This window comes from Dipodomys spectabilis, unplaced genomic scaffold (assembly GCF_019054845.1).
Source record: "Dipodomys spectabilis isolate Male_0828 unplaced genomic scaffold, ASM1905484v1 ptg000019l, whole genome shotgun sequence".
In the NCBI taxonomy this organism is placed as follows: domain Eukaryota; kingdom Metazoa; phylum Chordata; class Mammalia; order Rodentia; family Heteromyidae; genus Dipodomys; species Dipodomys spectabilis.
This window is the reverse complement of record NW_024870696.1, coordinates 1660879-2196557: the sequence shown is the minus strand read 5'-3', so window position 1 is coordinate 2196557 and position 535679 is coordinate 1660879. Positions and strand designations below refer to the sequence as shown.

General features: G+C 37.7%; 1 protein-coding gene across 1 annotated transcript; it reads right to left on the bottom strand.

Annotated features, from left to right (window-relative positions):
- Positions 1 to 72098: 72098 nt before the first annotated feature.
- On the bottom strand, positions 72099 to 504437 carry Hmcn1 (hemicentin 1). Its single transcript, XM_042674344.1, has 107 exons — positions 504170 to 504437; positions 381804 to 381874; positions 366650 to 366808; positions 365510 to 365632; positions 331505 to 331676; positions 329317 to 329423; positions 322839 to 322959; positions 321824 to 322087; positions 320546 to 320690; positions 316972 to 317093; positions 311715 to 311990; positions 288075 to 288216; positions 286415 to 286542; positions 283380 to 283493; positions 278790 to 278948; positions 271248 to 271442; positions 269791 to 269886; positions 268131 to 268258; positions 265744 to 265888; positions 258767 to 258879; positions 257042 to 257201; positions 256087 to 256255; positions 251158 to 251285; positions 249237 to 249509; positions 249007 to 249102; positions 244983 to 245177; positions 243653 to 243783; positions 243340 to 243487; positions 240980 to 241106; positions 238824 to 238978; positions 233022 to 233300; positions 231320 to 231601; positions 230203 to 230311; positions 228031 to 228200; positions 226772 to 226926; positions 222891 to 223014; positions 217327 to 217428; positions 215883 to 216059; positions 212391 to 212542; positions 210697 to 210820; positions 206040 to 206215; positions 203348 to 203444; positions 202784 to 202906; positions 201992 to 202153; positions 199648 to 199929; positions 198427 to 198594; positions 194255 to 194368; positions 193681 to 193767; positions 191998 to 192189; positions 186312 to 186485; positions 184800 to 184913; positions 183831 to 183976; positions 179390 to 179540; positions 177513 to 177707; positions 175441 to 175554; positions 173457 to 173644; positions 171431 to 171527; positions 170099 to 170260; positions 169056 to 169169; positions 168742 to 168944; positions 167912 to 167993; positions 167669 to 167800; positions 167146 to 167295; positions 164377 to 164536; positions 162071 to 162195; positions 161704 to 161887; positions 161122 to 161219; positions 159704 to 159982; positions 151654 to 151850; positions 146214 to 146295; positions 145737 to 145873; positions 145217 to 145358; positions 144083 to 144227; positions 143364 to 143491; positions 142529 to 142685; positions 139856 to 139977; positions 139041 to 139205; positions 137125 to 137232; positions 136440 to 136577; positions 136178 to 136312; positions 130780 to 131049; positions 129946 to 130136; positions 126035 to 126248; positions 124402 to 124536; positions 123388 to 123578; positions 121777 to 121858; positions 118928 to 119197; positions 118136 to 118306; positions 117839 to 118009; positions 112989 to 113159; positions 112646 to 112816; positions 112016 to 112186; positions 111735 to 111905; positions 106006 to 106155; positions 105598 to 105735; positions 104828 to 104949; positions 103840 to 104077; positions 99314 to 99376; positions 98225 to 98344; positions 97613 to 97747; positions 94527 to 94640; positions 93837 to 93962; positions 92115 to 92243; positions 87974 to 88324; positions 83397 to 83516; positions 74918 to 75044; positions 72099 to 73513 (listed from the first exon to the last, which is right to left on the bottom strand). The coding sequence occupies exons 1-107, from the start codon at positions 504435 to 504437 to the stop codon at positions 73147 to 73149; spliced, it is 16908 nt and encodes a 5635-aa protein (XP_042530278.1). The 3' UTR covers positions 72099 to 73146.
- Between the last annotated feature and the right edge of the window lie 31242 nt (positions 504438 to 535679).

Sequence of the window (535679 nt, the reverse complement as noted above, 5' to 3'; positions counted from 1 at the left end):
GAATGACAGGTGTTATCCAACTTCTGTGTGTTTTCTTCTCTCCTACAGTGGAGGTAAATTAGCGTGCAGACTCAAGCAGACAGTCCCACAGCATATATTTGCAGGCAGGATATTAAATTGGAGGATTTAACTTGTGTTAATGGTAAAAGATAAATAAATGACTGATAAAAAGAACTTCTGAATGACCTCTGAAAAAACTCAGGTCTTTCCTCCAGGGCATTGAAAACAAGAACTAACTACTCTCTGCTTTATTTCTTATTATTTGTTCTTATCTTAAAAGCAAAGTGCTATAAATACGAAGGTTAGCTGATGAAAGTGGAATGTCAACCTTAAGGCAAAAAGCCCCAAATTAATTTATTTCCCACCATCCTTTATCTCTTCCATGCTTCTTACATAGGAGGAATGTGGAGGATTTTAGGAGAAAATGAACTGATGGCCAAAAAAAGATAGATAACATGGTCTTTCACAAAATCATCCATCTTCTACTTGGTAGAAAGCCAGAAGAAAAACCAGAGAAGAAAAATATTGAATAATTTATAAAGAGACCAGCAAGACTGAAATTGGGTTTGACTAAGATTTGAGGGAAATCAGTTGCTCTAATTTGTAGCTCTAATTTGTAGTTAATGAGGTTAATAAGAATTTAAAGAAAATTTTGTTGTTTCCCTTTCCCTTCCCAAATTAGAGAAGTGTATACACAAGATGCAGGGCACTGACATCAAAAATATACTATGTAGTGATCTGGAAAAATAATTTTATAATGATACATATTATACTATTATGATTACTATTATTATTTGCTCTGGGTCTTGAACTCAGGTCCTAACACTCTTGCTCAGCTTTCTTTCTCATAGCTGGTTCTCTACCACTTGAGTTACGCCTCCCAAGCATTTTGCTAGTTATTTTGGAGTTAGTATTTCTGTGAAATTTTCTGCTTGGGCTAGCCTCAAACATCTGGATCGCAGCCTCTTGAGGAGTTAGGATTATGGTGTGAGTCACTGGGGTGTCTGGTAAAATTATTTTTTTTTTAAGCTATAGCCCATTTTGATCCCATCTTCCCTTCAAGCAAAAGATCACTTTTTTTGAAACAAGAGTTTAATAAGCCCTCAGAAAACCAGAAACTGGCCAAGATACAGGGACTCCACATAATAAAGAAAGGTAGAAGGAAACAGAAGTCGTGCCAAAGGAAGAGGAAATAATCTGCACTGGAATGATGGTAAAACTAAAGAGGCAATTTATATCAACAGCAACAGACCAATGGATGCTTGTAAAGTCATGTGCTATGTAGTATGTAATGTCCTTCCTCCTCTCCCTATTCCTTACAAACACTAATAAATCCCACAAAGTTCACAGTAGCTTTTAATATTCATGGCTCTATTATGATGGTTAGAAAATACTTTGTTAAATGGATTCTTTTAGATATATATGCGTTGTGGCCTGAGTGGCACTGAGCTCCCATGGCTGATCCCATAGTTGACCTTAAAGGACACTGAATAGCGAGATTATGTATAATATATAAGCTATAAGGAAAATGAATATCCTGATCTGAACTGCTTTCAGAAATGTATGCAGTAAACTAGTCTTATTTGCAGATTATGACATTCAGTTTTACCTAATGTGGCTACATAATTGAATAAAGCAGTAAATTAAAATCAAAACAAAATTAAAAATCCCTGCATGTGTATTGTCCAGAGGCTGTGGTGAAGTGCTGTCTTGTCTCAATAGTTTTGTTCAAACCATGTGATACACTTTGTGTTTCCTTGTCCTCAATTTTGTGAAACTATACCTTCCCCAAAGCAAATGATACTCCAAAAGTAAGGCCAAAATGATGCACCCGATTTAAGGGATCAAGTAAAAATGTTAGATTTGCTGAAGGCAGTGTGTCTTTAACAGAAATTATGAGGAATGAATCAAGAATCTATTGTATGGCATTGAATGCTACATTTAATGAGCAATTGCAGCATTTGTGCAATGAGTAGTCTCCTTGGAACCGTATGAATACCAAGGGTCTACTGCAGTCACCCATAGCAGGACATGCTGAAGGTATAAGTAGCCTCAATAAACTAAAGCCTACAGATAATAAGAGTGTTTGAAGAAACATTGGGTAGTTGGTGTGGAGGTCCTTGTCCAGTGCAGAGTCCTATCTGGGCTGATTCTTGGTCAGTCCCATGAGATTATTCTAGGGCCTAAACTAAAGTATCTAAGGACTAGAAGGCTAATGGTTTGGTCATTCTGTTCATTTTATTTTGAGCCATAATATACATTTAAGCATGATACAAAGAAACAATTATCAGGTGTGATGGCTGAGGCATTGAAGATGGCCAAATTCGAGGCCTACCTAGGCAACCTAGTGAGACTTCGTTTCAAAATATAAAGTTTTAAAATAAGCAAAAGTAAAAATGGCTGGGCATGAAGCTCAATAGTAAGAGTGCTTGTCTAGAATGCACAAGGGGCTGTGTTCATTCCCAAGTATGAGAGAGAAAAAGAGAATTCTAATCACAAGTGAAACTTTTGAGATGCAAGAAACTTTTAAAGGGGAAAAAAGATGAGGACGGCTGTTTGTTGTTTGTGGGTTACAGCCAGTTCCTTCTTTTTTTTTTGTTGATGATTCTTATAAGTGATGCACTGTTTCAAACTGCAATCATGTCTGCTGGACAGAGTGAGTCACTGAAGGGATGATGGGAAACTGGTCAACAAACTACAGCAACTTTTGGGTAATAGGTCACTTTATATCTTCTGGTGTGAGCAATCATTCTTCTCCCTCCGCTGCTAAGATTTCACCTGGCCATCCTCATTCTGCTTTATTGCATCAAGGAAAGCTGGGCTTCGTTTCGATTTTTTAAAGCCTCTTACAGGAAGCAAAGCTACGAATCAAAGACTCAGTGGAGTGACCTAATTGCTAGTCTAGGCTTTCTGCCATTGGCAATCCACTAAACCCTTCACTCCTTCAGAAGATTTCTTTGTAGAAGTTGTGAGTGCTAATCATTTGCAGCTGCTGCTGTGCTCTCCCGGACAACCTGATGGGCTCACCCTAGGAGTTCGGCTGACTGAACAATTCCTCTGAAAGCCAAAGACACCGGGGAGTATGGAAATTACATGAGGGGAATCCTAAGAGAAATCTCAGAAAGAAAGAAAAAAATCTCTGTAGAAATGTATACTTTGTCTAAAAGCAGCCAGTTCCAGAACTGTTTCCTTTTAGGGAGAAGGCAGCAGCGGAGAATTGTAGGACAGGATGAAAGGTAAAGAACAGTAAGGGAAGATTAGGAAAGGGAAGATGGAATCACTACTGAGACTTTGTATTTCTGAAAGCCCTGGCTCTCAGGGTGAGGTTGAAGGTTGGTTATAATCTAGCCCCTTTGTTAGTTCAAGAACAACAGTACTGAGGGGAAATGTGCACCTGATAGTAGAGACTGGGAGGGCCACATGCTGGAGCGCCATTTACCAGACACTCAGCTAGATATCAAAGAGGGGCTTTTTTTTTTTTTATTGTGAAAATTGTGTACAGAGGGGTTACAATTACATTGGCAAGATAATGAGTACATTTCTTATCAAGCATTGTAGCCTCCTCCTTTGTTTCCCCTTCCCATCCTTTCCCAGCCTCCCCCTGCCCCCCCATCCAATCTTCCCCCCCACACCGAAGTTGTAAAGTTCATTTTTCAACATAACGACTTGTACATCTCATTGTTGCAATGGGTCCACCTGTATCCCTATTTAAACGATTTGTTTTTCCCCTTCCCCTCCACAAATTATACCGACATCAAATACAGTGAAAGCAGGGGTTATACTGTGGGGGAGGGACATACAAAGCAACAAAGAAATAATCTTATAAATGTGTTAGAAACAATCGCATGAAAGAAAAAAAAACATTTGAATACATATCTTAGGGTTCATTTCCCAAAGAGGGGCTACTTTCAACCTAAAAAGATCTGTGTTGAACACACCAGAAATTTGTTATTGCCACCTCCACAAAAATTGATATCAACAAGGTGAAAATCCCCAAACACCCCACTAAAAATTACTTCAAGAAGCAGCAGCTACGGAAGCCCAGATGCCAGGATGGTAAAATCTTAGAAACAGAAAAAGAGAAATACAAGGTTACAGAGCAGCTCAAGTTTGATAAGAAAGCTGTGGACTCACAAATTCTACCCCAAATCAAAGCTATTCCTCCACTCCAAGGCTACATGAGATCTCGTTTGCCGTAACAAATGGAATATATCCTCACAAAATAGTGTTCTAAGTTTACTGAGAGCCTAATTAAATAATTTATACATTTTTAAAAATCTGAAAATACACCCTTTTATTTATTTATTTATTGGTTGTGGGGCCTGAACTCTGGGCCTAGGCACTGTCCCTCAGCTCTTCAGCTCAAGGCTAGTGCTCTACCACTTGAGCCACAGCGCCACTTCTGGATTTTTTCTTTTTGCTTATGTGGTGCTGAGGAATCGAACCCAGGGCCTCAGACATGCAAGGCAGGTGCTCTACCACTGAGCCACCTTCCCAGCCCCGCAATTTTTAGAACCTGTTATTAGCCAGGCATAGGTGGTTCACATCTGTAATCCTAGCTACTCAGGAGGCAGAGATCTAAGGAGTGCAATTCAAAGCCAGCCCAGGCAGGAAAGTCTGTGAGACTCTTATCTCCAATAAACCACCATGGCTCAAGAGGTAGAGTGTTCGCCTTGAGCTGACGAGCATAGGGACAGCACCCAGACTCAGAGTTCAAGCTCCAGGACCAAAAAAAAAAAATGCTATTATAAAGGTCATGTACATAAGGTTTATCATTTCATAAGTCAGATAATGAGTACATTTTTTTTGGATAATTCTGGATAATTTTCTTTGCTCTCTCACAGTTTTTCCCTCCCACTTCCTCCCACAAGTTGTATAGTTCATTTCTAACATAGTTCCTAGTTGAGTAAAGGACCAGTTTTTACTTTATATTTTTTGACTTGCAACTATTGAATCAGTGCCCCCAAAGTCATACATTTATGATACTATTGATTCTTCTTGTGTTTTTAAAAATGTATTATGTTCGAAAGTGTATACTTTATAGTTCATGTCAAGAACACTATTTTGGTCTCTTAAAGAACAAACAAGTTAAATCATTTGGTGGTACTGGGGCTTGAACTCAGGGCTCAAATATGGTACCATCCCCAAACCTTTTTTACTTTGGTCAGTTAGGACTTCTCATTTTGTTTTGGGCTAGTTATGTACCATATAGTCTTATCTCTCTCCTATGTAGCTGGCTTGTACCATCCTGTCTGGTCCTTAAATAATACTGAATCCTTTCTTGTATGGTCCACAGGGAATTGTTGAAAGCTGGATGCCAGTGGCTTATGCTTGTAATCCTAGCTACTCAGGAGGTTGAAATCTGAGGACCACAGTTTTAAGCCAGCCCCAGCAGGAAAGTCCATGAGATGCTTATCTCTAAGTAACGGCCAAAAAAAATGGAGCTGTGGCTCAAGTAGTAGGGGCTAGCATGAGTGAAAGAGCTCAGGGACAGTGCCCAGGCCTGGAGTTCAAGCCCCAGGTTCAGCACCTACAAACAAAAGAATTAGGGAAGAATATCCTGAAATAGTAATGCATCAGGAAATTTACCTTTTGTTTTTCAAAAATCAAGTTGCTTTAAGCAAATCTCCCTGAAGCAAGGAAAAACTATGCAAACTTTGAGATTCTGTGTGCAGACTCATGGGGTGATGGAGAAACTGTTCTCTGGTTCCATAATTATGCTGACTTTGGATCTACAACTCTCTCTGGATAATACGCCCCACCCCTTTCTTTTCCGATCAGGCATCAATCTTCTGGGGTGCATGCTCCCTGTCAGAGCTGTCTTATCAAAACCTGGGCTTGTCATTCCTATCAAAGGAATGAGTAAATTCAACAGTGTGGCTGACAATGATTTACGTTACCTTCTCCATGGAATTTGAGCATTAATAAAACTCACCAAGTCCCATTAAAACCATCTTTCTAAAGCAATTTCTCAGATAAAATCATTATAGAGAAAAGTTATCTGAGAAAGCTAATTGAATGATTTAACAAGTTGGCAGGAAGCCATCATATAAAAGAAAAGAACATATATTCACTAGTAGAGCAGTTAATAAAAGAAATATAAAATCATCAGTCTCTTTGAGAGATGAAGGGCAATGGGTTATTAATTTCTCCCCCTCAGACTAAGGGCGGGGCTACAAAAGGGGTTCTTAAATTCATTAAAATCTATCAAGTAGAATTCTAATTTCTTCTCAATTTTTTTTTCATGTGTAAACTGTACATTATTGTGTACTTTTTTGGCTTGCATTTTTCAACATTAAGGAAGAAAATGCAATATTCTATGAAAAGCAGGGAAAAGTATAATTGCAACTTGAATATTAGCCTTTTTTGTAGCTTCCTTGGAACAACAACAAAAAACTATATCTAGGTAGGCACCAACGGCTTCTGCATGTAATCTTAACTACTCATGAAGCTAAGCTCTAAGAATCATGGTTCAAAACTAGCACCTGCAGGAAAGTCCTTGAGATCTTATAACCAAGGAAGTGGAGCTGTGGCTCAAGTGGTAGAGTGCCAGCCTTGAGCAAAAAAGCTCAGGCACAGCACCCAGGCCTTGAGTTCAAGGCCTGATACTGTCACCAATATTTAGAAAATACATAGGAGAGCCAGGCGCCGGTGACTCACTCCTGTAATCCTAGCTACTCAGGAGGCTAAGATCTGAGGATCTTGGTTCAAAGCCAACCCAGGCAGGAAAGTCTGTGGGACTCTTATCTCCAATAAACCACTAGAAAATCAGAAATGGCGCTTTGGCTCAAATGGTAGAGCGCTTGCCTTGAGCTGAAGAGCGCAGGGACAGCGCCCAAACCCAGAGTTCAAGCTCCACAACCGACAAAAAAAAAAAAAAAATACATAGGAGATACATGCAAATAGATTTTATAAGTGTCTCTCATTTTCTTGTCTGTCATTAAATTAGTATGAACAGAGAATAGTTTTGGGGAAAGCAATATAGGTGTCCCCCTCTAGCTCATCTATGGATATCTAACCCCCAAAGTGATGTGTTAGAAGAGAAATAGACTTTGAACATTAATTTAGGCCATGAAGATACAGCTTTCAAGAATTAGATGAATATCTTTACAATGGGAGCAAATTCTCAGAAGGCTCTTTAGTTCTCCTATCATAAGGAGAGCGCAGTCTGCAATTTGGAAATGGTTTTGTTTGTTTGTTTGTTTTACCAAACCTCAACCACACTGACAGTCTGACTCAGGCTTCCCACTTCCAGAATGTGAGAAATAAATATGTCACTTATATGTCAACCAGACTGTAGTGTTCACTATAGCATCACTGAATTACTAAGACAGCAAGTATATTAAATGTTCATGATAGTGATGTGAAACCATGATGATTTTGAACTCATATACAAATCTAGGACAGGGAAAACATTTTCCAATAGGACTGGGGCTGTTAGTCCATGGTAAAGCTTGCTTATAGCATGGATGAGACCCTGGGCCAGCACTGCAAACAGAAGGGGGAAAAAATGACAGGAAAAAAGCTAGCTAATGGGGATCAGATAACTGAAGTTGGGGAAGATAGACTCATTCCACTTTTTCTAGATTACAGTCACCCATGTGTCTTCCAATGGAGTTGGAATGGGACGTATAATGGCTTCTGGGTAGAAGTGGTTTACACATCTTCCATTTTGGACACAGTAGAGGATTCTAATAATCTGGATGGCAGGAGAGCCCAGTCTCTGAATCCAAATAGCCTCTCTTTTTCCCTGCGTTGGAAAACGACATGAACTTTCAACTATGTTTGTGTTATAGAAACTTTGAAGATTAAAAAAACAAAAAAAGAAACAGCAGAAGTTAAGTTAGCCTGACAGATACAGAAATCTTACATGCAAAATGATTTTTCATCTGGTGAAGCAAAATGCACCCTTGAGATACAACGAAATGCAGTTCCATTGCCGATGAGTAATTTTATGAAGTGCCTTTGGCAACTGATTAAAAAGAGGTTGAATGGAAAAGGTTTCTTTCAGCCATCTCTACTCAGAACTAGTGTTATATATTTTCAGCTTTGCCATCCAGAATTGATTCTGAACTTCCACACTTTGGAAATCTCTAAGTAATACAGAGAACCGTTCCCATGATACCATCCCACAAAGCATCACACTTCCAAAAATACTCTTCCTTTCACCGGTATCTTTTGAGACTATGGAAGCTAGTTACTTGCCACAAATCTGTGGACTCAGAGGCAGAGCCCATCTCTAACACAAGAGAAAGGATCCTGAGGACAGTGTTTGAGTGTTGTGTTCTCAGACAGGAATTTGCTCTGGGACAATGCCTTTTGGATTCCTTGGAACACAGATAATGGTCAGAATTTTCCACAGTGCTCAGCAAGTTGGGATGATTTCTGTTATCCTGTGCACAGGGAGGTAAGCAGGAAGTGGCTGTAGCATGGGGACCAAAAACAAAACTGTCAACTATGATGAAGAGTCTTGTCCCACTGTGCTGTGAATAAGTCCAATAAAGTCTTCCATATAGAAGGTAAGAGCTGTCACATCCAGACATTTGTTTCCTTACAGCCGGAACTCTTTTCCCTCTCCCCATCAGCTGACACCAACTTTGCTGGTTTCTTCTATGTTCCAGTTCACCTTCGCTTTTCCTTGTTTCCCTCAGTTGCATTCCACCGCTCACTCCATGGTTGTTAGTTTAATAGCAATTCTGCGAGGCAGCTAAGGAAGGGAGTTGTACTGGGAGAAGATTCAAAGAAATGTATTTCTTAATCATGACCTTCCCAGACTCTGCTTAGATAACCTTTCTACCTGGAGGTCAGTTAGGTAGTTGTGCCTTTAAATATTCTTATGTAAGCCAACATCTTCCAGTTATGACACTTTATTCCCCAGTGTACCCACCCCACACCCAATTCATTCTCTCTCTCCCTCCCTCCCCGCCCCTCCTGAGAATATCTTGACAGAAGTGCCCAAGTCTTATCCAACCCTCCTATCTCTCAGGAGTCAGCCGGTAGGAATTTGCTGAATGATTGAATGATTTCAAGAATAATCATTGAGATAAATAGTGAAAACTTTGCCCGTAGTCTACTTTTCTTCCTCAGGCTTCATCTAGTTATGTTCTTTTCTTTTGGCTACTAACATTTATATTCACTTAGAGTTTGCATTTCTTTTAAATTAAGTACACGGGGAACATATATGTGCTGATTTTATCTGCAGCCTGCTGCCACTGTACTCACTAGAACTACAGCCAAAGGGCTTCTTCCTCTTGGTTCTTACTTTTGGTAGGTTAGTAGGTGAAAAATAAAACTGGTATAATTTTCATAAATTAAAATAGAAGGTTTGATGGAGAGAAAACTTGTATACAGGCAACTCAACAACATTTGAAAGAGGTTATCAATGAAGAGGCACCATTTTTTTTCAAATATTGTTTTCACTTTTTACCTGCAGTAACTTCAGACTTCCATGCATGCAAAGCAAATGGATACAGATTTCCCAGGTATGTTCTCGCCACCACATGCAATCCTTTATCTCCTTCAGTTTGAAAAAGTTCTTTGACGTTGTTTTTAATTAATAAAATTGAAAGGGGTTTGTTGTTGTTGTTGTTGTTGTTGATGGTTATGGGGCTTGAACTCAGAGCCCAAATGCCGTCCCTGAATTTTTTTTCCTCAGGGCCAGGGCTCTACTACTTGAGCCACAGCTCCACTACTAAGCTTGTTGGTGCTTAATTGGAGATAAGAGTCTCATGAACTGTACTTCCCTTGGCTAACTTCGAAGCATGATCCTCAGATCATAGCCTCCTGAGTAAACAGTATTATAGGCATGTGCCACAAGCACACAGTTTACATTGAAAGTTTTTTTTTTTTAATGCGTTGTATTAAATTGTAAAAATACAGTACAGAGGGGTAAGGTAATGAGTACATTTCCTATTGAGTATTGTTGTGCTGTTGGCTTCTCCTTTGTTTTTCCCTACCATCCCTTCCTTCCTCACCTCCCCAACTCCTCCCCTACTCCCACCAGCCAAAGTTGTAAAGTCGTTTTCAACATAGTGTCTTGTATATCTCATTCTTACAATGGGTCAACCTGTATCCCTATTTCAGATTTTTTTTCCCTTCCCCTCCCCAAATGAGAAAAATGCAGGGCACCCGAATCACATACAATGAAAAACGGGGGTTATACCATGAGGGGTCATACCGTGAGAAAAAAAATCACAGAGTACATTATAAATACACTAAAAACAATAGCAAGAAAGAAAAAAACCGTTTGTATCCCTATTTTGAGGTTCATTTCCCTTGACATCATCTTATATGGTCATATATACATAGCTTTTGACCTGTTTTGCTTGTCCTAGACATATGCTAGGTATTGCAAATAAGAGAAACCATAGGACTTATGTTTCCTTGGGCCTGGCTTACTTCACTTAATGTAATTTTTTCCAAGTCTTTCCATTTCCTAACAAATGGGGCAATGCCATTCTTTCTGATGGAGGCATAGAATTCCATTGTGCGTGTGTGTGTGTGTGTGTGTGTGTGTCACATTTTCTTGATCCATTCATCTACTGAGGGGCATCTACATTAAAAGTTTTGATGAGGCATAAAAAATGCTCAAAAATATTTGCCAGGCTGTAAAGGTTGGCAAAAGAAAGAAAAAAAATAAGGACTTGTTGTTATTCATATGTGAGAATGGGGAGAAATTAGCTTTTTATTATTGATTATTCTAAACAAATTAAGAAAGAAGTTTGGTGCAAAGGAAACAGTTAACACAGGCATGAATAGTAAACATCATAAAGCCAGTGGGCAAAGGCTTACTTGATGAGGTAGGCATTTGCTGAGAGTAACAAGCAGAACCATTTGCTTAATAAAGTACGGTTAAGATATAATGATGGAAACACGCTAGCTGACTTCTTCAAGGTCAGATTGAGACAAGTTTGATGCCTGGAGCTGAGAAATAAGATTGGTTGTTTATTTGTTTATTTATTTCAAAAAGGTGGTGAAATTATCAGAATCTTCCATCTCAAATTTAATTCCAATCCTAATTTTAAGCAGATGTTTAAAGTGCAAAAGGTACGTCGTTTGTAAAATAATAAAAGAACAAGAGAGAATGTTCCACTCTGGGCTTTCTTTGACCTTTTTATATTCCTGTTGATGAACCCCATCTGTGCTAGCTTCTGAGTCTTAGAAACTTGTTTCTGGCTGGACTCACACCTCTGCTTTTATTTTATGGAAAACAGCAGTCTGAAGTGAAGCTTGCTTGCAAGGAAAGGTTGCCAAATTATCTGGGCATCTCTGGGGACCAGAGTTTAGCATACCCCTATTAAAGGCAGGCAGATGTGCTCTTAATAAAAACCAATAGCTGCCTGACAAAGTCAAAGGAGAACACAAATGATTATTATATTCTCTCCTTAAAGAGAAATCAGAGTCGGTCTGCATATTGAAGTTATCTCTCCTGCAAATGAACAAACTGCCCTTGGAGTGTTGTAATGCCCTGCTTAAATCCTGAATTCCTTTACTTTCGCCAGTCTACTTTATAGTAGGTCTGCTCAGAACCTTCAATATGTGCTGATACGTAGCATGACTTTCTTGGTTAAAAAAATCATTTTTACCAGCATATATTGGTTATACAAGGTGGTTCCACTGTCACATTTCCATACATGCATACAATGCAACCCAATCAAACTCACCCCTTTCATCTCGCTCCTGCTTTTTAGAACAATCTCAACAGTTTATTTATTAATTTAAGTTTGTGCCTGCCAGTCTTGGGGCTTGAACTCAGGGCCTGGACGCTGTCCCTCAGCTTTTGTGCTCAAGGCTAGATCTCTACTACTTAAGCCCGAACTCTACTTCTAGCCTGCTGGGGCTGGCTTTGAACCACGATCCTCAAATATCAGCCTCCTGAGTAGTTAGGATTATAGGCAGGAGCCACTGGCACCCAGTGGATATTTCTTCTTTTTTTCATCTTACCTTACACAATATAATGATCCATCCATTTTCCTATAAATGATATAATTTCAATTTTTCCTTCCATGATTTATACATGCTATATTTTCTTTATATTTTAATCAATTGCTATCACCCTTGGGTGATTTCTACAGTTTGGCTATTGTGAACAGAGCTGCAATGAACATGGGTATATCTCTTGTGTATTGATTTATAGTCTTTTGAATATATAGTCAAGAATGATGGGAAATAAGGTAGGCCTATTTTTGGTTGTTTAAAGAAACTCCAAATTTTCACTTTGGATGCACTAGTTACAGTCCTACCAACAGTGTATAAAGGTGTCTCAACAGTGTTTGTTGTTTTCTTGATGAATAGCATTCTGACGAGCATGTTCAGTTTGCTTGCCCATTTATTAATTGGGTTATTTATTCTTTTTGTTTAATTGTGTGATATTTTTTATATTCTTCCTTGTTGAATAGCTGGAGAAGATTTTTGTTCATTCTGTGGGTTGTCTCTTGATTCTGTTTTTTTTTCTGTTCAGAAACTTCTTAATTTGTAGGCAGAAGGACAGTGTTCATGGTGAAGAGTAGAAAGAGGAGAAGATATTGTCTAAAATTGACTATTAAAAAGGTGTGTGCTATGCCTCAAGTACAATGATTGCATAGAAAGGAAAGAGAAAAAGAATTAAAGTGAAAACAAGCATACCCAAAGCAAATGTATACAAACAAACAAAAGCTAGAGCCCCTGGCTCACACCTGCAACCCTCTTGGCTCACTCCTGTAATCCTAGCTACTCAGGAAGCTGAGATCTAAGCCTTGCCTTCTGGCAAGAAAATCTGTGAGACTCTTATCTCCAGTTAAATACCAGAAAACTGGAAGTGGTACTGTGGCTCAAGTGGTAGAGTGCTTGCCATGAGCTGAAGAGTTGAGGGACAGCGCCCAGGCAAAAAGGTCAAGCCCCATGACCGACAAAAAAAAAAAAAAAAAAGCTGTAAAAAAGTAAAATCTAGATGTCAAAAAAAAAAATCAAGAATGGCAGGGAAATCAAACAAGCAAAAAAAAAAAAATCAAGAGTTCTCAATTGTAGCTTGGTATTACTTTTTCTTTTTCTTTATATATATAATTTTATATAAATATAAAGAGGTAGGTAGGCATGATTTTCTAAATAGGGAATATGAGATCAAAGCATTTGTTTTTCAAATGTTGGGCCATTCTATTGGCCAGTAGTTCTCAAACTGTATGGCTAACAAGTACTCAGGTGATACTGCTGCTGCTGGTGATGGTACAAGGACCATATTCAGAACAGTCTTGCTGATGCCTGTAATCTTAGCTACTCAGGAAGTTGAGATCTGAGGATCATGGCTCAAAGCCAGCCATGGAGGAAAGTTTGTGAGAGTATCTCAATTAACCACCAGAAAATCAGAAGTAAAATAGCCGGGCGCTGGTGACTCACTCCTGTAATCCTAGCTACTCAGGAGGCTGAGATCTGAGGATCCCGGTTAAAAGCCAGCCCAGGCAGGATCATGAGACTCTTATCTCCAATAAATCACCAGAAAACCGGAAGTGGTGCTGTGGCTCAAGTGGTAGAGTGTTTGCCTTGAGCTGAAGAGCACAGGGACAGTGCCCAAGGCCAGAGTTCAAGCCCCACGACCGACTCCCCCCACATTCCAAAAAAAGAGAAAATCAGAAGTAGAACTGTGGCTCAAAGTGGTAAAATGCTAGCCTTGAGAAGAGAAAAAAGAAAAGAAAAAAAAGCTCAAAGACAGCCCTGAATTCAAACCCCACAACTGACATAAAAAAAATGAGAGGCTCAGCCGGGCGCTGGTGGCTCACGCCTGTAATCCTAGCTACTCAGGAGGCTGAGATCTGGGGATTGAGGTTCAAAGCCAGCCCGGGCAGGAGAGACCGTGAGACTCCTATCTCCAATAAACCACCAGAAAACCGGAAGTGGCGCTGTAGCTCAAGTGGTAGAGCGCTCGCCTTGAGCTGAAGAGCTGAGGGACAGCGCCCAGGCCCAGAGTTCAAGCCCCACGACCGACAAAAAAAAAAAAAAAAAAAAAATGAGAGGCTCTATGTTTATCACAGCATTATTTACCATAGCTAAGATATGGAAACAACCCAGATGCCCCTCAGTAGATGAATGGATCAAGAAAATATGGTGTATATATACACAATGGAATTCTATGCCTCCATCAGAAAGACTCTGCCCCATTTTTAGGAAATGGAAAGACTTGTACATATGATCTGAATAAAAGAGCTGACAAAATCATTTACTAAAACTTCCACTGCATGTAAAGGAGATACTGACAACACAGTAAGCACAAATGCTAAATTATTCTGTTGAAATTATGGAACACATTTATTCTAATGCTGCCTATATGAGAAGACACATTAATACTTATTTATAGTTATTTTTTATTGTGAAACAGATTCATTTTCTGAAGAACAACCCCAAATCAAAATGTTTTTGTTTTTGCTGGCAGAAAGCAAAGGCAATCTAAATCTTTTTTTTTTTTTAATTTTTATTTTTTTTATTGTGAACATACTATACAGAGGGGTTACAATTACATGGGCAAGATAATGCGTACATTTCTTACCAAGCATTGCAGCCTCCTCCTTTGTTTACCCTTCACATCCCTTCCCAGCCTCCCTCCTTCCCCCCCTCCCTCACCCAATCCTCCCCCCCCCACCAAAGTTGTAAAGTTCATTTTCGACATGACAACTTGTACTTCTCATTGTTGCAACGGGTCCACCTGTATCCTTAAATGACTTGTTTTTCCCCTTCTCCTCCACAAATTATACCGACATCAAATATAGTGAAAGCAGGGGTTATACTGTGGGGGAGGGACATACAAAGCAACAAAGAAATAATCTTATAAATGCATTAGAAACCAATGCATGAAAGAAAAAAACATTTAAATACATATCTAAGGGTTCATTTTCCTAACATCACATTATCTGACCTTTTCTGCTTGACTCATACATATACTAGATATTGCAAATAAGGGAAACCATGGGACCTATGTTTCTTTGGGCTTGGCTTACTTCACTTAATATAATTTTTTCCAAGCCTTTCCATTTCCTAACAAATGGGGCAATGTCATTCTTTCTGATGGAGGCAGGCAATATAAATCTTAAAGTTGTATCTCTTTTTATAAATTTACAAGTTTCAATGACTATGTTTTGATATTTTCTTCTCATGAAGATGTAAGATCTTAAAAATTGGCTCAATTGATTTAACTATAACATTGTATTAAAAATCCATCAGATATTGAGTGTTAAATTGTTTTCATGAACTAATTATGGTTTTTTCATAGCTTGCTGATGTGAGGAAGAAAAAATGACTTCTTTCTTCCATTCTAGGTACAAGTTAAATGAGCATAATATGAATTAACAGATAAAAATGTTTAATTGCATATGTAGATATAACATAGTTGCCAAAATAAATTGTTTTTTGTGACAGGTTTGAGCCATTCTCATTTTCTTCCTTTTTCTTTCTCTCTCTTTCTCTCTCTTTTTTTCTTGCTTACTTGCTTGCTGGCTTGTTGCTTCCTAAACTCAGGGCTGCACACTTGCTCTAGTGGCTTGTGGCTGACATTACAGTAAGGTCCGCTCCTGGATGTCCAGCAGACTCCACCCTCCTCGCAGCAAAGTCTCCGCCTACTACCTGCGTTACCTAGGCAACTGGCACACCTGGAAGAGGTCACATCTGGATTAGATGTGGCCGCACCTTTCCCCGCCCCTATCCTAGATAAGGCCTACCCCAGGGCCAGACATTGTCTTTCCCGGGCCTTTCCCAGCCACATGGAGGGCCAACATGGCCTGGTGCCAGCCGGACCGATGAATAAACCTACCCCTTACCTGAATACCACGTGCGTGGTGCTCTTCTTACTAGGCCTCTTTTTCTTTCTTTCTTTCTTTCTTTTTTGGTCGGTTGTGGGGCTTGGGCGCTGTCCCTCAGCTCTTCAGCTCAAGGCGAGTGCTCTACCACTTGAGCCACAGCGTCACTTCTGGTTTTCTGGTGGTTTATTGGAGATAAGAGTTTCATGGACTTTCCTGCCCGGGCTGGCTTTGAACCATGATCCTCAGATCTCAGCTTCCTGAGTAGCTAGGATTACAGGCATGAGCCATGGGTACCCTGCTTCAGCCTCTTTTTAAAAAACCTAACACTTACCACTGGGGCAACACCTCCAGCCAGTTTTGCTCCAGCCAGTTTATTGCTGATTAATCGAAGCTAGAATCTTATGGACCTTTCTGACTGGGCCACTTTCCAGCCATGATCTTCCAGCTCTCTCTCAGTCTCTTGAGAAGCTAGGATTATAGACATGAGCCATCAAGGCCCAGCTTATGTTCTTTCTTTTGAAACTCAGAGAAAACTTGAATAAAACTTCTAATTTCACTTGCTTCCAGTCATTTGCCTTTATCACAAACTTTGAGAAGTTAGTTCACTAAACAAAAGTTAGTTCACTAAACAACAAACTTTATTGCTAGTTCTACTATAAATATCTCTGGTGTATGGTGAACTAGGTAATAATGTAGTTGTTTTAGTTAGGGATTTGGAAATAGCTAGCTTTGTATTTCTAGAACTTCATGAAGCTATCAACCCCTTAATTGTGTTCAATGGGCAAACTTTCCACAGCAGATGGCCAAATATTCATTATTACTAGAATACTAAGCCAGTGCTTTACACTAGAGGTACAACAGATCAGATTTGCTTACCTACCAACTTGAGAGTCCAATCAGAGACAGAGTAGATCATAGCGAAACAAGAATTGAATTTATTTTCAGTGTAGTTTTCCTAAGAAAATTGTCAAGGTGCAAGCAATAGGCACAGCATGATATAGATAAAGTTCTTGAAGAAAAAGTACTTGAATGGGGGGCAAGAACTGTGTACAGCCAAACAGTCAAGCTGGTGTGATTGGCTGTGATCTTAGGTTTTGCTCTATAATGTCCTGATGGTACCCAGGAAACTGTTATTATTTGAGGGGGACAATACAGTCCTCATGAGGAGAGGATGGTGGGCAGCCTTGGTTTCCATCATGAAGTGATGTTCCTGGAATTTGAAGTAAACTGGAGAGAAGAAATGATTCTGAGAGAGCTGGGTGCTCATTGCTCATCTCTATTAACTATTTAGAAGGCTATGATGTGAGCATTGTGGTTCAAAGCCAGCCCAGGTAGAAAAGTCTGTGAGACTCTGATCTCCAATAAATGATCAAAAAATCTGGATGTAGAGCTGTGAGTAGAGTGTTAGCCTTAAGCCCAAAAGCTGAGGGACAGTATCCAGGCCCTGAGTTCAAGCCCCAGGACTAGGAGACACACACACACACACACACACACACACACACACACACACACACACGATTCAGAGAGAGAAAGAGAGAGAGAGAAAGAGAGAGAGAAAGAGAACCAGAGGAACAAAATAGAGATAGCTAGGACAATGAGTAGGCCTTCTTCAGACTTAGAACAATGCCTGAGACCTACAGATGCCACTTCAGTGTTCTGTAACAGCCCATTGTAAATGCTGGTGGTTGATAATCCTTTGCTAAGAATGTCTCTGTAGGGGCTGGAAAGGTGGCTCAGTGGTAGAGTGCTTGCCTTGCATGCATGAGGCCTTGCGTTCAATTCCTCAGCACCACATAAGCAAAAAGAAAAAAGCTGGAAGTGGCACTGTGGCTCAAGTGGTAGAGCAGTAGCCTTGAGCTGAAGAGCTGAGGGACAGCGCCCAGGCCCAGAGTTCAGACCCCATGACCGGATCCCCCCCCCCAAAAAACAAGAATATCTCTGTAAATCTTGGAAATATCTTAGTGACTCTTATTTTAGTGTCTTCAGCCTTAGAGAGGGAAGAGAGAAATTAGGAAACTTGAAAGATAATGAACATTGCTATTGCCATTTTTAGACATCTACTTTTTAAATGAGCAATACATTTATGTGTTGGAATATGACAGTTTTATGGCAGGGAAGGAGACAGATGCAACATGGAGGCAGAGATTGACTTGTCCTATTTACACAAGAACTCAATGCTTTTAGCAAAAGCAGTTTAATTCTGTTGTACTCAGGCTATGCTGTCACTTGCTGAATCTTCATCTTATGAAGAGCCATGACCTTGTTTATCTATGTGCATAGCGCTGATTACTTTGGCATTTCTTCCTCTAACTACCTTCCCCCACATCTCAGACCACCCTACTTCTTTATCTCATAAAATACCTCTACTAGTCACTAAGCAAGACAGGTACTTTTGGGGGACAAATTTTCACACTTCTACAGATTGTGTTTAAAGCTGTTGGTTCTATAAAGACTGGGGCCAGGATCAGCTTTCAAAGACACTCCCCTGTGAGCCCTGGGCTCCAGCCAAGGCTCTGCACCTCAAGTTTCCATCACCTTTCCAAATAGCTCTAACATCTGGGGACCAAACTTTCAACACACGAGCCTGTGGGAGACCTTCACATTCAAACCATAACCTAACTTTCCCTCATAGATATGGATTTCTTTTAGGAAAGACAGAAGGAAGAATAAGGAGAAAGTCTTGGCTAGGGAGCCATCCATATTTTCCAGAGGCATGCTAGGTGAGAAAGAGTAAACATTTCAGGACTGAGCTAGTTTAGAAGCTTCCTGTTGGCCTTGGGCTGTCAGAGAGTGGTCTGTGGTCTTAGGATCTGGAATTGATTGTCTTACAGAAGAAAGATGCATGCAGAGAGATTTTTACTAGCTCTAGGAAGTTTCCTAGCTCTGGGGTGGTGGTCAGTCTTCTCAGGCCAGCCAGGTTTTAAGATGTGTAACATCACATCTCAAGCACAGAAAACAAACAAACAAACATGCATGATTAAAAGAAACAAACAAAAAAGAGATCTTTACAGATACCTTTTAACCTAAAGTTGCTGTGTTACTGGTTTTGGCATTTACCTCTCCACACCCACAGCTTTCAGGATTTTCATTCTTCTCTTCCTTCTACCACAAGCCATGAAGAAATTTTAATACCTCCAAAAAAATACTTATGTTTTCTTTTTAAACTATTTTTGTAGTTAAAAACAAGTATTTTTTTAAACTCTTACCTTAAAATCTAATTGAAATGAGCTTATGATGGTCAAATAGTATTACTGAAGTCAACAGAGTAAATTTTTGTGTGACTATAGGTCTCTTGTGTGTGTGTGTGTGTGTGTGTGTGTGTGTGTGTGTAAAATGTATTTTAAAACAATGGTGCTTTAAATCAGTTTCACATCCTTAGGTATAGTCTGGTGGCTTGGTTATGCAATCAATGGTGTCATCTAGTGGTAATTCATCCAAATTTCAACTAAATACCTCCCAAGGGCTATGGCAAATTATTAGCAAATATGACTAAGCAAATTGTCTCCAACTTTAATGACTGTCAAATCACACTCAAAACTTTTTGGAAATAAATATAGATTCAGAGGAAGATGTGAAGATAATACCTGGCTTGTGGACTATTCCTCTATTACCCACTCCCATGGTTACACTCCATGTGTTTCTGGAAGAACAGCCTAAACATACTAACTCATATTCAATGGGACACAGAATCAGGCAAGTCATGATATGGTGAAAATGATAACAAAGTTTTTAGGTGGCTCAAAAAATGTGGTCACTAAAAAAGACTGCATTCATCATGGCACATAATTGTACTGAAACGTGAAGAGCTTAGAGCTTCAAGTCCTTACCCTGGAACAGGGTACATGGAGTTACTAATGTGAAAGTTGAGAAAGAATTCTGCTACATCTCAAGAATCACTCTATGCATGCAAGTACACTTACCATTTTTTCTGAAAACCAAGAGGAGAAAGTTTACAACCACAATGAAATTATAAAGACATAGTAATGGTCACAGGCCAACATTAACCAGATTAGGCCACAGCTATCATGCACTTGGGACTTTGTGGAGGGAGCCATATGTGATGCATATACATTCTAGAGAAAAGTTAATCCTGAGGAGGATCTGGTCTTCTCATCAGTTTGTATTAAACTGGGGTCTCCTTGAATTAATTTAGAATGCATTCTGAACTGGGGTCTCCTTCAATTAATTTAGAATGCATTCGTCAGATAAACACACAGTAAGGCACTCACAAGGGGAAATATTAGTTATAAACCTCTAGAAGTTGAAGGAACAGACTTTCTCATGTAGTCTTTGTTTTTGCAAGCCTTGTCATCAAAGAAGGTAGACTGTCAGCAGTAATTTTGGAGACGTTACTTCATTACGAATGGATATGATGCCATGATTGGTTTCCTTTCTCTAAACCATGTGTATCATGTACGTCTGTTAGAAAGAAGAGTTGTTTATGGAGTCAATGTAATTTCGCCATTACGAAATCCGCAAAGGGACCTGACCATAGAGACTTCCAAACTTACAGTTGAAACATAATATTTTTCTTTACTCACTTTCCTGCTGAAATTAATTTAAATTTAAACCAAGCTAAAGGATGTTTATAGTTTGAAGGAAAGTACCCAGTCAGAGCCATGGGACCAATGGAGCAGAGATGGACTCTGTCCAATGCGAAACTATTTCATAGCATGATTTAATGCTGACAAAGCAGGAGTTCCCAGAAAAATATAATTTTCATTTCCCTTGTTGCAAGTGTTCATCCAGTTTGAATATTTAATATCCCTAAACCTAGGCTAATACCAGGAAGTGCCCTGAAAATAAGTGATTTTCCAGTAATCTTCTCTAGAAGTGACAGACAAAATGAAAAAGAATAGACACGAGCACAGTCTGTATTTTGCATGTTTTGGGTGAAATTGCTCTATGACATACCAGTACTTTCATTGCAGATTAGAAAGTCTGCATTTAAGGGGCTGAGTGTGTAGAGCATAAGTTTAGCATGTACAGCACTTACATTCAGTCGCTGGCAATAAAGCACAAAGAGGATACATTTAAATGTATTACAGAAATGTTATATTAATAGGAATATTCATGGATATATCAGTGTTTGGAAAAACAAAATAGATGCATATTTTGAATAGTATCAGCTAAGATGATCATGGACATTTGTTACAATCAGAAATGAATTTGTGGTAGACATAGCTGTATTTTTACCTTTTGAAATTAGAAACAAACAATAAATACTTTGAAATTCAGTTATCTTTAGTCAGTCTAAAATCCATGGAGGAAAAATAGCTCTCAAAACAGAGAACACAGGGCTGGGAAGGTGGCTCAGTGGTAGAGCGCTTGCATTGCATGCATGAGGCCCTGGGTTCGATTCCCCAGCACCACATAAGCAAAAAGAAAAAAAGCCAGAAGTGGCGCTGTGGCTCAAGTGGTAGAACGCTAGCCTTGAGCTGAAGAGCTGAGGGACAGCGCCCAGGCCCAGAGTTCAGGCCTCACGACTAGACCCAAAAGAAAGACAAAAAAAAAAACCCCAAAAACAGAGAACACATTTGTGCTCATTTATTATAGCACTATTTGCAAGAGACAAGAAATGGAATCAACCTAGACACCTATATACAACAGGATATTGTTTTTTAATTTTTAATATATTTTTATTGTAAAGATACTATACAGAGGGGTGACAGTTAAATGAGCAAGGTAATGAGTCCATTTCCTATCAAGCATTGTTACACCCTCCTTTATTTTTCCTCTACCATCCCTTTCCTCCCCACCTCCCCAACTCTTCCCACCCCTCTACTCTCTTCCCCCCACAAAGTTGTAAAGTTCATTTTCTTAATATATATATATATATATATATATAGTAAAAATGTTGTACAGAGGGCTTACACTTACATGAATAGAGTAATGAGTACATTTTGTAGTGAGCATTGTTACCTCCTCCTTTTTTCCCCTTACCATCACTTCCCTTCTCACCTCCCCAATCCCTCCCACCCACCCCCACCCCGACATTGTAAAGTTCGTTTTCAACATCGTGTCCTGTAGCTCTCGTGGTCACAATGGGTCAGCCTGCGTCCCCATTTAAGCATTCTGCAATATCGCTTCTCCTCCCCAAATTACAAAAATGTATATACAAGATGCAGAACACCAGCATCAAATCCAATGAAAACAGGGCTTATACCATGGGGATGGAGGAAGAACATAAAAAAGAAACAAAAGAATCACATAGTGCATGTAAGTACATTAAAAACACTAGCAAGCAAGCAAGAAAAAATGCTTGCGTCTCTGTCTTGGGGTACATTCATGTGGCTATATGTATATAGCCTTTGACCTTCTCTGCTTGTCCTACACATGTACTAGTCTTTGCAAACAAAAGAAACCATGGGACCTATGTGAAAAGTTCATTTTCAACATAGTGTCTTGTACATTTCATTGTTACAATGGGTCATCCTGTATCCTTATTTCAGCATTTTGTTATTTCCCTTCCCCTCCCCAAATTAGAAAAATGTATATACAAGATGCAGGACACTGGAATCAAATACAAGGGCAACAGGGATTATACCATGAGGGAAGAGCATACAAAGAAACAAAAAAAATCACATAGTACATTATAAGTACATTAAAAAGAACAACAAGAAAGATAAAATAACTTGTGTCCCAATCTTGGAGTTCATTTCACTTAGTATCTGATTATATGGTCCTTCTTATATATGGAAGCAAAAAAAATCATCACCAAATGATTAAGCAATCATTATCATATAGTCAGAAAGTTCTGTTAAAATTATGAAATACTTAATTTCAGGGAAGATGAATCAGGCTGGTTAAAAGTGTGAGGGAAATAGTCACAAGTTAACACTTTTGAATAGATAGCACAAAGGTCTATTCAATCTTTTGCAAGGGCTCTGACATTTAATATGTATTACCCCCAACCGTACTTGATTTTAAACTACTCTTGGCCTGCTTGCTCCATGTTCATGATTTTCTGTATCCACAAAAATAAATAAATAAGCAAACAAACAAACAGAGAAGACCATCTATAGATGACTGAAGCTGCAGACATTAAGAGTCTCCTCAACAGGTATGAGTGATAGTGAGTCCATGAAAACCGCTTTCTGATTTCTCAGGCTTTTTGTATGACATGACACAGGTTTGAAAAACATTACACACATATGTATAAACATGCAAAATCTAGAAGGGAGCAAAACAAAACATTTGCATCCCGCAAAAGGAAGATTTTCAGTGTTTTGACAGACACCTTTACAGAAAACTCACATTCTCATGTTCTAACTTCTAATACTGCTTTAATTTCTTCTAGGGACTCGGGAACATTCACCGACTTGGGGAGACTTTCTTATGCTTTGCTGAACTAATCACAGAGGACATTATAATTACTGGTTGTTTTTATGACTAATTCTGTGGTGACAATGACTCCATGCACTTTCCCAATAGGGTCAAATGTCTATGTAATTGAAAACCACTGAGTATTAAGTAAAAGTTCTGTCTCCTCAAGGAAGTTTTAGATAGAGACTATTTTTCTTCACCAATGTATCCTCAGTACCTTGGACTTTGGCAATCAATAATTACTTGAATTATTATTTGATAATGTGGCTAAGAGAAATGAGGCCCAAAAAGAACTAAAAAAAAATAAATGGAAGCTGTTTGAGGGATAAGGACATCAATAAGGACCATTGGATGAAGAGATCCCTGAAAACCCAGTGTGACAGTTAATTACCAATACAAGAATGGTAACAGTAAACAAGATGGGGAATGGATAGTCCATGGCATTAGGTAAATATCAGGGGCCGCACTCTTAGAATTTGGCAACAATTACTTTAAAATTAATTTAAATAATTGCAGCTGGGTACAGATGGCTCAAGTCTATAATCCTAGCTACTCAGTAAACTGAGATTGGAGGATGGAGGTTCTAAGCCAGCCCAAGCAGGAAAATGCACAGGACTCTTATCTCCAATTAATCATGAAAAAGCTGGAAGTAGAGCTGTGATTCAAGTGGTGAAGTGCGAGCCTTGAGCAAAAAGGCTCAGGGATAGCAAGTAGGCTCTGAGTTCAAACCTTAGGAATGGTATAGGAAAAAATATTGCAATTTGAATTTAAGGAGTCCAAATAGTTTTCTTAGGCACATATGTATGTAAACATAATATACCTATTTGGTATTGGTAAGCCATAATAAACATGATTATTGTGAGTGAGTCTACTAATAAATGAACAAGACTGTGTGGTTATTTGGAGATGACCTTCTTGTCTTCTACATTGAGCTATTCTGTCTCTTTCAGATCAAACAAGGTAGTTGTTTAGTCCAGCATCCAGGTGTAAATAATGATTGTAAATAGAGAAGACTTGGCTTAGAACACTTTCTAACCATAACACTCAAAGTCTATATGTGAAAATGGAGCCAGGCAACCTGAGGGCTTGGGTAGGGTTGGGATAGACACAGGGAGAAGACTGGAAAGGGGTGACATTGATCAAAATGCATTGTACACATGGATTGATGTGCTGAATTGAAACATAGCTAAGATATGGAACCAACCCAGATGCCCCTCAGTAGATAAACGGATCAAGAAAATATTACATCTATCTATCTATCTATCTATCTATCTATCTATCTATCTATCTATCTATCTATCTATCTATCTATCTATCTATCTATATCTATATAATGGAATTTTATGCCTCCATCAGAATGATACCGCCCCATTTGCTAGGAAATGGAAAGACTTGGAAACAATCATATTAAGTGAAGGAAACCAGACCCAAAGAAATGCAGGTCCCATTAATTTACAATAGCTAGTATACGAGGATAATCTTATCAGATGAGCAGAAAAGCTCAAAAGCTATGTACAGAGGACCATTTAAGATGATGCTAAGTGAAATGAATCCCAAGATATGGATACAAGAGGTTTTTCTTCCTTGTTGTTTTTAATGTCCTATATGATTTTTTTTTGTTTCTTTTGTATGTTCTTCCCCCTGTGGTATATCCCCTGCTGTCACTGTATTTGATTTTGGTACCCTGAATCTTGTATATACATTTGCCTAATTTGGGGAGGGGAAGGGGAATAACAAAATGCCGAAACAAGACAACAGGATGGCCCATTGCAACAATGATACTCACAAGACACTATGTTGGAAATGAACTTTATAATTTTGAGGGGGAGGAGAAGGGGAAGTGGGGGAGGGAAAGGCTAGTAGGAGAAAAACAAAGGAGGTAGTAACAATGCCTGACAACAAATATACTCATTACCTTACTCATGTAACTGTAACTCCTCTGTACAGCATCTTTAAAATAAAATATTTTAAAAAGATGTATGTCATTAATGAAAAGAATGGCCTAAGAGATTTTGTAAAATGCCTTGGAAAAGTCTCTACACCTAATTCAACATGGCAGGCTAGCCAAGTGATTCAGACCTGACGGCTTGAAAAGAACTGTGGAATCCAGAACTCTTTCGACACCCAAAGCCATTTTCTCAAGTGAATGGCATTTAATTAGTTTAGACAATATTTTTCTTTAAATTATTTTACTTTGAAATTTTGAGAACTATCATTAAGTCATTAAGAAGATGAATTTTCACTTAAGGAATATTTTTGAACTGTGAAAATGCAAATGTAGTCCTTTTGAACATCTATAGGGCCAAATATTTTAATAAAACTGCAGTTTAATTTCAGGAAATATGTTAAAATACATATTTATACATCAATTTCTGACATATACTTACTGTTTTACTACACACAAAATATTGCTTTTCCTTGAAACTGTATTTGTGAAGTATATATTTTAATTTAAATATAGTCAATATATACTGCACTTAACCTGCATGTCACATTTAGTAAATACATTAACATCACCAGTGTAACTAAATGTTTTCTGCCTATGAAATTCAAAACACCATTTTAAATGAACAAAAATGGCTCACTTCATTTTTGTTTTTGTACAGCTAGTACACTGAACACTCGCTCAGCTCCATACACCATCCCTCCCCTACACACACACTTGCTTGTTTTCTTTTATTTGACATTTTTCACAGACTAGTATATATTACAATAAGAGTGCTGGATAAACACATGAGGTATGAAAGTGGTTCAAAGGTTACAGGTCATGCTAAGCATGCCATAGAAGAGAGGAAACTTTGAGAAATTTCTGAATAAAATACATAAGGAATGTGCAATATATATATGGTGCATATGTGTATACATTATGTATATATACACATAATTGGTGTGTATATATAGGTTATGTATATATAAATATACAATACACACATACACACATATTATACAGCTTTCTTCTTTGGTACCAAAGTAGGTTGAACAATTACACAGCTTTTTATTCCTAAAATTGCCCTTTCTTTAAGGCTTGGAGAGAAAAGCAGAGTTAATAGCGCTAGCTACTTACTTCAGCCATGGCAATATGTTTCAGTACATTGTTGCAGGATATGTCAGCACCTTTCTTCATGATATCATATCCTAAGTGTCTCAGACCATCCTGAATCCTCTCTTCCTGCCACTCTCTAAAACCCAAACCCTCAGGGCTTTTTCTCCTTGTTTATTTTCTGTCTGCTTTTCTTGAATGTAAGCTCTGAGAGAGTAGGGATTGTGTCAGTTCTGCTCACAAACGTGTTCTTACTGTCTAGACAGAGAAGGCATTACTGAATGAATTAATACAAGTAGAAGTAACACCTTTTGTATAAAACATGCATTCTCTCATGTGAAGTTGTAATAGACTTCGGGAGGGACAGCAAAATTAAGAGAAAGCAAATTTTTCCAGATGGACTGTAACTCCACCAAAGGGTACATTCGTTATAGTTCCTGAGCCTACACTGACACAGCCTTATCCTTTAGAGTTCATAGTTACATGGGGGTTCACTTTTGGTGTTGTACATTCTGTGGAGGTAGACAAACACATAGTGACATGTACCTATGGTCATAGTGTCACCCTGACTTGTCTCCTCATAATTATCTGTGATTTCCCAGTCAGCATCTCCTCCCACAAACATCTGTCAGTCATTCATCTTTTTACTGTTTCTGGAGTTTGGCCTTTTCCAGAACGTCATAAAATTGCTATCACACATTATATAGTTTTCTCAGATTGGCTTCCTTCACTTGACAATATGTATTTCAGTTTCTTCTAGGTCTTTTCATGGCTTACTAGTTCATTTTTTTTTTGAGCACTGACTAACATTCTATGCTCTGAATGCATGGTGGTTTATGTATTCACTTGGCTTATTTATTCATCTTGGTGGTTTTCAAGTTCTGGCAATTATAAAAAAAAAGCTGCCATAAATGGCAAGATGTAGTTTCGTTGTGGGACATGTTTCCAAGTTCTTTGAGTAAAACACTAATAATTGCAACCGGTGGATTGTATGGGGAAAGTATCTTTACTTTTATAAGAAACGACCATGTTATTTTCTAAGTGATGCTACCATTTTGAATTCCTACTAGCAACGAATGCTGTTACTATACACCCTTGTTCAACATTTCATATTTTCCATATTTCTGAGTTTTTTCCATTATAACAGATGTATGTTTTTGTTTGTTGGTTTGTTTATGTAGTACTAAGGAATCAAACCCAAGACCTCATGTATGCTAGGCAAGCACTCTACCACTAAGCCAGATTCCTAGCCCCTGGTGGCTCTTTTTGAGTGCTGGTTCTGGGCTTGACCTTAGGGCCTGGGCACTGTCCCAGTGCTTTCTGCTCAAGGTTAATACTCTACTACTTAAGCCACATTTTGTTGGTTAATTGGAAATAAGAGTCACACAGATTTCTTTGCACAGGCTAGCTTTGAACAACAATCCTCAGATTTCATCCGCATGAATATTGAAAATTGCAGATGTAAGCCACCAGCTGAGCAGCTATGTAGTGTATCAGTCTACAATTCCATAGTTTACTATGCTTGGTAACACCTTTTCTGAGGCTTATTTACCATCTGTCTAATTCCTTTACTATTAAAATATCTGGACCATTTTAAACTGACAGTTAAGATTAACTAAGATTTTCAAATAAACAGAAAAGTGTAGAAAAATGAAATGGCTCCTATAATCTTTGAATTCAAAAGTAATCACATAATATTCTAATTTTTTTTCTAAAAATCTAAGAGCAACTCTTGTCATATACTTTGCGATAGATTCCTGAAAGGTGAATTAGAGCATCATGGAAGAGGAATCTTGTAGGCTTTTAAGACACCTTGAGATATTTAAGTTTTTATAGGGGAGACATAGATTCCCCTCTGCCCCATTAGTTCTTTTTTCAAAAAAACATTTATTATTTTTAAATAGCTGTACAAAAGAGTTTCAATTCAACATGTAAATGTATGTGTATTATGCATTGTGATCAGTGTCCTCCTAGTTCTTCTGTGTGACCTCGGACTGGATCTAGAAACACAATTCATGCAAGTATAAACTAATAGAAGAAAGGTGTCAATGTTTTATTCTATTTCTATATACATCTTCACAAGCTAGTAGAGGCCAAAGCATGTGCTGATCTATTTTTTGTTTAAAAAAAGAACAGTAAGTTTGTGAAAGACTGTCAGGACGAAGGGATATCAGAACCAGGATAATAATTCTATGGCATTACTATGGGTGGTGTAAGGTAGGAGGGAAGGTCACCTCTTTCTTCAGATCCTTTGTACCCAGGGTTCAATCTCTGGTCACCACGACATTTGCAGTCTTGCTATGTGACCAACATCCCTCCAAAAGTAATGTTTATGGCTTACTCAGATGATTCTTACTGAAGAGACACTTTCTTAGAATAATCAATATACCTGAACAGACAACTTAGAGATGTGGCACTCCAATTTCTTCACTTCTTAGAAATTTTTATCTTTTCTCATATAAAATTATATAATGTGTTTTTTGCAATGATTAAAGCTTCAAGAAAGATGTGCATGCTTTCATTTTTCTTTAATAATATGAAAAAACAAAACAAAAACAACAAAATACTAATTCCATGAGTCCAACTTAGTTTCTCATTTAAGCAGTTTGGGGTAGTACATATCTTGAGCAAAATGAGAAATCTTATTTAGGCAAGAATCAAGAGTGGAAATGACAATGTAATAATAAAATATTTTAAAATGAATAAAATCAGATAAATGTGTCTTTGCCGAATGAATTTATACTTTTTGCCTGGAGAGTTGCACGAACAAAACTGCTATCAAATGAGGTGAAAGTATAGTACATATAATGCATGGGCATTCGAATCATGGAGAAGGAAATGAATGCCACAATAACTTTGGTATATTTGACACAACTTTGTTGTATTGGTAAAAAGTAATAAGAATGTGGAGTAGCATCTCAGCTTGCTAAAATCTTTGAAAACTGTTCTTGGTCTCAAATTCCTCAACTGCAAAGTGAAGAGAGTTGCAGCATCTTTTACAGAAGGTTGTTTTGAGTATTAAATAAAAGTAAAACAGTCTGCCCAGCTTAGAGTAAGCAACATTAATGCTTATTAATTTACTTCATGTCATAAGATACTTTTAGGTGCATCAACATTAAGGATTTAAACTTTGCAACACGTAACACAACATTTTAAGAGAATTAATTTACAAGGTATGATAATTAAGAAGAATGTGAAAGTAAAGAAAATAATCCCGAGGGGGAAAAATAAAGCAAATAGAGACAATTATAAAATAAAAATTTTCTGGATGAAATTCACATTAGCTTGAAAATTAGAGTGAGTAATTTCATAAATTTTAATCAAATGTCCTGAATTAAAAAATCATAGCTAACTATACCCATGATGAAATCTTGGCAGCTGGAAACACACAAATAAATTATCATAGAAAAACATTTATTGTTCTTTATTTCCTGAAACAGATGTCTTGGGTTTGGAATAACATATTACTTTCAATACACTACTTGAAAATATTGAAATCCCCCCTTCTTACGTGAATGGGGTTCTGTTTTACTGAAAGAATTATGGCCTCTTTGGATGATGTTTGGGAGGACACTCTCAGATGGCTTGATCTTGAAAACATAACACACATCTTTTAGGAGGTTAAATCTTGCCCCAGTTAAGTAGTAATTACCACAGGCTCTGCCAAATATAACAAACACATGTGGCAAAATATTTTAGATGGAGAGAAAACATATTCCTCAGGGGCCTCTAAACACCCTTGGGTGGTATAAGAGGCACTTTACAGATAGTGAGTGTTCTTTGGTTATTACTGGATAATGGAAGCCTTAATTACATTAAGGAAATCAGTGGCTGGGTTGATGGTGGTGACAAAGCTCAGAGAAGATTCTTTGCCTTTAGGATAACATCTCTGATCTGAATTGTGCATACACACACATGCAATATCTTATATGTAAGATATGTTTATATAATAATGTCTTAGATGAAGAAGAAGTGTATGGAACAGTGATAAAGCACCTATGCACAGAGGCAAATGTAAAAGGAAAATACCCTCCTTTGTCTACACTTGGATGCTTAACTCACTTTGCCTTTTTTTATTCTTTTAATTTAATTTTAATTCAAAAAATGTCATGAGACATAGAGACTATAGAGTCAAGATCTCATAGAAAATTTGGAGCAGGGACTTGGATCAAAGATGGCTTCTTAATTTAACAACCTGAATAGTTTGTTTATGAAAATCTGAGCTCCCTCTTACTTCATCCCCAATCTCTACAATCATCCAGAAGTTTTCAACACATAGAAGAACATCACGTACTTTATTAGAGAAACAGAAGATGATTTCAAAATTACACACGAGCTGTACTCTGTGATGGTTTTTCTTTTGTCTCTTTTTTTTTCTTTTTCTTTTTTAACAAGCATTAAGACTTTTTACAAAAGCCTAGAGAAGAGGGTGGTTTGTGGGATGCTAAAGATAGATATTGAGTTATGAAAGATGTTCATTCAGCCAACAGAATCTTTATTAGAAGACAAATACTTCACAAAGAATGAGTAGACCTGTTAATAAGGCCTGTGTTGCGGAGCAGTCTAATAGCCAACTAGTCGTTATGGAAATAGGCACCCGTAAAGAGGCCAGAGGCCAGAGGCCAAAAGTTACAGGGTAAAGATGATATAAGGATACTGGATCTCACTGGCGCCATCTTGTCCATGTGGTGGATGAAAGGCTACTGGGTTTAACTGGCCCCGTCTTGTCTTCATGGTAGAGGCTGGGAAGTTACCCCCCCAGGTGATGGATGTGCCTGAATTCCCAAAGGCAGGGGCCGGGATTTGGACAATAGGTTACTGGACCTGTCAATCTTGTGCTTTGAACTCGTTAGACTCGAGTTTCCTGTGACCCTGCCCCCTGACACTGACCCTGCTTAGGCCAGGATCAGCTCAGGTACCATTACACCAGCCGTGCCTCTGGTCTCCTGTCTCGTGTCTCCTGGCTCTCCTCCGGTCACTTCAGCTCTCCATTGGAGTTGATCTGATTTGTTGGCATTGTTTTTCTGCTCTTTCTTTCCTCTCCTCCTCTAATGGCCCAGTTTTCGAACAGTGTTGTGTACTGCTGGTCTTTGAAACAGGAGTTCACCCGAAGACACGGGCTCTCCAATAAAGACTCCTGATTGGCCCTCTCAGAATGTGGCTTCTCTGTTTCTTGTGATCGAGTTTCAGTCCAACAAAGGCATTTAGGAATAGGAATATCAAAAGCCCCTGCGATTTCCTGTGTACATTCTTTCCTACTATATTTGGCCTGCCTTTTGCTGTTTCTGCCCCCTTTTTATCTTCTCCATGTATATGAGAACTCTTATTTTGTTGCCACCTGCCTCAGGTATTCACTTGCTCCTTTCGATGGGAATGAGTGTCCTAGTCTTGCTGCTCATCTTAGTGCTTGTGTCTTTCAGGCTGTGGTGGTTCAGATCCATGCCAAGGAAGGCCTGATGTAAGGCTGTCTTCTCAGCCTTAATCTATTCCTCCTCTCTCTCTTTGGCTCTGTGAACTCCCTGACCAGGAAGCTGGGGAAGTAGATATTTCTGCATATGTAGCTTGCTGCAGCTGATAACTATGTCACCTTTGATAACGATGGAGGGCTTACTGTATGCAAGTATTCTGCCAACAATTCAATGTACTAATTTTTAAGTTTCACCACTGATTTTGTGAGTTCAAGAACGATTGTTATCTCTGTTTTGCAGGTGAGGAAGTCAAGAAATGTGGAACTCAAGTAATTGCCCAGAAGGTGAAGAAGAGATTTGGTATTTGAGCCTAACCAGGAATTCTTTCTTTGTAATGGTCTCACTTTTTAAAATCAGTTTAACTTTTTTTTATGGTCACTCATCTCCAATAATGGAAAAAATTTAATATCAGTAAGTATAAGATGTTCTGTGCAAATGGGTTGTACTATTCTGTTCTTTAAATTTTTTTTATTGTAAAGATACTCTACAGAGGGTTTACAGTTGTATGAGCAAGGTAATGAGTCCATTTCCTATTGAGCAGTTACCCTCTCCTTTGTTTTTCCCTACTGTCCCTTTCTTCACCACCTCCCCAACTCCTCTACCCCCACCCCCAAAATTGTAAAGTTTTAGGAGGTTAAATCTTGCCTGAGTTAAGAAGTGATCACCACAGGCTCTGCCTGCTATCCTGTCTTGTTACAGTGGGTCAGCCTGTATCCTTATTTCAGCATTTTGTTATTTCCCTTTCCCTTCCCAAATTAGAATAAAATGTTTATATAAGATGCAGGGCCCCAGGATCAAATATAGTGACAACAGGGGTTATACTGTGGGAGAACATACAAAAACAAAACCAAAGAAAAATCACATAGTACATTAAAAGCAAAACAACAAAGAAAAACCTTGTGTCCCTATGTTGGGGTTCATTTTTTGACTTGCTCTCTCTGTCCTTGAGGAATCTTCAAGGTCACTTACAGAGGGCCAGAGTTTGTTAAGCATTTGCTTCCTGTTGCCATGAGCACTGCTAATGTGCTCTGCCGCTCTTGAGCATCCCTGTGACCTGAGAAGTCATTACATGGAGCATCCTGGGAGTGGCTTTCACATCTGCTCATACGGAATGGCTCTCTCCACCCGAGGCTGAGAGGTGGTCCTGGTAAAAAATGTGCCTGCCTCTTTCACAGTGCTGTCCTTTCAGCCTTATCAAAAGTGGGTACATATCTGGTCCCAATGGAACTAGTTGATCTCAGGTCTCAGAGTCAGCTTGCCGATTAAGGCCCCACCCTGTGTCCCTACCTCTTTACAAAAATCTGTTACGTTTCTCTTTCCCCAATGCTGAATGGTTTTCCTGGTGTGATATACAAATTCCTGCCTCAGTTGCAACAGTCTCATTACACACCTTCTCAAAATGTGACTCTCCCCCCCAAATCCTGAAGTCTGGGTAACACCTTCATAACACTTCTTCTCAGAACTGACTTTACCCCCAGTTTCACATAGTCCACGTAATGTGACCCGTGTGACTGCCCATGGGACCCATGTGACTGGCCTTAAAATTTTGTTTAAATTCAGCCTACATTTGTCCACTGCTGCTGCAGCCCAGCAGGCCCATCCCCCAATAAGGCCTTGAGCTCCTATTGGTCGCTCTCACCACCTCTCATTTCTTACAGTTGACAGTCTTGCATTTTCTTTAATTCCTTCTTTTGAAGTACATCAGTACTCCATACACACCAAGAACCTATCTTTCTACATATCAAAAACATTCTAGTAACGATCATGGATTAGTCAGACCTACTTTAGTCAGACCTGCGTTTGTGTCTGAATATGCTCCTCTTTCTGGATGGGCAGTCACAACAACTGGGCCTTGGAATAATAACTCAAGGCATCCCTCATAGCTCTGGGAGGAAAGCAGAATTCAACCTTTTGCATTTAGTGGCTTAAAAAAACAAAACAAAACCATTGATAGTTTAATACTAAGAGAGCAACATTAACCTTAGTGCTCAACAGTTCTGATAAGTCATGTGGGGAGATGGTCATTAGCCCAACCTCAAAGTTCTGTTTCATTTTCACCTGCATTCTACTGATAGGATTCTGGATGCTTAATTTTCTCTGTTTACTTCACTGGGCCATAGAGTGCCCAGATAGATGACTGAACTTTATTCAGAGGGTTCCTGTGGAGATATTTTTGGATGAAGTTAACATTGAAATGGGTAGACTGAGTACAGTAGATTATCTTTAATAATGAGGGTGGGTCTCATTCAATTAATTGAAGGCTTGAATAGACGAAAATTCTCAAGTAGGAGAATTCTACCTAGAAGTAGAACTTTGGCTCTTCCTGCCTAATGGCTTAGAACTGATTGTACAGCAGCTGATTGGCCTTCTGATTGTAACTAGGAAATGGGTTCTGTGAGCCAATGTTTCTTTTAAGACAATCCCTTTATCTGTAATCACTTATATGTCTGTTTCCCAGAGAGTTCTGATGATACACATGGCTACACATAACGCTAATAGAGGTTGAGGAAAATAATCAGATGGAAGAGGGGTGGGTTTAAAGAATAATTAGCAAATTTATCTGGGAAAGCTGGACCCACGAGCCACGATTCAGACTTAATGAAGATTCTGGTGGACACATTTGATGTTGGAATCATGAAATCATCTGCTTTAAGAGAGCATGTTTTCATGGATAATTATCTACCATAAACAACTCCTGTGGAATGATAAGCAGAGGTCAATCACTAATGGTCTGGATCTTTGTAAAGTTAAAATCAATAATGACTCTGTCTTTTCCTGACTTCAGATGGAAGGAAAAAGACTAGCTCTGATTTAAAGCATATTTCGTTGATGTCTTGTTAACAAACCTAAAATACTAGTGTGTTTTCACAACTAGCTTCTCTCTACCCTGTTGGTCTGGCAGGTGAAGTTCATTGGGTCTACGCTGGGATTGGTTGTAGGTTATAGGTTGGATACAGGTATCCTTGATGCATTTCTCATCCTTCTTGGACCAGCAATACATTTCTTCTTGGCAAAGGAAAAGTATGAGGTAAGTTAGGGAAGACTTCTGTGCATCTTGGGGAAATAGGTGGATGGATGGATGGATGGATGGAAATAAGGAGAAAAGCAGGTGGGTCTGAGAGGGATAGGAATCTGAGATGATGAACTTAGCTTTGAACCTGTTTGATGTATGGGACATTGAAGTAGTGACAAAGATGTAATGAAGACACACAGAGAACACTCATTTTGTATGTTATGGAATCATAGTCTGTGCTTAGTATATTTCAGTTGTAGGTGCTCACTCCCATATGCACTTCATACCAAAGTTTTTGTTTTTGTTTTTTGAGGAAATCGAGTGGTCGACCCTGGCCAATCAAGTGTTAGGGACCAGGAGTTTTCCATGTGGAAATAATTAGAACTTTATTGTGAAAATATGGGAAAAAACATAGCTCAAGGGGACAATATTCTTATGATGTTTTTGCTAACTAGAGATAAAAGTCTCATGGACTTTCTTGCTGGTTTCAAACATTGATCCTCAGATCTCAGCCTCCTGAAGTAGCTGGGATTATAAGTGTGAGCCACTGGTGCCCAGTTTTTCAATCATTTCTTATTGCTGTTACAACAAATTACAGCAAACTTATTGCTGTTATAACAAATAACGGCAAACCTAATGGGCCAACATACATTTATTTCCTTATATTTCTGGACATCAGAAATCAGAAATGGGTGTTACTGAGCTAAAATCAAGGTGTTGTCCATCCTGGGATCTTTCTGAAGGGTCCAGGGAGACTTTCTTTTTTTTCATCCAATTTAGTGTATTCTTTTCTTTTTTTTCTAATACATTTTTATTGTAAAAATACTGTACAGAGGGGTTACAGTTACATGAGCAAGGTAATGAGTACATTTCTTATCAAGCATTGTTACCTTCTCCTTTGTTTTTCCCCTACCATCCCTTCTTCCCACCTCCACAACTATACTCTCCCCGCCACACCTGCCTAAATTGTAAAGTTCATTTTTCAACATAGTGTCTTGTACATCTCATTTGTTACAATGGGTCAACCTGTATCCCTATTTAAACATTGTGTTATTTCCCTTCTCCTCACCAAATTAGAGAAGTGTATATACATACAAGATGCAGAGCACTGACATCAAATACAGTGAAAACAGGGGTTATAACTTGGAGGAGGAATGTACAAAGAAACAAAAAAAAATCACATGGTACATTATAAATACGTTAGAAACAATAGCAAGAAAGAAAAAACCACTTGTATGGTTTTTTGTTAGTTGTTTTTTTCAGATTTCAAAAGACTCTTCCATTCCCTCCTTCACGGCCCCTTTATCTATGTTCAGAGTCACCAGAACTTAATCTCTATGTATTTCTAACCATTATTTATTTCTCGTAAGGACCATATGACTAGCGCATGTGCACCCAGAAAATCTGAGATAAATGCTCCATCTCAAAACCTTTACTCACATGCACAAAATACCTTTGCCATATAAGGGAATATGTTCCAGAAACATGTATCAGAGCATGGGTGTCTTTGCATTAATCTGTTTACAAAAAGTTTCTGAATATATTAGATTATTGGATGTCTTCTGTTTTTTATAAGCCTCAGACTTTTGCTATCCTGTGCAACAGTCACCTTCAGTTATCTGAGGTTGGTTTTTCTTACTTTTGTCTGACAGCCTGAGGCTAGGACTATATACAGTAGCTGGTCTCTAGCACACAGCAGGAACTTGTGTTAAAACCCACTGAGCAGAGGGTGAGGAGAGTCACCTCCATTAGGTGTAAGTAAGTGTTCCTGAGGAGATGTTTCATGAAGGAGATGGGATGAGTGATGAGGTTGATGGACAGAACATTATTGTTATTATTATTATTTTGTCCGGTCATGGGGCCTGAACTCTGGGCCTGGTGCTGTCCCTCAGCTCTTCAGCTCAATGCTAGCGCTCTACCACTTGAGCCACAGCGCCACTTCTGGTTTTTTTTCTTTTTGCTTATGTGGTACTGAGGAATTGAACCCAGGGCCTCATGCATGCAAGGCAAGCGCTCTACCACTGAGCTACCTTCCCAGCCCCAGAACATTATTTTTAAGATGCCCTGAAAGTACCTTTATGATACTACCAAACATGAGAATGTAGCATGATGCACCTGGCAGGAATTCTGAAGAGGAATTTTCTTATTTCTACCTAGCCTTTTCACTTTTTTCCCTCCCTCCCTTTCTCCTTTCCTTTTATCTTCCTTCCTTTTCTCTTCTTTTTTTTTTTCTGGACCAGGTCTTACTATGTAGCCCAGTTTGTTCTCCAATCACGGTCCTACTACCTCAGCCTCCTCAGAGCCAAGATTATAGGCTTACTCTAAAGTGCCCAGCTTTACTTAGCTTTCTTTAAAGATAATCATCAAAGAATAAGGACAAAACAGCTAAAATGATGAGTCAGCATAGCCCCAAAGCGATCTGTGAGTCTGGTCATTTCAAACAACTAGTGTGTGTATGTGTGTGTGTGTGTGTGTGTGTGTGTGTGTGTGTGTGTGCTGGTCTTGGGGCTTGAACACGGGGCCTGGATGCTGTCCCTGAGCTTTTTTTTTTTTTTTTTTTAATCAAAGCTACTATTCTACCACTTGAGCCACAGCTCCACTTCTGATTTTCTAGTGGTTAACAAGATAAATCTCACGGACTTTCCTGCCCCGGTTGATTTTGAACAGCATTCCTCAGATCTCAGCCTCCTGAGCATGTAGGATTACAGGAATGAGCCAACAACACCTAGAGTTTTCTTTTTTTTTTAATTATCTAAATTTTATGTTCACACATTTCATCCATATTCATGGTTTTGATGAGTCCTTTGGAGTCCATGGTGTCACTTGTGGGAAGAACCCACTGTTTACCCTATTCTACTAAGAGGTGTCTGAGTGGTTCGTATGATATATTCACAGCTTCAGGGAGCATCTCAAGTGACTAAGTTCAGGATATGATTTAAGACTAAAAGCACTTAGGGAAAGTGGTACTGTGGCTCAAGTGGTAGAGTGTTAGCCTTGAGCACAAAGAGGCTCGGGGACAGTGCCCAGGCCTTGTGTTTTCAAGCCTCACAACCACAAAAAAAGGACCTAAAAATGAAAGCATTTAAGCCAGCTAAAAGTGAGTTCTTAAGCTGAAAGTACAGTTACTATATACTCAGAAAATACAAAGTAATTGACTTTTTCCTATTTCTATTCCTTAAAATAGTCATATCCATGTAGATGAACGAGTTTTCCATAGCACATCATCGGATGTGTCTCTTGTTGTCTTGTGGCATCCAGGATCCTGGCTGGCAGGCTTTACCAGTGCTCATAGGAGCCATTGAGGGTTCTTCCTTTCCCAAGTGTGGAGAAGAGACATACCTTTTCATCTCAGTTTGGACAGTTGGAGGCAAGGGCTCTTCCTTTGTCTATTTACAGAACAGTTTTTCTTATGAAAATGTTGGCTTTTAATTTTTATTTCTTCTCTATCTTTTTCATTTTTCAGTTTTTCCTCCAGAGCAGGTGGATGTTTGTTGTTCTTCTTCTTTCCCATTCTGTTGGGATGGTCCCTCCTTTGTAGTCTATTTTGGTTTTAGTTGCTGCTTCTATCATCCTTTTCTCTCTTTTTTTGGGGGGGGGTCCGGTCCTGGGGCCTGAACTCTGGGCCTGAGCGCTGTCCCTCAGCTCTTCAGCTCAAGGCTAGTGCTCTACCACTTGAGTCACAGAGCCACTTCTGGCTTTTTTTCTTTTTGCTTATGTGGTGCTAAGGAATCGAACCCAGGGCCTCAGGCATGCAAGGCAAGAGCTCTACCACTGAGCCACCTTCCCAGCCCCATCCTTTTCTCTTGTATAGTTGTTCTTTCTAGTTCTTGTACTTTGGGATAGAGTAGTGCTTGTTCCTGAGGTGGTCTTTGCTCACATGCTCTTTCACATCCTTGGACAGTGCTCATGATGAGATATGGAATAGACTCTGAAGCATCCCATGCTCACAGCTTAATTTCCTCCATTAGGGGAGTTTTAATGATTCTTTTTACTTCCGTGGGGGCTAGTCTCATCAACTGTGTATATGTTTCATTTAGGTAAATGAAAACCAAGTAGCAATTACTTAGCAAGGATAATGATGTCCCTCTTTAGAGGCCATAACCACTCTTGTTTTCCATTCTTGTCATAGTTTGTTCCCTCCTTCCTTTCTATATTAACCAATCAGTTGACACTTTCTCTCAACGGCTGGCACTCAACCAACCACGGGAGCCATGCTTCCAACCCCTAACCAATCTTGCTGTTAGTTTTATAAGAAGATTATCCTGTGGTAGTAAATTCTGAATCTGGTGTCATATTTTGGCTTTTTCCTGAGGAGACATGAATTCCTGGCCCTCTTTGAGGATCCTCTTTTGTTTTTATACAATGGAAGTTCCAAGGGAATGTTCTTCTTTTTATTTTTCTTTGTGCCACCAAGACTTCACTGTCTTGAGGCATGCAGGGATTGGAATCCCCAAACACTGCCAAGCCAGCGAGAGACGAGCGACGTTGGCCCATGGTCAAACCCAACCCAATGACATAAACAGAGACAATCGCACTCTGCCAGATTTGGTTTCTTTACTACGCTCTGCTTCAAATATGTTTTTCTGAACACACCCAAATCCCAAAGATATTCATCTTGTTTGGGCTTCCAAACAACCACTTGGTTAAATAACAAGCCATTACAGAATAAATCCAGTATAGATTTCCAACAGGACTCCCACTGGGCCATATTCTAATAGAATATGGAAAAGTAATGTCTTAGTCCTACTTTATGTTGTTGTAACAACTTACTGGAGGCTAAATACTTTGTAAGCAAGGAAGTTTATTTGCCTTTTGAGTCTACTATCTGGAGGTCCAAATAATCTGTTGCTGGCATCCTGACAACATAGCAGAGAAGCAGAAATGAAGTCTTTCTGTGCAGACAGGAAAGCAAGGGAGTGGAGAGCCGGCCAGGCTCTCGACTTTTTCTAATCATCTGCTCTGGCAAGAACTAACCCATGCCTGACCTAACCCACTCCCAGGAGTCAGCATTAGTCCATTCAACCAAATTTCCTCCCACTGGTACACCTCCTCAACGGTCTATTATCTCAACACCAACATGCCTACCATAGGCATGTAAGATTGACAGTCTAGCTAGATACCACCACAGAAAGCAGCAGTGAGTTTCAATCATCTTTGAACATTTTATTGACCAAAAACTATTGGAATAACTTTTCTCTGTTGAATAGTCCAGGGAAAGGGAAGCAGGTGCAATGTTCTTGTCAGGTAACTACAAAGATCCTTTCAAAGCAAAGGACTTAGCAGTAAAATATGGATACTGGGTCCAAGTAATGCCATCTTGTCCTGGCTACCATCTCACCATCTTGCTAGATGATGGGGACTTCTCACCCTGTTCTCTAGGTCATTCTTCGAACTGCAGATGTGTCATGGATTGTTAGATTCCTGGAAATCCATACCCCTGGTTATTAAAATCCCTAGCCCTGATTGTTCCCCCTAGGTAACCTCTAAAACCTCTAACATTAGCTAGCTAAACCTTAACTAGCTTGCTTTGCTTCTGAAAACTGTGCTAGCCATGTGACATTGCCTTGATGTAGTTTTTGCCCTTATCCTCTTTGTGCTAGCTACATTCAGGGCTGCAAAATTTTGGGGGACATGAGTCCGCTTGTGCCAGCTTTCTAATAAGGACTCTCGATTCGATCTCTCCCAGTGTGGTGCTTCTCTGTATCTCATTGATTGAATTCCTGTATAACAGCAGGAATGCATGAAATGTGGAGAAAGGCAGCTCATTTTTTTAAAACTTATTTCCTCCCTCCCTCCCTCCCTCCTTCCCTCCCTCCCTCCCTCCCTTCCTCCCTTCCTTCTTCCCTCCCTTCCTTCCTTCCTTCCTTCCTTCCTTCCTTCCTTCCTTCCTTCCTCCTTCTTTCTTTCTTTCTTTCTTTCTTTCTTTCTTTCTCTCTTTCTCTCTTTCTCTCTTTCTCTCTTTCTCTCTTTCTTTCTTTCTTTCTTTCTTTCTTTCTTTCTTTCTTTCTTTCTTTCTTTCTTTCTTTCTTTCTTTCTTTCTTTCTTTCTTTCTTTCTTTCTTTCTTTCTTTCTCTGTACCAGGGATTGTACACAGGACCTAGGTACTATCCCTGAACTATTTTGCTCAAGGCTGGTCCTCTACCACTTGAGCTACAGATCTACTTCCAGCTTTTTGATGTTATATCTCTTTCTTGCTGAAGATGACTATACCTTATGTATCTTATCAAAACTGTTCTCAATATGTCATTTCAACAGAGACATATTTTGTAATTAGGGAAAACAACTCTGTTCCTTCTTATAGAACTACTCAGGTAAGAGCTAAATAGTGACTCTATTTAAATGTAACCAACGCTGTAGAAGCTCAACATTTCTTTTTATTTTTTTTAATTTTTATTTATTTTTTATTGTGAAAATACTGTACAGAGGGGTTACATGGGCAAGATAATGCGTACATTTCTTATCAAGCATTGTAGCCTCCTCCTTTGTTTCCCCTTCCCATCCCTTCCCATCCTCCCCCCACCCCCCACAACATTTCTTTTTACGTGTGTTTTGAGTATTATGTTATCCCCATTTTGAGGAGGAAAAGACTGAGACTTAAAGAGTTTCAGTGGAAACCATCACGTGCACAGGGCAGAGCTCCCCCCACACGGGCTCTGCTCCATGTCCTCTTCTGCATCTCTTCCCACAGATGCTGTGTTTCTTGTGACTCCTCCCAGCCAATGGCCAGATAGGCACAGTAGGCATGGTAAGGCAGACCCAATCCTGGGAGTCCTCGGACACCTCAGATGCTGACTTGGGCTTCAAGATTCCTCTTGGCTCTGGCACACCTTCTTAATAACCTTGCCTGTCCACTTTCCTTTCTCCCTAGACCTGCGTAAGGGGAGTCAGGTCATCTTGTGACTCTTTCCATCTTTTCCAGCTCACTTCCATTTTCTCTCACAGGTGGTCACCCTGGTTCTTTAATCCAGCACTGGATGTACAGGAAGCCAAGAAGGGAGACCTATATTGATAGATCCAGTGGCTTGGTCAAAACCACACAGCAACCAACTAGCTAAACTAGGGTCCAAGCCCCAGTTTACCTTTAAACGTGGAGTGAATTGTGGGAAACAAGGTTGGAACAGTGGTTACCAATAACAAAATATCTAGTGTAAATCTTCTTAGGAAGAAGTTGATTGGATTGCAGTCAGTAATCCTTAAGGAATGCTTAGGTAGAGGATGGTAGTGAAACCTCATTTGACTTTTCAGTTTTTGTGACTGGTTGGAAGTTAAGTACAGTTTGAGAGTCTGAAATGTCTCTCAATGTTTATTAACACTTTAGTCAACAACAAAACTCAGCCCCAATTGATTGGAGAGCTGACAACTGGACCTGGATGTTTGGAAACCCTGACAGGAAGGATCTCAAAGCAAGGAAAGCTTATTCACCCACTGTTGTGCCTCAAGATCATCCTTCTACTCAGGTAGAAGCACTGAGAAGTTGGGGGTTGGATCCCCAGTTAAAAATGCATGTTGATGTTAGGGAAATGAACCCTAAGATATGTATTCAAATGTTTTTTCTTTCAGGTGTTTGTTTCTAACACATTTATAAGATTATTTCTTTGTTGCTTTGTATGTCCCTCCCCAATGGCATAACCCCTGCTTTCACTGTATTTGAGGTTGGTATAATTTGTGGAGGGGAAGGGAAAAAACAAATCACTTAAATAAGGATACAGGTGGACCCATTGCAACAAGGAGATGAACAAGTCATTATGTCGAAAACAAACGTTACACCTTTGTTGGGTGGATTAGGTGGGGGGGTGGGGGAAAGATGGGATGGGAAAAAGAAACAAAGGAGGAGGCTACAATGCTTGATAAGAAATGTACTCATTATCTTGCCCATCTAATTGTAACCCCTCTGTACAGTATTTCACAATTAAAAAAAAAAAGAAAAAAGAAAAACGAACTTTACAACTTTGGTGGGGGGGGGGAGGAGGATTGGGTTGGGGGGCAGGGGGAGGATGGGAAGGGATGGGAAGGGGAAACAAAGGAGGAGGCTACAATGCTTGATAAGAAATGTACTCATTATCTTGCTCATGTAATTGTAACCCCTCTTTACAGTATTTTCACAGTATATAAAAATAAAAATAAATGCATGTCGAAGACACAAGAATTACTAAGAGGCTAGCAAGCCTTAGGCGAGGGTGGGAATAAGTAGTGAAACTGCTCTTCAGTGTGATCTATCTGCCTCTGGGGCATTCCCGCTATTGTGATGGTTAGAGTACTTGTAGTCAGGGTTCAATTCTACCCTTAGAGAGATGACCTGGAAATCCATTCAACCTTCTAAACCTCAGATTTTTCACCCAGGTGAAATGGGTAATTGTGAGGGTCAAAGGAAATATGGCAGAAGAGGAGTCAGGAAAGAGGGAAGATGGAAAGAAAGGAGGAAGGAATTGTAAGGTCCACTCCTGGATGGCAAGCAGACTCCACCCTCCTCGCAGCAAAGTCTCCGCCCTGTACCTGTGTTACCTAGGCAACTGGCACACCTGGAAGAGGTCACATCTGCATCCGCTGAGGTCACATCTGAATTTGATGTGGCCACACCTTTCTCCGCCCATACCCTAGATAAGGCCTAGCCCAGGCCCAGATACTCTCTCTCCGCTCTTTTCTAGCTCTTTTCTCTCTCTCTCCTCTCTTTCCCAGCTCTCGCTCTTTCCCAGGCCTTTCCCAGCCACGTGGAGTGCCAACCTTTCCTGGTCCCAGCAGGTCTACTGAATAAACCTACCCCTTACCTGAATACCATGTGCAGTTCTTACTCAGCTACCTCTTTTAAAAAACCTAACAGGAGGGGCTGAGAAAGTGGCTCAGTGGTAGAGCACTTGCCTTGCATGCCTAAGGCCCTGAGTTCGATTCCTCAGCACCACATAAGCAAAAGAAAAAAAAAGCCGGAAGTGGTGCTGTGGCTCAAGTGGTAGAATGCTAGCCTTGAGCTGAAGAGCTGAGGGACAGTGCCCAAGCCCCACGACCGGACCCAAAAAAAAAAAAAAAAAACCTAACAGGAATGAAGAAAGTAAGGTAGAAAGGAGGGAAAGAAGGAAGGAAGGAAGGAAGGAAGGAAGGAAGGAAGGAAGGGAAGAAGGAAGGGAGGGAAGGAGGGAAAGAAAGGAAGGAGGGAGGGAGGGAAAGAAAGGAAGGAAGGAAAGGGGGGAAAGCTGATCCATGTTCTATTTGCACTTATCTCTCTTCATACTCCTACCTTGCTCTGCTCTAGTGCACCCTGTTTTTTCCTCTTCAAATTATTCAGCTCATTGTGTCTTTTCTCATGACTGTTCATTTGCTTGGACTATTTGGGGGCGTTGGAATTGAACCCAAAACCTCGAGCTTGCCTGGCTTGCTTGCTTGACTGGTACTCTATCACTTGAGCCACACCTCTAGACTTGTTTTTTACTGGTTATTTTTGAGACGAAGTCTAAGGAATTTCCCTACCCAAGCTGGCTTTGAATCCTGATCTTCCACATCTCAGCCTCTTGAGTAGCTAGGACTATAAGCATGTCTTTCCTCTTTTTCCGCTCCTTACATGTGTCAACATTTCTCCCCTGAATGGCGTTCTTGGATTTGACTATACAAAATTAGGATAATTCATCAGGAAAATAAATTATAGAATTAACATATTATAACTACTTGTTTGACTAGCTCTCCCACTAGAAGAAGGTTTCAAGTGGGTAGGGTTTTAATATGTTTGTTTTTGTGGCTAAATTCTCATGGTGAAAGAGAGTACTTGGCCTATGACAAAAGGTCATTAAATATGTTTGCATGAATGAGTGAATGAATTAAATTAAGATACTTAGTGCAAAGCAAATCTTAAGAAAAATATTATTTCTTTACTTTTCTAATGCCCCATTAAAGACTATCAACATTTCTTAGCTCAACTGCTTTCTAAGAACATGTTCATTTTTAAGAGGATGCTACCTGAAGAGGCAGTGTTGTGACCCAGTGTGGAGTTTGTCAATCAACCAGCAGGTGACCATCCTAGAGAGGTGACAGTTCTAAGCCTTGTCAAAGAAACTATCCCTAAACTTTTTACCAAGAGTTAACCACTGTCCTCACCTGCCTAAGCTAAGTACTTAGATATCCCAGCAACAAATATATAAAAGATGATCATATTGCATTTTTAAATTTTATTTTATTGTAAAGATGCTGTACAGAGGGGTTACAGTTGCATGAGCAAGACAATGAGTATATTACTTGTCGATCATTATCACCCCTTCCTTTGTTATCCCACTATCCCTTACCTCTCCTTCCCTCTCCCACCTCCCATACTCCTCCCCACCCTACTCCTGAAACCAAATTGCATCTGTGTGTGTGTGTGTGTGTGTGTGTGTGTGTGTGTGTGTGTGTGTGTGTGTGTGTGTGTGTGTGTGTGTGTGTTGGTCATGGGGTCTGAACTCTGAGCACTGTTCCTCCGCTCTTCGGCTAAAGGCTAGCACTCTACTACTTGAGCCACAACATCACTTCCAGCTTTTTTTGCTTATGTGGTGCTGAGGAATCGAATCCAAGGCTTCATGCATGCCAGGCAAGCGCTCTACCACTGAGCCACCTTCCCAGCCCCTCATACTGAATTTTGATTGATGCTGGAAGACTGAGTATTGAGGAATCCTTCCCCCTGTGTGGTCTGGGAAATGAGTAAACTTTCTTTACAGATGACTTAGCTAAGACTCATAAGTGCTTTCTTACTTTACCTATGGCAAGGACAGATCACATTGTAGCTGATCTTTTTGTCCCCTCTGGTCAACAACTCCAAAGTGCTTTTAAGAACATTGCTTTCTTTCCTTCTCCAGCCTCCATGACCTTTGCCTCACATTGCCAGTGTCCAGTCCCTCCCTAAGGAGTGCCCCCACTTGGGATTTACCATTCTCTAATGTGGCATCTGATCATGCCACCCTTTCACTCCACTTCCCCACATCTGCTTTTCTCTAGCCCTGCTTATGACTGTGCAGAAAATAAAACATCCTTCATCCAACAGTTTTGCAGATTTGAAAGTCAAAGCACTCCTTCTGTAAATGTCTTCCTATTGTGATGGGTCTTTCCCCTTCCCCTTTGTCATTATCCTTAAACAAAACAAAACAAAAGAGTTCTCTCCTTATTTTCAGGACAAGAATTCTGCTTTTTGATAGCCCTATAGGAAGAAGGCCTTTCGCATGGCTCACTTTAGATTTTTACCTTTCAAGTATGCCTGCTCTTTCTCCATCTGCATGGCCAGCATCCTTTCCAACCAGCTGCTGTTTACTTGGCACTTCTTTGCTGGGACGTGTTTCCTGACCTCCTCTTCCTTGTTTCTTCGTTCTGCTTTCCATGCTGCAGCTAGAGTGATGGTCCTGAAAAAAAAAATCAAATCTCAACAGGTCATTACACTATGCGCACTATGTTGAATCCAACTTCAACTTTTTTTCTTTGGAGTGTTTTTCCCTTTCCTCCATGTGAACAGGCTCTGGCTTACCTTGCTTCAGGAGAGGTTTATGGCACCATTCCCTGTATTTCTGTTTTGATTTTTTCCAAAAGTCCCATAGAAAAGATTCTGTGAGGTATCCTGGCAGCTCGGAGGACAGAGGGAGTGTTGAAAAGAGAAGTTGGCAAGGCAATTTTTCCACCTGGGTGAAATAAAAATACGAGCTGTTCTGTATGGGAGAGGTGTCAGGGTTCTGAGGATTTCAATGCCCCCAGGGTATTTGAATTGGGCTCTCCACAGAGAGCTAGAATCAAAGGACTTAGGCCACACAGACACCTGAGCAATGCCTAGGCCAGTGGAAGGCTGTGTGCGGGTGTCCTGCAAATGCTGCCCTACAAAGAGTAAAGAAGTTTTGGGGGCCAGTCAGCAATTCCATTCATCAGCTCTCCAATTCAACTTCATCACAAGTCAACAGAGATAACAATAGAATTCCAAGCTTACTATCATAAGAAATCGATGAGAAAAATATACAAGTTGGAGCTTAGGTGAGTCTAGGTACTCAATGAATATGAGCTGAGAGGGAAGGGATCGTGGGAGAATCTCAAAGGAGGGGCAACAATGTTCCCCAGGAATTGTGCTCATTACCTTACCCATGTAACTGTAACTCCTCTCTACAGCATGTTTACAACTAAATTAAATTAAAAAAATAGGAGCTGAACTTCCCCCACAAGCTGTGGCTTAAATCAATGTGAACACCACCGTGTCCCCTTGAGCTTGGCAAAGCAAAGTCCTGTCGCCACCCATCTTCTTCAACAGTGATGATCAAGACTCTGTTTTCCTTTTTATTCCTCGTGGGCAACTTTGTAATGTGCCTCCCGAAGGGAGACGAAGGCACCTACCAACTCGTTACCTAAATTCACAAGGTGACCTACAGTGTACGTGAATTCACTCTTCCTGACCTGCGCTCTTCTACAGCATCATTTTTTCTCTGGGCTCTTCCTTCAGATGATTATTTTTGGGATTAAGTACCTGATTGGTTCAGATTTTCATTAGTGTTTGAGTCCTCGAAGTTTTAGTGCCTTTTAGATATTTAGAAATAAATTTTCATCCATGTTTAAATTTTTTTTTTAATTAGAATTTTGATGGGAAAGCTGCTCTATTTGTCATCCAGGAATGGGTTTTCTGCATAGAAATTTCCATTGGCTAAAATACAACAATGTCTTGTATTTTTTTCTGGCCAGCATCTGGGTGATCAGTAAACCATTTACATAAACTTTATATGTAAGGATTTATTTTCCACCACTAGTGAATTCAACTTGGAATAAAAACTGTTGATTTATTTAGTCTCATACATTGTGCATGGGGCACGAATACACTTATATCCCAAACATAACCAACCCAAAACTGGGATCAGATTCCACAGCAATCATAATTAGGTAACAGGATTGAATGGGCAAAAAAGGATGAATTCAGAGTCTAAAAAGGCAACTATTCTACCAACCTAATTAAATCACAATAATTTGCACACATAGTGGCTTTAGTGGATTTTCCTTGCATATTCATGGGTATCTCAGCAAAGCATAAGATTATTAAAAAGCATGGCATTTAATTACCATAAATGGTCATGCAGGGGCAGATGTGTGACTGCTTTATCGGTTCTATGGCTTATTCAAAAAGCTGATATTATAACTGGAATATACTAGGATTAGGTGAATTTAGAATTTCCATTTCATATTCAGAGGCCAGAAGACTGTGTAGTATTTGATTCTATGCTAGAAGTGCATTAAAATAGTACTTGGATTAACATTCTAATGAGACTTAAGCTGCTTTGGATTTTGATCCTTTAACTCTGTGAGGAGGACTTGAAAGGGGCTGAATGTAAAACAATGCATTGTTTTAACCAGAGACCTGCTTCAGTCCTGCCCCGGATGGAACCCTGAAGCTTCCTGGATCATTCACCGTGGTGGTTATTCCAGTCCTGCCAAAGCCTGCAAGTGCAGTGCAGACTGTATACATGCTCACAGCATCGCAGTGAGAACCACTGGGGAGGAGAGCCTCAGATTCCATCAGAAAGTCAGGAGCTTTTGAAAACATGTGTTACAAATGGCTCCGTTATTAGAAATTGTATGCCTGCCACATGGACCTCCTGGAGTTGTAGTTGATAGGATACTTGCTTCTCAGTTATGCTTAGGAGGGATTCAGATGTCTAGTAAGACTACTGAAAGATTCTAAGTTTTCTCATAATGCACCAGGCATTTATGTCCATTTTCTTTCTCCCTCAGTCCCTACCAGACACTTTGACTAAATTTAAAATCTAACAAAACTATGGTGCTCCATACTGTTATTTTGTATGACTGAAAGGCTATTTTCTTGGCTCTGATCTGGCTGTTAGATTAGAATTCTGTTAATTCAACAACATAAGTCAACATTGGCCTCAGTTCAGGTGTCAAGAAGGAAACGACTCATCTTGCAAAATAATTCCCTGGGTGTTTTGTTTGTCTTGTGCCAACTTATGTTTAAACTGGAGCTACCTACATTTTCTAGATTTTCCTGTGCTGTTTATTTTTGGGTTAATGTGATTCACAAAGATATTTTGCATATAATATGATAGAAAAATAGCAGTAGTCTCATTGATTTTATATTTAGATCATTGGGTAGGTTACACACACAGTCTTGGAGTAGACAGAGGCTGGACATCTTTAGCTCCCATTGGGCCCTTCCTTTGTTTCTATCTATAGGCCAGTTCAGCTCAATGATGATCATCTACCTCTCTTGTGTGTTATGGGCATCCATCAAATTAGAGGATAGAGGCTGGAGGAGACCAATCCTGGGCTTTGCTTACTGCTGTTTCCCTTTACTTCACAACCATCTTCCTTTCCTGAGCCTGTCTTGCTCCTACAAGGATGTAAAGTCAATTCTCCACAGCGATCACCAGCTGAAAATATAACTTCTTTCTCAACTTGTTTTTCGCATGAAACTATCATCACTGTTTTTCTATTAAGACTATAGCCAGAATTTCCTTCTCTAGGAAAGTTTAGTTCAAAAAAAGTTACAAGGACAAGCAGAAAAGGTCAAAAGCTATGTACATATGACCATATAAGATGATGCTAAGCGAAATGAACCCCAAGATAGGGACACAGGTGGTTTTTATCTTTCTTGCTGTTGCTTTTAATGTATTTATAATGTACCATGTGATTTTTTTGGTTTCTTTTATATGTTCTTCCTCCATGGTATAACCCCTGTTTTCACTGTATTTGATTCTGGTACCCTGCATCTTGTATATACATTTTTCTAATTTGGAGAGGGGAAGGGAAATAACAAAATGTTGAAAAAAGGATAAAGGTTGACCCATTGTAACAATGAGATGTACAAGACACTATGTTGAAAATGAACTTTACAACTTTGGGGGGACGGGGAGGAGGATTTGGGAGGTAGGGAGGGAAGAGATGGTAGGGAAAAACAAAGGAGGGGATAATAATGTTTGATAAGAAATGTACTCATTACCTTACTCATGTAACTGTAACCCCTCTGTACAGTATTTTTACAATAAAAATATATACCAAAAAAGGAGTTACAAATGAAAGATGGATGTTAATGCTGCAAGTGTGCAGATAGAGAAGATGGTAGGAAACTTGAGAAACAAATCCCTTATTGACTTTTAGACTTACTTTCTTGTGTATTTAAAAATCTTAATATGTCTGATACTGGCTGATAGTAAAATAATTCTATAGGAAAAATTTCTCTGCCAAACTTAGTAGAGATAAATTCCTTTAGAATTCAAAGTAAGATGCAGTCATGTCCCTTGATCCATGAGCTAAGCTGATGGATTTCCTTGGGTAATGGTGTAAGTTTGCAATGGAGAATGAAGGTCAATGGGATTCAGGCATTTACAGTTATGGAATCAGGTGCAGGTTTTTGAAAACCTGCTGAATCTTGGTCTCTCTATATCTAAAATTCTGGTGAAGATACTCTAAAAGTCTCAATATTCTAAAATTATGGAGAATACTCAACTACCTAGCAAATCATGTTCAAACAAGGGCACAGACCTATGCAGGGTATTCTAGGGGCCACCATTTCCAATTATGTTATCTGTTCACACTTCCCTCCACTTTTAAAAAAAATTTGAAGAAGGGACTGTGCTTTGTCTTCTCATTTTCCTTAAAACTCTGTGAGACCATCAATCACTTGCATGTGGCTCAGGCTCAATATTATTTGTGATATGAATAAGTAAATGAATGTCCAGACCATGTCAATGCTTATGAAGCCTGGTATTCACACTATATCTTCTTTTCTTAAATTCAGTGCATAGCAGATCGTCACTATGTTGAAGATGAACCCGTGGTGAAGGCTGAGCTTGATACAATCAATGATCAGGTTAAGGACTTTCCTATATTTTGAAGCCTGATACATGTAGTTATGGCTGTAAGCCAGTAGATGTCGCCCTTGGAGCACACAAATATGACTGGTGTGTTCAGAAGGGTTCAGGCAGACACTGCACAGATGTTTGCTACTTTCCCGGGGGAACGGTGGGAGGGAGGTGCTGTTGGTCTCCAGATGACATTCCACTTCACTGAGTCCCTCTTACTGCCTTTCCATCTAAGGGTAGAAGGAGGAATTGTGGAATGCTTTGCAAAGCATGCTTTTATCTGCAGGAATGGTGTTCACTGATTGATGCATTTCGAGACTGCCTCTTAAGTGAATGGATATTTAAAACTGTTGCTTGCCTGTAATAGTAGTTTCCTCTAGGGAAGAAGAACAAGGGATTTAGAGGAAGGAGACTGACTCCTTACTCCTGTATCTACTGTTGGTACTTTGTCAAGACATCAAGAAAGATAGAAGTGTTACCTGGCAAAATCTCAATAGTGTACAATCTTCAAACTGTTTGTTCTGTTCACAACTAATAGCTTTTCTATTTTGAAAACACTACTCAGCTTTCTGAAGGTTCATTGCTTTCCACTCTCTAATCTGGGCTTCTCACTCGGATATTAATTCATATTCACTCATTTAAATATTTGTCATGCATTTTTTTTTTTTAGCCAAGTGTTCAGCTCCTTTTGCACATTTCTTCCTTTTCAGATACAGTCTTGCATCCTTGCCCTGATCTGGCCTTGACTTTGGTCCTCATATTTATGCCTCCTAGGTAGTTGGGATCACAGGCATGTATCCCATTGTCCATCTGATTTGTTGACATGGAGATTTTTATTAACTTTTTGGCCAGGCTGGCAGCAAACTACAATCATCCTAATTTCTGCCTCTCAAGTAGTTGGGGTTACTGATGTGTGTATCCCCCAGCCCAGTCACTGGCTATGTTTTAGAAGTTGTATAGGTGCTGGAGTACAATGGTGAACGATACATAGTTTTCTAAAAGGGATCTAATGAGAAGTAGAGTTTTATAGAGAACTAACAAGGGACATGCTGGCTTCAAAATTATCTTTGTTTGGTTTCTCGCTGATAAGTATACTGACAAATAGGTGAGTTTATGACTTCAATATGCATACATTGTAATTTTGACAGTAAGCATTTATTAGGAAGTAAAGAAAAGCAAGTACTTTCTACCTAGAAGTGTAAATTTGGACACCCTCCCCCCAATTTACACAATTTACAACCTCAGAGCCATTTGCTGAGATGGCTCAGAAATCTTAGGAGTTGTTGTCATTTCTGATCCAGTAAATTCACATCTACAAATCTTTGTTAGGTGGCAAATATTTGGGGGGGGCGGGGAGTGGCAGTACTGGGGTTTGAACCCAAGGCCCTTGTGCCTGCTCAGCTTGGTTGCCATACCACTATCCCTGCTTTATGCTGGTTATTTTGGAGATGGAATCTCTCAAACTTGTCTGCCCTGACTGATTCTGAACTGTGATCCTTTGAGTTAGTTCTTGAGATAGGATCCTGAGTAGTTAGGATTATAGATGTGAGCTTAATCACACTTGGCTTAATAAAGATGTGTTTAACAGCATAACCAGAAAGCTTTAGTAAGAACTATTTACATTGAAGAAAAAAATGTGAAGCAAGAAAGGGGAAGTATAGTAGTCATCCTCTTAACAATAGGACAATGTATGTAGGTTATAGCCAGCGATAGAGCCCAAAGTCAGGCCTTCCCCACCATACCATGGTGTTTGGTTGTGTGCTTTGTGCCCTATTCAAGGTCCCGAGTAGGAACACTATTGAGGGTTGTGTAAGATATGTTCAACTGGCAATACTGATGCAATCCAATCTATTCATGCAACACCAATGCACTGCAGCATTGAATATTAGACCCCAAAGTGACCTAAGTCCATTATGTTTCACACAAGGAGAACAGGTTCCAAATTTAGTTTTCTTCAGTTCTGCCTATGGCGTAAGTGAACTGAAAGAAAACAGAACTTTATCGTAAGTTTTAGCTACCTTGTTAAGATGGCTGAGAGTCACCCAGTAGCCCTACATCAGCTCATGTCTCCAGGACTGAGCAGATTCGATCTGTACTATGGACAGAGAACTGGCAAATGGAATCATCAAGTCAGCTTCAGAGGTCTCTGTCAAAGAAGAGGAGGGGCACTGCATGTGGATACTGTGTTGATTGTCAGCGTGAAAAATACAAGCCTTTATACAGACACGTGGAACCCCTTAATTCTCCCTCACCACAGGGTGAAGATGGCTGACCCCTGTGTTCTTTCCCCAGGGCCAATGTAACAACGTAACACAAGCTGTGCGACTTCAAACAATAGAAATGATCCTCTCACCTTTTGGAGGCTTGAGGCCCCACATCAAGGTGTCCACGGGGCTGCATTTCCTTGAAGACCTCTAGGGGAGAATCCCTCCCCATCTCTTCCTAGCTTCTTGTGATGGCCCTCAGCCCCTGATATTTTGTTGACTTACAGCTGTGCCATTCCGAGCTCTGCTTCTGGTATCACTTGGTATCCACCCCCCACCCCATCATTCTCTTCCCATGACATTTTCATATCCTTCTAGGATGTCAGTCACATTCGATTAGGAAGAGTCCTAACGACATCATTTCCATTTCTATCTATATAGATAGTATTTCCAAATAAGGTCATATGTAACAAGGGTGAGAATTTCCACTCACCTTTGTGGAGAGATGTGTTTTAATCCCCAACAGTACCTTCCTTCTTCATTATCTTATTCCTTTGCTGTTCTGTATCCTGTTCTTTAATCCATCTCATCTCCCGTTTCCTACCTATAACTCCTCCTATGTCTCTCCCATCTTCATTTTCTTTTGTTATGTCATTTCTTTTCTCCATTCTCAGGTGACCCAAGGTAAGATTTGATATTGGCAGAAAAGGTGGGCAAATGTCAAGACATTTGTCTGTGGCTTCTGAAGGAAGCTAATTGCTTGGGTTACGCTTATGCAAATCTTTCTAGACTTTAGCTTCTTGGTGTGTAAAGTGAGCTTTCTGCTTTTCAACTTGAAAACCAATCTAAAGAAGGAAAGCGAACACTTTTAAGCCAAGATAAAGGCCTTTGTATAGGGGCAGAGGTGAGGACATCCCCAGATAAGCTCTACTGTTTGGCAAACTGAGAGCAGCAGATACACCGAGGTGCATTCTCGTTTCTCTACTGGAGTGCACACGTCAGCGATCTGTCTCCTGTGTTTCTAGCTTACACTTCCAAGATTGTCCAAACCCAAAGTGTCAGGCAATCTCCAAAGAACAGAGGAGCTGTACAAGCCATAGTCTTTCAGGCAAGCGGTCAGGGCAGTTTGTAGGTCGGCTCATCGTTTCCATTGTATATCAAACGACACCTATTTTTCATCTCCATACTATGCTGGCAAAGAGGTAACAACAATGAAGTGTTGTTCTGCAAGGAAACAGCCCTGCATCCATGCATGCCCTTCTTTGATCCAACCAAACCAGATGATAGTTATTTTGATGTCAAGGGAGCAATGACAAAAGGCCAGCCAAGGCTTGTGAGTTTTAGCTTGGGTGTGTGTCAATTGAGGACAGATGCCAGGGCCTGTTCTCATTGGAGGATGAGTTTCATTTGCTCGGAAACCAGATGTTGGAGTTCATTTATGGGATTGAAGCTCCCAAGGTGCGACAAGACATAAGAGGCTCCAGTCTTTACCTTAGTCTGTGGAATAAAGCCTTAACAGCAGGGAGCTAAATGAACGCCTAGAAGCAGTATTTCTTGTTCATTCTCATTCCCATCTGTTTCAAATGAAAGCTAGTTTTTGTGTTACTCAGAAGCAAAGCTATTCATATATTTTTTTTTAAAGAAATGCTTTCCTAGTCTTCTGTAATCAGGTAATTTGATTTATTTTAAAGTGAAAAAAGAACTTGTAAGCAAGCACACACAGTTTCACAATGTCAATTTAGCAAGCTGTTACCTTGCTTTTAATCTGTAGTGTGTATATATGTGTGTGTGTGTGTGTGTGTGTGTGTGTGTGTGCGTGTGTGTGTGTCTATGTGTGTGTGCTGGTACTGGGGCTTGAACTTAGGGTCTTGTGCTTTCACTCAGCTTTTTATTTTTTTATTTTTTAAATCACAGCTGGTGCTCTACCACTTGAGCCACACTACCAGCTCCAGCTTTTAATTGGTTAACTGGAGATAATAACCTCTGATTTGTCTGCCCAAGCGGTCTTCAAACTGTGATCCTCAGAGCTAAGCCTCTTGAGCAGCTAGGAATATAGATGTGAATTAATCCACACCCGGCCTTTGTTTTGATCTTATTTAATATAAAGTGCTTAGGATTCTTGTTTGCTTGTTGTAATGGCATTCCAAATGCTGTCAAGTACCAAGTCTTCCTCTGTGGTTGACACCTTTGACTTCAGGTGAGAAATGAGAATTTTCATGAAGACAAACATCCCATGAACCATGAACCATGCTGACCTTCCCATGACCAACTACTAGTTTTGCTCGAGAAGCAAAAGTTGGGCAACCTCAAATTCCTAGAGGAATCTCATTCCTAGAATAGACAGGTTTTCTGATGGCCCCTGGAGGTTAAGTTCCCTGCTACATTATGTAGAAGTTATATGATTTTGCTATTGAGAATAAAGATATTCACTCATTTTGCACTATTGAAAAACAATGAACTATATAATACCTTAAAACAAGCCAGGTGTCATTGGTTCATACCTGTAACCTAGTCAGGAGGCTGAGATCTGAGAATCGCAATTCAAAGGCAGTCCAGGCAGCAAAGTCTGTGACACTCTTGTTTTCAATTAACCACCAAAAAACCAGAAGTAAAGCTGTGGTTCTACTGGTAGGGCATCAAGTCTTGAATGACAAAGCTCAGGGACAGCTCCCAGGCCCTGAACTCAGGCCCCAGTACCTGGCTCCCAAAATAGCTCAAAGCACATCACCCCATTTGTTAGGAAATGGAAAGAATTGGAAAAAATTATATTAAGTGAAGTAAGCCAGGCCCAAAGAAACATAGGTCCCATGGTTTCCCTTATTTGCAATAACTAGTATATGTCTGGGACAAGCAGAAAAGCTCAGATAAGATAATGTGAAGCGAAATGAATCCCAAGATAGGGACACGTGTTTTTTTTTTCTTCCTTGCTATTGTTTCTAGTGTATTTATAAGGTATCATGTGATTTTTTTGTTGCTTTGTATGTCCCTCCTCCACGGTATAACCCCTGTTTTCACTGTATTAAATGTTGGTATAATTTCAGGAGGGGAAGGGAAAAAACAAATTGTTTAAATAGGGATACAGTTGGACCCATTGCAACAATGAGATGTACAAGACACTATGTGGAAAAACAAACTTTACAATTTAGGTGGGGGTGGAGGCGGGGGTGGGGGTGTGGTGTGAGGTGGGGGTGTAGTTGTGGAGGTGAGAGGGAAGGGATGGTAGGGGAAAAACAAAAGAGGAGGCAACAATGCTGGATAAGAAATGTACTCATTACCTTGCTCATGTAACTGTCACCCCTTTGTACGGTATTTTCACGACAAAAACCTTAATTTAAATTTTTAAAAGCAATCTATTTCTAAATTTCTTCTAACATCACTCAGTGTAATAGATTAAGAACCAACTTCATAAGGTTCACTTCACTGAGTTCAGCGGCACCAGGTCTCTCAGAACAAATTCTGTTTTAGATTAATCTGGATGTAAAGTCATAATTCAGGGCTGCCTCGATATCTTATCATCTTTTTGATTCTCTGGCCTTTTATCTATATGGAACTACTTGTTCACCTATGAGCCTGACAGTCTTCTTACAGAATGACTTTTTCCATGAACTCTTTTGTTCGGCTCATTCCCCTTCTCCACTCCCTGAGCACCAGGTGGCCATCCATCTAACCAAGGAGCCCAGAGAGCAAGCGCAAAAGGCAACTTGGCTCTCTGCAAACAGGCCTTGGCATTACTATTCCTATTAAGTTTGGGCAGATTACTTCTCTATATATACCCATGTTTATTTAAAGTGATAAATTCATCAACGAAACTGAAGGTAAATAGTAGCACCTACCTCAAGGGGCTGTTAAAGCATACATTATGAATTATAAAATATAGACTATGAATTAGAAAAATGATTCAGCGACTATTTGGAAAAGCATGTATGTCTTACTTAGTAAGGGTTAGCTCATTTTCTTATGAGTCAGGTGTTAGTTTAACTGACCTTTCCCTCTGGCCCTGTAGTCCCTCTGCCCTAATCAAACCCTGTTCTTATCGCATTTTTTATCATGCATTTTTGTCACCTGGGAAAGACACCCATACTGAGAGGAGCTGGAAAAGCCACAGCGCTTCCATAACATAATGACAGTGCCATCGCCTGCCACTCTCCCCAGTGGAATATTCCAATCCCTTGAAGAAATTCTTCTAAGTCCCCAGATCAGTAGCTCTCAGATACCACGTAAAAATATGCTTCCAAAGGAGGACAGATGAGAGCCATGACTGGAACATTCTGTTCTTTCCCTGCTGGGCTACAGGAATTTCCTTTCCCACGCCAACTCGCTGTAGAGAAGCTGAGAAGATATTCCACAGTGTTTTTTTTGTTTGTTTGTTTGTTTGCTTTTGTTGTTGTTCTTGTTTTGTTTCTGAAATACGACAAATTCTTCAATTCTTTTTTCTTTCTCTTTCTTCTTCCTCCTGTCTTCTTCCCCTTCCCCCTCTTCCTCCTCTGCCACGGCCTCCTCCGCCTCCTTTTTCCACCTCCTTCTTCATTGCTCTGTCCAAAAGGATAGCTGCCTTGCATAGCTCATGGTGGTGGAATTCTGCTCTGTCCTCAGCCCAGCCTCACCTCAGGCTTGCATGCAACACATAAGCACATATGCCATATCACACTGCTTCTGGTACTATGGTGTACCTGTTGGCCATATCATATGGAATTCTCAACACATAAAGAACACATGTGGTCCCACTCTATTCGCAGCTATAGTCATTAGTTTTTTAGGCCCTGCAACTCTTAGTGGGAAGGAAGGATATGAGAGACTGGATTCTGCCTGAGCACACAAGAGAAACACAGGAGAAAGGTAAAGCTCTGTCACTCTTCCAAATGCTTACAGATATCAAGAGTGAAGCTGTATCTGGGAAAATGGACAGAGTTTTTCACTTGCTTTCCAGTTGTTTACATGTAAGCCCCAATTTCTTTCATCTTGCTTTGTCTACATAGCAAAAAAATAAAGCAGTGATGCACTTTGCAAACCCTCTTCTCTTCCCCTCATTAATATTTTCATTTGGTCTTACTTCTGGACTCCCAAGTCCCTGCCTGTATAGTTCACATATTGTAGCCCACATGCAACCACATATAAAGTGTTAAATGAATATTTTACAACGCGGTGCTAAGTAGATTATTGCTTCCATCAACAATAGCATGAAGGATTTTTGATTTGGGAGTCATAGATGTCACCATAAGGAGCTTGGGATAGTCCAACACTTGTGGCTCACACCTGTAATCCTAGCTACTCAGGAGGCTGAGATCTGAGGGTTGCAGTTCAGAGCCAACCTACTCAGACAAACCTGTGAGACTCTTATTTTCAGTTAACCAGCAAAAAGCCACAAGTGGAGCTGTGGCTCAAGTGGTAGAATGCCAGCCTAGAGTGAAAAAGATAAATGACAGTGCAAAGACTTTGAGTTCAAGCCCTAGAATTGGCACAAAAAATGTGAGAAACTCCCAAATTTCTTTAATACTCATTACAGCTTCAAGGAAACTCAAAAAAACTCTCCTAGTGTGACCACACTTGTGTTGGGCATATGCAATTTCACTCATATAACTATCAAACATTCATTCACATTTGTTATATGCCAGACACCATGGCAGGGAGAAAAGAATGACAACTACAAGTACATTGGTAAGCAGATTACTCTTCTATCTTGTTATTCGATACTGAACAGTGTCCCTGAATAATTCATGTATCAAATCTGAAACTCTTGACTATGTATGAATGATATTAGTATAAGACTTCAAAAACATAATTAAGTTAAAAGAAGGCTGGGCCTGTTTCAACCTGACTACTGTCTTCACACGTAAGGAATTTTGGACATTCAGAGAAATCCTAGGGGGATGAACACAGCATTCACACTCTGAAAGCCAAAGGAAGACAGAAGAGAACAAACGCTTTATCTTGGCCTCCATCCCCTAAAGCTGTGGAGGAAAACATGTTTCGGTTATCAAAGCCATCCAATCCATAGCATCTTCTTACGAAAGCCCTCCAAAACACTAAGTCCATAGTCCTCTGTGAGTACAAAGAAACAGAACCTGACTCATTTGGTTTGGAGACAAAATTTCACAAAAGAGTTGAGAATATAGCACTTTCAGCTAACTATTACAGGACATTTTTTTTTTTTATAAGCAGCATGCATATTTTATAAGAACATTTCCTGCCAGGCTCTCCGTATAGCAGGATACATTCTCAGTGAATGAGAATCTAAGAGAGGACGCATTTCCAGCATTTTCCACTAACATGTCATTCACATGCAAACACAGAAGGATGTGGAACAGTAGTTTCTAGAAAAGGAATGTACAATTATGTTTCTAACTTACACAGGCCTGCCCTTACAAAGAATAAATGAACTCTCATGTCCAAAGTGATCTTTTCATAGCTGTTTGGCATTCAGGAGGATCACATAGACTCACCTGCCCTGGCCTGCAGGAAAGACTGAGAAGAAGGAGACAAAAGCAGAATTAGAACTATTGACCTCCAACCCTGAGTCAAGGATTTCAACAGTCTCTTTTGGCTGCCTGATTTTGTTCTAAAATATGTTCTTGGGAGAGTGAGTTTTGAGTAAAGCTCAAGAAGAAAGGCATTCCATTCCATTTGTTACAAGCACATGGGGTGAGAATTCAAGTTGGTGGAAATTGGTAAGATGGTTAATGGTTAAAGGATATGTGGAAATCATTGAGATATAAAGTAAACTGACAGTCACATATATGTAGATTTTTGGAAAAAGAGACATCGACTATTAAGTCAATAATATATGCATTAACAGGGAATCTCAAAACTCATACTGATATTTTTTTTTGGTCAGTTGTGGGGATTGAACTATGGGCCTGGACACTGTTCCTCAGCTCTTTAGCTCAAGGCAAGAGCTCTACTACTTGAAACACACTGCCATTTCCAGCTTTTTCTATTTATGTGGTGCTGAGGAATCAAACCCAGGGCCTCATACATGCAAGGCAAGCACTCTACCACTGAGCCATGTTCCCAGCCCCATACTGATATTTTTTATAATCAGCTCCAGGAATCAGCTATTTCCTTGGATTGTGGCCTTTGGACATTTCCCTGAATTATGGGATGTGGTGTCTTTCCTCTGATTATTTGATCATTGTATTTTGTGTATACATTGATTCCAGGATTATCTATTGATTGTGATACTAACTCTCATAAGTCTGAGTTCCATGTTTCTGTACCTATTATAACTTGATCATCTATAAGTTGCCTGATCATTGGATTTTTTTATACATTTTGTAGCCTTCCCCATCTTGTTCTCTTGTATTTGGTGACTTTTAAGGGACTTTATTTCTCAACCCTGAATCAGCTCTGAGGAGGAGAGACTGTTGACGGATGGTCAAGAACAACTATTTTACTGGCTTTTGGTACTAATGAGTGACACATTTAATGGGGTGCTCAGAAGAGCTGAAACTGTGAATATGGGTCAAAGTATTTTATATACAATGAAACTTGCTGAAATGATTTTAAGGATGGAAGGGAAGCTGTTGGGCACTAGTGGTTCATACCTATAACATTAGCTAATCAGGAGGCTTAAATCTGAGGATGGTGGTTCAAAACCAGCCTACGCAGAAAAATTTGTGAGACTCTTATCTCCAAGTAACCAGCACACTGTAGGAAATTAGAGGTGTGGCTGAAATTGAACTAGCCTTGAGCAAAAAAAGCCAAGTGAGAGCTTGAGGCTCTTAATTCCAAATCCGAGTACTGGTACAAAAAGAAAAGAAGGGGAGGAAGAGGAAGAATCATGCAGAGTGATGGGGGAGTGGTGAGTTTGCTTGGGGTACACAGTGTATGCCTTAGGACAACAAATCCATGCGAGTAAGATGTTAATGGGAAGAGCATACCACGAAGCTTGACTAGGCCTCCAAGGACACAGGCCTTCAAAGTCACCCAGAAAAAAGGTTGAGGTATACCTCCACACACAGAAGGAACAAGAGGAACTGAGCAACATCTGAATATCACGAGAAAAACAGCTACAAGGAATGAATCCTACAACATCTTTGCAAGAAAAAAAAAGCCAGCTTCCTTGATATTGAAACTTTCTCATTATGATCCATCTCAAATCAAGGGGATGAGTTGGCCTAAGACTTCATACACACACACACACACACACACACACACACACACACACACACACACACACACACACACACACACACACACATTGATTAATTGAGATATATATCAATTTTTAAAAAGCTTGTGTGTTTGTATCTGCTGTGCTCTCTTTCCTTCTTTGATCTTTCTTCCTTGAGACTCACAATTTCTCTTGTATTCTGTAGTCTATGTTCCATGCCAGTGTGGGAGGCGTACTTCCCCAGGAGGGGAAAATCTAGAGAAAAAAATAGACTTTGTTCTTACCTACAATCTAAGCAGAGCTATCTCAGATCAAGAGGATCCTAATGCTATACATTGGGACAAAACACTCATCTAGCAATCAAGGCAGAGCATTTATTTCTAACTCTGTATCTTGCTCCCCATAAACCAACTGTGATTGAGTGGCAAACTACTGAAGGAAGTTCTCTGTTGCTGGCTTCCACATCATAAACAAGAATGGCTTCTAGTTGTGAGGAAAATAAATCTTACTGAAAGATCGATGTGTGACTGAGTCTAGGCTGACCTGGAAGTAGGGAGAACTGACAATGACTGAGGGCAGCTATGGCAAAGGCCAGGAGGAGGGCTGAGGTGCTGAGGTGGTAGAGTTGGGGAGGGAGGAACTCATCCAGAAAGCACGGTGAAGAGCTTCAAGATTGTTAGGCTGTTCCTCTGAGAATAGCAAATCTCAGCACAGTCTCGGTGGAGCACCATGGTTGGGAAACAACAATCATTCTGAGAAGTGACATGTCCTAATGCTGTTCCAGGTTGGCAGGGAGTTTTCTGACTCAGTGGAGAGGGGATTACACTCTGAAAACTTGGCTTCAGTGTGTCCCCTTCTGGGACCCCTGGAACCCAGTAGTTAATCTGTTGGATGATCATTGGGAGTCAGTTGACTTTTGGAAAATGTGTTTTAGATACCCAGGCAAGTCTGATGATGCTTTTTTTCCAGTGTCCCTACAGAGTAGAAGCAATGATTGGCCAACAGGTCATGTCAGGCACTGCCTCTACACATGGAAATACTTTGCTAGGAGCCCTGGCCAGCATGTGATGACCTTGTCTCCTTTCTGCTGTCTGACTCAGAGATGGAGGAAACTGGAAACTTCAGGACATTCTTGGACTACATCAGATATACCGGAATCCCTCAAAGCATCAGGACAAGAACCAACGGAGTTGGTGCCAGTGGCTCACACCTGTAATCCTAGCTACTCAGGAGGCTGAGATCTGAGGATCGAAGTTCAAAGCCAACCAGGGCAGGAAAGTCCATGAAAGGCGTATCTCCAGTAAATCACCAGAAAACCGAAAGTGGCTCTGTGGCTCAAGTGGCAGAGTCGCCTTGAGCTGAAGAGCTGAGGGGCAGTGCCCAAGACCAGAGTTCAAGCCCCATGACAGACAAAAAGAAAAGCGAGCAAGTGTTCCATGGTGTCAAAGCATATTTGCTATCCTCAGGAACATTCTTAGGAGAAACTCCTCAGGGCTTGAGTAAAATAATACTTCCTTCCTCTTCTTCCACTTCCATCCATGAGTACAGGATTACTCTGTGAAATAAAGTAAGTCTTTAAGAAAAAAAATAACCACAAGTTTCCAACAACAGAGGGAGATCAAGGAGTAAGGGAAGTCAACTTTTCTGATTTGTCTTTACAGATAATTAGTAAGATGCTGGTTGAATGAATGTAAAGCCATGAGAATTTTTATTTTTATTTATTTACTTATTTATTTATTATTTTTGTTGGTCGTGGGGCTTGAACTCTGGGCCTGAGCCCTGTCCCTCAGTTCTTCAGCTCAAGGTGAGCACTTTATTGCTTGAGCCACAGCACTACTTCCAGTTTTCTAGTGGTTTATTGGAGATATGAGTCTCATGGACTTTCCTGCCTGGGCTGGCTTTGAACTGCAATCCTCAGATCTCAGCTTCCTGAGTAGCTAGAATTACAGGTGTGAGCCACTGGCACCTGTGAATTCTTATTTTTTTTAAATGGTAAATGGCTGGTAAATCAGCCTCCTTCCCTTCCTCATGTCTTCCTTCTGGTATCTCTGTCTCTACCAACTCCAATGATTTCTTATCCCCCCATCCACAAGAAACTTTTCCACACAAATCTTTCTCATTTCTCTCTCTTCATCTCTCTTCTTTTCTCCTTCTTCCTCTCCTCTCCCTGGCAGTATGAAGATTAGATGAATTCAGGGCCTCTTGCTTGCTAAGCAGGTGTTTTACCACTGAGCCACAACTCCAGACCCATATTTTTTGAGATTGTATCTGACTTTCTGCCCAGGAGTGCACCTGGATTGTGACCACCTATTTTGGGCTTCTCATTACAGTTGAGTTGACAGGTGAGTGCCACTCCATCCAGCTATAGGTTGAAAGGGGTCATGTAAGCTTTTCTACCGGGACTGGCCTCAAACTATAATCTTCCCATTATTCACCTTTCAGACCTAGGATTGCAAGTGTGAGCTTGGGTGCCTGGCTTGTAACTCTTTTCATTTCTATTGTCTGTGTAGTTACTGACACAGAGTAAGAAATAACAATGTGACCATAGTAACAAGCCAAGAGCACTTTTCTAAGGGCCTGTTAAGAACTTTGAATAGGAATATGCAAAGCAAAAGCTTGTTACCCATAAGGCTTTAGCAAGTCATTCTGCTGTTAGGAAGTAGATTTGCTTATATAGATCATCAGGCTCCAGAACCCATGTTTCCTGTTTAGGAAAATGGAGGAGAAAGGAAAAAGGACTAGGCTGGACTTGATTATTAACAGGCTAGGACTGTTTATTGAGGCACAACAAGGGGCACAGACCTTCCCACAAGTATGGAGGTTGTGCAAAGAGATGGGGCTGGAGTTGGGCTTTTATGGGGTCTGAGCAAGGAGACAGAGGTTATTGAAAAGGCCATTAGCTTTCAGTTTAGAGCAAGGCTTAGGAGGATTGCCCTGCCGGTATCAAGCAGTCCGCACATATCTGATGGCTTGCCTAACATCTGTATGCACCTGGGAAAGTAGAGTGGGGACAATCCTTCCATATTCTGCCTTTGTCTATATAAAATAGTTGGGCCAAGAGGGGAGAGGCAAGTCTTTAATTTCCAACCATTGTCTTTGACTCAGAAATAGGTTTTTTCCTTTTGTTTTGCTTTGTGCCAGTACTGGGACTTGAACTCAAGGACTAATGCTCTTATGTAGCCTTTTCAATCAGAGATGGTGCTCTACCACTTGAGCCATACCTTTCTTCAGTGTTTTGCTGGTTAACTGGAGGTAAGAGCTTCACGTGGACTTTCCTGCCCAGGCTGGCTTCATACTACAAACTTTAGATCTCAAGCTTCTCAGTAGCTAGGATCACAGGTGTGAGCTACCAGAATGTGGCTCAGAAAATTTTTATCTTCCCCAATTTGTCTCTAGGTTGAATGTAATTTCTGTCAAAAACCCACAGGTACTCCCACAGTATATATAAGCTGGTCCTAAAATACTGCCAAAATAATCTATAGGAATTATAGATTATAAACTATAGGAACTAGTTTGTCATCAGTTGATGTTTCTCTAAGGTGCTAAAGCAATCCAATAGGGAAAGACAGCCTTTCCCAAAATGGTGCTGGGACAATGGATGTGGACAGGTAGTGTGATGAGTTAGTTTGAACTTGACGTCGCAAAATTAGTAGAGGCTGTCTAGTCTTGTCTTTATGACACAAATGTTTATTGATAACATTATCATCATGGCACACATTCCAATTTGAGTTTGACAATGTCCCTCTCTCAAACCCTGCAAACTCTTAACTCTGTGTTAGTGTATCTGTACATGGTTGTAGTTCTTTTTGTTTGTTTTGGTTTTGTTTTTGACAGCATGGTTTTATGTGCAGGCAACTGGTTAATAACTGAATACTAGAGGAATAACAAATGAAAGTATTAGAGTCAGAACTCTGATTTTTTTCAATGCTCACTGAATCTCTATCATTACTAATTCTTTAAATATTTGTAATTTGGTTCATCTTCTACATTCCATGCCCTTACCTCTAAAACCTCCAGTAGGTGGTTTTATTTTTCTTGTACCCATGTAAATGTACCTAGCAACTCACCCATGCTGGTTTTATTTTTCTTGTACCCACGTAAACTTACCTAGCAGCCCATTCATCCTTACAGACTTCCTGCATTTCATTTCTGTTGAGGAATAAATTGTATTTCCTCCAAGTTAATGAATGGAGTATAGTATAATACTATATAGTATAGTACTATATAGTACTATATAGTATAATACTATATAATATACTATATAATAGTATATTATACCCATAGTATAATAGTATTTGGAGGTACAGCCTTTAAAGAGATAGTTATGGTAAATGATGTTTTAAGGGTGGGGCCCTAGGCCAATAAGATCAGTGCCCTTATGGAGGGAAAAGACACCCAGGACTGTGGCTACGCAGAGAAAGTGAAGATACAGTGAGAATATGGCAATCTATAGGCCAACACTGAGTCTCAGGAGAAACGAGGCCCGCTAACAGCTTGATCTTGGACTTCTAGCTTCCAGAGGTGTGAGAAACAAAATCTTCTCCTGTTTCCATAGGTGCTGTTTAGTTTTTTTGTTTTTTTTTTTTTTTTATATCAAGACTGAGACGATGCCTCTTGTTCATCGGTAATACTTTGTCATAAGTTTTAGATTGGAATCTTCACACATTCTTCAGAACCTTGATAAATGATGAATTCTATCTTCAATCACTCAATAGATTTATCTCTTTTTCGCAATAGACACAAAATGTAATAGTTGACTTTTCTTTGCTGTACCAACAGTATTGAGCTTAGTTAAAAGAGAAGTTTTCCTTTCTTTCTCTTACAGGTATTAAGTTTGGGGTTATGAGGAATGAATAAAAATTCTTTGTTAGAACTTTTGAGACATTTTCTTAAAGAGAAAGGGTGTGTCTTTACCTCTTTCTGCTTCTTGCTATCAGAAACATGGGCCCTTCTTGCTTAGACTTAGGACTACATCCCATTATTTTCCATTGTATCTTGTATAGAATTTTATTACAATTATCATACTAAATTATATTTATTGTGCAGGTGAATTCTCACTGGGCTATCTTTTCATTTTTGTGTACTTTGTGTTTATAAGTGAGCTTAGCATATAGTAAAATTCAATTTATACATTTTGAATAAATATGTGCATGGAGTAAAACTTTTGAACAATTAACTGATAGAGGCCACTATATTAGGTCTTTATGAAAGCTAAGATGTCTCAAGTCTTTTTCTTGTTCTTTCTTTTTGATGGTAATGGTAGGTAGCCCTGAGGAATCCATAAATGTAGACACCTTCAGGCAATTGCTCAACCATTTGAGCCACAACCAGCCCTTTATGTTTTGTTTTTGAGATAGGGCCTTCATAACTTTGCCCAGATTGGCCTCCAACATTCAATGATTTGCTTCACCTCGCAAGTAGCTGGGCTTACAGATGTGTGGCACTGTACTCATCTTGAGACCTGAGACTCTTCAGATGGCCGATCAATTAAATTATAAACCTTTCTCTTTGCTTCTAATTGACATAATTATGGTTTTAAAACCTTCGCCTTTTGCACAGAGAAAGCCGAATGCTGAATTTTCTTAGGAACAGCAAACACTTCCGAAGAGGTCAGGTAGTATTGTGGGAATATCAGACCAGATGCCCAGAATACTCATAGATGAATTCCAATGGATGGTTTCCAAGGAAGACTGTGTTTGCAGCCATGGAGATCTATGGAACTGAGACCCCATGCAGTAATAGATGTGAAGATACTTTGTCAAGGTACCTATGTGCAATATTACACATTATATTCACACTGTTATTGCAATGCATGAATAAAAGCAGATTTCTTGTTTTCTATTTTAAAAATTTTAATTTCATTGTCAAGGTGATGTACAGAGGAGTTACAGTTACATAAGTAAGGTAATTGTTAATTTCTTGTCTAACTTGTTACCACCTACCTCATTTTCTCCCTCCATCCATTCTCCCCAATTCCTTCCCAAGTTGGTTTTTTTTTTTTTTTTTTTGGGTCCGGTCGTGGGGCCTGAACTCTGGGCCTGGGCACTGTCCCTCAGCTCTTCAGTTCAAGGCTAGTGCTCTACCACTTGAGCCACAGTGCCACTTTCGGCTTTTTACTTTCTGCTTATGTGGTGCTGGGGAATCGAACCCAGGGCCTCAGCATGCAAGGCAAGCGCTCTACCACTGAGCCACCTTCCCAGCCCTTCCTTCCCAAGTTGTACAGATCATTTCCAGCATAGTGTCTTGTGAGTATCACTGTTGCATAGGTTTCCCCTTTGTCCTTTGTCTCACCATTTTGCTGTTTCCCTTCCCTTTCCTAGTTCAGATAAGTGTATATACAATACACAGGGCACCAAAATCAAATACAGTGACAGCAGGGGATAAACCATGGGGGGAAACACAAAAGAAAAAAGAAACCATGTAGTACATGAGAACAACAACAAAGAAAAACCTCTTGTGTCCATGTCTTGGAGACAATGAACAAAGAGTGAAGCAATACAACAATGACACTCACAAGATACTACATAGGAAATAAACTTTACAACTGGGGGGGGGGAGCTGGCGTGGGAGGGGGGAAATGGGAGAAAACAAAGGAAAGGTTAACACTGTTCCAATACTCGATACCTTCCTTAGTGCCTGTAACCCCTCGGTACATCACCTTGACAATTAATAATATGAAATTTAAAAATGCTTACTACATAAAGTACAAGTAATACTCAGTGAAAAAGATAAAGTAAAAGAATTATTTAAATTTTTTAGTGCTTTTCTTCCCTTCTTCCCCCCCCCCCACCCCCCCAGGTATCTGTGGTTTTGGGTCCAGAAGCAAGGAGGGGTGATGGGAATGGGTGGTGAGGGGCCCTTAGTCTCTTTCAGGAGACTTTGGAAGAGGTCCCTGCAGGTGATCAAGGCAATCTCATGAGACAGAGAGGAAAACATGCCCCTCTTGTCTATATAGAGATGTCAGATTTTGAGTTCAACATTTCCGGCTTCCAATGAACTTGCCCAAATGTCTCAACCGCAAACATTCAGGTTACGTTTTCTTTTCATCCATGCCCCAGTGTTAATATCAAAGCTCTCCCAGGAGATTGGGAGTTTACTGGCCATTGCAGTTTTGACTTAGGGTTTTAGAAACCTTGGCTCCTTGAAGGCTGCATGGGCCAATTCTCAACTTCATGTCTCTCCCCCCACCCCCCAGCCCCTCAGATCTTTAGGGAGTGAAGCCTTCCACTTATTTTCTTTCTCTAAGTTCTCCAGGACTTCAGATACACGCAAGGAACCCTCTACTTTCACTAAAACGATCCTGGGGAGAAAACTGAAACACATCACTATGAGCTGGAAACCACATGTGGGGCTCTGCATTAGTCAGCTTGGGCAGGGCTGCCATAACAGAATACCACAGACTTCCTGGCTTAACAGGAATTATTTTTTTTATACTGGTCTGGAGCCTAGAAAGCTAAAGATCAAGGTTTTATAGGGTTTGGTTTCATGAGGAGGGGGGCGTGGGGGAAGGGAGGCTGTCTTGCAGATGGCCGTGCAGTATCCTTACACTATGGTGGTGGTGGTGGGGGAGGCACAGAGGCGGAGAGCTGTCACTTTTTAGAAGGATACTGATGCTATCAGATTAAGGTCACATTCTGTGGCCTCATTTCATTGCTGTTATCTCTTTATAGAATTTATCTCCATAAGCTATCACATTTGGGCTAAAGGATAAACAAGTGAGCCAATAGCAGTATTTCACTATCTCGATCCCCAAGTTCCATGATGTAGCTGTCATGCAGAAAAGTCTGGGATTCTCTGACACAGAGGTAGACCTCTATGTGGTCCCAGGGGTTGCAGAAGGGAAAGGATTCAGTGGGACATAGGACAATTGCAGACCCACTACTGTCTCACACCAGCAAGTCAACATGACAAGGTCTTTGACTTTCGGTGTCACCTAACGCTACTGGAGTGACCTTTTAAGATAGCTTCAGTGTCATTTCTACTTGCCAAAGCTAGTGTAAAATGTGTCTTGTAGCCCACAATCTGGAGGCAGGAAAAGGAAATGGAGTCACAGCTTGTCTCACTTGACACAGAAGGGAGAACAGATCATCTAACACCCGTAGGCTATGGAAGAAGAGGAATGGAATGTTAGTGGAGTGACATGATCTGTTGGATGTATCGAAAGCTCAGTCAGTCTTGCAGAAGATGGGGAATAGCAGAGTGGGAATAGAAAAGGAAGCAGCTGAGAGAGGGTTGTGTGAGACCATGGTGCCCTCCTTAGGATGGTGGCACAGGATAAGGAGAGGTCGAATTTAGTGGACTGATTATGGGATGTTTGGTGAGAAGTTACTGATCCAGAGTTTCATCTGGAGTAAGCAGATACACGGTAGTACAATTAATATAGTTGAGAAAGATGAGGGGAGGAAAAGGTTATTTCATAAGCATGAATGCACTCAAGTATAGTGATACTCCAACAATGGTTTACAATGGTTTAAGCAATAGTTAATTGGTATCAGTCAACCATATAAAGTGGTTCACTATCACCATATACGGTCCAAGCCCCTCTTTCTCATCATCTAACTCTCTTCCTCCCTCCCTGCCTTCCTACACCCTCCTTCTCTTCCTCCCTTCTACCCTCCCTGCCTTCCTTGTGCCCTCCTTCTCTTCCTCTCTTCTGACACATCTGTAGGCAAATTCTAAGTATAGGAAGATGGAAAAGGCCAAAAGATCAGACTACCATGTCACTAAGACTACTTCTTATAAAGCAATTTTCAAAAGCCACACCAAGTGCCTTATTAGATACATGATCCCTGTAACTAGAAAGTGGCTGGAAAATAAGATATACCTGGGAGGGAGTTGGGGTCAAACCTTGTTTGATACAAAAGTTGGTTAGTTGGGAAAAAGACAAGTGAACTATCAAATACCTATTTGGACAAATTGGTCTATATCGTGGAAACATCATGTCTCTGGTTTACTTGGCTCATCAAGATGGATTAAAAATGTAAAAATAATCAATTCTGGTAAGTAGGCTGTTAACTCACCCTACATAAAGTTCTATGTGCTTGTGTGTATTTATCAATGATAATTCAATGTGGTTGCTGGTGAAGCAGCTAAGTCTGCAGGCTAGGTTAATATAAAGAATGTATTATATAGTGATGTAGCATGATTGCCCACGCTGAGGAAAGCATTTTGTTACACAAGTAATGAAAGCCATTGCTTCTTTCTTAACTATACACTGGGCTTAGATTGGGCTGTTGTGAAGGAAAAATGAATTATACTCCTTGTAGAATAAACTATGCCCTGTAAGCCAAGTGCAGCCTGATTTTGTAAACAAAATATCATTAGAATGTATATTTCTGTGTTGTGCTTGACAGCAGCTTTTCTGGTAAACAGCAGAGTTAAGTAGAAGCAATTGCAGCCCTATGGCATGAAGTGTCTAAATATTTACCAGCGGGCTCTTAAAAAATAAATTGACTATCTTCTAGTCAATCATACTTGTTTTCATGTTAACATCAGAGTAAGTAACCATGTTAAAAGCAAATTCCTTATGACATCTAAATCTAAATCTTACCTATTAATTTTCTCATTTGACTTTCAAGTTTCCTTCCTTTGGAGCCCTTCCTTTTTATACCATAGTCTTCCTATCTGGAGCATTTGAAGAATTTGTGGGATCAGGAGACTGCAGTAGCAACAGCCAAAATGTGGGCTTGCTCCTCACAGTTACACTGGATATCAGCCTACTCTGCCATCCTAACCGAGAGCATTCACTCGTGGGAGCATTCATTGCGTAACTTGCTCACCCACTGAAGAGATCATGTGTTGTGTCAAAGGAAGTTTGTCACAAGTCCTTGAGAATGTTGAAAAGGATGACATTAATCAAGAGATAGGGTGTTGAGAGATTGCTTTGTTTAATGGCAGCACCTTTGTACAACTTCTTAAAGCTTCAAATAAATAACTACATAAATAAATAAAGTCAAGATTCTGGCTGGATCTTCTGCTCCATGGGGGAATTTCCAAATCAAATATTGTAGCAACTAGAAGTGTGTTCCCAATGACTAGTAGTAGTCATGTCTGGTTACTACGCTGTGCATCTGTGCTTGAAGAATGTGGGAGAGAGAAATGAGCAAAGTTGATATAATCTGATTTTAGAAAGAAGAAAGAAAACCAATTTGTCAGAATCTGGTGTTGAAATTGTTTACAAAATGGATCATGATTTTTTTTGCTGGTCCTGGGGCTTGAACTCAGAGCCTAGGCACTGTCTTTGAGCCTCTCTGTGCTCAAGGCAGGCACTCTACCACTTGAGCCACAGCACCACTTCTGCCTTTCTCTGTGTATGTGGTACCGATGAATCAAACCCAGGGCTTCATGCCTGCTAGGCAAGTACTTTACCACTAAGCCATATTCCCAGCCCCTATAATATCTTTCTTAAGGTGTGAAGGGTGAAGATTATCTTGACTTGACTGTCTAGAACATTTCCACAAGTCTTCAGTGAGATAGGACAATATATTAGAAGACAAGTTTAAGATGAAAAACTTTGCTTGAACAAATTAAACCAGTCTGTGGTACTGGAGTTGAATGTGGAGCCTCATACCGCATGCTTGGCCAGACTCTATCACGTGAACCACATTCTCAGCAGTTGTATGTGAGCTAGAGGCTCACTATCTTTGACCAAGGTGTCCTCAAATCATAGTCCATAGTTTGGCCCTCAACAGTTTAATATCTGTCACAAGTGGGAGACATATTGCCCTGAGATAAGGTTAAAGGACATTTAAAACTCTCGTTTTGATGGTATTTATTTTTGAATTCAGGATATTATGCTTGTTACCACATGAGACATGTCCTCAGTCTTTTGACTATAGTTATTTTTCAGATAGGTTCTCATATTTTTGCCTACAGCTGGCCTGGGCTACAATTATCCTACTTAAAACCACCCCAACATAGCTGAGATAACAAGTATGAATCATCATCATCAAGCCTACTTTTTTGTTGTTGATGATGACATTGGGTGTGTGTGTCGGGGTGGAGGGGTAGAGGGGATCTTGCTAAGTTTTTGCCAGTGCTAACCTTGAAGCACAATTCTCCCAATCTCAGTCTCCCAAATAGCTGAGATCACAGTATGAGCTATTCTACCTGGCCAGAAAACTATAAAGATGAATGAGAAAACTGTCAGATAGTAGAGCTAGCCCTTCACTTGGGGTCATAGAAGATAGAAAGAATGACATTACTGCCACTAACTAGCTGTGCTGTATTAAGGAAGTTGCACTAGTTGTTTTCGTTCAGGTTTCCGTAAGATTTGAATAATAATATCACCCATTTCAAGGGCTATTTTGACGTGTACTTACTTATATGTGACTGTGCATTTCGTTACCACTTGTAGCTGTAAGGAAGAACAGTTTTAGGTTCTCAAAGAAGTTAAGAAAAAGAATATGAACATTTTATTTATGCTGATTTTACTGCAACATTTTTTTTTTATAAAATAACTTTATAAAAGAGTCCATCCAGGTATTATATAGAAAATGCACACAAAGATAATATATGTACACTTCATAAAAATAGAATACATCTTGGCAATTGCTGGCAGAGTTGGTTAGTACCATGTACAGTGTATTGACGTTTAACATGTTAATTTGAACATACAAGATTTAAACAAAAACAAACAAATCTGTCCTATATTTGAAAAATTGTTTTACTTGACAGGAAAATTTAAAATATGGAATGTAAAAGTTATGGAGCTAAATTAATGTATGGTTACTTTAAAACATTTGAGCAAATATCTGCACCAAGGCCAGATGCCTGAGGACAAAGTGACTTCTTTTCCTATTATTATAAATGGTTCTGATGATTTTTACAAGATCATTAGAAATAATCTCCTTTTTTTTGGATTTCCAGTCAAGGTAAGCACCACTTGGATTCAAAGAAACCTTCAAGTAGCTATAGTTTTAAATTGTGTGGTATTTAGGTTTCTTCATTGAAAATGAGAGTACATGAATAGCCCTATTGTAAAGTATCAAGATTTAAAAATATCTCCTGATGTTATACTAAGTTTCCCCCCAGAACACAGAGCAACTAGTTTTATTAAAAATAGCAAAATGCTCAAAAATTTGATTTGACTTAGAAGTAGTTGTTTCTGCTTGGCTTTTGCTTTCAGGAAAATGATCCCGGCTACTCTAAATCCTCACTTCTATGTCCTGTTCGATGTTCAGAATTATCTTTGGGACGTCACTTCTCCAGTGTAATAAATAAAGGAAATAAGAAAGGACTCTTCTAGAACCTTCTAAAAAGCTAAGACTGCAGTGGGATGATTAAAACTACCTCAGCAGTACCAAAGAAGGCACACAAAACAGAGCATAGCACCATTTCCAAGCTGCCAAGGCGGCAACTGTTGAGACACTAACGCGGAGCGCACTTGTTTCCATGATTAATGGGGTTTAAATATGTGTAACAGGCTCAGGAGAGCTGCTTAGTATGGATAGGCAGATACAGCTATATAAACAATAAATGTGGTCTGATACTCAAGGGTCCCATTGGCACTGTAGGATAAAGCTCGCACCCGCATGCGGTAGGTCTCTGGCTCCCGTAGTGGTCTTGTCGTGTACACCACTCCTTTCAGATTTTCATCCCGTAAGGCAAAAGGAACAGTCTGGTCCTCATCTACCATGAGGAAAGTTGTCCTGGGATGTATCACTCCATCCTGCGTGTATGCAACCAGTCGGATTAAATCTTGATTGGCAGCTATTCCAAAGGGAAGGGAGATAAGTTTATATTCCAAGGCATATGGGCTCAAGGCACATTCCAGATCATTGGGTGGACAGTTCTTGAGGCAGAACCTAAGGGAAATAAATAGGCAAAATGCACAAAGTTATCCATCTTGGAAGCAGGACAAGGGATGATGCTGGTGGTCAGGACCCATGACAACGTTTAGGTCAACATTTAGGCCTTAGGTGCAGAAGACAGTGTGGTTTTTCCCTCCGTGTTTGATGTCATTAACTCAAACCAGATGCCATCTGGCTCTTAGAATACACAGTCTAGAGTCAAGTATCTCTCTGCTCCATTTAAATCAGAAACATGTGAGCTAGCATGAATACTATACATTGATTTCCTTCTTTTTGGCTGAGGATCCTGGGGATTAAACTAGGGCTTTGTGCATGCTAAACACATGCTCTATCTTTGAGCTACATTTCATCCCTAATGAATCAGTTAAAATGAAGCAGTGTGGGAAACAGAAGTATCTGTCTATACATTGGAAACAAGCACTTCTTAAAGAGAAAAAAATATACACTAAGTTTAAATTATATCTAATCTAACACTGTCAACTTCTGAAATAAGCTACATTTATATTTGGCTGATGTTCCAAAAAATAATAAAAGATAAAATCTCTATTTTGACTGTCTTTTGTATCACGATCACTTTAATGTACTAACATTTGAAAGAAAAAAGAAACACACAAGAGCATTTAATGAAGATTGGTTCTTCAGTCACAGATTTTTTTTTTAGACATATAATAGTCTATGTTTTAAATTTTCTCTTTCTTTTTCCGATTCCTATGAGAGCAATAGCAAATGAGCTTTCTAGGCAACCCACACTTGTTACAGTGACTTCATAAGCATTACCAAGAAGAAAACAAAGTGGGAACTTGCAATGAGTTCTATTTTGTTTCAGAAACACCTGTGCTTTGCAGGCAAGGACTAAACAAGGATGAACATTTCCCCTTGTTTTCAAGCATTCTGTTACTGTGGCCTCTGGTTAGGGTAAAACATTTGTTAGAGGAGATGAAAACAGGATATTTTATTCAGAACCTCGAAAAGACTTTTCTCAGATATTGCCGATAAACAGACCCTTTACTTATCCTAGATTCTTTTGCTTTCTTCCTGGCATCATGAATCATTGCAGCAATAGAATCAGTACTTCTTGTAGGCCTCTACGGGAGCAGAGAATTCAGAATTCTAAGGAAGTACAAATTTATACCAGAAAATTTAAAAGAAAGGCAGGCGCTATTATTGTGTAACATGCTTGTTGCTGAGCTAGAGCCCAGGTTGTTACATGGTGATCCTGTGTGGGGAAGGTAGCTAAAGGAACTCATTTCTTGCTCATTCCTTGAAGAAGGAGTACATGGTAGATGCACATTGTCTTGAGGGACTGACTTTCTCTGAGTTAGACATGACTGCAGCCAGGGTTTATTTTATCAAGGAGAGAGATGATGCACATATCTGGGAGGAAAAGACAAGACATACTCAGTCATGGGATCCCGTTGGTAGTTGGGTGGACAGGGCGTGTCGATGCACTGGTAGCTTCCTCTCATGTTGAAGCACATGCGATTTGGCCCGCAGCGTATGTTCTGCTCCAGACATTCATCAACATCTAGGGCCAGAACAAGACAAGGGTGTCAGCAGTGGAGGTCAGCAAAGGCTCTTTAAGCAGGCGATGGTAACTGATTGTCCCATGAATGAACTTATTTCTCATACTTAAGCTTCAACAAAAGAACCCCAGAATCTCTGCATTCACTCTTCAAATTGCTTTAAGGAAGCGTTTCTTTAATGTATGTGAAAAGACACCAAAAACTGAGAACCACAAGAGTAGAAGAAGAACTGTTGAGAGCTCTCTGGTGAATCTTAAATTTGGAAAAAATTGAGTACATTCAAGTTTTATGGAGAAGTTTTGTTGTGCTACCAAGGAGCTAAAAGTTTAGAAGACACTTGTGAATATATATATATATTGCTAGTCTTGGGGCTTAACCTCAGGGCACTGTCCTGGACACTGTCCCTGAGCTTTTTTTGCTCAAGGCTAGCACTCTACCACTTGAGCCACGATACCATTTTTGGCTTTTGGCTTTTGCTGTTTATGTGGTACTGAGGGGGAATCAAACTCAGGGCTTCATGCATACTAGGCAAGCACTCTTATCAATAAGCTGTATTCCCAGCCCAGTGAATATTTTTCAGATGAAGAATCTCTTTCAATGTGTGTGATCATTGCCTGATATATTGTAAGTTTAAATTGTTGAGTGTAAGTAGGATAGTAGAAATTAAAGATGCCACATGATGAATTCAGGAGTGGCTTCAGAGGTCAGTGACATGTAGAGGAAAGAGATAAAACAAAGACTACGATGAGATCAAGTGAATGACTCAAGAACCAGAATCCAAATTTGATCAAAGGCAACAGAGTCTACTGATTTGTTTGTATAGTCCATCCACAGCTGAATGGCTGCTCTATGGTTGGGGAAGTATGCAAAAAAAATGGTTGATTCTGTTATTTTCTGAAGAGTTATTATCATATAGAAACATATTTAAATCAATAGAATTAAGACTTTTTTGGGAGGTCGGTCGTGAGCCTGAACTCTGGGCCTGAATGCTGTCCCTGAGCTCTTCAGCTCAAAGCTAGAGCTCTACCACTTAAGCTACAGCACCACTTCTGCCTTTTCTGCTTATGTGATGCCAAGGAATTGAACCCAGGGCCTCATGCATGCAAGGCAAGTGCTCTACCACTGAGCCACCTGCCCCAATTAAGACATATTAACATAGAGTTAAAGAACACTTTTTTGGAGCTTTCTGAAAATAAATGCTTTTGCTCCATGAGTTTACACTTGATCTATATTTGAGCATTAGGTACACTGAAAATCTTTGTGTATGAATGTACATGTGTAGAGATAGGAGGAGGAGGAAAAGGAAGAGGAGAATGAGGGAGGCAGAGTTAGAGAATGATTGACAGAGTTTTCTGGAAAGAGCATCTGTAATACTTGATTAAAAACTCTTGGTGTAAAGAGTTTTAGGATTCCAACTTTAAGGCCATATTTTTAGAACAATCCTTTTTAAACTGGGATCTTCATCTTTCCTGGTATACAGGAAATCCTTCTCCTATGAGGCTGGACAAATATTTCAGGAAATCCATTTCTGTATCCTTATTTTCCACACATTCTCCTTCCTAATATCAATCTGCCAGAGAACTTCTGTTGGTCTGGACATCTCCTTTCCTTTCTCTCTTTTTACAGCTTTTATCTGCCTTATGAAAGAAAGGTTGCCAGCAATTCCAGGAACCAAAGGAAGGCTGCAGAATTTGAAGAGATATTTTAAAAAGAGAATATTAGAAATACAGATTGATGGTAGCAAGCTATGGTCTCACCTCTCCATTATTATGTGACTTGGTGGTCATGGGAACACCTACTAACACTTCTAATTGGACAGAAAAAGATGACATTTAAACTTTTTCTAACAACATGATTGGTTTAACAATAACTAAACACTTAAATTTCATAGTAGTCACCTCCTATGAAGTGAGGAATTCAAACACAAACTCCAAAGCACATTAAACAATAAGAGAAGTCATATATGTTGTGTGCATTTTAACCTTTCGATAAGAGACTTTAAAGACTAATATGAAAATGTGTGAGGGAAGCATAACGTTTACACATTTTAAGTCAATTGGTTGTATGTGGGTAACTACAGCATTCCTCTTTCTTAAGCAATAAATCGATTCTGCTACACAGAAGAGAATACTTATAACTATCTGAATCCAAAGCAGTTTTCCTAATATATGGGTCCTGAAAGTCCAATGTTTTTCTATCAGGGGATCAATGCTAACCAATAGGCACATATAAATATTAGGTACTCTCACAGTTGTAGGTTACTTCTATGGCTACACTTCTGTAGCTATATAATGACCTTTCAACCATAATTAGTGTAATGATTTGGTGAGCCCTACCATTAAAATAGAAAAATGAACAAGGTGCGGTAGCTCATGGCGATAATTCTATCTCTCAGGAGACTGAAATTGGAGGATCATGGTTCAAAGCCAGCCCTAACAGGCAAGTATATGAGATTCTAATTTGCCACAAAAATATTAGAAGTGGGGGCTGGGAAGGTGGCTCAGTGGTAGAGCACTTGCTTTGCATGCCTGAGGCCCTGGTTCGATTCCTCAGCACCACATAAGCAAAAAGAAAAAAGCCAGAAGTGGCACTGTGGCTCAAATGGTAGAGCGCTAGCCTTGAGCTGAAGAGCTGAGGGACAGCGCCCAGGCTCAGAGTTCAGGCCACATGACCAGACACCTCCCCCTAAAAAAAAATTAGAAGTGTACTTGTGGATCAAGTGGTAAAATACCAGCTTTGAGCAAAAAGGCTAAGGGCCAGTACACAAGTACCCAGACCCTGAGTCTGAGTCTCAGTACAGGCCAAAAAAAAAAAAAGGAAAAGAAATGGAAAGAAGGAATTCCAAGAGACATTACATTAATTGTGTATGCTAAATAACAATTATTTACTGCCTGCACTTTTGTATTAAAAATGTAGATTTTGGGCTGTTAGTCTCAATGGAAATGATCCTGCCTAGCAAGTTCATATCCCAATACCATAAAAAAGTATATTTTAGATTCCAAACACATTGTTTTATAAGAAACGCATAATGTACTTATTTCCTTTAAGTTTAATAACAGTCTACACGAGTAAAACAAATTGTGTGCTAGAAAGGTATATGGTAGGTAGTTTTTAGTTACTTATGTTGATGATGATGTTCTGTGGTTTTGCTACCGGTTTCCTTACAGGAATGAAATCTAGTGGGAAACAATATCTTTGTCAGTTAAGACCATGAAGACTGTTAGCACTGTGAACCAATTTCTAATATGGTTTTACATGTCAGAAATGCTTTATCCCCTTAACAAACTGAGATTATCTTAGAAATGAAGTGAAAAGTCCTCTGGGAAAATGTGGAAGCAATCCAATTAGCTTTATCTTTTTTCCCCCTCACTGCAAATGTTCTCCACCCTATCCGTTTCTAACATTTCACTTTATCTGTAACTTTTAGAGTGAATTCATGCAGAAGTGTGGGGCTAGGTCTCTAGGGAAGCATGGTAATGGTGGCATGGAGACACATCTGTATGGATAAGGAAATCTGGTTAATTAATCATAGCTTCTTACTGGCTGAAAATGAATCTATTACATAAAGTGCTTCTTCTTAGAGCATAAGGTTTGCTTTCTATAAGAAACAAGCCTTTTATGTCAATTCCTTATAAGTAGTGAGCTTCCAGGCAAATAATCCTCCCTTTACTTTGTCTATTACTTCTTCCCAGGATTAAGGACTCAATAGTCATTCACTCTTCTCTACTCAGTCATTCTACACACTATTCTTTAAAAAAAAAAAAGAAGACAAATTGGACACCAGTGACTCATGCCTGGAATCCCAGCTAGCTACTAAGGATGCCAAGGGTTTGAGATTGAGGTCTCAGTCCTTGAAAGAAAAATTCCTGAGTTTCCATCTTCAATTAATCAGCACAAAGCAGGGCTGGAGGTGTGGCTCAAGTGCTAGAGTGACAAAAAACAAAGGAAAACAAAAACTAAAATAAAACAAAACTGCTTCCCTCTTCCAAAGGAAGACAGGAAATAGTAAAGACAGGTTCTTCTTTGCTGTTAGTGGACAGTGATGATTTGTGCTTTTACATAAGTATGTTATATAGATACTTATATGTATGATAGAAGCAAATACACCAACATGAGCTGAACAGTTTTTATATTAAAAGCTTTAGAACATAAGAATGCTTTAACCAAGTGCTCCTGGATATTAGAACATAATTTAGGACAAAATACTTAATACATCTACTTTATAAAAAGTACACTTAATTTGGATTCTTGATAAAGATTATGAATTATTTTTAATAAACATGGAAAAATGAGTGTCCTCATCTATATAATCTTTCTAAATTTTCAGAATAAAATTAGTCATGTATAAAATTAGCATGAGGATCTTTTAGCTTCTTCTCTGTGCTTTGACAAAAATCTTGATTTCTCATGCCTCTATTTTGCTTTTCAGATGAGTCTGGTGACTTCCATGTTTGAGGAGAGTTTGTCCTTTCAAGCTAAGTTCACTTTATTTTCCCCTTTCTCACATTTCAATCATGGAGCTTTCAGATAGCATATGTGAACAGAAAAGCCATTTGCTCCTCATAAATGCCTCAAACACTTTCTCTAGCTGTAAGAGAAACTCCAATTTAATGAGTTCTGTAAAAGACATTAATTGTTTTTTCTCATGTCTTTTTAAACACCACAAAAATATGCAACCCACTCAAATCGCAAGTGTTTCAGATGGCAGCTGTTTCTGATTTTCTCACAGTGTTTTCCACTCTGTAGCATAAATGAAAACTGAGGGTTGTTTGGAGGTAAATGAGGGATGAGGGCAATTAAAAAATAAACTGGCAAAATTTGGAACAGAAGAATATTCTCTGTGAGTATATGATATAACACTTTCTTTTTTTGGTACTTTTTTATTGTAAAAGTGCTGTACAGAGGGGTTACAGTTCCATGAGTAAGGTAATGAGTACATTTCCTATTGAGCATTATTGCCTCCTCCTTTGTTTCTCCTTACCATCCCTTCACTCCAACCTTTATCCCCCCCACCAAAGTTGTAAAGTTCATTTTCAACATAGTGTTTTGTACATCTCATTGTTACAATGGGTCAACCTATATGCTTATTTAAGCATTTTGTTTTTTCCCTTCCCCTCACCAAATTAGAGCAGTGTATATACAAGATGCAGGGCACTGACATCAAATACAGTGAAAACAGGGGTTATATCATGGGGGAGGAACATACAAAGCAACAAAAAAATCACATACTACAGTATAAATACTTTAGAAACAATAAGAAGAAAGAAAAAAGATATTTGTGTCCCTATCTTGGGGTTCATTTTGCTTAACATCATCTTATATGGTCATGTGTACATAGCTTTTGGCCTTTTCTGCTTGTCCTACACATGTACTAGTAATTGCAAATAAGGGAAACCATGGGACCTATGTTTCTTTGGGCCTGGCTTACTTCACTTAATATAATTTTTTCCAAGTCTTTCCATTTCCTAACAAATGGGATGGTGTTATTCTTTCTGATGGAGGCATAGAATTCCATTGGATATATATACCACATTTTCTTGATCCATTCATCTACTGAGGGGCATCTGGGTTGGCTCCATATCTTAGCTATTGTAAATAAGGCTGCGATAAACATAGTTGCGCTGGTAGCCTTAGTATGGCCTTGTTTGTGATCGTTTGGGTAAATGCCCAAAAGTGGGATTGCTGGGTCATAGAGGAGCTCTATGTGGAGTCTTTTGCGGAACCTCCATACTGCTTTCCAACACTTTCTTTGTGGCTGAAGCATTTGGGGATTTGGTTGGTTATTCCAAATGTGTTGTTATCTGCCCTTTTTTCCGTCCCGGGTGCCTGGTATACACACAGGAGGTGTAATTTTAGGATGTTGTCTTTCTTCTGAAACATTTTTTTTTTGTGTGTGGAGAAACTGAGGCATGTTTACCATATTGGGCAATCAGTGTCCCCATCCCTGATCCATAGTGGAATGTCCTTGGTGCTCAGGGAGCCTCAGAAGAGACTAAAGATTTGCTCCGAAGTCAAGTCCTAACTCTGGTCTCAGTCATTCAATGAATCAGTTTAAGAATTCATTTTGTTATCTGTACAATGGGTAGAAATATGTCAGTACTGCTCAGTGTAGGTAATGGCTGCTTCGGGAACACATGGCACAATAAAGTTTTGTGTTGGGTAGCTTCTTCATCATGCCAATGTAGTATAGTGAGGCCTCTGGGAATGTGAACAGGTAGGAGAGGAAGATGGAGACAGCTGACCATAGCTTAAGTAAAGCCTTTTGCCCATCCTCCCTTGCCTTTCTGAACATGTTTTCCATGGAGTATATTTCTAATACATTTTCTTGTATCTCAAAAAGGGAACATTTGACCTCAATTTGATCGCCACCAATACAGCACCCTTTGAAGATTTGTTTTTGATGTACTTTACCAGAGGATATGATTTGTACAAGATAGAAATTAATAAAACTTACAAGTATACTAAGACATATTAATACCTCTAGATTTTATTCAGATATTGAGGACATTTCTTAGAACATTTTAAAATGTTTTACACATTCTTAGCTGGGCACTACTGGCTCATGCCTGCAGTCTTAGCTACTCAGTAAACAGATCTGAGGATTAAGGTTTGAAGCCAGCCAGAGTAGGAAAGGCTGTGAGATTCTTATCTCCAATTGCTTCTTTTTTTTTGTTATATTTTTCTCCTGGGTCACCGTTTTTGATTTCTGTACCTTTTGTCTTGCATGTAAGTTTATCTGTTTTGGGAAGGGTGAAAGGGAACACAGAAATCATGGGACAAAGGGTGAGGAAATGCAGCAGTGATCCTCACTAGCCACTACATTGCAAATGAACTATACAATGCGTTAGGGAGGAGGGCTGGGTGCCAGGAAAACTGGGAGAAAATGAGGGAAGAGGTGACATTGTTCAAAAAGAAATGTACTCATTACCTGACTTATGTAACTGTAATCTCCGTGTCTATCACCTTTACAATTAAACAAAAGAAAGCCAGTAGTGGAGCTGTGGCTCAAATGGTAGAGTTTTAGCTTTGAGCAAAAATGCTCTGGGACAATGCCTAGGTCCTTAGTTCAAACCTCAGGACTAGTGCATGCATGTATGCACACACGCACCCGCACACGCGCACACACACACACACACAATATTATGTACATTCTTGTTTCTTTTAAACTTATTTACACACTTGCAATGTAACATACTTCAGCAAAGTACAATTCCTTCTCATTTTTGTGTAAAGAAAAGAATTCTTCAGAATGATATCTTTTTCTTTCTATTGTGATTGCTGTATACTTTGTCTCCATAACTGCAATCGAACATGTAAACTAGTATTTTTCTTTATTTACCTGTGTCTTTGCTACAGTGTAGGCTCTTAAAGATAAAGCCTGTATCTTAGTCATCCATTTTAAAATATACTTTTATTATCTTAAAGTAGTTACATAAAGGCATTTCCATTCAAGAAAACAGTTTATGAATATAATGCATCTTGATCAATGTCACCTTTTTCATCATTTTCTCCCTTATTCGTCTATTCTAAACCTTTTATATTCTGTAAAGCTTAACCTCTGTTTTCACTGTATTTGATGTCGGTGCCCTGCATCTTGTATATACATTTTTCTCATTTGGGGAGGGGAAGGGAAATAACAAAATTCTGAAATAAGGATACAGGTTGACCCATTGTAACAATGAGATGTACAAGACACTATGTTAAAAACAAACTTTACAACTTGGCGGGCAAGGTGGGGGGGAGGAGGGAGGAGTTGAGGAGGTGGGGAGAGAAGGGATGGTAGGGGAAAAACAAAGGAGGAGGTACCAATGCTCAACAGGAAATGTACTCATTACCTTCCTCATGTAACCCCTCTGTACAATATTTTTACAATAAAAGACACTAAAAATAATATTCTGTAAATCTAACATTCAATAATCTGCATCATATGTAGATTCAAAGACAGAATGAGTTCTCTATCTATTGATTGCTATAAAAATAAGTCTGAGAGATAAGAATATAAAATAATGATTCACTCACACACTAATTAGTGAATAATGTCCTTATCTCTTGTGCAATGTTAGCTGAATTGTGAAAAAAATCAATGAGATCTATTGCTGTAAGTTTCAAAAATATATAATAGGAGCTGGCTTAGGCACTCTCGCTCCTTCAAGTAAATCTATACCCAAGATGGATCACAATTATTTTCCTTACTGACTTGTTTTGTTTCTGTTTACAAAATATTGAAATGTAAGCCTGACCAACGTGAAAGGAGGGGAATCAATTAGAGTACTGGTTATTCACCAAAACTTTTGACAGCTTTTTGGTTGTTTATACATTGAGTGGAGGCAACCAACATCCCATGCTTTTCTTACCTTGGCATGTCTTTCCATTGAGCATGAGTTGATAGCCAGGTGGGCAGGTACACTGATAGCTTCCAATGGTATTTTTACACTCATGCTGGCAGGTGTCCCTATTCTGGCATTCATCGACGTCTGTTCAGAAAGAAAGCAGAGTGTGTAACCATGCCAGGAAGAGGTAGAAGTATGAAAATAAATAATAGAAATAATAATAATAAATAATAGAAATAAATAATAAATAATAGAAAAAATTCTTGGTGATTTTACACCCATGTACTTAAAAATTCTCAGGGCTGTTTTACATCACAATTTGTTTTACTTATATAAAATGTTAAATATGCTATAGTATATAACATACTGTACTACACAATATGAATCACCTTTTAAACATCTTTCCAAGGATCTATAAGCTGAAGCTCCATCCTGGTTAACTTTTTACTACTTAAGTAAGTTACACTGATATGGCAGAGGTGACAGATAAGTGTAAGATCCTAAGCCACCAAAGAAAATTCTTGCATTGTTGGTAGAATTATCTAAAAGGCAAAGCTTCTCCTCAAAAAATAGTTTTCATTTTATCCAAAGTTTGTCTTTCTGATTACATTTCCTCTCTACAACACCTATACATATTTCCCCAAACACAGATATGATTAAATGGAAAAAGTTTTACTACTATGATAGAAATATTCGTGTTCATCATATAATTTCAGAGTACTAATTGGTAAATAATGAGCTCAGCAGCTCATTTAATTCTTCAATAGCTCAGTTGACTCTTCTGAGAGACGCAAACACAAAAAGGTGATCAACACTATGTATGACAGTTGTGGAAAGGTTCACATGCAGTACTATATGGGAAAGTATTTTACAAAGCACAAAGGATTATCTATTATTATTAAACAAAGCTAGAAAAATAGCAATAAAAAGGGGACCATGCCAGACACTGGTTGTTCACACTTGTAATCTCAGCAACTCAGGAAGCTGAGATCTGAGGATTGAGGTTCAAAGACAGTTTGGGCAGGAAAGTCCTGCCCAAGACTCTTGTCTCTAATAAATTACTCAGAAAAAGCTGGATGTGGAGCTGTGGCTCAGTGGTAGAACACTAGCCTTGAGCAAAAAGAAGTTCAGGGACAGCTCCTAGGCCCTCAGTTCAAGCCCCAGGACCAGCATACACACGCAGTCATGCACACACACACACACCAAGATTAGATAATCATAAAACAATATTTTCTTTGAAGATAACGGATGTGTGATTTGGGAGGTCTTAAATCTCTCCTCCTAATTGTGTTTTGCCTTAACTGATATTTAAATTTGTTCACAGTCCCTGAACACAGCCTAGTCAATGGATATCCAAAGAGAATATGAAGTGAGATGGTAGCAGCTATGCTGGAGTGTAGAACTAAGCAAAACCCAGTGGAGACTGGGAGATGATTCAAAGCAGAAGAATGAAGCCACCTTGCATATTTGGCACATGCTATGAGAATACCGGTAGTGATTAAAAATCTGTTAGAACTACTCATCAAATATGTATTTGTGTTTCTACACCAGTTTAGATAACCAAAGCATTTCATTCTTTAACTTATATGAGTTATTTTTAGTTTCCCCCTCTAAACATCTGCTTTAATCTAAAATAAAACATATGTTACATCTTAGTATTGAAATAGTAAAAATATAAGTATAATTTAAATATCTAATGATGTTGAACATCAAGTAATTAATATGTAATCTCTCAATGAATCTATCTTAAAGTGGCCCTCAAGATGATTTCTATATTGCATTCTAAAATAATGTTCTTGGGATCAATTGCTTGGAAAGCCTAAGTTTAGGATAAGTCTAACAATATCACAGTGTGAGTTTGAATCTCTTGTAATTTATGTATTCCAGATGGCTAATTAAAGGCATTTGGTGTTTATTGTAAATTGCTCTTGTTACATAATTCCAAAGCTGTCTCCAGTCTTAGTGTAAATTTCTTTATTACTTCCATTGCTATAATACTTACCATATTTTAAGAGATGTCAAAATCTAGTCAGTGCTCCCAAATAAATTTAAATATTTGGAAACTAAGTTATAGAAGTTAACTTTGTATTTTATAAGATTGATCCTCACTCTGGAATAATAGTTGGGTCAAATAGTGGATATCTATAGAGAAGGATAATTATGACACACTGTAGTACTGGTATAATAGAAACATCAAGAGAGAAAGTATTTCTAAGAATCGACTATCAGAACTTCATCTATAGACACTGATGTAAAGCAGAGAACCGGGTTATTAATGAGGGAAACTTTTGTGTGTGTGTGTTGGTCCTGGGGGTTGAACTCAAGGCCTTCATACTGTCCTAGAGATTTTTTTTTCTCAAAGATAGTGTTCTATCACTTAAGCTACAGCTCTATTTGTAGCTTTTTGGTGTTTAATTAAAGGTAAGAATCTCATGGATTTTCCTCATTGGGCTGGCTTTAGACCTTGATCCTCAGATAGCAGCCCCCTGAGCAGCTAGGATTATAGGCATGAGCCACCAGTTCCTGGCAGAAGAAAAGTCAAAGAAAATGACTTACACCTTCAGACCACATCACTGAAAATGATGGTGTTTAGTGTGGGAAAGTGACTAGTCCATGAATTACATACTGAACAAAGAGTTTGGGCAGAAGAATAAAAGTAAAACAGAAGAAAGAGTTTGTCTGAAATGAAAGCCGAGAGAAGACTGAACATAGTCTATAAAAACCTTCCAGTGAGGAAAAAGTATTTGGAAGAGACTTTGAGACAGATAATGTCACATGTTAATTCTGGCAATGAAAAAGTGAAAAAATTTTTAAGTAGTAAAGAGTAAGTCCACAGAGTAGACATGAAAAACTGTCAAGAATAGTAGTATAGTGGTTTGGAGTATTTGGATAAAATGTAGAGTGTTGTCAATAAATGCATTGATGTTTGAAGTCTAAGCATCTGGTAGTGTTCACAAGCATCTGGTACTGGGAGCTCTTCACAAGGGAGAAGTTTCTGTCTTCTATAATGGATTGTTTACTATCCATTACAGTAAACTTCATGCACATGGAGACATCTAGACAGAAAAGTTGTGGGAAAAGACAAAACTAATAGCAAAGGTTGAAGTTTCTTTCCTCAGTGAAGTGGGGAGTCCAATTGAGGAGAGGCTAGAGTTGCCTAAGGTTAACCAAGAAGTATGTCTGGAAAGATAAAGGTGGAAGAAAGGGCTTGAAACAGTGTAGAAAAGGAAAGAAGTCTCAAGAAGAAGAAAGCCATAAATATTTAAATGAACTCTTTAACAGAAAGTGTATTGAAAACGAAGAATACTTAAAAGAACTGTGCCCAAAATAAGGTTGGCACAATGGTTCTTAATTTAAACAGAATTTCCATTCTTTTTATTTTTTCTCTTTTCCCTTCCTTCCTTCCTTCCTTCCTTCCTTCCTTCCTTCCTTCCTTCCTTCCTTCCTTCCTTCCTTCCTTCCTTCCTTCCTTCCTTCCTTCCTTCCTTCCTTCCTTCCTTCCTCCCTTCCCTTGCCCTCCCTTGCCCTCCCTCCCTCCTTCCGTCCCTCTTCATTCCCTGCTTTCCTTCTCCATCTCCTTTTTGCTTTCTTTTCTCATCTATAAATGGCAGAGCTAAATTTTTTTGCTAATTCCTCCTGGTGCCTATCTGAATGGCAAGAAAACTTTGGATACTCACAGAAAACTGAGCTACAACTTAACAATGCCTTGATTCTTAAATTGGAAATCACATTGTGCTTTTGTAAACAAATGGAATGACACACTTGTGGGTTTAGATAAAAATACAGAATGCACATATTTTAGAGTGATGGGAGCAACTCACTTTCCCCTAGCTCATGTTATCTTTTCAGTGACTTATGTAATAATAACAGAATAGAGAAATTCCACCGATTGCGTAGGGCCAACAGCCAAGGAGATGTTGATAGCCTTCTAGAACAGAATTGAGAGGAAAATCGTCACTTAAAAAACATTCTTGTGCCAGTTCTGGGGCTGGAACTCCTGGCCTGAGCATGGTCCCTGACCTATTTTTGCTCAAGGACAGTGCTCTACCACATGATCCACAGCTTCACTTTTTGATGGCTAACTGGAGATAAGAGTCTCATGGACTTTCCTGCCTGGGCTAGCTTTGAACTGTGATCCTCAGATACTCTTGAGTAGCTATTTGTGCCTGGAAAATCTCTACTTTTAATCTACTGCTTCTATACCAATCAAATGTAGCCATAAATCGGATTGTACTATTTTATCTGACTATATATAAGATATGTTACATATTATATATATATATATATATTCCAAATACCACTGCAATTTATTTCTTTATAGCACTAAATTGAGGAATACATTCAAAGTGATTCAAAGCAAAATTGTTACTATAACACCATCAATTATTAGAATGCACACATGCAAATAACATCATTTATTTGAATAAAGTTTGTAATCATTTGAGGTGCCAGAATAAATGTCTTAAAAGCTTTTGAGTCATCCCAGACTTGAAGTCAGACGCAGCTTACTCTATCCAAGCAATCCCAGGTGCTGGACACACACTTGGACGTTGGTGAGGAGAGAGCCCACAGGAAGGAAATGGAACATGGCTGACATTTACCTACACATGTGTCATGATTTGCCTCAGAGCCGTCAGGACAAGGCTTCCTAACAGTCCTTCTAGTCCTGGAGTAAGATGTTCTGCTGTTTCTATACTCTGAGTAGGAGCTGTAGAGCTGTGAGTACTGTCTGTATTGCTGTTGAGGTTGATAGTTGTTTCTCACAGGGGACAACCGCACAAGGTTATAGCTACTGTACTGAGTGCCATAATTTGGCAGCCTCTCCAATCCAGCACAAGATTTCCCGTCCCCTAATAAATGTTGTCCTGGTGGACAGATACACTGGAAGCTGCCGGGGGTGTTGGAGCACTGATGTGCACAAGGTCTAGGCACTTGTTCACATTCATTAATGTCTGCCCGTGTGCCATGATACATAAAAAAGAGAAAAAAAACACACATACATACACAAAACACAGGAAGAAACAATCAGTCTGTGAAAGAAACTGAGACATTACACTATTCTCCAAAAATCAGGGATGTAATAACTGCTCAACTCCTGTTGCACTTCTGATATCTCAGGGATGAATATACAGAAAGATTCTGTGACTCTCCCTAAACACTGCTTTACATATAAAGTTTTATTTAAACCCTTATTTTGTAGCAGGTGAGTCTGAAACATAGATACTGGTTCTGTGAATCCATGATTTTGCTTCCCCTTGTGATAACATCAAGAACTCTATATTCATTTATCTCCTCTCTTAAAAACCACTTGGATATTAGTTTGGGTTAAAATCTTGCACACATCAAAACATAGACATGCAGCATTGGCATTTAAAATCACTTGTTATTGTTGTTATTTTGAGGTATTTGAGTTTGAACTCAGTCTTGCACTTGCTCAGGAAGGTGCTCTACCACTTGAGCCATGTCTCTAGCCTAGTTTTTTGGCTTTAGTTTCTTTTCCAGATAAGAATCTCATGCTTTTCTTGCAATTCTCTTACCTCCTCAGTATCTGGGATTAGAAGCATGAGAATTTTAACTCTTGCAAGTACAGCAGATATTACAAGTACTGCAGCTGAGAGCTTTCCGAGTAGGTATGTGCTACGTTGTAAATATTTGTATATATTCCCCCATGAATAGAGATATAGAAGAGTGTGGAACCTTAATAGAATTTCCACAATACTATAGTGACTAAAACATTTCAGTAGAAAAACTCAGAATAAAATGATATGTGTACATTTTTAAGCTCTTTTATTTTTCTCTTTTTTTGGTTGGTCTTGGGACTTGAAATCTGGGCCTGGGCACTGTCCCACAGCTCTGTAGCTCTACCACTTGAGCCATAGCGTCACTTCTGGCATTTTCTGTCTATGTGGTACTGAGGAATCGAACCCAGGGCCCCATGTATGCGAGGCAAGCACTCTTCCACTGAGCCACCTTCCCAGCCCCTTTTGTTCCCTCTTTTGATGAATAGATCTCTCAAATGGATTTCTGATATTCCTGACATGTTTGGAAACATTTTACTTTGTAAAGATATAGCTTTAAAAATTATGTAATTACCTTCATGTTTCTTTCTTTGTATATGTAAATGAGCTTCATCTTTCCACATGTAGCTGTGTCCTTCTGTGATTTATTCTCTGCATTAAAGCCAGAGTGATAGTTTTCGAATGTAAATCTAATCGTATCACATTGCTTAAGCCTTTTGATGTCTTCCCATCACACATTTAAAAGAAAATGTAAACTCATTCCTAATCTCTGTAACCTTTCTTATTTTTACTCCAACCAGAGAGCAGTGGCCCTTTGGTTGCTTTTGTGTTTCTCTCTGAGGGACATGGCTGGGCTGTTGTCATCAGCCTGGAAGGCTCTTCTTCAGATATAAGGCTGGCTGTTCCTTCTCTTCATTTGGTCTCTGCAGAGGTGACTTGGGTCATGATGCTACTGTCCTAGCTTGGCTCATTCTATCTCCATGTTTTCACGTCTTCGTCACTCTCTGAAGTTGTACTGCATACTCATTTTGTGATTCTTCTTACCTCTTAGGGAAGGAAAACTCTGTGAGGACAGAGACCCCGGCCACCCTACTCAGAGCTGCTATTCTACAGCCTTGATGTCATTTGGCACAGATCAAGTGCTCAATAAACATGTGTTGAACTAATTGAGCAACTAGTTTGCCAGTGTGTTAAATTGAGCCATTACCATCAGAAATGTCAGCTAAGGAAATGTGATCTTGAATACAGAGAAAGCTGAGTTTAAAAGCTAATGAGATGTTAGTCTTGTTGGTGGAAGGAAGAATGAGATTCTGTCTCTAGCTTTCACTTCATTATAATATCAATCACTAGTGTCTCTAGTCATCCATAAAAATCACAATTTTAGATGCAGAAATATTATATAAGTGTAGACTTTAAATTTTTCTCATCTATTTTGAATTAAGAATTTTAATTAATAATCAAGCCACAAAAGATTAAAAAGAAGGTAACAGGCTGGGAATTGGCGACTCATGCTTGTAATCCTAAGTACTCAAGAGGCAAAGCTCCAAGATCATGGTTCAAAGCCAGCCTAGACAAGAAAGGCTGTGAGAACCTTATATCCAATTAACTACCAAAAAGCCAGGAATGGATCTGTGGCTCCAGTGGTAGAGTGCTAGCCTTGAACACAAACACTCAGGGACAGTGTCCAGGCCCTGAATTTAAGTCCCACAACCAGAATACACAAAAACGAAGGAAACAAAGACTCCCTTCTTGCTAAGATAGAAATTCACCAATTCCATGAATGGGATCGAAGTTATTTTTCTTTCAACTTATATAAAAACAAGTGGATTATATAACTGTAACTTATGTAAAGTAGAAGTGAAAACCAGGGATCAAAGGTACATTCTTTACTCCATTACCAGTGATAAGAAAAGAATGCAAAAATGATGAAATCAAGCTAAGGATGGAACTTGCGCGTGCAAGGGTTCGGATACGATCCCCAGCACTGTTGAAAAAAAAAAGACAGACTAAAAGTAGTAAATTTTGCTTTAAAAGTGATTTGATTAGGCAATTAACAAAACAAACATTTTAAATCTCTTTAAGGCAACAGCTATATGTTCTTTGTTGCTTATTCTCTAGTTCAATGTAATATATTCAATGATTGGTCAAATTAGTAAACAAACGTTTCATTCTGATAGGTCACTGGTACAGCTGAATAAGATGTTAAATTATATGTAAACTGCAGTATCTAAATCGATGGTTAAAATCATGGGTTATCTATACCTGCTAAATAATTTCTTTTAAAAGGGTTTCAGGGAATGTTATTTGCTACAGGCAAGGTATTCTGCTAAGCATATACAAAGACAGAAAGCTTTATGGGAGAATTTGCTAGAATTGTTTATTAAACAATCAAGCCAATTAATTTTTAAAAGCATAAAATAGCTACTATTTTAAAGAATATAGATTTTTTACTGCATTTAAATATTAGGAAGAATACAATTTGCTAAATCTGTTGATTATAAGTGCATTAGTTTTCTAACAGTATATGGTTTCCTTTCTGGAGTTATTTTCTATTATGTTCCTTACTTTTGCATTTATTATAATTGGGACAGAAACAAATATTCTGTTGGGAGAACTGAATGACATTTTTTTTAATCCCAGGGAATGACACATAGTAAACACTAATTATAAGGTAGAGAAAGCAATAATTCATTTAAACTGCATATTTGTGGTTTTAATCCTTTAAACCTAAACTTTCATACTACATACAAGTATAGTTCATATTCAAATAAAATACATGAGTGCAAACGTTTATATTTTGTGTATAGAGAAAACAATGAAATCCTCTATTTTGAGAGACATGGTCTTGCCCAGGTTTGCCTTGAGAGCCTCAACCCAAATGATCTTTCTGCTTCAGTTTCCTAAGTGCTGAGATTAAAGCCTGTACCACCATGCCTGGCTTGAAATGATCTTGATAATTAAGTTGGCGTGGCAATTATATCAAAGGTCAGTCTAATATGTATTGATGCATTTAATACACACTCTGTAAATGATCACATTATCACTCAAAATGTCAAAATAAATTGAACTCAACATGAAGTCTCTGCTGAATTATGTTGTGAATTACCTGGACCACATGCCGTCTAGGTGCAGCAAGACAGCATGTGAGGAGGCAGAAGTGGTTGGTAAGTCAAAGTGACTCGATTAGCGCTTCATTACTCAATGACAGTTTCTGTTAACTTACCCAGACAGGGTCTTCCAACTCCTTGTGAGCGGTAACCTCTGGGGCACGCACAACGGTAGCTGCCTCTTGTATTCTCACAGATTTGGTTATATCTGCACTGATGAGTCCCGTCTTTACATTCATCAATGTCTACACAAGGACAATAAAAAGTGATAACCTTTCCCTTTCCCAACCTAAAGTCATTGTATTTAAAACTGTATTTAAAAATCACACTCCTGTAGCATTGCCAGAGGTGCTGTTTGCAGCATGCAGCTGAGATGGTTTTAATTTATGACTTAAGACTTGTGGGAACACCTGGAGTCAAGTCCCAGTTCTTCTAGTATTAACTGGCTCCTCTTGTTCCTCCTGCTTCTTACTAGGTAATTTTATTTTCTTGTTATAATATCTTTTAGTTCATCTCATTTCTAATTATCGTAGACATAACAACAACCAATATTCCAAACAGTACTTACAACTTCATGTAACTTTCTATGCTACTCTGAGTTGGTTGTTTCTCTTGAGTGAACAAAAATATTTACCCATATTCATCTGGTTAGAGCTGAAAAGTCTTTGGAATATGGTAGTTCAACACCACCATGACCATTAGTTTCATTATGATATATTAATTTCCATATACATCAACAGTTATCAACAAGTGTATCTGTTATCTATATCTATACCTGCCATTCCTACCATATTTTGTTGAGCTAAATTGAATATATATTCTAACTTTATTAAGGATTATTTCATAATGATTTTTAAAATAAAGTTGCCATTTAATAAATGAGCAATGTAAATTAAAATTTCTTTGTGGTTGTAAAATCTATCCAATGTCAGATAGCTGTCAAGAATGAGAGATACCTTTTGATAGTTTATCCTAGTCTGCAGCTATTTTCCTGTGTACAGGGCTTCTTTGCTTTCATTTTATATTATTTCACCAACAACTTGCCATTCAAATCTGTATTTAAATATGATTATTTTCATGATGCCTTTGATAATAACTCCAATTGCATATAATCACTCTCTTAGCTACTCTTATAGGATTTTACTTTTTGATATCATTATGATGCTTCATTCCATCTTGTTGTACTGTAGTTCTCTTTGGCTGTAGGAGAAGAGTAGGCCAATTGAACACAATAGATTTAAGTTTACAAGATCAGGAATTACACCTGCTGTTTTTATAAATCCTGCAGCTTCTAGCTCTGCTAACTCAGGTAGGTAGAAGTATAATTTACTTTATTTTCTAATATTGACACTGGTAAGAGCTGCTAAACTCAGTAGGCTGATATAGAACAGACACACAAAAGATAAACTTTAGGGAAAATACAATTTATCTTATTATCTGGTCACTGATTTGATGCATAAAATAGTTCTGAAACAATTATATTAGGAACTTTTAATAAATATAGACATGCTTTCTTAACTTTACTATGATGTTTTAAATATAGATGCTAAGAGTCATATCAGAAGTGATGTAATACTAATTCATGTTAATATTCAACTATGGAAATCAAACGCATAGTTGATGGGAACTCAAAACTGTCAAAAGTCTCCATCATGAGTTTCCATTTCCTGGAGTAGTCTTGACCTTGGGACCCTAAGCTCAAACATATTAGAAATTAGAGGTTCTGCTGGAGAAAAAGTTCCTTGTGAGCTTAACTTGTCATTAGTTCTTTAAATAGATGCCTTACATGACCGTTGGTGGTAAACAGATCTCAGTTACTGAAAAAGGCCACCACTCACCAATGCAGGTTCCATTTTCTGCCTTGGTCATTCCATTTGGACAAAGATCAATGCACTTGTAGCCACCGCGGGTGTTCTTACAGTGCTGGTCTGGTCTGCATACCTTCTGTCTACACTCGTTCACATCTTGATAAAGTAACAAAGATAATGCCGGCTAAAAAAAAATTATGTCTTCCATCTTTTTCAGATAAACAATTTAACTGGATTTTAATGGTGTCATAAGCAAAGAGAGATGTCAGTTACATGATCACGGTGGGAGGTGAAAAGGCTGAGATCCCACAAGGTATGGAACACATTTTACTTTAGGACAGAGGATATAAATCAAAATGAAAATGTATTGTTTTACAAAGCTGGCCATCATATCAACTACTTACTCCTCTTGGAAAAATAAAATTGATAGTGTGTATGTACATTGATAGCATATACACTTAGTATATATGTATGTATGAACAGTATATATTGGGGAAAAACGTGGTAAATAGGGAGATGTTAAAAGCATAGCTATGCAACTAGAACATGAAAATTGTAAAACAGCACTTGAGTTCATTCTTTTTTTTTTTTTGCATGGATGCCATACAGAATGCGTGCACTTCTGAAAATGAATCAGTCCTGGGCACAGCCTGTGCCTTTACATCAGGTGGCACCAAGAAGTTACAGAGACCTGCTCTGCATTCAAAGCCCTTTTCTTACCCAAGCATCTTCTGCCTTTCAGCTGATAGCCAGGTTCACATCCACAGTGGAAACTCCCTATGACATTGAAGCAACGCTGGTGACAGGGACTAGACTCCTGACATTCATTAATATCTGTTAAATAAAAGAAAACTTTCTTAATAGGCTGTTAGAAAACCTGAACTAGGTGTGAGAGGCATGCCTCAGGTGGTAGAGTACCAGGCAATGAGCAAAAGCAAGCATTAGATACTGAGTTTGAGTCCCTGTCTGTGACGAAGGAAAGGAAAGAAAAAGGAAAAACCTAAGCTAATTTATCCCCAATGCTTAACTTTTTCTTTTTTCCAGTGCTGGGTATTGAACCTGGGAACTTTCCATGTGAGGCAGACTTCCTTAACCCACAAAAGCTTTTAACATTAATGATCTTGACAATTACGTTTAAGACCTCTAAAATGAAGCCAATACATTTGCTTTCACATAGTCCAAAAAAAAATCAATAGAATTAACTTCTGGAGAGAAATTCTCTCCTTAATATTCCTTCAAAGTAAATATTTGCTAATAATTTGAGCTGTATGGAAAAAAATCATCTACTGCAAGTCTTTCCCCTTTCCTATTTCTGGAAAATTTAAGCTATGGATTTTTGCTGACAATCTGTGATAAATCCAGATGGGAAACTATGCTGAGGGGTTTTGCACTTGACCTTGTTTCCCCATTCTTACTGCTGTGAGCTCTCCACAGTCTTTGCTACCTTGAATCTGGCTGCCTGCAACAAGTCATCACCAGCAGATTCTTCTCTAATACCACCTGGCTCACAGTGTCAAAGAATGGAGGGTAAAATCTTTGAACTTTTAAGCACGTGTGTGTGTGTGTGTGTGTGTGTGTGTGTGTGTGTGTGTGTGTGTGTGTGTGTATTTAGTCCCAAAGGAAGAGATCTCTTCTTCCATTTAAGAAAGTACCCTGCAACCCTACCTTCTCCTTACTCACTAAGATGAAGATTATGACCCATTATTCATTCCCTACTCCTATGATTTAAAAAACAAAAACAGTCCTTCTTTTATACTGTCATCTTTTCTCATAAACCTACAGATGTAATCAACTCTTGTCCAGCATCACTCAATCCTTCCCGAAGGTCACTGACACACCTCTCAAGCTCCTACCCCTCTCTATTGCTCTATCTCAACCCTCCCCCACCAAAAGCAACCAAGCAACCATCTTAGTTATGTTCTTCGTATCTCACTCCACATTCCAGATTTTGAGGATGCCAATGTCTCTTATTTTGCAATTGTTTTCTTTTTATTTGTTTGTATTTTTATTTTCTACAAGTAGTTGTACAAAGGAGCTACCATTCAATAAAATGTTAAGTACAATGCATCTTGATTGATGTCACCCATTTTCTCCTTCCTTCCCTTCTTCCTCCTCTTTCTTCCTTCTCTCTTCCTTCCTTTCTTCCTTCTTTCCCTCCCTCATACCCTGCTTTTCCTTCTTTCCTCCTTTCCTTCCCTCCCTCCCTCTAACTCTCTTTCTTTCTCTCTCTCTCTTTCTCTATCTTTCTTTCATTTTTAATAAATTTTTATTGTAAAATGAAGTACAGAGGGGTTATAGTTACATGAGCAAGGTAATGAGTATACTTCTTATCAAGCATTGTTGCCTCCTCCTTTGCTCTTTCCCTACCATCCCTTCCCTCCCACATCCTCAACTACTAGTAAATGTCTGGGACAAGCAGAAAAGGTAAGATAAGATGATGTTAAGTTGAAATGAACCTCAAGATAGGGACACAAGTGTTTTTTTTTTCTTTCTTACTATTGTTTCTAACATATTTATAAGGTAACATGTGATTTTTTTGTTGCTTTGTATGTCCCTCCCCCATGGTATGACCCCTGTTTTCACTGTATTTGATGTTGGTATAATTTGGGGAGGGGAAGGGAAAAAACCAAATTGTTTAAATAGGGATACAGGTGGACCCATTGCAACAATGAGATGTACAAGACGCTATGTTGAAAAACGATCTTTCTTTCTTTTTTATTTTTTGTTCCAGTCCTGGGGCTTGAACTCAGAGCCTAAGCATTCTCTTTAAACTTTTTTATTTTTTTTTTGGTTCCGGTCGTGGGCCTGAACTCTGGGCCTGGGCGCTGTCCCTCAGCTCTTCAGCTCAAGGCTAGCGCTCTACCACTTGAGCCACAGTGCCACTCCCAGCTTTTTTTTTTCTGCTTATGCGGTGCTGAGGAATCGAACCCAGGGCCTCATGCATGCAAGGGATGCGCTCTACCACTGAGCCACCTTCCCAGCCCTCTCCCTAAACATTTTTGCTGAAAGCTATCTCTCTACCATTTGAGCTACAGCTCTGCCTCTGGCATTTTTTGGTAGTTAATTGGAGATAAAAGTCCACAGAGTTTCCTGCCAGGGTTGGCTTAAAACTTCAGTCTTCAGATGTCAGTGTCTCCCAAGTAGCTAGGATTACAGGCCATTATAGAGCTATTAGAGCCTGGCATCATTTTCTTTTTTGGGGAGCAGAATTTTATTGATATTTATCTTAGAATCTGGACATTCTCAATGCTACTATATATTTCATATATTTTGGTATAAAATTACTTTATGACATTGCATATACTCTTTTTTATATAATCATTTTTGAATGATGGAATATATGAGTTAATATTTACTCTGACAGATATATTGCTACTAAATTTACTACATTTAAAAAGAGCTTTGTATTAACAGCCTTTGGTTAAACTGTATATTAATATTAGAGAACTGTAATATTAATTTAGAAGAGCAAGACAATGACATGTCTTCTATAATTGAATAATTATTTTATATAATTATATAATTTAATTATACTTTATATACTTGTACACTACATAATTTTCATATTATGTCTTCAATTTCAATTAAATGTCTATTATTTAACTATATCTATGGGTTTATATATTTACATATATACTATGGTACATTATTTCATACCAAGAAATGTGCTATCAAGCCAAGAAAAGACATGGAGGGGATGCTTAAATTCTAAGTGAAAGGTTATATACTAGATCTCAACCTCCTGAATAGCTAAGATTCCAAATGAGAGCCGCTGGGGCAGGGCGAAGGCCTCCATTGTTTTATACCTTGACAACTCAGCCCATCAGAGGTTCTTCGAAAGCCGAGTCCACAGTGGACCACACAGCGATAGGATCCGATCGTGTTGTCACAATCCTGACCAGTGTGGCAGGCATGTGAACCCAAAGAACACTCATCAATATCTACAACACAGAGAGTCATGCAATTGAGGTGAGTTGAAGAAAACCCAATTCAAACTATTGCTATAAAACAGGAATACGAATGATAAGTGAAATAAACACCAAGACTGACAGTTTTTTAATTTGAGTTCTTTCAGAGGGTTAAATAGCCGATAGGCTCATAGCAGCATGACCAGATGTCTTCCTAAACCAACCAGCAAGCCATTCTAAATAAATTGGTTATTAGAAAGCAACTTGTTCTTTCTGAGATCTTGTGTGAGATGTTCCAGGTATCTCTGCTGTCTGAGTGCTCATCTAAAGGCAATGTCTGATGAGTGTTTCTTCTTTCATATTTTCTCAACCCATTGAGGACCTTCCTGTTGGTTTGAAAAGTGTGGGCAGTGGTAGGGGAAGAGGAGGATTGGTTTGTGATGCTTTCCTACATCAAAGGTTGCCTGGTCCATTGCTTAATGTGTCGGTTGGACTTAGCTTTGTGAATACCTTGACAAGTCCGTCCATCAGCAGCGATGGTGAGGCCGCTGGGGCAGGAGCAATAGTAGGTTCCCACGGCATTGTGGCAGGTGTGGGAGCAGGGATTTCCTGCTGTACATTCATCTTCATCTGAAAGGAAACACCAAGTGGAACCAATGTATAAAACCTCTTCTTTCTAGGTCTCAAAGTCAGTGAATATTAGTTGCTTATAGAAGCCAAGAAGTTGAATCAACTATAACAAGCAAGCTCAAGTGCCACAAAATGGACTTAGTGAATACAAAATAACTAGAATCTCCAAGGTATCTTTGATAGTGAATAAGTTGTTCAGACTTAATGACAGCTATATTTGCCATGTACTATGATCTAATTACTTTTTTAAAACCAACTTGAACTCATTCTTCAAAACATTTCTAAGAGACAGATTATTTTTACTCCTACACTAATTTCACATGACAAAAAGGTTAAATGAATTTCCTCAAGATACTGAGATCATATTTGCCAGAAATGGCATTTGAGGGCAGGCTAAAGACCACATTGTAACCATGAGACTATATTATATTGCCTGGCTGTGGAGAAATAGTGCTGTGTAGGCAGATTTGAGTTCCTCAAGCCATTTGCTTAACTGTTCACTTATCTTCAAGTCTCCTGGACTTGATGGGAAAAAGATGGTTTAGTCTTTAGTCATAGATTTGCCCTATCCTAAACTGAGCATTTCTAGGGTAAAGTGACTTAGTGCTGGATCATCCAACACACTCAGCAATCCTGCTGCCAGTTAGTATTGCCTCCACTCACAATATCTCTGAGTTTGGGCGCTAGCTTTGACACAGTTAATTAAGTCACATTACGCAGCTGAATGTGTCTGGGCTTTGTATTATAACTTAAATCCAAATCCATTCCCCTTCTCCCTCTCCTCCAGGCCAAGTGATCTTACCCAATTTATTTAACATCCTATCTAAATTCTCTCCACTGTCAATTGAGAGAATAAGATTAAAAAAGAATATTGCAATGATTAATACCTAATAAAATGGTAATAGATGCCCATTAGATGATGATTGCCATTGACATATAAAAAGTAGTAGAAAAAGTAGTTATACTTACCAGCACAAAAGGGTCCAACTGCATCTAACGTGAAGCCAGAGGGGCACTGGTTGCTACGATCACCTACCACAGAGAGAAAAGGAACGTTCACAGAGTAGAGGTTTAGAACAATCCTTCCTGGAAAGATATGTCAAAGACAAAGCCCATGGTGCCAACATAGATGGAAACAAGCAAGAATGCAAATTTTTCCCTCTACAAAAATTAAATGAATTAGAGTCCAGACACTGAGGGCAAGCTGCTACTAGAATCAGAATTTCTGTTTAGATTGTTTACCACCATCAAAAAATATTAAATAAAAATAAATAAAAATTTAAAAAAGACAAGATTATATGCCACAGGCAAGGCCTGTTCTTCCAGCTATTCTGATTTGTTCAGGGCAATAACTAAAATAATCCATGCCAGTGAAAAGGAGAAGTTCCACAAAGAAGCCCCTCCTTCTTTTGGATCTTTTCCATTTACAAGGTTGACCATTTGCACTAAACTATTCTGTATAGAATCATTTTTCCTGTTCTGTATAGTCAAAAGCCGTGGAAACATAAGATTCAAGGAGGGGTTAGAAGAAAATACACAAGAACAATTTGGTCAAGAGTCTCTTTCCTGATAGCATGCTAGTCTTCCTGCTTGAGCAAGGGCACGGAACCGAGACTGATGGAAGAGGACCAATGGGGTTACTAAATGATTATTGAAGTTGTTCTTTGTTTAATTTATATGGGTCACACCATCACTGTTGTTTCTGTACCTTAGTTTCAGATGAAGCATTTGAATCTGAGGTTATAGAAGTTGTCTAGGATCAAAGAGCTATTCAGGACCAAGATTTAGATGAAAATCTGTTTGACTTGCAGCCACTGAATTGGGTGGGGATGAAAAATTGTGTTTATTCACTTACTCTTACCTTCTTAATCTAAACAGTGTGTTGTGTGGGGCACTGGGTTCATTATGTGACATGAACATAATCAGTCATAGTAGCAATAGATTTTTTGTTTTAATAGGGAAAGACATTTTTAATGGGTAGCATTTGTGTTTATTTTTTAAAGAGATGTACTGATTGTCTGGATGATAAAAGAGGCCTATTAAAATTTAGTTAAGTGGGGATGGCCTGGAACAGGTTTTACAATATTGCAATGTATAGAGCTGTCCTGGAAGACATTGGTCCCTTGTCCTGCAAGACTTTTCTGAAAGTAAGGAAACTGTAACTAGTAATTATCTGTGTGTCATATGTGAAACATTCCTCACATGACTTAAATATATGATAAATTCTCAGGAGTGGAACTGTTATATGAATTGATACCTGATTGTACATTGTTTTTTTGAATGTTATTAAAACTTATTAAATGCATCACCTCATTCCTTAAAAAGTCACAGTAAGATTCTATAGTTTCAGGTATAGGACTATTGGTCTTTGTCCAATGATATTCATATTGAGATAGAAAGTATTTTATTATGAAGTGTTTTACTTCTTTATATAAAGAAGAATGTTATTTTGAATTGTAGTAGTTACAATTTTCACTTTTAGAGACTAGGGGGTACACAAAATATTTATGCCATAGAAATGCATGAGAATAGAAAACTTAGGAAGTATAAAATAAAATTCCTATGGTTTTTGCCATTTTGTAAACAACACAGTTGTGTGTTTACATCTGACACTTTTGCTTTTAGTCATTTTTATGGAACCACACTTAAAAAGTATGGAAGTAATAATAATTGCCAAGTTTTTCTAATTAAAAATATTACTGAGAGTTTAATGAAAATGGAGAGATGCAGGAATAGCCTTTTAACTCCTGTAAAGATTTCTCTACATCACTCAAGTGTAAGTAATCCAGGTTTGGGTTGCATATTGATGATTAAGTCATAAACATTGTTCTGCTTTTTGATTATTAAGTCATAAACATTGTTCTCCTTTCCACTTGTGTAGTTATACTGCCAATACCTAGAACAATGTCTAGTACATGGGAGGACATCAATAAATACCTGTCAAATTAATAAGTTGGAAATTTCATAAAAATTGTTTCCATGATTATTTAAGCAATTAACATATTTGTGTCACAATTTACATATTAATTTCCTATTTTTAGAACATTCATTAAATTATTTTTCTATTCAAAATAAAACTAGATGAGGCTTCTTCTGGAACATTCATCTTGTACTATTTCTGTGATCATTCTTGGGACAGACTCTAAAATGAAATTGGTTAAGTCATTGAGAATACATGCTTGCCCCCTGGTGGTCACTGAAAATCAAATCGCAGGTATACTATTATTTGAAAGTCCCAGGCACTTCAACAATATATCAGTTGTATTTCATAGGATTATAGTGCCCAAAGATAGTAATAGGCTTAATGTTAAAATGTAATGGGTTAAAATTAAAAATGATAGCCATCTTTTTGTAATTAGATGGAGAACTGAAAAGAGAAGAAGCAAAGCTTAGATTAGTCCTGTAGACATAATTGGAGAAAAAGAAACAACTTTTCAATCTCAACAGTGCTTTTTTTCTTTTGTCTATGTTTCTTGAACATACACAACAGTTGTATAAGAGAAGGTGATGGTGTGAGTTGAGAGGGTATGGGACATGGGTCCCTGTGACAAAGAGATCTCATGAATCTCTTTATAACAGTGAGTACCTGACAAGAGCTAGTGCCTATAATCCTAGCTACTCAGGAGGCTGAGATCTGATGATTGTGGTTCAAAATCATTCTGAGCAGTAAAGCCCATAAGACTCTTTATCTCTAATTATTCACCAACCCTCCTCTCCTCCCAGAAATGGAGCTGTGGCTCAAGCGGTAGAGCACTAGCCTTAAGCACAGAAGTTTAGCAACAGCTCCCAGGCCCTGAGTTCAAGCCTCAGGACCTCCCCACTCACAAAAGTGTATACCTACTCTCCCAGATTACTACAATCTTAAATTTGATGAAAGAGTTCTGATAAATACTTCAGGAGAACATGAAAATACGGTCCTGATGAAAGCAAGAGTAAACAGAAAAAGTGAACTTCTTGTTGTTGTTTTTTAAATTGGTAAGATAGTAACGATGTTTATAAAAATCTACTGGAATATATTTTAGGGAAGTCAACCCACAGCAACACAGACACACAACACACATAGATAATGTAAATCCTTCTAATCAAAGTCATGGAATCCTAAAGTTCAAAGCTAAAGATCACGTAAACCCCAATTACTAAACAGAATACTGAATACTAACTGCCCTGGTGCCTCTTATTAGTGAAAAAGAAAAATCAACAAACAGATACATCAAACAATCACACACCAGAGAGACCAAGACTTGTAGAATTGTGCTTGACAAATGGAAAGCAGTTTAAATATCATAATCTCCAGGAACAAGAAATGACGGTTAGGCCTATAATTTTTGCTGCACAGTTTTAAAAAAACTGCTTTGCCTCAGGTGCCCACATGTTGTACGCTGGTGTCTGGGGCAGTTTCATTGAACTAGTCCCCTTTTTCATGTTCAAAAGCATGCTAGTTTGGACGATACATTTTATGGCCGTATTATCTAAGCTCCTAAGTGGTTGGATATATTGTCTTGGTATTAATTCTTTTATTTTCATGTTTTCTCTGTATTTTATTTCCAGTTGGACCAAACTAGACTGGACTTCTTGAGAAACAATTTCCATATAATCAACTAAGAAAATGAGGATATTTGGGGGGCTGTTTTTAAAATAGGGAAATGGTTCTTTTGACTATTTTATGTTAAGACACATGTTTTTTTCAGTACTGGGATTTGAAGTCAGGGCCTTAGCACTTACTATGCAGGTGCTCTATCACTTCAGCCACATCCCAAACCCCTAGTTAGGACAGTTCTTTACATTATGTTTCAAGAATTCAAAAAGCTCTTTGACAAATATAAGAGATGCAGAACAATAACACTTAACATTTTTGCTCACAGAAAAATAATTTTGACATATTATATATTATATATTGTATATAATATATATACTAAACCTCCTTCAAATATATATATAGACTAGAAAACTCTACTATGCAGTATAAAGAAGCATATTAGTAAACTAAATTCATGAAGACTATAATTGGATTAGTTTTACCACACGGCCTTGTCCACAAAAAAGCAGACAATGCATGTAAAGCACTTAAATTTTGTTACCTCTAATGCAGGCCTTTGTTTCCTTATATTAAATGGCATAGTTGTAATTATTTTTACCCTTTTAGAAAGGACTAGATGGTGGCATGAAGATATAGATTTCTGGCCAGAAGCTGGTGGCTTATGCCTGTAATCCCAGCTCCTCAGGAAGCTAAGATCTGATGATTGTGGGTTGAAACAGTCCTGGTAGAAAATTCCACGAGACTCTTGTCTCCAATCAACCAGCAAAAAGCCAGAACTGGAAGCATGGTTCAACTGGTAGAGTGCCAGCCTTGAGTGAAAAGCTAAGGAGCAGTGGACCCTGAGTTCAAGCTCTGGTACCAATACACACACACACACACACACAGACACACACACACACACAGACACACACACACACACACACACACACACACACAGACTTCCCTTTCATTAAATTACCTTTGGAAATTGAGGCATGGAGTTTAAAACCCAGGGTCTCTTCTATTTGGTTATAGTCAGATTCCACAGAGGATGCATACAGTGTTTCTACCAAAAAAGGCATTCTTCCCCGTGTCTGATCGTAGAAAATGGTATGGTTCCATGTGTATGGGATGCTGATACCATCAATGGTGAAAAGCCGGGTGGAATGGGCATAGAGCTGGCCGGGGCCTGTTTGAATGTAGTCCTCTGTATAGTCCTAAAGAGGAGGAGACAGAGTCCAAGTTCAACATGGCTTATAGTACTTTCTGTTTTCTCTCACTGAAGGGTACTGTGAGATAAAGAATGAGGAAAAAAAGACTTAAGAGGTGAAGAATTCTAAATAAAATTGTGATGGTAGAGAAAGTAGGTAATATCTGGAAGGGTAAACCTTTTCATTGTAACTACATGAATTCTGCTGTCATAAATGACTGCTTAATAAATGACTGAGAATTGTAGGTCAGGAATAAACAAAAGGATAATTGTTAATCATTCTTTTAAGTGCTAGAAATCTTTTATGTTAGAATTACTAGTCTCTTTGAAGAAAACTAAACAAATGCCTCAAATCAGCAGAGGAGCACTCTTTTTTTAAAAAAATGTGACAAATTAAGCTTTTATTTTTCAAATGCTTTCTTTTTTAAATTTTTATTTATTTTTTATTGTGAAAATACTATACAGAGGGGTTACAATTACATGGGCAAGATAATGAGTACATTTCTTATCAAGCATTGTAGCCTCTTCCTTTGTTAATCCTGATAAGGTAACAAAATCTCTGAGGGAGTGTCCAAAAACTTGTACCCAAAGATTTTTCAAACTGAGACCAGATAATTACTTATGACCTTTCTTGCTTAGACTTTAACTCTCTAGAGGGAACAAAGAAAAGGATCTTAGCTCTCTCAGCTCTTTTTATGAATCTCTGACCATTACACTAACAATCAGAAAAACTGTCTTCAATAGAAAAGTAGATTACCTTCACATTGACTTCAGCAGGTGACGGAAGCTGGAGGACATAGCCACTCACGACCACATCCAGCAGCAAGGCACCATCAGGATCCAGGCCCCGGGCGATGTGAGTCATCCTCAAGATTTCTCCTGAGAATGACATTGCACACACAGAGCACAGTTATTTAAAACAGCAGTTCAGCGATGTGATTTGAGTTCAAACATGAATGAATAGAAACTAGAGAGAGTATCATTCAACCTCTCAAAGAGTCAGGCTTCATGCATTCTATCTTGTCCTAAAATGTCTTTTTTTTTAAACAAGGCAAAAAGGTAGCATATGATTATGCGACCAACCCCATACTTTAAACTCACAAACAATAACAAAACATGTCTACAAACATGGATTGCTTTTTGGATGGGACCAAGAACCTCACAAGACTAATTGACAAAGACTACAAGTATGGCCACAGGCTTTTGTACCAGCTAGTGCTTCAAAGTAGCACAGGACATCTTAGTAAGCAGAAAGCATTATAAGAAGGTCCCACTTATCTTCTGGATTAGTTAATACTAATTACAGATAACCCTTCTCTCTGCCTTAGGGGCTGAACAACTTGAAAGAGGCTCAAGATGGAGATCTAAGGTAGAAACTTGTATGATCACATATATTAATATTAATATATAAGATTGTACCAAAAACTTTGTAATGTTGCTTAGTGGAAACTTAGTTTTTCTTAACCACCAACCTTCATAGCCATCATTTTTTATAGTGCTACAGTGTTGGGTTCAGATGACACTAACCGGTAGCAAATTCCACCTGTGTTTCTCTTTTGAAGACGGCGTTGGTGAGGGTAAAGCCATTGACTGCCTCTCCTATTTCTTTGGCTGTTGTCCAGTAAATGGGATTTAGAATAGACACTATCTTTCTCATTGCTGGGCCTAAGAAGGGAGGAGGATAAATAAGGTGACAAAGAAAAATATTTAGAGTCAGTTGTTACTGTTTTCATAGTATATTGTTCACAATGATGAATACTAAATACTGGGCTAACACAAAATAAATACCAGTTCCTCAACTGTGTTTAGGAGCTTAACATTGTGACAGAGCTAAAAACTACTAAACTTGATTTAGTAGTAATACCCTTTAGAATCATAGAAAGAATAGCATGTTTTTAAAAAGACATTTAGGAACAACATTTATAACAGACTTACCAAGACTGCGAGGCACATTGGTAATTTTAGCATGGATTATTCTAGAATCAAAGTTAGGGCTATCTATTATTGTGGCATTAAGGAAAGCAATTCCAAATTCAACATCATTAATATTTCCAATAACACTTCCTCTGGCTCTCTGAGGCCCACCTGTTGAGGGAAGAAATAAGACTGCTGGCTAAGGAAGCAATTCCATCAACATTACATAGGAGAGAAGAAGGCCAATGGTCAGAGACGCTACAAATCTTCATGAACATCGAAAAGGCCCTCTAACATCTGAACTTAAAAATGAAACCAATAAGCTTTAAAAATATTGTACTTTGATGTGACATCCATCATCCCCCATAAATCTAGGGTCTTTCCAACCTATTCACATTGTCGTATTATTTCATAAGCCAAAGAATACAGTAGTGTCTAGTACCATGACCAAATAATGTGTTTTTTGGACAGTGAGGGAATGAGGAAGATGGTGAGTTCACCAGTATCTCCTGTGAAGCGGTGAATAATAAATGTGTGTGTGTGTTTTTAATTCCTATCAATAATCCTAAAAGATAGCTTTAAGTAGACAGAACTTGCAGATTAGGAGAGAAAAGCTCAGAAAAATTAAGCAACTTTCATAGAATACCTACATGTTATCTACTTGGCACTAAAATCCATGGATATATTTTTTTTTTCTTGGGTGGGACTTACTTATTTATTGAATTTTAAAAAATCAAATTGTGTATATTTATCAGGTACAATGAGCTGCTCTGAGGTATACATACATTGTGAAAGTCTAAATTGAGCTAGTAAGCACATTGGCTACCTTGTCTACTTACCTTGCAGTAAGAACACATAAAATCTATTCTTAAAAAGCATTCCAGAGCCGGGTGCCAATGGTTTGCACCTGTAATCATAGCTACTCAGGAGGCTGAGGTCTGAGGATCATGGTTCAAAGCCAGCCTGGGCAGGAAAGTCCAGGAGACTCTGATCTCCAATAAACCACTCAGAAAACTGGAAGTGGTACAGTGGCTCAAGTGGCAGACCGTTGCCTTGAGCTGAAGAGCTGAGGAACAGCCCCATGACCACCACCACCAACAATAACAAAAAAGCATTCCAGAGCCAGGTACCAGTGGCTCATACCTGTAATCCTAGCAACTCAAGAGGTTGAGATCTGAGGATCTTGGTTCAAAGCCAGCCCAGGCAGGAAAGTCCATGAGACCCTTATCTCCAATTAATAGCCAGAAAACCAGAAGTGGTGCTGTGGCTCAAGTGGTAGAGCACCAGCCTTGAGCTGAAGAGCATAGGTACAGCACCCAAGCCCAGAGTTTAAGCCCCACAACTGACAAAAAAAAGTATTGCAGAATATAACCCAATTATAGGAAACGTATAAAAGCTAATTCATAGAAATAGAGAATATAGCCAGGAGCTGGTGGCTCACCACACATAATCCTCCTTACTTAGGAGGCTGAGATTTGGAGGATTAAAGTTTGGAGCCAGCCTGACTATAGATCACCAATTAACTAGAAAATTAACTAGAAAAGTGCTGGGCAGGAGGCGTGACTCAGGTGGTAGAGCACCATTTAAGCATGGGAGCCAAGCAAGTATAGAAGGCCCTCAACTGAAACCCTGGTATTGGCACAAATAAAGCCTACAAACAAACAACTACAAAGAAATAAGCCACAAAGAAGAGGGGTTACTCAGGGGTGAAGGAGGAGTTTTGGAGAGACATTGGTTAAAGGATGCAAAATGTAGTTAGATATGAGAAAAAGTTCAAGATACCTATTTTACAACATGATGACTACAGTAAGTAACGCCACAGACGTTCTTCTACCTGTTGCTTCCTTCGTGAGAACATAGAGGAAATGGAACAATCTCACAATAAAAATAAAAATAAAACAAAATAGCTTAAGAAATCCCCTAACCTTTGTTACAGGTCACTGCCAGTATAAATGCTGGGGATCTAAGGACAGTCTTCAGTCTTGAGCTTTAGCTGAAAAGTTTATAAAGGTTTTTTTTCATTCTTTTTTTTTTTTTTTTTTTTTTTTGCAGGCCTGAGGTTTGACCTCAAAAACTCACATTTAGGCAGGATGGTGCTCTACTACTTGAGTCATATATCTAGTTCTATTCTGAGCTGGGAAATTTTTGAGATAGAGTCTCATAATCCCACATGGGATTATGCTTCTATTTTAGGTGTGTGACACTGTTCTAATCTTCCTTCCATGGAGATGGACTCTGGAATTTTCTGCCCCAAATGGCCTACATTCATATTCCTCTCAGTCTCAGTCTCCTATGTAGCTTGGGATGACACTGGCACATAACATTGATCCTTGCTATAAATTGAGAAAGAGGCTCATGAACTTTTCTGCTCAGGATTGTCTTGAACTTTGATTCTCTAATTCTTATCTTCCAAGTAGCTAGGGTCACAGGCATGAGTCAATAATGTCTGACAATTTCTTTTCTTTTCTTCCTTTTTTTTTTTTTTGTGTGTGTGTATATGTATGTGTGTGTGTGCTGGTCCTGGGGCTTGAACTAAGGGACCTGGATGCTGTCCCTAAGCTTTTGTGCTCAAGGCTAGCACTTTACCACTTTGAGTTACAATTCTACTTCTGGCTTTTTTTTTTTTGTAGTTAATTGGAGATAACATTCTCACTGACTTTCCTGCCTGGGCTGGCTTCAACCCACAATTCTTACATCTCAGCCACCTGAGATGTGATTACAGGTGTGAGTTACCAGATCCTGGCTCAGGTTCTTTAGTTTACATATATATTGTAAAATGCTTAACTTGAGAAAAATCTGAAAAAGTTATTATACTTTTGAAAGTACTGTAAATTCATTGAAGATAATTTTTTGAAAATTATTAAAAAGTTTAAAAAGTATCTCTCCAGTATTGTAATGAATTCTTTCTACTGTGCGACAAAATTGTTAGTTATTAGCAAATAACAGTATAACAACTTTTTATCTTTTTTTTTTTTTCCAGGGCTGAGGACCGAACCCAGGGCCTTGTGCGCGCCAGGCGGGTGCCCTTCCACTGGGCTAAACCCCCAGCCCCTATAACAACTTTTTATTTTTTTATTTATTTATTTATTTATTTTTTTTGTCGGTCGTGGGGCTTGAACTTTGGGCCTGGGCGCTGTCCCTCAGCTCTTCAGCTCAAGGCTAGCGCTCTACCACTTAAGCTACAGTGCCACTTATAACAACTTTTTAGATGAATTTCCTCTCTTTTGACAAGAGAGGACATCATTTAGAAGACGTTCCTTGATAGTACAGAAAACTAAATATAATATATTTCATTTATTTTTTTTGGGGGGGGGTCTGGTTGTGGGGCCTGAACTCTGGGCCTGGGCGCTGTCCCTCAGCTCTTCAGCTCAATGCTAGCGCTCTACCACTTGAGCCACAGCACCACTTCCGGCTTTTTTCTTTTTGCTTATGTGGTGCTGAGGAATCGAACCCAGGGCCTCATGCATGCAAGGCAAGCGCTCTACCACTGAGCCACCTTCCCAGCCCACTAAATATATTTTAAAGCAGTTATAAGGTACTTTAGATTCCTTTATTATCAGATATTACATACTAGGGAGAAGTACAAGTGCATTCAGTTTAGAAATCAATAAACATAATAGTTCATAGTTTAACTCGTATTACTTTATAGGTGAGAGGAAATTTTTTCATGTGGATACAGTTTTCTGCTCTGCACTAACTATATTAATTTGTCAAACATCAAGAAGGAAAATGAGGTAAGAAAATAAAAGGCTGACAAAACAACAGTAAGATTGTACCTCACCCCAGTTAAAATGGTCATTATCAAGAATGCAAATGGCATGGTTGTGAGCTAAAAGAAACATTAGTACATTATTAGTGGGGAAGGAAATTTGTTCAATGACTCTGGAAACCAGTATGGAAGTTCCTCAAAAAATTAAACACAGAACTACCCTGTGATCCAGCAATTCCACTCTTGGGCATTTAATCCAAAAGATTACAAACTAGTAAAACCACACACACAACCATGTTCACTGCAGCACTATTCACTATAGCCAAGGTATGGAATCAATGGACAAATGGATCAAGAAAATGTGGTATTTATACACAATGGAATTTTACTCATCCATTAGAAAGGATGATGCTGAATCATTTGTAATGAAAAGAAAGGATCTGGAAAAAATCATGTTAAGTGAAGTAAGTCAAGCACTGAGAGACAAGAGATACATGTTTTCTTTCATATGTGGAAGCTAGAATTAATTTATAAGGATAGGAGTAAACATTTTGGGGTGGTATGCAAGCATATATGAATGTATTGATCAAGATACAGTAGACTCAGAAGAGAACTCAAATGTAATTTCTTAGAGGGACTAATGCACAGTTCAACAATAGATACACTGGGAAATGAGCACTCAAAAGAAGGGGGTGGGTGGGTTCAAGGTGGGGGGCACAGATGAATGAAGATTGGTATGGGGGGAGACTGCAGTTGTAAAATTCAACCCAAATCCTACAAAAGGAAACTGAGAGAAGGGTGGGAGTTGGGAGGGATGGGGGAGAATGTTGGAAAGGGTGGCACTGATCAAGATGCATTATATTCACAATATGCTTTGCTGAATGGCAACTCATTTGCACAACTACTTAAGGATAATAATTCACAAAAAGAAAAGGAAAGATTGACACCTGTTATTACAGCTCTATGAGTTTATGTATGTATCGGGTAGACAACTGTTAATCAGGAAGGTCTGCGAAGAAAGTAAAAATAATTCCTTAATATTGAACTAAAAAATACTTCACTAAGCCAGAGAGGGCAGGAGGAGCATTTTCCAGATAGTGAAAACTGCCTATTGGGAGTGATTTCTACATCTAAGAAGCTAAAAGGAGCAGAGACCTTAAAGAGTGATTGTAAAGATTGCAGGAGAGCAGCAATCAGTCAATCAAGGCCTGGTGGCCACTTATCCCTGGTCCTAACTAGAGGGAGGGAGCAAGGGTTAGCAGAGTCACTGGCTTTCTTGGTCCTCTCTGACACCTATGGCTTCCCATTCAAACCTGGCTCTCTAGTGTAACAGATGAATTTGAGTGTTAACACACAATTAGCTATCTCTCTTTCTGGCTACCTGGATGGAATCCTTAAATCCCTCTGCCAGACTCTGTTAACTGACTTGTCCTATCTGGAATCCCTGTGGCCAGTTGGAACCTGTCACCATCAATGGCAAAATGCTTCATCTCAAATCAGAAGTGCCACCAAACCTTTAGGAAGGAACTTCATAACTCTTTGTGACCAGCTAATAATGTGGAACAGGTATGTCTATGAAGGATAGACATTTTTTTAGCTTGTCTATGTTATACAAATGGTCTAGTATAAGTTTCTATCACTCTCCCCACAAATACTCAATTTTCCAAAATAGGCCTTACAGATTTTCAGACTTAAAAAAAAAATCTAAAACGATTTTAGAGCTTTGTAAAAATCCAAGGGTATCTTCACACTTCAGCAATATGAAACAAGGGTCTGATCTTCTTACTACCATTACAAGTCTGTCTCTGAAATTAGGAAGTCTGTAAAGGTGATAAACAGGCTTCAAAATCCAGACATGAGCATATAAATAGAACTGTAACAATTAGGAGAAAAAATACTTTCCCCCCTAATTTTACTTGTCCCTGGAATTGTTTATAAATTAGGGGGCCTAAAGTAGAATCTTTTTTCCCCCCCTGACTTGCACAGAAGGCTCTGAATGTGCTAGCAACGGTCCTGCCGAAAGTCCAAATTCGGTACTTACCTGGACATGCTTGTACATTGCACCTGGATACCTGAGTAGCATCTCCTGGACAGGAACGACCACTTTTAGATGGCACTGGATTGTCACACTGCCGGTTCCGGGTCTTTTCGCCTCCTCCACAGGAGGCAGAACAATGGCTCCAGCTCTGCCAGTTTCCCCAGCTTCCATCCACTGGGAACAAGAACGAGATGGTCTGAGTATATACAGATGCTTTAAAAATCTACAGTGAGTTCTAAAGGAAAGGCTTCACTACCCCCAGAGTCAGGAATCAAGAACCTCACCGGGACACATGTCACTGTTGCACCTCTGGATCTGGGTGTCTGGCCCCCCACAAGCTCTTCCTCCATTGGAGGGATGAGGGTTGTCACAGGTACGGTACCGCCGCATCTGCCCTCCATTACAAGTCCGGCTGCAAGTTCCCCAGCCACTCCAAGGACTCCAGTTCCCATGGGCTACAACATGGAATCATTTCATATCAAAACAGAGCTCTAAAAATGTGTAGGGATAAACAATGACATTCATCCAAAAGAATAAAAGTACAAAAGAGTCTTTCTCCAGGAATTAAACACAAACATACGAATTTCTAAAAGGGCAACTGACAAACGCAGAAAGCTCAGCTGCTGTTTTGACTAGACATCAAATAGATACTCAGCGGATTTTGTGATTCTCTTTAAAACCCATTTGCTCTGTTTTGTTTACAGTCGTCCACAGACTGGATGTAGGAATGAGACACAATCTCTGCTTTTGATGCAAAGCACAACATAACACACAGCTCACAGTAAGCCTACAACATGGTGGCAGTAAAAACCAAAGGTTAAAGAACCAAGTAACAGAATATTAACGTGAAGGACTTAAGTTCATAATGAAACTTGAAGAAAGTATAATGTTGACTCACTGTTTCCAACACTCACTTGGACAAGGGTCACTATTGCAAAAATCACTCTGGATGTCACTTCCCTCACATCTTCTTCCCCCATACTGGGGGACAGGGTTAGAGCAGTCCCTTGTTCTCTGTCTGGCTCCTCCCCCACAGGACACAGTGCAGGCACTCCAACTGGTCCAAGTTGTCCATTTGCCATCAACTGAATCAACAGAAGAACACAGGTGCTTGGTTACTACCCAAAAAGGAGGAAGTTAAGCCCTGGACATTTTTAAGTTGAGTCATGTTCTTGAGTCAAAGGGGAATAGATTCTTACTGATAAGAGACTTAGATATGAGATGGAGGTTACTTAATAAGAAACAGGTTTGTCTTACCTGGACAGTGTTTTTCATTGCAAACTTGCACCTGCGTTTCTGGCCCAATGCAGTAGGCTCCATCAAACGATGGTGGTGGGTTATTGCAAAGTCTTGTTCTCATTTGGTTCCCTTTCCCACAACTTTCACTGCATGCACCCCAAGGTTGCCAGGCACTCCATGCCCCATGAACTACAAAGACCCCAAGAGATGCAGTTAGAGAACACATTAGTTTAACAAACAGTTATACAAATAAATTAGCTCAGCCATGAGTTAATCTGCCCACAATCTAAAATAACTACAATCAAAACAAAGGAAAAAGAACAAATGTTCTTCTTCTTTTCTCCTTCTGGTTGGATCCCAGGAGAATTTTGTGTACTGGGAAATTGAGAAGGCTTACCTAATGTCAAAATAAATGCTTAACATTATCCCATGGGGACTATTTTATTAAAATCAAATTGAATCAAGCAACTGTATGTAAACATATCCTAAGTGTTTAAATGTAGCTAAGTATCTGTCTAGATTTGGTGCTTTGGGAAAGTGAAAGGACCCAGGAGCTTCGGAGGAAGTCTGGAAGCTTCTTGCAAATTCTGACATGGTTCCAGATCTAGATGTGGTTATGAATAAAACAAATATTTTGAACAATGCTAATTTGGATCCCAGCACATCGTTAAATGTGATGGGCTTCCTACTTACACATTGACCAAACTCTTTCAACAACATGATGATTTGTACAGTTATAATTCTTTGAAAATTTTTTTCTATTACATAATGTTCACAAATGTTCTGAATAACACACTCACCTACTTCCCAAACAACAGAAAACCCTGACTAGTAGTTTCCAAGGAGTAAGGCCTTCCTTTCAGTAACTAACATATTACAGCATCTGACCACAAGGCTGGCACAGCTTTATGTTTCCTACCAGGTGTGTGGGCTGAGAGTCAACATTACCAATTCTCTTACGTGCAAGTCAGTGTCAGGTCATGATGTTTCCTTTAGGGGAACTTTCTAGATACTGGCCTTGTAAAGTGAGGCCCAGTTAACCAAGATGTGAACCCCAAAAAGGCCATTTCTAAATATTCTGTTAATACAACCTATGAGGGGGCCAGATAACAAGTTAAAAAACTCAATCAATGAGGTTAACATTTGTTGGCTTCATTTAGAAAGTATTTAAATATTTGCATTTTTCTCATACTTAATTGATTTCTCACTGAGTGGACTACATATACTTACAATTTGTAGACAGGAGCAAACATAGTCATGCAATCTATTTTAACTAATGAACATTTGTACTAATAAACAATTTAAATAAACCTAAGAGGGAAGGAGAATACTTTAACTCTGAGGCAGATAATACCCAAAAGTGTTTCAGTGCTACTCAAATTATAGATGCTCAACATCCTCATGTATGATTCATTTGCCAAAATGTCTACAATTCCAATTATTTTAAGACATTTTATTCTTAGGGTTGTTGGTTAACCAAAGCCCAAACTCTGGCAATAAAATATTATATAGTATAAGATGATTTTTTTCCATTGGAGGATTATAGTTTTAGGGTGACATTTTTTACTCATTTAATAGTTTCTATTACACATAAGTAGACATCAGAACTAGAGTTAGGAGCAATGACTCTGGGAAAGATACTGTGCAAGGGCGGGTCTTTCCTCACTATCTCAGACAAATGAGTTTGTGTCTGTATTCCTAGTCTACTTACTTGCAATATGTAGGTAATTTGCACCAGAAAATAATGACTAACTCACAAACTCATGGAGATATCTCAGGGGGACACTGAAACTAGCCTAGAGACTCCATTAAAAAAACCTAGGATAAGTTGCACATCAGAATATATAATAATAGTAATTATGTATTATAATCCATTGCATGATAGCAGAGTATTCCATTATTGTATAACATCTGAGTCCTCGCTGGTATAAATCAAGAAATAAAGAGTAAAGAAAAAAATTCTCCCTGATAGAAAGTCAATAATAAATGTAGAACCTATGACAGAGTAAGGAAAACAGTATTATTCAAACTTCATAGTAATGATAAATTCCAAAAGGATTACAAGTGGATATTAAAGCTAATAATATCCACTGGGAGACTGATAAGAGGATGTTTACAAAGTTTCCTTATAAAACACTTATTTATAATAAAAGTAAAAACAGTAGCTACAATACAATGGCAAGTAGTACTTTTATTTAGAGGGCAGGCAGAGTGAATTGTCATGAGTATAGATAAATTGACATTTCATGGCCTCTGAACAGATGCACTGAGGAGCAATTATTTCTGTGTGGTCTCTGCCCAAAAGCAAACCCCAACTGTGTAACCACGAGGAAATATCAGATGATTCCAGATTGAAAACTCTTCTACAAAATGACTGATACAGACATTTCAAAGTATCAAGGTCATGAAAGACAGTGTTAGAAAGTTCTCTACTAAAAACATCTAAAAAAATCTACAGAAACAAGACAAATCAGTAAAATCTTAGATGGGATCTTGGAATAGGAACAAATAAAGAAGAGTTATAAAGAATATTACTGGAGCAACTAACAGTTATTTGAAATGTATACTGTGGATTAGATAATGAGATAAGGAGCTTAAAAATAATATATATATATATATATATATATATATATATATACAGTGTCAACTTTGATACTACTTTATTTATGAAATTGAAGGCCCTTGTATTAGTAAATATATGTGTATAAGAATAATACAGAAATATTTTTGGTCATTCTCACAACTTTTCTTTAAACTTGACATCATTAAAAATAAATAATTCACAATAAACAAGTCACGGAATTAGCTTAGGTCTCAACAATAGATAAATGAATAAAGAGGATATGGTATATGCAGAATATATACACATGTACATATGTATGTATAAATGTATACATACACAGAATGGCTTATACACATAGAAGCAATGAAATTGTGTCATTTGCAGTATCTACCAAGTGACATGGTGCAACTAAACACTACATTGCTTTAGTTACTGGCTCTGAGATACTGATGACATTGTGCCAAAATAACAGAAAATTCAATTGGTTTATGGGCTTGGAATAACCCAAGAAAGCCTAAAATAATAATATGCCAGCAGATTAGTGAGCAACTGGTAATAGGTAAATAGACCGGAAGCACAGAGTTACTCAATATGAATCAAAAGTGACCTTTACTTTAACATTAGCTTTAATATTCAGGTTTCCATTATATTGTTACCAATTGTCCAATGATTTCTCTTAGGTCTTTCTGGAGTTTTTTTAGAACATAATGTTTCTGTAACGAGCTTTTTAAATTTTTCAAGGCTCAAACCCTTGGCTTTGATTTATTTTCTTTAAGATTTCAGGACAGTGTTGGTTTATTTTATTTGTTTTTTTCAAACCAGGGCCATATCTAGCCTAAACTCACATTAAACTCTTAATCTTCTTTCTTCTCCCTCTCAGGTCCTAGAATTACAGGCATAAGCCACCATGTCAGGCTTAGAGTTTCATTTGTGAAATTTAATAGATGTCAGACTGAAAATCAAGATATCTCGAAACAAAGCAGTTAAACTTGGGAATCCATCAATGTGAATTGAAGTTCACGATTCACTTTTTGCTACTTAGTGAATTATGTAACATTATTTCCTGAATTTTTCTTTATCATAGAACAAAATACCCAATGCAGTAAGGACTTCTTTTTTGTTAAAAAAATTATCCACATCTTTCTTTGAACCACTCCCCAAGCTAAGGTGTCTTATCCTGTTGTGCTTCATCAATTCACTTCTTCGAGTTTGAGCAGTATGCTTATCAATATTTGAAAGACATTGTCTCTTTGTCACTTTACCATTTTACTGTGATACAGGAAAGTGATATTTTAGAACAGAACCTTGGACACAGAGTAGGTGCACAGCAAATATTTGTTAGATTAATCAATAAGTAAACAAATAAGCAACCTCTCCTCCCTTCCATATAATTTTTTTTCAAGTTTCCAGACAAAGAAGCTTTCCTTTCTTGACCGTGTATAGAAAGACACATTGAATCAGCTGCTGATCATAGAACTTGGGCTATACACTCAGCTGAGTCCAGACACAAGCATGTGATAACTTCAAAATCAGAGTTCTTTTTTCCACAGGCTGAGAAGGAACTGAGAGGCTGATAAGAACTCTCTTTTTTTCCCTTCTGAGGCCTTAGCTGACAAAGTCCATCAGAGCCAGTCTTTGCTAGCACCTCGTTCTCCCACAGGAAAAGAGTTCAACAAGGTAAAGCCCAACAGAAGAAGAGAGATGAGAGATGGAAAAATCCATAAAAGCATTGGTCAAATCCTTGCCTTTCATCATACCTGAAAAAATGAATTTTCGACTGTTTTTGTTTAAGTTTTATTTCTGTCCCTTGAATCTGAAAGAGTCTTCATATACAAAGTCAATAAAGGCACATGGACAAGCCAGCTAGCCCAGTTGTATCATGTGCTGGGTTTTTGGTGAATGGTAGCTATGTTTCACTGTTCCCTGTTCACCAGCAATGTGTTCCTGAGTCTCTGTAAGCTCTCATTTTCTTGTCTAGAAATGAATGGCTGGATTAGATGTTACCCAAAGCCACCATTACTTCTAAAATCTTAGGATCTTTCTTGTAGCTACTTAGTATGATTATAAAAATAAACCACAATGTGGAGCCATTTTTATGTTACACTAAGAATTTTACTTAGCATTGAAGAATGCCATCCTTTACAGATTTACCCATAACAGAACTAATCACATCAGAATGAACGCATTCTCAAACGTGAGGCTCTTCCCTTCTCTCAATGAAGAAGCTACAGTGATAATAAAGCTTGCTGCCTTTTAGGAAGCTTATCATAATATGGTTGGCGGGTTATTACTGGTGGGCTCTCACCTGGGCAAGGCCTCACATTACACATGATGATTTCCACAGCATTCCCTTCACATGGCCGTCCACCATGCTGGGCTGGCGGATCATTGCAAGCTCTGGTCCTGGTTCTGTTGCCCCGTCCACAGCTTCTTGTGCATTCTTCCCAAAGACTCCATTCTGACCAGTGACCATCCACTATACAAAGGTGAACAGTTTTTGCACTATAAGGTACATTGCAATTAAAGTACTAACTGTGAGGCTATGCATAGGTAGGGAATGCAAATTAATGTCAATTAACAACACCCTTAATCCCTTGTATACCTGGACACAGCTTGTTCTGACACGTTCGGGTTTCTGAGTCCGACCCGTGGCACCGTTTGCCACCATTGGCTGGAGGAGGGCTGTTGCACAGTCGGCTTCTCTTCTGGATGCCTTTTCCACAGGTTACACTGCAGGATCTCCAGGAGGACCAGGGGGAAAACCCACCATGAACTGCAAAGAAAGCATTATACTCTGTCACCTTTTTGTAAATCAAAGTTACAAAGCAAGCTCCATTTAAGTTACGAACTAGAGAGCTGAATCTATGCTTGCTGATGAGTAGCTTGTGGGAGATTTCACTGATGGTAAAAGTAACACATATGAGTGAAAGCAGAACTTTAGTTTATTAGAGTTCCAATCCTGACTCACATGAACGTGGCTGCTGGAAGTTAGCAATTGAGAAGTTCATGGAGTCTTTACCTTTTGAATATGCTTCATTACTTAAAGAAAAATATATGCATTGCTTTCTGAGAATGCATTTAGTTTGGAATTTTGAATCATTAACCTGGAATTAAAAAAAATTCTATTCTGCATTGTTTTGTTTCCCTTAGTTTGTAAATCATGATGTTAGTTTTGTTCTATTTCCATCGTCTAGAAGTACCCTAAAGTTAAAAGAGACTCGGATTGAGGTTATATATACCTGGGTTGGCTTTGAACCTTGATTCTCAGATCTCTGCCTCCTTAGTAGCTAGGATTACAGGTGTAAGCCACTGATGACCAGCAATATGGTAATAATTTTTATGACTGGAATTGCCTGGGTAGAGTTTAATAAGAATATCCTCTGGTCATACTTACCCTGGACAATGACTGGCACTCTGACAAGGACAGAACCCATTAAGTTTCGAGCCACACATTCATACTCAGATGTATCTTCTTGCTGAGCAGCCACAATATATAATGAGTTGTTGGACAGAACACTGACTCGGTCATCCCAGGGAATAGAGCGCCCTTGACGGGACCATGTAATAGTCGGATGAGGCTCTCCAGTTGCCTGACAATCTAGTATGACTTTGCTGCCAGCACTAGTGATAGTTTCCACGGGTTCAAGAGTGATAATAGGAGGACCTGTCAGAAAAAAATGCACAGTGAACAAGTTTACACTTTCACCAACAATGCAGTAGGGTTCCCTTCTGGCCACATCCCCTCCAGCATCTGTTGTTATTAGCGTTCTTGATTATAGCCATTCTAACTGGGGTGAGGTGGAATCTCAAAGCTGTTTTGATTTACATTTCTTTTGTGGCTAGAGAGGTTGAGCATTTCTTAATGTGTCTATTGGCCATTCTTATTTCCTCTTCAGAGAAGTTTCTCTTTAAGTCTTTAGCCCACTTATTTATTGGGAGGTTGTTTCTTTGAGTATCTGTATTAAGTGAAATAAGCCAGGCCCAAAGAAACATAGGTCCCATGGTTTCCCTTATTTTCAATAACTAGTATATGTCTGGGACAAGTAAAAAAAGGTCAAAAGCTATGTACATATGACCAGATAAGAAGAAGTTAAGCGAAATTAACCCGAAGATAGGGACACAAATGGTTTTTTTCTTGCTTGCTATTGTTTCTAATGTATTTATAAGGTACCATATGATTTTTTGTTGCTTTGTATGTCCTTCCCTTATACATGGTATAACCCCTGTTTTCACTGTATTTGAGGAGGGGAAGGGAAAAAACAAAATGTTTAAATAGGGATACAGGTTGACCCATTGCAACAATGAGATATAGAAGACACTATGTTGAAAAACTAACTTTACAATTTAGGTGCGGGGGGGTCAGTGTAGTTGTGGAGATGGGAGGGAAGGGATGGCAGAGGAAAAACAAAGGAGGAGGCAACAATGCTTGATAAGAAATGTACTCATTACCCTGCTCATGTAACTGTAACCCCTCTGTACAGTTTTTTCATAGTAAAACGCTTATTTAAAAAAGTGCACAATGACTTTTTTAGATTCTGAACAGCTAAGTTAAAACATTTCTATCATACACACACACACACACACACACACACACACACACACACACACACACACGGTAATACTCTTTTGAAAGAAAAAACAAGCCTACTTACAAAATGAATAAAAGTTACTTATAGTTTTGTAATGGCCATTGATAAAATTATTGTAGCCCCATTTTATTTAGTAAAAATAAAAAATGTTAAATGCCTAAGTGAGTTAGTGTACGGCATGGGCTCCATACTTAGGCTTTTTGGATTCAAATTCTGTCTGCACTATTAACTGTTCCCCTAAGCCTTTGTAACCTTAGAAAGAGTGCTTTTTTCAGGATTCCTGTTACACAACTCAATACACTCAACTGCTATTCTTTGTCTCACATAATGAATTTCCCCTTTCCTTTGATGATTTTTTTTTTTGGGGGTCCAGTCATGGGGCCTGAACTCTGGGCCTGGGCACTGTCCCTCAGTTCTTCAGCTCAAGGCTAGCGCTCTACCACTTGAGCCACAGCGCCACTTCCGGCTTTTTTCTTTTTGCTTATGTGGTGTTGAGGAATCAAACCCAGAGCCTCAGGCATGCAAGGCAAGTGCTCTACCACTGAGCCACCTTCCTAGTCCCTCCTTTGATAATTTTTGAGGTTAAGATTCTCTAAGAACTCATCATGGGTCTTCTTTTATTCAACAGACATGCATTGAAAGCCTGTTATTTTCCAGCATCGTTCTACTAGTGTACAGGGATAACAGATATTCCCAGTCTTTAAGAGCTTCTAGCATACTGGTAAATTAAACAAGTAACTATTTACTTGTACTTGAACATATGTATAGAAAAGGTACATGTATGCTAATTTGGAATATATCAAAAAATGGAAGGAAATGGAAGGAAAAAGGAAGACATTAAAAAATTATCAAGAAGGCTGGTGCCTGTGGCTCATGTCTGTAATCCTAGTTTCTCAGGAGGCTTAGAATGAAATGACATCTTCCTATGCATGCTGCAAGAACTGTGGTCAACTCCACTAAACATGTTATTAAACAAAGACTTCCCCAGTAGTCAATTGTAATTTTATACTATGTATGTTAGATAAAGTAGAAAGAAGGACCTGTAGAAAATGTGTCAGTTTTTTAAATAAGTTTTTAATTGTAAAAATACTGTACAGAGGGTTTACAGTTACATGAGCAAGGTAATGCATACATTTCTTATCAAGCATTGTTGCCTCCTTCTTTGTTTTTCCTCTACCATCCCTTCCTTCCCATCTCCACAACTACACTGTGCCCCCCACCTAAATTGTAGAGTTAGTTTTTCAACATAGTGTCTTCTACATCTCATTGTTGCAATGGGTCCACCTGTAACCCTATTTAAACATTTTGTTTTTTCCCTTCCCCTCCCCAAATTATACCAACATTAAATACAGTGAAAACAAGGGTTATACCATGGGGGAGGAACCTATAAAGCAACAAAAAATCACATGGTACCTTATAAATACATTAGAAACAATAGCAAGAAAGAAAAAACCACTTGTGTCCCTATCTTCAGGTTAATTTCGCTTAACTTCATCTTATCTGGTCATATGTGATGACAGCCCCTTAACAGAAAACTAAATGAGACCTACTGTGAACAGAACCACTACTGCACTTCCACAAAGCTAAAGGAAGTAAGTACTCTCCATTAGGCACCATGGCATAAAGTTTCACATGGGTTCCACCAGGAGCTTACTTTGCAGTGTGAGGCTCATGCTGCGTTCCACTGCTCCAGCGTCATTGGTAGCTACACATGTGTAGTCTCCAGCATCTTCATTCTATGGAAACAAGCATTTCCATAAAATGAATCTATAAGAGGGGAAAATCCCAGTATTTTTTATGAAGGTTGGTTTACAATGTTGTCTTTGAGAAATCATTTCCATAGAAATAGTCAAACCTAATAGGTCAAACCTCATAAATAGTTTTTTAAAAAGAGGAGGAATAGAAGGATCAAGAAAGAAATTCCAAACTTACCTTTTTTTTTTTTTTTACCAAGAGTAATAATTTGTAGAAAATCAAAGCAAAAATAACATTGTTTTATGACCACCTCTTAAAGATACCTTACTACAGAACAATGTCAATGGTATTATTCAGGATGTCCTAAATATCATTAAAATGGTCAGTCAGTGCAAATGAACAACTATTGAGTCCTTTTTCTTTGAATGCCAGTTTAAGGGCTTGAACTCAAGGCCTGGGCAATGAGAAGCCTGAGACAACTTGATATGATCACAACTATGACTAGAAATAACCTCAACATGAATGACTGACAATAGCTAATGTTGAAGTAAAATTAAGGAGAATAAACATTTGAGAATGAAGCAGGAGATTAGATAATATATTTTGTTATTTTAACTATCTATACAATGAAAGCCCATAGAAAGCTCAGTAAGTATGTTTACAAATTAACCAGACATATTTTAGCGAAGATAATTCAAAGTGAAAAAAAATCCTATTTCTGAAATATGAAAGCTTTTGGAAAGTCTCAATATAATCATCAGTTTACTGATGAAATTTCTTTGTATTTGAAGAAGTGTACATAATTCTTCATTTTCTTTCTTTTAAAATGGATCTATAGAGGTTATCTCCTATTGTTAAATAATAGGACAAGGATAAGAAAATAGGCAGCAAAATTATCTTAATTGTGGTATTTACTTGAAAGTACCAAAAATACCAATTTCCACTGTTGTTTTAGTTGTAGTTTTTAAAAGAACTTCATTGGCTAACAGATGGAGTAAAGGGGGTATATACAAAGGAACACTATTCAGCCATAATGAAGGATGAAATCTTGTAGGATCTAGAAGTAATTTGAAATAAGCCAGGTGCAGAAAGAACAGCACTGCAGGATGTCGTTTGTGTGTAGAATCTACAGTGCTGGCTTTATACGAGAGAGAGAACAGTAGCTATCAGACTCTGGAGGATCAGGGAGAAGAAATAAGAAAATGGTGTCCAATAGATACTGAATTATAGTTAGATAGAAGTAAAAAAAAGTCTAGTGCATTCAGCAGGGTGAATAAATAAAAATTATGTGCTACGTATTGCAAAAAAGGATTTTGAATGTTTCACCATAAAGAACTGATAACTGCTTAAAGAGATCAATATGTTTAACCTGACTGAAATCTTTCATAATGTGTACATGTGTGAAGCATCTCCTTGAACTCCATTCATATGTACTTTTCAAAGTTTCTTGTACACCATTTAAAGTAAACTTTTGAGGAGTGGAAGAGAACATTTTCTCATTTATGGAAGGTGTATCGGGCCAGTGACTGTGAGAATTTAAGGGTACATCCACAATTCCAGAGTGACTTACCACAGTGCCATAGATGGCCAGGGAACCATTGCCCAGTTGTCGGATTCTGTGGCTGATCTCAATATCCACCCCTCTTCTGCTCCATTGAATAGTTGGGGCAGGCTCACCTTTCACCTCACAGTTCAAGACTGCATTACCACCAAGTGGTTCAATCCAGTTAGCGGGGTCGTCACCTTTGAAGACTGGAGGTTCTGGAAAGTATTAGGACAGGTACAAAGTCAAAGCAGGTGCTATTGATAATTTCTTGGTGAATTTTGACCCCAGTGAAAACATATTCAGGGCCTTAGGCATGCGTATACAAACAAACTAAAGTAGGGTATACACGGGGAGGCAGGGACGAGGATTCCAATGGTGTAACTCCTTTAAGTAGTTGTTTAACAAAATGAATCCCAGGAGACTGCAGTATGTTTTGTCTAAGGTGGGTAGGGCATAGGGGGATGGAGGGAGGGCAGATGAGTGAGGGAAAGGAATATTGGGCAAATGCAAGCATAGTACCCAGTGCACACCTGTGAAAATGGAACCAGGTAGCTTGAAGGGATAGGTGGGGTGGGAATAAATGAGGGAGAATTATGGAAGGAGTAGCTTTGATCAAGATGCATTGTGCTCCTAAACTGATATGTTGAATTGAAGTACCTTTGCAGAACTACTTAAAGGTCATTAAAAAAAAAGAAAGATAATTGTGTAAAGTAGGAGAAGAGTCATTTAAAACCTTCACAGATTTTTTTTCAGAATGCATGTCTCCTCCTAAACTACCCGATGATTTGGTCAACTTCAGTTCTCTATGGGACCACTTCATGTGAAATGATCTCTTCATTTACTTCTTTCTTACTTTTGAGTTAAATGCTCATGGTGGTTGTTTTTTCCCCCCACTCATGAATTAATACATTTGTGAAATTGGCCTAAATGACCTCATAAATTAAAGTTTTATTGTATTACTACATAATAAGGAAATAAAATCCAGCCCTCTCATTATAAATCAAATTACAGGTGAGAAAAGAAAACACTCTTACCCACCTTTCACATAAACAAACCCGATTGCTTTCACAAAGCCCACGCTGTTCTGGGCAGTGCACACGTAGGTACCCGAATCCTCCTTTGACACTTTTTCAATAACAAGTTGGCTGTGTCCACTTGCACCGTCAAAGTGGGCTGAGGAGAAACAAATTAGGAAACAACACGAATGCCTGAATGCCTCTCAGTGACCTTGAAAAAATCCAGGGCAGTGCAGTATTTTACAGGTTAGATTTATGAGTTGGTCAGCAATGGAACCAAAGGATCTCATCAAGACACCGTGCAAGACACAGCCTTTGCCTCTGATCCTCCCTCTTAGCTAGTCTACAGACTCTTGTTTGAAGAATAAAAAAAAACAGCCAGGGGAACAGGAAGAGAAAAAGCAAACAAACATCATTCAGAAACTATTTTAGATTGAAAGTACATCTTTCATTTCAATGTGCTACCTAAAGCAGGCTCATAGTCTCTCTGTGTTTCAAAAATCCTTCATTCAGGAACATGACATTTTCCATTCCATTTATCTAACTGGTACTTTCCCTCCAATTTACATCAATAAAATGAACACCTTTTTAGTTATAATTCAACTGACTTGTCATGTCAGAGGGCAAATCATAAAAATACATGCTTGTTTGGTCATAGCAGCCACACGATCAAATCTGTAATAATTTAAACCTCCTTATAAATCATACATGGTGATGTTATAAATATTTAGTAAGGCAGAGGAGAATGTAAGGTTAACATGATATGGTACAAGTTAGCTAAAACCAAATAAAATTATAATTTGAGCAGCCTAAATCTAATTATGTTAAGTAGTATGTTTACTTTGTAGGTTTTTTTTTACCTGTTTATTAAAACAAAAAATTGGCAATGCTGAGTACAAAGTGGAAAATGAAGGTTTAAAAGTTTTAATAGCTAAATTGGTACTAAAAAACTACATTGGCCTTTAGACACAGACTGGAATTTTTAGACATTGTTTTTCTTTAGTCATTACTGTGATAACACAGTTGATGAGTTCCAGTCATTAACATAAATCTTTACAAAAGAAAACACTCAGTCTTATTACCACTTTTCTAGAAAGACAGTCAATAAAGAGCTGAACTCAATTTTGGCAAAGGACAACTTCTTGCTATTTAGTGCCTTTACACTGATGACAAGGCCGAGTGAGTAAGTAGACGTTTGTCATGCAGTATCCATAGTGACTAGTAATTTTTTCTACATTAAGTGAAATTGATTTGCCCTGGCTTCATACAGTGAAGAGTTTGGATTTTCTATAATATTACATGACTTTAGCAATAGCCACCTTTATCAATTTATCAATGATGAAAGAGGCTCAGGGGGAATAGCTGCCTACATTTACACTATTATCTTCTCATGGAGAGAGGACATTTTGAAAAGAACTTCTAGCAACACACACTATATAGAACTGTAATCCACTTATTCCTGCAGAAAGAATAAACATTGTGTGTGTGTGTGTGTGTGTGTGTGTGTGTAGAGAGTAAAATCCAAGCTGCAGCATGTTTTATAATATTTAAAGTCACCAATTCTTCATCTGTACTTCATGATCAGGGCAAGTGGAGGTTGGTCTCCACTTCTCTACGAGTACAAGGATTCATTTCTGAAGAGTGAGATCACGCACCTGGGATGATATTGTTATTGAACGTCCATGTTAGCTTGGGCAATGGAATACCGGTTGCCTTACAGCTTAATCGCAGCCTCTCTCCTTTATTTAATGACACGTCTCCGGGTAGTTCGGTGAATGTGGGGAGAACCTGCACAGTCAGGGTGATGGTGTGAGTATCTTCTCCCGCCACATTGCCAGCGACACATGTATACAGCCCAGAATCTTCCGGCTAAAATGTTAAAAACAAAAATCACAGTACACAAAATGTCATTACACAAAATACATAAAACTGTAAAACTTGTTCCCCAACATTTCCACTTTTAAATGCTAAATCATTAGGTTTTCTTTTTTATTTTTGGTTGGTCGTGGGGCTTGACCTCTGGGCCTGAGGGCTGTCCCTCAGCTCTTCAGCTCAAGGCCAGCGCTCTACCACTTGAGCTACAGCGCTATTTCCGGTTTTCTGGTGGTTTATTGGAGATAAGAGTCTCATAGACTTTCCTGCATCGGCTGGCTTTGAACCTTGATCTTTAGAGCTCAGCCTCCTGAGTAGCTAGGATTATAGGCATGAGCCACCAGCTCAGGGCTAAATCATTAGGTTAGTTTTGAAGAGCAAAATTTACTTTTTAAGTTACGTATTTTTCTTAGCATACATGAGTTGCACAGGGCTTTAGTGTCATTTGCATACACATATACAACGTGATCCCCTCCCGGCACATCTTTCCCCTGTCTCCTCTGCCCCATCTTAAAACAGGCCCAGCTGGGTGCTGGTGGCTCACGCCGTAATCCTAGCCACTCAGGAGGCTGAGATCTGAAAATCACAGTTCAAAGCCAGCCTGAGCAGGAAAGTCTGTGAGACTCTTATCTCCAATAAACCACCAGAAAACCAGAAATGGCGCTGTAGCTCAAGTGGTAGAGCGCTGGCCTTGAGCTGAAGAGCACAGGAACAGTGCCCGAAAGCAGAGTTCAAGCCCCACGACAGACAAAACAAAAAACAGCTCCAATTTGTTGCATACTGACTCCTTTGTCCAACTACTTAAAGATAATAATTTTAAAAATGTACAAAGAAAAAAACAGTTTCAGCAGGTTTCACTGTTCTATGTTCATACATGCAAATAAAGTACTTTAACCATATTCATCCTCAAACATTCAAAATGCATAGGAGTTAAATCATAATCCCACATGTTACATATCTACAACAACTATTTTCTAGCAACAGGATTTCAACAAAAATAAACCCTAAAGTCTAGCAAATATCCAATATACTATCACTTTTCAATGTATAAGTAAGAAACTAAAAAATAACATTAAATCCAAGGCTGCTAAGAGGCATCTGGACAATCTAGTGGGCTCTTTGGGTAATGTGGTACCAACCAAAATTAGCAGAAAAATGACAAGCATAATAGCAATATCACCTACAGTTCTGGAGTTTCACTAGCTAAGCCCAATGGCTAACTCCTATCACTGTTATTTGTCTGACTGGCAATAGTCCACACTCTCAAACTTTGCCTTCACTTGGACCGTATAGTCTTTGAGTTTCCTGCCAAAATACTATTTGCTGCTTCTCTATGTAATGTTGATGCAGGAGAAGGCTCAGTCTTGGTCCCTTTATATCTGTATCTACATGGAACTAGATGTATGGAACCTGTATGTCATGTTACCTACATAAATTCCTTCATAACATCATGGCTTTATATGACCACTTACATCTTGAAGACAACCAGTATCTAGATCTTATTTCCAAACTCCAATTGCATTGAGCTCATTCCAGTTCTCCTTTGGAGTTAACTGATATATAGCGGTTATAGGTGGCATGGAAATTAGACTCAATAGAACAAATCATTGTTTTTGTGCTATTATTTATTTCTCAGATAATGGCTATTGTATCCTCTAAATTATTCATGCCTTTGGTACCAGACATTCAGTCATCCTTTACTTTTTCCTCTCAAATTCCATTTGCAATCTTTTAGGACATGCTAACGTCAAAGTATATGTGGCCTCCTACCACTTCTTACTCCTTCTCTGAAACATTCTACTGGTGGTTCTATTATTTCGCATTTGCCTTCCTCCAGCCTTCCCACAGGTCTTCCTGCTTCTGTCCTTGCCACCCTACCATCTACTCTTATCATAAAAGCCAACGAGGTCTTACAGAAATACAGTATTGCCAATAGATTCAGACTTTTAGGAATAGTAAAAGGCAAAATGGTTCTAATGATCTAGAAGACTACATGATCTGACTGCCATTTGCTCTGCCTTCTATCTAATTTATACTCTTTCTTTGCTTTTACTGGCCTCCTGAGTCTCAAATCCAACTGGCCCATTCCCACTTAAACTCTTTCGCTCTGCCTATTTTCTTTCCTTGGTTGCTTTTTCTTTGAATATTTTGTTGGCTGGGTCACTCTCCTAGATTTGGCTAAACTATCACTTTCCCAATGATCATTTTACTTAAAATTGTAACCTGCTCCAGCTCCAGAGATCCTTTTTACTCCACTTTACAATGCATTTTTGTGACATCGTACATGTTGCATACTACTTTTATTGCATATTTCCTAAATTATCTATCTCCTTCTAGAAATAAACTCCATAAGAGCTAGGATCTTCAGGCCTTTGTTTCTGGTATTTCCAGTGCCTGACCCATTAATAAATATAGTTTAATTGACTGAATGCTTTGGATAAATTAAAATATATATTATGGGTTTTATTTCTCTTTTCTAAATTTAAGACTAAAATTCTTTGTCAACGAAGTACCAAAGAATTAGAAATACATCATAAAATTTACCACCATTCATTATAGATACACCTAATTTTTGTTGTATTCTTAAAAAAGGCAAATAAGCATAAATCTTATTCCCCTCATCACACACCACTTAACTGGTTTTAAGTTCTTAGCTTGTGACAAATTAAGTTTAAAATAAAAGATTTTTATGGAAATGAAATATTTAAAAATCTGGGTCATATATGTTATATGCCAATACAACTACATATTATTTATGTCACTCCCCTCATATTTAGGATATACCTGAGTATTGGTATTCTCTTACTGTACCTGACTCATTGTCCCACTGAATTCTAAACTGTCCCCTTTTAATTCTTCAAAGTCTAAAAGATTTTTGTACATGGACACAGGAGTAATGCCCACCACAGATATTTAGCAGTTTAAACAAATAAAAGGATTTATTCTTATTTTATCAATTCTAAGATTCCCACTCTTTAACCACTAAGATCTTTGATATTAGGATACGACTGAAACATGGATAGGTTACTGTGGCTTGGCTATATAGTTTCCTTTCTGATGGAAAGAGAATTTGGAAAGTACAATGTTAGCTGACATAGCCTGACATAGGCCTATCGCAGTGTCATCCCACGATCCAATTGTTTGACTGAGATATGACCAGTAACTAGGATTACTCAGAAGGCTGAGCACTGACGACTGTGGTTTGAAGCCAGCTGGATCAAGAAAGTCCATGAGATTCTTATCTCCAATTAACAACCCAAAGGCTGAAAATGGAGCTATGGCTCAAGTGGTATTGTGCTAGCAGAGAGAGAGAGAGACAGAGAGAGGGAAAGAGAGAGAGAGAGAGAGAGAGAGAGAGAGAGAGAGAGAGAGAGAGAGAGAGAGAGAGAGAGAGAGAAAGCTCAAACAGTGCTTAGGCCCTAATTTCATGCCCCAGGATACACACACACACACACACACACACACATCAAATGAACAGTTTTAAAAGGTATTCATTAGTTCCTTCTATCTGCTAAATGCTATTCTCCTTGTGGGGACTTAAAATGAAATATATGTCTAATTTTTAATTGGATATACATTTATATAAGTATTTTCTTTTATCATTATAGACTATATTTTCAGATTAAATTAGTAAAAACAAGGAATATGAATTAACCATCTGGCTTACACAACTATTTACATTTGGTAAACTTACCACAACATTTTCCAAAATGAGTTCTCCATATGGCTGAGCAGTGTATTTTCCTAACAAGTTAGATAAAGGAACATTATCTTTTTCCCAGTGAATTGCTGGAGTGGGGATTCCATCAGCCACACATGGTAGAATAGCTTGTGAGTTCTCATTGACAGCATAGTGTATTTCTGTATTTCGGATGCTAGGTGGTACTAGGAATTTCAAAAAGATTGACTTCAGGAAGTTAAATTAAAATCATCATTATTTCCATTGAAAATTAACATATAAAAGACATTTGAGGGTCATTCTAATAGGAATACTATAATAAGCTATCAAGATATTGATTTCTTTTGCTAGGAATGCAATTGATATTTTTGATCATAGCAAGAATTCTAAAGTACTCGACTTTGTGGAAGACATTCAATTCACTTTATGCCCAAATGATTTACAAGTGGGTTAGAAATCTTTTTGTTTGCCTCTTTGATGTCCTCACATTTGACTTTCTTCTACTTATTGTAATAAAACAATAAAACAAGCCAAAGTGCAAATCCAAAGCCCCTTTATGGTACTTTAATTTTTGAATTTGTCCCCCACAACATGTTGACTGGATGAACCGGCTATTCATAGATACTATAAAGTGCTCAAAGTGCTCACCAGATCTTGAATAACACAAAGCACTACAGAAAACAAATTTCACCTGTGTTATATGGTCTACAAACAAGATCTATGACTCTCTCTCTTTGCACACATTTTGGATATTGATTTTCATTAGTTTTCTTTTCCACCAAATTTGCTCTTGGCGACCTTTTATTTTACCACAGTAATGTAGCAAACAATTCACGTTAGACAACCTACCATGGATGGTGAGCTTGGCTCTTACACTGCTTGAACCTGCCACATTAGCTGCCATGCATGTGTACTGCCCAGCATCCTCCAGCTGAGCAAAGGCTATCTGCAGAGCCCCCGAGTTGAGGATGCGCTGGCGGATGGATTCTGTAATGGTCTGCCCATCTTTGTGCCACACAATGTCCGGTGGTGGTAGGCCATCTGCTTCGCAGGGGAGTGTGATGGGTTGATCCATAGCAATGATGTATTCTTGTGGATGAGTTCTAATGACTGGGGGAACTAAAAGAGAATTCAAATCTCATTTGAGAATCAGGAGTGTACAGACTACACACTGCAGTCCTGCTGTGGCAAAGGAACATTTGTGCAAAAACAAAATCCTCCCTTTATTGTATCTTTATAAAGCATTAGAGTTTGTCCTGTTTGGAACATCAACATTTTCCTTTGCCTGTCATCAATGGCCCACATCTGTACTCCTAGCTACTAAGGAGGCTGAGATCTGGAAGACAGAGGTTCAAAGTCAGACTGGGCAGAAAAGTCTTCAAGACTGTTTCCAATTAACCAGAAAAAAACAGGACTGGAGTCACGGCTCAAGTAGTATAGTCCCAGTTTTGAGCAAGAAAACTGAGTAAGAGTTGGAGGCTCTTTTTGTTGCCAAAAAACTCCACAAAAAACCAAATGGCAACAAAAACAAAAGGCTAAATCATTTAATGAAGAAAGCACTAGCAACTGGAAACAATTTCTTTCTCATCATATGTCAAATTATAGAAACCAATGAATATTTTTGGATTCTACGCCTTGATACAGTTACGTTCCACACTACAGTCCAGTTTCTTCTTGAAATACCATTCCCTTCTAGATTCCTCTGATTTTTCACTGATGTCTCTGGGCATCAACTTGAACCCTTTGGATTCTTTTCCAGTGTCTTCTCTTTCATGAGACTGCTAAGCCATATTCTGTCCCAGAACCTTTTCCTTAGCCAGCTTTTCTGTCTGTATTTTTCCTTAGTTGATCACATCCTTAGGTGATATCCTGAGTTTAACTTTACACTGATTACTTTCAGGTTGTGTGTGTATGTGTGTGTGTCTGTGCATAGTGGGGGCTGGTAGTAGGGTTTGAACTTAGAGCATTTTCCTTGCCAGGAAGATGCTCTATTACTTGGCCCACTATCCTTTCTCAGCATTTTTTTCAGCTTTATACTATGTATTTTTCATGAGCTCCAGCACCTAATCAACTCTCTATTAGACATCTCCACTTGGATATCTAATATTCTGCACTTAACGGAATTAAACAGACATTGTGGTTTTGTTTTTCCAAAACTCGATCTTTCCCTCATATTCTTTCCTGGAAATACCATTCACTTGTAGTTACAACTGAAGTCCAAGGAACAGAATGAATCTTCTTCTCTTAACCTCCCATTCATCACTTTCTTCCTCTCCTGAACCATAACACTCTTCATTTTTCTAGCTCTTGTCTTTTCTTCAAACTGTTATGTAGCAAAAGGGGTCTTTCTAAAACCAAATAAGAATTGTGGTTAAACCATTGTAAGGCTTCCCATTGCATAGAGGAGGATGCGGATGGCATGTGCTTTGCTGTGCTCATCTCTCCATGCACTGGTCCTGCCCACCTGTCTCATCTCTCTCACCATTGTCAAGCCATGCAATCATACTTCATTTTCCCACTTTTTCCTCAGAGCCACTGCAAAAATGGTGTCTTTCCTCCATGGACACTCAAGCCTGACTTTGCTCATTGTTCTTCCTCCTTCCCTCCAGAGAGGCCTAAATAGTCAATAAGCCAAAATAGTCCCCATGTATCTCCATTATTCACCAGATCAGTCTCTTGCTCAGATAGCATGTATCTGAATCTATCATCCTTGTATTTATTCATTACTTTTTCTTGTCTATCAAAATGTAAGTGCCATAAGAGAAGGAACATGTATGTCATGTACATATATATCCAGTTATTGATGTTGAAAAAATGTTGAAAACACAAAGGAACTGGATTTGTGATCAGGAAGAAAGTAAACTTTATATATTCAAACTATGAATAAAACCCCACTCTAATGAAATTCACATAGGCATGGAATATTACTCTTCCATAAAGAAAAATCTGCTTACTTCATATTTTATATGATCATCGGTACATAGCTATTGGGCCTTTCTCCACCACTCCGATTGTATATTAATGACTAGAGTCTTACATAATTTATCATGTCCCGTTGTGTGTGTATATGTTTATTTATTTATTTACTTTAGTCATTCAATGTGTTTACTTGTAGATTTATGGGAGTATTTTAGTTACAACAAATGAGGGAAACCAAGCAGCTTATGTTCCTTTGTCTCTGGCTTACTTCATTTAACATGATTTTTTTCCAAGTCTTTCCATTTCCTTATGAATGGTACCATATCATTCTTACTGATGGATAAGCAGAATTCCATTATGTATATATACCACATTTTCTCGATCCATTTCTCCACTGAGGGACATATAGGTTGATTACATATCTTGGCTATGATAAACAATGCTGCAATGAACATAGTTGTACTGGTGGCTTTAATCTGGCCTGGTTTGTGGTGATTTGGGTAAATGCACAGAAGTGGAACTGCTGAGATATAGGGAAGCTCTATGTTTAGTCTTTTGGTGAACATCTATACTGTTTTCCAGAGTGGTTGAACAAGTTTACATTCATAACAACAATGTAATATGGTTCCCTTTTGGCCATATCCCTGCCAGCATTTGATATTAATTTTCATGATAATGACCATTCTAACTGGAGTGAGGTTGAATTTCAATGATGTTTTGATTCACATTTCTTTCATGGCCAGAGATGTTTATGACTTCTTCATGTTCCTATTGGCATTCTTTTTCCTTCCTCTGAGAAGTCTCTCTTTAATCTTTAGCCAATTTATTGATTGGGTTGTTGAATTTCTGAGGGTTTATTTTGGGGGAAGGTTAATTTTTTGAGTCTAGGCAGATGATCATGTGAAATAATATTCTATGAAACAAGGGATATTGTTTTAGTTGCCATTGTTGCTGATTTTGTTTTCTTTTCCATGTCTTATATTGTTAGTTTGTTTGTATTTGGGAGGGCTACAAAGGACACACAAAAGGTGGAACAAGGATGAACAAATACAACAGTGATACTCACTAGACACTATGTGAGAAATGAACTAGAGATCCTGTGGGTGGGGAGAGACTGGGAGATAACAAGGAAAGGGGAGACATGGTTCAAAAAGAATTGTACTCATTACTCATTAGCTGATTCATGTAACTATAAACCTCTCTGTATATCAACTTTTCAATAAAATTTAACAAAAAAAGAAAATCTGGGGCCAGTGATTCATGCCTGTAATCCTAACTACTCAGGAGGCTGAGATCTAAGGATCACTGTTCAAAATCAGGCAGAAAAGTCCATGAGACTCTTATATCCAAAAACCTACCAGAAAACCAGAAGTGGTACCGTGGCTCAAGTGGTAGAACACTAGCCTTGAGCTAAAGAGCTGAGGGTCAGCACCCAGGCCCAGAGTTCAAGCCCCATGACCGACAAAAAAAAAAAAAAAGAAAAAAGGAAAAGAAAATTTATGTCATTTGCAGGAAAGTATATGGACTTGGAGATCATCCTTAGAGGATAGGTAATGATGGCAAAAGTAATAATGATAGGACATACATTTAAAAGGAGGACTGTCTTGGAGGAGATAGATATGTGTGCGTGCGCATGTGCTTCATGCACAGAACAGTGAAACCCCATGCTATTTGAAAAGGAGGTAGGTAAAGTGCTGGTTATTTTAAAAAAAATAGATGTTTCAATCCAGTGTTTCATAGTATATCAAAGCATTGCAGAGACAGGATGTTTTAAAAAAATGAAGTGAGGAGGTGGAGTGTGAGAATATAATGTGCATTATACACATTTATGGAATTAATGCAATGAAACGTGTTCTTACTATTCATGTATGTTATTTAAAATGTAATTTCATTTAAAAACTAAATAAAAAAATTTAAAATCACCTTTAATCTGTGCTACAATAAAGCAGATTGCTGTGGCTCCAACTTGTCCATGGGACATACAGATGCCAGTGGATGTCTGAATCTGGGGATACCATGAGCTCCAGATTCTTTTTCTTCTTTCTTTCTGCCTTGAACTCTGGGCCTGGGAGCTGTCCCTCAACTCTTCAGCTCAAGGCAAGTGCTCTACCACTTGAGCCACAGCGCCACTTCTGGTTTTATGGTGATTAATTGGAGATAAGTCTCAAACACTTTCCTGCATGGGCTGGCTGAGATCCTCAGATCTCAGCCTCCTGAGTAGCTAGGATTTCAGGTGTAAGCACCAGCTCCTGTTTTTTTCTATACATATGCAACTATAATAATGTTGAACTTAGGACTTAGAAAATAGTAAAAAAAAAATAATAAAACAGAACAAGGAAATCAATGCTGTGGTAAAAGTGACATCAATGTGTGGGGATTTCTTTCTCTCTCAGTACATCTTACTGTTTTTCCACCTGTTTCTTGTACTTCCAGGAGTACCATTTGATACATGTTTCCTCCTTTTTATGATGGCGGCACTGGAGGGTTGAAATCAGGGCCTTGTGCTCATTCTTGCTCTACCACCTGAGACACATCCCCAACCTCCTTTTTTTTTTTTTTTTTTTTTTGCTTCAGTTGTTTTGAGACAGGGTCTCAACATTTTTTATCTAGAGCAGACCTTGGGCCATCTCCTTATCCCAAGTAGTCACAATGTCTAGCAAAAGTCTCCACAAATTGTGGAGACAATGTCACTGTGCCAACTTTTTGTTTGAGCTATCCTTGATCCATGGTCCTCCTAATGTCTGTCCCCCTTGAATCTGGCATTATAGGTGTGAGCCATGGTGCCTGGACCCCAATATCATTATTTATATGCTTTGAGGCCATCATTAATGTAAAGAAGGATTAAACAGAAGCACTGTTCTGCTGTGATGATTGGATAACTAAGAGAGCTAGTAAGGCAGAGAGATGCTGCCCCTTACAGATGACGTTTTATCCTACTATTTGTAAGAGTATACCATTGAAAATTCCAGAGTTATTTATTTCTACAAGTTTCCATTTCAGATTTTCTGAAATATGGTTGACTGGTTGGCTCTGAGTAAGTAAAATCATCAAGAGCTAAAATATAGCTAAGGAAGGTACCCCTCTACCAAGTGAAGTTTCACAGAAGTTAAAAGTGGGATGGACACCTCAGTATTCTTAGACAATGTGAACAAAGGAAATGCATTAAACTGTCTTCTTTATAAAGGAGAGAGAAAAACAAGCAGAATAATGCAAACTAAGAAAGTTGAGAAATACAAGGGATATACAGCATCATCACTTCAGAGATATAAATATTTAGTATCCACGTAACACAGAGAGTTGAAGTCAAAGCCGTGAAATATTCTGGTACCTTGGACATTTAACTTGATTTTGCCCAGGGCTGTCCCAGCTGGGTTCTGAGCCACACACATGTAAGTGCCTGAGTCCTCTCGAACAGCTCTGGTGATCTGTAGGCTGCCGCTGGGAAGAACTGCATGATTTTTGCCTATATCATAGTGACAGAAAGCAGAGTGAAGGGAATGACTTTCACTTAAAGGTCATACTGACTTCTAAACTGCAAGCCATTGAGTGGGCTGTGCTTTCCTTTTAACAATAGAGACAGTGGTAGATACCTGAGGAGACCACATTGATGCCTTCTTTTTGCCAACCAATGAAAGGGCTGGGTATCCCTGTAGCTTCACATGGTAGTAAAATGGGATTGTTTAGAATGACATCTAGTTCACTGGGCTGGGGCTGAATGACTGGAGGTTCTAGAAAAGCCAATAGACAAAGAGAATAGCACTAGTTAAAGGCACAGCAGTCTACTGTCCTTTTGATTTTCCTACACCCATATATACAGTTTCTAAATCTTAGCGATTTGATTATTCAAGAGAAAAGTACAGTTTGGTCATATTACATTCGTTCTACCTTCCTAGAAAAACTATATCAGAAGATTACAAACAAGAACAGATTATAAAAATCCCAGAAGAAAAAGGAATAACTCCCAGCCTTTCATATCCTACGATTCTACTGTGGTTTATAATTCTAGACAGTGCCATCTTTAAAAAATAGATTTGACTTGGAAAAAAAGTCAAATGTACAACCAAACCACACCAAATCCCAAACTCAACAAGTCCTGACGTATTTCTCCTTTCCTCTTTCCCTCTTCCCCTTTCTATTTTTCCCTCCTTCTCTTTCCTTTTACCCCTCCCTCCCTGGGATCAGACACTGGACTTCACACACTAGCCAAGCACTTGACTATTTAGTTATAACCTAACCCAGCCAGCAATGTTTTCATGAGTAAATACCCTTCCATACCTTGGACATGAAGGCTGACATGTCGGTGTGCAGAGCCAGCTGTATTCCTAGCAATACAAGTATATCTTCCTGCATGATTTAATTGTGTGGCTGATATTTCAATTGTTCCTGAATAGAAAAAATATTTAATGTACAGTGCAATACATTAGAGCTCTCATTTTTGTGTTTTCTTCACCCAGCAGGGTTGACTGTATTTTACTCTTTATATTATTTGTACTTCCTGAAGTGAAGAGCACAGCTTGATTTTACTATTAATAACAGCTTTCTTGGTGCACAATGTACATACCACAAACACTACCCATTGAAATGTATAATTTAGTAATTTATAGTGTATTTTCAGAGTTGAACATCTATCAGAACAATCAAATTTTAGAACATTTCCATCCTCTACTACCAAAGAAGGCTGGTGATCATCTATAGTCACTCCAAACCCCCAGCCACACGCTAGGCCATCATTAAGCTATTTCCTGTGTCTGTAGATTTGTCTTTTCTAAACACTTCCTACAGGAGGAGTCATATACAATGTGGTTTTTGGATCAACATTTCTATGAGCATGATGTTTCTGAAGTTCCTCTGTTTAATCATGTGTCATATTTTGTTCCTTTTCATTGCTACATAGAATTTGATTTCTTTTTTAAAATTTTATTAACATTTTGTATTTTTAAAATGTATTAATTTTTATTGTAAAGGTGATATACAGAAGGGTTACAATTACATCAGTCAGGTAATGAGTATGTTTCTTTTTGAACAGTGTCACCTCTTCTTTCTTTTTCTCACAGTCCATATAGAATGTTATTTTGTAGAAATAACCACCTCCTGTTTATCCATTCATAGATTGATAGATATTTGTATTGTTTGTACTTTTTTGACTGTTGCTAATGAGTGTTTATGTTCATCCGCATACAAGTGATTGTGTAGAGATATACTTTCACACCTATTGCGTAACACCCAGGACTAGAGTTGTTGAGTTTATGGTAATGCTGCTTAACATTTTGAGAAAATGCTAAGCCATTTTCATAGGATAAAACCTTGTGATTATGATGCAGGGGGTTTAGCTTGGTTTTATAATTTGAATTGTCCAGGTTCCCATGATGATTAAAATAATTTGCCTAAATACATCTTTTTTCCTCTCTAGTAGAACATATATATTCTGTTAGAATAATATGCTCATACTCAGGAAACACCAGGATATTAGCTACTGCTTTAGTTCATCCCTAGTGTACCTACTCAGAGCTGGGTAGGTTTTCAGAGCATGAATTGCCAATACTTTCAGGTAGTTTATTATTTTTATCACCTCAATTTCATATGTTGCTGTATCAATAATGGTCCCCACGACTATCAAAAATTGACAATTACAGAGTCAGCATTTGACTTTTGCTGCTAAATTGAAACCAAGCACCCTGCCTTAGATTTACAGCTTCAACAACCTCCTAGAGCATATCGCCTGTCTAAGGTACTAAACGTTTTTAAGTATTTTACTTGGCCAGTGAAAAAGTATGACTTACAATTAAGAAGCAAATTGCCAAATTTTAACTTTATGAGAGACATACATATGCCAGTGGTCATTCTCATTACATTCAGATGAGTATTAGCTATTTTCCTCCCCTTCCTCCTATTCCTTTTCCTTGACTTCTTCTTCCCCTTCCCTTTACTTTCCTCCTCCTCTTATTCACACTTCCCTTTCCTCTTCTCTCCTTTCTTTCCCTCCTCCCCCTTCTTCAACTCCTTCTTCTATTTTTTCTTATTTTCCCTACTCTCCTTTCCTCCTTAATTACATAGTTGTTGTTTTTACCAGATACTTAAGTTTAGAGATCCAACTATACGTCATTTTTACTCTGGTGAATGAAAGGACAGGTTCCACCATCATTAGTAACCCATGCAATCAGGAGGTGAAGAATCACTGAGCCTGGTCTTACCTGAGGACAGAATCCGATAGCCATCTCCCCTGGGAAGCAGTCTTACACCATTTTTGGTCCAGTGAATTGATGGAAATGGCACACCTGAAGCAGTGCAGGTAATTACTGCTGGGGCCCGTTTGGTTACCAAATAGTCTGTGGGCTCGTCAGCTATGGAAGGCGGAACTAAAGCAATAGCAAGGACAAAAAGGAAACGGTGAACATTCCCCAACACTTACACTTTTCCAGACTACACTACACGACACTACACTACACTACACTACACAACTACATTAGCAGTGGATGCTAGGTAAGTAGAAAAGGAAATCCATGGACGAAGGAGTGGAATAATGAAGTGAAGCATTTGAAGACTTTTCCGATCTTTCCTTTCTCTTCTCTTTGTTCTCATTTCATTTCTCTTCTCGTTTATGATCTTTTTCCTTTCCCTCTGCTCCCCTTTCCTTCCTTTCTTTTTCCTTCCTTTTGGTGGTATTGCAGTTTAAACTCAGGACCTCACTCTTGCTAGGAGTGTGCTCTACCACACGAACCATGACATGAGCAGCCGTTTTACTTCAGTTATTTTTAATTATTTTTCAGATAGGGGCTCATGCTTTTGGCCTAGGGCTAGCATGGATGGAAATCCTCCTATTTGTGTTACTTATGTAGGTGGGATTACATACGGTGTGCCGCCACTCTATGCTTGTACTTTCTCAGGCTGGATACAAACTGCAATACTCCCAATCTCTGTTTCTCTACTAGCTGGAATTAGAGGCATGAACCTATAACCACAATAACCACCTATAATTCCTTTCTATCTACTTGCTAAGCTGTGATACCTTGGACAGTGAGATTGATGGTTCTCCTATCCTCCCCAGCATCATTTGTCACAGTGCACTTATAGCTTGCGGTGTCATCCACAGATGGGGAAATAATTACTAGTGAACCCGAAGAAAGGAGCCTAGAAGAGAAATTTCAAAGCATGAGATCCTGTCTCTGAATTCCTGTATGTTTTTTCAGCTGGTACAATACAGTGATGTGTCTTTAATTAAAGGCAATGGAGCATCTCCTTCATGTTTAAATGAGCATCATTTAGCTCATGCAAACAGTGCATCAAAGTCTTTTATATGGCAGAGGGTCACAAACTTGACATTAATGGGAAGCAGTTGGCTGGCAGGATGGCCTGAAGAGGGATGCTTGCATTTGCTGAATGCAGATATCATGATCAAACTTGCTCTCCTAGGACACATAAAGTGTTGTGAGCTCAGTGGGACTTGCCATTGTTTATTAGTCATGGAATATATTCCTGGCCCATCCAAAATGCATACCATAAATTTTCCTTAAATTGTAAAACACTTTTCAGGCTATTCTTTCTACTGGCAGAAGGGAAACTTCTGTGTGTCTCTTCTATTTCACCTATGTCCTTATTTGTGATGGCCCCTTTGAGAATGTATAGTATGTATAGTATATGCACTTTGTGTGTATATACGTATATATGTATGTACTATACCCTATGTACACAATATAGTATATCTGTCTATCTGCATCTGTATTCTATACCATCCATCTCAGCCATCTGTTTCTTCTAACCATTTCAAAATTAAATCAATCTGGATCTTCAAATGCTTAGGAGTTTTTAATGACAACACACATACACAATTTAAAATCAATATAAGTAAATATTGACTTTCTTCAAAGTGTACACTGATAGAAATATTTGGTTTAATGGAAATATATTGACATAACTTTTTATTCATCTTCTACATTATGTCCTTTTAAGTTATTCTCAATGTCAGAAAATTAGAAGGGTGAGAAAGAGTGCTTCCATTGAACATGCCTAGCTTTAGATATCTTAGTATGTCAGATTTTTGCATCTGTCAAATTAGATCTATAACAGCATTTTTTAGCACTATGGAAAATCATTTGACAGGATAACTATCTATTAGTGCAACTGATATGTCAAAAAAGAGGTTCCCTTAAACTGCTAGAAATTCTCAATGACTCAAAGGCAAGCCTTTACAAATGCATTACCCTATTATAAGCTATGATAGTAAAGCTGAAGGAATGCAATACAAAGGCAGAAATGCTGTATTTTTCTCTCACTCATATTGCGAAAACATCTAGATTGTATTTCAAAGTACAAGTATAAATTTCCTCCCTTCCCTTCCCTTTCCTTCCCTTTCCTTCCTTCCACATTCCTTCCTCCCTCCTATCTTTTCCTGTCTTTTAACAAATGATGGTTTTAGCCTTTATTTTTATGAAATTCCAAAAGGGTCTAACGAAATGAAGTAGGATTAAAATTCAATCCTACAGACCTCACTGACAGTCACTCACAGGCTTATAAATAGAAAAGTGGTTGCTTTAATTCACAAAAAATACTTTAGGTTGGAAACCTAATCTTGCATTAAGGAAAAATAGTCTCTACTTTCTTACATCTTATATATTTGCTGTTCCCAGTGAAAGAGGTAAAATACTGGTTCTTAAAACAAATAATTGTTTCTAAACAGTAGATGGGGTTTTTCAATGAGACTTTTTTCTTTCTTTGCATTGTAAAGGTGATGTACAGAGGAGTTACAGTTACATAAATCAGGTAATGTGGACCTATCTTTTTGAACAGTTACTCTTCCCTTGTTTTCTCCCTGATTTTTCCCTCCCAATCCTCTTCCCCCACAAGTTATGTAGTTCATTTTCAACATTGTGTCTAGTGAGTATCACTGTTACATTTGTTCACCCTTTGTCCCACCATTTTTGTCTCTGCCTTACCCTCCCAAAGACAGATCAACTTACAGCATAATACAAAAGGTACAGTAATCAAAGGAGGAGTTGCAACAAAGGAAGAAAAACACCAAAAGCAAAAACAAAAACCTCTTCCCTCATTTGCAGTAATTAGAATGTGCCTATAAATCTACAAGTAATGACAATGAATGGTAAAAGACAAAAAAAATTACACTTGAACATGATACATTAAACAGGACTTCAAACATTCACACAAGGCAGACATTCTTAGGAGAGGATCACAAAGGCTCAATAGCCATGTGCATATGTTCCTATCATATGATGTTTATCAAAATGAACTCCAAGATATGGAAACAAAAGGTTTTTCTTTGTTGTTGTTGTTGTTAATGTACTGTGTGAAATGATTACTTTTTTCTTTAATTTTTTTCTTTGGTTTATCCCCTGTTGTCACTATATTTGCTTTTGGTACCCTGTGTCTTATGTATGCATTTAGCTGAATTGGGGAAGGGAAGGGAAACAATAAAGGACAAAGGACAAACCAATGCAACTGTGATACAATACAAAGCTTTAATACATGTCTGAAGTGATATTCTGGTTACTCTGATCTGACAAATATACACTCTCTCTATGTGTGTGTGTGTATATATATATGTAGACATATATATATATATATATATATATATATATTGAAATGTCACATTGTACCCCATGACTATGTAAAATCACAATCTCAATTAAAACTGAAAGCATTTTAAAAATGAATCAATTATTCTTACCTGTATGAATTCTGATTCTGATCCACATTAAGAAGATAGCCATTTTTCCTCCAGCTGATGGATGGCTTTGGTATCCCTGTAGCCTCACAAGCCAGGGTAGTCTGGACATTTACTGTGACAGTTATATTGGTAGGACCAGGAGCAATAGATGGAGGAACTAGGACAATGTCATGAAAGCGGAAGAAAACACACTCAGCAAACAGGATGGCATTTGAAGCATCTGCTGAACTAAATTTCATCCCTGGTAACTTGTCTCATAGACATAATACCACAGGGCACTGTGGATTTAAATTGTGCTGTGATGATATAAACTATCCTAAGGGGAAAGTGTGGGTTGTTTGTCCACAATATAAGGTAATGTGTTTAAATAGCTTTCCATACCAAAGGCCTTTACAAACTCCCCCCCCCCCCCACTTTTTTGTTGGTCATGGGGCCTGAACTGTGGGCCTGGGTGCTTTCCCTCAGCTCTTCAGCTCAAGGCTAGTGCTCTACCACTAGAGCCATAATGCAACTTCCAGCTTTTTCTGATTATGTGATGCTGAGGAATCAAACCCAGGGCCCCATGCATGCGAGGCAAGCGCTCTACCACTAAGCCACCTTCTCATCCCCATACTCCCTTTCTTTTAACAAAGAAACTTCTTGTTTTCATTTCCTATAGTTCATTTCAATAAATATTATTTTATATGACCAGATGCACATAGGTATTGCACCTTTGTGTTCTCCTAAGACTAATCCTCTGGACTCACTATGTGTGAATGCCTAGAATTCACTCCTTTAAGTGATCAAAAAACACTTTTACCCAGAGCACAGATGTTGTTTGTAAGTGTATATTTACCGTGGACCTGTAAGTCTATTCTCCTACGAGCTGTTCCAGCCACATTGGTAGCCATACACAAATACCTTCCTGTGTCTGCGACATGTGCTGATTGAATATGAAGAAATCCATTTTCCAAGATGGAGTACCTACAAAAAAGATGAGTTCCCTTGAATTGGCCTTTTCTCTATTCTTTATTGAAAAGCCATTTAAAAGACTCAGTGAAATCTATTTAGGCTTTTTTCTGCTTTGGATGATACTTAACATTTGAATGATACTTGGTAGAAAAAGAGGATATAGTATCCTGGGCATCGGTAGCTCAGGCATGTAATTCTATCTACAGGAGGCTGTGATGGGAGGATTCCTGTTAGAAATCAGACCAGGCAGAAAAGTCCACAAGAACCCATCCTCAACCAGCAAAATACTAGACTGCAGGTATGACTCAAGTGGTAGAGAACTAGCCACAAGCAAGCAAAACAACCATGCTCAAAGTCCTGAGCTCAAACCCTTCCCTAACAAAAGGATACAATGCAATGGTACATAGTAGACAGGCTGTGATCTTGAATGAATTGTAATCATTAGGCAGATGTAATTGTAACTACAAGCCTTAGGAATTAAGCATTCCTCTTAATAGTATGAAAAAAATTAATTGTAAATATAATAATACCAATAATGCATTTACAACATTAGCAATAAAGACTTAAAGATTTCTGTTTTAGTTTATTTTCCAGAACAGTTACCTTGAGTGGTCCCCAGAAAGAACAGACCCATCCTTTCTCCATGTTACCCTTGGGACTGGCACACCTTCAGTGAGACATTCCAGCACAGTCGACTTATTTAACAGAGTTACAAGACTCTCGGGGCCACCTTTTATGTTTGGAGGAACTGAAGAAGAAATAAACATAACAATCTAGTTATACTAAATAACATAAACTCCAGGAAAAGTTTGACGATGTAATGAGAGCTTTGAGTGAAGTGTTTAGTTGTGTCTACACTAAGCTAGGTTAGTATAAATAGAACTGAAGTTTAATCGATGGAGTGTTACTCAAGATACTCTATGTTTAAAAATAAAGAGTAGATGGGGAGGAGATTTTGAAATCCCTGATATGGTGTATAAAATCTGGATCTCTGTGAGAGAAACTTGAATAAGAAACTGCTCTGGTATGATGCAAATTAGAGATGATATTTCTTATTTCTCTTTGGCCAAATAATGGTCAGAGAATGTTAACACTGGAACAAGTTCACTTCAAATCAAGAACAGAAGTGGGCTGGTGCTGCAGAAAACACATCTGTTATTCATCACGGAAGTCTCAGAACATGGATTTTGTTAATCACTGACTTCATGTGGGAAAAGAAAGACTGAATTTTAATTTTTGTATTAAATGTATTAGTTGTGTGGGTCATCTAATTATCCTGTAAAATGTCACATATTAAAAATCCAAGGGGACTATTTTTGGGAAAAAGTCTGCTTTTCTTTCTACATTTTTGGCAAGCATTGATATTTACATGTCATATTTAAGAAAATTACAGAACTCTTGGCAGTATTTGACAAAACATCAATACTAGGAACATATAGAGCATTTTCTCAAGCCACTACCAGTAAAGGTGATCTAAATGATGGTCCATTTTTCATTCAAAGACTTGGTGGACTCATTTATCAGTGGCTCTAACTTGAATAAGGGAAAATGTCTATCTCTATGTCTTTCTGAAACTGTAATATTCTGACAAGTAACAAGTACTATGTGTGGCTTTTTTTCAAAATAAATAACATAACCTGGAAGATTTACTTGATAAGCTCCTGAAAAATCGTGCCATCTCTTTGAATGCCTTTGATTAAATTTTTCAATAGTGAAACAATGAATAATCCTTCTTACCATTTACAGTGAGAATAAATTCTCTTGTGGTTGTTCCTGCAATGTTGCTAGCCACACAGGTATAATTGGCCGTATCTCCTAGATCTGCATTGTTAACTTGCAAATATCTCCCTCCAGATAAGATTCTCACTCGAGGTGTTGCCTAGAGCCAATAAATAAAATTTATCATTAATTATTGTATTTTTGAACCTGAGACATCATGCTTCCAGGAGCGTTTCTACCACTTGTACCACACCCAACCTTTCGACACTTATCACGGTGTTAGGAAAAGAGAATAAAATGTTATTTAATAGCATTAGAGTAATATACTAGTATTTCTTGGTATTACAATCTTTATAGTAGTAGCAAAATCCCTGGGAACTATTTCAATGACTTCAGGGAAGTTGAGGCATGACTACGGGCCCAGTTCCCTTGGCACAATGAACACAAGGATCCATTCACAGATATTTCTGCGTTTACCACTTCACAAAGGCTCTATAGCCATTTTTGTCTTAAAACTGAACTTCTGCAAAAGGTTTACCTGCAACTGCTCTCCATTTCTGAGCCACATAATGACAGGAGGGGGAACTGCATCCGACTTGCATTCCAGTGTCACCTGTCTGTTCTGTAACACAGTCACATCCTGGGGTTCACCAGTTCCCACAATATTAGGGGGTACTAGACATGAACAGAAGACATCAAGCACTTTTAATAAATGTAACGTAAAGCATCTGATCTATCAATAATCAACAAATGTTCATTTTGCTTGTTGGTACTGGTCAGGGATGAGGATTGGGGGCCGTGAGAAGAGTGGACAGAGGGAGTAAGTCTGCTACGTTATATGCACATGTCAAAATGAAACTCCCTGTAAAATTAATTGATGCTAATGAAAAGTAGAAAAATTATGTTTATAAAATATGCATTTCTTAATTTAAAACAAGTGTTATATGCTGCGTTCTGTATCGTAACTTTGTGTTATGAGCGTGTAGCTAGAACATAGAACTTGTTGCCAATTTACCATGCACTCGCACTAAGTATTCTTTGTCGTCATCGCCTGCAGGACTGGAGGCCAGACATGTGTACCTTCCTGTATCCTCCACCTACAAAACCCAAATAAGGAAATTGCACAATATTAACATGGTGTTAAATCCTATCTTAAGAAAAATCATTAAGGAAGCATAGAAATTATATTAAACTTATCATTAGTAATAATACTTTTTATCAGTATTCAGATACTGAGCAGCTTATTACATGTGCTTAGCAGCTCTATTACATGTGAAGCTGTGTTTTAAATAGATTTTAGTATTTGACCTAAAAATGACCTAATGCCACATACAATAGACTAGACACCCAATGTCGATTGAAGACATACATGATAGTCTTAAAGAAGAAAATAAAATATATTTATTAAGTCAACAGACAAAATATGAAGTTGTTGAAATCAAACACATCACTTTTGGTGAATACTTTATCTTTGGCATGAAAAAATAAAATGGTAATATGTTGTTTATAAATAAGGCCAGACTGACAGCAGAATCTGACAAAAATGGCCTGGTTTCTACTGGAAATTAACCTTCACTAGTTATGTTTTGCCTTGTACACACACAAAGAAATAAGGACACTGGGTCTAACTGGCACCATCTTGGCAACGGGGCAGATGGTAGGGAATTGCTTCTCATTAGAGTCATCTTGGCTTCTTGGTGGATGATGGTGAAGTCCCATCCACAGTGATAGGCATGCCTGAATTCCTAGAGGCACTGGCAGGAACTTGAATAATAGGTTACTGGACCTGCCAGAACTATACCATGAACTCATGAGCACCTCGTGACCCTGCAGCCTTATCATGACCTTATTTAGGCCCCAACCAGCTCAGCCTCCATTTTGTGCCATGCTTCTTGTCTCCTGACACTTTTCTATGGTGCCCTATACAGCTCTCCAGTAGAGTAGATCAGGATTGTTGAAATAGTTTTTCTGCTCTCTCTTTACTACCCTTATGGCTCAATTTCCCAACAGTATTAAGCACATCTGAGGCTGCAAATTTTTGTGGGACATGTGTCCTCCTAAAGTCACTGGCTTTCTAATTAAACCTCTCAAAGTTGACCTCTCAAAATGTGGCATCTCTGTATCTCATGATCAAAGTCCTGTATAACAATAGCATATGTAGAGAATATGCTGGAAAATGAGTGTCCTTTCTGCTGTGAAAAATGGATTGGGTAAAAGTAGCAAAGGCCTGTTTTCATTTATTTTATTACTGAACATTCCTAAAATATTGGGATTTTTAACAATCTTGAATTGAAAATTGACTTTACAGGTTATGGAAAAGCTGCAAAAATTCTTTTGAAAAATTTAGATATAGAATGTCCGGAAAAATAGTCAAATATATTTTAGAGCAACCCTCTCCTGAGCTTCTTTAAATTAAGAATTTTTTTAAAAATTGTGTATCATTTTCCAGAGAATAATTTATGAATTTCTCATTATATTTTTAAAACCTCTAAAGAAAATGTTTCATTAGGAACTTTTGGTCATTCCAAATCAATATTGCTCCCTCCATTTTTCTCCTCTTGGCCAATCTTGAACCATCATACATGGCTGGCTACTCTGAACCTTTGCCTCCTCTGGGAAAGATTTTCCGCCAAACTCTTTGTGGACACCCACTGGCACTATTTGCAGTTGCAATTTTTAAAATGTGCTCTGTTAATAGGGAGTTAAAAATTATAATCAATCACATGCCTTCAGATTGTTTTGCAGAATTGTTGACATGTGTTATGGCTTACAAGGAGATAGAGTATATGAACGTTTTCAATCTAGTTGGTGGCAGAATGGTCTCATTCTCCCCTGAGAATAAATTAGATAGAAGATATTTTAGGAAACATGTCTTTCCATACTAGAATTTGCAAAGCATCCATTATGTGCTTGGCATAAATATATGTTGCAGATAAATACAAAGTTCATTTAAGTACAATAGACTGAGGTAAGTACTAAAACAGAGCTATGTTCAAAACACAAAGATACTCTTCAATAAACTACCAGAATTCCTAGCAAGAGCAATTAGGCAAGAGAAAAACACAAAGAGAATCTGAATAGAGAAAGAAGAAGGAAAATCCCTCTTGCAGATCATATGATCCTGTACATGAAGAACCCTATATTCTATTCCAAGTTACTTGAGCTGATCTGAAACTTGGCAAAATAGCAAGGTATAAAATCAATCCACAAAAATCAATAGCTTTTCTGTATGCCAACAATGAGAAGGCTGAGATTGAAATCAGGAAAGCAACTCCATAACCTTCAAAAAAATCCTAGGAACTAACCAAACATTTGACGAACGTTTATTGTAAAAACTTTAAAAATCTGAAAAAAGTAATTAAAGCAGATTTAAGGAAATAGAAAAACCTTCCATTCACCTTGATTGGAAGAATTGCATTGTGAAAATGGCAATATTGCCCAAAATAATTTACAAATTCAACACAATACCCATTAAAATTCCAACAACATTCTTCAATAAAATAGAGAAAGCAATCCCAAATTTCATATGGAATAATAAAAGATCTCAAATAGCAAAGACAGTCGTTAGTAGAAAGAACCGTGTTTGAGGAATATCAATACCAAACTTCAAGTTCTATTACAACGCCATATTAATAAATAAACAGTTTGGTACTGGCACAAGAATAGGTATTAGGATCAATGGAACAGAAAAGAAGACTCAGAAATGAACCCACAGACCTATAGCAACTTAATATTTGATAAGGGAGCCAAAAACAAAAGTTGGAAGAAAGACAGCTTGTTCAACAAATGGGGCTGGTAAAATTTGCCATTCACATGTAGAAAACTGAAGCTAGATCCTTATATATCACTCTGTAATAGAATCAGCTCAAAATGGATCAAAGACCTCAATGTAAGGCCAGATACCATAAAAAATAATACAGGACAGAGTAGGGCTCCTTGGCACAAGTCAAAAACTCCTAAATAATCACAACAAATCAAAGACTGGATAATTGGGATTCAATTGAGCTGAAGAGTTCCTACATGGCCGAATGGGAAAAGATTTTTTTTTTTTTTTTTTACCAATTATGCATAAGGGCCCGATTTCTAAGATATACTTAGAGCTCAAAAAATTAAACCATCCAAAATGAACCATCAAAGAGACAACAATCCAATTAATAATTAGGCTAAAGACTTAGGGACTTCTCCAAAGAAGAAATAAGAATGGTCAATAGACACATGAAGAAATGTTCAATTCTGGCCATAAAAAATGCAAATCAAAACAATATTGAGATTCTACCTTATACCCATTAGAATGAAAATACCCATTATCAAGAAAACTAACAATAACAAATGCTGGTGGGGATGTGGCCAAAGGAAACTTTACTACAAAAGTTGATTAGTCACACTTTGGTAAACAGTAAGGAGGTTCTGGGACTCAGCCCAGATGCCCCTCAGTGGTTAAATGGGTCAAGAAAATGTGGTATATATACACAATGGAATTCTACTTATCCATTAAAAAGAATGATATTGTACCATTCATAAGGAAATGGAAAGACTTGGGAAAAAATGTGTTAAGTGAAGTAATCTAGACCCGAAGAAACATAGGTTTCCTCTCATATGTGGTAGCTAGAATATGCCTATAAATTTACAACTAAACACACTGGATGGTTAAAAAAATACACTAGACCATGATAAATTACACAGATCTGTAGGCATTCACCCACAGTGAGACCAAAGGAGGATAAGATTCTTAGGAGAGCAACATAACAAAGGTTTAATACCTATGTGCTTCAGAGCATATAAAATAATATTTATTGAAATGAACTCCAGGAAATGGAAATGAGGATTTTTTTCTTTGTTGCTGTTTTTGTCTTCTTTTCCTTTTGTCTTATTTGTCTTTGGGAGGGTAAGGGGGCACACAGCATCAGTGGGGCAAATGGTGAATAAATGCAGCAGTGATACTCATTAGACACTACGTTGAAGATGAGCTATACATCTTGTGGGTGGTGGTGGGAGGGAAACACTGGGAGAGGGGGTGACATTGTTCAAACAGTGATGTACTCTTTATCTGACTTATATAAGTATAACCCCACTACAGATCACCTTTACAATAACAATTAAAAATGCATTAAAAACACTAGGAGAGAATCAGTGGAATCAAGAGATGTCTTCAAAATTGCTCATATTTAATATTCTGCTTCAAAGCAATTTTAATTGTCTTCTTATTATTTCTTATCTACCTGGATTTTGTGTGTAATTTTATGTCTGTAAGACAGAGAAAAACTTGTTGCAGGGTTTTGATTCAGAAAGGAGTATGATAGCTTAACCTAGCTTTATGCAGTGTTTGGAAGGGAGATGTAAGAGGAAATGGGTGTTTGTTTGCTAGGACACTAGCTATAAACTGTGATGAAATCCATTGGCTAGACTTCACAAGCCAGGCTTGAGACCCAGCTCCATCACTGAGCAATGATGAGTCTTTAGCAGACATATACTTAATTTCTCTGTATTTTTTTCCTGAGTTTGTAAAATGGGGGTGAAGATACACAAAAGAATGCCAAGTGGGCTGGGAATGGGGCTCAGTGGTAAAGTGCTTGCCTACCATGCATGAAACCCTGGATTTGATTCCTCAGTACAACATAAGCAGAAAAAGCTGGAAGTGGTGCTGTGGCTCAAGTGGTAGAGTGCTAGTCTTGAGCAAAAGTCCCAGGACTAACAAAAAAATGTCAAGAACATGTTAGAAAGCCCAAGGCTGAACATTAGATAATTTATAAAACAGCTGTCTTGCAATCTTGCAATTTTCTTTCTTTCCTCTTTGTCAGTAAAACAACAAATTACATATAACAAATTTCTTACTCTATGTTGAGCAGAATGATGATTATGATAACAAGAGAAAAAATTGTGCCTTTTCCCTCATTCTTTTGAAACACATATTTTTGTGACACTAGACTAGGCATAGAATGTTAGACTATTTCTTTCCCAGTATATGTAAAAGTATCTTTTTTTTTTTTCAGCTTGCAAATGAATCTTAGGGCACAAAGAATCTGTAGTATAAAGCTTGCCTAAACTAAAGGTTGTAGTCAATTTTAAATTGATCACTGTTTGAAAATCTGTGTCTCTTCAGACATCTACACCTGTTAGTTCATATTGGAAATCAAAAGTGCCCTTTGAAGTATCACATAAACATATGTTGGATTCCATCTTGCTGGTTAAGAAGATGCTAAGAAGCTTCAGGACATGTACTAACACAGATCTGTGAAAACACTTAATAGTTAATGAGTTGGACTCTTGTGGTTTCAGAGTTTAGTATTAGTCTTCCTTCTAGACATGCCTATCATAAAAGAAATCTACCCTTAGTAAAGTTGCAGAGAATTCTGAAGTGTTTAGATGCAAAGACATCGTGTATCTAACAATTCTAATATAGTACAAGAAAGAAGTTTAATCTGGAATAACATGATTGCATAAACTTTGACACTTACTTGAGTACTAGATATTCGAAGAAGAGCCCCTCCTTGTAGAGTTTGCACCTGATCAGTGTGTGTAAGGGGCCGGCCATCTTTCATCCAGGCAATTTTAGGGGTAGGGATTCCAGAAGCAAAGCAGGAAAGTTCCAGTGGGTAATTGACAATTACTGACACCTCTCCAGATCCTTCAGATCCATTAATGTGTGGTGGTTCTATGTAAAGAGATTCAAAACAATAGCAAAATAAATCTGCTCTTTGATTAAAAAAAAAAAATACAGTTGATTAGAACCCAAAAAGACAATCCAGCTTAAATTTACATTCATGTGATAAGAATCCAGAAATTGAAGTGATTGCACCTATCTGTTATAACCATTTCTCATCATTGCTCCAATTTCAAAACACTTGACATGATGACTTATGCAAAAAGCACATTAGTTAAGTCTGAGATGCACTAAAGTTTTACACTTCTATTTTTAACATTATTAGTTCACATCTTTTATTAGCTAATATTAGTTGTTGAAGGAAGAGCATAGTGACTGACATTTCTATACATAAAATGTACCCATCAACCTCACCCCCTCCATCACTCACCTTCACCCCTCATTCCATCTTCTTAAAGCAATTTCCACAGGTTTCACAGTTCTATTTCCATACATGTATATATGTTGACCATTTTTATCTTCATTCATCTCTTCCATTCACCTCACTCCAACCCTCTGATACCTAGGCCTCCAACAATACCTTGTTTGACTTTCCTGTCATTAATGGTTTACTGACTATTACTAACAAGACTACAAAATACAATTTTTGAATAATTTTTTGAATACATTAAAAGATCCAAATTGGGATCTTTTAATGAGAAAGAAAGAAGAGGTCAGGAAGAAAGAGAGGCCAAATAAATAGTGCTGTAGCTCATATTGAAGTGATAGAGGTAAAAGAAAAACACATATTTTAGAAATGATTGCAGGTAAAAGTATTGGGTCTTGCTTATGGATCTGGACTTAGGAGAATGATGGAAAAGTTAAAAAGAATGACTCTTAGTGACTGCTGATTGTCAGATCTATCACATGATTCAGGAGATACAGGAAATGTACCAGATTCTGAGTAAAACAGACTTAGGCTGAACATACTGACTTGGAAATGCTTTTAAATGTCCAAATACAGATGTTTATATGATTATTGCCTTTCTGAATGTAGGGCTCAAAACAGAACTAGACTGGAAATTCAAGGGTCCTCAGAGGGTAGGATACTACTCTGGCCCAAGTTTAAGACCTATGGCAACCATAAGATAAAATAATTTGCCATTACCACATGCAAGATCCAGAAATTGGGATTTGAACCAAGAGGGACAATATTGTTGTTACTACTGTTGTTTTAAAACTCTCAATGATAAACTTGTGGATGGAGGCAAGGTCTAATTAATCTTTATATTCATAGTAATTGAAATGTAGTAAATAATGAAGAATTGACTATAGCCAAGTGGAAGAGTAGACAAGTGTTATGAAGTGGTAGAACACAATCTGGAATTGAAAGATGTAGACACTTTACCATTAACCTAAAGCATCAAGAAAGCATTTGTGGTTTTGTAAACATAAACTTAATGATATTCATATAACCCCAATAGGGAGTGGTAGCATTGTGAAGAACAGAGATGGACCAGGCCTGTTGAAGGAGGAGGGTGATAGCCTAATTTGAAGTTTAGGTCATTTGAAACATATTAATAGGAGACAATGTTACAAAGATAAAGTCTATGTCATAGAAACTTTGGAAGCCATGATGCAAGTGTACTTATTCTATAGGTACTAATCATGTTTTAGTCAGGAGAATCAAGGTTCAGGGCAGCCTGGGCATAAATGTGAGACTCCTATTTGAAACTTAACTAAAGAAAAAAACAAAAAAGCTAGGAATGTGATGCCACTGGTAGAATGTCTGCTTGGCAAACAAGAAGCCCTGAATTCAAATCCAGCACCATACACAAAAAAGCATGATGATAATTAAGAAATTCGAATTCTTTCATTGTCAGAAACAGCCAACAGAGTTAATACGTATCTTTTTCCAGAATGGAAAAGGAGAACTATCCGAAAATTTTAGGAGGCAGATTTTTATGATCATATTATCAGCTGTAGTAAATTGCAGTGGTAATGTATAAACTTTAATTGCAAAATAGAACAGATATAGACACTTACCAGAAAATTCCCCATTTGGAAAATTTCTCATAGATAGGATGGTACTTGAATTTGTTGACTAATGAGATGTGTTTTTTGTAGCGCTTCTAAGAAAGTCTGTAAAGATGCTACACCAAAGCCATAGGCCCTTCCTGTTTTCCCTGCTTTGTTGTTCAGGTAGAGCACACAGCACGATCATTGACCATGATGCAAGAGAACTGAAATATCTGAACTGCTAAACCAGTGCTACAACAGCCAAACTTTATGTATCTTTCTCAGTGAGACAAACAAAAAAGTTGTTCAGGCCAAGGATGTAGCTCAGTGGTACAAAACTTGCTTAGCATGCACAAGACCCTGCGTTAGATTCCCCCAACACCATAATAACAAAAGGTTCTTTGTTTAAGCCACCATATTTAAACTACTCTGAACAACCAAACACAATTCCTAATAGAACTCATTCTTTCTCTTCTCTGAAGTGCCTTCCACTTTGAAACAGAATAGTCTTTTCCAGATACAGATCTACACATGTTATTCCATGATGATTTCACATTATGGGATGAAAAAACAAATTTTTCATGTGGTCAGCAAGCCCAATTGCCTAGATCCTGTCAACCCCTTCCCCCTCCCTCCCCCCCCCCCCCCCAACTTCCCTAGTTTTATTTTGTATAATGCTCTTTCTTGTTTTGGCTCTCCCAATCACATTGTGCATTTTCACAACCACTAATACACCAGGACACCTCCCACCACGTGGGTAGAATTAAGCTGTGAATGGCAGCTCCCCAAGTTAAGACATTTGCATTCTGAGTAGTAGCACTGTTCTATGCAAAGAGCTTTTAAGAGTGCAGTGGAATTAATTTTCAACAGATGCGGAAACTTCTCATCTTTCTGTTGTGCCAGCTTTGAAATCTGTTTTCGAAGAAGTATTATTCCTATACACTCTTCAACTGGGAACGCTGTTCTTTGTACACTACTGGAATAGTATCATGGTTGGTTATCTCCTTCATTTCTTTCAGTGATGCCCTGGCCAGTGACTTTTGGTGCTGTATTTTCAAAGGACATCCTATGCTCTTCCCTCTTCCTTCTCCGTAGATATAGTATAGATATAGATATAGTAGCTAAGACTTCTATATATATTTTCAGAGCTTCGTAGTACATCTCTCTCTCTCCTTTCTCTCTCTGTCTCTCTCTCTCTCTGTCTCTCTCTTTCTCTCTCTCCCTTTTCATTCTTGCTCAGGATCCTCTTTGCCTTTTAACGAGGCCTGAACTATTTAAAATACTTTCCAGGATTTTTGCAGTTAGCACATCTAGTGTCTCATACCTCTTTCCTTTCACATTCCTTTTACATTTGTACAAACTGACAGCTGAAGCTTGATCATCTCTAGGTGAAAGACACAGGCAAGAGTCTCTAACTCTCTACTCATTTCCAGAATTCCACCCTCCAGAACTCACACTTATCCTTAAGGGGATCTAAATCTTGAGGTTACCAACACCCAGAATGTTCTATTAACCACACAATCCTCATCACAACTCAGAGTAATTACTTGTTCAGTACCTTTGCTTCCCCCAGATGAAGGACCTATAGGATGGTGTTTTTGTCCTTTTTATTCTCTGATGTGTTTAAGGATCTGCCATATAGTAAGCATTCTTAATGCTTTGTTCAATAATGGTTAAGAACATGCCCAGTACTTAGGCATATTTAGTAATTAATATTTAATATATGAGTAATCAGGCATAAGATAACCATACAACATCTATGTTACCAATACTCTGTAAATTGATACATCTATATTTGCTACTAACCCTCATCCCACCCCTTCCAGACATTTTCTTTTCTCTTTTGCCTCTGATTATCCTACAGAATTTCCTCTATGAGCACCACCTCCATTCTCTGAAGTATCAGAGACCAGAGTATTTCACTTATTTTATTTAGATACTGTCTGGCCTCCCTCAATAATTACAGTACCCATTACTGCAGTTCAAAAGTATCTCCTTCAGTGTTAAATTCAGCCCAGCAAATAAACATCACCAGTCTCTAACAAATCAGATGTCAGTCTACCTACTAGGGCACAACAATAAGCAATGTGCACACTGCCTTTGCCACCATAAAGCTTAACTAGGAATGCAGCAGAGTTTCAATGTTATATAAACAAGTACTCTGAGGAAGCAGCTCTTAAGTGAAGAAAGGCAGATCCAAAGAAACATAGGTTCCATGGAATGTGCCTATACATCTGTAAGTAAACCCAATGGATAGTAAAAGACAAAAAATTACATTTGGACATGATAGCTTAAACAGGACTCTAAATATTCACACAGTGAGAACAAAGGTGGATATTCTTAGGAGAGGATCACAAGGACTCAATAGCTATGTGCATATGCTCATATAAAATGATGCTTATTGAAATGAACTACAAGAAGTAGAATCAATGTACAAGTTGTTATGTCAAAAAATGAACTTTACAACTTTGGTGCAGGCAGAGGGGGGGGGTAGCGGGGAGGATTGAGTGGGGGCGGGGGGAGCATGGGAAGGGGAAACAAAGGAGGAGGCTACAATGCTTGATAAGAAATGTACTCATTATCTTGCCCATGTAATTGTAACCCCTCTGTATAGTATTTTCACAATAAAAAAAAGAAGCTTTTTATTTTACTGTTTGCGGTTCTTTTTTTCTGTTTTTTTTTCCCCTTTTGTTACTGGTTTTGATTTCTGTACCTTTTGTCTTGTATATAAGTCTATCTGAAGAACCAATTCAGCAGTGATACTCACTAGACACTATATTGGAAATGAACCGTACGACTTAGGGAAGGAGTGGGCAATGGAGGAAAAAGTCTGGGAGAAAATGCAGGAAGGGGTGACACTGTTCAAAAAGAAATGTACTTAATACCTGACTTATGTAACTATGACCCTTCTGTACACTACCTTTACAATAAAAATAAAATTGTTAAAACGGTAGACTCTGGTGCTAAACACTTGCCCGAAAACTTTTGCTATTCTCTATAGTATGAATTTCTGTGCTATGAGAAAAGCCTGGCCCCTCTCCTACATCAAAATAGAGGAAGAGAACTAAAAAAAAAGTCTTGGTCTTGATTACTGAAATAGCATTCACCTTCCTTTTCCTTCCAAGGTCAGAATTTTTGCTTCAAGGAAAAGGTGTGATTTTTCTTTATGCTATTTGTTTATGTGAAAAGTTGGAATACATACAATATTTACCTTAAAGGTACACAAGAGTAAATAAAGCTAGCCATCAGTGGCTTGTGCCTGTAATCCCTAGCAACTCAGGAGGTTGAAACTAAGAACTTCAGTTCAATACCAGTCTGGGCAGGAAAGTCTATGAGACTCTTACCTCTCATTAACCAGCAAAAAGCCAGAAATGGAGCTGTAGCTTAAGTGGTAGAGTGTCAGCCTGAATTAAAAAGCTAAAAGATCCATTCATCTACTGAGGGGCATCTGGGTTGGTTCCATATCTTAGCTATGGTAAATAATACTGCAATAAACGTAGTTGTGCTGGTAGCTTTAGTATGGTTTTGTTTGTGATCATTCAGGCAAATACCCAAAAGTGGGATTGCTGGGTCATAGGGGAGCTCTATGTGGAGTCCTTTGAGGAACCTCCATACTACTTTCCAAAGTGGTTGAACAAGTTTACACTCCTACCAACAATGCAGTAAGGTTCCCTTCTGTCCACATCCCCTCTAGCATCTGTTGTTATTAGAGTTCTTGATTTTAGCCATTCTAACTGGGGTGAGGTGGTATCTCAATGTTGTTTTGATTTGCATTTCTTTTATGGCTAGGGAGGTTGAGCATTTCTTCACGTATTTATTGGCCATCCTTGTTTCCTCTTCAGAGAGGTTTCTCTTTAAGTTTTTAGCCCACTTATTTATTGGGCTGTTGTTTCCTTGAGGATTTGTTGTTGGGGGATTTAATTTTTTTAGTTCCAGGTGTATTTTAGATATAAGACCCTTGTCTGTTGTATGGCTAGTGAAGATCTTTTCCGAATCCGTGGGTTTTCTATTGATCTTGCTAGCTATGTCCTTTGCCATGCAGAAGCTCTGCAATTTCATGCAATCCCATTTGTCCAACCTTTCTTTGATTTGTTGTGTTTCTGGGTCTTTATTAAGAAAATTTCAGCCTGTGCCAAGGAGATCTAGGGTTTCTCCTATTCCATCGTGTAATGTTTTCAGGGTGTCTGCTTTGACTCTGAGGTCTTTGATCCATTTGGAGTTGATTCTGGTACAGGAATTCTATGCCTCCATAAGAAAGAATGACATTGCCCCATTTGTTAGGAAATGGAAAGACTTGGAAAAAATTATATTAAGTGAAGTAAGCCAGGCCCAAAGAAACATAGGTCCCATGGTTTCCATTGTTTGCAATTACTAGTATATGTCTAGGACAAGCAGAAAAGGTCAGATAGGTTGATGTTAGGCAAAATGAACCTCAAGATAAGGATTCAAATGTTTTTTTCTTTCTTGCAATTGTTTCTAACATATTTATAAGATGATTTCTTGGTTGCTTTGTATGTCCCTTCCCCATGGTATAACACCTGCTTTCACTGTATTTGATGTTGGTATAATTTGTGGAGGGGAAATGAAAAATCAAATTTTTTAAAAAGGGATATAGGTGGACCCATTGCAACAATGATATGTACAAGACGTTATGTCAAAAAAAGAACTTTACAACTTTGGTGGGGGGCGGGAGGACACAAAGGGGGAGCAGGGTGGGAGGAGTTGGGAAGGAATGGGAAGGGGAAACAAAGGAGGAGGCAATAATGCTTGATAAGAAATGTACTCATTTCCTTGCTCATGTAATTGTAACTCCTCTGTATGGTATTTTCACAATAAAAAAAAAAAGCTAAAAAGAAAGTTCTTAGGCCCTGAGTTCAAGCCCTTCCATTGACACAAGAGAAAAAGAAAGTAAAGCAAACTACACTATTTGAAAGGACAGCTTCAAATATGATCTACAGATTGAACCATTTAAAACTGTTTGGGATGACATACACTGGTGTAAATACCCCTTTTGAATAAAAGAATTTTTATTATCAAATGTGTTTTTATATAGGTCCCATGGTTTTCCTTATTTCCAATAACAAGTGTACGTTTAGGATAATCTTACCAGACAAGTAGAAAAGATCAAAAGTTATGCACATATAACCAATAAGATGATCCTTAGCAAAATGAACCCCAAAATAGGGACACAAGAGGTTTTATCTTTGTTGCTTTTTTGTTGTTGTTGTTTGTTTTGTTTTTTATTGGTAGTGGGGCCTGAACTCAGAGCCTGGGTGCAGTCCCTCAGCTCTTCAGCTCAAGGCTAGCACTCTAGCACTTGAGCTACAGTGCCACTTCTGGCTTTTTCTGCTTATGTGGTGCTAAGGAATCAAACCCAGGGTCTCATGCATGCAAGGTAAGCATTCTACCACTGAACCACCTTCCCAGCCCTGTTGCTGTTGTATTTATAATGTACTTTAATGTACTTATAATGGGATTTCTTTTGTTTCTTGCGTATGTTCTTCCCCATGATATAACTCCTGTTTTCACTGTATTTGATTCTGGTACCCTGCATCTTATATATACATTTTTCTAATTTGGGGAGGGGAAGGGAAATAATTTAAAAAATGTGTTTTTAGTTCTCACAATTGCATTTTTTTAAGTTACCCATAAGCTTATTTTTTTCAATGAATATTCTTTTTACAAGTTGGAGTTTTCATCTTTTCAGGCAAATAAAAAAAGCAAATTAAATTTAATGTGTTTCAGATGAGAATAAGCTTGGATTAATTTCAAAACAGAAATATGAATGTAATACTTCTGTCAAATTCTGTCGTATACTAAATGATTCTACGAATTACACTTACTTAAGAAGTCCCCACCATTCCTGACTTCCCCACTGTTCTGAGTTTATTGGAATGTTCCCATACCTAAGACCTTGAGGATGAAGTGCTTGCTGGCTTCTCCAGCATCATTTGAGGCAATGCAGGTATATCTTCCTGAATCTTCAGTCTCAGCTTTGATGAGCTGAAGGACCATTCCTTGAGTGTTGACTGTTAAATGAGCATCAAGCCCCAGGGGCTGGCCATCTCTGAGCCAGGACACACTGGGAGTTGGGGTTCCATCAGTAAAGCATGTCATGGAGGTGGAACTACCTCTGACAATTGTGATTTCCTCTGTTCCCATTGCATTGTCCAAGTTTGGTGGTACTAGGTAGAAAATAAAACAGGCAAAATTTGTATGTCATATTTATGTAAAATTTATATGTTAAATTGAACTTCAAAATGCTCAAACAAGGATACAGGATCACCCATGGTCACAATGAGATGGACAAGACACTATGTAGAAAACAAACTTTGCAACTTGTAGGGGGAGAGGGGAATTAGGGAGGTGGAGAGGGAAGGGATGGTAGGGGAAAAACAAAGGAGGAGGTAATGTTTGATAAGAAATGTACTCATTACTTTATTCATGTAACTGTAAACCCTCTGTACACTATTTTTACAATAAAAAACAAAAAATTCCATAAGGTTTCTAGGGTCAATGAAATATACTTTATAAGAGGATATAGGAATTGATCATTCTACTAAAACCATCTATTAAGTGTGCTAATTATTAATCTTTCTAATACCAGCAATGAAAACTTACAGTTGTTTTCTTGGAGAATACAATGTGTTTTAAATTTTGGTGATTTTTTTTAACTTCTTAAGTTTGTCTCTTCAATTTGTTTTATTGTTATAATAATGGTTATAATAGTTCCAGTGGTATTTTTCAGCTATTTCATGCAGAACAATACTTATATGATCTAGAAAAAGTTTGTTATATTTCAGCGTACATTATAATATAGCAAACAATTGCTTAATTGTTCTGAGATGTTTTGGGGAGGTTAGAAAATATGGAGCACTAAGTCTCTCTACTTCAGAAGTTGAATATTTTGAATTCTTTGCATATATATATATATATATATATATACACACACACACACACACACACACACACACACACATAGATACATATATCTGTTCATATTTAAGTATTACAACTGCACTAATGGTGTTATTATGTTTATATGGCAGACTTGTTTGGTGTCTAGATTAAAAAGCCATTTTTGGAAACTATGTATCTGATTTAGTGTAAAATTCTGGGCTAGGATAGTTTCTGACAGACATACAATAGTTCTGATAAATATGGACTCCTTAGGGGAAGATTGTCTTCCCTAGTCCGTAAGATGCTTTTCCCCCAATTATTTTTGAGAGAGAAAGTATAATTTTTAAATCAGTGAGGAAACCAATTTCTAACGGGGAGCCTGTGTCTTAGTACCAGGCTTAACTGAGGCATTTCTGTGACATACCAATCACCTGCAGGCTGTAATGCTTGGTGTCCACTCCGGCTCTGTTGGAGGCCACACACGTATATACAGCCACATCGGACACCTGAGCTCTCACAATCCTGCAAAACAATTTAATCCAATGCTTCATCACTTCATCTCACTCACTATATACTCAGAAAATGATTAGGATTTGTACACAGATTGGAGAAGGTGATTTATTTTGAGAAAAATTAGTAAGGAAGCTTGTAACCACTCCGTAGAAGGTAGAGATAGCTTAAATGCAATTGATTTTATGACAACAATTATGCCGTGACACTATGCCACTATTTGATAACTATCAAATATTTGATATTTGATGACAATTACCATCTAGTAAAGAATCAGTGTGGACCAATTCATTAAAACATGAGCTTTGAAGTAAGAATTTAAAAGTATTTTCATTTTATAGTTCTTGTCTTCCCCCTATGAAAAACACACTGAATGGGGGAGAGGCCTAAACAAGAGTAAAAGCTTAGAAGAAAGCATTTCTTAAACAATGTGTACATAAAGGCAAAGTTTCACAGTTATTTGAAATGTTTAGGAAATAACCCTCAATAGGCTAACCTGATAGCTTGCCCTGCAGACAGCAGTCTGACATGGGAAGAGAGAGGCAGAGGAAGCCCATTCTTCAGCCAGTTTATCTGTGGTGGGGGCGTCCCGGTGGCTCTGCAGTCAATATTTATGGAAGTATCTACCAATGCCATCAGCTTCTCAGCTTCTTCCTTATTACCTCTAATTTTGGGGGGAACTAGGTCATTCAGGAAGTACAAGAAAGAGAAGGATGTATTAAGCACTCAAACAATTTCCACAATAATCACTTAAATCTCTGCTTGAATTCAGAAGGAAATGGCAGTGACACTCGATGTAAAGCTAAATCTTCCAGACAATGGTGGACCCCTAGTGCAGTTAAAAATTGGTATTTCATATTCACCATAGACATTCAGGTTAAATATCCGGTCTTCTTCTCCAGCAGGGTTGGTGGCCACGCATGTGTATTTCCCCATGTCAGACGGGAGGGCTCCATAAATGTTTAATGTACTGCCACTAGCAGTCACCCTGTGGAGCGGGCCACAAAAGAGGCACTAAGATGAATGTGGCAGTAATAGCTGCAAAACTCACTTCACGTTATTGTGTTCTCTAAAAATACCATCACAGAAGCGTCTCACAACTATTTCATTAAGTACATGGGAGCCTGGTAAAGAGTCAGAGCTAGAGAAATTGATGGAGATTTCAGACATCTAACTAAAATTACACAGAAACAGCTCTCTGATCTTTCCTACTCATCACCTGCTTCAGGAAAAAAGGAGAAAAGGAAGAAATTCAGCTTCAAGATCTCTCTACCCAATTACGGGCAAAGACACCTTGTCTTCAGAATATTCTATTAGTAAGCCACAGGCTCACATTGTATCCTACCTACTCAGAGTGGTGGATTCTGGAGAACCAAAGTTTGAAGCCAGTTCAGAAGAGTCAGCTAGACTCCAGCTCTAAATTAACTAACAGAAAAGCTAGAGTTGAGATACGGCTCAGGTGATAGAACTCCAGCCAAGCAAAGAAGTAAAATAAGCACAAGGCTTTAAGTTAAACCCTGATACAGGGGGGAAAAAATCTATTCTTAGTTATCAATATAGTTTGAGTTAAATGAAATTACAAAATAATTCCTTAATGTGAAGGAATAGAATAGGATAATTTATCTAAATGTGACAATTCAAATGTGAATATATTTTTTCAATTTTTTTCTACAAATTGTTGAAGTTTTTCTTTTGAATTATGCAAAAGTAAATGAAAATTATGAAATTAGATAATCAAATATATCTAACTTCTGATTATTACCTTATTTATTCTCTTCATACACCATTAATTCTCAGACATAACTTCTTATGTTTTAAGAGGCATGTTATATATGATTATTCTAACAATAGTGATTTCATTAGCATTTCACAAACTCAGAAGAAAATAGTACACTTTTAACATCCCCCATGTAGTATAATTTAACACTAATATTGAAAATTCCAGTAGTAATGTCCTGGTCTATTTGTGCTTTTCAAAATTTAAAATTCCAATAATTTTACAAACTGAAAAGGTAAGCTGTGAAAATCGAGAAAAAATAGTAAACTATTAATAAATTGCTCTATATAGTGAGCAGTAGTGAAGACAGAATCAATAAAGTTTATAGAAAAATAAACAAATTAGGATGTTGAAGTAAGGGACATGACCTAGACTCCTAGGTTCAAATATTATCTTAGATCTTCAGGTATTTCCCCATACATGTAGTACTTCCTCTGGAAGAAGGCCAATATTTGCTTATTATTAATAATAATTAAATACTTATCAGTTAGTCAAAACATTAACATAAGAGAAATGTTATCTAAAATGTCTCTAGAACATGATTACTCCAAAAATATGAGATACATTTTAACATAAAATGAACCCAAAGAAAATAACACTTACCAATACTACAAACCATTAAAATTAAAATGCTTGTTCAAGATGATACATTTAATAATGCATTCAGTTAATGTCTATTTATACTTATAACTAATTTGGTAAATAGTAATATATTATATGTTTAATAATATAATAATTTGGCATATGATAGGGATAACTGTGAGAAAATTATCTTGTAGTATACAATTCTGGATTGTCCTGAGGGAATTTGGTGTTGACAGAAGCAGGAAGTTCTCCAGCTTTATTTTTCTATCTCTTTGTGAGTAGTGTAAGTCTCAGCTGAAAGTGAAATTTGGAAAAGCCACTTTGAGGAATGAACTGTGTTATGGTACTGTATTTTGTCTCATTAAATGAGCCAAACAATATGGTATGTATTCAGTTTGATGTTGTAGGACAAGAAATTAAAGTTAGGATTGCTGACAAATCTTTCTAGGATGAAGCTACTTTGACTTTAGTAGGAAAGAAGAATTATTTTATGTCAGACACTTTGATAAGACATCCCCAAATTAGAGAAATATAACCAATGATTGTTAACTAACAGCTTAAGGAATGACAGCCCAAGGAGATTTTATAATACAGCAATGGGTAAGATTCACATATAAACATACAGTTGAGCGTTCTTTAAAGAGAACTTATGTCCAATTCCACAAAAAAATGATCTTTTGAGTTCATGAATGAAATGATAGCGACATTCTAATAAGGGTTGGCACTAGGTCCATGTGAAATATGAAATGTAAAGCATTGTGTAAGACTTTACCATTTACAGTAAAACTACCCACATTCCAAACATACCTGACTCTTTCTGTCTCACCATTCACTATGGGCTTTCCATCTCTAAGCCATTGAATAAGTGGGGTGGGAATGCCATTGGCACTGCAGACCAGCTCAACATTTTCCCCCAGAAGGACACTGATTTCACTGGGAACTTCAGCCCCAGCAACACTTGGAGGAACTTTGGAGAAATACAAATATTTAGAACTTTTATGAACAAGGCCTAGGGACATACATTCCAATGAGTGTGAATCATAGTATGCAGCATTTCTGAATCATATTCTTCCTAGATTATTATCTTTATGAATTACTTTCAAATTAGAAAGATAAAGGAATCAAATCATTTGAATATTCCTGGTATGTCTCTAAGTTGATTATATTATCATAGGGACTAAGGACAGATTTACATCATGGGTACCTTTCTTCCTTCCTTTCTTTCTTCCTTCCTTCCTTCCTTTCTTTCTTTCTCTTTCACTCTTTCTTTCTCTCTTTCTTCTTTTTTTTGTAAGTTGTGGGGCCTAAACTCTGGGCCTGGGCGCTGTCCCTCAGCTCTTCAGCTCAAGGCTAGCACTCTACCACTTGAGCCATAGTGCCACTTCCAGCTTTTTCTGCTTATTGGTGCTGAGGAATTAAACCCAGGGCAGCACTCTACAACTGATGCACCTTCCAGCCCCATGGGTACCTTTCTTAAACAAAAGGAACTATTCTTGGATTAAGTCTTCAATGGATTGTACATAATTAAGATAGTTTAAGACAATGTTTCATAAAATAAAGGTCCAAGGAAAGTATCTAAGTTGATTATATTTTCCTTCATTCTCCCTGCTAAGTAGTATTTATTCCATACTTTTGTTTAATCTTTAATGATCTGATCAAGGACTAACGTATAATAAAGTTCTTAACAATTGTATCAGATAGAAACATATTTGAATTCCTATTCTGCGTAATTCTAGATGTGTGCTAGCCACAGCTCCTGTCAGCTCCCAGGAGCCAAGCTGCTCCTCATTCAGTGTCTTCATGCAGGTATATTTACACCAAGAAAGAGGCAAATAAAAAAAAAAAAGTAGCTATGGCCTGGTGTTGGTGGCTCATGCCTATACTCCTAGCTACACAGGAGGCTGAGATCTGAGGATCACAGTTCAAAGCCAGCCTGGGCAGGAAAGTCTGTGAGACTCTTATCTTGGCCACTCAGAAAACCAGAAGTAGAGCTGTGGCTCAGGTGGTAGAGCATTTGCCTTGAACTGAAGAGCTGAGGGATAGTGGCCAGGCCGAGTTCAAGCACCACAACTGGAAAAAAAAAAAGTAGCTATGAAGCTATGAAGCAGGAATCTCTTGTTTAAAGAATCCGTTCTTGGGGCTAGGAAGGTGGCTCAGTGCTTGCCTCGCATGCACAAGGCCCTGGGTTTGATTCCTCAGTACCACATAAGCAGAAAAAGCTGGAAGTGGTGCTGTGGCTCAAGTGATAGAGCACTAGCCGTGAGCTGAAGAGCTCAGGGACAGTGCCCAGGCCCAGAGTTCAGGCCCCAAGACTGGCAAAAAAAAAAAAAAAAAATCGGTTCTTAAACACTGACTAGCACAATCCTGCATTATGTCTCCAAATATCATTTTACTCTATTAGAGCTACCACAGAACATGATAATTAGGCCACATCTTCAGACCTGGGAGTACTAATGAAATCTAGTCAATATGAATATTAAATAAGAGACTTCCCATAATTGATATCTAACATACAACACGGAATGAACTCTATCCTATACAGATGCATTTTCTGCAGTCTTAAGATATACTAAATTAAAAGTCTGGTACAATGGTTGTACCATATAACCTATGGTTGCTATGTGTGTCATTATTGTATGCAGAAGTATGATTAAACATGCTGTTCATGGTGTTGTGTGTATAAATAGAAGTTTTCCCTTTATGCTTCTGAAATCTCAAAGAATTGCTTATCATTAAGAAGCTCCTGATACACCTTCCTTTTAGTTAATTTCCATTTTTTTTCTTTTTGGAGTTGGCTTTAGCAGAGCATATAATAGGTAATCTTCCTAATTAAATGTGTAATTTATGAGAGGTTCTTTATGTAGTAACTGTAATACAACTGGGAAAAATACTTCAATTTAGTTTCAAGTTTGACTTCTTTTTCAGTTTTAAGTCAAAAGTCATTACTCAGAGGTTTACTGGATTTTTTTAAACCCACAAACCAGGTTCTTTCTATGGTATTCAGTATCATGTTGGAACATAGAATGAATAACTAAATATTTATTTCATGTATTAATGCTCTTTACTCTCACTATAAAATTATATAAGAACCTTGATCATTTGAAATTTGCCTATTCTCTTACTTGTGATTAGAGTATAGTACAAAAATCAGGCAGTACGTTTTATTACTAATCTATATAAATAAGAATAAACTTAGTCTTAATTTCAAAATAATATTATGCCATTTGAAAATAAATAACTTAAAATTGCTATAATTTATTAAATATTATCTGCTAAATTATTACCTTCCTATAGGAAAACATCTCTATTCTCTATTTCAGTCCATATATTTTAGAGAGCTAATAAGTTCATTAAAACAGAAAAATATTAGAGATTTCTTGATTCTACTATTCTTTTTGGACATTTATACCCATTTTTATGAGAATAGAGTTCACAGATAAATGTAGGACAAAAATTGACAATATATTTGGTGACCTAAAGGCATTTTGAGTCAATTACTAAAAAGTCCTTTTAAATCTATACTATTTTGTACTCTATAACAAAACCTGAAAATATATCATAGTGTATGTGACATACCTTGGATCAAAAGTACATAATTCTTCTGTGCTTTTCCCTCCATATTTGATGCAATACATGTGTAGTTTCCACTATCTGAGCGTTGAGATCGGGCAATTTGGAGTTTGCTACCCCCAGACAAAATGTGAACTTCCAATGAGTCTGAATTTTCTACAGGTAGAAACAAAGCAAAATAAAACATGAATAAGTTTCTGTGGTGGTGGGGATTGAATCTAGATTCTGACAAGTGTCCACAGCCTGAAGCTTTTATTTTTAACATTTTCACAACTTGCCATAAAAATGTCATGCTTTTCCTTTTGTACTTTTATTTTCAATGAGAAGCTTTTTGAAGAAGGACTAATTCTCTTTATCCAATGACTCATCCTTTTACAATGGGTCTGTTTTGTAAATTTGTATTTTAGTTCCTTTGGCTTTCTTGAACTAAGCACACTGATAATGAAACATAACAAATATGTGCTAGTTTATAAGCTTAGTGAGTAAAGAACAAAGGAAGGCAAGCCTAAGAATGCACAGCTGTATTTACCTATAGGCTTTTGGTTCTTTAGCCATGCTATGGAGGGAGGTGGGATCCCTGTTGCATCACAAGTCAGGGTCACTGGGTTGCTGATTGTCTCCACCACTGCTTCTCTTTCGGGCCCTTCAATACTGGGTGGCACTGTAAGAAGACAGAAGAAAACCATGTATCCACATTAAGCTAATTGAGGACACTTTCTTTCATTTGCATATCTGGGGGGAAAAACGAGTTGTATTAGAGGCAGATGCTCACCATATACATTGAGGTGGAAATTTTTATCATCCCGTCCTGCTACATTTATAGCTCTACATACATACTGGCCTGTGTCAGATACCTAAAAGAAAAAGATACTAGTTGTATGTGCTCCATTAAGTTATAGATGACCAATCATACTGCTCAGGTGTAATGGAATCATCAGTCATCTTTATACTCAAATGGCCCATTTCAACAATTTTACTTCCTTTTTGTTATGAAAGTAAGTTCAGTAACATTGGGTGCATATTTTTATTTTTAAACACTTATCACTACTTTTATTCAGTACCATATTATTGTAGCTGCATTGGAAAGAAAAAAACAGTAGACACATTTTTTTTTTTTTTTGTCAGTCCTCGAGCTTGAACTCTGGGCCTGGGCACTGTCCCTGAGGTCTTCAGCTCAAGGCAAGCACTCTACCACTCGAGCCACAGTGCCACTTCCAGTTTTCTGGTGGTTAATTGGAGATAGAGTCTCACGGACTTTCCTTCCCTGGGCTGGCTTTGAACCATGATCCTCAGATCTCAGCCCCCTGAGTAGCTAGGATTTACAGGCCTGAGCCACCAGCACCCGACTGCAAAGTATATATTTTCTATATAAATAACCTGAGAATTTACAAACCAGGCACATTTAGTAACTAATGTTGCTTGAAATAATACCATAGTACAAAATTTGAGTTCCTAATTATCCAAAATGAACAACTTCCAAAATAGCAACAACAAACAAATGATAATCATGTTTCATTGTAGTAAAGGGAGTATACAACTTTCACTGATATCTTCATAACCCATGTAGGAGCCAAGATACTCAAACAGAAATAAAAGATGCACCTCAGCTTTCTTTATGTGAAGCATCTGTCCATCAGCTAAAATCTCCATATGAGTAGACTCTGTTATCATCCGCCCATTCTTATACCAGGTAATGACTGGGGGTGGGACAGCATTTGACTCACATTCCAATGACACTGAAGTTCCCTCTCTTACATTAACTACAGAGAGAAACTCACTGCCATGATCCTTAATGCTTGGAGGCACTGTGTAGAGAAAAAGAACAGAAGATTATTATTATTTTTGTTAAGTTTCTCAAGTAATATTGAATGTCAGTTTTAATAGGAATTAACACTCCCAGGAGAGTAAAGACACACCATAAACAGTCAGGGAAACTCTCTTCTTGCTTTCACCAGCTTGATTGATAGCTATACAAGTATATTCACCACCATCGGAGACCTTGGCCCGAATAATCTGTAGAGTCCGGCCACCTGCAGGCAAATGTGATGTAAACTGAAGTACAAGGTTGTTTTGTTAACCACCTTATCAATAAAAGAAATGACATAATACATAATTTCTCATGGAGTGAAATTTGTATAGAAACATTTACACTAAAAATTAGGGCTGTAGGTGTGGATCATGTGGTAGAGCATTTGCCTAGAAAACTCAAGGCCCTGAGTTCAAACCCCAGTACTATATATATATTTATATAATAAAAATAATCGAATCAGTTTTATATGATTCTTTATTACTGATTCTAGTTTTTATTACCACATATCAGTTATATAAGGGGGTAAGGTTCATTGTGACATTTCCATAAAGACTTAGGAAGGAACCAAATCAAACTAACTCCTTCTATTATTCTACATTATCATCTGCCCATGACTAAACATTTTCAACATTCCTTGGTTCTATTTTCATATATGTAGATAAAGTACTTTGACCATTTTCATCCCAACCCAGCCTCTCTGTTTGCCATCCTCCCTCCTTGACCCTTTGTCTCGGCAATAGAGCTTATTTTATGTTCCTGTAATTCTTTTTCTTTTTTTGTTTAGTGTGTACTCATTATATTAAGGGATCTAGTTTCTAATAAGGAAAGAAAACCTGAGGTTGATTTAAAGACAACCAGTGGATTTATATAATAAAAATGCTAGTAATCCTTTATACTCAGAATTATAAGTCATTCTGTTCCTAAGTTTCAGAAATTTTTGGAGGAGATCCTTTTATTAAACAGCTTCACAAAAATCCTAAGTCTGTACAGTCATACCTTAATACTCCCAAATAAGTACAGAAAGACATTTCCTGGGATGAAATAAATGGGATAAGACAAAGTTCGGAAAGAGACAAAGCTGAAATGTGACTTGTAAAAATAAAAGAAAGATTTTTTTCCCACCTATAATATAAATAATAAGTTGCTTACCAGGCACAATTAGAGCATTTGTGTTCGGCTTGATGGGTTGTTCATTCTTGAGCCAGCTGAGATCAGGAGGGGGAAAGCCAGAGACTTCACAGGTCAAAGAGATGAAATTGTTCACCACGACAGTGAGATTTTCAGGGTTAGGACCAACAACACTTGGAGGAACTGTAAAAGTATATATATATATATATATATATATATATATATATATATATATATATATATATATTTACAATCAGATATGACCAGAACAGATAACTCAATTGACTAACTATATATCCAAGTTCTGTACCCTAAGAAAGCACTGAGTGCTGTTTCGTAGAATCGGAAAAAAAAATCAACATTTTGATTTTTAATATTTATTCTATGTATAGATTAAAACTTATACTAATGACAATTATAATTGTCCAATAAATTTCCTCCTCATGAGATTTGATAGCATATCTGTTGCTGTCCAGGTCAGATTTACTTATTAAAGAGCCTCAAAGATATTTACTGAGCTACTAGGTATTTACCTATTCACTGTGCTAAGCATTGGGAATACAATGATGGAAAGGTTTCAAATTTGTGTTACATAAATATAAAATGGTAGAATATTAATACTTCTTGTGTCTCACACCAAAAACAAACATCCATCCTTCATGTCAAATGAGTCTCTTGAGAAGAGTAATTTTCATAAAAATTTCAACTATCTCTAAAATGAGCTAAAATTTAATGTACATATTACTTACATACTACTTTTCATCAATTCCAACTTAACATTCTGGAAGAAGCTCCATCTCAGAAAAATAAAACTTCTCTTTTGTGGTAGGCATCTTACTGCCAGTTTCACAAACATGATATTATTTATGGAGTGTCTGGTATGGAACTTGAATTTGACAAGATGTGTTCATGACTCGGAAGGAATTACTTAATCTACAAAGTGAGATTTTCTTCTTCAAGAAATATGTTAGACACTAGGGGATGTGACTCAATATGAATTCTGCACTTGAGGGCAAAAGCTGGTTTCAATTAGAACTTTCACAAATTTTTATAAAGAGTTACAGTATGTTGTTTTGCTTTCACAAAAACTTGTAGTTGTTGGGACTTTCTATTTTGATTTCTCTTTCGAGTAACTACTTTTTACTGAAGAAATGGTACAGGGTAAAAAAATGGGCTTTAGAAGATCAGCATTTTATAAATGCTGCTAGCTATGGTAGAAAAAAGAAGAGGAGATTGAAGGCAAGCTTCACATACTGATCAAGTTAAAAACAGAAAGCCAGTGTGTCTAATTTAAAAGATTTTTTTTCTTACAGTATACCCTACCATTTGTTTTAGAAATGAAAAAACCCTTACCATGAACATTGAGGTTAAAATATTTTTTGGTAGTTCCAGCAGTATTCTCAGCAATGCACACATATCTGCCAGTATCTGCTATTTGAGTATTTAGAACCTAAAGGAAAAAATGAACCAATTAGAAAGTTTTAATAATTTGTAATATATGTGATTTAAAAAGGATAAACAGTATATATACACATATATATAATACATACATACTTACTTACTTTCTAGTTAATACAAAATACGAAAAAGATGAAATTTTTGTACATACTAGAGCTGAAGCCATTTAAAGAATTTCTAATCAGAAATATACACATGGATCGTAAACACTGACTAAAAAACAATTCAGATTATGATTCCACTCTACTGCCTTTTCCTCTGGCAATGTAACTTCTTGTTGTTCATCATAGTTTTATTATTCTTTATACGCTTGCATATTGGGCTAACACATCAATCTTTTGGGGGTATGTAACTACTTATTATTAATATAAAAATTATCCATGAAATCACCATCACCAGCACTAGATATATTTTTTTACAGAATTTATTTGCTATTACACTAAATCTATTTAATTCTATTGTAGCCTTAAAGTTTTTCCTCATGAGGTAGAGAAAATGTAGAATTTGCATTGGCCTTGTGACTGATTTTGACCAATAGGATTTGTGGAGAAGTAAAGGAGTATCATTGAAAAAAACAGGTCTTTGCATTTTGGTTCTCCCTTTTGGAACTTTGTCACTTTCGTGGTGGAGAAGCCATGAGTGGATTGAGGAAGCTGTGATCAGGAGTGGCAGAGCCAGCCCACTTATTGCATCTGAGGGCCCAGATACATGCAAGAGCCCAGACAAAACCCATCAAAGTCACACACTCAATCCACAGCTCAATGCAGGCACAAGCAAGTCCCACTGAGACCAGAAACATCACGCAACCAACTGGCAGACCTAGGAACTAAATAATGCGTCTCCTTTCTAGCCATTTAGTTTTGGAGCTGTTTGTTTCATGCAGCAAGCATTAGCTAATAAAGCAGGATATTTATTTTATTAGGCAGAAATTTCTATGCCTCCACATGTCTTTCTTCCCTAGACACAAAAACATTGAAGTCTTTTGGTAGAGATGGATGGTCATCAAGCAAATATAACCTTGATGCTTAGCTAATATTTATAGATAGCCTAATTCTTTTATGTATAATAAATTCTGTGACATATGCCCTGTGTTGGATACACTGTTATGCTTTACATTTCTCTACCAATAGAATAGTGTTCATTTTGTTGAAGTAATGATTTAATCAAGTTGTATTCTTTTTTATTTTACTTTTTGCTGGTCCTGGGATTTGAACTCCAGTCATGGGCACTGTCCCTGGGCTCCGTTTTGCTCAAGGCTACTGCTTTACCACTTGAGCCACAGCACCACTTCTGACTTTTTCTGTGATTAACTAGAGATAAGAGTCTCATGGACTTTCTTGCCTGGGCTGACTTCGAATCGTAATATGCCTCAGATCTCCTGAGTAGCTAGGATTACAGGTGTAAGCCAGTGGTGCCCAGCTAATCAACCTGCATTCTAATCAATCTATATTCTATTCTATACATGTCTGACCTTAGTTCAGGACACTTGGTTAAAGAAATATAGACAAGTGTAATGAGGAACAATAATCTACTCTATTGACATTATTTCTTCTTATTAATCCTTTGCAAATGTAGAACAAGTTTTAATCTAAAGAAGCCTTTAGATTAAAGACAGAGGATGGAAATAATTATTTAATAAATAATAATGGCTTTTATCACACATAATTTATCAACATAAACATAGAGGGGTTATTGTATGTTAAATGAATTGTGGGAGAATTCATATAAAAGCTTTTGGGATGGTAATTTCTAACAATGGAAACAGAATAATTTATCTTATATTCTCATGATGATTAGTTATCTCCAAAAAGAAAAATGCCTAGGCTCTCCTAAAATTTTTTTGAATCTGGAAAACTACAACTATAAATAAAGTACCAAGTCAAACAATGGTAGTGATTTAAAATTAGGTTTTTCATTTTACCTGCAGAATCCTTCCATTCGAGAGAAACTTATGGTGCTCATCTTCGAGCACGGGCAATCCGTCTTTCTGCCAGGCATTCCTGGGTGCTGGGCTGCCACTGGCGGAGCATTCCATCTGTGCATGATGATTCACCAGCACGGTGACCTCTTCCGGGACATCAGCATTTGCTCCCTTGATAACTGGTGGCACTAGGAAATGATTGCAAAAATGAGATACGGATAGAAAACAAGTACTTTCCTAAATGATTAGGAAATCTACAATGACTAGTTTTCTGACAGCTCATCAAAAAGTCAAGATGGTAACAGAGAAGGAAAACGAAGTAGAAGCCATAATTCTCAAGGAGCAAAATTTTATACTAATAAATTTAGGTGGTGAACTGAGCATGTGAGTTTATTCTCTTTCCTCTCGTATCTACTGTGAATTAATCCCTTCAATGATGTCATCTCCTTATTGTTCAATCCCAGGTCTTTGCTAATACAGCCTATCTCTCCTCTCCCAGCATTTCTGGGTATCTTCTGGGTATTGCTTCTATTAAGTAAAGCTATTTTATGATCAAGACTAGTAAATTTCAGCTATTTTTTCCTTTTACTAATACCAGGGTTCACACTTCAGGCCTTGTACACATGCCTTTGCTTACTCATCTGGAGCTTTATCACTTAAGGTATGTTCCCAGCCTGGCTTTTTGATAGTTATTTTTGGAGACAGAATTTTGAAGACTTTTCTGGCCAAGATGACTTTGAACCACTATACTCCTGATGTCTGCCTCATGTGTAGCTAGGATTGCAGGCATGAGTTGCTAGCTCACAGCTAACTTACATCTTTTAAGTGTATTTGCAATGTGCAGATTTTGTCTCATTTGTGAGGGATTATCTGGACTTACCATCAATGGCATTAGCATCAGCATTACCCAGGTACTTGGTTATAATGCTCATTTTGGGGGCCCTAATCAGACCTCCCCAGTAGGCATCTCTAAAGAGGTATAGGAAGGCAATGTCTTGGCAAGCTCTCCAGGTGACCTCATAAATGCTGAAGTTGGAGAAGTCTGGCTGTAGATTTTCCTAGAAGCATTCATTTTTATTTAAAATGCTTTAATAGCATGTGTGTGTGTGTGTGTGTGTGTGTGTGTGTGTGTGTGTGTGTTATAAAAGATACCATATTGTCCATAGGAAAAATGATTGAAACATCTACTAAGTCCAGAAGGCAGAGGATGGCTGCTTTTGTGAATGCAACTATGGAAGTCCAAAATAATCATTCTTTGGGTTTACAAGTTTGGTTCCTTTTCACTTCATTCTGCTAAAGTACATGATGTTACTAATACGCAGTAAAGAGTACTCTTGTGGTTATTCAGATCTCCAGGAATGAGACTGGAATTTTATAAAGAAAATAACACTGCAATGTATATAACAGAATTTCAATGTTCTTTTGAAATAACATTCAACAATATGGGTTTTTTTGGCTATTTGCTATTGGTATATATTCTTGGTGCCTAGTATAGTGCCGGGCTTATAGTGAAACACGGAATGCGTGTTTGTTAATAAATCAAAATTTGAATTTTGTTTCATATACTTCCTTACAGGAGTCCTTTATAAACTGCTCTTTGCTCTGAAAACCCTACTCCTTCATCTTCTTCTTACTTCTGTCAGCCCAGTAGCCTCTTGCAGACCCTCAGACCTCACTGTGAGTAAAGTCTGGCTGATCTCTTTTGATCCATAGATGGCAGACATGATGATAGCCAGCTGGTCTCTGGGACTTTTCCGAGTCATGAGTCAATGAGTTTTTGGTTTAAACCATCTTGCTATCTGGGATCTGACAACAATGTGCTCTGAGTTTTGTATATACAACAATTAATTCCTTGGAGGGACTGTCGGTTTCTGATTATTTTTATAGTCTCTAAAGTGCCTAGGGTAACAGCTTGTACACATTAGTTCTTGAAAAATCTTTTTGAGTGAGAGAGCGTATAATAAACAAAAAACAAGCAACCTACAGAGGACACGGACGTCATAGTGAAGAGAATCTTCCCCAGCTTCATTCACGGCCACACACGTGTATCTCCCAGCGTCTTCTGCTTTTGCCCGGGGAATCTGTAGCACTCGCCCTCCTGAAAATACACCCCAGTGTGTTTCCTCCTCTGTGTGTTACAAATCACACACCCAGACACACATTGTCATGAAGAATGACTTCCTCACATTTTCTTCCAAGGCTCTCATTTCATTCAATCACTGAGTTCCAAAAAGTAAATCTCAGATACTATCCATTTTTATAACAAACATAGCCTTATTAAAAAGTAATCCAATTTTGTAATATACACCAGCTTTCCTGAAAAATGAATAGCTCATGTAAATCTTCCCAGAGGCGGGTAATGGATAATATCCCATCATGTTCCATATAGGACGCTAATCATGCTGTGATAATTTCCTTTCAACTTTTGATCCTTTTCCCTTTCCCTTTTCCCTTTCTTTTTGGGGTGTTGGGATTGAACCTGGGGCCTTGCAGGTGCTAGGAAAGCCCTCGGTACTGGAGCCACTCCCTGTTCAACCCAATTGTTTTGTTTTTGCTTTTGTGTTTGGCTTTGAGACAATGTCTCTTAGCTACCTTTATCCATGCTAGCCTGAAACCTGTGGGATTCCTGCCTCCATCTATTGAGTACCTGAGATAACAGGCATCAACTATCATGCCCAACTTTGTATCTCTAATAGATATTTGCACTGTTTCCTATGGAACTCTCCACACTTTCAGTCCCTTAAAAAGAACTCATTTGTTTTTCTGATAAGGTTGCTCATGAACTTTACCTTGGTTGGCCTTGAACTCCTGATCCTCTTACTTTTTCCTCTGGAGTAGCTGAGATTACAGGCAAGAGCCACAGTAGCTGGTTTTAAAGTTTTTTATGTTGATGTTTCACACTTAGAGAAAAGGTGTAATAACTATTTATAAAACTTTCATTTGAACTTACCACTTACCAATTACTTTTAGCTCATATCAATTATTTTCACTTATTATGCACTCTTTTTCTGAACCACTTGAGAGTTAACTGCAGACACGGTTCCCTTTCAATCTGAAGTGCTCCTAAATAAGAATAAAGACTATCCCCTAGATAACCACAGAACAATAATCAAAAGCAGGGAAATTTAAAACCAATACAAAACCATTGCTGAACCATCGTTCATTACTGCTGTTCAACAATGAAACTGGTTTCTGGCTTCATTATTGCTGCAGTATACTTTTTATAGCCATTTCACCCCTAGACTTAGGTCAAATTTAATCTTATATATTAAATATAGTTACCTTATCTTTTTAGTCCCCTTTTATATTTTTTAATTTTGAAAGATATCATTTTATTGCAGGTCAAATTTACACATAATTGTTTAATATGCTAACACAGTGTACACCTTAGGATGAACTTAAACAGACCCTGACACTTGTCAAAATTATTTTGAAGCTCTCAAAAATAATACTCCTAGACATCTCAAACACCTTTTCTTTCTATAAACAATGTAATATCTCAACTATTTGAAACAGGGGAATGTGGCTCATTGGTAGAGTGCTTGCCCAGCATGCACGAAGCCCTGGGTTTGAATCCTCAGCACCACATACACATAAAGTCAGAAATGGTACTGTGGCTCACGTGGTAGAGAGGCTCAGGGACACTGCCCAGGCCCTGAGTTCAAGCCCCAGGACTGGCCAAAAAAAATCAAATAACTATTTGAAACAAATTTTATCACTTATCTATAATAAGTTCAGTAGCCACCCTTGGGAAAATATAATTTGTTTAACAATGCTTTTTTATAAAACTAATCTAATTCTCTCCTTGTACTAACAGAGCAAAGGAGACACAGGAAGATGGAAGGAGTTCATGCGAGATCCTGTAGTAGACATGACTAAAATATTCTATGCCACTGTTCAGCTCTCAAATTAGCCTCTTCTAGATTGAACCTACAACACATGTAGCATTCAACGGCTTCCGTGTCATTAAAATTGTATCACCAGAGAGCCATCTTATAAAAGAGAAAAACACACTTGGCAGAGATTTCCTACTCCCATGTCAGTGGTATCACTTACCTGGGAAGATCAAGACTCTGTCACTTGAAGTCACAGGCTGGCCATCTTTGTACCACGTCAACGTGGGAGGCGGAGTGGCATTTGTCTCGCAGTAAAGAGAAATGGGATTGTTGATGATCACATCTTTGGCTTCACCAGTCCTGCCAGTGTCTAGCATGTTTCCTATTTCCCACAGTTTCTGAAAACTTGGAGGAACTACGAATAAACACCACACATTTTGTTTATGTGTGAATGATCAAGGTCAACCCATGGAACAAAAAATTTTGACTGTTTTTGACAAGTGACTGCAAACATAAACTGGAGATGATGACAATATTTTCAAGTACTGATATGTGCACCAACACCAGTTGTTAGCTAAGCAAAGTAGCAGACAAAAGTGGAGTTGGTTCTCATGTGGAGGAGACCAGAGCTTTGGGACTTAGGAAGGCTTCATTTCAGCTCTCACCTCCCTGAAAAGCATTGAATACCTGTTCTCAGGACTGAGCTAAGAAATATGATCATGGTAGGAAAAGCTAATTTTGGTGGACCACTGAATTATTCTTACATTTCCCAACAATGTAAGAAGGCAAATGAAGTCCACAACAATCAGGATAAGAAACTCCATTAAGACAATCGGACCAACTCATCCATTCCTGGGAACAAGTGTGAACTTTCTTGAAGGTGATTTGACTGGACGTCACACACATTTAAAAAGTACCTGACTTTCTACTGAGTGGTGGCGGCTCACCATCACTCTCTTAGATATGGGAGGCGGAGATCTGAGGATCACCCTTGAAGGCAGCCTGGGTTGAAAAATGTGAGAGATTCTTATCTCCAATTAACCAGCAAAAAGCCAGATGCAACAGAAGCACGGCTCAAGTGGTAGAGTACCTGCTTTGAATGAAAAGACTTAGCAAGAGCTAGAGGCCCTGAGTTACAGCTTTAGGACTGGTACATACTAAAAGTGCATAACTTTTAACCTAAAACTTCTACTTTTAGCCATTTGTATAAAGTCAAAGATGGGCAAAAGTTTTATGCGTACATATATTCAGTATGGTGATTCATATAAGTAATAAAAAGTTGGAAACCACTTAGTGGTTTGTAATAACACAAAAGGACTGTCATTACACAAATATTTGAATATCCAAGTGATGAAACAAGTAAGAGTTATCAAAAATCATGATGACAGCTGGAGATAAAGCTTTGTGGTTGAGCACTAATTTAACAGGATTGAAGACTTGGGTTCAATCCCTAGCAAGGAACCAAGAAATCATGTTGAAAAGCAGTAAGGAAAACAATATCAAAACAAAACAATCAGTGTTTCTCAATCATTTAACTAAGAGCTTATATAGGTTACCTTAGTTTATATTCACAACTGTACAAACAAAGGCAATGACTTTAAGGGAAAGATCAAGGTTTGAAATATGCAGGTAACTTGTTCAAGTCACAAAGCTTATAGGAGTTGTAATAATCACCAATTCAATGTCGACTACTCTGAACTCTTTAGGGATTTTCTGTCTTCCACATAAATTCTATTGTTAAAATGCCATGATATAATGTTAGGGGAATGAAAATGTATCAGAGAAGTTGGTATTGTGTGATTTAATTATCCAGATGAGTTGTATGTATGTACACTTAGAAGTTTGAACTGGCTCTGATCAAGATACATTCATGGTACATATAAATGGATATATTACATTGAAACCCCACTTTTTATTATCTGAAGATAATAAAAAAAATTCTCCCTGAATTTCTTGAGTTTAAAGCATCAAAAATGATTTATTTTCTAATATTATCAAGAGGAAAAAAAATCTATTTAAAATAAACCAAGTCAAATCTCTTCCATTAGTTTGATAGATCATGCACTAAATTTTATGCAATAAATATGCAAGTATTACCTTGAATATTCACATCAAAGTCCAGCTCATCTTCCCCTGCAATGTTAGATGCAACACAAGTATACCGTCCAGTGTCTGATATTTGAGCCTCCTTTATTTGAAGTGTGTGCCCATTTGCAGCAATGGTGACATGATCATCTGACTTAAGAGGCTGTGATTCAATGATAACAATGTTAACATCATATACATCATAAATCCTCTCAGGGACCATATAGTTGATCATTTTTATGATGTGTAATAAATGGAAATACAATTTTATGGAATATAGTCAAGCTAACACTAATTAATTTACTTTGATTAAAATAGTTTTTGAGCGATGATTACTTATTGATGATTACAGCTGAGTTGGCTTTCAATTGTGCCAGGTATTTATGGGAGATATATTTGCATATTTTTATGATTAAAAATTACAGTTTTGTTTATCATATCCACTGATCCATCTTAGAAAAAAGTTTATTCTTTTATTCACTGCTCTTATGTAGTATTTTAAATATGAGTGTCTTTTTATGATAATTGTGAAAAAAATTTCTTGGCTGAGTACTGTTGGCTTGTACCTGTAATTACAGTTATTTAAGAGGCTGAGATTTGAAGATTTGAAGCTAGCTTGGGCAGAAAAAGCTACGGGACTCTTATCTTTAATTAACCAACAAAAAGCTGAAAGTGGAGCTGTGGCTCAAGTGGTATACAAGAGCACTCTAAAATCTCAGGGATGGCTTGAATTCAAGCACTGTATTGGGCCTGTGAGCATGTACATACGTGTGTGCGCACACACACACACACACACACACACATACCACAGGTCTTTATAAAAAAATTGAGGACAACAGCACATTCAGATTGGATATAATTGGATCTAATATTACTATTGTTCATTCATTGGCATTATTTCTTTTTCTGTACATTTTTTTATTATAAAATTGCTGTACATGAGCAAGGTAATGAGTACATTTCCCATTGATCATTGTTGCATTGGCATTTTTTCTTAAGCAGGAATATTGATATCTATATTCCAACATCCTTAAAGATTTTCACCCTGGCCTCATTCTCATTCCTTCTGCGATGTTGTTGTTTGGTATTTTCAAGCAGCCATCTGAAGTTGTACTCTCTCCAGTCCCTTCTACCATCTTTTTCGGCTTTATTGTTCCCCATCCTTTCTCAGCGATAAGACAGTCATACCGAGGGCTGAAAAATTATTAACTCACCCCTTCACACTCTGCTTTAAGTGCTCATCTCTGACTACCACCTACTAACCTTTTAATTTACCTACTAACCTTTTAAGCAACCTACTAACCTTTTAAACAACGCAATCGTTGTTTAAGCCTATGGGAAAACCTGCATTCCATTCACCTTGCAGTCTTTTTTGTAGGTGGGGGGGCTGGTCCTGGTTCAGGGACTGGGTGCTGTCTCTGAGCTTTTGTGCTCATCCTTAGCACTCTACCACTTAAGCCACAGCTCCTCTGCTAGATCTTGCAGTCCTTTCTCTACTTCTCATTTCCTCCCTAACCTCTCTTCTCCCTCACCCTGAGATCTCCCCTAGCAGCCGCTCCAAGCATAAGCTCTAACTCCCTGGCCTCCTCTCCTTTCATTTTACTCTAGTAAAACCTTAACTCTTACAGAGCCCAATCCTTCTGCATTCTGAGAAAACCTTAGTCTCCTCAAAAGACATTCTTCCAGAAGCCATGTCCTCTCATTTACACCATTCTAGGTCTCCCCCCACACCTCTTTTTTTTCTTTTTCTTTGCAATACTGAGATTGAACCTGGGCCTCACAGTTGCTAAGCAAGGACTCTATCACTTGAGCCATGCCTCCAGCCCTTTGGCTTTGGTATGTTTTGAGACAGGGTCTTATTTTCTGCCTGAGTCAAACTGGACCATGATCCTCCTGCTATGTTTCCTGCTGTAGCCAGGATGGAAGGCATAGCATGTCCCTCTCTGTTTCTGTTGAGACAAAGTATCAAGAAATTTTGCTTGATTTAGCCTTGAGCTGGGATCTACCCAATCTAAACCTTTCCAATAGCTAGTATTATATAGTGTAAGCCATACCTACCACTGCCAATCTTAAAGGACACAACTCTCTCTGGCTGCTGCCCATCTTCATATTTTCTGATTTCCTGTATAGTCAAATGATTTTTAAAATGTTTTCTAGCTATGGTAAATAATGCTGCAATGAGTATAGTTGTGCTAAGATATGGAACCAACCCAGATGTCCCTCAGTAGATGAATGGATCAAGAAAATGTGGCATATATATGGAATTCTATGCCTGCGTCAGAAATAATGGCATCACCCCATTTGTTAGGAAATGGAAAAACCTGGAAAACATTATATTAAGTGAAGTAGCCAGGCCCAAAGAAACACAGTCCCCATTGTTTCCCTTAATTGCAATAACTAGTATTAGTCTAGGACAAGCAGAAAAGGTCAAAAGCTATATATGTATGACCATATAAGATAATGTTAAGTGAAATGAACCCAAAGATAGGGACACAAGTTATTTTTTCTTCCTTGCTATTGTTTTTAATATATTTAAAATGTTCTAAATGATTTTTTTTCCTTTTTATGTTCTTCCCCCATGGTATAACCCATTTTCACTGTATTTGATATCAGTGCCCTGCATCTTGTATATACATTTTTCTAATTTGGGGAGGGGAAGGGAAATAACAAAATGCTGAAATACGGATACAGGTTGACTCATTGTAACAATGAGATGTACAAGACAGTATTTTGAAAATGAACTTTACAACTTGGGGGGTGGGGAGGGAGGAGTTGGGGAGGTGGGGATTGTAGGGGAAAAACAAAGGAGGTAACAATGCTCGATAGGAAATGTACTCATTACCTTACTCATGTAACTGTAACCCCTCTGTACAGTATTTCTACAATGAAAAACATATTAAAATGCTTTCTATATGTGCTATGTCTAATTTTTTCCTTTCATCTTTCCTAGAATCTGATTTAACTGAGCTTCTGTTAGGTCTACTTGACTGAAAACACCAGTGACATTCACGTTGCTAAATTTATTGCTTAATTCTAAAACTTTATTTTACCTTGCTGGTACTTACTGGTATATGCCACAGTTATGTCCTTTTGAAATATCTTTTTCTCTTTATCTTTTGACATACTACATTGACAGTTTCTTAACTTTCAAATGTGGGAGTGCTCAAACTTAATCTTTGTATCTCTTCTTTTCAAATACCACTTTCCCAGGGATTTCATGTGAATTTTGGGCTCATCTCTTTCCTTTATACCCAACAATTAGTTTAGATTTATGATCTTGATGCAAATGATCATTTTCTTCCTTCTGCAGTTTTGGAATAATTTTCGAGATGAACCTTGTTTAGTCTTTAAGTTTTATGTGTGCATGTTTATGTGTATGTGTATATATAGTAACTAAGCAATGAAAAAGATATACAGAAGATTAAAATAATAATAGAAATTCAAAGGAGTGAGGAATTGTTTCCAAATAAACTTAAATAGAATTGATATTGCACCATGAAGCATGATTATAGTCAGAAAAAGAAACTATAAACAACCTAGTGGGAGTTCTATATTTTCTTCCTGCAATCATTTCCAGATGAAATTTGCTTATTTTATATGAGATGATTTTTTTTTTTTTGCCTACTCACTTCTAGTCTAGCAAAATCCATCTGGGGTCTGAAAAGCAAATGTGATATCTTTGCCTGAATCTACCTGAAGTCTTACAACTGGAATATGACATGGCCATGTGGTTAATGATATGTAAAACAGAATAAACCACAGGGTAGCTTATTCCACATCTGTATTAAACAGTATCAATATCAGCTAAAAATTCTATGTCAGCTTAAGAATATCAGTACATATATCTTTATAACATGCACAGGAGAATGTGAATTAAATGGCAAATAGGTAGGTAGACTGAGAGTCAGATCAGAGAACTGAGGATTTGCCAGTCATTTCATGTTTCTCCCTAGACTACAGGTAACCAAATTGATTTTCTGTCCCTTAGCTTTGTCCCCAATAGTTTGGAATATCAAAAATTTTACCTCTTGTAACAGGAGTTAAAGATGTTTAGTGAGACTTCTGAATAACTTGAATGCCCATATTATATACCCATCATTTAAGTCTGCTATAGCACGATGTATTGATTTCTTCTCTAGAGAAGTTCACTTAGTGAAACCACAGAGCAGACGCCCTGTTTGTCAAACTTCTGTAGGAGTGGGATGAGGTTTTTGTAGTCAGCTGCTAATACCTACAAGAACAATCTTGAAACCTGCTCAGTGTTGGAACCATGCCAAAATGTTTGAATGTGACTTTGGTTTTTGACTTAAGCAGTTTCAGATTCTAGGAGCAATGGTGTTGGCTACTTTTTAAGGTCACAATGATGCGCCAAGTCACTTCTGCATGCTTTTGTCTTAATTGGTTATTGTCATCTTTAAGAAATTACCAGTAAGTGAGAATAGTTGTGACTTGCCTGTCCATCCTTGTACCAGCTGAGAGAGGCCAAAGGAATAGCATAAGCTTCACATTCCAAGGTCAGGGTGTTGTTTACTTTGATCTTTACTTCTTTAGGGGAAAGACCTGGCCCCAAAAGGTCTCCTCTACTGATTATTGGTGGAACTGCTCAAAATAAATATTAAAGCATTAATCTTTGTGTTTTTCTTTTTCAGATACATGACATACCATGAGGATCATAATGAGGATCATTTAACCAGAAAATAAGGAAATGGCAAGGATATTTCCCATACTGCCCTTCAATTAAGGTCTTTGAGTTATCAATCTAAGATCAGTACTATTTAGATACAGAGTGTGAAAGAAACCAGCTTTTTCCTTTCATTTTTCTAAAACTGCCAAGGAAGCCAACATATTCATACAACAGCCAGTTTTCTTTGTTCCAGGTCCACAATAAATAGTCCATGTTTGAACCATGAAATGTATTTTATTTATTGTTAAGGGTAAGTCAAAGAAGAAATGACAATTAAAAAATACTCCTTCTGTATAAAAATAGGGGTAAAACATCCCGAGATGTGGATCCTATTAGTGGCAGTCTTAGCCTTGCCTTTTTGCTCAAAGGTGACTGTACATCATGATGGCGTCAGATCATTGAGGGTCTCATGGATTATGGCGTAAGTATTTAAACCACAACTCTGTACAGGAAGCTATTATAACTCATCCCACAGAGCAAGTCACGAAGAAAAACAGTGCCATTCCAAAATTTTCAACAAGAGTACAGTGAGCAGACTGAGTGGGATCTTCACATCTTTAAGCAATTGAGGTCATGGGTACAATGTTTAATTCTATTTCCATCATTCATTAAACAGACTGGATAACAAGAGTCCTTAATGGTCAGTTTAAATAATTATGAACCCATAATGGCAAACAGACATGAGAGAGTGAGAAACATCAGAGAAGACAGAAAATATCACATTCTTCCAGAACTTACTGTAGACCTTCACTTCATAATGCTTCATCATTTCTCCAGCCTCATTGGTGGCCACACAAGAGTATCTCCCGGCATTGTCTTCCTGTGCGTTGAGGATCTGCAGAGTTCTCCCTCCTGAGACATCATGCAACATTAAAGAACCTCTGACTTCAGAGTAGAGGATGTGCAACCCACCAGGATTTTAGCTATTTGGAACTTGTTTCTTCTTCTTTTATATGCCTCTCTATATAGTTGAGATAAGACTAACTGCAGACATGAGCATTGTATGGGGGTGACAGTTACCCAGCCCAGTGGGCTCTCCAATAATGACTTTATGACCTTTCTGATACATTCCCACTCCTGTATACAACTTTAGCTAAAGTTCTTACTTTACTCAAATTTCTGCCTTAGTCATCATCTTCCCCTTTAATCTATCAGTAGAGATTAAATTTTTTAGAGCACAGTTTTCTTCCTAAGAATAGTTTCATGGGTGCTCCAATCATGGGTATGATATGAAACCTCTTTAATCCATGCATTCAACACATGGTTCCTATTTTCTTACTTTATTTCAGCTGTTCTCTTTCAAGTAGTACACTAGAAATCTACTTATTATCACCTATACGTTCTTTTATACTTTTCCACACTTGTCATCCTGTAGGACTTGAAATCTCTCCCAATGCACTGCCAATGAGATAAACTTTGGAACTTCCTTTGAAGTCTGGGCCACATTCTGACTAAGCAACAGGCTTTTCCTGGCCACTTCTGATCATAGGTAGCCATCTCTCCTTTTAATTCTTAGAAATCTTTCAACTATTCAATTTTTCATAACCTCTCATTGTGTGGTGGTGGTGGTGGTGGTGGTGTGTGTCTCCTAGGCTTATTCTCAGGGCCTGGGTGATGTTCTTGTTTGAGCTACAGCCCCATTTTTCCAGCTTTTTGGTGATTTAAATATTTCAAAGTTGGCTTTGAACTAGGATCCTCAGGTGTCAGCCTCCTGTGAGCTAGGATTAAAGACATGAGCCATAGGCGCCTAGCTCCACCTCAAAATTTTTACTCATGATTTTTCACAAATCCATTTTGTTAATAAGCTTTTCTCATATATTTTATTTCCTCCACATAAGACTTCAAGTTTCTTAAGACCAATAATTATACTTTTAAATCTTTTTTACTTATATAAATAATAGCTGGCATTAAAGAAGAATAACTCAGTCTAATACTAACTCTCTTTTAAGAGATAAAATAAGTTGATGAGTTCCTATCCTTTCACTGTTCTACATTACAAGATATTTTAGCAATTAATTATATTGGGGCCATTTTAAATATTTTTCAAAAAAGTAATTTTTGGCATTTTTGATTATAGTATATAAGTACATATTTACATAAATATAAACAGAAAGTATAACATCAATAGAATAGACTATAACCAATATCATAGTTTTGTTTTTTTTTTTTATAAAAATAGGCAATGATTCTGCTTTTCTACAGTAATAGATGACCCAGATTCTTGTTGGGTAGCTGAAGTAAGTTCATTACCTGGAAGAATGCGAATATTTCGGTTGGATTCTAAAGGTGCTCCATCTTTAAACCAGGTGATAGTAGCAGGAGGATACGAGTATGCTTCACACACCAAAGACGTGGGGCTATTGAGGATAACAATGACATCTTCAGGGCTGCCGTTGCTATCTACCCCAGCAATTGTGGGTGATACTGAAAAAAACAACACATTTAATGAAATAAATTGAGGAATTTCCTCAGTTGTGCATTTCTAAATTGCCAGGGCATTTATTGATGTAATTCCATTTGTGAATATTTACAAAAATAATTTGTTGTTGTTCTTGCTTTATTCAAAGGCAATCAACAAAAAAAAATAACGCTCAGGGTAATGGAGGGGAAGATTACAACATAGGGAAATTACAACATAGATGGAAGGACAGACAGCGAATACTACTGAAAGGCAAAAGGAATGACAGAAGTCATTCCAGAGCATGTGGTGTGAGGGTTCCTACTAGATCTAGAAGAGGTTTTAAAGTGAGCCTCAAGGAAGAGTGCTATCTGCAGCTGAAAGAAAGAATGTTAATATAAAGAAGGTGCATGGCCATTTCCTCTTAACTTAGGAACGAGACAAGGATGTCCACTGGCTCCACTTCTCTTCAATCTAGTATTAGAATGCCTAGCTACAGCAATAAGACAAGATGCAAACATAAAAGGGATCCAAATAGGGAAAAATGAAATAAAACTCTCCCTCTTTGAGATGAAATGATCTTGTATTTAAAGAATCCCATGGACTCCACTCCCAAATTACTCAAGCTGATTCAAAACTTTGGAAAAGTAGCAGGGTATAAAATTAACACTCAAACATCAATGGCTTTTCTGTATGCCAACAATGAGAAAAACATGGCTGAAATCAGGAAAGCAATACCATTGGTAATAGCCCCACAAAAAATAAAATACCTAGGAATTAACCAAAGAAGTGAAGGACATCTATGATGAAAACTTTAAAAACCTGAAAAAGGAAATCAAAACAGAACTTAGAAAGTAGAAAAACCTCACATGTTCCTGGATTGGAAGGATCAACATCGTGAAAATGACATTACTTCCCAAGGCCATCTACAAATTCAATGTGATACCTATCAATATTACAACCTCATTCTTCAAGGAAATGGAAGAGGCAATCCAAAAATTCGTATGGAACAATAAAAGACCTGGAATAGCAAAAATGATCCTTACAGAAAGAACAGTGCTGGAGGAATATCAATACCAAATTTCAAACTCTACTACAAAGCCATAGTAATCAAAACAGCTTCGTACTGGCACAAGAACAATGGAATAGCATTGAAAACCCATAAATGAACCCACAGACCTATAGCAACCTAATCTTCAATATGAGAGCTAAAAAAAATAGAATGGAAGAAAGACAGCCTCTTCAGTAAATGGTGCTGGCAAAATTGGTTAATCACTTGCAGAAAACTAAAGCTAGATTCTTATTTATCACCGTCCACCAGAATTGACTCCAAATGGATCAAAGACCTCAGAGTCAAAGCAGACACCCTGAAAACATTACAGGATGGAATAGGAGAAACCCTAGGTCTCCTTGGCACAGGACAAAATTTTCGTAATAGAGACCCGGAAACACAACAAATAAAAGAAAGGTTGGACAAATGGGATTGCATGAAATTGCAGAGCTTCTGCATGGCAAAGGACATAGCTAGCAAGATCAATAGAAAGCCCATGGATTGGGAGAAGATCTTCACTAGCCATACAATAGACAAGGGTCTCATATCTAAAATATACCTGGAACTCAAAAAATTAAATCCCACAACAACAAATATTCAAAGAAACAACTGCCCAATAAATAAGTGGGCTAAAGACTTAAAGAGAAACTTCTCTGAAGAGGAAAGAAGGATGGCCAATAGACACATGAAGAAATGCTCAACCTCTCTAGCCATAAAAGAAATGCAAATCAAAACAACATTGAGATACCACCTCACTCCAGTTAGAATAGCTAGAATCAAGAACTCTAATAACAACAGATGCTGGAGGGGATGTGGACAGAAGGGAACCTTACTGCATTGTTGGTGGGATTGTAAACTTGTTCAACCACTTTGGAAAGTGGTATGGAGGTTCCTCAAAAGACTCCACATAGAGCTCTCCTACGACCCAGCAATCTTACTTTGGGGCATTTACCCAAATGATCACAAACAAGACTATACTAAAGCTACCAGCACAACTATGTTTATTGCAATATTATTTCCTATAGCTAAGATATGGAACCAACCCAGATGCCTCTCAGTAGATGAATGGATTGAGAAAATGTGGTATATATACACAATGGAATTCTATGCCTCCATCAGAAAGAATGACATTGTTCCATTTGTTAGGAAATGGAAAGACTTGGAAAAAATTATATTAAGTGAAGTAAGCCAGGCCCAAAGAAACATAGGTCCCGTGGTTTCCCTTGTTTGCAATAACTAGTATATGTCTGAGACAAGCAGAAATGGTCAGATAGGTTGATGTTAGGAGAAATGAACCCCAAGATAAGGATTCAAATATTTTTTTTCTTTCTTGCAATTGTTTCTAACATATTTATAAGATGATTTCTTTGTTGCTTTGTATGTCCCTCCCCCACAGTATAACCCCTGTTTTCACTGCATTTAATGTTGGTATAATTTGTGGAGGGGAAGGGAAAAAACAAATCGTTTAACTAGGGATACAGGTGAACCCATTGCAACAATGAGATGTACAAGACCTTATGTCGAAAAACGAACTTTACAACTTTGACAGGCGGGGGGGGGGGGGGGGGGGGGGGAGAGGAGGAAGGGAGGGACGTGGGTGGCAGGGATGGGAAGGGGAAACAAAGGAGGAGGCAACAATACTTAGTAAGAAATGTACTCATTACCTTGCTCATGTAATTGTAACCCTTCTGTATGGTATTTTCACAATTAAAATAAAATAAGGTGCTTGGAAGTTGCACTGTGGCTCAAGTGGTAGAGTGCTCACGTTGAGCTGAAGAACTCAGGGACAGCACCCAGGCCCAGAGTTCAAGTCTCACGACCCACCAAAAAAAAGAAAGAAAGAAAAGAGAGAGAGAAAAGAAGGCAATCACTGGAAGCAGAGTGGTGGTAGTACACAGTGGAGACAGGTGGGAAACAGCAGAGATACACTGTGTCAATATATTGGAAGTTTAACAGAGACTTGTGTAAACAAGAATAAGGAGAAGAAACCAATTAAAGAGACACTTAGGAACTTAATGAATAGGATACATGACAGGATTGATGGGGGAGAGAGTAAAAGAAACTGAAGTCAAACATACCTTCCGAATTATCTTCCTTGCAAATATAAGTAAACTGCATTAAAAAACATGTAAAACATATAGAAAGGTTTGCCCTTTTAAGAGAGGAGGAGTTTCTTCACTTGTAAATCTTTTTATATTTTAAGTCCTACATTCCAGCTTGAAATTCTAACAAATAATTGTACATAGAATTTGAAACTTCTAAGAAAGATCTGCATTGCAGTTTTGGATTTTACAAGTCACAAGTGTCTATTTAAACATCTGGGATTGAATTGTATTCCTTGAAGAGAATATCTAGAGTAAAAAGACTCATGAAGTAAAAACAGAATTATAGGGATCACAACGTTTCATAAGAGAAATCAAGCGAGAGTCCAACAAAGAAAGTTAGGGACCAACCAGGGCAAGCAAAGATCACTAGTTAGGAATGAACAGTGCAAGAAGAAACCAGTCAGTCATGTAAACCATGCTAGGATCAGGAATAAAAAAAAAGCACAAGGCTTTAGCAACAGGGGAGAACTTGCTTAACAGCCCAAAAAGCCCTGTTTTTATTAGCAAAGTACAGGCAAAGTGCGCCTAAAAATGTCATGGTAATCTGGGTGCTGGTGGCTCACACCTATACTCCTAGCTATTCAGGAGGCTGAAATCTGAGGATCACAGTTCAAAGCCATCCCAGGCAGTAATGTCTGTGAGACTCTTATCTCCAGTTAAGCACACACAAAAAAAACCCAAAAGTGAAGCTGTGGTCTAAGTGGTAAAGGACTAGCCTTGAGGACAAAAGCACAGGACAGCCCCTAGGCCCTGAGTTCAAACCCTAGGACAAGTAACACACACACACACACACACACACACACACACACACACACACACACACGTGATAGAAGAAACAGTGTAAGGTGAGGCTGTTGGACAGATAATGTAAGGAAGGGTAAAGGCACCAAGTTTATGGCTAAGGAGATTGGAAGTTGAAAATATACACCCTTGAATAGCCTCAGCGTATTAAGCTGGTGGAAAAGAAGACTTCAGATCAGATTCCATCAGTCTTCAATGAATGAGAATGATGATGGAGATACGTAACCAGAAGGGCTAAGGTTGCAAGGAAGGCCTGTAGTAGATAGATTGACTCGGGAAACCTAGAATAAAGTCTAAGTGATCTACCCTGCAGATGTCCTCCAGGGAGCTGAGAAGCCAAATTTCAATTATAGCTGGGGGTTGGATAAATCTGTTTTATAGGCAGGGCAGTGCAGAAGAATTTAAAATGGATCAGTACTGGGAGGTGAATCAGCAGTGGGAGGAATAAGGCATTGAGGAATTTTGAGTTTTAAAAGAAGTGATGAACTACAGAATGAACTATAGTCCTTTACACACTGAGTAGGTGTGGAGAGATTCCAGGTCTGGTTCGTAAACTTTTATTCATAGCTAACTCCATATCTTGTTATGTGATCCTATTCTGGGAAAATAAGGCAAAGATGTGATCTACCCAAGAGGATATTGATAGCCTTTTATCACAGTCTTTTTAATATACTATCCACTGGATACTTGTACAATATTTAGTATTTTGATTCAGCTTTTCTTGTTTCTACATCTGTTCTACTCATTTAAAATTACATGGTCTTACAGGTGGACCCATTGCAACAATGAGATGTACAAGACGTTACATTGAAAAAACAAACTTTACAACTTTGGCCTGAGGGGAGGGGGAAGGGGGAAGATGGGAAGGGATAATAAAAAGTAAAATAAAATAAAATTACATGGCCTCCGAGATCAATGCCTTATGTAGGAAGTTCTTATAAACCTATGCAGTCTCAAAGTATTATGATTACAAAAGCAAACCAACACTCATCGACCAAAATCTGCATATTCACATGAGTCAGGTAATGGTAGAGGAATTATTTTGATGTTAGTAATCAAATAGAATGCTTTAGTAATCAAGTGGAATTAATTTAGGTGGTACTTTTTAAACTTTAAGAAATAAGCAGAGATTGAGAATCTATTATATAGCTGGGCGCTGGTGGCTCATGTCATAACATAACGTTGACAATGCAGGAACCAACTGTATACAAAGGCACACAGTAATTTCAGGCCACAGAGCTACTAATACAATTGCCAACAACATCAGTCACACAAAGTTAAAGATCAATGTATCTCAGACCCATTCATTTCTTTAGCTACTTCTTTTTGATCAGCTTAACTCTTTTACTATTGTATGTTTAATAAATATGTTGTTCAAAGTTACCCTTTGCACTCAACAAGACATCACTTGCCGGTAATATAGTACATAATGGAATGAACAAAGAAAGAAAAAACAGCACATGTGTGTAAGTCTAGGTGTTCCTTCCTTAATGTAATTATGCGATAGAGATAGTGAAATAAAGAGATTTTAGCCAGTACTCAAGTCTGAATGTTGAAGCCATCAGCAAAGTGGACTCTTACCAAAAACATTCAGGCTGAAACTTTTGTTCTTGTCTCCAGCTGCATTAGTAGCCAAACATGTGTATCTTCCTGTGTGAGACACTCGGGCATCAGAAATTTGAAGAAGCCGGCCACCAGACATTATGTGGTGGGTTTCATCTTGCTGGAGGAGTTGTCCGTCTTTGTGCCATGTGATTTCTGGCATTGGGTTCCCTGTAAGAAAAAAAAAAAAACATTTCTGAGAATGGCCTAATAATCAGGTCTACAAATAACAGATTTCAAGAAGGCATATTTCCTCCACTTTGCTCTTTACATGTTCCTCTTCTAAAACACTAACTACAGTGACCATTCATTTTTGGTCTTTACATGTTCCTCTTCAAAAATGCTAACTACAGTGACCATTCATTTTGAAGCCCAAGTTGCAAACTAACCTTTTTGTTTATATTTAATGATTATACACTGACTAAAAACACATAGGTTAGGGATCATTTTCAGGTACAGGTTTGTTTTTATTTACAAGTGAGAAGATTCTCATTTGACCTTTGTGTTTAACTAAATTCTATTTTAGTTTTTTTAAATTATAATTTTTAAAATTATCTTTAAGAGTTTCAATTCAGCATGTCAGTTTATTAGTACAATGCATCTTGATCAACGCCACCCCTCTCATCATTTCCTTACTTTAGCTCTTGCAGCTAAGTATTTTCAAAGCAAATGTAATCTTATTCAAAACATTAATATGTTACATAAAAAAACATAAAAGCAGGTCATGTATGCAAGAAGGCTAGAGTGATACACTCAAAAGCTTGAATAGGAATTGCTATAAAATTTTAACTTGTAAGATGTAGACAACTATTATCTATTCAATAGTTGTTAATATGATTTTAGGACAAATGGAAGGATAATTAATAGTATATGACACCTTCTCTATGTCTGCCTTTCTTAAAATATCCTTGCTTACATTTATTGCTCATTGAAAACATGGCTGCAATGAACTAAGAAACACATCCCATCTTCCTTAAAACACTAGCTTTCCATAAAATGTTTTGAGTATTTTTCCTTTAAATCTAGAAGATCATCTATAAAATAATGATAATAATAATAATAATAATAAAATACCTATATAATACCTATAATAAATACACCCTTGAAACCCTAGATCCTCAAGAGCCTCAGATCTGGAGTATTGTGGTTTGAAGCCAACTAAGCACTGTTGGGTCATACCTATAATCCTAGCTACTCAGGAGGCTGAGATCTGAGCATCATAGTTCAAAGCCAGCCTGGGCAAGAAAGTCCGTGAGAGCCTTATCTCCAATTAACCACCAGAAAACTGGAAGTGGCTCTGTGGCTCAAGTGGTAGAGCTCTAGCATTGAGCTGAAGAGCTCAAGGACAGGGCCCAGGTCCAGAGTTCAAGCCTCACCAAAAAAAAAAAAGAAGAAGAAGAAAGAAAAAGAAAAGAAAGACAAGAAAGACAAGAAAAGAAAAAAACAAGAAAAAAGAAAAAAGAAGAATTTCCTTTTTATTATAGCCATAGATTATGAGAGGCTTCCTCTTACATTTCTACCACCTACATTAGACTAAGATTCAATTTCAAATGCTTTATAGAGTGGCTAAGCTTTTCCTTGACAAATGGAGAAATATAATAGACAATGAGTATCAGTAAGGTGGAGGGGGGTTTCCAGCAGTATGAGCGCCCTCTCCCTTACCTGTCACTTCACAAGTGAAAGTAACACTCTCTTTCTCTTTGACCTTCACATCCTCCAATACATTTTCACCCATAATATGAGGTGGCACTAAAACCAAATAAAACAGAATAAATGTTATAATTCTAAACAGGGCTGTTTACTGTGTTCTTTAAAATCGACTTTCAAATTCTCACTCATTATCCAGTACTAAAATGTCTAAATATTTTAATCAATCCTAGTTTTAATATGTAAGATTACATATCATGTCTCCAATGATACTGAATTTTATTACAATGTAAATCATAAAGGATAGATAAAAATATGGCAACTAGTGAAGGAGTAATTAATTGTAATAATAGCTCACATTAAGCAAGTCATTCATCATGTCAGATCAGCGCTGAAAATTTGTGAACTGACAACATATGACTGATTACCTCCAAACATTTCTAACACTAAGCTTTTGCCAAGAGCCATAGTCAAGGATTTAAAGAACACACAGGTATGAATCCAAGCTCTAAATGAATTTTAACTGTGGCCAGGATGTCATTAAGTCAATTGGACTTTTTCCCCTAGTGACTGCAAATTACAAAATTACCTAATACTGAAAGTCCAAAGATTTTTCTTTCTTCACCAGCTGCATTCCTTACAACACAAGTATACTGGCCAGCATCTTCCACTCTAGCTTGCATCAACCGTAACATCCTGCCCCCTGGAGAAACAAACCACCAGACAATTAGTGCTTGGTGACATCAAGTGAGAAGTGGGCTTTCACAGAGATTATGTTTATTATTTGAAGATTATATTTATTATCTGAATATGCTCTTAAAAAGTCAGTATAGTTCAGAAGATGAGAGACACCACAATTGGATCATGAATGAAGTAGAAAGCAGTGGTATCCAAAACTTAAGCAACAAATGTTAAGTGATGAGGCTAGATGGAGGTTGGCCAGATTCTGTGGTCTGAAACTTCACTGTGTTAACTAAAGGGTAGGGAAGTATATGCACAAGACAAGGCCAGGATTGAATTTCTGCTAGTGATGAACAGCTGTGTCAGGTTGTTAATGGGACTATCAGCTAAACAACTACATGAAGCAGTCTACTAGAGCAACATTAGGGCCACATCAATATACAAGGTATAGGTCTAATCAAAGGCAGGCATCCAGCTTTCAAGTAAGTTTATAAGAATCCTACAATTATGTACATGGAAGGTGAAGGTATTACCTCATGCATTAGCAAGGATGCTTTTGTTTCCATTTTATGAACATCTGTACAACAGTTTGTCTTAGGAGATAGTATTTACCCTATAATTGAATAGTGATGGTGTAAAGCCGATAGACTGAAGGGTTGGAAGGAAACTCCATTTAAAAGACAAAGTCTACATATAAGAAGGAACCAAGTTTGCAGAGGAGAGACACCCCGAGAGTAGAGTCCTACAAACCACTTAAGAAAACCATTTAAAACATGTTAGCCATGTGTTAGATTGTGTAATAATTTTCTGTTTTCTTTTTATGTTTTGGTTAGAACCCCAAATTTGAACTAAAAAATGATAATGGCTAAACATGAAATTTTCATCTCAAAATTCACCTAGATCTGGTTGAAGAATTTCCATCTGCTTTCAGTTTATATACATACACACAGCAGATTCATTAGGAGCTTTTCTAAGATGCAACTGAAAGATGAACTGTTTTGAACCTTGTTTGGTCAAACAAAGCTCATAACCTAAAGTCAGTCTTTTTTTCCCTTGGGTGAATTTAGGTAGGCAAATAAAGAAATTGAACAGTAAAAATGAAAACTCTTATGTTACCCATTCACTGCTACTTCAGATTAGTGAGACTAAAATGCCAGTTGAGAAATATCAAAGCAATACTATTTTTATGAGTCAATGCTGGGTTTACAAAACTCAAAATCTCATGATCTTTATTTACTGATCCTCTCAATGCAGAGTAAAACAGAAATTTATACCTACATGAAGATGTTTCTTGTGCCTATTAAACTTTTATATCAATTATCTGTTCTTGGCAGATAACTTTATAACAATGAAAGGCTTTCACTACAGCACTGCTTACAGAAAAGCAGTACTTGTAGTCTCAGGAGGACTAATCTTAATGAGCCAGAAGTGTGCAAGAGATCAGGATCCATCCATTCATATGCCATTCATCTGACATTCATTCATCTCTTGCAGAAGGCATACATCTAGATTGTAAAGCTGATTGGCAGGATCACAAGGTAAAACACTTCTAAAATGTTTGCTCAGGCTGTTTTTAAAGCAAAACAAAAGTAATTGGAACCAAAACACTACTCCTATAAATGTCTAACGGGCCAATGGACATTACTTTATCTTACCACTCTCATTTTCAAGACCTCTGATATTGTTATGGTATTTAATATGTTCACATTTTCTCAGCAATTGAAATTTTATATTCCAAGGCAAAAAAATAATATGCTCAGATTTCTTGCAACCAAATTATAATTAAATCTTTTCTATTACTCTGCATTTCTTTAGGACAACAAAGAATGAAGATACTATGAAAATGCAAGCATCATAGAAAAGGCATAGAGAAATTTCCCAGGAAAGGGAGACTACAAATTTGTTATTGGGATGTCTTTGACAACGATAGCTAATAGGCAATGGATGCTTACCATTGACAGCACTGTGTTAACTGCTTATATACAGCAATTCTTTATTATGTTTACAAAAATTCTAAGAGGCAAATATGATTACTGTCTCCATTTCATAAGTGATGAAACTAATTTAAACAAATTTAAGTAACTGGCTAGAGATCATATATACTAGGCATTATAGTTAATGTGTGGTTAATGCAAATATATACTCTGAATGACGTTAACACAGGAAACACAGATCAGGAAGAAAAAGAGAAACTTTAGGTTATTTAGACCTAAACTATGATCTTTTATGAAAAAACCCTTCACTGGTTAGAATTTAAACTCTGTTTGAACAGAGTTAAATAAGGGAGTTTATTACCACTTAGAGAAGATTATTTTGATTTAAAATAAACTATTTTTCTAAATTGTTTACAGTCAGACCCAAATTTCTCCCCAGGACTTCCCATATGTTGATGTGACTTTTACCTTTGGAACCAGAAAGAACTACATAATCCCTTTTATAGTGTGGCTCTTCAAATATCTAAGTTTAATTTTCATCATATACCAAATACACAAATAAGCTTTATTTTTACAGGACATTAATTATTTTGCAATGAGTTACCATCATGCTTATTCTCCTTTGCAAATATTGCCAGAGAATTCTTTAATCTTCCTAATAAGGTCGGCAATGCCCTGGTTAAAGGTGCTCTCTTATTTTTCTCTTTTAGAAAGTATACCTTACAAGTGTGGCCACATTCTCATTTATCTTCTTGATAACCATATTGCACTGTCGTTGTGTCCTAATGTGATTCAGATATCTACTTAGATTCAGAATTTGAAAGCTGTAACTCACCATAATTTTCACTATAGATTTTAAATATAATCAGTGCAGGACTTTAACCATTACCTTGCTAGGTTTAACTCAAAACCTCCCAGATGAGGCACATTTGAATTTAGATGCCTTCATTCAATGTATTAGTGATTATTCTAAGCATTTTATTAATCATATACTTTAAAAGGCTCCTAATATATATCTTAGTTTGTATCTAAATCATTACAGAAATGAACAAGTCTAGATTCTGGTGGTGTGCCTGATGAAACCTTTTTCTAAGCATATACATATGTGTGTGTGTGTGTGTGTGTGTGTGTGTGTGTGTGTGTGTGTGTGTTCTCAGATTTCCCTACAAAATTAGAAGAACAATAAGCTGGGTAACAACAAAGTCATAGTTCACAGGAAATGCTACATTCTGGAACTTAAAACATCATTCCAAGCAACCAAGCATTAGCTGCAACATTTGATTTTAGGGAAATGTTACAAAATATGACATTCTTTTAATGTTTCAGATTACTATAGCACAAATACTTTGACATTACCATGAATTAAATAGTAAGTAAATGCCAAGATTTTTGTAAGTGCTTAAAAGTCTATAGAGAGGTTCCATATCTTAGCTATGGTAAATAAGGCTGCAATAAACATAGTCATGCTGATAGCTGATAGCAAATGCCCAAAAGTGGGATTGCTGGGTCATAGGGGAGCTCTATGTGGAGTCTTTTGAGGAACCTCCATACTGCTTTCCAAAGTAGCTGAACAAGTTTACACTCCCACCAACAATGAAGTAAGGTTCCCTTCTGTCCACATCCCCTCCAGCATCTGTTGTTATTAGAGTTCTTGATTCTAGCCATTCTAACTGGGGTGAGGTGGTATCTCAATGTTGTTTTGATTTGCATTTCTTTTATGGCTAGAGAGGTTGAGCATTTCTTCATGTGTCTATTGGCTATCCTGGGAAGGTGGCTCAGTGGTAGAGTGCTTGCCTTGAATGCTGAGGCCCTGGGTTCGATTCCTCAGCACCACATAAGCAGAAAAAGCCAGAAGTGGCACTGTGGCTCAAGAGGTAGAGCGCTAGCCTTGAGCTGAAGAACTGAGGGACAGTGCCCAGACACAGAGTTCAGGCCCCACGACCAACTAAAACAAAAAAGTGTATAGAGATTTTCCTGACTTCCATAAAGATTCCCAGGTCCTTTTAAATATTTCTTAATAAAACTCATGGGTGTGATCATAAGCAGGTAGGTCAAAATAAAATAGAAACACTAATTTTAAAAGGTTAAGAGAAACTGTGGCCAACTGAAGCCAACCAGATTGTCAAGGTGCCAGAATTCCTTGTACCTGAGAGAATCCTCACAGAATTGCCAAGGCTAACAGGCCACCCATCTTTAAGCCAGGTTATGGAAGGCAGAGGGATTCCTGAAGCTTCACAAGTCAGAGATACTGAGTTCTTTTCCACCACACTGATATTTTCAGGCACCCCATGGTCTCCTATGATGGTTGGAGGGGCTATAATACAAAACAAGACAAACAGGAAATACATAATGCAGTTAATATATATCAAATACCTAAATTCTAAACATTTTATTACTAATAAGATGATTTCCAGTTTCTGGCCAAGAATAAGCAAAACAAACATTATGCTACTACCTATTTACTTCTTAGGTTATTCTTCACTCTAATCAATAAATTCTTTCCATGATGTAACTCTAATATGATTAGTGAATTTCTTTAAAATTTTAAAACAACACCATTAGGTAGTTGTACAAGAGTTTTGATTCAGCATCATCAATTTAGGAGTACAATGCAACTCCATCAGCGTCACTCCTTCCAACCTTCTCCCTCAAGGTTAGCTGTTTCCTATGATTCATGCTCTGTCCTGATAAATTTATAATATAGGTTCATGATTGTATAGGCAGGATTTTCTAATAAACAAGTAATCCTTCCCAAAAGTTAAACACAATTTCACGAAGAGATAATTTAAATGATTGGTTTTTCTCTTTTCTCTTTGGAAAAGAGAACTTTGTGTATGTCAACTGACTTCAAGTATATAACTGGTTTCTACTAAATTCACTCCTGCTTCTAGATATTTGAAAGGTCTACTTAAAAGTAGATACATCCAGATATTTGCTCCAGAAAATTTCTAATTCATGGAACATTACTTAGAATGTTGGAAGGTTACATCTTTACAGCTCATTCCCAACTGACATTCAGTCTTTAGCTCTGTGGAACCTGTGTTTACACTAGCTTAGTTAGGACAACTAATTTGAAAAACATACTCCAGGGACTTTGCTTGAGAAAGTATTGAACTGAAAACACTTGAAGAAGATAACATTACACTTTACTGGGTGATTTCTTAAAAGGATACCTAACATGTGCTTATCTCAGCAAAGTCAGTTAATATGAGGTCAAGCATAGAAGGAAAAATGATTAAAAAAGTAATAGATACATAGACAAGGATGGACTATAAATATAACCAGCATCATAGGTATATATTTCTCTTCCAGGATGCTGGATGATATCTAGCCAGTGAGTAGACTTATTGAGCCACTTAATACTTACCATGAACACTTAAGTCATATTTTCTATCAGCCATTCCTGCTACATTCACAGCTATACACACATAACGACCCGTGTCAGATACATGAGTGTTCTTCAGCTGAAGGCTGCGACCTCTATCCACTATTTCCACTCCCCTTCCCTTGGTCAGGGGGCGGCCATCTTTCATCCAGGTCACTGTTGGCTGGGGAATACCTTGCACCTCACACTGTAAGGAAATACTCTTCCCTCGGGTGACAATAACTTCAGTAGGTTGGCTGCCACTGTTCGTTATAGATGGTCGAACTGGATGCAAGAGAAAGAACAAAAAAAAAAAAAGATATGAAATGTGTGTTTCAGATCTCTCATAGGAATTTTTCATTAGTTAAAGTTTATTTTTATGTCAAAATAGCTTTTGAAAAGATTCAGAGGTGGCATTTGAAAGGCAGAAGTCATTAATGATTTTTAGTGGGTTTATTATACCTAAAATAAAATTTTGGCACAGGAAGAAAAGAATGCTGTGTGTTCTAACTTTTGCAAAATTAAATATTTATACTTATTAATTGTAAATTAAGCTTTCTACTGGTCTTCTTAGTATTCATTTTGATATAGAAAAGATCACCTTGCATGATAGGCTCACTGGCTTATCAACTCCATTCTTCCTTCTACCACGTACTTTAGGTTGGAAAAGCTGAGACAGTTTCTCAGTCTTTGGGATTGAGCAGATACAGGAATGAATTTGGAACAAACACAGTAGTCATACTCACTAGATACTAGGTTGAAAATGAACTATATAACTGGGGGGTGGGGACAGGAGGGAAAAACTGATAGAAAGCGAAGGAAGAGGTGACACTGTCTAAAAAGAAATGTACTCATTACTTGAGTTATGAAACTGTAACTTCTTTAAACATTGCCTTTATAATAACAAGAAGAATATTTTTAAAATAATTTTGGACCTATAATATCAAAACAGAGGCTGCTGAGACCTGAGGGAAAGGTTTTGCTCTCCTGGTAAGGAAAAGGTACCATCTCTTTTTGCCCTCCATGCGGACTTGATAATCACAGCCTCACAGCCATCTTAAGACCACTGGGGAAGGATCAGGAAAACTCAGAAACTCCTGTCTGGATGTAAATAAGCTGCTGACTCTCTCCAAGGACAAACTGCCCACCTCAGACTTCCCACTACTCACACAAGGAAACCTCTCCTAGTATCTAGTCCTTCTGTTTCTTCCTAGCTTAATGCAACTGATAGATGACACTTTTACAAACAAAGATTAGGCCAACTCTCAAATATAAGTGGGTGGAAAGAAAAGTGGTCCTATCCCTTACACATGTTCCATACAGAGGGAAGAGATGTGGCTCTTCAGCTCTAACAGCTCAGGTAAAGACTAAACAAGATAATGCCAATGGTTTAAGAAAAATCTTATACAAGTCAACTATTTCTTTAAAATATTGCTATACATTGGTAGTATATCCTATAGTATAATGTCTTTCCTCTCCCTGCATGTATCCACTAATCTGCTGTCACCCTGGTGTGTCTGTCCCCTGTGAGGTGACGCAGAAGGAGCAGCCATACTGCTGAATGAAGAGTAGCTAGAACTAAGCTGTTGCTCTCTGGTGTGGTCAGCACATTTAAAGATGTGGGTCAGTTGACAGACATCATATAAGTTATAGTACTTTGAATTAATCTTTGTGTGTATATGCCAATATTGGGGCTTAGCCTCAGGGTCTGGGTGCTGTCCTTTACCTTTTTTCCCTCAAAGCTAACTATCACTTGAGCTACAATTCATCTCTGCCTTTATAGTAGGTAACTGGACATAAGAGTCTCAGAGATTTTCTGCCCAGACTAGCTTTGAACTGTGATCTTCAGATCTCAGCCTGTTGTGTAGTGGGATTACACTGTCTCCTGGATAAAGTAATCTTAAAATACAAAGAAAAAGTAAAGGGAAGGATGGAAAGCTTCAAAAGGAGCTTGTGTTCTCTCCTCCACCCCACTTCATTGGTCTATCCCTTTCCCTTTGGTTCCACACCTATTGGGATGTACCATTTGGATGTACCCATTTCTCTTTCATGTACCTATTTCCTGATGTTGATTTTGGTGGGCTTTGACCTAGTCTTTCTAAAACATTATACTAGTTGAGCTCTCCATAGAGTCAGCTCATTCATTTGTAACTGGGAAGGGGTGGGTCAAAGTGGGGGGGGGGGGGTGAGAGTGTTCAAGGGTGTACACTGATCAAGATGTATTGTATTCATAAACCACTTTGTTATATGGCACCTCCTTTGTACAATTGCTTACAGATAATTTTAAAATTTTTTTCAAAATTAAAAAAGAAGCTTGTGTCCAGAGCTTGGCTAGGCAAGAACTTACTGTGAACTTGCAGATTATAGTCTTTCTTTGCAGTTCCGGCAGCATTTGAGGCCACACACGTGTAAGGCCCTACATCAGACTTTTCAGCAACTGAGATTTGTAACTGCCTGCCTCCTGATAAAATCCGAACTCGCCCTCCAGAGTCAGCCAGCACTGTAGACCCTGCAGAGAAATAAAATAATACGATGACAGACTGCGATACATAGTTCTTTGTTCACATGCTCAGAGAAGTGTGTGGACTTATTTATTCGCTTCCTGGCTCTAGAACTGTAAAGACAGACAAGCTTTGGGAATATTCCTGCCACGGTGTGCAAAATGATGGAGGCTTAAAATGTTAAATGAACAGAAGATATAGATTATTTACTGGCACACAAGATGGATGATGAATTGAAATCTACTCAGCTACACAATTTTATCTTAGCACATGTTATAAGACTGTCACAACATAATAACAAATCTTTACTTTAGAAGATAATTTAGAAAACCTATATTGAAAAACCATTTACAAATGGTGGATGGATTCCTGAAAATTACAGCTGCTCTAAATGGGTGAGAACATTGAAAGGGGTGACGTGGATCAAGATATTCATAAACTGCTTTGTTATATGGTAAAAATTTCAATTATATAAAAATCACATGTTACAATTTAATGTAAGGAGCTTTTGCTCTCTAGCCTTAGCATGCAACCCCAGGAAAATTAAAAAAAAATAAACTGATAGGTTTGCCAGACAAAACTAATATTAATTTTATGTTTATATTTAATTTTTAAACATTCCAGGGATGAGAACTAACCTTTCTTTTTCCAGATGAGATTTGGAGGTGGAATACCACTCGATTCACACAAAAGACTGATAAGATTCCCTTCAATGACTGTAAGTTGAGCAAGTTTATCAGAGTCATAAATATTTGGTGGGACTGAAAGGAAATGAAGAAAAATACAGTTTTCACACTGCTTCAAGTCTTATAGTTTTGTGTAATACTTTAAATGCAAGGACAAAGGATTTCTATTCAAAATACACAAGAAAATTGTTTTATATAGAAGGCATAATAAGTATAAGGTCCTATTTATAGAAGATGGATAGGTGACAAGGATCTTTCTACACAAAAGCTAATTCTACACAATGACTAATATCTCCAGGCCCAGGAAGTTGATCTATTATAGCTTTTGGGTTGTCTCTTTGGGTTGACAATCAAGATAATTCTGTGTCATCTAAATGCACTGATGGTTATCTATGTGTTCATAATACTCAACTTTTATCTAGATGGTTAAGTGTCATTTTAGGAATTGACATAATGAATCAAAGATTCAACCAAATACTGCCTACTTTGTGTATTGCAAAGGTCAATTTTACTTACCCCAAATGTTGACATTATAGTTTTTCTCTGTTTTTCCAGCAACATTTGTTGCTTCACAAGTATAACGACCAGTGTCTTGAACATGAGCATCTTCAATCTGAGAAGAAAACTAAATCATGTTCTGGAACCACAATTGCTACTTCACAATTAGAAGGTTCTGTTAATGATCTCTGTAATTTTTTATTTTTAATTTTTATTTTGAGACTTTTGAGTCTATAAAATATAGAGAGACTCATAAAATGAATGTCATCACTCAGATTCAACACATCAAGATTCAGAAATTTTCATCTAAGTCATAACTTATTTTACCCTAACTTTTATCAGTGGTTGAAAGCCTAGAAAGGCCTTTAGCAAAATTTAGGAAAAATAAAAAAAAATCAAAATTATCAGTGAATTCTTAAGGACTTTACAAACTCCATTACTATATATCCAGGAAAATGTTTGGTAAAATAATATATGAATTATTGATTTATTACATGCATCTTCCCCATGCCAGGCTCATAAGCTTCTTTAAGTGAGAGTTCAATTAGCTTTGATCTCTTAGTATCCAGTTTGGTACTTTGATCGGTAAATAAGTGTTAGTAAAAAGAATATATATATATATATGCATATATATACATTGTTCAGAGTGCCTTAACATGCTTTTATTAGTATTGTTTAATTATATAACAGTTATAATGGACCTATGAGCCTTGTCCTAAGTACTAGAGGCAGAAGAAAGCAAGACATACTATGAAGTATACAGTTTTGGATTTGAGTGTACAATTTAGGTGAGGATGTAAAGTTTGTGAACATAAGAGGTAATAAGCAAGGTATAAGTAACAATATAAGGTAAAATAGCAGATACCACAACATCATGTGGTTTAATCTCCACAGTAAGTTTGCAATCAATAATTCCTAAAACATTCAGAAGAAGAGTGATGGAAGGATGGCTCAAGCGGTGGAATGTCTTCTTAACAAGAGGGAGGCTTTGAGCTCAAACCCCAGTAATGGTGAAAAAGAAGAAAAAGTGATCACTAAAAGTAGCACAGCAGGTATCCAATAAACTAATTAATTGGTGTGAATAAACTGTGAACAACTGAGTTAAATAGAAAACTAACAAATATGAGATGTGGAAAGAAACTTAATAATATCCTACCTTATCATGTTAAAGATAGGAAAACAGCATCAATTAAAAGATCTAAATTTCCCCAAATTCACATAATTAGTAGCAGACTCACTCAAATTTGGGGCTACGGGACCTGAAAACCAGTCAGCACAGCCTGCACACCTCAAAAAAAAGAGTTAAATGTTGGTGTGGAAAGCAAAGCAAAATAAAAATGGCAAGAGTCTCCTATCTGATCTGGTTACAGAAGTGTATGACTAATATTGGGAGTGTATAGCAAATAGTTTAAATTAGCCAATTAGTAGTATGTAGTAACGAAGTTTTCACTGAAAAGATCTTCTCTCTTCTTCTCTCCAGGATCTGCCTGCCTAGGTGCTTGAAGTAGCTCCCTGGAGAACAATGGATTTTCACCAACAAAAAGACACAAACTTCCCATACTCACAGGTTCTGTGCTTAAACAATTGTCTCCCTCAGTCATTCTAAGATTTAGAATCTTAGGAGAGAGATTAAGAGCCCAATCTTAAGCAATGGGCTCTATACCTAAGCACAAGGTGGTGATTTCCTTTTTTTGTTTTTCACTCATTTCTCCCTTTCCCCCTCCCCCATTCAGTTCCACCTTTGGGTCATACTTGACAAGATCACCATTTTCCTCTAACATACACTTTCATGCTCTGTCCACTCACCACAGGCCTCTGTCCTTATTAGTTAAGTCATTCAGCCTACTGCCACTCAGACTTGCCTGTCATAAGCTTCCTCATTCAGAGGATATGTGTAGTTAGCAGTATGAATTCTGAAGCTAAAACCCTTGTGTTTAAATCCAAGTCATATATACTTTTAATTAATTACTCAGCAGGGTTATCATGAGGATGTTATAAACATTCAGTAGGATTTAAGTACCTTCAGACCTTTGCCCTCCCAAATCCTAATTCTTTAGGATGGCTTTTAATGTCAGCTCTATTTCAATCAGATATGGATTGTCAATATTATTTCAAATATCCACTCTGTAAAGTGCTCTCTGTTTCAGCCAAACTAACTTACTTGCTTAATCAGGTCTTCGGTCCTGTCTATGCTTAGAATGCTAAACAGACTTCAACACCTCCAGGTCATCTGCATCTCACTTTCGCTTGTCTTCATAAAATAGCCTGTCTGTTCCATCTACTTGGCAATTAACCCAAACTTATAGAACTTACAGCTGTTAACTAATTTTTCATAAATTGATATCGTCTCAAGGCATCCACTATGTGAGACATGTCACAATTTTGCATCCTTATCTAAATCACTCAATATATATTTACTGGCTGGTTCAATGAGTGAAGATGAAGTACTGCTTGAAATATTTCTACAGTTGTTTCCTAGAACCATTTCTTAAGATGACTTTTCTTTACAAGTATAAATAGATGAATAAATATTTAAATTTCACTAAGCATAAAACTGAAAAATACTACCAGCCTCATTAAGAAAAGAGTTCCTAGAATTTTGTTAGGTGAAACTAGAAACACTGTAAAAGTCAGGGAAGTTTTAAATAGGAATAACACCAAAATCATATGATTAGTAATAATATCCAATGAAATGAATCTGTAGCCTTACCTTTAACACACTTCCATTTTCAGAGATACTAAGGCCTGGTTTCTTCAGTAAGGGGCGACCATCCTTTAGCCAGGTCAGAGTAGGTAAGGGAATAGCATCACTTTGACATAGCAACTCCACAGCTTGACTAATGAGGACAGAAATGTTCTGTTCTTCTCCCATAATATTTGGTGGAACTAAATGAAAAATGAGTTTTCCCTCAGAATAAAATAGGCCAGCACACTATTTATCTTCACTAATCATCAAGATATAGATATAGATACAGACATATATCTAGATATATGTCTATATATCTAGATATATATAGATATATGTCTATATCTAGATATATGTCTGTATCTATATCTATATCTATCTATCTATACACACACACACACACACACACACACACACCTCATAACTTTACTAGTTATCTTAACATAGAGGATCATGGTAGTTCTAGCATACCCTCTTTGCTTCATTGGGTTCAGAATCAAGATGAGTAAATCACTGACCAACAGATTCTTGTGGAACACAAATCATTCTCACTAACTTTTTATTTAAAGAACTTTTAGAACTGGAAGTTCTCACCAAGTGTGCATTCCAGAAACTTGCAGAATTAGTAGCTACTGCTTAAGGTTTTCAAAGTAATAAATCACATATGAAATATTTTAGAAATGACCATGAATTAATAAGAGAAAATATGCTTTTAACATTTATTTGTGTTTTTTGCAAGGGGAATAAAGTTCATAACTATAGAAGCAAAATGAACACAAATAGGTTTGGAAGAATACATGAAGATCATCTGGTCCCATCTCTCAGTGTGCAAAACATAAAGTAGGTGAAAGGTAACAGCTTAAGTAAATAACACAAGTGATTGATGGGAAAGCCTGGAGCCTCTGACTTGCAGTTTAATGTTTTGTTTTGTTTTTAGGGTGCGTTGTCAACTTTCTAGGGAATGGGGACTGTGTAAGATCAGTGACACAGAAAAGAGCAAGCTGCATCAGGGACCAGCTGAATAGTATACTCCCAATTCAATAACAGGAGGAAATGAGCTGAAATTTTAATGAGATTAAAATTAGCATTCCCTGGCTACAAGGCTTGTCAGATGTTGAAATGTGTTCTTGGAGAAGTTTAAAGAATCTCCTTCCTCTGGGATGAATTCAAGAATAAACGATCATTTGTCTTAGATGGCGAAGGTTTAGTGCTATCAAAAATGAGAAAGCAAGGACTCCAATCTGTATGCATAATAATTCAGAAAAGACAAAGGAATAAGGAAGTCAGGGTTTTCCTAAAGGGGCATTGTAAAAGAAAAAAAGAAAGTTCTGAGAGGATAGGTTTGGCCACTTCTCACTAACTCCCTTAATTACTCAGAATTGTAGGAAATTAATTTGTAGACTTTTTTGGGTGGGTTGCTGCTATTGTCTAGTTTATTTTCATAAGGAAGTCTAAGTGGCATTCAAATGATTCCTAAGAGACTTCCCAAATGCTCTGGTAGACATAAAATTTTTGTGGTAAGGAATATTATTATAGTCTATTACTCACTGCTTCAGGCTCAATACTCCAGACTGTGGTAAGATGACAATGAATACAATAGACTTTGACTGGGAACATTGTGTTTGTATAACTATGAGGTTTTCTGCTACTGTATCAGCTTCAGAGGGAAGGGTTATGAACCAAAGGGCGCATTCCTGTTTTGTTGCTGGGTACAGGATTTATGGTTAACCCCAAGGAATGGACTCTAGAAGAGGAAGTAAGCTGTACCATAATAGCTGGAACACAACAGTAGAACTTCCTTTAGGAAATTTCACAGTACACATAGATATTTGGCTTGCAATAAGTTTAAAGCAATCTGTGAGGACTAGAAAATTCTGTAATTGTTTTTGAGAGGTGACACTAGATAGAAGGTATGTGGCTAGTCTGTTGAACATATGCACAATTAATGGTTTTCTTTATAAGGTATCAGGAAAACAAAGTGTATTCACAATTTTTAGAGAATAGGAATCCCAGAACAGAGTAGTTGATTTTACACCTTGGAAATAATTTGGGGATTAAATCTGGTCTTAATGGATAAAACATTTAAAACTGTATAAAATACATTTATTTTAGACTATTTGTAGAATTTATAAAAGAACATATTTCCTTATGAGTGTTTGCAGAAGCGAACATTAGAAACAAGCCAAGAATGCAGAATGCTATTTCCAAATATTTTTCCTCAGCTACTTTTCTTTACTGCTAAATGAGCTGAACCCAATTCAAAAGGAAACTAGAATTTTAAAACTGAGAGAGAAAAAAAACATAGAATACTTAAAGAGTAAAAAGTGGAACAAAACAAATCTAATGTAGGTGAGCATTCGTTAACCAAAATCTATTTTTTTTTTTCAGTTTAAGATGAGAACAAGGTCCCACTCTTTAGGGCTTCAACTTTCTTAGATATTCTCCATATTTTACCATTTGGTTAGGTTAGGAAAAGATGTACTTTGAAATGACTTCTCATTGTACAGATTATACCTGTTAAATTTAATTACTTGAAGCAGAACTGTTATAGAGCTATATTTGCTGAGATGGTGAAGGCTATGAAATCCCTGAGCTGAAAGTTAAAAGACATATATATATATATATAATTTAACTCATTTAACTCATTTTTCTTGTTTCAGAGTATCAGAATATGGTAGAATATACTCTGAATTTATAACAGGGAAAATGTTTTTTTTTTGAAGGAACTGCTTTTATGATTATAGGGAAAGCTATTTCACCTACTATGAACCTCTTTCTACCATTCATTCCCTCATTCTACCATGTAAATTTCAAGGGGACTTACCTCTGTGAATTAGCATTCATCAGACTTCAACTAGACACAGATTTCTGAAGATACTAACCCAGAATATAACACATGGAAAGAAGGCTAATGGAGGATAGGTTGAAAAACTAATTTCATATTTTAAAAAATCTTTCTAATTTTAACTTCCTTGAAAGTTTGTTGATTATGTATTTCAAATGTTAAATGCTTATTCAATTTCTCAAAGTACATATATATATAGCAAGTAGTCATTTCATTTTTATACCAGCGGAAATTTTTAATCTTTAGTCTCAAGAGGTAGGAAGGAAATAACTTATCAAATGATATAATGATGTGTATTCTGTCATTCTAGGAAGATACTATTTCTCTACCATCTCCTAGACTCACTCTTACTCAAATGAAGTGCACCAATGGAATGAAGCATGGCTAGATATTCATTGTTGACTAAAATCCAGTCAACAGTGCTATTGCCTACTAATGCCTGAAAGAGGAAGTATGTCAGGTATTTAGACATTTTTCTCTTGTGAATGACCATCTTCTAATTCTTTAGAAAGGGAACAGAGAACCAATTCAGTGGCAGAATTAGAATCCCTGGGGTTGGATATTATAGACTTGATATCTGAAATACATGAGCAAATCTGGGCATGGAGTATAGAGCCATATTTATTGTAGTAGAATATCAAAGCAAGAACCCAGAGAACAACCTCTTTGGAAATGTGGCAATGCCAACTGGGACTTTTTAATCTTAACATGCTAAGTTATAACCAAGGACCTAGTTACTGAAAATTTAATTAGTTAATGTTTCGGCTGTTTTAAATCATTATGTTTGTGTTCTTCAAAATTATAAAAAGAGCCGGGTGCTGGTGACTCACGCCTGTAATCCTAGCTACTCAGGAGGCTGAGATCTGAGGATTATAGTTCATAGCCAACCCAGGCAGGAAAGTCCGTGAGACTATAATCTCCAATAAACCACTAGAAAACTGGAAGTGGCACTGTGGCTAAGGCAGTAGAGTGCTAGCCTTGAGCAGAAGAGCTGAGGGACAGCGCCCAAGCCCAGAGTTCAAGCCCCACGACCGATCAAAAAAAATTATAAAAAGAATTCAACATGGTCTATATGATCTGGAAGTTAAAAATTACATATTTCTCATAGGAAGACATTTGCTTGAAGTGAGGACAGTTACAAATGAACAGAATGAATTTAATACATATTGTATAGGAGGATCATTGAAGAAATAATTTCATTGGTCCATGAACCAAGAAATTTACAAATTACATAAATTATGTGAAGAAGTACTAAATGAAGTCTGAAAGAATTCTAAATATCAAAGTATACCAAGAGAGTGTGTCAAAGGTGATGAATGAGTGGAGTTCAAGGAAGCCCCAACTTTGTTCTGGGGGACTTTTTCTGTAATGCTGCATTGCAGATAATATGGCTGTACTGAAGGTAGAAAAAATTCTTGAATTTATATACATTTATGTCCTGGTTTAACTTTCATTTCTCAAATAGTCTTGAATGTAGATCACAAAGTATGCTGACTGCAAGTATAATTAAAAGTAATAAAATCATGGCTTAGAGTACACAAACAGAGAGAGCTCCTTTCATAGATGTTTGCTTTTGTGAACTCCTGTCTTGCAGTTGATAAGCTATTGTCTTTCCTCTATAAAACCTACTCTTGACAGGCTGGATGTTTTATTATCTCAGCCTTTAAAAGGAGACATCAATCCAAGTCAAACAGAAAGCAGAAAGACAATCTGATTTGAACTGATCTGACATTGTTTATTGTTCCTTGATCTCAACAACTGCCCTTAACTTCCTCCACGGCTTTAAGAACCAAACACATTTATTTCAGAACAGAAATAATCGCTAACATGTCTCACCATAGACTCTGAGGTCAATGTCCCTTTGTTTCTCCCCAGCAGCATTCACGGCCACACAGGTATATCTCCCTGTATCACTTACTTGTGCACTGGTCAATGCTAAGATGCGACCCCCAGACAGAACCTATCAATAAAATGAGAGATAAATAACCAACATAGCCCATGCAACTGGTAGCTGTAATTTTCCTCTTACCATTTGATTATTATTATTATTTGTGTGCTGGGGCTTGAACTCAGGGCCTGGGTACTAGCCCTGAGCTTTTGTGCTCAAGGCAAGCACCCTACCACTTGACTCACAGCTCCAGTTCTGGCTTTTTGGTTAATTAAAGATAAGAATCTCACAGATTTTCCTGCCCAGGCTGGCTTCAAGTGCTCATCCTCAGATCTCAGTTTCCTGAGTTACAGGTGTGAGTGATCAACTGGCATTTTCCTCTTGAAAGATCTCTGCTTGGATGTTTAAAGTGGGCCACTATCACATACAATATCATTTTTGTATTCTTGGTGGAAAGATATGAGAGACTAGAACCAAACTTGGCAACAACCATTGAAAGCCAGTCTCTACATACCCCACACAGTAAAAGTCAAGTGTTCTGTATACTTAACACACAGAGAAAGCCACTGGGACAGAAAGGAGAAGTGGGAATAACAAAGTCATTCTCCAAATTTTACTGTGAACAAATAGATAAGATATAATAAACAACAAAATAGTAGCCAAACTAATTAGCCACATTTATTCTCCTTTGAAATCATGGCTCCAGTGTTCCTTTAAATATTGACAATAACTATGGATCTTCTATGATTCCAAATTCTGAAAGATTAGATTTTTTAAAACCTAGAGAAATACATGTTAGGTGAACTACATCCTCTGTTAGGCAAAATAAAATGATACCTCAAATTACAGAGACATACTTCACAGATACTTAGGGTCTGGTTCCAGACTGCTCTAATAAAGCAAGTCACACAATATTTTTTATTGTATGTTAAAGTTATGTTTATATTATCCTAGTGTGTATTAAGTTTGCAATTGCATTAACTCTAACAAAACAAGATACACATGTTAATTAAAAATACATTTCTTCTAAAAATGCCAATTATCATTTGAACAATAGGAAAATGGTATGTATCAACTTATTCCACACAGGATTGGTATAAACAACCTACACAGGCCAATAAAGTTAAGCAGAACAAAACAGGAATTCTATCCTTTCAACCTCAGGTCAATATAATGTACTTAATTTTTCCCTAAGACTCAAATAATTCATTTTTCATAATGTTTCCATTATATTTTTAAAATTTTATTCTTTGATGCGTTTGTTAACAAATATAGTCTCTGTGTATTTCTCACCTTCATGATATTTATAAATATTGGAATATAAATACTACCTGAAAAAAAACCATTCCTTGCACTGGGAAGAAGCTGTCTTTTATGGTAGAAACAGGAAATGGTGGGGGCAGGTAGAAGGCAGGTAGCTTAAGCCCACAGGTGAAACTTAACATGCACATGTTTTCATGAATCATTTAGAAATTCCAACTGTGTGACCATGGTATTTGTAAGTGCATATGTATGATCTCCCCTACCCCAAGGCAACACTTTTTATAATCCTTGTTCTCCAAATCCAAAAGCATTTACTCTTGGTACATGCCATGTTGAGTACTTAAATGGGATACTTTATCAAATAAATGGAAGAGGATACCTGAATTCCATCAGTGAAGCTAGAGACAGGGCTCCCATCTTTCAGCCACGTCAGACTTGGGGCAGGGATGCCCCTGGCTTCACATTCTAACCTCACAACGTTATTGATGACCACACTAACCATGCTACTGCTGCCAGAAATCGAGGGGGGCACTGGAAAAAGAAAACAAAAGTACAATGTTATCACAACAGGATATGCCATTTTTAAGTCCACTATACATACTATTAACAGTGTCTTTGTAAATGGATTTTTTTTTTTTTTTTGCCTGTTTGTTTGGGAAAGTTCACATCTGTGATCTAAACACAGCCAACCTGTGAGGTCTGCAGTACACAAATCAGATTCTCCATTTTATATAAGGGAAAGGAAGTTTGTGTACAAAACTAGTTTCCTTGTTTTTGTTTTTGCCTGCCTGCCTGCCTGCCTGCCTGCCTTCCTTCTTTCCTTCCTACCTTCCTTCCTTCCTTCCTTCCTTCCCTCCCTCCCTCCCTCCTTTGTTTTCTTTTTTTTTGGTCGGTCGTGGGGCTTGAACTCTGGGCCTGAGCGCTGTCCCTCAGCTCTTCAGCTCAAGGCTAGCACTCTACCACTTGAGCTACAGAGCCACTTCCAGTTTTCTGGTGGTTTATTGGAGATAAGAGTTTCATGGACTTTCCTGCCAGGGATGGCTTTGAACCATGATCCTCAGATCTCAGCCTCCTTAGTAGCTAGGATTACAGGCATGAGCCACCGGTGCCCAGCCTCCCTCCTTCTTTCTTTCTTTCTTTCTTTCTTTCTTTCTTTCTTTCTTTCTTTCCTTTCCTTTCTCTTTCTTCCTTCCTTTCTCTCTCTCTTTCTTTCTTTCTTTCTCTTTCTTTCTTTCTTTCTTTCTTTCTTTCTTTCTTTCCTTCCTTCCTTCCTTCCTTCTTCCCTCCCTCCCTCCCTCTTTGTTTCTTTCCTTTCTCTCTCTCTCTCTTTCTTTCTTTGCTTGCTTGCTTGCTTGCTGTGAAGCTGGGGTTTGAACTCAAAGCCTGAATCTGCTAGGCAAGTGCTGCACCAGTTGTGCTAACCCTTCGGCTCTTTTAGTGTTTTACTTTACATTTTCAGACCCTATCATGTTTTTATATAGGAAGGTATTGGACTGAGAGCCTCCTACCTATGCCTCCTGCACAATTAGGACCACAGAGGCTGAAGTATAACCCTTTCTGATTCTGCCTCCTATGTAGGTAGATAAAAGACACAATCAATCTCACTAAGCTCCAGAAAGCAGTTTTAATGTCAAAGTGAATTCTTATTCATTGATTTTCATGGTTGTGTATTCATATACATATATCTTTCTCCATTGCATGCCCTGGAGTATTATAGCTTAATAACTCTTCCAACAAAACCTTAATAAAGATTATAAATGGGGTCTTTTATTGTTCCATATGAATTTTTGGATTGCTTCTTCTATTTCATTAAAGAATGAGGTTAAGATATTGATGCATATCCTTTGGCAGTTTTGCCATTTTCATGATGTTAATCCTTCCAATCCAGGAGCATGGAGGTTTTTCGACTTGCTTAGTTCTGATTTAATTTTCTTTTTCAGGTTTATAAAATTTTCATCATAGAGATCATTCACTTCTTAACTTAATTGCTAGGTATTTTATTTTTTGTGGGGCTACTACAAAAGGAGTTGCTTTCTTGATTTCAACTGTGCTCTTCTTGTTATTGGCATACAGAAAAGCCATTGCTTTTTGAGGGTTAATTTTTTTTTTAAGGAAGAGAACTCTTTTTTTTTTTTGCTTATGTGGTGCTGAGGAATCGAACCCAGGGCCTCGAGCATGCAAGGCAAGCGCTCTACCACTGAGCCACCTTCCCAGCCCTTGAGGGTTAATTTTATGCTCTGCTACTTTGCCAAAGTTTTGGATCAGCTCAAGTAACTTGGGAGTGGAGTCCATGGGGTTCTTTAAATACAAGATCATGTCATCTGCAAAGAGGGAGAGTTTTACTTCATCTTTCCCTATTTGGATCCCTTTTATATTTGCATCTTGGAAAAATCATATTAAGTGAAGTAAGCCAGATGCAAAGAAATATAGGTCCCATAGTTTCCCTTATTTGTAATAATTAGTATATGTCTAGGATAATTTTGTCAGATGAGAAGAAAAGCTCAAAAGCTGTGTACATATGAGATGATGCTAAGCAAAATGAACCCCAAGATATGGACACAAGAGGTTTTTCTTTGTTGTTATTTTTAATGTACCATGTGATTGTTTTTGTTTCTTTTGTATGTTCTTCCCCCTATGGTATATACCTCTTGTCAATGTATTTGATTTTGGTACCTTGCATCTTGTATGTACATTTATCTAATTTGTTGAGGGGAAGGGGGAATAACAAAATGCTGAAACAAGGACACAGGATGACCCATTGCAACAAAAATGATACTCACAAGACACTATGCTGGAAAGGAATTTTACAACTTCCCAGAGGGCGGGGAGGGAGTGAGGGTGGTGGGGAATGGAAGGGATAGTAGGAGAAAAGCAAAGGAAGAGGTAACAATGCTTGACAATAAATGTACTCATTACCTTACTCGTGTAACGGTAACTCCTCTGTACAGTATCTTTACAATAAAATTAAATTTAAAAAAAGATTATATTAAGTGAAGTAAGCCCGGCCCAAAGAAACATAGGTCCCATGTTTTCCCTTATTTGCAATAACTAGTATATGTCTGAGTCAAGCAGAAAAGGTCAGATAAGTTGATGTTAGGGAAATGAACCCTAAGATATGCATTCAAATTTTTTTTTCTTTCATGCGATTGTTTCTAACATATTTATAAGATTATTTCTTTGTTGCTTTGTATATCCCTCCCCCACGGTCTAACCCCTGCTTTCACTGTATTTGATGTTGGTATAATTTGTGGAGGTGAAGGGAAAAAAGAAATCGTTTAAATAGGGATACAGGTGGACCCACTGCAACAAGGAGATATACAAGTCACTATGTCAAAAAACGAACTTTACAACTTTGGTGGGGTGGGGGAGGGCTGGAGGAGGATTTGGTGCGGGGGGGGGGGGGGGGGGGACCTGCAGGGAGTATGGGAAGGGGAAACAAAGGAGGAGGCTACAATGCTTGATAAGAAATGTACTCATTATCTTGCCCATATAATTGTAACCCCTCTGTACAGTATTTTCACAATAAAAAAATTTATATAAAAAAGATTATAACTGGGAAACACTCCTTTAGTTAATGGAGTGTTAGAATGATTCTGTATTTATAAACAGAATTATTGCTGCTGACAAAAAGTATCAATGACATTGATTAGTCAATGGCATCATTCATTTCCAAAAATCAATCTAAAGGCAAATGCTACATGTGAAATGTAAGTATTTTAAACTGGAAATGCAGAGTAAAATGGCTATTAGTTTTGGAACACTGGGTCCTTAAATTGTTGCCAGCTATTTGCTCTAGAATTTTATAGAAGCTCTTCATCATTTTTAGTATGTATTGCTTACCTAGGATACAGTTGAGAGAGACAGCACTTACCGTGGACTTGAAGGTTGTAAAACAGCTCTGTAGCTCCAGCGGAGTTAATGGCCACACATTTATAAATGCCAGCATCTGAGATCTGGGCTTTTTCGATGTCAAGGACCTGCCCTCTGTTCAGGAATGTTACACTGGTGGAACCGGAGAGTGGACGGCTATCTTTGTACCACGTAATAACTGAGAGAATGAGACAAGATCAATATAAGTTGTGTTCTTTTTAAAATCCAACACACGATGTTGGATCTTAATTAAGCCAAAATTGCTTTGTTTTTGTTCATATTGTTTAGGTTGCATGGTTTAAATAAATACATCTTCCAAATTAATCTTTAAGACAAGGTGATCTGAAGAAAACACCAGGAATCATATACATCCTGAAAAATGAATACACAGAAACAATTCTTTATGCTGTCTCTAAATAGCAACATTGTTCATAAACTTTCAACCTCTTCTATTACTTTTATTGTATATTTCCTAGAAAAATTTTCCACTGGTCTAATGAGAACCTTATGTATACTATTGGCTTCAGGATCTTTATGTTATTATTGATTCATATGAATAGGAAACTAGTGATAGGTATGCATCAATGACAACTGCTTTAGAATGGCTGTGATTTACAGTCAATTTCTTGAGCAGTATTAGGAATCAAATTCAGGGCCTCATACTTGCCAGGCTGGTGCTCTGCCACTTTAGCTATTCCCCTAGCCTCTTTCTGTGCTGGGCATTTTTGAGAACAAAGACTTGCTTTATGCTCTGTTCTGTCTGAGCTGAAATCCTCTTTCTGCTTCCCTGTGTCTCTGGGGACATAGAGCCATTAACAAGTACACATCACCATGCCCACTCATTGGTTGATATGGAGTCTCAAGAACTTGTGTGTCCATTTGGATGGAGATCTCTCGATCTCCATCCCCCAAATAGCTAGGATTATAAGCTTGAGTACCCTTCTCGGTTTCATTAATATACTTTTAAAAATTAAAAACAAATCCACCATAGATGAAGGTAAGAATTGTGAGAATTTTAGCCACAATATGAACAAGATAGCTAAGGTATTCACCCATTTCTACATAAAGTGGACACATTACTTCATACAGCTAAATACAGTGAAAATTCAAAAGAATGATTTATCTAAAGATATTCTTTTTTCATTAATAGAAATCTTTTCTTATTTTATCTTTAAGTAGATGAACAAAGGAGTTGCCATTTAACAAAGTAGTGCATGATTATGCATCTTGATCAATGTCACCCCTCCTCTTCTCACTCTTCATTCTGTAGTAGATACATTGAACTCTTGTCAGCATTTCCCCTCTCTTCTCTTCTTTATATATTGAAATATATGCTATATAACGTTTCCTTTATCAGAAATTGGTATATTATATCCATAAACAATTTCATTTATTCCCAGAAATCTTAACTATCTTTAAATTACAGGATGAGAAAATATACCTACCAGGCAAAGGATTTCCTGCTGCCTTACACTCCAGCTGGATGGGACTGTTCACCACCACCGTCTCATTCAGCATCCTTCCAGCTTCTTCCAGCCTTGGAGGCTCTGCAAGAGGCCATACAGGATACTTAGATACTGAGATATTTGCAGGATACTTGGATACTTAGATACTTGCAGGATACTTAGATACTTAGATACTTGCAGGATACTTAGATACTTGCAGGATACTTAGATTGCTTGCTCACTGGAAATTATAATCATCCTTCCTTTGTTTATTTCTCATATATGCATTGATTTATTTAATATTCATCCAGATTCATATATCTATCTTTTCTTTTCTTTATGGTACTGGGGTTTGAACTCAGGGCCTTGTGCTTCTAGGCAGGATCTACCACCTGAGCCATGCGCTAAGCCCTACACTGATACATTTGAAGTATAAAATTGAGCAGTATTGAAAAAAATATTGGCACCTATTTTTTTGATAGAAAATTCCTTAAGATTTTAGATCAGTAGTATAAGGGGAAAAAGTTAAAAGGTCAGCCCACACAAAAAAGTTTGTGAGACACCCCCTCCCCCACTAACCCACACATCAACTAATAGCTGTGTGTAGTGGCGCATGCCTGTCATCTCAAGCTATGTAGTAGGCTGAGATCTGCAGGATCTCTGTTTGAAGACAGCTGGGGTAGAGTATACTTCAAGATACCTGAAAATCTTAGGGCTGGAGGCATGGTGCAAATGAGAATGCTAGCTGAGCAAACATGCTGAGTAACCCACAAGCCTCTTAATTCAAACCCCAGTACTTCCAAAAAAAAAGAGGCCACTTTAAAAATGGACTAAAAGCAGCATGGCTCAGTGGTAGAAACAAAGTTCAGCAGGCTCAAACACCTGATTCAAACCCCAGTTCTGAAAAAACAATATCCACAAAATCACCTCTCCCCTAAATGACCATTGACACAGGAGTGGATAAAGTACGGAATATACACAATTATCATTCTATCATTTTATAAAAGCATGAAAACCTGTTATTTGTGACAATGAAGATGATCCATGTGAGTTAAACTATGTAAATTGAAGTAAGCCAGGCACAAGGAGAAAGTATTGCATGATCTCACTCACATATGGTATCTAACAAGTTGTTCTCAGAGAAATTAAGAGTATAATAAAGTTACACAAGTGGCTAGCATTTAAAACATATGCTCTGGAAATGTCAAGTGTAAGTATCTGATAACTAAAAGAGGAAGACAGAAGGCCAAAGTCCCCTGTCCAGGGATGTGGTTCGGTGTAGTCACGAGTATAAGGGACTGAGAACAAACAAGTGGAGTGCAGGTTTTTGTTAAATAGCTCACTTAATAATCCCTTCATTCTTTAGATTATTTGCCAAAGAAATCACAGTCCGGTCTGCAGAAGATGGGGATAGTTCATTGTCTCACGGGCCAGACAGAAAGAGAGTTCCAATATCGCCCCATGCAACAATATAAAATTAGATCTCTTGGCCTGGTTTTGAGAAAAAAATGTGGATACAATGGAAATGACACCAGAACACTGTTCTATATCAACCCCTAATCAGGCAAGTATCTCATGTCAATACAGATTGTATTCTCCAGGCAGAAGAGCCGATTCTTTTCAACTTGCTCTTTGTCTCTTGTTTTCTTCCTCTTCCAAAAGTTGCTCAAACCATAGTACTTTCTTCTCGCCACATTGTGCATGAGATGTTTTTGATTCCTTTAAGCATTTAACATAAATTGATTCTTTCAAATTCTACTTAAGTTTGAATGAATGCATACCTGATCAAAAAGTGATTTTGGCCACTGAAATGATGAAATAATGAGAAGAAATTTATTGAGCCCCCAGATACAGTAGAGTCCTGAAGTGAACTGACCAAAAAAGAAGAAAAATAAAAATAAAAGAGCCCCTACAACATTCCTAGTTCTTCTCTGAGTCACAAGTGAGCCATTAAACAAAATACAGAAATGACAGAGAAACCTTTTTCTGAGTGGATGTTAGCAGATGTTAACCAAGCAAATACTTTTAAAATATAAAATAAAAACAAGGGGTTCTCCATTAATAATTTTATGCATCAACCAGTAGAGACCCAAGAGGATTCTTAGCCAACATTAAAGGCAGCAAGACTTCAGACATTATTTAAAATAGGGTAGCAGGAAGGGCCAGAAGGCAAACACATGTTTTGCCAAAAGTCATCATGCTACCATTTGCAGATGCTGCCTGGAAGCCAGGCACCAGGCAAACATTTTCACATGTCCTCTGCCACTTTAGCCTCACAAAGCTCCGTGAAGATGAGAGGCTATTATTGTCTTCCCACCTTACAAAGATGATTTATACGCTTTTAGAAAGTGAACTTCTAAGCTCCATTGCCCCGCCAACTTTAATTAACAATATAGGACCAAAATTGAAGCCCATCCTAACAATTCTACTACTTTTGGATTCTTTACCTTGGTTGATTTTTTAAAAAGAAGATAATTATGTGCAGATGAAGTAAATAGTTGAGCTATTAGGCCCCAAATAATCATTTGTTTATGGAAACATCTGTTTCACTTGGCAAATATTTGAGATTTAGTTATAATTTCATAGTTGGTTCTAGAGAATAAAAACTTCCAGGATTATTAAAGTTTTGATGATCAAAACATAAAATAAAATAAAAGACCACCTACTGAGGGCTCCTGAAATTTATCAGAGAATTTCTCCCTGGAAAGTCCCACGAGAACATTCCTGCTCTTATAGTCATAACTTGGTCTAATCTAGAAGACTATGCGCCCTTACTTCAGCTGTTGGAAACGTTTTTTCCTTCATTTTTTTTCCTTTGCTTGAGAAGAGTAGCAGTATCTAAAAATGTTTTCAAAAGAGGACAATATGAATCAATAGGAATGCTAAGTGTTCTACAATTGAATATTTTGAATGTCAATTGTTATAAATGTTATTTACTGATTATTTTTTACCAATCAATTAAGTTGGAGATGAAAATGAATCTTGAATTCAAAAGCAATTAGAGTTAAGAAAATTAATAACTGAACTAACATAATGATGATTTTTTTTTCCTATAGATTTGCCCGTGCCTTTCTTACTATATAGCCCTAGTTTAGATAGAATACTCAGGGAGCATTCAGAAAGTACAGGGCAAGCTAAGGGACAGCACTGCCTGCCTGTCCCTAACCTTTCAAAGGGAGCTAATGCCAAAATGCCTCCATTCAGATAAAATTCTTTTTGTTAATTACTCAATGAATGAATATAGGCCCTCATAAAGAATACAGTTTATGTGTGCAAACATACTTAAGAAAAGTGCTTGTTCCTCTATTGTTCTTCACATTGTAACTTCTACTTCTGACTTCTAAGATTGATTGTCCCTTTTATGAGGCTTAATTATTATCTCAAGTCATCATAGGAATGCAGTTCCAATATTTTCAAGCTTTGCAATGCATGCGGTCTTTAAGCTACTGTCTTTCCACACTCTTTCTACAGATTTCTTTTGGCATTCCATTAACTTGTCCTTGTAACCTCCTATCCCTTTTTGAAGCTTTTCATTAAGTAATTTCCTAGACTCTTTTGACATCTCTGATTATTTCTGAAATTTAGAAAAAAAAATGCAACAGTAATATTCACAAGACAGTATGTTGGAAATAATCTGTACATCTTGGGGGGAACACGGGGGAGGGAAAGTAGGAAAAAATGAGGGAAGACAAGTTTGACAAGAAATTTACTTATTGCTTTAATTATGTAACTGTAATTCCTCTGTACGTCACCTGTACAAAAGAAAAGAAGAAGAAGAAGACTAATTCCAGTTCAGAGCCCTTTCCTTTCCTATGCGACACTGCCATCTGAGTTCCAAGATGAGGCAAAGTTTTCCCTTGAGAGCTCAGTCACACAACTGCCCACAGCATGGTCCTAATGGTACAAGTTCATGTCACCAGTTTTCTCCTTTCAGTGAGATGAACTGTTATACAGACCAATCAGGATTGCACTAGACAAAACACTTTAAGGCATTACTGTATCTTATCTCTATTCCACACTTGCATCAATAAGATTGTTCTCTATTTTCCATCTGACCCGGCATTTTTTAGTAAAGTTTTCATAACTAACTTTCTGCTACTTTTCCTTTTTATAGGAACCCAGGTTTTTTTTCTCACCTTCTTCCCTTTTCTGTGACGAGTTTCCATGTAGATGTGTACCCTAACTCCTTTTTCCTGACAACTGATCATTGTGTTACCATTTTCTACCACTGTGGATTTTTAGATTATTTACTTGTGCTTTTCCTCTATGCTTCTGTTATTTTGCTTATTTGAAAGAACACTAAATTGCTTTTGGTCTTTCTGGTTTTTAGTCATTCTTAACTTCACTGGCAAATCTGTAGATCAGTCTTCAATATCTGACCTCCTATTTCCATATACGGGTGCACAGCCACCTGAATCAAGAAATCTAAGACTGGGCTCAGGAGACTGCTTTCTTCATATGCAACGAGATCAAAGGAGCCTGGGGGGGTGAATTTTGGGAGGAGAGAAAGCCCACCCCTGGAACATTCTTGGTGCAATTGAAGATTTGCGTAGATGTTGGGGACAGCTGTCCAAGAGCACTAGGAATATGAAGGTTTAAGTGACAATTTAAGGGACAGTGGTGTCAGCCTGTCAGGTAATGCCAAAGTGCTTCCATTCAACTATTGGTCTGCAATTCAATGCTCAGTGAAAGAATAAAGACACTCCTAAAGACTATGGTGTATGTGTGTGAGCATACAGAAGTGTTCATAGCTAGGACTCTGGAGAAAGAGTAATTGATTTATTGACAATATTAAGGAAGCAGATTATGTAAAAATTCTAACTGGTTAATTAAAATGAAAACAAAGATGCAAAGAAGCAGAGTAGAAAAGCTAATCTCTGCCTGAAATCTTCCATTCCCCTTCTACTTTCGCATTTCTCAGCAGTTTTAACTAACATAGATAAACGAATGGCAAGAGGAATAAACATGAACAAGCAATGGCATGAATTAGAGGAAATGAATAGTGCATACACAAAGAGTTTGGCTATCTCTCTGCAAATATCCTGAGTGAATCAGGAAATCCAAGCCTCCAATTTCTGACATTTTGGCAAGTCTCTAAAGATCTAAAGCCTTATATTCAAGGTCATGTCATCTTTCAAGTTTACTGTGAAGCTATTATGGATGATGTGTTCCATGGCCACCCACACTTCTCATTAAAACACATCGGAGAATACTAAGCAAAAGCCAGCTCCAGCTCCCCAAAGAACCTCACAGAAACAGGCAGGAAAATTATATACAAAACTCAGGTAGTACCCTTAAATTTGTCTTTCTCAACAGAATGGTCTGTACAAAACAATCAGTTAAAGTAATGTAGACAATCTAAAACACAGAACATTCTATTGGACTGCTTGAAAACTGAAGAGCTTCATAGGTTAATGTATTACAAGGGAATTAGAATTACAGTTAACTAACATTTCACATAGAACTAAGTTAATTACTTTTCAATAACATGTCAGTCAAAATGAGCCCAATCATAAAAAAGTACCATAAAGTATTCTTTTGTTCTGATATGGAAATTACATTACCATGCACATGCAGTTGAGTGTGCTGTTGGATTTCTCCAGCAGCGTTGGTAGCCACACATGTGTATCTGCCAGCATCTTCCAACAAAGTTTTGGCAATTTGTAGAACTCGACCAGAAGACTGTATCTAATTGGGAGCAGAAAGCATGGCAGTATTTGGTACTTTGTACTTGAACTTGAAACATTTGCCCAGATTAAAATAAAAAATCATCTAAGTTTGTAATATCTAATTATATTTTCCTGCCAATAGCTTAACTATCTCCTGACAGATTAGGGCCAGATCACTTCATTATGCATAAGAAAACAGGCTAGTTTGCTTGAAAGCTTATTCTTATTCATTGGAAAACACAAACTAAAATAACCCAAGGCCAGTTTGCTGGTATAGTCATAAAACTCTTCTGAATAAAAGACTTTTCGCACTGAACGATGAAGTCTGTGATGAAATTTTAAGCTATTTGAAAAAAAATGGCCACATTTTATATAACACTTCATAAATAGTTTTAAAGCAACAATCCTTTTTGATTAAATTGTCATGAGAGCCCAAAAAATAAAAATTATAAAATATAAAAAGAAGAGTGCAGATACATTTTTTTCTGATTGTTTTTCCTTATTTCTCTCTTTAAACTCCTTGTAACTGATCATTCCCATTTTGAGGTTGGTAGACCAGAAGTTCCTCTTTGGAAGGAATTCTTCTGAAATCACCAGTATCTTCCAATCCCATAATCCATTGTCCTACATAGTTGGCACAAACCTTTCTCCATCATCTGAAGCACTGACATCACTGATGACCTAAATCTTTGAAGACAGCACTTCTCTGACTTTTTTTTTAAACATTACTCTATAGATTCTTTTTCCTCTTTTTTTGCAGCTGGATATTGAACCAGCTGACAGTTTTCTTCCAAATCCTCAGTATTGGTAAAACAAAACAAAACAAAACTGTATGCAGACTTTTAGCCTTGATTTATCTCCTGAAATCTGGAGCTGTAGTTCAGACTACCTGTTAGACAGGTTAGTATATAAAATTTAACCTATCCAGAATTAAATGAATAAATTACTTCATTGTTTCCCTGAAATCTAATTTCATTGCATTTTCCAGTGGCACCCACTATTTTTCCAGCCTTCTGGGTTTTGGAGCCCACTTCAATGTCTATTAATTATACCACAGCATGTTTTCAAGAGCCCCTGTTTTCCATTTCCACGGTCACTGTGGATTATAATGGCTTCTTAACTAATGTTCCAGTGCCTCCAACCTCCCCAATTGTTCATCTATTTTGTACATACTGCCAGAATAATTCCTTTAAAATGGAAATTTGATCATTTAAGTAGTCCCCCTTTCAAACTTCATGCATGGCTCCCCACCTTGCCCAGAATGAAATCTGAAACCAGAAAAGCCATCCAGGTTCACCACATTCTGACCCCAAATGGTCTCTCCAAATTCCCATATGGATTCCCACTTAACCTATTTTCCAGTCATAATATATTAAGCATGTTAAATAACACACTTTCATATGCTTGTATTTACTGCTACAATATTGCATAGATGTCTAGGTTGACCCTCTCTTCTTTTGTTTCTTATTCCTTACCCATTAGATTTCAAATATCAGTGTGCTAGAATCTGTAGCAGAGCTTCTTGCTGAGCTACACCACCACATATTCAAGAATCTACTGACATCCCTACCTGTTGAACTCAGCCTTGCGAAGTCTAAGCCTCAACTCACAATTTTTCTCCCTCAACCTGTCCTTTTCCAGAATATCCCATCTCATTGTTTGGCTACAATTTCCATGAAGAGTTTTAAGACAGTAATGTCATTGATCATGTTACATTAATGACACATGATCAGTGACATTTATCCAGTTAATGACATAGGTATATAAGGTAGATAGATTCCTAGCAGTCTTACTTATACATCCCTCTCCCTCACCTTTTAGAAACAGTCTCTCACCAACCCCCATTGATTTCACTAGTAAATAACTCTCCAATCTATCCAAATACCTTCTCCTCCAAGGCCAGAATGTGAGTTCACATTTCTGTTTCTTTCTTTGATCCTAACTGGATCTAGACATCTACTCTTGGCTCCCCCAATGTATTTTTCAGAGAGGATCCAGGTAACTATAGTTATGAACCACACAGTAACATTGTTTTGGTCAGTGGTATGCGCTCTCTCTCTCTGCCCACCCCCCTCTGTACATGATTGTATAAATCATGTAGTGTAGGTACAAATGAGAGTTTATCATATAGGTCTGTAAAAGTTAACTCAGCTAACCATGCATTTCTCAGAATGTGTGCACATGGTGAAGCAAGGCATGTGTATATGTAAAATGGAAAACTGATCATACCCCAACTGTCTTAAAACTCTTCAATGGCTTCTTATTTCCTTATAGTAATAATCAAATCACTGGCCTTAGGTAAGTGATTCCTTCCAGCTCACAGTGTCTTCTGAAGCCACCTCTCTATTGCCACTGCTCCTCAGACCACTGGCTTGCATTCAGGTCTTCAAGAAGCATTATGCTCTCTATGAAACCTGGTTGCCAGTGACCATCACCTCTGCAATACTTGGTTGTTTTATACTAAATCATGCATTTAACTCTTGCATCTTCTTCTGAACCCTCTTTGAAGATTTCCCTGGAACTCTTCCTCATCTTAAAGACTTTCATCATTGGTAATGCCCTCTACCCTCTCTCTATCCTCTCTTTAAATCAGACACTGTAGCCTACATTTCTCTTTTGGCATCACTAACATGATAAAGTGTATCTCCTAGATAAACAATTATTTACCTACCCTATGTTTGAAACCTGTACACTGAGTATTTCTCTAGATCAAAGGTTTAATATAAGATGAATACCAATGAATATGAAATAGGGATAACCAATGACAGGATATCTGCCATTACTTCCATAAAAAAGAACTCAAGAAAATTTATCACAAGTCACATTCAAGCTCTCATTCGCCAGTTAGGTTGGTTCAAGTTTCAACTAATTGACTCTGATTTTAAATGCATTTTTTAAATTATCTATATTTGAAATCTGTTCTATATTTACCTATCAATAAATGTTCTAAGACACTGTGATATGGCAGGGACCATGCTTTCAGGAAGTAAATCTATCCCCAAAGACTTATTGTGTCTTTGCTCTTTTCAAGCTCACAACTCACATTAGAATTTCCAGGATGCTCTCTCTCTCGCTCTCTCTCTCTCTCTCTCTCTCTCTCTCTCTCGCTCTCTCTCTCTCTCTCTCTCTCTCTCACACACACACACACACACACACACACACACACACACACACACAGGACTTTACCATAATTTTAGTCTACAGTGAACACATTGGGACATAAGGGATTATGACTTCTGCATATTACCCACTCAAGAGACAACAAGTTTTTAATAGGTGAAACAGGAATAAATCAAAATGATAAAAAGCCCAACTATTATTCACAGGTCTCTATCATTGTTAAAGTATTTTCTCTTTAAGTTCATGTGAAATAACTAAAGAAAACAGCATTTTTACAAAATCTCTGCCAAAATCTGTCTAATGGGAAAACTTAGAATTAAGACAATTGTGGAAACATGTTTTGGGGGTCACACAAAGGGGGGGGGTCACACAAACAGAAGGAAGAAGGGGAGCAAATGCAGTTATTATATTCAACATACATTATGTAAAAATTGTATTACCTAACATGAGAGCAGGATGGGAGGGGGAGGAATGGAGGAGCGCATGGGAGGGGTAACATTTATCAAGAAGAATCATACTCAGAACCTGACTGATAAAACTGCAACCTCTTTGTATAACAACTTAACAATAAAATCTTTGAAAAAAATAATGATGGGATAGCTCTGGGAAGTTCTCTGCAGCTTTCTTAATTTGTTCTCACTAATATTTGCACTTACTTTGAGATTTCCTTGGGCAGTATTCACAGGCTGGCCATCTTTTAACCATGTAATGGATGGGTTTGGAATGCCATTGGCTATACACTGCAAGGTAACAGGTTTGTGTTTTACCACAGTCATTTCAGAAAGTCCTGAAGACTTGATTGTTGGAGGAACTAGAGAGAGAAAATAAAAAAGCATCATCAAGGGGATTAAACTGTATTAAATTACGTATGAATAAATTTAGAAAGAAAAATAAACTTTACTTCAAAAAATGGTGAAGTAATTTCATCACAAACTTAAGAACTTTTAAATATCACTTGCTTCTCAATTACAGATTTCTAATTGTCCAAAGAATAGGCAAGATGTACATCTGGCTACATCAATCTATCATGGCTGTTTGGTTTAAACTTATGGTGTGTTTTCCCAATCAATAATGACGGTACACTTTTCTGAACTAACTCATTAAATCAAGTTGGGACTCCTATAATATTTATGCCACATGACTTCACTCCCAGCAAGGTTGACTGAACCTGAAATGGCGGCTTGATTTAAGCTGGGTGGGCCAGGCTCTCTCTCAAGAAGTTGAAACTGAGACTGAGAAACAGGATTATCCATATTCCATCACAGGACATTGGGCACAAAAAAAATCCCACAAAAATCCCAAACCATGATTAAAACAAGTCTACAGAGACAGAAAAAAAGGAATGAAATTGAGATACACAGACTTCTTCTGGTGGCTTCCAAATGGCTCTCCAGTCCCTGGGTCCATTCCCTTCTTTCTCAAGTTTTGCCGGCAAGCAAGACATCTAATACTCTGGCAGAGACTTGTTCCTGTCATCAGATTAATGGTTGTAACCCAAATGTGCCAGTTCTGTGAATGTGCTTATGTTCCCTAGATCTTGTAATTACACCCTCAGTCTCAGCTTCTGGAAAGTTCTACATTCAACATCACTCTTAAATGCTGACACAACCCATTAAATTGGAATTTGCTGCCTGTCTCTTCAATCTTACTTAGTCTCAGTCTTCAGACTGCAGCACTCTACATGGAATACACTTCCTCAAATGTAAACTCTGTCTCCATTTATTCACATGATACTTCTTGGTTGAAGGACTAAGGGAATATCAATTTTGTCTTCATAATAGAAATTCACACCTTTCACACTACTTTCAACAACTCAACATGTATCCAGATGACTGGGATACAAGCTGAAGTAGATTTTAAAAAAATAACACTGAGGTGAACTGACAATGTAATTCCTGTCCCTTCTGATACATACCATGTACAGTCACTTCAAATTCTTTCCTTTGGTTTCCAGCCATATTGGATGCCACACACTGATATAGGCCTGTGTCTGACACCTGAGCCTGAGTAATAACCAGTTTGCGTCCATTTAGTAAAATCTTGAACCCATCTGTTTCATCAATTAGATGACCATCTTTCAGCCACCTATAGAAAAAAAAAAAAGAATTCTGGGCATGTATATAACTTTTATATATGTATACATATAACTTCTGCTCTATTTTGAATTTATGTCATTTCCCAATTATTCAATCTGTAAAATAAATTATGAATGACGAAGAGAAGAAGGAAATATGGCCTAACATATAAAGTGGTATATTGCTGGAATAACTATGTATTGAGTTCTTTATTTTTCTAATCATTTTAGGCTATAGAAGGGGCAAATGACCCTAAGCATCATTGATTTCAATACTAACTAACATTAACTGCACAGTCTAAAAACATCTATATGAAATCACGTAATTTTATATATTTTAAGTATTTTGAGCTACAATTTTCCGTTTACGTTAATTTCTCTTGGTGGTACTGGAGTTTGATCTAAGGATCTCGTGCTTTCTAGACAGGCACTTTATTGCTGAGACACATCTCTAGCTCTTTTTTGCACTGGTTAATTTTGAGGCATTGCCTGGACCACAATCTTCCTTTTTAATAAATTCCAAGAATAGCTGAGTGAACAACCATGTTCAGCATGTTTCTTTTGACATCGAGTCTCTATGAGTTTTTATTCCAAGTTGGCCTGGAATTTCAATCTTCTTGTACTTAAATTCCGATGTAGCTAGGATGACAGGTATGTATTACCATGTCCAGCTGTTGATTAAGAAGGGGTCATGTGTATTTGAGCAGGCTGGCCTCAAACTATGATACTCCCAATCTCAGCCTTTCAAGTAGCTAGGATTACAAGTGTGAGCCACTGGTGCCCAGCTTCCACTTAGGTTTTAATCATGTGTGAATATATCTCATTCGCCTAGTTGCTCAATTCTTCCTTTGCATATCCCATCTCATTTTGTATGCAGTGCAAATGTTAAGCATATATGCATGCTACCTTCTTCTCTCCCTCTGTCTATTATTCTTTTTACTTTCTAATTTGTTAAGCCTTTCAGTACTTCAAGAAGAGCTAACAATAATGTTTGATAGCCTGTCTCTCTCAATTCACGATATCATTTTGAATTGGATTTCAGTGGGTCATGCTTGTCTGTAATCCTAGATACTTAGGAGGCTGAGATGTGAGGTTCATGGCTCAAAGCAATCCAGGAAAATTGATGAGATTCTTATCTACAACTAAGCACCTAAACTCTGGAAGTGGAGGTATGGCTCAAGTGGTAGTATGCTAACCTTGAGCACAAAAGGCTCACAGACAGTGCCTAGGCCCCAAGTTCAAACCCCAGTACCAGCATTTAAAAAAAGTAATATCTACAATGATATAAATGAATGTCTCAAGTTGAAGAAATTCAGGCACTCTTTGAGTACCACATGGAAGTTTCTTTGTGTGTATGTGTGTGTGTGTGTGTGTGTGTGTGTGTGTGTGTGTGTGTGTGTGTGTGTGTGTGTTGTATAGGCTACATGACCATATAAAATGATGATAATTGAAATGAACTCCAAGGCATGGAAACAACAGGTTTGTTTGTTTGTTTTAGTTGTCAGCCTTGATATCGCCAATGTACTACATCTAGTTCTTTCTTCTTATTTTATATTTCTTTTTCCATTGGTTTTATTCCTGGAAATCTCTGTTTTTGATTCTGGTACCTTCCATCTTGTATATGTATAAATATATTTATCTGATTGGGAGACGGGAAGGAAGGGGAATAACAAAAATGCTGAAAGAAGTACCAAAGACGACCTGTTGCAAGGACACTCACAGGACCAGGACACTATGTCAGAAATGACCTTTACAACTTCGTGAGTGGGGAGTAGTGGGAATGGGGGGAGGGAAGGGATAGTGGGAGAACAACAATGGAGTGGGTAACAGTGTTCAATGAGAAGTAAATGTAATTCCTCTGTACAGCATCTTTACGATAAAATAAAATTAAAAATATATAACAGGAATATGGTTTTAATTTCAATTTTACATACATAGCCTTTCAAAAGAGTTTAATGATATCAGAACACCTAGCAAAACAGAAGTGTTTTGAAGACATACCAAAACCCTTACATGATAGTTGGTGGAGGTGAGCCTGTCACATGACAATCCAGCTCCAGTAGGTTATTAACCATAACAATGAAGTATGATATTTCATCTCCTCCTTCTACAGCTGGTGGCACTACAGAACAGCAGGAATGGATGTGAAAAGAGGAAAGACACATCATTACCTCAAACACTGCTAAACAGCAGATTAGAAAGTTGATCATTACTATAGTCTTTGGGTATGTGAAGGAAAGTTGATTGATAGGTATTAGAAATACATTTTGTAACAGGCACTAACTAGGATCATTGCATATCCTTAGGATGTAGTAGACACTTTTCTCTAGTTAGCACTATGATGTTACTGATGCCATGTGAATATAGTCAATTCATATTATACATCGCATGTTTTCATAAGAAAAAGACAGGGGAACCCTTCCTCCTCCAAAAGTAGGTCATGTATTAAAAAAAAATCCTTCAATGTGCGAAGACATAGAGACTCAAGGTTGCAAAGAAATTTCTGAATGTCCAGAGTGTTTCCCAATAGTGTTCAGGATGAGTGCTTGCGGCTCACTGCAATCAGATGTCATGATTTAAGAATGGAAGCAAAATTAGTAGAAGGATTAGGCTCTGGTAGCTCACACCTGTGAGCCTCCTAGCTATTCAGGAGGGTGAGGTCTGAGGATTGCTGTTTGAAGCCAACTAAGGCAGGAAAGTCTGTAAGACTCCTACCTCCACAAACAGCAAGAGGTATGCCTGTGGCTTGAGTGGTACAGTGCTAGCCTTGAGCAAAAATTAAAATAAAATGTGGTCAGAGACAATACCCAGGCCTTGAGTTCAAGCCCCAGAACTCAGGACTGGCATGTGTGTGTATGTGTATGTGTGCACACATTTGCATGCACGTGCATGCACACACACACACACACACACACACACACACAACAGTGTGTGTGTAAGATCCATGTGAGATTTAGATCATGGATCAAGATGTGAAGTCTACCTCCTAGAAATGTGCAGTCCAGATACGAACTAGAAATTATATGTTATCTTAGATTGGTTCATATTACATGAACAAAAATTAGTATACAATACACTAATTAGGTTTTTCTGTGATTCTGAGAATCCAGGCAATAACACTTTTAGTTACCTAAGACATCAACTTCATATTTGATTTCCTTTTCGCCTGCCACACTGGTAGCCACACATATGTATTGCCCCCGATCGACTTCTAAGGCACTCAAGATTTCAAGTTTCTTCCCACCAGCTTCTATGCGGATCTTGTCACTGGCTTTCACTGGTACACCATCTTTTAACCAAGTGAGGGCAGGAGCAGGGTTTCCAGCTGCTTTACATTCCAGGGTCAAGGGCTGAGTGAGGATAACTTGCTTATTCAAAGGGGTGGCCAAGTCACCTTCGATTATTGGAGGAACTAGGCAGAAAAAAAAGGTGATATTTCAGGTAATTCTTTAGACAGTCATAAAATATATATCCTAATGACAAAATGGGAAGATTTCCTTCTCCTATAGCTTGATCATAGAAACTGGCTATGTATTCATCTTCTCGTAAGCTACGGAGGTAAGAATTTCTTGGTTCTACTGGTTTGAAACTATTGAAACTATTCTGGAACACTTTGTACTGTGAAAAGACATAGAAAAGTTATGGAAACAGCCCAGATGCCCTTCAATGGACAAATGTGTGTATACATACATACATATATGTATGTGTTTTTGTTTGTTGTCGGTAGTGGGGCTTGAACTCTACATTTGGGCACTGTCCCTGTGCTTTACAGCTCAAGGCAAGCATTCTACCATTTGAGCCATAGCGCCACTTCTGGTTTTCTAGTGGTTTATTGGAGATAAGAGTCTCATGGACATTCCTGCCTGGGTTGGTTTTGAACCACAATCCTCTGATCTCAGCCTCCTGGGTAGCTAGGATTACAGGCGTGAGTCACTGGTGCCCGGCTATGTATGTGTTTATATGTGTCTATCACATTATACACACACAAGATGGAATTTTACTCATCAGGAAAAATGGTATTATTGATATTATATCATTTATAGGGATAGAGATAGACCTTGAAAAATTATGTTAAGTGAAGTACGTCAGGCTCAGAGAGACAAAGGGCATGTGTTTTCATTCATATGTGGAAGTGAGATCTAAATCATAAATATATGTGTAAAACTACACTGGGTCATATGCATCTATATGCAAATGTTTTAATTAAAGTATGGATATGTACAGGAAGATACCAGTGGTGTTCCTCCTTTGAACAACTTACATTTTAATGAAATTAATGCCAGGAGGAAGCTGAAACGTGTTGTTGTTGGGCAAGGTAAAGTCAAGGAGAAAGAGGACAAATGAGAGAAAGGAAGGGTGAGTGAATGCAGTCATAATATTCAATGTACATATGAGAAAAATGGCATCAGGAATATTGGGGGATGGGAAAGGTTGAAAGGCATGTGGGAGAATGGTAGCAGGGATACCCTTGATCAATATTAATTCTACTCACAAAGTGACATGATGAATTGAAATACCTTTGTACCGATAACAAACTTAAAAGAGGCATCATGGAAAATGATATCACTCCTAACAACTTGCTTACCTTCGCCGTAAGAATCTAATGTTCCAGATGCTTCCAGTCCCACAGGCATAATTTTGTTGAATAACTGAACAACTTGTTAATCACCTTAGCTTTAATAAGTATTTTTCTAGAGCATAACAAAATGTTCCAAATCTCATCCATGCAACTTAAAGAAATCCCACCCATTCTTTATTATGAACAGATTGGATGTTGGCATATCAGAAAGCATCATTAGAAGGGTAATCATTGGGGTATCTATTTTCCTTACCATAGATGTCAACATGGAATGACTTTTCTGCAGTTCCAGCAACATTGGTTACATGACATGTATATGTTGCTGAATCAGAGACTTGCGCTTGTGGAATATGAAGGAACTGCCCTTTATCAACATAGAGTGCTTGTGAGTTGGATATAATCAGCTGGCCGTCCTTATACCAAGTAATCACAGGCATTGGAAGGCCCCTCGCTTCACATTCCAGTTTAATCACACTGTTGATCAATGCTGATATTTCAGTGGTAACATTCCCTCCTTTAATACTAGGTGGAACTGTAAAAGATTTCAGAACAAAAAACAAATCTAAGTTGTCAAGCTCTTCAATGCTATAGAGGTTCAGTATTGTGTTTAAAGTAAATACAAATTAGACAGGAAGTCTGTGAATTATCTGCCGAGAGCAAATTGTCGGTCTGGTCAAAACAAACTAGATTACATCCCCTTAAACTCCCACCCCAATATCGCCAATTTGGAGTTTCAGATTTCAGTAAAAACCATAAATTACTCATTATTTCAGGGACTCTCTGAAGTCTACTAGCTTATGTTTGAGTAACTAAGAAAGTGTTATTTCACAAACAAAGCAAACAAGATAAAACCTCGCAATAAATAGCCATAATATGGTTGGAATCAGGAAAGGGAACAGGAATGTCAGATGTCCAATGACATGCCCTCTCTTCATGAAATACGAAAGATCCAGGTCTAAGTGTTTTCATCACGGGCTACTGGTAACAGCTGTAGATTCTTTTGTTTTTACTGCTTATCTTTTTTGAACTGCCGTTAGTCCATTCATTCAACTGCACTCGTGTAACTGGCCACATGTGTATCTTTCACACTTGACCGCACTCATTCATGCCTGGCCTCTCACACCACCCAAGCACTGGGTTTTGCAAGCACCCAAGTTGCTCAGTTTGATAGATGTATTGAATATGGTCATTCCAGCATTATGCTATAATTGCACAAATTTTCAAGAAATCAAATGGCATGTGTCTGAATTTGAATGTCTTAATATAATATTGATGAATGCTTACATTTTCAAATAGAATATCCTATAGAATGTTTCTCTTATGCTTAGAATTCTCTAAGTTTTCTTTTTTAAGAGAACTGGGAGTTGAATTTAGTGTTTTGTGCTTATTAGATAGGTGCTTCAGCAATTCCCCCAAGCCCATGTTCTTATTACTATCCATTTTCTTCCCCCCCTCCACTATCTATTCACCCTTTTACATTGTTGCTGCTTTTTCCTTATTCCAATACAATGTGTTTTTATTTACATGTGCACTGGTCCACTGGCATCATCTTTATGTCTGTGTGCAAGTAAGGAGAAGGAACAAGTCTATCCTAGTGTGAAACATATTCTCAATCTGAACTCTGTAAACACAAGTCCAACTAACAATGTATGGCATCTGTTTCAATTTTTCCCCATTTTTGGAATGAAAGCATATTCACAAATGAAGTAATGAAAGTATAAGGAAGCACCGGAGGGTTAGCTAGAGAGGAAATGGCATTGTTTCCTTAATTATCAAATTAGAAGGTCAGAGTATTACAATGCTTTTCATCTCAGACAATCTTAAAGCTTTCTTTTTTAGGTGCCTAGGGACATCGTCCAGAATGAATGAGTGGGTCAGCAATGAAAGAATCTAAGTCCCATAGAAATAAGATTCTTACCCAATCACCAAGATGTATTCATCACAAACCCTGGCAACAATCCAGAAGGGGTAGGGAAGACTACTCAGCCAAGTAAGGAAGTATAATACTTCTAGTTTAAATGACTCTCTCTAGGTGAGGGTCAGTGGTAACAGTAATATTTTTGTTTAGCTTGGGATTTCTATAATCTTTCAGTAATGTTACCTTTTTATAGGACATGTTTTTCATAACTGATTTCTTCTGTTGATTTCTATTTACAGGAATAAATGATTTTAAAAGACTGCATTAAATATAACTTCTTTTATTCAACATGGCTACTCAAATGTATATAAAAATACTAACATTTAAAAAAGACCATTGTCCATTGTATGGCTAGTGAAGATCTTCTCCCAATCTGTGGGCTTTCTATTGATCTTGCTAGCTATGTTCTTTGCCATGCAGAAGCTCTGCAGCTTCATGCAACCTTTCTTTTATTTGTTGTTTCTGGGTCTCTATTAAGGAAATTTCGGCCTGGGCCAAGGAGACCTAGGGTTTCTCCTATTCCGGACTGTGATGTTTTCAGGGTGTCTGCTTTGACTCCGAGGTCTTTGATACATTTCGATTTGATTCTGGTGCAGGGTGATATATAAGGATCTAGCTTTGGTTTTCTACAGGTGAATAACCAATTTTGCCAGCACCATTTACTGAAGAGGTTTTCTTTCTTCCATTCTATCTTTTTAGCTCCCTTATTGAAGATTAGGTGGCTATAGGTCTGTGGATTCATTTCTGGGTTTTCAATTCTATTCCATTGGTCCTCAGGTCTGAAGCAGAAAAGGACAAAAGCTATGTACATATGACCATATAAAATGATGCTAAGCAAAATGAACCCCAAGACAGGGACACAAATATCTTCTTTCTTGCTTGCTATTGTTTCTAACATATTTATAATGTACCATGTGATTTTGTTGTTGCTTTCTATATTCCTCCCCCATGATATAACCCCTTGTTTTCACTGTATTTGATGTCGGTGCCTTGAATTTTATATATACACTTTTCTAGTTCGGGGAGGGGAAGGGAAAAAACAAAATGCTTAAATAAGGATACAGTTGACCCATGCATTGTAACAATGAGATTTACAAAACACTATGTTGAAGATGAACTTTACAACTTGTGGGGCGGGGCATGGGAGGGAAGGGATGGTAGAGGAAAGACAAAGGAGGAGGCAACAATGCCCAATAGGAAATGTACTCATTACCTTGCTCATGTAACTGTAACCCCTCTGTACAGCATTTTTACAATAAAAAGTACAAAACAAAGAGAGATTAGGAATGCAATTAAGTTACATAGAAATCAAAATAGAGTCTACATGAATTTTAGGTTTTAAGATCATGTGAAAGTTGATAGGCTCCGGTGGCTCACACCTATAATCCTAGCTACTCAAGGGGCTGAGATCTGAGGATTGCAGTTCAAAGCCAGCCCAAGCAGAAAAATCTGTGAGATTCTTATCTCCAATAAGTCACCAGAAAACTGGAAATGGCACTGTGGCTCAAGTGATAGAGTGTTAGCCTTGAGCTGAATAGCTCAGGGACAGCACCCAAACCCAAAGTTCAAGTCCCACAACCAACCAAAAAAAAAAGATTATGTAAAAATCAAACAGATAATTATAAATTCACATGATATGGATTATTCTAAAAAAAAGTAATCCATATGTCTAATATTTTACCAGTACAGCAGCACTATTACATCATCACTACGATTATCTCCATTTAATATTGAGAAAACCAAAGCTCAGAGTGAAGAAATTTATCCCAAGTTAGTAAGTGGCATAACACAAGTCTGTTCCTCCAAAATGCCTAAACTCATCTTAATTACTCAATCAGAACTGTCTAACAGAACAAAATGCAAACCATAGATGCAAGTTTAATTTTTCTAGTAGTTGTGTAAAAAGGCAATATATTTCAGTACATATAATTAACATGAAATTACTAATTTGCTCGATTTTTTAAATCATACTAAGTATTTGGTATTGGATTTGTGAGCTGGATATAGCTAGATGACTGTTCTTTTTTTTTGTCGGTCGTGGGACATGAACTCTGGGCCTGGGCGCTGTCCCTCAGGTCTACCACTTGAGCTACAGCGCCACTTCCAGTATTCTGGTGGTTTATTGGAGATTGGAGTCTCATGGTTTCTCCTGCCCAGGCTGGCTTTGAACCGCGATCCTCAGATCTCAGCCTCCTGAGTAGCTAGGATCACAGGCGTGAGCCACCAGCGCCCGGCTTAGATGACTGTCCTTACACTGCATAATCACAGGCATTGGAAGTCCCCTTGTTTCTCATTCCAGTTTAATTACACATGATTACAACTGATTTGTATTTTATTACAGCATAATTTAGACTAGCAGTCACATTTGGTCAGTAGCCACCATATTGGATTATTGAGTGTTAGGCTATTCTTTTGTTTCACAAACAAGAAAGTTGCTGTGTACTAGACAATAAAGTAGGGAATATGTTCATAAGAACATTGTATGAAAAGGAGATTCATTGAAAGATAAGCAAATATCAGTAAATGCTAAAAAGAAAAGGAATGAACATAACATAATAGAGCATGGCTAAGTGACTACACAAGGATCTTATTCTGAAGGATCTTTTTTTTTGTGGGGAGGGGGGGTTGTGTGGCTTGAACTCTGGGATATGCCTCAGCTCTTCAGCTCAAGGCAAGCACTCTACCACTTGAGCAACAGTGCCACTTCCTGAAGGATCTAAATTTTCTTTGTGTATCACTCTCTATGGAAATGAAGAAGATGATGCAGTAAGTAGAAACCTGATAAGCAACTCTGGTCTACAGAGTTTGATTATTTCTCTATTATTATTTTTTTTTCTTTGGTCCAGTCGTGGGGCCTGAACGCTGGGCCTGGGCGCTGTCCCTGAGCTCTTCAGCTCAAGGCTAGCATTCTACCACTTGAGCCATAAGGCTAGCATTCTACCACTTGAGCCATAGTGCCACTTCCGGCTTTTTTTTTTTTGCTTATGTGGTGCTGAGGAATCGAACCCAGGGCCTCAGGCATGCAAGGCAAGTGCTCTACCACTGAGCCACCTTCCCAGATGCTGCTCTATTATTTTTTATGTCTGCTAATTTTCATCTGTCCACTTAACGTTCTATTCATGAAAAAATGACTTTGAATGTCACCTTGTTTGGAGAACGTTAAATATTTTAGTGAAAATGAAGACTGTATCGGTTCTGGTGGAATACAACAAAAAAGAAAAGCACCAATATATGAAAATTAAAATATTGCCACATGAGGAAAATTTGATTGACAGATGGGGGAAAAGGCAGATAGGGAAGAGACAAGAATGATGAAGTTGTGTATGTGATTTTTATATACATAAATGGTCATGTTGTACCCACATGTAGAACTATTTGAAGATAACAATAAACATATGCACGCACGTGCGTGCATGTATTGCCCAGTACTAGTGGCTTACATTTGTAATCCTAGCTACTCAGGAGACTGACATCTGAAAATCATGGTTTGAAGTCAGTCCAGGCAGACAAATGTGAGAGACTCTTATCTCCAATTAGCAGTTAAAAAAAAAAGCCCAAAATGGAGTTGTGCTGCAAGTGGTAGACCACTATCTGTAAATAAAGTGTTGTGAAAGCCTGAGGCCTAGTACTGGCACTGTACCTGTGTGTGTGTATGTGTGTGTGTGTGTGTGTGTGTGTGTGTGTGTGTGTGTGTGTGTGTGTCCCCATAATTAAGATAATGGCCTAGAAGGAATGAATGTAGAACAACTGAATTGTTTGTATACCGTGGACTTCAGTTTTTTATACATTTGTATAATTTTCAAAGTTTTTCCCCCCCTAGATTTCTAATGGTACAGATATTTGACTTATGTATGTACTAATCAGCTAGGAAGTAGTTGATCTCATTAGTGGGATCATATAAAAATCAATACATTGCTTGACGATGTCCATATTTAATGATAAAATATACAGTGGAACTGGATGTCATGTTCTAGTCTAAGTCACTTGAAGACAGAGGCAGGCTCCTTCTGAAGCCAGTGGCATGTAAGGAATTCAATAAGAAAGGAAAGAGAAGTAAGTGGTCTAAAACTCTGAGAAGTGTTAATCAACTTATACTGAGAGGTGATCACAACAAAAGCATAAAGAGGTCATACATACTGTAGACAGTCAGCTTCATATCCTTGGCTTGCTTGCCAGCTGCGTTGGATACAATACATTGGTAGCGCCCCTTGTCACTTCTTCGTGTGTTCTTCAGGTGTAAAATTTGTCCTCTTTCTACAAGTTCAATGTTAGGATCTCCCAAGAATAAAGGCCTAGAAAAACAAATTCCATAGGTCTATTTTCATTTTCACACATTTCCTCGCTTATTAATTGCCTCAAAAACTGTTAAGTGGCATACGGTTAAAATATGAATCAAATTTAATAAGAAAATTACTAGGAAAAGGTCCATTTCTGCCAAGTTCTCAAACTTGTTAGCATAAAGGTTTGAGAAGTATTCCCTTATAATGTTCTGAATCTTGGTTGTTTCTGTGGTGATGTTTCCATTCCCATCTCTGAGTTTATTTATTTGGGTGTGTTCTCTTCTTTTTCTGATAAGATTTGCTAAGGGTCTGTCTATTTTGTTAATTTTTTCGAAGAACCAACTCTTTGTTTTGTTGATTCTTTCTATGGGTTTTTTTTTGGATTCTAATTCATTTAATTCAAAGAAACATAGGTCCCATGGTTTCCCTTATTTGCAATAACTAGTGTATGTCTGAGTCAAGCAGAAAAGGTCAGATAAGTTGATGTTAGTGGAATGAACCCCAAGATAAGTATTCAAATGCTTTTTGTTTTTTTTTTCCTTTCATGCAATTGTTTCTATCATGTGTATAAGATAATTTCTTTGTATGTCCCTCCCCCACAGTATAACCCATACTTTCACTGTTTTTGATGTTGGTATAATTTGTGGAGGGGAAGGGAAAAAAATAAATCGTTTAACTAGGGATACAGGTGGACCCATTGCAACAATGAGATGTACAAGTTGTTATGTCGAAAAATGAACTTAACAACTTTGGTGGGGAGTGGGGAGAGGATGGGGTGGGGGGAGGGGAGGAGTATGGGAAGGGATGGGAAGGGGAAACAAGGAGGAGGCAACAATGCTTGATAAGAAATGTACTCGTTATCTTGCCCATGTAATTGTAACTCCTCTGTATGGTATTCTCACAATAAAAATAAATAATTAATTAATTTAAAATAAAAGAAAATTGCAATGTAATTAGTATTCCCAATCAAAAGAATGAAATTTCAAACATTTACTAAAAAATGTTAGATCATGATCATTTTGAAACAAAGTTTTCCCATTGTAACATTTAATCATTACATGATAGTAATATAATACCAGAAGGTTGTTTCCTTATTCTTTTTCCCTTTTCTGCTTCCTTCCTTCCCTCCCTCCTTCCTTTTTTCCTCCCTTCCTTCATTCCTTCCTTCCTTCCTTCTTCCTTCTTTCCTTCCTGTCTTTCCCAACCTCCCTTTCTTCCTTCCTTTTTTTCTTTTTCTCCTTTTTTCTGGTACTAAGTTTGGAACTCTTATAACTGTCTCAGCTTTTTTGCCCACAGCTGGTATTCTACTACTTGATTCATGCCTCCAGCCCAATATTTTGCTGATTAATTGGAAATGTCCAGCTAATTTGGGTGAAAAAGGGCCTTAGAAACTTTTGAACAAGATTCTCTTGATATTTTCATTGGCCACATTTTAATATTTGAAATATCATGGTTATTGACGTTTGTTGTATCCTAAGAATCATCTTTTGAATCCATTAATGTTTCAGGAAGACCTTCAAACCAAGATGAATCATTACAGTCATTTTCATGTAGGTAAATCCCTTGAGATTTGCAGTCTGGGAATCATAAGCCTGCTCTACTATGGTTTCTTTATGTCCATATACAGCCCTAGCTTAAGTATTGATCTTCAGTTTATAGCCACAAGCACATTATCTTTTATAGTAACCTAATCCCATGCAAAATGATAGTTATCTCTGTGTTTGAATCTTGACTTTTGTCACTGCTAGTCTTGGAATGGAGAATTTAAATGTACAGTAGGTTTGAATTCTTCTGTTTCTAAAATATTTTCCCAGCATTTAGAAAGAGCTTTGCTATTCCTAAGAATGAAAGATACCAAAAGAATTCCAGGCTGTTTTTAGTAATACTGATTTTATTTAATTATTAAATGAACACAAAGGATTAAAGCAATTAAGTGGGAGGAACTCCACACACATATGCACATCTGTTTCCTGGCAACTAGGACCTGAAAATAAATACAGAAAAGATACTCACTTCCCATCCTTGAACCAGTGGATAACAGGAAAGGGAGTGCCTTTGACCAGGCATTCAAGGGTGGTGTTGTGGGTGAAGACAACAGAGACTTCATTTGGTAAGTTGGCACCTAGTATGGTGGGTGGAACTTGAACAAAGACATTTATCATGAAAATCTATGACTGAGCACAAAAAGTTAGGGAGAAAGAACAGATGGTCAATGATTTCTATAGTATATTAAGAATATCTTGTTAAAAACACAGTATCACCCAATAATCCCTTTACACATCACATCTGTATACCCAAGTGTTCAATTTAAGAGAAGAAATATATTCATTGGACATTTGGTAGTAGGAAAATTATGAACAGGAGCTATAATAGAATCAAAGACATACTGAACTTGCATGCAAAATAAGGCTTTGATTTTAGTTGGACAGCTAGTGGCTCATGCCTATAATCCTAACTACTCAGGAATCTGAGATCTGAAGCTCAGGGTTCAGGCCAACACAGGCAGGAAAGGCCATGAGACTCTGATCTTCAATGAATCAATGAATAACCAGAAAGTCAGAAATGAAGATGTATCTCAAGTGACAGAGTCTTATCTTTGAACAAAAATAACTCAGGGACAGCAGACTTTGAGTTAAAAACCCAAAAAACAAAAAGAGCTTAGATTTTAAATTGGTGGTGATAGCCACACAAAGCAGTGTTTTAGAAAATGAATGTCATTTTCAACCAGTCTTAAAATGTTCAAGTTGTCCATCTTATATGTCTCTTTTAGAGGACTCCTATGCTAAAATTGGTATAAGGTTTCAATTGGGAATGTGTGTGGTTATCCAATTGGTATTTTAAGTCCACACAGCTACTGAGTGAAAAACAGATCAGGGTGGCAAAGAATGGATGCCCAAGGATAGTTAGGAGGCTATTTTCAGTATTTATTTTGCTTACAAATGATGACATATTTCCACAATGGGATAAAGTGGATGTGAAGGATACAGGTAAGTTTCAGGAATTGTGGAAAGGGTAGTAGAAAGAAGACACACAAGCTCCTGAAGAAGCAAGTAGATGGATAATGGCCTAGGGCATTCAGAGGGGTTTCTAAAACCTATCAGAACACATACTCACTGGGATCTTACTGTTTGATTACCAATAAGGTATTGGATGATATACAACTGAGATATTCAAATCAAGAGCTAGGTGTGGTAGTACACATCTCTAATCCCAGCATTTAGAAGGCTAAATAAGGAGATTGAAGATAGTGTATTTCAGACTATTTACACAGTAAGAGTTTCAAAAAGACAAAAATAAGTGAATAAGAATGTAATATTTTAAAAGATACCAAAGAGAATATTTGGTATCTATTCCTAAAGGTTAGGCAAAAACTAGGAAATAAAATGGAAATTTGAGAGTCATCACCATACAGATAGAATTCAAAGTCATGAGAAGGAATAAGGGTCAAGAGGAAAAATCATACCGATGAGATTAATGACAAGATACTACTTTATCTCTTTATGTAGCCTACACTTAAATAAATATAGCAATGGTAATTTGGTTAAAAAATGAAAAGTACCTCATGCTTTGAGGAGACAAAAGAAATATCGTTTTTCATATATATGACTACTTATTTTTATGAATGCTAACTTTAATGTAGACCTCAATTCCGCTAGTGAATTAGAAATTATCTGGCCATTTTGATGAGTAAAGTATTGAAAAGGGAGAAAGTTATCTCATCACAAAATAAATGTTTAAATGTCAAATACGACCTCACTAAAATTACAAAATTTTAAATCTATGAGTCACCATGAAAATATTTTATATATTACAGAGGTGACTCACTGTTCAAAATTTCTCCCTCCCTATTTTCAGACTTCTCTTTCCTTATTTTAATCAGTACTTATTTAGAAACAACAATTAAAATGCAGAGGAAGTGACCTTCTTTGGTTCAAGTATAATCTTCCAACTAGAATATGTCCACAACATGAGTGCACATCATCTAACTACTCATATAAATGACTAAATCTGTGTGTGTGTGAGCTACTTCCAATAGAAGTGTTTCCTTCTCATTTACCAGAAAAATTGACCTAAGTAATATTGCACTACTTGATACAACATAGTATCATTGCTGGGTATGTAAAAATTTGGGATATATGACCCAAAGGTAGCTCTGAGTTAAAAATACTAAAGCATTCTGCACCAAATGGTGCTGGTTAGTCAAAATTAAAGAAAACATAGTAATAGAGTGAAACAAATGGTATTTCTTCTATCAATTTATTTTTTTCCTCTGACTCTCTTTGATCATGGTCAATTCTATTCCATGTCAGAAAGGATTCTGGATTGTAGTTTTTTGTTTTGTTTTGTTTTGTTTTAAAGAATGTGTTCCTTACCTAGCACATCAATACTAAAGTACTTCTGAGAGGTGCCCGCAATGTTAGTTGCCTTGCAGGAATATCTTCCTGCATCCTCTGCAGTGGTTTTGAAGAGTTTTAGTGTCTTTCCATTGTTCACAATCTGAATAGTGTTGCTTTCGGTCACCTTAAAGAAACAAAATGGTTGGTGTCATTTCCAATCTTAATAAAAATTCATAATAAAAATTGAAAAAAATGCTTGTATTACTCATACTACAAAGAAACCCACATCTGGGTGATCCATTTAAGTGCAGAGTTAAGGAGATACCTGTACTGAGATGTCTTTATTTACCTGGATGCCATCTTTATACCATGTTATGATGGGAGATGGGGTACCTTCCACTTCACAAAAGAGACTGGCCAGCTGGTTTAGCAACACCGACACATTTGTCACATGATCTTTGTCTTTAATCCCTGGGGGAACTGCGAAAGAGAGAAATCATGACTAGTTTTATAATAAATGTTATTTGTCAGCTTCCCTTTGAAGTCCCTTCAGAAGCAATTTCAGAGACACAAAATGGTTAGAAAAGTTAGGTGTATATAGACATGTGTTTTATCATAAATTGAAGTCTTAACCAATATATTGATTGATAAAAATCTTTTATGGAAAGTTTTACTTTATTATTTCAGAGTTGGAGGAAATTTGTAGAAGAATTTCATATACTGTTAAAAAGACAAGCTGCTAGCTAGGGTCTTTTATGGGGTCACATGGGACTCATTAGTGATGAAAGAAAGCAAATACCAAACAAATTTTAAAATGTACATATGCTTTTATGTATGGAAAATAGCATATGGACAGGATTTCATGTCAGAAGGTTCCTTACAATAACAATCAACTGGTGATAACCTTTAGGCTCATCATTAGTAGAAGAAGGTTAAATAAAGCATGCATAACAGATGGATGCTATGGATAAAATAAGGATCTTGATAATTCCCAAGATAGAACTGATCTAGGTATGTTCTTTTATATATGTATTTTTCATAGTTACAGGAGAGTAAAATATTACATATTCACATTTCTTTATATATTTATATTCCAAAATATATTTATATTCTTAAAATGACTGAGATGTCTCTCTGCCTATGTCTGTCTCTATCTTTGCCTCTCTCTCACACACATACATGCAAACACACACACACACACATATATATATAAACATGCGCACGTGCACACACACACACACATATAAATGTATGAGTGCACAAAGCCAAATATTTTCCTTGCCTATAACAGAATCAGATCGAATGTATCAGCTCAGGGTAAGGATAACTGTATGATTTTGTCGTTCTCTACCATTCAAGTTTCAATTGATGTAAAAACCATAATCAAAAATTACATGAGGAAGTGGCGCTGTAGCTCAAGTGGTAGAGCGCTAGGCTTGAGCTGAAGAGCTGAGGGACAGCGCCCAGGCCCAGAGTTCAAGCCCCACGACCGACAAAAAAAAAAAAAATTACATGAAACTTTAAATGTAATTAAAAATGCACTCAGACTACCAGTGTTTTGTTTTACTAGTATCTAGTCATAGTAATATTAAAAATACACTGAGAAATAATACAAATATTAAAAAATTTACAAGCTGCCACATATTCATTTGTCTGATTTTAGGATTCTTCATCCTTACCATGGACTTTGAGGTTGTATTTTTTTTCTGTGGTTCCAGCCTCATTCATCGCCACACAGATGTATTCCCCATTGTCATGTGGTGTAACAGAAGCAATGACAAACAGTGTGCCATTTTCCAAGACAGATATACCAGGCTCTCTGCCTGTCAACTCTCTACCATTGCGTAACCATTTGATGGTTGGTTTAGGAGTACCTAAATAAGAAATCAACACCTTTTTAAACAACAAAATTAGAAATTATCATTAAATATCAAGTTCATCATGGCTAGATACAGTTTTTCTGGACTATAATTTGTACCCTTAGGTACTATACTACTTTTTTATTTATTTTTTATTGTGAAAATACTGTATAGAGGGGTTACAATTACATGGGCAAGATAATGAGTACATTTCTTATCAAGCATTGTAGCCTCCTCCTACTTTTAAAATACTTCTTCTGACATGGAAATATGAGAAGATTATGGTCCTTTTGCTTATGATTTGAAATCAGTCTTGAGATCTACAATTTGTACTTTAAAGTTTTCTCAAAGTTGTTTTTATCAATACATTCAGATGAGAATGAGCAAAGGATTTTCATGTTGTCTTCACAGTGGTAGATTTAAAGAAAAACTATTTCATCAAATTGATGTAGGGAATAAAATAAAGCCAGTAAAAACATGGTACTGTCACAGGAATATATTGCAAAGATTTCCTAATCAATTAGTTTGCATAAAGGATATACAGAAGTTATGTTTCAAAATTCACTGTATAAACATGCCTGATACAATACACATAAAAGCTTCTACTACAATGTTTATATTCTGGAGATATCATCTGTCAAATAGAAGATAATAGCTTAATTCTTGAAAAATAAGTGAAGATGGCTGAGACCTTTAATCCTATCTGTTCAGAAGGCTGAGATATGGGGATCCTGGTTTAAGACCAGCTCAGGCAGGCAGACAAGTCTGAGAGATATGCATCTTTAATTGACCAGCAAGAAGGCAGAACTGGAGGCATAGCTTAAGTGGGAGAGCAGAAAGTCAGCCAGAAGCAAAAAATGTTGAGTGAGAGCTTGAAATCCTGAGTTTAAGCACCCATACCAAGAAGGGAAGGAAAGAAGGAGGGGAGGAGCGAGGGGATTATATGACAGATGTGTTCACAGGTAAAGATGACAAGTCTATACTGAAGTATACAGCAAAGCTGAAAACAGAGCTAGAAATAAATACTAACTTGATGCTAATGATGTATTTATTTTCCCAACAATGTACTAGGAACTATTCTAAGCACTTTAAAATATTGCTTAATTCTTAAAGGTAAATTAAAACCTTACATAAAGCCAATTTTGTGTCATAAAACAGTATATATCTTAGGTTAAAATATAATATATTAATGGATGAACATATAATCTAGACTAAAACAATAAAAAATGGCAGAAACACATTGAATGTCTCCTGGAAGCTACAGTCAAGTTGAGTTAACATCTGATCAATGTTGAGTATGTAAATCATATTTATGGGATCCATTTTAATGTGCTCAGGAATGAGGAAAGGAATGCAAAAGGGATAGATACTTTTCCTGTCTATGATATGAAGGAAAAAAAGAGGTGTAATAATTTCCTTTCATCCCACTCATTCTTTTTATGCACTTCTATACACTTTCATTAAAATTTAGACAGCAAACCTAATATTTTAGGCTTAAGATTTCATTAATATCTAGAGTAATACCTGCAAATGAATCAACCAAAGAAAGTAGCATAACTATAATCAAAATGGAATTCACTGCAAAAGACAGGGATACATTCTCTGGCACCAATGGGTCATATCTGTAACCCTTAGCAACTCAGGAGACTGAGATCTGAGGACTATGGGCTAATGTTAGCTCAGAGAGACAAATAAGAGACACTCTTATTTCTAATCAACGAGCAAAAAGCCAGAAGTGGAGGTATGACTCAAGTGGTAGAGTTCCAAGCTTGAGCAGAAGAGCTAAGCCTGGAGGAAGCCTGGAGTTCAAACCTTACTACCTTTACACAGATGCACATGTGTAGATGCTCACATGCACATGCACACACGCATGTGTGCATGCACACACATACACACACACACACACACACACACACACACACACACACACACAAGGATTAAGTTATTGCAATACTTTGAATTTAATTACATTCCAGATGAAGATGAGGAACTAAGAAGAGATTGTTTTGATTTTTTTGTGTGTGACAGTCCTGGGGCTTTAACTCAGAGCCTGAGTTTTGTCCCTGAACCTCTCTATGCTCAAGACTAGCACTCTACCACTTGAACCACAGCACCACTTCCAGCTTTTCTGAGTAGTTTATTGGAGATAAGAGTCTCATGGACTTTCTTCCTGGCCTGGCTTCAAACTGCAATCCCCAGATCTCATCCTCCCGAAAAGCTAGGATTACAGGTGTGAACCACTGGCACCCAGCTTGTTTTGATTTTTTTTTTGCAGTAGAAAAGGGAAAGCAAAATAGGAATTTAGCTTGAGAGTGAAGCCTCAGGTAGTTAGAAGCAAGGACAATAATGTTCAGGTAGACAGAGCCCAGGGAACTGAGGGCCTTCAGCACCTTCTTGGACTCATACTGCCCTAACTTTCACTTTCGCTTTAAGAATAGTAACTCAGGCAGTGATGCTGAGGTTCAAATGGTAGAGTGCTAGCCTTGAACAAAAGAAGCTCAGGAGTGCCCAGGCCCTGAGTTCAAGCCCCAGGACTGGCAAAAAAAAAAAAAAAAGAATAGTAACTCATAACTTTGTAGAGGTCTGAAAAGTTCTTTAAAGTTAAGTTCCTTTTAATATTTATTGGAAGTAATCATTGCAGTTTGGTACTGTAGAGAGATGCAAACTCTTGCTACAGAAGGTAAAAGCACCAGAAGGGTGATGGATTGCTGCTGTCTTCGGGAACAATCGCTAAACAACATGCAGGGGTGGCGAGGTGTCTGCCACCTGCAGCCCTCCAGGAGTTATGCACAGAACACTGGCTGTGCATTGCCAAACCACAAATCTAGCTTGACTTACTGTGGATGAATGCATCCATGGAGAAAACATGTCCTTCATCTTATATTTGGCATGCCAAGGAAGCATGACACAGACAGTGCCTCTTCCATGTCCACTTGAGGAGAGAGAACAATTTCTGGACAGGAAAGTGGTAGAATAGAAAGCCCAGAACCATGGGCATGAAAAACATCCCCAAGAGTCAAGTTCCAACCTAGTTTCAGAATAAACAGTTGAGAGTAGACTAGAAAAAGAGCTTTTATTTATGTTTTAAAAGTAACTATAACAAATAAGTGGATAATTCTAATTGATACCTCTGACTAATTGAGATAAAGCTGGAATATTTTGAATAACTCTGTAACATCTTAAAAAGAACTTGTCAAACAGAATGAAATAAGTAGCAGGAAGAACATGACATTCATATCAGATTAGGTACATTTAAGAGCTCTCTATTGAAAGAAATAAAATGCCTTGGAGGGAGAAAGCATTTATTCAAAGAGCTGATGTTTAAGTCAAGCATGGTGGCTCAAGTCTGGAATCCTTGCTACATGGGTGGCAGACATTAGGGAGATTGTGGTTCTACGCCAGACCACAGAAAATTAGTTCTCAAGACTCCATCTCAATCAAAGACTGAGCAAAGTGGTATATACTTATCTCAACTACCAAGGAAGCATAATGGCTGGCCGCCCTGGTGCATGCATGCTCCCCAGTGATGCAGGCAGAAAAGTATAAGAAGGTTGCCCATGTCAGCCAGGGCATAAAGTGAGATTCTACCTCAAAATAATCCATGGGAAAAGTGATTGGAAGCATGGCTCAAGTGGCAAATGTGAGCCTCTGGGTTCAAGCCCCAATACCACCACCTAAAAAAGAAGTGCTATTGCTTGAAAGAAGGGAGAATTTCCATTATGCTCAACTTGTCTAACTGGGATTGACAAATGGAATTTTATCCAGATAATTTTTGGGGTTGCAATGAAGACATTTAGAATGATCAAGCATTGCATCAAGGCCTTTACTTCCAAGGATTACTTACCTTTCACAGGACAGGGAAATGTGATTCGTTCATTAGCCAGTCTTTCTTGGAATGGAGTGTCAAAAGGAGGTTCTAGATCTTCCATTGTCGGTGGCTCTATTACAAAAATAAATGCATTACCACAGATGATCCTTAGACAATTAAAATTCTGCTTGCTGAGGCATCATCGATCACTTTCATTGCCGAGTTGGTCAGCCTCACCATATATATTTCTTATGTCATAAAATCACCTTGAACATGTAGCGTTATGTCTGCCTCATCACGGCCTGCTATGTTAGTAGCAGCACACGTATACACGCCTGCATCTGAGAGCATGGCCTGGTCAATGCTTAAAGTTCCATCTGGATTGCTGACACGCTGCCCTCCATCAACCAGCACCGTCCTTCCACCTTTAAGCCAGGTGATCACAGGGGGCGGTGACCCTTGGGTACTACAGGGCATGTCCACTCTTTGGCCGACTTGGATTTTTATATATTTAGGACCACGCTGTATCTTCGGAGGAACTGGAATCGATAATTGAGGGTTAATAACTTGACGTTCAGAATTATTCCAAAATAATTACAGTTATGTGAATGATCTGGAAACTAATATCATGTCTCTGCTCTCCTGTTATTCTCTCTCTTAATTGTACTCAGAAATATGCTGTTGTTTTAATTATTGAATATTGTTTGCTTTTTACTCAATAAACAAATACACTATCACAATAAAAAAAATAACTCGACTTTCCAAAATTCCTTTGTTCTCTCATTTTGCATGAAAAAGCGGAGCAATCCTGCCCGTGTAATGGTAACTCCTCTGTTCACAAATAAAATAAAATAAAACTAAAAAAAAATAGAAAAAGTGGAGCAACCTTCAGACTGTGTCCTTTACTAGCTGTATTAGTTAGAGTACACTTCCTGAGGCAAAATGAACTCGAGACACTAGTACACTGCAAAAATGTGTAGAATACATATAAAGCTCCTAGTTCCAAATTTGAGGAATAATAGCAAGTGTGTAAAGCCGCTAAGTTGCCTTAAATTTACAAATAACATTTTAAAGGCCTGTAAAATGACACTTCATATAATTTGTATAGCATAAGAAAATAAAACAAAAAGCATTTCTCTCCCTGTACTCACATTTGGTTCTCTTTGTGGAAGACTTACACAGCAAAAAGAGCATTTATAAAGTCTCTTGCTTTATACAAAGAAAATCATTCAAAGTCTGCTAATTTCTCCTTTTCTACTTTAACAATAAGGTAGTTTGTCAAAACACTCGAAAAGATTCTTAGTTTTTGCACACATATACTGCACAAATACAGTCAAATTGAAGCACAAGGGAAAGATTAGAATTTACATAATCAACAACTTTAAAAGCCTCACTCTTTGTCCTTTTTCTTTAACTTAATATTTAATATTTACTGGATCCTTTCTAAAAGTTGACACTCACAATAATCTCATACCTGACTGTGACTGTGATACTGTGACTACATTTTACGAAAGTGAAAACTTAAGATAGGAACAACTAAGTGGTATGCTTAATTCACAGAACTGGTAAACGACAGAAATGGAATCTTATGTCAAACCCTGAGATGAATATAATACAATTATGGTGATCAATCTGAAAGTCAAACCAGATCAATTCTGTCTGAGAAGGTGTCTTTTGATATTGGATCTCTGACATCTACAGGTACTCAATGAATGATTGAATGAATGGATGGATGGACGGATGAATGAATGAATGAATGATTAGAAAGGGATGTGATAAGTTGAAGAAATAAAGCACACTAACTAGAGAGTTAGGGAGTTAGGGTTTTTTTTCTCTTCAGAGCTCTTTAAAAACTATAAAATTAGTACTTGGGAATCCAAGCTAATTTCAAACACATTTATTTTCTGATGGATATCTACAGTAATAATAATGATTGTGGATATTGAGAGAAACTTGGATCCAAAAATTTAAGGAGATTTGTAAAAGGAAAAAAGAGGGTGATATTATTTATAAATACCAGATAAAAATTTCAGAGTAAATAAAAACAATCATAAATTGCCTATTTGAGAAGACTTTGTCATAATCATTGCATCTACAACATGGAGACTAATAATTAATAAACAAGGATTTTAGGTTTCCCTGTGGCCAGTCCACAGAGCCAGCCTGGCCCCTCAATTTAATACTCACCATGGACACTTAATTTAACAGCTTGAGTCACGTTGCCAGCAATGTTTGTAGCCACACAAAGATACAGACCACTGTCTGAAATGCGGGTTTCAGTGATCTTCATTGAACCAGAAGGGAGGAACGTGTGTCTAAAAGAAAACCCCATATATCAGACCACAGAATGTGAGCATTCAAACACCCTTATGCAGCTGCACTTTACTGTGCAAGTATTACTCAGAAAATGGTGTTTTCCATTTTTATATGATAGAACTGTGTCTTGCCCTTGTGAGGCAGGTGCTTTACCACTTGATCCATGTCTCTAGCCCCATTTGGGTTGATTATTTTAGAGGTAATCTCTTGAGTTTGCTGAGGTCGGCCTAGGCTATAATCTTCCTACTTGTGTTTTCCTGGGTCTCTGGGGTTGACAGGCATATGCTTCCTCCACAGCCAGGATAACAGGCATGGAACAATGTGCCCAGCCATTGGTTGAGATGGGAGTCTCAGAAACTATGAACTCCTAGCTGGCCACAAACTGTGATTCCTCAGTCTTTACCTCCCAAGTAGTTAGGATTGAAGGCTTGAATCATTGTGGCTTGCATGTGAGTTTTGGAACTATCTTCCTATGTGTTGTGCACTGTAAAATTGTGAATTTTCGCAATTATCTTGTGGATTTTATTTGATATTCTTATAAACACAAACTCAGTTTACTTTTACCTTTGATTTTAAATGGTCTCAAATCATAAATAATTGTGCATCTCTATGCTTTAATAAGTTACAACTATGTAAAGCAAATATATATCTTAGTCATTTTAAACTTAGTTTTAAAGATTTTATTTTTTATAACACTTCATAAAACATTTAGTGTATTTTAATAAAAACAAAGTGTATATATTTCAAATTTATTTTTAATATATTTCTCCTATCAACTAATAACATAGTAGGAGAACCCAAACTACACATAAAATGTTATTAAATTGTATTAAGATACTTGGAAATGGGATGCAGAGGATACAGAGATCTGTATACTACCACAATTTTAACTTAAACAAAGAGTGCTATTAATCCAGAAAGACAGAAATGGATAGAGAGCTCCAAATATACCTACTTCTATATGAGATTCAACATGCGTCAGTATTAGAGATAACATTTAAAAACGTAAGAAAATGCAATTTGGCAATTGGATTTCTAAATAGGATATATAAGTAAATAAATAAGAGCATTACCTAAAACTACATGTGACAAAACAAACAAATTAAAGTTCATGAAAACAAAACTTTAAAAATGTGGATAAAACATTAGAGTTTATATCTTCCAAGAAGATATGAAAATTAGAAATCTATAAAAATGAATTAATACACTGAGCTCCTATAAATCTACAAGTACACACACTGCATAATGAAAGACAAAAAATGCCAGCACATGATAAATTATATAGGTCTCCAGATATTCACATAGTAAGACCAAAGGAGGATATTCTTAGGAGAGGATCATAAAGGCTCAATAGCTATGTGGATTGATCATATAAAATAGTATTTATTGAAATGAACCCCAAGAAATTGAAACAAGAGGTTATTTTTCTCTGTTGTTTTTGTTTTCTGTGCTCTTTACCTTGTAAGCTGATCTGTTTTGGGGAGGGTCAGGTGGGGGACACAGAAAGAGTATGTCAAAGAGTGAACAAATGCAGCTGTGATACTAGATACTAGGCTGGAAATGAACTATACAACTTGTGAGTGGGGACAGGAGGAAATAATTTGTGGGAAGGGACAGGAGGGAAGCAGTGAGGGAAGGGGTGACACTATTCAAAAAGAAATGTGCTTATTACCTGACATGTAATTCTAACCCCTCTGTACATCACATATAAAATAACAATAAATAAATAAAAATATTTTTAAAAACTGAAAAATTTAAACTTCTATACCATATGACCCTGTGCCTAAAGAAATGGAAAATCCCAACAAAAATTTCAATGCAAAAAGTACACAGAATATTGTTATTAAGAATACATACCAACTTTCTATATTCCCTGAAAAAAAAGGACATTACCAGAGAACTGTGCAGCCAACTTACAGAGGCATTTTTTAGATCACATAAATGACCAATGAGCAGGTCCAAGTATTGCCAACACACATGAAGTCAGTCCAGTGACAATGAAAACAATTACAGGATCCCACTTCCTACCCAGCAAGTGGTGAAGCCGTTGAAGTCAGTCAATGCCATGAGTTCCTAGGAAGTGCCAGCTGATCGACTGATACTCTATTGGGGGAAGGTAAGTCACAGCTGCCCCATTAGAGAGCAATTTAGCAATGTCTACAAGGCTGGGAAAGGACTTTACTCTGACCTGAGATTACAGTTTCAAATATAGATCCTGAAGAAGTTCATGTGAGTGCATATAAAGAGATATCTTTTTTTAAAAACCCATACTCATTGATAAGATTTGGTGAAAGAAAAATTATGAGAAAGAATAAACCAATCATAGTACTCAAATGTAGGGAAATAGATAACTTTAGCCCATGTTTATACTAGTTTTAATAAACTGAATCTAATTGTGAATAAATGTTCATATAATAAAGTGAGTAGTAAAATATCGTTACTATATTCTATAATGACAAACAAAAAAGAAACATAAAACAAAATTAGAAACAAAATTAGTTTTCCATGGTATTTAAAAATGGAAGGGTACACAGTAAATTCTGGCAATTTTTGCTCCCAAGAAGGCTAAAAAATTCAGATTGGTTAAAGGAACAATAGAATTTTAATGTTATTAATAATTAATGTATTTTAATAATTAATGTATTTTTATTCAAAATTTTCTATAATGCTGGAGGGGATGTGGCCAAAAGGGAACCCTACTGCCTTGTTGGTGGGAATATAAACTTGTTCAACCACTCTGTAAAGCAGTATGGAAGTTCCTCAGAAGACTGCACATAGAGCTCCCCTATGACCCAGCAATCCCACTTTTAGGCATTTACCCAAATGATCACAAACAAGGCCATACTAAAGCTACCAGCACAACTATGCTTATGACAGCATATTTCACCATAGCTAAGATATGGAACCAACCCAGATGTCCCTCAGTAGATGTGGTATATATAAAAAATATATAGAAAATGTGGTATATATATACAATGGAATTCTATGCCTCCATCAGAAAGAATAACATTGCCCCATATGTTATGAAATAGAAAGACTTGGAAAAAATTATATTAAGTGAAGTAAGCCAGACTCAAAGAAACATAGGTCCCATGGTTTCCCTTGTCTGCAATAACTAGTATATGTCTGAGTCAAGCAGAAGAGATCAAAAGGTATGTACATATGATCATATAACCTGATGCTAAGTGAAATGAACCCTAAGATAGGGACACAAGAGGTTTTATCTTTGTTGCTGTTCTTTTTAATGCACTTATAATTTTTTTTGTTTCTTTGTATGTTCTTCCCTCATGGTATAACCCCTGTTGTCACTGTATTTGAGTCCGGTGTCCTGCATCTTGTATATACATTGTTCTAATTTGGGGAGGGGAAGGGAAATAACAAAATGCTGAAATAAGGATACAGGATGACCCATTGTAACAATGAGATGTACAAGACAGTATGTTGAAAACGAACTTTACAACTTTGTGGGGAGAGAGGTGAGGAAGGGGTAAAGGAAGGACAGGAGGGAGGAGTTGGGTGGGGAGGAAAGGGATGGTAGGGAAAAAATAAAGGAGGGGGAAACAATGCTCAATAGGAAGTGGACTTACTATCTTGCTCATGTAACTGTAACCCCTCTGTACAGTATCTTTACAATAAAAATATATATTAAGAAAGAAGAAAAAACACTTTCTATAAAAGTATTTTTTTCAAAGAAATAGTAAAATCATGCAAATCCTTGTTATTTTATCCTCACCAGTGGTAGAGAACCAGCACTAACATGGTTATATATTCTCATAATCACATAGCAATGAGTCACTGATAGCTAGAGGCATTCTGCATTTATTTCTTTTCTTTGTCTTCCTCTTTCTTTATTTCCTAAAGTGGTACCAGAGCTTTGACTCAGAGCCTTATGCTTGTTCAGCTTGCTTGCTAGGCTGACACTTGACCTTCCAGAGATGCTGACATGCCTCCAGCCCAGCTTTTTCCTGATTAATTGGAGAGCCTCATGGCCTTTTCTGTTGAGCTGTCTTTGAACTGTGATCTTCCAGATCTCTGCTTTGTGAGTAACTAGGATTGCAGGCATAAGCTACCAGTACCTGGTTAGAGACTGCAATTTTTTTTTACCAGTTATGTTTGGCCTGATGTTGAGCTTAAAAAGAAATTGGGAGTAGAGATGGAGATGTGAAATGTAGAATATAATCTAAAATCCTCTGAAATAAGTTGCAATCTCATTGTACAAACAAACACTCTATAGAGAGGTCCCTTAAAGGATTTTCCAAACATTCAGGTAAGCATTAGACAGAGAGCAGTTTCAACTCAGATATAGATGGCAAGAAAGTTTATGTTCTTAAAACTCTGACATTCTTCTTGCTATGTCCCCTATCCAATACATTATATCACCTCAGTGGCTCTTTATTTGTATAAGGGTTTAATTAAGAAGACTTACAAACCATCTCATGAAAATTAAGTCGTAGACATTACAGTGCTTATTGAGTTTTGTTGCTCTCCCGAGAGTCACAGAATTCTGTGTGCTACACAGGGGGCTCATAGAAATCCGCATACCAATCTGCTCTATTTTAATAACGACATTGTAAAATGCACCAGTGGGAGACTATAGCAAAGCCGTGCCTTAATATTTCTAGCCTTTAAAAACGCATTTGGAAGAATATATATTCGCAAAATGCTCAGACGTATACTTTAATGAAAATGATCTCGAAGTTAAAAGCTATTGTTTGACCCATGTGAAAACCTCAACAGGCACAAAACCCTATCCCAACAGATTTCCATTTCTGTGTGTGCCAGTCATCCCAACTCTCCTACCTTGGGGAGAAGGGGGAGATGAGCTGGGTTTCTTTGGCCCACGTAATGATGGGTGGGGGTAGGCTCTTCACTTCACAGGGAAGTGTCACCTCTTCTCCAGCCAAGACAGAAATCTCCACAGGCTTATCCTGGGACAGCCCCCGCTGGTCTCCAAATATTCTGGGCCTTACTAAAATAAACACATCATTTGAAAGGGAAATAGTACATTGCATATGAAGCACAGTTTGCTGTACTCCTAATGCTCTTAAGTAGGTTACAAGAAGGTGTTGATTATCTTCTAGTTTCAGGGTATACAGAAAAGTTCAGTTAATAGTTGTATGGTGTTAGCTGGGGCAAAGTGGGGAGCAAGCTGCCTTTTTTTCTCAGCAGTTCCTTTCAGCATACAGAAGCAAGTCAGCTGGGCTGCAAAAGGCACAAATAACCTTCAGCCTGCCTTCTGCACCAGCAGCTCAGAGAGGCAGGGCAGGCCCACGCACTCTCTCTTGGCATTTTCCCTCAAGGCTTGTACTCCATCTCTTGAGCCACATTTCCACTTCCAGCTTTTTGCTGGTTAGTTGGAAATAAGATTCTCTCAGATTTATGTACCCAAACTGGCCTCAAACAAAATCCTCAGAACTCAGCCTCCTGAGTAGCTAGGATTACAAGTGTGAGCCATCAGAGCCCAACTTTTGCCAAGAGTTTTAACTGAATGGTGTTACTGAAAAGGGTAGATGAGAGACGTATATTTCTTGGACAAATACCATAACATGGTTTCTAATGGACTATACAGTTACGTTTCTTAAAATCAGAATCTCAGTAGAGTTGATTTTGGTTGGCAGTAGAAATGATTTTCTGTGCGACGTGCACATTTGTGTGTGGGGGGGTTTTATTTGGGGGTGGCACTATTGGGAAGGAAATATGAGTTTTGGCACACATAGGCAAGATCAAAGGGAAATCTTCCTCCAGCGGGTCTCACCATACACCGTCAGCTGCACCTTCCTTTTGGCATAGCCGGCCGCGTTGGTGGCCGTGCACACATACTCTCCACTCTCCTCGCCTCCAGGAGACACCACGTAGAGACTCCCGTCGGCCCCTGCAGAAAACTTGGCATCGCCAGATGAAATCAGCTCTCCTTTCTAAAAACACAACAAAGAGCAAGGGGTTCCTAAAGATAATAAGGAGTGACTTCATGTCTGGAAGAGGAAGAGAGAAAGAAAAATATCTCCAAGTAGTGAAAAAGCAGATTAAAACAAAAACAAACAGTGTTAGTTAGAAAGGAGTTATTTTTGAGCAAAATGTACTAAATTAGGTGGTATTTTGCCACACCACGCCCTTAACTACTTCAGTACTTAAACAAGAGAAAATAAGAATAATCTCAAGGTATGCTACCATGAGTTCTGGGGCTAGACCAGGCTCTTTTCTGAGTACTTGTATTGTATAACTATTTCAATACTCAAAACCAATCTTTCCAGTAGAAGTTTCCACAACTCCCATTTGACAGTCCAGAGGCCTGAGGAACAAGGGAGGATGGGAAGGGATATGGCTCATGATCACAAAGCCCATCAGTGACAGACTGGGATTGGAACCCCAGGAGTTAAGTCCTGGAGCATGAATCATTACTTCTGTGGTTCCAACACAAAAGCAGCCTTATACACTTCATTTTGGCCTTTTCCTAAAAGGGCATTGAATTTTTAGTCAGTGCCAAACCCTGTGCATTTGGAGATGAGCTTCATCATTGTAACTTCTGGGTCTAGAATATAAAAATATTAACCTTTTTATTTATAGACAGATGTTATCCCCAATATATTAGAAGGCTGTTGGGTGAGTTTTTTGGTTTTTTTTTTGCTGAAAAAAATGAGATGGTATGAGGAGACTCTTTTGTTATAGTGCTCATTTTACAAATACCACATTCCACTATTTTACCATCATTTTGTATTACATTTTGCATCTGCCAGATGTAAACTACTTTGCAAAAAAAAAAAATGCCAGTGCCATAGTAGTTCAAAGATAGGGACTTCTTCATGTTTTGGTTTCTTGCTGCAAGAATATAAGAGAAAACTGGACAACCATATGACAGGGATAGGAGAGAATGTGTTTGTTCACCTATCTTACAATTCTTATTCATACTTGGGATTTGTGACTCTACTTTGAGGTTTTATTCAAAGGAAATTCCACATAGTTATACACATGATGCTTGAATTACATCACAACACAACCATAAAAATTTCTGTGAGCAAGCCTGTGTATTGGGAACTGTTCTAAGCACTTCACGTGTTGGAGCAGACCCTTCTTACCTCTGGCCACATGCCTCAGCCCTATTGATTTCAGCGCAGCTCTACTGGACAGCTCAGTGTCCTGTGCCAGGATTATACTACTGCTGAGTGAACCTGCTCTTTGACCACAAAGTTTTACCCAAAGCCTCCCAAGAGCTAGAATACAGAGAGCCAGGAAATGCAGTGCTGTTAGGTATAAACACCCCACTTCCTGTCTGTTAGGGAAGTCTTTCTCAGATGCATCTCAGGGATTCTTAGAGAGTGGCCAGCACATTGAAGTTGACCAACCCACTCACAGAGGAAATCAACACAGTAAAGTCCTTTTTTAGCGCCTGTCCCTTTGGGCTTCATTCCTCTACTTCAGAGGCCACTTCCTAGTAACTTTTACCCTCTGATCCTCAGGCAATAACACTAGAGGTAGCCTTTACCTTGGACCAGACAATCGATGGCTTGGGAATTCCACTTGCTTTGCATGGTAAAGTCACTGGGATGCCTTCGATTGTGCTCAGGACCTGCTGCCCATGCTGAATGGTTGGCAGGACTGTAAAGGAAAGCCAGAGTCAGCATCTGAGCAGCTCTTTCAATTAGCACCATATGTTTAAAATTAAACTTCTTTTCCAATATATACTTAATGTTTCTAAAAATGATCAATGATAACATTTTAACACTTTCTGATAGAAATTAGGAAAATCTTGATGTGAAGTTCTGCTAAACAAAGAAAATGCAATAGCTATGCTTCGGATAAACTCAATAAAAACTTGAAGTGGTGTGGGATATTTAGCATAATGTCTTTCCTTCCAAAAAAGAGGTCTGAAGAAAATCTTTTTTCAAAATTATTATTTTTTAAAATTTATTGTTATGGTAAAGGTAAAGTACATAAGAGTTACAGTTACATAGGTCAGGTAATAAGTACATTTCTTTTTTGTACAGTGTCACCTCTTCCCTTGTTTTCTCCCAATATTTTTCCTCCCGTACGCTCCCCCAAATTATATCGTTCATTTTCAACATAGTGTCTAATGACTATCACTACTGAATTAGTTCACTCTTTGTCCCACTATTTCTGTGCTTTCCCCTTACCCTCTTCAAGTCAGATAAACTTATAAGACAAAAAGTACAGAAATCAAAAACAGCAACAAAAGGGGGAAAACAAAAACAAAACAAAAAATGACAAAAAGTAAAATAAGAACCTCTTCTTTCCATTTCTTAGAGTTTATTTTGATAAATATCATGTTATATGATCATATGCAAATAGCTATTGAGTCTTTGTGATTCTATCCTAAGAATATCCTTCTTGGGTCTGACTGTGTGAATGTGTAGAGTCCTGTTTAAATGTAATTTCTTGTCTTTTACTAACCATTGTGTTTACTTGTAAATTTATAGGCACATTCTAATGACTACAAATGAGGGAAACCATGCAACCTATATTTCTTTGGGTCTGGCTTATTTCACTTACTACAATTTTTTCTGTCTTTCTATTTCCTTATGAATGGGCAATATCATTCTTGTGATGAAAGCATAGAATTGCACTGTGTATATATACCCCATTTTCTTGATCCATGCATCCACTGAGGGGCATCTAGACTGATTCCATATCTTGGCTATGGCAAACAATAGTGTAATGAACATGGTTGTGCTAGTAGCTTTAGTGTAGCCAGGTTTGTTGTCAATGGGATAAATGCCCAGGAGTGGAATTGCTGGGAAGCCCTAGTTTAGTCTTTTGAGGAACCTCCAGCCTGTATTTCAGAGTGGTTGAACACATTACTGTTCCCACCAACAGTATTGAAGCATATTGAAGCGTTCCCTTTGGACCACATCTCCACGAGCATCTGTTATTGTTAGTTTTCTTGATAATGACCATGCTAATTGGGGTGAGGTAGAATCTCAATGTTGGTTTGATTTGCATTTCTTTTATGGAATGAGATGTTGAATATTTCTTCATGTGTCTATTGGCCATTCTTATTTCTTCATTGGAGAAATCTCTCTGTAATTATTTAGCCCATTTATTAATTGGAGGTTTCTGTTTCTTTGAGGAATTTTTAGGAGGTTAATTTTTAGTTTTAAGTATATTTTAGATATGAGACTTTTGTCCAATGCAGAGCTGGTAAAATCTTCCATTCTGTGGGTTTTCTATTTATCTTGCTAGCTATGTCCTTTTCCATGTAGAAACCCTTCCATTTGATGAAGCCTGTTTATCCGGTCTTTCTTTGATCTGTAGTGATTCTGGATCATAGGAAGTTTCAACCTGTGCCTAGGAACCTTAGTGTTTCTTCTGTCCTTCCTGTAATATTTTCATGGTAGCTGACCTTACATTGAGTCTTTGGTCAATTTAGAATTGATTTTGGTGGAGGGTGATATATAAAGATCTAACTTTAGTTTTATGCACATATATAGCCAATTTTGCCAACGCCATTTTTTGAAGAGGTATCTTTCTTCTATCCTGTGTTTTTGGCTCCCTTATCAAGTATTAGATGGATATAGGTCTGTAGGTTCATTTCTATGTCTTCTATTCTGTTCCATTGCTCCTTAGGCCTATTCTTGTGCCAGTTGTGCAAGCTGTTTTTATTACTATGACTTTGTAATAGAATTCTAAATTTGGTGTTGATATTCCTCCAGCACTATTCTTCCTGCTAAGGATTGTTTTTGCTATTTTGGGTCTTCTATTATTCCACATGAATTTTTGGATAGTCTTCTATATTATTGAAGAATGTTTTGGGGATTTTGATAGGTATTGTATTGCATTTGTAGATAGTTTGGGACAATGTTGCTATCTTCATGATGTTAATCCTTCCAATCCGGGAGCATGGAAGGGTTTTTTTTTTTTTTTCATTTCCTTAAATCTGCTTAATTTCTTTTTTTCAGATTTTTAAAGTTTTCATCCTAGAGGTATTAGGTATTTTATTTTATTTTTTTGGTCCGGTTGTGGGGCCTGGACTCTGGGCCTGGGCGCTGTCCCTCAGCTCTTCAGCTCAAGGCTAGCACTCTACCACTTGAGCCACAGCGCCACTTCCGGCTTTTTTCTTTTTGCTTATGTGGTGCTGAGGAATCGAACCCAGGGCCTCGGGCATGCAAGGCAAGCGCTCTACCACTGAGCCAACTTCCCAGTCTCAGATATTTTATTTTTTGAGGTTATTATAAATAGAATTGATTTTCTGATTTCAGTCTCACTCTTCTTATTGTTTGCAAACAGAAATGCTATTGAATTTTGAGGATTAATTTTATACCCTGCTACTTGGCCAAAGTTTTGAATCAGCACAAATAACTTGGGAAAGGAATTTATGGGGTTCTTAAAATACTGGATCATGTCATCTGCATGACATGATCTTCTTTTCCTATTTGGATCCTCTTTATGTCTTTCTCTTGCCTTATTGCTCTTGCTAGGGATTCCAGTATGACATTGAAGAGTAGACATCCTTGTCTCACTCCTGATTTTACAGGAAATGGTTTTAACTAACAAAATTCTTTTTTCTTCCTGAACAGCCAAGATAGACTTAAACCTTAACAGTTACAAATTCAATGCCCATCTTTGGACATCATCCATTACCAGTAATCTCCAGTGAGCTGACATAAGCCACCTCCACAGAATGAGCTGTTTAACTACCACGTATAACAAAAGAATCACTTAGCAGGCTACCAAATTTAAACTACTCTTTTTTTTAAAAAAGGATGTGTTTCCTTAAAAGGGATTCAGCAGTAAAACTTGAAAGACTTTAGGAGTTTACATTTAAACTTCTAAAATATAAGTAATGTTTTTCATTAATAAAAAGAACGTATCATTGGCTTTAAAAAGGAAAGTGAGAAATTGATATGAGTAAAAGTAAAAAAGAGGAGATTCCAGTTACTCCCTTCTGTGTGTATTACAATTAGTTACAACCAAGTCATACACACAGACTATTGGTAATCAATGTTCTCAGAATTATAATTTTTTTTCTTACTTTGTTTCTGTCTGTATCTTGCTTCCTTTTTTCCTTCCTTCCTTTTTTCCCATTCTCTTTTTCCAATTAGTAATGAGGTTTGAACTTGGGGCCTTCCATTCTTGCTGTTTCCTTGTTCAAAGCCAGTGTTTCCTTGTTCAAAGCTAGTGCTCTACCACTTGGGTCATAACTGCAATCCACCTTTGTGCTAGTTAACTGGAGATGGAGTCTAGTGGAATTTTCTGTCCAGTCTGACTTTGAAATTCAGTCCTCCATATTTCAGCTTGCTGAGTAGCTAGAATTACAGAATAAGCCATCAGTGGCCAATTTCAAAGTAATGATTTATGTCTATGTTCAAAGGCATCTGTTCAAGGCTCTTATAGATATGAGGCCTTTGTCCAATGTATAGCTGGTAAAGATCTTCATCCATTCTGTGGGTTTTCTATTTATCTTGCTAGCTATGTTCGGATAAAAGAACATCCATACATGAGTGTTCATGACAGTTCAAGAATAGACAATGAAAGACTGATGTGTTTCAGACATTTCCTTTGTATCTTCTGAGAAGATAAGACTAGACCTGCTTCCTGGGTTTCTGTCAATCACCTTGTCCCTTGCTTAGAAAGAACTGATATTGCTCAAGATAGATGGTACTCATAAATTGCCATGGGTTGAATCTTTTATACAACTGAAGATAATAAAAAAGGGAATTTGATCATGTACACACACCTATATATATGTATATATATAATCAAAACTTTCCAGAATTATCATATTTCCTTGAAGTAGAAGTTTTCTAGAACACAAGATCTATTAGAAGTCCTTGCAAATATCCCTTGAATGGCTTAAACTAACCAACTACACATACAACACACATGCTCATCTTTTCCTGTAGCTGGCCTTGTTTTGGATAATTTCTTCTTAAAGAGTTGGTAGTGACTCATCAGCTCTAAACACAAATGTCTGGCTGCTCACTTAAGCAAGAAATTAGATTTCCAGAAACATGATGGAATCTTCAACTTTCAAATATGTTGTCAATTTTCAGCAACATGGAATAAGACATTTTCTGAAGCCTATATTAAGTTTGCCTGCAAAGAAAAGGGGCCAGTTCCAGCCAGTTTTGAAATCTGATGCCATCTCTCATGGAAGAAATATTTCTTTGCAATGGTCAATCTGCAGCAAAATGACAAAATCTTCTGTTATGTTTATTTGCATCCATTCATATTTTTCTTTTATGTATACATTTTTTTTAAATTTTAATTTTTCATTCATATTTTTAAAGAATGAGTTGAGAGCCTTTAATAGATGTCCTTGAACATGTCCTTAACAGGCAGAAAGGAAATGACGGCTGATTCACATGAAACAGGCATTCAGAAGTCGACATGCAATACACACCCATTTGTTGAATGGTGCAGTGTGGAACATCCTAAATAACAGGGCTGATTAAAAAAAAAAAAGCAAAACAAAAAAAACAAAAAAAAACTTATTTATAAAATTAGCTGTTCATTTTGGATGAAAATGGACCAACTGTTGTGACATGATATCTTCATTTATTTATTTATTTATGCCAGTCATGAGGCTTCAACTCGGGGCTTGGGTACTATTCGGGGCTCTGTTTCGCTCAAGGCTAGCACTCTAACACTTGAGCCACTATGCCACTTCCGGATTTTTCTGTGATTTACTAGAGATAAGAGTCTCACTGACTTTCCTGCCCAGGCTAGCTCCTAACCTCAGTCCTCAGATTTCAGCTTCCTGAATAGCTAGGATTATAGGTGTGAGCCACCACCAGTGCCCAGCCTCTGAGCTTTTAATTACTAAAACTTGTTGCATTACTAAAAAGCATCTCAATGTTTGTCTCTCTTCTCAATACTCTGATGTATTAGACATCACATATAATCTAGTCGTGCCTGCATCCACCCAGGTATAAATTTGTTTCCTGAATTCTCCACACAATACCCTAGGGAATCATTAAAAGCTAAAGGACATGCCATAAGCTTATTCCCACAGTTGATTTTTAATAGTTCATAATCACCCTGTAGGATATCTATGGCCTGCTCTTCTTTATAAACAATGTCACACCACAATATCCAATCTACTATTATTAATTTACTCTAATAAGCTGTGAGTGATTTAGGTTGCTTTAGTATTTCTTCAAAATAATTTTATTTTATGTTCTCTTCACTCTTTTCTCCACTGATTATCCTCTCCCTTCCCCTTTTCTCCTTTTCTTTCCTCTCCTCGTTTTTTCCCTCCTTTGCTTTCTTCTTTTTTGTTTTCTTTGATGTTTCTGGGATTTGAACTCAGTGCCTTGTGCTTCTATGGCAGGTGCTCTAGTACTTCAGCCTTGCCCTAGCACTCAAAATACTTATTCAAGACTATCTCAGGTGATTCTTACAGAGATTAGTATAAAACTGAGAGAGATGGAAGCAAAACAGTCATAACAAGACTCTCCATTCACTTAATTTTTCAATAGACAAAACAATATTTGCAAACTGGTTGACTCTACAGTTCATTTTCTAAATGAAGTGTGAATCAACTGCTAAAAACTGGTGTTCTGTAGACTTCATTTCCTAAGATATTCAGCCTTGCAGTCACAAAACTATTTTTAATACTAAAACTTTCTAAAACCAATGTTGCAATGTTTGTAAAAGAATTAGCCAAAACAAGCCAGGCATCAGTGGCTCATGCCTGTAATGCTAGCTATTCAGGAGGCTGAGATCTGAGGATTGTGGTTCAAAGCCAGCCTGGGCAGGAAAGTCTGTGGGACTCTTATCTCCAATAAGCCACCAGAACACCGGAAGTGGTGCTATGGCTCAAGTGGTAGAGCGCAAGCCTTGAGCTGAAGAGCTGAGGGACAGCGCCCAGACCCAGAGTTCAAATCCCACGACTGAAGAAAAAAAAGAAAAAGAAAAGAAATATGCAAAACAATCATGGTAATTTCTTAAATTATGAAGTCCTTTATTTAAGGGATGAAAAAAAGTGGTCACTATTAGTCATGGATGGAAATAAACATTGGCTCTGGATTATCTTGTGACCTCTAAGTTATCTAACATGCAAGAAGATGGATTACAACACACAAACTCAACTTCAGTAAAGTTAAGGTCATTTCTAGCTCCAATACTAATGGGTCATCAGTAAGGACATGCTTGTTGTACCATTTTTTTAAGTTAGTTTGGGTAGTATAATAAGTTCAGCTTGCCTGTAATTAAAATGTATTTTTTAACATAATTCTTTGAGAGCCGAGTTCATTTTTATCCATTAAAATTTCACTCACAAAAGCCCTCAGCTCATCTGATCATTCCCAAGAATGTCTTTTTGTGTACAGGAGGGAAATCTAGAAATGACATTAACAATGCAGATATTGTTCATGAAATATAACAATTCAGAGAGATGTCTACTTCTCGTCATTGGAGTGACAGCCATCTGATAAAAAAAAAAAAGGACATGAACACAGTTTTGAATAAGATCTGAGAATAATTGCATTGTGTGTCTCTTACCGTGAACAACCACAGAGGTTGTTTTGTTACTGACTCCAGCAACATTCCTGGCCACACAAGTATATTCACCTCCATCTTGAAGTCGAACTCTTTCTATATGAAGGCTCCCATCACTTCGTACAGTTATATACGGGTTTTGTACCAACTAAAAGGAAAAGAAATATAATATTTTTTTAATTTAAAAAGGAAAGAATTTGTCTAGCCAAGGTTGGATCATCCTTTTTTGGCTTACTGAATCATGAAAAAGCTAAAACTTTATAGCTTATGCAAAATATTTTAGCACCTCTAGATAAAACAGTCAGCAAACCACATGTTGGTGGTTCATGATTATAATCCTAGCTACTCAAAGGGTTCAGAACTGAGGATTGCAGTTCAAATTCAGCCAGGACAAGAGTGTCTCCAATTAATCACTAAAAAGCCAGAAATGGAGCTGCTGTTAAGTGGTAGAGCACTAACCTTCAGCACAAATCTTAGGAATAATATTGAGGCATTAAATTCAAGCCCCAGGAACGACATACACACACAAAAACAATAGAAAAGTCACCACAAATTCATCAATCATAGTCAATCTTGATATAGCTCCAAAAATTATACCTACTAAAATTTTCACAGAGTTAGGCACATGTTGAACAAGGAAAGAAACATTGATTGTTTCTGCAAATTTTACTACTCAGGACTCAAAATTAACCAGCAAGTTTGACTTTTGACTCAGATTGTTCTTTTACAAGACCTTATTTCTACTAGGAAGCAATTTGATTTATATGCATATTGCATATATTTTTGACTGTGCTGGGGTTTGAACTCAGGACCTAACTCTTGTTAGGCATGTTCTCTAACACTTCAGTCATTTTGCCATGCTATCTGGTAGTTTTGTTTTTGTTTTTGTTTTGTTTTTGACATATTGGCATTTACTAAGCCAATGAAAAGGGAGTCAGTTTCAATGCCCACTCTATCAGCTGGCAGAAGCAAACAATACTGGACACTGTATAAATAGCATGCTAGAGAAGGCTGGCAATACTTTCATTTAAAATGATCACCTCCAACATCTGTATCATTTATTAAGATTGGCATATAGGATATGTTAATAGTCAACTAGAATTACCACATTCAAGGCATTTATTTTCCAATAAGGTATACTATTTTTCCAATAAACTATACTATTTTTCCTCAGGGTTTTCATGCAAATATGAACAACTTTCTAATTTTTTAAGTCAATTTGTTTAAGATGAGTACCTCAGGAAGAAAATGAGAGAATCCTTTGGAAAGTGGAAGGAAATGCCCTAAACTAGATGAAAAAAAAACACCATAAATAGCATTTTAATGGAAAAATTTCATAGAAGTTGAGGGGCCCATAGCTCATATCTGCAGTCTAGCTGCACAGCGAGCTGAGACCTAGAGGACCAAGGTTCACAATCAGATTGAGGGAAAAAGTCTGTATGCTTGTCTTCAATTAACCAGCAAAATACCCGACTGGAGGCATAGCACAAGTGGTAGAGCATCAGCCATGAACAAGAAAGCTTTGTGAAAGTAGAAATTGTTTTGGTGTGCATGCGTGTGTGCGTGTGCGTGTGTGTGTGTGTGCGTGTGTGTGTGTGTGCGTGCGTGTGTGTGTGTGTGTGTGTGTGTGTGCGCGCGTGCTTGTTCTCAAAGTCTTGGCACCATCATTCAGTTTTTTGTTTTGTACAAGCCTCACACTGTCCCAATTAAGCCAGAGTTCCACTTCCACTAATTGGAGATAAGAGTCTTACAGGCCTTTCTTTGCCTGTGTGGACTTTGATCCTCAGATCTCAGGCTCCTGAATGGCTAGGATTACAGATGTGAGCCACCAGCACCCAGTGGGAAGTACAAATTTAATCCCAGACACACACAAACCCATACATACACACACACAAATTCATAAAACTATAAAAATCACCCACATTCTTTCCTAGTCAAAAGCTATAAAATAAAAATCAATGACATACTATACATCTACATTCTTGAGTAGTTCATAATAAAAAACAGAATGTACAAAGTTAAACACAATAGATTAATATGTAATATGAAAGAATTTTTATGTGTGTACTTACATTTCATAAACATCCTGGATTGAAGGATATAAAATATCTAACTGCTATAAAAATAGCATTCAAGAACTTCAGTTCTTACATATTGAGAGGGGACTTTATTAGTGACAATAAATTTAGTAGGAAAGTATGCAAGTCAAACCACTGATCATTTTTACAGGAATCCCCAGATTAATAAACTTTAACAATAAATAAAAGGCTTTGATACACTTGTAAAGCATATTTTTGCATGTGTATTCAATGTTCATTTCAGTGGTTGGAAGACATTATTTCTAACTTAAGACAAATACAAATGTCAATGCATGCATTGAATACCATTACCGTGGCAGAATTCTTTATCCATCGATGTTCTGGAATGGGATTTCCAGCCAACAGGGTGCAAGGTAAAGTAAGCTGCTGTCCTTCAATAACATTGGCAACTGAGGGGCTGATTCCAATGAGGGGAGCAACTGGACCAGAGAGAGAATGGGCACTTTCAATTCTACTCACCCCAAAGCAAGGTGAACTACTTCATAAGGAAAATGACCCATGAGTGCTGATGCAAAAATCAGTTTTCTCTCAGGGACAAAAAAGTTTTAAGTAAAATGGGTATGACCTTGAGAGTAGAGAGGAAGAATCTTCTTCAACCAAGGAAATAGCAAAAGGGTAAGAGTGTAGAAGAAAATAAACGAAAAGCATGTCAGGAGCATGGAAAGCTGGAAATGTCAAGGAAAATACTTGCATTGTATCTGGAAGACAAATGAAGACTATTTATTTGATCATGGTGAATAGCCTGAAAGGAATGGGAACAATAATGGCTCATTTTATTGATGAAGTTATACTTGCTAAGTACAATAGGAATGAAATATTATAGGTAAATCCTATCTGGGCACAGTGACTCATGCCTGTAATCTACACTACTCAGGAGGCTAAAATCGGAAGGATCTCAGTGTTAGGCAGCTTATGTAAAAAGATATGAGGGCATAAATGAGCAGCAAAAAGTAGGACTTGAGGCATGGCTCAATGGTAGAGCACCAGTTGAGCAAGAATGTCAAGTATGCATGAGGACCCAAGTTCAAAGTCTAATACATTCAAAACCAAACAAAATAAAAGTCCTTCTCTAAAAATTAATAAAAAGATTAACGTAAGTCAAAGCAAAATCCCTAAGAGACTTTACTCTGAAATTTTAGATACATATAGATAGATGTAGGAAAATATACAGGAGTTTCTATAAATTCTCAAACCACATTTCATCTATTTACCTAGGTCTTGAATACTGGGGTTATAGAAGTATACCACCACACTCAGGTTATTTGTAGAAATTTACTGAATTTTTGATCACTGGACATGAACCATCTTCCTCCTGAGTAATTGGGACCACAGTGCGCAACACAATGCCAGGTTGCACTAATATATTTAAAAATCACATTGAATGCTATGATCGTTGAAGCAAAATAGTACCAGTACCAAGATTATATAAATTCAGCATGTGATCAAATGAAATTAGAAGAGAATATTCAATAGAAGACACTAAATCAAATGTCTCACACTTGGAAGTAAACTATTTATGCTTCACATCATATGAAATATAATCTTATGTGAATGGTAACAATAGATATAAAACAGGCAACCAGAAAAGAACTCCTGGAGCCTTTGCTTGGTTTAAGAAAATAAAACTTTATCAGGGTGCCTGTGGCTCATGTCTATAATCCTAGCTACATAGAGATTGCAATCTGAGGATCATGGTTCGAAGCCAGCCAAGGCAGAAAAGTCTGTGAAACTCCAGTAAACCGTTCAGAAAAAGCCGGAAGTGGCGCTGTGGCTCAAATGGTAGAATATTTGCATTGAGCACCAAGTGGCTCAAGGACAGTGTCCAGGCCCTGATTTCAAGCACTGGCAAAAGAAAAAAAAAAGGAAAGAAAAGAAAAGAAAACTTGGCAGGTGCCAAACATGTCAAAAGAGATCTGAAGAGTGCAGTGTCTAGACAGTGACACGATCTTACCAAGTCCTGTCACCGTCACTGTTGCCTGCGACTGGATCTTTCCAAACTGGTTTTCAGCTTCACAAATGTAGGTTCCTTTATCACTTGCCCATAAGTCTAAAGAAGAATGAAGTTGTTTATTCAAGGAAACCTTGACCATTGCCAGGTACAGTACTGGAATCTTTGGACAGAAGTCACGATCTGTTCCTGTAGCCTTCCTGCTAGAGGAGTCACAGCATACTCAGCAATCACCTATACTAGGGTAGGGGATATGTGAATTTCAGCCAGTGAGCCTTGGGAACACACAGACAGGAGAGGCTGAAGGCCCATGGGAGGAATGGAGAATCCCATCTTAGGCAACATTTGAACTCTACCTCGGAGTAGGTAGAAGAGAGGAATGGCAGTCTAATTCTAATGAGTTACAAAGGGCAAAGCATGATTGAAAGAAGTCAAGGTCTGATCAAAGAGTAAATGACCCTGGGGGCATTTTGGAAGTTAGCAGGGGAGATTTTTTCTTTTGCTTTGTTTTATTTATTTATTTTTTTGGGGGGGGTCCAGTCGTGTGCCTGAACTCTGGGCCTGGGCGCTGCCCCTAAGCTCTTCAGCTCAAGGCTAGCGCTCTACCACTTGAGCCACAGCGCCACTTCTGGCTTTTTTCTTTTTGCTTATGTGGTGCTGAGGAATGGAACCCAGGGCCTCATGCATGCAAGGTAAGCGCTCTACCACTGAGCCACCTTCCCAGCCCCTCTTGTTTTGTTTTAAATTGGTAAAAATCTACTCCTATTTCATAGGCAAACACTAGAGAGGCAGAACATGGGGGCAGATTCAGGAAAGAACAATTATTCCAAGTCCAGCAAGAATTTTAAAGGCCCCACTGGAAATCCATGGAATATTTTTCTTTTTTACTTATAATTGTAACTAATTGGAATTGGAATTGGAACTAATTTGGTGGAAGTAGCAGAAAATAGATCTTTGGCAAACATGGTTTACCATTTCAGAAATCATTTCACCAGGTTGGAGTTGGGGAGACAGTAACCCCGTATTTCCACACCAGTCTGTATTTGGCAGTTGAATTCATGTTGATCCTATGTACACACATGTGCCATTGCAGAGTTCGTCATAATGAGTGTGAATTACTTTCCTTTATTTCACCTTCACTGTACATGCTAGATCATAAGAGAATTATTATGGTGTAGGTCAAGCAACTATACAGAATTGTTTTTCATGACCACAGATGAATATTAGAACCAAGTAATATTCTTTTGAGACCATAGGGGAGGCAGGCATTCGGGGTAGGTAAGGTTGAGTGGGGTCAGTCAGGAGGTTGAGCCTGAAACTCCATACAGTGAGTGGATTTTATGTAGAAGTTGATTTTCAAATACAGTGATTGTCACCTTGTAACTATTGTAAACAAGTACAGTTTGACTGGTACTATGTAATTGTAGATATTTATATCAACTATATCTTCTTTGACCTACTTAAAATCGTGAGAGCTCCTGTTCTCAGCTGGCTGATGGAACTAACTGAAAAAGGCCTGGAGAAGAGAGGCATGTGGTCCAGTCTTTGCCATCGGATTTTTGGCTCTGGATAACCCTGAACATAACAAGGCAGTGTCACATTTGATCCAATCTCCACAGACACGTCAGCAGGTTCCTGGATGAAAACGGGAGGTGCTGAAAGAGAAGTGACATTAAAAGTTATTGGTATAGTATACGAGCATGCTATAAATATCAACCTTAGTAAAAATGTCAACAGATTGATTTTGAAACAAATCACTATCCATGAAAGCCTATCAATTTACCCTGGTGTTATTCTTCTATGATACAGAAATCACATATGTAGAGTATATAAAACAAAAGTTTTATAAATGAATACAAGCACCAAGCTCAACTATTTATTTAAAGAAGTAGATTGTACAGTGTAAACTTAAAGAGGATCAACTTAACTGAATAGAAGTTTCCACTTCAGAAACATTTTCAATGTTTGTTATTCTCAAATCTTAAGACTTTCTTATAAATAAATTTTCCTTGTAATATTTTTGCTATTTTCTGAAATTCACTCTTTTAAAAGGTGAGTCTTCTCAATGAACTTCAATTTTACTAGAATTTTAACTTAAGAAATATGAGCTAACATGCTAATTGTATTTACTCCTAATTATGACCTTATTCAGTATCAGATTTTTGTTCTTTATCTCACAGCATTAAGGTAGAGAAATATACATTTGCAAGATAGTCACACAAATCAAAATATCAGAACATAGTTTTTGACAAAGGAAGAAGAGTGTTTAACATCTTAAATGGGATTGAAAAATAATTCATAGTGATTTTGTAATTATAAAGCTGGTGCTAGGGGCTCATGCTTGCAATCTTAGCTATTTAGAAATCTGAAACCCAGAGGATTGCAGTTCAGAGTTATTCTAGGAAGAAAAGTCCTGAAGAGTCCATCCAAAATAGCCAGCAATAAGTAGCATAAATGGAAGAGAACCAGCCAAGCAAACAGAAGGCTCTGAGTTCAAACCCCAGTAATGCCAAACAAAGACATGAAGGCTACAAGTATCGGTGTAATTTAGATAATGGCAGAAATTGAAAGGAAGAAGTAGAAATACATCAAAGACACACCTTGGAAAACACAGGAACCTAGAATAAGGATGAAGCTATCAGTAAGAACAAATGTATGAGGCTGCCAGTATGTTGCAGAAACTTGTAACTAACAGTGAGTAACAATGTTTGTGGCTTCAGGAAAGGGGGAATGCATAGGGCAGCATTGAGAGAATGGAAGGCATATGTTCATATAGGATTCTAAGAGACCAGAGCCTAGGGATGGCTCTCTGTTAGATCAATTTAAATCGTTGATTGAAATGATGCTGTGGCTCAAGTGATACAGTGCTTGCCTTGATCTGAAGAGCTCAGGGACAGTGCCCAGGCCCAGAGTTCAAGCTCCATGACTGACAAAAAACTTAAATTCTTGATTGTAATGACAATAACTGACTTTCAAAGTCCCAGATTTTCTTACATACTTCCCATGATCTCATTTAATCTTACAACATGTCTCTACTATGAATTTATAGAAACAGAAATGGAAACTTATTTTAACTGTTGTGTCAGATGGAGCTGAATGACACAACACACGATTGAAAACTAGTTTCCACTGCAGAGTCACCATATTTTGTCACTTTATCAACCTTCCTTGTCCACAGGTTGTAGAAACTGCTCATACTATTTAGCACACTTATAAAAGAGACTATAGAGATTCTGTTACTTCTGCAGTTGTTCCCAAGCTGCGCTAATGCCTTCTTAGACTGGGTTGAAGGACCTCCTTCGCCTCTACAGGCCCATCTCCTCTTACTTTCCCTACATGAAACCTATCCACTGGGCCACAGCATCCAAACAAGGATGGACTCTTCCCATATCAGTACCTGTGCACCTGTACTGTCATACTTCCCCTTCAGAGGGGACACTTGATGTTGTTATCTGGCTGTTATCCTGATAAGGTAAAATGAACTCTCTTCTAGGATGCTATATCTTACTATCTGAAATAAACATTTTTTTATTCTCCTCTGAAATTTCAGACAACTTTATAAAATCACCACATCCATCCTACTATAGACAAAATGCTTATTTTGCCCAGTTTACATTTGCAACCATATTTTTATCTTTGCCAGCAACTAATATGATACCTTTTTTATGATATGTTGTCACTGAATGATGGAGTAAATTTTTGAATCAGTATGAAAAAACTTCAGTAATATAATCTCTCTCTTAGAGCACTTAAGTATATAATGATGAGAGAACTTTGACTCAGTCTAGATGAACTTTTACTTTTGAAGGAAATGTGGTAATTTTAGAAATCCTAGTCATTTATTTATTGGGCATAAACAAAATTAAATATGACAATTGAACATGATGTTTTGTGTTTCTGTGCTGAGATTCATTTTAATCTAAATATAGAGAAATTTGGCATAAAATAATCAGTGAGATAAACACATTTTATACATAGTTGATGAAGTAGCTCATTGCTGACTTGCCCTGTCTCTAAGACCTAGGTACTTTCTGGAATGAAGTACCTATTGGTCTAGACCTGTAACTTTTCATAAAATAAGTCTAAAAGTCTCTAGATGGATCAGGATCAGAGTTCAGGCACGCAGATGTAGGAATGGATGGAAAATAAATTCCCAAACAATATAAACATATGCAGAAGCCTACACTCTGAAGTGTAACGGACAAAGGAAAGCCCAGTTTACTGTTACATTAAAATAGTGACCCCAGTGAAAATGGAGGGACACTAGGCTGTTTAAAGCTAGGATGTTCAGAAGGAAAAACACAGAATTACCAAAAAAAGAAAAAAGAAAAGAAAAGGAGCAAAGCTCAAGTTGTACTGACAAATTTCCATTAAGACAGGAGAAGACATTCATAGGAGCTCTTAGGGAAGTGCATCCAGCCACAACACAAGCACCAGCACAAGGTCAGAGAGCAAATGAACCAGTATCAGAAAACAAGGCAAATGAGAATAGCAGGCACTAGGTAAAGCGGCCAAAACTCATCTGTAACAAGCAAATCTTGAAAATGAGGCAGCTCCGAACAGAGCCAAGAAGCCTCTTAAATACTTCCTATTTCTGATTGTGGCCAACAAGTTCTCCAATTGAGTTACAGTGGTGGATGGTAAACAGCTTAACAAAACCAGGGGGAAGAATAGGAACAGAGGATCCTACAGGGTGCAGTGATACTGACCCAGAGTATGCTCTGGGGCTTTCAGAGCCCAAGAGCCTGAGAAGTGGTTTGGTTCAGAGGGCAATTCTACTGCTTAATCTGCAAGCATCGGACTATGTCTTACCAACTCCAGTTGAGATTTGCCAATGAATCAAAACAAATAATAAAATCTCCTACTTTATGTTCTTAAAATGGATTATCTTTATTAACTATTTAACACATAATAATCATTAACAATCATGGGACATAAATAGTTATTTTTTAATCTTAGTTGGACTGTTTATTTATGTCTCCATTGTTGGAGTTTTCATTTCTCTGTCACTAATTTCAATTTTGGCTTCTTCCAAGTATCTACTAGGATAGTATAAGTTTGATCCTCAGTGATCCCCCTAAACTTTGGTGTGCCAGTAGCCTGAGGCCTGCCCAGGGTTAAGGCCCTGGAACAGTTTTATTGTTACTAAGGGATACTTGAAAATATTAAAATTGTTGATGCTTGTGGCTCACACCTGCAATCCTAGCTACTTGGGAGACTGAGAGTAGAAGAATTACTGTTCATTACTAGCCCAGTTAGTAAAACCCTATCTCAAAATAACCAGGAAAAAGCAGGGCTAGAGGTGTGGCTGAGAATACCAGCCTAGTAAGTGTAAGGCCCTGATTTAAACCCAGTGCCACAAAATAAGAGTAGTGGTAGTAGTAGTATAAGCAGCAGCAGCAGCGGTGGTGGTAACAATAACAGCAACACTAGTAATATCATGAACAGATTGACCATCTTGCTCTAAAACTATTCCTTAAAACTGATATAGTTACCATTAAAAAAAATTCAATATATATTCTCTCCATGGCAACTCTCAAATGATATCAGTCAGAGATTTTTTTCTTAAAGTGAGTAGACACAGTTCCCACCAAACCATAAAACACAAAACCACAGACTAAGACTCAAACTCCGGGTGGTGGAAAGCTACAAGAGAAACTGATGACAGGCCAAGTTATTGGTGTGTGTAGCTAATCCTCTCTCCTTCTAAATGACTTCACAATTCATTGTCCCTTTTATACAAAGGATAAAAGGTATTGGTAACTTTCTCTTTGTTGTTCCAAAACATCCATCTCTTAAAGCCATGATATTGAGAAACAGGATAAAAGCCAGTCTCAACAAGAAGCTGGAAGTCATGAATTATATTTTTTGATCTAATATAGTTTCTGTGAGGTAATAGGCCCACAAAAACAGTCCACAAGCCTAAATATCATGTGATATGGATAAAACATGTTTCCCTTTTAATGTTATAAGCTATTTAAATTTAAGCCCTGTAATTTTGGAATTGAGATGTACTACCAACTTTAATTCTTAACTTGCTTCAAGACCTTTCTAAAAGGAAATTGAAACAGGGGCTTATTAAAAGCCTAATGCTCAATTTTAAATTGTTACTATGACCTAGTAATTTTGATATTATAAGACTCAAAGAATCAAAATAAGTACCTTAATTTTTAAGTTAATATTCACCTACTGGATATATGTTGCATCAATCTATTAGTAATAATTTACATGCTGAATGTATATAGGTGGTGATATTTTATCATTACAACCTACCTATGAGGCAAATACCATTTATTTCCTTATTTTATAGACACGCAAAGTCAGACAACCTATTCCATTCTCTTTACCATTGGATAAATTCTGAAGAAAGCTTTGATTCACAGTGTATTTGCTTTTAAACCCACAGTAGAAACCACAAACATCTACAACTACACATTCTGTATCTGCTGGGGTATCTAACAATAGTTTGATGTGGACAGACTGGTCTAACCAACTCCTGTGAGCCACTCTGAGAAGAACACAATGGAGAATCAGGAATAGTTTAGGCATAGCAACAGCATGAATGGTGAGAACTTCACTAGTAAGTTGGAGATTTTTTTTGGTCATAGTCAAGGTTTCAGTATGCAAATAATGACATTTTTATTAGTGGCTCTATCAGAATTATTGCTGGAATGAAATTTGAACATCTCTTGTTTGAATTGTACTATTTTTTTTTTTTTTGGGTCCAGTCGTGGGGCCTGAACTCTGGGCCTGGGTGCTGTCCCTCAGCTCTTCAGCTCAAGGCTAGCGTTCTACCACTTGAGCCACAGCACCACTTCTGGCTTTTTTTCTTTTTGCTTATGTGGTGCTGAGGAATAGAACCCAGGGCCTCGAGCATGCAAGGCAAGCGCTCTACCACTGAGCCACCTTCCCAGCCCTGGATTGTACTATTTTGATTGAATTTTGAATGTAAATAAGAAGAAATCAAAGTTCAGTTCAGTATTTAAAATGAAGCATACAGAGGTTAGGTTAGGTTAGTTTTCCAACACTACGTACTTAGCACAGATATCCATGCTTTGTTGATGGATCTCTGAACAACAGAGAGAACTTGGAAAATCCAGAAGATAAACATATTATCAAGAAGACAGCAAGCAAGGTAGCATGCATAAGATTCTCAGACTTCCTACAAATGTCAAAGGGACTGGGAACAATTATTGAGGCAATTTCTCTGTTCTGCTAGAGCTAGAAAGTTTTAGAAGCATATTAGGTTGAAATAAGATATGTCAGCAGGAAGGGGGCAGAAGGAGGAGTAAATGTTGAGAACTTGAAATGTAGCTATCAGTGTGTTTCTTGAAAGCAAGAATTCTGGTTTCTAGGGCTGGGAAGGTGGCTCAGTGGTAAAGCACTTGCCTTGCATGCCCGAGGCCCTGGGTTCAATTCCTCAGCACCACATAAGCAAAAAGAAAAAAAAAAACCGGAAGTGGCGCTGTGGCTCAAGTGGTAGAGCGCTAGCCTTGAGCTGAAGAGCTGAGGGACAGCACCCAGGCCCAGAGTTCAGGCCCCACAACTGGACCCCCCCCCCCCCCCCGCCCAAAAAAAAGAATTCTGTTTCTAGTGACCCCCCGCCTTAGCTGAGGTTTTCATGTCTGAAAGTGTCCATGTGCTTTACATCCTGCTGCTAGATGCAGAGATACTCTCTACCCAGAGATCCCAATCTTACTTTCAAGGTATTTTTCATTAATAATCAGCATGTTTGGTTGTGTGAAATTATCAGGTATTGCTTAGAAAAACTGTAGAGTGAACTTTGTGGTAATTTCCAGCTTTTGTGATTCAACCACAAGGGCAAAATCACCAAGAATGAGGGGAAGAGGATTCAGATCCTCAAGGATCACAGGAGAAAAAACAAACTATCACCAAACAAACTTCCAAGAACAGAGGGCCAAAATTTCCAGTTAGACTTAAGGTAATAGAACTAAAATGCTTTGTGAAAGATGCATTTCTCTTAACTTTTGTTAGGAGAAAAAATCAATTTGGGGCAAAAATATCATTATAATACACACATATGGTTACAACTTAATAAAATACCATATTTTATGAATTTTAAGAAATATTTTTCAATTATTTGTTAAAATTAAGCTGCTAGTTCTTTGCAGTGTAAAACAGGGTTTGTTTTATTTCAAATTTTACTATACTATGTGCAGATTCTTCCTTTCATTCCTTTCTTCCTTCTTTTTCTTTTATCTTTCTTCCTTTTTCTTCTTTCTCTTTCTTTCTTTTCTTTCTCTCTTCCCTTTCTCCCCCCTCCTTCCATTGTTCTCCTCCTATACTTCCCTTTTGAATAGTGAAATAAAGAGACAAAGGAAGCTTCCCGAAAAACTCAAATAGAGTTGTCATGCACACATTTTATCTTCATATGGCAATTGACATTCCTGTAGTCAGTACTTTAAAGCTTGGTAATACTTGTTAATGAATTTAAAAAAAAATAAAACAAAAGCTCAATCTATTACCTTTGCTGTCATCCACATTTCCAAATTTTGTTCTAGGGCCAAAGAGTACTTTCTGGCCTCCAGATGTTAATGCTTAGGAATCTGATGATAGAAAACATGACTACTGATGGGAAAATAGCAATATGGGGATACATGGGTAAAGTCATGGTCTCTGAAGTTAGAAACTGGAGTTCAAATTTCCCAACTCTGCCCCTCTCTAGTTCTGAACCCTCATTAACTGCTCAGTCTTTACAAACTTGTTTCCTTGACTATAAAATAAACATAATTATGGCATCTTCCTGGGTTCTTAAACAGGTTTAATGAGATAACCCATAAAAAGTTCCTGGCACCATCAAAGTCCACAAAAAATCATCTAGTAAATGCTAACCACCATTATTGCATGAATGATCTAAAACACTCGCTGTAGTTTTGCCATTCTGACAAATATTCCTACCAAATTGTTTCACAGTGACTCAACATGGAAAACCAGCAGATCAGTCTCAAAGCAAATTGGGTGAATCAGAGCAGGAGGCTTACAGCCAACATCCAGTGTTATCTTGCCAGTTGCTCTTCCAGCATCATTAATGGCTACACACGTATAATCGCCAGCATCCAGATCCTGTGTTTCTTGAATCTTCAAAAGTCCCAGGAGAGGGTCAATAACAAGGAATGTTGAAGGCCTCAACTCAAGATCTCCTGTCAAAATGAAGGGAGAATATATAGTTTACTCAGTGAAGTGGTCGGAATAAGATTGCTCGCAGTTTCTTGTCAAGTGTCTTATACAACAGACACTTTCTATGGTCTGAACCTGGTCCTGTAATGATGTGCATACAAATATTTTATCTTTGTATCCGCATATGAACCTATAAAGATGAGCTCTTGAAATGGCAAGGTTAGCAGTTGGAGTGGTGGCCATGGGAAAGGAACGGTGTAGGAAGGTGAAGGTCAAAAATAGGTGTCTATCATCCCTGGACAGGATGCATATTTCACCACCCAAGAGATGCTTGAAAGTGGACAGGAATTCACTTGGCTCAGAATGAGCAAGGTATTGGTTTGCTAAAATCTTTTTTAGTTGTGAGGAGTTTAAGCCGGCTAAAGAAGCTGGTGCAAAAAAGCATGTTAGAAGAGAAAGGATGGATGATAAACGCCCGACAATGGCCAGAGAGGGTACTATTATATCAGCTCCCAGGCTACTTCATCTAAAAATGTGTATTATTCATTATAATGATTGAAGTTGGACCAATGTGGGATTTGGGAGGAAGCAGGTGGGAAATACATGTGTGGGAAATTGAACCACATGTTGCATTTGACCTCAACATGAGGACAGAATGAAAAAAAAACACTATCTCCATCTGAGTTACCTGTAAAGGCAGTGTGTCTCTATTGTACCATAAATCTCCTGAACCTCTTCTGAAAGGAGACAAAGCCCTCTATGAACCTTATTTATGGCTCCTTCTTCCAGAGGATCTCCTTTCCATACATTGAAACTAACCAGAATGGCCAGTATCCAATCAAAAGGACATAGGACTAGAAATTCAGTGCCAGCCAGCTCAGCATCCATAGAACATTTGTTCTATAAAATGGAGAATATCCTAAAATCTTCCAGGAGGTTTGAGAGCCTTTATGCTTAGGGTTTTACAGCATTCCCCAGATATTAGGACAGAAAGAGTACTTTCCAAAATGTCACAGAGCAGTTGTGTTCCTTGAATCTGAGAGCCATAGGAACTTGGTTTCCAATAAACAAAGAACCCACAAGCAAGTAGTTCTCTGGAACATTAAAACAGCACCCACCAACAACTCAGGGCAACAAACAGGCAATTCTTTGTTTATGTAATTTTCTGGAGAGAAGAGATCAAAGCCAGTCTAAATTTAAAAGAAAAAGTGCATTAGCAACTGATTAGCAACTATCAGTGCCAAAAACAAAGTCCTTTTCCAGCATTGCACTATTTAAAACCTCCTATCAATTTTTTTAAGCTTGCTACTATGTGCTTCTGGAGAATGAGAGGAGCATCGAAAGCTGGGTCTGGGAGCCACTGAGAAAAGTTCATAAATAAAGGCAGATGATGTTGACATGAACTTTCCTCCCACCAAGGGAGGATGAAGCTTGACCTTGTTCATCATGCATTTGAATGTTTGGAATAAAAAGCCTTTCGATTTAGGAAATTTATTTTTTCCTTTATATTTCCTCTGTATGTTTCAGCAAATCACATTTGTTAAAGGATGACATGAAGACCTCTTGCTAGTTTTCTTTTTTCAGAATAAAACTGTTTAAAGAATAGTAGGCATGAAACAAAGGGTAAATTGGTAAACACTAGTTCCTCCAAATGTGCAATCTGACCACATTTTGTTAGTCTCTCCTTTACTTTTACTGAGAAATGAGTTAATTATTGAGAAGACATAGAGAAAGACAGGTAGGAAATGGATAGGAAAAAGGGATCTACTTGTTTTAAGATTATGTGTGAGAAGGGCATTAGACATAGTGAATGTATAAACTTTCCTGGTCAATCTACTATAAGACTTTCCACAAAGCAAGGTTTCCTTAAATTCAGATCTGACCGCTGTGGACATAAGGACCAATGTAATTATTCTAGCATTCTATCCTTTCTAAGTGTAGATGATGATTACACAGTTATCAAAAATGTTTGACTCAAGACCCCTTAAATGCATTGTTAAAGTTATCCAGAATCTCAGTGAATTTTTGTTCACATGGATTATATTTACTTGTATTCAGCATTTTAGAAATCAGAATAAAAAATTTAAAAAGCATGCCCAAATATATTTTATTCAAGTAATATTTTATTTGTTAAATATATTTTATAAAAACTAGTTCCTCCAAATAAGAAAAAAAATCATAGGAAGAGTGGCATTGGTTCACATTTCTGCAAATTTCCATCATGTCTAAAGTGTAGCTTAATTGAAGATAGCTGAGAACACATACTTGCTGCTGCATTCTCTATATTAGTCATCATACACCAGCCACCCCACTCACTTGCAAGACAACGAGAGTGCAAAGGATAAATATCCTCAGAGTGTAATGATGAAAATGAGGTTGAACATGTGGAGCCCTTGAGAGAATTGTAAAAAATATCAAACCACATATAATGAGCCACTAGCCTAAACAAATAAATCAAATTTAATATTTCACCACAAATATCTAAAATGAAGATGTAAAACCATAGAGCATATTCTTAAGAATTTCTTTTCTTGGATAGTCTCAATGGAATATTGTTGGTTTTATTTTTCTTTAAATACTAATCCATTCCATCAGAATTGCCTCAAGTGTGGTACAAAGAAGTTACACATAAGGTCAAGACCCAAACCTATTCTTCAACCCTATGGTTTCTATAAGATAGGATTTTTCTAACCTTCCTCCCTGCCCCTGTGTGTTTTATCCCCCAAAAAGGTAGGACAGAAAGGTCCACCTGGGCCCAGCCCTCTCATTTTGGAGCCCATCTGCATGAAGAAGGACCTGTCCTCTAGTTCTCTTGGTGGGCCTGACTCCACTTATGCAATAAATAGTTTGACTATGAATTGTTCTGATTTGGGTGTTCAGAAGAGCAACGTATATTGAATGGTTTGAATATGTTTCCCAATACTATGTCTACATTCTATCTCTGTTGGTTCATAACGTCGACGGGAAATGACAAGTTATTTACTGCATCCACTGAAATTGAGAATCTATGACTGAGAGAAGAAACTAATAGATGAATTCTAGAACCTTCCACCTGGTAGCTACATGGCTCTCTGTCTCCTAATTCTATTTCCTTTTGTGGGACCAAGATGAGGCACAAATATTCCATTTGGGGGGAGAATAAACCAATTTCAAAAGAATAAAAACTATGTGTGTTTTGCTAGCAGAAAACTCATTTGACTACAATGTTTTTTCCATGTTTATTACCATCATAACTATAAATTGTTGTCTGGATTTATAATTAATATCTGAATTTCAAAAATCATATTTGTTATACAATTATTCAAAGACAACTATTTTAAATATTTAAGTATTTAAAATAATTTTAAAACAAAGATAATTTTTAATTAATATTTCAAATAAATTAGCTATGTTAAATGCAATAAACTTGGTTAAGGAGCAAATCTGGCAATGCCTTCTTATCAGGAACAAAATGAAGACTAAATATCTTTAGACATATAAAACCATGAAAATAGCCTTATGTCCTAGCTTCCTTCCCTGCTTTTGATTCATATTATTTAAAAATATTTGTTTTCTGCATAAAGCTTTCCTTTTCACCTCATGTTGCCTAAGAGTTTGAACTTGAGGTGAATTCATAATTTTGTGATTATGACATCCATTGGTTGCTATGGGAACATCTATGATTTACTAAACAGAATCATAACAATATGGCTTTGTACTACTTAGCATTTTTCATCGGAAGATTAAAAAGTATTTTGCAAACAGCATCTCAATAATCCTAGCAACCTCCTTGCTAGAATGTTTGCAATTGCAGATCTTCTTTTTTTTTCTCTTCTTTTTAAATTAGAAAAACTGAGACAGAAACAGAAGCAGGATTTTTACCCAGATATCTATTGTCTACATCTGAGCTTTGACCAAAATCCAAGTTTTACTCACAAAAGCCAAGTAGGATGTTATTGTTATTTTCTTATAGAATCACAGAGGTGTGATTTTTGTGCTACATAGACAATTATACTCCATATAAGCATCTCTCGTGTCTGAAGAAGCTGACCACTACATTCATTTCCCCTTTTCCTGTAAGCTTTACAATGTGTGTCTTGAATATATAAGAAGCATCCTTAAAGATCAAGAGAAGTGAACAAAACTCTGTGAAGCTATTTAAAATGTTAAGGGAATATTCTTGGACGGCTTTCTACAGGAAACAATCCTAAACTAACAAGGAGACTGTACAGCTGGATTAGCAGAGGCAAACTTTTCCTGCTTTGATTTTCACGGTCCTGTAATCCATACCAGATGTCAAATCCTGAAATTTGGAGTTCAGAATTTTTGAACTATTGTCTCCATTGAGATCATAAACACATTTTAATGGGGCTGCTAAGTCACACAACAAAACATATTTTTAACAAATCTTTTTTTCCATTTTTTAAGAAAAGAAAAACAAAGTGAATCCAATATGAATACAACTGTGAATATACCTTTGAACCACTTCACTTGGGGTGGAGGGACCCCAGAAGTTTTGCATTCCATAACTGTTGTATCCCCAAGAGCAACCAAGAGTTCACTCTGGACTACCATCAACTTTGGAGCCTCTGAAAGAAACACAAGTACACAACTAGTCATCATCAAGTACAAGGCCATGTGGATCTTATGTCTTCTAAATGAATCAGTGGAAAAGTTAACAGTAGTTATGTGTGCATGGCTTTCTCAGTGTTTATAAACAGAAAGGAAGTCTTATAATGCTCATGCTTAGCTCTGTATATATGAAAAATCATTTAGCTCAAAAAAGGATACTAAACAAAAATAATGGCCAAAACACAAAATAATTATTTATAAAACAAAGTCCAAAATCTATAATTTTTAAAAAAACCTTTATTAAAACAAGTGTAAGAGAAACGAAAAAGCTTAGTGATTTGAGTATGTATCATATGATATTAAAGGAACACACAAGGACACAAAACACAGTGTCATTGGGCACTGCTGGCTTTACCTGTAATCCTAGCCACTCAGGAGGCTGAGATTTGAGGATTGCAGTTTGAAGCTGGCTCATGCTGAAAAGTCTGTTTTGTCTTCAATTAATTACAAACAAACAAACAAACAAACTGGGAGTGGAGCTGTGACTTAAATGGTAGAGCGTCAGAGTGCCAGCCTGAGTAAAATAGCTAAGAGACAGCTATGCCTCGGTACCAACACACACACACACACACACACACACACACACACACACACACACACACACACACAGTCCAAAGAGGGATGATAATGGCAGCAAGTTGACTAGTGTAAGACTTGAAGATAATACCAATGTATATGGATTCAACAATAACATCTTTATTGATTTTAAGTATATTCATGACCAATTATCAGAGATATCTGGAGCCCAAGCCTAGCATTTCCATCTAAAAGAAGTAGAGTCTTTCAGATTTGTTCTACTTTTTCCCATAATGCTAAATATAGATGTTTTCTTTTGTAAAAACAATTTTTACTGTTATTTTATTGTTATTGTAGAGTTGATATATAGAGACGTTACAGTTGTATGAATCAGGTAATGAGTAATATAGATGTTTTCTAAAACAACACATGTTTCTTTGGGATCTCTCTAATGCAATTTTCCCTTAGCCTTGTTTGTTCCACTCCTGACAAGAGAACATCTTCCCTCAGTTTACCTAATTTTCAGTAATGTCATTTTAAATAAAGCTAAGAGTTAATGTCTCAAAGATCATGTCCTTGCTCTACATTTTCAGTGATCTCCTCTGTTTTCACAATACCATAGTTCAGTTTAAAACAAAAATCACATACTGGTGCAGGTTTCTTTTCACTAGAACTTCCATTATATTTCCTGTCTTTTTCCAACACAAGACTTAGAGATAAAGTGGCCTTGGAATGCACAGCACACTTAACACTCCTATCTCCCAGCCTTTGCCATGTTTCCTTCCGGAAATACCCTTTGTCACAACTCTTCAGATTCCACCCATTCTTTCAAACCTCACTTAAATCCTGTCTCCTTTGGGAAATCTCTGTAGATTCCCCAGTCAGGATTAATCTTCCTTTCTGCCAACCTCACACTGTCTGCTTTGTTATATTTCTTTACATGTCCCCTCATGGCAGACAGCCTCTTGAAAAATAAGGGCTGGCTTCTATGCTGTCTCCAGCACAACATTTTTGCACACATGCTCCACATACTTTTACAGTGCATAAATGTGTTGAATATTCTGTCTTCCATGTGAATGAACCAAAGTTTGTTGCTGCAAATACACAATTTGGTTTCAATCACACATTTCACATCCCTATTTGTCTGTTACCTTTCTACTTGGGATCTGTGGATACTTTTAATTCAACGATCTCTGATAAACCTCAGCTCATTTTCCCTTATAAAAATTGTCCAAGTGCAATCTCTCTTTTCTTTTCTTTTCTTCTTTTCTTCCTGTCTTTCTCTTTTCTTTTCTTTCTTCCTCTTCTCTTCTCTTCTCTTCTCTTCTCTTCACATGCTGGTACTAGCATTTGAACTCAGGGCTTAGGTATTATCCTTTAGCTTTTTCACTCAAGATTGACACTCTACCATTTAAGCTACAGGTCCACATACTACATTGGAGATAAAAGTCTCATAGACTGTTCCTACCTCGCTGGCTTTAAACCACAACCCTCAGATCTCAGCCTTCTGAGTAGCTAGGATTACAGACATGAGCCACCAGCTCCTGGATTTCAAGTGCATTTCTTAAAGTCACTCTTTTCCAGGCCCTTAGGCCCAATGCTCATGATACTTTGTTGTCTCCCTCACCTACACTTGCCTACTACAGTCTCTATTCACATCACTGTTGTAGTACACTTCTTCCCTCAGCACTTCCAGCTTTATTAACTATAATGGCTGAAGTTAAATCAGTTTATTTATAATTACAATTTATATGTATTACTTAAAATTTACAAGCTGACACTGAGATTATGATGTTTTCATACTTTAAGATAAAGATCAAATAAATAAATACTCTATGTGACAATGATGTCACAAAGTATACCTTCAAGGTAGGCACACACCCGAGCCACATCTCCATTTCTGGCTTTTTATTGGTTAATTGGCAATAAGAGTCTTAGAGACCTTTTACCTAGGCTATCTATAAACTATGATCTTTAGATCTCAGCTTCTGAGTAGTTAAGATAACAGGCAGAACCCACAAGCACCAGGCTAGTGTTTTGAATATAAGCAGAAAATACGAAATGGAAGTTAAGGTAGATGATGTAGAACATAAAGAAGAGAAAAGCACAGAAGGAAAAACTCTGTGGACAACCTGGACTTTTTCAAAATCTGGAAGCTCTTGAATTCTGTTGACTAATGAAACTATCCAGTCCTGAAGCTTTAACTTAAATTAGTATTAATTTTAGTCCATGTGTAACATGAATAATAAATTATAGTATTAGGTAAATTGTATTCCTAACATTAATTTTCAGAAAGACACTTTAAATTGCATGATACAAAATTCATCCCATTTGAATTTCTTATTAAAGGGATTATACTTGCCAATGTATCTGAGGATGGAAATTTGTCTGTCAGTTCCAGCTGCATTACTTGCCAGGCAGCCATAGATCCCTGCATCCTTAGGAACTGCATTTTTGATAGCTAAAGTACCTTCTGAGGACATTCTGTACCTGTGTGCAAAACAAGAAGAAAATAATGCTGATATCACAATATCACAATAGTAATATCAAGATGTTAAGGAAAATGTGTTGCAAATATACAGTGGAGAATTATCTAGCATTAAAGAAAATGAAAGTATAACATTTACAGGAAAATAGATGAAACTGAAGACCACCATGTGAAGTGAGAAAAGCCATGCTTAGAAAGATAATTCTCACACGCTTTTATTCACATTCTCAATCTAGGCCCACATAATAATAATAATAACTATTATTATTATTACTATTATAATAAAGAGGGTTTTTAGGGAAGGAATCAGTGGGAGGGGGAAGGGGAACAAGACAGGTGAAAAGGAGTAAATATAGATTTTCATTATACACACACACACACACACACACACACATACACGAAGATAGCATAATGAAGTCGACTAAAACTGTTTAAAAAGAAGAGACAGAAGAAAGGGAGACTATAGAAGAGTAATGTAGGTGGGTGAATGTGATCAATGATACTTTTTTGTATAATTTATGCTAATAAAAATGTTAAAAGATACTATAGCACCATTCTTTCTAACACTTTTCAAAATTTTAGAATTATAATCCTGGAACTGATTGAAGAAATGACTAGCATGATCATTTTTACAAGGAGAGATGTAATAATAATAACTATGATGATGACGACGATGATGATGATGATATAGATACCACATACCCAGACCTGGCTCCATGCCAGGAGACAGTCTAGGAATTTGCCATTTGTTAACATTTTGGCCTTCTTAACATGTCACTGAGTTAGACAATATTAGTATGGACATTGTACCGATAAGCAAGAAGCTTATATAACATGCAAAATCAGAGTCACCAATGGAAATTTTGGAACTGCATGCAGGCACTCTTATTCCGTGTGGTAAACTGCTACGGTAAATGTCCTCAAAATAAAATGGTGAGACATGCAATGCCTGGCGTCACACAGCGAGTCTGTGATGAGTCTGGGAATAGAATCTGGCTCAGCTTGCTGGATCATACCTAAACTCTCCACTCTGTGCCAAACCCAGGATAATAGAAGCCTGATGGCTGGAAACTTGGTTGCTTATGCTCTACATGTTTATTAGTCTCTGCACATGAAAATAAAAAATACCCAGTAGAATAAAATGCTTCTTAATGTAATATGGCAAAGTGGAAGGAATCACTAAGGACGTCCTCACACCGTAATTAGAACTACTTTTGAGTTCTGTTTCTTTCCCTTCCCCCCTCCCCGCCCCTCTCACATTAAGGCCAGGAGAACTTTTCTAGAAGTTTATTATCCTAGTTTACTCAACTTAAAACCAAGTTCCATAGTGACATATACTTGCAACTCATATATTGTTTGTTTTCAGCCTATTTAAACTCATCAAAGTCACCACTGATGTTAGAAACTATAAAACTAAGGGTGTTCATCCAACTTTCTTTAATACTAAGGATTCAGTCATATTTGTTTGGCCCTGAAATGTCATCAACCTCCTTTCCACTCCATAAAAACAAAGAACATGATACAAACCCAGTACCTGTGTGAACCCACTAGAAACAGATCGTTCATGGTCCAGGCAATCTTTGGTTTGGGGTAGCCTGTGGCCGAACACATGATGGACACCTCAGATCCTCCTGTGAAAGACTGATTCTTGGGCATCACAGTGACTTTGGGTGGTTCTGAAAGTGAAAAGAGACTTATGTAGTGAAAGGTCCATTTATGTTGACACTAGAAGATTCGTCTACCAGCAGATTTGTAGGTTCTCAACCACCATGCATTCATTGCTCTCTTTGCAGATGGCCCTATTAGCATCTGGCCCTATCTGAGCAAAAAAAAAAGAAACCAAAAGTAATGAAGGCAAGAGTTGGAAACATGCACTGAAAATGAAGCAGGCTTGATGCTGATGGTGTAATTTTTTTTCTGTGACTCCACCTGCTACCCAAAGCCTTGTGCTACCTCAATCTACCAATTGACTGGAAGTTTCTATCTGCTGAACTGAATCTTCCATATAAGCCCATTTCTAGGCAAAGTGTCCAAAGAAGACATTTGGTTGGTTTGAGACAATGAGTACAGTTTGGAGCAGTTATGCTGTCTGCTTTATTGATCTTTCTCTTTTGATCTATTAAATTATACCTCTGTTGAGGTCAGAGACTAGTTCTTCATATCATCCCATAACCCATTACTGTCTGTAGAATGTAATAACTCTTCCACTGTGGGCAGTGGCCAGGATACACAAGATACTTAAAACTTGATGGAATGGAAGTGACTCTTAAACTGAAACTTAGCTTTGAATTATAGTAACTGCCAGTCCCTCTCAAGATCCTACGCTAGTGATCATTTACTCTCACCCATAGAGACATCTGAAGTCAGGAATTTATTGTCAAAAAGAAACTTACAAAATTTTATAGTAACTGAGATGGTAGCACACAGTTTTGGTTTTTGGCTTTCTTCTTTTACTATACTGGCATTTGAGCTCAGGATCTTGTGCTTGCTAGGGAGGTGCTCTGTCACTTGAGTTGTACCCCAGTTCTATTTGTCTGGGCCAGTGTCTCTTTACGTATGTGGATGTGTGTGCTACTTCTGGGGCTTGAATTTAGGGCCTGGTTGCTGTGTCTTAGCTTTGTCATTCAATGCTAGTACCCTACCACTTGAGGCACAGCTCTAAGTCTGGCTTTTTGATTGTTAATTGGAGATAAGTGTCTCACAGATTTTCCTGCCCAGGCTAGCTTTGAACTATGATCCTCAAATCACAGCCTCCTGAGTAGCTAGGATTACATGTGTGAGCCACTGGTACATGACTTGGCCCAGTCTTTGTTCCTGATCCTTCTACCTGTGCGTCTTGCATAATTGGGATTACAGATGTGAACTATCATGCCCAGCTTTGTGGCTGAGAGGGTAAGTCATTAACTTTTTGTCTAGGAGGCTCTCAATGATGATCTTTCTAAACTCTGCCTCCCCAGTAGCTAGGATTAGGCATGAGCCACTGTGCCCAGCTTTGGGCATAATTGGTCTACTCCATTTATCCATATTACATCCACATAACTAAGCACCAACAATCTTCAAAGCAAATGGCATCAAATGAATACTAAATAATTAATATAAATGTCCACTTGATAAATAAAAATAAATCCATCCCTCCATTGGTTGAAACAGACTAATCCAAGGACTATTAGCAGAATTAAGTAAATTCATTGATACTCTCTTTTGTGTGTTTCCACAGTTATTACGTGCCTGTCTCTGTGCTTAAGAGATGCACTGACGAGGCAAACACATGCCATTTGCTCTCCATTGAAACGGCATTTTATTCTAAGTGAAATTGAGAAATTTAGTTAGCCACTGGATATGTTCACGCTGTTTCATTACTATAAGTTAGCAGGCAAAATTCTGACTTCCTTTCACTAAGAACACTTAGTCAAAGGACTTCCACAGAAGTTCTCATGCTAACGGTGGCAGCTACACAACGGAAGAACTCTAATTAGTGCCTAATTGCTGAAGCTTACAATCACCCTTTCCATTTTTGTTTAGGAAAACAGTGCATTTTTCAACTCATGATCTAGTCTTTGAAGTGAAGGTTTGAAGAGTCTTTCCGGTCTAGGGACTTAGTTGATAACCTCATTATTCCACAAATTTTTTCTTCTTTTTTTTTTTTTTTCCTCTCCCTAGGACTAGAGAAATGCATCAGGTCAAGTGACCAGTAAGTTCACATCTAGGCTCCATCTGGACTCTCTCAAGTCTGAGATGCTGAGGGCTGTAGGGAACTTCCAGACATTCTTCTGGGGGTGAGAGGGAGAAAACCCCATAATGCTTTCTCCTTGGAATTTATCAAACGCTCACATGTATTCAGTCCCACCTCTCTCAAATAAAATGTTCTTTAGGTCTAGCTCACATTGCCAGGGGATTGCTATAAGGATCCAGGCAGCTCTAGGGATTTCTGCCTAAACCCTGTGCCTTCCAATGGAGTCTGCCAGAATAGGCTTGGCTTCTCTCCCAGCAAGAATCCCACTGGTAGACTCTGTAGTTCAGATATCAAAGTGAAAATAAATGTCAGCTACCCAAAGCAGGATGCAGAGAGTTCAAAGGTTACTGAACAAATAAAGCCTGGATATAGGGTGCTGCTCAGGGTCATGAAGTAAGTCTGAGTCCGGCACACAGATGGAATGACTTCATCCTGCAGAAGGTGAGATATTGACCACTGACTCCCAAAGACTGTTCCTGCTGATGATAAGAAAACCAGAAAGGACACAGACAGACAAACAAAACTCAACTGCCACCAAACAACACTTGTACAAAGATGGTCAAAATAAGCAGACTTTACTTACATGGGTTAATAAGGATGCAATAGTACCTATTAGGATTGTTTCCATGGCTTGTTTTTTTAATCCATGTGGGTGGGGAGGAACTCTCTGGTGTAATAAAGTAGCCTGAATGGGGCAATAATTTGACAGTGCAGGATCGTTATTTTAATCCCAATGGTGAACTGCACTCATTTGCCCATGGACAAATCAGGTCTGTATCTCCTAATATACAGCATCAAAATAGAGTAGTGACATTGGATTTAGAATTCCAAAGTCCAATTTTAGATCTTGGGAAAAATAATGTTCACTTGAGGTTTTCAATCTTACTGCAAAAACCTCACCAGCATCACCATTATCATCACCCAGGGCAGCATCAACTGTCAGCATCATCACCTTCCATTACAATTTGCTTTCAATTAGCTAAGACAACCTAAGAGTGCCATTCACCAAGAGTCAGTGGCTCAAGGCTCTAATGCTAGATACTCAGGAGGCTGAGATCTGAGGATGGAGATTTGAAGGCAGCCCTGGCAGCAAAGTCTATGAGATAACTTCCAAAAAGCCAAAAGTGGAACTATGGCTCAAGTGGTAAGAGCACTAGCCTTGAGTAAATTAAGAGCTCAGGGGCAGGACCTAGGCCGCAGGACTTGCGCATAAAAAAGTGCCTCTCTTGAGCCCACAAGGCACTGAGACTTGTAACAAATGCAGAATACATTTTAATAATTTTGCCAACAATTGTAAATAATTAAACATAGGCATATGTGATACTGAGAGTTAAAAAATAAGTACTTTTAAGATGAGCATTTTACTACACTATTAGTAGTGGCCTTAGAGCCAGCCACCATCCTGCCTATAAAGATTAGGGAAGAGAGGCCAAAGCCTCTCTTGCAAATGCCAAGGCTGTCTGCACTGGAAGGTATATTTACTAGGAGCTGGACTGATTTGTTCATTTGAATCCCTGGTAGGAAATTCTCAAAGATAGAACCTAATGACTTTCTTTGCAGGGTGGTTTAATCAGCACTGACAAAGTACTCAGATAATGCTAATGCTATTAACCTAGAGGCCACTATTTGCAATATTTTCTACCACAGGAAACTTTCAGTACTTGAGATCAATTTCTCTGTGTTTTCATTCCTTTAAACATTTACTGACAATCTATTGTGTTGCACACACTTTGTGTTCCCAATGATTTCAGAGTATACTACCTGGAAAAGTATATTATGTAAAGTTGATTATTATAATTGTTTCTAGTAGTCAATGCACTGAAATAAAAAGAAAAGCTAAATTTCTTTAATGTACATCCTAGGTCAGGTATCTAACTCTAAATCTCTTCTTCAAATTAACAACAACAACAACATCTAAGGCTCAAAAAGATTTAATAACCCCAAAAAATAAGTACCAGAAAATGGTACTTATGAAGGTTAGGCCAAGGGACAGACAAATGAAAAGGAGAAGGAGTGAGAATACAGTCAAGTACATGCCATAAAATGAAGAAAAATGGGTGGATTGAAGAAGGGTGAAAATACTGCAGGTGTCACACACATCAAGATGCTTGTATACATAAACTACTTTGTTAAATGACAAAAAATTTAATCGATATCTTGCAAAATTATGAAAAGTGAGGAAAGGGGGAGTTTGGAGGATTGAATGAGAATGTTAAAAGGGGTAACATTTAAATTAATAGATAAGAAGTAAAACTATCCCTCTTTGCAGATGACATGACCTTGTATTTAAAGAATCCCATGGAAAAAATTATGTTAAGTGAAGTAAGTCAGGCCCAAAGAAACATAGGTCCCATGGTTTCCCTTATTTGCAATATCTAGTATATGTCTGAGACAAGCAGAAAAGGTCAGATAAGTTGATGTTAGGGAAATGAACCCTAAGATATGTATTCAAATGTTTTTTGTCTTTCATGCGATTGTTTCTAACACATTTATAAGATGATTTCTTTGTTGCTTTGTATGTCCCTCCCCCACTGTATAACCCCTGTTTTCACTGTATTTGATGTTGGTATAATTTGAAGAGGAGAAGAAAAAAAACATTGTTTAAATAGGGATACAGGTGGACCCATTGCAACAATGAGATGTACAAGTCGTTATGTTGAAAACAAACTTTACAACTTTGGTGGGGGGGAGGAGGATTGGGTGGGAGAAGTGGGGGGAGGATGGGAAGGGATGGGAAGGGTAAACAAAGGAGGAGGCTACAATGCTTAATAAGAAATGAACTCATGGGCTGGGAAGGTGGCTCAGTGGTAGAGCACTTGCCTTGCATGCTTGAGGCCCTGGGTTCGATTCCTCAGCACCACATAAGAAAAAAGCCGAAAGTAGCGCTGTGGCTTAAGTGGTAGAGTGTTAGCCTTGAGCTGAAGAGCTGAGGGACAGCACCCAGGCCCAGAGTTCAGGCCCCACGACCAAAAAAAAAAAAAAAAAAAGAAATGAACTCATTATCTTGCCCATGTAATTGTAACACTTCTGTACAGTACTTTCACACACACACACACACACACACACACACACACACACACACAAAATACCATGGACTCCGCTCCCAAATTACTCAAGGTGATTCAAAACTTTGGCAAAGTAGCAGGGTACAAAATTAACCCTCAAAAGATCAATGGCTTTTCTGTATGCCAACAATGAGAAAAGTATGGCTGAAATTAGGAAAGCAAATCCATTTGTAATAGCCGCACAAAAAATAAAATACCTAGGAATTAACTTAACCAAAGAAGTGAAGGATCTCTATGATAAAAACTTTAAAAACCTGAAAAAAGAAATCAAAATAGAACTTAGAAAGTGGCAAAAACTCCCATGCTCCTGGATTGGGAAGATCAACATCATGAAAATGGCATTACTTCTCAGGGCTATCTCCAAATTCAATGTGATACCTGTCAATATTCCAAGCTCATTCTTCAAGGAAATAGAAGAGGTAATCCAAAAGTTCATATGGAACAATAAAAGACCCCGAATACCAAAAATGATCCTTAACAGAAAGAACAGTGCTAGAGGAATATCAATACCAAATTTCAAACTCTACTACAAAGCCATACTAATCAAAACAGCTTGGTACTGGCACAAGAACAGACCTCAGGACCAATGGAATATAATTGAAAAGTCAGAAATGAACCTAAAGACCTATAGCCATCTAATCTTCGATAAGGGAGCTAAAAAAATAGAATGGAAGAAAGACAGCCTCTTCAGTAAATGGTGCTGGAAAAATTGGTTAACTACTTATAGAAAACTAAAGCTAGATCCTTATATATCACACTGCACCAGAATCAACTCCAAATGGATCAAAGACCTCAGAGTCAAAGCAGACATCCTGAAAACATTACAGGACAGAATAGGAGAAACCCTGGATCTCCTTGGCACAGGCCGAATTTTCTTCATAGAGACCCAGAAACACAACAAATCAAAGAAAGGTGGGGCAAATGGGATTGCATGAAATTTCAGAGCTTCTGTATGCCAAAGTGCATAGCTAGCAAGATAAATAGAAAGCCCACAGATTGGGAGAAGATCTTCACTAGCCATATAACGGACAAGGGTCTCATATCTAAAATATACCTGGAACTCAAAAAATTAAATCCCCCAACAACAAATATTCAAAGAAACAACTGCCCAATAAATAAGTGGGCTAAAGACTTAAAGAGAAACTTCTCTGAAGAGGAAAGAAGGATGGCCAATAGACACATGAAGAAATGCTCAACCTCTCTAGCCATAAAAGAAATGCAAATCAAAACAACATTGAGATACCACCTCATCCCAATTAGAATGGCTAGAATCAAGAATTCTAATAACAACAGATGCTGGAGGGGATGTGAACAGAAGGGCACCTTACTGCATTGTTGGTGGGAGTGTAAACTTGTTCAACCACTTTGGAAAGCAATATGGAGGTTCCTCAACAGACTCCACATAGAGCTCCCCTATGACCCAGCAATCCTACTTTTAGGCATTTACCCAAATGATCACAAACAAGACCATACTAAAGCTACCAGCACAACTATGTTTATTGCAGCATTATTTACCATAGCTAAGATATGGAACCAACCCAGATGCCCCTCAATAGATGAATGGATCAAGAAAATGTGGTATATATACACAATGGAATTCTATGCCTCCATCAGAAAGAATGACATTGCCCCATTTGTTAGGAAATGGAAAGGCTTGGAAAAAATTATATTAAGTGAAGTAAGCCAGGCGCAAAGAAACATAGGTCCCATGGTTTCCCTTATTTGCAATAACTAGTATATGTCTGAGTCAAGCAGAAAAGATCAGATAAGTTGATGTTAAGCAAAATGAAACCCAAGATAAGTATTCAAATGTTTTTTGTTTTTTTTTCCTTTCATGCAATTGTTTCTAACATATTTATAAGATGATTTCTATGTTGCTTTATATGTCCCTCCCCCATGAAATAACCTCTGCTTTCACTGTATTTGATGTTTGTATAATTTGTGGAGGGGATGTGAAAAAAACAAATCGTTTAACTAGGAATACAGGTGGACCCATTGCAACAATGAGATGTACAAGTCATTATGTAGAAAAATGAACTTTACAACTTTGGTGGGGGGGGGGGAGGATCAGGTGGAGGAAGGTGGGGGGTGTATGGGAAGGGATGGGAAGGGGAAACAAAGAGGAGGCAACAATGCTTGATAAGAAATGTACTCGTTATCTTGCCCATGTAATTGTAACCCCTCCGTAGGGTATTCTCACAATAAAAAAAGAAATTAATAAATAAGTAAAAAGGGGTGACTTTTTTAAGATGCACAGCTTCACTGAATGTGAATCCTTGTACAACTACTTAAGGATAATACACTTATTATTACAAAGATTAAACAAATTATCAAAGTATAGGCCTTGCTGGTTGCAAGGTACCTGTCTATACTTAAACATGGATAATGACTCTACTCCCTGCCAGGGTTATCCTCTTAGGAAAAACCCTGGCACTAGGTAGGTACTATATAAATTTTTCTCTATTTATTAACCTTTTATTATTTGAAAAGGAAAGCAAAAAATAAGCAACAAGATACATCTGTGCATGTTAAACAAAATCTCCTCACATCTCATAGTTGCATATTCTTCTCAGACAACTACTTATAATACTTATTGTGCTTTAAAATTGATGGTGGTTTTGGATATTTAAATTGTAGTCAAAATTTCAATAAAAATAAATCATTTTTTCTTTTACTGTTAGGAAAAAATCATGCTCTTACATATGTCACCTGACAGATGTTTAAAAAGTTATGATGACATAATGAGCATGTGGTTATCATAAAATAAAATTTACACTTAGTGAAGTAATTCTGGCCATTAGAGAATGACTTCATCAATCATCTTGAGAAATGTTTTCTTTCCTGTTGCGATTTTTTTCTCCTTAATGACACAAGCTAATTAATGACAGATCTCCACCCTTTCCTGGTACTCTAGAAAACAATGAATCCATCGAATGTTCCTACAGAAATAATGAAAGAGCACAAAGGCACCTCTGACCTTTTGGTGTCCATGTGGCACCATAGAATTACGGAGATCTGTTTGGTTATCCAATATACTCAGGATCAACCAAGACTCCTGTGTTTTTTACCCTCAAAGAATCCTCCTAACTTAACAGCAACGAGATTCAATAGAAATGATTCCTGGTACCAGGAAGAGCAAGAAATAGTTGGTTTAAAATAAAATTTTAAACTCATTATACATTTTCCCATCTAATTGTATCCGACAGCCCTGACCAACACCAATATCTGGAAATGTAGTTACTACTGAATCACCTTAAAATAGAAGCTAAAAAATAAAACAAACATAATGAAAACCATTGAGGATGGTGGATCACACTTATAATCCTAGCTACTCAGGAAGCAGAAATCTGAGGCTCACATTTTGAAGCCAGCACAGGTAGAAAAGTTAATGAGACTCTTCTTTCCAATTAATTACCAAAAAGCCAGAAGTGGAGCTTTGACTCAAGTGGCAGAGCACCAGCCGTAAGCAAAAGGGGGGATGGTAACGGGGTAAGGAAACTCTGCCCTAAGCCCTGATGCTAACTTATAACCCCCCCCCCAAAAAAGCATGTAACTTGCACAAGGCCAAGAAAAAATATTACTGAGCATGATTTATAGCAGGCAAATGTGTTTGCTCACTTAACTTTTCCTTAGTTTTCAACTATAAGAGATGGCAATGGAATATATTTAACATTTCCTTGTCTACAAAGAGTTCCTCTTAAGTGGCCAGGAAATTTCTTCCAAGGAGCAAAGGATGAAAACTGAAACAATTAACCAAGCAAACCAAAACAACCATCATAAATCCAGAAGTAGGTTTCTTAGGAAAGGCCACTGAAATCTCCAAGATAGGGAATCAAATGTAGTCTTCCCAGCCTTGCATGCTGGCTCATGTCTGTAATCCCAGAATTTAGGAAGTTATGGCAAGAGGATTGTGAGCTTGAGGACAGAACTTGTATCAAAGCAAAGAAAAAATAAAATCAAAAGGTAGCATTTCAAATGTTAGCTCATCAGCAGAAATATGGAGATCTAGTTACAACATGTCTTCAAAGGTAGTTTTAAGATCATGTTTTATTAACATGGCAGTTCTAGTAAGTTTCATAAATTCCTTGCTATTTCTGCCTTTCTTTGTTCAAAAACAATGAGAGTTTCACTGTCCAATATGATATTCATATCTATAGCCACTTATGTCTATTTAGATACTTTAAATTACTTAAAATTAAAATTCAAAACAAGTGCACTAGGTGTACTATTTGTATTGTAAGTGCTCACCTTTCACGAGTAGGTAGTGAGTACTTGAATCACAGTCAAGACAGAAAATTTCTATCATTGTCTATTTGGATAGCCCTGGAAAACCATGCAGACTGTGAATTCAATGATGTACCAGTAGGTGGCGCTTTGTGAACAAATCACACAGGCAACCAACTGGACAGAAATTCATCTTGGTTGTTTCCTGCTAAACTTGCCAGAAAGTTCCAGACCCAAACACCAATGTCATAAATGAAATTCAGCCAGTTTTTTTAAGGAAAATTTCAAAGATACAAAATGAAAAATTAGGGCTAGATTCCATTTTAATGAAAGAATCTTAATGACAAATATGTATCAAGATTTACCTTCTTAAAAAAATCTATAATTTATATTTTCCTATGCAAGTTTGTAAAGATATAGATGGAGAAAATATTTGTTGCATTGGTATACATTTTAAGGAACTCAAGATTATTTATATCTTAATGTGGGTATTTAATGGTGTTACTTTTTCTTTCATTAACAAAAAATGTGAATTTAGGAGGTTGGGTGAGGAGTAGCAATTAGTCAAAATACTTAAGACAAAATCTATGTTAGCTAACAAGAATGGAACTTTAAGAAATATTACTCTATCTCTCTTGGAAAATCTTCAAATAATGATAGCTAGCATTGATAATTGAAAAACATTTTTCAACGATCATTTTTCTTGTCTCCAGTTTATAAAAAAATTACAGAATTTCCAAATAAGAGAGACAAGCCAAAGCCTAGATTTGCTTTGGCTTAGATAAAGTGACAAATAATAATTAGCATTATTAGTTCATGGTCTGTTGAGACTACTGGAATCTAACATATGAGTATACATATCTTATTGACCCAGACTCAAATACACCAGTATCTTTTGACTGGCAAAACTTAATTGTGGTATATAAAAAGGGTTATTTTCACACCAATAATACATGAATATTAGAACCAAGATCATAGGAAACTAGAACTCCATAACACTTCTTGAAGAAAACTCTTTAAAATCTGACAGCTGGTTTATGTTGCTTAACAAATGTATTTGCTCCTTTGAGCTTATTTTATCAGAAAGCAAGCATAGTGAATGTGCCTCAGAAATCCACCAACAGCTGACACTCACCACATCCATTCCTTCCACAGTCACTCCCTGACTCCCTCATTGCTCCCTTCCAGCTTCTATTTATCATGGCTACAATTTTTTTCCCATCCTTTTATTTCCAGTCTATCAGACTGAAGCTGTAGCTTCTCTTCCTTTCTTTACCCAGAGCATCCCTGTGATGCCCACATTATCTTCCGTTGTCACTGAGCCAGTGTCATAAAACCACATATCTAAATGATTCCTCAGTGTATTATATACAGGCTTGCAGAGGAGAGCAGGGAAGAGAAAACCACACTAGTGTGAGAATGGGACTCCCTGTTCCATTGGGCCCTGTGCTCAACAAGCCAAGGTTCTGTATTCCCATTCTTCCAGGGCCGGGTGCATGGGTGTTTCTCCATTCAGGAATACTTTCCTGATTGCCACCTGGCAAAGGATTCCATGTCCTCCAGAGAACACCTCAGGGACCATCTCCTCTGGGAAGTCCACTATTCATCACAGCCAGACAGAAAGTAAGGGCTCTATGACACTTATCACATTGTGCTACAAATATTTGTTTTAGCTCCTTTATCATTTTATGGAAGTTTGTGTTGTTTGTGTGTGCACATGGACATCTGTACCTGTGCACGGATGTGGTACTGAGTATGAGACTCAAGGCCACGAGCATGTCAGGCAAGGGCGTCACAACTGAGCTGTGTGCTTAGCTCACATTATGGGCTTTGTGGGAAGTACAGGGTTGTTTCATTCTTATTTCCATCAATAGCAAAAAACACCGAATGACAACTTACTGGCAAGTAAATGAATGAATAAACAAATGGTCAAACAGATGAAAAATAATGTATCTTCTGTTATTTGTTTCACATCGTGAAAAAGAGCATACCTGCATGATTGAGGCAGTGTGTTGCTGCCTGATAAATGAAGTTATCATCATCATCATCATCATCATCATCGTCGTCGTCATCATCATCTCCTATCAGAGCTGTTCTCAATAGCCCAGTGCTTTCACATCACACAGCTCATCATTATCCAACTTTCTAGTATTAGCTCTGATGCAATTCTTCTTTTTTAACCATCATAAAAAGTACTTCTTCATGAAAGTACATTATTTATTTACTATTATAGATCTCTAACCTTTAGATATAATTTATTTTGTGCATCAAAAAATAATGTCTCAAGTAATAATTCATGAACGCAATCAATACTTGGACAAATTTTAATTAAATAATTTCTAGTATGCATTAATATCTTTAAAAGTTTCTATGCCTAAGCAATCTGCTTCTGTTCCAGTCTTCCCACAGACCCATGCAACACTACTACATGCCAGAGATCATGTCACCACTGAAGTCACAAACCTCACCCAGCCAGGCCCTGCCTGGGAGAGCTCAGTGTGGTCACCTTACATCTTCCCTTTGTGATGGTTTAGGTAAGATGTTTATAGGTCTCTTGTCCTCTTTCCTTCTCCCTTCCCCCCTCTCTCCCCACTCCTTCTTTCTCTCCCTTGCTCACTCTATCCTTCCTCTCTCCTTCTCTTTCTCAATCTTCCTCTCCACCTCTTCCCCATCTTCCTTCCCCTCTTCTCTCTCTCTCTCTCTCACTCTATCTTCATTTCTCCTTCCCTCTCTTGCTCAACGTTCTCCTCTCCTCTCCCTGTCTCTGTCTGTCTGTCTCTCCCTGCCTCTGTCTGTCTCTTGTGTCCTTCTCTTCCTCTCTTGCTTAGAACTCTCCTTAGCAGCTACTCTCCTGTGATCTAAGTCAAAGGATTTGCCAAAGTATAGCAATATACCTGGTCCATGCTATGAAGCATGACAGGAGCAGTAATTTCTTCAAATAAACCATCACACACAAGGTTGGCATTTCTGTTTCTTTATAAGAGATAGGGACCTGAGGCTACTTTGTACCTTTCTTGTTTGCTTGTTTGTTTTTTAACCAGTCCCAGCAAATCTTCATTTCTCTTTTCTTCACTTTCCTCTACCAATCTGCACTCTGTATCAGTTGTAGGCACACATGGGCATTTCCATATAAGATGCAGAATGATGAAAAGACCTTGTTCAGATGTGGGTTCTGCCATCTACTGACTTTGTAACTTGGTTACGTTACTCACTCCCTAGTCAGTCACTAACTATCTACTAAGCAGTAATTCCACTCCCTTAAGATAAAATACAGATGCCAACAATGCCATATTACACATTTTTTTTAAAAAAAGTCTGTTTGTTTTGGTCTCCATTCCTGGCATGGGGTTCCAATAATCATTTGGAATCTCCCAAGTAATAAGAATATCTTGTTTTGAAAGCTAATGAAGGCTGGGGCCTCCAAGGTAGCAACAGGGATTTGGACTGGCCACCAGAAAGCCTAAGTTGACAGGGCTTGAACCTTCTGTCTTAACCTAATGACTTCCAGGGAGGAGAAACAGGCTGAACAAAGAGATTACTGCCAAAGGTCAATGATGTAATCCATCATGCCTCTGTGATGGAGTCTCACCAGATCCCTAAACTACGAAGCTTAGAGAGTTTCCTTGTTGAATACTATGAGGTGCCTAGAGATGGAATGAAACTCCTGCTGCCCAACCCCTCCACACCTTGCCCTAGGCATCCCATCCATTTGGCTGTCCGTAGTTGTGCTTATTTTTTAAAAAAGAAAACTCTTCTTCCTCACCTCACATACCACACAACCCAATCTTCTAACTCCAAGTGTGTGGAAGTATTTCCCAGACAGAGCAATTCTCTACCAGGCAGAAGATGGCTGTTCTCATTCAACTCAGTAGTATAAGATTGGCTCCGCTTCAGATGCCAAATCATTGTTACCTGTTGTTGCAACTGACCAGCTACAAATGAACCCAGAGTGGTTTCATTGTCCAACATGGCTCAGAATCTCAGGGAAACAAATTAACCACAGGTGAGAAACTGGGATACCAGATTCCACAGGGACAGAAGCTCTGCTCAGGACCCTTCCAAACCATACCTATGTACTTCTTCACCTGGATTCTCAAATATAACCTTTATTAGTAAAATGGAACTGGAGAAAGGATGAGCAAATGAAAAATTCAACTATGTAACTTGAGGGTAGGAATGGGAAACGGAAATGGATGTAAACAATGGAAGGAGTGACAATAATCAAGATGCATTGTACTCTTAACCTGACTTATGGAACTGTAATCTCTTTGTGCAACTACTTAACAACAATAATAGAAATGGAGGGGTGACATTATGTGATTATAGCACCTTTATAATAACAATAAAACATAAATATGTGAAACAGATCAGTATAAAGTGTTTATCGTTGACAATAAAAACTTCTTGGATTATGTGAGCTGTTCTAGAAAAGTATCCACCCCTTAGGAGGTAGTCATGGGAACCTGAGATATATAACTTATGACACAGAAGGAAGAAGTTCTGGAATTTGTGATTGGTGTCTGCAATGGGTGCATTCTTTGGAACTGAGCCCTTGACTTGTGGGGTCTGATGCTAACCCAAAGTATTAACTAACCCAATCAGAACCACATTCTGTGAATGTTCAGAGTCAGAGATTTGATTGTTGGTGTGGATAAACAACACACTTCTGTGATCAACAATTCTGAGTGAAAACCATAGGAAATAATAACACAACTTGTGAGGATAAGAAGCTATAAGCCATGCCATGAATCCAACATCTTTCAAAGGTGACCTACAAGCTACATATGCAAAATTCAGCGGGCTGACAGGCCTGCTGACTTCTCTACTCTGCCTCTTCCTAACAGTCTTACAAAGAAAGATTGAGTGTCTTCCCTGCCTGGTCCAACCCAGCATTTAACCTCTAGCAACTAGATATTATTTTTGCAAGCTACTTTAAAGCCACTAGTTAGGCTTACTATGCATATTCCCATGATCCATTTTTGTTGAGAATTAAGATGCTTGTAGGATATAACCTTCTTAGACCAATTTTCCTTATGCCCTTGAAATATTCACTGAGGCATCCACATTGTTTGCCTTTGGCAACCTAAATAAGTCTAACATTTAACTTTTTTTTTTACAAGTTCTATTTAAATATATAGTAGTATTTCTGCCTTTTAAGTTTTAGAGAGAGATAATTTGTTCCATGCATGATGAAAATGCTCTCACATCTTTATACAATATAGTTTCTTTGGATAATAGGCAAAAAGAAAGTGAAATGTGATAGTTACTCATATTTTAATGTATGGGACTGCTGTGTGCGATAAACTGGCCCCTAAGCATCAGGACAGTACTCAACATTTGGCAGATAAATCAAGTGAGCAAGAAACTTTACTTACAAGAAAATTTACTTATTGATTAAAATTCTGTATTTGTTCCTTTAGTTAGACCTCAATTCAGTTCAGAAAAGATTTAATGCAACTTATTTTGTACTATAGTACTATAAAATTCCTATTCTATTTGCTTTCAAAATTCATTTTTGTACTGTCAAATGATGTAACTTGACATTTAACATCATATTGCTTCATGACATTTTTTAATTTACAAGAAAGTCCCTGTGAAAGATACATATTAAGGGGGGCTGGGAAGGTGGCTCAGTGGTAAAGCGTTTGCCTTGCATGCATGAGGCCCTGAGTTCGATTCCTCAGCACCACATAAGCAAAAAGAAAAAAGCCGGAAGTGGTGCTGTGGCTCAAGTGGTAGAGCACTAGCCTTGAGCTGAAGAGCTGAGGGACAGCGCCCAGGCCCAGAGTTCAAGCCCCACAACCGGACCCCCCCGACACACAAAAAGATACATATTAAGTAACAGAGATTTCTAAAATACCTAGAACAGCTTCTGATACCATATAGATATGAATTAAACTTCCTAAACAAGCTGTCCAGATATGAGTAATATTATGTGAGGACTAAATAAGGTTATAATCTTGGTACTAAGGGACATCAGGTAAATTTTATGCATTTAGTATCTCAAACTCGAAAAACAGTGTTCAGATGAAACAAATAACCATGCTCCTGAAAAAATTTCTAGATGACTAGTAATTCTAGGATAATAACATTTCTAATAGCCAGACTTCTCAAAAGCAAAGTTTTCTACTAGAAGGTTTCATTAATTAAAGTAAGTTCTGAAAAAATAAATAGTTCTGTTCACAAATAAGAGATTCAAGAATGTGTTACAACTTTCTTGGTGGGAGCTCGGGGCCATGATTACACAAAGATGGAAGAAAATTGGGTTATAGTATCTGGGGGTTTTGACATATGAAAATAGCAATGTAGCAATGGTGGTGCATTCGTGTGATCCCAGAACTTGAGAGTTCAAAGAAGATCAAAGATTCAAGATCAATCTGAATTACATAGTGAGGAAAAGAAGAGAGAGGAACCAAGAAGAGGAAGAGATAAAAGGAGGAAGGGAGGAAAATGGATAAGGATGGTGGTATGAAGGAAAGAAAGCAAAGAAGGAAGGAGGTCATTCTTTTCTTATTTCTTCATTTATACTATTTTTGTGTTCTTACTCTAAATATAAAAATGACTAAATATTCAAAGAACTTTTAGAAAATGGAAGAAACCTATTACCATACAACATTTAATGCCTAGTAAAATTAGCAGGAGCATTACCCATTTTAACTATACACACTTTAAAAATAAGCCAGCTATGGCTCACATCTGTTATCCTAACTATTCAGGAGTCTGAGATCTGATATTGAGGTTCAAAGCTAGACTAGGCAGGACAGTCCACCAGACCCTATCTTCAATAAAATGCAAACAAGCTGCAAGTGAAGCTGTGGCTCCAGAGGTAAAGCACTAGCCTTGAACAAAAAAAGTGCTAAGGGACAGTGCTCAGGCCCTGAATTCAAGCCTATGTTAAAATGCAATCTATCATTCCACATCCATCTAACAGTCACAATAACATTTTTATATACATGGGTCCATTGTTTAGCAGAGCAGTGGTGGATGGCTTCTATTTGAGAGCTTGTATAGATAAATACTGAGCCCCATGGTAAATCCTGCTTGAGGGAAATATTTCCCCCAGCAATTCTCTTTATTGAGTTATACTATTATCTTCATGGTGAAGAATTCTCATAATGACTATACTGCATTCTCAATTGCTCCTCAGGGCAGCTTATTCAAATAGTTTCTAGTGTCACTTTATATCTCAAGGTAATGGGCCTGGTAAATTACAAAGGACAAATCAATGGTTCTCTGTATCATGGCCTCCCATATTTTTTATTTCTTTTCCTTTAAAAAATATATATCTCAGGCATTAACTTACATTTTCAATAAAGCATTTAGGGCTGTATGATTGGTATTCTTTCAGAGCCCTTAAATATTTAAGGGATGTCCTTTTGAAAGATGGTAAGGTATTGGACCCCAATCTTTTCTTTCAAAATTACATGTATCTCTCTTATTATTGTCAGTTTAGGACTCTGAAATGCAAACAACATAAATCAGTGGTGATTAATGTCAGCAGAAAGGGATTCATTGGAGTCATATTTTTAGAAACAAAAATGAAAAGAGACTTGATACTCAAAAAACAAGAGCAGCTGGGAAGCTAACACTGCTAAAGTCTGTTGGAATGGTGGGAAAAGAACAAGGGTACATTAGTTTTACTGCTAGGCTCTATAAAGTCCATGATCCTGCCAAAATCAAGTCAGAGTCCCATGGAAACTTATTAGTAGATCTTGTAGGTCATATGACCTGATAAATGATAAGGAAAGGAGAATTTGATCTCACTCTATTCCTCCCTCCCCCTCCCTCAAGATAAAGAATAATTCTTCCCACAATGAAAAAAAAAAGTCTTTAGATCCTAAGGGACAAAATATGAGAGATATATGCCGCAATTAATCTCTAGTATATTTGTTAAGTCTTACATCAGAATGATTTCATCTCTCTGTTCACAAAGCAATGATTAAGTTTGTATGTTTCTGGAAGGTTTTCTTCATTTAAGTGCTGTGAAATTTCAGCTAGAAAGTTCTCCTTTCTTTGATTTTTTTTTTTTTTTTTGTCGGTCATGGGTCTTGAACTCTGGGCTTGGTCACTATCCCTCAGCTCTTCAGCTTAAGGCGAGCGCTGTACCGCTTGAGCTAGAGCACCACTTCCAGTTTTCTAATGGTTTATTAGAGATAAGAGTCTCATGGACTTTCCTGCCTGGGCTGGCTTTGAACTGTGATCCTTAGATCTCAGCCACCTGAGTAGCTAGGCGTGAGCCACTGGCCCCTGGCCTGATTTTTCTTATCTTACTTAATAAGATGCATTGTTCATCTACCAAGAACAATTTTCTTCATTTATACTTTTGACTATTGTATTACTTTGGGTTGACTTTGTTGGCACCTATAAATCTTAGATTGTAGTTTAGTTTTCCATTTCTAATATCTGTTTTCTAAAAAGCCTTATTTTTATTCAGTCATCAATTCTTTTCCTTAACATTAGGAAAGGTTTCTCAAATTTATGCATAATACGCTTGATTTTATTTTTATGTAGTATTAATGCCTCTAATTCTGATTTGTATTATAATACATGATTTTCATCTTTTTATTAAGATGTAATATTACATGTCTTTATGGGTACATTATAGTAGTTCAATAATATACACAAAACATAATGATTCCATCAGAAGAGTGAATGTTTCTAGTTGAACATTAATCATTTTATACTTTTCTGGTTACTTTGATATGTATCATAGAATGTTATAACCAATAGTTACCTTCCTGTTCTTTAGTACAAAAAGACATTACTGAAGAAACTCCAATCTGTTATTGTAGACCTTAATGAATTTTCCATCTCCCACTGCCTTTCCCAGTTTCTAGGGAACACTATTCCATTCAATTCTTCTGTATGATTGACTTGTAGCTCTACAAATGAGTGACAATAAGAACAATTAACCCTTCTGTGTCTGTCTCCTTTCTCTTATGTCACTTTTCTCATTTGTTTTAGTGTAGATGATGTTCCATTATTTCTATGTACTAAATTTCTCTACCCACTCACCCACTGATGAGCAGCTGGTTTGTTTCCATATTTAACTGCTGTGAATAGTGGCACAATAACTGGGAATGCATGTTTCTGTTTGATGGTGTCATTTCCTTGGGGAATAAACTCATTAGTGAAATTGCTGGATCATAGAATATTTTTAATTTTCTTGGGGGAAATCTCTATAATGCTTCTCATAATGGCTACAATGATTTACATTCCCCTCACAGTAGTAAGGATTTGTTATTTTTTTGTTTGTTTGCATTTTTTATGATAGCCATTCTAAGAGGAGTGAGATGAGATCTCATTCTGGTTCTGACTCACATTTCCTTTTTTATTTTTTATTTTTATTTTTATTTTTTGGTTCCGGTCGTGGGGCCTGAACTCTGGGCTTGGACGCTGTCCCTCAGCTCTTCAGCTCAAGGCTAGCACTCTACCATTTGAGCCACAGCACTACTTCCGGTGTTTGTTTGTTTTTTTTTTTTGCTTATGTGGTGCTGAGGAATTGAACCCAAGGCCTCATGCATGCAACACAAGCACTCTACCACTGAGCCACCTCCCAGCCCTGTGACTCACATTTTCTAATGAGTAGTGAGCCCAAGCTTTTTTTTTGATATACTCATTGATCACTTGTATGTCTTTAAAGAAGTCTCTACTCTGTATCTCATTTTAAAATTAGATTATTTGTTTTGTGATTTTACAGGGAGTGTGGGGCTTGGTGGTTTGTTTCTGTTTGTGTTTATTCTTTGTGTTCAGCTTTTTGAGTTATTTATATAGTCTGGAAATCAGCCCATTATTGGATCAACCCATAGTTGACATTTGTTTTACTGTTCTGTAGGTGATCTCCTAATTCTGTTGACAATTTTCCTTTGTTGTGTAGATGCTTCAGTTTCCTACAATACTATTTTTCTGGTTTTACTTTTGTTGCCAGTGCCTTTAGGGGTCATATTTTAAAAAGGAATCCATAGTGGTGGAACAAGTTTATACTCCCACCAACTATGTAGTAAGGTTTCCTTCTGTCCACATCCCCTCTAGCATCTGTTGTTATTAGAGTTCTTGATTATAGCCATTCAAACTGGGATGAGGTGGAATCTCAATGCTGTTTTGATTTGCATGTCTTTTATGGTTAGAGAGGTTGAGCATTTCTTCATGTATCTATTGGCCATCCTTCTTTCCTCTTCAGAGAAGTTTCTCTTTAAGTCTTTAGCCTTCTTATTTATTGGGCAGTTGTTTCTTGTTCAACCACTTTGAAAAGTAGTATGGAGGTACCTCAAAAGACTCCACATAGAGCTCCCCTATGACCCAGCAATCCCACTATTGGGCATTTACCCAAATGTTTACAAACAAGACCACACTAAAGCTACCAGCACAACTATGTTTATTGCAGCATTATTTACCATAGCTAAGATATGGAACCAACCCAGATGCCCCTCAGTAGATGAATGGATCAAGAAAATGTGGTATATATACACAATGGAATTCTATGCCTCCATCAGAAAGAATGACATTGCCCCATTTGTTAGAAAATGGAAAGATTTGGAAAAAATTATATTAAGTGAAGTAAGCCAGGCCCAAAGAAACATAGGTCCCATGGTTTCTCTTATTTGCAATAACAAGTATATGTATGAGTCAAGCAGAAAAGGTCAGATAAGTTGATGTTAGGGGAATGAACCCCAAGATACGTATTTAAATGTTTTTTTCTTTCATGGAATTGTTTCTAACATATTTATAAGATGATTTCTATGTTGCTTTGTATGTCCCTCCCCCACGATATAACCTTTGCTTTCACTGTATTTGATGTTGGTGTAATTTGTGGAGGGGAAGGGCAAAAACAAATCATTCAACTAGGCATACAGGTGGACCCATTGCAACAATGACATGTACAAGTCATTATGTTGAAAAACAAACTTTACAACTTTGGTGGGGGGGGGGGAAGATCGGGTTGGGGGAGGTGGGGGGAGTATGGGAAGGGGAAACAAAGAGGAGGCAACAATGCTTGATAAGAAATGTACTCATTATCTTGACCATGTAATTGTAACTCCTCTGTATGGTATTCTCACAATAATAAAAAAAAAAGGAATCCATATACAATGTCTCAAAGTGTTCCCCTCTTTTAAAGAGATTACATAGTTTCCCATTTCACAGGTATTTTGTTTGTGTGTGTGTAAGGTGAAAAGACATATTCTAGTTACATTAACTGTGCATGAATGACGCTAGTGCCAAGGCAGGTTAGTGAAGTCTTTACTCTATTACTTGGAGCTCTTGTTAGGTATTTGAACACAGTGTCTGGGTTTCTATCCTATCCATTGAGCTATGTGTCTATTTTTTGGTAGTACTATGCTGGTTTAGTAACTATAGATTTATAGTATGTTTTAAAATCAGGTATTTTAATGATGTCTCCATTATTATTTTGGTTTGGTTTGGTTTTCTGGAACAGAATTCTATGTCTGTAAAAGAAGTCATTGGTATTTCAGTAGGAATTAGATTGATTATAGATTACTGTGGGTAATAGGGTCATTTTAACAATATTAAGCCTATCAATAAGCACCACATATGTTTCTACTTGGTATCTTTACACTTTTTCATCATTGATCTATAATTTTCACTTTTGTCATTAAATTTATTCCTATTTAGCAGCTATTGTGCTTAAGAGTGCTTTCCAATAAGCAAAATTTTCTTCTCCAACAAGATTCTAGTGTAGAAAATGTTACTTTTTGTGTTAATTTTATCCTATAACTTTATTAAATTTGATTATAAGTTCTAATAGCTTTTCTGATTGAGTCTTTGCTTAATATAAAATCCTATCATCTGTAAACTATAGTAATTTAGCCTCTAATATCTTATGAGTTGAGCCTGTGTGCTACTGGGGCTTGTGGCACTGGTATCTGTGGTTGTGAAGCTACAAGTCATGGATAGACGGCCTGTAGGTCATGTAGGACAAGCTCTTATGAGGAACAAGGCTTATGGAACTGGTAGCCAACATCTGAAGCTGAAAGACATAGATGGAGACTTCCCCTGCTCCTTAGAGACAAGCTTGGGTAATGCCTTCTATACCACCAGCTTCAGTCCTAACATTATGGGGCTGGGAAGGAAATTGCTAGTTCCTACTGGGTGAGCACCAATGAGGTCTGAGTCTTGAGGGCATTACTGCACTGTAGCTACATCCCTAAAACTGCAGGACGCAGCTAGACTCTTTCCTAGCTCCTGAAGGACAGGTTCAAGGGAAGCCAGGACTTTGCACCTGCAGCTATAGCCCTAAGACTGTGAACTAGGAAGGACACTTTCCCTAGTTCCTACCGGATGAGCACAGTGGTAGAGGCATGGTGGGGAATAGGATCCCTGATAGCTCTGTTCTATGTCTCAATGGCTAGGCCTTGCAGTCATAGCTATAGTCTCAAACAAACAAGTTCTCTGAACATTTCTTCACCCATAAAAGCTTGAGAATTCTTATCCATTAGTACACTAAGGAGAATACTGATGGACCAAAAAATTAGCTTGAGGAAACAAAAAAATATCACTGATTTTGCTTTATAATACTATTCTAAAACACTTCAGGTAAAAGAAAAACATTACTATATTAGTATGGTACAACCCTTCCAGAGTTCTAGAAAACCAAGTTTCTGCTTGAATTGACTCAAACCATCTAGGCATGTACCAGGGGAAAATGGAGTGAATTAATTATAAATGCAATGTTTCCCTAGAGTTTCACCCAATTAACTAACAAAAGACCATATTCAAACTGCAGAATATAGGTTAGCTACCAAGGAGAAAACTAGTCAGATGTCAATCATTTTGTTCATTCTCATTCACTTTTCTGTCATTAATTAACATTCTAAGAATAAGCCTTGAAATGCAATGGTATCTTTTTCTTTTTTTTTCAACCATGATCAAGTTGACTTTATCCCAGAGCTATAAGGATGATTCAACATAAACAATAAATATAATAATGCACATCACAGAATAAGAAACAACAAGTTCATGCTTAACTCAATAGATACATAAAAAGTTTCTGACAAAATTCAATATCCATTCATGATGAAAGCCCCTCAAAATTGCCATCCTGGGATCTTCTTAAATAACCTTATTAAAATGTATCCAAGAGTATCACTTTTTGTATGTTATAAAGTTGTTTCTAATACCATAATCAAATAGCCAGACCAAGTCTGATGAAATCAGTCTCCCACATGGATGATTTACAATTAAATATTTTGTGAAAGGAGCAACCAAATAATTCAGCTTAACAATGAAGGACTGCTGACAGTAATTTGCTCACTACATTAAGGCTTTCAGCTACTCTGCAGACATGTACAAGTCAAATCATTCTACTGAAAGAAAAACTATCTTCATTTGATAGTTCTGAATAATGTATATGCCTTGTAGCCATACAAGCAAGACACTATCTGAACATTTAGTCAACATGAGCACAATTCAAGATTAACTATTCCTTTACTTAAAATAAAATGTGAGTATTCATGTATATAAAAATATTCATGTATATAAAAATTATGGGGTTGGGAAGGTGGCTAAGTGGTAGAGAGTGCTTGCCTTGTGAGGCCCTGGGTTCAATTCCTCAGCACCACATAAGCAGAAAAAGCCAGAAGTGGCGCTGTGACTCAAGTGATAGAGTGCTCGCTTTGAGCTGAAGAGCTGACAGTGCCCAGGCCCAGCGTTCAAGCCACATGACCAACCAAAAAAGAAATGTTAACAATGATTTAACTTTCAAGATGAGAAGCAATTTAAATTTTATTTAAAATATATTGGTGAGAACATTTATTTAACTTAAAAAGCAAAAATGTAAATCATATATGTAATGAGATAGTATTTAAATTGGAAAGTAATTTTTCAAAGCTACTATAAAACAAAACTTTTATAAAAGTCCACATGACCGATTATATAATTGAAATCTATTAACATATTCAGAGATGATTTTCATATTGCCTTACAATAGACATCTTCAACTGACAGATTAGGCATGATAGTGGTAAAATTACTTTATTTGTTCGTGATATTTAATTTCCAGCCTAGCTGGCTCCTAGACAGCAAAGGAACCCCATGCATTTTATCACTAGAAACAAGTTGGGCAGCTCTCAGGGCAGGATAAAGATCAAAGAGGATAGAGGATGCTGTACTTCAGAAGTTACCAAACGTATTGTACCTTGTATTGTGAGAAAAACAGAAGCTGCTGCCGATCCACCTTCATTTGAAACTGTACAATGGTACTGTCCCGCATCGCTGATTTTCACACTCCTTAGCTCCAGGGAGAGGTTAGCCAACATCCTGATCCTTGCTGGTTCCACCAGTCTCACATCCCTGCTGTTCCTCTGCCAGGTTAGATTGTAATCCACAGCGCTGGTGACAAGACAAGTCAAAACTGCGGTCTCCCCAGGAGTGATGGTAACATTTTCAAGCACTTGGATGATGGGAGGAGGCTCTGAATAAAATCAAAAGACTAAAATCAAAACACTTAGAGATCTTTTATAGGTACTCCTTAAGAATTGTGTATTGACTTTTTTTTTTGGGGGGGGGGTGCTAGTCCTGGGGCTTGAACTCAAGGCTGGGGTGCTGTTCCTGAGGTTTTTTTTTTCTCTTTGCTCAAAATTGGTTCTCTACCACTAGCCACAGATCCATGTGCAACTTTTTGGGTAGTTAGTTGCAGATAAGAGTCTTGAGGACTTTCTTGCCTGGGCTGACTATGAACCATGATCCTTAGCTTTCTGTCTCCAGCGAAGCTAGGATTAAGGGAAAGTGAGCCATCAATACAGGGCTCTGAATATTGAGGAGTAAGATGTAGTATTACCACTGAACTTATTAAATGAGGCAATTTTTAAACTTCAGTTTTAACTCTGGGTATCATTTTTTTTAACCTTAAAATATATACTCAGTGTTTTCAAGAATATAACACACACAGGATGGCAGACAGTATCAACTCTAAGAGGGGCTGCAATCTCACAAGAAGACACTGTACAACAATACAGTGATCAATGTCCTCTTATCAGGAATGAGAAGCAATTTGATCTAAGAAAGAATATGAAAGAGTAGGGGCAGTAGCCGGGCACCGGTGGCTCACGCCCTTAATCCTAGCTACATAGGAAGCTGAGGTCTGAGGATCACAGTTCAAAGCCAGCCCGGGCAAGAAAGTCTGTGAGACCCTTATCTCAATAAACCACTAGAAAACTGGAAGTGGTGCTATGGTTCAAGTGGTAGAGTGCACGCTTTGAGCTGAAGAGCGCAGGGACAGCGTCCAAGCCCAGCGTCCAAGCCCCAGGACTGACAAAAAAATTAATAATAATAGGTACAGACCTATAACAAAACTGCCCACTTAGAACCATGAGCACAAAAGATTGTTCAAAGCCTAATTGCTAATTATTTAACCCTTAGAGAGTCACAGATTGCTTGAGTTAATAGTAAGCATGAATCAATTCCTTCTTGATATCTCACTCTTTAAATGCTTTAAAATATTCTCTTTTAGCCATCTTTTACAATATAGTAGCAATGGAAACTAAGCTTAACATGGCTTGTTGGAAACCCATATGCCTGCTGTAGTTAAAATATGAAAGCATGAAGACATTCGAGATCAAATTCATCCCTGAGCTTCTTTTATTTTTTGCCAGTGCTGGGGCTTGAACTCAGGGCCTAGGCCCTGTCCCTGAGCTTCTTTTGCTCAAGGCTAGCACTCTACCACTTGAGCCACAGCTCCATTTCCAGCTTTTTCTGTTTATGAAGTACCAAGGAATTGAACCCAGGGCTTCATGCATGCTAGGCTGGTGCTCTACCACTTAGCCACATTCCCAGCCCATCCCTGAGACTTTTGAGAAGTATACATTAGTGAGGATAAGAATGGCCATAATCAAGGAAAAAATACAAATAATACTTTAATTATGCATAGTATGCATGGATATGTCTCATGCAACATTTACAATACATTCAGACCACCTAATGATGGAATGGACGCCTAGTTATTCTTTCTCAATTCAGAGCTGTCCCACCCCCTGGGCTGTCCGAAGGGTCAAAGGAGGCCCTTTGGCAACAACATCACAGGTGATGTCTTCCTTTCCCCTCCCCCTTACAGGTGCTTTGCCCTAGAGAACTTCCCCAATTACATGCTTGCACAAAAGCTATGTCTCACAGGCTAGTCCCTGTTCAACTATAAATTAAACAAAATGAAAAAATGTTAACAGAGAGTTTGACAAGTAAGATCTGAAATAATATGTAACCCTGCTGCTGCACAAATGTCTGCAGACAGTAAAAATTATGCATGCCAGCACATTCATACATGTGTGAATAAATCTGAGAGAGACAGGGGGAAGATGGGGAAGAATTATGGAAGCTGGAGAAGGAGACCAGGATTACAGTTTACCAGAACTAATCTGTAATAACAATATACAATGACTACTAAGCCTAGCATATGGGGACCAGAGAAGGCCCTCAGTCCCAAGGTAGGAAGGAGTTCAACCCACATGACTTAACCGGGGTCCTGAGATGGAAGTGGTAGTTCAGGAGTTTACTAACTACTCTATCTGGTCATGAATGGGTCACTTGCTCTTTGTAGCCTTTTCTCTCTTTTACCTAAAAAAACAATGAGGTATTACATTATTTCTGTTTTATTCTTTTCTGAAAGGATATCCTATAACTAAAATGGAGAGTTTCCTGTCATGCACATACCTTTGATAAGTTTTCTTTATTCAGATTTTAACTTAAACCAAGAATTTTAGTTCTAGAGGAGGGGCGTTGAATGAGGGGTTGTGTGTCAAAAAAAAAAAAACGCATAGGAAATGAATATAACTTTGTAATAGTATTGAATCAAACTATCCTTTTAAAAGAATGACTCTTACAAACTTCTAAAATGTCATTCAATATTTTCTATACACTTATACTCAGTAAAAGAAAAAGAAAATGCTTGCTACACTCATTTTTCATTTAAAACAACCATCCCTACCATTTCAAGTGATCCAAACTCCTAAAACGCGTTTTTCAACAAAGCGTTGAAAAACTATTGAGCAATAAATTGGTAGAACTTAAGCTTCTCTGTAAACTGCTCTCAGATGCTTTCTGACTTTATATAACACATGAATGTCCACAGTGACACAAGAATCACCATCCCATAATGTCTCATTCCCCCATACTCCTTAGGAAAATCCAAAATCTGATTTTTCTGGGGGTTGGCACCTGACTCCTGTATGCTGATAGGCAACTTCAGAAGGGTGGCTGAACTGGGACCTCAGCCTAGGCTAAGAGAAATTCAGATGTAGGTGGATGTTAAAATCAGGTGTGTTCAACATGGAGTTGTTTCTTCAAGAAATGTTAAATCCATGGGGGGTCCTAGCTTGCTAGTTCTTCCACCATAGGAACAGTTACTACCATTGGCACTTCTGGCACTTCATTTTCTAATCCACAGAGTGGGAAATAATTCCTGATAATTGGTGTGGGCACAGTAATTGCCTAGCTGACACCAGGGAATGTTAGAAGAGTAACATATGTAGTAAAGTACATATATAGAAGTCACCATACGAAAGAGCTAAGCTCCGAACAGCGTAGTCAGAAGTTTTTCCTGACACTTCCAAGGCATTTATGTAAGCCTTCTGGATCAACCTGCCCACGCCTCTTTCTCTCTTGTCTTTCTCTTAATTAATATTGCTGGGAAAAATACTCAAGTGCTCAAGTGTTTTGTTTTCCCAGAAGCTAAGGAATGTTGACATAATTCCAGTGCTTTTCAAACTTCTGGGGATGAAGAAATGAATCGTTTGTATGTCAACTTGCTAAATTCTTTTAGAGGACAAACTTTATTTTTTTAAGAATAAGAGAATGCAAATAGTTTTACTGGGAGGGTGAATATGGTCAAAATACTTTATGTGCACATGTGCATATGAGACAATAACTCTCACTGAGACTCATTTGGGAAGGGGGAGGAAATGCGAGGGACAGGGATGAAGGGGTAAGTATGATCAAGGTATGCTGCATGTATATATGGACATGTCAAGATGGAATCCTCTTGTACAAACAAAAATATGGGGCTGGGCACAGTGGCTCACGCCTGTAATCCTAGCTACTCAGGAGGCTGAGATCTGAGGATCATGGTTCAAAGCCAGCCTGGGCAGGAAAGTATTATCTCTAATTAATTAGCAGGAAAATGGAAGTGGCACAGTGGCTCAAAGTGATAGAGTGCTAGCCTTGAGTAAAACAATCTTAGAGACAGCACCCAGGCCCTGAGTTCAAGCCTCATGACTGATACCCTCTACCAGATCCCCTCCCCCCAAAAAAAGGAAAGAAAAAGAGTTTTACTGCAAAGAGTACATGCTGGCAGACAGGTTCTTAAACAATTCTCTAGTTGGAAAACTTTTTTCATGTCTTAAAATTACCTCAGGAAAATGTACACCAATACCACAAACAAACAAACTTATAGACATTTTTATAAGCCTAGCAGCAGTGGCACTTACATCAGAAGAGTTTACCATTAAATATCTGGCATCAACACAGAAGGTAGAAAGTACTATAGTCAAAATAGAAGTTTTTAATGAAATTAAAGATATATGATGAGTTAAAAGGCTTAATCCTGATCATTGATTATTACAAGGTAGTTTTTTTTGTCCTAAGAATTCTGGGAGGTTAAATGGAAAAGAATTTCACTTCAATGTGTTTACCTTACAAAATACTATAATCCTGCCTCCCATGGAGTCACATGAAATCTACTATCTGGATATAAAATAATGAGTACTACTGCTCCTGTTCTCAATACTAGCACTAAGTCATTCTGTAGTGCTGGTACTAAGTAGTAATGTAGTAGTGGTACTGCAGCACCACGTCAGTCTCTCTTCCTAGAAAATGATCACCCACTTCCATCACTAACTTCAATACAAAAGTCAGAGCTGTTTTATAAGAGTTCTCAGTTCATCATGAACATGGGAGAAAGCAGAAGTTTGGCCATAACATTTTCAGAACAGATCCTTTCCTTAGACTATTTTCTGAATAGAAAATGCCAAATGGTTATTTCAAAACACATTTATTAAATCTCTGTAATAATGGTAGTAATGATAATCTAATAGCAATAGCTGTCTCATATCAAGTGTATCTATGGGCCAGAGTATCTTCTAGGTTACACACACACACACACACACACACACACACACACGTATATGTGTATATATAATATAGATATACATACATTGAGACTGCTGTTAATATCCTTATTTTATAGTTATGGAACAAAGGTATTGAGTCCTTAAATAATAATGAAAGGAAGATCACACAACTTGAATATGGTGAAGCCAAGATTTGAGTTCACAATTCAGTGGGGAAGACAGACAATTATAGAACAATCATAAAGGCAATTGTATCAAAGCAAACGGAGTACCAGCATCTCACTTCCATAGGCAAATTAATACTCATATGACTGTAAAGAAGTTAGTGACAATTACCTGATACATCAAAAAATGTTTGTGCCCTCCCAGTCCCTGCGCTGCTGACAGCAATGCATTCATAGGAGCCTTCGTCAGACAGAGTCACCTTTTCAATATCCCAGCTCACACTGGCAGATTCTCTGGGGGGAATAAAATGATAATAAATAAATAAATAGTTGGTGTAACAGTGAGATCAAGTTGAAAGCATATCCAATTATTTCTTCTTGATGGATTCATTTAAAAGAACAATGCTTGATAAGAAATGTACTCATGACCTTGCCCATGTAATTCTGTACGGTAGTTTCATAATAAAAAAAAAAAAGAAAAATGTAGAAAACAATTTGATAAAGCTACAGATATATACTTTTGTTTCTTTTCTTTTTTGTCGTTCGTGGGGTTATAACTCTGGGCCTGGGCGCTGTCCTTGCGCTCCTCAGCTCAAGGCAAGCGCTCCACCACTTGAGCCACAGCTCCACTTTTGGTTTTCTAGTGGTTTACTGCAGACAAAGAGTCTCATGGACTTTCCTGCCCTGGCTGGCTTTGAACTGAACGCTCAGATCTCAGCCTCCTGAGTAGCTAGGATTACAGGCATGAACCACTGGCGCCCGGCTACAACATTTTTACATTTTAACCAGACCAGTAGAATTTTCTACTCTGAAGAAAAGATCCAACAAAAACAAGAAAAGATGAAGACTAGATTTCTACAGGAAATCACTGTTGGCCTATGTCAAAATAGAAACTCACAATGATGAAAAAGAAACATTTGTTAAATATCATTCTATACTTTCTAGTTTTTGACCAGGATAATAGACTAATCAATCAGATCACATAATTTACAAGTGTGAAGATACTAAATCAACTCTTTGATTTAAGACAATTACATCCATTAAACTTACTTAGATATAAGCTCTATTTTGAGCTTATATGGAAACCATTGGGTAAATTTACATGAATGATGAAGAAAGAAAAAAAATGATTCATTTTATAGTCAGCCTCAGTCTGTCATCTAAGTTATCAACCATTTGCTCTATTTTATATTCATCCATTTAAGAGGCATTTATTCTTTGTCCTTTGACAATATTCAAGTTATTATCTTTTTGTGGCAGTGGGGTTTGAACTCAGGACCTAAAGGCTTGCTCAACTGGTGCTCTACCATGTAAGCTCTACACCCAAATTTTCAAAGTTTTTATTTTATTGAAATATCACAGTAGTAGATATGTAATGTTTGTTTGGAGAGGAAGAGAAGGATGGGTAGGGGAGGGATTGGTAAGGATGTTGAAAAGGGTGACATCAAAAATTTAGGCTCATGGAAATTTTAGATCATAAAATAAAATTTCCTTTTGTCAATGCGAGGGTTGGAACGCAGGGCCTCTTACTTGCTTGGCTTGCTTGCTTTGGCTGGTGTTTTACCATTTATGCTATGCCAACAGCCCAGGTTTTGCTGCTTATTTTAGAGGAGTCTCCTAAACTTGTATACTCTGGTTGTTTTTGAACTGCAATCCTCCAAATCTCAGCCTCATGTGTTGATAGGATTCAAGGCATGAGCCATCAGTGCCCAGAGTCAGAAAGTGGACATTCTTCTAGACCCCAAACCCTCATTTAAAAAATAGAAATGTTGAATAACAAGTCATTTGTGGAAAGCTACATAACCAGTTTGCTAACTGCTTAAAGAATAGACTTTTCCATTCAACTTGATGCCTTCTCCTTTTTTGAAATACTACATAAAAATAATCTCTTTCATGCAGCCTTCTCGGTTGACATAAGAAGCATGTGACCACAATAAGTGAAGTGTTTAAGAGATGGACTTTGGCACAGGCAAGAAAACATGACCACCAGAAATGCTAATGCAAACTCAGTGTTCTTTTACATCCCCTAAGACCAAGGGAACTGACAGAGCAGAGATTAAGTCACATGCTTTACAGTATCAGGAAATCTAAGGCAGAGACATGTGAGTGAATTGGGATTAGAGCATCAGTCTATCATCACTCATGGCTAACTTTGTCACCAAACTCTCCTGTCCAAAGGCTTAGTACATGTCAGCAAGCCATGTCATGGCTCTGGACCACAAAGCTGGAAAAATGAGCAAAAAAGAATTCTTGTGGCTTACCTCCCAGGAATTGTGTGGAATTAATGAATTAATGTTTATAAAAGAATCTCAAATGACTCTGAAAAATCTAACTGTTTAAACAGGAAGCAGAATTACTTTATTTCATCAGCCAGTTATTCAGCTCCATCATTTGATATCCTGGTCTGTAAGTTATGTGGCTCATTATAAAATATGCAGCTGAGTAAATCATCAAGATAGATGATGTACGGAGTTGGAGATAAGACGGTTCAGACTTGAAAGAACGGAAAAATGTTCTAGTTATGAGGAACGTCCAGGCCTTAAGTTTTTGTGTAAAATGACCCCCATAAAAGGATTATATAAACTCACTTTAAAATATTTAATATCTTATGTTAACACTGAATCAACAATGTAAAAGGTTGGTAAAATAATTCCTAGAGACTTACCGAGAATGTACTCTTTCACAGGAGGTTCAAAAGCAATACTTTCAAGAAATCATTTTCCTCCACTTTCCAAGGTCTACTTAATCTTTATATTACTTCTGTTTGTCTTTAAATGCTATTCAACTTCATGTGGAAATGTTGGCAACCCCTGCCCCAACTCCATTCACCTCCAGCACACAAGAAACTCAATTGCCCTTTGCCTCTCCCCTAACCTTACTCACTGGGGTGGCTGCAGATACACTGGCTTCATCCGATCTTCCTTTCTCACATGCCCAGTCCATTTGCCCTTCCCAAATTTATACTTGCCCTTCCTGGTATGTGAACTCTCTTCTCTGAATATCTGATTGTTTATCTTACTCCCTATCTTTAGATCTAAGCTCAAGTGTCCCTCACTCAGATTCACTGGACACTTAAATCAGAATCAGACACATTTTGACTCCAAAACCCATGAAGCTGAAGTTTTGGTCCCTTTCCAAAGTCTCCTCCCAAACACTGGATTGAGAATTGTTTTGACTTCAAATGGGACCTTTGATTATATAAAATCCAGACTCTATAAAACCCCAGTAAAGACCGGGAGCTAGTGGTTCATGTCTATATTCTTAGCTATTCAGGAGGCTGAGATCTGAAAATAATGGTTCAAAGCCAGCCCAGGTAGGAAGGTCTCTAAGGCTATTGCCTCCAATTAACCAGCAAAAAGCTAGAAGTGGAGCTATAGATCAACTGATACAGTTCTAACTTTAAGTAAAAAGGCTAAGGTACAGTACCAAGACCCCAAATTCAAGCCCAGTTCTGGCAATAAGTAAGTACCTAAATACATACACAAAAGGACCCAAGTAAACCCTTGAATACCCTTTAGCACTTATTACTTCATTGTACTGTGTTTAGTATCTGTTTTCCCTCCTCCTCCATTACAATGAATCCTATCAGGGCACAGACCTTTATTTGTTTGGTTGAGTGTTATATTCCAAGACCAAGAAGCAAGTAAATGCCAATTTCCAGGAAAACATTGCATTGAAATAAGCTTCTATTTCCTTATAGATGTTTAATAGTATAAATAATTTAAAAAATAGGAACATTTACACACTTGAAATACTGGTCTACTCCAAGTGTAATGCCATTCCTGACAAAGCTCAAGGTAAAGGGTAGAAGGCTTTCAACAGAGCAGAGAATTCTTCCTGGCTGCAGGTAATATCCGGGAGTTTTCATGGGCATTGTTACTGTGGGAGCAGCTGGAAAACAAATAGTATAGACAATAAAGTCACAGTGGTATTGAATATTTCCTGTGAATCCATTCACAAAACTTCTACTTAAATTATTTTAGTAATCCTTTACACCGCAATTAATCCAAAACACTGAAAATCACACAATGTGTTCAATGCTGATTTAGATTCTATGTATCTTCATCAGCCCCTTATTATGATAGTCACAGAATCTAAGACTTGACTTTTAAGACAACTATGTTTTTCAAAACTACTAATATAGAAAAAATCCAATAAGTTACAATACATTGTTAAGTATAGAATACATTTTTATTTCAAATATGTGAAAGTTTGAAAAGAACCCCCACACACACCTGAGAATCAAATATATAAAATAAGGTTTCCCATAATAAATAGGAAATACATCTTTAGGAATCTAACAGATGTTTTAACATTCAATTTAAATTGCATTTGAGGAAACCTTAAAGTTAGTTCTGTTCTCATCATGCTAGTTATGGCATCAGTAATGAATGTCCCAGCTGTTAATCATAAGGTTGAGATTATACACTAAATATAAATGATAACTTGTCTCCCTATGCAGTCAGACAAGTTTACAAATAAGGCTACTATGTTGTTGTAGGCCCATGGTTGAAGCTGATGGTCTAAGGTTTGTTCGGTTTAGTTAGCTTTGAGAAGTGGTTCAAATAGAGGTAAACTGAGGTGTTACTTCCAAATAATGCCTCACCTGTAATCTCTTTTGTGACCTATCTAAGAGAAAATATACAAGTAAGAACTTAGTAACTATCTAATCAAATAAAGACAGAATGGTTACCAGTTGTTCACAATCCACTGCTGTTCAATGAGAAGGTATCTAATAATTATATATAAATATCTAGTTATTTGAATTGCCTAATCAAGGCTTTTTTAGGGAGAGGGTAACAGAAATTTCCAGTTCATGTCTTTACACTGATTCACCACAATTCTCAAACCTACAACTAATAGGCTTTACATAACAGTTGCTCCTTGACTATTAAGAAAATCCAAATTACCTAAATGTAATACAAGATACCACATTTTATTTCACAGTCTTTTCTATCCTATAATCAATCATATAACTCCCCTAAGCTTTCAAATATGAGGGTTTAGCTAGAATGGTGTCTCACCTGGGACAATATTAGAAAAGGAAACACTTGACACTCTCTGGAAGAGATAATCATCCTTGTCATAGCCTGTTATTTTGAGAAAGAAAGCTTCATTTGGTGGTATAAAGTCAGAAATATTCCATATGCCATAAGGTTTTCGATCTGGATAATATTTCACAGGAATAGTCTTAAGAGAACCCCCTGAGATACTCAGCAACTCAAGACGATCTACTCTAGCTGGACTGGAAATCCCAGAGGTATTCAGCAGCACATAGGTAGGTATTCCTACAAGAGAAAGAGTTCGTTATCCCTTAAAAGTAACACACAGTTGTGGTTATCTACTAAATATTTACATTATAATGACATACAAGTATCATAAAGATGAGCAGTATAGAATGTCCCACCAGATGTGGGCCAGTTATAGAATCTTTCTATATAAAATCTTTCTATATATAATCAGTGTATTCAGGACCACAGAAATGTAGGAAAGTCTATGTATTTCTTATCAAGCATTGTAGCCTCCTCCTTTGTTTCCCCTTCCCATCCCTTCCCATCCTCCCCTGCGCCCCCAATCCTCTCTGCCCCCCCACCAAAGTTGTAAAGTTCGTTTCTTGTTGAGTAGTATTACCCCCCTGTTTTCTCCCACTTCCTCCCCAACACAACTTTCCCCCCAAGTTGTAAAGTTCATTTCCTACATATTGTCTTGTGAATATCGCTGTTGCACTGGTTCACTCTTTGTCCTTTGTCTCACCATTTTGTTGTTCCCCTTGCCTGGATGTTCATGTTTTCTGGCCCTAATTCAGGAGACTGGAGTAAGCCCAGGAACCTCACCTTTTAACAAGCTCTCTGAATAATTGTGATGGCACTAGTTTGGGGATTACACTTTGAGAAACAAGAATTAGAGCAGAGCATCAATCATGCTTAGAGTACTAATGCTGTTCCTCAATTTTTGTTATTGGATATCATCAAATTATAAACTCACAGACTGAAAAGTGTTTTTCGCTTATACCAATTTAAGGAGTATGCACATACAAACCTTGAACAGGTCTGCTGACTGTTTTCTTGAAGTCTAAGGTGGGTTTTCCAGAAAAACCAGCACGGAAATCAATAGTACTGAGGCCAGTGATGCGAACAGAGTGCCTTCCACTGCTGGAGGTCTGGAAATAGTCAATGAAATGACAACTTCCTGTTAGCAGTTGGTCCCAGATACTAATCACAAGAAACTCTAACAATATGGAAGGCTGCAAAGTGTTTCAGTAAAATTGATATTCAGTAAATGAGTCTCTGACCTGGGTGATCCAAATTTACAATTCTATACTTGAAAGTGTAAAATTACTGTTCTAAAATGCAATTCAGTAATATATGGCATGGCCCATGGTATAAGATCTAAGTATTTATTCAATGGGTGAACTTGATATAAGTCTGGAGAAGCTCCATGGACCTCTGCTTTGTTCTCTGAATTTCTCCTGCAAACACTATTCAGGTTCAATTCTGGATAAATGTTTCTTTTCTCCTTACCTCTGGAACAACATAAACAAGATAAGTATAAGAACTGACCATTCTAAATTTCAGCCACCAAACATCCTCAGCTTAACAATACTCCAACAAAGGGTTCTTGAGGCTGAGGTACAAAGCTCATGACTATTGCCTACCAATGGAGAAGGAAGTCTGTCAATTCAATGCAACAAATACTACAATGCAGATATACAAAGTAAGAATAGACTAGCCTGATCTACTAAGCTGGACTCAATATCAAATCATAAACTCAATACTAATGTGACTAATATGGGTATAAATAATAAATAATTTGCCTGAAGGCCATAGTGAGTAAGTGATGATGCTAATATTTACTTAATCTATGAGCTGAGCAGCGCATTTTAACAAATTGGCTGTTCAATCTTTTGAAGGAAGGACTTTAAGTAAGCACTGAAAGGGCTGGAATCCACAGCCTACATCGTGAGCAGGCCAGGTTCTGGCAAAGATCACTTTATGCTGAAATAAACTTGCATATTGAGTAACTAGGTATCCTGTACCTAAAACTAGTCAAAAGAAATTGAAGAAGCAGAGTAGAGCAGGGTCTAGGTTTCAGAACTCGAATGAGATTGCTGGGAATGAAGGAACAGAAATTACTAGAGAGCAAGGACCATGGAGAGCGCCAGGGAAATCCTGAGTTGCTCCTCTGAGATGTAAGCTCAGATCTTCCCAGAGACCTCCACTGCAAATGGTTGACTTAGCAGCTCAAGAGTGGTGGCTTACTAAATACCTTCCTACATTAAAAGTTCCTTCAGTATGGTAGCATGGCATATTCACCAGTACACAGCCACCCAACTGCCCAGTGTTCATGACTTTCCTTACATTCCCCTAAGATCCAACTCATCAGGAATTCATTGAATCTCAAGTTCACATTATCTTATATAATCTTGTTACAGGCCACGATGATGTTAAAGCACTATAACAAAAATAGCACCTCTAAGAAATTATCACTTACCTTCATTTACACAGCAAGGGAAAAGGCAATTGTTCTGAATTCAATGTTCTTTCTATAGTAGCTAGTTCTAGGCATAGTGTTTTATAATATACTCTCTAGGTTGACTAGGAACCTGTGGCATAGAGGATAATAATATTCCCCAACTGCACGGTTGCCATTATACACTTGCAATTGTCCCTTCAGTTAGGAGGAATCAGGTCTGGCTATGTCTGGAAACTCTTCTGAATAAAAAAAAAAACAGGCCATAGTTTGGGGCACTTTATAATTTTCCTAGTATAAATATTCCCCTCATGGTTTATTTCGAGTTCCAGATCTGATGCCATTAAACATAGCTGGGATGAAAAATGTGTACCTGACTCTCCATGAGGTATTACAGGCCAGTTCCAGCACAGAACCAGGCCATGGTCACTTCTGTGGTCAATGGAAGATAAAGGAAGGAAGGTGTGTCATTTCTGGGATGAAACAGGAATAATACAAAATCCCTTCTTTTATTTATTTAATGGACATTCTTATCTCATTTCCCTCCTGAGGTGACTGAAAATGCTGACGGGGTTCCATCAGCTTGTGTACCTGACTACAGGAAGAAAAACACACTACCAGACACCACAGATCATTAGTGAGGAACTGACTTGCTTGTGTTAAACCAGTGAGAATTCCTCCTGGCACTAAATAGACAACCTACTGCACTCATACATTCAGCTAAATTTGACCAATAGAGCTGTTTCATGTTATTCACTCTTAAAGAATTACAATGTCTTCTACCCCTAAGCATAGAATAAATTCCTCAAAATATGTAGCGCACATACTCATGTACAGCTATATCTGTACAAGTATACAAGCATCTTTTATTAATGGGGTCTTTCCTATTATTTAATAGCCTGATATTGGTGAGTTATAATAACTGGGAATTTTTCCATGAAAAAATCTGCCATCATGCATTACCTTGACCCAAGACATGGAATTAATATCATACCAGGGCTCGTCACAGATATTCAGGAGCACCAGTTGAGATTAATTAAAGGGTAGTATCATAACTTCCCGTGTGGTTCTTCATAGACTTGAAAATGATTTTATCATGATTCCTAAGCAGTGTATGTCAATTACTATTTCTGAAATGTTATCCTGAACAAATGCAGTGTAAATTCATTAGTACACTGTTATAATGTAAATATCTAAAACCAAAAGTTTCTACTAGTGTCAGAATATCAATATAATCACGAGGTTGGTACATTTCCCTTCTCTACTTGTGAGATTATCTAAAGGACATCAACCAGATTTACTTAATGGAAACTGCCTTGTGAGATGTGTTCAATGACATGATCACACTGGTAATCTTAGGCTAATAGAAACATTTTGTATTACCTGAACTCAGTATTCGATATAATCTCAGAGAATTTCTGTGAAAGAGCATAGGACAAAAGTTGGCCCAGGAGAATTTGGATGGTTATATTCCAATACTCTCTATATAAATACAGCTGCCTGGATGGAAAATTCATATTGCTTCTCAGAAATAAGATCCAGGATTTGTAGCTTCCTTGCAAATGGAAATTTAGGAGAATAAAATAACCTCTTCTGCTTTTAATAAAACTATGTTCTTTTTCAGCATACTTTACCTACATCAGAGGTATCCTAAAATATCTGAGTCAGTTACACAATTATACAAATGAGTTGACTCATGACTGTTTGGTGAAAGTACTCTAATACATCACAATAAAATCCCTGCTGGAGAAACAATGAAAGAAAAGGAATAGACACTAATTGTATTTTAAATCACAGACACAGTAAAGTGCCAAGTGCCAGCACATTAAATATAAGTTAACTAAACCCATTCTTGTGCTTGCTTTCATATACTTCACTGGGATAAACACATTTATTTTTTACTCACCACCAGTTATAATTTCTTATGTACTGTGGCAACTATGAGTGACAAAAATCTACTCTTTGGTAACCTAGAAAGAAAAAAAATTCTACAGCAATAAAGACAATATAAGAAAGAAAATAATACAAATGAGAAATACAGGGGGGAAATATGGCTGAAAGCCAGAGGCAGAAAGAGGAGCATGTTAGAGCAGGAAAATACCTGGCATAGTGTGATGGAAGAATTGGCATTTGAGCTGAACCTACAAGTCAACCTAAAAGAAAGGAAATTTAGGGAGGCGAAAAAGACTAAAAGGAAGCAAAGGCAGGAAAAGGTGTTTCAAAATTGTATTTGACTAGAGTATAAAACCAAATGATGGAGTATCTCCAGAAATATTAAGGCTCAATTGACTGATTTTCAGTATCTTGCTAAAGTCAAATAATAGATGGCTCTCCATACTTGGGCTAAAACCTGTTTTTTGAGACACTCAAAAAGCTATTATTAATTCTTGCGATAGAGAAGACACTTTCTAGATAGCAAAATGCATAGGAGATAGCAGGGAGGAGACATTATCTAATCTCAGACATTTCTCTAGATACCGCATGTCTGAGATGCTTACCACTCTTAGCCAGCCAAAGGGGAGATTCAATGTCAACAAAAATATTCATGGCAATAGATTCATCTTCATTTTGTTTGCCTCATTCTGATATGCTCTTTTAGATTTTTCACATTGGTGCTAAGTTTATTATTTGTAAGTTATGCTGCAATCTTATCCTTTGTTTAGATGTTACAATTAATTGTAGTGGAGGAGGTATAAAATAGAAGTGGAGGCTCTTTGTGGGGACTAGATGTAAATCTAAGATAATATAATAAGTAACATGTCTTTTTAGTCTTCCCTTAATTATAGAGACTGAATTTGGAGATTCATCTAAGCAGAATTTTCACTGTCTCAGAATTCATCTTTTTATCACTCTCCTCCTTCCCAGACTCATCCTGGTTATTTTTCTGTTCTAATGATCAATTAAATGTGCTTAACACCCATTAAGTAAGTGGCATGGAACGTAGACATTCAGCAAATGTTTACCGAAAGAACATTAAGCATAAGATAAAACAACTGTCAGGTAATATCCCTCCTCTAGGCAAGAGTTTTACTAGAGGAAACATCACTGGTAGCCATCTGGAAACAGGTTCTCATGTCTTACAATAAGGTACTAATAATATGCAGGAATAGAATGATATCACTTGTGTTTCAAAGCCATTAACAGATAATTCATGATTCAGAAAGCAGCAAGAAATTACCTCACAGTGGACCTCTAGCCAGGCTACTGCTGACTTATATAGAACTTAAATTTGAATATTTTGATATAAAGAGGCTTAATACTTAATAGTATTTCTTTCTACTAGAACGTCAGACTCAGCACTGATCATCTTTCAGGCAAATTGGTTAAAATACTTATAACGTTAAATTTAAGATACATTTATTTAAGATATCATAACAGGAAAATACTTCCTCACTGCCAGCTAAATGCACCTAATACATGTTGAGCACAATATGTAAACCTTAAGCACCCAATAAATGCTGAGCACCAACTGTGTATAAGGAACTGTTCATAAAGCAGGCAGATAGGACCTTGTGATCTACTCATTAAAAAAAAAAAGAAAAAAACTACCAGAACTGCTTTCTCATGGCTTTTTCTCCTATCATCTTACTTAATAATATCCACTCAGAGATATCCATACTATAGGATTTAAATCCTTATAAGATTTAAAGTTCTGAGTTTTAAAAAATATGATATTCTAGCACTTGAGTGGAGTTTTATTTTTTTAATTATTTTCATTTTGTCACTTTTTAAATAGGAAAATGAACATAGATATTCTTTCAGAATATGAATGGACTGGCATGTAAAAATGTACCCTTGCATGTTTATAATATATATAATCTCTATACATGTGCACAGCAGTTAGTTCTATCATATGAATGACGAGCCCATACATCCCATTTCTTATGAAGGGAAACTTGGCCAATGAACAACAAAACAGTGCATGAAACATTGTCTTTTGCATGAAGTATTTTCATTTGGATTCTCCCCCAGGATTCTGGTAAGTGGTTTACTTGGGAGATGCAAAGCATGCTGATAGGAAGAGGGAAATGACACAGGGAAAAAAAAGGCCAAAAAAGGCTATGCCTTTAAGTCTGTTCTCACAGTAGACAACATGTTTATTCTTTCAAGGATTGAAAGTGTATTATATTATTAATTTATTTCTTCAAGGGCTGAAGGGTATTAATTCCTCAGCTTTTACTTGATCTATAAAAAAAACCTCTTAGGTACATCATGGGAGATAAATAAAATGGGAGATAAATAAAACCAGGCCCTACTATAAAGTCTGAGAAGGATGAAAAGTCACATAGAGTATCTGTCCTACTAGTCCACATGCAATCTGCAGCAAAATGACATCTCTGACTTGTGGCATCCCAAACTTCAATAAGTGCTTTCTGTTCTTAACTCTGCCTTGCCAAAACAGGAGGTATTCTTTCACTACAGACTTTTTTAGCATAATTCAAGAACATCAAAACCATTTTGAGAATGAAAAACAATGAAGACAAATCTATAAAATAACAACAGCCAACAGTACTTGAGATCTTGCTTTGAACCAGAAACCATAGTAAATAATTCATGAAGTTCATCTTGCTTTCATTCTCAGACCAGTTCTATAAATTAAAAGCTTCCAGTGTCACTTGGCAGAGGAGGAAAGGCCAGGAACAGAGAAGTTCTGCTCTCAAATCAGTACATCTGGCTGAGGGGTTGTGGCAGTTCTCATCAGAGCCGCTGGCTATAACCATTATTCCTCATTGGCTCCAGCTCTGATGGTTTTGGAAGCATGAGGTAGATTGTAAAGATCATCTACAGATTTGATAACAGGAAAATTATTCAAAAATGTTCAAGTGTTACTGCGTGGCATCAATGATGTTCTTGGTCATCAAAGAAACACTACCAAAGTCACGTGATCAAGACCCCTCCTAGCCAGGCACACTGTGTGCATTGCTTTTTGTGGAAAGTGTTTTTCATGAGTGCAAGAGTGGATATAAATAAACTATTGTGTGTACTTTGCCAAACATGCCAACGTAAAAAAATAAAATAATAAACAGACTCTGTGAAATAACAGTACCTTCACTGTCCACATTCCAGCCTCAGGCTCTTTCACATTCACCACTTTGGCAGAGTTGTGGATATTTAATAGCTCATTCAGGCCGAAGCCCTTTTTTATCAGTTTCCCTAAAAGACAAACATAGAGACAAGTATAATCCTTCTCCTTGTTAAATCTGTCAGCTAATTTAACATTACATAAAGCGAGGGGTAAGACCAGAGTTCAAATAACACAGAAACATTTTTTTTTTACTACAGTGAAATGTATTCCATATCTAGTGCACATCACCTAGGCATTTACCGCTGCAATTCAAAGTTTTATTTTACTTATATCTGAAATATTCTTAGTTTTGAGATTTGGGGACATTGGAATTGAAGTAACAGCTTCCCTTTTGTTATGTCAATTTGATGGTAAAACAAAAAAGACCAAAAAAAAATCCCAAAAAACAACCATTGAGAAATGGTAATCATATTTCCAAAACCAACCTAGATAATAATTACAATGCTACCAATACATTAAATTCAAACCCTTGAGATAATTAATGGCAGAGATTGTAAAAAAAGAAAGAAAAGTAAAGAAAAAAAAAGAAAAGAAGAAGACCAGAACAGCAGGTCTTTTGGGAAATCACTCAAGGTATTACTGACCTCAAAACTCTTGTATAAAGAGCAAAACTTGAATCAGTTTCCCTACAGCAGAGGAGAAGGCTTTTATCTATCACAGGAATAATTAAAGCTGGGGGTGTAATGAAGTGCATGGTACCATCCCCTCCTGATCTGAGATTTATCTAAAGAATCTAAGAGTTGGAATCTAGAAAGAAAGAAAAAGCAAATTTGGAATTGAGCCACCATTTAGTTATTCACTCTTGGCTTCCTATGGACCACATCTGCTTTTATATAAACAAATAAGTTGTAAGCATTCTATGTTGGAATCCAAAGATTGGCAATCATTGTGTTCCATGGGCTTTGTGAAGCAGTAAGAACATAATGCAGTGGTCCAGGTATGTTTGAGCATCCAGATCAGGAGACTCACAAGCCTCTCCTGGGGAGCACGAACTTTATTGTATTGGAATGTGACTTAAAACAGACCAACCAGTAGAAGTCTTGAAAAAAAGGTCTTTTGGTATATTTCAATGTGTTTGCTAGTGTGGATCTTGCCTCAAAAGACAACTTCAAATGTCATTGCCTTTTAGGAATTATTTTCTTCTAAGAAGACAATTAAGTTAATTCCTTCCCAGCCTTGGTATTTTCAATAGGTTAAAAAAGTCTACAACATTTACCAAAGTCAAAGTGGGAACAAGACTACTTTGTAATTATCAATAAGTAAAAACATTTCTAAATACAAATATTACAAAAAGTGACATTTGTTGTTACATTGTTTGTCAATATGTCTTGCAATTATCAATCAGCAATGGGATCAAATAGTATGGGTATAAAATAGTATTTAGTTAAAAAAAGGAAAATTATAACATTCCACTAATAATAAATTTGATTTTTGCAGTGCTGAGCGTTGAACTAGGGCTTTCTGCATGCCAGACAATTCTCTACCAATGAGCTGAATCCTGAAACCTAAATTTGATTTTTAACAACTGTCTTCTGCAAAATTAAACCTTATAAAGAAAATGAGCATCAAATTTAGACAGCTGTTAATGAAGGTTTATATGATTCTTTTAAAGATAACATAAAATGCTAGCATTTATAGACTAAGTTACTGTGAAATATCTCACCAAATATATCTTGAGTTTTGATTTAATTTTTTCATTGAGTATTTAAAATACAATACGAATCTAATCTGAGTGAAAGAAGGTTTAGCTTTTCAAATCTCATGTTATTTCAACAATAGTAAAGACTATTAAAAAATTCCTTCTAGTCACATTGGAATTGATTGAAATCCTCCACAAACTCAACATTAACTTGACATAAATGAGTGGGAAAGGGCTGGGAAGGTGGCTCAGTGGTAGAGCGCTTGCCTTGCATGCATGAGGCCCTCGGTCCGATTCCTCAGCACCACATAAGTAGAAAAAAAAAGCCAGAAGTGGTGCTGTGGCTCAAGGGGTAGAGCACTAGCCTTGAGCTGAAGAGCTGAGGGGCAGCGCCCAGGCCCAGAATTCAAGCCCCGCGACTGGACCCAAAAAAAAAAAAAAAGAGTGGGAAAACCTTTTTATTCTGCTATTATCTTTGTCCATGACTATGGGATGGTTGATTTCTCTCACCTAAAGGATTTCGAATTTCAATCATTGGGGAAGGGCCACTCAGAGATACTGTGACCTCTTTGAGGCTGGGATCAAAAGGAATTTTCCAAGTGTTTACAGCCTGTGTCAAATGATCTGTGGATAAGAGGTGAACTTTGGAGGCCTGCACTGCTTCTTCAACCCACTTTAACACCTGTAAGAGAAAAAAAAAGTCTAAGTGACAGCAGAAAGTATTTATATAGTTCATACCTACTCTAGTTCAGGGTCTCCAACTGACCACATGACTCAGGCACTACCTGTACTGAGGGGTAAGGTTTATTTCATTTATTAGTGAAGAAAGCTTTTCCTGTGATTTTTACAGATTCTGAATGAAATGTTGGTTTCATCTGTGCTTAAATGTCAAGTGTTCCCATCAGAGAATAACATTAAACAGAGAAGTCCAAACAGGCATCAGTGGCCTACGTTTGTTATCCTTGCTACTCAGGGGGCTGAAGTTTGAAGGATCACAATTTGAAGCCATCTCAGGCAGAAAAGTCCAAGAGAGTTCAGTTCCAAAATTTTAATAACCAGAGCAATGTAGGATAGAAATGGTTTGGTTCAAGTGGTAGAGAACCAGCAAAGCCTAGCAAGCCCGAGGCTCCAAGTTTAAACCCCAGAACCAGAAAATTTAAAACAAATTCAGTTTTGAAAAATTAGAAAAGTGAAATGCACATAGGTATCATAAATAGTTTAACCATGACTCAAAAGAAGTGACAGGAACTTACAAAAGAGAACAGTAGGGCCAAAGTTATATGGTTGTTTTATTCCATTCTTTCTGAATTTCATTTATTCTTTGATTTAATTAATAAATGATACCCACTCAGTCCAATTGTCAAATCTAATTCTAACGTATTCAATCATTGCTTTGGAACACAATTACATAAAATGTGTTTTATTACAGTCCATAATATTATAATATATTAATTTTGAAAAACAACTGCAATATCACAAGATGAAATTTTAGGATAAAAACAAATACAATACAATGAGAAAAGTAACTGTTGTATTTAATGACAACAGGAAAATACTTTAGAACCAATTTAAGAAGTGCATTCTTGTAAACTAGTTATTAGGAAAACTGAGTTACAAGGAGATATGGACATGGAGAACTGCCACTTCCCACAAATGTTCTCCAGTATCACAAACAATTGCCCATTAGACAAACAGTGCAATTAACAGATCTTGATACAATTAATTATAAAATCACGATAATCTGTAATCTATTTCATCTGTCTCTGTTTAATGTCTCTCAAGATTTCCTATCATTGAGGAAAATTTCTCTGGTATTGAGGCATGAGACACTAAACAAAGCTGAATACAGAGATACAGTTGTGCTATTAAAATAAACAAAAATAGTTTTAAAATGTCAGTTGAGTTAGACACAAACTAAGTAACCAAGCAACAAATGTTGTGTAATAGCTTCCTTCTTTTCAGTGCCTTGCACTTGATAGGCAAGTAGTCTACTATGTCAGCCATGCCCTTTTCTCTTCTTGTTCAGGCTACTTTTGAGATGGAGATCTCGCTTTCTACTCAGTCTTGTTTGGACCTTGATCCTACTATTTACATGTCCCAACAACACCCAGGATGAGAAGCATGGGCTACAATGTTCAGCTGTTTTTGTTGAAATGTCTCATGAAGTTTTTATTTTATCTAAGGTAGTCTGGGACTTTTGATCCTACTTATTTCAGCTTTCCTTGTAGCTGGGATGAAGCACATATTATACTATTCAGAAGGTCTCACAAACTTTGTACATATATTGGCCTCAAATAGCAATCTTCCATCTCCTAATCAGTTAGGATAACAAACATGAACATCAGAACCACCAGCATCCACTTTTCTACCAAAAAAAACACCTCCTTTTACTTTTCTTTCTTTTTTAATTTCCTCAAGGAGTAAGGAAAATATTTTTAAAATATTACCATAATTAACAGTATTTAAGTTCACCATAAAACAAATGCTCATTGTTTGAGGTGCTCTGCCAGGCACTTTGTATTGGTGTACACACTTTTAGTCAATATTTAGTAAGTATCCGTCTCGGAGAGCTATTTAGTATAGCTTTCTTATATGTTTTTTTCATACATGTTTTTAACTGTTGTAGAATCAAAATTCATTTTATTTGTAAGTGTAAAATGAACTGGTATCTTCTACAAATGTCAAAGAAGACATAGGTGCTAATGACAAAAGCAGTTAACTGCAATGGTCACACTAAAATGTTCTGCAATGGGGATTTGTGAGACCAGGAATTCTTTTTTTTAATAAGATTTTTAAATCATGAAAATACCATTTAGAGGGTTACAATTACATGAGCAAGGTAATGAGTACATTTCTTACCAAGCATTGTTGCCTCCTCCTTTGTTTTTCCCCTACCATCCCTGCCCTCCCATCTCCATGACTACACTCCTCACCACCACCACCCCCTGCCAAAGCTGTTAAGTTCGTTTTTCAACATAGCATCTTGTACATCTCATTGTTGCAATGTGGACCAGGAATTCTTATTGAAATAATCACTGTAAAATTCCATCACCACCCTCCCACATAGAAGATATTATAATGGTATTAGTTGCCTCCAACTCCAAATAAATTCCCTTTTCGTGCGCTGGTTAAGTATTTCAACACTGACTTCACAGACAAAGCAAAATAATCAGGCTATGAAAGACAGAAAGATTTTTTTGGTAAATGAAACAAAGAGACAAATTCAGACTAGGTAGCACAGGAAATCTGAGCCAATGCACAGAGATGAAGAGTACAAGTATGTTGGAAGAAGGAAAGAATCCATCCAGCTGCAGAGAAGTGTTCAGATAAAGATAAGCCAAAAGGAGATTGGAAGCTGATCAGGACCAGGCAGTAGATGAGCATGAGATCAGGCTCTGACATGGAGATTTCTTCACAAACTACTTAAGTATTTTAAGTAGAAGAGTGTAGTTGTAGAGGTGGGAGGGAAGGGATGGTAGGGGAAAAACAAAGGAGGAGGTAACAATGCTTGATAGGAAACGTACTCACTACCTTGCTCATGTAATTGCAACCCCTCTATACAGCATTTTTACAATAAAAAAAACAAGTATTTTTTCTTGCTTGCTATTGTTTCTAACGTATTTATAAGGTGCCACATAATTTTTTGTTGCTTTGTATGTCCCTCCCCCACAGTATAACCCGTTTTCACTGTATTTGATGTCCGTCTAATTTGGGGAGGGGAAGGGAAAAAACAAATTGTTTAAATAGGGATACAGGTTGACATTACAACAATGAGATGTACAAGACACTATGTTGAAAAATGAACTTTACAATTTAGGTGGGGGAGAGAGGGGCATGGGGCATGGGGAAAGGGGGGAGTGTAGTTGAGGAGGTGGGAGGGAAGGGATGGTAGGGGAAAAACAAAGGAGACTTGATAAGAAATGTGCTCATTACCTTGCTCATGTAACTGTAACCCCTCTGTACAGTATTTTCACAATAAAAAAACTTATTTAAAAAATGTATTAAAAAATTTTAAAAAGAGTGAGCCACTGGAAGTAATCTATCACAAAGAAAAACTTGAAATGTTTCATAAGTGAATTCAACACAAACTTGTATCTAATATAGCTAATCATTTTAAAGCAAGCAATACATTTCTTCACAATTTAATCTTATAAAGCATCTGAATTTTACATATAACAGAATACATATACCAGCAAAGTTGTCTAGAGAAGTAATTGACAGTGTTTAAAAATGGATTTTTAATGATCATGTCTACAAAGCTATGAGTGGTTCTTCTCCATAAATATGTCTATATTATTAGCAACAGAGACCAAAATGACAGTAACTAATATTTAAAGTATATATATATATATATATATATATATATATATATATATATATCTTACTAATCACTGTTGAAATTGTCGTGTCAGTATAGGAAACACTTCAAGGATCTGCTTTACTAAAGAGAAAAGATTTTATTAGGATCAGATAAAGCATTTGATAAATGTAACCAAAAATAAATAACCATGAGGATAATGTTGTATATGGAACAGAAAAGGGCAAAGGGCAGAGAGAAATTGGATAAAATGGACAGAATTTGTACTTTGAAGGGAATACACACAACATGGTCATAAATGACTGTCAGTAGAAAAAGACTAGAAAACAAGTACCACTAACAGTTGCATGGCATCTCACATTTGAGAAAATGCTATAACTATCAAGTGGAAATGGAAGGAAAGGCGATTTTTATATAACTCCTCCCACAACTGGATATTCCTCAAGTATGTTTTTCCTTCAAATACAATATAGACAGGTTCTGGTGCAATGCTAGACATCTATCCAGCCATCCCTTGAATACTCATGCAAGTCTCTAAGTTGTAAGTGTCCTTAGCAAGATGGAAAGAAGCCTTTCTAATATAGTTGCAGTTCCACAAGGCCAGTGTGTTCAACTATGGTAGAATACAAACAGGTACTGGTTTACTTTCAATATCATTTCCAATTCATCAACATTTATGAGCTTTCACAAGGAGATTACCTTGTATCATAATATTACTGGTTGGAAAAGATATAGTGCAGACTTACATTAGGAGACTCAAATCATTTTTTTATCCACTCATAAGAAAAAACAAATTGAAAACAGATGCAACTCCTTTTATGAGGAAATTCTGATACTACCAACATGCAAAATACAAGCAGATCAAATGCATGCTACGGAATGTATAGAAAGTGAGGTTTCCAGTTCCCGGGATGCCAGATATAAGAAAAAAAAAGTCTCTTAATTGCCTAACTACGGGGAATGTTCTCATAAGATTGGAAATGATCTATTGTAATGACAAAAGAGATAAAACTAGAATAAAGTAAGTCTTTGGGTTGTGCGCTTCTATCAACACAAAAACTTTTTCAAACCACTGGGGAGCCATTTATAGTACATTAAAGGTTTTAATGTAAAAGTGGTTCTCAAATGATTTATAGCAGTTTATATGTATGAAGGACCCGGGGGACCATCTAATCCAGCTCCTTAATTTGACATATGAGAAAACTGATATTGGAAATGAGTTCCTGCGTTTTTCTAAAACCTACTCAGATTGAGTCTGGCTCAATAGTTACATTTTTATATAAGCTCCTTGTTCCTGAAGATGCTCTCAGTGCTCCAAAGACTTTTAAATTGCCTGGACATAATAGCTCAAAGTAAGCTCACATTGCAACTTAACTCTAGGATGAGGCACTATTGTGCTAAAGCACAAAACCAGTATATATATATATATATATATATATATATATATATATATATATATATATGTATATATATATATATATACACATGTATATATATACATGTGTATATATATGTATGTATATATATATACATATATATATTACAATGTGCAAAAAAAACAGGAGTGTTAAACAGAAAGGAAGTTATTTCTGCATACATTTTCAAAAACAGAACTTGAAGAAGAATTTCATTTGGAAGGTCATTCCCTATGGAATGATTTACAGCCAAAAGAGTTTCTTTGTCCTCTTGGTGAAAAAGAAAAAATCAAGTAAGGCAATCAACCTGGTTTATAATTATTCATTTAGTTGCTTTAGTTCCTATTATTATCTGTCTTCCTTCACAAAATTGTAAGCTCTGTGAAGGCAGAAACTATGGATGGTTTTTTATTACTATTCTCCTTAAAGCTTATATTGTGTGTGGGGCACAGTCGATGCCTGTTAAATGTAATGAAAAATAAAAGAAGAAAAGAAAAGGAAGACAAGGGATGGAATTTATGTGAGATGTTTGCCCTTAGAGTTAAGAAGGTGCTAAGAGGTAGCATTTGGACCCTGTGTTCATTTGTGACCAAGTCCTTACTCAGCATTGAATTACTGAAATGAAAGGTAAAACTTGCACATGTACTCTAAAATGTAAACATCATGCTGTACGTAAATTTTATTTGTTTCTTTAATTGGTGAACTTCGAGTTTCTAATTCAGAGATAAAATCTCTGGAATTAAAGGTTTTTAATGTAAAAATGAAATATTTCAGTGCCAATATACAGATTTCTCAAGCCCAATGGATAGAAGAAACCCAGCTGGTATAAGCACACCTACCTATTAAGGGTAGCCTTCCCTGGAAAAAAATACAATATCACCACTAATAACAACAGGTGCTTTCCCAGTTTTTACTGCATACCACATATTTTCAAGAGGCTTGCATTGCTTCTCAAACCAGCCTTTGCCATAAGTTCAAATGCACAATTATCTCCTTTTAACAGATGAACCAGTCATACATGCCCAAAGTCCATAAGCCACACAACCTATGGAGAAGACACTTGCCTTTTGCTCCCAATAATCTTACTTTTCACAGTGTAGAGTTTTCTTCATTTATCATGATGGAAAATGAGAGTGTTCAAGAATGAATCAATATAAAAGCCTTTATGACCACATATTATATGCTGCGCAATATTCTGAAACAATCATTTGGGGTTGGTATAGGGTTGCTGACCTGGCTAAGAAAGAGTTTCATTTCTGGATAACCAGGAAATTCTTTTGGTTTGGGTTCAAGTTAATTCCTTCCCTGCTAGATGGAACAGAGCCCATAATTCAGAATTTTATTCGGAGTAGCTATGATTTATTGAATCTCCAGGAGATACTATGAAGGAGTGAAAGAGGCACTTACAGGTAGGGATCAGAAATATGGACTAGGGGGCTTATGGTAAGAGACACAATGGAACGCTACAGCCATGTTCCCACCCTACCCTTGGAAGACCTTCTCAGAATATAGCCAAAGGGAGGTATATATTCATCTGTGAAAATAAATCAAGCTACCAATGGATAATGGCTCAGAATAGAGTCTTAGACAGTTTCCCCTTGCTTGAATGCTAGGCAAGTTTGAAGTGATGCCTTCTCTTCCTTTAACATGTGCATGGTGAAAGCAAATGCACTGGCCATGTCAACATGACAAGAATAGCTTGTGGCAGCAAGATTTCTCAATATCGGTGAATGTGTTAGCATTCAGATTTCATACAACACCACTGTGAGTTAGGTTAACATTTGAGCCTGCTTCTGAGGATGGATTCATGCAGAATACTGACAGATCAAATATTAGAGTTGGCAGACATTAACAAGTTCAGCAAAAAATCTTGTCATATGAGATCTCAAGAGGAGACCTTAGTAATTCTCCAAATACACTCTCCAAATAATATCCATTTATATCACTCTGTGTTTGTTGAGAATCTGTTCTATTCTGGAAATTATACAGTGAGATTTACAAATAGTAAGTGCTCATAAACAAATGTGATTCATGATTCACTGCATAGGTTCTGAATGCACAATGATGAAATTATGAAACTAAGAAATTATTTATAAGATTTTTAAAAAGGGCCTTTCAGGTAGAAATAAAAGTGTATCCAATTCCAAAAAAAGTATGTGTTGGAAGAAATTAGAAATTGGGAAAACAAGTGGAGTGCTCACATCATCAATCTGAACTACTCAGGAGGATGAGATCCAGAGGATCAATACTCAAAGCCAGCTAGAGCAAAAGAAAAAAAAGGAAAAAGAAAAGAAAGACCACACAACTCTCTTTAATTAGCAAACAAAATCCTGGGCTGGAGATGTGACTAAAGTGGTAGAACAGCAGTGAACAAGCCAAACAAGAGCTTGAGGCCCTGAGTTCATGATCCACCACCAGCAAAAGAGATTTTACAAAAGCAAAAAGAAAGGAAATGAAAAGAAAAAAAACACAAAAGAAGAGAAAAAAGAAACCAGGGAGGCATTAAATAGTTTTATGGTGAAGGCTACCAACCAATCATACTAAGAAATGGGATTGTATACTTTAAATAAGTCCATTTTATATACATGAAGTATATCTTAATAGTGTTCTTACATTTAGAAAAAAAAGAAATTTGGGCTCAGTAGAGACTCTAGACAGTGATGTTAGGAAAAGTAACCCTCAGCTTCAACTCCACAAGCACCTACATCTTGTGTAAAACCACCATACCTTCAGCATGACGCAAGTTCTATAATGTACAACAGCTGAAAAAATAGAAGCACAACAGACATATTTGAAGAGTGAACTCATTCCTGCTATTTTAAAGTGTCAAACTATATTTCATTAATTTATCTCCATAAAATTCCTCTGTCATACAGCTTCAGTGTGTTACAAATGATAAAGGAAATTTAGCTTGCCAGCAAACATGCTTTATTTAAAATAACAAAAATGTCCAAGATTGCTTTGATCATTCATTTGCCCATTAAATCCTTTCTTATGTCTGCTTGCCTTTTTGCTTGTTTTCCATAACTTTTATTGTTTCTTTGTTTTCCCTATCAATACTTATCTATTTCAAGGTAGCCAAAGGTTTGTGATTTAGTTGTCCCATTTAAGTGCTAATTTTTAAAGGGGAAATCATTGTTCAATACATGAGCCATACATTCACAAACAGAAAGAAAGATTCACATACATATGACAGTTAGGTCCCTTTGCTATTCTAAAAGCAGAAAAATATCCAAACTATAATTAGGCTCTCCACAAGTTAAAAAAAAATGACCCCTCGATGAGGAGGTACTTGAGGGTTATTGAAGTTATAGGCTCTTGCTCTCTGCTTGTATGAGACATTCATAAAACAGTTAATAAAGCAGACAGGTATATGAAAGGATATGCCGTGCAAAGATAAAGTTACTAACCTGGAGTCCCTGCTTCAGAGCCATGTATGAATGCCCTGAAATTATATACCAAAATAACGTGTGCATATATACATAGGACTTGGGAGGAGGCCCGGAGTTTGGCCATTTTCTCACAGGAAGGACAGGAGGTTAAAGAACACCTTACAGATGTAAATTCTCTCTCCGATGGAGAAATCTTTTATGACAATGTTATATAAATGTAACCTTATATCTTAAATTGGGTAAGTTAGAATTGAGATCACTTTACAGAGAAATTCCTCATTTAGTAAAGTTAAAGGCTCTTAAGAAGAGTTGTTTATGGTCATTAAGTAATAAAAAATTAAGAGATTGAGCTAATGCATTCCAGAGTATTAAAATAAATGTTAATTTCTAATGACTATTTTAAAAGTATGCATCGTACTTAATAATGTATTAATTGTGAACTTTTATTGAAGGACAGTAAAGATGTAAGATTGTCTGGCTTACAGATGACATATAAAATTCCTATTAGACCCTTAGAGAATGAAAGTTATCAAGATCTTTCAAAATATAGACTTCATTCCCAACAATGATGTACTTAGGTTTAGGGACTTAATGTCAACTGAGATATCTGAAAGGGTTGAGAACTTATTCCTAAGGTAGAAATGAACACATTGAGCCCAAGGGCTGATGATGTTAATATCAGAGCACCTACCACCTTGTGTTTGCTTTGCCCCACTGGATTTTAGAGGCAGATTGCCTCTGAAATCCAAATCACACTTGGATGGATGCTTTGCTGGCTACCATTTAAATAACTTACACCCTAAGCTCTATGCCCAGAACATTATACATATTATCTCATTGAATTTTTCTATGCCTCCTACTTATTGGTATTTATGTTTTCCATAATGGATTTCTGATAAATACAAGATTCCATGAAAGATACAGGTTTGCCAAATCTTATGCTGTTAACCATTGTAACATTAAAGTACAAGAAAATGTTCTTGCTGTGGTCTTTACCCATCAATTCTACCTCTGAAAGAAAACTTAGACTCTACCAGAAAAAGAAACAAAAGAAAGAAAAAAGATGAGAGGGAAAGAGAGGGGAGGAAAGGAGGGAAAGAAGGGAATGAGAGTAGAAAAGAGAGGAATGGGGAGAAGAAAGCAAAGAAGGAAGGAAGGAAAGAAGGAAAGGAGCAAGGGAGGGAGGAAGGAGGAAGGGAGGAATTCTTTGATTTTGAACTACAAAAGTCTTACAATTTAAAAGTGATTTGACAGATTTTTGACTATGCAGTTTTCAAATTAAGTCCACTTAAGATGTAAACCCACTGTATTGGCATACATTTACTATGTTTAGAAACATGACAGAGGAAAGGTAAATAACTTTAAATATGTTAAATAACTTTAAATCTGTTAAATATTTATAATTTGGTTGGTTAAATTAATCTCACATCTTATCAGTAAGATGGCAAACTTCATTTCGTTATAGACGATTCTTTTATATATCACTAATCAGAACACTATAGTGCCAAGGAGATCCTGTTGGCTAGAACTTCCATACTTTTAGACAGAATTTGAGTAGCATTTCAACACTCCCTTGAACAACTGTTCCCAGGCTGCCATGTAGATTTATATATAGTCTGTCAGGCTGACATATTCTTTAGATATTTTAGCATATGCAATCAAGCTACAGGCAAGTTTCACTGACTTCTGGACCCTTAGACATCAAAAAGACCTTTTTTGTATATATGTCTCTGCTCTGATTGTGTGCTGATCTGAAAGAGAAGTTGCTAAGATCTCATTGTAATCTCTAGTTATTTTCAAATAGCCTCCTAAAAACTAATGACATTCAAAAGCATTCTACAAAGCAAGTCCACATTCAAATGTCACATAGTAGGGCTTCAAAGTGCTATGAAAGTGAAGTGGAGGATTTAGAAGTGATTACAGAGGTTCCCTGAGGCATTTGTAACAGCAGCTCTGTGTGGTTCCGGCAATCAAGAAAGGAATCCATCAGTGTGGGCAAAAATTACTGGGAAATACTTCACAGGTGGTAGAAATGGAACCTTATACAGGGTTGAAAAGCTGGCAGTAGGAACAAAACAATCTAACTCTTTCCAGATCTCCACTACGCTTTGGAAAGGAACCTTCAATTTATATAACAGCTTGGATTTTACTGGTAACAACAGCAATGATATAGGTGAATGCTAAGAATTGCCAAACATCTTTAGCAAATTACAGCACAACTTTATTACCTCCCACATCTAAATCATCACTTCAGAGTTGACCATTGGAAACAACTATACAAACCTTAGAAGTCCAAGGGGAAAAGAGAAAAGTAAAAGCAAGAATCCAAAGTTGTAGAGTCAATGAAAGCCATAGATTAATTCAGACCTAGGAACATAGCAAAAGGTCATCTAGATGTCTGAGAAAGAAGAGATTGAAAAATAAACATGAAACAGATTGGAAGACATTGTCCATGAATTGAAAGGGGAAAGAGGAAAAAAGAAAAAGAAAAAAATCCAACCTCTAGCTAATCAGGATCTTTGGAAAAAATTACTGGCTCTATTTATTTTAAGCTTAATTATTAAACCTAATTATTAACAACTCAAGAACATATAAGGTTGATTTATAGCCTAAAATGTGGTTTTATATTAAGCCAATAAACACTTAAGTACAGTCATTTTACAAATGCTTGGTTCAATGTTAAATACACAAAGTTAACAAGGGATGGTCTCTGTCTAAAGTATTTTGCAAAGTCCAATTCAAATACTCCAGCACACAATCTTTTGGTGTCTGCCACCAACAACTAGAATAATATATCCTCTGCTTCATCCTCAATAAGTGCTATTAATAAGCAAGGAGACAGTTCTGGAAACATGAGAAAGGTTCTACAGCAAAAGATATTTGAAACCCCTTCTGTACATCACCAGTACAATAAAAAATTTTAAATTAAAAATTAAATAAGATAATTGAACAGATCTGGACACTGCTGCCTCATGCCTGTAAGCCTAGATACTTAAGAGGCTGAGATCTGGATGTTAACAGTTTGAAGCCAGCCTGGCGAGAGAGAACGGTCCCAGAATCTCCATCTCCAAAATAATCAGAAGAAAGCTGAAACATAGATGTGGCTAAAATGACAGAGCGCCAGCTGAGCAAAAATATATAAAACCCTGAGTTCAAACCCCAGTGCCTGACACCCCAAGCAAATGATGATGATGATGATGATGATGATGATGATGATGATGATGATGTAACATAAATGTTCCACGAAATACCTCCTGGGGTATGTAGGCTTAAGGCTTTTACAATTTGGAAACTTTCTTTAGGAAAAAAAGAATGCAAAATTACAAACATAAATTTAACTACAAGTTGAGTACCCATGGCTCATGCCTGCAACCCTAGTAACTCAGAAGGCTGAAGTTCAAAGCCAGCCTGAGAGACTTTTATCTTCAATTAACCAGCAAAAACAAGAAGTTGAGGTGTGGATCAAGAAGTAGAATGCCAGACTTGAGTGAAAAATAGCTAAGCTAGAGTTAGTGGCCCTGAGATAACAGGAGAGACAGACAGACAGACAGACAGACACAGATAGACAGGTTCAGAGAGACAGATACAAAGAGAGAAACTATAGGGAACACTTCAGAAGTGATAAGCACCATAGACTATCTTATCACCCAAATTTGTTTCAGGTGATATAGACTAAGAAAAAAAAAAAGTAATAAAGAGAAATAAAGGAGCACCAATCATAGTAGAAATGAGGACAGCTTCTGAAGGAATCTTACATTAATGGAACCCAGATCACAATTCGTTGTGATCTAGGCAATGTTAATATAATGGCAATAGTTTAATGTGAAACCAGAAAAACAAGGAAAAGTCTAGAAGAACTCATGTTTCAAGCTGCAGAAACACAATAATGATAATGCTCAGCTGTGATGAGGACTACTAAAGTATCTTTAGAGCATCATTGAATCCCTGAACTTCATCAGTTAAGAGGAATGGAAAAACTAGAGCAAATATGAATGCATATTTGAAATTCACTACAAACAAACATATTTTTAAATAAAGAGAAATAACTCAAGTTAAAATATACTTCCAAATTCAAAATAGTAGATAAGCTCATTAGTTTTGTATTCCTACACAACAAAAGCATGCAAAACTCTTCTGTTTGTGATTATAAGATTCAGGCTGACCAAAGTGGTAAATGATAACTTCCTAAAATCATGTTTCTCTATCAAGGATAAATTATATTTTAATACATTTTTATTTTAAAATGTTATATTAAAATTAATCATGGGGGTGGAGTCAAGGGTAAAGGGTAGACAAATGAAGAGGGGAAAGGGGGTGAATCCAGTCAAGAATTCATGGGGTATACCAGAAATTAAGAAAAGAAAGGGAAGACATGGGCCAAAGGGGGGTGAGGATAGTAATGGGGTGACATTGATCAAGATGCATTGTATTGATAAGCTGTGTTATTAAATGGCATCTTCCTTGTACAACTTAAAGACAATAAAAATTAAAAAATAAAATCAATCATAACAGTAATAAATGCTATGTTAAAAATTTGGAAAAGAGAATCATAAGCAGAAAGTGAATAACACTATTGTTACTGCAAATAATCATTTTTGATATTTTTAGTTTTCTTTCCAAACATTTATGCACGTGCACATGAATGTGTTTATACATGTGCATCTGCACAGACCTACACTAAATATGTACTTTTTTACCTTTTTTATTTCAATCCATATTTACTAACGTTTACTACATACTTTCCAACTAAGAAGACACTGGGAGCCAGGCACTGCTGGCTCACCCCTGTAATCCTAGCTACTCGGGAGGCTGAGATCTGAGGATCACAGTTCTAAGCCAGCCCAGGCAAGAAAGTTCATGAGACTCTTATCTCCAATAAATGGCCAGAAAACGGAAGTGGCACTGTGGCTCAAGTGATAGAGCACTCCTCTTGAGCTGAAGAGCTGAGGGACAGAGCCCAGGCCCAGAGAGCAACACTGGGAATACACAAGAGATTAGACAATGTTTATGTCCTGAGCCATATTCAGTGAAACTGCAATAATATATGCGAAGTTGGAGCTAGAGAAAACAAATACAGTATTTTATATACCAGTTTCTTACCCTCCTAAGGTCAAACCTTAACACCAGATGGCTGGCTACCTGTTGACCTGTGGTAATGGAAGAAAGGGTCTGCACATGCACATTCAGGACCAAGTGATTATCACATAGTCCATCATAAGCTATTTGACTCAGCAACTGAGTTTCGAGACCACAAAAGAAATAGCTGGAGATTCTTGTGGCTCCATAAATCTATTGCACTGATCCCTTGGTTCATTTCCTAAGGCATTGTTTTGTAAATGGAACATTGTGATAGAGAAAAGGGAGTAAACCCTTCTTACTTCTGGGCAAGCATTAAATTTTATAGTAATTAACCACAAAGTCTGTACAAATTCTGGAATTAGATACACCGAAGTCAGCATCTTTGATAGTAGAGCAATTAATATATTGCTTCATGATTCAGTAAGAAAGAAAATGATTGTTTTAAACATGAGCATTGGCAAAAAAAAAGTATCAGTATTTCTCTTAGCTATCACAGGAGAGAGAAAAAAGATATAAGCTAATTATCTATACTTTAAAAATATAAAGTCTCTTGAAAGACATGATAAGTCAATGAGGTATATTAATTAGAGATTTCTTATATAGCTATCAAACTATAGCTTTCAGTTACACAAGAGCAGCCAAATCACAGAGGCTCAAATGTTGATTTCTGACTTTATTTACTTAGTAAATAACACTGGAATTAATAAAATATGTGTAAAAACATAATAGTAATGTTAATATATTTTAAAATATTATTAATGCAAAGCAGCATCAATAAAATGTCACCTAATATAGCCACCAACTATCAAATTATAAGAACAGGTGTGGTACTAACTCCTTAATCCCATCTCAGAAGGCAGAGATTGGGAGGACTTTAGTTCAAAGCCAGCTTAGACAAAAAGTTTATGAGACTCTATCTCAATCAGTAAAGTTGCATGCTACATATTTCTCATTCTAGCTCCATAGAAACTGAAAATATAAGGATCAAGGTGAAAGACAGCCCTCAGACCCTATTAGAAAAGTTACTAAAGCAAGACCCTATTAGAAAAGTTACTAAAGCAAAAAGGGGTTGGAGACATAGCTCAAGTGGCAGAGTACCCTGAGTTTAAACTTACCAGTATTTAAAAAGTCAAAGAGCCAAATCAATAACTTCAGAAACAAAAGGACCCATACATTGTAGATTTCCACAAAAGCAAATTATTATACTTAAATATTGACAGAAAAACAGAAACACCCCAAACCAGAATCAAGAAAATTATTCAAGCCAGGCGCTGGTGGCTCATGCCTGTGATACTAGCTAGTCAGGAGGCTGAGATCTGAAAAGTGCAGTTCAAAGCCAGCCCAGGCAGAAAAGTCCATGACATACTTTTTTTCCAATTAACAACTAGAAAACTGTACTGTGGACCAAAGTGGTAGAGTGCTAACCTTGAGCCAATAAAAGCTCAGAGATAGCACCCAAGCCCTGAGTTCAAGCTCCACAACCAAGAAAAAAACAAGAAAAAAAGATAAAAAGAAGAAAAAGAAAAGAAAAGGAAAAATACTGAGAATGAGTAATATTAACAGCTTCAATAATTATTTTCAAGTGAATCCTATAGCTCTTTTTGAAGTGCCTGTATTCCATAATTGATTTCTCCATCATTTATAAAGGAAAAATCCTAATGTTTTGCTACCATTTTTCTATACAAAAACATATTAATAAAGTTAAAACAATTACAACAATTATAAACAATTCCATCAAACACATTCAAGAGCATGGCAAAAAAGTGAAGCTAGGCATCAGTAACTCATATCTGTAATCCTAGCTACTCAAGAGTTGAGATCTGAGGATCTTGGTTCAAAGCTAGCACAAGTAGTAAAGTCGGGAAGATTTTTTTTTTATCTCTAATTACCCACCAAAGTGCCAGAAGTGAGACTGAGGCATAAGAAACAGAGCAACAGCTTTGGGTGAAGAACTAAAGGACAGCATCCTAGCCCTGGAGTTTAAGCCCCAGGACCAGCACAAAAATTAAATTAAATTAAATTAAAAAGATAGAAACCCCAGATAGTGCTGTAGATGTGGAATTGCCAGGATTGTTTTCTACTGCTGTTGTGAAAACATATCTACTGCTTTGTAAAACTTAGCTGCAAGAGTCACCTCACAATATAGCCTGTGTCCTGCATCGCCACTACTAGATACTTAACCAAGAAAAGTCAGTGCTTATGCCCAACAAATGGCATGACCTAGTAAGTTCAGAACAGCACTACTTTTATTAGATCAAAACTGGAACTTTGTAACCTCTCGGTACAATATCTTTCCAATCAAAAATATATATTTAAAAAGCTGGAATTTAAACCAGGCATAATGGCTCAAACCTGTAATCTTATTTATATGGGAGGTGGAGAACTGGGGTGACTATTGGAAGTCAGCCCAAGCATAAAAAGCTTGAGAAACTCCATCTCACCAATGGCTAGGCATAGTGGTGCATGCCTGCTCTTCCCAGTAACACAAAGATCACAAGTAGGAGGATCAAAGTCCATGCATGCTCAGGTATAATGTGAGACCCTATTTGCTTTGAAAATAACTAAGGCAAAGAAGAGACTAGAAGAATGGTTCAAGTGGTAGAGACCTGTATAGCAAGTGCAAAGCTTTGAATTCAATCCCCAGTCCACCAAAAAGAAATCTAGTTATTACACAAATCGGCATCATCCGTAGAATGGAGAGATGGATTGTGGTATGTTCATAAAGTGGAATATTATACGTCCATAAGAATGAACAATCTACATGATGTGCATGAATCTCACAAACAGAGCATCAGATGAAAGAATCACCCTCTCAAGTAAACATGTTATATGATTTCATTTCTGCAAAGATAAAATGTGACAAACTAATCCATGGTTGTCAAAGTCATAATAATAAGTCTTGTAACCAGAAGGTACCATAAAGGGCAATTTCTGCAGCCTTACTATTCCTATATTTCTCAGCCAGATTACTAGTTGCCAATAGTGCTCTGATTTGGAGAAACATTTTAAGCTGCACACTCACATATACTTTTTTCTGAATGTATGTGATATTTCAATGAAATGTTTAAAATAAAAGAAAAATAACATACAAGTACTTTTCTAACTAAGCACATTCAACAATTTATGAAAGAGATTTTAACTGAATAAATTTTATTAATTGCATTTAAGAAGCTGAATGATATATTTAGCATTGTAAAGTATTCAAAAGTTACAAAATAACCAAAGGAAAAAAATGACTCCCTTGTAGTAAAATTTACAGTAACTCTGGGCAAAACAACAGAGTCACTTCATTAGGAAATACTGATAAATCATTTGAAATGATAATTGGGCTGGGAAGGTGGCTCAGTGGTAGGCGCTTGCCTTGCATGCATGAGGCCCTGAGTTAGATTCCTCAGCACCACATAAGCAGAAAAAAAAAGCCGGAAGTGATGCTGTGGCTCAAGTGGTAGAGCACTAGCCTTGAGCTGAAGAGCTGAGGGACAGCGCCCAGGCCCAGAGTTCAGGCCTCACGACCAGACCAAAAAAAAAAAAAAAAAGAAATGATAACTAATTTAAATAATTAATATGTATATCTACATATGCATGCATCTATTTAAATGTATGCATATGTATGTGTATTGTATACATACCTATATATGTGTATTTAAACTGACTTTTCAATGCTCAAGATCCATAAATTGTAAACTGTACATTATTGCATATGCTAGAACACTTGCAATCATTCTAAGCCATTAAATTTAAGGGATTAAATTGTTCATTTTTTTTAATTTTTATTTTTTATTGTGAACATACTGTACAGAGGGGTTACAATTACACGGGCAAGATAATGAGTACATTTCTTATCAAGCATTGCAGCCTCCTCCTTTGTTTACCCTTCACATCCCTAAATTGTTCATTTTAATAGAACAACTCAAAGGATGAGAAAAGCACGCCATAACACACAGAAGTAATGTAGACATAACATACAAAATTATCGCAGATAATGCAAGGAGGAAGGATTAACAGGAAGGACTCATGTCTTTCATGAAATGTAACATGGTCCCTGAGGGGTAGAAAGTCAAAAGCTGTAAAGTGAGGTTATTCTCGGTCAAGGATGCTGGGAAGCAGAACTGCAGAGGCAGCAATGGACCCAACAGTGTGGAGGCAGAGGAGATACATAGGTTAATTAGGTGGGGTGAGTATTAGGAAACACCTGGAGACACATGTGCATAGCAAGGTGAGGCCAGATCACAGAGGCGTTGGAATTGCAACAAAAACACTTTGGACAATGTTCAGTTGGCCATAAAGCTTGGTTTTTAGATGAGGAAATGCATAATCACTGTGATATTTGAGGAAGTTTATCTTAATTAATGCTGAGATACAGGTGTGAGGTGATGAAGATGTGGTCTCAATTACTGACATTATTTTTAATGCTATGCATGTACTGAGCACATTTGTCACAATATTCATTTTCCATACATGCTATAGGCAGAACTAAATTTGATGTAATAGAACCAAGTCAAAGGTAATAAGCACAATTTTCTATATGCTTTATTTATTTAAATTTGGCACTTTGAACATTTGTATTGGGATTGAACTCAGAGCCTCACAATCTCACTTGTCTTTTTTGTTCATGGCTGTTTTTCTACCACTTGAGTCATGTGCCTAGTCCAGCATTTTACTGGTTAATGATTAGGAGATAAGGTTCTTGTGAACTTTTCTGTTAAGGCTGACTTCAAATGGAAACCTTCAGATCTCAGCCTCTTGTTTAGCTAGGATTATAGGCATGAACTACCAATATCCAGGTTGGACATATTTTTTATATATAATACCTTTTGTATAAGATAAAGATAAATATTCTTGATCTTTTCAAAGGAAGTTCATTCTCGCTTTATCATTAACTTTTTTAAAACAAAGTTTATAAATACCTAATTAATCTATTTCTTTTGTGCATTTAACTATTTAACCATGCTTATTGCATTTTACTTTTCTTTAGATCATGCATGAAAGTCATTGAGTAACTGAGTGATTGAATTTCTCCCTCCCTGTCTCACTTTCTTATTCTACTGCTCTCTTCTATATCCTCTATGTCTTAGAACCTTAAATGTTTATCATCTTTATCCTGATATTAAGGATTGGAATATTTGTTCCAATGAAAGTGTCCAAAAATCTGAATGTCTTCATCTTTGAGTTATTCAAATGATAATTATCTTTGGGCAAAATCCCACAAACTCAATAAGCATTTAGACTTTCTTTTTAATTCAGAAAGGTGGATTTCCTACAGACGAATTGTTGTAGAATGACTATAAAGCTGCAGAAAGACAATGTTAAAATTTGGTTTCAGATTGAATGGCATAGAATCCTTCTCTTGAGCCACAAGGCCATGAAAAGTAAACTATTATTGGCACAGGAAAACAGGCACCTGGAATTTATTTGTCATAGGAACTATTACACGTTGCAGGATAGAAGACTGGCTCCTGTCTCTATTTTTACTAGTCATAAATTAAAGGGAGTAATGTGCCTGGTACTGAGCAATAGAATTAATCAGTCATCTCATAGCTTCTAGTCCATACAAGTTGTTGTAAGTTGGTTTATAAATCTTAGGAGCAGAGCAATAGGTCGTAAGTTTATTTATGCCTTAGAGCTGTAATTTAGAGGACAGTACTTACAGTGGATTAGCAAAGAAAAAAAAAAACTTTGAGAAATTAGTCACCCCATTAAATAAAGTCAATTTTAACAACGAAAGACTCGTTACTTACCTATTCAACATTTCTGAAAATGGAATGGCTATAGTCCTTATTGTAAATATTGGATTACTAATTTTCATAAGCACTCTATCACTGGAGTAATATCTCAGCCCTTTTTTTTGGGGGGGGGGGGGAGGGTCCGGTCGTGGGGCCTGAACTCTAGGCCTGGGTGCTATACCTCAGCTCTTCAGCTCAAGGCTAGCACTCTACCACTTGAGCCACAGCACCACTTCCAGCTTTTCTCTTTTTGCTTATGTGGTGCTGAGGAATCGAACCGAGGGTCTCATGCATGCAAGGCAAGCGCTCTACCACTGAGCCACCTTCCCAGCCCATATCTCAGCCCTTTTATTTATATTTTGGTTCTGAGATTGACAGAGCTGGCCTTAAACTCTTGACCTTCCTGAAACTCTACAGTGATTGACCTAACAAGGATACATTACCAAACCTGCCCTAATTATGGTTTTATGTCTATTGTCTTTAGGAGCAAATTATTTTTTGTTCTTATTTGAATCCATTTCTTTATGAAGTTAATAACTAAGTGGTGCATCTTCATATTTAAAGACAATGAATCGTATTTTTCTTAATTCAAGTTTAAATGTAACCATTTTCTCCCTAGATTTCCTCAGGGAAACCTAATTTCCTTTGAGATTTCCCAGGACAAACCAGGACTATTACAAAACACAGAATAAAAGCTTATCCATGGATGACATTTTTGATTATTAGAAGCTCTTAGAAACTTAAAGATACATATCAATGCTTTTCAAGCTTCTTTAAAAACCAAACCAAACAGGACACTCTTATCAAATCCAATCTACACAAAAACAAACATATAAAACAAGTAAAAGCAGTACTTTCCCAATAGAAGCTGGAATAAAGCCCACCTTCAGAGATTCAAGACCAATGCCAAACTCCCTAAGCCACTTAGCTGTGTAATCAAAGAGCAGCATTATACCTATAAAAGAGCTAAGTTGTTTCTTAAATACTGGCACAAGAACAGCACATTAATTTTCTCATTATTTCATCAGGCAGGGAACAATCAGCTAGAATGCTTCATTGCAGTTCCCTTCCCATTGCTTCATTCCACAGCTGCATAAACCAAGGTAGACCTGGGGATCCCTTTCTGTCAGCACAGACAGGCAAGGAAGCCTACGGGCCCTTAAAAAAATAACACTAATATACCAATCTTCTAAAACAGAAAATAAATGCAAACTTCTCAGGAACAGTTACTGAGCCTGGCAAATGTTCAAATGTGAAATGAAGTGTTTTCCATCCAGGTGCTCATCTTTTCTACGTCTATTTAAGCTAAAGGTTTCAAAAAGAATTTGGTTCTCTTACAGATTCTGAATGCCAACTTCCAGACCTCTCTGAAAGAGGAATTATAAAGACTGAGTGAAATAAGAAAATACTGAAAAGTCTTACACAAATATTTTGAAGCTGAAAAAAGAAAGAGTCAAAATAAGTTTGGGGCAGAACTCTGTTTTTGGGGTTTGCGGAGGGAGTGGTAAAAAATCTGGCTACTTCTAATGAGCTTCCATTATCTGAAATTCTTCTGTTTAATTCTGCAATCATGAACTATATTTGTCTAAATTCAAATATCCAGTACTAGGTCTAGCTCTACATTTCTAGTAAAAAAAAATGGAGGAAATTGTAAAAAGAAATCAAAATAAAAATCCAGAAAACCAGGATCAGGATAACTATTTTTGTAAGATTTCTACTACTATAAAACATTCAAAAATCAAACATTGATTTCCTAAAAAAGGAAGTAGACTAAACTATTAACTGACCTTTTTTATTATTATTTTTTATTGTGAAAAAACTGTACAGAGGGGTTACAATTACATGGGCTAACTAACCTTTTTGTATATCTTTCTCTAGTCATGATTTTTCTCACTTAACTGTTCTGTGTGAGAAGATATTGTTTATCATTTCATATAAAAAGAAGAAATCCACTGACTTCATGTTAACCTAACAGGTTGCACCTTGCAATAAAGTAGCTATCACTACTAATTTTTTTTAAATCCTCTTTTCCAAGTATCCATTGCCTCACATAAAGGAACTCTGTAGCAAATGTATAACAGCTCTGTAATATATTTCTACATATCTACATTTCTCTTTTTCTTTTTTGATTGTAACAGGGTTTGAACTTAGGGATTTGCACTTGCCAAGTAAGCACTGTACTACTTGAGCGATCTCCTTTGGCCCTCTGTGCTTTTATGTATATTTTGGATGAGGTCTCACATGTTTTCCTGGGGCTGGCCTCAGATATTATTCCTCCTACGTATGGCTTGAGAATATCTGAGATGACAGGTATACACCACCATGCCTGCTTTATTGGTTGGGCTAGGATTTCACTATCCTCAGGGTGTCTCAAATTGAAATCCTAATCTTTCATCTCTTGAGTATCTGTGATTACAGGCATGAATCACCAGGCCAGGCCTGCATGTGTATCTTCCTAAAACTAAGTCTTTCGTGTTGGTTCCCTTGGTACAAAAATAAAGTTTCCCTGACTAGAGAGGAGACTATAGACACTTACAGAAACTGTCAGTCTTAAAACTGAGCCCAATGTTCAACCACTTTGGAAAGCAGTATGGAGGTTCCTCAAAAGACTTCACATAGAACTCCCCTATGACCCAGCAATCCCACTTTTGGGCATTTACCCTAATGTTTACAAAAAAGACCACACTAAAGCTACCAGCACAACTATGTTTATTGCAGCATTATTTACCATAGCTAGGATATGCAACCAACCCAGATGCCCCTCATTAGATGAATGGATCAAGAAAATGTGGTATATATACACAATGGAATTCTATGCCTCCATCAGAAAGAATGACATTTCCCCATTTGTTAGGAAATGGAAAGGCTTGGAAAAAATTATATTAAGTGAAGTAAGCCAGGCCCAAAGAAACATAGGTCCCATGGTTTCCCTTATTTGCAATATCTAGTATAGATATGAGTCAAGCGGAAAAAGTCAGATAATGTGATGTTAGGAAAACGAACCCTCAAATATGTATTTTAATGTTTTTGTTTCTTTCATGCATGTGTTTCTAACGCATTTATAAGATTATTTCTTTGTTGCTTTGTATGTCCCTCCCCCACAGTGTAACCCCCGCTTTCACTATATTTGATGTCAGTATAACATGTGGAGGAGACGGGGACAAACAAGTCGTTTAAGGATTCAGGTGGACCTGTTGCAACAATGAGAAGTACAAAATGTCATGTCAAAACCAGCTTTACAATGTCGGAGTGGGGGGAGGGAGGGGGGGGTTGATTGGGTGGGGGGGAGGGGGGAGGGTGGGAAGGGAGGTGAAGGGTAAACAAAGGAGGAGGCTGCAATGCTTGGTAAGAAATGTATGCATTATCCTGCCCATGTAATTGTAACCCCTCTGTACAGTATGTTCTCAAATAAAATAAAATAAAATTTTTAAAAAAAAAAAAAAAAACTGAGCCCATCATGCTCAGACCTAGACCCAGCAGACCCAGCATCCCAGCCTACACTGGATCTACTATGTTTGTAATACAAGGCTTCCTTGTGCACAATAATACTAATCAGTGAGACAATCCTTTCTCAATTTCCCATTGTTATTACAACTTACAAAACGTAGAAGGCTGTAAGATTTTAATCCAGACTTTCCTAATGCAACTTCATTGGCTTATTTCCTTTCTTCAATCATGCATTCAATAGAAATTATGTATCTGCAAATCAACCATATGTTTGGCAATCTGGTAGGCAGAAGAAACATGAAAAATACAGACAAGGTGTAGAAAGAGAGAAGTGCAAGAGCTAAGTACCTACCCTAGTATGAGGAATCAGCCCAGAAAGTTACCCCTAACATGAGATTGGAGATGACTGGAGACTACACAGGTATATGAAGGTGAGTGGCTTCTGGCTTCCTAACACTGCAGGGATCTGCAAAATTTTTAGGATGCCTAAGCAGTATAACTGCTGTGCTTATGGCTTATGAAGTTATTCCCTTGGGCTGTGGAATGTGGGCCATTGGTTATTTTCTTCTTCAGTGAAAATGACCATATGGTTTTTTTTTCTTTACTTGAGAAGTAATACACGTTATTTCAAATACTGAGGAAATATAAAAGAAAAATATTAAAAATGATCTACAAACTATCCAGTGATTGTCATTCTCAATATTTCCCCCTTTTCTCAAGAAATATGCACACATATATTAAAATGAAAATATCTTAACCCTGGTATCTTTCCAGATATATTAATAGATGCTTGAATTAATTTTATTTACTTGCTTTAATAATTGTTTTAATACATTTCATTATTGTATTACTAAGTGAATAACTAAATCACTTGGTATTATTTGAGTGAATATGGCCAATTTTTTAAAAAATATTCATTGCTAAAGATTTTCTTCTTTTTCACGGAACACATTTGTATTCAAACTGTAAATAGATGAACTATCCATGTATTTTTATGTCTATAATACAAAAGTTTATAATATAACCCATCAGTATTTTCAAGTCGATAATTTTTTCTGTGTAAAGTTACAACACATTTTGAAAGACTTCTACTTCCTGTCTTAGTCATTCACACCAAGGTACATTTCTCTTCAGAAGCCTTTTGTGATTTTTCTCACAAACCCGAATCATAACAAAAATGTTAGAGAAACTCTCAAAAGTAGCTCGTACACCCCCAAAACACCTGCTTCGATAACCTCCCTCCGCCAGCTCACTGTAGCAATGCCTGAGGATCTGGAGAATTAGAGGATGCAGGGGTTCTGCTTTTGTTTGTTTACCCAAGGCCATAGGAAACTTCTCAGACAAAGCTTCTCTCATCTTGACTTCTTAACCCTTTCATCTCCTCTTTGCTCTTAAAAAATAAGAAGCAAAATTTTAGATTGCCCCTGATGAATGTTTTTATTTGTGTTGGATCAAGTGCAAATAACAAGTTCTGATGTAAATTTGGTATTTGCCTGTCATTCTTCATTCAAACTGCATATCCCTTCATCATTAAACAACTGTACTAATTTCCAAAACTGTCTGTTTCATCCAGAAATACAGAAAAATAAAATCCTGATCAATTATTTTGGCTATAAATTCTCCCTCCTCCCCCCCCCCTTTCTCACTCTTATTACTTCTCTCCCTCTCTCTTTCTCTATCTGGTGCTAAGGTTTGAACTCAAAGCTTGCTAAACTGGCTCTACACGGTGCCAGACCTCCAGCCCTTTTCTACACTGGTGATTTTTTGGATATTCTCACTTCCTGCTAGAGCATGTACCTGAGACACCATCTACCTACTTAGACTTTCTTGTAGCTGGGAAGACATATGAGGCCACCACAGTCAGCTTTTCCACTGAAAAGAAATTTTTTTTTTGTTTGGCTTTGGTTTTTGTTTTTGGACTGGCACATGCCCATGCCCATGCCCAGCTATTGTTTGAGACAGAGTCTCATGTGTATGTAGATGCTGGCCCCAAACCACAATCCTCCTGATTATAGCCTCCAAGTTCAAGAGTGAATACCAACATTTGACTATTTGTCTATAAATTCTATAACCTGGTTTTTGAAAAACACTTCTTTTCCTGAAAGTTTTTTAAACTATATTAAATTGAGAGCATTGTGAAAGGAACTAGCCAAACCTTCTCTTTCTACTTTAAAGTAATGGTTATCAATTATGTTTAATGAAACACTTATAACTTATTCTTTCCTATGAATTGTAATTCTGTGATGCAGATCCTGGATAGGTAGTTCAGAAAAGAAAATCAAAAGATTATGCAAGTTCAATTACATCTAAAGACTAACAAGAGCAAATAACCTTGGCCAAATTATTGAATTATCACCATTAAAGAAAAAATACTAGCATGTTTTCTCCTCAATTGCATAAATATACAGATAGTTCTCACCTCTCATTCTGGAGAAAAGTGTGTTATAGATAGATTTCTTAATTTTTCCCCTTTCTTGTGGTAGAATCAAACAAATAAACAACAAACAAAACTCTGTAATTTCTTATCCTATACACATAATTCTCCTGGAGGAATGGTCTTGGTGCTCAGAAGTCTTTTATTTTTTTATTTTTAGATAATGTTTATTCTTTTTGAAATATTTTTATTGTAAATATACTATACAGAGAGGTTACAGTTACATGAGCAAGGTAATGAGTCCATTTCCTATTGTCATCCCCTCCTTTGTTTTTTCCCTACCATCCCTTTCCTCCTCACCTTCCTAACTTCTCCCTCCCCTCTTCCACCCTTCCAACAAGTTGAAAAGTTCATTTTCAACATAGTGTCTTGTACATCTCATTGTTACAATGGGTCAACCTGTATCCTTATTTCAGCATTTTGTTATTGCCCTTCGCCTCCCCAAAGTAGAAAAATGTATATACAAGATGCAGGACACTGGAATCAAATATAATGACAACAGAGGTTGTATCATGGGGAAAGAACATACAAAGAAACAAAAAAAAAACAGTACACTGTAAGTACATTAAAAAGAACAAGAAAGATAACATCTCCTGTGTCCCTGTCTTGGGGTTCATTTCACTTAACATCAGGTTATATCGTCATATGTACATAGTTTTTGACCTCTAGAAGTCTTTTCTTTTTTGTGGGGGCGGGGGGAGAGTCCGGTTGTAGGCCTGAACTCTGGGCCTGCTCACTGTCCCTCAGCTCTTCAGCTCAAGGCTAGCACTCTACCACTTGAGCCACAGTGCCACTTCCGGTTTTTTTCTTTTTGCTTATGTGATGCTGAGGAATCGAACCCAGGGCCTCATGCATGCAAGGCAAGCGCTCTACTACTGAGCCACCTTCCCAGCCCTAGAAGTCTTTTAATAAAGACAGAATTCAAAATTTCTCTTCCCAAAATTTGAAGCTGGGTCATTTATAAAATATCTTTAATAGATGACCAAAGACAAAAACAATTCTTCCTTTATATGCCTTTATAAGTTCTTTATAAGGGGCTGGGAAGGTGGCTCAGTGGTAGAGCACTTGCCTTGCATGCATGAGGCCCTGGGTTCGATTCCTCAGCACCACATAAGTAAAAAGAAAAAAGCCAGAAGTGGCGCTGTGGCTCAAGTGGTAGAGCGCTAGCCTTGAGCTGAAGAGCTGAGGGACAGCACCCAGGCCCAGAGTTCAAGCCCCACGACCGGACCCAAAAAAAAAAAAATGTTCTTTATAAGTTTAAATGCTTAATGATTTGAAATCCTCAAAATGAAAACATAGTCTTTTTGAAGGAGCAAGCATATAATCTGTCTCTCTTTTTTTTTTTGGAAGTTGTGGGGCTTGTCTAGGTCTGGGTACTGTTCCTCAGCTCTTCAGTCAAGGTTAGAGCCCTACCATTTGAGCCATGGAGCCACTTTCAGTTTTCTGAGTGGTTTATTGGAAATAAGAGTCTCATAGACTTTCCCTCCCAAACTGGCATTGAACCATGATATCCTCAGACCTCAGCCTCCTGAGTAGCTAGAATTACAGGCGTTAGCCACCGGCTCCAGGCTACATATTATCTCTTAAGTGACAGTTGTCTTATTTCTTGATCAATTCCTAAAAGATCAGATACACTCATATATATGACTGTGTGTATGTATGTATATATATATGTATATATATATATATATATACACTCACACATATGTATACTTATATATCATATAGATGAAATATACTACATATTAAATATTAAACATATACATGTCATATATATATATGAGCGAGATGCTTAGTACTCAGTTTCTCTAACAACAAAAAAGCTTTAAAGAAATCCTTTTGGATTCTACATATAAAATATGAAAGGTAATGTCCAAATGACTGAAAGTGTGTGGAATTTATCTCTCCACACTGCTAATTCCCAGTAGGTTAACAAAACTAATGGTCTGTGGTTTCAGAGGCTAACTAGTTGTTAAAGTTTTAAACATCAAGCACTTGGGACATTTGTCTCTCGGTTCAAAATCTATTTTATCTGCCACAACTCCAGTATAAATGAGCACCAAGTTCTTTAAATGGAGAGAAAGGCTAATCTCTTTTAAGCCAATATAGCTAGAGTATGAATTTTCCTGTGTCTGAAGGTTGGCATAGTAAGTTGGTAGCTTATAACTCTTGTAACCCACAGGCAGCTCTTCAAGGGATTGATTGTTACCACTGACATCTCCTGCATGTTGATCTGCATGCTTCCTCTTAGCTTCTAATCAGCATAGCATTAGCTAAATAAACAGATGTATTTCTCTGCTTGTTCAAGTCCTGTTAAAAGTATGCCACTGATTGTTTAAGGTTTATCTGCAAAGATGTTTCTTGTTCTTTCTAAAAATTATTCACGCTGAAATGTATTTAAAAGCTTTTATCTCCTTGAAGACAGCCCCTCTCTGTGGTTGAGGTTTCCCTGTCCCAGGGGAATTTTAAGCAATTAATTACTTTCAATTTTTTTGTTTGCCTAAAGAAATAGAAACATAAAGAACACTTGGCTTCATTTAACCATGTTAGTGAGCAATAAAGCACCTCGGGTACCTGGGAATGAACAGGTAACCAGGACAGGAAGGCTAGCATTCCCAGCAGACATTCCCCAGCGTCAATCTCAGGATTGTCACAGGAAGAAAAGCAGTTCACTGGAATGAAGGCTCAGATTCCTCTTATGATATGGTTGTGGATATGAAGACGTCCATATTACTTTAATGTACAGGCTCTGAGCTTTCTGCTTGGCTTTTGACATTTATTGAGGAAAATTCAAAGAAGGGATCCTGGAAATATTTCCACATCCTTTCCACACATTTCCTGTCACTTTCTAGAATGTTATAATTGTCTCTGACACATTTTCAAATTTCAGAGGAAACACCTGTTTCTACTTATTTTCAAGGTCAGCAGTAAGGTTATGTTTTTTAAACGTGGTGTGCCGTGAGACTTGGGATAGGGGAGAAACAGCAGACACGTCATTTCACATTACTAATTGTTCAAGACCCAGAACAGTTCTCAGGCCTTCCACCATATGCAGAGAGATTTTTTCATCTGAATTCTAATCAGAAGTGGCCATTGGCCAAAATAGCAGGAAGTGGCTGTGCCAATTTCACACTGCAGCAAAGTTTATACTTTTTATGATATCAGTGCTGAGCCCAGGAAAAAATGACTGTAAAATGAGCAAGAGAACTATGAGGCATGCTTTTTGCCAGCTTTCTTTTGCCAGCTTTCTGGATATTTCACAGATTGTCACTTCATTTTTCCTGAGTGTTAGTTACTTCCCCTTGAATACCTAGGAAGTTCTAGTTCCTCTTTCCCATTAGAAATTCCTCAGTGGGAAAGCAAAAATAAAGATGTTTCTTTTATCTGAACATCTACTCCTGTTACAGATACAAGAGTGGCACTGCCCTCCTCCAGGGGTCTGTCTTGCCCCCACCCAGGTCAGTTCACTCTCAGCTCCAGGGTGCTCCCCAAAGCACCTTGCTCCTCCTGCAGGTAGGACATCCAGAGCCTTTGCTCCAGTCCCTCTCCTCTTGGCAGCTGCAGCTGCTCTTGCTGACTCCAAGGTGACCTTCAGAGGAAAAGCATTGTCTCTCCAGAACACCTACCTCAAAAGATTACTGTGAGGATTAAAGAAATAATTCTCAGCATCTGTGCATGGAGCATAATAAACACTCTAAGAGGGTTATGTTATCATCAGCAGTAACAGTAGTAATATTGCTGTTATTTTCAATTCCCTAAATAAGCAGTGGAATTCTTTAATGATTTTATTGCTTACTTTGGTTATTTGATATTCATCTCATAGTACAAAAACCCCTGGGGACTTTTGAGCTTCTTTACCTCAGACCCTCTATGTGTTGGGATGCTCTTTTCTTCCCTTTCATTTTCTCCCTGATTTACTCAACAGGCTTTTGGCTGGCTTTCTCCCTTATAAGTTCCCTTTCTTGAAATCCTTTGGAATTCTTTTCTCCTTCAATTTCAAGAGCTTGTATGTCCCATGGGTAATTGGGAAGTTAAGTAGAGAAAACTCCTCTTTCCTAGGGATTATCTTTACCCCAAACTATTGTCCTCCAGCAATAAAGCAAACCCACCCAGGTCCTCCTATATCCCGAGAGCAGTTTCCAATTGAAGCATACTACCTTTGGCCATCTAATCACAGATGGATTTGAAGTGTGTGTGTGTGTGTGTGTGTGTGTGTGAGAGAGAGAGAGAGAGAGAGAGAGAGAGAGAGAGAGAGAGAGAATGTGTATGTATGTGTGTGTTTCTTGCCTCAAGAAATGCTCATTATCTTGCCCATGTAATTGTAACCCTCTGTACAGTATTTTCACAATAAAAAAAAAAGAAATACTTTACAGAGAAGGTTAATAGAGTATTTTAACTGTAACATAAAAATAATAGTCAGTATTTACTGATACTACGTCCTAAAACCCAACAACCCTGTAAGGTAAGTATAATCATTCTACTACTTACAGATAAAGAAAGAGAGACACAGAAATGTAGGTGTACAAGAAGTTATGTCAAAAAACAAACTTTACAACTTTGGTAGGGGGGGAAGGAAGGGCGAAAGGGGGGGGAAGGGGGGTGGGGAGATGGGAAGGGATGGGAAGGGGAAGGGGAAACAAAGGAGGAGGCAACAATGCTTGATAAGAAATGTACTCATTACCTTGCCTATGTAATTGTAACCCTTCTGAATGGTATTTTCACACACACACACACACACACACACACACACACACACAAAGAAATGTAGGTAATTGATTTACAATCACATGGCTATGAGCCTGAACCGTAACAGACTATAGCGTCTTCTTGGATTTTGGGGGGGAAGGGTGAAAATTATTTTGATTGTCCACCCTTTTGCAGGCAGTTCTGTGCTGTGGGATGTTGACTCTCAGTAGGCTTCCAGTTAGACTGGGAAAAATGGAAGGTACCTGGGATGTAGGAAGGCTCCAGCACTGTTCTTGTTGGGTCTGCAGCATGATCTCACTGAGGACTAGCGTGAATGCCTTCCTCCTCTACTTTAGATTTAGAAACAATATAGGCTTCTAGATTCAGTCTTTCCCCATTTCTTTTTGGCTGCTCATAGCTTTTTCCAAACCAGGAAAAATTGTCATTCATTAACTACCATTTTATCCCTTCGAGTGGGTCATTTCATTTTTGCTAGAATGATTATTGATATTCAGCCTCTTAAAGAGACTAGAAATGTTAACACTTATTGGAATGAGACCAATCCACCAGGCTGAGATGTCCAGAGAGAAGTAATTTAGGGAATAAAGGGGTGTTACAGTACACAGGTGGGGAACGTGGAGAAAGGATGAGGAAGTTCAGACACTGCATCTTTCCCTGTTTTACCTTCTTTAACACAGGATACGGAACCACGAACATCCAGATTTCAGATCTGAACTTCTATATGCCAGCTGACAATTACTCATCTCATGATTACATGGGGGAGTGATACTGTAATGTCTTCGCTGTTGATCTGACTTCCGTGGGAAACCAAGCACATCTTTTAGATGTGTTGTAGCTTGTGCTTCCAAAAATGCAATTCCATATAGTGATTTACAGACCACTGATCCTCAGCCAGAAAATTTCTTCACTTTGGTTTTTCTTTTATGTTAAACAAAAATGGACGAGGCCTAGATCTTCTACTCAATCATTCTACTTCATTGTTTAAAACATAACAGAAAGTAAAATCACTTTCAAGTTGGCTCAAGTGACTTGATACAAAATCACTTTACCATGACAGGAAATGGATGCAGTAGGTGAAGAGGCCAAAACAATAGTACTCTACACATTCTTTAGAAAGCATACATGAAAAAAAATCCCTGAATTAAGAGTACACACACACACACAATTCCCTTGAATTATTGTATGGTGTGTGGGTCTTCCCTGAAATTCTTGTGACTGTTACATGTGTAGATATCAGCAGATTTTCTATTTTCCTTCTAATTTGTACAGTTTGTTTAATAAAACAATATATATATATAAACCTTCTAATTTGTAAGGTTTGTATAATAAAAGAATATATAACAATGAGCAAAGTAAAATGACTGACCTACCAAAACATTTTCAAGCACAGTTTTTGATAGTCACAATGCTTTTTATTAACAGAAATTACCATGTTGGTGGCTTACTTTAAGCGACATGTTGATTTACAGTTTCAGTAAGATTTCATAGAATCTTTTCTTATAGAAAACTGTAAGCACTTCTTCAGTTTTCAGATGTATGCCCCAGGTTTCAAAAAAAAAGTAGTAACTCAATCCTACTACTTAAAAAGCAAAGCAGCAACACTAATGCCCTGTACCAGACCTCCTTTGGAACATTTGCCATGCATTATCTCATTTAATTCTAAAATGAGATTCCATTGTCAGCATTAAGATGGTGAGAGTGTTGACTTAATCCAGAGACTAGAGTCTCCTAACTCTTTCCTCTCCTTTATAATTGTTTTATTCCTAAATTTACACCAAGCTGCCAGACTCAGATCACAGATTTGCATACATACAGGACAATATGTAGGTAGAAACCCCTGACTAAATGCTCCTCAAGTCTCAGTGGTAGAAAGTAAATGAGTTACTCCTTGTAGCATATCTGGCCAAGGGGTTCAAGTTGCTGATTGACAGATAAATCAAGACATAGTCTGTTAGCATCCAACATAATTGTTTTTAAAATATGCAACTTTAGCAAGGGTTTTATTCTACTCCTGATCTGCCAAAGTTGTATTTAAAAACCAAGATATGGTAACCATCTAGGAGATGAACACTAAACAAGCCAGAGCATTTAATAATATCTGTCAAATTTCCTGAAGTTTCCAGAAACATTTTGTTAATTACTATTTGTTAACTAAATTTGAGGATCTGGTCATTTTGGCAACTTTTGCATTTTTTAAGAATTTTGTAAAGGCATGCAGACTATAAAATTACAAATTATACTATTTATCTAATAAACTATGTTCTTCTAGAAGGCTTATTTTTCTCTATTTAAGACAGTATTTTCAAGTTTTTGTAAGAGGGTATGTGTACATAAATGAAGTCAAAGTCATGCTTTTTTCTGGCTCTGGGCCCAACTACTTTAAAAAAAAAAAAGTCCTGTGGTTCTTCTCATGAACTCAACCAACCTGCTTTCAGGACCTCTATGCTGTCTGGCTGCTCACCACCAGGTCTGTGAGCCTGTGCTTTCTGAAACCTCTAGTCCTGGCAATGAGTCTGCTCATCTCTTCTTTTATCCAGTGCCTTCTGGGAACCATACTATCTATTTACTGGACATGACATCCTCACTGGTATCAAAAGCCCTTCAGGCCAAAACCTCATCAACCACCAAGCAGGTGAAGAACTCACTAATATAGGAGAAAAACAATGCCATGTCTCCCCTACACCCCACCTGATGCTGGTGACACTGACTAGAGAAGTTGGGGTTAAAAACAACTATGGCCACCTGCCTCTCATTTATTAGGTCCCTGAAACTCATGTATTCTTTCCTCAACACTTGTAGGCTTCTAAATTCTCATTCAAACATTTATGCAAATTAAGTGCTAAGGGCTTTCTAAGACCTTGCCTAGACATTTCTGAGTCACTAAGTTGTCACAGTAACCATGCAGATATAAACTTCCAGGTTCATATATATTCATGTGCATTCTAATGAATAGATATATGAATATATATACTCACATATGACTATATATATATATATATATACACACACATATATAGTCTATATAGGGAATATATATACTATGCCTGTATATACAATAGCTTATAGAGAGTACAAAAACATACATAGTCACACATTGTAGTGAAAATATTTTGAGAAATTGTTCCCTCTAGAAATATCAAATGTTCTTTTAGTTCTACTATAATATAATAAGAATTCTTTAGTTATAGGACATCTACTGTCCCATGTCATTCACAATATAAAGGAATATGTTATGAAAATGAATAGTCCTTGTGTGGGTACAGAGATCATATCAATGAAATGTAAATAAGCTAATTGGACATCTTATCTTTTCCTGGTATGTTCCTAGAAATCTAAGTGGTAACCTAATTTATAAATAATTATAAGATAATTATAAATTATATAACATAATGTAAATATAAATTATAATTATAAATTAATAAATCAAGTTAAACATGAAGCAAAAAGTAAAAATTAAGCAAAGCAAATATTATTATCCCAAGTGAGGACAAATCAGGATAATATAAAAGAGAAAGAGGAAATCATGACAATTAGACCTATACCAAAGACTTATTTTATGGAATACCAAGATTTCCAACAATATCAATTACAGATTTTTGTTAGAAAACACTTCTACATTACTTATACAGTTTTTTTTTAACTTTAAGCTTAGAGTCTCATTGGAATTTTGTTTACACTCTACCTCCATAACCAGTTAAGTCTCATTTTACTAGTTATTCAAAAGTCATTCATCAGTAATGCAAATAGACTTTACAAAACCACAAGAACTATAAAAGTTATATTCATACTATTCAATTTTATAACAATACAATCGAGAAATACATGTCAGCTAAATCTGTTTCTCTACCTTAGTTCAGTATTGTTCTCATCCTGTTTAAGCCCTGGGAGTAAAAGCTATTGATTAAAATTGGATTTCAAATCAAAACTGCCACCACTGCATAGCACAACTGACATTGGTAAAGTAGCTGGCAATAAAGGAGATGCACATTCTTCAACTCACCTCATTAACTTGCTTTTTGTCCAAATGAAACACTTGACCAGAACTTGTAGAGGCAATTTCTTCATAGACTTTATATCCAATGTGGTTCCTGTCATCACAGTCTCCAGTGAGCACAAATACAACCTGTGATTTTTATAAAAAGAGACAGTTCAATGGTTTCTAGAAATCAACGTAATTGCTGGGCATCTCTTCATAACATATTATTAGGCAAGCAGAATACATATAAATACACACATCTTAAACCTGTACTCTGCTTAATAGTGAGACCAGAAAGGATATGCTTGCATGTCAGACAAATGGGCTAAAAGCTATGGAAGCGAGCCATGACCACATTAGATAACCCAATGACCTCCTTTCTTCACCTCTGCCAGTACCCAGATACTATGCCAAAGGATTTTGTAGTTCTCTTCACTAAGTGTGATAGCTCATTTTCAATCTAAGCTTAGCCACATGACCTGCTTGGCCAAAATCATGAGGCAAAGACAACATTCTACAAATTCTATGTATCATTCCAACAGGCCTTGTGCATTTCCATTTGCTTTCTACTGCTTCTTCCAAGGTCATGAATGTTCTAACTAAGCTAGCTACTCATATCAGAGGCTAAGAAACCAATGGGGCAAAGCCAATATGCCCAGAACCCAACTTAGATAAGCCAAACCCCAAACACTCCCAGACTACCATTATGTAAGACTAGTCTAAATTAACAACACTTCTGTGAGAAATAAATGCTTATTGGCTGAAATCTCTTCATATTAGGACCATATGGAATGTGCACAAAGCTAACTGATACAATGAATAACTGGCTCAGGCAGGACTCCACATGGGAGATAATAATGGAAATAGAGGACTTTTTTGTTAGGCTTAGGTTTCTATCCGTTACAAAGATAAGATTGTAATGAACATCTTAATAATCTCCAATCATTTCTTCTCTGTATTAAACAAGACACTCCCTGATCTATAAACTATATATATATATATATATATATATATATATATATTTACTATGGTAAAATTAGATAATATGTACATGCTGATACAAATAAGTGAATAGTTACTGCTATGTACCACACATGGAGTAGTCAAAGAACAGGCATTGTCATGCTTAACTCAGAAGGAAATGTTGGAGCGGATTCTACTCACCTGAGACTGTTTCTGTTGGATCAGCTGCAACACCTCATGGGTGAGCCGGTAGTCCTTGGACCGTGCATCCGTAAAAACATAGATGAATGAACCAGGAAGAGAAATTTCCAAGGCTATTTTTATAGCTCCAATACTCATCTCTGGACAATCACCACCGCCCTGTGAGCAGAAAGCAAGATGCACTCACTTCATCAGCAAATGAAGGAGGAGGAAGAGGAGGAAAAGCAGGAGGAAGAGGAGTTTCTGAATATTTCAGATAAAGCTAGTTGTTTTAAGAGTTTTCAAACCAAATAAATTCTTTTTGGTTTTACATCAGTTTGCTACTGGATGAATCACTTTAGTCAGGAAGTAATGGGGATGCTATAAAATGATGTGAGTGGAAATGTGTGGCTCAAATGGGAGAGTATCAGCCTTGAGCAAAACACAAGCAAGAATGCAAAGCATTGAGTTCAAGCCCCTAAACACAAACGCATACACAGATACACACACACACACACACACACACACACACACACACACACACACACACACACACACACGAATAAGAAAAGCCTGGACTTTTAGTCAAGTTATAAATTCACTCCAAATATAGAAAGTAATAGAAATTGGTATAGAGTTTTAAATTAAATATCTATTCAATCTCCTAGTCTCATAGAGAAGAGGTTCTCAATTTTTCTCACTCTTATTTGATAACTCTGCCTTTTACTGTACTGTGAATCAGCATCCATCGGAAGAAAATGTGCATATGTTCCCAAAATGCTATGTATTATTCTACTTGCAATAGCAGCCAGATGACTGACTTTACAACAAACAATTTTGCACCCAACACTACATCTAACTGCTTACCAGTGCAGTGACATGGTTCCCTGTAACTGACATTTCCCTCTACCCCAGAATACTCCTTACTGGATCAGTCCCACCAGCAAATAACTATAAGTCTCTCTGTACACACACACACACACACACACACACACAATCCCACACTCCTTCAAGTTTCCTCCTACCTATCAAGGAAGCTATGTGTGAGCACCTTATATAAAATATACTCTTTTGCTCTTTTCACTCTTGCTCAGGACTTAACCTCATACTTGCATTGCTTATAATTTAAATGCAGTTTCAAATTATTTAGTTTAACAAACAACACTTCTCAAAAACTTATATAGTTCTAATTTCAGTCTGCTGTACTTACCAGTCAAGTTATACTTTTTCATTTGTAATTTCCAGTGAGTAGATGTCTCTTATAGGTTCTGCCAGCGTCTCCAACTTTGGCAATCTAAAGTTTTTTTTATTATATTTTCTCTCAACTATGTCTCTCCTGTTTTTCTTAGTTTTACCACCTGCTTAGCTGTCACCTGAGTCACTTTTCACTCTGTCCTCTATCTACTTCTCAGTGCTAGAATATTATTCATTCAATGTTCATCATAACTCTAACCCTCTCTTTCTCTTTATTTCCTACCATTCACTTTTCTTGTTGATTTTATTGCCATATACAGCCTCCTATATGATTTTCTGTTTTTTCTGCTAATAACCCTTAATATTCTTGCAATAAAGATATATGTATGTATGAATATATCTTAGCCTTACTTATTATATACTAACTACTTGTGTTGAATCAAATTATTTTCTAGCTTTCTACCTTCTTTTGTTTTTTCTTCATATTCCTTCCTTTCAGCTGAGATTCCTTCCTGTTATTTCAATATTCACCCTACTTCACTCCTTAGTGTCTTAGGTATTTTCATTCAAGAAATCTTTACTACTCCCCAATAGACATGTGTCTTAATTCTTCTGTTATTGTACAAGCTTGTCGATGGCAGGAAATGTACTTTTCTGAGTCTCAAGTTCTTGGTTCACAGCATCTTGCTGCCATGAAGTGACCATTGAGTAAAGACTTGCTGGATTGAATTGGGGTTTTCCCAAAGTTGAGATAACATTTCTTCTCGCTCTTTTGAATGGGTCTTTATTGCCACTCAGATATACCTAGGCCTGCTTCAGATATGTCCAAAATGCTTTATACTTTAATGGTACTTACCCTACTTTCCTTTGACAGATAATTATTTGGGTGGTTATCATATGGAAAAGTGTTTGTATACCAGGAAAGTGGAAATAACTTCTAAAGCATATTAGTCATTTTGGTATGTAGGATGAGAAATTTTTCTTTACTCAAAGCCAACTTTTCTTATCTGCAATGAATATTCTGGGTAGCTCCAAAAAAATTGAGATTTCTAACTTGTATATTCAAATGTTGAAACAAAACCATTCTGCAATTCTGCTTGACAGTATACATTTGAGTGTGAACCATACAATACAAATTATTCATTACATAGTATTTGTTGGAGGGCCAGATTTGCAATACAGCTTCTATGGCAGTATAATTCTGTGTGGATATTGTCTGTTAGTAACTGTCATCTAGTACCATGGAAAGAAAAATCTTCTGCCTATGAACCAACCATCAGATCTCTAGAAATCCATGTAGGGAAGAGAAAACAAAATATGAAAAAGAAACAAAGAAAGATCAATCGTGTCCAGCAACTAAGATAGACTCTGAGCCACTTAAGTACAATTTTTTTTCTAAAAGAGCTATCACTGCTTGAGAAGCTTCTGTATCTAAAAACATATCCCTTGGAGTAGATTCTAGAGACTACTAAAATCCCCAAAAAATGACTCCAGTTGGAAATCCATCCCACTGGGATCCCTCCAAAACATCAATTGCACTCTAACATTAAATGTGGTCTTGACTTTATCTACTTTTCACCCATAAATTTGAATAGCTTAAAACCACATATTGGCTGGACACTATTGGCTCATGTCTGTAATCCTAGCTACTCAAGAGGTTGAGATATGAAGATTGTAGTTCAAATCTAGCCCAGGCTGAAAGTTTGAGAGACTTTTGCTCCATTAACCAACAATAAACATGACATGAAGCTATAAGTCAAGTAATATAGCACCAGTCTTGACAGCATCTTAACCCCTGAGCTCAAAAAGCCCCACTATTGGCAAAAAACAACAAACACATATTGCCTGTCATGGTAGCTCAAGCCTGTAAGTTGGATTTCAGAATCAGAGGATTACCATTTGAGGCCAGACAGGACAGAACATTTCAAGAGACTCCATCTCAAACAATAGCTGGGGCAGTGGTGAATACCTGTTACCCTACCTACAGATAAAGCACAATGGTTAGACACAGTGCTGTGCAGCTGCCGTCCCCAGCAACACAAGAAAATATATGTGAACATCACAGCCTAGGCTGTGCTGGGCACTGGCAGAAAATAACCAAAGCCAAATGGCGGCTCAAGTAGTAGAACACCTGTCTTGCAAGTACAAGTCACTGAGTTCAATCGTTAGTACAATATTCATATTATATTGATAAGACAAAAAATGTAGGCAAATCATTCCAATATTCTTCTAAAAGTAAGGAATGCCCTTTTATAGTAGGATTAATAGAAGTCTCAAGGTACCTAGAAAATTTGGATAATAAAGTTAAAAATCTTTGACTCATATACATCTGAAATCCATACTGGATTGTGCTTATAACTTAATTTCTATTATTGCTATCAGTGTACCTTTTTATACTTTGTCTAAAATATTATATAATGAGAGCACGAAAATCCCTATTGCTCTGGGCACTCATGGAACATTGTTCCTTTTTGTTTGTGTTATTGGCTTGAGTTATGTTATAATGCTCATCTCTTTCCAGTTAATCCCTATTTATCAAAGAATTTAGTAGATATTCCATTGTTGTTCAGTGAATGAATGGCTAAATTAATGAGTAATGATTTACTAGGTGTATGACATTGTGCAAAGCAGTCTTTGTTTATTTAATATATATTTTTATTGTAACGATACTGTACAGAAAGGTTATAGTTACATGGGTAAGGTAATGAACCATTTCCTATCGAGCATTGTTACCTCCTCCTTTGATTTCCCCTATCATCCCTTCCCTCCCCACCTCCCCAACTCTTCCCTCCCCTTCCCCCACCAAAGTTATAAAGTTCGTTTTGAACATAGTGTCTTGTACATCTCATTGTTACAATGAGTCAACCTGTATCCTTGTTTCAGCATTTTGTTATTTCCCTTCCCCTCCACAAATTAGAAAAATGTATATACAAGATGCAGGGCACTGGAATCAAATACAGTGAAAACAGGGGAAGAACATACAAAAGAAACAAAAAAATCATACAGTACATTATAAGCACATTAAAAACAACAACAAGAAAGATAAAACCCCTTGTATCCCTGTCTTGGGGTTCATTTCATCTAGAATCATCTTATATGGTCATATGTCTATAGCTTTTGACCTTTTCTGCTTGTCCTAGATGTATACTAGTTATGGGCAAAGCAGTCTTAACACAATCTAGGCACACTTGTATACACTCTGCACCTTATTTAAACTCAAGCCTCTCCCATTTCAAGTGATACAATGTCAGAGTTAAACTCTCTAAAGGTGCAAGTACCAAAGTTATCCATGCACATAGGAAAATAATAACTAGATGTGTGTGTATATAAATGGAGAAATATATGTAGAGAGATATGTGTGTATATATATAAACATATATATATATATATTCTAAGCAGTATATGAATTGAAATCATCTTGTCTTTGATATATATATGTGTATCCTGAAATATGTTCAGCTTTAGCATTTAACAGGAGAAAACAAACATGACTATTTATCTATATTATGATAAACCACCCACACACAGACAGACAGACAGACACACACACACACACACACACACAACACACCATGGAGATGATCACTGAGTAATACATTGAACTGGAAAAAATCCTTTAATGTATATTAGGATGAGTCCAATATGTTTATCTTGTGTTCTTTCTTGAATCCTAGAATATAACTAACTTTGGTATTTTTAATCTTTATAATTCTACTAATAGCTAAAATATACTAAATTTCCAAAGATAGTTCAGATAAAAAATGGAATAAATTATTTATGTATGTATATTTGTATCTATATATGTGCATATATGTATATATACATGTATGTATGATATGTTATGTTTATACACACACAAACACATACACACACACACACACACACACACACACACACACATCAGAGTTACAGTGATAACTATGTTAAACAATTATTCCTGGAAACCAAGACAAAGAATGAATAGAAATCCTGTCAGTCAGGGAAGTAATTAACACTGATTGTCACACTGCATTTTATAAACACAAGACAGGGTGGGGAATGGCACTGCGATGAACTGAACCATTAAACTCTAAGTTGGAGAAAAAAACTGAGATCCCTGCTCAAGACCAAATGGGAAGATGTTCACCAGATGAAAAAGCAGGGAACCAGCATGGCCAGTCTCACTGAAGGTACTGGCTGGAGTCTTAATTCTCTTCTACTCAACCCACTTCAATTCTTCTACCCTTGTATTCCATTTTTACTTTATACTAATCCTTTCCTAGGTATGCCTCACATTAAGTAATCAAAATATGGAACATTTTTGGTAGGCCAATTCCAAGACAATTCTTACTATCATTACAATACTCATTTTTTTATCCTAACATCAATGTATGATATTGGGTTTTTGACCCTATTTTCAAAGTTAGATGATAGTCCTTTCACATGGAATACTCATTTGTAAAATACCTTGTTTAATCTGTCCTTTACCTAGCAAATATTGGTATGAAACTCACATACAAACTGAAGATAAAAGCAAGCAAGCAAACAAAAAAGCCCTTTACAACCCTCAGTTCTCTTTCTGAAAATATAGTCAATGACTCCTGGTCTAAAGTTCAGACCAAGAAAATAAACTGTACATGTGGAAACCATTAAGTTACATTAAGTCTAATTTAAAGTTGTGTCCAAAGCAAGCAAGTCTAATTTATATTTAGAATATAAATTAGAACAATTGTAGAGTTCATCAGTGACTTGTGCTAGCTTTCACTGCCATGGGTCCCATGAGACAATGAGAACATTGCAGAACACAAACCCCAAAGTCCCAAAATCTAAATCAGAAGAAGCTGTGTCCCCAGGAGTACACTAAAAGGATGGACACTGCTACACAGAGACCTAATCAACATCAAGTAGGTAGGCTTCAAAATACAGCCTCAGTGAGTTGCTGGCTGCAACTCCAGACACATCAAAGGTAACAAACATTGCCATGCTTTCAAGTTACAACCTGTCACTCAAAATTGTGTAATTCTTTCAGCCACTGATCTTCCAAGTTGCTAGAACTTCCTTTGTTTTTAGGTAAAGTAAATCCTTTTAAGGTCCCCAAAAGAGGTTTGGTTTTCTTATTTCAAATATCCATAAAGAATGAATTATGCTGGTGGCTCATGCCTGTTATCCTAGAGACAGATCTGACGATCATGGTTCAAAGCCAGCCCAGGCAGGAAAGTTCTAAGACTCTTATCTCCAATAAACTACTCAGAAAAGGCTGGAGGTGGTTCTGTGGCCCACGTGCTAGAGTGCTAGCCCGGAGGAAAAGAATTTCCTCAAAAATTTCCAAAGGAATTTCCAAGAATTTCAGGCATAGCACCCAGGCCCTGACTTCAAGCCCTAGGACTGGCACAGAAAAAAAGAAGGGGGGGGGGGGAGGGGGAGAAGCATTATATACCAGGCCCTCAATGTCTTCAGTAGTAAATCAGAAAATGATGGGCTTTAATATGTCAAAAATTCAAAACATCCTAATTCACATAAATCAGAACAGACAGGGGTCCTCTGAAGATGGGGACATGAAATATGCCACCTCAGAGCTTTTAAATACCAGAAGACACAGACAGAGTGAACTCTCAGCAAAAATGGGAAACTGGGACATGATGTCTAGGTATTCCTAGCTTCATCTTTGAAAATCCTCCTCTACTTCTTAGACAAGTCCTTCCTCAAATCTTACAGGATTTTGTTTCTTTTCATTGGATCTGTCTTTCCCATCAGATTAAGATACATGATTGATTTTGATGGGATGGATTCCTACTCTCTCCTAACAGATGGGGCTCTGTTTGCTTAGAGAACAGATCAGAAGGAAACTGGGCTGGGCCTCAGGAGTTCCTTGTAGCAGTCATCATTTCTGTGTGCAAAGACTGGGCCTTTACTCTGCCTGACTTGTTCGACCCCTCTCTAAGATCTCTCCTCTGTGTTTTTATCTTTCTTCTCAAGTCTTTCTCTTCCTTCTGCTCCTACATTAACCTTAGCGACTTCACAGTATCATTGTTACTGGCCAATGAATGCAGCTTATAATACTCTGATTGTTCTTAACCTAATGTGAAAATATGTATTTAATATTACTTATGTTATTTTGTATCTTGAGCAAAAGCATATCAATATAGTTCATTGTTACTACTGGAAATTTAGCAAATGAAAACATCACATGAAAAAGTTTGGGACAGATAAAATCTGTGGTATACTTAGAGGTAGGAGTCATCCTTAAGACTGATAAGAAATAAATTACTTAAAAGCAGGTGGACCCATTGCAACAATGAAATGTACAAGACATCATGTCGAAAAACAAACTTTACAATTTTGGCCGAGGGGAACGGGGGGTAAGTAAGGGAGAAGTGGGGGGGAAGAGGGGGAGGGGGGAAGATGGGAAGGGATGGGAAGGGGAAACAAAGGAGGAGGCAACAATGCTTGATAAGAAATGCACTCATTCCACACTAAAGCTACCAGCACAACTATGTTTATTACAGCATTATTTACTATAGCTAAGATATGGAACCAACCCAGATGCCCCTCATTAGATGAATGGATCAAGAAAATGTGGTATATATACACAATGGAATTCTATGCCTCCATCAGAAAGAATGACATTGCCCCATTTGTTTGGAAATGTAAAGACTTGGAAAAAATTATATTAAGTGAAGTAAGGCAAGCCCAAAGAAACATAGGTCCCATGGTTTCCCTTATTTGCAATATCTAGTATATGTCTGAGACAAGCAGAAAAGGTCAGATAAGCTGATGTTAGGAAAATGAACCTTAAGATATGTATTTAAATGTTTTTTTCTTTCATGCATTTGTTTCTAACGCATTTATAAGATTATTTCTTTGTTGCTTTGTATGTCCCTCCCCCACTGTATAACCCCTGCTTTCACTGTATTTGATGTCGGTATAATTTGTGGAAGGGAAGGGGAAAAACAAGTTGTTTAAATAAGGATACAGGTGGACCCATTGCAACAATGAGAGTACAAATTGTCATGTCGAAAATGAACTTTGTGGGGCGGGGGGTGAATTGGGTGGCAGGGCCGGGGGAGGCTGGGAAGGGATGGGAAGGGGAAACAAAGAAAGAGTCTACAATGCTTGATAAGAAATGTACTCATTATCTTGCCCATGTAATTGTAACCCCTCTGTACAGTATTTCACAATTAAAAAAAAGTAGGAGACTATACACATGACAATAGACAAATGAGGATTAATAAAAATCAACATGTGCAATGAAAGATGAAGCCTTGGTTTAAAAGTCTATCTGAGGAAACATGTGGGACTTAGCTGATGACTAGATCTCTTATCAGTAATAACCTGCCTGCCACAGAGACCAGATATGGGCCTTCAACAGCTTCAGAGAACTCCCCACATGGCCCCAGAAAAGTCCCTAGGTATGATCTGGTGACAGAGGCCAGGGCTCAAATCTCTATTTAGTGTTATTCAGACTGGAGTATTGAGGGCTCTCTGGAAAAGATTCAAACCTCCTCCCTCTCTCTCTCTCTCTCTCTCTCTCTCTCTCTCTCTCTCTCTCTCTCTCTCTCTCTTCTCTCTTTCTCTCTTTCTCTCTCTCTCTCTCACACACACACACACACACAAAATGAGAAAAAACTGGATGGATGATCTTCAAAGTCATTTCCCATATTGGGTCCACAATTCTTGAAATTACTTAAGAACTACAAGGAAAAAGTAACATCTGAAGGACTGATTGTTTCAGATCAATTTGAATTCAGAATAAATTTTAATTTTCCTTTATTCTATTGAAAGTAATATTTTAGTCCCCCCCCCAAGAAATACTGGCTTTAGATAAGAAACATTCTCTCAAAGCCTTCCAATCCCTACCCATACCATCACCTAAAAGTGGATAGAATCAGAGACAGTACCTATTGTGGGAAATAGAGCAATCTTGTAATTGGTTAAGAGGCATGAGTGAAATGGAACATGAGACCAAAGATTAGTCAATATTATTTCATCGCAGGAGATATGGAATGAGCCATGTAGGTGTCCTTAAGAATAATCCCATACAGCCACATTTGGAAAAGAAAAACAAGAAACTTCCTATTATAATGAATATCCACTTGAGTCTAGCTACTATTACATTCTTCTTTAAAAAAAAATACATTCAATCAGAATACTCTTCTATCCTCTTTGTTTTTTGATGTTAACATAAAAGATAATTAATAAATCATTCTGTTCTTTGTTTCTAAATAAGATCCCAACATGGGCAGCTAGAAAAGAGTTAAATGTCACCCCTGTGTTCTTCATTCTGCTATTCCAGTCTGAGCCCTACCCTTGAGGATATATGAGTATTTGTCTCTCAAGGAAATTCTACTCTTGTGAAAAAAAAATTCTAACAGAAGAGTAAAGCAGCAACCTACTTAAAATAGTTTTATTCAAGCCCAGAAAAATTTCAACTCTAACAATAAAAATGATTAAAACACTACCTGCAAATAGAACTACAGTATATGCACTGCCCTTCAAATTCTTGCTTTCTGTGTGTCCAAGGTATGTCCGAAGTTACTCTGAAAATAAGTTTGTCACACTAATTATTCAGAGCTTATGCTTACAGTAGGGAGCCATTTTCAACCTACTAATTAATTTAGTCATTTAGTTCTCAGTAGTTTGAGGTGAACCAGTACTCAGAGTGATTCAAAGCTAGCGATGGTAGTAAAAATATATACAAAATTGAATTCACTTTGCGGGAGGTTAGAACAGCCATAGACCCACATCTGCCTTTAATTATGTACTTTCTTTCTTTGAGGTAAAATACCAAGAAAGATTATATAAATAAATGTTAATTTGATTAGATTAATAAGGTTATTTATAGCAATATTTAGAAGGAAATAGCAAAGCTATCATGGAAACTAACTTTGGCATCAAACACTCACCGGTTTTGTTTTAGGACCAGTCATTCAAAGTCCTAGGTTTGCGGCCTGAGAAAGACATGTGACCCAATACTCCAACACCTGGGTTTCCTTATGTGCAAAAAATGGAATAGGAATATTTATGTGGTTTTATACTGAGAAGTGATTTTAAAACACTTAGAATACTTTTCATAGGGCACATGTTCCATTCATGGCTGCTAAACTGTGCCATATCTTGAGACTGTTCCCCTTTAAAAAAATAAAAACCTCTGTAGTAGAGAGGTAGTAGTAACAGATAGCATTTGTTATGCCTAGACCTAAGATCAGATGACTGCTACTATGAGGCCTTCATGTGTATTATGAGTAGACCTCCTTATGATTCTTTCTTCCTTAAATTAAATAAGCAAATACAGGACATTCTTCCTTTCTACTCTATGTTAGAGATATAAATTACGCAAATACATATTTCATGTATAATGAATAACATGAAACTTGAAAGTCAAATCTATATTGAGAACACTTAAACTGTAATAGAAACTGTTTTTTCAAAGTTGAGTCCTGTTCAATTCCAAACATCAAAATTAAACGTTTTATATATCTACATTATATATATATATATATATATATATATATATATATATATATTGATGCTGACATATAATCCACTCTCAATTCTTTAACTGTTTTGTTTTATATTATTCTCTCCCCCCGTCGCCATCTTTCTCTCTCTCTCTCTCGTGTCTTAATGCTTTTAGTTTCATTTTCATTCATATAGAAGTCCATAAATCTAGAAATAATATATATATTTTATATGGAAGCATGATTAGGATACTAGACATTACATAGCATGATTTAGAATAGTAAACATTGGATATACAAAGGATATCCAATCTTTTCTAAGAGGATTTGCCTATTCAGCCATCCTGTTTCATAGATTCCTCTGGTAGTGAGTTCTAGTATCAGCTGATCTACCCCAAAACATTTTTGCCTCCAAACTCAGCATGTTGCTCCTTAAGCCTGTTATATTTATTCTTCTGCTTCTGTTAAGAAATGACAGTAATTATACTCCATCCTTATTCTTCCTCCTAGCTATATTTTGTTCCTAATGTGACTGTACATGGTAGACTTATCCTTGCTCTTCTTACTTCTTTAAAAAGACTTTATGAAATAAAATTATGTTGGAAACTTTTTATTTTGAAGAATCCACTACCCATCTAAAAGGCATAATTGCAAGTCCATCATCATAGAATTGCATTGATTTTATTTGTTTTATTATTTTTTACATTCTAAGTGTTTGACTAATGTATTTTTCTTGTTCTCTAAAACAGTTGGATAAAATGCTTGAAAGTGTATCAGCGCCAATGCCATTTTCTAAAAGCCAGAAAGCTTTATAGTTTCTTATAAAGAATGTGACCCGAGGTAGGACTTTGCTTTGCATATTTACAAGCATATTAAATCCCAAAGCTCTGTGTGATTTGAATACCATTTGTAGTCATTTGTCTTTTTCTACTTTTCCCTAGAGAGAAAGTTCATTTGCCTTTCAAGTTACTTCTCTGTGTTCCAGATGAAAGAGGATAAAAGAATGTAAAATTAATGTAATAAATTTAATGATTTATGTGTACTGTTTTTTGAAAAAAATTGGAAAACTAGATTTCCTTAATTCCATGTCTCTATAAGAAAAGTAACCCTAGATACTCAGGATGCTGAGATCTGAGGATCATGGTTCAATGCCAGCCCAGACAAGAAAGTCTATGAAACTCATCCCCAATTAACCTCCAAAAAATGCCTGAAGTAGAGCTGAGGTTCAACTAGTTAGAGCACTACCCTTGAGCAAAAATGCTCAGGGACATGACCCAGGCTTTGAGTTCAAACCACAAGATCAAAGCCCCAAAAAAGAAAGTAAAACCACTTGCATGGTATTCTCAGTGCACCCAACAGTGGTACTCATTCAGTGTTCGATGCTGACTGAAAGGGGGAAAAAAAAGTATTTGATTTTCCCCAGCAGGATGTTGTGATTAAGCCCTTGTTGGACCTCTTAACAATAATAAAAACAAAACAACAACGAAATAACAACAACATATAGCTTGGCCAGAGGAATCCTCCAGAGAAACAAACATGACTTCAATACCATGGGGAAAAGATTATTTTTGTAACGGAAGTAAAATTATACGACTGTGTCCGATGATGCAATACCAGAAGGAAGTGGGGAAGAACCTTTGAAGAACAGTTGGAGGAGAAGGATTCAGTCTGGAGACAAGAGCAGAGACAAGAGGCTCTCCCTGAAGATTTTTCCCAATGAAGAAAGAGAAGGCAGGAAATCAGAAAGCATGGTGCCAGGTCTTACTCAGAAGGGAACTATTTTTCAGTCTGTTCAGATGCTCAAGAACATACTCCAGCTGACTTCTCACAGAGACCAAAGATAGAATGAATTTAATGGACGCCTTCCTAACATTCCTTCCATTAAAAATCTCCATTACTTTGCCCTTCTGAATCTCTACTGTGTAATGAAAACTAATAATTAAGTTTGTGAAAACTGTCTTTTGTACCATTAAGTGAAGTCAAAATTGTATTTGATATAGTTTTACTGTTAATGTACATTTTTTAAAGAAGCCACCTCAAGGAACATGACTTATTAATAGCTAAAGTATACTCTAATAAAGGCACCAGCTCGTTCATCTCCAAATGGAGAGCAGGGAACATGGGAGCTATAAGGATTTTGTCCTCAGGAATTCACAGGAAAACAGAGGTAAAGATTTGAACAACTACAAAATAAGTTCCATAATGAATTTTACCATATCATTTCTATAATTCCTACATTTTTATTTTCAGAGAATCTGAACATTCAGCATAACAAGAATTTGTCATACCAAAGAAGCAGAGTAAATAGTGAATAAGTAGTAAGATAGTACCAGAAAAAGAATGATATACTCTTTGAGGAAAGAAATGGAAACTTCTTCATGAAAAAAGATAAGCAAAAAAATTTCAGGAAAACAGAATCGTAATAGTCAAGAAAAAATTATGTAAATCCATTTACCTACTTATTAAATTTAACTCAATCCAGTAGAGAATTTAGAGCGAGCTATGTGGCCAAAACAGAATCCATCGTGAATGCATACCAAGGATACCAAACTTTGGATTTCACATGCCATGTCCCAATTATACTCATTCTATACACACGTCTGAATCAAACCATCTCAAAAAACATAATACACATCAAACTCTGCTTTGACATCTGCTAAATTAAATGTTCTGGAATATTCATTCATTCATCCATTCATGACATATGCTACATGTCAGGCATGTAGCATGTTTTACTAGAGAATTAAATGATTTACGAAGTCAAACACAGACCTAGAATGTAAAAACTCCATAAAAGAGAGAATTAGTGAGTATGAGCTAGCTAGAGGACAAGGCAGGATGAAATGGTATTCAGGATGAGAATCTGAGTACAGCCTTTCTTCAAGGTCAGGAGAGGACATATAGGAATATGAGCTGAAGGACAGGAATTCCCTGTGCAGTAAGAACAAGTACAAAGTCTCTATGAGAAGATAGATAAGGACACAAATAGGAGGAGGAATGTGCCATGAGACACAATCCAGGGAAGACAGTGGTACTAAATAGGACTAGAAGGGAAGGAGTTCTCAGGTCACTCGGCCACAAGAGGAATCTTTGCACACGTAAAAGAAAATGGCATTAGGCAGATACGTTCAGAGATGAACATGGAGGGCCTTTTGCCTATACGTTTGAGAAAGACCAAATGCATATTCCATGGTTATTTACCTGTCAATTGATGGACAGAGATGTAAAATTGCTGTGGTTACGCTATTGGTACTAGATGGAGGATAAGTAGTCATTTCTTGTGTCTCTAAGTAAAAGGAACTCATTTAGAGAAGGTCTCAATAAGCTGTAAAAGCATCAAATAATCTCAGACACAATACTCAACTCTATAGTTACACAAAAACTAGTCACAGCCACTACATAAGTGAAGGTGATATTTTCAACTCAGTCCATCTTATTCCATACTGTTGTTTAACTCATTTTGTACTCAAGTAAGAAAAGGAAATGGCATCTATTAGATCCCTTAAAATTTGCTTCTTTTTCAGTATGGAGGTTCCTCAAAAGACTCCACATAGAGCTCCCCTATGACCCAGTAATCCCACTTTGGGTCATTTGGATCATTTGGATCACAAACAAGGCTATACTAAGGCTACCAGCACAACTATGTTTATCGCAGCATTATTTACCATAGCTAAGATATGGAACCACCTCAGATGCCCCCTCAGTAGATGAATGGATCAAGAAAATGTGGTATACACACACACACACACACACACACACACACACACACACACACACACAATGGGATTCTATGCCTCCATCAGAAAGCATGGCATCACCCCATTTGTTAGGAAATGGAAAGACTTGGAAAAAATTATATTAAGTGAAGTAAGCCAGGCCCAAATAAACATAGGTCCCATGTTTCCCTTATTTCAATAACTAGTACATGTGTAGGACAAGCAGAAAAGGTCAAAAGCTATGAACATATGACTATATAAGATGATGCTAAACAAATTGTTTAAATAGGGATACAGGTTAACCCATTGCAACAATGAGATGTACAAGACGCTATATCAAAAAGTAAACTTCACAATTTAGGCAGGGGGCGAGGTGTAGTTGTAGAGATGGGAGGGAAGGGATGGTAGGGGAAAAACAAAGGAGGAGGCAACAATGCTCAATAGGAAATGTACTCATTTCCTTGCTCATGTAACTGTAACCCCTTTGTGCAGCATTCTTACAATTAAAAAACATACAAAAAATTTGCTTCTTGTACTCCTAGTTACTCAAGAGACTGAGAGCTTAGGATCATGATTTGAAGCCAGCCCATTTAGGAAATTCCATGAGACTTATCTCCAAAAACTCAGAAGTGGAACCGTGGCTCAAGTGGTAGAGTTCAAGCCTTGAGCAAAAAAGCTCAGGGACAGCATCTAGGCCCTGAGTTCAAGCCCCAGGACCAGCATCCAAAAAAAAAAAAATGCTCCTTTCAGATTTGAAAAAAATCTGAGAAAAGTCAAAGGTTCATGGTTTTCCATTCCCCAAAAAGAAAATGAAGAGCAAGTGCTCACCTGAACATACAGCTCTCTGAGTTCATACTGAAATTTCTTGGGATCTGTGGTAATTGTCACTGGTCCAATCTCTGTGAAGATAAAAAGTGGCATCCATCAATACATAGCACTAAAGGGTATGAAACATTTTAGTTCATAAATTTCACACCATGTACCACATTAGTACTGATTAGTAACAGAAAAATACCAAAGATTCTTTCTCTAAAGAATAGCTTATAACTTATGGTAAATTATGCAGACTTAAAAGAATGAAATTCTCACATCTGCAAATGACAGAGGAAGTAAAAAATGTCACAAATGTCGTAAGACAAAGAACCACAAAACCCCAATTCCAATTCTTTCTTGCTTGCAGTCAATATACATTTATTAAGCAAGTACCTTGTTACTAGAATATGAAGGACTCATATTTCATTAACTCATTCTGTTTCCTCCATGAGAAAATATAAATTCATCTGCAACTTCTCTATAAAGCTAGATTATCTCAAAACACACTGTTTAATGCTAAACCCAAGAGTGATCATTCACTGCCCATCCAATAGGGCTTAAGAACTTGGAAGAACACAGATACAAGAACATTCACATGAAAGAACTAGTTCCCATCCCTTCTTTCCCAAAGGCCAGAATACAACCCTCCTCGCTTCTCTGAGGCACAGCACAAGCTACTGCTTCAAATAAGAACACAGTGCAGCTACTGACACGTCCAGAGTTTATGATTTTACTCAGAAGAAGAGAAGCCTAGAAATTATTTTGGGTAAAGTTATGTGAGCGCATGCGTAAGCACACACACACACACACACACACACACACACACACACACACACACACACACACACACACACACACATTTTTGGTAGGATATAGTATATCTATAGTAAAATTTTCAATTCATAAAGCTTATTTTCCTTTTTGAAAATCAACTTTTAAAATAGATAAATTGGCAGGCCAGGCATTGTGATACACACTTGTGATTCCTGTTACTCAAGCGGCAAGGGAAAGAATTTTTGCAGCTAGCCCCAGCAAAAGTTAGTAGGAGATCCTAACTCAAAGACAAATTGAAAGCCAAAAAGACAAAGTGTGGATCAAGTGGTAGAGTATTCAAAAACATAACACTCTAAGCCTCATTACTGCAAATAATAATACAACAACGATAAACAGATAATAGATACTTAAACCCAGAAAGCATCCATATATGTGAGTACTGGTACTAAACTTCATCTGGTTATCATCTGTACACACATACCATTTAAATTCCTCTGGTGAATGAAAAGTTATTTATTTTGGGTTCTTGAGGTAAACTAGACAGCATTTAAATCTATAATGTGTAAGTGCCACATAAAATTATACTTAGCATTTAGTTTTTATTTTATTTTTTTTTTTAGCATTTAGTTTTTACAAAGGAGGTTTAAAAGATTTTTTCTAGCTTCAAAGAATAAGAACTAACTACCCAGGCCTGCTATGACCTGCTACAAATGAGGCAAAAGCAGCCTTTAAGGCTTCCATAATTAATGAGGTAAACTAAACAGGAGGCATCATTTGTCCCTCACCACTAATGGGTTTTTTATGTTACATGAGGGGAAAGAAAACTCAGTCCTTCACTATGGATTAGACCCTCTGCAGTTTGCAGCGGGATGGAGAGATGATTGGACAAATCCAGCGAGAGTGCTCATATGAGCACTCCACACAAAGCGCAACAGTCATGACTATGTCCCAAGTATATGGAAAACGGGAGGGTCCTGGTCCCTCAAGACTAAACAAAGGCTCATTGTGCAAAGGAATTCAAATCCAGTGACAAGTACACCAGACAGTGAATGCCCTGACCTAGAAATTGTCAGCAGTATTGTCAAGACAAACTTTGATGTTCCTACATGGTTTAATACTGAAAAAAAAAAAAAATCCTAGAATTGGAAAATTCAACTAAGAACAGTAAGGAAAAACATAAGGATTCAGAGTGCAGAAGTACAAGAATCTAACAATAAAAACAAATCTCCAGGTGCATTCCTTTCTTCAAAAGTGAATTTCAAGGCTTGTTTTTAAAATAAGAAACTTGATTAGACTTCTGTCATCTAAAATATATACCTGTTTTCAACAAAGATAAGAAGTTTCTCCTAAAGCTCGTTAATAAACGTTTTGAAACCACACTGGACAGCTGAGATAAATCTTTTTATCAGTTATGAGCAATTCTCAGAAGCTCCAGCTTGCCAAGTAGCCCTATCCCTCCAGCTGTAAGCTACCTCTCCAATTTAGAAAACCTGAATGATAAAACTATTTATTTCCATTACAGTCTTTCTCTTCCTTCACAGAGCCTGGAGCCAGTTTTTCTCCTCTTTTCCTTTCCCTCATGATAGTTTATTCCCTGCCAAAGTCATTGATGACATTTAGCAGGTACACCTTTGTCCACTCATGGACATGGGCCTCCATCTCTTATAATGTGGTAGATGCGAGGGAGATCTCAAATAGGGTAATTTCTTACAAAGACAAAAATCCAAGATCAGCAAAATAAAACATCACAAAGCAGGTATTTGAAAGGGACAGGGTGGGGTCAAGAGAAAAGGGGAAAACAAATGAAGAAGAGAAAAGGGAGAAAATTCAGACAGGAATCCAATATATACCTTACAAAATTAAAAAGAAGGAAGGACGGAATGATAAGGGACAGGGAAGAACATTGAAAGGGGTGATACTGATCAAGATATACTCCATTCATAAACTGCTTTGCTAAATGGCAAGTCCTTTGTACAACGGAAAAAATCATCATCATCATCATCATCATAATCATCATCATCATTAAATGAGAATGCTCAGGCAATTCAAGCTCTGTCATCTAGATATCAAACTTCAGGCTTAGTTAACACCTCTTAGGATCAAATTATTGCATTATATCATCTTCGTGGCCTTTCTCCTTTGTCTTCATCGGTTTCTGTACTTCTCAGTGTAAAGCACTGCATTACATCTTATCTCCTTGCATGCTTTGCTCTTATCTTGCATTTTGTGCTATGTATGTGCTAGCACAGGAGCTTTAACTCAGGGCCTCCTACTATTGCTCAGCCTTTTTGTTCAAAGCTGGCACTCTACCATTTGAACCACATCTCTGCTTCTAGCTATCTGGTGGTTAATTAGAGGTAAGAGTATTACAGACATTTCTGCCTGGGCTGACCCAGCCTCCTAAGTAGCTAGGATCAGAGGTGAGAATCACCAGTGTTCAGCTTCTAACTTGCTTGAATATTGTCTGGATAGTATTGTCTACCTGGCAAGCAGGTTAACTAGCTCATGCTAGGTAACAGAATGCACACAGCGTCTCCACCGAGTTTGTTATAGTTTTTATACATGTATTAAAAACAAAGCCACACCCCAAATACAAACTAAGACAACCATCACTCTCCACACAGACTAAAACAGCTAGAAGGTAAATTGAAGGTCATGCAGCTTAGTCCTCTTATCCTACCAACAAGACCAAAAGCTCCAGAGAAAAGAATGTTGAAAAGCTTCGGTGGTGAAAAAAGAGATAAACTCATCTAACTTTTTCTACACAGAGCAACCTAGACAGCTCACAATATTTTCCCCCCCTCAGATCTGCATTCTCTGGATAATTATATCACTACTAATTTCCTCCTCCTTTAGCCCTGAGGCAAGCAGGAAAAAGGTCATGGTCAGAGCCCCTCATCTGATGTACACAGCACAAGTCCTTATTACCACATGCCTGGCTATGTTCTTGAGTTACACCAAAGCAAATGATCCCTCTTGCCTAGTAAATGCTCTAATTGAACACAAAGAAACCTTGTAGAACAAACTTCTCTCCAGAGAATTCCATCTCAAATCAAATCTATTTTTAAACATGTGTGGAACTCCTACACATGATTGCCCTTGATCACATGACAATGGTAAACATGCACTCGCCCGCAACATCTTAACAATCTTGGGAAGGAGAGAAGAAAACATACGTGTAAATGCAAGTGTGGCCTGGGCTACAGAGCAAGACCTTGTCTCAAGGCCTTGTCCCACCACACAAAGGAAAAACAAAACATTTGTTAAGTAAGAGTTGGAAAAATGAAGTGAAAGTTTGGGATTGCATGGGGAGGGAAGGATTGTAGGGGGAAAACAAAGGAAGAGGTAACAATACTCAATAGGAAATGTACTCATTACCTTATTCATGTAAGTGTAACCCCTCTGTACAGTATCTTTACAATAAAACATATATACTAAAAAAAAGTTGTGGATTGCAAATTAGAGAACATAAATGCCTTATTCATATCAGTTTATTCTTCAATTCTGTACAACATATCCATAATGTTATTCCGTATGCAGTCAAATCAATGATCATCTATACATATCCATGATTGCACATCCATTTCTAATTCACAATTGTCTTTAACATATGCTGGTCCCCTTGGAGCTTCATAACTCCCTCACTGAAGCAGGTAGAAAGATCGGTGATCCAAACAATAGAAGCCTAGGCTAAAAGAGAGACAACCAGCCTTTTATATTAAGTAGTCATATTACCCTCCATTAGTTGCACGAAGGGGTTCATTTTGACACCTCCATTATACAGTGTACCTCGATGAGACCCATGACTCCCTCACTCTCCTTTCTCCCCATTTTCCAAACAAATCTCTTCCCAAATAAATCTCTTCACTTCTCCATTTTCACCTATGTACATAAAGTGTTTCAGCCATATACACTCTCCTTCGCTCTTTCCTGTCCACACTGCCTTACAGGTCCACAGTACCAGGTACCTGCAACATGACCCACTGTTGTCCTGCTTGTATGACTCTCCCCCTGTCTGTTGGCACCTGGTAGATGAAAGGGCTTGGAGGAGGAGGCAACAATGCTGGATAAGAAATGTACTCATTACCTTGCTCATGTCATTGTAACCCCTCTGTGCAGTATTTTCACAATTAAAAACTTATTTAAATAAAAAGAATTTCAGCAATATTTGAAGAGGGGGGAAAAAAAGAAAAGTTAAGCCAGGCATTTGGGGTTAACCTTTACTTCTTGCACTTTACCCTCCCCACATCAAGGACCCCCCCATTCTGCAGCTGAAGACCATGCTATAGAACAATAATACATATTAGTCACGTGAAACTCCTCAGTGTCCCATGTAACCAAAATGTTTTGTTCTTTTAAAAAAATCATTGATACAAGTAATTAACGGTGCGATTTCTACATATAGCTTACTTTAAAAAAAACAAACACTGAAGTACCACGTATTAATAAAAATGTATGTTGTGCCCAAGAAGACCAATTTTGATTTTAAAAAAATAGTGTCTGAGACTCTAAGGAGGTCCTTCCTCTTTTCAATAATTCTGTTATTTCCTGTTTCCTAGGAATTTATCAAAGGGGTTGGAATTATTTCCAGTATCCAAGCCATTGTTCTCTTAATCTCGGTGGCTGGGTTGTACTTGAACAACAAAATGCACAATGTAGTATTTTCTTTCATTGCTTCCCTTGGCAAGATCAATATCTAGCTCCACACTTCCTTTTTCCTTTCCATGAACAGATTTCTGCTCCTTTCAAAGTTTTCCCATTTTATATAAAGTAAGTTTCTTGATAATAAGAAAACGACTCACTTCTGCCTTCTGGGGGATCTGCACAATGTGATAACAGTATTCATAATGTTTCTTCTTTTTTAAAGTATTCGCTAGTTATACAAGGAGAGTTTCATTGTGACATTTCTATACACGCCTACAATGTATCCCCATTAGCCTCTCCCTTCTATCAGCCTCACTTATGCTCACTTCGTTTAACAATTTCAACTAGTTTCCATGCTCTAGCTTTATATATGCACGCAAAGCACTTGGACTATATCACCTGTATTCACCCTTGCCATCTCTTTCCTCCAGCTGCTACCCCTGCCCCCAACAGTGACCGTGTTACTGTCTTGCATTCGCTTTTTTTAAGTGTATAGTAATTGTAACAGGATTTTCACTTTGCACAAACAGGTATTGCTTTTTTTTTGGTCGGCCATGGGGCCTGAATTCTGGGCCTGGGCACTGTCCCTGAGCTCTTCAGCTCAAGGCTAGAACTCTACCATTTTGAGCCACAGCACCACTTCCAGCTTCTTCCGTTTATGTGGTGCTTAGGAATCAAACCCAGGGCCTCATGCATGCAAGGCAAGCGCTCTACCACTGAGTCACCTTCCCCAGCAAGGTGTCATAGAAGAATCGAAGAAATACAGGCATCACAGGGCCTTCCACATATAATTAAGGTTGAAATCATTACAATCTTTAAAAATTAGTAAGCTACAAAGTTACACACAGTTTAACTTAGCATCCGAGCAGGGCTAAATGACAAAGACAGAAAGGAAATAAATTTTCTGTGTGAAGGTGAGACAGAGACAACCTAAGCTCGAGGGAAATACACGGGGAAGGGACCAGATATGAGAAGGGATTGAAAAGAGCACCTGATTAACAGAAGCTAACAAAGGAACAAAGAGATTCTGGGCCAAGATCCCTTTCATGAGCAGAAACAGAGCATGTTCCACTTTCTAAAATTTCTACTCTCAGCCCCTTTAACACAAATCACTTCTAATGCCTTTTGTGTGCAGAGATTCTAATCTAAACTACACATATTCAAAACACTCAAGGTGCTTTCTGAATAGAAAGTAATGATTTATATTTCCTATTACAGGATGGTACAGAACATGGAGCCACCATTCTATTTGCTTCCACGGTTTTTGATTTAAACTTCCACACACTTTCCCAATTTCTCAAGCCTCACTCAGTTCCAATGCTCTGCATCCAATTGGCAAAAGCAGAATGGATTCCTGACTGTGAGTTAAGCAAAGGCCAAGTATATTTCAGGACTCCCTTAATTAAGCACACTCCTCCTCCTCTCATCAGAGCAGGTAATTCTGAGGATCATTGAGAGAGAGGTCTGTAATGCTTATTTTGGCAATGAAGTAATATAGTTAGTGTTTTAAGTAAAAGTGGTATCAGAGTTGAATTCATGAATACAGGCTATCTAATACTGACTAAATAGCACTCTGCCCCACTACACAAGATTATCCCTTTACCAGTGAGTTCTATGAGGACCTTCAATCCATGCCTCTTACAGAGTTGCAGAGTATACACACAGTGCACAGATTGTTTCACCTCAGGACTGCTGAACAGGATACAGAAAGAATGGTGAACATGAATTCAGCAATGTTACACGACTCTTCAGGACAGGAAGCAAAGAAGAATGCTTTAATAATGGACACGGGGCAATGTGGTATACACACTAGGATATCATTGCTTACATTGGACCTGGGCCAGGGCAGCAGCAAGCTTTTGCAAAAACAGCTCTGAAACTTGTTTGTAAAGACTAACAAAATTCAGACTCTCAAATTTCCATGTAACCTTAGACATAAAATGGCATTTCAGACATCAATATATTTGCTCATATATTCATAAGATATAATTAGAGAAAACATATATGTGTATATATATATATACATATATGTGTGTATGTGTGTACATAGTATGTATCTCTCAGATCATATCATATTGTGTGTGTGTGTGTGTGTGTGTCTGTACCAGGGCTCAAACTTAAGGCCAAGGGCTCTCAGGACTTTTGCATTTTACCACTTGAGCCACACATCCAGTCTGGCATTTTGCCAGTTAATTGGAGAAAAGAGTCTCTCAGAGTTGTCTCTCCAGGCTGGCTTCAAATAATGATCCTTAGAACTCAGCTTCCAGAGTAACTAAAATTACACTAGCCATGAGCAAAAAGAACATGTGTTTTAGCATAGCCTATATGGTACGATTTAATAACTTTTCAAATGTGATCAAAATATTCTGAAAGCAAACAAAAATAAAATAAATACCACATTCAATAATTTTTAAAGTATGATATTCTTAAAAAGAAATTTGTTTTAGCTGGACACCAGTGGCTCATGCCTGTAATCTTAGCTATTCCAGAGAGGTTTAACATCTAAGGATCACAGTTCAAAGCCAGCTTGAGCAGGAAAGTTCATGAGATTTTTATCTCCAATAAACTATCAAAAGAAGCCAGAAGTGGAGTTGCGGTTCAAGTGGTATAGTTCTAGCTTTGAGCAAAATAAGCTTAGGAATAGCACCCAGGCCCTGAGTCTAAGCCCCAGAAATATATATATATATATATATAATATTCATATATATATGAGTTAAATATGAGAGCTCATTTCAAAGTTTTAATTGTTCTTTGAAACAATTTTAATGGGTTTTTTTCCAAATAAACCTACTCATCTGGGAGAAAGTAAAAGGAAACTTATAAAAGGGGAAAGATAAATGTTAATGGAGAAGAAAATATATATTTGCAAGTCCTTCGGAAAGAATCTAATACTGTTGAGATTTCCACATGCTAGGAGAATAGGCTTGACTCCAGGATGTTTCTACAACAACCAAACAAATGTATGCAGCCTTTGATCCTGTTTCCAGAGAAAACACCATCAGTGATCCAAAGCCATAGTTGTGAAGTAAGCATTTTATTTGTGAAAATATGGGAGAGACGTGCTGAAAAAAAAATAAATATGATGGACATGTGTTTGTGATGTGTATGGTTTTCTCTAAATGCTTGCGCTCATTCTTTCAGCAAGCAGGCATAGAAAGATGGTTCAAATTGTCAGGAAAAAGCAAGAGCAAACAAAAACCTTAGGAAGAGTCCTCACCAGGACTCAAAAACATCGGGTATGTTCTGGGTATGCTGAAAGGATTTATGACCAGTGCAGTTGCACAAGGTTTTGCTCTCAACAGGGCCCTGACTTAAAAGAGTTTAGTGCTTTGTGCACACTCTATTAAAGAATGCCTTCCTTTGGGCTTGTGCTTGGTAGGTAAAGGTCAGTAGGACACTAAAATGTACACAAGGAGATTTGGACCCTTGGCTCGTCCAAGATCCTGCCTTTTTATCACCCTAGAGGACATATTCACAGCAGCTCTCCTCCCACCTGCACATTCCCAAGACCCAAACCAATAATCTGTCCCTGATGCAAAAGACCTAAATGTAGGGAGCAGAGAGGAGAGAGGAAAGAGGAGAGGGGAGAGGAGAGCGGGGAGAGGGAGAGATATCCAAGGCATCCAAGTCCTGGCCACATCTTTGAACGGGGCATGGAGGTAGCTCCCCCCACCAATCCCCCCTCAACACCCCCCACCACCACCAAAGTTGGCAGCTCCATAGGTCAAAGGTTCCATTCAAGAGGAGGTATGTCCAATAGAAGCATGCCTCAATGCTAAGGTTTAAAATCCCTACTGGCTGCCTGGACATCAAGGATTGGGCATGAAAAGAGGGAAAATAGCTCAACTTCATTAGACACCATGAGCGGGGTTACAGTTTTCTGTGTAGGGTCCCAGGAAGGAGACTATCACAAAGCAGCCCTGCCCAAGTATATGTGCAGCTTACACAGTGAAGGACCTTCTGGTGTTCGCACAGGTCTGCACCTGCCTGAGAAACACCCAGGTTCCTAGGGATATTCCTAAACAGACTACGCCCTCAGCATATAGCATCCTTTTTTGCTTCCAACTCTCTGAAATACAGCTTCAAATATTGGCATAATTTTTACACTATTTTTTGTACTGGGGACAAAATCTAGAGCTGTTCACATGCTAGGCAAGTACTTTATCACTGAGCTACAACTCCAGCCCCAATCACTATCTTTACTTTGTGAAATCAATGCACCATTTAACTGGTGTACAGATTCACCCAAATTACACATGGTATTTTGTGGCTGAGGCCAGATGGTGTTCACAGCTGTCCTGGAGACACAAATACAAGACAGATTAAGAAATCCTACTATACTATAAATTAAAGGATGAATGCTCCACGCTGATCTGGACATTGAGTTCAGTGGTATTCCTTGTCAACAAGCATAAAATAATTTTAATGAAGAGACAAGCTATATTTACATAAAAAGATAAGTGTTAAAATGCATGATTTCTCTTAAATTACAGTTAATATATCTAAATTACAATCACAAATAGGGTGTCTTCGGTGTTGGTGTTATCAAACACTTAGCAATATTGTTCATGGAAAAGCATATGGAAAATACCCATGAAAACAGACATAGAAAACATCACAAGCATCAAAAATTGATAAAACAAGAATGCTAGATAGAACACAAATAACCATGCAAGTATCTACATACAAACAAGTATCTCTACACAATGTGCATAGTACAGGATTGTATTTAAAAGTTTAAAGGTCTAAATGAATTATACTGTTAAATGTAACTATTGTATTTAACTAAACATCAATTAGTATATGTAATTAGAATGCACATCTCTCTCCTGTAAATACAGTCTTTAGAACAACAATGTTCCTGTTCTCAAAGCAATATAAGTAATTATAAGGGAGAATATTAATAGATAGGAGTATATGAAAATTAATATATAAAATACAATTTTAGACCTAACTTAACTGTAACTCTTCCCTGTACAACACTTTCATAATAAAGAAAACTGTAAAAAATTCAACTTGTGCAGTATTTTGCCAATAGTTGAGAAAGATTAAAATATATGCAATCTGAAGAGATTTCTGAGATTTGTAAGGGAAAAAAAAAACAATCATTAGGTAAACTGAAGAATAAAAGAAAAACAAAAGCGACTGAGCAAAGCACATTTACTCAAATTAGAAATGCATTATACATATAAACTGACATGATGAATTGAAACCCCTTTGTACAACTACTTAAAGATAACTAAAAACTAAAAATGCAAACTGTGATGCATTTTAAATATATCTTGTAAAAAAGAAAAAATTTTAAAGGGTTATCATTTCAACCAATGCCACAATAAATCTAGAACATTCATACTGTCAGTAAGATTATATGCAGTCATCACTTTGGTGAAATCATTGCTACATGTATTGTAGGCATTACACATTTTAAAAGTAATTTGTAAGCCTGGTGCTGATGGTTCACACCTACAATTCTAGCTACTGAGAAGGTTGAGAACTGAGGATCCCAGTTCCAAGCCAGCCCAAGTAAATAAAACTGAGAGGTTCTTATATACATTTAACCAGCATAATGATAGAATTGGGGGGGGCATGGCTCAAGTGGTAGAATGCCATCCATATGGGAGAAATCTGAGCTCTTGCCAGGCCCTGTGTTAAAACCCCAGTAATGACACACATACAAAAAAAAAGTTGTGATAAATGTATTTCCATTACCATTTACTGACAATAAAAAATATATTGGCACTATTAGGTTATAAAACAATATCATAATACAGAAATGATTAATTATTATTCATGTAATAATATCAAATAATATTCATGTAGAAACACACACCAATGGTTATCATATAACATCAAATATAAAACAGAATTGTAGGCATTGATTGCAATTTTCTACAAAGGTATATATGCATAAGGGCAAATTCTAAAACATTATCACTAGAGTACCAACTGATGTTTGGAATACATAAAAGAATGAGTACTTTTAATTTTTTATTGCTCAAATTGTTGTATTGCTGTACAATTTAAGAAGAAATGGAGATACCCAACTTGATCTTAAACATGAGAATAGGTTTGTGAAGTTTGGCTTATGTGGCTCTTCATTTGCTTATGGTAATCACTGAAAATATTTTCTCAGGATTAGGCAAAATAACAAGAAAATCAGTTATTTGAAGTGTTACCCTGTAAAGTTGTGAGTGAAACATTTCAAGTATTTAAAATCTAATCAAAATAGTCTTTGACTGGACTATTATTTTTTAAATAGGGTCATTATTTTTTAAGTAGGATCTTGCATTTTTGCCCTGGCTATCCTGGCCTAGAACCTCCTATTAACTCTTCCTGTGTATGTAGAAAGAAGGGTGTGCCATCCTACCTAGAATTTTTAGAAAGATGCGGTCTTACTACTTGCTTGACTGGACAACAGCCGTGAAATCAGGCTCCCTACTAGCTAAAATTAGGGGCATGAGCCCCTTGACTGGCAAGCTTTCATCCATTTTAAGTACACAAGTCTTTGGGAAGTCATTGCCCTATTGTTAGTCTTTATTGAATATGTGAAGGATTACTTTATATTTAATGAAACACTGCTCAGACTTTTAACACTGAAATCCAACCAGAGTCCACTTTTGGTTCTTGGTCTATTAGTGATTTTGTTTCTTCCACACTCTAAGTTAATGAAGTCTTTATTTCTACATATAGAGATTTGTCTCATTTTCTTATCATCATAGAATAATAGGAAATATTGAAAATAATTATAAATAAGGCCCATGGAACATATTCATAGGCTTCTTAAATTGTGAAATATCTGGAATAATTCCAAATATTAAACATGGAACTCAGTCAATAATGGGAGTATTCATTTTACATTTATATATTTCACCTAATAAAAACCACTTATATTATTTACCTGAGTTAGTAAAAAAGCATCCCAGATCTAGAAGTTACCCTTGTCCCTTTAAAGTCAGTAAACTTTTTGTTCCAGTGTAATCTCCAAAGACATGTCAATTGAAGACAAAACATCATATTGGTACTTGGTAATGGAAAGAACTATCACAAATGAGCCACCCGATCCACTCCTTCCACAAACCAATAACACATTGATACACTGCAAAGAGAGCCCTATGTGTCTCCATCCACACCAAGGGGTTGAAGTGTGCCCAAAACATAAAGGAGAAATAAAAGACATGAGGCATTCTCTCATGCCACAGTAATCAATACTCCCCTGTTACCAACTCACACCAACCCACAAGTTCCCACACTTCTCTCCTTCATGCCGAACAACATCCCTGTTAATTGATTGCATCAAACCTCTGTAAAACCTGAACTGCAACAGGTAGAGGTTTTTTTTTCTTTATTATACAATCTCTATTCAAACTAACACACAATAAGTAGAATGGGTCTTCCAGCATCCATTAATAATAATTTGCAGAGACAACTGAAAGCAAGAGTTGGCCAGGTCAAAAAGTTCCCAATCAAACTAAATAATATTGCTTAGACTGCTGCTAGTCAAGACTCCTCTAGAAAATCTACAAAACCTAGAGGAAAACTGGCATACTATTTTGGAACTATTCTGCCACGTGGCCAACACTGACTAAATACTTGATCTGAGAAGAATGCTGTTTTGTTCTGTTTTTTATTGTGAAAATACCATAAAGAGGGGTTACAATTACATGGGCAAGATAATGAGTACATTTCTTATCAAGCATTGTTGCCTCCTCCTTGGTTTCCCCTTACCATCCCTTCCCATCTCCCCCTCCACCCTCGCGCCAAAGTTGTAAAGTTCATTTTCGACATAACATCTTGTACACCTCATTGGTGCAATGGTTATCCACCTGTATCCCTATTTAAACAATTTGGTTTTTCCCTTCCTTCCACAAATTATACCAACATCAAATACAGTGAAAGCAGGAGTTATACCATGTGGGAGGGACATACAAAGCAACAAAGAGATATCTTATAAATATGTTAGACACAATAGCAAGAAAGAGAAAACATTTGAGTCCTTAACTCAGGTTTCATTTTGCTTAACATCAACTTATCTGATCTTTTCTGCTTGACTCAGACATATACTAGCTATTGCAAACAAGGGAAACCATAGGACCTATGTTTCTTTGGGCCTGGCTTACTTCACTTAATATAATTTTTTCCAAGTCTTTCCATTTCCTAACAAATGGGGCAATGTCATTCTTTCTGATGGAGGCATCAAATTCCATTGTGTATATATACCACATTTTCTTGATCCATTCATCTACTGAGGGACATCTGGGTTGGTTCCGTATCTTAGCTATGGTAAAAAAAAAATGCTGCAATAAACATAGTTGAGCTGGTAGCTTTCAGTATGGTCTTGTTTGTGATCATTTGGGTAAATGCCTAAAAGTGGGATTGCTGGATCATAGGGGACTCTATGTGGAATCTTTTGAGGAACCTCCATACTGCTTTCCAAAGTGGTTGAACAAGTTTACACTCCCACCAACAATGCAGTAAAGTTCCCTTCTGTCCACATCCCCTCCAGCATCTGTTGTTACTAGAGTTCTTGATTCTAGCCATTCTAACTGGGGTGAGGTGATATCTCAATGTTGTTTTGATTTGCATTTCTTTTATGGCTAGGGAGGTTGAGCATTTCTGCATGTGTCTATTGGCCATCCTTCTTTCAATAAGGGAGCTAAAAAAATAGAATGGAAGAAAGACAGCCTCTTCAGTAAATGGTGCTGGCAAAATTGGATAATCACTTGTAGAAAACTAAAGCTAGATCCTTATATATCACCCTGCACCAGAATCAACTCCAAATGGATCAAAGACCTCGGAGTCAAAGCAGACACTCTGAAAACATTACAGGCCTAGGTCTCCTTGGCACAGGCCGAAATTTTCTTAAAAGAGACTCAGAAACACAACAAATCAAAGAAAGGTTGGACAAATGGGATTGCATGAAATTGCAGAGCTCCTGTATGGCAAAGGACATAGCTAGCAAGATCAATAGAAAGCCCATGGATTGGGAGAAGATCTTCACTAGCCATATAACGGACAAAGGTCTCATATCTAAAATACAGCAGGCTGTTCTTTAAATTAAGAGCTCTAGTACTGGAATCCAAATTACTTGAGTTGGAATCAAGGCTTTGACATATACTAGTTTTGCTTTAAATTACTGGCAGGCTCCTTAATCTCTGGCATTGTTTCCTCATTTATAAAGTGAGGATGACAGTCATAAACAATAGCATTGTAATGAGAACTTAATGTGGATCGTGGCGGGGGCGGGGGGGGGGGGGAGGATGTGATGGTTGGGGTGGCCAAAGCATGCAGTAAATATGAGCAGGGCTGCTGAAGCTGCTGTTACTGCAAGTCATCTTCTTAGCAAGCACATTATGCTAGGGATTGCCATTGGTGAATGACTGTCTACTAAAAGAGGAGGAAAATCTTAATCTAGGAGTTTAGAGACAATAGATTCACATGCCTATCTCTACCTAATTTAATGAATTTAAATTTCTTTGTGTGTGTGGTGTGTGTGTGTTTGTGTGGTGTGTGTGGTGTGTGTGTGTTTGTGTGTGTGCGTGTGTGTGTGTGTGTGTGTATTCCTGTGCACCAGTACTGAGGTTTCATTAGGGCCTGGGCACTGCCCATTAGCTTTTGTTGTTGTTGTTGTTGTTCATGGGGCTTGAACTCTGGGCCTGGGCGCTGTCCCTCAGCTCTTCAGCTCAAGGCCAATGCTCTACCACTTCAGCCACAGTGCCCCTTTAGGTTTTCTGGTGATTTATGGGAGATAAGAGTTTCACAATCTTTTCTGCCTGGCTGGCTTTGAACCACATCAGATCTCAGCCTCCTGAGTAGCTAGGATTACAGGTGTGAGACACTTGTGCCAGGCTGTCCATTAGCTTTTTTGCTGATGGCAGTGCTCTACTACTTGAGCCATGGCTACACTTCCAGCTTTTTGGTAGTTAATTGGAGATAAGAGTCTCTCAGTTTTGTTTGTCTGTGCTGACTCGGAACCAGGATCCTCAGCTTCCTGGCCTCAGATCTGTCTTGGAGCTTAACCTTCTGATGAATTTGAATTTCTATCTCAGAAAAGAGGTAGATGAATGTCATTCTTATTAAATCATGCCTTTGAGAGAGGGGGCTGTATTTTCACCTAACACAAAATGAAAAAGTCAAAATCAGATAATTTTCTTACATGTTTTTCGAATACTAAAACTCTATCTTCTTGCCTTCATGAAACTGCATTTCCCAGTGTGACATGGAGTCATAATTCCAAATTTGAAGTTGGATGATGAAATATTTCAAAACTTTCATTCCCACTGTTATGACACAAATACTAATACTCAAATGAGATTGAAGTTTAAGCAACATTTACCAAGAATAGATATTTATGTTAGCATTGCTAATTAATACTTTATATGAAAATAGTATATGAAATAGTACATGACAATATCACTGTCCTTGATGTCAACTCTTAAGAGCCTAACAAGACAAGATGTTAATATTCATCAATATCTTCAAAGTGACAAAATCTTGAAAGGGGTGACAATTACCAAAAAAATAATATTCACAAACAGCTTTGTTGACTGGCACCTCCTTTGTATAATTATGTAAAGATAATCAAAAGAAAAGAATCGGTTCTGGTCACACACACACACACACACACACACACACACACACACAAACACACACACACACACACACACACACACACACACACACCTCAGACTCTTCTTTAAGATAGAATCTAGATTGTGACTTTGGAGGAAAGCCTCCTGAAAGACTCATTTCCCTGAATTAGGGATTATTCCTCTGAATTGTGCCTTAGCTATTTACTGGATATTTGCCAAATGTGGTAGGCATCCTCTAAAGTGGTCTCCCATGATTCCCATTTCCTATAATCCATGACCTCTTATAACCTATCGCCTTGAGAGTAGACTAGTTCTATTGCCATGAGAATGAGAGGATGTCACCATCCAAATCAGATTACTAAGAAACAATGGCTTCTGGCTTGCCTGCCTCCTCATCCTCTGATAGAAACCAGGCATGTAAACCAGGCATGTGAGCCATTGCCCTAGAGATCCAGAAGGCAAGGAATGAAGAATAACCTCTGGCCAATAGCCTGTCAGTAGCCAAGGCTACCCCCAAGGCTCAGGAGGAACTCAGTCCTGCCAACCACCACATGAGGAACTTGGAAGTGGATTCTTCTCAAGTTTTATGATAACCACAGACCCAGTCAGCACCTTTTCTACAGACTTCTAACAAGCCAGCCAGGAATCAGAGGACTTAGTAAGCCATTGGGACATTCCTGACTCACAAAAACTATCAAATAATAACTGCTGGTTGTGTTAAACTACACTAAATTTGGAGGCCATTTTACAAAATTTAAATAGAAAAGGATATATATTCATTTATTTGCAAGTTAGACTACAATTGCTGGGATGACAGCCACTGTGATGGTTTCGATCTCCAGCAGCTTAGGCACTGATTGTCACTGAATCATGATGGGGACATGAAAGTAACAGAAATATATAGACAACCATTTTGAACAATACCTATAAATCAACTACTTAAAACAGTGACCACAGCAATTTAACCTGCAAAACAGGGCAAGCATAATGTATGTATGTATGAATGAATGAATGTATGTATGTATGTATGCATATTGATATGTATGTATATATTATGCAAATAAACTTATAAAGACACAGACACATAAACCACAACTTTAAAAGAGGAGAATATTCAAGTAAACAAGGAAATAAGAGCTGGTATCCGGAGAAACTGGAAACGTATAGGCTGTCTGAAAGTTAAGAACTATAAAATACTAAGTATTATTAACCATTTAAATATAACAATTTCATAACCCTAAAAAATCAGTCATTTGTATTATTTCTAATGAATGCAATGAAGCTCATCATGTCAAAGAAATGAAAGAAATAAAAGTCGAAGAAATGAAAGACTTGAAGAAAATTCTAAGTAATTGAAATTTATTAAAAACCCTAAAGAAGTTATCAATGGAAGCATAGAATTCCATGTGGTATATATATACCACATTTTCTTGATCCATTCATCTCTTGATGGGGATCTGAGTTGGTTCCATAACTTAGCTATGGTGAATAATGCTGTGATAAACACAGTTGTGCTGGTAGCTTTAGTATGGCCTTGTTTGTGGTCATTTGGGTAAATGCCCAAAAGTGGGATTGCTGGGTCATAGGGGAGCTCTATGTATAGTCTTTTGAGGAACTTATACTGCTTTCTAAAGTGGTTGAACAAGTTTATACTCCCACCAACAATGTAATCCCTCTGTACAGTATCTTTGCAATAAAAAAAAGAAAAAAAGAAGTTATCAATGAAGTAATACACTCTGCCAAAGGGGAAAACTGTTTCTTAAAAAATTAAGCTCTTACCAGGTGCCCCTAGCTACTCAGGAGGCTGAGATCTGAGGATCACGGTTCAAGGCCAGCCCAGATAGGAAAGTGTATGAGATTCTTATCTCTAATAAACTACCAAAAAAGCCACAAGTGAAGCTGTGACTCAAGTGGTAGAGCACTAACCTTAAGCAAACTGACATTAAATAAATAAATCTCTCTTGTGACAGCATTCTTCTGGTACTTTTAAAGGAAATAATTATCTGTAAGCCCCTCATTAGATCACCACACTCTGGGTCTGGTGTTGCTATTAAATGCTTCACATTACTTTGTGAAAGTATGTCCTTTTCTCCATTGATTTTATTGTGAAGGTGCTGTATAGAGGGGTCAGGTACATGAGTAAGGTAATGAGCGCATTTCCTATCAGGCATTGTGACCCTCTCCTTTGTCCTATATCTTCTTTTAAAACTGACTTATCTCAGAAGTAATGTTGTGGCTCAATTAGTAGAGAACTAGCCTTGAGTGAAAAAGCCAAGCAAGAGCACTGAAAAATAAAAATTTAAAAATTAAAATTAAAAAGAGCACCGAAAAATAAAGCAAAAAGCAGATACAATTCGATATATCTCAATTTCACCTATCATTAAAAAGTTGATGATGTTTGACACAGGCGATTCAAGAGGGTTTATAAAAGGTATTTTTCTTTTTTCTGGAGAATGATTGGAATAGCACATTACTGAGACCTGATACTTGACAGAAAAACCCTTTTCCCTATGGCATTTACAGTCTCAGGCATGAACGAAACAATTAAATGAGCAACAAAGAGAAAAAATAACAGGTTGGAATAAATGCTACAATAGAAATAAGCAGGCTGATGAGACAGAAATAGAGAGAGAGGGCTGGGAAGGTGGCTCAGTGGCAGAGCGCTTGCCTTGCATGCCTGAGGCCCTGGGTTCGATTCCTCAGCACCACATAAGCAAAAAGAAAAAAGCCGGAAGTGGCGCTGTGGCTCAAGTGGTAGAGCGCTAGCCTTGAGCTGAAGAGCTGAGGGACAGCGCCCAGGCCCAGAGTTCAGGCCCCACGACTGGACCCAAAAAAAAAAAAAAAAGAAAAAAGAAATAGAGAGAAAGAAGGGCTGCTTAACAGTACAGTAACATGTCTGTTTCATTTTCTTTATATAAAATCCACGTCTACAGTCTTCATGTATTTTTATATGTGACTCTTAATTTTGTATTATCAAATTATAAGGGCTTCTTTATATATTAAATTACTTTTGTGATATATATTGTAAGAAATACAGTCTACTTGTTTGATGTTTTGTATAGCACATTTGGCCTTGAAGAAACCGTTTCTTTTTATGTAGTAAGTAAAATTTAATATTTTCTTTCTTTCGGTTCATGGTTTTTATCATAGTAAGGAAAGCATTTTTGATGATAACATGACAAAGAATTTTCCATCATGCCTTCTGGTACTTTTATGGCTTATGTTTTACATATGTATTTATGATCCATTCAAAACTATTATTCTAAGGACTGGTGTTCAGATAGATTTTTTTTTCCAGAGAGCTGGCTGCTTGGTGCATGATTGTTTATTGAAAGAAATCAATTTCCCCCATGGATATTATAAGCTACCATGATTCACACATGTGTTCTATATTCTGTTCTGTTAATCTTCCCTTCATGTACAGACTCAAACTGTTTTAATAACTGAGATTTAATAACATGTTTTAATATCTGGTAGGGCTAATCCCACATCTTTCCTCTCCTTTTGATGAATTTTCCTGGCCAATCATGCATCCAGATTTTTCCATATTAACTTTCAACCCATCTATGTAGATCCAAAAATATCCTGAAGGTGTTTTTCTGGATGTCATGTTAAATTTGTAGAATAAATTAAGAGAAACTGACAAGATGCTGAAATATTCCATGGTGTATTATTCTAATTATTGCAACATTCTTTGGGAAACTTTACAACTCTTTCAAGGATTTTCTTTTCTTCCCCATATAGACATTTGCACATTTCATGGTACAATTACTGAAAGCATATTATCTTTTGTATCCCTATTGTGGAATTTTTCCTCCATGATTTTCTCTAAGTGGTTGTATCATGATATACATTTTTAAAGTATTGACTTATTTTTACTTTTGCCACTGTAATGAACTATTTTACTGACTGTAATTTACTGATTTCTTTGTATCTTCTGTATATACCAACATAAACTTATATACCATTATATGCTTCCTAGTTTAATATCTCATTTCTTTCTCTTGTCCAGTTGCACTCCCGAACAATCATATGTGTGTGTGTGTGTGTGTGTGTGTGTATGTGTATATATATATATATATGTGTATATATATATATGTGTGTATTTAAAACATATGATATAGAGAGAGAGAGTTGTGGTGATAACATCATGTTTCATAAATCAGCTGCTGTTTCTACTGTTACATCAATATTGGAATGAGATTAAAGGACATGTACCCCTAATTTGGTTAAGAAAATATTCCCCTGTACCCTACTATACTTTGTAAGTGAATGAAGCATAAACATTAAAATTTGTTAAATGCCTTTTTCATACATTAATATAATCACAGGTCCTTCTGCTAAGATTTAATGTTAATGTTTCCTCTCATTGAATAATTATTTCTGAACACACTTAATTAGGATGCTTGCATTTTTTGATGTATTTTATTGTAGGCTAGATTGTAGGTCAAAATTTTTCTTGAGAGTTTTGCAGTTATTTGAATGAACATAAATATGGATAACATAAAGTATTTGTTCTGGTGTAATTTTTATTAGAGTTATAAAATAAAGTAAGTCTTTTGGTTTCTCTTTATTATATTTTGATGGCAATGTCATGCTCCCATCATTTTAAAGCCCAGTAAATTGCTTTGCCCTAGTCACTAAAGGGTTTTAATGCCTTTGACATTACCAAGCTTTTAGGTAGCTGGCACAGTTCCTTTGTGCATTCTTCAGGGCCTTGTTCTTTTCATAATGGAAAGAACATCAGAAGGATGTTGTTGTTGTTATTATTGTTATTGTTGTTATTATTGTTTTGTTCCAGTCTTGGTGCTTGAACACTGTCCCTGAGCTTTTTCCGCCCAGGCTAGTGCTCTACCATTTGAGTTACAGCTCCACTTCTGGCTTTTTGGTGGACAATTAGAGTTAAGAGTATCATAGCTTTGCTGCCCGGGCAGGCTCTGAACTGCAATCCTCAAATCTTAGTCTCCTGAGTAGCTAGGATTATAGGTGCAAGCCACCAGTGCCCAGCCAGAAGGGTTTTACTGTTGTTGTTTTTAAGCTAACTTACTTACTTTTATTTTCTATGTCTTTATATAGTCTTTTAGAAAAAGTCCCATCTTAAATTTTAATTCCTTTATTCAACTTTTCCAATTACTCATTTTGAGTTCTGTAAACTAATCTTTATGTATGTCTACATTTCTAAGCATTCTGAAGTGGTTTTCCCACTATCCCTTTTCACTTTGAGTCTTTATGCCCTCTACATCTTTAAAATCATTACCTAATAATTTACCCCCCAAAAGTACTCCTACTTCCCTACTAATCTGGTATCCAATTCATTTACTTATGCTTTTTTGGAGGAGGTGATACTGAGCTTTGAATTCAGGGCCTTCCCCTTGCCTGCTCATTCAGCAAGTCTTCTACAATTAGAATCACACCTCCAGCCTTGCTTTTTGCTGGTTATATTGGAGATACAGTCTCATGGACTTTCTGCCTTGCCTAGACTCATAGTATGATCCTTCAGATTTCAGTTTCTTGAATCACTAGAATTATAAGCATGAGCCACTCACACACGACCATTTACTTATGTTATTATGTTTTCTTTTTAAAAGCCTTTGCTTGATTTGCACAGGTTAAGTTCATTTTCTTTTAACTTCCTAGTTTAATAGTAAAGGTATACTCTCCTTCTGGGAAATGTCTTATCTATAGATTGTACAATGCTGTTTTTACTACATTAATTTTATAGATTTAAAATAACTTTTAGGTTGAATTTCCTCTTTGACATCAGAGTTTCATAAACATTTTTAAATGTAATAAAGTTTTTATTTTTTCTTCCATTATTATTCATTTCTAGTTTTATTTCATCACAATTTTCCTTCTTATAATAGACATTTCGATTGTTTCTGTTAACATTTTATAGCCACTGGAAAATAAGATGTATTTAAGATGGACACAGAAGGACACAAATGTAATCTCAGCACTTGGGAGTTGATGAAGGAGGATCATGCTAGTAAATCCAGCTTAGGTGACACCACAAGACCTTATCTCAAAAGATTAAAAATAAAGTATGTTCTCCATTAAAAAAATTATTCTGGCCGGGTGCTGGTGGCTCACGCCTGTAATCCTAGCTACTCAGGAGGCTGAGATCTGAGGATCACGGTTCAAAGCCAGCCTGGGAAGGAGAGACCATGAGAGTCCTATCTCCAATAAACCACCAGAAAACCGGAAGTGGCGCTGTAGCTCAAGTGGTAGAGCGCTCACCTTGAGCTGAAGAGCTGAGGGACAGCGCCCAGGCCCAGAGTTCAAGCCCCACGGCCGACCCAAAAAAAAAAAAAATTATTCTGTATACCATCCAGACTATGTATAAAAATTAGTACTATTACACATGTCTGTTATACATTCACATATTTTTGCCTTCTTAATCTGTTACGAAATATGTGCTTCCATTTCTTCTGTTTTCTTTTGTGAATGTGGCTGCTGTCTCTTCACTGAAAATGTCTCCATAGCTCATAAAATATTCTTTCTGTTTTACTTAACCTCAGAAATGGTCCTTGTGATGTCATACTCGGTGAATTTGTCTTTAATGTCTTTAAGCTGCTGCATTCAAATTGCAAGTTCTACACAGACATCTTGAATATTTTCTATATTAATTGAGTAGGCTCAAAATACATCTGCCTTAACTGTATGTGAATTTAGCAACTTCGTAGGAAGAACTAAGAAATACAATGCACATGCATGCTGAGGGTATTAGTGCGCATGTGGGTGGCACTGCACATTCAATGTAATTATTCTGCTGTGTGCTCCTCAGTGCAGTCCTGCTGTATGGTTGCCTTTTGCTTACAATTGAACAGCACAGCTCAGATTTCAATCTGAATCTGTCTTGATTTTGCAGCTTATGATCTTTACCCTGAACCACACTCAAATAAATTCCTATCTTCCCCCAAAAGAGATAATTTTTAAATGTTTAGTTGTTGTGGAAACAAAAAAATTCCTGATTGATTAGACTGTGGTGTTACTTCTTTGTTTTGGAATCTCAATGCTTTTTGTCTCTTCTAAATGCTTTTTGAAAACCACTGGTCACATATAGGAGGGAAACTTTGAGAACAGAATATTAAACAAGGTCTGTACTTCCTAAACTGTAAAACCACAAAACCCAACATAACACAACCAATATGCTGTTTGGTTTTGTCCCCTAAGTAACTGACCAAACACTACTAAAGATTTGCCTGCCAATGGCTTTGACAAAGATTAAGAATGTTGATACATCCCCTACCTAAAAAACAATGATAGTAATAAACTTTGAATAAACATACCTTAAAATAACAACGTGAATTTAAGTGAGCAACAATTTAAGAGTTAGATTACAAAGATGCGTTCTGAGGTTGAATAAATGTTAATTTCTTTCATCTATGCTTGGAGTTTGCTTTCTGTGTGGGAAAACTCCAAGCACATTAAATTATAAGCCCAGTTGCAGAGAGAAATTAGCAGTTGCTACCCTACTTTGCTTGCCATTCTACACACAAATGAATAAACATTTCCTTCTTGCAAAATAAGTTTCTATTAAATTTTTAACAGTTATCTCCTAAAAAAAAGCACTAACACAAGACAACACAGAAAGAGCCATTGTATTTCAAGTCATGACCTGTGTTTTTATTCCAGTTTGCATGATCTGTAGTGTGATTTTGGAAAAGTGACTTCATTCTCTGGACTTCATGCTCATGAGTATTTTATATATATATATATATATATATATATATATATATATATATATAGTGTGTGTGTGTGTGTGTGTGTAGTATTTTATATATATATATATATATATATATATATATATATATATATATATATAGTGTGTGTGTGTGTGTGTGTGTAAATACCCCTCCTCCTCCTCAATTTCTTTGTGTGTGTGTAGGTACAAGGGCTTGAACTCAGGGCCTGCCTACTATTTGAACCACAGCTCCACTTTTGGCTTCTTGGCAGTTGATTGGAAACAGTCTCAAGAATTTTCCTGCCAGAGCTAGTTTCAAATCACAATCCTCCTATCTCAGCCTCCTGAAATAGCTAGGATTTCAGGTATGAGATATTTGCATCCAGTCACTTCTCTATTTTGGGGTGTGTAAAGCCTGTAAAACAATGCCTCTTAACACATGCTCTTGTGTCTCATTTCTGTTACATGAAGAAATTTACTGAATGGGTGATAATGGCTACAATTCAAACTTGATTTTTCACAAAGGTCTATTTATCACTGTATTTCGCCTTAGACATAAATGCTTTACTCACTTCCTTCTCAGTCTCTGGCTACAATATAGAAATGATTCACTTCTGGGTACAGTGATCAAGTGTTCTTACACTGTTTTAGTGTTTTAACCAAATAGTTTGCATGGAGTTAAAAAAAAAAAGGTTTTGTGGTTTGTTTTTTTTTAAGTAGGCAGTGAAATAAACACCAATACCAATTCCAGCTTTGCTTTTTACAAGCTATCACAGGTCACTTAGTATCTCTGCAAGAACTGGACAAATTGGGTTAAATTGAATGTGACAAAGTATGTAAAACAATGTACATAGGAGGCATTCCATAAAAGTGAGCTCCTGCTCCATGGCAACTCCACATATCTTGCTTTTGCATTCGAGCTTCTGACTGGTGCATGTGGTCCTCTGGATGCTTAAGCCCACAGTTTGTGTTTACATACACATTTGATGGCTTTCCCCATACAAGTCATTATGTAGCTTGCAGAATGAGTGTTTTATTGGGTTCCGCCATTTGAAAATTCTTGACATTCTTTTTCAATCCCTCATCCCCAAATGCCTGCAATTTAGTTTAAAGATAAACATAGAACAAATAAACACAAACAAGGCTGAGCTGGATAAGTGTGGCACAAACAAATCCAAGGTAGTTTAGAGAAAGGAGTAAGCATTTGTCTGAGGCAACAGCCCCAGAGTGGTCACACACATGGCATTCGAGAGCCTGAGTGCCAATCCTGCTCCACTGCTTGCAAACAACTTAAAGCACCTGGAGAATAATGCACTTCAGTGGTTCTAACCATGGAGTCCTTGTCCTTAGAACAAGACAACCTAGGGCTCCGGAGAAGGTGACACAAGCTGAGGCACCAAGTGCACCACATGGAATGTGAAAGTTAAAACTGTCATCTACATCCCAGGGTGAACATGGGATAGGTTTGCATAGATTTCCATTTATATTGAATGTACACTTTCAGTGCCCCCAGGTTAATGACTGGGATCAAATAATAATCTACTTGATGTTGGCTCCAAAGAACTGAGCTATGTTTGAAAAAAAACAAACATAGAAATAGCAGCATCATAAAGCAATAATATTATATATAGATATAATATATATATATAAAAAACACACTTGACTGTACAATGAACCTAGGTAATTTAAGTATTCATTTCTAGAAGTCTGGATTGTGTCAGTTTGGGGTTTTAAAATGCCGCTTCTTATTTAAATTTTAGTTCTTAAATTAGAAATAGAAAGAAATAAGGAGAGACACACCAGTCCTTTGGGGGGTTTATTTTTCCACAGCAGGATATTTTATTCCAGTTCTATCTTACAGCATTCAGTCATGTGAACAGCTTAACAAAGCTGACTTGGATTTCACTAAAACCACAATGCCAGGAGATTGCCCTCCGGGAAACTCATGATCAACAGGAGAAGCATATTTTTTTTTTTGCCAGAAATCTGTAGGCAACCTCAAATTTGAGGCAATCCATTTTGAAGCAACATCAAAATTGTGATCAAATGAGACAAATAAAACAATGGCAACAAAATACTTATCGATATTGATGGCTATGAAATTAACATTAAACTATTTACGCTCCAGTTGAAATTCCTAAGAACAGTGTTCTGCATTTTCATACTTGTTTTTCATGTTTGGGGCATAACAAGAAGCTTGTGGAAATATTAGTATACAGATTTGAAATTTTTGCTGAACTATCTTTTTCCATAAAACAGCATCTTTCCAGATGAGAGCCAAACACAGTGGCTCACAACTATCTACCCAAGAGGTAGAGATCAGGATTGCCATTCAAAGCCAACCCAGCCAAAAGTTAGCAAAATCCCAACTCAACAAAACAAGCAGGGTATAGTAACAGATGTAACAGCTATAAAGCAAGTGTAGAAAAGGAAAACCATGGCTAGAAAGTGGCTTGGGGGAAAAAAAATCAACTCTATCTGACAGATAATGAAAGCAAAATGATCTGCAGAAGAGTAAGGAGACACAGTACCTGGCTAACTCAAGGGCCTACGTTCAAATTCTAGAACTACAGAAGGAAAGGGAGGAGAGAGGGGAGAGAAAGAAAGGGAAGTGGAGGGGAGGATAGGGAGAGCACATTGTTCCAAAGAAATGATCATAGCTAATCAAAATTTCCACCTTTTATAAAAGAACCTTTTAATATTCAATAAGAGATAATGAAAACTAATGACAATCCATGTGTCATTTTAAGTAAGGTTTTAGAATGTTAATTTTTAAGAAGCTATTTAAGATAGGGCATATGAAAAAGTGAAATGTATGATAAAATATCCCAGAAAACTCTCAATTTGAAACAAAGAAAAGTGAGATTGGGGGCGGGAGAGGCACACAAATGAAATACATTAAATTCCAACAACCAGATGAGCAGTCATAAAATTCAATGCAAATCATCTTACAAAATTAGGAAAATTGATGGAAGGGGTTAGTGATAAGATGGAGGAGAGACTGAAAGGTGTGGCAATGTTCAAGATGCACTGGTTTCATAAACTGCTTTGGTAAATGGTGACTCCTTTACACAAATACCTATTGATAATAAAGATTATTAGCCATTTGATCCTGTTTTGTTCTTTACGCATTTATATTACTTTCAAATTTTCTACATGAAGTATGAATTGCTTTTTATTACCAAACAAAAACGCAAATCTGAAATATTTGCTGCCTAAGAAAATTATGCCTATTACATGGATTTCTCTATCATGAAAAATTCTGCCATCTTTTAAAATATGAAATCATAATGAGAAGCCTTACATTTTCAACCAGAACATTATTTAACGTGGTTGCATTAACTCCTGCCAGGTTAACTATTGTGCCATTGGATGAAACTAAAACTGAGGCTTAACAACATCCTAATGATACTTTGAAATTTTTGACCTCTTAGCTCAAAACACTTATTGGCAAGCAAAAATGTTCTCTTGAATAAAGAACTCAATGTAGTACATTAACATAACATGAAAGTTTTATTAATTTACAACGAACATTACCAAACCTCTAAGGTTAGCAAGTCAATGTTGACCAAAGAGATAGAGGAGCTAAGATACCCATACTAGAAGAGTACATGGTCTGATTTCCCCAGGGGTGATAAACCTTGAGGAAGAGCCTGGTAGGAAGTATTTAGGTCAGTGGGGTTATTCTTTAAAGGGTTTGGTGGGACGCCAGGTATTTCCCATTTCCCCCTTTCACTTGGAGGTCATAAGGTAAGAATTTCTGCTCTGCATTGCACTTCCATCATCATGTACTGCCTCACAACAAAATGACAGGACCAATCCATCAAGGGCTGAACCCCTGAAAACTAGGAACCCAGTAACCTGTCGCTCTTCCTATGATGATTCTCTCATGTGTTTACAGTGATAAAGACCTGACAAACGATCCAGTTTCAGTGTGTTTGCGCCTTCTAATTACTACTGCAAGATGGGAAGTATAAAATTTATTTTATCTTTGAGGCTCTTTCTGAGCCGTTTTAGTTCACAACAAGATTGAGAGAAGGCTATAGCGACTACTCTATACTCCCTGTACCCCTTTATACACAGCTCCCCTCATTATCAACATCCTCCACCAAAGTGGTACATTTATCCCAACTGATGAACTTACTACATAATCACTTCATAATCTTCATGACTCCAAGTCTCCTCTTGGTATCATACATTCTGTGAGTTTTGACAAATGTATGACAGGCATCCACGTTTAGCATGTCATTTGGAGTTGATTCCCTGCCCTAAGAACCTGCTATGCTCAGCCAATTCACCCCAGACCCTTCATCTAACATCTGAAGACTTACTCTATCTCTCCTACACCCAACACTGGCAACCACAGATCTGTACACCTTTGTCTATTCTTCTTAGCGTTTCTAGAACATCACAGAGTTGAAATCATGTAGTGTGGAACTTTTCAGATTGCCTTCTTTTGCTTAGTAAGTTGCTCTGAAGATACCTCCATGTTATACCTTTTTTAATGTCAAACAATCTATAGGTAATAGCTTCACTTCCTAGAGCAGGATACACTGCTCTCATCCCTTCAGGGTCACCTGTGCCTGCCCAGCCTGCCCCATGGCCCAACTTTCTCTTGAGTTCTCCTCCAATTGACCAAGTAGAAGACCAAGAGCAGGTTCTGCTGCCAGCCCATTCTTCCCAGCTCAAATATAAGATACAATAAAATTGGTCTAGCAGACTGAAAAGCCTGAACTGGACCGGAGCTGAGGGGGTGGGAAGAGGACAAAGGAGGGAGGGGAGGGGAGAGTAAAGGGAAGAGAGGGAAAGACAGAGAGGAGAGAAGTGAGGAGGGGAGAAGGGAAAAGTGAAGAGGGGAGAGAGGAGAGGAAGCAGAGATGAGATGTGAGGCGGGGAGAGGGGAAAGGTGAGGAGGGGAGTGGGGGAAAGGGAGAGGAGAGGAGGGGTGAGGGGAGAAGAGATGAGAGGAAAGAAGTGGAGGAGAGAGGAGAGGAGGGGAGGGGAGAGGGGAGAACAGAAGAGAGGAGGGAGGAGAAAGGAGGGGAGAGGAGAAGAGAGAAAAAGGAAGAAAAGCAAGTTACAAAATAAAAGTTGTCAAGATTTCACACATTTGAAGAATGAATTACTGTCTACAAAACTGATTTATCTGCAAGAGTTATATGTATCACTGGAGGGAAAGAAAGCAACCATGGTTGTTGGAAATACAGTGCAGATTACAGTGCATGACCCTTTCAACTAATTAGCATTTATTCATTTTTACTGACACATGGCATCCTAAGTTTCTTAAACCTTTCTACACATAAAATAATTCATACCCCCCAGATCAAATATATGTCAAGCAATGATATAAAGTTACTATGGATTTAAATGAGGAAAGACAAAACTTGGAGCTAACTTCTTCTGAATTCCTTTCAGTGTAATTAAATTTTACCATAAAATGCAATCTTTTATGGTGGTGTTCTTTATGGTTAAGTGTACATATCTCAAAAGGGTGTGCAAGAATGTTTGGTATACACCAACTGTTCATAATTTTTTGTTTTAGAGCTAACATAATTTATTAGAAATAGTATGCATGTAATTTGCAAGTTTATGTATTTTATTTATTTTATTTATTATATGTAGTTATTACAGGTACAGACTCAATATTCAGATCAATAGTGTTTGATTTTAAAACTTTGAAGTTAGGTGATCCGAGCTAGTGAAGAAAAATGTCTAAATACTTTATATATGAAAGTCAGTGGGCTGATATTTACCTGAGCAAGCACATTTATCCCGCTAAAGGCAACAGATGGACCATTTCACTTGTGGTTTATGGCAAGTACTTCACAGCCAGAAAACATTGCTATGCAGCATTAAAAATCATATATTCTTTTGACATTGTTTGCCACAAAGAATTCTCTTATGACTCAAAAGCATTTGACTAACGGCCTTCAGTTTGATTGTAGTCATATTCATCCCAAAAATCCCAGGATGCATCGAGTAACACACACATGTTTAAATATTTGTATAGACTGTACATTAAAACGTAATGTGTGTGTCCTTATTTGACTCAAAGATATTTTAATTTCTGAGTGAGAGAGGTTGATGATTACTGTGACACTGTAATCACCGGAACCATGTCTTTTCCCTTCTAAGTAGTTTGATAGAGACTGACACGCTGTTCTACCAGCTGAAGATCTCTATCACTTAGGGATAGTCTCATCTTCATAATTGTCCATCTCAATGAAGAGAACAGGAAGGAAGAATGCCTTGGGTAAGAAGGTGAATCCAGCAAAATCTAATTCCAGAATAAAAATGAAATTACCGTCCTTCAGTGAGGTGATGCAGATAAAGTGGAAAAGTAGAGTTACCTAGTTTTGGATCCATGCCTCCCAACCACCTTTGTTTCTTGAAGGCGAAGGATTATGAATTGCCAGATATTATATCAACACATCCCCTTGCTTATAGTTTGTGTTCAAAGGCAAAGAACACCTATATATTTGTCAAGGTTATTGGCACCAACTCCTGAAGATATTTGCCCACATATCAAATTTCACTGCGCATTTTCCATCCCATTCTTGCTGAACAACAAAATAAAAATACCTTTAAATATTAAGGAAGGTTAAAAAAAAAGAGTTGCAAGAAATCTGTGTCATCAGAAAAGTGGTCACAAAACCATTGAAAAGACAGAAAAAAAATGACCAGACAATTTGACCAAATGTACTTGCCCAATTTCTGACTAAACTGTATCTTAGTTTCTGAAAAAAACAAACAAACAGGATAGGACTCAAATAGGATGAAAAAAATGTGAAGGAAGATAATGTGATTTTTCTAAATAGTTTAGAGGGAGAGGCAAATACTGGAAAGCATCTGTGAATCTGTAAACTTTAAAATTTAAATTCTAGAATACATCTAGCATGGCCTTGAGTATTCAGAGGAAGCAATGGCTGCGTGTGAATAAAACCCCAAATACATTAAGCCAAAGACATTTTTTTCCAAGTATGGCTTCCATGAGGATAAATCAAGGAACCACATAATATCGCTTGATTTCAGCATAAAATCTGGTGAAATTGCTGAACTTATTCGTGTTTAATGAGAGGGAAATCTGAGCCAAATGAAAGGTTTTTGAAAACGCAATTTAGTTGGGATGAGTCTTACATTTTACATTGAAGTTGGCTGAAATACAGAAAAGTGGGAAATGATGCCATTCACTCGCTCTCTACTGAAGTCATTGAGCACACACATTTTAGATCCTTCAGAAAATACAGACTTCAACTAACTGGAAGCTTTTAATAAGCCAGTAATGTGAAAAAATAAATAATGTGAGACACTTCCAACAAAAAAGCTAAATATATTGGAATTCATAAGACTAATAAGTATTTTTACACTGAGTAACAATGGCTCACACCTGTAATCCTAGCTACTGAGGAGGTTGTGATCCAAAGGATTGTGGTTCAAAACCATCCCAGGGAGAAAGTCATTAAGATTCCACCTCTAAAATAACCAGGACGGAAAAACAAAAACCTACATATTGTTATTATATCAACAACAGGAAAAAATCACTATTTCAGATCTCTGCCTACATAGAGCTACATACAGTTTTACATTCTGAAAAAAGAGACCAGTGAGTGTCTCTTTAAAAGGCCTGTCAGCTTCTTTTTTTTTTCTTCCCCCCTCCCCCTTCCCCCCCCCTCCCCGTCAGCTTCTGATCTATCTAATTTGGAAACCAATATAAGACAATTACATCCAAACAGTCACATCATTCAGAAAGAGAAGAATCTAAATCAATGGGTTTCAGAGACAAACAGATTTCAATTATTATTTCATTATCACTTCAATTATAAATACCAATAATTTCAATTATTTTATTATTAAAAGTATGATAGAATGAGAAGCTTAAAGATCAACCTTTAGGATGGTGGTATGGTAGAACATGGCATAACTGCATCACTGATCCATTCTTAAAATCAAAAGTAGTTCTGGGCTGGGAAGGTGGCTTAGTGGTAGAGTGCTTCCCTTGCATGCATGAGGCCCTGGGTTCAATTCCTCAGCACCATATAAACAGAAATAGCCGGAAGTGGTGCTGTGGCTCAAGTGGTAGGGTGCTAACCTTGAGCTGAAGAGCTGAAGGACAGTGCCCAGGCCCAGACTTCAGGCTCCACAACCAACAAAAAAAAATCAATAGTAGTTCCTGTGCAGTTAAATAAATCAAACATCCAGGTGCAGACAGAGGCAGGGCTACCTCACAGGGAGGAGCAACCAAAGGATGGCTCCTGGAGACTTCAGAGCTGATAACATGTGGTTGGAGTTGGGGTGGAGGGAGAGAACAGGGGAGGTGCTGCCCAGCTAGTTGCAGGAGATGACCAGAAAGAAATGAGAGAAAACATGGAGGCTAGAAAAGACTAAAAGTATTTCAGCCTGGCTACATTTGCCCTCCTACCTCTATGAGTCAAGACTCTTTGGACTCCTCACAGAATGCAATGTTCAGGCCATTTTTTTCTTCTTCTGTGTTTCTAAACTGAATTATGAAGACGAATGAAAGACAACAGCCTTTCTGTACTACTTTTAAATACACTGGAGATAGCTCCTGTGCTAGAGTGAAATTAAGATCGAAACCATCAAATCAACAACAATCTTTGAAACCCTATCATGTCATAAATTGTGACTTTTTAGGATCATAACTTTTCACCAAACATCAAACTCTAATTCTGTCTAAAAACTTCACTGACTACATGTGAACAGTTCTATTATTATATCATCAGCCCTCTGTAGACTGACCCAGCCCTTCCTATCAGTTTTCTCTCCTCCCGGTCCCCTCAAATACCCTATCGTGGGGCTAACTTCTCTGGGATTGCTCTGCAATCATGCCTTGGAGTTTCCACCTGCAGGTTTGCTCCATCTGGGCTCCATTTTGTTGTATCCCTTCCAGTGTTGAGCTCCTGCTGTCCACCTCCTCCTTATAGACTGAGCTAATTACCAGGAACCTTGAGGAGCTCTGTGGTGCCACCCCTGCCTTCCAGCCAGGGTGACAAAGTTCAGGGGTATGTCACTTTACCTTGCATACTCGGCATGCTCTCCCTGCAGCACTCTGGGTTGGTTAAAGGTAGACAAGTTTTCTACACATCTTGGTTTCTCCCCCTCACACTTAGTAAAATCCCTTGCATGGAGCAGTCTTTCAGCAAATGCATTTGACGTAGTCATGAGCCCTTATTGAACCTTGGCTATGTGCCACACACTGCTCTAGACACAGTAGTAGCATAAGAAAAATATGACAGCAGCAAGCCATGCTCTCATCACCTCCCTTGGGATGTAGAAGGAGGTCTAGGAAATGGACCAGAAAGAGATCCAGCCCATTGCATGGAGAATTCTCTGCACAGGCCATGGACCTTAAGGTAGTCAATGCCGAAGTCCTTACTACATTCCATTTTCTGTCCCTGGGCTCCCGCATACACACTCCCAGCTAGAACTAAGGGTATATCTAATTCCAAGCACTTACGCTAATGGAGTTTCCAAATGCAGAAAATCCTAAGACAAGATGTACTTAAGTGCTTCAACCCCCCCCCCCCCACATTGGGGTATTAGTACTGAGTCACTCTGCTAGGCTGTTACCTAATACTCACCACTGAATTTTCCACGTAAGGTTCCAAACTGACTTGATTGCTAATCACATACAGCTGAAATGAGCATACAAAAGTTATACATCATTATCTAAAACTGGTTTTGTGATGGGCACAGTGGAGATAAATAGTTTGAATCTCTATACCTGTATCTAATAAGTTGATACATACCAGAAGTTACAATGGAAGGGGCATGCCACAAAAGCTGATAGTGATTATGGATTCCCAGTCACTGTCTTTTGACTTAAACTATGACACACATCCAGAGAAGTACTGCCATCACCTGAGTACTTCAATATACAATCACTGCTTTTCAAACATTAAAATGGCAGAGTGCCGGTGGCTCACACTTATAATCCTAGCTACTCTGGAGGCTGAGATCTGAAGGTCAAGGTTTGAAGCCAGTCTGGGCAGGAAAGTCTGTAAGACTCTTATCTACAATTAACTACCCAAAAAGCCAGAAATAGAGCTATGGTAACCTTGAGTAAAAAAGCTCAGGGTTAATGCCCAGGCTCTGAGTTCAAGTCCCAGGACTAGCACTCACGTGCACGCGCGCGCACACACACACACACACACACACACAATTAAAATGGCAGAGGAGAGAACACTGGCCATTCTACAAAGTCAGCTTAGCACATGCATTGGTGGAAATGGTTACTAACTGCCTATACTTTGCTCTTCTTGTGGCTCCCTTAACCTTGCATTTGGACAGTGAACAATCTACTCCCATTCTACATATCACCTTAAACAACCAAAAAAAAAAAAGTGTTTTTTCTGGCTAGCATAAAGAATTTCTTTCTCATAGTCCAAATTTTTGCTTATATCAATTTTTAGTCTATGAATATTCTATTGGGTTCTTACTCTGGTCCTGTTCATTACACCATCTCGTGGATACAACATAAGAAAACAACTGTCACTCAGGGATGCAAAGCTGGTTCAATATACGCAAATCATCACATCAACAAGAGCAAGGATAAGAACCACATGGTTATCTCAATAGATGCAGAAAAGGCATTTGACAAGATCCAACACTCCTTTATGATGAAGGTTCTGGAAAAACTAGGAATCCAGGGAACATTTCTCAACACAATAAAGGCTGTTCATGACAAACCTACAGCCAGCATAATACTTAACAGTGAAAAACTAAAGCCATTTCCTCTTAACTAAGGAACGAGACAAGGATGTCCACTGGCTCCACTTCTCTTCAATCTAGTATTAGAATGCCTAGCTACAGCAATAAGACAAGATGCAAGCATAAAAGGGGTATAAATACGGAAAGATGAAGTAAAACTCTCCCTCTTTGCAGATGACAGATCTTGTATTCAAAGAATCCTGCGGACTCCACTCCCAAATTACTCAAGCTGGCAAAGTAGCAGGGTATAAAATTAACCCTCAAGGATGTGGACAGAAGGGAACCTTAGTGCATTGTTGGTGGGAGTGTAAACTTGTTCAACCACTTTGGAAAGTAGTATGGAGGTTCCTCAAAAGACTCCACATAGAGCTCCCCTATGACCCAGCAATCCCACTTTTGGCATTTATCCAAATGCTTACAAACAAGACCACACTAAAGCTACCAGCACGACTATGTTTATTGCAGCATTATTTACCATAGCTAAGATATGGAACCAACCCTGATACCCCTCAGTAGATGAATGGATCAAGAAAATGTGGTACATATACACAATGGAATTCTATGTCTCCATCAGAAAGAATGACATTGCCCCATTTGTTAGGAAATGGAAAGGCTTGGAAAAAATTATATTAAGTGAAGCAAGCCAGGCCCAAAGAAACATAGGTCCCATGGTTTCCCTTATTTGCAATATCTAGTATATGTCTGAGTCAAGCAGATAAGGTGATGTTAGGGAAATGAACCCTAAAATATGTATTCAAATTTTTTTTCTTTGATGTGATTGTTTCTAACACATTTATAAGATTATTTCTTTGTTGCTTTGTATGTCCTTCCCCCATGGTATAACCCCTGTTTTCACTGTATTTGATGTTGGTATAATTTGTGGAGGGGAAGGACAAAAACAAACCGTTTAACTAGGAATACAGGTGGACCCATTGCAACAATGAGATGTACAAGTCATTATGTCGAAAAACGAACTTTACAACTTTGGCCGGGGGAGGCAGGGGGGGGGGGGGGGGGCTGGGGAGATGGGAAGGAGAAACAAAGGAGGAGACAACAATGCTTGATAAGAAATGTATTCATTATCTTGCCCAGGTAATTGTAACCCCTCTGTACGGTGTTTTCACAATAAAATTTTTTTAAAGAAAAGAGCAATAACTTGGATAATTTGTATATAATTTTTACTTTTTAGAATTCCAAATTATTGCTCGGAGCAAAATAGAAGATGCTTTCAGGAGTGAGTAGTAATCTGGGTGCTGGTGGCTCACGCCTATAATCCTAACTACTCAGGAAGCTGAGATCTGAGTATCAAGGTTGGAAGCCAGCCCAAGCAGACAAGTATGAGAGATTCTTAATTCCAATTCCAACAAAAAGCCAGAGATGGGGATGTGGCTCAAATGATAAAACACCAGAAGTTCTTGAAAAATTTAAGCTAGAGCTCAAGAATCTGAGTATCCTGCACATATACACAAAAAGACACAAAGTAAGATATAAGCAAACATGCTTATATAAACCAGCACCAACCAGACCCCGCTAGGCTTTCTCTGCCACTTCCGCATGAATATCAAATGCTATATGTCCAGTGATTCCTTATTTTTTCCCAAAACTAATTTAACATTCGTTTCACAGTTGCCTTGATATCAGTCTCATGGGTTTTAGATACATACATTCAGAAAATCTAATTATTGTAACCATTTACATAACAGCAAACCCAAAGCTCATCCAAAATAAATAATTTTTTAAATTTATTCAGCTCAAATTATGGTTAGATTACATATTTTAAGATGTGTGCTTCATATCATGATACACAAAATTCCTTCTAAAAATATTGATGTGAGTTTGGTTCTTCTACCACAGGAGTCAAACCCCTGGAAGTTGCTTTGTTAGTCAGAATTAGAGTACAGCACCACCTGCTGGTATTCTAGACCTATGTTATAAGCTTCACCTTCATAAGAACCCTAAATGTGTTTTTTCAAAACTGATCGAAAGCTTCTTACAGTAGTATATTTCACAAAAAAGCAACTGGTTTTTTATTTCGCCTAAAATTTGTCTTGTGGTAAAATTAAAACACAATTATTCGATTACTCCAAGTTTCTGTCCAAGAACAGACAATTCACAACCACCATATTTGCTTTGGCCAGGAACAATGATATTACTATCACATTTTAACTAGGTCATCAGTAAGACATAGGTAATTAGTGTACTCTGTTCCTATAAACCACTATTTAACTGTATAAAAGAGTACAAATTATGTAAGTAGGTATATATTCACCTATTTCTTCATTCATTCACGAATATCAACTGAATACCTGTTATGGATCAAGTTTCAAGACAGGCTTTATAAAGAGTGTTGAAGGCAGATGTAGAGTTTGCAGGACACTTGTTCAAAAAATGCCTTCCCAGGTTGTCACTGTCATCTCCATAAGATGCCATGAGGAACTTCTCAGGAAATGCTCGAGGGAGGAAAGCATGCTAAAATTGTACTCATGGACATTTATGGAGGAAACACATAATAGTTACCTCTGTGAAATCACCCTTGGCAATTTAACACTATATATTTTTTCTCATATTAACAAAGGGAGTAGTTTCTACATGGCTAATGGCTTCCTTTAACACTGAAAGACAAATCAAGGACATGTTAAAACCATTCCATAATTGTCAGTTGCCTAAACTGTGCTTTTGTATTTGGTTTTGTTAGAAGTCCACTTATCATGTATAGGACAATGATTCACATAAACTTTACCTAATGGAGGATAAAAGATTAAGCAGGTGAATTAATAAAAGGAATTGAATAGAGAAAAAGGAGGTAGTTATTATTTTCACCTATTCATCATGACACATATGAAATGAAAATGTGCATGATATATATGTATTTATAGTCCATGACAAAGAATTAAGTAGACAAATAAATTGCCCAAATCATGTCCAATGCTTTCCCTCGATTATTCAGCAAATGGTTCAATTTATGTACAAATGTACAGATATTTTATCAAGAGCTTAGTATCTAGAATATATTTTACTTTAAGACACTCACAAAGAGTTTTATAAATGTAAAACAGGCTATACTCACGATTTTTACTTCTTGGATTTCCAATATTACAATTCAGATAGCCAATATATAACCAGAGAATGTGATGGGAAAAAAAGATAATTAAAACTTTTTAAATGCTTTTTTTCCTTGGAGTTGCCAATAAGAACTCACTTGTTTGCTAAAGAAACAATTTGAGCGAGCCAAAATCATGTTCATTTTTCCAATCAATTCTTTCAGGTTAGCAAGTGTGTTCTCATCCCCGATTTGAGTGCATGTGTGCATTTGGTTTAAACGTTCCATAATATATCAAATAAAACACCGAAATTCATATTTCAGTAGAATGATAACTCATTGAGAGGAAATGAGTCAATCAAGTAATCAGAGAAAGCAGTAATACAATTCCTTTTCCTCAGCACATCTTTTGCCTTTTAAAATACAAAATGTTATTGAGGAAAGGTAAGTTCTCAAAACCAAACACCTGCAACAGCTACCTGCTACCCAGATTGGCTGACTTAATTACTTACCATTGAATACTTTAGAGCTCTGACAGAGTTTGCTGGAAACTGAAAGAGGGTGATCTTCGGGAACACTGCCAACACCTCTCTACAGCCCCCTATAAAAATCACAATCCTAAAGGAAATGCCCTGGAAAGTAGTTCCTCTTGATAACTAATCTTAAAAATCTCCTGAATAATACAAAGAAAATGCACAAAAAATAATCTCAAGAAGGAAGGTGCCATAGCTAGATTACCTCAGTATGGTCAACATTTCCTTTCAATCTTTTCGTTCAGACAAGCCAATAAGGAAAGCACATGCCTGTGTGTATGGATGCTTTTATTTTTCTAGAATGAGAGAGAGCTGAGTAGCTAAGATTACAGGTGTGAGTCACTGGCTCTAGACTTCAATTGCAACTCTTTAGGAGCATAAAGTTTTGCATAAACTGATTATGGAATGAAAAAAAATATTTTACTACATGCTTCACTATGAGTTCATCTTTCATCATTGTCTTCCTAGTCAGTCTCCTAGTTTTAAAACCAGATCCATACGCAAAATGGGCTTTACAAGCATACTTACATATCCTATCAAGATCCTATTTCCCCATCTCTACTAGCCTGAGATATGTATGATGGCATCTCATGTATTTATATATTAAATAAATACACACATACAAATGTATATCTAATGTATATATCCAATGTGTGTGTGTATATATATGTGTGTGTGTGTGTGTGTGTGTGTGTGTGTTACATGGTTTATAAAAGTTCAGTTGTTGGAGCACTCTGAGGAGGGTCAAACACACACATCATAGTCCCTTTTCAGATTAGGATCTTAAAATGACTTTTTGTTGACTTTTATGTTGCTTGCAAAATTCTATAAGGCCAACACTATGTGGAGTCCTAAATACAAAGAAATGTGGAATTGGAATAAGTAAGTATACTAAAGCTCACAGATACACAAAAATTTGAGATTGAACTTCATGACAATTGAAAAACATTCCGTGACAAACTTAACTTATTTGAAAGATTGGGGATGTAGGGTGGGTTTGTTTTTTAATAAGCAAATGCAGATGTTGAGGGGAAAAAAAGCATTTAAATTTTTGACACTATTCTTTGCTAACAGAACTGCCAAATGTTTTCCATAAGCAAACAATGTTGAAATATCCAAATATGTTTTCATAAAACCGCCTCCCAGATGATTTTCAAAAAAGCAGAATTTCCAAATTTACTGTTGATGAAGTTATACATTTTATATTTCAGATCAATATTTCCTTGTACATTTTATAATTTCTCCTCTTCCATATAAACATTAATAATTATGGGAAAGACTTGTTTTCCCGTGTTGTATATATGTGAAATCCTATTTGGTATTTATTCAATTTTGACTCTTTCTTTGCTTTTTTATTTTTATTTTTATTTTTATTTTTTTGTCAGACATGAGGTTGAATTCGGGGCCTCCGTTCTGTCACTGAGCTCTTTTGTTCAAGACTAGCACTCTATCATTTTTGAGCCTCACCTCCAGTTCCTGTTTTCTGGTAGTTGGCTGGCTTTGAGCCAAGATCCTCAGATCTCAGCCTTCTGAGTAGCAAGGATCACAGGCATAAACCACCAGCACCAGCTAGCACTCTCCCTCTCTTCCTCTCTCCCTCTCTTCCTCTCTCCCTCTCTTCCTCTCTCCCTCTCTCCCTCTCCCCCCCCCCCCCCTCTCTCAATGTTGGAACTCTACTACTTGAGCCATACCACTTCTGATTTCTAGTTAATTGAAGTGTCTCCCAGATTTGTCTGCCAGGCTGGCTTTGAGTTGTTATTCTAAGATCTCAGCCAGCTGAGTAGCTAGGATTACAGGTGTGAGCCACTGGCTCCAGTCTAGGAGCATAAAGTTTTACGTAAACTGATTATGGAATGAAACAAAATATTTTACTACATGCTACACTGTGAGTTCATCTTTATGAACTGTGCAAAATTATCTACATTTAATAACTTAGTTTTTATTTGTTTGAAACATAATCTGGCTAAATAGTCTATGGTGGCCTGGAAGTCATGACCCTCCTACCTTAGCTCCTAAATATTGAAATTACAGGCATGTACATAACAATCAAACCAGTTTTTCTTATTGTTGAGCTTCACTTTAAGTCATTATTATGACATCTGCAAATCTATCAGGTGAAATGTTTTGTCTTAAACTTCAAATATTCATTGATTATATTTGATGTATCATTTCCAACCTTTTCCGTTTTGTCTGCACAAAATACAAAATGTCCCAATCATTGAGGGGGGGAATCTAAGTATTGTTATAACATGGTTAACCCTATTAAAATACTAAAATCTCAGTGGTCAACAGAAAAATTGACAGATGAATAGAGACCAGGTTTAAAGTATATCTCCTCCTTTCACTTAATACTAAGCTAAAGACCCTGTGCCTGCCCCTGTCTTGTTTTATAGTAATGCAGCCAGAGTGTCAGATACTTAATTACCAACTATCCCTGCAGACATTGCCAATGATAAACTTGCTAAACCAAGCTTTCATTTTCTCCCTTGTGTCTTCTCAGTACAGAAGACTGGCAGGGAGTTAAAGAGGTTCCAGAACACAGAGGAAATGTTCATACCAAAGAGAAAAATACACAAAGACAAACTACATTCCTCTACAAAAATCTTTGAAGTTCCTAGTGGGTCACAGTAGAGTTTGAATTGATTCACAAAGTATCTTTCCAAGCTTTCCATAGTGGTGAATAGTGAGGAAGTCATTCACTAAATCTTGTAGGGGTGGACAGGGTCTAAATACTTTGGAAGTACTTCATCCCGGACTGTTCCATAGATCAAAAAGTACATTAAGATGCTACTCACTATTGCTTCCAGATATGTCACTTTAAAAAGAGCAAGAATCATATTTTTTATCCACCTAATCTTCCTATCATCATTGTCCAACCCAATGCAGAATACATATATACATTTATGGATGCACTATTCCTAGGCATAACTCCAACAACTTCATAGAAGTTCCTAGACATAATACAATAAAATGTGTGTGCATTCATTCTTTTTTTTTTTTTTTTTTTTAATTTAATTTTATTTTATTTGAGAACATACTGTACAGAGGGGTTACAATTACATGGGCAGGATAATGCATACATTTCTTACCAAGCATTGCAGCCTCCTCCTTTGTTTACCCTTCACCTCCCTTCCCAGCCTCCCCCCTCCCTCCCACCCAATCATACCCCCCCCCCGACATTGTAAAGCTGGTTTTGACATGACATTTTGTACTTCTCATTGTTGCAACAGGTCCACCTGAATCCTTAAACGACTTGTTTGTCCCCATCTCCTCCACATGTTATACTGACATCAAATATAGTGAAAGCGGGGGTTACACTGTGGGGGAGGGACATACAAAGCAACAAAGAGATAATATTATAAATGCGTTAGAAACACATGCATGAAAGAAACAAAAACATTAAAATACATATTTGAGGTTTCGTTTTGTGCATTCATTCTTAATTGAATAAAGAATATAATGTGTTTTAGTAATCAGAAGTATTTCAGGTTCTTATTAATAAAGCATATTAAAGGGGAGTTTTTCAAAATTAAATTTATTGGCAGGAACTGCCACAGTCTGTTATAGCCCCATCTGTAAAATGGGGCTTTTACCATGGCAAAGGATAACATCTGGCACCTACATCATTCTTAAACATGTGTTAAGAATGAACGAGTTGTTAATAAAGTGCATATATGCCATTTGGGAGAACAGGGTAAATGGAGTGCTATCATAAGGTAAGTGAAAACGTAATTTGACCAAAGGTAATTACCCATTTGAATCCTTTGGCTCTGGATCACAGAGAAGGGTGGGTAAAGTAACCTTGAACAAGTGGTCTGGTATAAATTAATAGCTCTCCATTCCAAAGAGCTGATCCATTACGTACTGCTTATTGCTATTTCCTTGCTGAATACTTTGGACTCTTGTGAGAGTTGCCCAAAGATCCATGCTGGATGCCATCACATCATTAATACTCAAGAAAGAAATACTGATCTGCCAAGAAAATGGAAATAGTTAATCTCACATATCATTCAGATGCCTGCAGAGTAGAAAAAGGAGACTGTACTTTGAAGGATTCCTTTCCTTCACACCATTTATCAAGTTGCAAAGATGAAAATGTAATATGAAACAGAGCTATAGGTTTATTCCCACAGAAAGAAAAAAAAGAATCTGTGTGAAGCACCACAACTCAACTCAAAAACTGAATAAATAGTTGATAGCAAAAGCAATCCTGGAGACAAACTGGAGATAATCTGATGGAATTTAAGGGATTTTTCAATTATGTTTATAATTATTTGGAAATTTCAATGCAAGAAAGCACTCTCTCCCTCTCTCTGTGTTCCAAAAATTAGATCAGAGAGTTCCATGTTTCCAATGTTTCTAGAGGATCATTTTTCTTTCATTTGCTTGCCTGAACATGGTGTTTCCAAAACATTTATTCTTTAGGAAATTAGTATAGCTATATCACATAATTTGTTATCTCATCATTCCCACCGCAAGGGAAAAAGAAATCTTCCTGTCCTGAAAGAACTTTTGCAGAAAGGATCCAATGCAAAGATACAAAATTCCTAAACATGAAGAAAGCGATATTTAAAATGGGAATGCAAGACTCAGGCTCACAAATTCTAAATAATATTCAGAAGTTAATTTTGAAGGCATTTTATACCAAAACAAAATGCTTCCAAAGAAGCCTTTGGGCCAGAAGTAGTTTATCTTTCAAATTCATGTGTATATAAACATAAAAAATACATGAAAATGTCAATATCTGTGAGAATCTGCATGTATTTCTGTGTGAAGACACTTACATGAGTATATTTGTGAAAGTTCATGAGACAATGAACTAGCTCTTTCTGCATTCAGATTAAGTATATTTTCTCAAAAACTACTGAAGTTTGAACAAAGCCTAATAGTTGAGTAGAGCCGAAATATGATAGCAGAGAAAAAAAATATCAATATGAACATTTGGGGGAAAAATAACCTTTTTCATTTTGTAAGGCTTATGTAGTATTTAATAGGAAAGAAATCTCAGTAAACTGTTAGAAGTTTTCATGCCATTCAGGGTGTTTTAATGTTCTTAGGTAGTTGGGACAAGGACTTTGTTTTAATAAATAACAGATTTTAATTATTTTACAATTGTCATATAAAGAGCTCAGACCATAAACATTAAAAAAAATTGCTAGTTATCATGGTAACAACGAAAATCCTCCTAAGTTAGCATTTCAAAGTCAAATCTATAACTAAGTACTTCCAAACACTGAGAAAACTCTGCTGGTTCAATGGTGAAATGATAAGAAAAGTATTTATAGGACAGGATATGGGAACAGGATGCTCCTGCTAAGAAGACTAATTCAGCCTTTTCAATACAGTAAATTAAATCAAATCAGAACACATTTAGCCATGTTAAACAAATTAAATCGAATCCAAACAGCAAGCACTTTACATTTACATCCATAAAATGCTGCTCTTTGCATTGTTACCTTTAATTTTCAAATTAAGAATTAGAAGGCCCTTTTAAGGACTAAATCAATTTGTACAAATAAAAGAATCAAGAAGCTTGGTAAGTGATGTTGGGTGAGAAATTTCCTGGCAGACCTCGCAAATAGCAAGGAAGTCTGAGGAAAGCAGCCTACACGTCAGAGACACAATAGTCTACTGCTTAAGAATGAGGGTTCTGGAGTCTGCTTATTCAAATTCTCACCCTTGTTAGCTATTCAAGCTTTTAACTTCTTACTGACCATTTCCTCATCTATAAAATAAGAGCAGTGGTAGAAGTCCTTTGTAGAGTTACTGTACATTTAAATAAGTTAATATATTAAAGCACTTAAGACTATGATAATGAGTGTGTGACAATCTTATATTATTCAGATTGCTTCACCAAACTTGTGTGTATTGTGCACTGTACAGTCAACTTTTAATTTCTTCAACTACAATAACTTCTACCATGGAAAATATTTTCCCCAGAATTAAAAATGACAGGCTTCTGTTTCATTAGCCCTGCTATTTTTTTTAAAGCAAATTATAAGCCATATGACACATGAGTGTAATCCCAAGGGGGAATGATTAGTGCAAATGTTATCCTGGCACTAAATTAGATTTAATGTAATTTAATGAACACCTCTTATGCTACAGAAATTGGGACTAGACTAGAGAGAGACGCAAACAGGAGACAAAGAAGGGAGAGTTAAATGCTACAGTAAACCTCGGCTCTCACAGAATAAATTGATCAAAAGATGACATGGTTGACATAATTGATTCATGAAAATGTTTACTCAAAGATTTTGGGGGGGGGGGGGGAAGGAGGGCAGGAGTTGGTCATGGGCTTGAACTCTGGACCTGGGCACTGTCTCTCAGCTCTTCAGCCCATGGCGAGCACTCTGCCGCTTAAGCCACAACGCCACTTCCAATTTTCTAGTGGTTTATTGGAGATAAAAGTCTCGCAGACTTTTCTTCCCAGGCTGGCTTTGAACTGCGATCCTCAGATCTCAGCCTCCTGAGTAGCTAAGATTACAGGCGCGAGGCTGTAAAGATGCTATACAGAGGGTTACAGTTACATGAGTAAGGTAATGAGCACATTTCTTGTCGAGTATTGTTACCCCTTCCCTTGTTGTTCTCCCACTATCCCTCCACACCCAACTCCTTTACTCCTTCCCCCTCACTTGTAAAGTTCATATCCAATATACTGTTTTGTGCGTGTCATTGTTGAAATGGGTCATCCTGTGTCCTTATTTCAGGGTTCCCCTCCCCAAATTAGACAAATGTACATACAAGATGCAGGGTACCAAAATCAAGTACCGTGACAACAGGGGATATACTATAGGGGGAAGAACATACAAAGGAAAAAAAAAATCACACAAAAGGCTTGGAAAAAAATATTAAGTGAAGTAAGCCAGATCCAAAGAAATATAGGTCCCATGGTTTCCCTCATTTGCAATAATTAATATATATAGGATAATTTTATCAGATGAGCAGAAAAGCTCAAAAGCTATGTACATAGGATCATATAAGATGATGCTAAGTAAAATGAATCCCAAGATATGCACACAAGAGGTCTTTCTTTGCTGTTATGGTTTTTAATGCACTCAAAGATTTTTTTAAGGAAGATAAGTACTTGTTGTTTCTTTGTCCTTTATTAACAATGAGATAGAATGATCCATTTTCATTTGCTAGTCATTTTCATCCCAGATGTTCACAAAAAAATTTTATGTCTACCCAAATGTTATTACATAATCCCATCTTTTCTATTTCTAAAGAGAAAGACTTAAACTTCGAAGGATCGCTACTTGATAATTAAATGACTGGAGTACAAAGTTGCTTGTCTACTTCACTAGTAGATTTGGGAGCTATGTCACTAAAATGAAAATACTGTGGAGCTGGGCACGCATAGCTCACATTTGTAATCCCAGCTACTCAGAAGGGTGGGATCTGAGATTTCAGTTTGAAGCCAACCAAGGCAGAAACATCTGTAAGATTCTTATCTCCAAATAACCACCAAAAATCCATAATTAGAAGAGTAATTCAAGTGGTAGGGCACCAGGGAAAAGCCAACACATAGTGTTCATACCCTGAGTCCATGCCCCAATAACAGGCGACACACACACAATACAAAATATTATAAACCTTTCTATAACTGCAAGGTAGGTTTCAATGTTATTAGAATAAGAAAAATATAATTATACTCCATGTGGTTTTTTTATGTTCTAAGTCTAAGGTAAGATACATAAATTTTAAATAAAAGACCACAATATTTAAGGAAAATCTGCTATCAACATAATTTTCTGACAGTCACACCTATAATACTAGCTACTCAGGAAGCTAAGATCTAGAGGATCAAAGTTCAATGTCAGCCCTCGCAGAGAAGTCGAAGAGACTCATCTCCCATTAACCAGCAAAAAGCTGAGATGGTGGCATGGTAAAAGCCAGATGAGCAAACTGCCCTGAGTTCAAATTCCAATATTACTAATAATAATTATAACAGCAACAACAGTTTTCTCCCTGAGAATTAACTGAAATTGTTCATGATCCTGTAAAAAGGAATACAGTACAGTTTTTAAAAAGTACTAATAGACATTTCTTCAAGTCAAGGCACATTACTTTCAACAGCAGCAATCTGTGGTCTTACCATGGCATTGTGAGTCCCTCTGAAGTTCAAGAGCAAAGATGTAGTTAGACCATAAAGGAGGAACCACTACAGTCACCACAGGAAACAAGACATAAACAAGAGTTTCCACAAACTCAGGTCAAAGTAAGGACATAGTTACAAATGTTCCAAAGGTAAGAAAAACAAGCATAGAATGAGGAAATGGGTAGATGTCTGGGTAGGAAATCTATGTGTTGCTAAAAAGAACTTACCATTAAATGCATACGAGATTGAACTAAAAGTTCTGAAAGGGGTTTTAACAATCTGCAAGTATCACACAATTTCATAAGGAATTTGAGTTGTGGAACTGATGCCTGGGTCTCTCCTAACGTTTTGCAGGAAGTGAAGTTGTACTTTGAGATTTCTTTAATTCATCCAGGAAGTACTCACAAGATAAAGAGAAGAAAAAGATCTAGAGAACCTAAGTAATAAGTATTCTAAACATCACCCAAAGTCAAGCCATAGTATACAGGGAAGCCATGATCTATGGGTAACTACTAAGTTAACTAGCTTTGGAATTATGATATTCATACTTTGACTTCTAAATATTTACTTTGAAAGCACCAGAATGCATGGAATAAACTCTTTAGACATTTCTGTAATTTTCATATGCAAGTCAAAGCAAGAACCAAACACTAACAGGCAAACTCTGTGATCCAGTCATTGAAGAGGAATGGAGAGAGGGGAACACAAGGGCCTTTCTTTTCTGAACCAGTTTACACCTCTGGAGCTCCTAGGGGCATATTTCAGAAATACAAATTTCTGAAAGTTAATCGAAGGATCCAAGAAGACTCACTCTCAGGATAGAGTCAACTGAGTGATACTCAACAAGCACGGACTAAAATGTGTTGAATCCCAAAAACTTAGATCAGAAAGGAAACTTCACTATCATCTCTCCCAATCCCTTTGCTGTGTAAATGATAAAACTGAAAGATTGACTTGCCCAAGTTTACAACAAGTTGTTAGGAGAGAGCAAGAAAGCTTTAACAGAAATCAAGACCAAAATTTTGGCATTAAAAGTACTACCTGGAGTACACAGTGATATTCAATTCAAATTCTGTGGAATTACACTTCCCTATTCCTAACCAGGTGTTAACTTTTCAAAAGTTCCTTCTTAGTCTCATCCTTTTCTCTCTCCCATTTTGATCAACGTTGAAAGGACATTGTTAGAGATTTATTCCCCTCCCTCACTACAAATCTTTTGGAAGGTAAAACTAAATAGAGAGAAAAATAAAATTGCCTTTGCAGAAAAAAATCATTCGGATCAAATGACCAGTTGTTGCCCAAATTCTACAGATAAATATTCATCTTTGTTTTTAGTGACTTAAATTACTATGGCAAGTGTTTTTAATAAAAATATAGTTAAATACTTATTATATTTAAGGTGTTTATGAATGTTAACGTATATTCACAGTACTATTCTTTATTTTGCCATTTTAATTCCCAAGGCCATTTCCTTCTTGTTTTCTTGGTTCTGCTAATTTTAATGGAGGTATGAAATAAAGACTTTTTATTCTTTATGCTACCCATTCTAGGGCTTGTGCACTAACTCCATTTCAGGTTTGTTTTTTGGGTTGGGTTGCGGGGGGTGGGGGGGGGGGGAGTGGAGTGGAGGAGGCTGGCTAATTGGAAATTAGAGTCTTACAAACATTTTTCCTAGGCTGCCTATGAACTCAGATCCCAGCCTCCAAGTAACTAGCACTGTAAGTGTGAACCACAGCACCTGATAAGACTTACTGAGGATGAAGTTGATTTTGGAGGGGCTTCAAGAAGTTCACAGAGAACTTAATAGATTGGCGCAAATGAGTAATCAAATCCTAGTAATCAACCAGGCATAACAACTCACACCTATAATAATTCTTTCTACTCAGGAGGATGAGATTTGGGAATCAAAGCATGGAGCCAGTCTTGGCAAACAAATTGAGAGACTCTTATCTCCAATTGAACAGAAAAATACCAGGGTGAAGGTATGGCTCAAGTGGTAGAGTGCCAGATGTGAGCAAAATAAGCATGGGAAGTATGAGGTCCTATGTTCAATCATCAATATACCACACACACACACACACACACACACACACAATCAATCAATCAATCAATCAATCAATCAAAGAGTTGTTTACTAGGAGCATTATTGGAGCCTTTTGGGAGTATTCCATCACTCAACTGTATCTACTGTATATATCCAAACTCATCCCTTTTCTTAGCTTTTAAATCTTTCCTCTTTTCTCCAATTTGCTAACATGAAAAGAAAATATTCTCTGCTCCCCTTATTTTGCATCTCTCTCTTCCCCTTCTTCCTACAAACTCACCAAAACATTTGTGGATTGTCATCAATTCTCCATACCCATGAAAGCTTCAACTTCAGTCAAATCTGGCTTCAGCACCCAAGACCTCCTCAAAATAGCTCAGAGTCAAGTTGACAGTGACCTTTATGACACGGAATCAAATAAGTCGTTCTGGTGTACATGGCCCCTGATCTTTGTGCCACATTTGTCACTGTTCTCTCATTCTTCAAACATCGTCTTGGTGACCTTAACACAATAAAGGCCCAGTTTTCTTCCTCCTTCTATCATTGAATCTGGGTCTCTTCACTCTATACTTAGTCAGGAAAGAGTCTGCAGCTCCTAATGGCTCTTTCCTAAACCATACTAGCTTCATTTTCCCTAGATAATCTGTTTCATACTTCAGTTAATACCTTTGCACTGCTCTAATCTAAGACAGTTTCTCTATTTTCTCATTTATTAAGGTGTCTGGTCTTGTTTTCTTGTTTGCTGAAATGTTCTAAATCATCCCTGATGCAATGTATTATTGTTACCTCTAACCTTCAATCTGGTTCTCTCCCACTGTCTCTTAAATCTATAATAAGTTCCTGTATTTATTTAGTTAGCATCATCTAGAAGTTCAGGCATTATTATTACTGATCTTATACTCAGACTTACTCTTCCCATACTCAAACCATCGTTAAGTCCTCTCCATTTTACTCACTAAATAGCCCTTGAATATCTTCAGCATTTCCTCCTCTCCTTGAGGACAACTTTAGCTCAATCATCATACCTCCTATAGGACCCAGACTATGGCAAGAACCCTTAAAAGACTTTCTACCAATCACTGTGAACTCTTTAATCCACTCCTTTAGGAAACCAAAATGGAACATAAACACAGTTTTACTGCCTACCAATTAAAGCCTCCAATAACTTTCTCTGGCTCTTAAGAGGAAGTTAAAATCCCTACACATTTTCCTACACATGGTTTCTACCTTCAGAAAATCTGTAATTCTCTCTAGACCTTTTAGTTTCTTATTTTCCTTGCACATTTTCCTTCTACAGGATATTTCCTGTTTGCAGAATATTTCCTAGACTGTCCTTCCTTCTACCTTTCCTCTAGTTCATTTCTCTATCTGGTCTTTGGTTCAGCCTTCCCTCACTTTGGAGATGCCTTGACTGAATCCCCCAAGTAATTCAAACTCTTCAAGTTGCATTTTACATTTCAACTGTTTAATTTGACTATTTAATCAATTTCTGTTTCTCCACAAGACTTCTATCCAAGGGGGGAAGGGACTACAGCTGGTTTTGGTTTTCAACTATCCAAGTGCCAAGTGAGTGCCTAGCACATTGCAGAAGCTTGGTCTATGTTGGTTAAAGGAGCAAGTAACCAAACTAGAAATGCAAACACTGAAGCATTAGAACAACCTGCTGTTGTAGGGGAGAGCTCATGACAGAAACAGAAGAATGTATTCAGTCATTGAGATTGTTATTTTTCTAAAACATTTGTTTTTCTTAGCACGCAAGAGATAATATCCTAGCCAATTGACTTTTTTTTCCCCTGTCTCAGCACTCATCACTAATATGAATCATTCTGAATTACTGACCAAACCCTAATTATGCAAACCTTTCATAGTAGCACTATGGGATTTTCTGCTGGGAAGGAGTATGTTGTTCTACTCAATTTAACAGAAAAGAAAGGAAGAGAAGAAAGGAAGGGATGAGAAGAGGAAATAGCAAAGGATGATGATGAAAGCAGAAGAAGAGGCAGAGAAAGAGGAAGAAAACTAAGAGAGACAGCAAGAGGAAGAGGAGAAAGAGGAAGAGAGAGGAGAAAAAAGAGAAGTAGGCGGAGGAGAATATCAGGTCATATAACAGTGTTATAACACTATTCTTATTTGTTATGATGCTGTGGTTTTCTTTTACTTTTAGACATATACAAAGTCTCTCATCCTTTGTGTAATTTTATTAAAACTTGGAAGATCAGAGAAGTAGTCAAAAAAATATTTCTACTCTTCTTGGAAACATGTTGTTGATAAAAATTATTAGAAACAATGATATTTATTATTAGAAACAATAATTTTAATTATGTCATACATACATATTTTGAAAGACTTTACTTTCCACAAAAACAAGAGAAAAGATGCTTTCAGAGTTATCCTGCTCTGTAACATTGCATTTTTGTAGCATGCACTCATTTCCTCTTTAACGTTATAACAAATACTAAAATAATTCACAAATTGATGTACAGTGCACTCGAATAATTTACCCACATGGAAATTTTTATGCAAGATTTAATTATAAGAAAATTTAAATGCAAAATTGAAGTGGTAGTTGTTCCACTTATAATTATTTACAATCATCTTTCCAATCAGTAAGTATCTCTTATGGTTACTCACCACTAATCCTTAAAGCCTGTGTAATAAACTATAAATTAAATTTAATCATATTTGTAGAGTTGGAACACTGGGTGATACCAACATGTTATTTAAATAAGATTTGGGAAGTTTTCTGTTATGACCTCTTTGAACAAGCCATATAACTATAGCCAGTTTACTTAAGTGTATCATTTCAAATCCATAACAGAAAGAAGACAGTGCTGAAATCTCTTAAATTTCATGTTTAAAAAAAGAACTGTGGGCTGGGAAGGTGGCTCAGTGGTAGAGTGCTTGCCTTGCATGCATGAGGCCCTGGGTTCGATTCCTCAGCACCACATAAACAGAAAAAGCCAGAAGTGGCGCTATGGCTCAAGTGGTAGAGCACTAGCCTTGAGCTGAAGAGGTGAGGGACAGTGCCCAGGCCCAGAGTTCAGGCCCCTAGACCAGACAGAAAAAAGAAAGAAAGAAAAAGAACTGTAAGAGGGATTGGAGGCAGGCTCAGGTGGTAAGGTACCTGCCAATGAGAATGAAGCATTAGATGCCCAGTTTGAGTCCCACTCTCCGACAAAAAAAATGTAAGACAGTTTTAGAAAGGGAGGTTGTGAGAGGAGGTAAGAAAGTAATAGAGGATGTGACTCTGACCAAAGAATATTATGTGCATGTATGGAAATACCACAATGAGACCCCTTAGTTTGTGCAATTAATATATGTCACTTGAAACAAACAAAAATTTAAAAACAAACTCCAAAAAATATATAAATAGTAAAAAAGAGAAATCTCCAAGACATTGGTTCTTTAATTGGTTGTTTCCTAGGATTAAGGAGATAATAAAACTCTTATTTTTCATAGGCTGGACATACTTCTCTTCATGAATTACCAATAGAAACAGATTCTCTCTTTACTGAGAGCTCATTCAGGACATTCCTATAAGGAGCTGCAAAACAGAATCTGGCACCAAAATATTCTCCATGGATTGCGTCCTTGGCAGTAGGGCACTGAGATTAGTGAGCTTATAAGGTCATTTTAACAGTCAGAAAGTGAACATTGTAATACGACCTAACTCAGTGTACAGCTCCTTGGGGAACAAAAAGATTTCTCTTGGGAAGAGATTTTTGAAGTGGCTCTTTCATTTATTTTTTTAGGACTCAGTGGCTTGATGAAATAACAATATAAAAATGTACACTTCTTGGATAGCTAGGAAACCGAAATATTTGAGTTGGCAAGTGAAAGATTTTGTAAATCAAAAGCCCTATAGCTTTGGTCAACTAATGGCCAATTACAATAGGAAAGAAATTTCATGAGTTCACGTATGCCTATTCTCCCTTGAAAGCTCTATTTGACATCTCGTGGGGGGACCTTTTTATGCAGCACACTGATTAAGGTGAACTCTCTTAACAAAACACATGCACACATTATTCCCTAGTAGAAAGCCAGGACTTCTAACTGCTCCCAGAAATACAGGGTGGATCTTAATAAGGAATGGAAACAAGTCAGAAGTGATATAAGTATTCCAAAAGTTAAGGTCCTAATCTAAGAATGTCTACTCCAAATAGAATGGCATTGCTTCAGTTCCTTACAAGAGTCAAATTCTGGCATTATTATCATGACACTTTTAAAAAATTAACATCATGCATGCATTCTATAAAACTTAGCTAAATCTACAATTTGGACCTAAGAACACTTCTACATTTAGACTTCTTAGAATCGTTCTCCTAATTTTAACAACTTTTAAAAAGATTTTTGCTTTTAAAGGACAGACAAAAATGGCAAGAAAACCTATCAGAAAAAAAAAAGGTAAAACCCTGGATAATTGAGCTGTCTGTTTATCAAGAAATTCGACAGAAATCAAGAACCAACATTAGAGGTTGTAAATTAATATCACTAGAAATGAGATTGTTGGTATTTGGTATACAGTTATCTAAATACTGTTCGTACCTAAGTCTTCTGATTGTTCTTAACAAAAATTGTACCGACTCATGCTGAACCATATTTTAGATCTTCCTATGTTTCATTGGCACAAGACATTCTTACCCATAATTTCTCTCATATGTGTAGTAACACAGAAATGCACTATTCCCAACGGAGGAGACAAGACAGTGAAAGCCTTAATTACTCACAGAGACTATATCCGAATCTTTTCAGAGGCACTTACTATTCCAAAAACATTCATCCAAACCTTTGACAGTTCTTGAAATGCTTCTCCATCTCCTTTTTAAATATTACTAATTCAAAACCGGACATTGATGACTCATACCTGCAATCCTAGCCACTCAAGAGGCTGATATGAGAATTATGGTTCAAAACCAGCCCAACCAGAAAAAAATCCATGAGCGTCTTATTTCCAATTAAGCACCCAAAAAAAAGTAAAAAAGAAAAAGCCAGAAATAGATCTATGGCTCAACTGACAAAGAGTGCTAGTCTTGAGCACAAAAAACTCAGGGACTGCACCAGGCTCTGAGTTCAAGTCCCAGGACCAGCACAATAAATAAAAAAACAAACAAATGAATAAATAAATACTGTGGATGTATCAGAGCTATCCTAAAACTGATACTAAAATTGTGTTAACCTAAAAGTGTCTAGGCAAAAACATATGCAATTGTTGAGAAAGGCAGAAGAATAAATGAGGAAAATGAGTAGAATACAAGCAAGAATGTATTATGTATACCACAAAATTGAGAAAAATAAGGGAAGGGGTGGGTAGAAGGGAGGTGAAGATGTTGAGGGGATGATACAGATTAAAATCCATTGTACACATAAATTAGTTTGTTAAATGGCAAAAATTCAATACATAACCTAAAAATTAAGAAAAGTGAGGGAATGGGGAAGGGGACAGGGAGGGTGAAAATGTTAAAAAGGGTGACATTGATCAGATATATTGTACTTATAAACTGCTTCAGTGGATGGCAACTTCTTTGTACAACTACATATATATATATAATTGTTTTAAAATAATATATAATGATCACTTATTTAAAATAACTAAAATATCATTTGAGGGAGCAATCATGGATTTACCAGTGACCAGTCAGGGACAGCACAACCGCCCAACCTGGAATGGACACACACAAGAATGAGGTACAGTCACAGGAGAGTCACACAGTGAGGGTGAGCAATGGAAAAGTTCTTAGGGTTACTCTTATTTGTTCTATATGTTAGCAGGTAAAAAAAAAAAATCACCTTCCGTGATTCAAGAAAACTAATCCTTATAAATGGCACTCTAGTTTAGTCCATACAATAGCTTATTTTAGTTTGTACCTCCATTTCAGAAAACCACACACAGAAGATCCCAGGACTGAATGGGTCAAGTTTAATCTTTGACAGTTTGGTTTCTGGGTCTCTTTTTACATTCATGAGTAAAATGAAATGGTCAAAACTTGAACAGAACTGATTAAGAAGAAGCATGAGACCATAATGAGGCCATGCAAAACGGAAAGAAACGAGAGGAGATACTAATAGTAAATAACTGTTATATGGCAGTGACATTGAAATGTAACTCTATACATGTTTTTGTGGGTTTTTTTTGTCCTGGACAGTCTGGGAACAAATGTTTTCTACATATGGGGGCTGGTGATTCATGTCTATAATCCTAATTACTCTGGAGGCTGAGGTCTGGAGGAATGAGACTTGAAGGCAGCCTGGGCAGAAAAGTCTCCGAGACTCTATCTCCCACATAATCATCAAAAGCCATGCTAAGGGAAAGCAAGTAGCGCAAACATGAGACCCTGAGTGCAAATCGCACAACTAACCATCTCCTATGAGGCACCTGCAAAACTGCCAGAACATTTTGAACAATGTTCTATTTTATAGTTCTAAAGAATTCATGTCAGCATATTAAAATGTTACCTTGATATGTCGCTTATCACGAGACAGTGATTCCAAATGCCATTTGGGGCTGCTGAATCACCGAATGCTATGTAGTCCATGCAAGTACAAGGGATTGTCCTCATTAGCATGGTAATGGCCCCTAACAGGGGGGCCAGTCATGGATGTTTCTCTTTCCACTATCTTCTGGATCTTAAACCTATGAACAGCTACGATTATAGACATGAGCCACCAGCACCTGGCTAACCAACCAATCTTAACCACCATACCCTACAGAGTTGTCCTTCTAAAAGGACAATACTGAATATTTATTAAATATTTATTATAGTCCTGTACCTATGGCTATTTTCTCCTCTGAGAAAGCTTTTTTTTTGGGGGGGGGGGTCAGTCGTGGGGCTTGAACTCTGAGCCTGGGCACTGTCCCTTAGCTATTCAGCTCAAGGCAAGTGCTCTACCACTTGAGCCACAACAGCACTTCCAGTTTTCTGGTGGTTAATTGGAGATAAGAGTCTCACAGACATTCCTGCCCGGGCTGGCTTTGAACTGCAATCCTCAGATATCAGCATCCTGAGTAGCTAGTACTACAGGCTTGAGCACCAGCACCTGGCTGAGAAAGCTTTTAGAGTGCAAAGATCTATCTTCCATTGCTTGGAAGATAGCATGCATTTAACAAGGTCTTTATGAAGGTCTTTTTTATCAGTTCCCTTCCATCTCAAGCTGGCCTGTCCTTTGGTGAAGTATATCATGCAGCAAGGTATGTCAAAGTCTCCTGTGGCAAACTCAGAATTTATGTGGGCTTTCCTAGTATTTACAAGTATCCTGCCTGTTTGTGATGAATGCAAGACTCAACTCACTCCGTTTATACATAGGACTCCATTTTAGCTACCCAATGCTTCTGTTTGTTGCTTTTGTTTCTGTTTTGTTTTGCCTCTTAATATAAAAAGCCAGACATACACTCTTAGGCAGTTAATGGTTCAAAAATTACAGAATGAAATCATCAAATAAATCATTTTCTAAAAAATGAACTCTTCTGGTTTCAGTACAAATTTTTTCCCCAAACAAGAGGTTATATTGTTAACTATGCTGCTCAAAACAATGATCTCTTTCCTCGCCTTTCTTGACTACAGAATAAGGAAACTATAAAAGGCCTTTTGGCTAATGATTTGCTTTATTAGCTACAGAACAAGTGAAGTTTTTATTGACAAAATTAGAATACCACTTGGAAAGTAAAACAGTGTCCTGTGTCTTGAACGACATAAAACCTTAAATAACATCAATAAAGACAAGATTTAAGGCCCAAGACAGCCCAGCACGTTTTCCTACTCTCTGAGTAGCACCTAACATTCATCTCTGGGGGAAAGTCTGTGCTCAGTACTAACATCTGCAGGAGAGAAAACTGAAAAACAACTAAGGACATACTTATGGGAGTAAATAGAATAGAATGCTTAGAATATAATCTGGAAACTCAAAAAGCCGGATTTTAAATGAGACTAAAGAAGGATACTCTTTTTTTTTTTTAATTTAATTTTATTTTATTTGTGAACATACTGTACAGAGGGGTTACAATTACATGGGCAGGATAATGCGTACATTTCTTACCAAGCATTGCAACCTCCTCCTTTGGTTTACCCTTCACATCCCTTCCCAGCCTCCCCCCTCCCCCCCCAATCCCAATCCTTCTCCTTCTCCCCCTTCCCCCCCCCCTCCCCCCCCCCCCCCCGCACCGACGTTGTAAAGCTCGTTTTGGACATGACAACTTGTACTTCTCATTGTTGCAACAGGTCCACCTATATCCTTAAACAACTGGTTTTTCCCCATCTCCTCCACAAGTTATACTGACATCAAATATAGTGAAAGCAGGGGTTATACTGTGGGGGAGGGACATACAAAGCAACAAAGAGATAATCTTATAAATCCGTTAGAAACACATGCATGAAAGAAAAAAAGATTAAAATACATATCTAAGGGTTCATTTTCCTGACATCACATTATCTGACCTTTTCCGCTTGACTCATACATATACTAGATATTGCAAATAAGGGAAACCATGAAGTAAGCCAGGCCCAAAGAAGGATACTCTTAACATGAGGGACACAAAGGTGCAATGCCAATGTGCCTCTGATCATATCAGGTAATATTTATTAAAATGAACTCCAGGAAATGGAAACAAGAGGGTCTGTCTGTGCTTGAATTAACTGAGAAATATAGACAAGAAACTGGAGTATGACTTTCAATGTGGCCAGTGCTATGAAGAAGATAACCAAGACAGCTCACAGGAGGTAACCTATACCTAGGGTTCAAAGAATTTAGGTCTAAGCTGAATCCAAAGCAAGAGAGTAGCAGCTTCACAAATACAACAGTTCTGTGTCAGTATAGAGTGAGCCCTGGAAGGGAAGAAAAATGTTTGGAAACATTGAATATGAGAGCTGCTGGGCTGGGATGTAGCTCAGTGGCAAAGAGCTTGCCTAGTGAGTGCAGCTGGGGTTGGATCCCCGGTACCAAACAAGAAAAAAGAAAAGAAATGCTAAGAGAGATGCACATTTTGCGATGAGTCAATAGTCAGGAGAAACAGATCATGTGGTGTCTGATTAAATACCCTAGTCTCCCCAAATGCCACTAATAATAATAATAACAAGAACAAAATGGGGAAGGGTGGAGGGAAGGGAGGGAGGTAGGAGGAGAGGTTAATACATTAAACAATAATCTCTCTCAATCCAAGGCAGTGCCACCTCTGAAAGAAACAATTAGGGATCCATAGGACATTTTTTTGTTGGCACAATGGGCTATGCCACTAGTGAATGCCTGGAGGCCAGGGATGCATGGAAGGCTTGGATGAGCCTTTCATCAGGAAAAACCAAGAACTGTCCCACCCTAGTACCAACAAGGCCCCATTGAGAAGCACTACTTTAAGCCACATGACAAACACCCTTCCTCTCTATTCTTCTCCATTCTTCATTCACTACCCCATGACATAGAAACCCAGCACTTGACTCCTTCTATTTGTCAAGACAAAGCAGGAGTATGAAAACCAGGAATAAAAACTATTTTAGAAAAAAAAAACTGAGCAGAGTCAGTAGCATCGCAGACTATAGAAAAGGGAAGCAACTGAGACTGACCCAATCACTGGTTTGGTAACAGCATGCTGGGGAGGCTGCTGGAGAAAAATAGCTCTATGACAAGGAGTACAAGCAAGGCTGAGATGGAAATTTAGACAGGAAGTAGAAATTCAGAGGTCAATGTGTCATTTCAGTAAAATTTGGCCATGAAGGAATGCATATAGTTTGGAGAGGTAGCTAGGTTGTAGCATTTAAGATTTTGTTATTGTTTTTTTGGGGTCAGGAGTGTGTGTGTGTGTGTGTGTGTGTGTGTGTGTGTGTGTGTGTGTTTCACCCATAATAGAATGAACCATTTGCAAATACCAATAAAGAATGATTTAAGAATATTCAAGGACTAGCCGGGCTGGTGGCTCACGCCTGTAATCCTAGCTACTCAGGAGGCTGAGATCTGAGGATCACGGTTCAAAGCCAGCCCAGGCAAGAAAGTCCGTGAAACTCTTATTTCCAATAAACCACCAGAAAACTGGAAGTGGTGCTGTAGCGCTCAAGTAGTAGAGTGCTAGCCTTGAGCTGAAGAGCTGAGGGAAAGTGCTCAGGCCAGAGCTCAAGCCCCACTACTGACCAAAAAAAAAAAAAAAAAAAAAAAAAGAATATTCAAGGACTGGAACCAGAACAAGTATTTTCTTTTTTTTTTAATTGTGAAAATACTGTACAGAGGGGTAACAATTACATGGGCAGGATAATGAGTACATTTCTTATCAAGCATTGTAGCCTCCTCCTTTGTTTCCCCTTCCCATCCTATCCTCCCTCCCCCCACCCAACCCTCCTCCCCCCCCCCCTCACCAAAGTTGTAAAGTTCCTTTTCGACATAACGACTTGTAGGACTCATTGTTGCAATGGGTCCACCTATATCCCTATTTAAACGATTTGTTTTTTCCCATCCCCTCCACAAATTATAACAACACAAGCAGAAAAGGTCAATTAAGTTGATGTTAGGGAAATGAACCCTAAGATATGTATTCAAATTTTTTTTTCTTTCATGCGATTGTTTCTAACACATTTCTAAGATTATTTCTTTGTTGCTTTGTATGTCCCTCCCCCACGGTATAACCCTTGCTTTCACAGAACAAGTATTTTCTAGGAAGAAGGAACCTCAAAAATGGTCACAGAAGCCAGGCACAGGTGGCTCACAGCAGTAATCCTAGCTCTTAGGAGGCTGAAATGTACTCATTACCTTGTTCATGTCACTACAACACCTCTTTACAGTAATTTTACAATAAAAGACATATAAAAAGAAAAAGAAACACACAGAAAGTCTCTCTCGTTTTTAGCAGGTTGGACCCAAAGATGACAACAGCAAAGCCAAAAAAAAAGCATGCATATACTGACTACACTGATAAGCAGTAAACTTAGAAATTATCTGTGACCCTAGCATAGAGGTTCTTTGCTTGACCCCTAAGGGCTAAGAGGAAAAGAAGAAAGCATTGCCTCTCACAACAGCCAGGCCAGAAGCACAGAACTACTGAAAGATGCCACAAGGTACACTGAAAGCTTGCTATCCACAGTCACAGAAATGGACTCCAGTCATGTGTGGCAGAGCAAAAACACAAGTCCTATGTCACTCTTTATATTGCTATCACAATCTGGTGCATAAGTCAGGCAAAATTTACAATGATGTCTGTGTTGTACAGAACTGCAAAGTGTTCAGTGTGTATGGCAGGCTTCCTTACTAATACAACCAGCATTCTTTAAGAAGAGAGCATCACCAAAGCTATACTGATGCACAAGCACCATGTCAGTGAATGAACCAGCCATGGGGATATTTACCAGTGTTGCAGTGATTCCTACGAGTAATCTACCTGGAACCTAATAGGAGACATACAGCTCACTGTTTCTTACACCCATCCATTCACCCTGCTGCCAAAGTCAGGAATGTCAATCACTGTTCACTCATTAATATTCAATCAGGTACCAGTATTGAAGGCTGGTTGTTTATTGCATTATACATTTTACTGGTGGAAAAGTTGTGACAAGTGTTATCCATGAATCTAACTTTTATTTTTTTTTAAATAACACAATTCTTTGGAAACTTCAGTCAAAACAAAACATAGCTAAAGTGTTTTTATTTCCCTATCTCAAAATGCCTCTGATACATTATTTCACATTTCTCAGAATACCTTGGGTTAGTAATCATTTTGAATTTGTTGCTTTGTTACACAGGTATTTTTAACTAAAAGCAACCCAAAATAATCAGATCCCCATGATTTCTTTAAGCTAAGCATGAAACAGTTTTACAGAATAAATTCTTTATTTGAACTATTTTTCTGAATATCCTTTTGAACAAACCAGCACTAAAAAGAAAATTTGCCTGTAGGGACATCACCATGACCTCATAAAACAACAAAGGAGCTCTGTCCTCTAAGAGTAGACCTGGACAACACCAATGCACAGTTGCAGAAGAGGGCTGGAAATAACTTAGTGCTATCCCATGATTCCTTAGGACACTTCAGTTCAGTCCATGAAAATACCAAAGTCTCAGTCATGATATGGCTTCCTATAAAAGCTCCCGCTGGGTGCTCAGGCTAATTTAAACAATACGGCAAAACTCCAACCAAAGTTAAAGTTCAGGTAAAAATGTCTATTACTCAAAAGTTGATCTATGCATTTATCTGTCAGCAGTACATCTTATCACTTCAAGTTCTACATGTTTTATATATCCACAAAATAAAAAGAAAAGGTGGTATATTCTAATGTAATATCAACTTCTTTTATGTCTGAGTTTGCTTTGCTTTCTCTCTGAGGATAGAACAAGGTGCTGGAAACAGCACCCAAGGGTGTGAAACATCTGTATAGGGACAGATGTGTTGAACTGAGTATTTTAAAATGCCACTGACAAGTGTGCTGGTGCCTCCTATTAATCACAGAAAAGACCAGAAATGGCTCTGTGGCTCAAGTGGTAGAAAGCTAGCCTTGAGCAAAACAAGCCTGGCCCAGAGTTCAAACCCCAGGGCAGCAAAAAAAAAAAAAAAAAAAAGCCGCTGAAATAAAAACTCACGTGAAGGTATGTTCTCTTTTTTGTTGGCATTAGAGAAATGCCAACAACTTTCAATAATCTTTGAAGTCTTCTTAAAAAATCAGATTTAAAATATTTAAAATTTATCAAACAGTGTAATATTAATTTGATTTAATGTATTCATTGGGTTATAGACAAGAGGAGAAAAAAGCTAAACTGGTTTTTTTTTTTGTTTTTTTTTTTGGGTCCGGTCGTGGGGCCTGAACTCTGGGCCTGGGCACTGTCCCTCAGCTCTGCAGCTCAAGGCTAGTGCTCTACCACTTGAGCCACAGCGCCACTTCCGGCTTTTTTCTTATGTGGTGCTGAGGAATCGAACCCAGAGCCTTGAGCATGCAAAGCAAGCGCTCTACCACTGAGCCACCTTCCCAGCCCGCTAAACTGGTTTTTAGTTTAGACACACCTACTACTTGGATTATTGGTCTCAAGAGGCAGACAAATGAAAAAGATTTGGTATATATTAATTCAAGAAAACGTGCTGAATTCAGATACATGAGAGCTAGAGGCTAGCTTAATGGTAGAATACTTGCTTATAAGTGCAAGGCCCAAGGGTAAACAAAGGAGGAGGTTACAATGCTTGATAAGAAATAAGTGCAAGGCCCTTAGTTCAAACTCCAGTAATCCCTTTCCCCAATAAAAAGATCCTGAATTCACCCATCTGGACTAGAATTCTATGTGTCATTATCTGCTTCTCAGTCTTAAGTCATGTGATCTCTCTGAGCTTTACCTTACTATCTGAAATTGGTAAAATAAAAAAAAGCAACAAACAAAAGATAACATATAAATGTAAATACAAAACAAGTACTATATATATTATAGTAAATTTTTTTTTAAATGAACACTACTTCACAGAATTGAAAAAAAGAAGATATACACAGAGGTTCATTTGATGTTAATTTCCTTTCATTTCTCTTCTCCAGAATTTACTCCTTTCCCTCTGAGACATATAACTCTATAAGACATTCCAGCACTGTCTAATTGAAGATTTTAGTGACAGAGAGCACAGACTTGCCAAGGAAAGCTGGACAGTGACAATGGAAGTGTTTAGGACTTTTATGGGTTTTTGTCTTCCCTGTTCCCACACTAGTGACTCCCTTCCCAAGGCACACTGCTGTGGCCTGTCAAACAGCATGGCAATGGATTCTGCCATGTTAGCATGCCTGTACTTCAGTCAACTGGCGTCAAGGGCACTGGGTGAGCTCCTGCCAATCTTTCCAGGCTCTAATTCAGTGCATGTGCCTGCTGACTCTCCTTTCTCCAATCTCCATAAAAGACAAGCCAAGGCAAGGTGGAGTTTAGGGCAGCTTAGTGAAAGGCTTCTTGCCACCAGCAAGTCCAATTTCTCTCATTTCTGATGGGAAGATACCCAAAACACATAAAGTTTCTATCTGCATAGGTCAATGGGTTGATTCTTCATCAAGAACACACGTATGACAGAAGGTTCCCACATTTTTCTATCTCCCACTCTGGTGTTCACGCATGCACACAACACAGACACATTAACCACATAGCTTCAAATGTAAAGAAATGTATTCCAACTTATTAAATTATATCAAAATAGAGAAAGATAAAGAGAAATTATGAGAAAAATGGAAATACAGGTGTCTTCTGTTATTAGAATCAGGCAAAACAGTATGCCCCTTCATTGCACATTGGATTTTTAATAAGTTTGGAGGGTAAAAAGGCTTCCTTATGCAATGTTGGCAAACATAGCATTGAGGTGACATGTAGTATAGGACATAATGACACTAACCACAAGTGGCAAATTAGGCCATGACTATGACCCAGACCGAGAGACTGGGAAAAACTCAATAGTTTTCATTTGGTTCTGCCATATTTGATTTATGTAAAATCTTCATGTTGGCTTGGTGTCTGGAAATGTGTCCTTCTTCGAATAGTTTTAACATTAATAATTTGCAGATTGAAATCTGTGGTTAAGGACATTTTTAAGAGGGTATGTGTAGCTAGCAAAGGTTTGCACGATGATACATTGCAAATGCTGGAACTAGGCTGAGCCATAGAACAGATTTCCAAGGAAGTCAAAGAAAGCCAACAGGCAAGAGAACCCCAGATGAGGCAGAAAGCCAAGACGCCATTTTTAATACAAAGCCCAGCCTCCTTTTGCCTAATGCGCCTTTTCATCCAAACACAAAACTAGTATTGTTTATTATTGGCCAAACAGGGAGACTCATACAAAGAACTAAATGACCAAGGAAGGGGATCATCCACAATAAAGGGGACAAAAAAAAAACAAGAACATCAAAACAGAAGGTAACAAGCACACAGAGAGAACATGGAAGAATACATATTGCGTAAATGTTGAGTTCCAAACACTGTTTGCCTAATTTCCATGGAAAACCTCATGTTAGGGAAAATTATTTCTGGGCCTTCAAATTGGAAACTAAAAGAGGCCTCCTTGGAGCCTGATAAATAACAACACTATTCTGATGTTATAAAATCAAAAATGCATTCTTTTTCCTAAAGTATCTCAAAATTTCTTACAGACATTCTTTTGTTAAGCAGCATGGGATTCCCTGAGATAAACATGTAATCGATTAGTAATTCAGTATTTCCACACGTAAAAACAACTTATCAACTGTAGTCAGAAGTGGAGACAGGATTAGGTACTAGATCACCAAACTTACAGAACACCTGTCTATCCGGAGACAGTGTGATTTTAAAGAAGATTAAGTTCACAGTAGAATCACTCAAGCTCTGTAATTGAGGAGAATAGGCCCTGTGTTGTATGAGTTATTTGGCGGGGGAGCGGGAGGTTGGGTGTTTTTTGGGGTACGAGTCGGGTTGAATTCAAGGTCTCAAGCTTTTACTCAGCTTTTTTGCTAGTAACTGCTGTTCAACCAGTTAAGCCATACCTCTACTTTCTATTTGGTGGTGGTTAGCTGGAGAAAAGAGTCTCTCACTTAATATAATTTCACTTAGCCAGGCCCAAAGAAACATAGGTCCCATGGTTTCCCTTATTTGCAATAACTAGTATATGTCTACAACAAGCAGAAAAGGTCAAAAGCTATGTACATATGACCATATAAGATGATTCTAAATGAAATGAACCCCAAGATAGGGACACAAGTGGTTTTATTTTTCTTGCTGTTGTTTTTAATATATTTATAATGTATTATATGATTTTTTTGTTTATTTTGTATGTTCTTTCCCCATGGTATAAACCCTGTTTTCACTGTATTTGATTCCAGTATCCTGCATCTTGTATATACATTTTTCTAATCTGGGGAGGGGAAGGGAAATAACAAAATGCTGTAATAAGGACAGAGGTTGACCCATTGTAACAATGAGATGTACAAGACACTATGTTGAAAACGAACTTTACAACTTCAGTGGGGAGGGGAAGGGAGGAGGTGGAGAGGTGGGGAGGGAAAGGATGGTAGGGGAAAACAAATGAGGAGGTAACAATGCTTGATAGGAAATGTACTCATTACCTTACCCATGTAACTGTAACCCTCTGTACAGTACTTTTACAATAAAAATATATATACAAAAAAAGAAATGTTACAGATATAACAGTTCACTATCATTTAAAAAAAAAGATTATCTCAGGTTTGTCTATCCAGGTTGACTTTAAACCACAATCCTCAGATCTCAGCGTCCTGATTAAATAAGATTATAGGTCTGGATAGAGAAAATGTGGTATATATATATATATATATATATATATATATATATATATATATATATATACATATACATATATATATATATATACATACATACATACATACATACAATGGAATTCTATGCCTCCATCAGAAAGAATAACATTGCCCCATTTGTCAGGAAATGGAAAGACTTGGAAAAAAATTATATTAAGTGAAGTAAGCCAGGCCCTAAGAAACATAGGTCCCATGGTTTCCCTTATTTGCAATAACTAGTATATGTCTGGGACAAGTAGAAAAGTTCAAAAACTATGTACATATGACCAGATAAGATGAAGTTAAGCGAAATGAACCCCAAAATAGGGACACAAGTGGTTTTTTTCTTTCTTGCTATTTTTTCTAACATATTTACAAGGTACCATGTGATTTTTTTTTGTTGCTTTGTATGTTCCTCCCCTATGGGATAACCCCTGTTTTCACTGTATTTGATGTCTGTATAATTTGGGGAGGGGAAGGAAAAAAACAAAATGTTTAAATAGGGATACAGGTTGACCCATTGTAACAATGAGGTGTTCAAGACACTATGTTGGAAAATGAACTTTACAATTTAGGTGTGGGGGGGGAGGGACGAGTTGTAGAGGAAGGTGGGAGGGAAGGGATGGTAGGGGAAAAACAAAGGAGGAGGCAACAATGCTTGATAAGAAATGTACTCATTACCTTGCTCATGTAACTGTAATCCTTCTGTACAGTATTTTCACAATAAAAAATGTAAAAAATAAAGATAAGAAAAGATTATAGGTATGAGCCATCAGCATCCAGCTGAGTCTCTGTTTCTAAGACATCCAAAAACTAAGACAATTTTCTTAAAATTTGCTCACGTTAAAGGAATGTTTGAACGTGTGTGTGTGTGTGTGTGTGTGTGTGTGTGTGTGTGTGTGTGTGTGCTTGCGCACACATGCGCATATGCCGGTGGTTTGAACTCAGGAACTCTCTCTGACCAATTTTGCTTAATTATGAGCCACAACTCCATTCCTGGCTTTATTATTTTTGGTGATTAATTGGAGGTAAGAGTCTCACAGATTTGAACCTGGATCCTCAGATCTCAGCCTCCTAAGAAGCTAGGATTATAGGCGTGAGCCCCCAATGCCTGGTGACTTGTTTGACTTTGAACGACAGATTTTCACATCACCTGTAAACATAATCATGTTACATATGTCTTGCTATAGAAGAATTTCTCCTACTTTATCTTCAGAACAAAAATAGTGGATTCTAAGGCGAAATGGGAAAAGACAACTGAATTTTTAAATTAATTTTTGCCAGCATCAGGATTTGAACTCAGGGCCTTAGACTTGTTCTTACTGATGGGCTTTTCTTTTTTTTAATTTTATTTCCTTGTAAAGATGCTGTACAGAGAAGTTACAGTTACATCAGTAAGATAATGAGTACATTTCTTGTCAAGATTTGTTACCCCCTCCTTTGTTTTCCTCCTACTAACCCTTCCCTCCCCTACCTCCCCCACTCTCCCACCCAAAGTTGTAAAGTTAATTTCCAGCATAGTGTCTGATGAGTATCATTGTTTCAATGGGGTCATTCTGTGTCCTTGTTTCAGTTATTCCCCTACCCCTCCCCAAATTAGATAAATGTATATACAAGATGCAAGGTACCAAAATCAAATACAGTGACATAGGAGGAAGAGCATACAAAGGAAACCAAAAAAATCACAAAATACTTTAAACAACAACAACAACAAAGAAAAACCTCCTGTGTCCATATCTTGGGGTTCATTTCATTTAGCATCATCTTATAGGTCATATGCACATAGCTTTTGAGCTTTTCTGCTCATCTGATAAGATTATTCTAGACATATACTAATTATTGCGAATAAGGGAAAATACGGGACCTATATTTCTTTGGGTCTGGCTTACTTCACTTAATATGATTTTTTCCAAGTCCTTCCATTTCCTTACAAATGGGGTCATGTCATTCTTTCCCCTATGAACCAGCAAGCCCACTTTTGGGCATTTACCCAAATGATCATAGACAAGGCCGTACTAAAGCTACCAGCACAACTATGTTTATCACAGCATTATTCACCATAGTTAAGATATGGAACCAACCCCAGATGCCTCTCAGTAGATGAATGGATCAAAAAAAATCTGGTGGGCTTTTCTAGCCAGGCTGGGCTTGAACCCCACAATCTTTTTAAGGATCTCAGCCTCTTAAGCAGCTAGGATTACAAAAGTGAGCAACTGAATTTTATTTTCAAACATGCATTTTCTGCAAAAAATATACATCATGAAGTAGAAAATTAGCCAAGTAATTTTTTAATATTTTCTGTTGTTATGGGACTTCCATGGCAAATTAGCCCTTTCATGCCAGATCACAAAATTTTTCTTCCTACAAACCTAATAAATGAACAAATATGGATTAAACATGACCAAGAAAATATAGCAAGTGACTTCAGAGGCATAACCTTAATCCACTTTTCTTTAAGGAAGGGTTACCAGAGGAGAGAAAGCACTAGTTCTAGAAAATAACAGTCATTCCAAACCACATGCCACATATACCAGAGCACTGAGGAAGAGAGATGACTGGATAAGATTCTTAAGTTTTCTACTAATTTCCCAATTACATTTTAAAGAAGCATGCAAAGTAACATGCCTACTTATTTCTAAGCAATTGCATGTCCAGGTATTTATTCAAGAGAAAGGAATACATGTTCAAAAAGGAATTATACAAAAATGTCCATGTGAGTCCAAGCCCAGAAGCAACCCAATGTTCACGAATAGGAGAATAATACAATTGTGGTATATTGATACAATCAAACATTATTTAGCAATGAAAAAGGAGTTGATATATGCAAAGCATTGAAATAAACAAAAGAAGACAATCACAAATGAGTTTGAACTCACAGGTTCAGAAATTTCCAGACTCTGTCCAACTATGTTCTTTTTTTCTTATTTAGAAAGAAAGCACAACTATCAAAAACCAACCCATGAAATCTCTAGTAATAAAGAATAGAGATTTGAGAGGTTCTAGTTCTATGCAAAACTAGTCCATGATGATAAATATCACAGCAATGGAGCACTGTATGACTAAAAGATTGGGGTGGGAGGGAGGTGAATCAGGAAACACATAGAAGAAATGGAAATGTTCACTATTTTGATTATGGGCTCCATGGTTTATTTAGTAATCAAACACATTAAATCATTTGCTAAGATATATATCATTCACTATAAATAAATTATACCATGAGTGAATTTTTATAATACAAAGTAGACAAATAAAAGTCAGCCAAAGAGGTAATATACACCCATACTCAGAGACCTCTCTGAAAGGCCTACCTGCCTCCCTTCCAGTACCGTATGTCCCAGAAATTTCATCTTAGTCTATTCAGCTCAAATTTTTCCTTCTAGGAAGGAAGCTGAGATGAAAAAGGAGAAAGATCAACAACAAGATAATCAACACTAAGGAGAAAGGATGTAAGAGAGAGAAATGACAGGGAAAATAAGACAGGATGATCAGAGGAATGTGCAACCTTCAGAAAGAAGCATTTATCAGAAGTTCTTATACCTCTGTAAACTAAATCTATGATGCCCTCCCAAAATTAGTTTTTCCCTCACACTGTACCCAGAGAAAAAGTTGCAGGGATAAATCTGAACAAGCAAATACTTGGGGTCAGTTATTTTGGAAAGCTGTGAAGGGTCTATAGACATTCACCTCAACAAAAGATGAAAATCTGAAATCCAGAAGAATAAGAAAATTCCCCAAGGAAGTGGAGGAAACTCCAATCTGTAGGTTTCCAATATCCTTTGGCCAAGCATCTTGGTCCATCAATTTTTATAACCAGTCCCAACGTTTAACTTCTGCGTGGCCCCATCCACATGAAGTCATATCAAACAGAAGTATACTGAAGTCCTGGAAGAGCAGTTAGGGGCCCAACGAAAGACCTCCAACAGTGAAAGTAAGAATTCATCAAGAGCGTATTAGAGGACTGTGGTGTAGCTAAGTAGTAGCTGGTCTAGCACAAGCCCAGAGTTCAACTCTCAGTGGTTAAAAAAAAATTTTAAGCATAGTGAAAGTTAAGCATGGTGATGGTGGCTCTCATCTGTAATCCCAGCTGTTGAGAAGGTGAAGCCAGGAGGATTTCAAATTTGAGACCAGCCTGAGAAAAAATAGTAAGAGACTATCTCCAAAACCAAAGGGATCGAAGCATCATTGCAAGTGGTAGAGTGCTTCCCAGCATGCTGAGGGCCTAAGTTCAATCTCAATAAACCCAGGCACAAAAAAAAACACCTAATTTAAGTAAGACGCAAAAAATAATAATGCTGGGGGGGGGGGACTAACAATGCTACTTTACTATTATATCAAAGTTCTAAATTGCATATCTTTCTGCAACATGGCAAACTATACAGAGAGTGAGTTTATTAAGCATAAGCAGTAAATGTCCAGTAGAGTCAGCAGGAGATAAGGTGTTCTAAAGTCATGTCTTTGAACAGCCCCATCCAGAGAGGAGACAGCAAGAAACGCACATCTCTGCTCTCCTCCATCCCATTTATTTCCTGCCCTGTTATACAACTAGCCAATGGGCAAGAAGCTGAAGTGAAGGACAGAAAGAGGCCCTGGAAATTTTAGCAGCTCTTGAATACTGAAAAGTATGCCAAATAATCTACATTGGCACACTGCTTTCACTTTAACAGTGAGCAAAGGAAGGCCCATGCGAGACTGTGTTCACTTATTCTAGCTGTTTAATTAATTGGCTATGAGGTAACCATACAACCAAACTTCCACAGGCAACTGCAGACACTGTTCTTTTTCCTTCTTCTTTTTCTTTTTAAAAATGCAGCCTCTTGGGGAAACTGGGGAAAAGCAAAGGAAGGGGTGATATGGTCCAAAAAGAAATGTATTCACTAACCTGACTTATGAAATGGTAACCACTCTATACAACACCTTACTAATAACAAAATTCTATTTTAAAAAATTCATCCTCTGACAAAATCTTTATGACAACTTGACATACACTCAAAAAATTTAAAAATATATAGACTACAACAGACAGTATCCTATACACTAGAAGCCAATGTAGCATTGTTGCAACCCCCCCCAATCTAGGATCTTGTTTGTTTTAGTGGTGGACAGGACCCCCTACCTAAGCCAACATAACTCAATAAGTAGACAATTCAAACCAAGAGAGTAGAGTATAGAGGCAATCAGATTTGAAAAGAACTGCATTTGTGGCACATGCCAAGAGCTGGAAATGACAAGTTTGGGCTAGTGGTGTCTCTCACTATCATGATCATTGGGTGTTCTTCTACCTTGTCCAATGTCCTCAGTGCTGACTGGAGATCCTGCTGTGAGAAGCTGCAGGGCAGAAAGACATAGAGCATGCCCACGCTGTCCCTGGACTCTCCTCTGCCCACTGGCAGTCTGCTCCCCTTTGCAGCCTGCTTCTGTTTCAAGTAGGAGAACAGGTTCCTGAGAAGCCATCTTTGTAGGCCTGGCTCCACTGTGGGCAGCCGCTCAGTGCTAGGCCTACTGACAGTCCCCTGGATGGCCAGGAGCATCACTGGGGCTTCCCAGTTTGATGCACCACAGTCTTAAGTCTTAATAATACACCATCATATAACTAAGTGGACTTCACCAATGAGAGCAATAATCGCTGTTTAAAAAAATACTTTCAAGGCATATAAAAATGAGTATTCCATCTGGATGGAAATAAAGGAAAACAACATACTAAACAGACAACCATTCACATAATAATATATGTACCATTCATGTTATGCATTTTTATCTAGTCATGCTATTATTATCAAATAAACAAGGCACCTGTGGATACACTAGAAGCTTCTCTGTTTTTTGCATTCTCACAATGGACCTATTTATTACAACAAGCTTTCAGGACAACTAACCCCCAGCACAACACTCTGAAGCAAGTTTTATCCTTAGAGATGTGTGTGTGTGTGTGTGTGTGTGTGTGTGTATGTGTGTGTCCCTGCTTGCAATTGTGTGTTTGTGTATGTGTACCAGTACTAGGGTTTGAAATCAGGGTCGACATGCTGCCCCTTAGCTTTTTTGCCCAAGGATGAGACTCCACTTCTACCTCTTCGGTGGTTAATTGGAAATAAAAGTCTTGGGCTAGCTTTGAACTGCAACCATAATCTTCAGATCTCAGTCTACTGAGTAGCTAGGATTACAGACCCAAGACACTAGTACCTAGCTAGACTTTTTTTCTTTTACTACAGAAAAGAAAAATCATGTAAATGTAATCCTAAAAATAGATGAGTACTCACACCTCAGTGTTTGGTTATTTTCATTGAGTAAATCTACAAACAGAAAAAAATCCTATCAGTGATTTTAGAGGCTGAATCATGATCATCACCACTGACACATTCTGCACCCGCACATGTGTGAGAAAAGTGAATGACAGGAGCTGGCACTCTGACCAAGGGGCAGAAGAGGTCATGTGCTCCCTAAAAACAAACAAGGAAAACACAGAAACACATCTGTATGCTCCACTTACAAAGTACAAATGAGAGAGTTAAATGCTCACAGAAATCTGAGAAGAAAAAGTAGCACAAACTTCTGATGCATTTCCTATGAAAATAGCAAAGTAGACTTAATAACAAACAGTAAAGAGCAAAGGCTTCTCACCTAGCAAGACATATACATGCTCTGAGCCACAGTGCCCATCACATATAAAATCAAACAGTACATAGGAGTGGTACATTTCAACCTATCGGACAATCAATAAACTTGAAAGGAAAAGACCTTCCTTTCTCTGTGGCCCTGTCCATCACTGTGGAATAGAGCAGAAGTTCAGAAACACGGCTGACATCTTTTAACAATGTTAAAGCTCTTGCCATCCCAGTGTAATAAACACGTGTAACCAGTAACTCCCCCAATGAATAAGGGCCTTTCAGAAGAGAAGCTGGACTCCCATGAACACTAACCTCTTGATTAAAAAGCACATACTTAGCTGGCTGACTGTGCCCGTCTCCCCAAGTCTTCATGCTTCAGGCTGCATTCACTATCAATTAGTTACATCAAATCCCCTTTTGTTTCCCTCCAGTGACTTTTTATCACCCTGTTACTGGTCTCCTAAACAACTGCCTCAGCTGGCATTTTGCCAGGGTCCCTGCAGGGTCCCGCCCTCCCAGACTTCAGCCTTAGGCTGTGGAGAGATCTCATCAACCCTCTGGGGAGTCCATAATATGGTAGACAGAGAAATTGTCTTCAAATAATTGCCCAGGTCAACTCAACCATTTGTAAAATGTGCTTCATCAAGGAGGCTCATTGGCTCATTTCTTAAATGTTATGTCAAGTACCTTCCAGAACTGCTGAAGGAAGAGCACATTCACTAGGATCGAAAGTACTCTGATTATAATCTCAGTTTAGCCATTAAAAGGATACCTGCCCATGAGTATCTGTCCTTTTTATCTAGGAAATGCAGGATTTCATCTACAAAATAGATGTGCTAGTCACCTTTCCATTGCTGTGAATATACCAGATATTTTTTTTAAAAATTAAAAAGCTTGTAAGAAGGAAAAAGCTTATTTTTGGCTTAGTTTTACAGGTTTCAGCTCATAGTCACCTGCATTACAGGAGCACAAGGCGGGTGGATTTCTGTTATGCACGTCAAGAGAAGGAGGGAAGAGAGGGAGGGGAAGGGAGGGAGGAGGGAAGGAGGGAAGGAGGAAGGGAAGAAAGGAGAGAGGGAGGGAGGGTAAGGAAGGAAAGTAAAGAAGAGAGGGAGAGAAGAAGGGAGAGTAGGAGGGAAGGAAGGAGGGAGAAAGGGAGGGAAGGGGAGATAGATGGAGGGGATGAGGGCTAGAACAAAGTGGAGAGAGAAGGATATAAGGCAGAGTCCAATATCCTCTCAGGAAGACCCCAATACCCTAATTGCCTTCTAGTTGCCTCCCCTCAACCCCACCAAAAGGATCTACCACCTCCCAACAGCCCCACAGACCAGTGACCAAGCCTTTAGCATATGAACCATTGAGCAACATTTAAGAGCCATACTCTTAACTGTTAGATAAGTTTTGCTAAATTCATTTGTATTTCAGAATAGTACTGGCTTGTGCCATGGGGTATCCATGATATCCTGTCCATTGCTTTCATAACATTCATTCTAGATCACTCTCATTTTAAGTGGTGTTCTAGCTCCACTCACCTTGCTATGTCATCCCTCAAAAGATGGATCAATAGCTAATGATCCCTTTCGCCATAATTCTCTAATTTTTTTCAATATCTTGTTTCTAAATTCATCTGAATATATCTTGAGTCTATCACGGTAGAGCCCTGAAAACTTTTAACCACATTCCTACCAGTATTTTCAATCTTACATTGCCAGGTTACCCTTTCCACCAATTCTCCTACCAGAACTGTCTATTTCCTTTCAAGGGTCACTGAGCACGTCTGGGGAAAATCAAATAAATGTATTCATTGCATCCATCACAAATTTATGAATGCAATTCCCTCTGCTCAATCATCCGTTCATTGATCTCTCCTCTGCATCCCTTTGCATTGCCTGAAATACTAATTCAAAACTTTGACCACTCTCACAGAAGTAGGCTCCCTACTTCTGCCCTCCTTGTTCTCAGCAGATGACCAGAAAACAAAAGCCAAGCGATGAATTCCCTCACCTGCTCTGTCTTCGTTTATATTGTACACATTCTCCCATCTGCCTTCCCAGACTGAACAAACTGCCTTAAACATTGCTCCTCCTTCAAAGACACACCTTCCACAATGAATGGCTTGAATGAAGCCCTCCACACCTCTTCTAAAGCCATCCATCAATTTCAACTTCTATTCCTATGTTCTACTGTGCAGCCTTGTTTCTCAATATGGTTAGGATATATGCTTGATCTGTCCAAATGTCCAAATAATCTTTCCACTAGACTTTCTTGAGGTTAAAGAGTTCTGGGAAATGTCATATCTAGTTAAGCTTCTGAATCTCAAGGAGTATTTCAGTATGGAAGAAAAAAATATATAACTTTGCCATATGAAGATGGCAAGTTACTGAGAAAGACAAGTTTTCTTATTGCTATTCAGTTTCTAATTTCAGTTACATACCTATCATTTCTACATGAAATCTTTTCCAGTTCTAATTCATCTTAACTGCTTTCGTGTATACCAAATATTTTATAACTGCACCATTTTAAGTCATCAAGAAGAAATGCTCTGGAATCTAAGAAGTAGGAAACCCCAGTTCACTGTCTTAGATCATAATTGAATTCCACAGAACAGAGGTAAAGCAGGCTACAGGCTCTGTTCAGATTTATACCAAACCTCTGCAAGCTTCTCTCTGCATTTTTCTTGGTTCATTCCTCCTCTAGATGTTGGTTTCATCCTCAAGCTGTTGGCCAGATGGAACCAACAGCCTAACATGTCATATTCAATATAATGTCATCCATAAAAACAACTCTATTACTTCCTTTAAAAGAAATATTTCCTAGGAGTCCCATTGTATTGAATGCACGCTTATTCCTAAATCAGTTGTTAGCAAATTGGAGTTTGGGGTTTGTATTTTTTACTGTCCGTGCCCAAACATCCATTGTTCCTACCTAAAGGAATTATTAAGCACTCAATGAACATTGTCTCTTCTCTCCATCTCCAGTGTCACTTGTATATATCCAATTCCCTTCATACCTCAGGGCTACTGCACCATGTGGTCCTAGCAACTATACAAAGTCTTCCTCATGCTTTACCCCCTAATGATGCAAGATGGAGTTGAGGTCAATGCACACAGAGATCAACACCCTAGTCCTCAAGAGATATCCAACAGGAGAACCAACCAGGTTTTAGAACTAAACAAAGGCCTCATATCCAGAAGACAATGGGGAGTTCATAAAAATTAGGTGACAAGTCAGCATAGAAAACTCAAAGCAAAGCAAAGATGTCAGGGTGAATGGAGAGAGATACTGGCAGACATAGCATCGCTTTCAATCCCTTGTTGCACCTCTTGTGCAAGATGCTTTTGTGGAGACAAATATTGAAACCAAACCTGGCTGGAAAAACAATATTCAATCTGTGAGTAGTAAATGGGAGTGATTTAAAAATTAGCTACTCAGGAGGCTGAGATCTGAGGATTACAGATCAAAGCCAGCCTGGGCATAAAAGTCAATGAGATTCTTATCTCCAGTTAATCACCAGACAAGGAGCTGTGGCTCAAAGTGGTAGAGTGCTAACCCTGAGCAGAAAAGTTCAGGGGCAATGCCCTGGCCCTCAGTTCAAGGCCCATGACCAACAGCAACAACAACTAAAAGGTTTTCACAGAAGTTCAATCTTTGTGGAAATCTCTTTTGAGCAAATAATCCATGGCACCAAAAAAGTCTATGGTACAGAGATGTTCTACAGCCTTCTACAGGAACACAAAGCATAGAATCAAACTGCAACACAACATAAAAAACAAATTCCATGTGTGGGGGAGGCAGGGAAGGGTGGGGGATTACCACTGGAACTTCAACTCAGGGCCTCATGCTCTTTCTTAGCTTTTTTGCTCAAGTCTGGCACTCTACCCCTTAAGCCATACCTCCACTTCCCGCTTTTTGCTAGTTAGTTGGAGATGAGTGTCTCTGGGATTGTTTTGGCTGCCTTAAAACCTCAATCATGAGATCTTAGCCTCTTGAGTAGCAAGGATTACAACCATGAACCACCAACTCCTAGCTAATTCCATGGTTGTACTTCAGTTACTGCAATTAGTTCTCAGTACCACATAGCTTTACATGAAAACATAAAGAGAAACTGTATTGTAACTTCCTTTTTATGTTCCAGGATGGCAATTATATTAAGGAAAAAAGCACATTATGGAAAGACATCCATCCATGAACACCAAAAAAAGAGAGAGAGAGAGAGAGAGAGACAGAGAGACAGAGAGAATAGCTATGCCTCAGTACCAGAAACCTCTACATTTTATATTTTAAATATTTTCCAAACTTTCTACACTGAGGTTTTATTACTGTCTGAAAGCTTAATTTCAAGTCAGTAAGAAGACACCAAGGCTGAGTTATACTTGACTATCACCCATTTACACATGAAATTAACACAGGCAGCCAATGCATCAGCCTGCAGAAAGGCCCACATTTGGGTACGTTTTTTTGGGGGGGGGAGGGGCAGTCATGGGGTTTGAACTCTGGGCCTGGGCGCTGTCCCTGAGCTCTTCAGCTCAAGGTGAGCGCTCTACTACTTGAGCCACAGCACCACTTCCAGTTTTCTAAGTGGTTTATTGGAGGTAAGAGTCTCCTGCACAGGCTGGCTTCGAACCTCGATCCTCAGATCTCAGCCTCCTGAGTAGCTAGGATTACAGGTGTAAACCACCAGCACCTGGCTATTGGGGTACATTTCTACACAGGCAGGGCTATGGAGCATCCTGGCCCAGCTTGCTCTCCATTCGTCTGAAGTCCCACCAGCTCAGAATTCAACTCAGAACTGCAGTTGTAAGCCTGCTCAACCTGGCCCCATATAAAATGGATTAGCTTACAGGATATTATAAGATGTAACGTCAAAACAATCTAAATTTAGCTGCTTCTCACATCCTGAAGGAAGGCCCCATACCTAAGCACCGCCATTGTCTGATCAGGGTGAATAGCACCTGTGGGAGTTGGGGTGGGGGGGTGCAGAGAGGTTGACCAGCCCCTTTCCTGTTTAGGGAGCCTCAACCACTTTAGCCTATCAGCCATGCTATGCTGCAAGGGAATGAGTATTTGGGCAACTTATAATGAGAACCCCATAACACATAGCCAATCTGATATCCAAAATGAGATTTGTATGTACAATATAAATAAAACCTGGCCTTCTCCTCTCTGTCCTGCAAGTGCCTACTTAGCTTCATCTACCAGGAAAATCCCAGAATCCAGCTATCACTTGTGAAGTTACAGGCACCCAGAAAGAGGAAAGAGACTTAGAGGGTGAGGGTCAGAGCTAACGTGGGTGTGGCATAACTGTATTGTCTTTAATCAATAGTGTAGTGGCCACAAACATCCCTCTGTTCCTACATGTGGCTCTTATTTTTGTTTCCTGCTCAGTCAGCTGCAATAGAATATCAGCTCTCGCTGAATGACTCCTCCATAGGGGAAGCAAAGTCAAGATTGGTGACTAGCAATAAAGTGTGAGAATTCTGAGCTGAATGCAGGGATGCCCCACTTCTTTGGGAAGCTGAGAGCGGGAAGATTACAGTTCAAGCCAATCCAGAAAAGAACAAGGTTTCAAGCTGTCTATCTCAATCTACCAAAAGCTGAGCATGTTCATCCAACTATGCAGGGAATAGAAAAATTGTGTTCTAAGCCAGGTCAGGCAACAAGATCCTATTTGAAAAATAAAGCAAAAGGGGCTAGAAGTGAAGCTAAGCCTCCATCTAGCAATCATGGGGACCTGAGTTCAATCCTTACTACTGCCAAAAAATTTTTTTAAAGAGTATGAATCCTGAAAAAATTAAAAAGTATATTCCCAATAGCATACAAGCAGTTTGAAGGGTTTTAAGTACTTTAGTTCTTTTTTTTCCTTCAACTCTATGTGTAACTACAGGAAAATCAAATTTCTCAGAAGTTTCTATATGCATGTAGGTACTCTAAAACAAAGCTACTCACTTTTAAAACAAATTCACACTTCAAGATAAAAAACATAACCATATTTATGTTTGTAATGTTTTCATTTGTATTTATCATTATATTTTTATAGAATCTGGATTTCTGCACTGCCCCTACGCTTCTTTTGCTCAAGGCTAGCACTCTACCACTTGAGCCACAGCACCACTTCCAGCTTTTTCTGTTTATGTGTTACTGAGGAATGGAATCCAGGGCTTCATGCATGCTAGGCAAGCACTCTACCACTAAGCCACCTTCCCCTTCCTCTTCTTTCATAAATTTATACAGTCCAGTCAACATAGTTTTCTCTCTATTGCAATTAGCTAATTGTTGCCATTAGTTACTGAATTTGATGTTTAAATCTAAATAGTCTACTTCTATTGAGAATGACTTTTGTATTCTCTCTGAAAAGCAGTAGGTTCATATCTATTCATTCTTTGGGATTATTCCAAACACACCTCCTGTCAGATTATTTTACACATTTAGTGTTTCCTCACCACCACTGGTGTTTTGGATGTTTGGTGAAATCAAATCTTTTGCAGTTCACATTGTCCCCACTATAAAATCACTTCCCTGTGGTAGGGGATGGCAAGAATGGCTGCAGCCATCAGTATACATACTCTTTGAAATCAGTACACATACTCTCTTTCCAAAGACTATTGGGTTAGTGTGGGGAAGACCCACCCTACAGGTGGGCATCACTGTCCAATAATTGACAGGGGTCCAGGATGGAAGAAGAGCAGAAGATAAGGACGTTTACTCACCTCCACTGGACTCCTCCTGAATGGATTAATTTTTGCTGCTGCCATCATTCACAGAAGTAGAATCTTCAAGGCCTTTCACCTTGGACGGCGGCCGTACCATTGGTGCTTTTGATACTGAGCCTCCCAAGGTTTTGGACTGAACAGCTCCTATTTTCCTTAGCTTCCAGTCTGTGGACAGCCATTGTGTGGCTATTTAGCCACTGGCTGCGGAAGCCAATCTAATAAACCCTTCTAACAATCAGATCCATTTTCTTCTGGCTCTATTTCTTTGGAGAGCCCAGACTGGTACAATATCAAAAGAAATATTATGGAAACTTTCCGTCAAAAAGCAAAATATTTAAAATTAGATTAATTTATGCAATTTTCATAGATAAAAGCAAATCTTTTTCTATTCCTATTCTATTCTGTTGTCAGATATAGGGCAAATTATATCTCTTTCATTTTTCCTAGGTGGTGATTGGTTTAATGAGGTTAACTACTTTGCTCAAGGTCAATAGGTAAATGAGTAGCAGAGATAATAATATAATCTATCTCTTTATGATTATAGAGTCTATATTCTTTGAAATTTACTATTTCCACTGTCACTTTACAAGTATATGACTCACTTGCCTTAATTTCCCAGAGCCTTAGATTTACTAAGGTTGGTGTTTGCTGGTGGAATAAAGTCCTCAGTGCTTTTCTCAGCTCTCTACTCCTTTGTGGGCAGGTCCATCACGAGAATGCATCTCTTCATACCAATTCTCTCCATCACTGAATCTCAAGATCTGAGTTCATCTCATGGCTCACCAACCCACTACGCAGCCTTTTCTCAGCCATCATAAGTTGGGTTGGGCCACTCTCTCCAATTCATTTGTACATGTGTTTTCCTGCCAAAAAGACCTGTCATCTCTCCCGAAAGTTCTTGCCTCTAATCTATGATTGGAGCACAGGAAGGAGAAGAAAGTTAGGATGCAAATCAAAACATGGAAACATTCATTAAATGTAGAAGACTGACCAACTTCTACCTATGAGATTCATTCATGGCCTTATCTTCTATCGGCTGTAAGCTTTCTGGACAAATCTACTTCTTTTATCATTTCTCATGACGGGTATGCAGGAAATACATATTGAGGGGAAAAATGCTAAAACAAATGGAAACTATATTCCACTCTCTGGATTTGTGTTGCAGTTAGAGTTATCATCCTTAATGGCATTTAACTTGAACTTTATGTTTTTTCCTTGCTCAAGGCTCTTAACATCAATGTTGCGCCACAGAGGGGATTTTTGTTTTTCTTCTGATAGTCATCTTTCAACAAGTCTGGCTGCAAGTAAGTGACATCAGCATTTCAAGAGCCAACCATTGTGTGGCTTTTTGCCTATACTTGCTCAACTTTACTTTCCCCATAGGTTGCCTTGTTTCTATCACTGACTTTATCTTGTAATGAAAATTAATGCCTTGATTTAAATGAGTGATATGAAATGTGATCTATTAGGCCTGCTGGCACACAGCATGTTTCACCTCATTAGCACATTCTTCAAGAATAATTAACATCTCCGGGGATGAATTGTATGCGGCAGATCCAACATCTGTAGATATCTTCATCCAGTTACAACACAATGCTTCTATCCTTTTCCACATACTCAGCCTCAGTGAAAAAATTTTAATGGTCCTGAAAATTGAAAATTATTCTCTGGAGAACACACATTGTGTTACTACTGAATCAACTTCATGTTAATGAAGGCCACCAACTTTCCACTTGCCTACTTAAAAAAAAAATCTTCTCCACTGTCCACAAGGATAGACACTCATGTCTTTCCATGTCAGAACATATTGAATAACAACATCTTCAAAAGCCACATCAATTTCGTTGGCATTAATTCATCAAGTACTACTGAGGGCACTTGAGAGCCTATGCTGTTAGCAACACAGGTTCTTGATTCCAATCATAATGACTAAAATTCATTTCGGATTATACAGTATGCCTCACAATAATGGAGGTAACTAGTGGGAAAGAGTTAAAGAAAGCAGTTCATTGGTTTAAAAGGGTCATGCAAAGAGAGTCACCAGGTGATCAGATAAGACACCAGAAGGGAACTGAGGCACCGAGCTGTCTCAAAGCTGTTCAGGCCCAGTGGGGTCAAAATGCAGAGTCACTTGAAGGTACAATGCTTGTTCATGTGCAGACCTGGTTTCAGGTAGAGTTGAGTCCAGGTGCAAAGATGATTCATAGGCTTACTGGATCCCAGGAAGGAAATCTGAGAGGATCATATCAAGTAGGGAATCAGATGGAAGTGAGCTGGAATCTGGAACAGAGTGGGAGTTTCCTACCTGTCCATCCTGGCTGCTTTCATCAGACGGTCTGATAAAGAGTTAGTATGTGCCATGATTTCCTGGTGCTAGGTGTCCAACCTTGCATATGATTCAGGTGAGGGAGTTTGTATCAAACCTGGGTCTGGTGTCTTCATTAAGTGCATGCCTGATGTTCCTGATATGGCTTGATATATTTGCCCAGGTAATTGTTTATTGGCACAAATAAAGTATTATCAGTTAGTGTCTCCTTGTGTGTTGACAGATGGTGGTTGTGTACTTGTATAAACAAGATGCAAAGTTGTTCTTATGTTGGCTCTTACACTCAAAGTAGAATGGCTTAGATTAATGCTCTTGCTTTACACAATGGAGTGAGGCAAGAATAGGCACAGTATTAAAAGTGCCAGAGGGGCTGGGAAGGTGGCTCAACGGTAGAGCACTTGCCTTGCATGCATGAGGCCCTGGGTTCGATTCCTCAGCACCACATAAGCAGAAAAAGCCTGAAGTGGCACTGTGGCTCAAGTGGTAGAGCGCTAGCCTTGAGCTGAAGAGCTGAAGGACAGTGCCCAGGCCCAGAGTTCAGGCCCCACTACCGGACCCAAAAAGAAAAACATAAAATAAAATAAAAGTGCCAGAAACTCTGAAACTAAAATTGGTAAATAAAATGGAAATGGACACCATTTCACTGAAATATTCCATCTCAAAACCCACAATGTTCATGATACACTCAGATAACGGAGAACCAGTAACAGGCCTATGATCAAATGACTTAGCTACATATTTCAGTTGGATGTGCATTTTAAATTAACTTTTATCACTGCACCATTTAGAATTTTTATAATTAATTTTCATTGATAAGTAAAATAGAACACAGTAAGTTAAGCATTCCATGTATACATCAGCTTCACATAAATATTTGTTTGTTTGTTTGTTTTAGGTGCTACTGGGATGTGGACACAGGACCCCGTGCCTACCAGGCAATTTCTCTACCACTTGAACTATGTTCCCAGCTCTTTTTTCTCTCATTATTTGTGGGATAGGGTCTGACATTTTTGCCTAGGGCCAGCCTTGGACCATGATTCTGCTACCAATGCTTCCCATGTAGCTCAGAAGACAAGCATGCTGCCACCACACCCAGGTTATTTATTTAGATAATCTTGCTAACATTTTGCCCGGGCTGGCCTCAAACCTTGATCCTCCTACTCTCCACCTCCAGAATAGCTATCAAATATGTGGTACCTGGGCCTTAGGTTTTTTATAAAGACTTGGTGTTTGGGGGGGGTTGTTTTGTTTTGGGGGGTTTTGTTTGTTGTTATTGTTGTTGTTGTTGTTTGCTATACTGGAGATTGAACCCAGGCCCTTGTGCATGCTAGACAAGTATTCAAGTTGTAACCTTTGTCCCTTTTTGTTGCATTTGAGACAAGGTCTTTCTATATAGCCAAGGCTGTCCTCAAAACTGTGGTCTCCCCTACCTCAATTCTCCTGAGTAGTGGGGATTATAGGCATGTGCCACCACACCCACCGTCAAATATATTTAAATCTAAAATTAACTGCATAAAATAGCTCATAAAATCTCATTTAAAAACCAGATTATTCTGAGTAGAAAATATTACTTCTGGTGTAATTAGCTTTCATCATCTGTCCCTTGGCATAATTTCTAAATTCTAAATTCTGTTTTTTTGTCATAACTGCTAGGATTTTAGTTTACCATTTCCTAAAACATATTTTTAATAAGTTTTTTTTATTGTGAAAATACCGTACAGAGGAATTACAATTACATGGACAAGGTAATGAGTACATTTCTTATCAAGCATTATTGCCTCCTCCTTTGTTTCCCCTTCCCATTCCTTCCCATCTTCACAGCCCCCCCCCACTCCCCCCTAGCCTAATTTGTAAAGCTCATTTTTTTACATACGTCTTCTACATCTCATTGTTGCAATGGGGCCACCTGTATCCCTAGTTAAACAGTTTGTTTTTTCCCTTCTCCTCCACAAAGTATACCAACATCAAATACAGTGAAAACGGGTTATGCCATGGGGGAAGGACATACAAAACAACAAAACAATCACCTTATATATGTCTGAGACAAGCTGAAAAGGTCAGATAAGTTGATGTTAGGCAAAATAAACCCCAAGATAAGGACTCAAATGTTTTTTTTCTTTCTTGCAATTGTTTCTAACATATTTATAAGATGATTTCTTTGTTCCTTTGTATGTCCCTCCCCCACAGTATAACCCGTGTTTTCACTGTATTTGATGTTGGTATAATTTGGGGAGGGGAAGGGAAAAACAAATTGTTTAAATAGGAATACAGGTAGACCCTTTGCAACAATGAGATGTACAAGACTATGTCGAAAAACGAACTTTACAACTTTGGTGGGGGCGGGGGGATGGGAAGGGATGGGAAGGGAAAACAAAGATGGAGGCAGCAATGCTTGATAAGAAATGTAATTGTAACTCTCTGTACAGTATTTTCACAATAATAAATAAATAAATAAGTTAGAAACAAAAGCAAGAAAGGAAAAAGCCACTTGGTCCTTATCTTGGGGTTCATTTCACCTAACATCAACTTATCTGACCTTTTCTGCTTGTCCCAGACATATACTAGTTATTGCAAATAAGGGAAACCATGGGACCTATGTTTCTTTGGGCCTGGCTTACTTCACTTCCTAAAACATATTTTGAAGCTTGTCTTATTTCTTTAAAGAGGGATTTTGTTTTTAATCAGTCTGGTAATTAGCTACTCAGGTGGCTGAGATCTAAGGATGGCAGTTCAAAGCCAGCCTCGGCTGGAAAGTCTGTGACAAACTCTTAGTTCCAATTAAGTACCAGAAAACCAGAAGTGGTGCTGAGGCTCAAGTGGTAGAGTGCTCTCCTTGAGCTGAAGAGCTCAGAGACAGATGCCAGGTCCAGAGTTCAAGCCCCATGACCAACAAAATAAATAACTAAATAAGGTTTTCTGCACCTATTTGGATGGCTGGTGTTTTTTGCTGGTTGTTGTCTTTGATTCCTGGATTCCTTAGGAATTCTACTAAATCTCTCTTTCTCTTCCTCCCCCGCCTCTCCCTCTCCCCTTGTCTGGTGTGTGCGCGTGTTTGTGTGTGTGTATGTGTGTGTGAGAGAGAGAGAGAGTATAGGGATGTGTATGTGTATGTGATAGTATCGGGATTTGAACTCACGGCCTTCTGCTTGTTTAGGCAGATATTCTACCACAAGAGCCACACCTGAAGCCTTCTTTGCTTTAGTTATTTTTCAGATAAAGTTTTTCATTTTTGCCTTGATCAGATTCAAATATTCTGACTTTAGCCTACTTTGTAGCTAAGATTAAAGGCATGAGTTACGATAGCCACCTATAATTTGCCCATTTTATGCATAGCACCATTGACAGGAATTATTGGAGGCCTAGGAATAGAATTTTCTTCCACCAGAAACATACAGAGAACCAACAGTTCAGAATAACCTTGAACTAAGTTCATCCCTTGCATTGTTTAAGCTGCCCATGTAAGATGTAATTGTGCAGCACATCCTGAAGAACACCAGTGTTTGGCTATGACTTCTCAAAGATGTTTTCTTTTTTGGTTTTTGTGCCACCTTCTCCCCTGACCTGGAGTGTGCTTCCTGAAGTCCCCTAAGTAGGGGAGGGAGGAAGGCTTTCTTGTGATTATACCCTTAGAATCCTATCTCATACAGGAAGAAGGCCTCCTGTTAGACTCTACCCTGGCTGGACAGTGAGTCACTCTGCCATGGTTTACAACCTAGAATACCTGGCCAATGACTTAAAAAGAACTAGTTTCAGTGTTTCTCCAACCTCTCTGGGGTCTCATTTTCCTCTGAGATTTTGCCCAATTGATTCCTTATTATTTATTGTTTGTCTTTTAAAATGACATACGCGTTCATTCCAGATTTTCTAGCTGTTTTCAGTGCCAAAACTGGCCTAAGTATACTAGCCTTTCACGTTTCCAGGAATGGAACTCATCCTGAGTTAATGAGCCTGATTAGAGTGAACACATTCCAAGTGTCTAAACTGTTTCCTTGAATTATGTCTTTTAATTGCAAAGGAACAAACATAGCTTAAGCCACCTCAGATAACTGGAGCAGGCAGGCATTATAAGGCTAAGAGTACACAGAACATCAGAAGCAGGTGAACAATCCAGGCCACAGGAAGAGGAGAGCTTTGTGTAACAGACCAAGGAGGGATTAGAAGAGCAGAAAAGATCAGAAAGCTGCTGCAGTCTTGTACCTCGGGTTCTCAAACTGCAGAGTAACACAAATACCTTGAAAGCTATTAATAAAGATTGCTGCGCACAATTCAAAAGCTTAAACAGAGCCTGGTAATTTGTGCATCTAATCACTTCCCACTGATGCCAATGCTGCTGGGCCAGGGACCACCTTTTAAGATCCAGTGTTTTACTGCTTCTCTGTTCAAATATGGAGGCTCTGAAGTCACATCCCTGAGATCCTGGTCCTAACAAGCCTGCTACTGGAAGTGTGAACTGAGATTGACCACGCTATTCTACCTACTTGCTTCAGCCAAACAGGGAAAGTGTATGTGCTCACCTCAAAGATACCTCCAATTCACATTCAGAAAATCAGAAAACAATACAGGAGTCTCCTCTCAAAATGCCCATTACCATCCTATTTAAGTATATGGTTCTTTCTTCAATTTATTTTATGGGATTCCCTCATCTGATTAACACTGCTTAAGAGACTTACAAACATTTCTTTTTTAGTATGTTTTTTATTGTGAAAATACTGTACACATGGGTTACAGTTACATGAGCAAAGTAATAAGTACATTCCTTAACAAGCATAGTTGCCTCCTCTTTTGTTTTTCCCCTAACATCCCTTCCCTCCCATCTCCACAACTACACTCCCCCCACAGCCCCTGCCTAAATTGTAAAGTTTGTTTTTCAACATTGTGTCTTGTACATCTAAGCACAGATACTTGTTCTCCACAAAGAACTCTGGACTCCTTCCATGAAGACTGAGAACCTCCTTAACAACCATCACAGCATTAACAGCCAGTTTCTCTGTTTTAGAAGATATTTTCTTTTTCTGATCCGAATAAGTAGCTTGCAAAGTCAAGCATTCATCACAGTATATTAAACGCTCTTACTTAGGTTGAGTTTCTAATTACAAAGAAGGTTCTACAAAAATGAAAATTAGAACATTGAAACCTTTTTGTCTAGGGCGTAAATACTAGTGGGAAGGGGTGGATGGACAGGGATGGGAAAGGAGAGTAAATATAGTTTTAAAAACTACTTTAGATCCATGTGTGAAAGTAGAAAAAGAACACTTGATGGGATTAGCTTGGGAAGGGGGGAAGGGAGAGAAGGAAGAATGGTGGAAGAAGTGACCCTGATCAAGATATATTATATTACATAAATAGACCTGTTAGGATGCAAACCCCTTGTGCAACTAGTTGATGTTAATAACTACAATGCTTGATAAGAAATGTACTCATTATCTTGCCCATGTAATTGTAACCCCTCTGTACAGTATTTTCACAATAAAAGAAACAAAAAATAACTAATACATCAAAAATAGAGAAATAAGAAAGAATGTTACAATTAGCAGAACACAGAACACAGAGCCAGAGTAGTTGGCCCACATAGATAGCAAAGAGTGAGTAAGTTTGAATGGCAAATACCATCTTTCAGAGCCTGACTCTTCTCATCTGTAAAATCAAGATACGATTACCCAAAATTACCAGACATGAATGAAATCATGCACATAGTCCCTGGGCAAAGCAGTTATTTTTAAGAAATACACTCACTTCCTTTTCTTCTAGAATGCATAACAGGGGAGAAAGCCTAGACCAAAACACGATGTAGAGACAGCTGCAGCTCCTGAAGCCTGCTCTCAGCAAAGGGAAAGGGAAAGAACAGCAGTAAAAATATATATCATTCCAGATACAATCTTTTGTGCCTTTCTACCTTTGGCTTATTTTGATCCTCCATCAAGCAGATCCCCTCAACAACTAAATCATCAGGTTTGGAATCTACCTGTTTCTCTTCCAACTCTAGACCTCAAACTTAACCCTTGGAACTTCTGTAAGGTCTAAGTTCATGTTTGTGGTAGTCCTCTGATTCCTGGCTGCCCGCTGTCACCACATACCTTCAAGTCTCTGCACCAAACTCTAGAATCCATTCTTACTCACACATCTTGTTACAGAAAATGGAATCTTTCTAGGCATGATTAACTTACTGGTATCTCTAGGTTTGGGGGCCTATGTATTTCTGGAATGGATGTTGAAGTCTCCAAACACCTTCATCTTACACACTAAAATCCTATTCCCTTATCTCTCAATTTAAAGGATTGGAGTATAAATATTAGGACATATAATTGAGTCCAGGGAGAAATGTCGATAATTTGAAGAAGATAAGAAGCAGATAAGCAATAAAAGAGAAAAGAACAAAAACTATTTGCAAATCTAAACCCTGGGTAAAGTATTAAATCTTAATTAAGCTAATGTATTAAATCTTCAGTATTAAAATGCATTAATCTTATGATGTTAACAGACATCTAAATCCCTTAACAGCTTTCAATTTCAATTAATAAATAGTATATACCTTATGCTTATAGCTAATACTGCTGATATTGATCTATCCTGCCCTGTTAGCCTCTCTACCTGACCTTTTTTTTTTTTCTGTTGGTCATGGGGCCTGAACTCTGGGCCTGGTCGCTGTCCCTGAGCTCTTCAGCTCACAGCTAGTGCCCTATCACTTGAGCCACAGCATCACTTCCGGCTTTTTCTGCTTATGTGGTGCTTACATGCGAGGCAAGCACTCTACTACTGAGCCATCTTTCCAGCCCTCTCTGCCTGACTTTATTATCACTGAAAGGTGAAATTTCCTTTTCTGATTAGATTAATGATGCTAGACTTAATTACTATATCTATTTTTTTTTCTTCTTTATTAGGAAACATGGTTATCAGAGTCAAGCTTCAGGGTTAGCCTAAAATAACTATAACTACAAGAGTTTCCAAAAATATATCTATATATAGGAGATGTTAATGGAAGTTACAGGGTATACTCAAAACCACACTTTGGCATCTATCAAAGAAAGTCCTGCAGGGCCTCTGAAGAGCTATTCCTGTTGAAGCTAGAACTGCACTGAAACAAAGAATTCAAGTTTAGAAGGAAAAAAAAGCAGTGCAGGGAGCTGTTAAAATGTTTGGAAAGTAATAACAATGTCAGTTATTCTTTTCCACACAGACTTAGAATGAAGGGTAGAGTTTAAGTCTCCCCCTAGAGACAAAGGAAATTATTGTTCTAAAATAACTCATCTCTTCAAGCCCCATGACTGACCCAAAAAAATAAATAAATAACTCATCTCTTCTTTTTCCCTAGAACACAAATCACACAAACTCTTCTACACAAATTCTTCTGGTCCCTTACACATAGTGAAGTTGTAACACTTGTTGCAGATCTGTTAAAGAGTGATAGGCCAGGATATTTTCTCTTGTACAGGGTCAATTTTAAAAGTAATACCAGTTTAAAACATGGCTCTCTATTTCTGACTATTCCTTTCCTTATACTAACATATATAAATTTAGCATTTTATATTAGTTTTGTTACATTATTATTAATAAAGTTAGAACCACTCATTTAAACATTAATCAGAAGCCATAAATTATAGAAAATCATTTTCTAACAAAGTATCCACCTCCTATACACCAAAATGGTTTACCTGTCTGTGCTGGCAAAATTGGTTAACTACTTGTAGAAAACTAAAGCTAGATCCTTATATATCACCCTGCACCAGAATCAACTCCAAATGGATCAAAGACCTCGGAGTCAAAGCAGACACTCTGAAAACATTACAGGGTGGAATAGGAGAAACCGTAGGTATCCTTGGCGCAGGCCGAAATTTTCTGAATAGAGACCCGGAAACACAACAAATCAAAGAAAGGTTGGACAAGTGGGATTGCATAAAGTTGCAGAGCTTCTGCATGGCAAAGAACATAGCTAGCAAGTTCAATAGAAAGCCCACGGATTGGGAGAAGATCTTCACTAGCCATACAACAGACAAGGGTCTCATATCTAAAATATACTTGGAACTCAAAAAATTAAATCCCCCAACAACAAATCCTCAAAGAAACAACTGCCCAATTAATAAGTGGGCTAAAGACTTAAAGAGAAACTTCTCTGAAGAAGAAAGAAGGATGGCCAATAGACATATGAAGAAATGCTCAACCTCCCTAGCCATAAAAGAAATGCAAATCAAAACAACATTAAGATACCACCTCACCCCAGTTAGAATGGCAAAAATCAAGAACTCTAATAACAACAGATGCTGGAGGGGATATGGACAGAAGGGCACCTTACTGCATTGTTGGTGGGAGTGTAAACTTGTTCAACCACTTTGGAAAGTAGTATGGAGGTTCCTCAAAAGACTCCACATAGAGCTCCCCTATGACCCAGCAATCCCACTTTTGGGCATTTACCCAAATGATCACAAACAAGACCACACTAAAGCTACCAGCACAACGATGTTTATTGCAGCATTATTTACTATAGCTAAGATATGGAACCAACCCAGATGCCCCTCAGTAGATGAATGGATCAAGAAAATGTGGTATATATACACAATGGAATTCTATGCCTCCATCAGAAAGAATGACATTGCCCCATTTGTTAGGAAATGGAAAGACTTGGAAAAAATTATATTAAGTGAAGTAAGCCAAGCCCAAAGAAACATAGGTCCCATGGTTTCCCTTATTTGCAATAGTTAGTATATGTCTGAGTCAAGCAGAAAAGGTCAGATAAGGTGATGTTAGGAAAATGAACCCTAAGATATGTATTTAAATATTTTTTTCTTTCATGCATTTATTTCTAACGCATTTATAAAATTATGTTTTTGTTGCTTTGTATGTCCCTCCTCCACAGTATAACCCCTGCTTTCACTGTATTTGATGTCGGTATAATTTGTGGAGAGGAAGGGGAAAAACAAGTCGTTTAAATAAGGATACAGGTGGACCGGTTGCACCAATGAGAAGTACAAGTTGTCATGTCAAAAACGAACTTTACAACTTTGGTGGGGGGGGTGGGGGGGAAGTTTGGGTGGGGAGGTGGGGGGAAGCTTGGAAGGGATGTGAAGGGCAAACGAAGGAGGACGCAACAATGCTTGATAAGAAATGTACTCATTATCTTGCCCATGTAATTGTAACCCATCTGTACAGTTTTTTCACAATAAAAAATAAAAATAATAAAAATAAATTTTTAAAAAATGGTTTACCTGTCTGGATAAAGGATATAAAGCCATGTTTTTCCTTTTCTTTTGGAAAACTCTCTACCTTACCCCACAATAGGCTCCAGGACTAAGCTACTTGATTCTTAAACCTGTTGGGTGCTTCGACTTGTTTCCTGGACTCTTATATGGCTCTGCAACCTAACTACACATAAGAAATATTCTTTCTAAAGGAAAGAAAAATCTGTTCTAAATATCAATTTTAAGTCAGTCATTGGTTACTTTTTCTTTATTCAGGGATAGGGTATTGTTAATAATGACCTAATTCAATATATTCCTGCCACTTCATTAATTATGTTTAAGATTTAGCCATATTCTCTGCAAATTCAATGTGATACCTATCAATATCCCACCCTCATTCTTCAATGAAATTGAAGAAGCAATCCAAAAATGCATATGGAACAATAAAAGTCTCCGAATAGCAAAAACAATCCTTAGCAGAAAGAACAGTGCTGGAGGAATATCAATACCAAATTTCAAACTGTACTAGAAATCCATAGTAATCAAAACAGTTGGTACTGGCACAAGAACAGACCTCAGGACCAATGGAATAGAACTGAGGACCCAGAAATGAACCCACAGATCTATAGCCACATAATCTTTGATAAGGAAGCTTTAAAAAAAATAGAATGGAAGGAAGACAGCCTCTTCAGTAAATGGTGCTGGCAAAATTGGTTAAACACCTGTAAAAACTAAAGCTAGATCCTTATATATCACCCTGCATCACAATCAACTCCAAATGGATCAAAGACCTCAAAGTCAAAGCAGACACCTGAAAACATTACAGGATGGAATTGGAGAAACTAGGGCTCCTTGACACAGGCCAAAATTTTCTTACTAAAGACCCAGAAACACAACAAATGAAAGAAAGGTTGGGCAAATGGGATTGCATGAAACTGCAGAGCTTCTGCATAGCAAAGGACAAAGCTAGCAAGATCAGCAGAAAGACTATGGATTGGGAGAAGATCTTCACTAACCATACAATAGACAAGGGCCTCATATCTAAAATATACTTAGAGCTCAACAAATTAAATCCTCCAATGACAAATCGTCAAAGAAACAATTGCTTGCTTAATTAGTTGGCTAAACTTAAAGAGAAACTTCCATGAAAAGGAAATAAGAATGGCCAACAGACATATGAAGAAATGCTCAACTTGTCCGGCCATAAAAGAAATGCAAATAAAAACAACACTGAGATTCCTCCTTACCCCAGTTATAATGGCTATAATCAAGAAATCTATGGGGGGCAGGGAGATGGGAAGAGATGGGAAGGGAAAATAAAGGAGGAGCCAACAATGATTGATAAGAAATGTACTCATTATATTGCCCATGTAATTGTAACTCCTCTGTACAGTATTTTCACAATAAAAAGAAAGATATCTAATAGCAAGAGATGCTGGAGGGGATGTGGTCAAAAGGGAACCCTACTGATCGTTGGTGGAAGTATAAACTTGTTCAACCACTTTGGAAAACAGTATGGAGGTTCCTCAAAAGACTCCACATAGAGCTCCCTGATGACCCAACAATCCTACTTTTAGGCTTTACCCAAACCATCACAAACAAGACCATACTAAAGCTACCAGCACAACTATGTTTATGGCAGCTTTATTTACCATAGCTAAGATATGGAACCAATCCAGATGTCCCTCAGTAGATGAAGAGATCAAGAAAATGTATATATATATATATATATATATATATATATGTGTGTGTGTGTGTGTATATATATATATATACACACACATATATATATGTATGTATACACACATACACACAATGGAATTCTATGCCTCCATCAGAAAGAATGACACTGCCCCCATTTGTTCAGAAATGGAAAAACTTGGAAAAAATTATATTAAGTGAAGTAAACCAGACTCAAAGAAACATGGGTCCCATGGTTTCTGTTATTTGCAATAACTACTATACATCTAGTATAATCTTATCAGACAAGCAGAAAAGGTCAAAGGCTATGTACACATGAGATGTACATATAAGATGATGCTAAGAGAAATGAAGTTTTATTTTTGTCGCTGTTGTTTTTAGTGTCCTGTGTGATTTTTTTTTTTGTTTCTTTTGTATGTTCTTTCCCCATGGTATAACCACTGTTTTCACTGTATTTGATTCCTGTGCCCTGCATCTTGTTTATACATTTTGCTAATTTGGAGAGGGGAAGGGAAATAACAAAATGCTGAAATAAGGATACAGGTTGACCCATTGTAACAATGAGATGTACAAGACACTATGTTGAAAACAAACTTTACAACTTCGGAGGGGGGAGGTGGATGGGGGGAGTGTTGGGAAGGTGGGGAGGAAAGGGATGGTAGATGAAATACAAAGGAGGGAGGAGCAATGCTCAATAGGAAATGTAGTCAAAGATATGTCTTTATAATAAAAATATATTTAAAAAATTATCCATATTCACAATCCTATCCAATTGTCCATGACATCTAACAAAAAAGTGTTTTATACACACAACATTACGGACAGTACTGGTGAGTTGAAGAAACAAGTTCACAGAAAAATATGCAATCCCATGCTATGACATTGGCTCATTCAAAAACCATTATTGAATTCCTGCTACTGCCCTATATTAATATAAGATCTAGGGATGTAAGTATAATATCAAATCCCATGCCTTTAAAAGTACATAATAGTGGATTTAAGTTTAGGTTAAACTAATAAGAAGGTATTTGAAATAAACATAGTTTTCCAACATTGCTCTCTACAACAAAAATAAATAGGGCCATCTCCATTTTGAAGGACAGTTGTTGAAAACCATTTCTTTTGAAACATATTAATTTTTCAAGTTCCCCAAATCTATATAGAACATGTCCAAGAGGGCTCTCTTTATTTATAACCCTTCGTTCTTTGGCCAGGATAGTGTATTAGAATATTCAGTCTTTACAGGCCTCTGTCTGAACATTCCAGGAAACACTCCAGCATCAGCAGGGAGACATGCCAAGTTCACCAGTGTGCTGCTCACTGACCTGTCCACCATTTTTCCCATGTGCACAGCGCGCTCATATCACAGCTACTGTCAAAACATTGAAAATGTCATTTTCTGGGAAATCAGTGGATCTGGGAAAAATATGTTAAGTGAAATGTCAGTCTGAGAGACAAAGGGCACATGCTTTCTCTTTTTTTGTTTTTGTTTTGTTTTGTTTTTGTTTTTGTTTTTGGGTCCAGTCATGGGGCCTGAACTCTGGGCCTGGGTGCTGTCCCTCAGCTCTTCAGCTCAAGGCTAGCACTCTACCACTTGAGCCACAGCGCCACTTCCAGCTTTTTTCTTTTTGCTTAGGTGGTGCTGAGGAATCGAACCCAGGGCCTCTGGCACGCAAGGCAAGCGCTCTACCACTGAGCCACCTTCCCAGCCCCTGCTTTCTCTTATATGTGCATGTTGGTTCTAAAATATAAACATATGTGAAAACTTACCACACAATCAATGGTGTAAACCCCCTTGAACAATTAACTGATATTTTAACAAAATGACTATCAGGAAGCTAAAACTTGTTGGTTTAAGGGAGTAGGGCATAAAAGGTACAGAAAAACGGAAAGAGAAATGGTGGTTAAAATGCACATATGTGAAAATGAAACCAGATATCTTGTGGGATGAGTGAGGTTGGGATAGATAGGGAGGAGAATAATGGGAGGTGTGCCATTAACCAAAATGTACTGTATCACAATCGATATGTTCAACTGAAACACCTTTATACAACTACTTAAAGACAGATGTACTGTATCACAACCAATATGTTCAACTGAAACACCCTTAACAACTACTTAAAGACAATTTTTAAAAGAATAATAGAAATAGTCAACATATAGAAAATAGGAGATGGAAAGAAATATAAATTAAATACAATGGAGACCCTCAAGGAGGGAAGAATTACCTACCATTCATATACACTGAAAAGATTCATAAGAAAATAGTCATTCAGGCTATAATCAAGAAATCTAATAACAGATGCTGGAGGGGATGTGGCCAAAAGGGAACCCTCCTGCATTGTTGGTGGGAGTGTAAACTTGTTCAACCACTTTTGGAAAGTAGTATGGAAGTTCTTCAAAAGACTCCACATAGAGCTCCTCTACGACCCAGCAATCCCACTTTTGGGCGTTTACCCAAATGATCACAAACAAGACCACACTAAAGCTACCAGCACAACTATGTTTATTGCAGCATTATTTACCATAGTTAAGATATGGAACCAACCCAGATGCCCCTCAGTAGATGAATGGATCAAGAAAATGTGATATATATATATATATATATATAGAGAGAGAGAGAGAGAGAGAGAGATACATAGAGAGAGAGAGAGAGAGATACACACACAATGGAATTCTATGCCTCCATCAGAAAGAATGACATTGCCCCATCTGTTAGGAAATGGAAAGACTTGGAAAAAAATTATATTAAGTGAAGCAAGCCAGACTCAAGAAACATAGGTCCCATGGTTTCCCTTATTTGAAATAATTAGTATATGTCTAGGACAAGCAGAAAAGGTCAAAAGCTATGTACATATGACCGTATAACCTGATGCTAAGTGAAATGAACCTCAAGATAGGGACACAAGAGGTTTTATCTTTGTTGCTGTTCTTTTTAATGTACTTATAATGTACTATGTGATTTGTGTGTGTGTGTGTCTTTTATGTTCTTCCCCCGTGGTACAACCCTTGTTGTCACCGTATTTTATTCCAGTGTCCTGCATCTTGTATATACATTTTTCTAATTTGGGGAGGGAAAGGGAAATAACAAAATGCTGAAGTAAGGACACAGGTGGACCCATTGTAACAATGAGATGTACAAGACACTCTGTTGAAAACGAACTTTACAACTTTGGGGGGGGGGGTGGAGGGGGAGGGAGGAGTTAGGGAGGTTGGGAAGAAAGGGATGGTAGGGGAAAAATAAAGGAAGAGGTAACAATGTTCCATAGGAAATGGACTCATTACCTTGCCCATGTAACTGTAGACCCTCTGTGCAGTATCTTTACAATAAAAATATATATTAAAAAATAAAATAGTCATTCATTTATCCATATATTGAGCAAACATATTTTTGATATTTGCCTCTGTATCAGACACTATTTGTGAAGATTTAATAAAATACATGAGTGATCAAGATAGATAAAACTTCTACAGTAGAAGAAGAAAATAATTGTAAATGCTTAGACATTTATATGTAATCGTTATAATTTTAGATTACAACTCTTCTTGGAAATGCTAAAATAGGTAATAAGAGGGAGAGCTATTTCAGACAGAAGGAGGTAACTTCAGATAAAGTGGTCAGGAAAGATCTCTTTGAAGTTTTAGTATTTAAGCTCTCTTGGCAGAGAGAGGAAGGCCAACTGCAGAGGTCTTGAAATGAGAATGAACTGCATATAACAGAGACTTAAGGAGAAAAGTGGAATATAATGAAGAGAGGAGGAAACATGGATTGGAGAAGCACTCTATGCAGATCACATGAGCCATAGGAAGGAACTGATTTATTCTATAGGAAGCTATTCAAAGGTTTCTAGGAGATGATGTTATTTTAAAAGATAGTTATGTTTTCCTTTCTAATAAGTCATTGTGCAGAGGAGTTTCAATTCATCGTGTCAGTCTGAGTGCAATGCATCTTGATCCATGTCACTCCTTTCATAATTCTTTCCCATCTCTCCCATCCTCAATTTTTCTGAGTTCTATTTGTGTATGGAGTAAATTCAGCAGAAACCAGGTAGAAAGATATTGCAGAAGTGAAGAGAAATGAAGGGAAATAGGCAAGGATAATAGCACTACTAGAAATGGCTGGATGCAGGTATATTTTGGATTTAGAGAAAAACTCGTGTGTGGGGGGGGGGTGTGGGTGTGTGTAAGATGGTTTGGTTTGGCCACTTAGAACATTGGTAGAGAAAGAGGGAAGCCTGGCAAGTGTGGATCAAGCTGATATGTGCTATTTACCAGCCACGTCTAACTACCATTATTTCATCTCATCTTCACTATAACTTGCGTACAGGAAATGGTATTACTACCTCCTCCCTTTTTTCTCTCCATCCCCCCCCAAGTTAAAATGAAGAAAGAAATACATTAAGTAAATTGTCTAAAGTCTCCTTAGTAAAAGAAAACCAAATGGATTCAAGTTAGTGTGAGTCCACCTGTTTCCTTTTTTGAACTAATATCTTTCCCCAGGACTATGAGAAATGTGGACTAATGGCAACAGGGAAAAAAAAGTATGAACAAGAACACAAGCTCACTCTTGACTGGAGAATACATGTGAAGGGGGAGCCTTAGGAAACTTTTAACAACTCGTCTTCTTCCAGACTTTTACCATGGATATCCTGTAAAATCTTTAGCTTTCAGAATCTCAAGCTCTACCTCCTAAGAGCATTCACACAACTTAGCCAACTCTACTTGACAGCGCTTTCTGTTCATCCTTTGGATTTGATGTTCTAGAAGGACCCATGAGGCTAAGCACTAGTGATAGAATTTTGGTTCTCCTTTGGCCCAATGAAGGTCCAGTCTCTTCAGTCCCATCCGCCATTCCCAGGAGCCCCACTAGTGCTTAGCAAACAAGGAGGATTCCCAATTACCTCTGACCTCATCAGGTATGAATGTCCAGGGCTGCCACTGTCCTCAGCCCACTCCTGAACTCCAGATGTGGTTTTAAGTGCAGCTGGATCTCCTCAGCCTGCTAATGAGTAGATACTTGAGGCTTGTCACCTGGGTTTTCCAGCATCTTGTAGGAATGTCCCACTAGCTCATTAAGGTCTAAGAGTGACTAATGGGTTCTGGAGCCTTACCTTAGCACTATTCCTTGCGGCTTAGCAACGCCTTCCAGTGGTAAACTCGTGAAATCCAGCCTTCTAGACAAGGTCTGGCCAGTTAGGGCCTAGACGTCTGAGTCATACTCAACAACTTCCTGAGCAGCCCTTAGGCCAAGCTGCCTGCCCCACAGAATATGACTTTCTTTCTTTCTTTCCTTCTTTCTTTCTTTCCTTCTTTCTTTCTTTCTTTCCTTCTTTCTTTCTTTCCTTCTTTCTTTCTTTTTCTTTAGTTTATTTTCTTAATTTTATTTTCTAGTGATGATGCTGTACAGAGAGGTTACAATTACATCAATAAAGTAATGAGTACATTTCTTGTCAGGCATTGTTGCTCCCTCCTACGTTTTTCTCCCACTACCCCTACCCTTCCCTACACAAGAGTTTTTCTTTGTTGTTGTTTTTAATGTACTGGGCGATTTTTTTCTTTGTTTCTTTTGTGTGTTCTTCCTCCTATGGTATATCCCTGTTGTCACTGTATTTGATTTTGGTACCTTGCATCTTGTATATACATTTATCTCATTTGGGGAGGGGAAGGGGAATAACAAAACACTGAAACAAGGACACAGGATGACCCATTGCAACAATGATACAAGACACTATGTTGGAAATGAACCCTACAACTTGGGGAGGTGGGGGGCTGGTGAGGAGCAGAGTATGACTTTCTATACCAACAAGGCAGCTACATTAAGAAGAGGCCCTAGATTAATAGGGCCATGTAATAACAAACATGGATAAGTACACTAAACAAATAATACTTTCTGTCTACACATCATAGCTTTACACATCACAAAGAATAAGAATGAACCAAAATTCAAGGATTTTAACACAGATGTACTTTTAACAGTTTCTCTATCACAAATTGATAGGGTAAGCAAATAAAAATAGCAATATATTTTGACAGTGGCACTTTAGTCATATTTTCCAGAAACACCATAACAAGGTTATGCTTAGCTAACACAACCAGTACACAACAAAGCCAGGACTAAATTCTGGGCACCTACTCCAGAACCCAATATCTTAATCATTTTACATCCCCTCTCTGCACAATATTATGATCAAGTTGTTCTAAAATGCAAAGAATCATACATCCAAGAAGTAAGAATATGAATGTTTTTCAAACATATTTTTAAAATACCAATTGACCATCAGATTGGTTCACCAAGGATTTCTCAACTACATATATACATATATACATATTATATGATATGTACATAACAAGAAAATCACATTTTATCGACAAAATGCATATTGAAATACTGGCTTTTTAAACATAATTTAGAATGACCTAACTTGTTAAGCATTGAAGACCTTTTCTTTCAAATATTTATTTACTACTCCATCTAACTGAAACCTTGTGCTTTGGGCATCGCCCCATTCCCCCCTTATGAGTTCAATTATTTTGGATTCCACATGTAAATGAGAACATGCATCATTTGTCTTCCTGTGGCCTGACTTACTTCACTTAATATAATGAGTTCTGGATCATTTAGATCCCAACAATTTCCCTCTTTTTTAAGGCTGAATATTATTTCATTGTGTTATAAATATACTACTTCGCTTCACGAATATTGAATTGTACGATGTAATGAGTTTCACTATGCCATTTCCAAATATGCATTTAATGTACTTTGATCATACTTGCCCAAGTCACAGTCTTATTCCCTCTCCTTCCTCTTTTTCCCTTTCCCCCTTTTCTCCTTTCCTTCCCTTTCCCTAGAAGTCTCATTTTTACTTTTGAAACCTGTAATCAGATGGAGTGGGGCTGGTAGTTCAATTTTTGGGTTTATTAGAAATTGTAATCCCTCTGTGCATCACCTCTCTAATAACAATAAAGTACATTAATTAATTTAAAACAGAAGCTTCCATACATTTTTCCAAATGACTAAACTAGTTTACATCCCCACTAGCAGTGAATAAGAGTTCCATTCTGCAATGCCTCTGTCAGCAATTTGTTTACTTGCTGATAGCCATTCTGATGGGTCAGGTAGACTCTCAATGTAGTTTTGATGGCTAGAATTTCAAACATTTGTCAGGTATTTGTTGGCCATTTTGATATCTTCCTTTGAAAAGTGTCTGTTCACTTCTAGTGTGTGCTTATTGATGAGAAAAAATTTGCTCTCTTGCTATTCAATTTGTTTAGTTCAACTTCTTACATTTTTTAGATATTGAGCCCTATCAGCTGAATATCTGACAAAGATTTTTCCTCTACACTGCAAGCTGTGTCTTAACTGCTAATTCTTTCTTTTGCTGTGCAGAAAGAAGCATTATAATCGGATCCAATCCCACATGTCCATACTTGCTTTCATTTCCTGAACTATTGGCATTCTATTCAGAAAGTTATTTTGCAGCCTCCTATCTCCAAGTGTTTCTCTTATGTTTTCCTCCATGCACCACATTTTCTTTCTTCTAGTCATCCTTTGTTAGGTACCAAGATGAACTCCATAGCTTAGTTACTATAAATGATCCTGCAATAAAAGCGTGTCTCTCCATAATATGCTGCTTTCAAAACTTCAGGGTAGATATATTCAGAGGTAGATTGCTAGATAATATAATATTCCATACTTTTGAGCCATTTTCTATAAAGGCTATATTAATTCATATACTAATGACTGTTCCCTTTGTTCCATATCTTTACCAATATTTATTATCATTCATCTTTTTTATAACAGCTATTCTGACAAGTATGAAGTGGTATCTCATTGTAATTGGAAACTATACTCCTAAATGACCTAAATAAAAAATGATCAGAATAGAAATACAATGGAAATTGGGAAGTATGTAGAATTAAATGTCAACAGAAAGACGTATGAAAAACTTAAGATGTGGGCTAGGAATATTTGTAGAGTACTTGCCTAGCAGGTATGAAACCCTGGGTTCGATTCTTTAGTACCACATAAGCAGAAAAAGCCAGATGTGGCACTGTGGCTCAAGAGGTAGAGTGCTAGCCTTGAGCAAAAGAAGCTCAGAGACAGTGCCCAGGCCCTAAGTTCAAGCCCCACGACTGGAAAAAAAAAAATCTTAAGGTGCAACGAGAATGGCTCATGAAAATAAATGAATTTAAGTTAAAAGTCTTTAAATGGCTGCATTATCAGTAAGAAAGATAAAATATTAGACATTTTAAAGCGGATAGCAAAATAAAACAAGGATAGAAGCAATAAAATACAGCCACAACTGATAAAATAGAAAAAAATAGATATAATCAACAAAACCACATGCAATTCCTTAAAACAGAACCGATTATTAGTAAAAAGAGGACATACATGTAAATAACGTTAAAAAATAAAACCAAGCTGATATAAATATCCTAGGTTTAAATGTTCCTTAAGCTATTTGTCTTCAACTCAATTTCAAAAGGAAAAAACAAATGTGATTTTAAGCAACAAATATGATGATTCATTTGAGTTTGGGGAGAGTTTGTTTCTTAAAATTAAAAAAGTTATTATAGTAGCTACTCAGTGTACTGCAATACTCAGAAAGCTGAGATCTGAGGGTTGCAGTTTGAAGCCAGCTCAGGCTTGAATAAACTACTCAGAGGAAGCTGGAAGTGGCGCTGTGGCTCACGGCAGAATGCTAGCCTTGAGCTGAAGAAGCTCAGGGACAGCGCCCAGGTCTTGAGTTCAAGCTCCAGACAAGAAAAAAAAAATTTATACTTTCCTAGTTTACTAAGAGTTTTTTGTTTCTTAATGATGACACACAAGTATATCAAATACTGTATTATATGAAATTACTGAGATGATTAAATTTTCTCCTTTTATATCATAAATATGTTCATTTTCACATAACTTATGTTAAACTCATATTTTATTCTTGAGATAAAAATGACATAGTGATTACAGATATTCTGTGCATATATATGTATACACACTTATATATGTGCACACATATACACATAGTTATATATTTATGTATACATACACATATCATATAGCTAGACTGATATATTATGATTTCTCTTGAAACTTCTTTTTTTTTGGTCAGGTTGTGGGGCCTGAACTCTGGGCCTGAGCACTGTCCCTCAGCTCTTCAGCTCAAGGCTAGTGCCCTACCACTTGAGCCACGGCGCCACTTCCGGCTTTTTTCTTTTTTCTTATGTGGTGCTGAGGAATCGAACCCAGGGCCTCAGGCATGCAAGGCAAGCACTCTACCACTGAGCCAACTTCCCAGCCCTCTTGAAACTTCTTGTATCTAGATTTATAGAAATTTTTCTTTCTTTTAATATTCTGTCATGTATTTTGTACTAGGGTTGTGCTAGGTGGAAAACATTCTCCTTTTGTTTTTCTATTGCCAAGAAGTAGGTCCATTAAAAAATGATTATTTTATTTGTCTTGAATATTTGATAATGGCTTCCTGAAAAATCATCTGGGCTTAGAGTTTTCTTTGTTGGCAGGGACTTTACTCTGAAGGAGATATTTTTGCCAATGGGGGATTCAGACATGAAAAACGACTATAGAAGCAAGGAAATGTGAGGGTAGGAGGTGTAACCTTTCCGCAACATGACAGGCAGAGGTGATATAAAACAATTTCCGTCCCCAACTTTTTCTTAAGTTCCATTTTGTGTTATGTTTGCTGTTCCATTGGTAAATCATTAATTTTGAACCATCGATAATACAATGGTAGTGTAACCCAAGCTAAATTATTTTTACTAGTGAGCTAAAGGAAATTTTGAAGTTGTGGTGTTCTGTTCTTCTTAATATTGCATGGACAAGTATTTCCTTAAATGTGGAGGTAGAGGAGGAAGAAGAGAAGGTGGAGAAGGAGGAGGAGGAGGAAAGGAGCAGCAGCAACAACAAAAACAGGAGAAGGGGAGGAGGAGTAGGGAGGAGTAAGGAAGAGGAAGAGGAAGACCACCTTCGTTCTCCAAAACAGAAAGGCTGAATAAAACATAAAATTGGCTTTGTAATAAGTAGCCAAATTTGATAGTAAGAATAAAGGGAAATCTCCCATGTGCCAGAAAGGAAAAGGAAACACAAGCTAGAAATAAACGTAACTTGTCCTTTACAAGTTTTAGAGGTGTGTGTGGGAGGGGGTGTTCTTTTGGGGTTTTGTTTTGTTTTTTGTTGGTTGTGGGGCTTAAACTCAGGGCCTGGGTGCTGTCCTTGAGCCTCTTTGTGCTCAAATCTAGTGCTCTACCACTTGAGTCACAGTACAATTTTTTGGGTGGTTAATTAGAGGTAAGAGTCTCATGGAGACTTTTCTGCCTGGGCTGGCTTCGAACTGTGATCCTCAGATCTCAGCCTCCTAAGTAGCTAGGACTACAGGTGTGAGCCACCTGTGCCTGGTGGCTATTAATATTTTAATGTCCATGTGGTATAATTTTTATAGTGTCAGGCTTTTTTTGGATCAGCAAGCTACTGTATCCTTTTGAAAACACAGCCTTATCAATAAAACAAGGATCAGCAAAAACTCTCCTACTAACCCATAAAATTGACAAGAAATACATCATCTTCTAAAATAATTCAAATCTTAGAGTAGCTGTACAATACAGGAATCCAAAGCACCTAGTCTACATACTATTGTAGAATTTTACAAAAGGCTAAAAAAAAACCCCTCAATAAAATGCTCTATTGAAGGAACATATCACCACTCAAAGCACTGTTCCTGGTCAACAATTAGTAATTATATAAGGAAACAAACCACAGTGAAGGATAACCAGCAGAGCAAATAGCAAGGAGAATTCGAGCCAAATCTAATAGGTAAAAACAATAGAACAAAATGAAAGAGACCACAATAACATTAATGAACATATCATAACGAACAGAACACAGAGATCTGAAAAAGAACTAAATGAAACTCCTTGGGAGAGGGGGAAATGGTGGTCATGAAAGAGAAAAATTCAAATGTTCCAAATCCTAGAAGAGGAGGAGAGAATATAAAGAAAACTCAGCAGCAGGAAAAGAGGAAATTCACAGTGATTGGTAAACACAAAGTAAGAACACAGAAATAAGTATAAATGTATAAATATAGAAATAATCACAGTAAAAGTAACAGGTCTAAATTTGACTATTAAAACTAGTTTGAACATAAAAGAAGGGAAATAATAGAAACACCAGGCAAATTTCAAACGTTAAAACCAAGAGCAGAAAGTTTAAAGATAAAAGACAGTTATTAAAAATAAAGACAGCGGGGGCTAGGAGGGTGGCTCAGTGGTAGAGTGCTTGCCTTGCATGCATGAGGCCCTGGGTTTGATTCCTCAGCACCACATAAGCAAAAAGAAAAAAGCTGGAAGTGGTGCTGTGGCTCAAGTGGTAGAGCGCTAGCCTTGAGCTGAAGAGCTGAGGGACAGCGCCCAGGCCCAGAGTTCAGGCCCCACGACTGGACCCAAATAAATATATAAAGACAGCTATATATGTAGTGAAAAAGCAAATCATTCACTAGGAAAATAAGCAATCCTGAGCCAGTATGTACCTAACAATGTAACCTTACAAAGAAAATCTGATTGGAGTTACAAGGCAAAATTTTAATATAACTTATTACATTATCCATTTTTTTGTAAGTTAAAATGTTTGTTATCTATCACTGGACAAAAAATAAAAATGAAGATATTTGCACAACATAAGTTTGAACTTATGGATACATCATATAGAGAGAATTCAACACACACAATTGGAAAGTTTTTCCCCAAGTAAATACAACATTTATAACATTTTATTTTTATTAAGTAAATATTTATTGAGTATCCAGTGCCTACCATGGAACCTTTTATAGAATGTTCTGGAAAAGATAGTCATGAGAATCAAGTGCCTGCCTTCATGGAGTCTATTTTTAATTAAGAAGAGGTCAAGAGCTACGTACATATGACCATATAACCTGATGCTAAGTGAAATGAACCCCAAGACAGGAACACAAGAGGTTTTACCTTTCTTGTTCTTTTTAATGTACTTGTTGTACTATGTGATTTTGTGTGTGTGTCTTTGTATGTTCTTCCCCCATGGTATAACCCCTGTTGTGTCCTGCATCTTGTATATACATTTTTTTAATTTGGGGAGGGAAAGGGAAATAACAAAATGCTGAAATAAGATACAGGATGAGCCAGTATAACAATGAAATGTACAAGACACTATGTGGAAAATGACCTTTACAATTTTCCAGGGAGAGGGGAGGAATTTGGGAGGTGGGGAGGAATTTGGGAAGTGTGGAGGAAAGGGATGGTAGGAGAAAAACAAAGGAGGGTGTAACAATGCTGGATAGGAAATGGACTCATTACCTTGCTCATGTAACTGTAACCCCTCTGTACCATATCTAACAATAAAAAATATATTTAAAAAGGAAAAAAAAAGAAGGTAGAACTTAAATAAATGGATTCTCATCTTCTCTAGTATCAAGAAGTGCTAAATTATATAAAGAAAAAAATTAAAGTGGTCAACAGGACAGTCATCTGGAAAATAGTTAAGACTAGGTGGTTAGCTAAGGTGAAGGTTCTCTGAGGTAGAAAGGGATGAGGCGTGGCCAAACTAGCAATTCATCTGGAAAGTAAAGCCTCAAGATTTCTGTGGAAGAACTGGACATGAGTCAGAAAGAGACGAGTCCTGGGTGGCTACAAGGGTTTGACCAAATATCTAAGAAACCAGTTGCACTGGACTGAGATGGGGAAGACACACATGGAAAGGAAATGCTGACAATAAATAGGAGATGACTAGTAGATGCTTTGTGGAGATTTAAGCAAGCACGGGTCCTTTTCCCCACTTCCAGATTAGCATTCCCTGCCTTCTTGCCTGTCATGGTATTTGCTGTTGAAATTTCCTAATCTGCCATGGAGAAGAAAACATTCAATTCTATTTTCTCCATCATAGAGCTAATTCTACCCTCCCTAACTGTACCCACAGAAGACTTTCCAAACAAAATTTAACTCATATTTGGTGAATGGATGCCTCCTACATCAAATTCCTTGATAAATACAGTCTCATCTAAACGTGAGTATCCCACTTTGTGGAAGGAATTTTAAGTGGTAGATGAGAAGAAACTGTACATCAGTTCCCAGCACCATGGTCCTATGACCTCATTGTAATTTAAGATCACTCTGGGATGGTATTTATACAAGAGAAATTGGCAAATGCCACAGAGGAGTTCCTGTTCCTAGCTCCAGTTCCAGAGCCAGCAGTTAAGTATGTATATGTGAGTACACCCATAGCTTTACTTTGCACAGAAGGAAACAGAGCCTGTATGAGAAAACAACTTTTTCTATCAAAATAGTTTGCCTCCATTCTGTTCATCTTGAGATTAGCTGGGCGTCTTGGCCCTTGTTAATTACACTTTTGTTACATCCTTGTCCTGAGCACTTTAATTAAGACATCCCGTTTTAATTTTATTACATTCCACTAATTAAGCCACATGGATTTGCAGATGGTGAATCTGAGTTCATCCAATGTGAGCAGAGGGGCGGGGCCTGCTGGACTAGGGGTAAAAAAGGAGCAGCTCTGTGTACTTGCTTGTCCGGTTTTTGGATAACCTTGCATCACACTTCTGCAGAAGTAAACTTTGCCTTTCTGAGTTGCTGTCCTTATTCCTATGTGATACCTCAGCATCCTGAACTATTTCCAACACATATTACCTACCCAGGTTCAAAGCCAGGATGCCAGTGTCTCACTCTATGTCCAACGTTTGCCTTGCAGCACACCTTCAGTCCTTACCTTCAGTAAGCACAATTGTTACACTTCTTATGACAAGAAATGAAAGCTTTGAAAAATTCTCATCAAAATAGTAGCTATTAATCAAATGGTAGTCTATTTGATATCAGAATCTATTCATTCAAAACTTCATTCTGTGTAACCAAATGTTATTTTCTCAAAGTAAATCAAATTGGGATGGATGGGCACCAGTGGCTTACATAATCCTTGCTACTATCACTGTTTGAAGGCAACCTGGCAAGAATGTCCTTGAGACTCTTTTTTCTTTTTTTAAGTTTTTATATAAGGTTTTTTTATTGTGAAAATACCGTCTAGAAGGGTTACAATTACATGGGCAAGGTAATGAGTACATTTCTTATCAAGCATTGTTGCCTCCTCCTTTGTTTCCCCTTCCCATCCCTTCCCATCTCCCCTTATATCCAATTAACCACCAAAAAAAAGGAAAAAAATTCAGGAAGTGGACCTGTGGCTCAGGTGGTAGAGTACAAGCCTTGAGTAAAAAAGCTCAGGAGAGTGCTCAGGCCTTGAGATCAAGCCCCACAATGGACATAAAAATAAAAAATAAATAAATCAAATTAGGCACTGATGGCTCATAGCTGGAAGCTTAGCGACTCAGGGGTCTGGGAGCAGGATTGTAGTTCAAAGCCAGCCAGCCAGACTGAAAGAAGCTATCTCTATCCAATTAACTAGCAAAAAGCTGGGATGAAGGCATGGCTCAAGTGATAGAACACTAGCTATGAGCAAGAGCTTAAGGCTCTGAGTCCCCAGTACTGACAAGCACCAAAAAAGGTACATATGTATAAATTTATAAATTTAAAATTAAATTCACTATAACATAAAACAGAATGGAGTGGTGTTAACAAAGGTACAGCCGATGTAATAAATCTGAAAAGGGTCTCGGTATTAAAAAGAATGACACTTTTCTAGTTTTCCAGAAAAATTCCTTGGGGGAAGCATAACTGGGAAGCCTTTTAACTATTGAGGAGATCATATCCTGCACATAGAGGACATTCCACTATAGGGTGTGGCTGGGGACTCAACTTCAAGGCACAAGTCTGATTATCTATCAAGGGAGTGGCGAGAACACACACCTAAGAAGAGCAGGGAAGATCCTCTGGGGAATAGAAAAACAATAGAAATGGGGTTTTCCTTGTGCTCTGGCAAAAGGCTTTGAAGTGGAATAACAAACCAAACAAAACACAAAGCAGGGTTCACTTTGAATCTCAAAAATTGATATTCCAGATAGTGCAATTTTTAAGAATATACAATATACATATGTGCATGTATTTATTCTGTGTGTACTGTATAGATAAAATACATTGTACATCTATTCTCTTTACATATATGATATATATTTATATAGAATAGAATACTTGAGTGTATAGCACCTCATTTATTCCCCACACCCCTTAAGCCACGAGTCTCATTTAGGTAGGGTTTCCCTGTCAGATCTTGGCAGGAAAAGCTAGAGGCACCCTCAAGCATTCTTTGTAGGTATGGGGAGTGCCTTCCAGCCTGAGAACTTCAAGGAATTCTTCCCACCTGCTGTAAAACAGTGCTTAAAGGAAAGTTCTGGAGATTCAGTGCTAATGGAAAAATTGTTCCAATTAGTGTGTTTGAAGTTCTCAAGAAACCTGGGGTTATACAAAGTCAAAATATGTTAGATCCTACACATAATTCTCAGAGTTCCTCAGTCCTATATAATTTTCCCCATTTCAATTAAAGTAAATATTTCAACAACACCACAGAAAAAGATCAAATAGAGCTTTATTAAATGTCAAGCATTCATAGAAAAAAAAAATCCCAGTTTATTTTTTTAAATAACATTATTTCAAGGACTTAAATACTCCCGCAAACACCAATGCCTCTCTCCACAACTGCAACTGAGAACTCTAGGAAATCTAAGACAATCTAAGACATTTTTAAAGCAGGAATTCGTAGAACAAACAGTTTCACTAGTAGAAGAATTCTTGTTTCTTTTTTATGTTAATGGCTGAATTATCTGAAATCAGTTGAAATCTGTCCTCTAAAATTCCATATGTTGAAACTGTATCCTTCAGTGCCTTGGAATGGGATCATTTGTAGAAACAGAGTCACTGCAGACAGTTTAAAATGAAGCCATCTTGAAGTATAACAAGCCACTAAACCTTTAGGATTAGTGTCCTCACAAAGAAGAGGAACCTGAGAAGCCATCAGATACAACTTGTGAAGATCAAGGCAGAGGTCAAGGTCAGGTACCTACAAGCCAAGAGACACTCAAGATTGCCAGCAAACCCCCAAGAGGATGGGGGAAAGGCTTAGAAGGTAGTCTCCTTACAACCGTCACTAGGAAACAACTCTACCAACATCTTGATATTGAACTTCCAGCTTCCTGAATTGGGATCAAAATTTACTGTTTCTTAAATCACCACTCTATGTTACTCCATTCCAGAAGCCCTAAGTATGTAGTGGACCCTTGCTCTTCTTGGGAACATCTCAGTCTTACATGTTTGCTTAAGTTTGTGAAAGGACAGAAAGACAAATAATAGAAAGTTATTCATTTCTGGAAATATTTTATATTTGGTGAGAGTATAATACATATAAGCCTGTTATATAAAATGCCATTTAGTGAAGAGGGATCGTTTAGTTGGTTTGGGTTGGTTTGGTTAAGCTTAAATGAAACAAAGCAGATCTAGCTCAATGCCTGGTCCAAAGAATAAAATGGCAGCTGTTATGAAAATAAAAACTATGCTAGAAATCACAAGAAATCAAAGAAAGACTGGATAAGTGGAATTGCATCAAACTGATGGGTCTCTGCCTGGCAAAGAACATAGCTAGCAAGATAAATAGAAAGCCCACAGAAGGGGAGAAGAAATTTACTATCTATGCATCAGACAAGGGTCTATATCTAAAATATACTTAGAGCTCAAAATATTAAGGCCCTCCAATAAACCCTCAATGAAATAACAACCCAATTAATAAACAGGCTAAAGACTTAAAGACAGACTTCTCAGAGAAGAAGTAAGAATGGCCAATAGACACATTAACAGATGTTCAACATCTCTGGCCATTAAAAAATGCAAATCAAAACAATATTGAAATTCCACCTCACCCCAGTTAGAATGGCCATTATCAAGAAAACTAACAATGGAGGCTGGGAAGGTGGCTCAGTGGTAGAGCACTTGCCTCGCATGCATGAGGCCCTGGGTTCGATTCCTCAGCACCACATAAGCAGATAAAAGCTGGAAATGGTGCTGTGACTCAAGTGGTAGAGCGTTAGCCAAGAGCTGAGGGACAGTGCCCAGGCCCAGAGTTCAGACCCCACGACCAGATTAAAAAAAAAAAAAAAAAAAGACTTACAATAACAAATGCTGGTGAGTAGCCAAAAGGGAATACTATTACACTATTGGTAGGAATGTAAACAAGTTCGACCACTTGAAAAGCTATATGGAGGTTTCTCAAAAGACTAAACATAGAGCTTCCCTATGACCCAGCAATTCCACTTCGAGGCATTTATCCAAACCAAGCTACACTAAAGCTGCCAGCACAACCATGTTCACTGCAGCATTGTTTACCATAGCCAAGTTATGGGATCAACCCAGATGCCCCTCAGTGGATGAATGAATCTAGAAAATGTGGTATATATCCACAATAGAATGCTATGCTTCCATCAGAAAAAATGATATTGTACTATTCATAAGGAAATGGAAAGACTTGGAAAATATTATATTAAGTGAAGTAAGCCAGACCCAAAGAAACATAAGTTGCATGTACCTATAAATCTACAAGTAAACACACTGATGGTAAAAGACAAAATAAAAAACAAAAACAAAAAAAACACTTAGACATGATAAATTATACAAAACTCTAGATATCTACACAGTGAGACCACAGGAGGATATTCTTAGGCAAGGTTCATATAGGCTCAATAGCTATGTACATATGGTCATAGAAAATGGTGTTTATCAAAATGAACTCCAAGAAATGGAAACAAGAGGTTTTTTGTTATTTTGATTTTTTGGTTTATTTTGCTCCTTTGTCACTGTTTTGTTTTCTGTACCTTTTGCCTTATATGTAAATTTATGTTTGTGGAATGGTTAAGGGGGAACCACAGAAGTGGTGGGACAATGGGTGAACAAATGCAGCATTGATACGAGACACTATGTTGAAAATGAACTATACAACTTGTGCAGGGTGGAGGGAGGGGAGGAGAGAAAAACTGGGAGAAAACAAGAGAAGAGGTGACACTGTTCAAAAATAAATGTACTCAATACCTGACCTATGTAATTGTAACCCCTCTGGTCATCACCCTTACAATAACAATTTTCAAAAAAGAAAATATAAAACAAAAAACAAAAACTATGTTAGAGTCTGGGAGGACAAGATGTGTGACATGAGGTGTGTCCTCAGATGTCCCCACCAACAGCTGACTCCCCTAGAGACTGAGAGGATTATACCAAGGTGTGTTACACAATATGTTAACCTTCTACCCACACCTCAGTCAGAACTTTGCAACTAGTACTTTCCACCCTGCATTAAGCCACCATCACCTGTAGCCGCTGCCCCAAATGGAAACCATTCATAACTCTGACCCTAATCCAGTTTCATCCTACCCCCACCCCCATTCTTTTACCGTACTATTCCCTTACCATATTCTGCAAATCCTGTGAGCTCCCAACACATCTTCCCATAGGAACTTTTCCATCTACCCACCTCTTGACTTCTCCTTGAGGGTACCACTTCCCTTCAGCCCTCCCCAGGGTAGGAAAGTGCATTCATTCTCCAACAGCCAAAATACCTCAGTGTCAAGAGTTAAGTCAGCATTTTATCTACTCTCAGCCTGTTGTTTCTCTAAGACAAAACACCTGTCATTTGGAGGTGTATACCTCCTATCACATCTTGTAACTTCTTCATTTTGAATTGCCTCTTAAATCTTATTAAAGTAACAGGAAAAAAAATTCCTGCCTGACTCATTGTCTTGTTCATCATTCTAGGCTGTACAATTATCTAGGTTACTAAAGCATCCATGGCCAACTCTAAAGCCTCTATTCCTTCATCTCAATTCCATCAAGTTCATCTTAATTTAAACTCCATTTCTACCCAAGTGTTTTGTGACCAATCATCTTATTATGTTTAACGGATAATCTCAACCTCCTTGTAATATTGTCTTTCATATGTAAAATGCCAACTCTTGTCAGTGCAGTTTGCCTACACTTGGCCTTATTGACCCTATGATCTATTGTTTCAGTCTCTATCATTGATAAGCTTTTCAATATATCCTCTGTTTTTTAAATCACATCAGCTCAACAAAATCCAGGTCTTATATCAAACCAAAGTCAACCTCAGCTGTATATCTAGGTCATGTGGGACTTATGAAGAAGATCCAATAACACACCACTCAACCAACACAAATTCATATCCTGAATCATGTGTCCTGGAATTCTTTCTGTACACATTGTCAGCCCCTCCATTCTGATTCATCACACATTCTGTTTCTTTGAGAAAAGAATCCATCAAGCAGGAAGTCACTTATTCATCCCAACTACCACGTTGGCCACAATCATGTCAACCTATGGTCTGCTGCTGTCTTTGCATATTGAACTCAAGTTATTTTATTGTCCCTTCTTTACATCTCTTGCCTTCTTCCTACCTTGAAGTCCTGGTTCCATAAATGACCATATTTCTCTTTGGCATTTTTAACTTTTTTCCTAGACTATTAACTTTTTCAGTAGTACTTAAAAACAGTCTCTGCCTTTCCCTTTAAAAACTATGCATATTCTCCACAAATCTAAGAGCCAGTAATGAATGCTTATTAAGAATTTACCATGTGTAAGGAATGGCACTAAAATTTGGACATCCATTATTATAATTAATCCTCACATAATCCTTAAGGTAGATAATATCTCCAGATTACTGAAAATGAAATGAAAAGTAAAAATCATTCAACAGGCAATTGGCAGAGCCAGACTTCCAACTCAGATGTCAGACCACCGAGCCTATGTTGTTTCATAAAAGAAATATACCATACTTACTAGTTCCCTTCTCTTACCTATCAGACAACTTTCTGACTTGTTAGCTTAATTGGCCTCAGCCTTTATTTTCAGAAATCTTATACATGCAAAGAGTGGACAGTTTGCATAAAAGTCACAACTTTGTAGAGTTCTTTTTTGTTTTGTTTTGTTTTGGGGGGGGGTCCAGTAGTGGGGCCTGAATTCTGGGTCTGGGCACTGTCCCTCAGCTCTTCAGCTCAAGGCTAGCACTCTACCACTTGAGCCACAGCGCCACTTCTGGCTTTTTTCTTTTTGCTTATGTGGTGCTAAGGAATGGAACCCAGGCCTCATGCATGCAAGGCAAGCGCTCTACCACTGAGCCACCTTCCCAGCCCCTTTGTAGAGTTCTTAATTCCTCTCATTCCTGTTTCTCTTTCCATTATCCTGAACTCACCAGAATCCTCTAGGAACTTCCTTTCTTCTGTCTTCTTAGTGTTTATATTCTCCACAATTCCATCCTGTCTGTCTTCTCAGCCTACACACTCTCCTTGGATGATCTCATTTATTCCAATGGCTTCAACTGCCATCTATACACGTTTCAAGCAGACAGAATAGCTACTTGGCCCATTCAAGTGACGCTGACAGGTTGAAATGCTGAGGAGTGACACCTGGAGACAGACAGGCCACCCAAACAGACCCATGAGAGAAACATTTACTGTGATAAATTCATGTCATTGACCAGTATCTGACTCTTGGACTTGCTCAGAAACTTGAACAGAACACTGTCAGAGTATTTTAAACAACAGAGGCTAATGTATACAACTGGTATGCCAAAATATGAGTTACCAATAAAGAACATGACTGTCTGGTGAATCTGATATATGTGTCCATCTAACCAGGGCCTTTTGTTCCCATAAAGAACAGACATGAGGTTAAATGATCGGAAGTCTGTTTAATATGTGGGCATCCAGAACAAGGGCAGCTAATCAGAGATTGTAATATGTAATGACATCATTACATATTTAAAAGGATAAACACTCCATCACTACAGCAGAATCCTAAAGATGAGTAGACTGATTGGCTATTCAAGTGTAGAGTCAATTAACACTTAGACTCCTGGGTAGAACTTAGCTGTATAATACTCAAGTGTGTTTCTGTGACTGATTTTCATTGCTTCACTACAAATTTTTGGTTGGTGCTCATTTGAATGAGTCAACATAGAGAGGACTTACTACCAAGACTCACAAACCTGAGAGTAACCTTGTCATGTGAAGGAAACTTTGCCGTTCTTCTGTTATAGACTAATTCCAGATTTTAACCACCAGAAGGCAGTGTTATTTCTCCTTTCCTCGTGTTCTTAGGACCATGGCCCCTGGACTTCCTTAATAGCTAAGGGATCTGTACTCTTCTTTAATGGCCAACAGGCCTCATATCTCCCCTTTGGAATTAAGATTTAATAATTTGCACATTTCGTTTCTCACTTGTCAAGGCTTCCTCCTTCCAAAGTATCCAAGAGATAGAAATCTAAAATGAAAACCCAATCATGTCATTCCCAGCTTATAATCCTCCCAGGCTTCTGTCAGCTTTTATCATAAAATCCAGACTCCTTAATGCTTCCAAAAACAACTTTAGTCATGCAGTTCTCTCAGGCTTTGGTCTAAGCCAGGCTTCCTCCAGAAACTTCTTGTTGACCATCACACTCTTGAATTAGGTATATTGTTGTGGGCTCACAGGGCACTCTGTGCTTCTTTCCACTACAAAATATATTGTTAAGCCGGGCGCTGGTGGCTCACGTCTGTAATCCTAGCTACTCAGGAGGCTGAGATCTGAGGATCGCGGTTCAAAGCCAGCCCGGGCAGGAGAGACCGTGAGACTCCTATCTCCAATAAACCACCAGAAAACCGGAAGTGGTGCTGTAGCTCAAGTGGTAGAGCGCTCGCCTTGAGCTGAAGAGCTGAGGGACAGCGCCCAGGCCCAGAGTTCAAGCCCCACGACCGACAAAAAAAAAAAATATTGTTATCCTACCTGCCTGTCTCCTTACAGACTTAGCTTTCTTGAAAGCTTTGCTTTATTGTCTTTGAAGGGTACAGAGCATAGTCCCTGAAAAAAATGGCAAGAAAGCTGTTATTGGTTGGTGATTGGGTGGGTGGTGGATGGATGGATGGATGGATGGATGGATTAGTTGGTGATTGGGTGGGTGGTGGATGGATGGATGGATGGATGGATGGATTGGTTGGTGATTGGGTGGGTGGTGGATGGATGGATGGATGGATGGATGGATCAATGGATGGATCAATGGATGGATCAATGGATCGATGGATGGATCGATCGATCAATCAATGGATGGATGAATCGATGGATGGATACAATGGCTTGCCTTTGGGTATTTATATTCTCTAGCTGTTTCCCCATTATGTCAATGGCCTCCCACTCAAAAGAACAGTGTAGCACAGAACATATACATCTCAGACTTTCAGTGTATTAGAATATTAGACATAACAAGTAAACTGGATTGAATTATCCTTTAGGACAATAGGTTGATTAGACAAATTGATATACTATTTATCAAGGAGGTTTTTGCTTCACTTCTTCATCATATAATGTAAATATTATACTACTTTCCTGGATAGTTGGCTTCCTCCTTCAATCTCTATGTCTTTGAGCAACATCATCATTATACATACATACATATATATATATATATTGGCAGTTGTGGAGCTTGAACTCTGGGCCTGGGTGTTGTCCCTCAGCTCTCCAACTCCAGGCTAGCGCTCTACCACTTGAGACACAGCACGACTTCCAGTTTTCTGAGTGGTTTATTAAAGATAAGAGTCTCATGGACTTTCCTGCCCAGGCTGGTTTTGAACCATGATCCTCAGATCTCAGCCTCCTGAGTAGCTAGGATTACAGGCGTGAGCCACCAGCACCTGGCTCTATAATATTTTTTAAAGATTTTGCCATATATTGCTTTATTTAAGCATGGTCATATGACCAAGATAAAATACATATTATCATACTTGACATTTTATATGTCTATTTTAATTTTATTCTCCACAGAGATCAAAAATATTCACAGGATTCCAAAGAGAGGGGGAAAAGTAAGTTTGGAATCCCTGCAGACTTATGTGGAACCAGTTAGGTAGATCCTTTATATAGGATCTATCACTGTGACATTCCTTCAACCTGATCAAATTTGAGAGTGGAAACAGTAGATGAATGGATCAAGAAAATGTGGTATAACACACAGACAATGGAATTCTATGCTTCCATCAGAAAGAACGACATTGCCCCATTTGTTAGGAAATGGAAAGACTTGGAAAAAATCATATAAAGTAAAGTAAGCCAGACTCAAAGAAATAGGTCTCAAGGTTTCCCTTATTTGCTATAATTAGTATATGTCTAGGATAATCTGATCAGATGAGCAGAATAGCTCAATAGCTATGTACATATGACCACATAAGATGACGCTAAGCAAAATGAACTCTAAGACATTAACACAAGAGGTTTCCTTTGTTGTTGTTGTATTTAATGTACTATATGATTTATTTTGTTTCTTTTGTATGTTCTTCCCCCTGTGGTTGTCACTGTATTTGATTTTGGTACTGTGGTATTGTATATACATTGATTTGAATTAGGGAAGGGAAGGGGAACAACAGAACAGTGAGACAAAGAACCAATGCAACAGCGATATACACAAGGCAATATGTTGGAAATGATCTGTACAACTTGGGGGTGGGGAGGGTGGGGGGAATGGAAAGCAGGAGAAAAATGAGGGAAGGGGTTACAAGTTTGACAAGAATTGTACTTATTACCTTACTTATGTAACTGTAACCCCTCTGTACATCATTTTGACAATTAAAAAAAAAAATTGAGAGTGGGCAGACTGACAGCATGCAGCTGAGAATCTTCTAGGTGACATATAAGTCCCCCAAAATTATCTGCTTAAACATTCAATAATGAAGAATCAGGCATTGGCTGGATCACAATGATCCTTCCATTTCATATTTAAGCTTCAATGAAAGTTATAGTCTCACAAAAAAGAGCATACTTATCAAATGAGTATGTTCTAATTTTGAATCTTCTAACTTCAAAAGCAAAGGTTAGGCAGGCATGGTGGTCATGCCTATAATCTCAGTTCCTCAGGAGATGGAGAAAAGAAGATCATAAGTGAGGGTTGACCAAAGCAAAAGCATGAGTCCCTGTTTGGGAAAAAAAAAAAACCAAAATGACTAAGGGTGTGGATCAGTGCTAAGCACCTTGAGTTCAATACCCAGTACCAGCCTCTCCCCTCCAAAAACAACCCAAAACTGTAAACTTACACGAGATATGAAATCAAGATTTAAAAACTCAGAGAAATCATCGGTATTTCCCATATGTCTACTCTGAACTGGGCCTAGAACAACAAAACAGTTGCCCAAAGAGGTCAATACTTAGGGAGAAAAGTGAGAAAATAAAGGTTGTTAACAATAGTCATTGCTGCACGCCACTTATAGCTCAGGCCTGTAGTTCTAGCTACCCAAATAATCAGCAAAAAGCAGAGTTGGAGCTATGATTAAAGCAGCAGAGTGCCAACAGAATAAGAAAGCCAAGCAACTCAAGGTCCAGAGTCCAAACTCTGTTACCAGCAAAAATAATAATTATTATAACAGTTAATTTGTGCTTACTCAGAAACATGTCATTAAAAAAAATGATCTAGGGGAGTATGTAGTCAAGAATCCAATGTACATCCTACAAAATTAAGAAAAGTGGGGGAAGCAGTGGGTAGAGCAAGAATATATGAGAATGTCAAAGGGGGTGACCCTGATAAAGATATACTGTATTCATAAACTGCTTTGTTAAATGCAACTCCTTAGTACAACGACTTAAACTGTGTATGCGTATGTATATATTGTGTCTCCTGATTCAACCAAAGAAAACAGCTATAACCAAAACTTGATTCTGTAGCAGCCATCAAGGAGTCTGTTAAATAGAAAATGTCCCTAACAAATTTATAATATTTGATTTACCAAAATTTAGTCTCTATACGTGGGGAAAAAAATTTTATTACTCATATATAAATGCCTCTACATTTTCCTCAGAAAACACTCAGTGACATGGATCCTTTCCTTTGAATGAATATATTTTTTTCACCTTGAGAAACAAAAGTTAGCATTGTCCAACTGAAATCTCTTACTCTTGAGACTAGGGCTGTGGCTCAGTGGTAGAGCATTTGCCTAGCCTTGGGGTTTGATCCTCAGCATGGAGAAAACAAACAACCCTCTCAGTCTTAAGTTGTAGTGTATTTCCCTCCTTTGGATTCTGCTTAGACTTAACAGACCAATCCTTTTCCTTGTAAGAATCTCGCTTCTTGTAGAATATGCTAGAGGCTAAGGAAGACTAACAGTGTCATGGCTATTTCTGACACTGAAGTGGAAAGCATATCAATTTGGAATTCAGTTTACAGAAATCTGTGTATGTTTTTAAAGCCTGAATGTATAATATTTTCCTTATAAAAATCTTTCTGTTCATAATGGTTTCAAGTGATTTTGCTGTTGCTCAAACAGCCCACAGAATCTTTTATTACAAAAGTCCTGCAGTGTTTTCTTAACAATTTGCACGTCCTGCTAAACACAAAGTCATTGTGGATTGACAGGTTTTATGATAACCAAACCTTAAACTAGAGACAAGCAACGGTGATATTTCTCTCACTAAGTCCTTTCTACTTTCAATCTCTATAGTCACTAGCCATTCACAATATTATGAGAAAATAGCCTTTGAAAATAACCTCCCAATGCACTAATTTTATAGATAGAGAAACCACAGTAGGGCAGGGTTAAGTTATTTGCTTAAATGACAAGGATATGGAAAAGTTGTGTTCCAGTTTACTACATTACATTTGCATTTGGAAAAGTACTGGTTGAATGATTTTTCTAAACTATGTTCAATTTTAGCCTCAGGAATAAAACCAACATGCCAGTAGTTGGACACAATAAGACTCCAGAGATTTTCAAGTTCTCCTCCAATCTCTTGAATTCTCTCCACACAATCTATCACTTGCATTTCTTTACTACCCTCATTGAGTCATCCATGATTTCCACATTGCTAAATTCATTAGCCAGTTCTCTGTCCTCCTCTTAATTGACAAATTAGTCTTTCTCCTTTGAAACACAGTCTTCTCCTGTCTTCAGGACAATATATCCTTTTCTCTTCCCTGACTGCAGTTTCTCTGGCAGCTTCGCTGGTATCTCCTCCTCTCCATGGCAAAACATTAGAATCTCCTAGGCTGAGTCTTCACACTTTCCTTCTTCTTCATTTATAGTCAGTCCCTTAACAGTCCCATCCAATCTGCTGCCCTAAACACCATCTACAGGTATGCCTCTGGACCCCAAATTTATATCATAATCAAACCTTTCTTCCTGAGTTCTGCTACCACATATCCAGCTGCTTTCTTCCACCTCCATTTGGGTATCAAAAAGCATCTTAAAGTGAAGCACATTGGAAAACAAAATCGGGGAGGAGGGCGGGGGAGAAATTGAGGGGGGGGGGGTAAACAAGAAATGCACTATTTAAGAGGCTGTACATGTTTTCTTTTGTGTTTGGATTCTTTGTACTTTTTCATGTTCATAAAGTTGAAGAGAAAAAAAAAAAGAAATGTACTCACTACCTTACCGTAACCCCTCTGTATATTACCTTGACAATAAAATTTTAAAAAGAAAAACAAAAGCCTCAAACTCACCCTTTCTCAAATGTGCTTCTTACTCTCTCTTCCATCTTAAGAGATGGTTGTGCTATGCTTCTAGTCACTTAAGCCAAGTCCTGAGGACATGCCTTATCTTCTGTGTTTTCCTCAGACTCTACTGTACAATCCATTACCCAATCCATTCAGTGTCCCCTTCAAACTACATACAAAGCCTAACTATTTCTGTACACAAGGCAGACCAGCATCTTCTGCTGACTTACTCCACGCCTTATGAATTCTTCCTGTGTCCACCCTTGCTACATTTCCAATTCTCTCCAACACAAATCATCAGATCACGTTACTGCTCCATTGAAAACTTTACAATTTGCCATCCAAAGACACAGGGACGTTTGAGCCTTTTTCTGAACTGGCCCCATCTAGTTCCTAACCCCAGCTCCTAAGTTCTCCCTACCTTCACAGTATTCTTGACACATTGGTCTTTTCATTGTTTCTTGAATTCATCAGGATCCTCTTGCCAGAAGGGCTTTTCATTAATTATTCATCTGCCTTTGGTCTTTCCGCAGCTACCCTATCACTCCCTCCCTCACCTCCTCCTAGTTTTTGTTCAAAGAGATCTTGTCTTTGGGAGCTTTCCCAGCCACTGTATTTAAAATTCCAATAGTCTCTATCCATGCTTTTCCATGGCAATTATCACCATCAAAGGTATCTAATGCATTTTAATTATTTTCTTAATTGTTTGTGTCCTTTTCCTCCAATAGAAAGTATGGTGAGCACTGGGGATTGTATGTGTTTTTATTTCTTTCTGTATCCTCAGTGCCTGAAGCAATGCCTAACATCTAGTAGGTAGGTGAATGAAGAATGTATAATATGATCAGATATTTAGGAAGAAAAGGGAAACATAATTGGGAAAGAGAAGGTGGAACTTTTCCTTTTGTAAAAGCAACTTGTTAGAAACACCATGGGGCTCTCTCCCTTTTTGTTTCTGTCTGTCTCACAGAGAAAAGGAGAAATAGGAATAATAAAAGGAACTATAAACCAGTCATTGATGACTCATGTCTGTAATCTTAGCTACACAGGAGGCTGAGATCTGAGGATTTCAGTTCAAAGCCAGCTCTGGCAGGAAAGACTGTGAGACTCTTATCTCCAATTAACCAGAAAACAAAGTTTGCCATGGCTCAAATTGGCAGAGTGCTAGCCCTGAACTAAAGGAGCCCAGAAACTGTGCCTACACCCAGTCAAACCCCACTACTGACAGAAAAAAAAAAAAGAACTGTATAGTCAAGAACAACCATCAGTCCTCCTCTGGAGTTGTGTTCCAAAGAAGGGAGGGGATACATTTTGAGTGCTGAAAATACAGAAAATATTAATACAAAAGATTCCAAAAGTTTGATAACATGTTGGAGATGATGTGGAAAAATATGAACTTTTATACACTTTTTTTTTTGGTGGGGTGAGGCCCTGGGTTCAACTCCTCAGTACCACATAAGCAGAAAAATGCCAGAGGTGGCACTGTGGCTCAAGTAGTAGAGCACTAGCCTTGAGCTAAAGAGCTGAGGGACAATGGCCAGGCCCAGAGTTCAGCCCCCCACAACCACCACCACCAAAAAAAAAAGAAAGAAAGAATTAAGCAGAGTTACTGGTACCTAGCAATTGTACTTTTAATGATACACCCAAGAGAAATGAAAACATAACCACAAAGAAACTTGCACATGAATATTTATTTTAAAAAAAGATTGAAATAGACAGAAACCAAAAATCCATCACAAACTAATTTATTAACAAAAATATGGGACGCTATACAATGCATTGACTATAGGAAATAATGTTCTGATATATGCTACCACTTGAATGACACTTGAGAAGATTATGTAGCCAGTTACAAAATGCCATCTAATATACGATTCTACTCCTATTATAGTTTAGAACAGGAAAACTAGAGAGACAAAAAAGCAAACTAGTGGTTGCTTACGTCTGGAAGGGAACTATAAAAGGGAGCTAAAATGTACTAGATTTCTTTATGAATTGAAGATCACATTCTAAACTTGACTGTGGTAATCCTTTCACATAGCTTAGGATACAGTGGAACTCACTTAATTATGTATTTTAAGTGGATGAATAGTATGGCAAGGGAATTACATCTCAAGAACGAAGTAACAAATTTATACAGCAAATATGATTGGGGAGTAGGACACTGTCCAAATGCTAATCAGCATCAAAAGGTAGATTTCCCTTTCCATGACCCCTGGCTGCCTCTGGTACCTCCTTCTTCTCCCCCGTGGCTATTGCTCCTGTATTGCCTTTCCATGTGCTCATATTAAAATGGCTTTCTATCACCTCATCATCTCCAGAGGAGACATTCTTCCTCTTCTACAACTTTCTACATCATTTTTCCTTTTTTATGGTACTAAGGTTGAACTTGGGACCTTTGTGCTAGGTAGGCAGGTGTGGTACCACTTTATTCATGCCTCTAGTCCATTCTCCATATACCTTCGATGCAACCTTATCACAAGTACGCCTTGCCCCAAACTCTTAAATATAGCTCCAAAGCAATCACGTGGTAAGTATTTGGTCAAAATTTTTAGACTACATCCCAGAACATAACCACCATTTCAGTTAGCTAATTGTGATAGTACTCAACAGCACTCAAGTCATTAAAACAATTAACTTAATTCACTATATTAACTTTGTATATTACTTCTTTCAACATTGTTCCATGTGAATATATGTTTGACACTGTGAAAAAACCTTATGCAACACAGAGACTCATGAAATGCCACTATGAGAAGTGACTTCAGATAATGTTTAGATTCAGTTCTCTCATTTTTTAATTAAAGAAAGTGAGGTTTAAAAGGAAAATTGACGTTTCTATTGTCACTCAGAAAAACAGCCAATCCCTATTCATGACTCTTTCTGATCTAACCCCATCACCAATACAAGAGAACCAAAACCTCAGAATTACACACACACACACACATACACACACACACACACCACAAAGATAGCATTATAATCTATTAGAACAATTACTAAGGTAAAAGTTAATAGTAATTTTAATTTCTGTCTTCAAAAAATATTTTGTGTCTTCTAACATGAAGTCTTGGCCATTCCTTTAATTTTATTGAGATATATACAATTTTTATAAGAGCAATTTACATTAATTAATAATTTTCCCATTAACTTAGTTCATTAAAGCTCTGCTATGATTCTCCCACTTTGAATCTTGGCAGCAGAACTACAGAAAAGTCAACTACAGACCCTCGGCAAATTTTCTCACTTGGTAGCTATGGGAAGACAGCACACCACAATACAGTTCATGACATCAATCTTTCATATCGCCTCAAAAGATCATGATTCCCCATTTTCACTTATGACTTGAGACAAATTTTGTATTTTGTTTCCAACAATATAATTAGAAAAGTGTTTTTCTGGCAGGGTGCCAGTGGCTCACACCTGAAATCCTAGCTACTCAGGAAGCTGAGATCTGAAAATCACAGTTCAAAGCCAGCCCAGGCAGGAAAGGCTGTGAAACTCTCCAATAAACCACCAGAAAACCGGAAGTGGCGCTGTGGCTCAAGTGGTAGAGCGCTCTCCTTTAGCTGAAGAGCTGAGGGACAGCACTCAGGCTCAGAGTCCGAGCCCCATGACCGACCAAAAAAAAAAAAAAAAAGTTTTTCTGGAGAGATGTAGTGTTAATTAGGAGAAATGTTTTTTATTTTACACATTTGTCAACTTCAGATCCATCTCTATGGAAGAAATATGGTTAGGATATTCCAAAGTAACAAAAGCCTCCAACTACATCACAATTGGCTTCTTGACAGTTTACAGACTGAAGCATCATAACATTTGAAGTGTCCTACTAGGACAATAAGCACACTAAATGACCACTCAGTTCTTTATTCTTTATGAAGACTGTATCCACTTTAATCAATCGAGAAATTACTAAGAAATCCAAGAGGTGATTTTTTTTGCCATTTGAAGAACATGAAAATCCCAGAGAGTCTATTTCCCTCTAATTTTTTAATAGCTGGAAGCCTACCATACTTAATAAGCAGAAGCAATCTGAACTCATTTAGATTTGTCAAATACACCAGGAAAGAATGTTCTCAACATCATACTCTCCTTCTGAAGAGGTTGTGTCAGAAGTCTGGTAAAGAGAAGAGAAATTCAAAAGCAGGAAGAATGTGGGAGGGCAGTGGGGGAGGACTTTTTTTTTTTTTTTGGAGAAACAACTGCTTTATTTCTTCCACTGGGCAGCAACTTGTGCTAATGAAACTCAGGTGGACAAGAGACAGCAAGCCCCAGGGCACCCTGGTAATGCTACCCTCTGGGATGACAATGGAGGCTCCTATAGGCCTCACAGAGAGGTGCTACTTTAAAGAGAAACTGGAAGAAGGGTGGGGGGAGGAAATAGGATCCTATTTCAGTGGAGCAGCTGAAACCCATAGCTCTAGGGCACAAAATAAAGTTATTTTGCTTTAACTACCTTTGACGAGCACAGACATACCCTTCTGCATGTGTTTCTACTGAATGAGACCTGGACCTCACTATTTACACCCATCTGTGAACCTAAGTAACCCATGACCTGGTGCAGAAGATAAGTAGATTCCTTTGGAAATGAATGGCTTCTCTCTTCATTCCAGCAGTGACTACTTACATGTTCCCTTGTGGATCACACCACAGCTTTTCCCTCCTTATGTGCTGGCTAGCCTTCGCGTTCTTTGAACATGAATGTCAGCTCTTCACATCAAGTCGGTATTGCTACTGAACACCGTGTCCAAGTTACCTTTCCCAGCCACACATTCTTTAACTGTAAACACAAGTCAATTAACTCCGAGTTGCTGCTGTGATGAAGTCTCTGGCTTCTGCTTTTCACCAGGCCCATACCTCCAGGTTTGGGGCACAGGGCTGTTCAAGTTGCCTAAACAAGCCCTCTACGCTGTGGCTGCAAGAGGTATCCGAGAGCAAGCCCAGATGCCAGCCAGCCATTCTTTGTTACAACTGTACTCTCGGCAGCACATTTTTTTAATGCTTTGGAAACTCTCAATTCCAGAGCATAACAAGCACATAACCGCCAGACACAGCAAATGCTGAGTGAGACGCATTTCTCTTACCTGGATCGTGGAAAGGCACCAATGCGAAGTTGAAGAGAGGTCTCTTGGGTCTTTTCAAGGACGTTTCCAGAATTTTGGAAGCCCCTTCAATCACCTGAACTAAGTCATCGTACATGGAGCCCGTGACATCAAACACAAAAGCCAAGGTGGAAGCCCCCTCGGGGATCCCCTCCGCCCCGCTCTCCCACGGCGGGCTGGCGTCCTGAGCCCGGGAAGAGGACAGCAGAGCCCACAGGAACACTTGGAGGACCACTTCCCAGGAAATCATCTTCTTTTCCTTTTCTTTGCCCTCCCCCCCTCACCTCCCCCTGGACGGTACTTAGTCCTCCTCTACAAAGAGACAGAGGGTTTCTTCTCAGTCACTACTCATGGGGCGCGTGAGCTCCCCAAAGTTTGGATCTGGGAAGCGGCTGGGCTGGGCGGTGTGGGGCAGCGCAGCTTTTGTCTGCACGCAGCTTCCTCCCTCCCCCAGCTCTTATCTGCCCGCCGGCCAGGCGCTGCGTGCAGCGGCAGGATGCGGGCAGCGTGCGGGGTCCATGCATGCCCCGGGGTCCGCGCAAAGAGCCTGCAGCGCGCGGCCGGGTCCCGCCGTGCACCCTCCCGCCACCGCGCCGCGCCGCGCCGCGATCCGCCTCCCTCCCCGCTCGGCACTGCGCGCAGCTCCCCGGCCCAGCGCGGCGAGGGAAGCCTGGCTCGGCCTCGCCTCCTGATTGGCCAGCTGCCGCTCTCCCCCCCCCCCCCTCCTCCTGACCTGGACCCCCACACACACACTCCCCGCCTTGGAGGGGTGACTTCCCCTTCCACTGATTCTGGGGTCAGTTCAGTACCAGGCAAGAGCTTACACCCTCACTCTACTCAACCTCCAAAACCCCAGGATAAACAATGGCTTGCAGGCATGTGTGGCGAAGACCCTAAGGAAGGGACACTGCTTTGAGGAGCACAAAGGGAATCTCTCTCTCTCTCTCTCTCTCTCTCTCTCTCTCTCTCTCTCTCTCTCTCTCTCTCTCTCTCCCCCCCCCCCCTTACGTGTGCCACAGCGGCTTCTGATTCTTCTTTTATCATAACTCGACCCCCACCCAGAAGCCAAGATGTCCTAGCCCAGTCTCCTGTCCCTCAGCACCCCCACCCCCTCAGCCCAGCCACGAGAGGGAGCTAGAAAATTCACTCCACTGGGCTACTTACACACTTAGCACACTTTGAACTCTTGGGGAGAGGAACCTCAGTGAAGGGAAAGGAGGAAGGGGTGGGAGGGGGCAGGAACGGGTGGGGGAGGGGGTGAGGCAGACAAGCAAGTCCCTGACTACTTGGGGTTGCTAGAGGAGCAAGTTGGGTGGCAATGAATGATGGAGGTCCAGCAGAAAGGATTAAGGGGGTGAGGGGATGAAAAGGAATGAGGCATATTGAATTCGGGTGAAGGAGAAACCTGATTTGTTACATTTCATGATCAAAAGTCACATTTGCTGAGCAATTTGAACCCTCTGCAAAGCAGCAGAGCCAAGTGAAGCAGAGTAATACAGCTATACAACCATGACTTGTCAGGGTTCAGCCAAAGATCCATTCAAAAGGTGTTCCCCTCGCTGGCTGGCCGTGTTGCAATTCTGACAGACGGTGGTGTGCAGTACTAATAGCAGGTCCGCAGAGAGTCTTTGCTTCCTTCTCATGGAAGCTTGTGCCTTCCCTGGAAAAGGCGTTGTCTGGATGCTGGCATCGAAAGAAGGGGGGAAGGGACATCTTGATCAGTGTTTGAATATGCATTAGACCACCCATCCAACATTAGGGCAGCCTCAGGAAGATGCAGCCCAGGAGCCTTTTATGCTCTGCGACTGCGCTTTCAGACCCAGCGGCCATGAGACCTGAGTTTATGATACCTGTAAGTCTCTTGAAGAAAGCAGAGGGGCCATTTGGGTTGAGTAGGAATATGAGAGGAGAAAGGGGAACACACTTCCTTTCCAAGTAGTATTTAGAGAATGTTGAATGCTATGTGAGTAGTCCCTTCCTTTGTTTATTAAGCAGGATTGCATTCTAAGTCCTCGAGTCCAGAGTGATCCCAGGTGCTCAGGGGAGGTCATACAGCCAAGCGATTAAGAGCCCTGGATCAGATAGACTGGGTTCAAAGCCCAGCTAGGGCACAATCACTGTAACTTTCACCAAGTTTTGCCTACTTGCTTCATGCCAGTTTGCTTGTTATGAAAATAATGATGGCAAGAGTGAAGTGATCCATAAGCGTGAAGAGGAATGTTCAATAAACGTCAGTTAGATTGCTTGTTTAACAGTGATATTCCAATCTTCTACATCCTTCAGTGGTTTCTGCCCTCTTGTGATCAGTTATTGGGAGTAGCATAGACTGACTATAACTGTGAGTTTGTCAGAACTTCAAGCAGTTCAGTAAGTTTTCATTTATGTGTTTTGAAGATCTGTAATTGGATGTTGTTGGGTGTTACATCCTCTTGATTTAATGACACCTTTATAATTAGGAAGTGACTCTCACAGAACTGGTGGTATTCTTTGTTCTAACATATAATTTGTCTGATATTAATATAGTTAATGTTTTAAGACAATATAGCTATATACTTGTTATATATTGTTATAAGCCAATGTAGTTATATGTTAATATAGTTAATACATGAGATATTATAATTTCCCTACTTAAAAGTTTAAGTCAGATCCTTTGTATATCTCCAATGCTTCATTGGATGTATAGGGATATATTCTAACAGAGTTAGAATATTTTCTTAATATTCCTGTTTGACAGTTCCAGCACCTGTGTTAGTTCCACGTTAGTTTCAGTTTTTTTCCTCCAATATATATATATATATATATATATTGGTTCTGTTTTTTCTTTTCTTTCTCCACAGGGCTCATAACTTGGGATAACAGACATTGTGGTTTTACCTCAACAGGTATTAGGTATTTTTATATCTCTAAAAATATTCCTGAAACTTGTTTTGGAAAAAACTTAGGATCTTTGAAATAATTTAATCCTTTTAAGACTTTTAATTTCTTAGTTTTTAAATTTTATTTATTTATTTTTATTTATTTTATACATTTTTATTGTAAAAATACTGTACAGAGGGGTTACAGTTACGTGAAGAGGGTAATGAGTCCATTTCCTATCAAGCATTGTTACAGCCTCCTTTGTTTTTCCCCTACCATCCCTTCCCTCCCACCTCCACAACTACACTCCCCCCCCCCACTTGCCTAAATTGTTCGTTTTTCAACATAGTGTCTTGTATTTCTCATTGTTACAATGGGTTGCCCTGTATCCCTATTTAAGCATTTTGTTTTTTCCCTTCCCCTCCCCAAATTAGAGAAGTGTATATGCATACAAGATGCAGAGCACTGACATCAAATACAGTGAAAACAGGGGTTATACCTTGGAAGAGGAATGTACAAAGAAACAAAAAAAAAAATCACATGGCACATTATAAATACATTAGAAACAATATCAAGAAAGAAAAAAAAACACTTATATCCCTATCTTGGGGTTCATTTTGCTTAACATCATCTTATTTGATCATATGTACATAGCTTTTGAAAACCTTTTCTGCTTGTCCCAGACATATACTAGTTATTGCAAATAAGGGAAACCATGGGACCTATGTTTCTTTGGGCCTGGCTTACTTCACTTAATATAATTTTTTCCAAGTCTTTCTATTTCCTAACAAATGGGCCAATGTCATTCTTTCTGATGGAGGCATAGAATTCCATTGTGTGTGTGTGTGTGTGTGTGTGTGTGTGTGTGTCACATTTTCTTGATCCATTCATCTACTGAGGGGCCTCTTGGTTGGTTCCATATCTTAGCTATGGTATTTTTATTTATTTTTTGCTTGTCCTGCAGCTTGACCTCTGGGCCTGGGTACTGTCCCTGAGGTTCTTTCAATCAAAGATAGCCCTCTACTACTTGAGCTAAGGCAATTAGTTTTGGCTTCTTCTGAGTAGATAAGAGTCTCACAGACTTCTTGCCCAGGCTGGCTTCAAATGGTGATCCTCAGATCTCAGACTCCTGAGTAGCTAGGATTACAGGTGTGAGCCACCGGTACCCAGCTTTAAATAGATAGATAGATAGATCGATAGATAGATAGATAGATAGATAGATAGACAGACAGACAGACAGACAGACAGACAGACAGACAGACAGACAGACAGACAGATAGATAGATAGATAGATAGATAGATAGATAGATAGATAGATAGATAGATAACATCCAATGTCCAGTTTAAGGCTAATTGTTCCCATTACTGAAAAAAAAAAAAAAAAGACACATCTGTGTGTTCTACACAGTACTCTGGGAATCCTGAATTTTCCAGTCTGTCTGGTGGCCTAGAGAGCTAGTCCCTTTCCTGAGTATTGTCTTCTTTAATCCCTTCATATGCTTTTTCCATGGCCTTGAGTATTTTCTTAATATGCCTGTGCTGATCACTAATCAGTTCTCTAAATCAGTGGGGCCCTCTTCAGATCTCTGAAATTCTCTATCTGCATAGCTCTTTCTGGTGCTCTCTCCTGCAAATGATAGCATACATCATCTATTTACATTTCAGCTCTGTCCCTCAATTCAGGCAAGCTGCACCTTATTTCACCATGAGGGACCAAGAAACTCTCCAGAGGGCGAAAACATAAAAAACTCTAGGTCTCTCATTTGTTTCTCACCTCCCTGGGTTCATTGTCCTCTTCTTCCTAAAAAATGAAATGAAATAGTGAAAAAATGAAGTGAAATCACATATGAAATGAAATGCTTACAATGCATTAGGTACAGTGCCTAGGAATACATTCAACACTTAAAAAAAAAGTCTTACTCCCATTATGTTTTGTTTTGTTTTGTTTTTTCCTGGATATAGTTTGTATCAGGGACACAATGCATTGAGTGACAGATAGCTAGAGAATCTGTTTGTTGTTTGTTTATATTTGTTGTTTTTTACATTGAAATAGGATCCAAAAGCCAAGTGTTGGAGGTTTGGTGCCCAGCCTAAGGTGCCTATAGGGAGGGAAGACCTAGTGGAAGAAAGTTAAGTCGCTGGGGCATGCCCTTGTAGGGGATTTGGGGACATGGACTCCTTCCTGTTTCTCTCTTTCAACTTCCTGGATGCTGTGACAGGACCAGCTTCCTCTTCCCTGGACGCCCTGCTGTGATGGATCTCTGACCACAGGCCTGACAGCAAGAATCTGAATGCAGACCGGAACCTCCCAATGAGCCAAAGCCACCCTTTCCTTCTTGTAAGTCAATTATCTCTGACAATCTCAAAGTTCTCCAGAGAGCAAAAACAAGCAGGATAAGCGAAAGTCAGTCTAAGGGTGTTTTAAGAAACTGATCATTGCTAACATCCACTGGTAACTTAGCCCCACAGAAGTGTCTGAACCCCCCAAGTCATGTTTCTACGCATTGTTCAGATTGTTCTTAAATGGAGCAAAAGGAGCAGAAGGAGGTGTTAGGGTAGGGAAGATCTTGCCATTGGCTTCTTCCCTGTGGATCAAAGTCTTACTCCACAAAACATAAACAACCACACAGTTTGGGGCTCTACATAGATGAGTACTGGTCTGGTTTGCTCATCTGGTATGCCCAGGGCAGAGAGAAGAGGCATTTAGGAAAGGCCTGAAGAAAGAAGCCACCAGGGTATACCTACATGAAGTTGGCTGGACCCTGGGTAAAACTCTTTGCCAAATCAGATGAAGTCAAGAAGCCAGAGGTGGTAAATAAGAAGTATCCAAAAAACTGAACAGATCCAGAGAATTCTTGAGTATTATCCAAGAGTATACCTTACTTGACAGTAGAAAAATTAAAGCTCATTAAAATAGCATCGTTAGGAAAATAAACCTAGCTCTGTTATCTCTAAACCCAAAATACTATTTAGGTATTTACTTCCCATTCCTCTAGAAATTTGCTGAATTGTTTGCATGTGAATGCTCCTAAGTTCTAGACAAAGAAAATGCATTCCCTGCCCTCAACTTTCAGTTTAGTAGGGTTGGGGAAATCATGAGAAAATGCTCTGAAAAAGGCAATCTATCATACCTAGAAGGTAATTAGGACAAGCCCCTGTTTCAGAGAAGGCAGGTCAGGGAACCATCTCCTAAAGTAAGGCATCTCAGTGCATGGAAAATATGTAGAAATTTATCAGGACTCAGTCTAGGGTGGAGTTCATAGAACTGCCAAGTTTGGTTAGCGTATGGGACAGAAGCAAAGGGAGCCAAGCGTACATCATTAGTAAATTGAGATACCAGTTATAGAGGCCTTGGATTATATCCTGAAGGCCAAAGAGCAAACATAGAGTTCTCAGACTTATGTGTGAGAGCCGGGATAAGGGAAATAAACTGTGAAAGAAACCAAAGTTAATAATAATAGTATTGCTACTGCAGCAATAATATTACTTATATTTTCATCAATGAAGCCAGAGACCTAGAAAGTTTGAAGTCAATGTTGGACAACAGGACAGTCCACACTCGAACTCAAGTCATCAGATTCCAGAGCCTGCAGCATTTCACTGCTTCGCAATGCTGCCCTCTGGCTGTAAGTTATGAACTAAACGAGTGGTCATGCACAAGGACTACACTGACTACAACAATTAAATGATTTGATAGTTCTCAGTTGCCTTTTAATGAAAATAACTACATAGGTTGTTCCAAACACAGACTTGGAAAGGCTCTAGGGACAGGGATAAAAGGAAAAGGAAAAACCTAAGTTTTGATTCCTGGCTTTGATCTGTCTTAGACCCCTGCAAGGGGCAGAGGGTGGAAATAGAGAAGGGAGGAGATTCTCTGAAGGCTATAAGCACAATGACAGACTTTCAGCAACGTGTAGCTGATGTGAGAACACTGCCAGTTTCTTGCTAACCATCAAAATTAGCCTGGAAAAATCTCTTCGCTTTTCACCGGTAACGTTAAATTTGTAAAACGCAGGAAGGATGAAGCATGTAAGAAGATGACAGTTTTTAAGTAGTTCAGCAGAGTTACAACTAAGTACAAAAAGTTCTTTGATTCAGTTTTCTCCCTTGAACTTCTATCTGCCCTGGAGAAGATAAGATTGCCTACCGGTTCAGTATTTGAAATGATTGCATAATTGGAAGCGTTCTTCATACCGGACCTGATACAGCCTCTCTCACAAATGCATTGACTTTAATGAGGGTGGTGAAGATAATTGCTGTAAGCCAAGAGTGCAAACTGTCTTTTGCAAATCACTAAATGGCTTGATGTGCTCAAAGTCCCTCCCATAATGTTTGATTGTCTCTGTAAGGAGGCCTGGGATTACTTTGTGTTTACTTTAGCACATTGCTACAGAGAAAGTAACTTGCTATTACCATTGAATTAAAACTAGAGTACTGTTGCATCAACCACAGTGATTATACTTGGCTCTGTTACTAGCTTAAAAAAATCAAGTTAGATTTGTTCTTCTCGTGTCTCCCTTTAGAAAGCAATAAAAGGACAGAGAGCCATCATGTTGTAACTGGAAAATTAATCACATCAAATATTCTCTTATACTAATCAAGTTATAAGTCTGGAATTAGCTTATAGAAAACAGATGTTTACATTCCTGTTCTTCTCTGGTACTGATGTCAAGAGAAAAAAAAAAGCACAGAATAACTATGTCATGGCATACTTTGGGGAATGTAACACTCTGCTTTTACTTTTTTTTTTTTTTTAATGAAGCCATGGAGTCTGTGGTCAGCAAGGGGGACAGCCAGAAGGGGGAAAGCACCAAGGATCTAGTCTTCCACTCCTTATATAGGCAAAATTCCTTCTTCTGTAATGGGACAGGAAGTGTGCTGCCTGAAGTCTAGGAAACAGGCTCACAGCAGGAGGGAAAAGACACCATTCTGACAAGTGTCTGGTAGTTTGTCCAAGGGAAGCCTCCCATATGGCTCAAAGGGCACCCTAGTCCTGTAAGGCTCATGATTGTTGGTATGTTTCAATTGTGGTCCTCTTTGTAAGAACTACAGTTTTCTACCTCCCAGGCAAAACGCTATAAAACAAAAGCCTGGAAATATAAAAGCTATTCTCACTCTGTTTGGGGGAGAGTCATATAAAGCCTGATCGAGTATTTAATAAGAAAGAGAAATTTGAACCACAAATGCCTTTTCATTTTCGGGGGGTGGGGGTGGGGAAAGATAGATGTTAAATAGAGATGTCTAAGGTAGAAGTAAAAATGGCCAATAGACACACTGAAGAAATGTTCATCATCTCTGCCCATAAGAGAAAATGCAAATCAAAACAATGCCTAGATTCCACCTCTCCTTGGTTAGAATGGCCATCATCAACAATACAAACAATACCAGATATTGGCATGGATGTGGGCAAAAGGGAATCCTAATACACTGTTGGTGGATATGTAAACTTCTCTAACCACTCTGTAAACCAGTATGGAAGTTCCTCAAAAAAAGGAAACATAGAATTATCCTATGAGCCAGTAATTCCACTCTTGAGCATTGATCTAAAAGATTGTAAACAAGGATACACTAAAGTAACAAGCACAACCATGTTTATTACAACACTATTCAACATAGCTAAGAGATGGAATCAGATGCCCCTCAATGTACTAGTGTACTAGTGACACTTTGAAATATATAATTATCTTATGTGACATTGTAAAGTTTCATCATTAATATGACACATACATTATAGTTGCATTTTCACGAGAAAAGGATACTACAATTTTGATCTTTCACTTTGTGAATTATCCATGAAGTGTTCTTTGGCCTTCAATGAATATTTCCTTCCCCTGAGCAATTTTCTGAGCTTACATTCTCATCAGTTGTAAATTGAAGCTAATTTTATATTTTTGCCATAATGCTATAAATTCCTTGAGAATAAGGGCTGTATTTTACTTGCTTTTATGCAGTAGGAATTTCAATAAACATTTCTCTAATGAACTGTTGAACATGTTTGATATTCATAACCTTGTAAGATAATTATTTCTATAACTATGTCAAAGATAAACAAACTCAGAATGTCAAGCCCTCCACCCAAGCCCATATCAGAGGTATGTGGCCACCCCAAAGCAAAGCCTTCAACCTTCAGAAGTCTTCCCAACACAGTCTTTCACACAAGGCAAACTAATTTTATTATTACCTAAACTTGACATTCCTAGTAAAACAAACATTCTGTAAGACAAATTAATTATTCTAAGACCAAAAGTAATTGTTGAAATCATGTTGTTTTGGTGAAACAGAATTACTTACTCAAAATAAGTAATGAAAGGGCTATACAAGTCGGGACAATTTAGCAGAATATAACTAAAAATAAAATAAAAAATTTAAAAACAAAGGCATAATATAAAGAAAATTGTTTGGTAGGATGAACAAATAAACCATACCAATTATCTATTGAACATATGGTGCTAATAAAACATCTAATAATATTATGATATAAATTACTAATATTAATATTACTAATATTGTAATATTAACTAATACTGATAATTAATATTGTATTCAATTATTGTATTGCAATTAATATTGTATTGAATTTTTTCATATAGATTGAAGCATATAAAGAGCTGTTACAGGTAAAATAAGAGTTATCTATTTCCTATTTTCACATTTCTTCGATGATTTTTTTATTATGAATTTCCTCAGCTAAGAATTCAGTTATATTTACAAAGAATCCCAGAATTCAGGGAGAAAAAAGAGCTTTGAGAATCAGAAAAAAAGCACCTACAATTCTAGACAGCTGGGAATCTGGCCTAATTTGAAAGAGCAGAAGAAATTCTAACTTCTTATCTGACATTCCAACATTCAGTAATCCTCTTTATCAGAATAGTTTTCCTTAAATTTCTTCTAATGTAATATAAGATGCTTTCTTCTTGCTTTGTTTTGAGAAAGATTACAACTGGTCACAACCTTCCACATATTTTCCCCTTTTCAATTAATGAAAGTAGAAAGCCGTTTGGTCCACTAATAATAAATGAGACCCAGGCCTACTAGCATCATTTTAAAAAAATGTCAATTTCATTTAAATCACATTAATCAAATAACAGTGCACAGTTGAAAGTATCTTTGAAGAAATAAGGGAAGATATTGTGAAAACTGGTCCTTGTTTTTATTTTCAGTCCACAGTCATTTTTTTTAATAAAAAAATTTAAGATAAAAAGTGTTTCCAGAAGGCTGGAGTGATCCTGTGATGAGTGGTTATAGAGTTTGAATCACGGTATGATCTCATGTTTGAATCAATACAGGGATACGCAGGGGGAGGCATAAATGTAGGTAAGTATACTCATGTCTCTTTGCACTGTCAATTGAGAAGACCCAGAAGCAAGGACATCCACAATCATGGTTTCTAATGCCAAGATGTCATTTCCAATAATAGGAACTAGGACTCCTTGGACAAAATGGCTGATTCTAAAACCTGGGACATGGTATATTCAACATAAGCCTGAGGCATCCTATAGAATCAGAAATGAAAAAAATGCAAGAAAAAAATTAAAGACCACCATCCACAATAATGGGATATGCCAATGGATCAATGATAGGATGCCCAGAATTTCAAACCTGGAATGTTTTTGAGCAACAAAATAAATGGCAATATTAAATGATTGCTTGAAATGCACAATAAATATCCTGAGCACCTACAGAAATGAGGAAGTAACAATGCTTGATAGGAAATGGACTCATGACCTTGCTCATGTAACTGTAGCCCCTCTGTACAGTATTTTTACAATAAAAAACATATTTAAAAAATAAATAAAGGAAAATAGACAAACCTTTCATATGGAAGAGTTCCAAATAATACTTGTTGATACATACTCCTTGCTCAAGTTGATATAGGATAAAAACCTTTCTATAAGTATGGGTTGCACCTACTGACTTGCTCTAAAGAATACAGCAAAAAACAGGGGAGAGTTGGATACCAGTGGTTCATGCCTTGTAATCCTAGCTACTCAGCAGGTTGAGATCTGAGGATCATGATTTGAAGCGATCCCAGGTAGAAACTCCATGAGATTCATCTCCAATTAACCACAGATAGCCAGAAGTGGAATGGTGACTCAAGTATAGAGTGCTAACCTTGAGCACAAAAGCTCAGGGATAGCACCCAGGCCCAGAGGTCAAGCCACAGGGCAAGCAAAGCAAAACAAAGCAAAAGAAAACAAAATCAAGACACAAACAGAGGAAAGTAACTTCATTGAGGGGAAATATGGCAAACAATACTTTTGTCAGATGATTGAATATAATCTTGACATGATGTGATGATATTCCTTACAAGAATATTACAAAGGTTTCTCTTATAGTCAAGAAAAATTTTAATGTGTAATGTGGTATTTTGGATGGAACACTGAAACAGAAAATACAAAAGCTGCAACAATAAATATGAGTCCAGTACCAGTTCACTAGTTATAAGAATAAGATGTTACCAATATGGTAACCTGAATGTAAAGTCTATGGGAAGTTACTGTCTTCAAACTTTTTCATAAATCTAAAAGTATTAGAACACTTAACATTGATGCATAAACCAAAATGAATTATAAAAATTAACCACTAGAACATTTTAAATGAGCCATAAACCTGGTAATGACAGGAAATACAATAGGTATGTATTAGTTGATACATACAGCAAAGTGAATGATATACCCATCATAATTCATCAGTATAGTTTATAAGCTAACGTCTTAACACTTAAAGACAAAACATCTAAGAGAAATTCTGTTCAGCCCAGTGGAAACCAAGCTGAAAATACTATATAATGTAAATAAACACTATAAATGTATCCTGAAACATGACTATTGCTGCTCATTGGCATATAGCAAATCTTCATCAATACTAAGTATATCTAGAAAATATAGTGTTAGGCTTCTGAAACGCTAGGAATGGGAGAGATTCATGATTTTTTTCCAAAACCCCATCTATAATAAATTGCAAGCTGAAGAGATTGTTAATGAGAGAGACTAAAGTCATTAGCATGCAAATGTTAGTTTGACTATATTCCAAATGGCAGCCTGCAATTGCAGGCTAATGGATACCTGCTGAATTGCAGGTATCAATATGGGACAAGAGTATGCCCCATCATACTCAGCAGAAACCCAAACCCTCCATGGAAAAAAAACTTCTTAAACAGAACATCTTATTTATGGTAGATCACGTGTGTTATTTTCTTATGGAACTTGACCTGTCTTAACCCAGGCAAATTACATTAGGAGGAACAAAGCAAGTTCTACTACAAGTAACTCTGATGCGCAAACTTTACTGAGGCTTCATGGAAGAATTTGAGGAAAACTCTTCAACTCATACCAAAATGAGTCCCAAGGCACTCCAGGAGAAGGGATACTATGCTATACCTAACACATCTCCATAAGTTTATTTCCTGATAATTTACAATCTGCTCAAGAAAACGAAATATCAACAGAACATAGAAATGCATCTCCTCCTTGCCTGTACTTCATGGCTCAAGGCTGCTTTTCTGAAAGCAAATGTACAGTGAACTATTGGAGGCATTAAGACTCATTCAGTCATCCCCAGCGGGCATTCCTGAATGCCAAATATGGAGCTACATGCTGAAATGGAGAGTATGAAATCAGGAACACATTTAACAGATGTTAGAAAAAGTAGGCATTATGCCAACTAATTTAAACTACAACATGGCTACTATCACCCTTATGTAACAAAATGATCATGCTGATGATGACATACACACCAAGCTAACAGAACAAGATTTTTTTTAAAAAGTACCCAGTGTTGGCATCATAACTAACAATTTGTATGCATGTCTCATAATTCAGTCTGTCAAAGTCATAATTTGAGTATTTCTGCCCTTAGTTCTATCAAGAGGCCCATTAATGAAACCAAGAACTGACAGGTAATATTTTAACTTTCCCAGTTTTACTCTCCATCAATCCATTGTAGCCAAACATCTTTACTAGTGCTAAGTAAACCTTAAAACTCTTTTTTTTTGGGGGGGTGGCCCTATCATGGGGCCTGAACTCTGGGCCTGAGCACTGTCCCTCAGCTCTTCAGCTCAAGGCTAGGGCTCTACCACTAGAGCCACAGCGCCACTTCCAGCTTTTTTCTTTTTGCTTATATGGTGCTGAGGAATCAAACCCAGGGCCTCAGGCATGCTAAGGCAAGCGCTCTACCACTGAGCCACCTTCCCAGCCCTGCCTTGGAACTCTTCAGTGGGAGAGTTCCTAGCTGATGCAATACTATGAAGATTAAACTGACATTTAAGATTGCCCTAACACTGGTAGAAAGACTGGAAATCACATTTGCAAATACCACTGGAAGCGTTCAGAAAAACTATGCACAGAACTAATTACATGCCACTTGAGAAACAAGGGTGAGAAATGTTCATCCTTCTGTTGGCCTCTATTTCAACTCCACACATGAACATATACATGTATGTATATGTACATATATGTATTCATACGTGTGTATATACATATATGATCAGCATTTAGTTAATCTTCAATTACTAGTGACCAGTCATGGAAAACCTCCTCTGTTGGAGTTCTCCAGCTACATTATCATCGGCTAAGGTCTAGATTCAACCTGGCCATAAAAATAAAAATAAATAAGCTTGATTCCTTATCAAAGATGGTGGAATTTTACTAACCAACGCAATGTCTTATCTTCTACCACATTTGTAGTCTTGTTTTCCTACAACAAAAACATTTTATAGTCTACAAGATGAGCTACTTTATACTTACTGGTTGAAGATCAGTCGAGGTCTGAGGAATGTGTGAAAATGAATACTGCCCTCTACTGGCAAATGTCTCCCAGTGAAAGGTTTTACCACTTGCACTGTATTCCTCTGCCCCTTGGGATATATTTTGACATTAGGAGAAAACGAGTTGGCTTTTTATTTGTAGTATTTGGATTCCTTCTAAAACAAAATCCAACATGTGTAGGCAATTGTGATAAGTGTCTAGTTGGCACTAGCAAAAATAAATACCTTTTCTAATACAGCTGTGCCCACATGATGGAGAGGTATTGTCTCATAGCCTAGCAGTTTAAAACGCATGGACAACTGAATCTTCTCTTATTAAACCTGAACCTAATTATCTGAGACTCTCCAAACCCCTCCAAACTAGACAGCTGTGAAATCTAAGTAGTGCTTGTCAGCCCAGATAACACAGCTATGCTTCACCACTGGCGAATCTGAACTCACTCCAGCTGAAACTTCAAATGAAGCCTGCGATCTGGCTGTGTGACTGTCTCCGAGTAGTTGTATAAACTTTCAAACAGATGATCTTGTGTGAAGGAGACTGAGGAGTTTTATTAAAATAAAAGCTCTTTACTCTGGCTCCTTAGTAACTCTTTGCACTAGTGAATACAGACTGACAGATGCAATCTTGAGCACCTTGCAAGTGAGTGTTGTCTTATTTCTATTACTTAGCCCTGTATTTAATGCATATTTAAAGACTACTGGGTGGACAAGCAAATTCTTCTATCCCACATACTGTTAATTATTTTAGGCCTTTCACAATAAAATGCTTAAGGCAGAGCAAGCGAGTTTGGTAAGAAGAGCATATGCCTTTGAGCTGGACAGAATTGGACTTGAACCCCAGCGTTGATACCCAGCTGTGGAGTAGGAAGCTCCCTCACCTCTCCAAGCTGCAGCTTTCCCCTCTGTAAAATGAGAGACAGTATTTTCTTCTGGATGTAACAATAATATGAGATAGAGTATGTAAAGCATTTGGGAAATTTCCTATATAATGGATATTAAAATTTTGGTTCTCCCCCCCTTCCCTTTCAGATAAACTGCTAATTTCTTTCTTTTTAATCAGCATTGCAGACCAAAATGTGAGCTCTGACCCATGTTGAGATGAGAAGAAAGAGAATCTGATAGTTACACAATTTGTCCATATCTTCAGGCCTTTCTTTTCCCTGCTAGGAATGAGAATATGTATGCACAAGCATCTGTAGTTTGCTTCTTTTAGAGTCTCTACTGAGTTCAGAAGAGGTTACTGGAAAAGGCAGTAGGGGATGTTTATTTTGCTTACTGTCATTTCCCAATTAAGTGGAGAATTACAACACCTTCCATTAGACTAATGATTTACAGATTTGGGAGCACTTTGGTCTATACTCCCTCACTCAGACTCACTTCAGCCCCCATTGTGAAGTTAAGGAAAACTGAGGATGATGGGAAGAAGAGGAGCCGTCACCAGTGTGGAAGAGAACGAGATGCCTTGTGTGGGGACTTGCTCTCAGGGATCTTTCCTGACCCGGTGCTGGGATTCAGTGCATTTATGTTATCCGGCGCTTCCATGGTGTGCTCGCTAGCACCCCCTGCACTCCACTTTGGGCATTGCATCCTGGAATCGAGCCCTCTTCCACCGCTAAGAGGACTGTGCCTGTGAGTAGTTAAAAACACAACCAAGTCCTAAGTCCCAAAGCTCATTTTTTTTTTTCCTCAGTGACTCACAGTGAGACATGTGGTAAGTTGTTCGGAATTAACTACTTTTCCAAGGTTTTTACAAAACCCGAATGCCCCCTGTGGTATTTTTAACAATCCTAGGGAAGTTCTCAGTTTATTTTCAACATTAAAGATGCTACAGCAAGTGTGAGTGAAATGGAAAAGATGAAGCTCTCATCTTTAAGGCTACGGGCTCAGAGTCTCCATTGGAAACAGCTGTGTCTGTAAGTTTTCTTCTGTGATGCATTTATTGACATTCTTGTTGTGGTGCCAGTGCTAGCTGGTGGCCAGCTGTTCTCATCATAGTTTAATTAAAGAAACTCCCACAAGAAATGTTCTGTGCAAAGATGTATAACACTTGTCTACTGCGGTTTCTGTGCTGTCTCTCGACCTTAATGATAATAGTTCCTTTGTCATCCATAATCTTCACAAAAATGTGACTAACCTGGGCTTTCTGTACCTTTAAGAAAGCGTAACTCCCTGAAATTCTATCAAAATTGAGTATGAGTATATATGTTTATTTTTGCAATTTTTTATTGTGACTAAGTGATTACATAAATTTCACGAATTTCACAGTATTGTGGGATAGTGATAGTTAAAGTCACAAACACTTTCTAACCTTCATGGGGCAAATTGTCTCTATCGTGGTCTATAAAGTTTATGCGTTCTATGAGCTTTGACAATACAGTTATTTCTTCCACATCGGGTGATATGTACATTTCTTTCCTTTTGTTTAGTGTTATCTGTTCCCTCTTTCCTGCTCATTCCCTGTTTATTTTTTAAAGAGAAGACTCATATTCTAACAGACTATTGAATGGACTCATTATTCAAAAAAGAGTTAAGGAAGGTTAAAAAAAATACCTCCTTCATATTAAATTTCAGTGCAAATAAAATAATTAATTTTTCTCAGCCAAAAGTAGGCTTTAGGAATAAATTAATGACTAAGTTAAGGACAAAATATAGCAAAGAAAAATCACTGGGAAATAATAGGCTATAAAAGATAAATTTTACTACTATATCTTGCCTAATATTCTACAAGTACTAGCATTGAATGTAGTAACTTCTGAAAGAGGTTTTCAAGAGGGCAAAGGTTGTTATTGAAGTTCATCAGCTCATGTTCTATTAAAAAAGAATGCACAGACATAGTTTTAAATATTGTATAAATCCATTGATGTAACTTGTTTGTATATACTGTTTTTCTCAGTGCACCTTTTCATTATCTAAATAAAGCAGCCAGTTGAAAACCATTGTCCCTTCCCTTCCTTGATAGAGTATAGAAAAGAGCACAGAATTTCTGAATTTCCTTAATTTGACCAAATTCAATGTTGTTTTGACCAAAATCACCAACGCTGTTTCCCAAAACTTGCCCTCAAGATCAGAATTTAATGAACATTGTTTCAGCTCTTACCATAGACTCCTTCTATTTCTCTCAAGCATCTTTCCTCGGTGTGTTCCCCTTATTTCAGCTGTTGTAAATGTAATCACTGAATTCATGCGTTGATGGTAAGTTAGCTTTGGCAAGTAAGAAGAATTAGATGAGGTGCTGAGGGTGAGGACTCTGATGAAATGAGTGGCTTTATAAGAGGAGGAATCTGAGCTGACGCATCCTTTTCCCATGATGCCCCTGCGAGGTTACAAAGGAAAGCCTTCACCAGAGGCCACGTGGATGCTGACATTATACCCTTGGACTTCCAGAACGGTCAGCCAAATAAATCCCCATTTTGTATAAATTGCCCAGTCTCCAGTATTTTGTTATTATAATAGAAAATAGACTAACCATCCTGCCTTGCCTTTATCCTTCTCTCCAACACACCTCCTACTCCACCCTTTCCCCCATTCCTCCTTACCTGCATCTCCCACAAAACAGAAAAAAAAAATATTAGGGATGATAATGTTAACACTAGCTGGGTGCCAGTGGCTCAAGCCTGTAATCCTAGCTACTCAGGATCTAAGGATCCCAGTTCAAAGCCAGCCCAGGCAGGAAAGTCTGTGAGACTCTTATCTCCAATAAACCACTCAGAAAACCAGAAGTGGTACAGTGGCCCAAGTGGTAGAGTGCTAGCCTTGAGCTGAAGAGCTGAGGGACAGCGTTCAGGCCCAGAGTTCAAGCCCCATGACCACCACCACCAACAACAAAAAATGTTAACACTAGATCTTTTATGGAGGCAAAGAAATCAGTTTAGGAGTGACTTTCACACTGATTAAAGCCAGGCACCAGTGGCTCATGCTGGTAATCGTAGCTGTTCAGGAAGCTGAGACCTGAAGGATAGAGGTCTAAAGCCAGCCTGGACAGAAAAGCCTTCAATATTCCATCTCCAACTAATCAGAAAAATGCTGCGCTGGAAGTGTGGTTTATTACCAGCTATGAGCAGGACAGTGGAATCCAGTGTAAGACCATGAGGTCAAGCTCTGATACACACACACACAAACAAACACAAGCACATACAAGCACACACACACACACACACTTTTGAATATAGTGCAAGATTTTCTCCATCATTGACTTTGTTCATATTATTAGTAGCCTTTCTCTTAAAAAATCTCTCAACAAATATTGCTCCTAAAAAGACTCAAGAAAAATCACCTTGTCATCAGTCACCTCTAATCAATGCATCATTCCCTTCAATTTGTTCAACAGTAGTCTCCAGGAAGAAAGAACAACAAAACTAAGAAAAGCGAACTGAAAGAAAAAATGTCTAGGCAGTTACGGAGTGCACACAAACACACTCACTACCTATTGGGCAAATCGTTGAAAAGAATAAGTGAATTGTAAAATGAAGTCTTTATTAGCCATGAAATAATTATACAGAAAGGAATCCTTTTAGCAATTTAGTTTTCTGGAAAAGTGGAACTTGGTTCCCTTCCAGTAAAATCCCACTTTCTTGTCCATATAGATTTATTAGCACAATAATATAGCACAAGCAGGCAGTAAAAAAAAATCACAGCTTTGAAGAAACAGAGCTGGTTCTGTAGTAACATTTGAAACCCTCTTTTCCCCAGTGCTTTAGGCAGTGTTTCCAGAAGCTTATGCAGCCTCGTATTAAGTACCCATCTAGGATATCAAAATAAACCTTCAAGTGAAAAATTTAATAAAGTTGAGATTTTTTTTTTAGAGAAAACTAACATTTCAGTGTGAAGTGCATGCTAGTCCTCCCATATTAAGACTTATTCCAACAGTAGTAAAAATTTTCACAGTTACTATGTGTTTCAGGATATGCTCATAATTTGCTCTGAACTCTACTATAGTTGTGCATTGTGTCAAATTAAATCAAAGTCAGTGGAGACTTAAATAAAATTTAGGAATGTTAGAAGACTTTCTGAGGCTCTATCACCTCCATACCTTGGCCTGAGTGAAGCTGACAATTCCCTGCTCCTTCACCCTTTCCTCCTTTTCTCAGTGTGCCATTCATAAGTCTAATTCCACTGTTGATACCTGTAGAGAAATAATGGAGCTGTGGCCTAGCCCTGATGTTCAAAGGGATGGAGACAAAGTAAAATAATTGACGTTAATGATTCTGACTTACTGTTCCATCAGAAGCACACACTATAGAATGTGAAAATAGGGAAGAAAACAGTAAGGGAGCGAAGAAGGAAGGGGAAGGAGGGAAGAAGGATGGAGGAAAGAAGAAAGGAAGGACGGACAATTTAAATAGATTCTAAAGTCCATGTACTGGATGGATAAAACATCTACCTTTCTTGAAATGAGAAGTAAGTAGATAAATTGTGTGTGCTTAAAAGCAAACAGCCCAGAGTCACAAGAAATAAGTTAAGCCAAGCTTACTTCACAGGGATTCTCTCCCAAGCCTGCTCTTATCAGCTTAAGATAAAATATAATCAGCATGTTAACCTAATTGGTGAATATCACAAAATTAGTAAGAAGAATTAATATGTTAGATGACAGAATTTATTTTACTCTATCTCAAATGAATACCAAATGGACTGAAAGCCACCCATTTAAAATTTTACAATGGAACATGTAAATGACTATATTTGGATTCATAGAAGCAACTTAAAATGACAGAATCTGGACTTGATGCTATTTAAAAAACCATATAAAATGGCATGAAAAAATAAGGCAAAAGCAATGAGTGAAGTAGCTGCTATAAAGATGATGGAAATGTTAGAATTGAAATAATCTACACAGATCCCAAGAGCAAAGAGTTCACTTCACTCTATTCTGGGAAGGGCCTATCTTTCCCTCTGGTGTGATTCTGCTAGAGAAAGCCGACTATCTGGAGAGTTTCAAGGGGAATGTGGTCAAGATGGTTAAAAGCTCAGAAAGAACATTGCGTGAAGAACACTTGAAACAGTTGAAGAATTCCAGAAAGATTCTTATTTGCTTATTGGACCTCAAGGGCAGCAAAGGATGCTAATCATGATGCTTCGTTTTAAGACACATCACTGATCCATGATGTTCTTAATTATTTATTTCTCTATGTGGTTATCTTCTTGCCTCTTTGTGTAAGTGTGTTTTTGGACCTACTCCTCAACACATAAACATGACCCTTGACAAGCCCTTCCTTCTGTCACTGCCAGAGACTGTTGTGAGTAAGCTTTCCATTATGATAATTAAATACCCAAACAATCAACTTAGTTAAAAAAAAATCACATTTATTTTGGCTCCCACTTTCAGAGGTTTCAATCCTTGTCACATGGCTCGATTGCTTTTATGGGGCAGGACAGAAATGGTGGAACAAAGCACCTAGCCAACATACAGAAAGAGACAGAGAAGAAGAACATCATCTAGGCTCCACCTCTTAGAATTCCCACCACCATGCACTCTGGGGACCGAAATCCTTTCATGGAGTGAGGTTAGGAGGAGTAAGGGGGACACCTAAGATTCAAATGATAGCAAGGTACAAAGGTATGTCTAACAAGGACCACAAACATGGTTCCCATCCCACATACATCCTTATACTGTGACACGGACAACATGGCCTCTGAGAATGGGATTTCTGTACCGTACCTTCCCTCCAAACTTACAAGATTCTAGCTCTTTTGACTGTTAGCATTTAGCAAAAATGACACTGTAACTAGGCTACATCCTGAAGAAGTCACAACCTTTTGCCTTTCTCTTTGGGGATGCAGCCATTACTCTGTGAGGAAGCTCAGGCTAGCCCACACCGAGAACTCATGCAGAGACCATACCTAGGTATTCTAGGCTCTATCCAGCACCTCGGTCAGATCCAGTTAGCCAATCATTTCCGCTAAGATACAGATATCATCACAAAACAAACGGAAGCTGGCCTCCTGTGCCACATCCAAATCCCTGGCCCATGGAATCTGTGGACATAATTAAGTGGTTGTTTATGGCTCTAAGTGTTGAGTGGCTTTTATATAGCAATAATAATTGAAGACCAGTAGATGGTAGGCACTATTGCATTTCCTTCTAACACCCAACCTAAAGTAATTACCACCTTGTGGTTTATCCTGTATGTAGCTCTTCCTTTCATCCTATATAGTTTAATCTTGAATTATACACTCCAAAAGCCCCGCATATATATTTTTTTATTTCAATTGGATTTCATTTTGTAGGAGGGTATGCTATTTAATGTACTCCTTAATAGTGTACTTATGTTATCTATGCCTATTATTATTATTCATAACATTGACTGCTAAATGATGGTCTATTAAACTACACAATAGTAGTTACTCCCCTAACAATGGTCTGTTAGGCTGGTTCAGGGTTTTGTTAATGTGAATTGTGTTGCTATGAACATCCTCATTTATGCTTCCTGGGGGAGTGTGTATAAGACTTAATCCTAGAAATGTAAGTAAGAATAGCAATCTAGTTAGGAGGATATGTGTGTGTGTGTGTGTGTGTGTGTGTGTGTGTGTGTGTGTGTGTGTGTGGTCAAATATTCAAGCTAGGCAGTGGTGGCTCACTCCTGAAATGCTAGCTACTCAGGTTGCTGAGGAAGGCAGGCAGGCAGGCAGGCAAACATTGTGGTGAGAGGACTATATGGTATCATATAAAGAACTACAGCTAGAGCCAGATGACTTTGAGAAGAATCCAAGTTAAACTTAACAGTTATAAGACCACTATTAATGCATAAGACGTTTTTGTTGAGATTTAGTCTGCTAAAATTATAGCATTTTGTGCTATAAAGTCTTTACAATTAGAAATAGATCATTGTGTGCTACTATAGAAACAAAACAATTAGGATGGAAGGATGGAAGTTACAGTGACTATGATTTTGATGAAAATAACGGAAACGGTTAAATCAAGACTAAGTCTGAGATGAGTCTGTCTATGAGGATCTGGAATCTCCCAGTCAAATGAGGTCAGGCAGGTAGGAATCACAAAGAAAGTGTGGTGGGCTGGGATTTGGGAAGGAATGTATATATGGGGAATTATTAATCAAGACTCTTAAAATCAGGGTCATAACTAGTAGAAAGCATCCAGTTATATTGTACATTATGGATTGAACTGTGAGTCTTCTCCCAAAAAAATAAGTTTAAGGCCTAACTGGTAGCATGTGTAATGTGCCTTATTTGGAAATTTGGTTTACGCAGCTGTAAAGAAATTAAGATACCTGCTCAGGAGACTGAGCCAGGAGGATAGAGAGCTCCAGCCCCAGCCTCATAGCAAGTGTGAGGCCAGCCTGAGCAACTTAGCAAGATCTTGTCTTAAAATAAAAGTTTGTTTTAAAGGTCTGAGGCTATAGCACACATATGCTTGCCTACCTTGTGTGAGACCTTGGGTTCCATCCCCAATACTGAAGGGAACAGAGAAAGAAATGATTAAGTTAGTCATTAAGGTGGGCCCTTAAAATGATGCCACTGTTGTCCTTAGGAAAGGGAAAGATGCGGGAGGAGGGAGGAGTTGGGGAGGTGGAGAGGGAAGGGATGGTAGGAGAAAAACAAAGGAGGAGGTAACAATGCTCGATAGGAAATGTACTAATTACCTCACTCATGTAACTGTAACCCCTCTGTACAATATCTTTACAATAAAAAAGATACAAAAAGAAAGGGAAAGAGGGCATAAAAAGAGCCAGATACACAGGAAGAACACCATGTGAAGACAGAAACTTTGAAGTATACCGCTACAAACTAAAGAATATCCAGGGTTATCGGGTGGAGGGATCAAGGAAGAAGCCTCTCCTATAAGGCTTTCAAGGAATAAGAGAATAGTAGGTTGCTGTTTTAATTCGTCCAGCTAGTGGTAATTGGTGGTGGCAGCCCTAGCAAACAGTGGGAGTTACAACTGTAGTTCCTGTGACTGATGGAAAACTGTACATCACAGATGCTGTCAAATGAGTATCTTTAGTGCAGTAGAATCTGAAAGCGGAGTTTGGTGACACAAGGTTGCAGTCACAGCCACGCTGGAGACTGAGGCAGGAAGGTTGAGAATTTGAAGTGAGCCTGGGTTATATAATGACCCCTTTATCAAAGAGACAGAAAGACAGAGAGGGATAGAGACACAGAGCATCAAAAAGGAAGAGAGGCAAAAACAGAGACAAAATTTGGGTATGGTGCGTGTCTACACTTACCCAGTAAAATCCTCATGCCAATATCTGTGTAAAATAGATATGTATATTGCAATTTATAGACTAGAAAGATCAGAGGGGATGCATTTATATAAAACTCACAAACCTTAAATCGGATACGTTCAGCTTCCCAAAACATTATAGACACCTACACCTTGTTTACCCATTCATTCCAACATTCTCTTGTAACAAGATATATAGGGAAGGGATGGTAATAGATTAATCTCATGTAAGATATTTGGAGACTATAGTAAAAGTAAAAAATAAAATAAAAATATGCAGAAATGGTGTCCTGTCCAGGAATCCCCTGCCTTGAGCTGTGTTTTCAGACTGAGTCTATATCTATGAATTAAGGGACAGAAGTCAGAGTCTAAATTACTTATTTTGTTTTCCTGTTAAGTGGTTGTACAAAGAGGTTACAATGCCGTAAGTCAGGTTATGAGTACAATGTATCTTGAACAGCGTTACCCCTTCCATTGTCCTACCCCACTTCCTCTCTCCCATCCCTTCCCTAAAATCAGGCACTTCAATTTTTACATAGTGTACACTGAATATAATGACTGTGTTTACTCCCCTTTCCTCTCTCCCTTTGCATGGCCCCTCCCCTTGCCCTTCCCTCTCCCCCTACCCCCCACCACACACACAAAAAACGTGTTTCCACTTCTTGGTATTCATTTTGTTAAATAGAGTGTTAGTTGTTCAGCTTTGGATTCTTCCCTCAAGTATAGTCCAAATTATTGAACCTATTATCTTAATAAAGCCAGATCATGATTTTCCAAAGGTTTAGTGCTACTGGAAGTACATTTTTCTCTATAAAACATTCACAATGCTTTGAGAAAAACTATGGAGTATATGATTTACATCTCTAGCTCATCTATTTCTGCTTAATAGTTGCATTGTTTTATGTATCTCAACATGGTCTTCTTTTTACATTCTCTCCTATGGTATAAGTTCTGAGAGGGAAAGAGTATTATATAGATAATCTCAGCCACAAGATGTTTGAGAAAAATCTTAATTTACAGCAAATGGTGTTGTAGTTCAATGTCATTGTGCTCTATTTCAAGCCACAACAAAGAATGACTTTTGCTCTCCCTAGTGGACTTGTTGAGATGATTAAATAGGACAACTAGGACCAGGAGTTAGCACTGTGTTAACAATCCATAAATCTCCATTAAGTATTAACTCTATAGCTAATAATAAGCTCACTATTATATTTCTTATGCTTATATTAAATAGGCAATGTTTAAAATCTTTACTCCCACAGTAACATGGTAACAAGTCACTGAGCACAAGTATTAAAACACAAACTTTGGGCCAGATATAGTGGCTCCAAAAATATGCCTCAAGTGTATAGTGCTTGCCTAGCAAGCAAGAGACTCTGAGTTCAAATCCCAGCACTGTCAAAATAAATATATCAAGAAAACACATGGTGCAAACAGTTGAGCGTGTACACATGGCTTTATTCTGACTCTTCAGTCCAGAAGCCATGTGGCATCAGACAATTATCAAGCTCTGTGATCTTCAGTTATCATAAAAGGGTTTCTTGAAGGGTCATTAAAGACCGTGTTGATACTGACATAATGAGACACGTGCCACACAGGGAGCAATTGATAAGCAGTAATAAATCCAGGAGGAGGAGGCGGTTCGGACCTTGCTGCTTCAGCTCAAAGGATTTCTCTCCTTACATTCTACACACAACTCTTGTTTTTATTTAATAATCTGAATTTATTTCCCATATGGTGACATATTTAGGCAACATCTATAATCCTTTATGCAATATGATTTTTAAGTATTTTAAATGTCTTAAGCAAAAGTCTCCAATACTTTTTAAAGTTGGGAGGCTAGGAATGGGAGCAAACCAATGGGAGAGAAGGATGGGAGGGGCGACACTGATCAAGATGCACTGTACTACTCATAACCTGACTTATGGAATTGTAACCTCTTTGTATAACTACATAATAATAAGTTCTCTAGTATCATATGATTGAAGATACATCTGTAGGGGAATGGCATGATTTAGTTTCCCATTTAATACTAACGGTTCCCAGACTTAGCAACAGTACCATAAAACTTGTAGAACTCTGTTCAGTAAAAATGCAAGTGATGTCTGATTTGTAGATTATCCCCAAGTTTGCAGTTGGTATGGCTTGAATGTGTTCTCTAACTTTTGTATTTCAAAAGCTTAGCTTTCTAAAGGCACAAGTAAATGGAATTCGGAGGTGGACTCTGTGGGAAGTAGTTAGGACTACATGAAGTCATGAGCTTGAGACTCCCATTAGGGGTTCCTGAAGAAGAGGCTTTTAAAAGAGAGGAGGGGAAGCTAAAGCTAGCAACCCTGCTCCATCTTGCACTGATGTCTTTAGCCATGCCATAGCCCAGCAGGAAGCCTCTTACCAGAGGCCAAACACATGCTGATTCCAAGCCCGTTGATTACCAGAAGCATGAGCTTAATATGTCTCTTTTGCTTTGAAAGCTGCCCATGGCATTCATTTCTATCAACAGAAAACAGACTAGGACAATGGTTTATTGTCCTATAGCATATTGACTAGATTTTATGAACCCAGTCCAACAATCTTAGCCTCGTATTCATTCATTAAATTGCTCATAAATACCTAAGTCCCCAAATTGCTTTTTAAATCAGTTTTTCGAATTTTACTGAGTCCTGCTTTAATAAATGAGTTGGATGAATCTTTGACATGTGTTCGTTTTTATTTGCATGCAAGTCATGGTTTTAATTTTTGAAAATTATGTTAGCAGCTCTGAGAAAACTGAGTAGGGAAAATAATTACCATAGGTAATATTTTATAAAGTGAAAATTGTTTGGCAATGGGAATGGTGCCTTTCTAATTTCTTTATTATATCAGTGTTTTTTCTACATGTTTTCCAACACCTGGACGTTCTTGTGCTCAAACCATTGGCACAGGTAAGTACAATTACCACTTGCTACAGGGAAATGTTCTAAAGCCTGTGATACAACTGAATTAGCAATGAATTCAGTATCATTGCAACAATTGCGATCGGCTTCACTTTCTTTGCTTATTCCAATCTTTATTAGTGGTTGAGAGATAAAGCTCATGTTCCTACATGCACCTAACACCTGGCGAGTTTCATGCATGTGAATTGCAATTCACTCCAGTTTTCCTGCCAATAGAGGAAGGAATAAACCACAAGGCTAGACTCCAAAGGAATCCGTATTTGGCATAACCTATTTTACACCTTGTTAGTTTGTGATGCTCATCTACACAGAGACCATATGGCAGTATTTTGAGCCAAATTTTGGCTTAATTGATGACTACTACAAATTATATGAGTTATCAGAGGCTCCAAAGAAACAAAAGTATGGATAATTCTGACTTGAATATAAAATTTTATTAATAATTCATATTTAGTGACCCATAATTTTATGGGTAAGGAAGTAGAGGTATATGATGCACTTAAGTAAGTTCAAATAGGGAAAAAAGACATAGAAAGGGGGGACTTATTTTCTTCAGAGATTTCTTTACTATAAAGACACCTTTTGGTTTTGTTTGTTTTGCTAGTACTAGGGCTTTGGCTCAGGATCACATGATCTTGCTAGATTTCATCACTTGGATCATACCTTTACTTCTGCTTTTGTTGTTGTTGTTGTTGTTAGTGTTTGCTTTTGCTGGTTATTTGGAGATAAGGGTCTGCTGGGTTTATCTGACTGGAATGAAATCAAATTAAGATCCTCAGATCTTAGCCTCCTGACTAACCAGGATTATAGGCATGAACTACTGGCACCTAGCTATAAATGCATTTTTAAAAGAAAAACTCCTGGGTACTCAAAACTTTTTTCTTCCTTCATTTTTTTTCTTTGTATCCATTCAAACAGTTAAAGCAGTGTGACTGAATAAGTAAGAATTCACTACTACTAGAATATGACTAGAGAAACTCATCTCACTGGGATAGGACTTTCTCATCCAAGAAATGAAGGACTGAGCTTAATGGAACAATAAGACTCTGTAATGTTCTATGCAACTTTTTGAGAGGATATGTTGTATAAAGTCCTACATTCCTAAGTAGTCTGAGGAAAGTAATGCCACAGACTCAGTTACTTTAATGTAAGGAGAAAAGACTGTGTTCTGCGGTAGATTTACCCTTGCAACTTACTTTTTTTCTCTCAGGAAACAATAGAAAAGAGGACAAAATTTTAGGGGTCCAAGTAGAGCTTTACCAATAACTAGTTGTTTGGTCTTTTTATGTTACTTTGCTTCTATTGAATGAATCCTCAAAAATTAATTGTAGGACTCTTTAATTCCCATTTTCTACATTTTATGCTAAAATACATTCTTCCAAAAAAGAAACAAAGAAAAGAAAAGAAGGAAGAAAGGAAGGGAGGGAAAGAGGGAGGGAGGAAGGAAAGAAAGAGAAAAAGAAGAAAAAAAAAAGAATTAGCTGGGTGCTGGTGGCTTATGGGTAGAATCTTAGCTACTCAGGAGGCTGAGATCTGAGGATTGTGGTTTGAGGTCACTCCAAGCAGAAAAGTCTGTGAGATTCTTATCTCCAATTAACACCTCCAAAAGCCAGAAGTGGAGTTGTGGCTCAAATGGTAGAGCACTAGCCTTGTGCACAAAAGCTCAGGGACAGCATAAAGGCAATGAGTTCCAGCCCCAGGACAAGAAAGGAAGAAAGGGAGGAAGGAAGGAAGGAAGGAAGGAAGGAAGGAAGGAAGGAAGGAAGGAAGGAAGGAAGGAAGGAAGGAAGGAAGGAAGGAGAAGGAGGAAGGAAGGAAGGAAGGAAAAAGAAAGAAAAGGAAGGAAGGAAGGAAGAAAGAGGGAAAGAAAGAAGGAAAGAGGGAAAGAAAGGAAGGAAGGAAGGAAGAGAGAGAGAAAGAAAAGAAAAAAGAAAAAGAAAACAAATAATTGTAATTGTTTATCCAATTTAAAAACATCATTGCAAGGGTGGCTAGATCCATTCTGTATTTTCCATTTATTGGTACTATAAAGAAAGGTTGGCTTTGTTGCTCACAAGCAATGTAGTGTGACTTCGGCTAAGTCACATAACTTGTAGACACTCAACTTCCTTATCTGTATAGTGGGGGATGAATAGAGGGCAAAGATTCTACAAAGCAGAATCTTTTAAAAAGTTAAATGGAGCCAAGGGTCAGTGACTCATGCCTATAATCCTAGCTACTCAGGAGGCTGAGATCTGAGGATTGTGGTTCAAAGCCTGTCCGGCCAGGAAAGTCTGTGAGACTCTTATCTCCAATTAACTACTAAAAAGCCAGAAATGGAACTCTAGCTCAAAGTAGTAGAGCACTAGCCTTGAACACAGTGCCCAGGCCCAAGTTTAAGCACTAGGACACACACACAAACACACACACACACACACACACAAAAGTTAAGTAGTTAAATATACTGAAAATGCCCGATATGGTAAATGGTGATAGTATAGTAAAATTTCTAAGCTTAATGAAAAATTGTGCATAATTATTTTCTAATTTCTAAATCCTATCTTCAAAGCTAGGTAACTTGTTTGATTCAGTACAATTCACTTGTAATTCAAGATGCTCTGCCTAGAATTAAAATTAGACTTTTTGATTTTATAACAATTCCGTTTCCTGATCATATGAAGATTAACAATATCTTATCTCTATTCTTTTATTAACCTGCTAACAGAAAGCATTTTACTTTTTCCTTTGTGGTACTGATGATGAAAGCCAGGGCATAATGCATGTTAGGTAAGTGCTATACCACTGGGCTACATTCCCAGCGTTAAGCTTTTTATTATGTATAGTGTTCACTATTGACATTGAACTTAGGATTACAGAGATGATTGCTTCAAGATAAATTAAAAATCATTGAAGATTAGTTGAATATTAATTCAAGAAGAAGAATGTTTCTTTATCAAGCTATGAAGTCTCTTCAGTTATTTTTTTTTTTTTTTTTTTTTGGTCGTGGGGTCTGAACTCTAGGCCTGGGCGCTGTCCCTCAGTTCTTCAGCTCAAGGCTAGCACTCTAACACTTGAGCCACACCACTTCTGGCTTTTTCTGCTTCTGTGGTGCTGAGGAATCAAACCCAGGGCCTCATGCATGCAAGACAAGCACTCTACCACTGAGCCACCTTCCCAGCCAAAAAATATTTTTACAATGTCAATTATGCTAATAATTAAAATAGTGTATTGTTACTTATAGACTGAAAAATATAGGTAACAGAGACTTTTAGGAGTCAATTTCAATTTTTAAAAGATAAAGATCATGATTAAGATTTAAAAAGAAGAATACATAAGATGGATGATATCAAGCTAAATGAAATGAGCCAGATACAGAAGAAAAATCTTGTGTGATCCTTTTTGTGTTGATTCTTTTATAAAAAAAATAATCCACTACTCTGAGATGGAGAATGAGGTGTTGGTAACCACTGGGCAAGATTTTTCCTGACAATCAATTTAACAGTAATAATACAAAATATAGCCAGGATTTTTTGTTTTGTTTTAGAGCAGAATAGAACATATTTGAAATCAGAGATGCAAAAATGCAGTCATACCATGTACATGGCTGAGTAAATTGAGGGTGCTCAAAGACGACCCGCCTACAGTCACTCATTTGTTAGCCAAATACTTAATTATAAAAGCATCTGTGCCATGCCCCATGCCAGGTAGTAGAAATGCAAACAGACAAGACACAGTCCCAACAGATTTAAAGACGGAATGAGTGAGACAGTCTGTCCTTCAGACTCCCCTTGAGTCAGGTACGGCTTGCTGGGATTACTGTGAATACAAGTGAAAACCCCAGCAGCTCCTCAGCTTGGTTTGTGGAGCTTCCATTCTAGGGGAGAAGCAGCTAATGCTTGACATAAGTAAGGAAAATGCATTGTGGCTGGGGGAGGGCTGAGACAAAGCAAAGCAATGAAACAGTATTGACATGTTAAGGGTTTTAACTGGGTGACCAGGAAAGAAATGTGAATTCTTAGTGACAGAGCACCCCATTCCTATGTTGGCAGGGGCCTCCTCCAGCCCACTGAGCAGTAATTCAAAGGCTTTTCTCTACCAGGACCAGCAAGGAGGCCATGTAGCTGCAGCAAACAGGAGCTAGATGATAGTGAGAGTCACACAGGCTGGTTAGAATAGGTCCTGGTGGCCACCATAAGGACTTGAACATTTCTTCTAGGGGCAAGGGGGTGTCCCTATTTTTAATCAGAAGATTGATGGGAATCTGGTTTATAGTCTGATGGGATCAGTTGCTATAAATGATGCCTGGCTATGACAGAAAGTCATTAAATGTTTTTAAGAAAGGGTCACCAGTACTTGTTGTTAGATGTGGAACTCTGAGTCCAAGGATAATATGTAAACAAATGAAAATAGTAGAATATTGTGCTTTGTTGACTAAGTTCTGGGAACTGTCATATAATTCTAGAGTGTTCTGGCCAAGCCCCATAGCCTCAGGCTACCCTTGCCAGTCTTCATGCTATAACTACATGTTCTAATGCACTGCACACAACCCAGTGGTAAACGCACAGCAAAGCACACAGATTTTCTGTACTGGGATGAGGAAACTCAGAATCATAGGATGTGATGTTGTTACCTGCCTGCTTTCGGGAACCAACTGAAACCAGGTGTTGGGTACTTCTTTCAGTTCTCTTCTGTGTTCTGGGGTTGTAAGTTCTGGAGTCGTCCTGGTTTCAGTGGCTTGCGAAGATACAAGCAACCAGGATCCTCTTCAGCTCCTTCTAGAACGGTGTTAACAACAACCAAAATGGCTTCCGAAAGTCTCTTCCATACTTAGGGAATCTAAAACTAATTTCACAAGGTATTTAAACACAAAGTGGTAAAAAGAGAGGTCTCAGAGAGGGGAGAAAAACCATCACCTTCTAAGTACACTAAATCTAAATTATGAATGGCTAAACACCTGGTCATAGGTCTCTAATAAGCTATTTTCAGACAATGTCTCCTTTTCATGAGAAATCTGTAACCCAAGATTTTAAAATCCACAAGAATTTACATTTTAAGATCTAACCACAAGGTGGAGATCTAAAGCAAAGATTAGTTTTCATAATGGGGCTTAACTTAAAACCCAGAGCTTGTTTAACATTGGAGTTTTACATTGGTCTCAGAATGTGCCAGAGTTGGCTTAGTATTTTAAGCTACAAGGAAATTGTACTTATGTCCCAGTGTTCTTTTGGATTAGAAACATACATGGCTGCAAGTATTTAAGAAAACTAAGAAATTTTATTTAAGAAAACTAAGAAATACAATGTCAGATGGCAAAGTGGAGACACTGATTTTATTAGAAACTTAGAGCTTCAAAGTGTCATAAAAATAAACATAAACACTATTATTACATCACTTGATTACAAGTACATTTAGCAAAAGCTAATGTCATTATTTTAATCCAGACATTTTATGACTAGTACTGAATAACTAATTGCCTTTAACTAGGCAGATCTGCTAGACTAGTGGTTCAAAAGTTTCTAACCTCAGACTGTGACTAAATACCCCTCTAGCTTTATTTCATGTGGATAAGGTAATAGCTGGTCTTAACAAGTCCCCGCAAGAGCAGAAAACTCTCCCAAATGCATTTGTCTCAGAAGGAACTCCTTTAGAAGCCTCAGAGTTTAAAAATGTCCTTTTGTTTCTTTTAATGTGAATTTTATTCCCTATAGAAACAAACAACAGTTGAAAGAAAAAAAATCTCAACTGAACAACAGCAACAAAAAAAGCATAGTGTGAACT

Excerpts from the sequence above, each read along its gene's own strand:
- Hmcn1 (XM_042674344.1), bottom strand. The coding sequence starts at position 504,437 with ATGATTTCCTGGGAAGTGGTCCTCCAAGTGTTCCTGTGGGCTCTGCTG. Across the intron at positions 322,960-329,316 it reads CTGGAATGTGGACAGTGAAG|ACCTCCAGCAGTGGAAGGCA; the intron begins GTACTGTTATTT and ends GACTATTTCCAG. Across the intron at positions 139,206-139,855 it reads CATCAATCTCACTGTCCAAG|TTCCGCCTTCCATAGCTGAC; the intron begins GTATCACAGCTT and ends CTATTGCTTTAG.